Genomic DNA, 539,684 nt, shown 5'->3' with positions numbered 1-539,684 from the left:
ATGCACACACCGCTGAAATACAGTCACCGACACAGAGCACGTCCATGCACAGCAGAGTTTGCCAGGGGGAGGGTCCTCTTCACTTATTAGTGCTGCGGTTCTAATACACTATAAAATAAATAACTGGCATATTTTGGAGATCATTATGAAAGAGTTATCCAGGGACTGTGCACATATAAGATTAGCATACACGTGCAAAAGTAGCCTATAGGCACGTATATCCTATTTCGTAAACCTCCAGAGTACATGCGTACTTGCAGTGTCACTCATAAAGGTTAATAGGGGAAAAAAGGGCTGAGTAGGAGCATTCTGGCGTGGGATTTGGAAGTACGTGCCCAAGTTGCTATTTTATAAGGGATTTGCACACGTACATTACCATTTGCTTTTGCTTCTGCTAATTGGCTCACACAATTGAAATCAGATGTGTCTTTCATCTGTAGTTTATGGGCGGGAGTTCTGGGTGGACTGATGGGAGCTCATTGTGAGGTGTTGGAGGCTTTAGGTGAACTGATGTAGGTCTGGGTGAAGTCTTGGCGGTAGCGGCGAACTGGTGATTACAAATATGTGTGCAAATATTTTCAGAAGCGGAGTATTTATTTATTTATTATTTATTATTTATTTTTTATATACTGACATTCGATCTGAGATATCACACCGGTTTACATTCAGGTACTGTAGGTATTTCCCTATCCCCAGAGGGCTTACAATCTAAGTTTTGTACCTGAGGCAATGGAGGGTAAAGTGACTTGCCCAAGGTCACAAGGACCGACAGCGAGACTCGAACCCTGGTCTCCTGGTTCGTAGCCCACTGCTCTAACCTTCTCATTTAATTCTGGGGCATTACATGCAAATTGTTACAATTATTATGTGCATAAATTATATGGGACCGATATCCACCCAAATGGCTTAGTCGCTATTTTAGATGACTTATCCAGCTAAATTCTAGCCGGATAAAGAGTTAGGTCAGGGGCATTCTTGGGGCGGGCGCTAGGTGTTCTGGGAAGGAGTGGAGTTAGCCGGATAGTTAACCTAACTAGCCTACTCTAGCCCTGCAATAGGACAGGTCTAAAGTTAGCCGGATATACCTATTCGGATAACTTTTAAGATATTCAGTGGTAAATCCGGTATAACTTAACAAGCTGTTCAGCGGCTGAATATCGGCCCCCTTTGTGCATACTTTCATAAAAAGGGTAGAGAAAGTCTGTGTTTTCTTGCATTGGAAATATTTGCCTGAACTGAAACATACGCAGTATTTTATAGACTGTACACCTCTCCCACCCAGGGTCAATAAAGACTAATTGGGAAAAATAAAAACACTAGCATGCTTCTCCATGAGCCCACTTACACACACAAATCATGTACCGCAGACAGTTTTGAAAGTTGGGCTCTATAAAAGGTGAATTTTAAAAGTCCGATGTGTGCTGAAATTAGGGAATGCACGAGTATGTTGGGCCGGCATGTGCCAAGCAGACTTCAAAAGCCGGCCAGATACACACATTCTTGCCGCTGCGCACACAAATAAAACATTTCCAAAAAAGGGGCAGGGCATGGGCATTATGGGATTTAACCATGAAATGTGTGCATAAATACTTCAGCGCACTGGGTTTTGGAAGTCCTATCTTTTTCCTGGGTGAACTGGGAAAACTGGCAATGGCGGTGCACGTGCCTTTTAAAATTCTCCCATTTAGGTGGTAGAAGCGGCATTTGCGCGCGTCCAATTAAAATTGAAAACACGTGTGCACACGGTCAGGCTATTTTGTAACATGCACGCGCATACACACGTATGTTATAAAATGGCCGCGTTCCTGGGCGCAGGCCGATGATTGTGCGCACATGTGCACCCCTTTGAAAGTTACTGTCTTTAGTGTTTACTTCATGTGTCAAAGTGTGTGGCACTAGCTACAGGGTATTACAGAAATGGGGGCTGTTTCAGAGATGGGAGGTGCAGGGTTATCGAAAGTGTGTTACTCGGGTAGGAGGTGCAGAGTTACCTGAGGGATGGTTATAGGGTGGGAGTTGCAAGGTTACCCTTGGGGGTGTTGCAAAGATTGAAGGTCCATGGTTTCTTGATTAGAGGTGTGGGAGTATCAGAGAGGGGAAATATAGAGATGACAGGGATGGAATTATCGGGGGTGGAGGATGTATATTATAGGTCATGGGAGGTGAGTAATTGCCTAGGGCAGCTAAACCCCCCCTTGCACCGGCCCTGCAGTTATTCATTCTTCAGTACTTGCCTGTCCATCACAGATATATTTAGCTAACAATTAGTCACCTGGTATAACTGTTAGATAATCTCAGGCTGAGTTTTCAGTTGGCACCTCACTACCCTTACTGTTCTGGTGTTCCCCTGCCACACCCCCAAAACAAGTCTGGTAGTACTCCAGCATCAGTGCCGTGTTAAAAGAAAGCCTTACCTCGTGTGTATTGTCTAGTATTTCCAAAGTGGAAGTAGTAACTGATGATAACCTGTATCACTGGAAAATATTTGTACACCATTTGTTTTAACTCTTAAGTAGTCCTGTGAACATTGGTGGATTTATACTCGGGCTGCTCTTAGGCATGTAGACAGCTGATTGCTAACCCATCTCCCCCAGTACTGCAAGACTAGGGCACCAGATGATGTAAAACAAGTGACTCACGCAGCAGGGAGGCTGCCCATAGCCACCTCCCTGCTCTGACTATTGATAAATCCATCACTGCATGTCAGCCAGAGTGTGGCAGATTACCTCAGACTTATTATCTGGTAGGTCCTCATCGGTTATGGTGTCACAGATGACATCAGACACTACATAAATCGACAGACCCCTGTGTTCCAGGCAAGGTAGTGTGGGACAGTTTTTTGAACCTGGCTATCACTTGGGATTCAAAGAGCTGCAGGGGAGACAGCTTATGGCCGGCCTGCTGGCTCAGTAGCACTGCTATGCAGAGACCTGGGCTAATTCCTGGCTCAGGGCTGTGGAGGCATTGCTTGCAGCCCATGCTGGGGAGGAAGGCGTCCCAGTCATCGTACAATGGGGACAGCTGGTGGCTAGATTTAGGGCTCAGGTTCTGAAAGGAGCCCTGGTACATGGCCACTGGTCCAGGACCATGATTGGACTAAACGTGAGTTGGGAAGGGCTCCACTTGAGCTGGAAGCCCAAATAGAGCAGGAAGAACCTGTCAGGTCATGAAAAGAGAAACTGCTTAAAGAAATTAACAAATACTAGCTTTTAGCAACAGACTGTGGCTATTACTTCTTGCTATGCATATCTTTCACTTAGTGTACAGAACAGCTTTCCATTGAGAACTGCACTTTGCCTCCCCTCGTTTCTTGCATGTCTCATACCAGCCTTCGTTTTCTGTTACTTATGGACAAGAACACTCCTAAAGTTATGAGCAGAGCTTGCGAAAGAGAAGACGACAGATTTGTACCGGCTTTGATAGGAGGCGAATGGTTGCTCTCCATATGCTGTGTCCTTCGTGTCTGTCCTTCATTCATCATTGTGAAAGGCCCACAGCCCCCCACACGTGTAGAGGGCGAGCTGGCGAGTCGCAGGAAAATGCCCTTTTAGAATGTGTTTTTGTTTTGATCTGGTAAGAAAAAGAATAAAATGGGGAAACAATGCTGTTCAATTTCCTGTCCCCTCCTCCTCCTCTTCCTCCTCATGGTTTTGTGCTGAATCTGACCTTCAAGTATCTGCTTTCAGCCTACAACTGAAGTGAGAGCCTCCGAGCCAGCAGCGGGATGGGAGGTTGTTTCATTAATTAAGGAGTTAATTGATGACCATTATCTGCTTGTAGCTTCTCAGTGTGTGTGTTTGGTATGTCTTATGGGAATGTGTTTTTGACAGATGGCAGGCTATGTGTTAAACCCGGAGTGTGTGTGTAATTCTGTAGTCTAGTCAGGTGTTCACTCTGAGAAAACAAAACAAATATATATACATACCTATAAATATATATATATTTAAAATTTAAAACAAAAACTAATAGTTCTGCTCATCTCTCATTTGAAAAGCTTTTATTGGTTTACTGGAATTTTATTTCCTTTTTTTGTACAGAGAATTAAAAAAAAATGGACAAAAACTTTGTAAAATATTGTGTGTGTGATTCCTTGTAAAATATTTTCAGATGGTTTATTACAGAGAATCAGTTATTAAATAATGTGCATATTTTCACTTCAGATGGAGAGTTCTTGTCTTTATTGATTGCTCAGTTGGAACGTTAACAATTTTCAAAGATCTCAGGCCCTGCCTCTCCTATCTGCCTACATCTCCTCTGTGATAGACAGAGGCCTAGGTCCTGCCTCTCCTATCTGCCTGCATTTCCTCTGTGATAGCCAGAGGCCTAGGTCCTGCCTCTCCTATCTGCCTGCATCTCCTCTGTGATAGACAGAGGCCTAGGTCCTGCCTCTCCTATCTGCCTGCATTTCCTCTGTGATAGCCAGAGGCCTAGGTCCTGCCTCTCCTATCTGCCTGCATCTCCTCTGTGATAGACAGAGGCCTAGGTCCTGCCTCTCCTATCTGCCTGCATTTCCTCTGTGATAGCCAGAGGCCTAGGTCCTGCCTCTCCTCTGTGATAGACAGAAGCCTAGGTCCTGCCTCTCCTATCTTCCTACATCTCCTCTGTGATAGACAGAGGCCTAGGCCCTGCCTCTGCTATCTGCCTGCATCTCCTCTGTGATAGACAGAAGCCTAGGTCCTGCCTCTCCTATCTTCCTACATCTCCTCTGTGATAGACAGAGGCCTAGGCCCTGCCTCTCCTATCTGCCTGCATCTCCTCTGTGATAGCCAGAGGCCTAGGTCCTACCTCTCCTATCTGCCTGCATCTCCGCAGAATAGAGGTTTTAGGCCCTGCTATCTGCCTGCACCTCCATAGGAGAGACGTCTCAGGCCCTGCCTCTCCTATCTGCCTGCGTCTCTACAGGATAGTGGTCTTAGGCCTTGTCTCTTCTAACTGCCTGTGTCTCGGTCTCCTCTGCAGCGTTGCCTGATGCCAAAATTTTTTTCAGCCCAATTGGTCACCCAATCTAGCCCAAAAGTAGCCCAAAACTCATAAGTTGTGAAAATAATTTTTACTCTGTACGATAGTACACAAATTCCTGCATCATCTGCATCCAAGTTTACAAAAGTAACAATGTATAGAAAAAAGTAAAAAACAAGATTGATAGAAAAGTATATTCCTAACAAGCTTTTAGTGGCTCCATTGCAATGGGCCTGGCCGCAGTTCTTAAGAAACCATGAACGCTCTCATTAAGTCTCTCGTCTGCTGCTCATCCGGGGGAACGTAGATTTCTTTTACCTGGCGTCCAAGATCCAGAAGTGAACTAGATTGGGTATTAGTCAGATTCAGCATAGGGGATAGAGGAGAAATGTCATTTCAATAGTTAAAAGAGCAAAATCAGATGAAAAGGGTTGGGTTTCCTTGTTTTTTTTCCATATTTGCAAATAAGACATTGTGCCAGATCCCTTGACAGGAATAGGCTTGTTCTAAATTTGATGAATTTTTTAAAAAAGGGTTCATAAAGCTTTGCAAAAATTGGATGTGGAAAAATCTTGTGACAACCCATTAGCTAAGTGGCTTAGAGAGGTGGAATTCCCTTTTACAACTGATATGCTGGGGGCTTGCTTTAAAAGGCTGAAATAAATTACAGGGTTCATGTACTTAAGCGAAATGCATTCTATAGTTCTTCATAGAGATTATAAATTTTACACTTGTAAGTACGATAAGTTTTTTAAACATTTACCATGTGAGGTACACTCAGCTAAAACAATAAAACAAAACAATTAATAGAGTTAAATCAAATTTTAGAGATGTATTTAAAACTTTCCAAAATGTTATGGTTCAAATCAACACAGAGAAACACGTGTGTTGCGCTTGGAAGTGGACCCTTGTCCTGGAGCAGTGGAGGACGGCTCCCTGGTCAGGCCCAGGAAGCACCTGCCACCAGGAGGCAGAGCACAGGAGACTAGCTGGAGCTTCACCACTGGAAGCCCACGGTCCCCCCAGGTGGAGCCCTTGGGGACCCGGGACTCTTGGACTTAGGTGGGCCTCGCAGGGTCTCCCAGAAAGGAAGTTCAAAGGTGTGCCCACCAGGATCAAGGGTGCGAGGTCGATGTCTAGGCTGGAGGCCTGAGGGATCAGGGAAGGCCAGAAGAGTGTCTGTGATGACAAGGCTAGGAGCAAGGCCAGAATCAAGGAGGCAGGTCAGTGATAGCAGAGGTCAAGTTCCAAAGGTCAGTCCGAGAGTAGTCAGCCAAAGCAGAGGTCAGACGTGGTCGAGCAGGCAGGCAGTGGTCAGTATCCAGGCAGCGATCAGTGTAGTCAAGAACAGGCAGAGGTCAGTACCAGAGAGTCAGTCCAAGAGGAACAGGAGGACACTGGAACAGGACTGGAACGAGACTGGAACAGGCGATGAGACACGGAGGCAAACTAGAACACAGACAGTGTCGACCCGATTGCCAAGGCAAGGAAGAGCAGACAGGCACTTCTTTTTCTACTGTGTTCAATCACGGCGCACCACGGAGCTTGGACCCGCCCCTGGCCCTATAAGGGACCGGGCACTCCGCGCACGTGCATAGGGGCGGGGCTGACGCCACAGAGGACGCCAAGCCCCGCCGTGAGGCCTGGTGCATTGAGGAAGGCCCGGCGACTGCCGCCGCGGGATACCGAGGCCTGGAGAAGCTTGTGGCTGTTGCTGGAGAGGCCGACCCAGGACCTGCAGAGGAGTTGGTGAGGTGAGCAGGCCTGTGCGCGGGCCGAGCGCGGACGGGGCGCGCAACAACGTGCACATATACTGGCCAACCCCTCCCCCCCCCCCCTTCTGCCCTGCAGATTCTCCTCCTGCCTGGTGCTTGTAAGGGATTTTCTTTTTTTTTTTTGGTAATGGTTTGGCTAAAGAAAGAAGGGTGCAGAACAAAGGGGAAAAACCCCCCAGCAGGCACAACCTTGTTTTCAATTCTGTGTTGAATCACCGTCGTCTGTCCCTGTTCACGGCTTACAGTAGCTTGTTGTGACTGTAAGGCATCAGGGAAAGGTTGGTACTTCATGCTTTGCAGCTTTAAGTACATATTCCCCGCCCACCATGCTCTCCTTCCGCTTCCGGCAAGCCGCCCAAGAAAAAAAAAAGTCCAAAATCCCGCAGGCGAAAAAACAGAAAAATTTCCCGCACATGCTCATTGGAAAGTAGCCCAACTGGGCGTGAAAACCGCCCATCTGGCAACACTGCTCCTCTGTGATAGACAGAGGTCTCAAGCCCTGCCTCTTGTATCTGCCTGCGTCTCCCTTATTGCAGCAGCAGAGACCTGAATGACTAAGCCTCCTTCCCTCTTCTGTCAAGAGCCTGAATGTCCATACTGTAATATGAGTTGTCAATGTGGCTATCAGGGAGCATGACTTTAGGACACCGTGACTCTTAGGAGTCTTGCTGCTCATAGCATCAATGGCACCTGCTTGCTTTTTTCCAGTCCTAATGACTAGATCCTTTACTGAACTTACATTGCCATACTTTATTTATATGCTTGTTTTGGATGGTCTATGGATGATTGGGGTGAGGCGGTTCTCTGTGAGGTCCTCACAAGAGCAGATCTCACTGTGAGCGAGCCTTTCTCTATTAACAGTACTAATATCTTGCTCCTCCACTGCTCTCCACGTTAGCTGCCTTGTCATTGCCCGGGTGGGGAGGAGTTCCCATGTTCAGTTTGGTAGGAAAGGGAAAGAAAACCTTTGCGCATGCACCTTTCCTCCTCCTCCGTGCAAGTACTATAACACAAAAATGGGTGCTTTAAGTGCTTTGGGGGGGAAGGGGGTTCATACTTGAAGTTATCCATGGTTGATAAATGACGTAAAAGGTTGGGCATGTCCCAGTGCAGTATTGGGCAATTTTCTCAGGAAATCACGTCATATTTCTCCGCTGTCCTTCCTTAACCTACCTTGCAAAGTCATCCAGCTAGAAACGGCTCATAAAGGATGGAGAGTGCTGAAACCGAGTACTGCGTATCTTTATAGAACAAGGGGGTAGGATCAGGAAGAGCATCAGGAAACACTTTTTCACAGAAAGTGTGGTGGATGCCTAGAAGGCCTTCCCAGAGGAAGTGGGGAAGACAAAACAGTAATGGAATGTTAAAAAGCAGGAAATATACGCAGAGGATCCCCAGCGGCAAGACGATGGGAAGGAAGGTCGGGGTTTCCCGCCTGGCATGGCGATTGCAGCCCAGAAACAGCGCTGGCAAAGCAACGTGCTTCCTAGAAGCACAATCCTAAACAGCAGTGGTTTAACTTCATTGGGCCTCCAAGAAGGCTGGGGGGACTGGCGTGAAGAGACCATGGTTGAACCCCCAACTTCACTGAGCATGGAAAGGGGGATTGGGTGTTAGCTTAAGTACTGAGCTTGTCAGAGGAAAAACTGAAGACGATAAAGTCTGCAATGGAGGTGGTGGAGGCCATCACTGTAACAGATTTTGGACATGCTGGGGCAGATATGGAGTGGTAGGAAAAGGATTGACACGTCAGGTAAAAGATGTGAGAGAATCTTTTGTTGCTGGCTTGCATATGGGAATTCACCTGCACATCTACCCAGAGTACACGATCTCGTCTGGGCAGACCAAATGGGCCATTTGGTCTTTATCTACCATCATCCACCATGTTACTATTATACAGGCCAATTCAGTATGGTGCGCTCAGGCCAAGCGCACCATTAGCTCCCGTTTGGACACACGTTTTCCACGCGCTATTATTACCCCTTATCAGTAAGGGGTAATAGCGCGTGGAAAACGTGCATCCACCCCCCCCCCCCCCAAACCCCCCCCCGAAACTAATAGCGCCCTCAACATGCAAATGCATGTTGATGAGCCTATTAGTTAGTCCCGCGCGATACAGAAAATAAAATGTGCAGCCAAGCCGCACATTTTACTCTCAAAAATTAATGCTTGCCCAAAGGCAAGAGTTAATTTTGGCCCCCACAGGGCAAGTGTACAGAAAAGCAGAAAAAACTGCTTTTCTGTACACCCTCCGACTTAATATCATAGCGATATTAAGTCGGAGGCCCCAAAAATAAAATTTTTTTTAAAAATCTTAAAAAAAAAAAAATCTGCCCGCGACCCGCAGGTTGGAAGACGGACACTCAATTTTACTGGCATCCGTTTTCCAAACCCGTGGCTGTCAGCGGGTTCAACAACCGACGTCAGTAAAATTAAGCGTCGGCTGTCAAACCCGCTGACAGCTGCGCTGCTGCCAATATGGAGGTGCTAAGGACACGCTAGTGTCCCTAGCGCCTCCTTATTGGTGCGGGCCCTCATTTGCATACTGAATCGCGCGCCCAGTAGAGTGGCCTGGACGCGCGTCGGGAGAGCAGGCGCTCACCTCGGATCGCCGGCTCTCCTGCACATTTTACTGAATCGGCCCGAGTGGGGGCCATCAGATGGGCCCTGTGTCATGAAAGGGTCCTCAGAGGGATTCTGGGTGGGGAAGACCCCCCAAGTCTGTTTGGGTTTTTGAGGTAAATTTCTGGGGAGGTTTGTGGTTATAATAAAGGAGAGCAAACATAACATAGCAATGACAACAGAAAAATACCAAAAGGGTCCATTCAGTCTGTCCAGCAAGTTTCTTATGGTAGTAACAAATAAAGTCAAGCCTTGGGTTTGGTTATGATGCATTGGCCAGGAATTTAACCCAGGACAACTGCTTGGAAGGCAGCCATGCTAACCACTATAACACCAATGCAAAAGCTGTCACTTGGGATGGGAAGTATGATATTCTGAATGGCCACTAGATGGCATTCCTTCTAGTAAAATTACATAAGGCATGCACACTGGGGCAGAATTTTAAAGTTACGCGCGCGGAGTATATTTGTGCGCTCTACCCGGCGCGCACAAATGTACACCCAATTTTATAACATGCGCGCGCTACCACGCGCATGTTATAAAATCCGGGGTCGGTGCGCACAAGAGGGTGCACACATGTGCTCGGCCCCCCCATCTTCCCTTCCCTTATCTAACCTACCCCCCAGCCTTAACTAAATCCCCCCCCCCCACCACCACCACCACCACCGTTGTTCCAAAAGTTACGCCTGCCTGAGGCGAACTTAAAAAACAGAATCAAGTACTGGAAGACTGGGATCAAGGAACCAACAGATGCCGAAGTAATATTCAGGTAATAGGAGTCCCAGAAGTATGAAAGAAAGAGAACTGTTCCAGCTGATGGAAGAATGGATCCCTGGGGCACTGAATGTATTTAGAGAAGGAAGACCGAGATTTGAACGTTTGCCATCGGTTGGGGACTCCGAAAAATAGTGATGAGAGACTACGTCCGAGACACGAGCCTTGTGTTATTGTGACAAAGCTATAATAATGGTAGCACATCATTTGAAAAAATCCCTAGAGATATGGGGAAAGAAATCCCGTTCCAGAACTTCTCTGCAAAGGTGGTGACACAAAGAAAGGAGCTAACCCCATATTGCTCAGAGCAAATATATGCTACTGTATCCTGCAAGTTTGAAAAAGCTTTTGACAAAAATTAAAGGGAAAAGGAAAAGCCAATGGCTTTCATGTGATCCTGGGGCCAGAAATCATGTTCTGATAGAAACCAATATTGTTATCAGAAGGCGTGGTCCTGACATACTCCCCTGGATTGATACTGTGAACTCTCAAAGAGAAAATATTTTTAAAAACCATTAAAAAATGACTGCTTATTTTAAGGGGAAAGAAAGGTTGTCAGGTAACCGCCTGCCTGTTTATGGCTCTGCCATAAACAGGCAGGCGGTTACCTGACAGGCAGGCGGCTATGCAGTGATCCATTTTAAGCTTTTAGGCTTTGACAAATAGATTTGTGCAGAATTGTGACCAATGAATGCGTCATCTGTGGAATGTGTGCTCTGCTGGGTGTTTACTGCTACCTTTCCCATAGAAACCAACTGTCCTCAGGTTAACCTTTGTCACCCAATGAACCACTCACTTATTTTTATTTGATTTTTATATTCCGTTTTTTAGCCACTTCAATGGGTCAAAGCTGTTGGACAAAAAAAAAATAAAAAAATAAATATATATATATATATATATCATGTTTCTTCTTAAGATTTGATATTATATATAACCCCACTCTTGTGTGTGTTCCGGCATGCATGGGCCATAAACTTATTTGTAAGCTCTAGTCAGGAATCCTGACTAGCTCTTTTCTGTTGCCCCTTCCCCAGAATGTGGATCATTAGGCTTGGGGGGAAAGGTTTCCTTTTGGGTCCCAGGACAAGGGTAGCTAACTTCCTTTTGGTTATTCTTAGGAGGGGGGGGGGGGGGGGATCTCTCTTCTTTGTGAGTGCTGCGTGGCCAAATAAAGACGCTGGTTGCACTGGGTTAGTGTTCAAACTTAAATTTACTGAATAAGATAGTTGCAGATGGCACATGGTTCCAGCACCGCAGTCTTTCTTCTCTCAAGTACAGTTTTCACCTCTATCTGTGGTTTCTCCCTTCCCCCATTCTTCCTCTCCTCTTTCCTGATTCCTTCTAGTTTGACCTCTTTTTGCTTTTTCTCTGGCATTTTACCTTCTTCCCTTCTCTTCCCTCTTCTTCTCTTCTCTCCTCTCCCCTCATTCCCAACATAAATTTTCCATCAGATACTGTCAGAAATCCACCCTAACCCCTACATCATTTGCCACCATTTACTTTCAGGATTATTCTGTAAAATACTGTCATTTCATTTTTTTACCTTCAAAGATGATAAAATAGCTTGGAAAATATGGTCTATCATTTCTTTCCTAATTAGGAGTTCAACTTGGCTCTGTTTGTTTCCAGATTGGCTGAGCCAATCCTGGTTTTATCCCCTTTGTATATTCTGATGTTCTTAAGAAGGACCAGGTCCAATGAAAGGGGCAGCACTTCTTTGTACTTATACAGAGCTACTGTTAAGCCAGCAGTTCTCCAGCTGTTCATAACAGTAATTTCCTGTTAGATTGCTGTCTGCATTTCATTGTTCTGCAGGCTTAGGATTTAACATTTTTGTGAGCAATATTCTGAAAGGGCTATCAAGAAAGGTTTGCCTTTTTGTGGATGATACCAAAACTTGCAACAGGATGGTTATACTGCAAGGGGTGGAAAGCATGAGGAGGAATCTAGAGAAGTTTGAGGAATAATCTAGAGGCTGGCCGTTAAGATTTAATGCTAAAAATGCAGGTTTATGCATTCAGGATGCAAAAATGAAAGGGAGCAATTCAGTATAGAGGGGTGAAGTTCTTCTAGTTTCTGCACAAAACAGCAGTGGGATCTGGATACGATCATATCTTCAGATGACCAAAAAGATGAAGGAAAAGGCAGAAGGATGCTTAAGTAAACAACAGGAAAGGAGAAGTGATATTGCTTCTGTACTTCATTTGGGCTGTGATAGGCTCAGTGAAACTTATTACATAGGTCCTACTGAGAGAGAGAAAAAGGTTTAACCGAGTTCAGAAGAAGGAGGGAGTTTTCAGTGCCCACTACTGGCCAGCCAGCCTGACAAGAAAACCGAAAGCACAAAACCTCCAACTTCCGCCACCTTTTTCCAGAGGGGCGGACGTTGGTTTCATTAGGGGACGTTTAGTTCCTGAAGTCGCTTGGCCTGGGTTCCGACAGAGGAAGACGTCGCCAAGAACTACTCCTCCCAGCGTTCCGTGCGGTGCGCAGGCGCACGACGGGTGTTTGTATGCGGGAAGCAGGAAGGAGGTGCTGGAAAGCAGCTTCCGGAGCTGCCTGTGGCGCTCCCCGAGAGAAGGTTGTCCGAGCTTCGAGGAAAGAGGAACTCTGCTGTCTCCGTTCTCTCCTGAGCGCCGCCCCCTGGTGGGGAAGGAGACGCGCCGGCACGGAGACTGGGAAAGACCAAGGCTTGGCGAGTGAGGCCTGCGGACTTAGCATGGTGTGACCGGGGGGGGGAAGGCGGCGAGAGAGCGCAAGAGACACCCCGGGAGAGAAAGTGGGTGCTTCGGGATAAAGAGAAGCAGCGTGGAGGGTGGAGCGGGGTTCGTGCCGGCCTGCTCTGCCGCCCCCCCTCTTCCTCTTGACCTGGATTAATTCATGAAATCCTCGGGGAAGCCTGCAGCGGGAATGGAGAGGGCGGAGGCCTGGCCCAGCGAGTCGTGATGCCGCCCTGCTGAAGCTGTGCCGGGGCGAGGGGCCGTGCTGGCAAATACTGGCGCTGCCTGCAGAAAGCGAACAAAAGGTGGAAAGTTTCGTATTGGTTCGAGGACAGGAGACGGGCGGAGGCTCAGTTCTCGCCAGGGACAGGACCGATATGTTGGAGATCCCGCCCTTGTAGTACCTGCCTCGGGAGCAGGGCAGGCTCACCCAAAGCTGGTTTTGTGGTGGCATTTTCATTGCTTAAAAAAAAAATAAACAAACCACCCCTACAAAATGAATCGTTATCTTCCTGTTGCCCGGCAGCACTTTTTGGCCGCACTCGCCAGCACTAGCGTGGTGGTAAAGACAATATGTGCCACTGTCATATTTTTATATCTGCTCTCCTTTGGGGTAGACACAGTAATTGTACTTGGGGTAACCCCTGGCTACCTCTTCCCTCCAAACGTTTGGATCTGGACACTAGCCACGCATGGGGTAGTGGAAAACCACATCTGGGATGCTAGTTTGAGCTTGGCTACAGTGGTAGTAGCTGGAAGGCTCCTGGAGCCATTATGGGGAGCCCTGGAACTGCTGATTTTCTTTACAGTTGTGAACGTTTCAGTTGGAGTCTTGGGGGCCTTTTCATACTTACTCACCTATGTGGCAACATTCAACCTGGTTTATTTGTTTATGATTCATATCCATGGTGTGCTGGGTTTTTTTGGCGGAGTCTTGGTTGCCCTCAAACAGACCATGGGTGACAGCATAGTCTTGAAAGTTCCCCAGATTCGCATGAAAGTAGTCCCCATGCTCCTATTGCTTATACTGACTGTTCTGAGGTTTACTACCCTGATTGAGAGCAATATGTTGGCGTCATACGGTTTTGGGGTCCTCTCCAGCTGGGTGTATCTCCGCTTCTATCAGAGGCACAGCCGGGGTCGTGGAGATATGTCAGACCACTTTGCTTTTGCCACATTCTTTCCAGAGATCCTGCAGCCTGTGGTTGGACTGGTGGCCAGTCTAGTGCATCAAATTCTGGTGAAAGTGAAGATCTGTAGGAAAACAGTGAAGCGTTACGATGTTGGTGCACCTTCCTCCATCACTATCAGTCTGCCAGGAACCGATCCCCAGGATGCCGAGAGGAGAAGGTACCCACAAGCCCCATTCAAGTGCACCTCTGAGCTTGCCAAATGTCTAGGAATGTTTAGCCCATCAGTATGATGGGCTGAACATTCCTGATTCTTTAGTTTTGACAGTAGATTGTGATGAAAGCATGACATACCTGATACTCTCTGTTCCTAAAACCTGATACTCTCCTTTTCATCTGAGGGACTTTGAGCCAATAGCTGATGTCAAAGCTCTATGGCTGTGAAAAGCAGCAAAATCTGACTTTCCAGCAGGTTTTTCTGATTTTCATTGGTTCTTCCCTCATCAGTCAATGATATCCCAGAGGGGCTCTGCAAGACCCTCTTTATGTGTTTTTCCTTGCCTCTTCATTATTCTTTCTCTTGGTTTATTTGTGTATTACCATATTACTGAGCATTGAGTTGATATGTATGTGCAACTGAGAAGAAGGGGGTGATGTAGAGAAATGGCTTGCTCTCCTTGGATGTATATATACTTATATATTTATGTGCATGTGAAATGAAGAATGGTGAGCTTCATGAAATGACTTCAGGTTTAAGTGACAGCTGTGCTGTAATAGCTTTGGGAAAAGCACCTTTTTAAATATTAAAGTTTGAAATACAACCTCTGTGACTAAGCAGATTACTCATTCTAGGGCAGTGCTTCATTTTCAGTGTTGTCACATCTTGTCTTCCTGTCTGGTCCTCAGCCAGCAAAGGAGACCTAAAGTACCTTGGAGGGAATATGGCCTGGAAATAGGGTAAAATGTGGGTATATGATATTTTACTTTTAATTAAGTCACTGGTGGAAAGTTGATTTATTTTTCCATTATTGATTATATATGGCAGTTTGTTGCTTTATAATAGTGTTCTAAGAAAATATAGACGTTTGATAGCATCATATTGTTTGTGTGTAAACGGTTTTACTTCTTTAAAATACAGCTTCAATTTTTCCCAACCTTTTCAAACCCAAGGCACACCTATATTAACAAAAATGTTTGGCATACCAGCATTCATGGAGCAAGAGGATTAATCACAGAGAAAACACATATGGCACAAGAAGATCTAGAGAATCACTGAAAAACCCATCAGTCTTTCTTCCAAATTTTAAAACAAAGTGGGGGGAAGGGCATAGGACTTACAAATCCATCCGTCCATCCCTTTATTTACAAGTTTAGGAGAAGGGAAAAATCAGTGTGGTGCGGGCAGCTGAATAGCATAGTTACCTCGGCTGCTAGATATGATTGTCTCTGCATCTTCTCCCAGCACTTCTTGCTTTACATCCAGTGCTAGGTGCATGCTCTCCCAGACAGCCTAGGAATAAGACAGAGAGGCTGGAAAGACTGAAAGGAGGTGGCTTAAATGGGGGAAGAAAAGGAGCTGCTGTGTGTAAGGTTTTTGCTGCTCAAAGCGAGGCACAGGTATCCCTGCTGCCTGTTAATTCCTACACTCTTGGATTCATGCTGTATCTAGGAAGGAGAGGTATGCTTGGGTACCACATCTTTTCAGAAAGAAGGTCCTGCATGTTTAAGAGCCATCACGCCTTGTTTTTTGTTGCTGAGAGGTGCTGAGGACAGAATTCAGATGAAGGTCTAGATTGGAGCATCAGGCAGCAGTAACTCTTCCATGGCACACCTGATCAGGTCTGATGTCACACCAGTGTGCCATGGCGTACTGGTTGGAAAACACTAGTTCAGTTCAGAAAAGTTCACATCCCATTATAAAACATCAGAAATGTTGTTTAAAGAAAGACATATTTAAATTTGAGTTATTCCTCCTTTAGAAGTGAGCAGTATAGCTATTTAGATTGCTCAGACCTGCAAAGGATGTTAGCAAATACTGTTATAGCTCAGGGCCTTCTCATTACTAGATTTTCCTATAAAATTTAGGGTTTTTTTTGATATTTTGAGAGCGATGGCCGGATTAACTCTTCCAGTAAACCATGTCTGAGGACACAATCTCCTTGAAAATAAATTATGCAGTGGATTGTAATGAGATTAGCTTTACATCCTGGTTATTTTCAAGTTTACTTTATTGTAAACAGCGAGTAATCCTACAATTCAGTTTTGAGATGACTTAGTAACATACAGGCTGATTCAGTACGACAGAGCGCAGTGTTAACGCGTGGCCAACCTCCCCGAAACTAATAGCGGCTGCAACATGCAAATGCATGTTGATGGCCCTATTAGTTATTCCTGAGTGATTCAGTAAGTAAAATGTGCAGCCAAGCTACATATTTTACTTTCAGAAATTAGCGCCTACACAAAGGTAGGCATTAATTTCTGCCGGCACTGGGAAAGTGTACAGAAAAGCAGTAAAAACTGCTTTTCTGTACACCCTCTGACTTAATATCATGGCAATATTAAGTCGGAGGTCCCAAAAGTAAAACATAACTAAAAATAATAGTAAATGACGGCAGATAAAAACTAAAATGGTCCATCTAGTCTGCTCAACAAGTTTATTTTCAGGGTAGTAACTGCCTGTCCATGCAAGTTACCCCCAAGTCTTCTGTTAAAGGTAGTAAGTGCTGTTCTGTGCAAGTTACCCCAAGCCACCTTACTATAGGCATAAAAAATGCCATGCTTGGTCAGACCAAGGTCCCATCGAGCCCAGCGTCTTGTCTGTGACAGTGGCCAGTCCGGGTCATAAGTACGTGGCAGATCCCAAAAAGTCAATCTGCTTCTTGTTACTCGTAAGAACATAAGAAATTGCCATGCTGGGTCAGACCAAGGGGCCATCAAGCTCAGCATCCTGTTTCCAACAGAAGCCAAACCAGGCCACAAGAACCTGGCAATTACCCAAACACCAAGAAGATCCCATGCTACTGATGCAATTAACAGCAGTGGCTATTCCCTAAGTAAACTTGATTAATAGCAGTTAATGGACTTCTCCTCCAAGAGCTTATCCAAACCCTTTTTGAACCCAGCTACACTAACTGCACTAACCACATCCTCTGGCAACAAATTACAGAGCTTAATTTGTGTTGAGTGAAAAGACATTTTCTCCGATTAGTCTTAAATATGCTACTTGCTAACTTCATGGAATGCCCCTAGTCCTCCTATTATCCGAAAGTGTAAATAACGATTCACATCTACTCGTTCAAGACCTCTCATGATATTAAAGACCTCTATCATGTCTCTTCTCCAAGCTGAGCAGCCCTAACCTCTTCAGCCTTTCCTCATGGGGGAGCTGTTCCTTCACCTTCACCATTTTGGTTGCTCATCTCTGTACCTACTCCATCGCAACTATATCTTTTTTGAGATGCGGTGACCATAGTTGTACACAGTATTCAAGGTGCGGTCTCACCATGGAGCAGTACAGAGGCATTATGACATTTTCCATTTTATTCACTATGATGCCTAGACCTTTTTCCTGGGTGGTAGTTCCTAATATGGAACCTAATATTGTGTAATTACAGCAAGGGTTATTTTTCCCTATATGCAACACCTTACAATTGTCCACATTAAATTTCATCTGCCATTTGGATGCCCAATCTTTCTCTTGCATGGTCCTCCTGTAATGTATCACAATCCACTTGTGATTTAACTACTCTGAATAATTTTGTATCGTCCGCAAATTTGATAACCTCACTCATCATATTCCTTTCCAGATCATTCATTCATATATATATATATATATATATATATATATATATATATATATATATATATATATTTTGAAAAGCACCAGTCCAAGAACATAGGCACTCCACTGTTTACCTTTACCCACTGAGAAAATTGACCATTTAATCCTACTCTCTGTTTCCTGTCTTTTAACCAGTTTGTAATCCACGAAAGGACATTGCCTCCTATCCCATGACTCTAGATTTCTTAGATGCCTCTCATGAGGGACTTTGTCAAACGCCTTCTGAAAATCCAAATATTTATTTATTTATACTTTTTTAATATACTGACGTTCAAGACCACAGTCTTATCAAGCCGGTTTACATGTAACTTAACCAGGGAAAATTACAAATAACGAGAAGAGTAAAACAAGATAATCAAGGTAAACAGGATGGATAGGTTACAGTAACAGGTGGAGTGAACGAGAAATAACTTAAGTAAATCTAGAGTGATGGAATTTGAAGTTAAATTCCATTAAATTTGAAAGTTGGAATGTAATAGCGGCATATAAACAGACTAATCAGAGCTTAAGTTACAGTGAATATAAATTGTAATAGTGACATATAAATAATTTGGTGACGGTATGTTACTGAATCGATGACAGAATCAAAAGTCTGTTTTAATGTCGCCTCGGCTTAAGGAAAGGCTTGTTTGAAGAGCCAAGTTTTTAAGTTCTTCCTGAATGTTGGCAGGCATTGTTCCTGACGTAGTTCTGTGGGAAGAGTGTTCCAATGAGAAGGACCGGCGGTGGAGAAGGCGCATTTCATGATGGAGGGGTGCAGCGTGGACTTGGTGGGGGGGGACTTGAAGGGTACCTTTATAGGCTTCTCTGGTGGGTCTCATGGAGGAGTGTAGGAGGAGTGGGAATTTTAGCTGGAGTGAGGACTGATTGTGGATGGTCTTGTGGATGATGGTCAGGGACTTATAAAGGATTCTGTAATTGATGGGAAGCCAATGTAAATTCTTGAGAATGGGTGTGATATGTTCTCTTCGACTGGAATTGGTTAGTATCCTTGCAGCTATGTTCTGGAGCATCTGCAAAGGTTTGGTTGAAGTTGAAGGGAGGCCAAGGAGAAGTGAGTTGCAGTAGTATGTTTTTGAGAATAGGGTGGCTTGTAGAACTGTGCGGAAATCGTGAAAGTGCAGTAGAGGTTTTATCCTTTTCAAGACTTGTAATTTATAGAAGCATTCCCTTGTGGTATTGTTAATGAATTTCTTGAAGTTCAGTCGTGGTCTAGTATAGTGCCAAGATCTCTCACGTGGGTTGTGAAGGCTGAGGCTGTGGTGAGGTTGTTGAGGTGGAAGTTATGATCATTGGGGGAGATGAGGAGTTCAGTTTTATTGGTATTTAAGACTAAGTTGAGGCTGGAGAAGAGCAGGTTAATGGAGTGTAGGCAGCTGTTCCAGAATTTGAGGGTATTAGGGATGGATTCAGTTATGGGTATCAAAATCTGAACGTCATCGGCGTAAATGAAGTGTGTTAGTTTCAGATTAGCGAGGAGCTGGCAGAGGGGTAGCAGATATATATTAAAGAGGGTGGGGGAGAGAGATGATCCTTGGGGTACGCCATGTGAAGAGCTGTAGGGCTGGGATTCTTTATTGTTTATTTTGACCTGGTAATTTCTGTTGTTCAGGAAAGACTTGAACCAGTTAAGGACTGTACCCGAGATGCCAATATCTGAAAGGCGGCTTATGAGAGTGGAATGATTTACCGTGTCAAACGCCGCTGAAATATCCAGAAGAGCCAATAGGAATGTTTGACCTTTGTCTAGACCCATGAGGATATTGTCTGTGAGTGAGATAAGGAGTGATTCTGTGCTTAAGGATTTCCGGAATCTGTACTGGGCCAGGTAGAGAATCCTCTGATTATCTAGATAGTCAGAGAGTTGTGAATTAACCAGTTTCTCCATTAGTTTGGCAATGAAGGGAAGGTTAGCTATCGGGCGGAAGTTCGCTGGGTCTACTGGGTCCAGGTTTGGTTTCTTAAGAAGTGGTTTCAGAGTGGCGAGTTTCAGGGGGTCAGGTACTGATCCTTGTGTTAGGGAGCAGTTTATGATTTCTGCTAGTGGTTTGGAGATAATGCTTGGGATGGTGAGGAGATGTTTAGTAGGGATGTGGTCTGAGGGGTGCGAGGAGGGTTTCATTTTCTTAAGGATAGATTCAATTTCTAGAGATGATGTAAGTTCAAAGGTATACACTACATCTACCGATTCACTACATTATGATACACTATACTACATCTACCCTACATACATACACTACATACGTACACTGCATTACATCTACTGATACACTACATCTACCGATTCACCTTTATCCACATGTTTATTAACCCCTTCAAAAACATGAAGGAGATTTGTTAGGCAAGACTTCCCTTGGGTAAATCCATGTTGACTGTGTTCCATTAAACCATGTGCTAGGGGTTTCAGACGCTTTCGACCCTATAGAGGAGCAGCTTCCCAGAGGACTCTGCCTTTGCCTTGGTTTCAGTCCTTTCATCCCAGGTGGTCCAGAAAGACGCAGGCTTGGGTAGTAGTGCCTCCCAAGCCTCTCAATGAAGGTGTGCCGACCCACCCCCGGGAACAGGAGATAGTGGGTCGCCCCTCTCTTTTTTTTTTTTATTAGAGGTGGGTCACGATCACATTAGACCAGTGGGTTCCGGAGGTGATAAGAGATGGTTACGCTCTGGAGTTTCTAAGTGTCCCTCGGGACATCTTCATGGTGTCTCTGTTCAACTCTCCGAGGAAGAGACAAGCAGTGGAGTGTACATTTTCAAGGCTCCTCAGCCTGTGGGCTGCAATTCCATTGCCCAGGTCTCAAGAAAATACAGGCCGCTATACCATTAATTATGTTGTGCCCAAGAAGGAGGGCTCCTTTCGCCCCATCCTAGATCTCAAGGGAGTCAACCGTCATTTGTGGGTGATTATTTCGCATGGAAACCTTATGCCCAGTGATAATGGCAGTACAGTCAGGGGAGTTTGACATCTCTGGATTTGTCAGAAGCATACCTTCATATTCCCATCCACCTGGAGCATCGATTTCTGCGTTTTGCTGTTTTGGAGCGACATTAGGTTTGAGTGCTGCCTTTTTGGGTTGGCCGTGCCCAGAACCTTTTCCAAGGTTATGAAGGTGGCTGCAGCAGTGTTGAAAGAGGATGGCGTTCAGGTTCACCCGTACTTAGACAATTGGCTGATTAGGACCAAGAGTCTGGAAGAGAGTCTTTGGGTCTCACGCAAGGTGACCTCCTTGCTTCAGGAACTAGGTTGGGTGGAACTTGGCCAAGAGCAATCTACAGCCATCCCAAACACTGGAGTATCTAGGTATTCAGTTCGACATTAAGCAAGGCAGGGTGTTCCTGCTGGTCACATTCAGAAGCTGATGGCACGGGTGCGACTATTGACAAACAATACGCCCAACAGCATGGTCTTATCTACAGGTGCTTGGGTTGATGGCAGCTACCCTAGCAGTGGTTCCGTGGGCAAGGACGCATATGTGCCCTTTTCAACGCACTCTGCTGGGCTCATTGGAGTCCACAGTCTTAAGATTATTCAATACGGCTTTACCTGCCGGTGAAGTTCAGCATTTAGCTGCATTGGTGGTTGCAAGCAAACCATCTTAAGAGAGAGGGTTTCCCTACGATCACTGAACTGGCTAGTGCTCATGATGGATGCGAATCTCCAGGGTTGGGGGCACACTGTCAGGAGTCGGCAGCACAAGCGTGCTGGAGTACAGAAGAGTCTCTCTGGAGCATCAATCGGCTGGAAGCCTAGGCTGTATGGTTGGCATGCTTACGATTCGTTGACTGATTGCAGGGTCGAGCGGTTCGGATAATGTCAGACGATGCAACAACAGTGGTTTATATCAATTGCCAGGGAGGAACCAAAAGCCAGCAAGTGTCACAGGAAATAGCCCAACTCATGGAATGGGCGGAAATGCATTTCCAGGAGATCACAGCCTCCCACGTTGCAGGAAAACTTAATATAAGTGCTGACTTTCTCAGCAATCTGGACCCAGGAGAATGGGAGTTGTCAAACGAGGTGTTCCAGCTCATAGTGGACCGCTGGGGCCTCCTGTTTCTAGACCTGCTGGCGACATCACGCAATGTGAAGATTCCTTGCTTCTTTAATCTCAGGAGAGTTCAGAAGTCAATGGTCATTGATAACCTCGTGCAGGAGTGGCAGGAGGGCAAGCTCTATATATGCCTTTCCCATGTGGCCCATGTTGGGCAGAATGATTTGAAGGATTGAGAGTCACATAGGGATGGTGCTTCTGGTGGCTCCAGATTGATCCAGGAGGCCATGGTATGCAGGTTTGCGAAGGTTCCTGGTGGACCCTCCTCTCCGATTACCGGTTCACAGGGGTCTGCTATGGCAGGACCTGTTCTTCATGAAGATCCGACTCTATTTTGTCTTATGGTATGGCCCTTGAGAGGGCTCGGATGCTGAAGCTTGGATATTCCACTGCAGTGATTACCACCTTGCTACGAGCGAGAAAGTTCTCCACTTCCTTAGTCAATGTGCGGGTTTGGCGACTGAAGCTCGGTGTGAGAATCGAGGGGTTCTCCCTCATTCACTTAAGATCCAGCTCATTTTGGAATTTTTGCAGGATGGATTGACAAAAGGGTTGGCCCTTAATTCATTGAAGGGTCAGGCTCTTACCTGTTTCAGGGGTCAGGTGAATGGTGGACCCTTGTCGGCTCATCCAGATATGGCGCTTTTCTTAAGAGGTGAAGCATCTTTGTCCTCCCCTGCAGTTGGTGGTGCCCTTGTGGAGTCTTAATCTGGTTTTGGATTTTCTGGCGCGTCCCACCTTTCAACCGCTGTGTAGCCTTTCCTTGAGGTTATCTTGAAAAAGGTGTTTCTTGTGGCAATTTGTTCTGCATGTAGACTCTCCGAACTGCAGGCCTAGTCTTAACCGGAAACCTTTTCTGCAAGTGACTCTAGGGGTGATACAGTTGCCTACTGTTCAGTCTTTTTTCCCAAAGGTGGTCTTGGATTTGCACTTGAATCAATTGATTTCCATGCCGACTCTGGACAGGAAGAGAGCGATGGATGAATATCACCTGTTACGGTCCTTGGATGTCGAAGCATATCTTAAGGTATTTGGAGGTTTCTGAACTTCTCAGAAAGACGGACTGGCTGTTTATACTCCATGTTGAGAGTAAACAGGGTGAGTCGGCATCGCGGACTACAATAGCCCGCTGGATTAAGGAGGTAGTCACGACCGCGTATGTGGATGCTGAGCAGCTGTAGCCTTGTCAGGTTAGGGCTCATTCCACTAGGGCTCAGGCAGTGTCATGGGTGGAACGTAAGAACATAAGAAATTGCCATGCTGGGTCAGACCAAGGGTCCATCAAGCCCAGCATCCTGTTTCCAACAGAGGCCAAACCAGGCCACAAGAACCTGGCAATTATTCAAACACTAAGAATATCCCATGCTACTGATGCAATTAATAGCAGTGGCTATTCCCTAAGTAAACTTGATTAATAGCAGTTAATGGACTTCTCCAAGAACTTATCCAAACCTTTTATGAACCCAACTACACTAACTGCACTAACCAAATCCTCTGGCAACAAATTCCAGAGCTTAATTGTCCATTGAGTGAAAAAGAATTTTCTCCAATTAGTCTTAAATGTGCTACTTGCTAACTTCATGGAATGCCCCCTAGTCCTTCTATTATTCGAAAGTGTAAATAACCGATTCACATCTACTTGTTCAAGACCTCTCATATTAAAGACCTCTATCATATCTCCCCTCAGCCGTCTCTTCTCCAAGCTGAACAGTCCTAACCTATTGGAGATTGCCAAGCAGCAACATGATCCTCTTTACACACTTTTTCCAGGTATTACCACATGGATGTGCAAGCCCGGGAGGACTTGGCCTTTGCACATGCAGTGTTGATTGGAGAGCAGGCAGCCTCCCACCCTTTTCAGAAGTAGCTTGGGTACATCCCATTGATGTGGATTAACTTGTCTGAATGCTAAGAAATGAGAAATTACTTCTTACCTGATAATTTTCTTTAATGAGGATAGGTAGATCCACCTTCCCGCCCTCGGCTGCTGGATGTTTGTGCTATTGTCCTCTTATGTGGCTGTGTGTTACAGGGATTACTGGTAAGTGTCAATCCAGGCCCTAGACTAGCATTGTTACACTCCTTGTCTGAGCTCAGTGGTTTTGTTTTAGCTGAGTGCTCAATTGGTTGTCTGTTAATAATCAAGTTTTTGTTAGTTTGTCCACAGTTGGCTTTTGCAGAGAATACGAGTGGGCTGATGTCGGTGCAGGGATATATATACCGTGACATCAGTTTTGCTTTGCCTCCATCTGCTGGTAGAGGTGCATAACCCACTGTCGTGGATCCACCTATTCTCATTAAAGAAAAGGAAATTATCAGGTAAGTAGTAATTTCTCCTTTTCCATGTTCTCTAAGTCCCTCCCTCTCCACTCCACTCCCTCTCCACTACAGCTTATCATAACATAAGACATGCCATACTGGGTCAGACCAAGGGTCCATCAAGCCCAGTATCCTGTTTCCAACAGTGGCCAATCCAGGTTACAAGTACCAAGTACCCAAACATTAGATCACAAGCTACTATTGCTTATTAATTACCTTCATAGCAGTTTATGGATTTATTTATTTATTTATTATTTATTTATTGGTTTTTATATACCGGCGTTCATCCAGGGATATCTCGTTGGTTTACAGTAAAAACAAAACGTTAGAGCGTTGTACATAGAACATGGTGACAATAACCTTATCCAAACCTTTTTTAAACCCAGTTACACTAACTGCTGTAACCACATCCTCTGGCAATGAATTCCAGAGCTTAACTATGCGCTGAGTAAAAACATAATTTTCTTTTGATTTGTTTTAAATGAGCTGCTTGAAAGCTTCATGGAGTGCCCCTTGGTCCTTCTGTTATCTGAGAGAGTAAATTACCGATTTGTATTAACTTGTTCAAGTCCTTTCATGATTTTGTAGACTTCTATCATATCCGCTCTCAGTTGTCTCTTCTCCAAACTAAACAGTCCTAACGTCTTTAGCCTATCTTCATAAGGCAGCCGTTCCATGCCCCTTATCATTTTGGTTGCCCTTTTCTGCACTTTCTTCAGTGTAGCTATATCCTTTTTGAGATGCGATGACCAGAACTGCACACAGTATTCAAGGTGCAGTCTCACCATGGAGCGATATAGAGGCATAATGACATCCTCAGTTTTATTTTCCATTCCCTTCTTAATTCCTAACATTCTGTTTGCTTTTTTGATCGCCACAGCACACTGGGCCGACTATTTCAATGTATTATCCACTATGACACCTAGCTCTCTTTCCTGGGTGGTAACTCCTAAGATAGAACCTAACATTGTGTAACTAGAGCAAGGGTTATTTTTCCCTATATGCATCACTTTGCACTTGTCCACGTTAAATTTCATCTGCCATTTGGAAGCCCGATCTTCCAGTCTCGCAAGGTTCTCCTGCAATTCATCACAAACCGCTTGAGATTTAACTACTCTGTAATTTTGTGTCATCCACAAATTTGATCACCTCACTCGTTGTACCCTTTTTCAGATCATTTATAAATATATTAAAAGCACCGGTCCAAGTACAGATCCCTGAGGCACTCCACTGTTTACCTTTTTCCACTGTGAAAACTGACCATTTAATCCTACTCTCTGTTTCCTATCTCTTATCCAACTTGCAATCCACAAAATGACATCGTTTCCTATCCCATGACTTTTTTGTTTTCTTAGAAGCCTCTCATGAGGGACGTTGTCGAACTCTTTCTGAAAATCCAAATACACCACATCTACCAGTTCACCTTTGTCCGAATGTTTATTCACCCCTTTAAATAAAATTTAGGCGATTTGTGAGACAAGACTTCCCTTGGTTAAATCCATGCTGGTTGTGTCTCATCAACCCACATCTATCTAAATGTTTTGTGATTTTATTCTTTATAACAGTTTCCACAATTTTTTCCAGCACTGAAGTCAGGCTCACAGGTCTATAGTTTCCTGGATCACTCTTGGATCCCTTTTTAAATATCGGGGTTACATTGGCCGTCTTCAGGAACATTGGATGATTTTAATGATAGGTTACAAATTTTTAGTAATAGGGCTGAAATTTCATTTTTTATTTCTTTCAGAACCCTGGGGTGTATACCAGTCCAGGTAATTTACTTCAGTTTGTCAATCAGGCCTACCACATCTTCCAGGTTCACCGTGATTTGGTTCAGTTGATCTGAATCATCACCCATGAAAACCTTCTCTGGACTGGGTATCTCTTCAATATCCTCTTCAGTAAACACTGAAGCAAAGAAATTGTTTAATCTTTCTGCAATGGCCTTATTTTCTCTAAGTTCCCCTTTAATCCCTCAATGATCTAACGGTCCAACTGACTCCCTTGCAAGCTTTCTGCTTCGGACATACTTAAAAAGTTTTTATTGTGAGTTTTTGTCTCTATGGTCAACTTCTTTTCAAATTTTCTTACATTTAACTTGTCAATGCTTATGCTTTATCCTGTTTTCTTCTGATGGATCCTTCTTCTAATTTTTGAATGAAGATCTTTTGGCTAAAATAGCCTCTTTCAGCTCTCCTTTTACCATGGCAGTAATCGTTTTGCCTTCCTTCCACCTTTCTTAATGCATGGAATACATCTGGTCTGTGTTTCTGGGATGGTATTTTTTTAACAAATTCCACACCTGTTGCACACTTTTTAACTTTATAGCTGCACCTTTCATTTTTTTTCCAACTTTTTCTCATTTTGTCAGTTTCCCTTTTGAAAGTTTAGTGCTAGAGCCATGGATTTACATACTGTCCCCCTTCCAGTCATTAATTCAAATTTGATCATATTATGATCACTATTGCTAAGCGACCCCACCACCGTTATATCTCTCACCAAACCCTGTGCTCCCCTGAGAATTAGATCTAAAATTGCTCCCTCTCTCGTCATCTCCTGAACCAATTGCTCCATAAAACTGCTTTTATTCCATCCAGAAAATTTATCTCTCTAGCATGCTCTGATGTTTCACTTACCCAGTTAATATTGGAATAATTGAAATCTCCGATTATTACTGCACTATCAGTTTGGTTAGCTTCCCTAATTTCTCTTAGCATTTCACTGTCTGTCTCACCATTTTGGCCAGGTGGACCATAGTGTACTCCTATCACTATTCTCTTCCCCAACACACAAGGAATTTCTACCCATAAAGATTCGATTGTATATTTCGTCTCATGCAGGATCTTTATCCTGTTGACTCTATGCCATCCCGGACACAAAGCGCCACCAAGATGCTCCTCTGTTATTGCAATATAATTTGTACCTCAGCATAGCACTATCCCTGCAGGAGACTTAATGCACTGTGGAATCTTTATGGGGAGAAATTCCATATGTGATGGGGAAGAGAATAACAGTGGGGGTATCCTCAGAAGACAGAGAATAAAAGTTCTGTGCCCTTACCAGTTGGTTTTGCACATACATTCTGCAGTGCAGAAATGGCATAAACATACTTGAGAGCCCTTTTTGCTGGAAGCCATTTAATATATTTGCCTCAAGTTTCTAAAAAAAATTTACTGCCTTCTCTTCTGAATCTGGTGCTGCCATTTTATCAGTTTCTAAAAGGCTCACCATAATGATAGCTCTAGTTGTTGATTGAATCACTCAGGAATGCATGGTTTGGAAGGAAGTATCTTTGAAGGATAATAACAAAACAGCAAGATTAGAGCATCCCAACAGAGAAATCCTACTAAAGGCAAAAGTAGGCCAGATGCTTTTAAATAAAGAGCAGACTGAGTTAAAAATTCTAAATTATCCCTGGCAACTGCTATCAAGGTTGTAGATTATGATAAAAAAACTACCTTTAAATGTTTATGTGCAAATGTCAGAAGTCTAAGAAGTAAGATGGGGGAGTTAGAATGTATAGCATGGAATGAAGAGGTAAACATAATTTTCATCTCAGGGGTCTGGTGGGAGGAGGATAACAAAGTGGCACAGTGCGATACCAGGGTACAAATTATATGGCAATGGATCATGTTGGGGAAAGTTGGCTAGCACATTGTATTAAGGAAGGCATAGAGTCAAACAGGATAAAGATCCTGCAGGAGACTTAATGCACTGTAGAATCTTTATGGATAGAAATTCCATGTGAGATGGGGAAGAGAATAGCAGTGGGGGTGTACTACTGTCCACCTGTCCAGAACGAATGGATGATGAAGTGCTGATAGACATTAGAGAAGCTAACAAATTAGGCAACACAATAATGATAATGGAGATTTGTTACCCCAATATTGTCTGGGTAAATGTCACATCAGGACATGTTAGGGAGGCAAAGATTTTTTTAGATGAAATAAATGCCTGCTTCTTGGAGAAAGCTGATCCAGGAGCTGACGAGAGGGGGAGCTGTTTTAGACCTAATCCTTAGTGGAACGCAAGATTTGATGCAGGAGGTATTGGTAGTGTGGCCACTTGGCAATAGTGGTCATAATGTGATCATAAAAGGAAGTATTGCCTCCCAAATCTGCTAAATTTATTTGAAGGGATTCATAAACGTGGATAAAGGTGAACTGGTAGACATGGTGTATTTGAATTTTCAGAAGGCATTTGACAAAGTTCCTCATGAGAGGTTTTTAAGAAAACTAAAATGTCATAGGATAGGAGGCGATGTTCTTTTGGCAGACTGCAAACAGATTAAAAGACAGGAGACAGAGAATAGGATTAAATGGTCAGTTTTCTCAGTGGAAAAAGCTAAACAGAATGCCTCATGGATTTGTATTTGGACCAGTGCTATTTAAGAAATGATCTGGAAGAGTACGATGAGTGAGGCGATCAAATGTAGGTTTGGATAAGTTCCTGGAGGAGAAATCCATAAACTGCTTTTAATCGAGTTGACTTAGGGTTTAACCACTGCTGTTATTGGCAATAGTAGCATGGGATCTATTTAATGTTTCGGTACTTGCTAGTTGCTTGTGGCCTGGTTTGGCCTCTGTTGGAAACAGGATGCTGGGCTTGATGGACTCTTGGTCTGACCCAGAATGGCAACTTCTTATGTTCTTAAATTAGTCTTAATAACTGGAATAAGGATGTTAAGGAAAAGTACTACACTAGCATTTAACTTTCAAAAGGGAGACTATAATAAAATGAAGAGGTGAAAGAGGCTGTTATAACCTAAAAATATCTTTCAAAAAATTGAAAGAAGATCCAAATAAAAAAGAAAAGGCATAAGTATTGTCAAGTTAGATGCAAAACATTGACAAGGCAGACAAAAAGAAAACTTGAAGCTTGCCATAGATACGTAAACTTGTAATAAAAACTTTTTCAAATTTATCCAAAGCAAGAAGCTTGTGAGGAAGTCTGTTGGACTGTTGGATGATCAAGAGGTAAAAGGAGCATTTAAGTAAGCCAAGCCCATAATGGAAAGACTAAATTAATTCAGTGCTTTGTTTACTGAAGAGGATGTTGGGAAGATACCCATGCCAGAAATGGTATTTTATATATGATTCAGAGCAACTGAAACAAATCATAGTGAACTTGGAAGATATAATAGGGCAAATTGACAAGCTAAAGCACAGCAAACTACTTGGACCAGATGATAGATACCCAAGTTCAAAAAGAACTAAAAAATGAAATTGAAGACTTATTACTAGTAATTTGTAATCTATCATTAAAAATGAAGCTTGGAGGATAGCCAATGTAATGCCAGCCTTAAAAAAATAAATAAATAAATAAAATAAAAAAGGCTCTGAAGTGATCTGGGAAACTATAGACCGGTGAGCCTGATACCACTGCTGAAAAAATCATAGAAATTATTCTTAAGAAAAATTACTGAACAAATAGTTAGACATGGTTTGATACAGTCAACATGGATTTACCTAGGGGAAGTCTTGCCTTACCAATCTGCTGCATTTTTTTTGAAGGGGGTTATAAACATAAGGGTAATGTTCAACCAGTGGATATAAAGTATCTGGATTTGCAGAAGGCATTTGACAAAGTCCCTCATGAAAGACTCCTGAGAAAATTAAATAATCATGGGTCTGAAAGCAATGTCCTATTGTGGATTGCAAACTGGTTAAAAGATAGGAAACGGAGGAAGGTAAATAATGGAGTGCCCAGGGATCTGTACTGATGGCCCGCAAATGTGCAGTAGAGCGCGGCTCAGACTGACATGCTGTGCATGCATGGGCGCGAGAGCACGTCTGTCGGAGCGGAGCAGCAGCGGGAGGAAATGGAGCAGTGTGAGGCACGCACGAGAGAGAGAGAGTGTCTGAGCCGTCTAGAAAGAGCGGGGACGCGCGGTGCTGGGGGGGAGAACGGAGTGTTGTCAGTCTCAAAAACACAACAGACGTGAGAATTTTGCAAGGTCTGGCGAGAGCACAGCGAGAAAAAGAGGCAGTGGAGGAGGGAGAGGGAAGGGGGTTGTGGACGAGATGAGAGGGGAAGGAAAGGGAAGATGAGAGGGGATGGAAGGAAAGGGGAAGATGATATGAGTATGTAAGTGGGAAGGGTAAGATGTTGTGGAGAACAGAGCGGCTCTGACCGATGGAATCTCGCCCGTTTTAACGGGCTTAACGGCTTGTTTAATATAAATGATCTGAAAAAGGGAACAATGAGTGAGTTGATGAGATTTGCAGATATAGTTATTCCATGTTGTTAATTCATAAGCTGATAGTGAGAAATTACCAGAGGCTCATTCAATACTGGACATCCAAATGGTAGATGAAATGTAATGTTAACAAGTGCAAAGTGATGTAGATAGGAAAAAATCATCCAAAATGTAGTTTCATGATGTTAGGTTCCTTATTAAGAGTCATCACCTAGGGAAAGGATCTAGGCACCATCATGGTCGATACATTGAAAACCTCTGTTCAGGATATGGTGGCAGTCAAAAAAGTAAACAATGTTGGAAATGATTAGGAAAGGAATGGAGAATATAGTACCTCTGTATTGCTTCAGGGTGCAATCATATCTGGAGTACTGTGTGCAATTCTGATTGTCACATCTCAAAATAGATATAATGGAATTAGAAAAGGTACAGAGAAGGGCAACCAAAATGATAAAAGGGGATGAAATGGCTCCCCTATGAGGAAAAAAAGTTAGGGCTCTTCAGTTCGGAGAAGAGACAGCTGAGGCGAAATATGATAGAGGTCTATAAAATCATGACTGGTGTGGAACAGGTAAATGTAAATCAGTTTATGCTTTCAAAAATTACTAAGACAAGGGAGCACTCCATGAAGTTACTAAGTAGCACATTTAAAACAAATCGAGGAAAAATACTTTGTCACTCAACTCATAATTAAGTTCTGGAATTCATTCCCAGAGGATTTGGTAAAAGCAGTTAGTGTAGCTGGGTTTGGACAAGTTCCTGGAGGAAAAGACCATAAACCAATATTAACCAGATAGACTTGGGGAAGCCACAGTTTATCTTTAGACATGAGCACCATGGGATCCTGCCAGGTATTTGTGACCTGGATTGGCCACTACTGGAAACAGGATACTGGGTTTAATGGATCCTTAGTCCAGTGTGGCAGGTCTTGTGTAATCCATTTCATTAGAATGCGTTTTCTGACCAATAGGAGAGCGATCCAGATAATTTCCTGCTCTTTTAGACTCTTAGTAATTCTTTCTTCTTCCCCAGTAACAAGAATAAGCCACTATGAGGTAGATAAAAACCAGTTAGCTTATCTAGCCTGCCCAGTTATATATCCCAGCTGCCAGATATAAAAGCTTTGACTACTAGTAGGATATTGCTCTTGAACAATCAGTTTCTGTGGTTTCTATATTCAAGATTCTCCTTAACTTTTCATTTTTATATAGTTCAAAATAAATGCACAAATGAGTATGTTCCCTCCTCATGTCTGACTTTAGTACTCCCATTCTGGGTCCTTTTACCAGCAACCATATATAGCTTTAGACTGCATTTCTTTCATGATTGGTTCTGTAAAACCTTTGCGGGCTTCAGAGGGAAGCTTCATAATATTAGAGGGATGTTTACATGGTAAGACACTGACATTAATTAATGTGTATGGACCTAGTGATCATCGAGCCGATTTCTGTCTGAAATGTTTTGCTATATTGACTATTTTTGATACCAGTTTTCTGGTCTTGGGGGTGACCAGAACGCCTGTCTGCAAAATAAGGTAGAGTAGTTAAATCATAAGCGGATTGTGATACATACCAGGAGGACTTTGCAAGACTGGAGGATTGGGCATCCAAATGGCAGATGAAATTTCATGTGGACAAGTGCAAGGTGTTGCACATAGGGAAAAATAACCCTTACTGTAGTTACATGATGTTAGGTTCCATATTAGGAGCTACCACCCAGGAAAAAGATCTAGGCATCATAGTGGATAATACTTTAAAATCGTCAGCTCAGTGTGCTGCAGCAGTCAAAAAAGCAAACAGAATGTTAGGAATTATTAGGAAGTGAATGGTTAATAAAACGGAAAATGTCATAATGACTCTATATCACTCCATGGTGAGACCGCACCTTGAATACTATGTACAATTCTGGTCGCCGCATCTCAAAAAACATATAGTTGCGATGGAGAAGGTACAGAGAAGGGCAACCAAAATGATAAAGGGGATGGAACAGCTCCCCTATGAGGAAAGGCTGAAGAGGTTAGGGCTGTTCAGCTTGGAGAAGACGGCTGAGGGGGGATATGATAGAGGTCTTTAAGCTCATGAGAGGTCTTGAACGAGTACACTTTCGGATAATAGAAGGACTAGTGGGTATTCCATGAAGTTAGCAAGTAGCACATTTAAGACTAATCGGAGAAAATTCTTTTTTACTCCATGCACAATAAAGCTCTGGAATTTGTTGCCAGAGGATGTGGTTAGTTCAGTTAGTGTGGTTGTGTTCAAAAAAGGTTTGGATAAGTTCTTGGAGAAGTCCATTAACAGCTATTAATCAAGTTTAGTTAGGGAATAGCCTAGCCACTGCTATTAATTGTATCAGTAGCATGGGATCTTCTTAGTGTTTGGGTAATTACCAGGTTCTTGTGGCCTGGTTTGGCCTCTGTTGGAAACAGGATGCTGGGCTTGATGGACCCTTGGTCTGACCCAGCATGGCAATGTCTTATGTTCTTATATCTGGGCCAACATTACATGAGATTGTGATTGCTGAGGTAAATGCTATGATAAAATTGTTTGATCTGAGGAATTTTTGTAGGAAGCGTAATCCTATGGCTGAGATAATATCTATTACTCACTCTGTCACAAAACTTACAGCCGTATTGATTATTTTCCGTGCTGTGAGCTGACGATGGCATAAGAACATAAGAAATTGTCATGCTGGGTCAGACCAAGGGTCCATCAAGCCCAGCATCCTGTTTCCAACAGAGGCCAAACCAGGCCACAAGAACCTGGCAATTACCCAAACACCAAGAAGATCCCATACTACTGATGCCAGTAATAGCAGTGGCTATTCCCTAAGTAAACTTGATTAATAGCAGTTAATGGACTTCTCGTCCAAGAACTTATCCAAACCTTTTTTGAACCCAGCTACACTAACTGCACTTATTTTGCAAATGTATATAAAATGATGTGTTACAGGACGACAATATTTATACATTTTTTAAGGAGTTGAGCTACCTGCAATGTTTCAGCAACTTAAGAAGTGATTTGCTGCCTCTATTATGGAATTTGAGTTCTTAGACCATTGAGTGCATTGCCATCCCAAAAAGGCCTGTGCCTGATGGGTGTTATCTTCAGAGCTAACTATGTAGGTATTTCAGATATGAATATGTGCCTTTGCCTTGCAAATTAATTATTTGTGGGCGCTGGATGCATCTATTGGGTATCCTGCCAAATTGCCCTCCATGCCCTCATTGGGAGCTGCTAGCACATCAGGAGGTACTCCAAGCTGAGCTCTCCCACCTCTTAAAGGCCAGAGCGGTCAAGCCCATACCACCAGGGCAAAGTGGGTGGGGATCCTACTTCAGGTACTTCCTGATTCTGAAGAAAACAGAACTCCGTCCCATCCTTGACCTAAGGGCCCTGAACAAGTTTCTAAAAAGAGAAATGTTGAAGATGGTTCCCTGGGCACCTTGATTCCCCCTTTTGCAAAAAGGGGGCTGGCTATGCTCCCTTGACCTAAAGGACACGTACACTCATATCGAGATCTTCCCAGGTGACAGGAAGTATCTCTGATTTGTGGCGGGAAACCAGCGATTCCAGTACTGAATGTTGCTGTTGGGCTCACATCCACCTCACGGGTCTTCACAAATTGCCTGGCCGTGGTAGTGGCGCACCTCCACAGACTGCGAGTGCATGTCTTCCTGTATGTGGACGATTGACTGGTGAAGAGCATGTCTCAGGCAGGGACCATCAGGTCCTTGCGCTTGATCATTCGGGTGCTGGAGTCACTAAGGTTCGTTCTCAACTACCCAAAGTCCCAACTCAGCCCGTAACCTCAATTGGATTTCATAGGAGCCCTGCTATACACAGCTCAGACCAAGGCCTTTCTGCCCCACCAAAGGGGTGTTGCCGTGGCAACCATTGCGGCAGAGATTAAATAGAGCCAGCAGGTGTTGCCTGGCACATGTTGAGGCTGTTGGGCAATGTCTGTGTTACTACCTTGGCACATTTACACCTGCACAGAGCCTAATGGACCCTCAGGTCACAGTGGCACTAGGCCACTCAAAGCCTCCAGGACTGCATCCGAGTCACCCCATCTCTCTGGGACTCATTGTCCTGGTGGCAGGTACTTTCCAATCTAGAACAGGGGATCTCGTTTCGGAGTCTCCCCACTCAAATTGTCCTAACCACGGATCCATCTACCTTGGGGTGGGGAATTCATTTAGATGCGCTTGGTACCCAGGGTCTTCGTTCCACTCAGGAATGTTCTTGTCAAATCAACTTCCTGGAGCTTCAGGCAATCAGGTACACGCTATGGGCTTTCAGAGATTGGCTGTCCAACAAATTTGTCCTGATCCAGTCCGACAACCAGGTAGCCATGTGGTATTGTCAACAAGCAGGGAGGCAAGGGATCGGATCTCCTATGTCAGGAAGCAGTTCAGATCTGGTCATGGGCCCTATCCCAAAGGATAGTGCTCGGGGCCATATACCTGGCCGTGATGGAGAACGTGGTAGCGGACAGGCTGAGTCGAGCCTTCAGATCCCACGAGTGGTCTCTGGACCCCAGGGGTAGCGAATTGGATATTCTGCTTCTGGGGGAGCCCAGACGTAGATCTGATCATGTCCTTCTGCAACAGGAAGGTGCCTCAGTCCTGCTTCCTGTATAGGTCAGATGGCAAACCAGCCTCGGAAACCTTTGCCTGTCACTGGGGCCAAGGGTCTTCTGTATGTGTATCCTCTGACCCCCTTATTGGCCGAGACAGGTCTGATTTCCACTCCTGCAGGAGTTGTCCATCTAGAAACCGATTTAGTCTGGGGACTTCCCCGGATCTCATCATGCCAAGACCAAGGCAGCCTCGGCATCCCAACCTCCAGGCCCTGTCACTCACAGCCTGGATGTTGAGAGGTTGATTCTGTAGCCGTTTGATCTTTCAGAAGATGTGTCTCGGGTCCTAGTGGCTTCTAGAAAGCCTTCCACTAGAAAGTCCTGTGAACTGACGTGGAAGAGGTTTTTCTGTGTGGTGTGAGCAGAAGGCCTTAGATCCGTTCTCCTGCCCCACATAAAAACTGCTTGATTACCTTCTACACCTATCGGAAGCTGGGTTGAAAATCAACTCCATTAGAGTTCATCTGAGTGCAACTGACACACACCACAATGGTGTAGATGGTACGACCATCTCTGTACAGCCTACAGTTGTACATTTCACGTGGGGCCAGCTTCAGCTGAAGCCTCCCCTAAGGCCTCTCGTTGTGTCTTGGGACTTCAATTTGGTGTTAGTTCTGCTGATGAAAGCTCCTTTTGAGGTACTTCAGGTCACAGATGCACAGATGGAAGGCCATATTTTTGGTGGCAGTCAGTGAGCTCCAGGCCTTAGTGACTTATCCACCTTATACTGGTAGTAAACATTTTTATTGAGTTTTTTGGCATAGTAGACATCCAAATACAGTGGTCGGGGGGAGCTGAAGCTCTGAACCCCCGCAAGGCAAAACACAAAGTCAGAGCCAAGAAAGAATCCAATCAGAACTCCCACCCAACCCACCTCCCCCATCCCCCCCTTCGCAGAGCAACAAGTCCTTCGTACCGTCTAGACAATGTCCAGTTATTAAACAAGTGGGGCAGCCGGCATTCTCAGGAATTGAGTATTGCGGGAGCGATGCGGCAAGGCTTGTAAATATGGATCCCAGATTTCCAGGAACTTTTGACGTAGCTGAGGTGATGCTCGAAAACACATATCATCCATGCGCATCATATGGTGAAGGTGATTACGCCAAGTCCGAAAGGAAGGATCATCTGCAGTCCGCCAGTGTAACAAAATTACTTTCTTTCCAACCAAACAAGCCTTCAAGAAAAATAGACGAGGGCTCCTTTTCAGCGAAAGGCCGGGGCTGGAGTCAAAGAAAAAAACCAAGGGGGTTATAGGGAAAAATCTTCAATAATGCCATAAGGTAAGTGGCGATGCGACCCCCAAAGCCGTCGGATTGGAGGACATGCCCAAAAAGAGTGGGACATGGTTCCAATCACCCTATGGCATTTAGTACAAAGGGCCGACACAGAGACCTGCACGGCATGCAATCTGAGCAGAAACATAGGCACGCCGCAAAAATTTGAGCTGCATTTCACGATAATACATGTTTACTGTGAGTTGGGACACTCGTCGAAAACAGGAAACAGGCTCGGATAATTGGTACTGAAAGCATAAACACCCCATCTCTATTCCACCGATCTATTAAAATAGCATATGGCTCCTGTCTGACTAGACGGTGAAGCCGTTTATAATATTGAGAGAGAGTAGGGGACTGTGGGTGGTCGAACATAAATAACTTGTCTCAAGATTGAAAGACCTCGTAGGCTCGAGAGGCCACTGGCAAGGACTGGATATAATGCTGGTCCTGTAAATAACAGAAGATGTGATTGGTTTCCAGGTCATATTGGGGTCTCAATTCTCAGAACATATGCCCCTCACTATCTAGCAGGTGGCCTAAGTATTTGACGCCAGCAGATCTCAATCGGTGAAACCCAGTGCTTTGGGAACCAGGGCTGAAATCACCATTTCCTTGAATGGACAGCAAGTAGGCACACAAGTGAGGTATCTTCAATAACTTGGTTGCCGCCCGCCAAGCTTGACGGAGGGGTCGGATAGAGGGAGAGTGGACAAGAAAGGGGGCGAGGGCGGCGGCATAGCTTATGTTAAGGATAGTGGAGCCACTATGGCTTGTTCATTCTGGGCTTGTACATAATGGGACCTCTCCACTACCCAGTCCCGGAGGATGTGAAGGTTCCCCGCCAAATTATACATTCTTAAATCAGGGACACCCAGTCCTTCCTCTCCCCACCGCTCTCGAAGCCCCACCAGTGAGATCCGGGGCTTACCGGTGTTTCAAAGAAAACACCGCAATGCCTTGTCCAATTTTTGCAGGTCTGTACGACAAAGCCAAAGCAGTAGATGCTGGAGCAGGTAAAACCATTTAGGCAGTAACAGCATCTTATCCACCTTATACTAAATTTTATCATGACAGTGTGGTCTTGCATACGCTTCCTAAGTTCATGCCTAAGCTGGTGACTGATTTCCATCTTAACCAGTCCCAGGCCCCATTCGCACCAAGGTGAATGAACACCATGCAGTCTGGACTGGAGAGGACAGATGCCCATAGACAGTCCACCCAACATTTTATTTCTTTTGATAGGAATAGGTTGGGCATTGCTGTTGCCAAACAGACACTATCCAGTTGGCTAGCAGATTGTATCTCCTTCTGTTATGCCCAGGTGGGACTCCATCTTGAGGGTCATGTCAAGCCTCATTCTGTCAGAGCCATGGCAGCATTGGTGGCCCACTTGCAAGCAGTTCCCATGGAGGAGGAGATCTGCAAGGCTGCAACGTGGAATTCTCTTCACACATTCACATCACATTACTGCCTGGATAGGGATTGTCAACGCGACAGTAGGTTCAGCCAGTCTGTCCTTCGGAACCTGTTTGAGATGTAGAACCCATCTCTCCCCACCTAGGGCCCTTTGTTTAGGTTCAGGATGGCCTCCCCCTCTGTTACCAAAAGCACTGATGGTGTTGTGCCTGTTGGCACCTAGTTAGGTGTCTGTTGATCCCGTTTTGTGTTGGGTAGCAGCCTGTAGCTAGGTACTCACCCATGTGTGAGGCCTACCATCCTGCTTGTCCTCTGAGAAAGCAGAGTTGCTTTCCTGTAACAGGTGTTCTCCAAGGACAGCAGGATATTAGTCCTCACGAAACCCGCCCATCACCCCACAGAGTTGGGTTTCTCCTATTTTTTATTTTTAATTGTAATTCTATGTAACAAGACTGAAGAGGGACCCCATGTAGTATAGGGTGTGCTCAGTGTACCTAGTCAAAGTTCTAGAAACTTTGACATAAGTCTTCCACATTGGGGCTCCATCTGATGTCACCCACATGTGAGGACTAACATCCTGCTGTCCTTGGAGAACACCTGTTACAGGTAAGCAAATCTGCTTTCTGATGATTTAAAGATTTCTTGGAAAGCTGAGAGTTTTGCAGTGTACTGTTTGGTAGCAGCTATTCCTTGTAGAGTTTGACATTTTTCTTCCCTTTTTCCCCACCTTTTCAGTTTGGATGTTTGTACACAAGAAACAGTGCATCTACTTCTTTTATAGGCAATCAAGTTCTGCTTTTTGCTTTTTTATTTCTCTGTTTTTTATTTTTCTGTCTGTAATTTACAGGTATACTTATTCTCTATCTGTTGCTTCCGTCTCCTACACTCATAAAAATGTTGATACAGTTGAAATTTCAGTTTTGTTCACATTTATCTGTAAAAACAGAAAATCAGGAGCCCTAATAGGGTTTGCTATAACTGTATGCAAAACGTTCTTTAAAATCAATAGACAAAATCTCATCCATTGTTGATTATCAGGCTACACCATAAAATTCCATTGATGAACACAAGACTTTCATCCCTTTTGGAGGTTTAATTATTTTATTTATTTATTTGGTGCTTTTCTATACCGGCATTCATGATACAATCATATCATGTCGGTTTACATGGAATGGGGGTACAATAACCTTAGATATTAACAAAGCGAAGAGAAGCAGAAGTTACAATAAAACAGGGGTGCTGGAACTGGGGGAAGAGGAAGAACAAAGCATAAGCAACTCAACGGCAAGAAGAGCAATTATTTACATTGTGCTGAATGTACAGTAATGATTGCTATGTTGAATCAGCGAGTTTCTGGAAAGGCTTGTTTAAATAACCAAGTCTTAAGCCCTTTTCTAAAAGTCACCAGGCAGGGTTCTTGTCTGAGTTCAGGGGGAATAGCATTCCATGAGGTTGGTCCCGCTGTAGAGAGAGCCTGTTCTCTGGATGCTAGATGGTGTGTGGATTTGGGTAAGGGGGTGTGCAGGGATCCTCTGTAGGCTTCTCTGATAGGTCTGGATGAGGTGTGTAGTCTGAGTGGGAATTGAAGGTTGAGAGGGGCTTGGTTGTGGATGGTTTTGTGGATGATGGTGAGGGACTTGTGTAGAATTCTGAAACGTATTGGTAGCCAGTGTAGATTTTTGAGAATGGGAGAGATGTGGTCTCTTCTGCAGCAGTTTGTCAGGATTCTGGCCGCTGCGTTTTGAAGCATCTGAAGAGGTTTGATGGAGGAGGTGGGGAGAACTAGCAAAATGGAGTTGCAGTAGTCTATCTTGGAGAATATTACGGCTTGGAGGACAGTAATACTTCTTGGTCTTCCAGCTGACAGTCACCTTTCTTATGCTCAGCTAACTTGTTTTACACAGCATAGCTGACAAAATGTAGGTCTGTAGCTATAAATGATCTGAAATTTAGGGAAACTAGTTTTTTTTAACATTGTATCATTCTACAGAAGATATTTAATGTAGTGGGGCTGGAAAAGTCTTGAGTGCTTAAAATGTAATGTTTGACATCTGCTGAAGCGAAGAGCGTGGTCCGCAGCCAGAAGCAAACAGTTGGGGCTAGGCTAAGAGAAGCAGTGGCTTCTGGGGTCGGGATAAGCCCACAAGCTTAGAAGAAAGAGAGAAAAAAAGCTGAGAGAAAGCAAAAGTCAAAAGAAAAACAACCAAAGAAAAATCTTATAAAAGTGGGGGAAAACATTGTAAAGAGTTTTACCTTTTTGGTCCTAGGATTTTGTCTGGCACCAAGTTTTTTCTAAAAATGTTTCCAGCCCTGTTATGAAATAGCTTCACCCAGGAATGGATCATAATTTCGACTACAGCCCTTTGCTTTTCTTTCTCAGTCTCTCTTGGCCAGTAGTACATTGGTATCCAAGGCTGTTTCCTACGCAATCCTCTGCAGCAGGCTGAGGGTAGATTTTCCAGTGAGGCATATAGGAGTCCATATTCAGTAGGCCAGCGAATGGCAAATTACCTGTCTCCTGCAGAATATACCCCTCTAAAGTTATTCAGGCAAATTTTACCCAGATAACTCTAAACTTAACCAGCTGTATTCTGAATATAATCAGAGATTTTATTAAGAGCTGTATCAATTATAATGTTAGTGATTTAAAAGTTATACGTGCTTTCACAGTTTCTAAAGTAGCACTAGAAATTGACCGCATGAGCAATCACAGCTATCTACCTCAAACTAAAGGTAACTTCAGACCTTTTGTTTAAAAGTTAAAGCTTGCTCTCTCACCATGCTGGCAAACAGAAGTTGAAGGAGAGATGGGTAGCTTTTCTCTCTGTGAAGACATCTATGTCAGTGTGCAGGTCAGGCAAGCTATCTGAGTGCAGGTATAACTGGTCAGCATCTGTTCTTGAACACTAATAGTTAAATATACATGCACCATGCTGGCAGGTTTCTTCTGTCCTGAGGATATTCGGTGGGAGCTCTCTGATGGCCAGCTCCTGGGCTTCTTGATGGCAGGAACCTTGACTCCTTTGTTTCGCTTACTTTTATAGACCTGATTCCACATAATGCATGCACAGTCAATGCATATAGATAAGGGCCATGCACAGCGCTCTGACTGAGAGTTTCACACCCGCCCCCCCCCCCACCTTTCACTTATTAAAAAAAAAGAATTCATTATAGCATAGAGAACTTCATAGTCACAAAATGCCATTAGAGAGAAGTCTTCCAGTTAGTATCGAAGCTCTTTTTTCTTTTTTTCAAGCAGGGCTAAGGTAGACAAAATGGCGGCAGTGCCAAGGATGTTTTACATCCTAGGCATTCTTCCTGAAAGGCCTTTGTTTCTCAGTCCTCTCCCATATAGAATGTCCATAATGCTTTGCTGTCCTTTCTTCCATTTTCTTGGTTCAGAGAGGATATGCTCAGAACATGGTGGCCTGAAGTCCCTACACTGCCACATCATTTTTTATGATATTTCAGTACATATTGAGGATACTGGGACCTTTTACAGTGAGCTGCAGGCTGGTTAAAAGAGACGTGCAGCCAAGAAGGAGGGCCAGCAGAGTAGGGATGTGAGGAAGCCACAGATGTGTGCCAGATATAGGACTGGCAAGAGCTGAATGCGCAGGCCACTGGAGTGGCAGTAACACCACCTGTGGGAGTAACGGGTAAGGGGTTGCAGATGCTGCTAGAGAGACAGCTACAGGGTCCACAGGAATTGTGTGCAGGTTGCTGCAGGAGCAGGGATGACAGGAATCATGAGTGTTGTTTGCCAAAGCAATCCACTGAAAACGTTGGAAACAGGAGAGGGAGTGGATTAAGTATTGCTCTCTTTGGCTTGGCCTTGTGGTTGCCTTTTCTCATATCTGTATCAAAATTTTAACTTACTATAAAGGTCCCGGCATCCCCAGGCTGCATTTAAATGTCATACATTTGATGTGCTGAAGTGGTTCAAGGTAGCAGCTAGTAACAGTCTACTGTGAGTGCTCCTCTGACACCGTTTGCTTTTCTTTCTGTAATTCCTTTTTTTTTTTTTACTTTCCTCAAGGATAAGAGGAAGGGGAAAGAGAGGAGGCTTCCCGTTGGTACCTCATTAGAAGCCCCATTGCATCAGTTGCCAATGCTGAAGTACCTAAAATCTTTACCTCCTAGCTTGATTGGGACCCTTTGTCGAGTCTGGGGGAGGAGCCTGTTCGCCGGCCCTGAGGCCCAAGTCTGTGGCTGTTTAGTGAGACACACTGTTGGCAGGGATGGTGTGATCCACTGTGCACTTGCACAGGGAAGCAGGTCCAAGGGGGTGACATCCCACAGCTGAGCTGGCCCATAGAATCTAAGCAGTGCAGAATCTGGCTTATCCTCTCCACTTCCTACTATGCCTCCCCCCTCCCAGTCTGTCAGTAGGAGTGGTGCTTTAACCTAGCACCAGCTTCCTGGGTTGTGAGGAGCCAGTGTCATTGTATGATGCATGAGATCTATGTGGCTCATAAAATTAGACTGCTCCCTCAGGGCACAGGGCAGTGAGGATTGGGGGATGGGGGATGAAAGCTTTTGCAGGTAGGAATGTGGGGAGAACTTTCAGGGGAAGGAGGTGAATGCAGAGAGAGCCTTCTTGGGGGGGGAGGGGGGGAATGAGGACACAGGGAGAGCCGTTTAGGGATGGGATATGGGGATAGCCTTTCAGGGGTGGGAGGAGTGTGCAGCGGGAGCTTTCCAAGATTGGAAAGGGGAGTGTGGGAAGATTGAACCTGGGATGGGAGGCAGAGAGGATGACTTAGGGATTAAGGAGAGGGGGATGGGACCCAGAATGGAAGGGGACTGAGGGATGGGGTGCAGGGGAGAAAGTACCCTGGCTAGGGGTGGATATGAGGGAGAAAGGAGGAAAGGGGATTGGGTGGAGGGAGGGGAGAGAGCACCAGGGATGGGTCTGATAGAGAAAAGACTCTGGAGTTACAGGTAGCAGGGATAGAGGAAATTAATGTGGGGCGAGGAAAGGAGGAGAGAGCATATGAAAAAAGGTTGAGAGCAAGCAGGCAGGAAGAATCTGAAGAGAAGAAAGGAGAGAAGCAGGAAAAGAAAGTACCTAAAATATCCACGTTGAAGGAAAAAGACAAAAGGGAAAACTTTAGAAAAGAAATAAGGGATATCAGAGAGAGAGAGAGAGAAATAAACTGCTAGAGAATGTGTCTATTTATTTTAAATACAAATAGCCCACCTATAATAAGTCAACATAAGTTTAAAATATCCTGGGACCCAGTTCAGTCTCTGTCCTGGACACGCCTCTCATCCAAAATTTAAATGTTAACAGCTGGATTTTGTTGCCTGATTTGATTTACTTGTTGGTGCATAATTAATTTTCTTGTATGCAGGACTTACCCATCAGCCCTGAAGCTTTTGTGCTGGGTTTCAGATATTTTTGAGTTGATAAAATTTAGCGTGTGCTTTAAGGTATATTTTAAGAGTAGATTACTACATTTTTTTTTTTGTTATACGGGCAGACCAGTGATTTCCAGCCCTCTCCTGGAGGCGCACCTATCCAGTTGGATTTTTAGGATTCCCACAACGAATATGCATGAGAGATGTTCATACAACGGAGGCAGTGCATGCAAATCTGTCATGCATATTCAGTGTGGCAATCCTGAAAACAACTGGATAGGTGTGCCTCCAGGAGAGGGTTGGGAAACAGACAACAGCGACCAAGCGTCCCAGATTCACCCACCAGAAATCTGGTAAACTTACTCTAACTTCAGTGCAACTATAAACAGTGTTCAGATACTCATAAAGTTATTAGGGAGGGAGGGATAAAAAAGAGAAGCCCGTGAATGGCTTTCTTAGAGTCTGTGGTAGGGGCAGCATGATAATTGTTTGCACAGGGCAACAAAATAGGTAGCATGGGCCTTGCCTGTTAGTGAAGATAAATGGCATTGAAAAAGCCTGCTGCAGTCACGCAGCCTGCTGGAGGTTTGGTTGCTACTGCAGTTGGTGAATCAGATGCCAAAGTGTTTGGCGATTAAAAGGGGATAAAAGTTTTGTTTACTGCTGTAGGAGGAGGAGGTGTTGTCAACGTTGGAAGAGAAAAGGGCCCGCTTGCAGTTGTTGGTATTGGAGCAGTGTTGGCTGATACCAGAGTGAGAGCTCTTCTGATGTGTCCTTCAGCTGTGATTTTGGATTCCTTCAGGACAGCTTTGGTGTCATTAGAAAAGTCAGTTTCTTCGTTGGTAACTATTGCTACAGATATTTTTACCAAGGTACAGTCTCGAGCTGCTGTTCTGGAGAGGTTTGATAGGATTGAGACTCTTGAACATCAGGTGTCTCAAATATCTGCAATTCATTCAGGGTTGTTCATGATAATTTAGAGAGCAAGACTAGAGTTTTGCACTTACATCTGCTAAATGTTCCCAAAGTACCTTGAGCTCCACCTTCAGAAATTAAAAAAAAAAAAACACCTTTGAGAGGTTTTGGGGATACAGCAGGACTCATTGCCTCCCATAAGTAAAACTGTTTTTCTCCTTTCTGGGAGGAAGGATGAAAGGCAGAGAGAAGGGATCTCAGGTGGGACTTTTATTGGCAGATGATAGCTTGGAACTTTCAAGGCTCTTAGAAGATCCTTTGTCTTCCTCCAGAATGGCGATGGTGTCTTGTCTGTTCTTTTGCAAGCATGATACTTTACTTCTGGGTCAAAAGATTTGGATCCTTTTGGACCTGTGCAAGGCTGCACAAGACCAGAGGGGAAAGGTTTATTGCCATGCGTGATGAGGCTTGTAAATGTTTACCAAAATTTGCTGAAGCTGAATATGTATTTTTATTTTTATTTATTTATTTATTTTTAGACCATAAGAAAAATGAGACCTTGAGTGCAGGTTGAAAATGAGTATTTGGTTTCTGCTAGGGTTGTTAATGTTAAGGAAGGTATTGGTCTTGATACTTTTTTTTTTTTTTTTTTGCATTGTTAACTACCCTCCGGTTTCTATTCTTGGACCATTCATATGGTGGAGTTTGGATATTGATTTATTTTGTGTTGATTTCATGTCGACTGTGTTATTGAATTGTCTGTTCAGGATTCTTCTTGATGTACATTGTTCAAAAATAAAATTTTAAAAAATTGTTGTGCCCAGGGTATTCTCTCAGACCTGGAAGAAAGTGGCCCCAGACAAGGTTTTAAAATTTAAGTAAAAATATATATATCCTTATTTTTTTAAAGTATTTCTGTTCATGCCAAATTTGATGGGACTTGGACATTTAGGTAGACTTTTTGTAGTTGATGGTATTTTTCCTGTAGAAAAGAAAGCATTAAAAATGGGAGTTTGTTTTGGCACGTAGCAAGTTCCGTTTATACCTCAGGGCCTTTTCTGTTTTTGCTTTGGCAGTGCAAGTATAGCAGCTGCTTTCACACCAGCCTGAACCAGGACTGGTGCCCACTGGATGCTTATTGCTGGCCCCAGCCAGGCAGGAACGTGAAAGTCGCATCAGAAAGCAGCTATTGAACCTGGAAAGAAAGAATAGGAAGGAAATGTAAAGCAGGATTAAAAAGATGCTGCTCCTTGCAAAGAAAGCGGCCATAGTGGGATGAAAGCATTTATGTTCTGAATAGAGCTGGGATGGATGGGGGACAGAGAGGGTATGTGATCCTAGGAATGCTTCAAACTTTAAGCAGTGTTGCTACATGAAACAAACTGGATTTTCTTCTAATCCCCTCTCAGCCTTTTTTTCTGTTTATCTCCCCCATCACTGTGGGGTGCTATGCTTGAAATAATTGTCTCCCTTATATGCCAGTGGTAACTGCACTGTTGCTTGCCTAAAACCGTTTGCTGTTATGTGTAGCATCAATCTGCTCTGAGGCCTTGCTCTCCCTGGCCCCAGCTATATTCCCCTCTTGCCCAACTTCAGCTCTGCCAGGGGTTCCCGTGGCATTTTTGCAAGCAGTGACTGACGCTTTCTCTCCTATCTCGCTGCCCTGCCACTCCTATTCCATCCAGACAAGGCTCCTGAGGTAACCTTTCAGCTTTGGGAGTCCCTGAGCATTAACCCGCATTAACCATATTAACCGTTGGGCTGCTGCTGAGAGTTCATTGTTGTGACCTTCGAAATGTTCTTTAAACTCTGATTCAGATAAAAGGCAGCCTGAGGCTCTGAGAAACAAGTGGAGCTCCAGGGAGGCTGCCTCAACCTCATTTTAAACTTGAAGTTGAGGGATTGCTTCCAAGTGAAATCCTTTGAAGAGGATTAGGTCTCTTAAGCCCTCTTCCCCACCCCAACTCCAGCATCCAAAAAGTTTGTACAATGCAAGTAACATTTGAGTATGCATTTGTTTATAGGATTTACCTGTTACAGAATGTAGCAGTGATTAAAGAAAATCCATTCAGAAATGTAATGCAGACGCTGCATGATTCACTTGTAATGGTGGTAAATAACCTGAGGTTCTTTTGGTTCAGGGGCTGAATAATAAACCTTGCTCCTATCTTTTTTTGTATTTTTTTCACTTAGACAATTGGCACTGAAGGCACTGAATGAACGCTTGAAACGTGTGGAGGACCAGTCATGGCCTAGCATGGAGGAAGAGGAGGAGGAAGACGATGGCAGCAGCAGCAAAATGGATAGCCCACTACTCCCTGAGAAGAGCCAGAGCAGCCGAGATAGTGGCACCAGGGCCCAGGAGTCCAGTCTGATCACCTTCCACGATGCCCCCCCTCAGCTGTAACATTGCTTCCCATCATGAAGGCACGCAGGCTATCGCATCCCTGCTCCATGGCCTGTCATTTTTGCACCCGCGCTCTCTCCGTTTCCGTTTTGAGAGAGCTGCTACAAATAAAACCTATCACCTGCTAGGCAAAGTTGTGCCAGCACCATCTGCCTGTCGTGTCCCTGAAAGCACTGATGGCTGGCCAGAGCTCTTGCTGCTGCTGTCCCTGGGTGTGTAGGTGGCCAAGTATCAACTTGGCTCAGGTGTGCTCTTGGGGCTGTTGAGGCTTCCTTATGATGAATTTGAGAGGATTAAATGTATCCTCCCATTTTCTCCCCTCTGTTTCTCTGTAAATGACACTGCAGATCTAGTCATGGCTTGTGGTTTCTCCTGTACACTTAACAATTCTTTGTACACTAGGTCCATCTGCCAGCCAACCAGCTTTAAATACCTTCTCTCTGTAAAGATGTGGGGTAGGTGCATTTCCTTTCTTTTTGATTTTGATAAATGGGGGCTACTCAATACTTTTTTTTTTTAATAGATATATATATATATTTATTCCTTTTTTTTTTGTTTGAAGCAAACAGTGGAGATGTGTGCTGGGAGCTGCAGCTGAACCATGCAGATAGCCCACTCCGGAGACATGCATTCATGGACCATGCATGTATTCTTAATTCTGGGAAGTCCATGGTTTTCCCAGCTGCACCTATATGGAAACATGATTTTCACTTCTAGTGGCTGAGAACGTGCTGGTGGTTCATATGTAGTCGGAAAATAACAGTGACCAAATCTGTGTGCGAAGTACACGCGGTTTAAGGAGAGGCTGTGCTTGTGGCTAAGCAGCCACCACCAGGGGCTCCAGAGCAGTGAGGTAACGAAGAGAGCGACCCTAAAGCTTCATGTACAGAGGGATGAGCTGAGCCAGACTTGGTTTCACCCCATTGCATGCAGGGGATATGTTTGTTTGGGGTTTTTTTCCTATTGAGTTCCTTAAAAGCAGGACTACATATCTATGGAGCTACATCATTGTCCTAGTTACGAACTGACTTGTTTTCAGAACTTTGGGAGGTATTTAGTTGCAGATCACTTTGTCTAAAATATTACTGATTGATTTAGTTTTAATTTTCAGTGACAGTTTAGGGAAAAGAAGATGGCTGGATGGAGGAAAATGTTTTGACTATTTATAAAGTGTCAGCAATATATACAGAGCGTGCTACATGTGTTAGATGACTTCAGATTTGTAGCATGGCAATATCAGAGAGAGACAAATTTTTGGGACCTGTGTCAAAGGAAAAACAATTATAGACATCTTATCTGGACTAAGGGAGGTGAGCTAATAGCAATGGGAGTAGGAAATGATCTGTGATAGATTCCTCTAAGAATCCTCTCTTCAGACCCCAGCAGCTCTGAAAGAGAGCCAGGCAGCTGCTTTTCTCTTAGGTGTGAACTAAACTGCTGTTCCTACAGCTGGAAATGAGACAAGCTGCCTTTCTAATTTTAAATCATAGAATTTCATCAGGAATTTACATGTGGGTAGAAGAGACAACTAAAAGTCACCATTGCCACTCTGAGACTACTCAATGCTGAAATCTCTCAGCCTTTCTTTTCATAGTGATCATAATTTTATTCTGTTTGCTATATTTTCTAGTTCTTTTTGGGGGGGTTTTTTTTTCCTTGTTCACATAGCTGGCCCTTCAGAGTTAGCAGCAGACTTTTTGTATTTGGCTATTAATGCTTGGAGACCACTGACTGGACAAAAGCTCAGCAGCTATTGAAAGCATTTATTGATTTCTTTGATTTTCTTTTATGTTATAGAAGATAGAATCCATTTTAGAACAGTTTGCAATGCTTCCTGTGATCTCATTTTTCCTTAGAATCTGGCCCTTTTTTGCTCTTTCAAGATCAATTATCTATGAATGCTCTTGGTCCCGTAGAGGGCACCCAACATCGTCTGTTGTGCCAGCTCCTGGCCTCTCAGAAGGTTGGGACCAAATGGGAAGTGTATGTGTGAGAATGATGTCTGCATTTTTTAAAATAAGAACCACTAAAGATGATTTTTGCCAACAAGAAAATAAAATAAGACAATTTTCTGTATCAAATAAAACTGTTCTTTGAAAATAAACGTGTCAGTCTTATTTAAGGATTTATTTTGTAAATGTGTTTAGCAGCTCTGTGTAAAAATTGCCACAGAGGGGGGGAAGAGAGTAAGTGACAAAAATGTGGCGTTTATATTTGGCCGCGTGATGCAGCGTGGCTGCTTCCACTGAGTGCGGGAAATGATGGCCCATGTATGGGAATCAATTTGCCAAGATTCTGGCCTCCAGATGGTGGGGGGGAGGGTTGTTCAGGGGAATCCATCCAAGAAGCAGTCACTTGGAGTGGATTCTCACTCTGCTAGTGGGGACCTGAGCAGAGTGGGATCAGTGGCCATTTTGTGGTGGTCTCCCACGGTTCTGGGGAAACTTTGATGAGGTCTTTGTGGAGCCACCAATTTTGGCCCTTGGGGGTGGGGGGGGGGGGTGGGAAGGAGTGTGATTATAGTAAAAAAAAAGTAGGGGGAAGATCTGCTTTTCAGGACTGCTTGGCACAGGATCCTTCGGAGCCTTTTTTTTCCCTGAATTCATGCATAAGGCCTTTTTGATTAAAAAGGGAGTTAGTCTCAGCAGTTCTGTTGTTCAGGGGACTTCCTCAGGAGTGGTTTCTTCAGCTCCTCTCCACCGTAAAAGACCAGATGCTAGAGGATAATCTTGATTTGGAAGTAGAGGAAGAAGAGTCTCAAGAGGAAGTACCTTGGTGACTCTGAGGGTAATTGACGAGGGGATGAGCTCCCAGTGGCAGAGGGTAAAAATCTTAAGGTAGTGTTTTGTTTTGTTAACTTTCTTTTATGTTTTTCAATATTTACGATAAGCAGAAAAATAATGCTTGACAGTACAAAGTAGGCCAGTATCAGAACAAAAAAGAAAAATATACAATTATAACACTCTTATAGCAAGAAGCTAAAAGATTCTGCATTTAACTTCTCTCCTTCTCACGCAGGTAGCTACTTTTCTGTGTTTTTTTTTTCAACTGCTCTCCAAGCCAGGATCCAGGGCTTGGAGCGCAGTGCTCAGCCCTCCGGTCGGACCCACTCCTCCCCTCCACCTCGTGGTTGCAGACCCCTCCCCCAGCTGGAACACATCAGAGAAGAAGCTAACGGATTCTGCATTTAAACTCTCTCCTTCTCACCCGGGAGTCATGCTTGCCCCTTGGTGCGCCCTTTCGTAAATCTCTCTCCGCAGAAGCCTTTCAGACCTTTCTTGCATCTCCGACGATTGACTCCAAGACATTGACCTTTCGCTGCGCACCACCTGCAACCACAACCCATTGGACTCTTCTCTATCTGCCCCTGCCCACAGCAAGAATTGTTTCTCTCTTCCAACAAGTAACATGCAATGGTCACCACTTTCTGAATGAACTCTCCACTGTACCCTTTGCTGCATTAATCACCGGCATTTATATTACTACTTTGAGACTTAGTTTGGTTATTTTTTATCTGAGTATTGAGTTGCAGTCCTCTCACTTATACTCAGCCTTATGTATTTTAATAAGTTCTGTGATATACTTATTTAGGCTCAGCCTCAATTATTTATAATCTCCCTGCACTGTTTTTCCTGTAGTATTGCTAATCCTGTTACTTGCTTATTTAATTGCTTCACCGCATTTCCTACAGATTTCTCGCACCCCACCCACTTTAACTGAATTGCGTCGCCTGACTACACCTATCTGGCACCAGCTTTGCAGCAACATTTGCTGTTAATCTCTATCTCCTCTCATCCCTTGCCAATTTGCACTATACTATAATGTACCCTCTCTCCATCCCATGTATACATCACCCCCCCCCCCCCCCCCCATATATCCCTGTGCCCCATATCACAGCAAACACCTCATACCTATCATGGTATCTCCCCGTGCACAATTCTTAGGTCTCTTTACCATAGCAATTCTTCTCTTTAATGCTCAATCCAGTTCAAAAAAAGCTCAATTTTATTTGACCTGCTTACTGACACCAACCCAGACATCTGTGTCATCACTGAGTCCTGGCTTAAGGATACTGACCAAGTCTTCATCAATCAGCTACCTACCCAGTCCTACATTATTTTCTCAATTCCAAGACCCAAAAAAAGAGGCGGAGGCCTCATCCTCGCTGCAAAAAAAAATCTCAACCTGAAACCTCAAAAGATCACCGCTCCCCATAAACTTGAAATTGGCCCCTTCAAAGCCAAAGAACTACAAGTTTGCCTCATATACGCCCCCCCAGGGCAGCTTGATCAGGATCCCTCCCCTCTCATCGAATTTTTATCAGACAACATGACTATTGACACCCCTGCCATAATTCTAGGAGATTTCAACCTCCACATAGATGCCCTCCCTCTCTCCCCATCTTGTGAACTCTTATTAAATACCCTTCAAGCTATAGGCTTCAGACAACTGATAACAACCCACACACACAAAGCAGGTCATAATCTTGATCTTATATTCATTAATGCTAACATTCAATCTCACCATACCCCTTCCACAATCCCGGTCCCATGGTCCGACCACTCCCTTATAAATGCTCTCCTCACCATAAACACCCCTACCCCTCAACCTCCCCTCCCCTATAGCACTATCACCTACCGTAAACCCTGCTCTACCGAAACTCTCATTACAGCATTCGAAGAAAAATCACTGAGCATTGACCTTACTAACCCTGATATTGCACTATCTTCTTGGAACAATCTCACCACCACCATAGCCAATGAAGTCTGCCCTATAGTAAAAAAGAAAATTTCCCACAACAAGTCAGAAAAAAAAACTTGGTACACTACTGAATTAAAAAAGCTAAAAAATGAATTGAGAAATAAAGAAAGAGCATGGCGAAAAACTCCATCCCCAGCTCACGCAGCTGCCTACAAATTTTCTCTTCACTCATACAATCTACCCTAAAAGCAAAACGAGACAACCATTCCACCAAAATACATGACTACCAATTCAATTCCAATGCTCTCTTTTCTTATGTCACTGAACTAACCACCCCCTCCCTCCACTGAAGAAAATGCCAGCACTAAATGCGAGGAACTTGCCATGTTTTTTAGAAACAAAATCACAAATGTCCTCCAATGTTTCCCTGTTAATCCCTCCCCTGTCAACCCCCTCCCCAAAAATTCAAGCGCTAACCTAGAGTCCCTTGAACTCACCTCTCCTAAACAGATTGAACAAATCCTCCAAAAGACTAAACCCGCCACTCATTCATCAGATACACTCCCCACTAAGACTCTTCTTTCCATCCCTGCCACCATTTCAAAACTCCTGGCTGACATCATAAACTGCTCCCTCTCACATGGCAAAGTACCCGACCCCCTTAAACATGCAGTAGTCAAACCCCTCCTAAAAAAAATCTAACCTTGACCCCAGTAACCCAGCTAATTATCGCCCTATTTCTAGCTTGCCTTTCATAGCAAAAATAATGGAGAAAATAGTCAATATCCAGCTCACCAAATTCCTTGAAGAGCACAACACCCTTCACCCAGCTCAATTTGGTTTTCGTAAAGCCCGTAACACTGAAAGCCTCCTTCTTACCCTTTCTGACACTATACTCAAGGGATTGGACCACTGTCAATCATAAATACTAGCCCTACTTGACATATCTGCTGCCTTTGACACCATCAATCATACCATACTCCACACCCACCTTGCTGAAATCGGTGTCACTGGTTCTGTATTGCAATGGTTCTCGTCCTATCTCAACAATAGAAATTACACCGTAAAAATAGCCAACTGCGAATCTTCCCACATTCCCCTCACACAGGGTTCCTCCCTCTCTTCCATGCGCTTCAGTATCTATCTCCTTCCCCTCTGCTGTCTCCTCTCTGATCTTGGCCTAAAGTTCTTCATGTACGCTGACGACGTTCAAATTCTCATCCCGCTTCAAGAATCCCTCCCCAAAACATTACAATTTTGGGATTCCTGCCTTACTTCAATCAACACTCTCCTCTCAAACCTACATCTCACTTTAAATTTAACTAAAACAGAGCTCCTCACAATCTCCAATCCCCCAGCTCGCTCGCTCCCTGCCTTAAGCAACACCAACCCTCCTCCTGATGCATTCAGCTGCAATGTGAGAGATCTCGGTGTCTACCTTGACCAAAATCTAAATGTCAAATCTCACATCCACAATACCATAAAAACAGGCTTTTTCAAATTGCACATCCTAAAGAAACTTAAACCCCTGCTATATATCCAAGACCTCCGCACAGTCCTACAGGCAACTATCTTAACTAAATTGGACTATTGCAATTCTTTATTTCTGGGCCTCCCTCTCTCTACTATCAAACCCCTCCAATTATTACAGAATGCCATGGCCAGAATTCTCACAAACACATGTAAATCTGATCACATTACCCCTATCCTAAAAGACCTCCACTGGTTACCTATAGCCTCCCACATAAAATACAAAACACTCATCATTCTCCACAATCTATTGTACAATCAAAATCACACTTGGCTTGAGAATGCACCACTTTTCCGATCATCAACCCGCCCCTCCAGATCCAACCTTGCTGGCACTCTATACACCCCCTCCTTAAAAACTGCTCACCACACCTCAACCAGAGAAAGGGCTTTCTCCATTGCCGGCCCTTCCCTATGGAAAACCCTGCCCATGGCCCTCCGCCTAGAACCTAACCATTCTAAATTTAAAAAAGGGCTCAAAACCTGGCTTTTCGCACTAGCTATCCAGATGTTGACCAAATCTAGCTTGCACTCTAACCCCTCAGCCCTCTCACCATCCCCTCCTCCTATCTGCCTCTCCTTTCTCTCCCCTTCTTTTCCCCCCAAGCAAAGTCTCCAAAATAGTGTTTTTTCCCCTAGCAAAGACTCCTAAATACTGTGTTATTAGTAGAGATGTGAATCGTGTGCCAGATCGTCTTAATGATCAGGTTCAGCTGGGGGGGGGGAAATCTGATTAAGATATGTGAATTGGAATCGTTTCCGATTCCAATTCACATCGCTAATTTTTTTTTTTTTTTATGGAGGCCCGCGCCGCTAAAAAAACCCCCACCTGACCCTTTAAATCGACCCCCCCTTAGCCTCCCCCACCCCCCCAAAACTTTTTAACATTACCTGGTGGTCCAGGGGGGCCTCAGGGGACGATTTCCCATTCCCAGGCATCAACTGCGCTAAAATAAAATGGTGCCGATGCCCCTTTGTGCTTAACATGTGACAGGGCATCCTATCTGTGCCATTGGCCGGCCCCTGTCACATGGTAGGAGCACTGGATGGCCGGTGCCATCTTTAAAGATGGCACCGGCCATCTTTACTCATCAGCCCCTATTATACTATACTCTATAATAGGGGCTGATGAGTAAAGATGGCCGGCCATCCAGTGCTCCTACCATGTGGCAGGGGCCGGCCAATGGCACGGATACCCTGTCACATGGTAAGGGCAAAGGGGCATCGGCGCCATTTTTTTTTAGCGCAGCTGATGCCTGGGAATGGGAAATCGTCCCCCCGAGGCCCCCCTGGACCACCAGGTAATGTTAAAAGGTTTTGGGGGGGAGATCCAAGATGGCTGCACAGAGCGTGTAGGAGCCGAGACAGGTCCTGCTTCCTCGAGATTTTTTTTTCCTACAATCAATCTCTCATGCCTCCGAAAAGGAAGGGGAAGACAAGGGTTTATCCCTCAACACCCCCACCATCTTCGGTTATGCAGCAGGAAATAATTTGGTTCCTTACCTCGCAAGCTTCAATTGAACCAGCGGTCGAGGAACCCTTGGAGCATGGAACTGAGGGAGAAGCTCCAGCTCCGGAGGAGACAACACTGAGCCCAGAACTTAGGTCAGTCCCTCAACAATGCTCCGGGCTGATGTTTCTACACGGCGCGAAAAAAGAGGAACTCCCTCCCGGTTTGTTGGCAGAGAAGCCATCTGAATCTCTAGCTCCTCGGGTTGCCGCTGAGCAAGAGTCTGCATCGGGAGTGCTGAATGACGCGGAGACATCTAATGCCACAGCAGCAGCAGGGGCAGTAGGGGTAAGTCCAACGGGTAATAGCCTGCAATTACTGACAGAGACAAACCCCAAAGTTGTGCCCCTAAGGATTCCTGAACGCCCGGAGGTTGTTACAATGGTGGCTCTATGGGACTTGATGGTGGGGGTAGCGACAACTTTGAACAATTTAAACTCCAAGGTTGAATATCTCGCTTCTCAAAACAGTAAAAATTCAAAAGAAATTCAACAAAGTTGATGTACTAACTAAACAAGTTTCGGACTTACAACTGAAAGAGCATGAAAATGTTGCTTTTAAGGCTGCAGTTGCGAAAGATAGACAATATCTCACTAGAAGAGTGGAAGCACTTGAAAACTCTAATAGACACCTAAATATAAGAGTCTTAAATTTTCCACGTATATTGGGAGAAATCCCATATGTTTCCTTTAAAAGGTTTTTGCAAGAAGTCCTAGGATTTGAGGAAGGTAGTTTACCTGAAGTTAACAAATGTTATTTTTTACCTAAAACATCTGTAAATCCTAATAGGTTAAACTTGCAAGGAAACCTAACAGAAATTTTAGAGAGCTCAGATTTAGAGTTAGATAGAGCCACCCTTCTAGTCTCTTTGTTAACTTCAGCAGATATGCAAAGTATCATGAGAGTGTACTTTAGGAAATTTCCAATTACCTTTATGAATGCAAACATAAAGATTTTTCCTGACCTCTCACCAATAACAGAAGAGTGGCGTAGGAAATTTTTAGCTCTACGCCCTGAGATAGTTACCCTCGGTTACAATTTCATGTTAAAGTTTCCATGTAAGTGTGTGTTGAAGAGGGGGACAGAAATGAATGTTTTCTTTACTGTTGAGCAAGTGAGAGAATTTCTTCAAACTAAATCCCCCATAACTTAGAGATATTTGGAAGCTTAGATGTGCAGTTATTTTTATTACTTATTTTCATTGGGTTACTCCCTTTATATCGGATCTTCAAAAACTTGGTTATAACTATATTGATTTATGGATAATTGGAGATCATATGTTAATTCCTATATCTCTTTTTTTCTTTTGGACAGATCTATGACTTTTATGTATTGCTCAGGAAATTGATGTTTAGATCTCCCTGTTTATCATATTTGCAAATTAAGGTTTGTAAAAATTAAAAATTGATAAAGAATGATGAAAAAAAAAAAAAAAGGTTTTGGGGGGTCAGGAGGGTGGGGGAGGCTAAGGGGGGTCGATTTAAAGGGTTGGGTGGGGTTTTTTTTTATAGGGCCATCGGCGCCATTTTAATTAGTGGCAGCCAAAATGGCACTGATGGCCCGAGAGCGGGAGATCGCGCCGGGCCCCCCCCCCCCCCCATTGGACCACCAGGTAATTTAACATTTTGGGGGGGTTTGGGAGGGTGGGGGAGGGTAAGGAATTGGTTTTAAAGGGTCTGGGTGGGTTTAGGAGTTGTTTTGGTGTGCCGGTTTTCCCGCCCTCCCCCAAATAATTCCCGTGCCCTATTTAACGATTTATGACGATAAATCGGGGGCATTTGTATTGTATCATGCACTCTGACGATAATTTTAATTGTTCAAAAACAATTCACATCCCTAGTTATTAGTTCCCCTCCTCCACCCTTAGCTTATCCTTCCCTGTCCCTCCCTTCCCCCCCCCCCTTCTATCCCTTTCACTGACATCAATGACATCAATGGTCTGGTACCTACCAGTCCACCTGTACATATATTGTTTATTGTTAATTTATATTTCGAATGTTCCTATAAAATCTCTCCTTCTCTATCCTTCCTACTGCTATCCTCTCTCTCCTCCTTCATTGCTGCTCCCTCTTCGCAGAGTGCTCCTGAGATATTTAAGGTTCATGAATGGTTTTTGGAGGTCAGACCATCTTTTTATGTTCAGTGGTTGCAAAAAAGAGGAGAAAGCATCTAAAGCTTCTATCATCAGATGGATCAAAAAGACGATTAAACCAACTTACATTTGCAAGGGTCGAAGGCATACATACACTTTTACTGAAGGGCTGTCAGGCCTAGTTTTTTTTTGTTCACAAAAGTTTTGATTACTCCTGTTCATAAGGGGTGGTTTGGTTTAGCTTTGTTACAGAGGTACGGAGAGATTGAAGAGAGACTACATTAACTTAAGTACCTGAGTGTACAGTAAAGCTTTTGTTCTCTTGTCTCCATCTGCTAGGAGGGAAGAAAAACCCATGTCTCTGGACTGATCTGGTAGGACTCAAGGGAAGGAAATTAGCAGGTAAGAACCAGTTTTTCCTTCCACCACCCCACATGCCCAGTATAGGCAATTATCTTGTTCACACTGTAAATGAGAGAGACTTCCTTTTTATTTGGCAAAGACGTTCCCCTGATCCAACTTTCTAGTCATCCAGTCAAAGAAATTGATCAGATTTATCTGACAAGACCTAGCTCTAATAAAAAGCATGTTGCCTCAAATCTTATAATACATTGGATTCCAGAAACAGCACTATGCTCTGTTTTAACAGCAATTCCATCAATTTACTCACTACAGAGTTCAAACTAACCGAGCTGTAGTTCCCAGCCTCCTTCTTCCACTTTTGTGAATAGGAATCACATCTGTCTGTCTTCAGTCCTTTAATGCCCTCAGCAGTATCCCATCCAAACCCCATCACTTTATCTACTATTAGTTTAGCTAGTTCCTCTAAAACAGTCTACTGAAAATCATTTGAAGTTTACCTCTTTTCTGATTCTATTTGTGGCTGTTTCTATTATCCTATTCATGACCCTTACATAGCAAACACTTGTCAGAAATATTTGTTAAGCACTTCATCTTTTTCCTGTTCAGTCTCTAGATATTCCTCCCCTTCACCTTTGAGTATCACAATGCCACTTTTGCACTTCCTCCTATCGCTAACATTTCTAGAAAAAGAAAAAGTCTTGTCCCCTGTTTTACTATATATAAGAAATGCCTTGCTGGGTCAGACCAAGAGTCCATCAAGCTCAGTTTCCTGTTTCCATCAGTGGCCAGCCCAGGTCACAAGTACCTGGCAGGATCCAAAATAGTAGATAGATTCCATGTTGCTTCCACCCAGCGATAAACAGTGGCTTTTCCACGTCTACCTTGTTAACAACTATTTATGGAAATTTCCTTTTTTAAACCTAGCTATGCTAACTGCCTCATCCTCATCCTCCATTAATGAATTCCAGAGTTTAATTGTGCATTGAATAATAACAATTAAAAAAAAAATGGTGTGTTTTAAATGTGCTATTTAGTAACTACATGGTGTGTCCCCTAGTCTTTATATTTTTGGAAAGAGTAAACAACTGATTTGCATTTACCTCTTCCACTCTACTCATGATTTTATAGACCTCTATCATATTTCCCTTCAGCATTTTTTCTCCAAGCTGAATAGCCCTACCCTCTTCAGCTTTTCCTCATAGGGGAGATGTTCCATCCCCTTTATCATTTTGATTGCCCTTCTCTGACCTTTTCTAGTTCCTCTACTTCTTTTTTTTTAGATTAAGTTACCGGAATTTCACCAGCACTCTAGGTGTGGTTACATATGGAGCAATACAGAAGTATTATGCTATTTTCTGTTTTATTTTCCATTCCTTTCCTAATATTGCTAAACATTTTGTTTGCTTTTTTGACCATTGCCACCCAGTGAATTGTCCACCATGACACCTAGCTCCTTTTCCTGGCCGGTGACTCTTAAAATGGAACCTAATGTTAAGTAATTATAGCTTGGATCAGTTTTCCCTATGTGCATAATTTTGCACTTGTCTACATTAATTTTTATGTGCCATATGGATACCCAGTCTTGCAGGTCCTCCTGCAATTTCTCACAGTCTGTTTCTGATTTATTTATTTATTTTATTTATTTGCAATTTTTGTATACCGACATTCGTTAGGCAAACATCACATCGGTTTCCATGTAACATAAAAACTGGCCAACATGGCTTTACAATGAAACTGATAATGGAACTGGGTGGAGGTAAGGGAGGGGAAACAAAAGGGAATTACTGAACGAAAAGAATATAAGCTATAAACATGATGATATATAAGCAATAACAATTATATACAAAGGATTATTTACAAGTAAATTGTTTACAATGAATGAGTTAAGGGTTAGGGGGGAGAGGAGGGGGGCAGGGGAGGGGTTTGGGGAGGGGGAGTGACAGACAGAGGGGTTCATGTGTAGGCTCGTGCGAAGAGCCAAGTCTTGAGATTTTTTCTAAATTGTTTGGGGCAGGTTTCATGGCGTAGGTAGGTGGGGATAGAGTTCCATAGTGAGGGTCCAGCTAGGGAAAGTGCACGTTGTTTGGTGGTTGTTAGGTGGTAGAGTTTAGGAGATGGCGTATGAATATATGCTGTGTAGGGTGTTCTGGTGGGTCTGGAGGGGAAACGGATATGTAGACTGTCTGAGAACCAAAGCATGTTAGGATTGTGGACGGCTTTATGTATGAGGGTGAGGGTTTTAAACTGAATTCTGGCAGTGATGGGAAGCCAATGTAATTGTTTGAGGACAGGGGTGATATGTTCTTTTCTGCGGGAGCCGGTTAATATACGATTTAATAACTGGGAATAATTTTGTGTTATCTACAAACTTGATCACTTCACTTATTGCTCCCTTTTCCAGATCATTTATAAATATGATAAAAATCACCATTCCCAGTTCAGATTCCTGAGGCACTCCACTACCTTCCTCCATTAAGAAAACCCTCCATTTAGTCCTACTCTGTTTCCTATCATTTAACCAGTTTGCAATCATAGTAAGACATTGCCTCCTATCCCATGACTTTATAGTTTTTCAGGAGCCTCTAATGAGTAACTTAGTATATCAGGATTTTTAGAAAGTATTTGACAGTCTCTACTGGCTCATTATTATCCACATGTTTATTAATCTCTTCATAAAAATATGTAGCAGATTGGTGAGGCAAGGCTTCCCTTGGGTAAATCCATATTGGCTTTGTCCAATTAAACCATGTCTACATGTTCAGTATTTTGTTCTTTTGAATAGTTTCTACCATTTTTCCTTGCACTGACATCAGGCTCACTGGGCTATAATTTCCCAAAGCATTCCTGGAGCCTTTTTTAAAGATTGGTATAACATTGGCCACCCTCCAATCTTCAGGTACAATAGGTGATCTTAATGATAAGGTTACAAATTACTAATAATAGGTCTGCAATTTCATTTCTGAACTCTGGGATGTGTACCATCTGATCCAAGTGATTTGCTACTATCTATTTATTTATTAAAATGTATAACCTGCGTGTTACATAGGTAGTGCACTATGGTTTACATCAGAAAATATACATAATTAAGATTTTATACAAACACCACAAATAAAAATATAATATCTATGTTAAATTGATTAGCTCTAAGCTGGTTTGGCAAGCCTGCAGAAAAAGGAAAGTCTTTAATGCTTTTTTGAAGGATTTGAGAGATGATGCTGGACGGATTGTCTCAGGCAGTGAGTTCCAGAGGTGATGTTTAGCTATTGACAAAGCTCTGTTTCTGGTGATGTTTAGGTGTGCTAATTTTGAAACTGGAACATCAAGATTTTTTTCTGTCAAGCGAAGTTGACAAGTGGGTTTATGTACACTGTTGTGTCCGTCCGGTTCCCGATGCCCTCTCTCCGCCCTCCTTACCTCTTTGGAGCCTCCCTCTTCACCTGTGGGAAGATTGGCTGCCGCAGCGTCCTTCTGCCAAAGTCCTCCGGCGTCTCCGAACCGGCTAGACGCTGCAACCCGCCAAGTTTCCTGGAGGCCTAGGGGCGCACACGCGGCGCGGCCCCAATTGAAGTACCGGCGATGGCGTGAACCTCAGGGGCGTCCCCCTGAGATGACGTCACCCATGACAGATATATTAAGGCCTTAGAATTTGCTAACAGATAGAGTTAGCAAGGGTTACTCTACCTAAGCTACTCTGCCTCCTCGGACTTACCAGGGGTACCCGCTCCTCGGGTGCCTCGCTCTCTCCTTTGTTTTTCAGGTGACAGTCTGGAACCGGTACTCGCTCTTCGAGGGCCCTCGTTCCCAGACTTGCTCCGTATTTTCTTCTGCCTGGAAGTCATCACTGCCAACTACATCAGTGAGTTACCATCGTTCTCTCAGAGCTTTCCCTGGAACCAGGTACTCGCTCCTCGAGGGCCTATACATTCCAGCTCCTGGGCTTCTATGAGACATTGTGTGAGTGTTTTCCATCAGGTTCGGTACCTGTACTCTGCATCCCCTGCCTACTCACTATATTTCAGTTTCTCTACAGCTCAGCCTCCAGGGATCGCTGTTCCAGTATCTGAGGGACTACAGCCCAGCTGGGCATTCCAGCTCTCTACTGCCACCTCTGGTGGTTCAGTATACTGTCTAATAAAAGAACTAGTGTGAGTCTGTCTCATCGGTGGTCCCTCTCGGTATCTTCCCCTGGGGGCGTGGTCATCTGCCACTGGTCCAAGGATCCACCCACAACTCTCCTAAATAACAACAGATTGCTAACTCCTATCTGATTGCTACTCCCAACAGATAGCAGCTCCTAACATACACAAAGTGTCAAAGTAAGCCATGTGGAGGATTCCTTGTTTAATAGTTTGTGAATAAGGTTGAGGACTTTACATTGTGATCTCGACGTAACAGGAAGCCAATATAACTTCATGAATATAGGCGTTATATGTTCACTCATCTTTGTTAATTTAGCAACCTGGCAGCAGAGTTTTGTTCTAGTTGCAACGGGCGAGTTGCATTTGCTGGCAGACCTAAATATAGTGAGTTACAGTAATCAAGTGCAACCAAAGCTAAGGCTTGTAGTACAGCTTGAAAATTCTCCTTTACTAATAGTGATTTCAATCTCCTTAGTAAGGATAGTTTATAGAAAGATTACTTTAGTTCATTCATTTGCCCTGTTGCATCTTCCAGGTTCACCATGATATGTTTCATTTCCTTTGAATCATAAGAACATAAGATCGGAGACCAGACTGCTGGGTCCCTCTTCCGGGACCGGACCAACTCCCCGCCCCTGCTGATGTGAGTGGGAGGAGCCGCGAGCAACAAAAACGCTGCGGCGGCATCAAGGAGAGCCGGAGACCAGACTGCTGGGTCCCTCTTCCAGGACCGGACCAATTCCCCGCCCCTGCTGATGTGAGTGGGAGGAGCCGCGAGCAACAAAAACGCCACGGCGGCGTCAAGGAGAGCCAGAGACCAGACTGCTGGGTCCCTCTTCCGGGACCGGACCAACTCCCCGCCCCTGCTGATGTGAGTGGGAGGAGCCGCAAGCAACAAAAACGCCGCGGCGGCGTCAAGGAGAGCCGGAGACCAGACTGCTGGGTCCCTCTTCTGGGACCGGACCAACTCCCCGCCCCTGCTGATGTGAGTGGGAGGAGCCGCAAGCAACAAAAACGACGCGGCTGCGGCGCATCACGCCGCTGGCGCGTCACCAAAGCCGTGCGCACCCCTTGGGTGCGCACGGCTTTGTCCGGCTTAGTCCGGATTAAGACGGATAGAGGAAGAAGCCCTTTGATTCTCCACAACTGAGATCATTGGAAAACAGGTACTTCTTAAAGCGTCTATTGTGCTGGTTAGATTCTGTTGCTTATAGTTTAATATGTCTGCCAAAAGGAAAGGGAAGGTAAGGGTGTTCCCCTCAGAACCCCTGCCTCCCCTTTTACAACTAGAAATAGACCGCTTTATGACACAGTTTAAAAAAGAGGACCCTGAGGAATCCTTTGGAGGCCTCTTGGAAGGAGAACAAGCGGCCTCCCAGGAAGAGGCTTCCCTCAGCCCTGTCTACCATCCGTCTCTCTTCCAACGAGGAACAGGTGGAGGAACTGAATCTTTGCCCACCGATGAGGAGGTGCAAAAGATTACATCTGGGGGAGTAACCCCCGCCTTGATATCGGGAAGGGAAGGAGTTGAGGATGTTCCTCTTGAAACAGGGGAACTCTCATCATCCCCTATAGGTCCACAACAATGATCTCCCCAACCCGAGAATGCCGTGGAAGTAAGGCCATTAACAACAAGGCCAGAGACAGTTACATTGGGAGCCATCTGGGACTTGGTAAGTGGTTTGAATGCCACTGTGAATAGGTTGGAAGGGAAACTTGATAATGTTGCTTCTAATTTACAACAACAGGTTTCTACTATGCAGAATCAAGTAATTGGTCTTACTACTAGAGTTGATGAAATAGAACGAAAGATAGAAGTGGTTAACTCTGTGAACAATAAGCTTATAAGTGATTATTTAATATGTTCCAAATGTTTAGAATATCTTGAAAATAATGCTAGACACTTAAATGTTAGGATTGTTAATTTCCCCAAAATTGTAGGTGAAACTGCATTTTCATCTTTAAAGAGATTTTTGTCTGAGATACTTGGTTTTTCTGAAAATGAAATTCTCTCTGTTAATTCATGTTTCTTTGTTAAAAAGAGATCTTCTGATCCAGTAGTGACTATTCCAGGAAACCTTACTGGTTTTCTGGAAGACTCGACTTTACAGGTTCTTGACAGGAATACTTTAATTGTATCATTAGTAACCACTGGGGATATTATCAAATTAATGAAGCACTACTTTCAAAAATTTCCGATTTCTTATATGGGACAAGATGTAAAAATTTTTCCAGATCTTGCACCATCTACTCGTAGTAAGAGAAGAGAATTTCTGGCATTAAAACCCAGAGTTTTAACTCTGGGTTTTTCTTTTCTCTTGAAATATCCATGCAGATGTTTAATTAAGAGGTAATGAATCCTTTTGTTTTAATTTGGTGGAACAACTGACCCAATTCATAGTTGCTAGAGAACCAATTACCTCTTCCCCAGTGGTAACCTAGGTGTCAGGCAACATAAATAAATAACTGTGATAATGTACCTAATTTTGTAAAATAATTTCAGGTTAAAATTTCTCCATATATCCTTTCCATTGATTCTCAGACTTAGTATTTATACTCCTGATGAAAAATTTAACCTAAATAATGATGGTAGTTCAACATAAGTATATTTGAAATGTTTATCTTCCATTTGTTTTATTTGATTACCTTATGTTGAAATTGAAGAGATTGAATTTCAAATGTTGTATTTGAAATGAATGATATTTGAAGTGATTATTTGTAAATAATATAATAAATAAATAATTAAGAACATAAGATATTGCCATCTGGGTCAGACCAAGGGTCCATCAAGCCCAGCATCCTGTTTCCAACAGAGGCCAAACCAGGCCACAAGAACCTGGCAATTACCCAAACACTAAGAAGATCCCATGCTACTGATGCAATTAATAGCAGTGGCTATTCCCTAAGTAAATTGATTAATAGCTGATAATGGACTTCTCCTCCAAGAACTTCTCCAAACCTTTTTTGAACCCAGCTACACTAACTGCACTAACCACATCCTCTGGCAACAAATTCCAGAGCTTTATTGTGCATTGAGTGAAAAAGAATTTTCTCCGATTAGTCTTAAATGTGCTACTTGCTAACTTCATGGAATGCCCCTAGTCCTTCTATTATTCGAAAGTGTAAATAACCGAGACACATCTACTTGTTCAAGACCTCTCATGATCTTAAATACCTCTATCATATCCCCCCTCAGCCGTCTCTTCTCCAAGCTGAACAGCCCTAACCTCTTCAGCCTTTCCTTATAGAGGAGCTGTTCTATCCCCCTTTATCATTTTGGATGCCATTCTCTGTACCTTCTCCATCACAACTTTTTATCTTTTTTGAGATGCGGCGACCAGAATTGTACACAGTATTCAAGGTGCAGTCTCACCATGGAGCGATACAGAGGCATTATGACATTTTCTGTTCTATTAACCATTCCCTTCCTAATAATTCCTAACATTCTGTTTGCTTTTTTGACTGCTGCAGCACACTGAGCCAACGATTTTAAAGTATTATCCACTATGATGCCTAGATCTTTTTCCTGGGTGGTAGCTCCTAATATGGAACCTAACATCATGTAACTACAGCAAGGATTATTTTTCCCTATATGCAACACCTTGCACTTGTCTTCATTAAATTTTATCTGCCATTTGGATGCCCAGTCTTCTAGTCTTGCAAGGTCCTCCTGTAATGTATCACAGTCTGCTTGTGATTTACCCATCTGGCATGGGTATCTTTCTGAGATAGGGAAGGACCCAAAAAACAAAGTGGTAATCGCTCTAGGGTAGCCACGGATGTGAGAAAAACAAGACCGATGCCTTGGAAAGAAGATTTATTCAATATAACAGTAACCGCCCTATACTACACATTGTGCTCGAGTACATATTCTATAAATTATTCAATCTCAAGAGCCCCTGATGTAGCCAAAAGGGTGAAACTCGGCCAGAGTTGGGCAGTTACTGTTATATTGAATACATTTTCTTTCCAAGGCATTGGTCTTGTTTTTGTTTTTCTCACATCCATGGGTATCTTTCCAACATCCTCAGTAAACATCAAAGAAAATAATTCATTTTGTTCTTCCTCTATGGCCTTGTCTTCTCTAAGTGCCTCTTTTACCTCTCAACCAAAAGCGATCCAACTGACAACCTCACAGGCATCCTGCTTTGGATGTATTTGAAAAGATTTTATTATGAGTTTTTACTTCTACGGCAGTCTTCTTTTCATATTTTTTTTGCCTTCTTTATCAGTGTTTTGCATCTAACTTGCTATTGTTTATGCTTTTTCCTATTCTGGTCATTTGGATCCTCTTCATTTTTTGAAAAATGAATTTTTTTGGCAATAATAGCCTCTTTCACCTTCCCTTTTAATCATGCAGACATTAATTTGCCTTCCTTCTGCCTTTTTTAATGCATGGAATACATTTGGTCTGGGCTTCCAAGATAGTTTTTAACAATGACCATGACTGACGTAAACCCTTAACCTTTGCAACTCTAGCTTTTAGGGGGTTTTTCCTTCCTATTTTCCTCATTTTATCATAGTCTCCCTTTTGAAAATTAAATGCTAGAGCAGTAGTTTTCCTTAATGTCCTCCCTATAGGTAAGTCAAATTTGATCACTATTGCCAAGTGGCCCCAGTACCTTACTCTGGGTCTCCTTCCTTTGCATTCTCTATCTTCTTTCTCACTGGTATCCTCTTCCATTTCATTATGCACTCTAATTTTCCCTTTTCTATCTGGTCCTGGGACTCAGGTACACAACCAGCAGAAGCACAACCAGCACAACCAGCAGAGTGGGACAGACTGAGTTCTCTATCCCTTCAGCTGCCACTACTCTCTTCCTGGTATGTGCTTCTTGTCTAGGAAGGAACCTATGAAGGCAGGATGACCATGGAAATAGGGAGAATGTGCTCTCTTTCAGTCTGTACTGTGTTACCAGTCTGAAAGAAAGTTCAAAAGAACAGTAGTAGAGCCAGTGATATTTTTCTAAAAGAAAACAAAGGGGCCAATTTTCTAAGGCTCCTAACTTTTGGAAGGCTCCTAAATTGGCTCTATTGAAAATTTACTAGGGCTGACTGCTTAAATTTATGCTTCTAGTTTCACTAGTCCTCTAAATTTAGGACCCTAAAAAGTGGGTGGCTACAGGGGTGGAGTTAGGGCATGGAGTTAATGGAAATGAGAGTATGCTAGCATGGAATGCAGTATATGAGAGAGAGAGAGAGAGACAGACTCGTATAGAGTCAATGTGACAGGGTAACAGGGTCCACTTTCAACTTGGAGTGGGTTTCGGGGGGTGTGGTGGGTGCTTTTAATTACATGGAGGAATTAACTGCAAATTAGATATGCATGTGTATGTAAAAGCACCCATCCCCAAACCTACCCCGAGTTGAAAGTGGACCCTCTTACAGTGGTCTATATATCTCTCTCACTCTAATCAAAGCGAACTAGAGAGGGAAATATTATACAAAACTATTACCGCAAATCTTGCTATAAGACTAGACACAATATCATCAGCACATGCTCAAAGTGATTTAATCTGCTGTCTCTCGCCCGCAATGGGCCACAGGCAGTTTTCAGCCTTATGAGCAATATTTGTTTAATCATTTATTGTCTCATAATATACCTAATACCCAATATCCACTTATTCCATTATTTATTAAACTACTGAAATTTATGTTATTAAAGCATCTATTCAACCCGCTGTGTATCAGCCTAATGTAAACCATTAAACGAATACTTAGCCAACTTGAAGATCACTTAGAACCCAAACCCAACATGGGCCATGTTTCGATTGTAAAAAGTCTTCTTCAGGGGAAACAAATTTTTTTCTTAGTGATGGCAAAATATTCATAGATCCGGGACAAAGTCAAACATCTCTCAAGATCTCGACATGGTGTTTCAACACTATATAGAGGCTCTCTCTTGCTTCCCACCCCTGTGCGTTACGACCTGTGATAATATGCCGCATGTGTTAAAAACAAATAGGGGTAGATTTTAAAAGGAGCATGCATGTGGCCTACATGTGCGTGTGCTACCCGGCATGCACACATGTACGCCTGATTTTATAACTTGCGTGTGCAAGTTATAAAATCAGGGGTCGGCGTGTGCAAGGGGCTGCACAATTATGCACCTTGCGCGCACCGAGCCGCGCTGCCTTCCCCCGTTCCCTCCCCCCTAACGTGACCTTCCCACCCCTTCCCCTAACCTTCCCCCCCCCCAGCCCCCCACACGTCCCGGGGCTTTATGCACGTCGCTGGGCCTTTTTAAAATAGGCCCAGCGCGTGTAACCCTTTTAAAATCCGGCCCATAATATGTTATGTGATAATGTTTTGTGTGTTGCAATATTTTTCCGTCCCTAAGCAAGTGAAAGAGCCATGCTGATTGGGTGCGATGACCTCCAGCGGTGCGGTTCACAACATTCTCCTATAGTAGAGGTTTCTTCTCTGCCCATGTGTGGGTGTTCCCATGTAAGTACCTCAGTCGTCGTCAACGTTTTTCTTCAGTTGCATTTTTTTTCCGTGTCTTATGCGTATACGAATCTTCTCCTCAGTCGCAGCTTTTTCGGAAGATGTCGGTGAAGAAAGCCCAGGGGTTTAAATATTGCTCCTGTGGGCTCATCATATCCACAACAGATTGACACAACTATTGTTATTTATGCCTCGTTCTGGAGCATGACCAGGCCACGTGCAGGGACTGAGGCCGCAAGTCTGCCCGGGCCCAGAGGCAACGGGCCGAGAAGATTGCCAGACTTCGTGAGGAGGCGGACTACTCACCATCGGGCAGCTATGCGCCCTCCCCACGGCACTCAACTCAATTTTCAATGGGCCCGAAAACACGGTCAAGAGATGCTCAGAAGAGGGGCCTCCTTGGAAGACCCAATGGCTTCAGGCTATCAGAAGAAATGAAAGCATCCCAAAGAGTCTGAAACCAGGCAAAAAAATATCAAGGCCAGTGTTTCATCGATGCGGCCATATTCGGCGAAGCCGCATGCCTCGATGCCCGGCAAACCGGCACAGGACTCTGCTAAGCAATCTAAACGGAAGCCTACCACTCATATGATCAACTCATCGACGCACCCCAATGCAAAGCATCTGCACAGTCCCGTTGAGCAGCGACATCCCATGACGCAACTGTGTTGGCCTGCAAAGCACCTGCGTCTTCCCACGCCACACCTGCATCATCCCACGATGCATCTGCATCATCCTGTGATGCATCTGCATCTGTCCACAAGGTCAAGCAGCAAGTGAAGCATAGGCACGGCACACAAACACCACCAGTGCCACCTGACCATATCAGCCAAATGGATGTTCCATGTGGAGCCAATCCAATTGCACCGATGCAGTCAAAATTTCTAAAGCCTCCAAGAGAGGATCCCGAAGACCTGCTGCTACTGTGAGCTTCTTGGGCTGACCACCACCTGAGGGCCAGAGCTAGAGAGCACCTTAGTGATTCTCCTAGGGGACAGACATCCCGTGACCTAGAAGTCATAGTAGAAGTCGAGCCTATATTACAAACTTTCATGCCCAGGCCATGGTCACCATGAGCGAGATCCTAATAGGTTATCTCATCTGGGTCTTCGCATCACAGTCACCAGGTTTGCTCAGGTTTATCCCATGAGTCCAGACAAAAATATGAAGTCCCTCAACTTCATGAACCGCTATACTCCAGGGGCAAGAAGATTGTGGAAGAGCCATTATCCTTCATGCGTCTTCATTCTCTAGTCTCCAATATATACAAGGCAGCTGTGCAGCTGTGTGAGAGGTGTGGTGTACTTTGTTGCCATCAGAGTTTGTTCAGCATCCAGCTCCAAAATTGTTGAGACATAGCTCCACCAGAAGCCATCCAACAGATTTTGGCCATACTTTTTCTTTTTCTCATCCTGACATCCAGAGGTCAGTCCTCCAAGGTTTCATAACCCAAGTTCCGAGTGTCTTGGAGTGGACCAAGGACGAGCCTCCTCAAAAACCAGGGAGCAAAGTCCAGGGAACCCAGATTCCCCAGAAACATCCCCTGTACAAGGTGAGGAGACGGACAAGCCGAATTCCCCTCCTGCTTACCAATTTCCAACACTATCACAGACCTCTTTGATGGGTCTCCCATCCGAGAACCAGAGGACCCTCCAGAGCATACCTCCCCTTCTAAGGATCTCACATATCCAAAGTTTGGGGAGAAGATGGGAATTGCATTAAATGTGGAGATCTGAAATATCCCTGACCCCTGCAAAGAATTTTCGGAATCTTAAATATTTTGAATGTTCCTTTGGAACCTGCAGCTCTGCCTCCTCACTCGGTATTGGATTCAGTCCTCTTCAAATTTTGGGAGTCTCCTCACTCTAACTTGCCAGTGGCAAGAAAGCTGGACTTGAAATACTGCCTCAAAAGATCTTAATACTATGGCCTAGTCCACCTCCCCACACACTTCGGTAGTGGTCGAGTCAGCCATAAAGAGAGCGAAAAAGTTGAAGCTTCATGCCAGCTCCCCTCCGGGAAAAAATAATAAGATCCTAGATGGCTTCACAAAGAAGGTGTTTCAAAGTTCAATGTTCAATGCTTACATCTCGCATTCAGCAGCATCAGTTTTATGCGGTGCAGTACATATATAAATGTTTATAGTGCCTAAAGCCCTGTGTGTGCTCTGACATGGACAATCAAATCATGCCTCAACAGCTGCAGGACCTCAAGGAAGGAATCTGTCATCTCCTTTGCTCCATTTACGAATCCTTTGAGACTACTTTGAGAACCTGTGCATCCGCAATAGTGGTTCGAAGAACATCTTTGTTGTGAACAAGCTCAATCAGGGCGGAGGCACATGACAAACTGGTGGATCTTCTTTGCTTGGGAGACAACCTCTTTGGGGACAAGCTTCATGAAACAGTGGCACAGATCAAAGAACAGAACGTGGCAGTTCAGTCCCTCAATTATCGCACTACAAGAAACCGTACTATCCTCAGAAATCCTATTGACAATACACGCAGTATAGACCTACCACTTATCAAGAGCCTCACCCACAACCTCCATAGTCAGCACAGAGAGCATACACACGGGATCGTAGGCAAAAAATGCCCCCCTCAACAAACCACCCCTAAGATTCAACAGGGTTTTTGAAGATGGCCACACCGCAGCCATTGAAGTCTGGCAGGGCCACTGTCACTCCAGTGGGGGGGCAGAACCACCAATCATTTTGTAGCGTGGGCCACAATTACTTCCGACAGATGGGTTTTGAGGATAATCCAACATGGTTACCACTTATAATTCAAAACTCCCCCTCATTTGTCCCGACTGCTTCTGCCAACGAGACATCTTGGGCAAATTTCCCTCTTACAACAGGAAGCAAAGACGTTGCTAACACAAAAAAGTGATTCCACCTTCCTGCTACAATGCGGGATTTTACTCCCAATACATCCTCATTCCCAAACGCATGGGAGACCTGCGTCCCATACTAGAACTCTGTCCGCTGAACAGGACATTGAAGAGGGAAAAATTCAAGATGACAATGTTGAAGACCATTCTATCCTTTATTCAGCAGGGAGATTGGATGTGCTTTCTCGATCTTAAAGATGCCTATGCTCATATACTGATTCACTGCTCAGGTTGGCGCTACCTTTGCTTCCAGATAGACAAACACTACCAATGCAAGGTTCTTCCCTTTGGTCTGTCTTCTGCTCCGTGAGTCTTCACAAAGTGTTTAGCAGTGGCTGTGGTGCATCTCCACTGCAAGAGTTTACAAATCTTCCCGTATCTGGACAACTGGTTGTTTCGCCCAATCCACCAGATCTTCAAAGGGACCTTCAAGTTACCATTTGATGCCTCGAAGTTCTAGGTTTCCTAGTCAACTATGAGAAGTCGGTCCTCCAGCCAGCACAAATCCTACAGTTTATAGGAGCAAAGATAGACTCCGTTCGGGAGAGAGCATTTCCGCCAGAAGACAGAGTGAAACTCCTCCAACTGCTGGCAATACACTTAAAGAACAGATCCAACACCACCGTACTTTTGTTGCTGAAGCTACTAGGCCACATGGCTGCAGCATGGCTGCCTTTCACTCAGCTGCATATGAGAAAACTGCAGTGGGGTCTAAAAAGACAATGGGCTCATGGGACTCAACCTCTCTCAATCAAAGTACTGATCACAACTTTGATGAAAAGGGACATAGACTGGTGGCTAAGACCATCAACCCTAACGGAGGGAGCACCTCTTCAGCCTCTGCCTCATCAGTTGATTCTCACTACAAACGCCTCCATCACGGTCTGGGGGGGGGGGGCACACCTTCTTCATTATCTGACCCAGGGGTTGTGGTCCTCTGCGGAGACCTCCTATCAAATCAATCTCCTAGAGCCCAGAGCTATTCGCAGAGCCTTGATAGTATTCGAATATAGCCTGAAGAAGAAAGCTGTTATGGTCCATACAGACAACCAGGTTGATATGTTTTACATAAACAAGCAAGGTGGATCCAGTTCACTGAGCCTATACATAGAAATGACTCTGATAAGGGAGTGGGTGACAGAATGAATCATCTCTCTGCAGGCGACATATCTGCCTGGGATAGCAAACATACAAGCAGACAGACTCAGCAGAGTGTTTCATCTGCACAAGTGGTCCCTCAACCAATTCTTGGCCGACAGTATCTTCACCAATTGGGGCAAACCCTCCATAAACCTATGTGCGACCCAAAACATCACAAAACTGGAGATATTTTGTTCTCTTCTTCCCTGCCTGGATAGGACATCCCAAGATGTGTTTCTCCTTTCATGGTCCAACGGTCTACTCTATGTATGTGTTCCTGCCAATCCTGCTGTTAAACCCACACAGTGCATCCAGGACAGGGTGGAGATGATTCTCATTGTTCCAGCCTGGCCAAAGCAACCATAGTACGCATATCTTGTACAACTGTCAGTACAACCACCCAGAGTGCTGGATTGCCAACCAATGCTCCTGATGCAGGAAGGAGGAACCCTTCTGTACCCCTACTCTCATCACTCCACCTCACGGCTTGGAGATTGAGTGTCAAATCTTAGAACCATTGCGCCTTCCAGCTGCTGTTCAGCATGTCCTCCTCTCTTCACAATTATTTCTTCAAGTGGTCCTGTTACGTTGAGTGGTGCCAGAAGCAATCACTCAACCCATTCGATTGTTCTTCGAAGCGCTTACTCAACTTCCTCTATCAGGTCTACAAACTTCACTGGTGAAAATGCATCCAAGTGCAATAGCGGCTTATCACCAGACAGTGGAGGGACATTCCATTTCAACACACCCATTAGTGTTTCACTTTATGAAGGGCCTCTTGCATATTCTTCCACCGATACACCCTTCAATTCTTTGGGTGTTAATGTAGTATTAACTGCTCTGATGTCCTGGCAGAGGTGGACCCTGAAGTTCCTTACTTGGAAAGTATTGTTCTTGGTAGCAATCACATCCACCCAGAGAATTAGTGAACTACAAGCCTTGGTCCATTTCTCACCATATCTGCAATTCTTCTGTGACAAGGTGTTATTAGAGCCATACCCTAAATTTATGCCAAAAATGGTATTGGTTTTTCATTTAAATTAATCCATTTCCCTCCCAATGTACTTCCCAAAACCCCATAGTACTCAAAGTGAAAAGATTCTACATACACTAGATTATAAAGGAGCCCTTGCCTACTGCAAGGTAAGAATGCAGCACCACAGGAAAGTTCTGCAATTATTCATCTTTTATAATTCCCAACAATCTGGGTTTAGCAGTTTCCAAGAGAACGTTAGCTAACTGGCTGACGAACTGTAGCCGTCACTGTCATGCCATGTCTTCCACTCCTCTTCCTGGAAAGGTAAAAGCACACCAGATAAGAGCAACAGCAATCTCTCAGGCACATCTAAAGGACGTACCCAAAGTGGACATTTGCAGAGCCGCAACGTGGTCCTCAATTCATACCTTCACATTGCATTATTGACTCGACAAGCTGTCTGATTAGGACAGATCAGCAGAAAGCGCAGTGTTAACCGGAGTTGAAAGTAGCCAGAGCCTGCCACTTAAGTGCATGTTACAGCTACAAGTTTGCAGACTGTATCCTCTGATCGAGTCTTCCTCAAGAGAGCAGCAACCCTCAGCTTGGGACTTCCCAATCAGCATGGCTCATTCACTTGCTTATCGACGGGAAAAAGCAAGTTTTCCCGTCGATGAGCCGTGAATGAGCCGTGCCTACCCGCCCACCTCTCTGGCAGTCTCTGGAAACTTTGACAGACATAGTCCGTATTCTTTCATACCTACTGAGGAAAACCGCTGATGATGACTGAGGTACTCGCGCAGGAACACCCGATCATGGGCAGAGCAGATACCTCTGCTATAGGAGAAGGTTCCAGACCGCACAGCCAGAGGACATCGCACCCAATCAGCATGGCTCATTCACTCTGCTATCTACGGAAAATACTATTTACAGTAAGCAAACTTGCTTTTATCTATGCGATGCGGTAACTCTACAATTTTCCTAACATGCCCCCTTTTTTTTTTTTTTTTTAATCGCGGGCGCTATTTCTGCTATATTTATAGCATTTTGATGAATCTAGGCCTTAGGGCCCTAAATTTAGGAGCTCAGCTTTTTTTGAGTATCAGCCCCAAAGGTAGCAAGTCAGGGCCAGCAGCTACCTCCATCTTCCACTTCAGCTGTAATAGGGAAAAGGAAGCAAGTTCAAGAAGGTTCTAGATCAGCAACAAAAAGTTTTAGGTCAGCAACCTGGCATAACTTAGCAGAAAATCACCACTGAGAAGAGCTAGGGTAACTCAAGGGAAGTGCGGGGCCCAAGGCAACCAAGAAAAGTCAACCTGTGCAGACTCTCCCTACCCTCAAGGTACAATCCTCTCCAAACTCCACTCACCACCCCCCCCCCCCCCCCAAACCAACAGAAGAACAGCACTTCTTATGTTCATCTGTCACCTGCTCTGCTGGCTTCAATCTGAAGTCTGAGCCATGCAGAGCCCTGTAATCTCAAGGGAACCCTCTTCTCCACCACCGCAGTTCAAATTTCACGGTGAGTCTGGCAGATGCTGCTCTTTTCCTGCTGATAGGAGGGAGGGGGAGAGTAAAAGTGAAAGGCCCAGGGCAGTTGCTCTGATTGTCCTTCCCCGGAGGTGGTTCTGTGTGGAGCTAAAGAGAAATACTTGGTGTAGCTAGACCAACTATTGCTCTGCCACTCCGTAGAAGGGAGGAAACTCACCCCCATTTCCAGGCAGTGCAGTGCAAAAAGAGAGAGCTTCCCTTCTTTATTTTGCTGTCCTGCTGCTAGATAGACAAGACAGTGATGAAATGGAGCGGGTGGTTCCTTCCCTAGCACTGGTGCTATCTTGTGCTTCTCTTCTGATCTTCTTTTGTCCCTCTTGGGCATTGCATTTCCCCCTCCTTCCCATCCTAACTAGCATGAGAGCCACAAGCACTGATGTTAATGAGGTGTTTCCCAAACAGCGTGCTATGGAAACCTCACCAGGGCCTGATGCTCAGAGCCTGGGCTCTGTTCTCAGCACCCAGCAGCAACAAGAGATCAGCTGTGGCTCTTAAACATGTAGGAGCTCCTTTCTGAGAACACGTGTAGGCATGCATTCCACTTCTTCCTACTTGCAGCCTGAACGCTGGCGTGTGGTAATTAATAGGCAGTAAGCAAGCCTCTGACAGCTAGACCCTGCTTTGGGCAGCACACAAAGCAGCCCAAATAATGAACAGAGCCCGCTGCCGGCACCACAGTTCTCTGCTGCACTTGTAGAAAGAGGAAACCGGCCCATTGCGATGGATTCACGCGTTTCTCCTTTTGCTTTAATATTTGGAAGAGCAACTGGTGGGGCTTTCAGTGCCTCTGAAGCTCTTCTTTTGGCAATATGAATTCTTTCCGTGTCTGTACTGCTGTCTCAGTGGAGGCTGCTGTGCCCCATAGCATTTTGGTTAAAGCTGGAAAGGTTAGGAAATGCTAGGTTAATGAACTGATCACTATGACACTTGTTTTGAGTGGTTGGGGGGGGGAAGGGAGGCCTGTCTTTCTTCTCTTCCTGCAAAACAGGTTCCCTGAATTATTTATACTGATTAAGTAAACTAAAACATATCCCTCTCCTCCCCCCCCAAGCCTCCTGTGTTCTCAGAACCTGAGCAACCATCTACTATTTGTATCTTTTGCTGGCCTCCAGCAAAATACATTCACAAATGCTAGCATGGCTCTGAAAGTTCTTGGAGGGTGTGGTAAATATGTAGCTATGAAATGGTAAGCCCATTAATTACTTTAAGACAAATGGAACAGGGCCAATACAGAGTATCCGGCACCCTAGGTGAACCTTCAGTCATGCACACCCTGTACCAACGTACCTATTAGCTGCAGCTCCAAAACAATACTCCATCCTACCAGCTGTAGTGCCTTCAGCACAGGCAGTATTGACTCTGTCCTGAATTTTGCTGGCCCAAATATTTTGGTGCTCTCTAGGCCACTGCCTAGTTTTCCTCACAGAAGCACTGAACTTATCTATGAATCATCCACAAGTCTGAGGTGGATATGACAGGAACCAGGCCTGGATTTGCCATTAGGACACTGAGCCTGTGCCTAGGGCAGCAACAATGAAGGGGGCAGCAGGCCTCCCAGCTATGCTGAATCTCACTAGGCAGAGATCACGCTGTCGGATTCCTGCTCCAGCCCCTCCTCTCCCAGTGCAGAGAACAGGAGGGGAGGGGGTAAGGTTGGAAAGGATAGAGCAAAGAAAAGCTGCTCTACTCCCTATTCCAGCCCCTCCCTCCTGCCCTTCAGGGATGTGAGAAGAGGAGGTGAGCCTGGAGCAGATATAGCAAAGCAAAGAAGGCTGTGCCTTAGACCTTCTGCTCCATTTTCCCTTGTCTGGAAGGGGGAGGGAGGTGACAGCGCAAGCAGTGCCTAGGTGTGTGGCAAAATCCTAAATCTGTCACTGTCAAGAGTCAGCAACCTGTGAGCTGTCAACCTTTGACTGCATGGAGGACACGGATCGTGTAAAGAGCAATGCTTTGAGCTATAAGACGATGAACATACGGCCGAAGTTTCGCAGCACCAGCTGCTTCATCAGGAGCTACAACGAAAGTGCAGAATTCTTATCATAGGCAATCTTTCTCTGTTGAATCGATACCTTCCAAATGGACGAACACCGTCTCACAACGTCCATTTGTAAAACAGAAAAAAAGACTGCCGCAGATGATTAGAGGTCCGGGCAGCTCTCTTGTCAAAATTCAGAGAACACGCTGACAGGCTTGATGATGCGGCTACACAATTTAAAATAAATACAAAACAAATATATATATATCTTTGTGGGGAAACGGCGACCAGATAATTTATTGTGACATTTCCTTTTTTGCATTGAATTTGATATTGATGGAAATTGTCCTAGTTCTTTTTTTATACAAGTTAAATGTAAGACATTGATAAGATAGGCTAAGAAAGAATTTGAAAAGAAGTTGGCTGTAAAGGCAAAAACTCACAGTAAAAACTTTTAAAAATATAGCCGAAGCAGAAAGCCTTCGAGGGAATCAGTTGGACTGTTAGATGATCAAGGGATTAAAGGGGCACAAGATAAGGCCATTGTGGAAAGATTAAACAATTTCTTTGGGGGAGCTGCTGAGCGGAGAGGAGAGAGACCTCGGCCGGAGAGGAGTTTTGCTGCTGGCGCCTTGATGGCTTGTTAACGCCACCTGACACCCCTCGGAACAGCGGCGGGTTCTGGACCCGGAAGGAGACGCCCAGTGACGTCAGCAGCCTGCGTCTGCCTTTAAAAAGATCTGCAGACGCTGGAAACCCCGGGAGCTGCTGAGCGGAGAGGAGAGAGACCTCGGCCGGAGAGGAGTTTTGCTGCTGGCGCCTTGATGGCTTGTTAACGCCACCTGACACCCCTCGGAACAGCGGCGGGTTCTGGACCCGGAAGGAGACGCCCAGTGACGTCAGCAGCCTGCGTCTGCCTTTAAAAAGATCTACAGACGGCGCGTCGTCGCCGTCGGCGCGCTACCTAAGCCGCGCGCTCCGTAAGGGGCGCGCGGCTTTGACCGGCTTAGGCCGGCGAAGGCGAAGAAGGCGCCCAGGACTTTATTTCCAGGACATCGGAACCTCCGGTACCTCTTCAGCCATACATTGCCTTGTTACAGAAGTGTGAGTAACCCTATATTCATTGACTTTAATTTTTCTTAATATAATGCCTCACACTAAAAGAAAGGGAAAGGTCAAGCAGGAGTCCTCAATACCAGCGAGACCTATCCCTATTCAGTCAGTGATTACCGGTTTTTACTCACCGTCGGCATGTTTAACCCCTGAGAGGCCTATTATAGAGGTAGACAAGGAGCAAGTGTCCCCTCTATCAGGCGAAGTCAGTCTAAGTCCAGGGGCTCCATCAATGCCGGCTCCCCCCCAGTTTACTGCTTACACCTTGGAGTTAGGCTCACACACCTTACGGAAGTCGTTGGTAGTAGGGGGCCCAAATGAGGAGGCTCCAGGGATAATGTCAGTACAAGAAAGCGAGCTTGGTGAAGCAGCTGATACATCTAAAATGGGAGAGTCTAAAGTCGGTGGAAAATCAAATGGAACAGATGGGAGTCCAAACGTTCCTGGGGAGAGTACTCCATCTCCAAACCTAGGGAACACTGACAGACAAGAACTTGGAGGGAACTTTTTGTCATCATCAACCCCAATTGCTAAACCGGTAAACCCTAAGAAAGTTTCCTTAGAAATGCTATGGCAAGCTATAACTGGTTTACAAGCAAACATTGCCAATTTGAATATCAACATAAAAGAGATGCAGAATGTTATATTAAATATTAATCCTTTGGTTACTAATAACAGTGCGACGTTAATAAAGGTGGAGGAAGAATTAAACTCGATTAAGAATGTACAGTCTAATATCATTAGAGGAGAGAATGTAATGGCTAAGAAAGTAGAAAATTTGGAAAATGTAGTCCGTTATCAAAACCTTAGAATTGTCAACTTTCCTAAGTGTAGATTAATGTCATCTAAAGAACAACTGAGAAATTACTTTATGAATGTTCTTTCAATAACATCTGAAAACCTACCTTTAATATCCAATGTGTATTTTATAGGACAGAATAGCCAAAGTAGCAATGTGAATGTAAATCAAGAAACAACGTTAAACGTCACCGATTTATTAGAGACATCTCTCAGTGCCCAGGTAGAGAGTAGGGGTACCTTGTTAGTAAAATTTTCTCAGTCAGAAGACAGAGATAAAATTCTCAAACAGTTTATGTTAAATAGAACCTCTCTCTACCTGGGCCAGAAGATATGGATTTATCCAGACATAGCGAGAGAAACTCAAACTAGGAGGAAAAAGTTTATTGTATTAGCAAATCTTGCTAAAACTTTTGGGATCCGTACCATCATAAGGTTTCCATGTAAGTGCATAATGTGGGTGAATGATAAAAAGTATATATATTATGAACCACAGGATTTAGAAAAGTTCTTAGAAGGTCAGAGGGCTCAGGTAGAAAGAGATGGGAATTCTAGTCAGGATACTGTTGGACTTTAATGTTTAGTCGACTTACTTCTGTTAATTTTGTTCTAAAATTATTCCTAAAAAAGTTTCTTGCTTATAGTGGCTCCCCAGATTTGTTTGGTAACTGGAAGAAGGTGATTAAGGTTTGATTATTAGACATTTCAAGTTGTAATTATGATAACCTTTCTTCCTCAAAAATAATTTTCATTGTATGAACATTATTGAAATGTATTTTGATTTTATTTTGTGAATTAAAATCATAAATAAAGAGGAAAAAAAAAAAAAAATTTCTTTGCTTCGGTGTTTACTGAAGAGGATGTTGTGGAGATACCTGTTCCAGAGAAGGTTTTCAGATGGACTGAACCAAATCACTGTCTATGTAGAAGATGTGGTAGGCCTGAAGCGTAGTAAATCACCTGGACAGGATGGTATACACCCCAGGGTTCTGAAGGAACTAAAAAATGAAATTTCAGATCTATTAGTAAAAATGTGTAACCTATCATTAAAATCATGCATTGTACCTGAAGATTGGCGGGTGGCTAATGTAACCCCAATATTTAAAAAGGGCTCCAGGTGTGATCCGAGAAACTACAGACCAGTGAGCCTGACTTCAGTGGCAGAAAAAATAGTGGACAGTGTTCTAAAGATCAAAATCACAGAACATATAGAAAGACATGGTTTAATGGAACAAAGTCAGCATGTCTTTACCCAAGGCAAGTCTTGCCTCACAAATCTGCTTCACTTTTTTGAAGGGGTTAATAAATATGTAGATAAAGATGAACCATATATTTAGTGTATTTGGATTTTTCAGAAGGCATGTGACAAAGTTCCGCATGAGAGGCTTCTAGGAAAAGTAGAAAGTCATGGGATAGGTGGTGGTGTCCTTTCGTGGACTACAAACTGGTTAAAAGACAGGAAACAGAGTAGGATTAAATCGACAATTTTCTCAGTGGAAGGGAGTGGACAGTGGAGTGCCTCAGGGATCTGTATTGGGACCCGTACTTTAATATATTTATTAATGATCTGGAAAGAAATACGAGTGAGGTAATCAAATTTGCAGATGATACAAAAGTATTCAGAGTAATTGAATCACAAGCAGATTGTGATAAATTGCAGGAAGACCTTGTGAGACTGGAAAATTGGGCATCCAAATGGCAGATGAAATTTAATGTGGATAAGTGCAAGGAGATGCATATAGGGAAAAATAACCCATGCTATAGTTACACGATGTTAGGTTCCACATTGGCGTAGGTGACATATAAATAAACAAATATTTACAGAGTATCTTTTTCTATAGCCAGTTCCAACTTTTTTTTTGTTTAAATACTTTTCTCTGCCTACTCTGTTCTGGTTTACCTTTATCCATGCAATAAAGAGCAGTTCAGCAGCACCTTGTCTTCTTTGGATTCTTAATGGTGGGCGCAGCTAAGCCTGAGAGACCTTCTGAAAAACGTTCAGCAGTAAATCAGAAGAAAAAGTGGGGCCTTCATGATGGCTTTAACTTCCAAATGGATTTTTATTTTATTTATAAACTTTTCTATACCGATATTTGTAGCAACATCCTATCGGTTTACAGTAGAACAGCAGTAGGAAATTACACTGAACAGGAGGGGGCTCAATGGGATACAAAGGAACAGAAACTTAGCAAGGAAATGACAGGAAAACCAATCAAGGGCAACAGTTACTTAGTAAAAATAATGCATATAGATAATTATAGGAATAAGTATGTCATAGTTATAACCACTGATTTTTTTTTTCTAAATACTGCTGCTATAATTTAAAATAAATCGCTGTGAATGCTGGTGAGTGCATCTAAGGCTTTCACAGGCCCCGGGACAGGCGAACAAAGCAACACCGCTTCATGTCACCAGCTTGCTGTCTGGGAGAGGAAATGCGCTCAGGAAGCCTCATAATGGAGGCTTGGGAGCATTAGAAATACCCATTTCAGCTGATCGGTCCTTGGTAGCGAGGCAGACATTTTACCAAAGCAGAATTGACTCCAAATGTTCATATTGCAAGGATTTTATTTGAGAAAACCAATAGCCAAATGCAAACAAATAGAAACAGCAAGAGAGTTTTTAAAAAAAAAAAAAAAAAAGAAAAGATATAAAAAGGTCATCCCCCTGCAGCGAGAAGAGCACCTGATCTGACAACTGGTATTTGCAGATTCTTCTTGCTGTGCACACATTAGTCATTGGAAATACCCAAAGCAACCAAACTTCTGGCATGTATGAGTGAGATGGCTGGCTGTGCAAACAGCATGAATCAGCAACCTTTGGCCCTGATTTACTAAGCATTTTTCCCCCATAGACACAGAATGAGAAAAAGAGTCTTGGTAAATGGCCCCTTTTGCTTTTTTAAAGTGCTCACCACAGTTGTGTACTCCTGGAGTCGTGGTTGAGCCACGAAAAGCTTCTGCATACAGCAAAGCCAGCTACACCAATGCTAAAACAGCTCCCCCACAGCAATCTAAGGGGGTCATTTTCTAACGGGATCGCATGTGAAAAGTCCCTTTTCGCATGCGATACCTAGATCGGGGCGGCGTCAGCACCAGAAGGCGAGGAGGTGGGGCATAAAGGCCTGCAATTTTAGAACATCCAGGCCTACGTATGCACGGAAAAGAGCCCAGACAGATAAGCAGTGTGGGGCTCTGCCATTATGATACCGATATCCAATCTTCATATACAAAGCCATTACAGAAGAAAATTAAAATGCTTAAGTAAAGGAAAAAAAGACAGCTTTTCTCATTTTTCACAAGCAAAATATTGTACAGTATAAGTAAAAATAAGGGTCAAACAAGTTGTAAGTGAAACTTTTTTTTTATTGGACTAAATACATCTGTGACTAGTTCTTAAGAGCTCTGCTCCCTTTATCGGGCATGAGGTTGCCCAGCCAATTGATTCTGTATCTGCATGGTTCCTGACTCTTGCTGAAGGCAGCGCCCGTTAGTCCAATAAAAAAAGATCTCACCTATAACAATTTGGCTGATGGCTTATTTTGTACATTAACTTTCCTGGAAAATGCAACATTCCTTTTGTTGATCTTCAAGGACATGTTTGCCCAAGCATAGGGTCTCTCTCGTGAGAGCACAGGAAGATGTGGCTGGGTGGAATGGGGCCCAGGGCTGCGTGAATGGCAGCTGGCGTCCCAGACCCTGGGCTCACAGCTGTCCTGTGAAGCGGAGCAGGCACAGTCTCTGCCTTCGATGCACGTGCTGACACTGCTCAGCAGCAGAGCAAATGGAAGTGCATTAAGGGGGTGCATTTGCTCACAGGTTTATATTGTAACGAGAATCTTTAAAAAAAAAAAAAAAAAAAAAAGAATCCAAAATACTTTTTAAACAAGGTTTCCATTTTCCGAAAGTAGAGCATGGGAAGTTAAGTTCTTCCTTGCCCAAAAAGCAAAAATAAAGTTACATACACAGACAAAAGTAAGAGTATAGTATTTACTGGACATTGCAGTGGAACTAACATTTTTTTTTCTTTTCACAACACTGATATGAAATGTAGGCTGGAAAAGCCTCTGGCAATACAGAAATAAGTGCTTTATTCCCAATGAATGTAAAAAGGTGAGGATTAGCAACCCAAACTGTGGCTTTTACTTTCCCTTGGAACATTGGAGAGCTGCAACCCTGGCTATTCGGGTGATCTCCCTTCCCCCAACCTCCAGAAGAGGACAAGTTAGTTGGAGGTTAATATTCAAACCCATTTAGCAGTATAACTCACAAGTTAGCTGTCTAAATAGCAAGTTTTGAATATGCCCTTGGATGATCCAGCTACGATTTAGCTGAATGACAGGCCGATACAGTAAAGTGCGGCCACGGTTACCCTGCTTCTAACCCGCTTTATACCCACAATTTGGCCGCGTAAGTCCAACCCGTGATTCACTATCCCTTTTAAAACCATCCTTACCGCTTCTTGAAATCAACTGGTAACCCTTTCCTCCTGCGGCATGTATATGAGATGTAAACGATCGGATTAACTATTCCCTCCCATACAATAACGTGCGCCCCGATTATCGCCTTTTTAACCTGTAGTTTTGCCACGCGTTTAACCTGCTAATTTACCGCCTACCCTTACCCCTGCGTTAGTGTGGAGCGTCAGGCAAGCCCCGGCAGAGAGAGACAGCAATAGGCAGGCTCCGGTCAAAATCGACTCGACATGTTATTTATTATTTATTTATTTATTTATGGATTTTTATATACCGGGAGTTCCTGTATACAATACATATCGCTCCGGTTCACAGTTAAACGGTAATAACTACTGCCGTGTGGCAGTTTACATGGAACTCCTCCCTCCCCCTCCCGAGGTGAGAGAGGACTGTTTGTCATTCACATGCAGTAAGTTTACTTTTGTTGCACTTTATTCACATTTGCTTTAACAACATGTCGAGTCGATTTTCGCCGTGCGCCTTGCTTCGGGAGGGGTGGAGAGCAAGGACTGGCAATCCCCGATGCCCGAGCGTAGGAGAACCCTCCACTTCCGGGTACCTGTTATTTCAAATGACAGGTACCAGCGCACCCAGGATACTGTATAGGCGCTGTATACCGCTCTATACAGTAAAATGGATTGCTCAGGCCTACCGCTTCATGGACGCGGCTTGTATTTGCGTCTAATTTAAATACTGTATCGAGCGATATGTGATCCGAACTGTGCGTGCGGCAAAAGAGGGTGCGCCCGGCACTGCCGCACTCTTTCTAACGCGTCCTTACTGTACCGGCTTGCAAGATGGGGGTATTTTGGGACAGAACTAAGTTAGCCAAATACTAATTTTAGAAGTGCCTGCTAGCAGGTCTAAAATGATAGGAGCCCATTGGAACCAGATAACGTTAGCCTTAACCAGCTATATGCAAGTTTAAAAAAAAAAATTAAAAACAATTGCAGGCCTAGTTGCCATTTCATAGCCCCTTGCCCACCCGAGCTAGAAATATATGGCCCTGCCCACCTACACATGCCATATACCACTCCCTCAAAATCATCTTTAAAAAGTATATTTTAAAGGGCCCACCGCAGCCCTTCTTGGGGTCCCTAACCTCCCCACTCCAACCCTCCTGTAATCCTTCATCTACTTCGCTTCAGCCCGGATCGTGGTAACCGTCCACTATGACTGGGCCCAGCACTTCTATGGTTACTTCCAGAGTAACTCCCTAGAAGCACTATCGGGTGGACTGCTGCTGCCATCTGAACTAAAGATGAGCAGGTTAAAGGGATCAGGAGAGTGAGGGGAGGGAGGGGCGGGCTCCAGGAACGCAACTTTTGGCAGGACCATGGACCAGGTGGGGCGAGACCAGCAACAAGCCCTTAAAATATACTTTTTTTTTTTTTGGACTACTGAGGTGTGCGGGACTGCGGAAGGCGTGATCCAACAGGGCCGTACAGTATCCGGCTCGGGTGGGCGGGCCCTGTGAAAGGGCAACTGAGCCAACAACTTTTTTTTTCTTTTAGCCTGCGCCTCAGCACTTAACTGGCTATATTCTGACTATATTCTTTTGAATAGAGTTGGTTAAGGATAATGTTATCCAGCCACACAGGGCCGGATAACTTTAAGCCTCATCAGTGATATTCAACCGATAGCCAGTTAAGTATAAAGGTATCCGGATACCTTTAATCAGGGATATTCAGTGGGATATTTATCATACTGAATATCCGGGTCAAGTTATCTGGTTAAGAGTAGCTGGATACCGTGTCTGACGGCTTAATGAATATTGACCTCTTAGTCTCCCTGTGCTCAATATTGTAATCATATGGATTACCTTGTACAGAGCTGTGCACACTGATGGAGCTAGATGAATAAATATTGAGAGTCAATACGTGCCAACTATAGCAGGCATCACCATCTCTGGGAGTTCAAGTACCAATCTGGTTTCATATGCTTCAAAGTTTGTCAATCACTACAAAAACTAACACTTTCAACACGCACATTTACTGTCTCATTTCTGTAAACTGGCTATTGCTCTGACAATTTGATCAAGGGCAGAGTGCAAACAGATTTCACACATTCGTTATCGTTAAGAGAAAGACTAGACTAGGACATGTTGTCTGATTGCACATTTCTCTAATACAGATAGAATAAGGGCAAGTTTCAAAGTGGTTTATGTGGCTAAACCTGTAAAAACTGAAAATGCCACCTTCTGCCACGTGTGGGTAAAAGCCCGTGCATTGTTCCACAGTGCACGCACATTTCCCTACAGATACAAGGTGCAGGGGAGTCCATGTGGTGCTGTTGTTCAGATGTCACTGTGCATACACTGTACCATGGTGAATGCTGAGTGGATTTTCAACGGGAAACTCTGTAGGTGTTTCCTTCTGAAAGTGAGCTTGCAGGGCCATAGAGAGTCTAAAAGTTGGCCCAACATGTGCAAAGGAAGGGGTTGTTTTACCAACACCAGAACCCAAAGTGCCAATGTCCGAACGGAACTTGTTTACGTCTGCTGGAGGCCGTTAGCTGCTCCAAAGTCCGGTCAGACCTTTATGATCCTCATTCCAGGCTGTGTGTGTGTGTGTTTCAGAGAGGGATGCATCATCCGCTTCTGGCATGCTAAATTCCTTGCTCCAGTGGTGGTGGTTGCAGCCAAGAAAGGTTTTAGCCAGCCCAACACAGCTCTGATGAAGACTTTCCAACTCCAGCTGCTCCCCAAGATGTTCCAATTTAGAGGTTCCTTCCAGGCTTAGCAATGTTGCCAATTTCGTCTTCGATCCACCGCTTAAAAAAACACAACTAGGTTATAAGTAGCAGACTGCGGTAGTCAGGATTTTAAGGACAGGATGGCAGCACTCCAAGGATGGGGGCTGAACACAGTAGACCTATTTCTTTACTCCTTCCAGTTTGTCCGTTACAGAGACAGAATCATCCGGCGCATCCGCTTTTTTCTTTAAAAATCAATGGTTACGTTCTCTGTCTGCAAACATATTAACCATTACATTTGGTAACAAAACCATTTGAGAGAGACAACATGGTAGGTGTTCAGATTAACACAGTCAATTTGCACATCATTATTCCAAATGTCATGCTCACAATGATTTCTGGAACATTCTAGATGTTTTTCATGATTTTCCCATAATGCCTAATATTTTCCCCTACTAATCTGTGCCATTTGCTGGAAGCTGTGGAAGGTCTGCTTAGCTGAAGACAATTTAAAAACAAAAAAACCTTTTCAGCAGTTTTCAATACTGCTACAAACTTGTTTGTTGACCCTTAACTCCCTGAGAAGTACATACTGAGGGTGGAATCCAGCCATGGAGGGCAGGAAAGAGGGAGAGACTGAGGGGCCGATGCAATAAGAGCATAGAAAACATGTCCGTTTTCCTAATGCAGACCCACCCACCTCTCTTAGGCGCATGATGCAGTATGCTAATGAGCCACTGTGCTAAGAAGGATGTGCTAGGGATCAATTGGGCATCCCTAGCATGTCCTTGGCATTGGGTACCCAGGCGACGTGGCTGTGCGCACAACCATGGGTTAGGAAAATGGATGCTCAATTTACCAGTGTCCATTTTCCTAACCCACACACAGCTTAGGAAAATGGACGCTCAATTAAAAAAAAAAAATGCTTTCTATGGTTCCTCCTACTTAGTTCTGCAGCAATATTAACGTGGAATCACCACCGAAAAGCAGTATTTTCTACTTTTTTGTTAACTCTGAGCACGTCAACACAACGCAAGCTCTGGGACTGATGTTAATTGTTGCGGGTAAAAACGTGTGCGCACAGTGATATTTTTTTGCATCGGGGGTACTAGCTAATAGCCTCATCAACATGGTATTTACATATGATGAGCACTATTAGCTATAAACTGGTTTGGACGTGTGTTTTGGACACGCTATTCCTATTGTTGCATCGGGAGTTATTCTTGCGCCTTCAAAATGCATATCCAACTGCACGTCAAGTTGTGCGCTAGGCTGAGTGCATTGTATTGCATCGGCCCCTGAGAGAGAAGAGAGCAATCCAGAGTACAGAGTTCAATAGAGACTCAGGTGAAGTTTTACAAAATGATATGGAAAAGTTAAAGAAAAAAAAAATTATGGGGTAGATTTTCAAAGGGTTACGCGCGTAACCCCGAAAACCGGGTAGCACACACAAATGTACCCCGCGTGCGCAGATTTTAAAATCTGCCCATATATATTAGAAATACCTTTTATTGACCTAACAATACACTTCCGGGGGTGACACTCCCTTCCTCATGTCTAAAAGGATTGAGGGCAGAGCTGCTCATTCCATTTAAACCTGAAAAGCTGCTCAAGAAATGTATTTAGTGCAATACACACATACTTCAACTCTATATCTGTATGTATATATTATTTTTCAGTTTGCTGACCTTTTATTTCTGTGTATTCAAGTGGACTAACATGGCAACCACACTACTTTTTACAAAATTATACAATATATGCTATGCATGGGTTTCTCTTAACATAGGAATGTTATCCTGTGCAAGAGGACGGCAGGCCTACCTCTATATGCCAGATTTATAAAAAGCATTTTTCATAATAAGCTATCCAGCACAGCACACTAACTTAGAAGTGGTTTCCAAAAGATTAGAGTTTTGCTTAAAAACAAAATAAAAACAAAAAAAACCAAACCCAAACACCCCACAAAACAAAAACCAAACATAAAACAAAACCACACAGCCCAGGGAATGGAATGGCCCAGTTGCTGTCCCCCTGCAAGCAGAAAGAGGAAGGGTGAGAGCCTTGAGCCATTGATGGTTGGCTAAAACACATCCAGTGCTTTACAAACTGAGCTGAAAGGTAGGAGAGCATGTGGTTAAGTTACTTACACCCATCTCAGGCCAAGTAACACAAGACTGGTAAGAATGACATTAGCGAAGTGAGGTGTAAATAATGGAGCTCCCTTCCCTCCCCACCCAGGGCCATGAAACCATTATTTGATAGGCACCAGAGCATGGCCGCTGCTCCCATGTTTCTATCCAGGCACTCTGCTTTAGTAGCAGCACCTTTAACAAAGGAAATTCGGCGGTGGGGCCCGTCCCACATTCAAGGCCCTGCCATAGTCCCTCCCCTCACATGGTTTCCCATAGCAACGGGAAGCCCATGTGGGAGGAAGGGGCAGGACACTGCAGGCCCTTGAGCTTGCAATGGGTACCCGAAGGTCCTGTGATGAATTTATTTTGTAAAGCTGTTGCTGCCGGTGGAGCAGAGCACCACTGTGGCTTGAAGGTAAGGGGGAGGAACCAGAGAAGAGAGAAAATGGACCAGGGAAATCTGGGATCCCTCAGCCCTCCTCTTCACAATTCCACATACTTCTGATAACTACGGGAGGGTGGGAGGGGATGAGATGGGAGTAGATTCCCTCCATCCCCACTCCGCTGCCTCAGGGCACCCAAAATGTGAATCTGGCCCTGGGGACATGCTGTCACCTAATTCATCTCATAATATTATTGCTCCAGTTAACACACAGCTGGAACGATAGAGCAATATCAGTCTCTTTCTCTAATGGTCACTCTCTCTCTTCTCCAATAACAAAAATCCTTGGATTTATGCACTTTAAAAACAACAAATATATTGTAAAAAAAGTAAAAATGTAGATCCGTAAAAATACTCAATTTACTGCAGCTATTTCCAGTTTAAACTGGAAATGTCCCAGGCTCACCAGAACATCTTCCTGTTCTAGTGTTGACTTTATGCTGGTGCATCCTCTCTTCTTCCTTTTTCAGTAGAGCAAGCTTCGTGACAGCCCATCACTAGACTGAGATCCAGCTTTAGTTTTCTAAATTCCATCCAGTAAATACTGAGTTTTAGAAGCCACAAAATCTCCTGCTGATTTGGGATTAGTTTGGCAGCACTAATAAAGCTGACTGTGCCGGAGTGGAGTGATGAACGGCAGTTTGGTTGGAAACAGCATCTCTCATGGCTGACTCCGTTTGCGATAGAGGTATGCATTGCTCACTTGGTTCATGACAACCAGTCCAGTCAGAACTGGGCACAAAATGGACAGGTACCAGAAAACGCCAGTCACCGAGGCAGTGAACCATAAGGAACACATGCCCAAGAAAAGGCTGCAACAGCCCAGCAAGTACCCAATGAGTCCTGATGTGGCATGGTACACCTTCAGCTTTGCCAGGGTCCAGTTCTTCATCAGCTTGGGGTAAAGTAGGGTGCTACCTCCCAGACACTGCAGGCTGGCAAACAGCACTGTGACCAAGCCAATCAATCCATGCCAGGTGGCAAAGTGTGGTTTGCTATTGAGATGTTTGTTATAGCTGATGATGGCCAATCCCAGCAAGGCACAGAAGAGGGACAGCAGCTGCACTGCCCAATGGACACGGACCTTTATCTTTCGAGAAAAGGAGCGGACCAATGAGCTCTCTGGAGAGAACACAAGCACGGCCTCTGTCATGAAGAAAGAGAACTGCAGGAGAAAGAAAACACATTTAATTCTCAGCACAGTACAGTAGCCTGAAAAGACTAAACTGTTTGACCAATTGTAAGAAGATAATTTTAGGCAGTTTAACTAAAACCTGGAAGACTGTGATGGATCAGAACAAGCTCTAATGATTTATGATTGTGGATCAATATATTACATATAATTTAAGTACAAGGATTGTATGAAGACATCTGGTGTCTCTTAACACCTGGGAAGATCAAAGACTAGTACTAACACCAATGAGTTGATTATGAGTTAAGATAAGAGACACCAGATGTCTTTTGGCTAACACCTGGAAAGATCAAAGACTAGTAATGAAATGCCTTCCTGGTAGTAAAAAAGTGCAGACATACTTAGGGCTTGCAGACCCTGAGGTTAGGTATATATATATATGCGCACGGCTACGCGCGCATGTTATAAAATCGGGCGTACATTTGTGCGTGTCGGGTTGAACGTACAAATGTACGCCTGCGCATAGGTATTAAAATCCGGCCCTATACCTTGAAGTACTTTTGAGTGCCAATTTAATCTATGCCCCTATATCTAAAAGTCTTCTACCTGCCTATTTTTGGGAAAGTAGAATCTGAGATAGGTACATCAGGGAATTATGTAGCTTCAGATAGCTTTGATTTAACTGCTTACTTGCAACATTCCAAGACAGAGGTTTCCTCTAGGGCAAAAAGTTATTGGTAATTTTTGCTTTAGAGCCAGACAAGCAAAAATACGAGAATATTATTTCCACAGTAAAGATAGCACCTTTATGGGACAAAGGACTGTTTTATTCCCTGAAGTAGCTAGAGCAAGATAATTAAGGAGGAAAGTTTTTTGATGATGAAACCAAAGAGTAAATTGCCTTAGGTGCTACTTTTATGTTGAAATTTCCCTGTAAATGTTTAATGAAGTTGAGGAGTAGTAGGTTTATATTTTATGATACAGTACCATTGTTTTGGTTTTTTGTGCAAAATAGGGCTTCCCCCATTGGTTCTGGTTCAATAGATGACTGGCTATCATATTACTAGAATTTAGAAAAATCACCTTAGGCATTTTCATTTTTTTCTTATTGTAATTCTTCTGCTCTCCCCCAACTAAGATCTAATATCTTATTGTCTTTGTTTTCCTTTTTGTAAGGTTATTTTAATTCTATAATTATGGGATATTTCTATTAGCAAGTGTTCTTGATTGTTTTCATTTCTTTATTGAGTTTCAAAAAAAATTAAAAGAAAATTAAGTAACTAGTAGCGCTGGTTGGCAACAAAATTTTGTGTGTTGCTGTAACTTTGGACATCACATAATTATTTTTTTTTTTTTGGGGGGGGGGGGTGTCATCAGTTTTTCTGCCAACAAGCAGGCATGAATTAGCCATAATGTGTGGGTGACATCGAATGGCAAAGACCCGGACCCAGATCTCAGTAAATGTCTAACTAAGCATGTGTGGGAGGTCCACATGCACAGGTTCCCTTAGTCTTCCTTCACCCCAGCTATTGTATAGACATGTCCCAGTCTCTGTTTTTCCTATTTTTTGGGCTACCAGTCATCATCATCATAAAAAAGAAAAAAAGGTTTGCTTTGATGGTACTGGAAACTTCTATTTCATCCCTTACTAAAGCTACTATAGATACTAATAATCGAATTTCAGCTAATGCTACGTTAGTTTCCACTTTTGGATCCAGACTGGATACCTGTATTACTTCTGTAGAGAAAGTTCAACAAGCTCTTGTTCAGTCTGAGCAGATACACTCCAAGAAGTTAGAAAATGTGGAAAATTCTCTGAGAAGCTTCAATCTCAGAGTATTAAATTTTCCTATTATAAAACTGATGTCTCCAGTGGAACATTTCAAAAATTACCTCTCTCAAGTTCTAAAGATACCTCCAGCTGGAATGTCTGTAATTACTAAGGCTTATTATTTGCCACAAGTAGCTGATGAAATTCCTGTATCTCAGTCCCAGGAATCTAGATGGATCTTAAAAATATTTTGGAAACATCTCAAACTATGGAGATTTCACATAGAGGAACTCATTTGGTGACGTTTGCATTTCAGTCTGATAGGAATAATGTTCTCAAATTTTTCCTTCACAATCGTTTATTTTTGTTCTATGGACAAAAAAAATCTGGGTTTATCCAGATATTACCAGAGTAAGCCAGTTGCGTCGAAAAACGTTTCTTTCCATGTGCTCTGAAGTGCTAAGGGGGGGGGTCAATTTACCTTACATTACTCATGTAAATGCCTTATTAAATATTCTAATGTTAATTATGTTTTCTTTGAAACTTCCCAACTTAGAGCGCTTCTAGACTCTCATGTCTAATTGTATTCCAGTAGTCGGCCATATTGCGAAATTTCTGGTGTTTTTCTTCTCATTCTTTACATTTTCCTTAAATTGTACATTCGTGCTTAGTCTTATTCCCCTCTATTTCCTTTTTTTTTTTTCATTGAGAAAGTGTGTGAAGTTATTTTTTTTCTTTTTTCTTGACGTATTTCATTGTGTACACCTCATTTCTGTTACAAGTCTTCTTATTGTTAAGTTGGATTGCATTAAAGAATAAAATTAGAAACTTTTTTTTTTTTTTTTGTGGGTATGACCCCCAACATCCTCCTCAGTAAAGACAGAGGCAAATAATTCATTTTATTTAATGAACATTATTTGTTAAAACTTGATTATGTACATTATATTTGTAAACCGCTTGGACCTATAAAAATTTGTATAGGTGGTATAGAAAAGCTTATAAAGAAATAAATAAAATAAAATTAATTTGTTTAGTTTTTCTGCTATTTCCTTGTCTTCCCCTAAGCAGTTCTTTTACCCCTTGGTCATCTAGCAGCCCAACTGACTCCCTCACAGGCTTTTTGCTTCAGATGTACTTGGAAAAGATTTTACTACTTGTTTTTACCTTTATAGCGAGCTTCTTTTCAAATTTTTAGCCTGCTTATTTACTTTTTTTACATCTAACTTGCCAGTGCTTATGCTTTTCCTTATTTTCCTCATTTGAGTTTGCCTTCCATTTTTTTTTTTGAAAGAAGCCCTTTTGGCTTTAATTGCCTCGTTCATCTTACCATTAAACCACACTAGCGGTCATCTGGTTTTCCTTTGACATTTTTTAATGTATGGAATACATTTTGTCCTTGGAATGGCTGCATTGCTGATGGGTCTAGTAAAGGCCTTCCTTCAGCACAAGGTCAGTCCTGAACCTTCTCAGTCACATGGTGGCTGCTGTACATGTGGTATTGACTTATCTGCATGTGTGGCCTTCAATGGGGGCTCTGAAAGACATTGGGATCAGCTCTTTCAACCTTTATCCCACCAGATCCCCGTGACTTCCATGACAGCCTTTTCAGTGGTGGATGAATTTGGGAATTCTGAAAGGTGGGTCTCTTATTAGGAGTCCCATCACATCAAGTGACACAGTCTACTGACATCTCCACCAAAGGGTGTGGGGTGCACATTGGTGTGATTATAGATACAAGGATTGTGGTCTACAGCGTGGAGTCATCTGTAAGTCAACCACCTGGAGATGCGAGCCATTTGCTATGCGCCGACAGCTTTCTTCTACCTCCTCTCAGGAAAGAGAATTTTAATCCAGATGAATAACCAAATGGAAGGGAGGTAAAGGTTTTAAATGCCCTTTGCTAGGAGGCCATCCAAATCTGGTCATGGCAGGCAATCACAATGCCCATCTGCAGGCAACCTAGCTTCCGGGAATCCAGAACATGTTGGCAAACTCCTTCAACAGCGTGTTATAACTGCACGATCAGAAACACGTATGACATGTTTGTTCATGGAGGAGAAATACTAGGGATTGACCTGTTTCCCTCAGAAGTCAACAGAAAAGTCAAACAGTTCTGCTCCATGCTTCCAATCAGCTGCAGATGCTCTTCTGCTAAATTGGAATGTCAGTCTCTTCTAATCACCAGTACTATCCAGGTAAGTATAATCTCCATTGCATCAAGCCTGGCCACGGCAAGTGGGTGGATATCCATTTACCTATTTAGTTTCCTGAGGATATCTCCAATTCTCATGACACAGGAAGGGGGGGCAGGCTTTGCCATCCCAACTTTCCATTCCTGGCCCTCACCGCATGGATGTTGAATGAGCAGTAATCTTCTTGCTCCTTCTGATAGGGGTGGAGAATGTGTTGATTTTGGCTAGAAAAGCCTCAACCAGAAGATCCCATAGTTTCAAGTGGATGGGGTACTCTATTTGGTGTGGGACCAGGCATCTGTTGTTTCTTGTAGCTGTCACTTTGGCACGAAGAGTAAATGAGTTGCAGGCTCTGGTTTCATATTCACCATAGCTTCATTTTTTTTTTTTATGAACCCACTTAAAGTTCCTTCCGAAAGTGGTATCTGTATTTCACATTAATTAAGCTATTGTGCTGCCTACATTATTTCCAGAACCATGTGCACATAAAGGAGAATGGGCTCTTCACGCCTTGGACTGTCTTCTTTAGGTAATACAATCTCATCGTCAAGCATCTCAACTGTTCATGTTCTTTGATCCCAATAGACTGGGAAGGCAATTGCCAAATTAACTTTGTCCAAATGGCTGTCTGACTATATAGTGCACTGTTATGCGCTGGCTGGCTTACAGACTTAGTCAAGGCTCATCAAGTGAGAGCTATGGTGACTTCAGTGGCTCATCTCAGGTCCACTTCTATTGAAGACATTTGCAAAGCTGCTACTTGGTCATCTATTCACACCTTCACATCCCACTACTTTGTGGACAGCATGTCCTGAGGAGACACTAACCTTGGACAAGCGGTTTTGTGCAGCCTATTCACCTAGTAGTCCACTCTCCACTTCATGGGGTCCGGATTGTCTAATTATTGCTATGCAATGCAACCTTCAGCTTGGGAATTCCCATGGGTTATGACTAATTCATGCCTACTTGTTGACAGAAACAATGTTTGCTTACATGTAAACAGGGTTCTCCATAGAGAGCAGGATGAAACAGCCATACTTAGCAAACCACCTACCTCCCTGGAGATTCAAATACCTTGCTAAAGCTTAAGCTCTGGAAGAGACTGAGAGGCTCAGGGGGCAGACTATGTATGTGGGAGCTCCCGCACATGCTCAGTAAAGTTTTACTGAGCTCTGAGAGATGGGTCGGTGTCAGCGTCATCAGAAGATGTCACCCACCCATTAGGGCTAAATGATCCTACTGTCTTGCATTCTTCCTGCTCATTTGGGCTTCCAACTCAACCAGAATTGGTCTCTATTGGCTACAGTACCAATCACAAATAGTATGGGGATTTTCCTCTATTTTTATATTCTACCCCCCCCCCCATCCAAACTCACCCCAACTGTTGCAGTGACATTCTTTAACTAAGGGCCAAAAACTGCAGCTCCCTCCGGAACCTGACTAATGTGGATTCTAAACATGGCCACTGGGTTCAATAAACTCTACCATACTGTCACTATAGAAGCACTGCTTCTGCTCCTCCAGGTGCAAGAGAAGGGGCAGCCAGTGAGAGAGGAAACAATATTCCCACATGTCTCTCTCATAGTCAGACAGAAAACAGTTGCACAAGAGCAGTGCCTCTTCCCCCCAACCACCCCCACACCTGTTACCATTTATCCTCACAAACTGCTCCACAACAGAACAGACCACTCAAATCTCTCTTCACCCATTTAGCATGCCCTCCTGCCTCCAATCAGAAGTAACCCAGTAGCACAGCTCTTCCTCTCTCTTTGCTGCCACTGTAGGAAACTCATACCTGAAGATAGTAACAAGTCATGCATTTAACAATATCAGCCCATATATTCACCAACAGCTGTTTGTTTACTTACAGCTAAAGACATCAGGAAAGGATGCCAGGAAAACAGACCTGTAGCACAAGAAAAAGGAATAGAAATTATTGTAGACAGTGTGAAAAAGAATCTTACATATACTTTATTGCAGAGCTGGCCAACTCCGGTCCCCAAGTACCCCAAACAGGCCTGTTTTCAGAATAGCACTGAAAACTCCACTGTATGTAAATCCATCTCATTGTGAATATTTTGAAAACCAGGCGTGTTTGTGGTTCTTGAGAACTGGAGTTGGCTATCCCTGTTGTATTGTGATCCAAAAATCAGTTATACCTTCACAGCTGTGTGGTCAACTCCCCTCTCCCAAGCTTCAGTAATAAATCCTATCGTTATCTGGTCATGTCCCACTGAACCTCTATCATAAAACCCCACAGCTGTGTGGTCATATGCCCCCAAGCCTCAGTCATAAAACACTCCCCTTTCCCAAGCCTTAGTTATAAACTCCAGTACTGCAAGATCAACCACCCTACATGCCTTCAGTTATAAACCCCAATATTGTCACCCACTAAACTCAAATTGTAAAGCTCAATGCTGTCAGGTCACCTCCTAATATGCCTCAATTAAAATACATTGTGGAATGATTGCCAGGGGAAAAAAAAGTTTGACTTTTTCAAATGATACAAAATCTGCAACAGGGTAGACATCCAGGACGGTGTAGAAAACATGAGGAGGGATTTAACAAAGTTTGAGAAGTGGTCCAGAGTCTGGTAGCTAAGATTTAATGTTAAAAAAATGCAGGGTCATGAATTTGGGCTGCAAAAACTCGAGGGAGTGGTACACTATAGGCAGTGAAATTTTTCTAAGCACAAAAAAAAGAGCAAGGTGATCACATCTGATCGCAAGGTGGCGGTAAAAGTCAGAAAGATGCTCGATTGCATAAGGAGAGGAATGGTGAACAGAAAAGAAAGTGAGGGGATAACTGACCCTGCATAAAAAGTACCTGGCGAGACCTCATTTGGTATACTGTGTACAGTTCCGGAGATCACAACTTCAAAACAATATAAACTGGTTGAAATTGCTTAAGAGGGTGGCTACTAAAAGGTTGAATTAGGTTCTTACCTGCTAATTGTCTTTCCTTGAGTCCTGACAGACCTGTCCAGACAAGTGGGATTTATCCCTCCTACAAGCAGATGGAGGTAGAGGGCAAGCTGATTTTGGCCCCAAATCCCACACCCACTCCTCCAGCGAAACCTGCTTCACAGCACTCCCACTCCTCCGGCGAAACCTGTTTCACAGCATGCCCTGTGCTGTGAAACAGAGCGTTTGACCATCGACTGCAATTAGCACTTTGTTGAATTTAAAGCACAGGGCGTGCTGTGAAGCAGGTTTCGCTGGAGGAGTGGGAGTGCTGTGAAGCAGGTCTTTCTGGAGAAACTGAATGTCTGACCATCAACTGCAATTAGCACCTTGTTGGATATGAAGCACAAAGTGTGCTGTGAAGCAGATTTCGCTGGTGAAGAGGAGTGTGTGACCATTAGCTGCAATTAGCAGTCCTTTGCATTTAAAGCACACATTTTTGGTGAATTGGAGTGCGTGACTATCGACCTGTTGACCAGCAAGTATTCTTTAGGGAGTGACAAGTACATATGTGGACTTGAGCATATCTATACTCACCTTTGGTGAAGAATTGACATGATATCCATTGTAACTCAATATCTATTGCAACTTTGCATTTAGAGAAAATATTTGGGGTGACATTGGTACATGTTTTATGGGGTATGTATGAATGGGGTATAGATGTGAATGGAGTATGTTGGTGTGAAAGAAAAATCAAGATATGTTCTTGAATGTATTGGGTTGTTAGAGAGTAATACATATTTCAATTTGGAAGCTTTATAGAATATTCTTTATAGGATAATATTTATATAAGAAATTGTGGTCTAATAATAAAAAAAAATTTTGTATCTTCTTTAAAAAGGTGATTTATTATTTTGATACAAGGTAATTAGTGAGCTGTGGGAAAGATAGGTTAGTGGCCTGTATAGTGTGTATATCCACATTTGGTTTACAATAGGCAAAGAGTGTTTTTTTTTATATTGTTGAGTCACTAGCAAAGAGACAGAAAGAAAAAATTTCCTAATTCTGACTAACTTTCCTACAAAAACTATTCTCACAGACCAGACTGTAGGTTTTGCACTCCTTCCATCTGCTGGAGACAGATGAATACTGCCGGACTGTAGGTGGCACCATCCTATGTAAGGTGGAGTTTGTTTTAAAAACATCTGTCTCCATCTGCTGGGGGGCAAAACCCAGGAGTCTGGACTGATCCGGGTACGTACAGGGAAACTCATTTTATATCTTCTTGCAGTGTTCTACTGGCTTGTTTTGCCTTCTGCCACAGGCCCGGAATTTGGTGCTGGGTTTTTTTTTTTGTTTGTTTTTTTAAAAGGTACAGTACCTCTTCTTTAGCCAGAAGGGGAATACAGGGAAACATCAGCCCCGATTGCCCTGGGGAGAGAAGAGCAGTCACTTTTTCTTAATTATCTTGGGAGAAGTCCCCTGTTTGGCCCTGGCTTCTGCTGGGGAAATCAGCCTCTGACTTAGACTTTTGCCCCAGGAGGCTTCTGCTGGACCAGAGCCCAACTAATATCTGCTGGAGGCAGGGAAATATTTGCACCTTCCCTGCTGCACCAGACTATATAGGGAGGGATGTCAAGACAAAATCTGCCTTCATCTGCTGGTAGGAGAGAGAAAACCTACTTGTCTAGACTGGTCTGGCAAAATGAGGAGGAAATGGTCAGTGGTCTTCATTCTAAAGCATATGGAGGACAGACAAAGATTTAAATACCTGCAAGGTCCCATGTACCAGGAGGCAGGCTTCTTTCAATTAAGGAAGCTTTAGTGGACATGAATCATAGGTGGGGAGTCATAGGATGAGGATGAAAAGGTATAAACTCAGAAGTAATTTAAAGAACTATTTCTTTACAGAAAGGATAGTGGATGCCTAGAACAGCCTCCCTGTGGAAGCGGTGGAAACCAGGACTGCATCTAAATTCAAGAAAGCATGGGATAAATACAGAGGATCTCTGAGGGAGTGGTAGGGATTGGAAAGCTGGTGTGGGTGGGGAGACTAGATAAGCTGTATAGGTGGTTTTTTTTTACTTCATGTTTCTATATTTCTAACTCCAAATACTGTGCAGTTGCCTCTCCTTCCTTACCCCCCCCCCCCCCGCCCCCGTTATAAACCCTAGTACTGGCTAGTCTTCTCCCTCAATCATAAATCCCAGCACTGTACAGTAACTCCTCTAACCCTCAGTGAGAAATGTAGCACTGTAAAAAAAAAAAAAAAAAAAGCATTCATCCAGTTTTTTTACTTACTTGATCCCGGTCTGGTAACAGTAGTCACAGATATGGTGAATGTGAGAGCCACGAGGTGTGCTGCCACACCTGATGCAGCTCGCAGCCAGCCATAGATGCGAGTCTCAGTTTCACTGCTCAGTGCCATAGTGGGACATCCACCTGCTGCAGGCAGTGCTCCTGCATCCGCTCCTGCTTAGTTAAGAAGGAACACAGCAGAGATGAGTGCTGAAAAGTACAGTACAAAATAAAGCGATTTCACAGACTGAGTACCTGCTCCACTTTTAGTCACCCGTGCTGGGAAAATAAATATATTTTCTACAGAATCACAAAATATTTGATGCCATTTTTTTTTTGTACCAAAGGGTATTCACCCAATCACATCAATAGATTGGTGGACTCATCGCTTCCTCCCCACCACCCAAGTTAATAATGCTTTCCGAAATGCCCGTTACACTGAAACCAACAACATTTCATATGAGATTCTTATTCAGAAAAATAAATATTTCTCCTGTTTCTAGAGCCATTTTATCTTTTGTTATTTAACCTGTACTGCTCCAAAAGTAAGTCAAATTCAGGTGTATCATCGTAGAGAGAAATCACGCAGGTCTGAGGGGGGGGGGGGGGGGTTCAGAGGTTTGCCACTGTTTTCTTCATGTATAAAGCAGCATTTCATGCTGACGCTCTGGGGCTAATGAACGCGGCTCTGGCAGCGGCACAAAGGCAACATCCCCGGTGCGCCGGAAGGATCAGACGAACCCGCCGTGCAACAGGTGTCCAGACTGACTGGCGACTTTACAGCAGCAGCACGAGCAGCTGGCAAATGGTAGCATCCTTGCATCCTGCAGAGTCCTTCAGCATTGGATCCCTTGACACTGACTGTCCAAGCATGAAAGGGGGTAGAAATGTTACCTACTTTCCCCTCCAGTCACCGCTCTCCGGGAGACTTTCAGGGGCGCTCTTCTTCCGGCAATTGTCTCGTTCAGCCCTGCCAGCCTCCGCCTCTTCTGCCGCTTCCTTCCTGCACCTCCCGCCCCCCCCCCTATGTCACCACCAGCGCGTCCCACGTAGCACGGCCGACAGTGCAAAAGGATAGGAGCTGCGTGGTTTTCGTAACATTGCAGGGGCCTATGAGGAATAGAAGCAGCACGTTTTTTCACGTCGCATTACGCGCCGGCGGTAGCTGCGTGTTTTATCTATTTACGTATGGGCCGTGCTGGAATATTTGAGTTGCGTGTTTCGCGCAGCGCTGCGGAAAAGTCGTAGTCGCCCACTTTGCGTGGCCGTGGATAATGGCGAGCTGCAGCAGTGGTAGCCGCATTGAATGCATCTTCTTCAGCGAGTTCCACCCCACGCTGGGACCCAAGATCACGTATCAGGTGAGCTGCTGCGTGCTTGATGGAAGCTTTGCATAAGAACATAAGAAATTGCCATGCTGGGTCAGACCAAGGGTCCATCAAGCCCAACATCCTGTTTCCAACAGTGGCCAAACCAGGCCACAAGAACCTGGCAATTATCCAAACACTAATAAGATCCCATGCTACTGATGCCAGAAATAGCAGAGGCCATTCCCTAAGTCAATTTGATTAATAGCATAAGACGTTGGTTGTTGGAGTGGTTAGGAAGCCTTGTTCTGCTCCATGTTAACTGAGGCATGCCATTGCTGACTGCAGATTGGAGCAAGAAATCGTGGACTTTGCAGGGGATGATACTAGTGAGGGTAAATGTTGCTGGTGGAGGTGTGAACACATTCTTCAATGCAAAATCAGTGGTAGGAGGTTATGGACTTCAGGAGGATGGGTTTTATACAGTTGGGGGAGCAGTGATTTCCCTCTTTTAAACGTATAAGATTTAGAAATATACAGACTTAGATCATTAAGATCTGAAAATACTTAATCAGAGTCTTTCTGTCCTAAATTGTTTTAGCATTGCCAACAATCAGTGGACTTGCTGACTTGTCTTGTTTTAGACCGAATGAAACCGCTATATGTAGGGCTAGCAAACTAAAAATTAAAAAACAAAAAACAGGTGAGCAGTATGACTTTGAAAGAGTTGGCTGTACAGGTAAAAGCTTAGCATGAGGATAATAGGATCAGGCACATAAAGATCTATATTTGGTAGCAGTGGCGGCTCAAGGCAATCTGGTGCCTGAGGTGAGAGATGAACTCCCCCCCGGTACCCCACAGGTGAAATCACCAAGAGGGCTGGAGGGTTTCCTCTTGGAGTGTAGCTCTTTTGGTAGTTTAAAATGCTGTGGAAGGGGGAGGCAGGGGTCAGGGTTCCCAGAGGAGTAGCAGATAGAATATCAGTGATAATATTTCAAGGAAGCTGGCAATCCTGCCACACTTCCAAGAACCCTACCACCTGCCTCCCATGTTCCCCAGCATCTGCAATCCCCGGGGATGTGGGAGATGAGTGAATGGTGGGAGTCCGTGTGTAATGCACTCTCTTAGCGTTGGTGCAAGGGTATTAGATGCCCTATGCCAGGGGTGGCCAACCTTTCATGCACCAAGAGCCAAGAAATTAGGATCCACAGTACCAAAGAACCTCACGCTTTCTTTCCAACAGTCTACTCACTCCTGTCCCCATAAACTCTCTCTCTCCCCATGTCTCTCTCTCTCAGTCCTGTCTCCACCAGTCCCTCTGTCTGTTTCATTTATTTCCATTAGCCTCTCTTATTCCTCCTACAAATTTTCACAATTTCTCCATCCTATCTCCCTAATCTTTCAATCCTCTCAATCTGTTCCCATCACTTTCAATCCCATCCTGTCCCCCAATATCTCAGTCCTGCCACTAGTCTCTCTCAGTCCTCCCACCCTATCCCTACCTGTCTCTGACCAGCATCATCTTCTTTTGCTCTCCATATGGTCTGCCCAATCTGTCTTTCTCTCTCTTGTCCCCATCACTCTCTCTCAATTAGCCCCAGCATAATATAACTCAAATCCCACATGAACTATGGAGGGGCTGAGTGGCTCCAACATTAACACCTTCCTCCCCACCACACCCCTTGCGCTACTCTGTCCCCGCCTCCTCCTCACCCTCTGCCTACCCACAGTATCTCTCCTGTCCCCACTCTCTCTTACTCTCTCTCTCCCCTCCAGAGCCTCTCACATGCACCCTCCACCATTTCCCCTTCTGGCTTTCACACACCCATCTTCTCACCCCCAAAATTCACCCCTTTTCAAGTCACTCTCTCTAGAAGCATTCATCCCCCCATATGTCTCTCTCTGAAATCCTTCCCCCTCCAGTCACCATTCCTAGCTCTCTCACCCCATCACACACTTAGCTTCCATTCTCCCCACGTCCCATCAGCCCTTCTGGCTCTGTTCTTGCCCTTCACCCCCCCCCCTTATCTCTCTCTCTCTTCCATCTTCACTGCTTATGATTGTCACCCATCCTCATCCTTCCTCCCAATCTGGCTCTCTTTCTCACACACCCACCCTCTGCCCCACCCTGATACCATTTCTGTTTTTATACCCTCCCTCCCCCCAATTTTCTCATTCCCTTCTATTGCCTTTCCCCTTTCTTTTGAACCTCTTCTACCCCCCCCCAACACTGGCTTTCACACACCACCTCCATTCTGCTCCAAATGTATCTCATACTGCCCTTTATCCTGGTCCTCTCTTTCTTCCTACATTTCCCCCACCCAAGCCCTGATGTCTTCACGCTGCAGAACATGTGGCAGCGAGGACCTTGAGAAGGAATAAGATGCCAGACTGACTAATTTCATTGCTGACGAGGGAGATAGGGAGGGAAACAATATTCACTCCCCCATCTTCCCCACAGGAGAAGCTCCTAATGGTGCTGTTCCCCCCCCCCTCCTCCCCCCAACTCTTGCAGTATTCAGCTCTTTTCATGTCACTGCCCTCAGAAGAGTTCACCCCCTCTTGCACTGCTTCTCCTTCAAGCATTCACTTCATGCACTGCTCAGCATTTACCGCCTTTCCCTTGCCATAAATTATTCTGGTTTGACTGGAGCTTTGGATGGGTGGGGAGGAGGTACAGGGGCTGTGTAATCTCCAGCCCTTCCCCAGTAGACCAGAGAAGGCTCCTCTACTCCAGGTGGCAGGTGGGGGTGGAAGGTTGGACAGGATGGGGAGGGGCCTGGAGCAGGGAGCTGACTGGCTCTGTGCTGTCCTGTCAGCTCCAAACTCACCCACTCCTGTCCTCCACTGCTGCTGAATGCAAATGGGGTGAGTAGTAGAGCAGGGATAAGCAGAGAAAACCCTCTTATCCCTGCTCCAGCACCTCCCTTCTGTCTCTGCAGCAACCAGCAACACTGTCGGGTGATGAGAGGGAAGGGACGCTGGGGCAGAATGGCTCTGTTCTGTTCTATTCTGTTTACTTCCTGCTCCAGTCTCTCCCCTCTGTTCTTTGCAGTGCTACGCAGTTGACTGGTGGCCAGGAGAGCAAGAGCCACATTTTGCATCTGAAAGAGCTGCATGTGGCTCCCATGCCACAGGTTGGCCACCCCACTAAGCGAACCTAGCCTTTCACTCTCTTTCCCTCCTCCAACACAATTAAGTTATACATTTTGTTCTATTTTAAAATTTATCAACTGCTTCCCCAACCCTAAAGGTTTGTGTTAGTGTGAAAGAGGACAAACCTTGTGTGCAGACCTCTTCTCCTGCATTAGTCCACAGCAATGATGAACATGGAATTTTTTTCTTTTTTTTATTTGTCTGATATCTTATATCTTAAATTTTATGTGCATTAATTATTGAATGTTCTATTTGTCAGTTTTGAAATGTTTGTATTAGTATGGTTTACTATTGCTGTTTTTTGATTTTATTGTTTGATTTATGAGGAATGGTGATGTTTCTGTTTTTTACATTGTTGCAATGCATATAGTCTGGCTTGTTTCAGTTTCCAGTGCAGTTTTTGCCTATGTGCTTCTATTTATGCTTTGTCTCTTTATTCTGTATTTGGTAAGGTCTGTCTGTCTTCTACGGGTATGAACAAGGTGAGGTATTCTGCGAGCTTGTAGGTTCTGTGTAGAAATCTATTGCAGCCTGGCTTGTTCTGTTTTCCAAATAGGAGGTGTATTGGTGTTTTAGGGCGGTGTTGCTTTTTCATAGGCAGGGTTGTTACTGTTTGAGTGCTGGAGGTTATGGTATAGAAGGTTTACTATATTGTAATTGTAGTTCAATTTATTTATGGTTTGCTATGGGCCAAGCCTAGACATGGTGCACTTTACTATAGGCCTGATACCTTATGGATTCAAAGTGTCTTTTTGCAGTACATGTGAATATAATACACATCAGTGTTTCCCAGTCTTTTTAAGCCCAAGGCACACATGCATTAACAAAAATGTTCTGTGGTACACCACCCTCCATGGGGTAGGGTGGTGTACCATTTATATGGTTAAAAGAAGAACTAGGAAAGCGCTGAAAGCCCCACCAGTCTCTCTTCCAGATTATAAAACAAAAGGAGAGACACACATGAAGTCATCACAGTGGGCCAGATCCCTCTATACATAAATATCGTTGAGTTGTGGCAGTCAGCTCAGTTGCTTTCACTGACACACGTGGCTGCCAGAGATCCTCCGTTGCCACATCCAGTGCTGAGTGCATGCTCTCCCTGTCTCATGCAGCCTGGGCCCTCAAAGGATGAAGCTCGGGAGGGGCGGGGAGAAGAGAGAGTGCTGTGTGCAAGGTGTTGCTGTGTGTGCTGCCAGTAATTCCAGCACTCTGGAGTTGGTGCCGTAGCTAAGACGATGATTATACGTGTCCTCGGAACGGAGCTCCTTCAGGTTGAAGAGTCATCACTGGTGTGTGGTGTTGCTGTGGGATGCTGAGAGAAGATCTCAGTATCATGCAGTGGTGACTTTTTTATTTTTTTTGTATAACGCACCTGATCAGGTCTGAAGGCGCACTGGTTGGGAAACTCTGCTATTCGTGTTGTGATATTTTTACCTCAGATGACTGCTCTTGGAACGTTCTTTTTCCATGTAAGATCTCCTATGTTCATTCTCTCATACATGCACGCTCACCCTTCTTCCCCTCCAGAGCACACAAGCGGCAGCAACATCCACCTTCGCCCCAGGGGGACCCCTTCACTTTCCTCCCAGCACACGGGCTGATGCTATTTCTGCTCCTTTCTTCCAGCCACATGGATCAGCGCTGCTCCTTCTCCTGGCTGCAGTGATTGTGCTGCCTCCTTTCCACCCACACAGGCCCACATGACACAACTTCTACTTCTGGGTCTGCATGGGCAGGAATAAAGAGGAGCAGTTGCTGCCGTCCTGTCGCTGCTGTGATGCCTCCAAAACTCTGGTGCTGTAGATGGCCACTTTAGCCTGCTTAGTGCATCCACCAGCCCTGCACTCTCACACCTTCCATGCACGCTTGCTCCCTTTCCCTTCATTTCCTCTCACGCTCCACCTGACTTGTACTGCTTCCCTTCCTTTCCTCTTACATACACTCTCTCTTCTCACTCATTCACTCCCTTTCTCTATGCTACATTCACCCCTTCTCTCACTCACTGCCCTGCCCTTTCCTTCCTACGCCACCTCTACCCTCCCTCATCACTAACAGCCACCTCCCCCCACCCTGGTTTAACGTGATGCCTCGGGGTCCTGATATTGCTGGCGGGGAGTGGGAACCCTGTCAGCATGTCATTCTGCACTGCCACGGGTCTTCCTGCCAGTGGGGTGCGGAAACCCCGCTGGTGTTAGCATTGCAAAATACAAAGTGAAGCAGCCATGCAGGAGTATTTTGGGGGGACACTTCTTGCTGCCCGCCCCCCTCCCAAAATTTGCTGCCTGAGGCGGCTGCCCGAGAAAGCCATCTCAGCCTGCCTATTGTAGAACCGTCCTTATGTGGGATGTAGGGAACAAGTTAGGAGAGAGAAGCTGCAAGTGAAGGTGAAAATAACCAAGGAAGTATTTCAAGGCATATCACATTTTTTAAACCATAAAAATAAATGCAGAATAGTTAAGATTAATTTCATGGTTACACCATCACAAAAGTAAATGCATAACAAGTTTACATAATTTCCCCCCTATTTTCTATTCTGTTTTATATGTGGTCCTTGTTCCAGTGTTCCTCAGCTAGGAAACATGCACCAGGACCCCTTACAAGACCTTGTGATAAGCCCTGAATCCGGCCACCCTTGAGTAATGACCACAGCTCTCAACACCCCTCCTCTCTGTGGGGCTGGGAGTACTGCCCCCAGTAGCATCCCCAGTCCTATCTGAGCCGGAGATCGAACTGGGGACCTTCTACACTGCACCACCAGCAAACCAGCCTATCTCCTGCCTTTTAAAACTCCATACATATCTCTATATGGACTGGGAAGGATATGCTGTTTAGACGCACCCCTAGGTTTATTAGATTTTTTTTTTTTTTATGATTATGAGATGTCTAATAAATGTTGTTGTACCTGGGCAAAGCTTGTTGTGTCGTTTAAAAAGTGTGTATCGATACAATGGATACATAAAGACGCGCCCACCCTGGAACAGTGGCGAATACAAATGCATAGCTTATTACTTATGGAAAAATTGTCTGTATCCAAGAAAACCTGTAGGAGACAAAAAATGTCTTCAGGTTTGGAAACCATACCTAGATTCCTTGTTTTGTAGAGTTTGCAGTCTAATTAATTCTCTTTCGGTATCATAAATTGCAGCCACAGTTGGGATTGTTGGGAGGGGAGTAACCTGAAGAAGACATGTTACTCACTTGTCTGAGATTGTTGGTGTACTTCTGATTCGGTTTGGTGTACTTGTCTTCTGAAAACAATAAACAGATTTTTCTAAAACTCCATACATTTCCCCCCCCCTGCCAGCTTCGGTGGAGGGCTGTTCTTATATTCACTGTCTTTTTTTCTGTCAAGCCTCTTTTACAGTCTTCCTGAGTCTCTTATGATGATGTTCTAGACCTTTCCTTCTACTGTTTATTCCACGTTCATGTGGTATTTGAATGTCAGTCTGCTACCCCTCCTTTCCTCCAGGAGGGTTTTGTGTTCAGAGGTTCAAGTAGCTGTGGCAGCGTGGAGCACTGCAGTGAGCCTGGGATCCCTGGTGTCACGTGTGGGGTTAGGCCCAGGCACCGCGTCGCCCCAGCACCTATAATTTGGGTCTTGGGGGCTTGACAAAAGGGACACCGGGTAGAGGGTGTTGCAGAGCCTTCTCAGCAGCTAAACTCAGATGGCGTTAACACACGGTAAAATCACGCTGTCTTTCCATTCACCCAGCAGTTTTAAAAACAAAACAAATTAATGTTTCCACATTTAAAAACAAATCCATTTCCTTAGAGTAGGAAGCATTATGAAATACTGATGTTGCTCTTATATTGATAGCTACCCTGAGTTTGAGGCATCTAACTTTTGGCAGTTCTGTCACTTATATATTAAAAAGTATATAATGTTTCTTGTGCTAATTAGATACTGATGATTTACCCAATAGATTATCTGTCAAATCTATTTTGTATTAATGTTATGATTTTGTTCTATGATATTGCAGGTGCCAGAGGAGTATATCTCCCGTGAGCTCTTCGACACTGTGCAGGTTTATATCATCACCAAACCGGAGCTGCAGAACAAGTTGATCACAGTGTGAGTAGAATATAGGGAGGGATCCAGATGGCGTAGTACAGGATTCCAGATGCAAAGATGGTGTCAGAAAATATGTAGAGATCTGCTGGATCATTGATAAGTGATAGAGATAACGTGCCTGAGGGATCTCGCAGTGACACTCATTCCGTAACTGCCCAGCACTGCAGTGATGCAGCAGCTAACGATGCCTGTCAGCTAATCACTGCCAGTAATTTTTGCATTGAATTGAGTAAGTGTGAGAAGCCTTGTTCCTGATATCATCTTCGTCTTGGGTAGATGAGTATGAACCAGCACCTTGTCGTCTTATCAAGTTTTGTAATAATCCTCAGAGCCACCAAAATTAGGGCCTTATACATGAAGTTGTGACTCGCATGTTGGTGAAAGTTTCACCCATTATGATAATCCAAGAAAGTTAGCTACTCCTGAAGAGGTGTAGTTAACTTTTTCTCTCACTTGAGCTTAGTGGAAATCACCTACCAGTGCTCCTGGGGTGTCTTCCTAAAAGAACTGCAATGCCCTGTAAAACCCCTTCTACCTACTCTTTGTCCTGCACCTCCACCTGGGTCATAAAATAAAAAAAAGTCACCCTGCCCCCTTCCTCAAGGCTCATCCTCATATAGAAAAATAAAATCCGCCCCTACCCCGCAGGAAAACTCGTACACTGGAGCCTCTTCGGGCTTACTGGCAAATCCCTGGTGGTCTTTTGGAGGCAGGAGAGATTCCTGCTCCATTGCAATCATTTTTCAAAATGGCGCCAGCGGATCCTAGGTGCTCCTTTGTCCACATGCGAGGGGCAGTGAAGCACCTGAGATCAGCCAATGCCGTTTTGCCTGGATGGTGGCGTCTAATATAGAACCCAATGTTGTGTACCTGTACTCAAGATTATTTTTCCCTATGTGCAGCACCTTTGCACTTGTCCACATTAAATTTCACTTGCCATTTAGATGCCTAGTCCTCTAGGCTCGCCAGGCCCTTCTGCAATTTCTCACAGTCTGTTCATGTTAATAATTTTGAAGACTTTTGTGTTGTTTGCAGATTTGATCACCTCACTCACTATTCTATTTTCCAGATTGCTGATACATATGTAAAACAGCACCAGTCCAAGTACAGATCCCTGAGGCACACCACTATTTACTCCTCTGCACAGAGGAAGCTGACCAGTTAGTCCTGCTCTTTGTTTCCTGTCTTTTAACCAGTTACTGATCCATTGCCTCCTATCCCAGGACTTTTTTAGTTTCTTTAGGCGCCTCTCACTGGGGACTTTGTCAAATGCTTTCTGAAAATCCAAATACACTATTTCAATTGGATCATTTTTAATCACAAGTTCAAAAAAAGCTAACAGATTTGTAAAGCAAGACTTCCCTTTGCTGAATCCATATTGGTTCTGCCCCTTTAAGTCCTATCTCTCTGTGAGCAGTAATTTATGGATTTATTTTGAGAAAGCTGGTGAGTGGGTACGATATCTAGGTAAAGTTATGCATGTGACTTTTATCTAAATATTCAGTGTGGCTGCCGCTGAGTAATTGGAAAATGTTAGGACATGCATTTTTCTGACCAGACTTAGGAAAATAACTTTAGCTGGACAGCAACAGCTAAATTTTATTCCCACTCCTGGAATGCCCTCCACTGTTGCCTCTTTTTATCCAGGTAATCTTTGCCCACACAGTGAGTTGTGTATACAAAACTATTAGCTTTTGTCTGGCTAACTTCAGAAGTTAGTTGGACAAAATCTTTGAATATCGGTCTCTTTGTTTCTAAGAATACTTTCTCCCATTGAGACTAACGTAGACATCGGGCTCTCACTGGTCCATAGTTTCTCAAATCACCCCTGGAGTCCTTTTTAAAAATTAGTGTTACATTGGCCACTCTCCAGTCTTTAGGTTCTGTGGCTGTTTTTAATTATAGGTTACAGCAGTGTTTCCCAACCTTTTGTGTAGAATCCTAATGGATAGAAATTTCCAAGGGAGAAAGGGAATAGAATAACAGTGGGGGTGTACTACTGTCCACCTGACCAGAATGAACAGACAGATGATGAAATGCTAACAGAAATTAAGGAAGCTAACAAATAGCAATACGGTAATAATGGGTGATTTCAGTTACCCCAGTATTGACTGGATAAATGTCACATCAGGACATGCTAAGGAGGTAAAGTTTCTAGATGGAATAAATGACTACTTCAAGGAGCAGCTGATAAAAGAACCAGCAAAGAGGGGAGCTATTTTAGACCCAATCCTTAATGGAACACATGATTTGCTGAAAGGTAAAGGCGTTAGGGCCACTTGGCAATAGTGATCATAACATCAAATTTGACTTGATAACTGGAGGGAGGATGCTAAGGAAATCTACTGCAATGACATTTAACCTCCAAAATGGAGATTATGATAAAATGAGAAAAATCGTAAGGTAGAAGCTGACCAGACCAGATGTATTCCATGTATTAAAAAAGGTGGAAGGAAGGCTAAACAACTGCCGGCATGATTAAAAGGTGAGGTGAGAGAGGCAGTTCTAGCCAAAAGACCATCCTTCACAAAATGTAAAAGGGTTCTGAATGATGAAAACAGCATAAGCTCTGGCAAGTTAGATACAAAACATTGATAAGGAAATCAAAGACAGAATTTGAAAAGAAGCTTGCTGTGGAAGCAGAAACTCCTTAATAAAAATGTTTTTACAACTTGAAGCAAAACGTCTGTGAGGGAGTCATTTGAACCACTAGATGATCAAGGAGTAAAAAGGGGGGGTGAAGGTAGGACAAGGCTATAGCGGAGAGATTGAATGAATTCTTTGCCTTGGTCTTTACTGAAGAAGATGTAAGGCAGATGCCGATGTCAGAAGTAATATTTAAAGGTGATGAATCAGAGGAAATGAAACAAATCTCAGTGAACATGGTAGATGTGCTAGGGCAAATTGAATAAAGAGTAGCAGATCACCTGGACCAGATGGTATATATCCAAAAGTGTTGAAAGAAATGAAAAATGAAATTGCTGTTGGTAATCTGTAAACTCTCATTAAAATCAGCTACGGTGCCTGAAGATTGGAGGGTAGCCAATGTCACGCTGGTTTTTAAAAACGGATCCAGGGTTGATCCGGGAAAATACAGATCAGAGAGCCTTATGTTAGTGCTGGGAGAAATGATTGAAAGAATTTCTCAGCGTTTGTCAGAGCGGTAGGTGACCGTGTGCTATTCTACCAAAGAATCACACCAACACTGCTCACACAAGTGACTTATGAATCACAAATGACAAGTCAAGATTCGGTGCGTTGACTCATGTTCCTTCATCCTTGAAAAGCAGCGGCAATAAATAGAGCCAAGTTTATGGTTCAATAAGCCCCTGAGGCAGCTCGGCAGAGCGAAACTCGGCCAGAGTCGGGCAAGTTCCAATAAAGTCCATTTTAACCGATTCCATCCTTTCATTCTTCTGCTGTCCGCTACATTGGATCGGTTACCGGTTTGTTTTCTTAGTTTAATTTCAATCCAGGAACTGAACTGTTTTTATTAAGTTTTATACAGAAATTTTACATGACCTTATTATTTTTACTTATGATATTAACTCCTGTTCATATTTCTTTTAGTTGATTATTCTTGGAATACTATTTTATTTGCAATTAATATTTTTTATACATTTTATTCCTTTCTTTTATGGTATTATTTTATGTTTAAATTTAGGAAATTAAACTGGATGAGAAATTTTATGCAAATGTTGTAAACAGTTATGATGGAACTCACCGAATGACGGTATATAAAATCTTTGTAAATAAATAAATAATGGATTTAGCCAAGGGAAGTCTCGCCTTGCCAATTTGCTACATTTTATTTTTTGAAGGTGTGAATAAACATGTGGCTAAAGGTGAGCCAGTTGATATAGTGTACCTGAATTTTCAGAAAGTGTTTGACAAAGTATTCATGAGAGACTCTTGAGAAAATTAAAAAGTCATGGGATAGGAGGCAATGTTCTGTTGAGGACTGAAAGTTGTTAAAAGATAGAAAATGGAGAGTACGGATAAATGGTCAAATTATTTCAATGGAGAAAGGTGAATAGTGACGTGCCCCAGGGATCTGTACTAGGATCGCTGCTTTTTAATATATTCATAAATTACCCAAGTATGAGAACGATGAGTGAGGTGATCAAAATTTGCTGATGATACAAAATTATTCAAAGTTGTTAAATCATAAGAGGAAGTATGAGAAATTGCAAGAGGACCTTGCAAGACTGGGAGACTGGTATCCAAATGTCAACGTTAAATGTCATCTGCCAAGTGCAAAGTGATGCATGTAAGGGAAGAGCAAGCCAAATTATAGCTACACAATGCAAGTCACCACCCAGGAAAAGTATCTAAGAGTCATCGTGGATAATGTATTGAAATCTTCTTCTCAGTGTGCAGCAGCAGCAGCCAAGAAAGCAAATAGAATGCTAGAGATTATTAGGAAAGGAATGGAGAATAAAACAGAGAATATCATAATGTCGCTGTATTGCTACATGGTGTGACCTCATCTTGAGTATTATGTGCAGTTCAAGTTACCGCATCTCAAAAAAAGACATAACTGACTGCATCATTCTTCAAAATGCGTTATAGCATTAACACATGCGAAAAATGCTGTAGCACATGATGCGAATGCAAATTTTGGGGGTGGGCAGGATTGGGGAGGAGTTTTGGGCGGGAATTAGTTAAATTAGAGGACATATCGCACCGTGCGATAGTATAGTGCATGCTATCGCATAGTCTTAACACCAGAAATAACTATACCTTTTTTGGAATTGCATTTTGGCCATTGCTGGGCTTGGGAGGGGGAAGGGAGAGGGGAAGCGATAAGTTACCGTGTGGTGCGGTAACTCCAAAATTTCCCTAAGCACACCCCTTTTTGTTAGCGTGGGTTTTATCACTGCATTAAGACTTTTTGATGAATCTCAGGGAGTATTAGAAAAGGTACAGAGAAAGGTGACCACAAAGATAAAGGGGATAGAACAATTCCCCTATCAAGAAAGGCTAAAGAGTTTAGGACTCTTCAGCTTGGAGAAGACGGCTGAGGGTGAGATATGATAGAGGTCTATAAAATAATGGAGTAGAACAGGTAAACATAAATGGTTGTTTACTCTTTCAAAAAGTACAAAGACTAGGGGACATTCAATGAAGTTTCTAGATGACACATTTAAGACACACAACGAGAAAAATATTTTTTTACTCAACGCACAATTAAACTTATCACTGGAGGATGTGATGAAAGCTGTTAGTGTGGTTGGGTTTTAAAAATGGTTTAGACAAATTTCTTGAAGAAAACTCCATAAACCATTATTAAGGTGGACTTGAGGAAATCCACTGCTTATCTCAGAGGCTTATCATGATAAAACAATAAAAGTTCTTTTCTTTCTTGCCCTCATTGATCATGGTGTGATCTGAACTGGTCCCTTTGCAGGGAGCACCACTTCTTTGTGAGGAGGTTCAGGAGGCATCAGCTGAAGCAGCATTTTCATTGGCCGCTTGTCATTTTTTGACCAATAAGCTCACTGATGTGTCAATGTCTTGCATTCATAGAACAGCCATGGAGAAGAAACTGATTGGCTGCCCTGTGTGCATTGAACACAAGAAGTACAGTCGCAATGCCCTGCTTTTCAATTTGGGCTTTGTGTGTGATGCAAGAGCCAAAACCTGTGCGCTGGAGCCCATTGTGAAGAAACTTGCAGGCTATCTCACCACTCTGGAGGTAGGATTTAGTCTGTGTGTCAGCCGCCCTCTATGTCACCACTTGGCTACTCTCTACACCTGTTGGAACTCCTGTTATCCACTTTATGTGGTCATCGTGCCCTCTCTGGGCTGCTTTTGAGCCTGCCGGGCTGGTGCTGCCTGCACATGTAGTAACTCTTACACTGTGAGCTGTTTCAGGAACGTTCTAAGTACCTCAGAGTTGCTGGCATAAATATTTATTCAGTGCATGCAGCACAGCTTCAAACAGAGAGGAAAGAGCGGCCATGAGAAAAGGAGATACAAAGATGTGTCCTGATTGCTGGATTAAACACTATTATGCTCAAGCCTAGTGCCCGGCTCTGGCAGGATTCATTATCCCTACGTACAATGAGCCCTCAACCTCTCCACCCTTCCACTTGCCTTACTTTGAGGACAGGTGAGGAGGAGGATTGGCCACATCATAGCAAGTTGTGGGCATGAAAGAGGAGGGGGCGGTGACCGTTGCCACCCAGTGGATCTTATGCTGAGTTACCAACCGCCGCAGAAGCCTGTAGAAATGCTTCAGACTGGTAGCAGTGGGAGAGAGCTGTGGAGAGGGAGGGAATGGGAAGGAAGACGTGAGAGACGGGTGAGAGAAAGAAGCAGCATGAGGGGGGGATTTAGATGTGCATTGGTTAATATTGTGGGTGCTTCCCACTGCAAGAATAAACACTAAATACTGACAGCAAGAGAAATTCTTTTTATTAGTATGATATCTCTTGCAAAGTAAAGGTAAATGTAGAGCTCAAGAGCTCTTTGACTGTGCAATAGGTTATATACATAACCCCAACACCACCATCACCAAACCTGTACACCCATGGGCTAGTTTCTTTGTAAGCATAACATTTTTCAGTTGGTTAATATTCGTGTCTGATTTAGACCTCAAAATTGACTTTGTGCCAGAATGCCAGGGTATACTGTTAAAATGTTCAAAATATTTACATTTCTTCAAACACTTTCATTTCATATAAATACACGCTTTTTAACGATGCATAATAGTAATATCAAAATTAGACTTTTATGTTGTCATTAAAACAAAAATTCACTCCAGAGGTGCAAAGCAAAATATAGACACATGTAAACTATGATAACATGACTAAGCCAGCAGTTTTTTTTTTTCCACACTGTTTTTTATATCTCATGAGAAATGTTTCATAGCAGAGACACCTTCAGTGGAAGTTATTCACTGGAGATAGTTTCATCTCACCAGATCTTTAGCTGCCTGATCTTGGACCATATCTGCTGTTTCAAATCTGAATTTTGGTCCACTCTGTTTGTTTCTATGCTCAGGTAAAACATACAACATTTCTCAGATTTTTGTTTCCTATACTGTGTTTTAGGTCTACCTTTCTCGTTAAGAGAAAGGAGGTTTACTGTAAATACAAGCTGGTGAAAAAAAATTGGCAAGAAGTTGGAGATAAAATAAGAGGGAAAGACACATCCAGGGGGAAAATTTAAACAAAATGGCTGAGGAGAAAATCTGGACTGAATTGATTTTTCTGGCTTAACCGGCACAGGAAAATGACATAATATCCACCAAGATTTTTACAAACTGGAAAATAATTCAGGCACGCTAGAAGTTATTGTTAATTAGTATTGACTAGCACTATTTTTGAAAATTAACATAGTTTCTTTTAGAGAAATCAATCTTGTCTGTATTCCAGACCTTCATTTTCATCACCACTCTTGCATTCTGTTCACACACGATGCATACATTTTCCTGTTGGCAGAAGCAAGCAGCCAACCGCTGCAAAAATTCATTAGCGCTTGCACAGATGCTCTAATCATCCTACTTTCTCACTAGTAAGCAAGGCTGGCACTTCAGGCGCAGATTTTGCTAGCGCTGGCACTCGTGGCACATCTCTGCTCCCCTTCTAACACATGAATAAGAAAGGGAGGAGATAGAAACACACGAGTGGCTGCTGAAGTGACCGTTTAACCCCTTAAGAATGAGGTAGCATTAGACCAAGCTGCCAAGAACAGCCATGAAAATATGGCAGCTCCTTATCACAACAGGCAAGATTTTTGTGAGGGAGAGCCCTGCTTTTCATGCAGTAAGCTTATCACTACTACTTTGGTCAACCAGAGCTTACAGGAGGAAGAACCAAGGCTTAAACACAAAATCATCCCACTCATGCACTGCTAACAGCACCACCCATTACCCAAGACTTAAAGTTATTGTACACTCCGTCAAAACAAATGCAGTCGTTCTAGTTAATCAGCCTCAAGCATGCATTCACATTGGATGTCCCTAAACACTATTACGAATCTAAGATCTCCTTCCCAGACATTTTAAACCATGAGGGTCACCATGTACTCACCCTTGTTTCTGTCAGAGGAGTCTTAGCATCTCAGAGGTAAACTTCCCCCTGCGTGTCTGAGATAAGCCTAAAACACCTAACCTCTAAAAGTCAAACTTGTCTTTCTATTGTCAATATGCTGCAAAACACCCAAATTGCATGCATTTCCTTAAGCATGGGTAGGGGAGAACAGAAAGTCCCTGTTCTAAGGGAAAGGAACATCCCTTTCTTACCAATCGGGGGACACTACATGGCCTCTTCCTCTGCAGCCTTCTCACACGGGGCACCAGAAATGTAATGGGCACTTCCCACTGTGAGAATAATACTGAACACCGAATAGTCAGCAAGAGAAATTCTTTTTATTGGTAAGATATCTTAAGCATTAATGCAGACTAAAGTAAATGTAGAGTTTGAGAGCTCTTTGACTGAGCAATAGTTTTATATGGCTCTTCCCCCAAACTGCCTACCAGTGAGTTAGTTTTTTTTGTAAGCATGACATTTTTCAATTGGTTAGTACTAGTATCTTATCTTTATACATACTAATAATAATACTGCATTTTTGTAAGTCATATGATTTCTTGTAAATTGAGTCCAGAAGGTAGAAGCGAAAGTTAATACAGACCTTGAATCCTTTAGCATTCCTACAGCCTTGGCTATCTCCACAAGTCTGATCAGTTCAATCTTCTTATGCTGATATTATCTTTCTGCTTCTTCACTGCCACCAATTGGTCTGTTTCTACAGATAATCCCTCGAAGCACCCTTACAATATAGGTTAGTGTAAAGAGATGGAGGGGCAAAAGAGGAAACTGAAGAAATGAGAGGCAGACAGGAAAATAAGTTTAAAAAGAAAAGAGAGAATGAGCAGACAGAAGTCGGATAGAAAAGTTCAAAAAGAGAAGGAACAAGTAGGAAAAAATAAAATTAGAAACAGAAACATGGGAAAATGGAGTAGTTAATGTTGATCAGGATTGTCTGCTTTTTGTTTTTTTTGTGCTAAAAAAAATGTGGCTCTACTTGTATTTGGTGCTTGGAGCCACGCCAGACTCCGCAGCGCAGGCTCGGCTCACCTAGCATGTTTTCTGTTTTGCCCACCTCTGCTCAATTGCTGATTGGCTGAAAGCACTGCTGTTAATGATCTGTTCTCTCTTAGCTGGAAAGTGGATTCATTTCCAATAAAGAGAGTAAACAGAAGCTGGTATCGATCATGAGTATCCTACTGAAAGAGCTAAACGCAACGGGGGAGTGCACCCTGCCCATAGGTAACGTCTGATCTGCTTATTTCGTAAAGTACCAATGGGGAGCTTGCCTGGGTCACAGATATATGCCATGGCCTCTCGAATGTAACTCTGCCACTGTGCTTGGCCAGCTGGCACATTTGTCTTAATACTCAAAAAGCAAATTTGCTGGATAACCTCATGTAATTGTATAGTTTTATACACATTGGAGAAATACATGTTTCTAGCATAACCCAGGGAAGGCACATTTCATTGTCTTCATGCGTTTTCCACTCCGGTTTCTGCCCAGTCTTGTCAATTCGCAGATGGCTGTCACTCCACATTTTTTCACAGGGCCCCCTCCCTGGATGAATTTGGCATTTCAGAAAGAGATTCTCCTACCAAATTTCAGCCAGACAGCCATGGGGAAAGGCCCCCAGAATGAACGTACGGATGGTCAGACACCACAAAAGCAATATGTGCTTTATAGTGACAAAATGCACCTATAAAACAAGGAGCTGATCTCTCCTGTCCAAATATGCGACAGCTGTATAATCATCTCCAGAACATACACAGGATATATGAAGCATGCAGCTGGAACGGACCTACAGAGTTTCCTGAGCTCCTTTCTCTTTTCCAGAAAGTCCACTGTAATCTCTTACATGGAATATATCACTTCCAGCTTTTAAACATTGAACAATGTACTAAATTAATTGCATTAGCTGTAGGTGAGATTCTGTAGAACTCCTGTATAGAGAGCACCTGGGGAGCATATGAGGGTATCGTTGGTGGGCTTTATTGCTTGCGTGGGAATAATTTCTGTGACTGTCTTGTTGGCGCATGGTGTCTGTCTGTTTCTGGTTTACATCTATTCTTTTAGATAAGCGTTTTAACTGGATACTAGTCAAAACAAAACCATTTGTAACTTTGTCGCCAGAGCAGCTGGGAGCATCCAGATGAGCTGTTTGTGACATGGGATCATTTCCTGCTTGGGTAGAATGGGGACTGAGCCAATATCACAGACTGCTCCAGGTCCTGAGCACACAGTGGAGGAACCCAGAAGCTTCTGAGCTGGCAAACTACCCCCCCCCCCCCCCCCCCCCCCCCCCCCCGAAAAAACACTACCATCATTAATATGTAGCCAGAAAGCTGCTCTCTTGGCTAGATTCAAAGGCCATAGGTTTGCTTGGCATGAAACTTCATGTGGTAATGTGCTTTGGCATTTGATGTTGTGGTGCAGGACTAGTATGCTGGTGCCTTATGAGGACCAGAAAGTCCCAATAATTTTGGCACAATGAGCTAGGCATTCCTTTTATGGAAACACTGCAAGGAGATGACTGGGTGGCAGCATGGACCATACACTTCCTCTGTTGGCTCTATGTCTGTATAATAAATAGGTCATGTTGTAGAATTGGCATTGGATAACCAAAGATGCTTGTTTGATGCAATCTGTCTGTCTGTATGTGATGTGTCGGCTCTGGGGCACTGTTTTCCTCAGGTTACATTTCTGTAGCTCACTTACTCCCTTGCTCACGATCCACAGATGAATCAAACACCATTCATCTGAAAGTTATTGAGCAGCGGCCAGATCCACCCATCGCACAGGAGTATGATGTGCCAGTCTTCATCGAGGATAAAGAGGAGTTTATAAATGCCCAGTGGGATCTTACCACTCAGCAGGTGAGCAAAATTGAGGCACTGTGAGCTAGCACTCCTACACCACTCCATACAGTGCCTCCTTTTGGCAGAGGCTGGGACTGCAGCAGTCATGAGCTCCCCCCACAGCCTCTGCTCATGCGCCATTCCCTAGAGTGCCTCCTGAGAGAAGCTGAGGTCTTACGCAGCCACTACTAAAATATCTTTCCCTATAATGACACCTGATGGGAGTTACTAGGACTACAAGAACTGTGAGCTCCTTGACTTCATGCCTACATGATTCTCTTTAGTGATCCCCACTTGTCCTACCTCTGAATACTACTCCATTTACGCTTTGAGATGAACAAATGGTTTCAGCATTTTCTGATCTCTTAGATCCTGCCATACATCGATGGATTCCGGCACATACAGAAAATATCTTTTGAAGCAGATGTGGAGTTGAATTTGGTGCGGATAGCAATCCAGAATCTTTTGTGAGTGAGAGAGGCAGAAGATGTAAAGGGATGGGGTGAGGCTGACATGAGAGAACTAGCTTCCAGGTCTCTTTACCAAAAGAAAGAACGAATGTGAATTTGCTGAAGTTTCTCTCCCTCTGTATTTTGTGGCACCTATCTCCCCCACTTCTGCATCCTGACCCGTCCCCTTGGCCTCCATCTGTTCTATCTGTGTGCCTTGATGCTTGGATAGGGAAAATACTGAAGTTATTCATGATGGGTTCCCTTGAGAGAAGCCATAGAGAGATAGATAAAACTGGAAAGAATGTAGGATGGAAAAGTGAAAATCCATGAGACTAAGATGCCAGTGTAACAGCCTAAAGTAAGTGGAGAAACTTCAAGAGTTAGTACTCATTGTGGTTAGGGCAGGGAAAAACTGGGCTGTTATTTATCCATTCATCCATATTTGACTCGCCATATCAGAGTATCCATCATAGCAAGATACATTAAAACAACAAATTACAGTATACATAAACTAAACTATCTAAACTCGACTATTGCAACTCCATGCTCCTCGGACTCCCAGCCTCTACCCTCAAGCCTCTTCAGCTACTGCAAAATGCGACAGTCAGATCCCTCACAAACAGCAAGCGCTCCACACACAACACCCCCATGCTGAAAGAACTCCACTGGCTCCCCATAACCCACAGAATTCAATATAAAGCCCTTAACCTCATGCACAAATCCATCAACAATGAAAAGACTGACTGGCTAAAGGACACCCTTCATCCTTAACCTCTCAAAGAAACCTGCGTTCTAAAAACACTGGACTACTTAATCCCCTCCATCAAACAGGCTCGCCTCACCTCAACGCGAATTTCAATAGCAGGCCCCACACTGTGGAACAAACTACCAACAGAACTCCGAACGGAATCCTCATCACAAAACTTCAAGAAAGCCCAAAAAACCTGGCTTTTCCAAAAAGCCTATCCCAACGACAATTAACCCACCCCACTGAGATCCAGTACCAAATAACCAGCACCATTACCACACCAAGAGAACTCATAACATCTCCAACAAAATACATACGACCTCTTCAACATTAGCTATTTTAACGATAATGTAAAGTTACCAGATAGCATATATTATTCAATGTCATAATGTTATAATTGTTAAAGTAACCCATAGATGTAATGTAATCTTACAGTGCTACAATGTCACAATGTAATGATAATATGACCGATGTCACATTATCAAAAAGTTATAATGTAAACCGATGTGATACCCATGGGTGAACGTCGGTATATAAAAACAAATAAAAAAAACAGACCATAAAATAAACACTTAAAATAACATTCTAAATTTATTTTATTTATTTATTTAGGTTTTTTCTATACCGGCATTCATGAACAGATCACATGCCGGTTTACATTCGAACAGGGGGTGCATATAACAATAAAACTATAAACTGGTGCATCAGGGTTGCTGTTACAATGAACAAGGTAATAGAACTGGGAGAAGAAGAGGAGAGCAGTATAGGTTAACATAAGTTAATAATATACAGTGCCAGGAGGCTACATTGTTTGGGTGGAACTGGAGGTGGTTAAGAGTTGCAAGTTAGATTTGTTATAGTACAGTAGTAAGTGGTTAAGAGTTGCAAGTTAGATTTGTTATAGTACAGTAGAATCCCACTAATAATGCTCTTTAATGTTTTGTAGGTACTATGGGGTGGTGACACTGGTTCCTATATTACAGGTAAGCACTGTTATCCTGCACAGCATGGAAATGCCCCCAGGAGAAATTATTCCAGGGAAGGACAGCAGCTGCTGGTTCCAAGGAGGGTGGATGTGGCCCTGTGCACACATCTTGTGCTGGAGGGGTTTTGGTCTTACAGGATTTAGTTCATAGGTCTTAGATTAGGATGTCCTGAGTTTGTCCTTCTGTTGGGATATCCATCTGGTAATGACTGGCACTGTGTGATCCACTAAATCAGCTGGAAGTGGTAGCCAGGCTGATGTGAAATATGGTAGCCATACATCTTGGCTCTTGCCATAGAAAGAGGGTCACTCTTTTTGAGACTTCATAAGTATCATTAAGACTTTTGAAAATCCACTTTCCCACTCTAGTGGAGCCAAGTGCATTTTATCAGCTAGTGAGAACTGCAGGAGCAGTTGGCAGTGGTATCTTCAGCCAGGACTGGGGCCTGAGAGGAAGAGATTACTTTCACATGAGCAGTATTTAATTCACCTGTGGCTTGTGAGCTAGAGAGCAAGTGAGATAGAGAAGAAGAATGCAAGGAAAAGAGAGTGCCCCAGTTGGGACCTCAACAGGCGGAGGAAACTTCTTTGGCCCAGTTGGGGGCTTGGAAGGCAGCAGCCCCCCTCTTTTGGAGTCGATTGAGAGGGCTGCACTGGAGCTGGGGAGTACAGGGAGAGGGCTGCAGGGAGGAGACCGGAGTAGGGGGGAGAGGAGGGCTGCATGAGCGTGGGGTGGGAGAGTTTACTTGCCAGGGAGGAAATGCACTCATAATGTGTTCTCACTGTCCACCTGCCCAAACAGATTATTAGGGAGAAGATGGAACTTGTAGGTGGGGATTGTATTTCTTCCCTAGCGAGAAAGTCCTGTAGGAATTTTGGAATCCCTGGGAAAACATCCTCTTAAATCTCAAAATGACTGCACTATAGAAAGAGTTGATTGTCTCAGCAGGTTGTGAGGTCTAAGAGCTACTGAGAAGGGGGGTCTTCCGACCTTACCTACAGTGCATGGGAATTTGGTACTAAAAGGGTCCCCTCCTCTTTTTTTTTTTTTTTTTTTATTATTAGAAATTTGTTTTCAAAAGGAATAACACAGTGCTCGAGTAATTACAAAATATAAATGACATAGATACCATCCAAAAACCTAGTAATACAGTAAGCACAAACACCCCCCAATACAACCCCCTCCCTCTACTAATCTCATGTTAGTCATTATATCTGTTTAACAACAGTAGAAATCCTACCTATGTGAAAACCACTAAGAAAATTCATGGGTAAATAGATTCTGACACTCGAGCATTATATCAAAAGGTAGATATAGCACGTATGGCTCCCACAGGACTAGTAACAGCAGTTAATCAATAGTTCCCCTCTTCTCTTTTTTTGTCCCCTGTTTATGTTTCCAGTATTCAAACGTGTACTGCACCACGCCCAGAGTCCAGGACCTGGTTGATGACAAATTACTGCAGGAGGAGTGTCTGTCTTATGTCACCAAGCAAGGTAGGGGGTACGCAGAAGGGCGGGAGTGGTGACAGTAAATATCACCGCTGGGCAAGGTAGAGCGGAGATAGAAATGGCAGGGTGGGGGGGCAATAGTGGGGGTAGTAAATCTCACTGGGCGAGGTAGAGGGGGGAGGGGAAGGAGGAGGGGTGGTAATGATGGTAGTAAATGACACCAGGTGAGGTAGAGGGGAGATGGAAGGGGACTAAAGCAAAGTTTGGAAAGGGGGGAGGGGTTTGTTTATGTTGGCAAGCAAACTACTGGGAGGGGGAGTTCACTTTGCCCAGCAAGATATGGAGGTGGAGGATCTTTACTATCACCAAGCAAAAGTAAAAGGTGAGGGGGGGTGGTGGTGGTGGTAATGTATTTTGTTTGATGACAAGGGGGAGTGAGAGAAGTAATTCAAGGTACATAAGGGGTTTATGTCACCAGGCAAGGACACAGTCCACAGATTATTCAGGAGAGGGAACTCAGATGAGGTGGAATCAGGAGGAAAGGCTTGTCTTGTGTACGGCAGAAGAAAAGCAATTCAATAGGTTTGTGCCATTAATTTATATGGATAGCACATAAGAGATGAACATTTTGACATCACCGACCCAGAAGGGCTTGTGATTAGTAAAGTTCTGATGTGGAATAGCTGTAGATCACAGAGCGTGCTGTAACACAGGAGCCGCGTTGCACACGTTGCTGTATCTGCAATGGAACAGCGAGAAGAGAGAGCAGTGACTGGGTCCGGCTCGGTGGCGTATGCAGAGGTCCTGGGTTTGATTACGGAGTCAGGTCTGCCGCCCTATCCTGGGCTGGCTGGGGGATGCCGCCGAGGCAGCCCGAGAAGGGGGGAGGGAAGTCCCAGCCATTGCACAACAGGGTCACCCTGGTGCATGGCTTCCAGTCAAGGACGCTGCCGCAGTGACTGGGCTAAACTAAGTCGTGAGGAAATACAACACAGGGGCAAAAATCCCTAGGCGGCTGCAAATGAGGGCTCGTGGTGCCAGATCCCGTCGTCTCTTCCAATTCAGCTGGAAGCCCAAAGAATGCAGGAGGAAAGCCACCCAGAACGGAGACCCGTGAAACCTAAAAGATCTCGTGGTCTCAAGTTCCAAGCCTACCTCCTTTATCCTCTTTAAGCAGGGTGCTAAATCTCCATTGCCCCACTTTTCTCCGAGCTTTCTGTAATCCCAGACTGCTAGGAATGGAAAGGTAGCTCAGCTCTAGCCTGCAGGCCAGGTGCTGTGTGTGGGGACAGGTGCAAGGGGCGTATGATGTCAGCAGCCACAATGGTTTTCTTCTTTTTTTAATCTTATTCTGCTCAGGTCACAAGCGAGCTGGTCTGAGAGATGTTTTCCAACTGTACTGTGGGCTGAGCCCAGGGACGACCGTGCGCGATCTCATCTCCCGCTACACTCAGCAGCTGCAGAGAGTGGATGAAAGGTTACAGGGGTTAGGAGGAGCCGGGGGTCCTGAACATGTGATCTGACTTGAGAGTAGCATATAGGATTGGCCTAGGTGGGAGGAGGCATCCCCCAAGGACGGGGCTGGCAGGACGGACAAAGAAGGAACCTTATCTGCAGCTATACCCGGCTCCAGAGAGAGGAAGAGAACGGGAGACTTCTTGGGCACTGCCTTAGCCAACAAACTGGTCAGGCACTGGCCGCTGGGTGCTGTAATGTGTGCACCGTCTCTTATGACCTCGTTGTGCTTTCAGATATTCCCTGAGCCTCCTGCCCCTGCAGACACAACTCATAGCATACAGGGCTTGCACATTCGTGATCTATCTACCCCATAACAGGAAATGGACTGGTTTAGTGCCAGAAGTATTTTGCAGAGCAGGTCCGAGAAGGAGGAAATGATTTAATTAAGATAAAAGGCTTCTTCCTCTTAACACTGCTGCACTTAAACAATGCTGGACATTGTGACTAAACTAGTTTTCTTATAAAAGGTCTTGTGTGCCAGAATGAAGTCCAGTCAGGGAGAAGGTGAATGAAGCTGGTGTATCAGGCTGGGCCCTTGGGAGACACTCCACACAGGGAGTCCCTTTCTGAGAGGCACTCCCCCACCCCAACTAATCCTTCACTTATTGTAATGGTTTGAATAGCAGTTTTTTTCTCTTGCAGGAAGCTTATCCAGTTTGGACTGATAAAGGGCCTGATCCGGAGGCTGCAGAAATATCCAGTCAAAATCAGTCGGGATGAGAGAAGCCACCCAGCCCGACTGTACACGGGCTCCCACAGCTATGATGAGATCTGTTGCAAAACAGGTGTGGAAGCTGTCTGTCCCTCTGAATGCAGGGGGATGACTGTTAGGTGTGGGGGCTGTTTGTTTGGCTGCAGTATACAGAGACTGGCTATCGAGTATGGAAACTGGTTAGTTGGCTGGGTGCTGGGAATGGCTGGCTGATTTGATTCTCTGGTGCCTATCGGCCAAGCACAGAGACTGTGGCAGGTGCAGGCAGGGGAGTAGGCTGGATTTTACCAGGGGTGGGTTACAGTGGAACTTGTAAACGACTCTGGGGAGAAATTGTACTTGCAATTCTGGGAGCTCTGTAGTGGACCTGAGGATCCATTATGTGGGGCTGCAAATCTCAACTATAAGAAACTTAAGATTTAAAAGCATCATGCAGTAAGAGTCAGTAGACTGGCACAGGCACTGCATGTTGTGGAATGAAATACATTTCTGAAATTATTCATGGTCTTTTCCCAGTACTGTGCAAAGTTGTATATTGGGGTCAGTGCGAAGACAGCAAGGGGTGCTACAGGTCAAAATTGAGACTGGAAAAATCTACAGTGCAGGCAGGAACTGTTAGCCTTCAGTAATGCACGGATTAATTTTACTTCTAAGTGTGGATATAAATTGCAGAGTATGGTGATAGTAAACATTTCCACCACATTGACTGACAGACCGTTTCTCTTGCAGTGTTGGTGTTGGGTGGGAGGGGTGTATCTATGACAGCGCCTGATGAGTTTTGTGTGCTGCTGCATCTCCTTCTCTGCTTTTCATTGTGGCCTTATGCTTTCTTACCAGGAATGAGCTACCGAGAGCTAGATGAGCGTCTGGAGAATGACCCCAACATCATTGTGTGTCTGAAGTGAATCTTGAGGGCAAGAAAGCTGCTGTTGTGACTCTTCCCCTCCCCATTGCCCCTAGAGCCGATAGTGGATACTGGGGCTACTGATGTCTCCTAATTCCAGTTTACAGAAGGGGTTTTGCTACTGTAATGTGCTTAGTTTCCTCTCTGTGATATCTCTTGGGACCCTCATGGGGGGTGGTCTGGAGCAGAGCTTCCACTCCAGCACAGATTGAATCTCGAAGTAGAGACACTGGACAGAGGACCTGTGAGTTTGTATTGGTGCATTTCTTTCTCCTGTGGGTGATCCTGCTGGAGAGAAGCAGTGGAGATGATGTTGAGCTGCCAGCTGTTGTCATCTCTTCAGTAATTACTCCAGGCCAGGCCTATAAGTTTAGGTGATGCTGTCCAGGACTCTCTAAACACCTATCCCCTATCCAGCAAATGGGGCTTGAATCAAGTCTTAAGGTGACCGAATATTCAAGTAATTCAGCTCTTAAGATCCCTGTCAAATCCTGGATTTCCAGCCCATACGGAGCATTTGCTATAAAGAGGGGTAAGAAGAGTGATGAAAGCTGAGTCACAGATAGCCTTCATTTGTGGTTGTCAGATGCACCATATCCCCATCATCTTCTTTGTCAGTCTGCTAAAAACTGAATGAAGGATGCAGACCACAGAGCACACTGCAAATAGCATCACATCAGTCAGAAGGTGTCTCTGCTGGTTCTCTACCTTGAAGTTTAGGACTGTGAAAACTCACAGCTGCACCTCCCTCCTAGCTGGGGCCTGGGAGCACTTTAATTTGCTTAAAAAAACAAATGTTTTGATTTATGATATGAAGGTACCCTAGATCACGTCTCGGCTTCTTGTCATCTTCATAACCATCAGAATGGACTGGGCCACCTGGGTCTTGGCCCGTCCATCTTTTTCTGGAGGCCATCCCGGAAGTACTCACTGCCAGCTCGATTCTGCAGCTCTCTGTGTGCTTGCGCTAGTCTCGCAAGACATGTAGGTCAACACAAGATCCCTCGTGTGATTTGCATATCTCACAAGACCAGCACGAACATGCAGAGAGCCGTGTGGTGTGTTGGCCAGCGGTCAGCACTTTGGATCTATGGAGAGAAACTGCATGGCATAAGTAGCTTGGGGTGGACGATCCAAGGCTTGAAGCTGGCTGGGGAGGATGTCTGAGGCCGGGGACTGAGTTCAGAAGAGAGCATCTGAGGCTAAGGATTGGCTGGGGAGGTGGGATGTTGAGGCTGGCTGGGGGTGGTTACGTAGAAACATAGGAGTGACAGCAGAAAAGGACCAGATGGTCCATCCAGGCTGCCCAGCAAGCTTATGGTAGTATCTACCACGCCGTATAGGTCACTTCCATACTTAATCAGTTTCCCAAACTGATTAAGTATGGGTTGAGGCTGATTTGGCTGTGGGAGAGGTTCAGAGTTGGTGGATGGTGGATGATTGGCTAGCTGGGGGTGCTGGCAAGTGGGACCTTGGGAATTGCTGGTTAGCCATTATTTCCTGTTACTAACTTCCAAGGATAGCAAAAGCTTTCTTTAAGCTACAAAATCTATAGCACATTTACTACCCAGGTACACTAACGAAAGCTATTGCTATCTCTGGGAGTGAGTAACAGGAAATAGATCTACTTTATGGGATCTGCCACGCACTTGCAACCTGGATTGACCACTGTCAGAAACAGGATGCTGGGGTTGATGGACCTTTTCTGACCCAGTGTGGCATTTCTTATGGATGGATGAGGAGGAAGAGTGAGGGTTGTTCCAATCCCTACTCTGGTCCTGCTCCCTTTCACATTCCTATCCACTCTCTAGCTTCTTTCTCTCTCACCCCCTCCCCTCCCCTTTACTCACCAGCTTGCATTCCCAGATTCTCCCTCTCCTCCCATCCACTCCGTCTACTCTTCTCTGCTTTACCCACTCCCAGACCTTTCCTCTCCTAGTTTTCTCCCCTTCCCTGGTCCTCTGCTGGAGGTATTAGTGGACAGAGAGAGACTGGGGGGCTAGGCAAGGGGCGAAACTGTGTTGCACAGGGGGGAAAGAGAAGAAATAAGCTTTCCAATTTTGTACTGCATGCAGAGTCTGACTTGGGCTTTCCATTTCAAATTTGTGTCTATACGTTTGTAATTTATGGTCAGCTCTTCTGTATTTTTGGTGAGGATCTGCCTGTTCTGCAAGTGTGACTGAGCTAAGGTATTTTGCTAGTGTGTAGGGATCTGTAACAGTTTTGTTCATTATGTTTTCCCAGTAGAAGGTGTATGAGTGTTCTAGGGCCCGGTGAAATATTTGCAATGCTGCCTTTTTTATAGGTAGGGTTGTGATTTTTGGAGTCCTGTGAATTAGTGCTGCTGCAATATGAAAGATTTGTTATACGTGTGTGTGTGTGTGTGTTGGGGGAGGGTGTTTTCCAGGATTTTGTATTTCATAATGTGCCTGGTAGTGGAGGAAGTTTTTCTGTTGCTTTAACACCAATTTTTTTTTTTTTTTATTTAATATGGTGAAGTGTAGGGAATAATAACATGTTCTGCCCCCATTGATAGTTATTGGGGGGGGGGGGGGGCATCTGTGGATATGGAGAATATATTTACAGATGGACCAAAAAAACAAGAAGGGAGGCTAACTGTGAAAGCCGTTGTGGTATAAACAACGCCGGATGTCCTTTTTGTAAAAATGTTTATTATGGTGGAGACGTATTAAAATGCCCAACTCTGGCCAAGTTTCGCCACTATTCAAGTGGCTGCCTCAGAAGCTACAATTAAGTAACATATAAATAAATAAATACATACATATCAATACTCAAAACAAACAAATTAAAATACAAATAACATAAATCAAATAAAAGGCAGATAAAAACACAGATTTAAAATAAAACAATGGTGACAAATATGGAACAAGAGCATACAAGTAGTGCATCTAAAAGAAGGGGTAAATATGTAAAAACTATAAAGGTGTAAAAGATGTTGTTCTCATTTATCACTCAAAAACATTTTTTTTTATATAATAAAAATCAAAAAATGAAAAAGCGTTATTTTTAATTAATAGACCCATAGCTTATCGAAGGTTCAATTGAACATATTAATTGTCAATAAAATCGTTTTTAATAGCTTTCTATTCAGGAATCAAGCACAGATTGTTCATTTGTAGTTCATAATTGATGCACACTAATGATCATCAGTGGGTGCCTGTCTGTAAGACAATTTATTTTGTGTAGGCATATTTTTATGAAATATATATACCACGAATTGTTTTTAATATATATGGATTACAGGATATATTAGGTAAATACACAGTTGTGTTCACAAAGTAGTCAAAAAGGACATCAGGTTGTAAATTATAAACCTCACTCTTATTTAAGGAAAACATTAAATCCTACCTCAAAATTAGTTGTCAGTGTCAAAAAAAAAAAACCCAAAGGGGGGAAGCCACTAATGAAATCAAAACGGAAACAAAAGTATCTGAAGGGACCGACCAAATCTCATAAATACAAAAAAAAAACAAACAAAAGAACTGAGCTAACAAAAAATGTGAAGGGTGCAATGGAAAGCCTGTCTCAAACTAAGGAAAAACATTATCATATGAGTGGTACTGTGACAACAAGCCAGATTCTTATTTCGCGGCATACAATAGCATGGTCTTAACACCATTTGGCTGGAAAACCTTCCTAACATTTTAAACATTCAGAAGAAGAAGTTACTTTTAATTTAATACATAAAACTTTTAAATTACTACTCAAGCTGTACTGGGAAAAAAAGGAGGAACATTGTGTTGGTATTATTCAGCCCTACTCGCGGACTCAGAAGTAAAACATAAATAATGAAAACATATAAAAAACAGAACGGACATCATAAATTCAAAGAGAACCTAACTAGCAAGAAGTTAAGGATACAATAGTGAGCCTAATTTGAATTAAGAAAAACAATATAATGCGAAGCCGAATTCATATTTCGCGGCAATACAGCAGCATGGTCTTAAATCCATATAACTAACTGGACAAACATTCTTAACATTTCTTACATTTTTACAGGAGATGTTACTTTTGAATCATTACAGAGACTTTTAAAGTTATTGCACAAGCCGCATCGGAGAAAAAGATGGAGAAAAATTGCGTTTGTATTATTCAGCCCTACTCACGTTCTTAATGTCAAACAGGACCTTAGAGCAGCTTCATACAAAAATATGCTATACTTATTTGGTACCAAAGAGAGGTAGTTTCTTACCATTTCTGCCAAGTCTGGATGTGCTATCTCCACTCTTGATGGTAAACTTTTTATAACACTGTCTTAAGAGTTATTTAAAGGGACAGAAAGCGCGCCAAATTGCATGTCACTCAAATGGAAACGTGTATATACTAAAATGTGAAAAAGAGCATTACATAAATTATTGAAATAATTGTGATTTAAAAATATTGAAGAAACAAAATAAATTTGGTTTAAGTCTCTCAGTGAGAATAGAGAAAGACAGCACAAAAGCACATGTCAATCAAAAAAAGGAGGTGTGTCCAGATGGTGTGTGGAAACTAAAATGGGCACCCGTGTAAATGGCATCAATACTAACCAAAAGAATTTTTTGGAAGGGCAAGGAATTGCTCTAGAAAACAAACAGTTCCTATTAAATAATTAGAAAAAATAAAAATTTGTTCCTTGAAATATGTCGATATAAAGTTCCTAAGTCTATAAATGTAACAACGTGAAAGCCATACTTTGTGTATGGGTGGAGCCTGTCTGAATATTGATAAAAAATTAAATGTTCATTAGGGATAGAACAGAACTGTGTAATTTTTTCTTCTAATTTTGCTTCTATATGCCTAAAAACCAGTAAAAATGGGTCTATGAAATTAAAAGCAATAAAATCTTTTTCTAAAAAATGTGTGCTTAAAAATACAACAGAACTAAAAACATAAAACGTATATAGCCATGTATAATATAAAAATGAAGTATCTAATAACTGACTTGGCGGAAATTGCTTTAACAAAAAAATTTTTTAGCTTCAAAAAAATTTTTAAACAGATCAAAGGGGGTAGCTATGGCATCAACTAATTTATACGTGGCAAAGTTTGAGAGAGAGTTTTTAATGGACAACGATTTTAAGAAAAATATTTTATTGTGGAAAAGGTATATCGATGATTTTTTTATTGTGGGATGGTGATGTAGCATCTTTAGAAAGGTTTTTTAATTGGCTTAATACATTGGATAGCAATTTAAGATTCACTATGAATTTTAATAATACAATTATTGCGTTTTTAGATATTTTAATCAGTTTTAAAGGAAGTTCTTTTAGTACTGATTTGTACAAGAAGCCAACCGACACAAATAAGTTGTTACACTATGAGTTGCCATAACAACTCACTGCCAAAACATTTACCACATTCGCAGTTTTTAAGGTTAAGAAGACTGTGTACAGATGAATCTACCTTCCACATGAGAGCCAAAGAAATGAAACAGAGATTCCACAGTACCCCTGACTTTACCTTCCCAGCCCCCCACTCCTCACCACTCCCCTACCAAACAACTTCTCCCCCCACCACACCCGACTAAACATATAGAAAGCGGGTTTACAAGAGTATCCAAACATGTCAGATCAGACCTTCTGAAGAAAAAAAGAGAAAAAACCTATGAACCGTATCGTATGTCCAATTACTTATACTCAGATGTCACATAGCATTATATCCATCTTGATAAAATATTGGCCAGTATTACAAGTACTATCCATTTTCACAGATAAAGAGTTACTTGTAGCAAACAAATGAAAACATTTAAAAAATTTGATTGCACGGTCAGCATTGCCACATAAGCCAGTCTGAGACATAAGACCCCCAGGCCATTACCCTTCTGGTCGATGCTCTGTCTACAATGTGAACATTAGATCAGATCCCCTCAGAATACCTGGGCAACAAAGAATTTTTAAATTTAAAACTTTCACGAATTGCAATACCAAAGGGGTTATTTATGCAGCAATTTGCCCATGCAGCAAGATATATATTGGTAAAACGAGTAGAGAATTTAAGAAACTGATCATTGAGCATAAAAGCAACATTAATAGATCAATCACATCTAAACCATTGGTAGAACACTCAGTTGAGCACAAACATAAGTTCAACGGTTACAAATTTTGTGTGATCCAAAAACCTGTTCTTAGTTGGAGGGGGTAATCTTGATAGACTATAGTTAGAACAGAAATATATTTATGATTTTAACACTTTGAGTCCGTATGATCTAAATGCTGATATTGACTATTCTGTCTTTTTATAACTGTTATTAGATACTTAATTTTTATATTTCCTGGCGTGTAGTCAGATGGACTCAGAACAAATGGGATAGTATCCGCGTGCTAGCAGTTGGAGACGGATCTGACGTCAGCACGGGGGCGTATATATCCCCACAGGAAGCGCAGCGATTCAGTAATTTCCGTCTCCAAAGCAGTTTGGAGTGCCTACACGCTGGTTCAAGCGTGCTTTCCAAGACTACTTTAATTTTTCTCTTTTTTGTTTCCTTTTTTTCTAGATTCCTTTCTCTACTACCGTGTATTGAGCCCCGCGCTCCTTCGGGGACGTTTTCAGCTCGCCCCCGAGTTGAGCTTCCCGGGGCGCCTACCGGGGCCCCCCGGTGGGAAAGACCTCGGTCCGGCCGAACCGCGGCAGGGACGTTGCCTCCCGGGGGAGACTCGGGGTGGCTCCGAGGCCCTCGGTCCCGGCGTGGACGAGGTAGCGGGTGCAGTTCCTCCAATCGCGGCGGCGAAAGGTACCGGCCCTTTCCCCTCGCAGCCGGATGTCAGCTGGACCCACTCCTCGTAAAAAAAGGCAATCCGGCCCCCCACTTTGGGAATCGGATCGTGGGTCCGCCTGGCATCATTGTGTAGTCTTGAGGGAGGTGGAAGTAGCTGAGCTCCGTCCCTGTCCCCCCCTAACGGAACGGCGCCCACGAAAGGACCGGTTCCAAGAACCTGAACGATATGACGGATTACGAGGAGTTTGCTGATGCGTAACTCGGGTCTTCCGCTGATTTCTGGCAGTATACCTAGCTGAGGAATAGAAGGACCTCGAAGTCCTTGGACGATCTTCGGGGAGTTTGTGAACAGCATTCTCGTTGAGGGACTTAATAATTTGGTCCAGATCCTCACCGAAAAGGAATCTTCCCTTGAATGGAAGAGACCCTAGGCGCGTCTTAGAAGAGGCATCCGCTGACCAGTTCCTAAGCCACAGGAGACGCCGAGCCGAAACCGCCGCCACCATGGAGCGGGCAAGGACCCTGAGGAGGTCATAAAAAGCATCTGCTCCATAAGCTAGTACGGCTTCCAGTCGGTCCGCCTGTTGACCTTCGGCTTCTGGCAATACCTGCGAAGTGAGAAGTTGTTGTACCCATCTTAGACCCACTCTCTGAGCCAAGGCGCTACAAATAGCTGCCCGCATCCCCAATGCTGAAACCTCAAAAACTCTCTTGAGGTACACTTCTAGTTTTCTATCTTGAGAGTCTTTCAAGGCGGTTCCACCCGTGACAGGGATGGTAGTATGTTTTGTAACCGCCGAAACCGCTGAATCCACAGCAGGAACTTTTAGGATATCCAGAAAATCTTGTGGAAGGGGATACAGCTTCTCCATAGCCCTGCTGACCCTGAGGGTCGCCTCAGGGGTATCCCACTCCCGGGAAATGAGCTGGAGAAAAGAAGGATGAGTAGGAAAAGCCTTAGCTAGGGGCCGAAGCCCCGCTAACAGAGGGTCCCCCTTTTTGACATTAGGATCTGTACCGACCGGTTCTGGAGGAGGGTCGATGTCCATTTCTCTCAAAATGTGAGGAATAAGATCCTCCAATTCTTCAGGTTGAAAGATGCGGAGAACCCTTGGGTCATCTCCTTCCATTGGAGCTGCTAAGGTGGGATCATCCCCCGAAGTATCCCCCAAAGGGGTCCCTCCTTGATCTACTAGGGGTCTAGGAGGCAGTAAATTGTTCTTGGAGGGTTCAGGATTGCTACCCGAAGGTTGAGCTGTAGTTTGAGAGGAAGGTCCCCCCAGAGGAGCTGATAAACGTACCAACTTGGGGGGCGTGGGTCCTGGGAGATCCAGTGGTGCATTCTGGTATTGCAGAAAAGCTTTGTGCATTAGGACAATAAATTCGGGTGAAAAAGAAGATAGTCCCCCGGTAGAGACCCCCGGGGGTTCCCCCTCCCGGTGTCCAGTTTCAAATGTATTCAAAGATATCCTTGGAAGCGGCGCTGAAGTAAAGGGGGAGTCGTCCTCAGACATTTCCGCCTCAGAGTTGGATTGCAAAATGGCCGCCGTTCCCACGCTCAGCGGGAACGGGGCTTGCCGCTTCCTTGCTGTGTGGTCTGAACCGCCGCTAACGTCCCCCGCTGGAGGGCTGGCTTCCCCTTTGGAAAGGCAGCCTGAGCACTTTCCCTCAGAAAATAGAGCTTCTTCCTGCCTGCCGCAGGAAACGCAAACCGCGGAACGCAGCATCTGACCAGGTGAGGGGAAAAAGAAATTGACTGCAAGCGCGGCAAAAAATTCCCTCGCGCAAGAGCCTGTGCTCAAAAAAACCAGCTGTCTCTGCTAACCTGAAGAAACCACCGAGGAATAGTCCCTCTCGGTAGCTGGCGGCCCCGGGGAATTGAAACGTTGCGGGGCCGCGGGTAAGCAATAACGTCTGTTAGCAGTGAGGGGGGGGGAGGGGCTGGCACCACCAGCGTACACCCCAATGAAGCTTCGAAGTAAAATGCCTACCTGAGGAAAAATTAAAAACACACTTACCCCAGTTCTAACACCTCAGAGAGGGAAGAGAATGTAAAGAAGGAGAGAAGGCAGGCCTGTCAGCAAGCTCCGGTGAAGGAAATTTTTTTTTTTTTTTTAAACCAGAGTACTAACAGTGCTAAAAAAGCTTCTCTAAATTTTATCAACACTCTTTACTTGATCCCTAAAAACTTCAAAAGAAAAGAGCCTAGAGAAAAAAACTAAGCTACCACAGTGGGGAACTCTGGGTTCCCTGCTCACATCTGCTGGAGTCAGAACGATACTGAAGTTAGAGTCCAGGGTGATGAGGTCATATAGAACCTCTCCCAAAATTCTGTTCTGACTCCATCTGCTGGACAGGGAACATAACCCACGGTCTGGACTGATCCTGGTACGTACAGGGAATTTAGATTTAATTCTTAGTGGAACGCAGGATTTGGTGAGAGAGGTAACGGTGGTGGGGCCACTTGGCAATAGTGATCATAACATGATTAAATTTAAACTAATAACTGGAAGGGGGACAATAAGTAAATCTACAGCTCTAACACTAAACTTTCAAAAGGGAAACTGATAAAATGAGGAAAATAGAAAAAAACTGAAAGGTGCAGCTGCAAAGGTTAAAAGTGTTCAATAGGCATGGACGTTGTTTAAAAATACAATCCTAGAGGCGCAGTCCAGATGTATTCCATGCATTAAGAAAAGTGGAAGGAAAGCAAAACGATTACCATCATGGTTAAAAGGTGAGGTGAAAGAGTCTATTTTAGCCAAAAAAACATCCTTCAAAACTTGAAACAAGGATCTATCTGAAGAAAATAGGATAAACATAAGCATTGTCAAGTTAAGTGTAAAACATTGATAAGACAGGCGAAGAGAGAATTTGAAATGAAGTTGGCCATAGAGGCAAAAACTCATAATAAAAACTTTTAAAAATATATCCGAAGCAAGAAACCTGTGAGGGAGTCAGTTGGACCATTAGATGACCGAGGGATTAAAGGGGCTCTTAGGGAAGATAAGGCCATTGTAGAAAGACTAAATGAATTCTTTGCTTCCGTGTTTACTAATGAGGATGTTGGGGAGATACCAGTTCCGGAGATGGCTTTCAGGGGTGATGAGTCAGACGAACTGAACCAAATCACTGTGAACCTGGAAGATGTAGTAGGCCAGATTGACAACTAAAGAGTAGCAAATCATCTGGACTGGATGGTATGCATCCTAGAGTACTAAAAGAACTAAAAAATGAAATTTCTGATCTATTAGTTAAAATTTGTAACCTATCATTAAACTCATCCATTGTACCTGAAGACTGGAGGGTGGCCAATGTAACCCTAATATTTAAAAAGGGCTCCAGGTGTGATCTGAGTAACTATAGACCAGTGAGCCTGACTTCAGTGCCGGGAAAAATAGTGGAAACTGTTCTAAAGATCATGTGCATAAAGGTGAACCGGTAGATGTAGTATATTTGGATTTTCAGAAGGCGTTTGAGAAAGTCCCTGAGAGGCTTCTAAGAAAACTAAAAAGTCATGGGATAGGAGGCGATGTCCTTTCGTGGATTACAAACTGGTTAAACAACAGGAAACAGAGTAGGATTAAATGGTCAATTTTCTCAGTGGAAAAGGGTAAACAGTGAAGTGCCTCAGGGATCTGTACTTGGACCGGTGCTTTTCAATATATATATATAAATGGTCTGGAAAGGAATACAACGAGTGAGGTTATCACATTTGCGGAAGATACAAAATTATTCAGAGTAGTTAAATCACAAGCCAATTGTGATACATTACAGGAGGACCTTGCAAGACTGGAAGATTGGGCGTCCAAATGGCAGATGAAATTTAATGTGGACAAGTGCAAGGCGTTGCACATAGGGAAAAATAACCCTTGCTGTTGTTACACGATGTTAGGTTCCATATTAGGAACTACCACCCAGGAAAAAGATCTAGGCATCATAGTGGATAATACTTTGAAATCATCAGCTCAGTGTGCTGCAGCAGTCAAAAAAGCAAACAATGTTAGGAATTATTAAGAAGGGAATGGTTAATAAAACGGAAAATGTCATAATGCCTCTGTATCGCTCTATGGTGAGACCACACCTTGAATACTATGTACAATTCTGGTCGCCGTATCTCAAAAAGATATAGTTGCGATGAAGAAGGTACAGAGGAGGGCGATCAAAATGATAAAGGGGAAGGAATAGCTCCCCTATGAGGAAAGGCTGAAGAGGTAGGGCTATTCAGCTTGGAGAAGAGACAGCTGAGGGGGGGATATGACAGAGGCCTTCCCGTGTAGCAGCCCCAAACTACACGAGCATTTCCGCCCCCCCCCCCTCCAATGTCCTTTACAATTCCAAATAATACATTAAACATATGGCTCGGGTTTTTCCGCCACAAACAAAGGCAAAATATTTGCCTTTGTTCCCCCACTGCGGCCAATTAACCTAAAAGCTGCTGCTTGAAACCTTCCTCCAGAGCATTATTAAAATAAATCAATGCCCATGTCAGAAAGATGAACCCCATCTCCCAAGAAAAACCCCCTAAGGTTTCCCCTGACCATGTGTGTCTGACCCAAAAAAGACCCCAAAAAACCACCTGGTTGAACTAACCATTTACCGACTTGTCTATTCAAGTTATTGTTTAACACCCTTTCGCCATAAAGGCTCCGTGGAGTGTTTAATACGAATTATTACATCATATATAGAAACATAGAAATGACGGCAGAAGAAGACCAAACGGCCCATCCAGTCTGCCCAGCAAGCTTCACACATTTTTTCTCTCATACTTATCTGTTTCTCTTAGCTCTTGGTTCTATTTCCCTTCCTCCCCCACCTTTAATGTAGAGAGCAGTGATGGAGTTGCATCCAAGTGAAATATCTAGCTTGATTAGTTTGGGGTAGTAGCCGCCGCAATAAGCAAGCTACACCCATGCTTATTTGTTTTACCCAGACTATGTTATACAGCCCTTATTGGTTGTTTTTCTTCTCCCATGCTATTGAAGCAGAGAGCCATGCTGGATATGCATCGAACGTGAAGTATCAGGCACATTTGGTTTGGGGTAGTAACCGCCGTAACAAGCCAGCTACTCCCCGCTTTGTGAGTGCGAACCCTCTTTTCTTCTCCCCTGCCATTGAAGCAGAGAACTATGCTGTATACGCATTGAAAGTGAAGTATCAGGCTTATTTGATTTGGGGTAGTAACCGCCGTAACAAGCCAGCTACTCCCCTCTTTGTGAGTGTGAATCCTTTTTTCCACATTTCCTCTTGCTGTTGAAGCTTAGAGCGATGTTGGAGTCACAGTAAGCATGTGTAGGTTTATTTAATAAGGGTATTGGTTCCAGGCAGTAGCCATCATTCTGGCGAGTCACCCACTCTTCATTGGCGGCCTCTTGACTTTATGGATCCACAGTGTTTATCCCACGCCCCTTTGAAGTCCTTCACAGTTCTGGTCTTCACCACATCCTCCGGAAGGGCATTCCAGGCATCCACCACCCTCTCCGTGAAGAAATACCATCAGACCATCCAACTTTAGTATTATGCATGTAATTCAGGATAGTAGCCAAGCGGCCAAGTAACCTAAAAGCTGCTGCTTGAAGTCGGCCTCCAGAGCATTATTAAAATAAATCAATGCCCACGTCGGAAAGATGAACCCCATCTCCCAAGACAAACCCCCTAAGGTTTCCCATGACCATGTGTGTCTGACCCAAAAATGACCCAAAAAACCACCCGGTTGAACTAACCATTTACCGACTTGCCTATGCAAGTTATTGTTTAACACCCTGTCGCCATAAAGGCTCCTTTGCGTATGATCGCTACTAATTCGCGACATGTGAATTTACCAATATCATTACCTCCCAGATGAATGATAACAATCTTCAGGATTCCCCATCTTATCATTTTATTCTGGAGAAAGGTAAGCAGATTCCCCCAACGCATTCCCCCGTTGCCGAACCGGCAAACAATCCATTCTTTATGATTCAGATTCTGGTGTTCGCCATAAGGCCTCTTCCCCGCCCTTCGCAGAGCACGATGCAACAGAATGGCCCACGACCAAGCACATTCACAGATCCACGCCACCCTTGTTATGTCTGCAAAACAAAATTTATTATTTTTTTTAATTATTTTCAAGCAGAACATCGTATTCCCATATTCCAAGGAAAGCTATTTCCTTACACAACAATGATAACCTCCGACTTCCCTCGTCTCAGCGCTTGAATTCTCTGGGCAGACCGCCCCAATTCAGCAGCTGTCGTTGCTGCGCCGATCCTAAATGAATGTGCCGAATATTGCCCCGCTGCCCACCCCAAACCAACAACCGCACAGACTAAACTGAACCACCGCTCTTTCATCAGCTTCTCCCCCATTCCATCCCAAAGAAGCCAAAAAACAAGACCCTAATCCTCTGCCTGTTAAATATGATCTCCATGCAGCTAGAGCCAGGGATTGTCCGATCAAATTCAACGTTTCTTCGTGCCAAGATGCCAAAGCTGTTCCGGTATGCTCTCTCCCAACACACTGGCATGAGGAGCTTTGGCCTTGAAGACATCCCACTTAAAACGCGAAAGAGCACCAGCCATCATATTCAAATTCCCTGGAACATGTCTAGCCCTTATGGGTACATTCAATGTTAAACATAACATCACCAGTTCTCTTAACAAGGCAGAAACTCTCGGACACTTTGCTGTTGGCATATTGTCTACTTGAACCACGCACCTATTGTCACACCCAAACTACATTCTTGTTAGACAGTTCCTTGCCCCATATAGTTAAAGCAACGATGACAGGAAAAAGCTCCAAGAAAGTATATTTTGATACTAAACCATCCGAAACCCATTACATTGGCCCCTGCGCTGCACACCACTTACCCCTAAAATACACACTGAACCCAGTTGCACCTGCTGCATCAGAATACAATTCCAAGTCTATGTTAGCAATCTCATTCTCCTGCATCCAACAAATGCCATTAAAAGAATTTAAAAATCTCCCATATTGCTATTCTTCCTTGCCTACTTGTGTAATCCTAATAAAATGGCGACCAGCACGAAGTCCTGATGTACTGTCATGCAACCTGCGAATGAATACTCCCCCCAGAGGTGAATTAGTAATAACCGAAAAGCTGATTCAATATCAGCTTCAGCTAACAAGGCCCCAGGACCTGCCTTATGGACCAAGCCAATGGCTTCATCGAATGCTGCCTACTTGACTGATCCCGCCTGTTTAGGGATGAAATCATTAACTGAAGATCCCTCAGGGTATGACAAAGTAAAAATGAACTTAAATTTTCCCGGCGTGTTTTTTTTTTTTTAATTACTGCTAATGGTGATACGTGCATATGCTTGAAAGGTTTACAAGGAAACGTCTCAACTACCCCTCCACACTGAAGTTCCACCTGTATTTTATCTCATGCGACCTCGGCCATCCGCTAAACGGATTTAAAATTCCCAGCCCTCCCCCCTTTACCCCGGGACCTTCATAACGGATATATAAACCGCATCAAAATCTCTCATACAACATATCAACAGCATCTCTGGTTGATGGCTGCGGTTGCCATCGGGGAAAGCCTGCGCATTCGGCGCCGAGCCCCGCCGGGGGAAGGTAAGGAAATTAAACACTCCCCACCAGGCAGTCTCTGCGCCGACAGCACAGCGTCTTAAGCAACAAGGCAGATCACACAACAGCTGCCCAACTTAACATAAAAACGCGCCGAGAACGCCGCGATCGGAAGCCCCGCCCACCCTCCAATAGGAGCCAGCCCAGAGGGAATTTAAAAAACCTTCAGCCAGGCGCCATCTCCTCTCTCTCGCTGCGGTTGCCATCGGGGAAAGCCTGCGCATTCGGCGCCGAGCCCCGCCGGGGGAAGGTAAGGAAATTAAACACTCCCCACCAGGCAGTCTCTGCGCCGACAGCACAGCGTCTTAAGCAACAAGGCAGATCACACAACAGCTGCCCAACTTAACATAAAAACGCGCCGAGAACGCCGCGATCGGAAGCCCCGCCCACCCTCCAATAGGAGCCAGCCCAGAGGGAATTTAAAAAAACTTCAGCCAGGCGCCGCGCGCCGAAGGAGCGCGCCGAAGGAGCGCGACAAAGGGGCCTGCCCCTTTGTGAGCCCCTTCGTGCGGCCCGAGTGCAGCCAGAGTGACCTCCCTTCCCAACGGATAAGACCTCCCACTCAGAACGTACTCTGTTACAGACCTACCCCTCTTCATTACACCATATATACAACATACAAAAAATGCACTGCCTCCATATCCCCACAATCAAGAGAAAACCCAGAAACAACAATCTACCAGACCCATCCAGATACCCAGACAACAAAGACTCATCTCCATCATGACATCTCCCTTAACACAACTGCTAGGCCTCTCGTTATTCACTTTAACCTTATTTAATGCTCAGTCACTCTCCAAAAAAATGCACCTACTCAATGATTACCTCATTGACAACAACCCAGACATATGTGCAATAACAGAAACCTGGTTAAAACCAACGGATATATCATTAACAAATCAACTACCTACACAATACTTCGACATCTTCTCAATACCTAGACCAGGAAAAAAAAAAAGGAGGAGGAACTCTACTTGCTGCAAAAAAACAACTGGGCATTACCCTACAACAATCATACTCCACCTCAAAACTTGAATGCTCCATATTCAAATCTCAACATCTACAAATATTTCTCATCTACGCCACACCAGGAACTCTAGAGGCTAACCCCTCCCCTTTAATAGAAATTATAGCCAAACACTGCAATTCAGACAAGCCAACCATCATACTGGGAGACTTCAACATACATGTAGACTCCATCCCTCAATCCTCTAACTGTGAAATCCTACTTACCTCCCTTGGTCACCTTGGTTTCTCACAAATAATCAGCGGGCCCACACATAAAGCAGGTCATACATTAGACCTCATATTTATCAACGACAGCTTTTCCATCCATTCCAATCCCACCTGCACACCAGTCCCCTGGTCAGATCACCAAATCATCGCTACATCCCTCAAAATGAAAAACACAACTCCTCCAAACATCTCCAAAACCACCATTCATTTCAGGAAACCATGCCCACTGGACATACTCAATGAACAATGCTCCAAAGACCTCAAACAACTAGACCTTTCAGACGCTAACACAGCCACCACCTCATGGATCAAACTCACAAACAAAATAGCAGATCAACTCTGCCCAACCTCCTCAAAATTAATCCAACCAGCAAGAGACAACAGAAAACCGTGGTTCACCCCGGATCTCAAAGCCCTAAAACAAAAACTACGTAACAAAGAACAAAACTGGAGAAACAATCCCTCATCCACCTCTAAACTGGACTACAAAGCTACACTTAACACCTACAGAAACGCCATTCACAAAACAAAGAAGGACTTCTACGCAAAAAGAATTCATAATTTCATCTTTGACTCTAAAGCTCTATTCTCTTATGTCGCTTCCCTCACCAAACCTATGCCCCCATCCATTCCAGACCAACAAGCACTCAGCAAGGCCAACGAATTAGCCACCTACTTCAAGACAAAAATCTCCAACCTTATTCGCTCTATTACAACCCATCACACTCTACCAACACCTCCAAGCACATATCAACTCTCCCAGAATGCTAGTCTAGAGTCACTCGAGCCCACATCCGCCATGGAGATCGAAAACTTACTTAAAAAATTAAACCTTCTGCACATCCCTCAGACCCACTTCCTACTAATTTACTCACTGCCATCCGAAGCACAGTTGCTAAACCCATTGCGGATATCATTAATACCTCCTTAGCCCTAGGCACAGTTCCTAACCAGTTAAAACTAGCAATCCTCAAACCACTACTGAAAAAACCTACTGCTTCACCCACGGACCCATCTAACTTCAGACCCATTGCAAACCTGCCACTGATCTCCAAATTGATGGAAAAAGCTGTAAATAAACAACTTTCCGATTATCTCGAGGAACACAACATTCTTTCCCCTGCACAATACGGTTTTCGTAAATCACTAAGCACAGAGTCCCTGTTGCTTTCTCTCACAGACACAATACTTTTGAACCTTGAGAAAAAAACAGTCATTCTTATTGGTTCTCTTAGACTTATCCTCAGCGTTTGACACGGTAAATCACTCACAACTCCTAGACCAACTATCAAACATAGGAATAAAAGGCACAGCCCTAAGTTGGTTCAAGTCATTCCTATCAAACAGGTTTTACAAGGTCAGAATAAACAACAAGGAATCTGACCCCATCCTATCAGACCAAGGCGTTCCACAAGGTTCATCCCTCTCTCCCACCCTGTTCAACATTTACCTCCTCCCCCTCTGCCATCTGCTTTCACAACTCAAGCTCACTCATTACCTCTATGCAGATGACATCCAGATCCTCATCCCCATCACAGAATCAATCCAAAAAACCTTCACCTTCTGGGAAAACTGTCTACAACCAATTAAACAACTACTTTCCAACCTGAACCTGATTCTAAACTCCAGCAAAACAGAGATGCTTCTTATTTCACAGAACCCAAACACCCACATAACAAGCATGGCACAAGCTACACCTAGCCTTGCACATTCCACATCTTTAAACAAGAATCTCTCTACAGACGTCAGGAATCTAGGAGCATGGTTTGACACCCAACTTAACCTGAAAAAATTCATAAATACAACCACCAAGGACTGCTTCTTTAAACTTCAAGTTCTAAAGAAACTAAAACCACTCCTTCACTTTAATGACTTCCGCCTCGTCCTACAATCCATTATTTTTTCTAAACTAGATTACTGCAACTCAATCCTACTTGGCCTCCCCTACAACAGCATCAGACCCCTACAGATGGTACAAAATGCCGCAGCCAGAATCTTAACTAACACGAATAGAAGAGACCATATCACCCCCATCTTGAGCAGTCTCCACTGGCTACCCATCAAACAGAGAATCCTATATAAAACCTTAACAATAATTCATAAAGCCATTAATAATATCGCACCTTTATCTCTACTAACTCCACTTCGTCCACATTTATCCTCCAGACCCATCAGAAATGCCTACAAAGGCACACTAGTCGCAGCTCCAGTTAAATCAACACTAAGAAAAAGAGCACTCTCATCTGCGGGACCCCATCAATGGAATGATCTCCCACCAGACCTACGCCTCGAACCCAGTCTACCAGAGTTCAAGAAAAGGTTAAAAACCTGGCTCTTTAGGCAGGCTTTCCAATTACCAGAGTGTAACTAAGCTCCTCCTCCTGACTCTCAGATCCTTCAGATCCTTTCATTATATTCTGGTATAATATTATATTCTGGTATAATGTTTTGTAGCCCGGTTGTTGCTACTAAAGTTCATTGTAAAAAGTTGAACACACGCTCTGTTTAATATCAATTGTTAACTATTATGGTTCTATGTTTCTTGTAATAAGCCCAGGGTGGAACATCCCATCCAGGGTATCTTATTGTTTAATGTAAACCGGACTGATTTGTATTGTATACAGGAATTCCGGTATATAAAAATTAAAAATAAATAAATAAATCTCTGCTGGGGTACGATTTCAAACCATCAACTAACGCTGCAAAAAACTATGGGAGAGTCAGCCTTGCTATACCATGAAGCTTCACTTAGCGCTATTGATAACATTGGCACTTTGACCTTGCTGACATCAGGCAGCCGAATGCACCCCACACCCCCGCCAGTGGCACATGCGTACCTGAATGTACATTCAGGAAACAGGCCAGTGAGCTTAGTACACCTCCACCAGATGCCGGACTCGCTTCCTGTACCTTTCGTACCGGACTCGATTGTGCGAAAAGTTCCGAGACCACAAAAGGAAGTATTCTTACCGATACAGGAGGATAAAGTACCAGAACTAGCACTAAAGCCAGAACTCCCTGTCCCACTTTTACTGAAATTGGTACCGTTGTAAATCATCTGAGTTAACCATAGATGAATGTCCTAAGAACCCCATGACATAAATTTCTTCCCAGCCATTTTATCCCAGAACATTTCTCTTACAGGAGCCATGCCCAACCCTCATAATCCTTAAAAATTCCTAGAATACTATCGGCGTAGGACAGAAGAGCTCCGTACTGAGTAAGATCAAAATGACTAACACTTGCTACGCAAAAAACCCCGTACCCAATTGACTACATTCCAAGTAAATTTATTTGGGCCCGCACTACCTTTTTATTCTTCCCTTTAGCTTTTTAAAGATGTTTTCCTCCCCCTATTCTTCCCTCTAACAATTCAAATATTAACAACATTTTTTTTTTTTTATTAATCCTCTGAACTAACCGGGTAAGCACCTGCTCCCAAACTCCATTAAGAAGCTAAAGCCGTATGACCCATAACAAACCTGGCCCTACAGATAAAGCCGTATGCTGACCTGGCCCTTTCTCGCTAGTACTCGAGGAAAACGTAGAAGAGCTTAAACTACTACTAGGATGCGACCTCCTTCCCCTCGTATTATCTTTCTTACTCTCCCGAGCACTATCTATTGAAGTCTTACCTTGCTCAGCTCCCAAAACACTGCTGCCTTGTGTTCCCGATGCCATGCCACTCCTGTCATCCGCGACATTCCTCTTCATGCCTTTCTGAGCTCTCTGAGCAGTAAAGGCTTGCGCTGACGTAGCCAACCCCCTCCCGGCCTCACGACTGGAAGGTCCAGGCACCGCATCCTCGTCTTCATCTGCAAAACAAAACAACCCCCCCCCCCCCCCCCCCCGCCACCACATCCCCGTTTTTTGCTCCTAAATGCAAAGGGATCGTTTGTAAAGGAGTCCCTTTTGTAAAGGAGTCCCTTTTGCTTGACCGCAAGGGGGCACCCTTGTATTTGCAACATCCTGGTCAATCTGATTGCCTAAAGATGCTCCTAATTCTGAGGGCCAACCTCCTATACCTTCCACACCTCTCCCTCCACCCCCGCACCTGCTGAAAATTAACAACTCCTGCATTAGCCATGCGACCTGGGATATTTGCAATAGAGGCAGCTGAATCCTCGGCGCTGGCACTGACGGGCACCAAAGGGGCAACTGGCTGACCGGGAAGACTGCTATCAGGCCCATCCTCCCCTACTGGGAACTCGCTCTGGGAAGCATCCACCGGCTCGCTCCTTACTCTGCTGCTTGCCAGATCCAGCATCTCCTCTAAACACTGCCCTGAAAAGAATATCCCGTCACAACAGGAGACCTAGCAGGCAGACGTCATCCAGAGAATGGGGGGGGGGTTTACTGACACTAGAGCAGGCACGCTCTCTCTGTTTCCCAGCCCTAAGGGGATTCACATTTAACAGTAAATCACTCTGTAACCCGACACCAACAGGTTCTTTCCCAATAACCCCATAACTGCCTGCCACCTTCACAAAATGCTGCATGGGCCCAGCCGAGGCGAAAAACAGGCACAAAGCTGGGGAAGCCGCAAGCAGTAGGAGCGCTGACACGAGGCTGTCCCACAGGGGCTGGGCCCTGCCCGGGGGAGGGGAGGAAACAGGGGGGGAGGAAAACAGCAGGTTCTGAGCCGCCTCCAACCGAATCCGTGGGGGGGGGACGGACAACAGGGCACGGGGGAATAGGGGGGGAGGGAGGGAACATCAGCCTGCGGAGGCGAAGCCGGCTGGGGTCCAGACCGACAGTCACTTACCAAATGAGGCCAGCAGTGAACTGTAGAGACCGTCCCCCCGCCAGCCCGCGACCACCTCGCTGAGGAACGGGATGAAGCTCCACCTGCTGCCTCCGGTTCACCCTAAACTCTTCGTTTTGCTAAAAAACCGACTAAAAGACCGCGAAAATGACAGTTGGAAAATCCCCAGCGCAGCAAAGCAAAAACCTGTCCTCTGCTTGCTGTTGAATTCCCAACTGCCGTTCTAAGCTCTGCTCCAGCCCTTTGTTTAACTACTGACCAATAGCATGACAGCATTCAAATTGCTGCAGCTGCTATCGGTTACCTAACTCCCCTTTTTTCCCCCACCCCCACCTGCCTTTGCTAATCCTCTCCCTTACTCACGGCTGCTCAAGCCCATGTTAACTGCGTCGCCGTGACAGGCCCGGCCCGCCTTCTCATCCTTCTGACCCGCTTCTGTGGTGCCCATGTCGGACTGGGTGCTGATTGGGCTGACGGCCGTGCTGGTCGTGCTGCTGCTGCTCACGCTGCTCGGCTTTGCAGCCTACTCGGGCCTCTTCGCCGAGGTGGTGGTCCGGGCAGGCGCACCCCCCATGCGTAGCATCACGGTGGCCTACAAATTCCGGTTGGGGCCCTATGCTGACTGCGGGAACCTGTTCACGGAGAGCTGCAGCATAGCCCCGAAGCTCCCGTCCCTCGGAGTATACTACGACAACCCGTACACGGTAAGGAGCGGGGCCACAGGGTGCGTCCGGGGGGGGGGGGGGTACGCTGCACAGTCCTGTCCACCTGGTATACCGATACGCATGCGCAGGACCCCCCCCCCAATATGACAAAGTTTGAACTTTCCACTTGATTTCTTGTCCTCTCTGCTCTCATGCTTTCAATGACGGGAAAGACCCAAATGGTCCATTTAGTCCATCCAGCAAGTTGGTTATGATAGTAACTACTGCCACATGTGGGTTATCCCCATACCTTTTATTTTTTATTTATTTTTATTTATTTTTATTTTGATAAGGGTAGTAACTTTTTGATAAGGTAGTAACCTTTTGATAAGGGTAGTAACTGTCCTGTTAGTGAAGGACCATAAAAAATGCTGTTGACTTCACTGAGGGAAGCGCTAATATAGAGGGGGGGCTATATTGCAGGTCAAGCACAAGGTGAAAAATATTTAAGGTAGTTAGATAAATAAATCTGCTGCTGTACCACGTGTGGAATCAACAAATGTATGACTTAAAACATAGAAAAAAATTATAATAAATGAAAAGTTTTAAAAACCATGCAATAGATATTTAAAAAAAACCAACCCACAAACCCAGAATAAAAAGCCTCATCTCCCAGTAAAGATTGCAGGGTGCTGAGCTGTCTGGTATTTTCATTGACACTGTGAAAGCTTGTTGTGCAATATTAAAACATTGATAGATGAGCAAAATTGGTTTTCTTCTGTCACCCAAGTGACAGTGTTCAGGATTTGTGTTCTTTTCATACACGTATGGGTCCTTGTTCTCATATGGTACCACTGAGTGAAGTGACCAATAATGTGTTTTGCCACAACTATATCTGCAGACATTTTTAGTTATAGCTCAAGTATTTGTTTAATTAAGGATGGGATGTAAATCTTTTTGTGATCCTTGCTGTGAGTCTGCTAGTATGAAACCAAATTAGGTTTAATAACAGATTTCAAATCATTAAGCAACTAAGCAGGGAATGAAGCACCTTCAGTTAGGTGGAAGCAGTGGTGTAGGAATGAAGGTGTGATCCGCTGTACAGAACTAGCACAGTTAAGGCATGAAAGATCATGTTACTGGGGGGGAATGACCATCCACTGTATGATACTAAGGAGTAGGGGCTGTGAATAACCATTTACTACCTTGGGTGGTGGGGGTGTGGTGGGAGTGTGCAGGAAGAGTAAAGGATTATTCCACTACATAATAGTAAGGGGAGAAAGCAATAGAGCGGGGTTATGGCCATTCTAATATGTAGCAGAAAGGTAATATTAATCATTCTACAAGGCCTGTAAAAGCTTACTGCTGGAAGTGGTGGAGAGGATAGTACTATAAGGGCCTGATTTTAAAAAGCATTTACTCGAGTAAAACTGGGTTTTATTCGAGTAAATGCACTTTACTTGAGTAAGTGGGCTTTTGAAAATTGCTGCAATATATGCCATTGAATTGTCCATAGGATTAACTCGCATAAGTGCACTTTACTCAAGTATATGGCTTTTGAAAATTGTTACGTGCATAAATGTAATTGCTATTGTAACTCCTTTTGAAAATTACCCCCAAGAGGGGATGATATTGAAATTTATAAAATCATGATGAGGTGGTAAATAGGGAACGGTTATTTAACCTTTCAAATAACACTAGGACTAGGGGATATTCCATAAAATTAGTAATTATTAGATTTAATGAAGAAAAAATCAGGGATTAACTAGTATACAATTGAAAACCCAAGAAAATCCACTAGTTAATATTTCTTATATTGGCACAAAAATAAGTCCTTCAATTTCGAAATTGCAACTTACAATTAAAATCTCTTTCTTTATTTAACTGATGTTAAAATTGCCAACTCATATATATTTTTTTATCATTTTTTCATCTTTTCAGTTATTTTCTTCCTTTATTGAATCTTTATAAAACAGAAGATTAGACCTCAGCACCGGCATATGATTCTGACAATGAGCAGAAACTTTTCGCCGAGTTGGAACAATCACCGGTCTATTATCTTCCTTTGTGTTTTTTATTTTTCTAAAAAAAAAAAAAAAAATTTTGTATTGAAACATGCAACCACATGATGTGTTAGTTGCACTGCAACTCCAAGGTGTTGGACTTGAACTCAGAACCTATATGGTCTCTGGTGGTCACGATTGAAAATAAACTTCAACAGTTTTATACTGTGCCACCCGACTCCATAGTTAGAACAAACAAAAACTTGTTTCTTGTACTGGCAAGTAGTGAAATTGTAGTCCCGACAAACAATTACTTATCTTAATCGACCACTTTTGTTTATAGCCCAGACATATTCTTGGCTGATGGAACCGCTTAAATTTCTTTGCGGAAGCCGCCAAATTGCCGAGGTTGTCAACGTTTTGGAACCTGCATCAGGTGGGCTTTTCTGTGGACTATACCGTCTCAATGGTCGGGTCAAACAAATTGTGGGAAATATATTTTTTCACTCAGCACACAATAAAGTTATGGAATCTATTGCCACAAGGCATGGGCAAGAGCAATATAGTGGATTGGACAAATTCCTGAAGGAAAAACCCATAAACAATTAGGAAAATAGACTTAAAGCCAGCACTTCTCTCTAGGAGTGACCTACAAGAAATAGATCAACTATTGGGATCTGTTGGGTATATGTGACCTGGACTGGCCACGACAGGGTGCTGGGCTCAGTGGACCTTGGTCTAACCTGGGATGGCATTTCTTATGTTCTTAAGTTTTTATCAAATCGTGAGTGGGGTGAAATAGGTAAATAAAAGGATGGTTATTTATCCTTGCAAATAACACTAAAATAAGAGGATATGCCATGAAACCAACAACCAGCAGGTTTAAAACAAAATGTAGGAAGTACTTTTTCACTCAGCACACAATTAAACTGTGGAATCTGTTGTCAGAGGACATAGTTAAGGTGACTTTCATAGTGAAGTTTAACAGAGATTTGGACGTGTTCCTAGAGGAAAGGTCTATAAACAATTATTAGTCAGGTGAAATCGTGAAAGCCATTCTATCCCTGGGAGTGAGCAACAAGAAACAGATCTACCTTTTGAGATCTGCAGGGTATTTGTGACCCGAATTGGCTACTGTCGGAAACAGGATGCTGGGCTCGATGGACCTAAGTCTGACTCAGCATGACATACCTTTTATGTTTTTAAACTGGATGAGTTTAAGATCCTCATCTGCCATCTTTTTCTGTGTTGTTAGTATGGTAACACAGTAGGCACCAATAATAAGCAACTAGTACATCCAGTCTACCCAGTTTTCTTCCACTCCAGTTCTCCACCACTATGTAAGAAGAGTATGTAACTTTCCATATTTTAACCAACACCAGTTCCCATCTTTTAAGGTCTTTCACCTGATCTTTCAACCCTGTTCCAACCACTATCTGTTCCAAGCATGTCTAAAGAGCCCTAATTTGTTTAGCCTTTCTCCATAAGGGAGCTTTTTCTATTCCCTTTATCATTTTTGTTGCCCTACTCTGTACCTTTGCTATATCTGCTATGTCTTTTTTGAGACAGGGTGATCAGATTCTCAACTCAAAAGTGCGATTGAATCATGGATTGCTAGTAGGGCATTATAATCTCAGTTTAATTTTGGATTTCTTTCCAAATAATTCCTAATGTTCTATTTGCCTTTTGATTACTCCACACACTGAGTTAAAGATTCAAGGTATTTATTCTGAGGTCCTTTCCTGGGTGGTGACTCCTATCGCAGAACTCAGCATCATGTACCTGTAGTTGGTGGTATTTTTCTCTACGTGCGTTACTGTGCAGTTGTCCACATTAAATTGTATCTGCTGTTTAGATGCCTAGTCTCACAAGGCCCTTCTGCAGTTCGTTGCTGTTTTTTAATATCTTGAAATGATTTTGCATCCTCTGCAAATTTGGTAACCTCAATCATCATTCCTTTTTCTCCAGATCATTTATGAATATGCTAAATAGCACAGATCCCAATACAGACCCCTAGGGTACTCCACTTGCAATCTTTCTCTATTTGGAAAACTCACCTGTCTTTTATCAAGTTACCAATCTACAATAAGACATTGTCTCTGATCTTCTTGACTTCCCAATTTAATGAGGAGTCTCTCATGAGGGACTTTGTCAAATGCCTTCTGAAAATCCATATACACTATGGGGTAGATTTTAAAACCCCTGTGCGCCGGTGCGCCTATTTTGCATAGGCCGCCGGCGCGCGCAAAGCCCCGGGACGCGCGTAAGTCCCGGGACTTCCTAAAAGGGGCGGGAGGGGGCGTGTCCAGGGGGCGTGCCCGGGGGCATGGTGACTGTTCGGGGGCGGGCCAGGAGGGCGGTCCGAGTCCCCCGGCACTGCGGCCTGTGCCGGGGGATGCCGGGGCGGTGCGCGCAAGTTATGCCTGCTTCAAGCAGGCGTAACTTGCCCAACAAAGGTAGGGGGCGGGATTTAGGTAGGGCTGGGGGGTGTGGTAGATAGGGGAAGGGAGGGGAAGGTGGGGGGACACGGAAGGAAAGTTCCCTCCTAGGCTGCTCCGATTTCGGAGCGGCCTCGGAGGGAACGGAGGCAGGCTGCACGGCTCGGCGCGCGCGCCGACCCCGGATTTTATAAGATACATGTGCGCTAAGCATACATGTGCGCTAAGCATGCATGTGCGCGCGCCAGGTAACGCGTGCACATGTACGCCGCACGCGCTCCTTTTAAAATCTACTTCTAAGTGAATATCATCTGGCTCACCTTTATTCACATATTTATGTATAACCTCAAAAAATCTAATAAATGACTCTCCTTCGTTATACCATGTCTATTTATGTCATCAGTAATTTTGTTTTTAATAATAGCCTCTACCTTTTTGCCCAACAATGATGTCAGGCTCACTGTCTATAGTTTCCCAAATACCCCTGGAGCCCTTTTTAAAAACTGGCATCACATTGACCACTCTCCAGTCTTGTACTGTGGCGGTTTTTAAATGATAGGTTGCAAATCACCAGAAACAGGTCTGTAATTTCATTTTTTAGTTCCTTCAGAACTCTGGGGTGAGTACCATCCAGTCCTGGTGATTTGTTATTCTTTAGTCTGTAAATCTGAGTTATTGATGTCCTTCCGTTTCAAAGTAATTTCATCTAGTTGCTCAGAATCATCTCTATAAAAAAAAAAAAAAAAGGTTCCCATGTGGGTATGGTCCTGACATCCTCCTCAGTAGATAGAGGCAAAGAAGTCATTTAATTTTTCTGCTATTTTCTTGTCCTCCCTCACCACCTTTTTGCCCCTTGATTATTTAGCAGGTCATCTAACTCCTTCATAGGCTTTTTGCTTTGAATGTATTTGAAAACGCTTTTATCACTTGTGTTTTACCTTTATGGCAAGCTTCTTTTCAAATTTTCTCTTAGCTTGCTTAATTACTTTTTTTTTTTTTTTACATATAACTTGCCAGTCCTTATGCTCTTATGTCATATCCCCTCTGTCATCTCTTTTCCAAGCTATAGCACCCTAACATGTTTAGCCTTTCTACATAAGGAAGTTGTTCCATATCCTTTATAATTTTTGTCCCCTCACCTTTTCTTGTTCTGCTATGTCTTTTTTTGAAATGTGTTGACCAGAACTGCACACGGTATTCAAGGTGTTGTCACACTATGCATTGATACAGAGGCATTCTGATATACTCCGTTTTGATCTCTCTTCCTTTCCAAATAATTCATAACATTTTATGTGCTTTATGAACTGCTGCTGCACACTGAGCTGAGGATTTTAATGTATTGTCTATGTTGGTTCCGATGCCTTTTTTCCTAGGTGGTGATTCCTAATAAGGAACCTGTTGTGGGCTATAAACCCAGCTTTATGTTACATGTATTTGGGGGTAAATGCATTACTTTGCACTTGTTCACATTAAACCATATTTGCCATTCAACTGCCCAGTTTTCTATTCTCACAAGGTCCAATTTCTCACAATCCACTGCGGTTTTATAACTCTGAATAATTTTGTCATCTGCAAATTTGGTTACCTTGCTCATTCCCTTTTCCATTCAATTATTAACATGTTAAACAGCATAAGTCCCAGTACAGATTTCTGGGATACTCCACTAATGACCTTTCTTCTTCTAGAAAGCTGCCCGTTTAGTCCTGCTCTCTGTGTTCTGTCTTTTCAACCAGTTGCCAAGCTATAATAATTAAAAACAAAACATAAAAACATTATTGGCCAGGTTTTTTGGACCTTGGTCAGATCTAGCATGACATTTCTTATGCTCACAATAGGTAGGAACCTTCATTTTAATTTTTTTTTTGTTTTAATTTTTTCTTGTGAATTTCAATGTTAAAATCAGAGAAAAAAATGACTTTTCCACTGATTATGACTGTTGGTTATAACAATACTCAAAATAATAAATCCAGATGATGCCAGACACTCGTATGATCAATACTAAATTATAGAAAAGTCTAGCTAGAGAATGAGATGATTGTATGTGTTTTGTGTTTTGAACTGGGGAAACCTCATAAAGTGCCAATAATGGGCTATATGAAAATGCCTCTATGGCTACTTAATCCAACTCCAATATAGTGGTTGTTGGAGAAAGGTTATAATCATTGGAAAACCCCAGCAGTCCAGTGTAACTTTGGTGGTATACAACAAACTGATGTCTATTGCATGAAGCTTTGAATACAGCATCTTTGCGTCAGAACTGTGAGTTGTAAGTGGTATAACATCAGTTTGTTGTATACCACCAAAGTTACACTGGACTGCTGGGGTTTTCCAATGATTATAACCTTTCTCCAACAACCACTATATTGGAGTTGGATTAAGTAGCCATAGAGGCATTTTCATATAGCCCATTATTGCCACTTATGTTTGTTATAACAGTCATAATTCCATGATTTTTTTTTTGTTATAACATTGAAATTCCCAGGAAAATTAAAAACTGAAAACAAAGGTCCCTAACTATAGGACACTGCCTTCTATTGCATGAGCTTTTAATGACTTGAGGAGTCTCTCATGAGGGATTTTGTTAAATGCCTTCTGAAAATCTAAATATACTATAACAACGGGCTCACCTGTATTCACATTTGTTTACATCTTTAAAAAAAAAATCTATAGCTTGATAAGGCAAGACTTCCCTTCACTAAAACTATGTCGACTCTTTTCCCTATTAAGCCATGTCTTTCTATATGGCCACCAATATTGGTTTTAAAAATACGGTAGCTTCTACCATTTAGCCCTACAACATCGTAAAGCTTAGTGGAGCCCTTTTTAAACAATCAGCGTTACTTAGGCCATCTTCCAGTGTTCAGGTACTGTGGTTGTTTTAAATGACAGGTTCCAGGTTGCAGTTTACTGTTTGAGTTCTTTGAGAACTCTGGAATGAATACTGTCTGCTCCCAGTGATTTGTTAATAGTTTTGCTGATTTGCTCCGTTTACCTCCTGGTGCAATAACATAGACCGTGGTTGATGTCATCCTTTCCCGTCCCCTCCTCTCAGCTAGGGATCCCTCTGTACTTTATCTCATGCTTTCTTTGCTTTTGCCTCCCCTCCTTCAGCTGAGAGGCTGCTGGGTACATCCACCTCCCTTTCTGGACCCCATACTTAGGGCAGCCTTGCACTGCCGTGGTAGCCCCATCCCCAACATTATAATTTCAGTCTTCTAGGGTCCCACATCCTCCTAAGGCCAACCCTGTCTTTCTGTGAATACGTATTTTCTGATGTTACTCCTTTAGTCTACCCCTTTACAGCTTCATGTTGTAACCTCTTGTTCTAGAGCTTGCTTTCTTCTGAAAAACGTTTTGCTTCTTGTGCACGATTTATACCCTTTTTGAAGTATTTGAACATCTATCGGTCTCCTCTCGGGTCTGCATATTTAGGACTTTAAGTCTCATCTGGAAAGATTCTTTTGGTGCAGACCCTGAACCATTTTGGTAGCCCTTCTCTGGGCCGTTTCCACTCTAGAATTGGACAGAATACGGACATCTCACCAATGACCTGAACAGAGGCATTATCACCTTTTTTTTTTTTTTAATGCTGGTTATACCCAGGGGCCCCCTAGTTCTTCCGCAATTCTGTAGCCACAGAATTTCCCAATCCACCTAGAATCGCTGCAAGAGATCGGGGGGGTATGTAGCAGTAGCAGTGGCGGAAGCGTCTTGGGCAGCACGTCAGTCCTTCGCTTGCTCCCTCCTCTGGGTTTCTTGACCCCCAGCTCCATCTTGATTTGCTAGGAGGAGAGGAGCACAACAGCAATGCAGTGCTTCGGGTTGCATTCCCCCTTCTCTAATGCTGGGCCTCCAGTGATGTGCTGTGAGCCATGCAGCACTATGGTGAAGTGCGTGGTTCAAAGCGTGACACGGGGGGGGGGGGGGGGCCAGCAGCAGCAGCAGAGGAGAAGGATGCGCCCTGAAGTGCTGCATTTGCTGCTGTTCTCCTCCTCCCAGCAAGCTGAATTCAAGGTGGGATGTGGATGACCAGTGGGGGAGATAGAGGAGGTCTGATGTATTGCATCAAATGCTCCCGCCATTGCTACTGTTACATGTCTTGGGCAGAAGGGGAGACACTGTCACTGGGTAAGATGAGAAGAAAGACACAGCCTGAGGTGTTAAACTGCCGCAATGTGAGGTAGAGGGAATGGAAGGCAAAAGTGATTGAGGGGTCAGGGAGGCAAGAGAGAGGGGTTTTGGGGAAAGGTGAGGTGGAGGGGGGATTGGAAGTGGGGGGGGGGGGAGGGCTTAGGGAGGCAAGAGTGAAAGTTAGGAGTTGTGGGGAGAGGGATGGGGGGCGGGGAATCAGAGAGGAAGCAGGAGAGTTAGGGGATTGGAAAAGGGTTCAGTGTTGCGCCACCTCTCCTGGGTGCACAATTCAGTATTTAAATGAGGGGATCACACTAAAAAGGAGGCACTAGGAAAAATGTGCATCCCTAGCGTCTCCTCGGCATTGGGCGCACAGGAGAGGTGGCTGACAAGCGGGCTGGGAACACAGACACTCAATCTACGAGTGTCCGTTTTCTCCTGCTACTAGCATAGAAACATAGAAATGACGTCAGCAAAAGACCAATCTGCCCATCTAGTCTGCCCAGCGAGCTCCCACACTTATTTTCCCATATTTATCTGTTTCATCAACCACCAAGTTCAGGGCCCTTGTTGGTAACTGATTCAAATTTCCTGCCATCCCCTGTCATTGATGCAGAGAGTAATGTTGGAGTTGCATGAAAGGTGAGCATAAGGCTTAATGGTTAAGGATAGTAACTGCCGCATCAAGTAAGTTACCCCGATGCTAGTTTACCCAGACTGCACAGATCCATGCCTTGATGGATGTTGTCTAAATGTAAATCCTCTTTTCCACATTTCCCCCTGCCGTAGAAGCAAAGAGCAACGCTGTAATGCATTCAAAGTGATGTTTCAGGCTTAATTGGTTTAGGATAGTAACCGCCGTAATAAGCAAGCTACCCCCTCGCTTGTTTACCCGGATTGTGAAGTTCAGTCCTTGTTGGTTGTTGTCTGAATGCATGCGTGCACAAGATACACAGCCTGGACCTTGTATCTTGTGTGTGTATTCGAGGTCCAGAATTTTTTTTTTTCTAATACTTTTTTTTTTTTTAACCAAATACTGTTTTATTTGGTTCCTTCTACTCATTATCATGACGATACTACTAGGAGGAGTCAAGAAAGGATTTTTCTTTGTTTTTTTCCCCAATGTGCCCTTGAGCGTGGCATACCTTTAAGCCAGCCCAGAGCTGGCGTAAAATTTGCCATGTTGCAATGAGCGCATTGGCCGCGCGGAAAACTTATTGGATTGTGAGGATTAGCCAAATCCTCATCTATATGAATTTATATGCGATGAGCGCTATTAGCTACGGGGTGATTTGGATGTGCATTTTGGACGCGCTAATCCCCGTATTAGATCGGGGGTTTTGGACGCACGTCGTCCAATCACGTGTTAAGCCATGCACTAGCCTCAGCACATGGTATTGCATCAGCCCTGTTGAGTGAGAGGACTGGAGGAGGTGTGGGGTGTAAGAGAGAGAGCAAGAGAGGATCAGTGTTTCTGGGCAATGGTGTGAGCGGATTATTCCTGCCTTCCCCTCCTGACCCTAGATCCTCTTTCGTTCCCTCTTCTCCTCTTCTCGCTGATTCCATCCACCCTTTGTGTCTTTATCCTCATCCATCCTTTATCCCTCACCCTTCCTACCTGAGATCCCTGTTTCATTTTCCACTTATGAAATCCCCTGTCTGCCCAGCACCAATCACTAAGATCCCTTTTCTTCTAATAAATAACCAAAGTAACTAGACACAAAATGTGAGAAAATGATTGTATTTTTATACAGTAAAAAAAAGTTATTTAATATACAAATATATGCAAATCTGCCACAGGAAACGGAGGTTTCTGGTTATAGCTCTCTCCGTGCACTTTAGCATTCCTCTGGCCATGGCCTCTGCCTTGTTGCGTTGTTTTGCTACCTTGAGCTCATCAGATGTGATCGCTCCGAGATTTCTGTCTCAGTTGGTGCACATCAGTACCTCGCACTGCTCATTTGTATTTCTGTACTTAAAATGCAGGATTCTGCCCTATTTTTTTTTTTGCCTTGAAGCTTAGCTGCCAAACACTTGACCATTCCTGAAGCTTTCTTAGATTGCGCCTCATTCTCTCTCGAACTGAAGCAAGACGGATTTGAAGGTGAGACAAAGCTTTTCCTGGTGCTGCTCGGCGATTGTTGAATTCATTCAGTTTAAGCAAATTTCCTTCCAGAATATTAAGGTTTTAGACAATTAACAAAAGCTTAGTTATTCCACCTAACTTTTTTTTTTTTTTAATTTATTGTTTATTAATTTTTCCATAATTAACATGGAGTTTCAAAACTTTACATCTTATCCATCACATCCTTGCCTACAAAGTAATATAAATCATATATCATTCAAACATCATAAGCAATAAAAAAGGCAAAAATCAAAAGAAAAGAAAACTCCTCCAATAATTATACAGGTTACATAATATAGGAAAGTGAGGGGATCCAAGATGTTATAAGGGAGCATAAACTTAAAAGAATCATGAGGAACAATTAAAGGAGAGGTGTGAACATTCTTAATGCCTGTAACTTTCTAAGGTACAGCTCGCTCAGTTTCAAAGTTATCCAGAAAATATCGCAATTGTGAAGGATCATGATAAACATATCTCTTATTAATATACATCAAGCATTTACATGGATATCTTGTTGTTATTTTAGCTCCCAGTTGCCGTGCTTCTTGACACATCTCCAACATCTTCTTTCTACGCATTTGTGTTCTTCTTGTTACATCAGGGTAAATTCTAATTTTTTCACCAAAGAAAAGCTTTTCCCTATTATGGAGAAAACACTTTAAGACAGAATCTCTCTCTGCAGAAAAAACAAAGGTACACAATACAGTTCCCCGATTATTCAACTTGATCTTCTACTGACGTTTCAAGGAAACCAGTCAAATCAGCACCCATTTCTAAGGGCGCATTAAGTTCCCCTGATGCAGTTGCACTATTCTTAGACACAAAATAGATATTTGAAATAGGTGGTATAACTTCATTTGGAAAGAGAAGAATGTCCATCATATATCTTTTAAACTGATCTCGCAGTGAAACAGATTTTATAGAAGGAAAGTTTAACAACCTAAGATTCAAGTATCTCTGGGAATTTTCCAAAGTTTTCAACTTTTTGGCTGAAATCGCCTCACTTTGTATCAGCTTTACTTGAACTTCTTGAATTTTTGTTACTTTCAACTCCATATCGTTAATTTCCTTCTCATGCTTATCCAAAATAGGTTTTATTTCTTGATCTTTTTGCTGCAAATTAGTTACAACTGCTGTCAATGTTGAAATTGCCTTCTCCAATGCAACTAGAGCATTCCACACAGTTTCTAATGTTATTACATTAGGTCTTGATAGTTTAAAACTGAGGTCTGAGCTTACCGCCCCACTCCAGCAAACCTCTGAATTTCATTTACCGGTTCCTCTCCGCCATCGATAGTGACTGCAGCGGCGTTTTCACTCGCCGAGCGCTGCCTCTCCATGGCGATCTTCTCCTGCTCACTCTGCTCTCCTCGAGCACTGACACCAGCCAGCATACAGACGGCCTTTGACCCGGAAACAACCGCTGCTGCCTGTTCCCCCGACCGGCCCCATCGGCCGCGGGACCCAGGCGTGTTCCGTGTTCGAGCCGAAAGTAGGGGGAGAGGGAGTTTTGGGCGCCCCAGGACTCAGCGATGTTGAAATGTCCAAGGATGGCAAGGTGTGCTCCCCACCCGTCGCCTCTGCGGACCTCCTCTCTGGGGTTGACGCTGTTACAGCAGCGAAGAAGCCCTCAATCGTAGGTTGGGAGGGTACAGGTAAGACTGTTGCTGCGGTATCCAGCCTTACTTTCCCCTTCCTCTTGGTATGAGGCATTTTATTTCAAAAGGAATGAGAATTGCAGATCTCGAGGAGCTGCTCCTGCTGCGTCCTCTCCTTAAGTCGCCATCTTGTCCCCATTAAGTCACCCGCCACCTAACTTTTACTTAGTTTTACTTGGCTGTTTTATGCCTTATGAGTTCCTCATGTGTGTGGTTAGTTTTTTGTAGGTCAGTTTGAGACTTATTTATGATAAATGTCCTTGACCTATGAGATCTGTTTTATTATTGATTGTTTTATGTGAGATGTTTGGTTTTATTGTTTTAGTAATTGTTATGGTCGGGCAGTTTTAAACCTCTTATGACAAATGTTCATGACTTGCGAGATTTGCTTTTATTATCTGTTTTATAGGAAATGCATGACCATTTATGATTTTATGGTAGTAATATGCTATATTTATTTGTAAGTGTTTCAAATGATGTTTCCCACATTGGACATTTCTGTATGGAAAAGCTTGTTATAAATTGCAATAAATAAATGCATACACCCTCAGGAAAAATGTTTGGACAAGTTCCAGTGGTACAGATATTGTTATACCTAGTAAAAAAATATTACAGGAGAGACACAGCATTTGTAAACTAAAAGTGATTGACACCACGTCATCAATTTTATGTTTATACAAATCGTGGATTCATATACAAAGATACTTTTATATATTTGGTAATTGAAATCTCCCATTAATATTGCACTACCAATTTGGTTAGTTTCCCTAATTTCTCTTAGCGTTTCACTGTCCGTCTCGCCATCTTGGCCAGGTGGACAGTAGCAGCATTTGGTTAAAAAAAAAAAATACTCCTCTCTAGCATTGCAATATAATTTGTAACCTGGTATAGCACTATCCCATTGATTATCCTCTTTCCACCATGTCTCAGAGATGCCAGTTAAATATCATTCACTGCAATACACTCTAATTCTCCCATCTTACTTCTTAGACTTCTGGCATTAGCATACAAACATTTCAAAGTATGTTTTTTTGTTTGTATTAACATTCTGCTTTTCAGCTGACAGGGATACATTGGAATCTTTTAGCTCAGGTGAGTTTTTAATTATAGGCACTTGACTACTTTTATTAGTGGAACCTCTCTGGGATGCCCTAACTCTAATGCTTCATTAGTATCCTTTGAAGATACCTCCCTCCGAACCATGCGCTATTAAGTGACTGTCTGCTTTCCCTTTTGGTTGAGTTTAAAGCTGCTCTGTCTTAAATGTTTCACCCAGTAACTTCATTGAATGTCCCTTACTTTTTGAAAGAGTAAATAACTGATTTATGTTTACTTGTTCCACTCCACTCATCATTCCATAGACCTCTATCGTATCGCCCCTCAGCCATCTCGTCTTCAAACTGACGTGCCCTGACCTCATTAGCCTTTCGTCATAGGGGAATTGTTCCATCCCCCTTATCGTTTTGCTTGCTCATTTCTGTACCCTTTCTAATTCTGTTATGTCTTTTTTTGAGATGCGGTGATCAGAACTGCACACAATACTCAAGGTGCGGGCTCACCGTGGAGCGATAGAGGCATTATAATATTCTCTATTTTATTCTCTACTCCTTTCCCAATAATTCCCACCATTCTATTTGCTTTCCTAGCTGCTGCCATACACTGAGCAGAGGACCTCAACACATTATGCACGATGACGCCTAGATCCCTTTCCTAGGTAATTCCCAAAGTGGAACCTTGCATTGTGTAGCTGCTATTTGCATTGCTTTTCCCTACATACATCACTTTGCATTTGTCCACATTAAATGTCATCTGCCCAGTACTGGAACAGGCCCTTTGACATCTATCTCTTAACCAATTTCCAGACCAAACCATGACATTGGGGCCCAACTGCAGGCTGCTCGAATTATCAGACTCCTTTTGTGTGACAGTATTTACCAGATTCTAGGTTACCTTTTAACAGAAGCTCCATTGGTTTTCTCACTACTAAGTTCAGACTAAATGGCTTGTAATTTTCAACCTGCAACTTATTATCACTTATATATAGGACATCATGCCCTTCAGTCCTAAGGAACCACTCCTGTCATCAAAGATTGATTTGAACAGATTAGTCAGTAATTCTATCAGAGCTGCTTTGAGCTTTCTTAGTATCCTGTGATGTATCCCATCCAAATCCATAGCTTTGTCAACTCAGTTCTGTTCTTTGTAAACCCTCATTTCTGAAAATGGTGTGAGCTCTACTCTTCTACCATATGTATCCCTTTTACCTAACCAGGGATTTTCTGCAATCCCCTCTTCAGCAAATACTGAACAAAAGTGTTTGTTTAGCATTTCTGCTTTATCCTTGTATTCCTGCGCACATTTCTCCTTTTCATCTCTGTTTCAATGTCCTCTTCTGTATTTGCATGTTCCCCTTTCACTGATTGAGGCCCAGCTTTACTAAATTAGCTATCTTTTTCCTCAATACCTTTAACCATCCTGACTCTATTTCCTGATTCTCTTAGCTTTTCAAAATATTCCTTCCTGTTCTCCTCCTCTTTGAGATCTCTTGTACTTTTTAAATGCTAATCTGTTTGCTCTTTCAGCCACCAACTTATATATTTTTCACATATTTTATATAAATTTTATCCCTTATCAAACCCATACCAAATTCATAATAAAAACCTTTAAAAAATATATCTAAAGCAGAAAGCCTGCGAGGGAGCCGTTTGGGCTGTTAGATGATCGAGAAGTTAAAGGGGCACTTAGCATGATAAGGCCATCGCGGAAAGACTAAATTAATTCTTTGCTTCGGTGTTTACTAATAAGGATATTGGGGAGATACCAGTTAAGGAGATGGTTTTCAGGGGTGATGATGCTGATGAACTGAACCAAATCATGGTGAACCTGGAAGATGTAGTTGGCCAGATTGACAAACTGAAGAGTAGCAAATCACCTGGACTGGATGGTAAATACCCCAGGGTTCTGAAAGAACTAAAAAATGAAATTTCAGACTACCTAGTCTGATTACTAGATTACTAGTAATTTGTAATCTATCATAAAAATCATGCATTGTACATGAGGACTGGAGGGTGGCCAATGTAACGCCGCTGTTTAAAAAGGGATCCAGGTTGATCCGGGATACTATAGACTGGTGAGCTTGACTGCAGTGCTGGGGAACAATCGTGTAAACTATTCTGAACATCAAAATCACAGAACATATTTATATGATGTCAAGCTCAGCCTTTTTGATAAGGGTCAACAATTTCTGAAGGTGCGTTTGTGCTCATTTTATGAGGTTTCCTCTTAAGCAATGCCTGTCTCTGAGAGTATTCAGAAGGCAGTCACTTGGTCTTTGCATTCTTTCATAGATGCTATAAACTAGCTGTGAAAGCCCAAGAGAGATACTGCCTTGGGGAAGGCATTCTCCAAGGACAAGTAGGATAGCAGTCCTCACACATGGGTAACATCATCTGATGGAGCCCGGTACGGAAAACTTATAACAAAGTTTCCAGAACTTTGACTGAGTTGCTCTGAACATGCTAAGGCATGCAATATATCACACATCCACACGGGGGTCCCCTCGGTCTCTTTCAGTGGAGCCCAGTGTTTTGTGGCAAAGTTCAGTCTCTCTACTTTTCTCCTTATTGGAGTATTTTTTTTTCTATTTTTTTCACAGTAATTTTGCATTGTTGGGATTGAATGGTTGATGTGAGGTGCCCCCCCCCCCCCCAGTTCTCCCTTCTGTCATCTCAGTTAGGTTTTTTGACGTTTTGATAAGGTTCCTTTCGCAATCTATCACCTAGGGCAGTAGTGTGCTTGGTGTCTGCCATCCATCAATGGCCACCACCATCGATTTCAACATCGTGTCCCTTTTCTTTCGTGACAGCATGTTATTGACCAGGTTTAGTGATGCCCTTGGTGCCTGAGGACAATGTCTATCATGGATCCCCATGATAAATGTGCCCTCTGCCTTGGGATATCGCATGACATCCAGGGTTACAGTAAGTGCACACAGATGACCCCAAAAAGATGCCGGGTCTGGCTAGACAAGATGGACCTGTTCTTCAGGCCTGGGAAGACCGATTCATCAACATCGAGTGACCTTGGAGCTGCACCAATGGCCATTTTCATCAGCTCTGTTGGCATTGACGGCTTCCAGGGGTGCCAGAGATAGGCCACTGCCCACCTCTTCCAGGTCGAAGACATCTGGTTCATCATCTTCGGCCTCTGCACCAGGGAAGGATTGAGCTTAAGTTCGAGGGAAGCTGAAAAAGCATTGGCATCAGTCCATATCAATGCATGGTGCCAGGCATGGGAATGTACCAACTTTGGTTGTGGTGACCCCATGGTGAGGAGCGCCAGTCCTCCATGGTTCCCAGGCATTTACCACAGCCTCCACTGGTTCTGATGTCCGCCACCGATCCTCCTCTCGGTTCTGAAGAGTATCTGACAAACCTCCAGTCTTGACATCGGCGGTCTTTGAGGAGGAGCTGGAGAAGTGTGTACAGTAGGTCATGGAGAAGATGTTGCAGGGCCTCAGCATCAGGGCACCGACACCAGGCCTGGCACCATCCCCGCCCCCCCCCCCCCCCCCCCCCAAGGCAATGCTCAGATGCCTGCACACACTCATCTGAGTGCTACTGATACCTTTGTCGCTGTCTGTGCCCAGGATGTCATCGATGCCCACCAATAGATCCGGAAGTCGTCCCAAGTTCCTTAGAGGAAAAAGCTCCCCTGGTGACAGGAGCGGCCTCAAGGTCCAGGCCCACATGGCCAGTCAAGTTGGTTCTTATACCGCTGGCCAGAGACCAAGCACTAAGGGACAAAGACCCCTACAACTCCTGGGGGGAAGGCTTCTCAGGTGTTTCGGATCACGACACATCAGATGGCCTCCCCTGTCTTCTCCCAACAGCAGAAGGAAGCATTCCCCGGAAGACCTCTCCTTCTCAGACTTTGTCAGGTTGATGGCCAAGGCCATCCCATTTAATTTGCAGGCTAAGGAGGATACCCTGCATAAGATGCTGAATATTCTCCAGTACGTGGAGCCTCCTAAGGAGGTCGTGGCTGTCTCAGTGCACAAGATTCTTGTGGAGTTGCTGATGAGGATTTGGGAAAATCCCCTCTTAGTTGCTCCCGTGAAAAGGAAGGTGGATGCAATACATCTCGTCCAGAAGACTCCTGGATTTGACAAGCGGCAGCTGTCACACCAATCCGTAGTGGTCGAATCGCTTTCAAGAAGGCTAAATGCACTCAGACACCATTCTTTGGCACCTTTGGGAAAGGATCAGAAGGCCATGGATGCACTTGGCAGGAAGGTGTTTCAGGGTTCTATGCTTATCACCCAATTGACCTTGCAATCCCAGTGGCTTCAGTCCACTCCAGATCTACAGAACTGTATCCGAATCACTCTGTCCCTCCAGGACTCCTTGTCCTGGTGGTGGGAAAATTTCTAACCTGTACCGGAGGTATCCTTCTAAATTCCTCGTGTTCAAATTGTCATAATCACAGATGTATCCACCCAGGGATGGGGAGCTCAGGGTTCACTGGCCCACCCAGTAATGTCTGTCACATCATCTTCCTGAAGCTCCAGGTAATCAGGTATGCCCTGGGCTTTCAGTGATAGACTGTCCAACAAAATGGTGTTGATCCAAACAGGCAACCATGTGGCGATGTACTACGTCAACAAGCAGGAAGGTACGGACTCTTACCTCTTGTGTCAAGAGGTGGTCCAGATATGTTCCTCTCAGCCCCAGGACCATATCTGGCCGGTACGGAGAATGGGATAGTGGACAGATTGAGTCGCTGCTTCGGACCCCATGAATAGTCTCTGGACCAAGGGGTAGCGCATCGGATCTTCTACCTCTGGGGAAGCCTGAAGGTGGATCTGTTTGTGGCTTCTTAGAACAGGAAGGTTCCTCAGTTCTGCTCCATGTACAGGACACAGGGCAAGCTAGCCTCAAATGCTTTTGCCCTTCATTGGGGCTAGGGTCTCCTCTGTGTAACCTACTGTTTTGCTAGTGGCGAAGACTTTGTTGAAGCTCAGGGAGGACAAGAGAACTATGATCCTCATAGCCCCTCATTGGCTGAGGTACATCTGGTTTCCACTCTTTCAGGAAGTTTTCCCCCGAAACTATTCAAACTGGAGACTTCCCCAAATCTCATCACCCAGGATTGGGGCTCCTTGCGACATCTCAACCTTCATGCCCTGTTGCTCACATCTTGTTTGAGAGGTTGATTCTACAACCCCTCAATCTCTCAGGCGATGTCTCCTATCTTTGTGGCTTCTTGAAAGCTTTCTACCAGAAAGTCTTTGTTACAACTGTTACTCGGATAATGTGGAACCAAGGTCGAAGACTGCTTACCTTGTGTAGGAGAGGCACACAGGACTGGAGACAGGCAGTGTAATCCAAGGGATAGTCCAAGTCAGGGCAGGCGACAGACAGGGTAGTCCAGAAGCAGTCCAGGTCAGGGCAGGCAGCAGACAGCAGGAACCAAGGCAAACAATCCAAAAGGCAGGCGGCAAGCAGGGTAATCCAATAGACAGTCCAGGTCAGGGCAGGCAGCGAACAATCAGGAACCAGGGCAGACAATCCAACAGGCAGGCGGCAAGCAGGGTAATCCAAAGAACAGTCCAGGTCAGGCAGGTAAATGACAGCAGGCAAACAAGTAGCAGGAAACTCCAAGGAACACTTGTGGCAGAAGCAGAGAGCATCGGAGAAGGCTCTCTTTAAATAGCCAAATCTCCCGCGCAGACTGATCCCCCGTCGGCGTCTGACGTCAAGGGGGCGTGTCCCGGCGCTGATACCGCAGGACCATGCTGCCGGCGTTGACGCGGATATCCTAACGTCACTGCCGGAGGGAACGCCTCGACTGGCACGGGACCGCGCCGCTGACGCTACCGAGGGAGCCCTGCCGCCATTGGGGAAGAGGATGCCCTGCCCCGCGGAGCTTTGCCGTCAATATCGAGGCAGGAGCCCCGATGCCACCGGAAGAGGTAACAGTCTTATGGACTGAAGTGGAGGAGCTTTTCTCTGTGCTGTGAGCAAAAGGCCCTAGACCCTTTCTTCAGCTGTACACAAACTGTTTTGACTACCTTCTGCACCTCTCCAATGCAGATCGCAAGACTAGCTTTGTTAGAGTTCATCTGAGTGCAATTGACTCATATCACCATGGTGTAGAGGGTAAGCCCATATCTGTACAGCCATAGTTGTATGTTTCCTGCCGGGCTGCTTCAGTTGAACATAAGATATGCCATACTGGGTCAGACCAAGGGTCCAACAAGCCCAGTATCCTGTTTCTAATAGTGGCCAGTCCAAGTCACAAGTACCTGTCAAGTATCCAAATATTAGATAAATCACAAGCTACTATTGCTTATTAATTACCGTAATAGTTTATGGATTTTTTCTCTAGGAACTTATCCAAACCTTTTTTAAACCCAATTACACTGACTGCTGTAACAACATCCTCTGTTAATGAATTCCAGAGCTCAACTATGTGCTGAGTGAAAGAATTTTCTTCGATTTTATTGTAAATGTGCTACTTGCTAACTTCATGGAGTGCTCCCCCTAGACCTTTATTATCTGAGAGAGTAAATAACAGATTTACATTAACTTGTTCAAGTCCTTTCATGATTATGTAGACTTCTATCATATCCCCCCTCAGTTGTCTCTTCTCCATACTGAACAGCCCTAACTTCTTTAGCCTTTCCTCATTGGGCAGCCATTCCATGCCCCTTATCATTTTGATGACACTTCTCTGCACTTTCTCCAGTGCAGTTGTATCTTTTTTGAGATGCGGCGACCAGAATTGTACACAGTATTCAAGGTGCAGTCTCACCATGAAGCGATACAGAGGCATTATGACATCCTCCATTTCATTTGCCATTCCCTTCCTAATAATTCCTAATAATATGCTGTAGCAATCAAAAAAGCAAACAGAGCCGACGGTTTCAATATATTATCCACTATAATGCCTAGATTTCTTTTCTGGGTGGTAACTCCTAAGATAGAACCTAACATTGTGCAACAACAGCAAGGGTTATTTTTCCCTACATGCAACACCTTGCACTTGTCCACATTAAATTTCATCTGCCATTTGGAAGCCCAATCTTCCAGTCTTGCAAGGTACTCCTGCAATTCATCACAAACCGCTTGAGATTGAACTACTCTGCAAAATTGTGTGTCCTCTGCAAATTTGATCACCTCACTCATACCCCTTTCCAGATTATTTATAAATATATTAAAAAGCACTGATCCAGGCCTCCCCTAAGTTCTCCCTCTGTGTCCTGGAACCTCAGCATGGTTTTGGCTCAGCTGATGAAAGCTCCTTTTGAGCCGCTGCGCTCCTGTGACCTGAAGTACCTGACCTGGAAGGTCTTGTTTTGGTAGCGGTCACTTCAGTGCGCAGGGTCAGTGAGCTCCATGCCTTAGTGACTTATCCGCCTTACATACAGTTTTTTTCATTATAGGGTGCTTGCACAAGAGCACCCTAAGTTCCTGCTTAAGGTGGTGTCTGACATCCATCTTAACCAGTCCATCATCTTGCTAACATTTTTACCTAGATCCCAATCGCACCAAGGCGACTGCAAAAGAGCCTTAGCCTTCTATCTGGAGAGGACAGAAGCCCATAGACGGTCCAGCCAGCTTTTTGCTGTGCCTGTTGACACCTGTTTTGTTGGTCTCCTTTTTTTGTTTGAAGGAGGGGGCCGCCTGTAGCTAGACATTCACCCATGTGTGAGGACTGTCATCCTGCTTGACCTTGGAGAACGCAGAGTTGCTTTCCTGTAACAGGTGTTCTCCGAGGACAGCAGGATGTCAGTTCTCATGAAACACACCCTCTCCCTGTAGAGTTGGGTCTCCAGCTCGTGGGTTTTGTTCTTTATTATTTTCTTCTAAATTCAGTATTCTAAAACTGAGGGGCCTGTGTGGATGCGTGGTATGCATGCTCAGAGAGGCTCAATCTAAGTTCTAGAAACTTTGACATTAGATTTCTGGGCTGGGCTCCTTCGCATGGTGGGCAACCTGTTGTCCTCAGAGAACACCTGTTACAGTTAAGCAACTCTGCTTTCTCGGAGCAACCCTGTCTTCTTCCCACCCATATTGGAGTGAACTTGAGTACATCCCACTAGTCTGGCCTGGGGTAGCAGAATGATAAGGAAGGTGAAATGTGGTCTGTCTCGTTTTCCTTTCTTTGAATCCTGCTATACTAGTTCATGATCCTGGGAAGTCAGGGCCTGCATCATTATCCTTAGCTGCGGACCTTTGGGTTTGGCAGAAAATTTCAATTTTGTCTTTAAGGTACACCCACGGCTGCTGCTTCTGTGTTCTCTCTCTCTCCTGTGGTGCTGCTTTGTGTGCACAGTGCCATAATGAGATACATGGGATACAGTTCCTGCTTCACAAAGTTTGCTTTCTAGGCAGGACAGACAGGAGAGTTTCCTTTGTCCCGCTTGTTTATGAAGTCTCTGTTTATTGTTCCTAAAGTTAATTGTGTTTTGGGGGCAGTTGGTATTTTATGTTGTTTTGACATAAGAATACTGGCTCTTGCCAGTGAAGTGCCAGCTTAGATACCAAGTGATTGTCGCTGAAAAAGGCATGTCCTCTTCTTCATTCGCTAGTAGGCAAAGATAACCCACTAGTCTAGAATGATGTAGTAAGACTCAAGGAAAGGAAACTAACAGGTAGGCAAAATTTTGCCTTTTCTATTTAACTTTTCCACCCCCTATTTTGATTAGCCTTTTTTTCTTAAGGTAGCCATTCCATTCCCTTTATCATTTTTGTTACTCTTCTCTGTACTTGCTGTGTCTTTTTGAGAACATTTATTACACTTCGTCCGCTTGTGCCACTACAGTATATGTAGACTTCTCTGGGAGGTCAGTGAGTAAGTACTGTAACTCTGCTGCTGCTTCTGCAGTTGGGTGGGTTTTATTTCATTCCCTCGTCATTCCCCCTCCTGCCCTCCACACCATCCCTCACCAGCTTGCACGGTCTCTCCCTGTCTATGTAGTCTCTCTCTCCTGTGTTCTCACATTCCTCGGTCCCTTGGCCTTCCACCCACAAGCCGTTTTTCTAGTCCCATACACACAGAGGACCTAAAGTGAAGGGCAGTGGCAGTGTAAGCTTCCTCCAGTCTACTCCGAGGAGTTCGCATTCAGAGTTGAAAGGGGCATGCATTCTCCGGCGCTGAAACTGCCCACCAGAGTGAAAACAAGAGGGTGGCTTTGTAATGAGAGCACCTGGTAACTGGACTGACACCTCCTCTTCCCTGGCTGGCGGTCGGTGAATTCCAGTACCTGCTTGCATGAGTTAGGTTGAAACAGGTGATGAAAGGCTCTGTATCTGGCTGCTAGTCCCTTGGGCCTTCCAGTCCCTTCTGGCTAGCACTTGTTGATAAAACGTATAACAAATTACTTTTCTAATTAAAGTACATGGAGTGTTGTGCTGCTGCTGCTAATAACGATGTTTACTGTGTACGGTTGCAATAGAAGAAAAAAGGCAAGGGTGTGCTCCCTTTGGAGCAGGTGCCTCTAGGTGACCCTGTACTCAGTTTTACCAACTCTCCAGAGCAGCTCTTGCTCAAAGAGCAGGGTCGTCCCTGGAGAAGCCATGGTAACACTTTTAATAATGGTTGCCTTTAATTTATATTGTAAGGCATGGCCACCCCATCAGCATACAAAGTCTAGCTAACAAACTCATTAACTCTGGCAAAATAACCACTCTTGGTTGGGGTGCAGGTAAAAGGAATAAAGTTTTCCAGTTTAACTTGCTGTACACTGCCTTGGGTGAATCTCTTCAAAAAAAAAAAAAAAAGTGGTTAAGAAAATAGAACAGATAAAATGCAAGCATAAGAAATATCTCTCCTCAAATCTGATGGTCTACATGACTGTAGGGAGAGCTTGGTGTCTATATGTGACACACAATTACTTAGTCTAAATTTAAAAACGAAACCGTCTGTTGTACACCAGGGAGATGCAGCACAGATAATGATAAAGGCAATCTCTAGGCACTTCCAGCGCAGCTTGCTGCTTGGAGTACAGAGTTCTGCTACCCGGAGACTCACATTTAAATCCCACCACCTCTTATGGTGCAACTTCACGGCAGCATTTCAGCATGTAGTGTCGGACCAAAGACTGGGTTATTTTGAAACGCTGTAATATGATGATGATTATTACAGTATTTGTTTGGCAACCTACTCAGGGCACCTTATGAACAATGAGCTTGATTTCCCCCCCCCCCCTGTTGGTTTGGGACTCTACTAGGTGCAGGTTTGTTTTGCAAATATCTAGTCATAAAAGGGAGAATGTGGCCACTGTTCGGGGTGTTTTGAAATGCATGAAAATATATTCAGCTGAGCCTGACTGAAAGAAATTTGCAGCATGCGGAACTTATTTATTAAGTTTGCATACCACAATTCCAGCAGCAAAGTGGTTTACAGTGGAGTAACAAATACAAATTGCATCAACAAGAAATGCACTAATAACAGTAAAGTATAATATATGGCAGAATAAATATAAAAATGCAACAAAATTCAGTCTCGATGCAAATAAAAACAATATGACCCATCTGTATTCTGCATTGCTGGGCTAGTCTCTGCTCTGTCTCCACCCTCTCCACAAAGGGTTATTTGCCCACCTATTTATAGGGAGAGCAATTTTCAAAAGATCTTACCCAGTTAACTAGATAGTTATTGGGTAAAAACAGGGGTTACAAATTGCCCTCCCCTCTGCAGGTAGAATTACCCACATCGCAAAGGGGCGGGCAAGGAATGCATGCAGATTTAATTTTTAAATCTCCGCACATTATTTATGAGAAGAAAATAATTCTTTATTTTCTTTGCCTCCCATGGAAAATCGTGGGAGCCAGTCCTTGCTGATCTTTCCTTTTACTCTGATTCCACTGGAATGAAATAATAAAAAGAGTTGGGACAGACTTGTTGTGGAGTACTTTCTGGCTGCTTTTAATAAGAGAGTATGCTGATCGCCGCAGCACATCACATAATGCAATACTGGCTCGGATCCTCTTTCCAGAAGCAGTGGATGTAGTAGAGCACTAGTTCCCAAACTATGATCCACGGGCCTCTAGGGGTCCAGCAGACCATAACTAAGTCTGTAGTAAGTGCAACTGCTCAGAAAAAGTGAGCTTGCACTAAGGTAGTCCAAGCAGAGGAGTGCAGAGAATCCCCTACATCAAAAACCTGGTCTGCACTGCTAAGAAAAGCAGGCCTCATCCTGTGACTGCAAAAGAAAAGACCCAAGAGGCCATTGCGGACCCTATCTCACAAGGCCTATCAGCCGAACAAGAGGCCTGATAGGCCGCCATGGACCCAATCCTGCCTCGGCAGAAGAAGGGGAGGCCCGGAATGAGAGCGTGTGTGTGTGTGAGAGAGCATATGAGAGTCAGAGCCTCTGAATGTATTGGAGCCTAGGTGTGTGTTTGAGAGAGAGTGCAAGGGAGGGTAAAGGTTGTACACACCTGCCCCACCCCACTAATCCAAGACATTTCAGGATGGCTGGAAATCATAAGTTCCCAGGTATGGAGAACAGAGGATTTTTTTTTTTTAATATCCCCCCTAATAATTCTAATTATTGTTTTGATGTGTCTTGCTATTTTGAATATTTTATTGGCGCGATTGATAAATTTTTACTAGCTTTTAACTGTTTAATACTCTATTCATCAGCGGATCTTCACTGGCTGCCTGTTGAGTTGAAGATGAATTATAAAATTGCTAGCCTAGTTCAAGACTTTCGCACTCACTTTACCATTCCCTGGATTTCTGCTATGCTGAAGCCTTGTTGCCCTGTAAGAGTTTTACGATCCTCTCAAAAGTTCTTATAGGAAGTCCCATTGCTACATCAAGTATGACTGACCACAATGCGTAAATGCGCCTTCTCGGTTTCAGCGCCAGTGTATTGGAATCAGCTATCAGAAGAGCTGCAGCTAACCCAATGTCCCAAATGGTTCAGAAAATAGTTAAAAACCTTTCCTTTGAACCAGGCTTTCCATAAATACCAAGAGCCTTTTCTGATATTAAATTTTTTTTGATCTAATGAGAATTTTAAGGTTTTCTTTTAAACCACATTGTTTTAATTGTTTTTGCTTTTTCTTTTCTTTTTTATTATGTGATAACTGCTTTATTTTAAGTGTCTGTATTCATTTATAGATTTTTTTTTTTGTGAGCCAGTTAGGATCTTTTGACATAAGCGGCATAAAAATAATGAATACCATAAATATGCATTTTTATTAGTATGATTTTACTATTATGTTTTATATTTCTTGATTAATGTTTTATGAGGAATGATGATGTTTCTGTTTTTTACAGTATTGCAAGCCTGGCTTGTTGCGGTTTCCAGTTCCGTTTTTGTCCACATGTTTCTATTGATACTTTTTATGGTCTCTTTATTCTGTATTAGGCGAAGGTCTGTCAGTGCTGTTCATTTGTGACTGAGTTGATGTATTCTGCTAGCATGTATTTTATTTATTAAAAAATTTTTTATGCCGCATCATCTAAAATTCTGAGCAGCTTATAAAAATGTTTTTTTTTAATATGGATCTGTAGCAGGAGTGTTGATGACTGCTGAAGTTGGTGATGCACCAGACAATTTGCTGTTGCCATGTGACTAAATAAAAAAACCACGCATACACAATTATACTTGCTATTTAGCACATTACAATCCAACATAGAAAAAGAATATATTCAAATTCTGGTGTCACCTCAGCAAAAAGATACCCTACACTACTTTTGTGAAGTAACACAAACCCTGGCAAAAAAAGAGCCACCTAGAACCTTGCCATACCATACAGGCACAGCACTGACTCTCAGGACTCAAATAACAGCAACTTTATGAAAAAGCAGTAATGCAAATACTACAACAGGCCCTAGAACCTTAATACACCACCTACTGGGGTAACAGAACAAGCTGGACTGATAAAAAAAAAAAAAATCCCTACAGAGAAACTACATGCTAGCAGCAGTACTGCATCTCAGTAACACACAGGCAGAACACAGACTGACCTTTACCTAACATAGAATAAGGGACTACAAATTAGAAATAGAAACATGCAGATAAAACCAAAATAGCCCGAGAAATCAAACTCTGAACAGTGGAACTCTAAAAAGCAAAACACAAAAATATAAGAAATGCACATACCCAAAGATGGCATATTCCAAGCACTAAATACTCAAAATAATTAAAAAAAAAAATTTTTTTTAACCTTCGTCTGATCTTAATCAGTTGGTCCCGGTCTCTTTTTTTTTTTCCACTTTTCCCTTGTCAGTCTTTTCCTAATCCCTTCTCCAGGGTCATTCTCTTTCTGTTTCTTCTCTCTCCTTCCCTTCCTCACACAAAAACACACAAGCTTATATTCCCCATAGGCTCCCGTTCTCTGACACACACACACATACACGCACACACGCCCCCGGCAGCCAGGCTCCCGTTCTCTGACACACACACACACACATACACACACGCCCCCGGCAGCCAGGCTCCCGTTCTCTGACACACACACACACACACACACACACATGCTCCCGGCAGCCAGGCTCCCGTTCTCTGACACACACACACACACACACGCCCCCGGCAGCCAGGCTCCCGTTCTCTGACACACACACACACACACATACACACATGCCCCGGCAGCCAGGCTCCCGTTCTCTGACACACACACACACACACACGCCCCCGGCAGCCAGGCTCCCGTTCTCTGACACACACACACACACACATACACACATGCCCCCGGCAGCCAGGCTCCCGTTCTCTGACACACACACACACACACACGCCCCCGGCAGCCAGGCTCCCGTTCTCTGACACACACACTCCCCCACACCCATCAGCCAGTCTCTTAGTCTGGCAGTTATGATGTTTATGGAATGACAGGTTTCCTATAGGCACTGAGTATGTTTTTTTGCTGGATTTTGTATTATATAATGTTCCTGTTAATGAGGGAGTTTGTGTTGCTGTTACTGAGGTGACACCAGAATCTGAATATTTTTCTGTGCTGAGTGGTAAGAGGGAAATGTCCTTGTTCTGCTCTGCAACCTTTCTTGGAGGAATTTCTGTGAATGCAGCTATTTAACTTGATGTGGGATTTTGTCCTCTCCTGTATAGACCCCAGACTTCACTTCCATAGAGGAGAATTCCTATTGATTGATGCTCTTGAATAATAATAGTGGTAGTTTTACTAGATAGTTGAAATTGGCCAGGGTTTTTTTGTTAGAAGGTTCTTCTTTCTGGGGATACTTCTGACATGCATGCCAGCACTTTATGTGAATAGTGCAAAATGTTTGTAGCGGTGCCTCTTGCTTTATGAGAGGGGGTGTCCTGTCTCTGCATGTATGGAATTTAGTACGAGAGAGGTGTGGAGAGAGCCATTGGCCCCCTTCCAAAATTGAACTAACAGGGTGGTTTCCTTGTTACAATTGATTTTCTGTAATAACAAAATAATGTGTGTGTGGGGGGAGCAGTTTGGGAGAGAAATGTCAATGAATCTTTTTCTACCTCTCCCTTTTAGTGATGTCAGTCTCTCAAACATCCCTCCGTCCCCCCCCATCAGTCACTTATTTTCTCTCTCTCTCGCTCTTTCTGCAGTCCATTTCCGCAAGTCTCTTTCCCTCCGCCAGTCATCTCCCACTCAATCGCTCCAGATCTAGACGGGTCCGGCTGTGTGGCTGTCTGTAGTTACACTATGTAAATGACTGAATACGAGTACATTCTGGCACCTTTCCTGCTGTGCTTTGCAATTAAATGTATTCAGTTTATATCAGTAAGCATTATTTAATAAAATGTATATAATCATGAAGGAGTCTGGTGTGCATATATTTATTTCTTTATTACATTAACAATTTTTTTTATATACGGGATGTAGAAATTCAAGAGAAACCTGTGGGGATGTGTGGACATTTTGGAGGTTGGGGTTCATGCTCCCAAAAAGGTTGGACCCCCCCCCTATAGTTATAGAATAAGACACACAGGCAGGTATTTGTACACTAAAGAATATTTTATCTAAGAGATAAGCTTGGTAAAAGTCTGAATATTACAGAGCAGTTTTCATTTTCAAGAACTGAAGTGTGAATCGGTAGAGAGGCAGGGGGGTGTGTGTGTGTGTGTGTGTGTGTGTGTCTCTGGTAGTCTGAGGTGGTCCACTTCTTTCCCAAATTAGCTATTCTTAAATAGACAAGCACATAGACGGGCGTGACGCACGCCGTGACGTCACGCATGCCCGTCTATGTGCTTTCATTGGCTGGAGCGCCCAAATTGACGGGCGCTCAGGCCAATGAAAGTACACTTTGCTTCGCTCGCGCCGTGACTGGAGAGGGCACAGAACAGTCGGCTCTCACCTGACTTCACAATTTGATGAGGGCTGAGCCAGAAGAACCGGGACCTGCGCGGGGGGGACCGCTGCGAGCCGTTTTTGCCTACGGCTGCCCCCTCCGGAAGGCGGCAGAGAAGGGAAGGGGCTGAAAAGCACAGAACAGTGGGCTCTCACTTGACTTCACAATTTGATGAGTGCCGAGCCAGGAGAACCGGGACCTGCGCGGGGGGGACCGCTGCGAGCCGTTTTTGCCGCCGGCTGCCCCCTCCGGAGGGTGGCAGAGAAGGGAAGGGGCTGAAAAGCAACAAAAGGTAAGTTGGCACATGTCGAGCCGCTTCGGGAGGAGGGGATTTTCGGTTTTTAGGTTTTCATGGGTTAAAGTTGGGATCCACTTCTTGGTGCCTGTCATTTGAAATGACATTTGAAATGACAGGTACCAGCGCACCCAGGATACTGTATAGGCGCTGTATTAAGTAGGTCTTCTGTTCGCTCCAGCCCATAATTACATAGACTTGCAGACATATCTATATGATGATGTTCTTGAGGCACTAAACCCAGATTGTAAACCTCCCTGTCCTCTGTATTATATTCAGCATTTTAATGTGTTTTTGTCTTATTATGTATATCAACATTTTGTGAACCGTTTTGACCAACGTGTTATAAACACAGGAACAGAATTGCTAATACAAGTGTTAATATCAAGCAACTATTCTGTACAACATGGGGGAGAGAGAGAAGATTCTCAAGTACCAAGAGATCCAATCACAGACCAGGAAAATATGGCAGAAAGATACCAAAATAGTTCCAGTTGTATTGTGTCACCGGCCTGTTTAAAAAGGAATTTCCAAGCACTCGCATTAACAGTGCATATTACACCCTGTGAACTCCAGGCATAATACAAGTATTAAGACAAATAGTATCAATACATTTGGTAGACTGAGTTTATACCTAGCTTACGATTGAAGTGTGTTCCAGTCATGGTATGCACGAAACAAACCATATTATATCCATTTGGAGAAAATACCCACTGTGAGACATTGGCCCTAGAACACTCCTACTGGGAAAACAGATCGCGCAGGACTACTACAGACTGCTTTGAAGTAGGCCATAAACCATTACAGTGCTCATGGGGGGAATTCTGCACCAAAGACTCAACTTCTGCATCTTCGAGTAAGAAGTTTTTTTTCTGTATTGCATTTTATTTTCAAAACTTTTTATTGAGTTTTTAATTACAACCATAATAACAAATTAGCTGACACTGGTGTTTACTACACAGTGTTCTGTATTGCATTTTAAATTATTATTCAAGGCTGTGATTATATTGCAATACTTTGACAAAAAGTATGCAGAATTTACAAATTGTGCGCACAAATTTTACATTTTTTTTGGTACAGAATTCCCTAGGAATATTTCCAAGAATTGCCTACCAAGGAATGTAGGAAAGCAACAAATTTTCACAGCTTTCAAGAGACCCGATGATCCTTGGTGATCTTTCTCCACTTGTCAAGGAACAGCTAAATACTTCCCCTTACCAGAGGGTTGAGGACTGAGGGTTGTCAAAAACTAGGCCTCGGTTTGGGCCTTTCACATCCTCAGGCTGGAAGTTGCTGTTGCAATAGCGCAGGTGTAGCACAATAATGTGGAAATTGGCAGAAGGGGGAGTCTCTGGAAGAAGGACCACTTAAAAGCAAAGTAAAGACGCCTGAAAGAAGAATGCTGGTCGGCTCCCACCAATAAGAACTAGATGGACACAAGCTGCTTCTTAATCTAGACAATAGTTTCTCTTTGTCCCCAGAACACGGATGTAGACCAACTTATGGGTGCCTTCTCGCTGACTGCTGGCTCATAACTAGGCCACCTGGCATGCCCCAGTGGCTGTTGCAGAAGATCTTGTTGCCGTGAAGGACGCATACACTAACCAGATGAGATACCGTTTGCACTCTTCTGCATCCAGAAGAGCCTGCCGATAATCCTCCTGCTCCCTGCCATGGACTCCACAAGAAGCTTCAGCTTGTCAACGCGCTCATGCACGTATTGCACCATATAAAGTTGGTGGATTGCAATGCAGGTGTTCAGCATCGAGCTCTGAAAAGGCTTTCTTCCTGAAGTTGTCCTGGGCTATAGCTAGAACTTCTGGCGTTTGGGAGCTGGGATGATCTCAGAGCGTGCAGGGCCCAGGGTGAATCAGACATATAGGGCCCCCATCTATCTCGAGATTGAAGAGTTGGGGGGTGTCTCCCACCTCACCGCAAAACTAGAGGGGGAGAGAATGCAAAGATTTTCTTTCTTTTCCCACCTCCAAGGCTGACCACCATTTCTTTCTTTCTTTTTTCTACCCAGGCCTGGATTTGTCAATAGACAGGCCAGGCCCGTGCCTAGGGTGGTAAAAATCTGGGAACAGCAGGCTGGCTGGAGAATTGCTGCGTTCCAGCTGTGCTGAATCTCTCTCAGCAGAGAACAGCCCTTTTTTTGGTTCCTGATCCAGTTGCTGGGAACAAGAGTAGTGGGGGTTAGTTTGGAACAGAAAGAGCAAAGAAGGATAATATTTGGGAGGTTAGGAGGAGCCGAGTGGGGGATTATTTGAGGGTCTGGAGAAGGGCCGGGAAATGAGAGGGGTCAACTGGGAGGCATGTGTCTGTGTGAGAGAGAGAGGGGAATGGGGGAAGGACTAAAAGGGGGGGGGGGGGGGACGGGACACTGTGTGTGTGTGTGAGAGAAGGGATTGCTGCCAAGTGTATGTTTGTGTATATACCGGATTGACGGGCCGATACAGTAAAATCGTGGGAGAGCGAGCGAACGCACAGGCTACTCTCCTGTGCGTGCGATACAGTATTTTAATTTATTAACGGTAAAAAGAGGCACTAGAGACACTAATGCGTCCCTAGCGCCTCTTTTCGGACAGGAGCGGCGGCTGTCAGCGGGTTTGACAGCCGACGCTCAATTTTGCCAGTGTCTGTTCTCGAGCCCGCTGACAGCCACGGGTTCAGAAACCGGACCCCGGCAAAATTGAGCGTCCGGTTTTTAAGTCTCGGGCCTATTTCACATTTTTTTTTTTTTTTTTTTTTTACTTTTTTTAACTTTCGGGACCTCCGACTTAATATCGCCATGATATTAAGTCGGAGGGTGCACAGAAAAGCAGTTTTTACTGCTTTTCTGTGCACTTTCCCTGTGCTCGGAGAAATTAGCGCCTACCTTTGTGTAGGCGCTAATTTCTGAAAGTAAAATGTGCGGCTTGGCTGCACATTTTACTTACTGAATCGCGCGGGAATACCTAATAGGGCCATCAACATGCATTTGCATGTTGCGGGCGCTATTAGGTTTGGGGGGGTTGGACGCGCGTTTTGGACGCACTATTAGGGTAAAGCTAGCGCGTCGAAAACGCGCGTCCAAATGTGGGTTAACAGTGCGCTCCATCGGAGCGCGCTGTACTGTATTGGCCTGTTAGTGAGAAGAAAGAGGGGGGAGCAGGACCAAAGCATGGCAGAGACATTCCCTCCTCTTTTTTCTGCACTGCAATTCGGATCCTTCCTCTCTTAATCTTGGATTCTATTTCCTAGATTCTGGAACCTCCTTTCCTTCCTTCCTACCTCTTCCATTTCCTCGTATACCACCTCCAACCCCCTAATCACAGGTCCTCCTCCTACCTCTTTCTCCATTCTCTCCCCATCCCAAATTCCCAATCCTCCCTTTCTTATGCCCTATCCACTCCCCCCCCCCCCCCCTTCCATTCCTCTTCTAACCTTGATTTATTTATGTAAATTTTTATGTTCTGCTTTTTGGCACTTCAAAGTGTACATCAAAGCAGATTACACTCGGGTACTATTGTATTTCTCTATCCCCCACAGGGCTTACGATCTAATTTTTGTACCTGAGGCAGCAGAGAGTAAAGTAACTTGCCCAAGATCACAAGGAGCAACAGTGGGATGTGAACCCTGGTTTTCCTGGGTCGTAGCCTGCTGCTGTAACCACTAGGCTGCTACTCCACTCATCCCTCTCACAGACCATCGGCTCCATTCTCTCTCTACCCAACCCTGTCCCACCTTTGCCTGTCAGTCAGCCTCCACCAGTCTCTACCCCGTACCTGTCCCCCATCTTCTCCCAGCTGCTTACGCTCCCTCCACATCTCTGAAGGATTGCTGCTGGTCCTGTCCCCAGAGCAGCTTTTCTTTTCCAGAGCTGTGTGGTGCTCAAACTCCTAGGCCAGATTAGTACAGGAGTTTGGGCACTGCGTAGCTGATCGAGAACTGCAGGGTGCTGATCGAGAACTGCAGGGGTGCTGGAAGGGGAACAGCTGCTTTGGGTGTGATTCCGACTGCAAGCCTCCAGAGAAAGTGAATTAGGGGATTAATAAACTGACAAATATCAAGTGGTTGAAGGTTATGGGGTTGGGAGAGAGACCCCAGCCCTGCCTTCCCGCAGGAAAAGGGGACAGTTCTTCACGAGAAGGGAATTTTGCCCAGATTTCGCATTGCATAGTTGAGCAGAATTCCCCCATGAGTAATATCAGCCTGCTGATTGTCTGATCTATTTTGACATTTAACTGTGTTCTTAGTAATAGTAGATTGCTAGTTTATGTTCATTTTCTCTAATAAAAGCAGACATCTTGCAGCTACTTTATTTTATTTATATTCTGCATTTTGGAACTTCAAAGTGGATTACATTCAGGTACTGTAGGTATTTCCCTAACCTAATTTTGTATCTGAGGCAATGCAGGGTAACATGACTTGCCCAAGGTCACATGGAGCGACGGTGGGATTTGAATCCTGGTTTCCCCTGAGTCATAGCTTGCTGCTCTAACCACTAGGCTACTCCTCCACTCTGTATCTAGGGCAATCTCCAAAAAAACTAAATCAAAATGCAGTTACAAGAAGACTTAAGGTTAGCGTACTATTTTGCTCTGACTGTTGGGGTGGGCAGTGAGCAGATTCAGACTGTAAATCCTTTCTTTCACCATTCTGCACCACTAAAGGTAGAGTCGGAATCAACTTATCCAGCATTTAAGAAGGTGAAGACTTAGGTTGTTCCCATGAAAGCAAGGGGTAAAGTTCAGGTGCTCATGGGAGCTCAAATTTGGTCAATATCAGGCAGCTCTAGAGGGATAGGTAGGGTGGAAGATGCTCCAGGACAAGCTAATTGATGTAGGTTTTTAGGAGAGCAGGGGTTTAGGATTTTGTTTTATAATTTGAGGAAATGTTTTTACTGTTGTATATGTTCACTGCCAGAGGCAGACCTTGTGTCTGATTTGGCGGTATGTAAAACAAAACAAATGAAATCTTGCCTAATAGAACAAAAGTCAAAGACTGTAAGATTCATTTCTAACAATCTGCATGCACAATTTTATTACATTCCCTTTGCACTATATTCTGGTATTACTGTAGAATCTATTCTCCCTAGAGCAGCATGGTGACCTTGATATCTATAGTGTAACGTGCACTGCTTGTTAAAAGGCATGTTACACTCTGCTTTTCCTATACATGAAGAGCGTGCTTTAGGAACCTATTCTAGAGTGTCAGATTTCAATTGGATTTTTCTATGGGATAGTGCCTGGAAGTGAGAGAAAGATGGATGGAGATAGTACGGCAGGGCTTCCCAAACCTGTCCTGGGGACCCCACAGCCCGTTGAGTTTTCTGAATATTCATAGTGAATATGCATGAGAGAAACTTGCATATCCTTTGGGAAGCCCTGATTTAAAGATTAGAATTGGAAGATTGAACTGAGCAAGAAACATAATGAGGAGTTGGTGGAGAAGAGGGTAAGAGAAGGGGAGTCATGAAAGTATCTAGGTTATTAGTGAAGAAGATGAGCAGTGGACTTTTTGTAGATACAAGGTGGAGTCTTGAAGGTCATAAGAACATTAGATATGCCATACTGGGTCAGACCAAGGGTCCATCAAGCCCAGTATCCTGTTTCCAACAGTGGCCAATCCAGGTTACAAGTACCAAGTACCCAAACATTAGATAGATCACAAGCTAGTATTGCTTATTAATTATCATCATAGCAGTTTATGGATTTTTCCTCTAGGAACTTATCCAAACCTTTTTTAAACCCAGTTACACTAATTGCTGTAACCGCATCCTCTGGGAATGAATTCCAGAGCTTAACTATGTGCTGAGTGAGAGAGAATTTTCTTCGATTTGTTTTAAATGAGCTACTTTCTAACTTCATGGAGTGCCCCCTAGTCCTTCTATTATCTGAGAGAGTAAATAACTGATTTATATTCTTGTTCAAGTCCTTTCATGATTATGTAGACGTCTATCATATCCCCCCTCAGTCATCTCTTCTCCAAACTGAACAGCCCTAACTTCTTTAGCCTCTCCTCATAGGGCAGCCATTTCATGCCCCTTATTTTGTTCACCCTTCTCTGCACTTTCTCCAGTGCAGTTATATCCTTTTTGAGATGCGGCGACCAGAATTGCACACAGTATTTATTCAAGGTGCGGTCTCATCATTGAGCGATATGAGGCATTATGACATCCTCCATTTTATTTTCCGTTCCCTGCTTAATAATTCCTTGCATTCTGTTTTCTGTTTTCTTTTTTGATTGCCACAGCACACTGGGCCAACTCTTTCAATGTATTATCCACTATATCGCCTAGATCCCTTTCCTGGGTGGTAACTCCTAAAATAGAACCTAACATTGTGTAACTACAGCAAGGGTTATTTTTCCCTCTATGCATCACTTAGCAGATGAATTTTAACATGGACAAATGCAATTTGGAAGCCCAATCTTCCAGTCTCACAAGATTCTCCTGCAATTCATCACACTCTGCTTGAGATTTAACTACTCTGCATAATTTTGTGTCATACACAAATTGCTGTTACAGAAGTTGAGACATGAGGGAAAAATAGGATGGAGAATGAGAAGATAATGGACAGTGAAGAATGAATTTTGTAGCTGTGAAGCTGGTACCTGAGGGACAGGCAGATGGTAGAGATGAAGGAAAAAGAGAGATTGAGAATGACCCTGGTGTACTTAGAAAAAGAGAAGAGACTGGACTCCCTGGGGCAAGATGGCGCCCTGAGAGGAGTTGATCGAGTGAGCTGCTCAGTTATTGAGAGTTACTGCGGTGTTTTTCCCTGAGTTCCTTGCTTTTTCTCTTTTCAAAATTATAAAGAACAATGCCGGCAAAACGGAAGGGGAAAATTTAGTGTTTTTCCTTCTATATCGACGCAATTAACGGAGCAGAGACTTATTACTACCTTCACGACTCCTGGAGCAGTGAGAGACGGGGGGAATAGCCTCGCTGCGGCGTCAGGTGGAGGAGACTCGGCCCCCCAAAAACAGACCACCAGCTGAGAGGGGTACGTCATCGCTAGAGGACCTGCAGGAGACGCCGAGTGATGATGTCTGCGTCTCAGGAAGGAGGAAGTGTGGTGGCTGAGCGGCCGGAGGCGTCGAGGGGAGCCCTTTGAGGAAACTTCGGGAGCTCCTGGTCGAATGGAGACCACATTTAACAGGTACCGGATTACCAACTCTGCCGGTGGAGCAAATAGCAGCCCCTATTAGGCCAGCGGTGGTCACGATGGAGACTATGGGAACTTTACAGCTGGATTATCGGTTGCAGTTAGAACTAGCAATCTAAAAATGGAACAATTGGCTACCTCTTTGAACACAAAGATAACGGAACAAAATCAGTCCCTGCATAAATGTTAAAACTAAAGTAGAAAATATGGAATTGGAAATAAAAAAAAAATATCCAGGAATTCAACCAGGCTACCATAAAAGACAGGACAGCATTGTCCCGAAGACTAGAACTTTTAGAGAACTGGAACCGGAGATTCAATCTCAGATTAATAAAGTTTCCAAAAATAATGGGAGAAATACCCATAGTGTCCTTTAAAAGATACAAAGGCTTTCTTGCAATGAGGCAGGAGACTGTATCATTGGGCGCAACATTTATGTTGCGCTAGCCTTGTAAATGTGTTGTCAAAAAGGGAAACGATTGTTTTATATTTTTTGCTCCTGAGCAATTAAGAACCTTCATTGATTCTTTTTCTACTGATAGTAATACATAGAGCCTCAGAATAAGAGAATAGCACTGCTTTTTAGCTCAGGGCTGCACCAATTCCTTTAAGGTTTTTTTCTTTTGTTAACTCCTCTTAATCTGATCCCCCACCCACAATGGATAGTGTGTTGAGAAACCAGATTTAAGGCATTTAGATTATGAATGTATTTGATTATGCAACATTTGTATAAGGCTGTAATGCTTAATCTAACTTTTCTTTTGGGAAAATACTTTTTGTATTGTTTAAAATTCAAAAATTCAAAATTAAAGAAAAAGGAGAGGAGGGGAAGTATAGCCAGTGGAGAGGAATCTGAGTGCGGGCAGAGATATGTGGTCAGTGGCAGGGAAAGAGAACGCCAGTCTTTGAATGTATTAAGAGTGAGGAAGTTAATAGCTCACTCATGAGGAAGTAGCAGAAAGGAAGGAAGACACCTGGTCAATACCAAAGGAGAGCAAAAGCTGAGTGCCATCGACAACACAGCCATCGGAGCAGCCAAAAGAAGAAAGGAGGGAATCCAGGCTATAGTTAGAGAGAAGGCAGGGGGGCCAAGACTAGTAACCACTGAATAGTAACCAGAGCTTGGGTCCTGGGACTCCCAATAAGTGGAGCATAGTGCAGCCTGAGGGTGGCTCCAAGGGTTTCCAGTAACTGAGGGTGCTGTTTGGTGATCTCTGGATTGCTGATGCAAGGCTTGAGCCAGTTTCCTAGAACAAAGGATTGTTTCTGACATGTTTATTTGTGTGCTACCGAGCAGGAATTATCTGCCGCTGTTCAGACCTATGGGGGAGGGCTTCACATCTGCTGGCCCTGAGTGCATTGCTGCTCGGTACAACAGCCTTCTTTTTTTTTTAGCTAAGGAATCAGAGCATTTACAAAAGCAGACACTAAACCAATGATTCTTATTACTCTTGTTACTCATGGCAAGGATTCTAAAATTCTTTGCCATGTACTCCTTTTCCTCTGACCCCCAGGGAGGAGGTGGCAGCACCGGGAGGGCATTTTTCCCCATGATATATGCACATCCCCCTCCCCATCCTGGTCTAGCCCTCTTACACTCTTCCTGCACTGCCTCTTTTTTTTTTTTTTTTGCCTTTCTCCTTACCTCACACTCTCCCCTTCTCCATCCCCTCCCCCAGTTTTTCTTCTTCCACTCTCTCTCCTCTCCGGCACTGGCATCATCTCCTCCTCCCCACCACTTTCAAGGCAGAAGACTCTTCTGCCACCTTTCCCCAGCTCCTGTGCCTGGGCACTGAGCTGAGTTGAAGCCGCTTCTGCCATCTCCCCTGCCAGGCAGAAAGCTGAACTTGTCCCAGGCGAGCAGGCATGTGCATTTTCATAAATGCTGATCTGGGATCTCAGGCTGCTTCAGCCCGGTGAGAAATTCCCCCTTCCTTTTGTGACCTAGGATGCTGTTTGTAAAGTGCTCTTTCCCTGCTCTCTGCTCTCCTCCTTTCTTCTTCATTGTGTAGTTGCTTTGAAAATAGTTCAGCAGAGCCATACTACAGTTTTTTTCATTCAATTTTAGTCTAAAGCAAATCGTTTCATTAGACAGGGCTTAATGTTTGTCTTGCCAATTTGTACCTCTCTTATTTCACGACTTAGCAGCGTCCTTAGGACGCTTCAGTAAGTTCCAGCTGAGGATTGCTCCTCATCCCTGTGAGATTGCATCAGAAAATTAGTTTTCAAAAAGCTGCTGACAGCAGCCGGAGTCCTGCGATGCTCTTGAGATAACACGGGGAAGCTTTTTTTAATTTTTTTTTCTTCTTTCCCTTTAAAACAATCTTTTCATTCCAGCTATAATGGAAACTGTGAAAGAAAATGGTAAAACTTGGCAGCGCAGATATTAAGTTGCCTATTTTAAGATTACTTTTTCTTTCTGCTTTATTGGGGGGGAGGGGCAATTTTCTGTCTGCTCGCGGGATTGCAAACTACATGGGTGGTTTTAACGGCCATCCCTTACACAAATTACCAAAGAGTGCAAGTGCAAAGTGCGCCCGTTAAGTGCCCATCTACGTTGTACTTGCTGTTTGTACTGGGACGGGGGACGCTCTGCTAAACAGCGTGCTTAACATTGGGGAATCGAATGTACATTCTGGTTTCCTCCCCTGACCTAAACATGCCCCCAAGAACGCCTCTTTTTCTTACAAGTGCACGCCTGGTGAAACCTGCATGTACATTTATCTGCATTTGAAGAGGGCAGTTTCCAGTCTAAGTAAATACCTTTGAACACTGCCTTTTACATTTCACTTCTGGGGAGAATTGTATGTGGCAGTGTTTTGAGGGCTCCTCCTACGTAGCCTTTCAGATCGTTATGAATCTAAATAAATTGGGGCGCTGCTGTGCTCTTCCTCATCACAGCCCCCAGGCACAGATGTGGGTAACGCAGTGTTTCCCAACCCTGTCAAGCCTAAGGCACTCCTAGGGTAACAAAAATGTTGTGTGGCACACCAGCCTCCACGGGGCAGGCAGTGCAGACAGAGAGAAGTCTCAGATGTTTTTGTTTTTTTTTTTTTTTAGATTTAGCTCATGCCTTGTCATTGGTAGCTTAAGGTGTGTTACATTCAGATGCACTAAATATGTTCCTGACCCGCAGGGCCTCATTTACCAAGGCTTTTCTCCCATTCTATGTCTATGGGAAAAACCAGGCCTTTTGATTGAAGTGGAGGGTGACGTGACTTTCCCAGTGTCCTAAGAACAATCGGCAGGATTTAAATCCTGGCTTTCCTGGTTCTCGGCCAGTTTCTGGTGTTGAAAGAAGAGCTAGAGAAGCACTGGAAACCCCACTCTTTTAAAGTTTAAAACTTCACAATGGACCATTCCTTCTATATACAAGTGCAGGAGAAGGGAGAAGTTGGTGTGATGTGGGCAGCCGGCCCTGTTAGTTACCTTGGCTGCCGTATGTGGCTGCCAGACCTCCTGCATTGATACTGCTCCCAACACTCAAAGTGAGTCACATCTCAGTGCTCAGTGCCTGCGCTCCCTGTCTCACTCAGCTTGGAGATACAAAAGAGGCTGGAAGGTCTCTGAGGAGGAAGATTAGGAGGGGCAGGATGAGGAGATGATGTGTACACTGTGGGATCCGGTTCTCCAGGTCATGCATGCTGCCCATTGATTACTGTACTTGAGGTAGGGGGAGGATCTGGGGTTAGGGTTGGAGGCGGTATGAATCCAGTAGAAATTTGCATTGAAGAAATAAACATCTACTGCAAATTCCAGCCGCTAAGATCTTTCACCATATACATTTAAAGAGTAAATCCTTCTCTCTTGTCTGGCCCAAAGTTGTGGAATGACCTCCCAATTAAATCTAAGGGAAGAAAAAGTTCTTAGATTTCAGAAACTGTTAAAAAAACCCAAAACTTGGTTAATGGGAAATGTCTTCTGGCAACTGAATTGGTTAATTTTATTGTATTAACTTGGGGAGTTGTTGTTTTTTTTTTTTTTTGGGGGGGGGGACTACTTATGTAGTTTTAAGAGAATTTGCCTGGACATTATTTTTGTGATATGTTGTATACTGCTGAGAGAGAATTATTTTTTTTATAAGGCAATCAACAAATAATTTTTAAATAAATAAATATTCCTGGAATTGGGGAGGAAGGAAGGAAGGAAGGGAAAGGAAGTTCTAGAATCTGGGAAATAGAATCCAAGGTCAAGGGAGAGAGGATCCAAATTGCATTGTAGGAAAGAAGATATGGGGGGGGGGGGGGAGGAGGGAGTGTTCTCTGCCATGCCCTGGTCCCTGCTGCCCTTTGCGTCCTCTGCTAACCTTCCACCGAATCTGACATTGCATACACACACGCCCGGCGCCAGTCCCTTCTCTCTCTCTCGCACGCACAAACACCGTCCCCCTTTTTACCCCCATGCCCATTCCCCTCTCACACACCCCCACATACCTGCCTCTCAGTTGATCCCCTTCTCATCTCTGTCCTTCTCCACACCTAACCTCCCAAATATTATCCCTCTTTTGTTCTTTCTGTTCCAGACTCGCTCCCTGGCAGCTGGATCAGGAAGCAAAGGGCTGTTCTCTGCTGAGAGAGAGATTCAGCACAGCTGGAAGGCTGCGGTTCTTCAGCCAGCCTGCTGTCCCCAGATTTTTGCCGCCCTTGGCACAGGTCTAGCAAGCCTATTGACAAATGCAGGCCTGGAAGCGGGAAACAGATAAGAAGGGTCATGACTGGGAAGGTGGAAAGCGAGACTCAGAAATGGGGCAGTCGAGGATAAAGAGAGCTAGAGCATGGGGGGTGGAAGGGGGTGTGAGTGAAGGAGGGACAGCGGGAGCCTGTGGCCGGAGATCTGGTCTGAAACACATCATTAGGCAGCTGGCTTTAATTTCACGTTAGTTTCTGTGTTTCTAAACATGAACGCCCCCTCCCACATGATGACTGCATAACGAGAGGGTTAAGGATGAAGGAAGGAGGACAGTGCTGGAGAAGTTGGGAGATGGCCAACACAGGCAAAACTCTACAGAAAAATGCAGATCACCGCACATGTTATTTGCAGTGTAATAAAGTGTTTGTTTTGCCCCAGCAGTTTCCTCCTGCTCCTTTTTGTACATCCAGTTCAGCAGGAACCAGGGATGGGACCTGGCACCACGAGCCTTCATTTGCAGCTACCTGGGAGTTTTTTCCACTCAATTTTTTTTATCCCTCTCCTCCACTCCAAACATATCTTGCCTGGTGCTTGCAGTGTCAGTCCTGGGCCAGGGGCCATGCATCGGGGCTCCTTCCGTAATGTTGCAGTTCTGGGCACTGAATCCAGCCACCAGCTGTCACCCTTAAGCATGACCATGACTCCCCTCCCCCACCTTTAGCCTGTGAACGCTACCTCTGGCTGCATCCCTAGCCCCAGCTGACTCAGGGAGTGGAAGGTCTGACTCTGGGATCAAAGCAGAGACTTTCCACCGGGCCAGCTCCAATAAAGTAGCTTTTTAACTGGTTGTTTGGTTTTGCCATGTATCTAGGGAGAGTTTTCCCTTGAATAAAGTGATCCATGTTTACCTTTCTTGTCACCGAGTGCCTTCATTTCTTTGTTACATTAGTAGGGATGTGAATCGTTTTTCAACGATTAAAATTATCGTCCGATAATGTTTATATCGTCTTAAATCGTTATAGATCACGATACAATAGAAATTCTAACGATTTATCGTTAAAAATCGTTAAATCGTGTTAGTGCGCACTAACTCGAGTTAGTGCGCACTAACTCCCCGTTAGTGCGCACTAACTCGATTTAGTGCGCACTAACTGAAAATGATACAAATAAACACTTTCCAGGTCACTGAAGGTCAGTTAGGAATGAATATGTGTTCCTATTGGCTGGCTGCCCTCTTATCTATTGATATTACCAAGGTTACCACTGAGGTGATGGTTGGGGGGATGGGAAATGGAACTGGAAACTAACGAACACCAACAGAAAATGAAACAAAGTGTTCACACTTCCCAGGTCAGTAAAGGTCACTTAGGAATGAATATGTATGTATGTATTCCTATTGGCTGGCTGTGCTCTTATCTATTGATGTTACCAATATGGTTGGGGGGATGTGAAATGGAAACAGTTGGAAGCTTGACAAAAAAAGTAATGTAATGATCAGCACTCACGTGACTAGAACTTGTTTGTTTATTATTTTTGTTAGCAGGCACCTGAAATGCTAGTGCATGTTGAATTTGCCAATCACTGTGCATTTTAGAAAGGTGGTCCTGGCTGGAACTGTACACAGTTCAAATATATGTAATTGATTGTTGGTAAGTGTATTTTTTAAGTAGCCACACTGGCACCAGTATGTTTACTTTTCCTCCTACTTAACTCACTAGCTCAGCTTTGTAAGAAGGGCTTCTCTGCTTGTGTGTTGTTTTTGTTTGGTGTGAGGAGAGCAGAAACATCAGATCTTTATTCAATCTACTACAGTCATCTCTTACAGTGCCCTATCCCTATTAATACCAGGAGTGTTGTGATCTTCCTGCACACAGTGCCCTAACCCTGATACCAGTCTGAGACAGCTCCCTCCCTGCATTACTAGTGAGAGGCTGGCTTCACAGACAGGGGGGAGCTGCCTGACCCTCACTCCTGACTTCCCCCATGTCCCAGCTAGTGAATGGTGTGTGGGTGAGGGGGGGAGGATGGTGAAGTCTGAGACAGCTCCCTCCCTGCATTACTAGTGAGAGCCTGGCTTCACAGACAGGGGGGAGCTGCCTGACCCTCACTCCTGACTTCCCCCTTGTCCCAGCTAGTGAATGGTGTGTGGGTGAGGGGGGGGGGGGGGGGAGGATGGTGAAGTCTGAGACAGCTCCCTCCCTGCATTACTAGTGAGAGGCTGGCTTCACAGACAGGGGGGAGCTGCCTGACCCTCACTCCTGACTTCCCCCTTGTCCCAGCTAGTGAATGGTGTGTGGGTGAGGGGGGGGGGGGAGGATGGTGAAGTCTGAGACAGCTCCCTCCCTGCATTACTAGTGAGAGGCTGGCTTCGCAGACAGGGGGGAGCTGCCTGACCCTCACTCCTGACTTCCCCCTTGTCCCAGCTAGTGAATGGTGTGTGGGTGAGGGGGGGGGGGGGAGGATGGTGAAGTCTGAGACAGCTCCCTCCCTGCATTACTAGTGAGAGGCTGGCTTCGCAGACAGGGGGGAGCTGCCTGACCCTCACTCCTGACTTCCCCCTTGTCCCAGCTAGTGAATGGTGTGTGGGTGAGGGGGGGGGGGGGGAGGATGGTGAAGTCTGAGACAGCTCCCTCCCTGCATTACTAGTGAGAGGCTGGCTTCACAGACAGGGGGGAGCTGCCTGACCCTCACTCCTGACTTCCCCCATGTCCCAGCTAGTGAATGGTGTGTGGGTGAGGGGGGGTGGAGGATGGTGAAGTCTGAGACAGCTCCCTCCCTGCATTACTAGTGAGAGGCTGGCTTCACAGACAGGGGGGAGCTGCCTGACCCTCACTCCTGACTTCCCCCATGTCCCAGCTAGTGAATGGTGTGTGGGTGAGGGGGGGGGGGGAGGATGGTGAAGTCTGAGACAGCTCCCTCCCTGCATTACTAGTGAGAGCCTGGCTTCACAGACAGGGGGGAGCTGCCTGACCCTCACTCCTGACTTCCCCCCATGTCCCAGCTAGTGAATGGTGTGTGGGTGAGGGGGGGGGGGGTGGATGGGTGAAGTCTGAGACAGCTCCCTCCCTGCATTACTAGTGAGAGGCTGGCTTCACAGACAGGGGGGAGCTGCCTGACCCTCACTCCTGACTTCCCCCATGTCCCAGCTAGTGAATGGTGTGTGGGTAAGGGGGGGGGGAGGATGGTGAAGTCTGAGACAGCTCCCTCCCTGCATTACTAGTGAGAGGCTGGCTTCACAGACAGGGGGGAGCTGCCTGACCCTCACTCCTCCGGGGGTATTGTGATCTTCCTGCACACAGTGCCCTATCCCTGATACCAGGGGTGTTGTGATCTTCCTGCATGCAGTGCCCTATCCCTATTAATACCAGGAGTGTTGTGATCTTCCTGCATGCAGTGCCCTATCCCTATTAATACCAGGAGTGTTGTGATCTTCCTGCATGCAGTGCCCTATCCCTATTAATACCAGGAGTGTTGTGATCTTCCTGCATGCAGTGCCCTATCCCTGATATCGGGATGTGTGCAAGAAGATCACAACACCCCCGGTATCAGGAATAGGGCACTGTGTGCAGGAAGATCACAACACTCCTGGTATTAATAGGGATAGGGCACTGCATGCAGGAAGATCACAACACTCCTGGTATTAATAGGGATAGGGCACTGCATGCAGGAAGATCACAACACTCCTGGTATTAGGGATAGGGCACTGTGTGCAGGAAGATCACAACACTCCTGGTATTAATAGGGATAGGGCACTGTGTGCAGGAAGATCACAATACCCCTGGTATCAGGGTTAGGGCACAAGTTCTAGTCACATTGACTGATCACATTACTTGTTTTGTCAAGCTACCAACTGTTTCCATTTCCCATCCCCCATATACTGTCAGTAGGAAACTTGGTAACATGAATAAATAAGAGGGCAGCCAATAGGAATACATATTCATTCCTAAACTGACCTTAACTGACCTGAAAAGTGTCAAATTGTATCATTTTCAGTTAGTGCGCACTAACTCCCAGTTAGTGCGCACTAACTCCCGTTAGTGCATACTAACTCCCGTTAGTGCGCACTAACTCGAGTTAGTGCGCACTAATCGGAAAAAACGATTTTTAACGATTTTTTAACTAAAAAATCGTGCCTAAGACGATTTTCTTGCCCTGCCACACGATTTCTATCGTTAAGACGATATGGAAAACGATTCACATCCCTATACATTAGTATACTTCTCACCACTGCCCAGTCTGCCACCTGCTTGCAAACCAGGCAAAAGATTGATAGCCACAAATGCCAGCAGAGGAGACAGATCCCAGGCTCCTATTAAATGCAGCAGCTGGAATGACTCCTTCCCTCAGAACATTTGCCTGGTTTTCTGTCTTCTGTCTCCTTTTGGTTTGAATTCTAAGGGCCAGATTTAAATTTGGGGGCCAAAAAAAAGGGGAGGGTGGGAGTGAATTCACAGAAAAATCATGCAAGCAAAAATCTTTTGCAGAAAGCACTGAGAAGCTTTATCCCAATCCTTAAATTTTGCTCTTTGGAGAAAAATCCACAGCCCATTGGGAGTTGTGTTTGCTGGAATGTTGGAACCAGAAACAGCAGAGAAAGGTCATTCGGTCTATCTAGTCTTAACTTTCCAGAAGTTGCAAGAAATTAAATCCTTTGGCAAAAGCTGCACCATTTAAAAAAAAAATGTGCCAGAAGACTCACTTGCTGGCTTTTTGTACTGCCTTTTGCCTAGAATTTAAATCTGTCCCCCATGTTTCCATGCAAAAAATGGTATATTAGTAGAGTTGTGAAACACAAGGACAGTAAGGACAGACTGTTACACTCCCAATATCTCAGTTTCTCATTCCCCAGCGCAGGCAGGCAAAAATTGGAAAATGAGCTGCTTTGTTCTACATTAGAGAATTGGACTTTTTGTCCAGCTGTGTACCTTTTTAGCACACTGTGCTCCCCTGCTGAGCTCCTTTGTTTGGTTTTGCTGTGTTGATACATTGCTTGTCTCATCATGACAGCACCTCAAGTTACCCTGGTTTGATTTTTTTAGGATGAGCATGTTTAAGTAGGAGGAACTTTCAAAAAATCTCTGACTTATTCTTTCTACAAGAATGAGTCAAAACTGTAAAATAAAAGAAGAATAATTATACATGTTAAAACTATTGAGCGAGTTATTTAAAAGCTCCTGAATTGTATGTAGCATTACAAGATGTTTCAGTTCTCTCTGTAGGTATACCTGTGAAGAATTGAAGAGATTAATACAATATTTTTATCTGTTAGTATGAAGGAAGGAGGGTTAGTGAGCAACCTGGCAAGTCAACAGGAATTTTCTCATAGCTTGGCCCAGGATGGCAAACAGATTGTAGCACTAAAGAGTGCTGCAGAGGTGGGGGACCCTCATATGCTACTTTGTCTATTGTTGCCATATATAGTGCATTTTTATTATGGTAAAAAGAGTTGCAGAACATATATTGAAGGGGTGATTGAAAGATTAAAGTACAGGATTGTGTTCTAATCCCAGTTTTGTTGCTCACTTTGTGACCTCAAATATGTTTCCATCTCCCTGTGCTGTGATAGTCTATTCCCATTCTCTTTAGAAGTTGCTGTACATATAGTATGCAAGTGCATATGGCCTCCTACGTCAGAGGTGGCTGCATGTATATAATCCATAAAGATTGTGGTGATCATTTTTGAGTCTTGTTAAGCATTGGCACAACTGACTAAGAACTCCTTCTTTTGAAGATAGAACGAAACTGAGACTGTAGATCTCATTCTAAGGCTAAAGAATGGACAGTTTTCTGACTCGAAATATTTCCAGTGTGATAAGAACTAAATACGGACAGGGGTGTTTGCAAATTGCAATTCCACCTCATATATCAGTGCTGTAGACCAGAGGCCAGACACTCTTAGTAAGGGGATGACTCTAGAAAGAATAACTCTTATTCATCTTGTATTTCTAATTCTCTCCTTTCTTTCTAGTCTGCTTTCATTTTTATCTTTTGTACAGCTCTTGCCTCTTTTATTTGCCTCATCTTTTTCCTTCTTTCCTTTGTGTATGCTGTATTACCCATTTCTGTCCTCTACTCACTTTTCCCTCACCATGACCCCATTCATGCCATCCTCTTCCTGTCTCTCACTTGGCTCACTGTATACCCTCTCTACCTTCATTTTTGCCTTCTCTCGCTTCCATCTCCCAGGTGTGCCAATATGATCCGGCTTCATAAGATGGAGCACCTCTTTGGAGCAAAGAAGACCGATCCATTGGCATCGAAGCCATTGGCATTGTGGGACCTCAGAGCCGTACCGATGGACACCAAGCCATCAACATCGGTGGAGCCGCCAGTTCTGTCAAGGTCATCGGCTGAGAGGGATGCTGGAGACCGACCATTGTCGGGCTCCTCCAGGTCGAGGATGTTCTGGTTCATCGTCCTCAAGCTTGGCACTGGGAAAGGATTGATCTGAGAACTGAGGGAAGCTGAAAAGCATTGGTCCCTGTCGATGCACGGGGATGCATCATCTTCTACTGTGATGCCCCCGAAGCGATCCTGTGGTGAGCAGACCCAGTCTTCCATCGATGCCAGGAGTACGCCACGGTCTTCATCTGTCCCAATGTCTGCCACCAATCCTCCTATTGGTTCTGAAGAGGATCTGGTTACACCTCCTGGGTTCCAGCCTGTCTTAGCATCAGCAAGTTTTGAGGAGGAATTGGAGAGGCACGTGCAGCTGGTTGTGGAGAGGGCAATGTGTGAGGCCTCTGCGTCGGGATACCAACACAGGCATCATTCGCCTTGAGCCACTGCTTGAATCCTTGCATGCACTTATCAGTGTGTTACCAATCTCAGTCCCCAGTGTCAATTCCCATGGTGGCATCAATGCCTGCAGGGCACTGGCACTGCTACCAGCCGATCCAGTTGTCGTCCCTTGGAGGAAGAAGCCCCCCCCCCCCCTGATACCGGAGGTGGCACCAGGACTTTGGCCAAAATGGCCAGTCAAATCGGTGCCTACACTGCTGGCTGGGGGCTGAGCACATATGGCCCTATCACCAGTCAATGACAGTGGAGACAAGGGCATCCTGGTGGGATGACTCTCCCGTGATTTTCGACGATGTTGTGGATGGTCTCCCTTCAGACCCATCTCCTCCAGATGTTCAAAAGAAGTCCCCGCCAGAGGACCTCTCCTTCGAAGGCTTTATTCGGGTAATGGTGGAGGCCATCCCATTTCTGTTGATGACTGAAGAGGATACCAGGCACTAAATGTTAGATGCTCCAGTATATGGAGCCTCCCAAGGAGATGGTGGCAATCCCAATGCACAAGATCTTTGTGGAATTACTGATGATAACGTGGGAAAACCCCCTCACAGTGCCTCATGTGAATAGGAAGATGGATGCAATTTATCTTGTCCAAAAAGGCTCTCAGATTCAACAAGTGTTAGCTGCCCCACCAATTGGTGGTTGTTGAATCCAGTCTCAAGAAAGCCAAGTGCTCTTGGACCCATTTTTCGGCATCATGTGGGAAAGGATCAGAGCAGTCCTCTGTTCTCAGACTAGAGGTGCAGGAATGACTCGCTGGGGGGGCCTTGTAGAGGAGAGAATCTCTTTAGGGATAAAGTGAAGGATGCAGTGGCCCAGGTCTGAGACCACCATGCAACACTCCAGTAGCTCTCCACTGGCCCTCAGGAGCCCTCCTCCTCAGCCCGGAGGCCATCAAGGTGTGGACTCAGGAAGTCGTCCTTCTGCCTGAAGAGGTATACCCTCCATCACCTCGCTCCTATCAACAATACCAAGGCCCTTGTCAACTACCCCAAGCCCCATCTCAGCCCATCACCACAATTGGACTTCATTGGAGCTCTACTAGACACAGCTCAGGCTAAGGCCTTACTGCCCCAACAATGGGCCATCAACCTGATGACCATCACAGCGGGGATTCAACAGAGCCAGCAGGCATCAGCATGGCACATGTTTAGGCTGACAGTACACATCACTCTCTTGGCACATGCAAAAGGCCCAATGGAATTTGTGGCTGCAGTGGCGACAAGCATTCAGAACCTCCAGGATCACATCTGAGTTGCACCTTCTCTCCAGGACTTTTTGTCCTGGTAGCGGGAAATTTAAAATTTGGAAAGGGAGATGTTCTTCCAAAGTCCTCTCACCCAAATTTTCCTAACCACGGATGCTTCCACCCTGGGCTGGAGAAGTCATTTAGATGGACTCGGCACCCAGTTACTATGGTCCGCCTAGGATTGTGTCTATCAAATCAATTTCCTGGAGCTCCAGGCGATCAGGTACATGCTGTTGTCTTTCAGAAAGCGGCTGCCATCAAAATTGTTCTGATACAGACCAAGTGGCATTGTGTTATTATCAACAAGCAGGGAGACAGAGTATTGTTCCTCCTGTGTCAGGAAGCGGTTCCAATTTGGTCATGGCCCTCTCCCACTGGATGGTGCTCAGGGACGTAGACCTAACTGGAACAGAAAATGCAGTAGCAGATAGACTGAGTGGTGCCTTCAGACCCCATAGTTGATCTCTGGACCAAGGAGTCGTGAATCAGATCTTCCACCTCTGGGGAAGCCCAGATGTAGCTCTCTTCGCTGCACGTTTGAACAGAAAGGTTTCTCAGTTTTGCTCCCTGTTCAGGACATGTGGCAAACCAGCTTCAGATGCGTTCGCCTGCCATTGGGGTGAGGGTCTCCTGTATGGGTATCTTGCAGCTCCACTAGTAGTGAAGACTTTCTTGAAGCTTCGCAAGGACAAAAGAATTATGATCTTCAAAGCCCCTCATTGGCTGAGACAGGTTTGATTTCCACTTCTTAGGGAGATGTCCACCCAGAAACCAATCAGGCTGGGGACTTTCGCAGAATTCATCACCCAGGATTGAGGCAGGTTGCGCCATCCCAACCTCCAAGTCCTGTTGCTCACAGCCTGGATGTTGGGAGGTTGATATTACAGCCACTTGATCTCTCGGAAGATCTGTCTTGGGCTTAGTGGCTTCCAGAAAACCTTCCACTAGAAAGTCCTACAGACTCAATTGGAGGAGGGTTTCCATGTGGTGTGAGCAGAAGGCCCTAGATCCTTTCCCTGCTTCCACAAAAATTGCTTGATTATCTTCTACACCAATCAGAAGCTGATTTAAAGACCAGCTCTGTTAAGAGTTCATCTAAGTGTGAATGGCACATAACATCTACACTACAATGTTATGTCCATCTATGTACAGCCTACAATTGTACGTTTCATGTGGGACTGCTTCAGTTGAAGCCTCCCCTAAGGCCTTCTGCTGTGTCTTGGGACCTCAACGTGGTATTAGTTTAGCTGATGAGAGCTCCCTTTGAACCTCTGCGCTCTTGTGGCTAGAAGTACTTGACCTAGAAGGTCATATTTTTGGTGGCAGTCACTTCAGCAAGCAGGGTCAGTGAGCTCCAGGCCTTAGTACTTATTCACATTACACTAAGTTTTTTTCATGTCAGGGTGGTCTTACGTATGTACCTTAAGTTCCTACCTAAGGTGGTGTCTGACTTCCATCTTAACCAGTCCATCGTCCTGCCAACATTCTTTCCCAGGCCCCATTTGCATAAAGGCGAACAAACCCTGTACAGTTTGGACTGCAAAAGAGCTTTAGCTTTCTATCTGGACCAGACAGAAGCCCATGAACAGTCCACACAACTTTTTTTTGTCTCTTTTGATAGGAATACATTGGGTATCGCCATTGCCAAACAGAAGCTCTCTAATTGGCTAGCAGACTGCATCTCCTACTTTTATGCCCATTCAGGACTGCATCTAGAGGGTCATGTCAAGGCTCACTCTGTTCAAGCCATGGCAGTGTCGGTGGCTTACTTGCGAGCAGTTTCCAAGGAGGAGATCTGCAGAGCTGCGACATGGAGTTTTCTTCACACATTCACATCGCATTATTGTTTGGATAGGGATGACCAGTGTGACAGCAAGTTTGGCCAATCTGTTCTTCGAAACTTGTTTTGAGGTGTAGAACCCAATTCTTTTCCCACTTAGGGCCCGTTTTGTTTTTGTTCAGGCTGCTCCCCCCCCCTTGTGACCAACAAAACAGGTTATGGTTGGGCCTGTTGGCACTTTTTTGTGTTTTGTTGGAATCCTTTTATGTTGGGGCAGCCTGTAGCTTGGAATTCACCCATATGTGAGGGCTGTCATCCTCCTTGTCCTCGGAGAAGGCAAAGTTGCATACCTGTAATAGGTGTTCTCCAAGGACAGCAAGATGTCAGTCTTCACAAAACCTGCCCTCCACTTGCAGAGTTGGGTTTCCGACATCTGGGTTTTTTCATTATTTTATTATTCTGAATTCTATAATATAAGACTGAGGGACCCTGTGTGGGAATTTGTGACAAATTGTGGAGAAATTTTGTTTCGGTACCTTTCTTGCAGGCTTTCTCTAGTATGTCTTAGGTTTTGCACTGCCATTTCTCCACCAGAGAGGGAAACATGTATAAGAAATTGAAACATCGGCAAATTGCAGAGGTTCCACACTTTTCGAATGTTGGATTCTATTGCAATTGGTCATTTTCAGTGTGTGTCTTGCTAGGATAACAGCCCTGGTGCAGGAGGCTGCAGCTGCCTGGGAATTACCTGTAACCTGGGTTAACTTCTTCCTACCTACACTGTACTTGCACACTGATCAGTCCATTTGCTCCCTGCTTATATCCTTGTGTGCATCACTTTTTGCTGGAGCTTGGAGTCCATCCATAGGCTCTTGCTTCTAATGCTGAATAACTCTCCTCTGCACCACTGCCCAGCACGTTGTCTTTGTGTCAATGCATGTCCTTCATGTTCACATCTAAGACACCACCATAGGGGGAGGAACAGAGAAACAGGATGAAGGAACAGATGAAGAGTTTTTTGTAATATGTAAAATGTGGATTTTATTTCCTGACAGAAGATGGCAGTAGAATCCTATAGACTGCAATAACTGCGTATCGGTTGTCCTTAGGTATCTACATCTAGGTATTAACCTAGTTTTACTGAGGGTGGATGGATGTCTGTGTATGCAGGGATTACATTATAGTTTTGTATGACATTGTATAATAATTTGGGCTTTCACTAGAAATGAATAGTTGGACATTTCCAGTGTCTTGAGGTTGGGCAGAGGAGACCTGTCAAATAAAATGCAAATGAGTATTCTGTGCGAAGAGGGGCCAGGGTCACACAGGAAATCAAGTATCAGGTCAGAGATTAGAACCGGAGCACAGAGGGTCGTGTGGGATTCTAATTCAAGCATTTTGGGAACTCTCCTTTGCTTTCCTTCTTATGATGACTACCAGAGGTCTCAATCATGAGACCCCCCCCTTTAGCAATCCCTAAAGGTTTTCTTATGTAATGAGTCTTCTCCTTCTACACTTGATGCTTGTCTTATGCTTGCATCTGTACCCTGTACCTCTCTCTGCCCTTATGCTCTAATCTATCAAGCAGACCAGTGATTTAGCATGTGTTCTGCTACACCCGAGACAACCACATTAATCTCCCTTGTATCTCTCTACTCATATCTGTTTAGGTGCCCTCCTTTGTTGTCAGTGCCCTGAGATTGTGAATTCTGATGCAACCATAATTGTAATTTTATGTAATCTCCCTTGAGAGTATTTTAGGAAAAGGCAGAATATCAAATGTTTATACATAAATTAATGCCACCACAGAAAAGCATTACATGTCTTGTTTTTTTCACAGAGCAGGAACAGATCTATATGTACTTCTTGTGTTTGATCTGTGATTTATGTATTTATTAATGTATGATTGTACCCCACTTAGAACTGTGGCCTGACAGGTTAGAAAGTCTTAAAAATAAATACAGTGAGTTGCAAAACTATTTGATCCCCTAAAATATCAGATGTGTGCATTACAAATGACACTTACACAGATTGTTCCATATAGTATGTTTACTGCAAACCACTATGCTCTTAAAAATACATTTTCAAAGTCACAATTCATTATTTCTCTTCATTTTTTGTAAAATAAAATTGAAAACTGAAAAAAGCTGCTTCTGTGCTATGGAAGTGCCAAGTTTACACAGATAAGAACATGCCATACTGGGTCAGACCAAGGGTCCATCAAGCCCAGCATCCTGTTTCCAACACTGGCCAATCCAGGCCATAAGAACTTGGCAGCAAGTACCCAAAAACTAAGTCTATTCCATGTTACTGTTGCTAATAATAGCAGTGGCTATTCTCTAAGTCAACTTAATAGCAGGTAATGGACTTCTCCTCCAAGAACTTATCAAATCCTTTTTTAAACACAGCTATGCTAACTGCACTAACCGCATCCTCTGGCAACAAATTCCAGAGTTTAATTGTGCGTTGAGTGAAAAAGAACTTTTTCCGATTAGTTTTAAATGTGCTTCTTGCTAACTTAGTCTATTATCTGAAAGAGTAAATAACCGATTCACATCTACCCGTTCTAGACCTCTCATGATTTTAAATACCTCTATCATATCCCCCCTCATCCGTCTCTTTTCTAAGCTGAAAAGTCCTAACCTCTTTAGTCTTTCCTCATAGGGGAGCTGTTCCATTCCCCTTATCATTTTGGTCGCCCTTCTCTGTACCTTCTCCATCACAATTATTTCTTTTTTTGAGATGCAGCGACCAGAATTGTACACAATATTCAAGGTGCGGTCTCACCATGGAGCAATACAGAGGCATTATGACATTTTCCGTTTTATTCACCATTCCTTTTCTAATAATTTTCAATATTCTGTTTGCTTTTTTGACTGCCACAGCACACTGAACCAACGATTTCAATGTGTTATCCACTATGATGCCTAGATCTCTTTCTTGGGTGGTAGCATCTAATATGGAACCTAACATTGTGTATGTTACGGTCCCGGGCCGTGCCCCTGGACCTCCTCTTACCTCACGGCCAGCCCGGGCCACTGGAAGCCTCCTTTGGCCGCCTAGGCCCGAATTACCTCCTGCTGCGACGTTCCCTGTGTGAGGGAGACGCCGCCGATCCTCTGCTGGCCACGCCCCCTAGGTGCGCGTGCGCAGGGGGCTCCAGTTTTAAAGGGGCCAGCGCGGGAACTGAAGGACAGCCCTAGTGACGACGTCAGGCGCTGCAGGATTTAAATAAGCCTGCAGCTGCCTCAATGCCTTACCTTGCAACGAGATTCACTCTGTTAGAGTTTCTAGTTGCTGCATCTGGATCCCTGATCGTCTTCAGCTTCTGGCTTCCAACCCTGCTTCGTCCACTGACTCCGGCTTCAGCTTCCGTCCCTGGCTTTGTCTTCGGCATCTGACTCCCGGCTTCCGACCCTGCTTCGTTCACTGACTCCAGCTTCAGCTTCCATCCCTGGCTTTGTCTTCGGCATCTGACTCCCGGCTTCCAACCTTGGCTCGTCCCTGGACTCCGGCTTCAGCCCTCTCCTCTTCCTCAGGTATCCTGTTCTTCACTCGCCTGGAGGTTTCACCTAAGTCCCTGCGGCTCGGGCCCTTACGGGCTTCTCCTGGGGGGGGTTGCGGGCTTCCAAGGATAAAGTCTCTTCAGACCTCCTGGGCTTAGCCGCCTCACTGGACTACCTCTTCGGGCTTCTCTTCTGGTCCTCGGTCGCAAAGGATCGCACCTAAGTCCAAAAGGCCCGGATTTCTACAGGCTCCTCCTGGGGGGACCTCTGGCTTCCAGTGGTGAAGCCTTCTCAGTTCAACCTCTTCAGCACCGCCTCCCGGCTGCGACTTCCACTGTGGGCTCCCCACAGTGCAACACCATCTGTCTCAGCCAGCCCAAGAGTCCACATTCCTAACAGTGTAAGTATAGCATAGGTTATTTTTCCCTATATGCATCACCTTGCACTTATCCACATTAAATTTAATCTGCCATTTCGATGCCCAATTTTCCAGTCTCACAAGGTCTTCCTGCAATTCATCACAATCTGCTTGTGATTTAACTACTTTGAACAATTTTGTATCATCTGCAAATTTGATTACCTCACTCGTCGTATTTCTTTCCAGATCATTAATAAATATATTGAAAAGTAAGGGTCCCAATACAGATCCCTGAGGCACTCCACTGTCCACTCCCTTCCACTGAGATGAAAGATATTGCCCTAACAATTGGCCTCTACCAGTGAATCATTAAAAAAAAAAAAAAGATCAGCTTTTCGGAATTAAAAAAAACCCTAATTCAGTACTATTGGTCAGACTGTTAATCTGAAGGAAAGCTGTGAAAATGAAGACTAAAGAGCATTCTAAGGAAATTAGTTATAGACATGCACAAGATAGGAAAAAGCTACAAAATAATATCTAAGTGCTTGGATATCCCAGTGAGCACTGTTGGATCAATTGTGAGGAAATGGAAGCTGCATCATACCATCCAGACACTGCCTAGACAAGGCTGACCCTCAGAACTCAGTGTCAGAACAAGAAGGAGACTTGGTTGATGGAAGCCACAGAGGCCAATAATAACTTTTTTTTCCTGGCACCCAAACAGTTAAACAGAACTTGAGCATTGTACTTGCATTATTCATTTGATCCGTACAACAACTTTGCACAAAGCAGACCTGAGCTTCATAGCTATTGTAAAATCCAACCTCCACTCAATATATATTATGATTGTCCTTCTTGATTTCTGTAAGATGTTCCATTCCCACCCAAACAAACCCAACATGGAGCTTATACTATCTAATATTTGTCCACCTGGTCTCTGAGCATATAAGTCAATTTCTCCATAGTTGCAATGTCCGCCACTTTTGCATCCCATCTTTTGACATTAGGAATGCATTTCCACATCTGGGCAATCATCAATCTGACAGCATATAGCAAATGTCCTACTAGTTTCCTGCATCCTTTCATTTCACATCTATTGGACATTATCCCATGAGGCATAGTTCCACATCTTCAATTAAATGTTGACTACAAATCCATGATATCCAATCTATTACCCCTTCCCAAAATATCTGCACTTCCCCACAGCTCCACCACATATGCGTATATGTTTCAATTACCCACAACCACGGCGACAATTTTTACTGGTATTACGCAATCGTACAGGAAAGACAAGGTTCTATACATTCTATGCAATAATTTATACAATGTATCCTGTCCCTTAATATATGTTGAAATACATTTCATTCTTTTCCAGATAGATTTTCACTCTGACTCATCGAGGTCACAACCCAAATCAGGATTCCACTAGCGAATCAGGGCGTTTGAGGTGCCACCTTCACATAATTCTTTCCGAATTGTAATATATAACACTGAAATTAAATGAAATGCCCGTTTTTTTTTACAACTGAGTACCCCTCCAACTCTTCACACTCCTTCAAGGATTCTGCCAATTCGGTAAGATGAGACAAATTTTTATGCAACTGCAAATATAGATATCTTATAGTGGCTGGCACCTGAAACTCTCCCTTCAGCTCCATGAATGATTGAAATCTCCCATCTTCTAAAATTATCCTAAAAATCTCAAATTATTAGCAACCCAGATTTCCATATCCAGGGAAAATGTACTCTGAAAGGCTCGGGTTACGCATTAAGGAGGTCTTATAAGAGTTAGGAATATCTAATGACTTTATATGAGTTTTATCGATCTTCACACTTGCAACAAGTACGAATCCTGGGATGGATTTGTGTTATCTGTCAAACCATGTTAGAGGATCTGGGCATACTCAGCAAGGACGCCAAGCTGTATCTTCCAACCCCTCCCTCTGAAGACATCCATGATTGACCAGGATCTGTTCTGATTCACGCCTGCACGACCAGTAGTACCATTGAAAGTTCAGAAGGCCTAATCTGTCCATGTCTCTAGGTTCAACCATGGCATTGTACCAGAGTCTAGGAGGCCTGCCCCTCCATATAAAGATGGACACAGCCCCTTCAAAGCTTGCAGTACTGCCACTGGGACATCACATGGTAGATGCATGAAAGGGTAAATTAATCTTTGCAGAGTAGCCATTTTTATTAGATTTACTTGACCCAATAAAGAAATTGATATCGGGGTCCAATTACCAAGGTCATGCTTTATCTTATTAATAACAGCATAATGATTACCTTTATAGAGATTTTGATGATTTTTGGACATCCAAACGCCCAAATAGTTAAACCCCATATCAGCATACAAAAAGTTATCAATCTCCTCAGTGTTCCTTCTTTTGGGGCCCACCAACATCAACTCTGATTTAGAGTAATTTATTACATAGCCTGAGATATTTCCAAACCCCTCTATTATTGCTAACAGAGCAGGCAGTGACTGCCCCAGGCTGGTCAGATATAATAAGGTGTCATCTGCATACAGCGATATCTTATGACAGGTCCCGTTATATCGAAAGCCTTGGATCCTGTCTAAACAACTTATAGCCTGAGCTAGTGGCTCAATTGCCAAATTGAAAAGTAATAGGGACAGGAGGCATCCCTGCCACATACCTCTTCCAACTTTAAACGGGGGAGAAACCAGGCCATTACCCTTGCAGTGGGAACATCATTTAGTGCGCACAGCCAAATAATAAATGCCTCCAGCAATCCATGATGTCTCAGAACTAAGAACAGATATGACCATAAGATGTGATTGAAGCTTTTCTGCATCCATTGATCAAACAGGCGCCTTGTGGTATTAATGGAGGACAGACCCTTAATAAATCCAGTCTGATCAGAATGTAATAATGTGGGCATATCTTCCAGTTGGAGCTGGAGAACCTTTGCTATAATCTTGATGATGGCATTTATTAATGATATAAGCATATATGAAGAGTATTCCAATAGGTCTTTAGATGTTTTATATATAAGCACAATTAACACTTCCATCAAATTTTCTAGCCTGGTCCCAGCTCTCACAAATAGGGTACCAGCATAATCAAAAAGGCATTATAAAATTCTAGAGGAAATCCATTAGGGCCCAGGCTTTTCCCTCCCACTAGAACTTTAATGGCTCTGACTACCTGATCTCGGGTAATATCAACAGCGAAGAACTCTTCTTCCTCTGCCACTATCCTGGGCAGACCCAAGAGGGTAAAGAAAGATTTAATATCAGACTTCGTTAGCTCAGATTGAGCCTCACAGAATTTGCGAAATGAGAGGCAAACAACTCATTGATTTCAGATTAGAGTTGTTTAATCTCCCCGTTTCCATCTCTAATCCCAAAAATAATAGAATTTTCCTCCTTGCATTGTACAGCTTTCGCTAATAAGGAGCCCACCTTTCCCTCGAGTTCATAATATTTTTGCTTTGTAAAACGCATTTGTTTTTTATGTTTAAACAATTTTTATTGGTTTTACAAAAAAAACAGAGTTAAGAGGGTATTTCCTGAGCCCTCCCAAGGTTAGTCAAACCAACAAACAGATACAACTTTTCTCCCCCCCACCTGCAAGCTCCCCCCCCCCAAACCCCCCCCCCTTCCCCCCTTTTTGGGTCCTCTATAGTCCACAACAATGAAGACGGACGGAATGGCCGGGCAAAGTAAACCAGATCTTCAGGCAAGTCCGAGGGATGATAGCAGTCACCACTCAATCATTCAGCGCGAGGCTCCGCGCCCGGTGAGGAAGTCGCTGAAGATAGGAATTCCAGACGCTAGAAAATAAGCGACGCCGTCTCGGAGAACCCCGAGCCGCCATACTTTCCATGGTCATCATGGCATGTAGTTGATTCCTCCACCCCCAAAAAGATGGGGGCTCCGGGGAACGCCAGAGCAACAAAATGGTTTTCTTCCCCACCAAACTAGCTTTATGTAATAAAAGGCGCGCACCAGGATCTCGAACTCTGATAGGGGAAACGCAGCCAAATAAAAACCACATGGGTGAGAAAGGCAGGGCCACGTCCAATAAGTCTGCCATATAATCCGCTATCTTGCGCCAAAATTTGTGGATCAAGGGGCAAGTCCAAAACATATGGGACAGCGTACCCACCTTCCCAGGACAGCGAACACAGGAAGAGGAAACAGCGATCGATGAATTATACGCCATCTGGGGAGAAATGTAGGCCCGACTTAAAAATTTAAATTGCATTTCCCTAAAGTACATATTAGCTGAGATCCTGGCGATGCGCCGAAAACAGTTACGTAAAATGAGGCTCGTAAGACAAAAATCCCCATCCCTATGCCACCTCTCCACCAGATAGGAGCAAACATCCAACCTGAACCGATACTGCAAGAATTTATAATAACTAGATAGTGAAGGGACCCTGGTCTGCTCAAAGTGGAAAAGACTATCGAGTGTAGTGAACAGTGTAATCTCCTTAGTAGCCGCAGGCAATGCATTCGCATAGTGGCGAACTTGCAAGTATGGGAAGGTATGGGCAGCCCCCAAGCGATACAAGTCTCGAAAGGCCGAGAATTGCATAAACTCCCCCTCGCGAGTCCACAGATGCCCCAAGTGGGTAATGTCTTTGGATACCCACATCTTAAACATGACGGACTGAGACCCCGCGGGGAAGTCGACATTCCCACGAAGAGGTAAAAAGTAAGCACAGGTCGAGGGGACTTGTAAAAGCCTGGTAAGACGTAGCCAAGTAAGCCTGAGAGGCCGAACCAAAGCAGACTGGGCCAGGATGGCGGGAAGGCGGCCCGAAGCCGCCTGCAGCACATAAGCCGGTGCCAATGGATGCAGGAGAGCCTGGTCCACCGACAGGGACGCATAGTGGGAGGTCCCCATCAGCCAATTACGTATAAGCCGCAAATTGCAGGCTAAGTTATAACGGGCAAGATCGGGCACACCCAGACCACCCAGTCCCCAAGGGTTCTGTAACCACCTTAAAGGAAGTCTGGATTTCCCACCCCGCCATAAGAACGTGCGCAATGAGCGCTCCAGTGCGGCCAAATCCTTGCGTTTCAAAAGCAGGGGTACATTCTGCAAAAGGTAAAGCCATTTCGGCAATATGGTCATTTTGAATAACGAGACACGCCCCGCAACCGAAAGGGGCAAGGATCCCCAGATCGTCAAAGTGTTTTGGGTGTGAAGAAGCAAACGCGGTACATTAGCTTGGTATAGTTGTTCCGGGTTCCCTGGAAGGTGAACACCCAAATATCGGAGATCCTCCCCCGCCCATTGCAAAGGGAAGGGGCCTGTCCAGGTATCCCTCAGAGTGCTTGGGTATGCCAAAACCAGGGATTTTGAACTATTAAGCCGGAGCCCAGAGAACCTCCCAAAATCCTGAATCAATTGCAGCAAAGGGGGCAGAGATGTGTGAGGTTTGGTAATAAAGACCAAGAGATCATCGGCAAAGGCAACTTGCTTAAAGATGTCGTCCCCCATGCGAATACCTCGAATCTCCCCAGACCCGTTAATGGCAAGTAACAGGGGCTCCAATTGTAAAAGGAATAAGAGAGGGGAAAGAGGGCATCCCTGTCGAGTACCCCTGCCCACCGGGAAGGGGTCTGACTGTGCCCCATTAACCACTATACAAGCCCTCGGCTCACTGTAAAGTAGTCGAATAGCCTGTAGAAAAAAGCCCCCAAATCCCAGGCGCTGCAAGACATAAAACAGATAGTCCCACTCCACCCTATCGAACGCTTTTTCGGCGTCAAAGCTGATAGTCAGGTAAGAGTGGGACAGCCATTGACTCATCGTCATGGCACTTAAGACTTTGCGAATATTGTTAAGCGCATAACGTTGGCGGACAAACCCCGCCTGATGTTCCCCCACCAGAGCAGGAAGGTAAACAGCCAATCTGTCCGCCAAAATTTTGGCCAACAGCTTATGCTCATAGTTAAGTAAAGATATCGGACGGTAGGATTCCGGTAGTAAGGGGTCCTTGCCAGCCTTCGGTATCAGAGTGATATGCGCCAAATTTACGTGATCAGGGAAAGAGCCTCGGTTCACCAATGCGGAGAACATCAAAGACAGCGGTTTAGATACCTGATCTGCCAATAATTTGAAAAACTCCGCCGTAAACCCATCGGGCCCTGGGGCTTTAAAATTTTTTGATTTGTGAATTGCCAGGCGTATCTCCTCCTCTGAGATGGGCGCATTAAGCACAGTACATTGGTCCAAGGTCAGGTGAGGGAGGGACACTTGGTCACAAAACTGTTGACAAGCTTCCTGGTCCCACCCTTCGGACGTATAAAGGGAAGAATAAAAGTCCCAAAAACACTTTAATATAGAGGGTGTGTCCCGAACCACCGCAACCGGAGATTTGCGCAACGCAGGGATAAATCGACTGACCCCCGAGGACTTAATAAGGTTAGACAGCATCCTCCCTGCCTTGTTACTGTATTGATAAAGTTTAAATTTATAGTAAAGATGGCTCTTCTTTGCCCTCTGGTGTAGAAGGGAATTAAGCGCATGCTGTTTGGATAAATAGGATGCCCTGGCCTCCTCGGATTTGGTGCGAATCAGCCGAGTTCTAGCAAGACGCACCTGGGCACTAAGAGCCAGAATGCGATGATTAAGGGTTTTCCGGTGGTTGGACACATATGATATGATTTCACCGCGCAGCACAGCCTTGGCCGCATTCCAAAATAACACTGGATTGGACTCATGAAGCAAATTATTGGCCGTATAGTCTTTCCATTTTGCCAAGAGAAACTCCTTAAACTTCTCATCTTGGGCGAGAAAATAGGGATAACGCCAAATTTTGGGGGAAGTGAAAGGAGCCAGAAAACCCACATCTACCCACACAGGGGCATGGTCCGATATGACAATGCTCTCAATACCCGCCTCGACCACCCTATGAAATGCGTGTGTGCTCACAAGAAAATAATCTATGCGCGAGAATGTGGAATGCGCCCTGGAAAGATGTGTGAAATCACGCTCAGTGGTATGCAAGTCCCGCCAAACGTCCATTAAATGTAGGTGAGATTCCAGCAACGCAGGGCCCCTGCCAACTCCCGCATCCCACCGGCGGCTCTGAGAAGCATCCAAGTGTGGATCCCGAATGGTGTTAAAGTCACCCCCAATGATTAAAATATCAGACAGATATGGAAGTAAATGGGCATACAAACTGTGGTAGAAACCAGGATCATAAGTGTTGGGAGCATACAAATTACAGAGCACTACCGTATGGTTGTAAAGTTCAGTTACCAAAATCAAGTAGCGCCCCTGGGGATCTTTTAGTTCCTTAGTGACTACAATGGGGAATTGCTTACGAAAAAGGATCGCCACTCCCGCTGATTTGGAAGTGGCTGAGGCGTATCTCACCTCTCCCACCCACGTGCGCCTAAGTTTTCCGTGTTCAGCGTCCGTAAGGTGAGTCTCCTGCAAAAAGGCCACCGCCACCGATTGTTTCTTCAAGTGAGAGAGGACTTTGGTGCGTTTAATAGGGGAGTGGAGACCGCACACATTCCACGAGATAAATCTAGTGGAATTACTCATACCACAGAATAAAGTAAAGGATGTTACTATAAGTCTGTGTAATGGTGGCGACAAAGGCCCTCCCAGCCGGAGCCTCCACCGCAGACCACCAGGTTCCCATCGAACCAGTGAAGCCACTATAGTTGTGCCCAAAGCCCATCCCATCCGTCCGCCCAAACCAGTAAGATGTCTGGAGTGTCCCCCTCCCCCCCCCTCCCAGAAAACCCCGCCCCACTCCCTGACCCCCCCTCTCCCCACACCCTTCCCCTGACCCCCCCTACCCCCCCATGTACCCAAAATCCCCCCAACCCCATCTCTCCCATACCTAGTCCCCTACTAATGTCTCCTACTAAGGAGGACATGGGGATCCAGTATTGATGAGTCCGGGAACCCACCCTTACGATACGTAGTGTGCGGCCACAAACCAGCAGTGCACCCCAAAAGAGAACTGGTAAATTCAAGGAACAAGCAAACCGAACTAAACACATCCACACAATGTTAGCACACTTCTACAAGAGTTTGTAAAGCAGTATGGCTCAAAAAACAGGAAAACAAGATAAACAAGAATACAAAATAACAAGCTCCACAGTAAACCCAAAGCTTCGCCTCCAGCACAAAGAGGGACACTAATACCAACAATGGTAAGGAAGGCCAAAAGTGAACGGTAGAGAAAAAATAAAAACCCCTCTCCGTCCTGAAAGGCCTCCATGGGCGGCAATAACGCATCTAAAGAAAGGGTAATGAGCAAATTTCACAATATCCAGAGAGCGAGACCTGTGAAAAAAAAACCAGATCTGCCCAACTCGAGAGGAGAGAGAGAAAAAAAAAACTTGTATGGAAACCAAACAAGGTCTATAGACCTACTGTGCAGTCCCATAGTCCCAAAAAGGTCCATAACTGGAGTTTTCCTCACGATGCCCAGTAGTCCGGCGCGCAGGCGAAGGCCCCAAAACTCCACCCCTGCACGCTGCGAGATCAGGAAAATCCAACAGAATTCTGCTCCACGAGCGCCAAAGGCAAAGGCTAATTACTTATTCATAGTATCCATAAAAGCCTGAGCCAACTCCGGGGTCTCAAACAGATGCGTTTTGTCTGCATACCAAATTCGCAGGCGTGCAGGGAACATCAATGAAAATTTTATCCCCTTACTGTGCAAGGCCGTACAGACAGGGGCAAAGCCACGCCGGGCAGCAGAAACGGACGCTGAGAAGTCCTGGAAGACCCGAATTGGGGTGCCTTGATATTGTAGGTCCGGCTTGTTTCTCGTGGCCCGCCAGATTTCAGATTTGTGCGCGGAATTCAGAATTTTTGCGATCACCAGCCGAGGCCGCCCTGAGCTCAAGTTTCGCGCCCCCAGCCTGTGGGCTCGTTCGATAACTAGGGATCCCTTCAAGTGTGGCAGAGCCAGGACGTCAGGTAGCCAGTCCGACAGCATTTGGCACAGCGATCTCTCCTCGATATCCTCCTTAAACCCCAAGAACCGAAGATTGTCCCGCCGGGCCCTATTCTCGAGTTCGTCCACTTTTGACTGAAGGGCCCTGATGTCTTTGTCCCAGGCGGCCATGCGGGTGGTGCACGCAGCGGCCCCATCTTCCAACCCCGAAATCCGCGATTCTGCTTGTTCTAGCCGAGGTGGAAGGGCCGCCAAATGCTCTCGTACCTCCCCCAATTGCGCCGTGATTTGGGACCACCGTTCATCCAACGCTTCACAAATAGCCTCCTTTATGTCCGCAATCGTGAATGCCGGGGGGGAGGGGGTGAGCTCACTTTCAATGACGGCCGCCATTTTAGAGTCGGATGCCTTCGGTCTCTCTTTGTCCTTTTTTCCACTCTTAACGGACATCACCGCTCCCGATCTATGCAGCGACCGGGAGCCCAACATACACTCTGTCCCGAGATGAAGTCCAAGTCAAATTTGTAGTGATAAACGCGGTATGATACGTCGCGATGGGCAGAGTGGGTCCCGGAGCCAGGAGAAACACGTCTCACCGGCTCAGCTCATCACGTGATCCCCCCAACGCATTTGTTTTTTAATACCCTGAATTTGTATGTCTTCCGATTCATTCCGCTCCAAATTCTTTTTTATAGTTCTGGCTCTAAATTTTTAATTTGCGCCTCCATTTCTGTCTGTCTAGCTCTTCTCTGCCTATTCTGATGACTAGCATAAGAGATCATACATCATTGGATCACAGCCTTTAAAGCCTCCCATCTCAATGTAGGGTCATAATCTGTGACAGGATTGTGGGCACCAAAATCTGCCCTTACCCCTGCTATTTTTTCCTTAAATTGTTTCTTCCCTAACAGGGAACCATTCAATCTCCAGGGCCAGTTTCAGCTTTGCCCTCCATAGGAGTCAATTGCCAATAAGATAACATGGTGATCTGAAATAATACATCCATTATATCTGATTTTTTTTTCACAGTCACTGCCATTACTGAGTTACATTAAAAAAAACAAACAACTATTCAACTGTATGACTGATGTCTGGGAGAGAAATATGTATCATTTTTGCAAATTTTCTCTCGCCACGCTTCTTTTAAATTTAAAATATTTGAATCAGTTGCTTGAGACTCCTCCCTGGGATCCAAACATTAATTCCAATCCCCACCCATGCATAGACTTGTAGTATCAAATTCTGCCAAAATCCCACTTAATTTCAGATAAAAATCAGATTGTACCACATTTGGTCCATAAACATTAACCAACATAATCAGTTTAACTTCTTATGTAACATAACACCCTTCTGGGTCACATCATGTTCGAAGAGTCTGAAAAGGGAGATTTTTGTGTATGAAGATGCATACTCCTTGACATTTAGAAGAGAAAGATGCTGCTTGTACTTGGCCCACCCAGGATCTCTTTAGCTTATCATGCTTTTTGGCAGCCAAGTGGGTCTCCTGCAGGAATGCCACCTAGGTGCCTTGATTCTTAAGAAATTACAAGATTCTGGATCACTTAATTGGGATGGAAATTCCTCTGACATTCAAGGAAATTATATTCACATTAACCATAACCCCAAACCACTTGCATCATAGATCAGGAGAAGTATTGTGCATAGCAACAACACATCATTTCTACGTTGTAAAGCTTTGTGACAGCACAGCCAAAATACATTTTCTTTGTAAATTTTAAATCGCAAACTGGTGCCAGTTTTAACTTCTCCACTCCCTTTTGCAACCTCCTCCATTTATTCCCCAACTGTAAACTGCGCCTTACCCCACACCATCTCTATCCCTCTTCCCCAATCCTCCTAACCCCTTCCTGCCTGCCCCCTTCCAAAATTTCTCCTAATTTCCCTCCTCCCACCACTATCTGGTGGGCTTGTACTATGGTTACAATAAAATCATCCCACTTCCCCAGTCTCAGGATGCACTACATGGGGTACATGGGATACTAAACCTCTGTTGCACACATTATTTAGCACGGAAAAGTAATAGGCTCCAGAGACATATAAAAGTCCAGCATCTACTACTTGATCTCAGAAGAAGAAGAAAAGGAACGAGTGAAAAAGAAGTGCAGTGCAGAAAAAAACAAAAATCCCAAAAAAACTGGCCTAAGCAAAAGTCAATACTCAAAAGAATTAAGTTAAAAAAGCGAAAATACTGTAGTCAGCAGTGCCTCTCAGTAGTCACACTGTGATGCCTGTTGGTTCCAATGAGGGGGGGGGGGGGGGTCACCCAGTGACTAAGTATATCCAACATTAATTCTTCTACGTCTTCTCCACATCAGCAAAATTTTTAGACACCAGAGCCCCAACCTCCCCATAAGCCCTTTCGATCCAATAGATCATTGCCACTGAGCCTACTTTCTGTTCCAGGGCCATTTAAATTGTTCTGCAGTCAAAACACCTGACAAAAGCTTCCTGTCTTATTACTCCAGAAGAACTGCAGACTAGAAGCTGCTAGAATCCATGGATCCCACCAAAAGATTAATAATTTATTTTTTGAAGACACCAACATTAGAGTCTGTCAACCATTTCTAACATGGGGGTCATTTTTCCACCACATCCGGTTTCATATTTCATCCGGACTATTGTCCAATACACAGTAATTATCTGAAAATATTTAGTGTGTGTTCTGTCCATGGGCAATGTTTAGAAAGTCTTTCATTTCTTCTTTCATAACAAAACTCACATTTTTGAGAGCTGTGGTCATTTTAAGACGAGCAGGTTATAGCAGAGTGAATGCCATGTTTTTGGCTTTCAGCTTGCGCTTTATCTCATGGACAGCCGCTCTCCTCTTTTGAACTGCCTGGGAGAAATCCTGAAAGTTACATATTTTGTTTGTTATAATAAATCTCCCTTTGGAGCCTAGCTTTGGCCGTCACCTGTGCTTTTATCTGCAGAGCTGTGAAGCTGTATTATAACTGATAGCGGCTCCCCCGACCCCCATGGAGTAGACCTAAAACACACAGTTGGCCTGCTCAAGTTTGATCTTGTTGTTTTTCTGCTCCATCTCCAAGACTCCCAGCAGCCATTTTGAGAAAAAAGTTTACTGGATCTTTTCCTTTCACGTCCTCCGGCGAGCCAGTCTAATATTTTTCCTTTGGCCCCACATCTCGACATTGTCTTAGTTTCTCCACCAGTGCAGAATATTTGTTTTCACTTGTGCATCCACCTTTGTGTGAATGACCGCCATTTCCTCCTCCTCCACTCTGACTTCAGTTTCGCTGATCCTCGCCACATTATCCTGAACCGACGACGCTAAGGTTGCTGCCAAAACATTTTCTGTTAAAAATTTTTGAAACATTATCAAACATCTTTTTTTTTTTTTTTAAACTGTTTATTTAAAGAGAGTCAACACAGCACACAGATTTTAAGGCAGGAGAAGCAAAACAATTCAATAAAACGCTGTTACGTGGAGTATAGACACAAAAATCCCTTGCCCCCCCCCAAAAGCTACAATAGGAAATGTTAAGATAGCACAGAGTCTCTCAATATAAAACTTTACATTGCACATTATCATTAAATATCACTAAGGAATATCAACCCTGTAATACAAAAAGCCATATTATGATAATCCTGTAATTTTTCCATATTTTGTCATAGAGCATCTCCTTATGTTTAAACTTGCAAGTTAATTGTTCAGTCAAAGCAATTTCATGCACTTGTCGCTTCCACACTGCCAAAGTGGGAGTCTTCTTCCACATTGGGGCTATAGTAAATCTCCCAGCATGTATTAAATAATCTGCCAATATCCTCTTGGAAATGGGTAGAAGCCGACCACTCCAAATCCCCTATCAGCAAAGTTGCGGCGTGTTATTTCTATCCTTAGGAAATGATACAGCATATCATTCCGCTCAGATTCTTCCAGAAAGCAACCACCAGGGCGCACATTGCCACCAAACATGTAAATAAGATCCCTCCAAACATCAACCAAAGTCCTATGAGAAAAAGCAACATAATAGAAAGGATCTATACATGTGGTGGAGCAATTTAAACATTAAATCAACCTTTTGACAACAAATAGATAATCTGTGTTCTTTGCCAAGTATGCTTCCAATCATCCCCATCCAAAGGAAAATGAAGATCTCTATTCCACTTATCAATACATTGTAGGGATAGATCAGCAGCCATCAAAGTAGCATTGATTGCTCTGATTAACAAACATATACATCTCCTGGGATCATCACTTTTTAAAAAGGATTTTTCAAAACGCAAGGGTGGGATGAGAAAAATGATCAAACATCTTTTGGAGTGCGCGCAGGGAGAGCTTGGGGCAGGTTTTCGGGGGTTACGCGCGTATCCCTTTGAAAATCTGCCCCATTGTCTGTGTAAATGTAAACATAGCCTGTATAAGTGTCATTTGTAATCCACACAAATCTACTGACATTTTGGGGGGGGGGGGGGGGGGGGGTCGAATACCTTTGCAAGCCACTGTAAATACAATTTTTTCCCTGTTATTAACAGTAGTAAGAAAGTCTGTCACAAAATGGCAGGAAACCTAGATAGTGAGGGGTGAACTCAGTCTGCCATTTACTCTCTTTCATTCTTATATACTGCCTTTTTCCCCTCTAAGAGGGTACACAAACTCCACTAAAGGGACTGTGGCGCCCCAACTCCTAATAGAGCTGCACCCGGGGCTTCATGGCTGGTGGGGTGAGGGTGGAGGTGGATGATTTTGTCTGCAAGTTGTGAAGTGGTTTGGGAGGGGGGGGGGCAAGTGCATGTGACTGGGTAAGGGAGTAAGTCTGTATGTGTGAATAACTGGGGAGTGAGTAGGGGGATGTGTGTGTAAGGGAGTGGAATTGGATCAGTGAAAAGGCCTTCTCTCGCTCCGACTTGTGCCCTCTCTTACATTCTCTCTGCCCCTCTTCCTCCCCAACCCTCACTTCACAGTTAGCAGCTGCACTCCTTTATTGTCTGTGATGCCTGCCTTCCCTGTGGGCTGTATGGCTTCCTCCAGCTCTGGATCTTCTATGCTCACAGGTCCTGGCCTCCCCGCCATTGGTGTTGCTCCATGCAGCTGGCAGACTTCACATGGCAGTGCACACCTTGTACCGCCCACATGGTTCAGAGTCAACAAACCTCATCCAAACAAACTTCCTAATTTATTTAGTGGGATGAGGGAAGATACAGTGTGGCAGAAATCTTTTAAGCTTGGTAACCCTCTGATGAAGACTGGTAGCCAGATTATTTTCTGTGTTGGCTATCAGGACACTAGATTTCTGTCACTCTGGGAGGATACACATCAGGGAGCAAAGGAGTATAAAAAAAAAATGAAAAAAGGTAACATGTGCGATTTATGTTCAGATCTTTTTATTTCATTTGAAGAAACATACAAACTCTTAGCAATGGTGGTTTCTTACCACGTCTAGTCAATACAAAGCAGAATATAAACATATGAGAATATGTTACAACCTGTATAAACCATTCCCCTATCCCTTCCTTTCCGCCACTTCACAAAATCATCCTTCAGGATTCTACTTTCAGCTGATTCCAGTTAGGCATTGTACGAAAAACAATTACCTCCTACCCATCCAAAGAAAAATCATTCAGCACCAAATTATGGGCTTTGTGAGAAAGCGATTGCAAATGTACATTCCAAGTTTGTAGAAAAAGATTTGGTTTTGCATAAGTCATATTTTCATAGAAATGATGGCAGAAAAGGACCAATGGACCATTCAGTCTGTTCAGCATGTTTTTGGTTGTTTCTGTTGAGCCATACAAGTCCCCCATTCATATCAGTTTCCCAGGCTGTCAAAGTCGGGGGCCCTTGTTGGTTGCTGTTAGAGTTCAATTCCCTGTTACCTTCTGCTGTAGAAGCAGAGATCAATGTTGGAGTTGCCTCAAGAGTTTCAGGCTTATTGGTTAAGGGAAGTAACAGCCACATCAGCAAGTTACCCCTAAGTTTATTTTTCCCAGACCACAAAATTCAATGTCCTAGTTATTTGCTGCCTGTATTTAATTCCCTTTTCCTCCTTTCTCCCTGCCGTTGAAGTAGAGAGCAATGATGGAGTAGTGGCTTATTTGTTAAGGGTAGTAACTGCCACACCAGCAAAGTACCCTCATGTACTCATTTCTTCGTTTTATCCTCTAGCCTTTAGGAATCCACAGGGGTAGTGTTACGCTCTGTGGCCACAGACTGCTGCGGCTGCCATTGCTTACCTCCCTTTTCACAACTTTAGCTCTGTTGGGCGAACTCGCTGCTTCGGCCAGCTACCACCGGCCTTCTGCCCTCCGTTCCTGGGCCTATCCGAGCAGCATGGAAGCTCCCGACCGCCATCTTACCCATGGGGTTCCTTAGGCGCGCGCACGCGCTTCCCGACCAGCTTTAACCACGTCATGGCGGGAACCTCGGGGGCGTCCCTACCAGATGACATCACTCTGCTCTAATATTTAAACTGGCCTTCCCAGACAGCCGGCGACTTGGCAACGAGTTCACTTGCTGTTATTCCTACTTCTACTTAGCTTGTTCCGGTTTTGCTTCTGTGGTGTGAGACTACTGGGTACCTGCTCTGGGGGCCCCCCTCGTCTCTTGGCTATCCGCTCCTCGGAGGGCCTCTCACCCGGACTCCAGCCCTGCCTTTCTCCTAAGGCCTTCTACGGGACTTCTGCTTACTTCCTGTCGCTGTGAGTACCACTGTCTGGATCACTGTTCTGATTGCTACGTGGGAATCCTCGCCGGTGTACCCCTCGCTGCAGACCATTGCTGTGAGGACTCACTTCCGGGTTCCCCCCTGTTCTGCGGACCTGTGCCGTGTATCGTCTGAGGAATCCTCACCGGTGTAACCTGCTCTGCGGATCACTACCGTGTTCTTCCATCAAGGAACCTCCCTGCATTTCTCCACTACTGATTCAGTGTGTTACAGTGACTATATTTCCTGGCACCCTTGCTCCTCGGGTAGTGCCGCTTCCTCCTTTGACTCTTGTCTCAAGCAAGACTGACGTCAGTTGTGTGCTGCCGTTCCGTGGCCCACCTCCAGGGGTCACCCTCTACGTCTCCACCTTTACGTCTGCTGTATCTCCATCCCGCAGCCGAGGCTCCGCCTCCCGACTGTGAGGCCCATCGGGGCTTCTCCCCCTGCGTGGTTCCACCTCTCACCTCGGCCAAAGGGTCCACGCACTTACTTATCCTAACAGGTAGATTTTAAAAAAATAAGCGTGCGCGCGCAAGGGGGGGTAGAATTTAGCTAATTTGCACGGCGATGAGATCAGGGCTCCCCCAGTTCCCTCCCAGTCCGCTCCAATTAAGGAGCGGACTGGGAGGGAACTTCCCTACCCCCACCCTAACCTCCCTTCCCCTTCCCCTCTCCTACCTGCCCCCTATCCCTATCCTAGGTACCCTCAGTTTTTTAAATTTACCTTTTGCTCCTCCAAAGGAGCAGTAGCAGGTTGCGCACGCTGGTACAGCGCAAATGGCTGCTGTACCGGCCGCCTCCAGCCCTGCCCCTCCTCGCTCCCCCGGATCGCCCCTTTGCTTTCAGGTATCTGAAGGTCTGTATCATATCTCCCCTGCACCTCCTCTCCTCCAGGGTAATAATATTTACGCCCTTCAACCTCTCCTCATAAGTCATTTGATGGAGACTCCTTATCATTTTGGTTGCCCTTCTCTGGACTGCCTCCATCCTGTCCCTGTCCCTTTTGAGATACAATACATTTTTCCATGACACAAAGATGGAACATAGCATTTTGTATTTGGGTCTGGACTTAACTACTTCTACAGAATGACTTTTTTTTGCCAATAAGAGGACTTTTGTACAACATAAAGGAACATATTTATTACGAAAAAATACAGTTTGCAAATCATTAAAAAGTAGTGTCTTACCTTCAAGAGGTATCTGACTCCCAGTAATTGATACAAGAAATTCCACAAGTTTTTGCCAAAACTTCTGGATTTTAGAACTGGACCAGAACTGATGGCCTAAAGTACCTATCTCAGTTACATGTTTCTGCCACAAATTGGAAGCAATTAGGTGAAGAGCATAGGCTTGTTTCTGTGGGATATAACATCATAATAAAATTTATATGGGTTTCTCTTAAATCCATATTGCTGGTAAGTTGCTCAAGTCGTTTAAAGCACTTGGCATAATATTGAGAAGTAAGATCTATAGCCAGTTCTTTCTGCCAGTAAGACCTTTGGGAAGTGTATTCTGCCTGTTTTTTTTTTTTTTCAAAAACCTATGAAACCCTGAAATATTATGGCAGGAAGCATCTTCTAAGTCAAATCTAAAAGCTATTGCTGCTGCTCTTGTTTAAGTTCTTGTATATCCAGTGAGTGTATATAATGACTGATTTATAAGTATGCAAAAAATTGGTTTTGCCTTAGACCAAAATTATCCCATAACTCTTGGAAAGTGGCTATTTCTACATTATACCGTGTGCGATTTAACGCTGAGTTTATGACATCGGCCCCAAAAAGGGAAGTGGTGCACTATCTTACAGCAATTAAACTAATTTAAATGGCTAATCCATGTCGTCAGTGTCAGTCATTTATTTGCCACAAAACCGGAGAAGAATGAAAGATAGCAGAGCAGCTTCCTCCACCCTGCCAACAATCCTGGGTCCTTCACAGAAGAGATCACCTCGGAGACACTGCACCTGTCAGTGCCTGCTGTGGCAACGGCAGATATCTTGAGACGATCAACTCAATTTCAGATGGGCCACAGATTGGCTATCAAACCAGATGCAGAGAGCAGCAGCCTTCCCACAGCTGCATGATGCAGTAAGCTAATGGTGTGCTAATGCTTCGAGAGGTATAAACTGTGCACAAAGAAAAGGCTTACACTAGATTTTAAGAGCGTTGCTTGTGTGTGGCCCACATACGAGTGTATGGGGCTGTTTTTGCATGAGCAACGTGAATTTTAAGAAGCCGAGAAATCTGCGCGTACAAACCTGTGCGCGTGTCAAGAATAAGGAGGTGGAGCATAGGTGATCTGGGGCGGGGCCAAGACTTATGTGCTTAACCCTGAATTTTGCAAAGGATGATCATGGTGTGAGTTGGCATGTTACCTTTACTGTTGGGCTTGATGAGGAGCAAGGTTTGGGCTTAAGTGTGGAACTTACAGGACGAGGAACCAGAGGGGTCCTGAACACAGAGGGAGGGGGAGAGAGAGCATGCCTCTGATATTTATCTCCCAATGTAAGAGGGGCATTTTCAACTCAGGGTGGGTTTTTTTTGGGGGGGTGGGGGATGGTATTACATTGGTCTTCCTAGGGTACAAAGGTCTGTAGACCCTTATAACACCACTCTCCCAACCCACACTGAGTTGAAAGTGCCCCTCTTACAGTGGGAGATATATAGTGTCAGATTGTCTCTCTTACAGATGCTCTCTCACGCTCCCCTTTCCCCCCAATATGGTCACTTGTGCAAGCATGTTGTTAAAATATGCACATAAAGGTTGCACAAATACATGTGGAAGAGAGATTTTAAATGATACCTGTGTACTTGCACCATATAAAATTAAGCGAATCTCTGCTTGTGTGCCAAACTCTGTGTTTATGGGCACATGCACGCTCCTTTAAAAATTTACCTGATTCGTGCACAGAAAAACATGATTCGTGCAATGAAAACATAAACCATGTTTTTTGCATATAAAATATACACAAAATGTTTTCAGTGCAAAAAGCGTTTTTTGTTTTTTTTGGGTGCATCTGAATCACATTATATGAAGAGAAAATATGCTTTAGCATGATTTCCATCGCTAAGCATTATGCACCTGTTTTGTTTTTTTTTGTATGCAAAACTCCTTGCTGCATTGGGAGTACAGTATGTGCACAGCTGCGGGTTAAACTGCAATCTGCTGGGCTCACCTTAACAGCGAGCCCGTAGGTAGCAAGTTTCCCCTGGTCTAACTTGAAGTTTTCCTGCTGTAATTTCAGCTCTTTCCTTCTTGACTGATCCCCTGGTGATGGATAACAACTGATTGCCTTCCTCTTTATAACCCCCTTTATGTGTCAGAATGCTGCTATAAAGTCATCCCTTGGTGGTCTTGTCTCTGTTCTGAATAATGAAAGCTTCTCCAGTTTTTCCTTGTATGGTCACATTATCTGAAGCTCTAAGTCCTCTGGTCTCTCTCCTTCCTGAATACGGGGTCCAAGCCTAGACGTAGCCCTTTCAGGAAAGCCTTAGGTAAAGTGGGAGAATTGCTTCCTGTGTCTTACATGCAATTAATTATGATACTGTGGTACTATTTTGGTATAATAGTACTGCATTGCTAACGCATTCAGTTTGTGGCCCACGATGACCCCAAGAATCTTTCTCTGCAGTGTGACTGCCCAGCCAGAAACGCCCCTAATTACAATCCCTTGCCTTTGTCCTTGCTGAATTTCAGCCTATTTATTTCTGACCATTTCTCCAGTATGTCAAGATTTATTTTGAATTCTGATCCTGTTTTCCTCGACATTTGCAAATCCTGGCACCGTGGCTTTGTCTATAAATTGTCTCTCTTAAGTTGAAAGTAAACATACTGACTAGTACAGGTTTCCGTTGCCTCGAACCACTATGGACTGCTCTTTCAGTGTGTTTTTGCAGCCACCTTATTAATGTGATCCAGCTAATATTTTCTGCTGATTTACCAAGCCGGGGCTTGTTATTGGTGTTGGGAGCTGGTGGAGGTTGCGTGGGAGGTGATTGCTGGTCTCCGTATCACTTGATAACAGCGCCAAAGATTTCTGTGTCTGATTTGTGATGGACCAGCAGGGATTTGCCTGCCAGAGGTTGGAGGGGGGATGTCAGGCGTTGGAGTGACAGTTGCCTCTGGAGGCTGAAATAAGCCCCTTCCTCAGCAGCTTGGCTCAGTAGGCTGATTGACACTGGTTCTGGCGGGCAGCGGAGCTGTCTGCGTGGAGAGGACTCTGATGTTAGTCTCTCCGGTACATTTCCTGCCCTTCCCCCTCTCTCTTATCCTGTTTGCTGATTTTTTTTTTTTTTCCTTTACCAACTCTCACTCTTTCTCCTTCTGCACTTTCTGGATGCTGTCTCCTTTGCCATATTCCTCGTTTGGTGTATTTCCTCTCTCATCCAACATTTTTACTCTGTTTCAGTCATGCCTTTAACTCCTTTTTGCTGGAAATTTCAATGGATGTCTTTGTTTCAGTAGTAAAATGTATTTTCTTTTTTTTTTTTTTTTTTTTAAAAAAAAGCTTTGTTTTAGCAAATTTTCTGCCAGACCAAACTGCAAAAAAGGACATTGAGGTTGTGGTTTGGATGATATGGTTCATGTTTCATTTCTTTGATATAACTGGAATTAAAGTGAAATCTATTTCATGAAATGCTGACTGACTTGGAATGGCAGATAAGCAATGCTGTGAGGATGATAGGAGAGAATGATTGATTTTTTTTACTTCTATAATCTGTGTAATTTTTATTTGTCTGTTTTTCCAATGAATTAAAATAGTTCTTATGACTGTCTTTCTCTGTCACTTTATTTCTCACACACTTTCTCTCCGTCTCTCACATTTGTTGCACTTCTTGACTGTTCCTCTCTCCCTGCTCTCACACATTCCACAGATCTCCACCGAATGTATTAAAAGGGGACGCAATTATACCTCAGATTTAACTGTTTAATCCGCTCTCCAGTCTAAGCAATATTTTTTTTCGTATCTGTTGTTTAATACAAAATCAGCCTTAACCTTTTACCTTCCAGACCTTATCTTGTACGCACTTAGCTGTGTCATTGGTGAATAACATTGTGTATAGTGCTTCCCAGGCAAACATATGTTACTGGTGTATAATGTATATAGCTCTTACCACCCACTTTTGGCACTGAAGGAACCAGTGCCTGCAGTTCCTGTGAACAATTTTTCAAGATTCTACAGCAAGAGTCAGCAAATTATGTGGCAGTTATAGTTCATATTTGCATCTAAATATAATTATTATTTTACTTTATAAAAATAAAGCCTTTTTCTGACAGTTTATTTATTTGGTTCTTTATTGAGGGGAACTCAGACAGACAGTGGAGAAAGAATCTTTGGAGGGGTAGGAGGAGAGAGGGGGATAGAGGCACAGGAAGGAGGAGAGGATGGGGGAATTGGGGATCAGAGAGAAAAGGAATGAGTGGAGAAGAGGTAAGGGGAGGAAGAAAAAAAGAGGGGACTCTAGATCAGGAGGCAGAGGAAAGATTCACTCACACCCTTCCTGTCAACACTGATCCCATCTTTCACACACTTTGTTCCTCTCATTCACAGCCCCTCTGATCAACTTGCTCTCTGTGTGTACCCCCTCTGTCGATTCTCTTACTCATACCCCACAGCCCCTCCAATCTCCTCACTCATCTTGCTCTCAGTCTCTTCAGTTGCTGTCCATCCTGTCCCACACCTCCTCTCATAAACCATTCACTCTCCCTTCTCCCCAGCACCTGTTCTGATCCCCCTCACTCACTCTTGCCCCATCCTCTCATTCACTCTCCCTCTCTGATCCCCCTTATTCACTTGCCACTGCCCCCCACTCATCCCCTCACTGTTGCCCCCAACCCTTCACTCTCTTGCCACCTACTCCCATCCCTTCACTTAGCTCTAGTTAACCTCTCCCTCCCTAGCTTTTTATTCAAAATCCCCCTGTCCCACATTCCATGCCCTTCCTGAGTACTCCTCGATCACTCTGTCCCTGTTGATCAGGGGCAGAAAGAGGAGGAGAGCAGCAGCAGCACTTGGGCTGCTCCTTCCTCTTCTGTTGCCTAGGCCAGACTGCAGCTTTCAACTGTGTGGTTGTGTGTTCAGCGTGATTGAAAGTCAGGCCTCCGAAGCAGAAGAGAGGGATACGTCCTGATGTGCCGCTGCCGCTGCTCATCTCTGTTCCTGCTGCCCAGTCAACATTGAGGGGAAGAGTTACAAGCTGCAGGACAACCTATTTTGTAAAGAACTAGATGCAAGAAAAATGGATATAACCTTGAGCACAGGAGTCGTCCTCCTCCTCCAAGCCCCATAACTCATACTCTAGAATAAACTTCTTTTTGATTAATAAAATTATGGCTCCCAGCATGAGAATAGTTGACATTGGTTCCATCACCTGGTCAGACCAGGCCCCAGTTTGGTGGGATCTCTGCCTATTACAAATGACACAGGTAGGCGCTTTTGGAGAGTGAAAAATAGTTTATTTAATGATAAAGACATTTTCCAACAGATGGAGTACTTGAGCTTCAGTGGTGATGATGCCAGTGGTCTTCTGGGATTGCCTTAAAGAGGGTGTCAGAGTGACTGATTTCTTGTGCTGCCTATAAGAAAAAATTGAAAGAAAAAGAGGGGCTATGATGCACTTTACTGGGGAGTTGGAAAGGGTACATAAAATCCATTAAGCTGTTAGCGAAATTGGAGGCTGCTAGAAATCAGTTGAGGGAAGAAATCTCTCACCGTTTAGATCTTACCAAACAAATGTACTTTGAACATGGTAACAAGGCTGGTTGCTTGCTGGTTCGAAAACTTGAATGCTTGACATCTTTGTCAGATAGTTTAAGATTATTACTTCATCTGTGTAAAGATTGAGTGTTGGTTTTGATGAAGTAATTGTTATATATATTATTGAAAATAAAAATGCAATTTAGAAAAAAAAAAAGATAGTTAAAGGATATTTAGTGTTTGATGTTAATAAGATTAGAGATTGTTTACTCAGCACTATGGGGAATTGTATCAGATACCTCCAGTTGGGGAGGGTAGTATTGATAACTATCTGACGGAGGTTGATCTTCCCATAGTAAGTGGGGAACCCCAGTTGCTTTTAGATAGAGAGATAACTATGTCTGAGATAACCCAGGCTATTAAAGATTTGAAAGTGGGAAAGGTTTGATGGCTTTACAGTAAAGTTTTGTCTGTTGGACTCTGACCCTCTTGTACGTATGTTTAATAGCTTAATGGAGAAGGGAGATTATCCTCCTCATCTGATGTGGTGGGAATCACTGTGCTAGCAAAAGAAGGGGAAGATATTACTCTGTATTCCACTATAGGTATTTCCCTGTCCCCAGAGGGCTTATAATCTAATTTTTTGTAACTGAGGCGATGGAGAGTAAAGTGACTTGCCTGAGGTCGTAAGGAGCAACAGTGGCATCTGAACCCTGGTTTCACTGGTTTGTAGCCTGCTGCTCTAACCACTACACTACTCCTCACTTGTTAATGTTGATTTGAAGATTCTAGCTAAAATTTTGGTGGAGAGATTGGGAATGGTAGCCCCTATTTTAATGCATAGAGATCAATCTGGGTTTATTCCAGGAAGGCAGCTGGAATTTGAGGAGGGTTCTTAATTTGATTTGGTATGCCAGACATGAACGGATGCCTGCATTTGTGTTTGCGGTCGATGGCTGAGAAGGCATTCGACAAGGTGTATTGGAAATTTTTCTTTTAAGGTTTTGAAAACAGTGGGGATTGGCAAAAATTTTCTTCGCTGGGTTTGAAGACTATATTCAGATCTTTGACTCTGTAAGGTGGTACAAGTGGTATGAGGTTTTTTTTCAAATGCTTTATTTACAGTGCAGAAAATACCAACAGTCTGCTTACTCTCAGCAACACAACTTTAGGTTAAAACATTCAGAGTCTTCTCACTAGAAATAGGCCAGCTATGTTAAAGGGGCTGCTTTTTCCCTTCTTACGGTTAGGACAGAAATGTTACAGGAGCTGCCTTCTCCTGGACTCCCTGGGGCCCCTCTGTTCCCCTCTGGGCCTGTGCCCTTATTCATGCTGTCAGGGGTCCCACCCACAGAGCTACCTGTGCTCCTAATCTTTAAAGTGGACTAGGCCAGATGCCTGTTCCAGTACTGTTTAATGTGGTTTTTAAGGACATTCCGTCACAGGCTCATATTAAGATAAATGGAGGATATTCTGATACTTTCAGGAAGGGTGGGGTTTATGGCAAGGTTAATCCTCCTCTATGTTTTGCCCTGGTGATACAACCTTTTGCTGCCAGGTTCAGGAAAAATGTAGGAATGGGGGGGGGGGGGAGGGTGTTTCCTGCTGGGGAGCTGCCAGTATAAGATCTTGCTTGTTACAGATGATCTTCTTTTTTAATTCTGACTAAGCCTGAAATGTTCTTGTAGATCTTGTCGGGGGAGATGGAAAAGTATGGGAGGGTTTCAGGGTTTAAAATTAATATGGTAAAATCTGCAATACTTAATGTTTTGGTCCCAGATGGAATTGCCATATCTTTGAAGTCAAACAGGTTAAAGTATTTAGGGGTGTATATAGGAGTGAATATTGAGGATATTTTTCAGTTCAACTAATCCCTGCTACGCTTTGCTATACACCAACCCAAACGTTCCACCAATGTAGGTAAAACTCACTATAATGCCACACCAAAAACCTAAACCCCCTAATCAAAATGTGTTCTTTTTTTCTTTTTTTCTTTCTTTAATTCAAATTGCATATCCCTCAGTCAGAGTAAAACTTCACAAATCTTTCTGTAAAGACAAAAATCCTTTCTCACAAATGTTTTTTTCTCAAAAAATTTTTTTTATGATGCACAGTGGTTGTTTCATAAACTTCAACGGGTACCATCCAGGTTACTCTGCTGCTCACAGGACAAGCAGGATGGTAGTCCTCACATATGGGTGACATCACAGGATGGAGCCCAATCACGGAACACTTTTGTCAGAGTTTCTAGAACTTTGACTGACCCCTACTGGGCATGCCCAGTAGGGGCATGCCCAGTAGAGTAGGCAGCCAGCAGAGTCCCCCTTCAGTCTTCTTTTTTTCCGCACAGCAGTAGCCATGCGGTTAAGGAGCTCTGCAGAGATTCCTGGCAGGCATTTTCCCTCACGGAATTACTAAATTTAATTTACCCCACAGGGGTCCCTCCTTCAACTTTTTCAAGCTGCGGTACTCCGGTAAGTTTTTTACCCGTTTTCCGTCTATTACCGTCGAGTTTGGCCCTCGTGGCCTATTGGCCGTCGACCGTACCGTGGCTCAATTTTTTCATGGCCATGGCATCGGGGTTCCGCCGGTGCCCGGACTGTAATCGCACCATGTCCATCACAGACCCTCACAAAGTCTGTGTAATGTGTCTCAGATGTGAGCACGATGTCCTAACCTGCACCAAATGTGCCCTCATGACACCAAAAGGTCGCAAGGCTAGAATGGAGAAGATGGAACTTCTCTTCCATGCTCAAACCCCGACGCCGTCTATTGCATTGACGTCATCAGAACCGGCACCATCAACTTCACGCCAGCATCGACCTCCGGCCGGTGACCGTCCGGCATCGACAACTTCTCGGCTTTTGACACCCTCTACGCCCCCTCAGGATCGAGGGGATTGTAGAGATAAACATCGCCACTGGCATCGAAAGTCTCTGACCATCAAGGGAGCGAAATCATCGACCTCACCATCATCCGAGCCGCTGTCGAAGAAACCCCATCCAGAAAAGGCACCGACCTTTTTGGTGACAGGATCACCGAGGCAACCCTCACTCGACAGGGTATCGGGAGCCGCAACTCCGCCTTTAACGGTGGTCCCTCCGGCTATGCCTCTGCCTCCTTCTTCTGTTCCGGAGCCGGGGCTGCTTGCTCCAGGTCTCCGAGAAGAACTGGACCGGATGGTTCAGGAGTCCATCGACTCCAGGTTCCTCTGGCACCGACACCGGTACAGATTGCGGAACTGACCACCAACCTGATTCCAGCAGCGTTGGCATCGCTGCTCTCGAGGATGGAAGCGCTCATGGCCGCTTTTCCACCGATGGACCCTGGGTCACCGATGGCTCCGGTGCCCTCCCCACTTGCTTTGTCATCGGGAGGAGAAACACCGTTCCACATCCCTCCATTGGGAGTTCTGCCGATGCCTCAGCCATTGATGCCGATAAGTCCGTTGGTGCCACGATCCACCCAACAGTGCCGATGTGTCCATCGGCAACACCGAGCCATCCATCGATGCCTTCAATGCCTTCATCGGTGCCTCCAGTTATTCCTTCGAGTCCTTCGAAGTCTCGACCAGGACCTTCAGGGATCCCACCGCCCTGTCCTCCTCTAGTCCCTAGAGGAGCAGGTGCTGATCCCTACGACACCTGGACTGATGATTCTTCACCAGACACTGATGATTCACCTTCACTACCTTCACCTACTGAAAGCAGAAAGCATTCTTCTCCAGAGGACCTTTCCTTTATAAATTTTGTGACGGAGATGTCTGAATTGGTTCCCTTCCAGTTGCAGACTGAACAAGATGATGGGCATCAAATGATGGAGCTGTTACAATTCCTGGATGCTCCCAAGGAAATAACCTCCATCCCTATCCACCAGGTTCTTCTGGATCTCCTCAAGAAGAACTGGAAACATCCTGGGTCTGTGGCTCTAGTCCACAGGAAAGCTGACACCACCTATCTCGTTCAGTCAGCTCTAGGCTTTTGCAAACCTCAATTGGATCACTAATTTGTGGTTGTCGAATCTGCCCAGAAAAGAGCAAGGAGATCAAAACCTCACACTTCCTTTCCCCCAGGCAAAGAACAGAAATTTCTAGATGCCATTGGTCGCCGTGTTTTCCAGGGATCAATGCTCATCTCCAGAATTGCCTATTATCAGCTCTATATGACCCAATATAATAGACTCTTATTTAAGCAGATACAAGACTTAATAGACTCCCTGCCTCAGCAATTTCAAGAGCAACTCCAAACCCTAGTAAACAAGGGTTTTGAGGCAGGGAAGCATGAGATCAGATCATCTTACGATATCTTTGGCACTGCTACCAGGGTATCTGCAGCTGCTGTCTCGGCAAGACGATGGGCCTGGCTCAAGTCTTCCGACCTTTGCCCTGAAGTACAAGACAGATTATCTGACCTGCCTTGTGTAGGAGATAATCTGTTTGGCGAGCAGATTCAACGAACAGTGGCGGAACTTAAGGACCATCATGAGACCCTAAGACAGCTCTCTCTGATGCCTTCTGAGTACTTTTCAGAACAGCCCTTCTGGAAGGACTCTTAAGAAGTCATTCTTCTGCCCGAAGAAGTCCTACCCGCCACCATCTAGAACCCGTTCTACGAGACCGTTTCAAAAAGCCCAGTCTTGTCAGACACGAAAACAAAAACCACAAGCAGCTCCTCAGCCGGGCCCTGCTTCCGGTTTTTGACTCCTGCATAGAGAGCAGCAGCCAGCTTCCATTGCCCCACATACCAGTGGGAGGTCGATTTGTGCCATTTCAACAAGTGGTACTCAATCACCTCAGACCAGTGGGTCCTAGCGATAATTGCTCAAGGTTATCATCTGAACTTTCTCTCCATTCCACCGGACTCCCCACCTCTACTGACGTGGAGAACATCCGATCACTCCATCCTTCTGGAACAGGAGGTCTCCCTCCTCCTCCTCCAGTCCAAGGTAATAGAACCAGTGCCCTACTCTCAGCATGGCCTAGGGTTCTATTCCCGGTACTTTCTAATCCCCCAAAAATCGGGAGGCATTCGTCCAATTCTGGATCTACATGCCCTCAACAAGTACCTCCAGCGAGAGAAGTTCAAAATGGTAACCTTGGGCTCTCTTCTTCCTCTTCTACAAAGAGGAGACTGGCTCTGCTCTCTAGACCTCCAGGACACATACACTCATCGCGATAATTCCATCTCATCGCAAATACCTGAGGTTTCTAGTAGGCCCCAAGCACTATCAGTACCGCATGCTTTCATTCGGCCTCGCGTCTGCACCACGAGTCTTCACAAAATGCCTCGTCGTAGTTGCAGCCTTCCTCAGGACTCAAGGTGTTCACGTCTATCCCTATCTAGATGATTGGTTAATCAGGGCTCTGTCGTCACTGCATCTTACTTTACACACTCTAATTTCACTTGGATTTATCGTCAGCTATGACAAATCCTACTTAGTCCCATCTCAAACCTTATCGTTTATTGGGGCAGACTTGGACACCTTGCAGGCAAAGGCTTTTCTGCCTCGACAGCGAGCTCTCACTCTCGTGTCTCTTGCACACCAGCTGCAGTCTCAGCACTCCACGACTACACACCACTTTCTCATCCTCCTGGGACACATGGCGTCCTCAGTTCAGGTCACCCGAATGGCCCGCTTGGCCATGAGAGTCATGGAGTGGAGTCTAAGGTCACAATGGACTCAATTCATTCAGCTCCTTCGACCATTGTCCATGTAACCAACTCACTTTGTCAATCTCTCGCCTAGTGGAGAAATCAGGTCAATCTCCTCCAAGGCTTGTCCTTCCATGCTCCAGACCCTCAAATAACTCTCACCACTGATGCTTCCAACCTCGGCTGGGGAGCCCATGTGGCTGATCTGCAGACACAAGGATCTTGGTCTCCAGAGGAAGCCAATCACCAGATAAATTTCCGGGAGCTGCGAGCAATCAGATATGTTCTCAGAGTATTTCAGGATCGCCTCTCCAATCAAGTCATCCTGATCCAGACGACAACCAGGTGGCCATGTGGTACATCAACAAACAGGGAGGGATGGGCTCCTACCTTCTGTGTCAGGAAGCTGTGCAGATATTGGCGGAGGCCCTCTCCCACTCGATGTACCTCAGGGCCACCTACTTGCCAGGAGTGGATAATGTGTTGGCAGACAAGCTGAGTCACACCTTTCAACCGCACGAGTGGTCTCTCAACCCCTCAGTAGCGAACTCGATCTTCCAACAATGGGGTTATCCTCAAATAGACCTCTTTGCGTCACCTCAAAATCGCAAAGACCTGCTCTCTCACTCGCAGCCAACACTATCAGCCAAGAGACGCGTTCTCCCTATCATGGGCAACCGGTCTCCTATATGCATTCCCTCCACTTCCACTTCTCTCGAAGACTCTCATGAAGTTACGTCAGGACAAGGGAACCATGATCCTGATAGCACCCCACTGGCCGCGCCAAGTGTTGTTTCCAATACTTCAGGATCTCTCCATTCGCAGGCACATTCCCTTGGGAAAGGACCCGCTTCTAATCACTCAAAACGACGGGTGCCTACGCCACCCCAGTCTTCAAACCTTGTCCCTGACGGCATGGATGTTCAAAGGTTAATCCTTCAGCCAACCTTTCTGAACCAGTTTCCCGTGTCTTGATTGCTTCACGGAAGCCTTCCACGAGGAAATCGTATTCTTACAAATGGACCAAGTTCACGTCATGGTGCTCTTCTCAATCCCTTGACCCCTTTACCTGTCCAATCATGAAGTTTCTGGACTAACTCTGGCACTTGTCAGAATCAGGTCTAAAACTTTTCTCCATCAGGATGCATGTCAGTGTGGTAGCCGCCTTCCATAAAGGTGTCGGGGATGCTCCCATATCAGTACAATCCCTTGTAACATGTTTTTTGAAGGGCTTGCTTCACCTCAAGCCTCCTCTGCGTCCTCCAGCCCCTTCTTGGGACCTCAACCTAGTTTTGGGTCGGCTCATGAAACCACCATTTGAACCTCTTCAATCCTGTGACCTTCGATATCTCACATGGAAAGTGATTTTCCTTTTGGCAATCACTTCCGCTCACAGAGTTAGTGAATTACAGGCCCTAGTTACCTATCCGCCTTACACTAAACTTCTGCAGGACCGGGCAGTAGTCCGCACTCACCCTAAATTCTTACCTAAGGTAGTTTCGGAGTTTCATCTCAAACAATCCATTATACTACCTACCTTTTTTCCCAGGCCCCATTCCAATCCAGGAGAGCAGGCTCTGCATACACTTGACTGCAAACGGGCTCTAGCGTTCTACCTAGACCGTACAGCTGCCCAATGGAAAAGCACTCAACTGTTTGTCTCTTTCCATCCTCTCAAATTGGGGCAGCCTGTGGGTAAACAGATTCTCTCCTCCTGGTTGGCAGACTGCATATGCTTTTGCTATCAGCAAGTAGGCATTCCACTTCAAGACCGTGTTAAAGAACACTCTGTGAGGGCCATGGCGACTTCAGTAGCACACCTATGCTCAGTGCCGCTTCCTGACATTTGCAGGGCTGCCACCTGGAGTTCTCTCCATACCTTTACAGCCCATTATTGCTTAGGCAAAGCTGGAAGACCAGATTCCATCTTTGGCCAGTCTGTCTTGCACAACCTATTTACAATGTGACATACCAACACCCTTCCGCCTGCCCGATGGGGTTCAGGATGCCCTCGCTCAAATTTCATCCCAGCCTAATGCCTTGTATGCCTGAGTACATTTGGTGCATACTCTGACATCCTCAGCACGGTACTCACCTATATGTGAGGAATACCATTCTGCTTGTTCTGTGAGAAAGCAAATGTTGCTTACCTGTAACAGGTGTTCTCACAGGACAGCAGGATGTTAGTCCTCACGAAACCCGCCCGCCGCCCTGCGGTGTTGGGTTTGTAATGTTTTCTTATTTTATTTTTGGCACTACCTGTAGCTTTTTAACAAGACTGAAGGGGAATCCCTGCTGGCTGCAGGGTTAGTGCAATGCTGGGCATGCCCAGTAGGGGCCAGTCAAAGTTCTAGAAACTTTGACAAAAGTGTTCCATGATTGGGCTCCATCCTGTGATGTCACCCATTTGTGAGGACTAACATCCTGCTGTCCTATGAGATCACCTGTTACATGTAAGCAACATTTGCTATCATGAACAAACTACCGGCCACCTAATTTTTCTTTAATTATTTATTTTCTCAAACAAATGTTTTAGAATTCATTGTGAAAAGCGGTCGACTGTTCCCATATTTTTAGACAAAAATTCACAATGAATTCTAAAACATTTGTTTGAGAAAATAAATAATTAGAGAAATTAAGTGGCCGATTAAAAGTAACAAGTAGGGTAACCTGGATGGTACCCATTGAAGTTTATGAAACAACCACTGTCCATCATAAAAAAATGTTTTTGAGAAATTTTTACTCTGAGGGATATACAATTTGAATTAAAGAAAGAAAATAAGAAAAAAAGAACAAAAATATTGATTAGAGGGTGAGGGTTTTTGGTGTGGCATTACTTTTTGCCATACAGCAAAACTTGGATAAGTGGGAAACCCTTCACTTTGTCTTGGCTGGGGACAATTGCCTTAGTTAAGATGAATATCCTGCTGCACATTAGCTTCTTATTCCAGACTCCTATTTCTGTATCAGATAAGTTTGTAAAGGGACTTCAGAGGCAGACCTTTAGTTTTATCAGAAGGAGGCAACCCTCTAGGGTTGCCAGTAGGTAACATTGTAATGACGGCAGAAAAGGACCAGATTGTCTATTCAGTCTGCCCAGACAGCCTCTTATGGTAGTATCTGCTGCTCCGTGCAAGATACTCCCATGTTTCTCGTAAGGGTAGTAACTGCCACTTTGTGCAGTTACCCCCATGCCTTATGATAAAAGTAGTAATATTTACAGTCAAAACCAAGCAACTGTCAAACCCATAACAAATTACTACTAGCAACATTTTTATTGTGAGATTAGCTTTCTTGATATTGCAGACAGTGCTGCTTGATGTGCTTTGCTTTGGGACTTGACCATAGAAGCCATTCTGTGTTTTTTTATCTTGGGACTTGGGCCGTAGAAGCAATCCTGTACTTTTTTCCTTATGTCTGCGTATCAGTACCCCAGACTGTAAAAGTCAGGGCCCATGTTGGTTGTCGTCTGTATCCAATTCCCCTTCCCCATACCCCTCATTCCGTCAAAGCTGGAGCGATTGTTGCAGTTGTATCAAAAGCATCAAGGCTATTTGGTTGAGGGTAGTAATCCCCAAGCCTTCTGTTAAGGGTGGTAACTAGTGCTCTGTGCAGGTTATCTATATGCACCCTCTTCTTCATTTCAGTCATCTAGCCCAGTCGTCTAGCCCAGCCAGTTGGGTTTTCAGAATATCCCTAATGAATATGCATGAGATTTATTTGCATGCACTACCTCCTGTTTATGCAAAATATTTCTCATGCATATTCATTAGGGATGTCCTGAAAACCCGATTGGCTGGGGGGGGCATAGGACTGGTTTGAGCACCCCTTATCTAGCCTTTAAGGATCCATAGTGTTCATCCCATGCCCCTTTGAATTCATTGACTGATTTCTTCTTTACCATCTCCTCCGGAAGGGCATTTCAAACATCCACCACCTTCTCTGTGAAGAGATACCTCCTGATGGTTCTGAGTTATCCACCCTGGAGTTTCATTCCATGATCCCTAGTTCTACTGTTTCCTTTCTGATGGAAAAGCTTTGAAGTTTATGTATCATTAAAACATTTCAAGTATCTGAAAGTCTGTATTATATTTCCTCTGCACCTCCTCTCTTCCAGGGTATACATATTTAGATCCTTCAGCCTCACCTCACAAATCTTTGATGTAGACCCCACTCCATTTTGGTCATCCTTCTCTGGACTGCCTCCATCGTGTGTCTTCTTTCTGAGGTGTCATCTCCAGAACTCTCACTTTTCCCACAAATTTATACAAATTTATAAACACAGTACTCCAAGTGAGGTCTCACCAAGGGCATTATCACGTCCCCTTTTCATGCTGGTTATTACTCTCTCTATGCATCCCAGCATTCTTAGCTATCGCCTTGTCACATTGCTTTGCCATCTTCAGATCACCAGATACTATTAGTTCAAGGTCTCTCTCTTGGTCTGTGCATGTCAGTGTTTCACTCCCCATCATATACAGCTTTTACATCAACCTAAACTGTCGGGCAGGTTGGGGGTGCCCAACTTTAAGAAATACTATCTGGCTTTCCAACTGAAATCAGTTGTGGATTGGAACAGAGAAGCTGATTGTAAGTAATGGGCTGCAGTTGAATAGGGGATAGCTGGCCAGGTCTCTATCAGAATGCAATTTTGGCTCACTAGGAAGTCGAGAGTGCTTTCTGCTCTTCTCTCGCCCTTTACTCTTCAATAAATTTGTGGGATAAGTGAAAGTTTGTTAGTGGGGGATAGACATTTCTCATTTAAGACTCCTCTGAGATTTAATGAGGAATTTCAGCCAGGGTTGATTTCAGCTGCTGCTCGGCATTGGGAAGTCTTAGGGTTATCTCAGTTGGGTCAGTGTGGAGCACTATAGTCTTGATGAACTTTGATCTTAAGGTTAGATTCCAGCTTGGAGTGTCAGATACATTTTCATTTATATTGTTGAAACATTTTATGAGCTTGAAAAGGGTTAAAGCTGATCTTTTTCTTTCTTTTTTTTAATCAAGTTTTTATTAAGAACCAAAATAGTGAATAAATAGAATTGCAACACATGAATAAAATACATTATTTTGAAGAGATATCTGCTTCATTTAACAATGCAACAAATGCAAATGGGGCGCGAAACTAATACATCAAAATAGTATCATGAAAGCCTAAGTTTTGCCTCCATATGTGTTTACAATATATCAGCAAGAGATATCCTTAAATTATCACATAAGCAACACTCAATTTGGTTCTTACTTAAGATTTAACCTCTTTATTCCCATAACCTCCCATCCCCCCCAAACCACCCCCTGACCCCAGAGCTAATGATATCATTAAACCTAGCTTCTCACTCAGATCTGGCCGAACATACTATATGTTGAAACAAAAAGCAAAAGGATGATGAAGTACACCACTAGTAGTCACGCGGATAAAAACCCACATCAGTCTACTGTTATCAACTCTGATTATTTAAGTAAATCACCTATTTGGCAATCTAGCAAAGGAATCCCTCTGAGAAACAAATGATGCCCATACCTTAAAAAAAGAAGTAAGGTTTTGTAGTCTATATGCTGTGATTTTACATAAATGATGAAGTTTGGATACCCTAGACTGGAGGATCTGCATGCTCTGAAAACAGGATCACGTCATAAACAGGCAATCTCTCAGCGTGCAACGATAAGTATAAACCTTGCCAGTTTCTGCTGGTATTTGTCTCCAAAGTCAATTGGCGCATTCAGTAATGCTTGAGTTGGTGATAGCTGAAAGGTACATTGTAAGATAGTCTGAATCCACCCTCTAACCTCTTGCCAGAATGCCTGCACAAGGGGGCATGACAACCAGAGGTGAAAAAAGGAACCCAAGCTGTTGCACCCCTTCCAACATCTATCCTTAACCACAGGATTCAGTTTATGTATTTTTTTCTGGGGTAAAATACCAGCGGTATAAAACCTTGTAACCGTTTTCTATATAAGAGGAAGAGATCAACCCTTTCCCAATATGTAAGAATACCCTTCACTATGCTTCTTCAGACATTCGCTCTTCTAGGTCCCTTTCCCAGGCCCTGACATGGAAAGGACTAACTGAGGAATCTTTATTCAAGAAAGTATAAAGTTTAGACATACTTTTACAATTCTGTTCGCATTTCTGCACAGTGATTTAAAGAAAGAAGCCCCCCTAGAAAGGTTAATGTTAATCTGCGCTCTTATCATGAAGTGGCGTAATTGTAGATAGGGAAAAACTTCCTGTTGAGATAATTGGTATTTATTTTGTAGGTCTGTGAAATCTGCAAAACCCCTAAGCCCCCACATATGTGCCCACCTGGTAATACCTTTAGATTTCCACTGAGAGAATGAAGCTATGGGGAGGCCAGGAGTGAAGAAAGTATTGTAAAACAAGAAAGAACTTAGAAAGTATACCCTATCCTCTATCAAATATGATGTCCATTTGTCCCATATATTCAGAGTATGAGATAGTGAGGGTGGGACAGCCACCCAGGGTCTTCAAGTTTGTTTGGATTGCCATACCAGAGCCTGTAATGGCTTTGCCCCTATGATTGCCTGTTCTAAAAGCACCCAAGGTTTCGGACACTTGATTTTATGCCAGTCTATAATTGTCCTTAGTTGGGCAATTATAGACTGGCATATAATATAATTATAGAATTATATCACGGTATCAAGAAGGGTTAGGGACACCTAAACCCCCTTGAGATTTAGAGAAAAAGAGGACTCTTTTAGTAATTCTGGGAGATCTTCTTGCCCAAAGAAATTGCATAAGGTGTTTTTGCCATGGAGATATTAATTTAGATGGTACTTCAAAAGGGATGGTTTGAAACAAATAAGTAAGCTGTGGCAGTATGTTCATTTTGACCACCACTATTCTTCCCAAGAAATGTGGTACCTGACCCACTCCTCCATATCTTTATAAATAAGTGCTAGTAAGGGTGGATAGTTTAACTGGAATATATCCTCTTGGTTACCAGTGAACACTCCTAGATATTTAATTTTCCTAGAAACCCATTTAAAAGGAAAGGCTGACTGCAACCTTTCCGCCTGTGCCGCAGGCAATGTGATGTTCAAGATCTCAGATTTTTCCTAGTTGGTTTTAAATCCAGAGTCTGAGCTAAAAAGAGTAATTTCTGACACAATTGCTGGTAGAGAAGTGATGGACTCACATACCGTGAATAAAATATCATCAGCAAATAATGATAATTTCGAAGAGAAATCCACTGTTTCTACAGCCTGGATCTGCGGGTTATTGTGAATGCATGTGGCGAATGGCTCTAGGAAGAGAGCAGAACAATAGAGGTGACAGTGGACATCCCTGCCGTGTTTCTCAGCCCACCGGGAATGAAGCAGTATAACCACCATTGATTTTTATGCACACTGTAGGGTGATCATATAATTTGTGCATCCAGTGGAGAAATGCATCACCAAATTGCATTTTCTGTAAGGTGGCAAAAAGAAAAGGCCAGTGTACTAAATCAAATGCCTTTTCTGCATCTATGGTAAGGAGCAAAAAGGGCAATTGTTTACTTTGTGCCACTAAATGGAATCTAGGGTTTTACGTACGTTATCAGAGGCCATCCAGCCTGGTATGAAACCTGCTTGATCCTGATGGATAATGTTTGCTATGAAGCCATTCAGCCGTTCTGCCAGTATTTTTGCTAAAAGCTTGAGATTAATGTTAATTAAAGAAATTGGGCGGTAAGATCCACAGTTTGTGGGGTCCTGCCCCGGTTTTACTAAGATGGTGATAGCTGCTTGATTAGAGTTTTGCATGATAGAATGGTCGACCTTCAATGAATTAAACACATGTACAAGGGGGTGAGCGAGATATGTAGCAAATATTTGATAGAAGCGTACTATGAAACCATCTAAACCAGATGATTTCCGGGGCTTCAGGTGTTTGATTGCTTGAACAACTTCTAGGGTAGAGATTTCTTTGTCTAACACAGCATGTTGTGCCTCTGTCATGTCAGTGAGAAATCGATCAATCTCCGAGCTCTTGATATTAGGAGCAGCGCTTACAGTTGTGAGTAAAACCTAAGGAAGCAGTGCCTGATCTCTTTATTGGTAGTAAGCATAACCTCTGAGTCATCCTTAATTTTAACTACATTATTTTGGATAGCCCTCACCTTCCATTTGTTTGCTAATAGTTTCCCTGCTTATTCCCACCCTCAAAATATCTCTGATTTAAGCAGTCTGAATGGTGCGCTATTAGTGCAGTATCCAGTTCAGCCAATTTTGATCTCTGTTTTTTCAGTTGGCACAAACTGAAAAAACAGAGATCAAAATTGGCTTGTGAATAGTTTCTAGTTGTATTAATTGGGAAAGTAATGCCATCCTTTCCTTTTCCCTACTTTTCCCTCCTTTTCTTTACATAGGCTACCCTGGATATCATCTGACCTCTCAAAGCAACTTTTAAACAGTCCCAGAGAATCACTGGGGACATATTGTCTATATCATTAGTGCATAAATAATTTTCAATGGACACCTGTATTTGCTTTACAAAACCCTCATCCTCTAATAAATTATCATTAAGCCTCCAGAAGAGCTGACCTTTATCATAATTAACAAACTCTAAGGTTATCCAAACCGGGGTGTGATCCGACCAGGTAATAGTATCAATATCTGCATTGACAACATTATTCATAATCCCTTTATCTACCATTAAGAGATCTATTCTGGAGTAAGTTTGTGTACACTAGAAAAAAAATTATACTTCTGAGATCTTGAGTATCTGGATCTCCAAACATCAAGTACTCCCAATTGAGCCAGGAAAGACTGCAAAGATTTGCAACCGCTCCTTAAGGGTGTCCAAAGGCCAGTAGGGTTAACTGTAATGTTAAAATCACCACCTATTATGAGACTACCCTCTGCTTTAGACAAAATGATCTCGCTTTATTCAGTAAAAGAGTCCTTGCCGTGAGTTAGCATACAGGTTGATAAATGTATATTTTGCTTCTCCCACCCGGATCACTAGGATAATATATCTGCCCTTGGGATCCCTGTGACATGATACACATTCAAATATAAGTCTCTTCTGATGAGAATACCCACTCCCACATATCTAGCATCCTTAGTGCTCACTGCCCAGTATTGAGATGTATAAAGATTGGAGCGCATGAGATATTCATATCTAGATTTTAAATGTTTCTTGAAGCAGGGCTATCGAAGTTGAAGACCTTTGTAAATCCGAGAATAATAAGCGCCGTTTACGGTGCGTGTTAAGACCTTTAACACTTAGAGTGAGGACCTTAAAAGTGGCCATGCTAAGTAGTGGATAAGGGTTGTAAATTATATAATGAAACCACCCCTGAATAATAATAATCCCATACCGAGTGGCGGCACTGTGCCAAATGCTCCGATATTAATAAGAGAATATATGTTGCCCAGAGTAAATTCGGCAACAAGAGTATCCGTGTGACAAATCCAATGCTGGGATAAAAATAACCAAAAATAGCGGATTCCTACTCCTCCCACCCTATTCCCTTCCCAACCCTCCATGAAAAAGTAAAAAAAAAAAAAAGGACAATTCCATTAGTACCAAGGGAGGATTGAGCCACGAGACCCACGGTACCCCATCCAACGAGCTTACAAATTACATAATTTATATAAATGACCCAGGCATCTATTAATGCTCATGCAAAGAAACCTTGCAGAAGACCTTGCCCCATAGCCTTAGTGAATCATAAAATAATGTAAAGACCCAGTCTATAGTCTCATGTGGCACCCGCAGCAGAGTTGGAGCCTGCTGAGTTTCCTCCCTTTCCAATGTGTTGCCATTTGAGGAGGTTCTTCCTTGTGCTGAAGCGGATTATGGGGACTATGGCCACGCTCTGGAACTGAATAACCGGCCTCCTCAAGAATTGCAGACGCTTCGTCACAAGATTTCACACAGTGGGATACACCTTTAATGGAGAACCACAAACCAAAGGGATGAAGCCAACAGTAACGAATCCCTTCTTTACGTAGGATAGTGGTGATCTCTCATAGATCCTGTTGCTTATGTAATATTATAGGGGATATATCAGCATAAACTGTGACTTCATGGCTTTCCCATTTCCATGATGGTTGTTTCCTAGCTGCACTGTACACTTTGGGGTGGATTTTAAAAGGGTTATGTGCTGAGCCTATTTTGCATAGGCCCGGCGATGTGCGCAAAGCCCCGGGATGCGCATATGTCTTGGGGCTTTGTGAAAGGGGTGGGGGCGGGACCGAGGCCTCTGGTACAGTGGTCGTACCGGGAGATCGCGTGCCGGCAGCCGGCCAGCGCGTGCAAGTTACACCTGCCAGAGGCAGGCATAATTTACAAAATAAAGATGGGGGGGGATTTAGGTAGGGCTGGGGGGTGGGTTAGATAGGGGAAGCGAGGGGAAGGTGGGGGGAGGGGGTGAAGGAAAGTTCCCTCCGAGGCCGCTCTGATTTCGGAGCGGCCTCGGAGGGAATGGGGAAAGCCATCGGAGCTCCCCTAGGGCTCAGCGCGCGCAAGGTGCACTAGTGTGCACCCGCTTGCGTATGCCAACCCCGAATTTTATAACATGCGTGCGGCTGTGCGCGCATGTTATAAAATCGGGCGTACATTTGTGCGCACCAGGTAGCGCGCACAAATGTACCCCGCGCGCGTATGTTTAAAATCCGGCCCCTTTCTCCTTAGTATTGTAACTGTGAAAGAATGCTACTATGTCACGAGGACAGTTCAGCAACTGCCGCCCAAGGGATCTGTGCGCCCTTTCCAATTTGATGCTGTTTTTCGAGAGAGGATCCGCTGGGTCCGTTGTAGAGAGCAAGGCCTGTCAGATTTGTTGTATTCTGGTGATTCATGTATGACACGGAAGCGTAGGTTTGAACGGCATGAGTGGTTTTCGAGATCTTCCACATCAGTGGTCCCCAAACCTGTCCTGGAGGGCCACCAGCCAGTCGGGTTTTCGGGATATCCACAATGAATATGCATGAGAGAAAATTTGCATGTTATGGAGGCAGTGCATGCAAAGTTTCTCTCATGCATATTCATTGAGGATATCCCAAAAACCCGACTGGCTGGTGGCCCTCCAGGACAGGTTTGGGGTCCACTGTTCCACATTTTTGGACAGAGAGATGCATTCCAAGTTTATGGTCTCCTTTCAGTTGTTTAATCTCAGTTTCTAGCGAGTCAGTGCGTGTCTCAAATTCGAAAAGCCGATGCCCCCAATTCAGATATTTCCTCCTTCATTCTCCCGTAGCTTCCATCATCTCAGTTTTTATAAGTTTTGATGTCACATCGCAGATCGCAGAACTCCGCCCTGCGTCCGAAAGCATAAGGGGGCTTCATCTGGCTCGTGATCAGATTTTGCTCCATCACTCGCTGCCATTTTGTCCAGGTTGGCCGTGTTCTCCGAGCCTTGTTTTTTATAGGAAAGCTTGCGGAAATTGATTGATTTTCAATGATGGGACATCAGTGTATACCAGTAAGGTGAAAAAGATTAGTTTTAGTGAAAAATGCACCCCGATGCCTGGGATAACAGCCAATTCAATCTCGCTGGGTGGAGGAGCTCACGTTCAAGCGTCCAACAGGCGCTCAGTGTTGTCATTTCCTCCTTCAGATGATCTTTTTCTAAAGGGAAGACTGTTGGAAGGGTATTGTGAAAAGGCTGGTTTGTGTGCTGGCCCTGCATCATTTTAGTAGCTCTTCTCTGAACTGCTTCCATCTTCACAATGTCTTTACAAGGGTACAGCTTCCAGAATTGAGCATAGTTGTCAAGGTAGGGTTGCAATGGCAATATTATTTCCTTTTTCCTGCTGATTATACCTCTGCCTTTTTACCTGTTAGCTTTTCCTCTTGCTTTATTACATCATCTGGCAACCTTCAGGTCATCTGAGATGATTACTTTTAGCTTAGATCCCTTTCCTGTTTTTATGCTGCAACTTCTTGTCCTCCTAATTGATAAGTGGATAATGGGTTTTTGCACTTCAGATACATGATTTTATACTTTTTTGCACTGAAGTACAACTGTCACACCTTTGATCCAGAGGTAGAAATATATTTAGGAACCAGTCAAAAATGTTTGAAAGCCAGGGACAATTTTTTCCTTATTTTTTCTTTGCTTTTTTTTGCTCTCTTTTGTTATTGTTTTGTTGGTCTTTATTTTCCTTATGCCCTTTTTTTTTAATGTTTGTATTTTTATTCTTTTTTTTCTTTTCTGAATTTTAGGAACTCGTTTGACCTGGTTTCTAATATTTTTCCAGTCCTGCCTTGAACTTTTTTCTATTTGTTTTTTCAAGTCCTTTCATTTTTTTCCACCTCTGGAATGTCTACTTTGGAACCTAGCACTGTCCATGCTGTATCATAAGTAGCTGTGTTGTCAGTGTATACAATAATGTGTAGTGCCTGTACCACTAAGTTCTCTAGTTAAATTTGTTGTTTTGGCTTCCCCTCACTAAGTGTTGATTGGCTTCTAAATGGCTGACATGACCTTGCACCATATTTTCCCATATGAATTTTCTGCAGATTTTGATAGAATTAATTCATAAGATTTTATCATTTCCTCATGACGTTACCCATCCCTTTCTCCCTCCTCTCCTCCTTGTAACAATGTTTTTCTATGTGAGTAATGGCATATTGTGACTTATTGCTCTATGCCATAAAAAGCTCTTTTTAGTTCCTCGCTGTTCTTCCTGAAGCCAAGGACACTGTTCCTCAATTTAGTGTTAAGGAACATTTAATAATTAAAGCAGCTTTTAAACTAGACAAGGGAGAAAGTTAGTAGTCACTCATAAGTGCATGGTTCAGAGGGAGGAATCTTCCAAGGGTACTGGCAAAATAGGGACATTAGAATATTCAGAAAGAGAGGCTGTGGTTAAAGCTAAAGCAGCCCATCTGGATTTAAATAAAGAGAGCACAGATGTGAATGACTATACACTGCCTGTATCATCTACTAATAAGCAGGTTGTGAACACAAATACAAATAAAAAAAACATACTTTAAAATGTCTGTATGCGAATGCCAGAAGTTAGATTGGAGAGTTAGATTGTATGGCATTATACAAGGATATACACATAATTAGCATCTCAGAGATATGGTTGAAGGAGGATAACCAGTGGGACACTGTGATACCAGGGTATAAATTATATCAAAGTGACAGGGCAGTTGAAATTGGTGGATGGGTGTCACTATATATAAAGGATGGCATAGAGTCAAGCAGAAAAAAAGTACTGCAAGAAACAAATTGCACTACCAAATCCTTACAGATAGAAATTCCATATGTGACAGGTAAAAGTATAACAGTAGGTGTATATTTCCTTCCAGCTGGCCAGGATGAAGAAACAGACAGTAAAATGCTAGCTGAAATTAGAAAGGCAAATAAATTTGGCAACTCAATAATAACGGGAGATTTCAATCACCCTCATATTAATTTGATCTGTGTTTCATTTGTCCCAGAGGAAAGCACCATACTAGGAAATTGAGTCAGTATTGTCTGGAAAGGAACTGTCTTGCACTGATCTACCTGTGGCACTCAGTGTTCATTGGATGACTCCCGTCCATATACTGACCATGCTTGCCCTAATTGCTCTAATATTAAACTACTTACATTTGTGTGAAAAGAATTAGTAATTGGGACTTACCTAAAAATAACATTTTAACAACTGTATAGGATCTCTGCTTGCATGGTGCTTATCTTACATCCCTGTGTTCCTGTTTGTTTTTTTTTCTGATTGACAGGTGCCTGCTGAGAAGTGCCGTTACATTGTGGGCAGCATCTTGAGTGAGGGAGATGAGAAACCCACCCCAGAGATGACTCGCCTTTTCCAGAAATATGCCTTCAAGTTCATCACCTTCCCAGAACTCAGCCATGTAGTCATGGCAACCTTCCCCTATACCACCCCTTTCTCTATCCAGCTAGCCACCAATCGGGTCCACCCTGCTCTAGACACCTATATCAAGGTTAGTGTTTTACCTCTCCTCTCTTAAATTTGTGCAGCTTCAGTCACATGATGGAATGCAAATGCAATTAACGCCTGATAATTCAATCCATGAATCAATGTCCTCTTTTTTTTTTTTTTTCTTTCTTTGATTGGTTTCTTTATTAGAGCTGATGATGATACCGTATTGTAAATGTTCTGTGGAATACTTTAGTCTTCTATATAGTCAGATTCATAATTATGACTTTTTTTTTCATTTATAAATTGCCTATATATAATACGCTCTAGGCAGTTTACAACGTGGGCATCCCTTCCTTTTCAGTAGAAACCTGTTCTTTTTCCCTGGATGTGGTGACTCTCTTTTTCCCTCCATCTCAGAACCTCCCCATGCCTACACATGTTAAAAAAAACAAAACCCAAAAACAACCAAAACCCACAAACAGCCAGATTTTAAATTGTGTGCGCGCATACAAAACGGGGGTTACATGCATGGCGGGCCTTGCCAATGCCGCGTGCATCTTCAAAGGGGCCCGACCACGCCGTAACCCCTGTTATGTGCAGAACTGCTGGGCCTCTTGGAAGGGGCAGGCCCAGGGACGTGTCCTGGGTGGGCGGGGGGTGGGGCAGGGGGGCGGGATGTCACAGCGGCATTCATCACTGTCCTGGAGCCGCATGCGCCGGCCGGCTGCCGGGCGCGCAGATTACTTCAGGTCGGGCCCTGAAGTAAATTGAAGAACAAGGAAAAAAAAAGGTAGGAATTAGGGGTTGGGGAGGAGAGGGGAAGGGAGGGTAGGGGGTAGGGAACTTCCCTTAATTGGAGCGGACTGGGAAGGAAATGGGGAAGGCCGAGATGTGAATTTGCAAAACTTTACTCCCCCCCCCCCCCCTTGCGCATATGGTCCAATGATTTTATAACATGCGCGCATGTTATAAAATCGGCGCGTTCATGTGTGCGTGCCGGGAAGAGCATGCACATGGACGCGTGCGCGCGTGCTCTTATGAAAATCTACCCCTCAGTATATCATGGTAATGAGTGGAGGAGGCAAAACTCATGAAAAATGAAGTAAAACGCCATGTGGTATAAGAGTGAATTGAGCAGAATTCTAGAAAGTTGTTTGTGTTCAGACCCCCAAAAGAACATTGCAGTCCCTGTAAAGGGGCGGATTTTAAGATCCCTGCTCGCCGGCGTGCGCAGAGCCCCGGGACTCGCGTAAGTCCCGGGGTTTTTCGAGGGGGGCGTGTCGGGGGCATGTCGGGGGCGGGACGTGGCGTTTCGGGGGCGGGCCCAGGGGGCGTGGTTTCGGCCCGGGGAGGTCCGGGGGCGTGGCCGCGCCCTCTGGAACCGCCCCCAGGTCTCGGCGCTAGCGGCCCGCTGGCGCGCGGGGATTTACTTCTCCCTCCGGGAGGCGTAAATCCCCGGACAAAGGTGGGGGGGGGGTTTAGATAGGGCCGGGGGGGTGGGTTAGATAGAGGAAGGGAGGGGAAGGTGAGGGGAGGGCAAAAGCGAGTTCCCTCCGAGGCCGCTTGGAGCGACCTCGGAGGGAACGGGGGTAGGCTGCGCAGCTTGGTGCGCACCGGCTGCACAAAATCGGCAGCCTTGCGCGCGCCGATCCTGGATTTTAGCAGATACGCGCGGCTACGCGCGTATCTACTAAAATCCAGCGTACTTTTGTTTGCGACTGGTGCGCCAACAAAAGTACGCGAACGCGCATTTTTTGTAAATCTACCCCATAGTGTGTAGCAATTTCCAAGGTGCAGAGAAGGGTGACCAAAATGATAAAGGGGATGGAACAGCTCCCCTATGAGGAAAGACTAAAGAGGTTAGGACTTTTCAGCTTGGAGAAGAGATGGCTGAGGGGGGATATGATAGAGGTGTTTAAAATCATGAGAGGTCTAGAACATGTAGATATTCGGTTTTTTACTCTTTCAGATAGTAGAAAGACTAGGGGGCACTCCATGAAGTTAGCATGGGGCACATTTAAAACTAATCGGAGAAAGTTCTTTTTCACTCAACGCACAATTAAACTCTGGAATTTGTTGCCAGAGGATGTGGTTAGTGCAGTTAGTGTACCTGTGTTTTAAAAAGGATTGGATAAGTTCTTGGAGGAGAAGTCCATTACCTGCTATTAATTAAGTTGACCTAGAAAAAATAGCCACCGCTATTACTAGCAACAGTAACATGGAATAGACTTAGTTTTTGGGTACTTGCCAGGTTCTTATGGCCTGGATTGGCCACTGTTGGAAACAGGATCCTGGGCTTGATGAACCCTTGGTCTGACCCAGTATGGCATATCTTATGTTCTTATTACAAATCTGGGTTATGAGACAGACTTCTTGCCCTTTTATTTCAAACTAAATCTTTTATACAGATGATCTTCTTTAACGGGGGGAATGCAATCCAGTGCGCTCAGCTGAGCGCACTGTATAAACCGCAGTCGGACGCGGGTTAAATAGGCGCTAATCCACCCCCTAATGCAATAGGGGGATTAGCGTCTATTTAACACGCGTCCGCAGAGTGAATGAGTTAGCGCTTATCACATGCAAATGCATGTGAATGAGGCTATTACTCATTCACTCCAAATGCAAAGAAATAAATGTGCATCTCAGACGCACATTTATTGCTCAGCTATTAACGCCTGCCCGGAGCAGGCGTTAATAGCTGAGCACAAAGAAGTACAGAAAAGCAGAAAAACAGCTTTTCTGTACTACTTCAGTAAAAAAAAAAAAACAAAAACAAAAAAAACCTCAGCAGACTGCGTTAAGAAAGCGGGCATTGAAAAGTCAGCACCCGCTTTCCGTGAAAATTATTGCATTGGCCCCAGGGTTTCCCAAACTGGGCCCTGGGGATCAGATTTGTTTTGAGGATATCTGCAATAAATATTCATAATTAATATTTGCATATGTTTGTCTAAGAACCAGGTTAATTTGCATGTTGTGTTTGTTGTCTCTTAAAACCAGACCTGGCAGAGGGTCCCAAGAAATGAGTTTGGGAACTGTAACTATAGCAGAAGTTTACTGCTAGACACAATACTGTACAACAAACAAACATGTTGGAATGCATCCTGTTTCATGATAGAGGGAAGCGCCGTGTTTTCATTTCACTCTCAGAGCGGTCTGCCACACTGGGGAAACTTGAGATCACTTAACCCAGAAAGTGGTGACTCTCTTATCCCTGTTAGATAAATAAAATTTAGCTGTTTAAAATAAAAAAGCTGCAGATTTCAATGAAATGGTTAATGTGGACCATGGCTTAATAGGGACATTTTTCTAGGAATCATTTTTATTCCCTGTATTTTGGTCTGACCTTAAGGTATTTAACTGGGACACTGTTTATTTGCAATTGTGCTTGTGTGGGAGGAAATGGCCCCAAGTGAGGTCACTGAAAGTTATGACCATCCCGATTTTACAGGTGTTGGACTCAGCTTGGAGGCTGACATGGCCACCACGTCATGAAGGTGAGTACTAGGGAGATCTAAGCACTCTCTAGCAATGAGTTTTTTGCCCTTTTGAGTACTAGCAGGGAACTTCTGTGTATCTCAAGACAGAAAACAAGTAGTCATCTGTTTACATTAGACCATATGAGGTTTATGCTCACCCAGAGAAAAGGGTTCTTCATGCTGAGAGTGATTGAGTTATAGTACATGCTACCAACTGAGATGACGTTCTCAACTTCTTAAAGTGAAATCGGGTAAGGTCTGGCAGGTTGTTGATATTACAGGAGTTTGATTTATTGAGATTGTAATTTGTAGGTACAGAGCTCCTGGAGGGCTGGTTCTGTGTGCGAGAAAACAATTTTGCAAAAATCCTACTTGTTTTTTGCCTTCTGTTGGATTGCCAGAAACAGCAACCAACTTAACTCTTTAAGCAGGTGTGGTTAAGTGCAGTTCACTTCTCATATTTGCAAAATTTGCTTAAATGCATAAAGCTGGCAGTGCCAGAGTCTATTATGCATTGTATTTTTTTTAAACTGTTTGTTTATTGAAATTGGCAGCTCAACCAAACAACTCCATCATACAAATACAGCAGTACAGCAACAATTCTCAGTGGAAGTACATTACAGAAGACTCTCAGTAATACAAATAAAATGCAATAGTAAATGACACTGCATTAGAAGTTCCAAATCAATGTTTTGAAACAGAGTATCTGTACTTCCCCCATATTCGAACATGCATAGCGCTATTATATCTCAGCTCATGTGTCAATTTCTCAATTTGGGCCACCTTGTGCACCTGTTTCTTCCAATGCACAATCAACGGTTTCATCTTCCAGATTGTGACTATCGCAAATTTAGCTGCCAGGATCAACTGGGCACACAATTTACATAAATATACATTTAAAAGTTCTAAACCCTCCCCCTTCTAATAAACACGAGGTGGGCATGAGACGTACCAGTACCCCAAGAGTTTCCTCAACTTTAACTTTTACTTGTGACCAGAACCTACAGCCTACAGGGCAAAACCACCACAAATGGATATAAGATCTTTTCTCCCCATATCCTTGCTACCAGAGTCCTGACGAGGAAGGAGAAAATATTATATAAAAAACTTAGTATCGCTATGCCCTACATAACAACTTATAAAGTAACTCCGTCCTATGATTACATAAAGAGGCAGCATGGGTCATCTTCCAGATCTTTATCCCATTCACTCTCCTGCCATTTCAACCACAAGTCTGCATTCCACTGATTAATCAACCAGGAGACTATTTTACCCCCTTCATCAGCCAGCATTAACGTGGCTTTCACCTTAGTGGGTGGGTTCTGTTCCACTTTACCACACTCAGCTTTTGTACAAGGCCCCTCTAATCTGCTTATACAGGTCCTCCAGTTCATCCTTTAAACCAGAGTCAGCCTTTAAAGATCTAAACATTATCCCAGCTCCTTTCATCCCACAATTGACCCAGGAACTGTAAGTCAACATCAGTATGAAAGGTAACTACAAAGATATTAGTATTGTCTTCTAACAGCGAAAGAGGAGAGAGGTCACCACCTGGAACCCTGGTTTCTTTACAGGGAGCCCTCCACATCTTTACCGTCTGTGTCACTACCTGATTAGATGGAAAGGCATGCCCGGAGCGAGGAGAGGCAGGGGGCTACATTGTATTTCAACCTGGATAACAGCACAAGATGGGGGCAGAGTGTCCTCCTCCTCCTGGATACCGGAGGCTGCCAGTTACAACGCAGCATATCCCAGTGGCAATAATACAGCAGCTGATAAATTGCACACACAGCAGACAGTATGGGATGTTACTGTTAGTTGGAGATGGAGAGGGAAAATTTCAAAAGACTTTTTTATGTGTGTCCGTGGGCAAATCACTTTACCCTCCACTCACTGCCTCAGGTATAAACAGAGTGTGAGCCCTCTGGGTCAAGGAAAATACCTCCAGGTACCCGAATGTCATCTGCTTTGAGGTGTCTGAAAGGTGGAATATACTGCAAATCCAATCAATAAACGGCTGTCTGAAATTGCCCACCCTGTAGGCAGGTGATAGCGTGCGTGGGGATCAACTCCATGCGTGCTTTCACCAGTGAGAAATGCAGGCAGGCTCAGAGGTGGGGGTTAGGTCTGTGAGGGGGTAGCAACAATGCACGTAATTGTGCGTTTTCAAAACCGTGTGACAGTGCTCATAGAAGAAATATCTGCAGAAGAAGCAGGTGCAAATAACTTCAGGCACTGTTTCCCCCATGTGGTTTTTCAGAGGGAAGGTACAAGCATAATTTCCACTTTGGAAACCGCTGCAAAGTCCCCAGAGGAAAATGCTCATGGACTCTGCCACGATCCTGCTTATTTTTTTTTTAAAGTTGCCCCCGTCCCCCCCCTAATTGTAATAAAATACAGTGGAAAATGTTTTGTATTGCCTGCCTTCACGGGACTTAAGCTGCGCCTGCCCTGTTTATTTCACGCAGTTCTGTGATGCAGTCCATGCAGGTGTACATACAGGCGGCGGGGAAAGTCTCTCTCTGTATTGTGATTTTTCTTCAAAGCTCAGCGCTTCCCACTCATTTTTTGCTGTCTTTCGCCTGCGTTTGGGTTTCCTTGGCTCCCAGTCCTGAGATGGGGGGAAGTGCTGTGGATTTCATTTTTAGACAGCGCAGTCATGCACCGCTCCCCAGGCACCTGTTGGAAGAGAGATGGATGAGAGAAAGCGTACGAGATAAGAGGGGAAAATGTGTGGGGGTGGAGTAGCAAAGAGAGAGAGAGAGAGAGCTGAGAAAGGACAAATGGAGAAAAAGAGGTGATAGAGTGAAAATGAATGGGAAAGAAATGTGTGAGGCAAGAGAAAATATGGAGGAAAGAAGAGAGGGTTAGAGAAAGGCATGTAAAAGGGAGGAAATAGCTGAAAGACTGATAAAGAAGAGGTAAAGAGAGAGACAGTTTTAATCAAATTGCTGTTGCCATAGCAACGGCTTCTCCAAATAGCCCCCTCTCCTTCCACCACCGAATGTACCCCAGGAATGCCCAAGGTGGGAGTGGAGCGATTTTTGCCGTTTCATTTTGTGAAGCTTTCTTTAATGAGAATCCGGTGTGAGCAGTGCTTAGCAGAGTGGTCTCTCTCTCTCTCTCTCTCTCTTGAATTTCTTCACTGGGGATTTGGAGAGAAAAGAAATTGTGGGTCACTTGCGGGGGAGGGGAGGGGGAGGAAGAGAGGGGGTTACTGGTGGTGGTGGTAGTGGTAATTTAAAAATCAAAGCTTCAAGAGCAGGGTAGAAAGGAAAGGCATTCTCTCTGTGTCAGTGGGTAGAGGTGATGTGTTCAGGATGTGTCAGCCCTATTGGAAGAATAACAAAAACAAAATATATGTAATGGCAGGGGCATGAGAAGAAGGCAGAGGGATACAGAGAGCGAGAAGTAAGGGAAGAGAGGTGCACAGAGGGAGAGGGGACATGAGAGGGATACAGAGAGGAGGGGCCTAGGGGAAGTGGGGAAGGATAGAGAAGGGAGCCAGGGGAAGGGGCGGTGGTGGGGGGAAGAGATATGGGGTGGGGGAACAGGGAGGGGGAGGATGGAAGCAGGTAAAGAGGGATATAAAGAGCGAGGGGTCTAGCGGAAGGGGTGGGGGGAGATGGATACAGAGATAGGAATATGAGGAGAGGAATAGAGGAGGGGGCCAGGGGAAGGGATGGGAGGAAGAAGGATAAAAGAGAGAACAAGGATGGGGAGAGATACAGAAAGAGCGGGGATTGGGAAGAGAGGAATACAGGGAGGGGGTGAGTAAGGGGGCTTTTAGGAAGGATTTGGGGAGGGATACAGAGAAGAGGTTGAGGTAAGGGGAGAGGGAAAGGGATACAGAGAGAGAGGGGCTGAGTGTGTGTGTGTGTGGGGGGGGGGGGGGGGAATACAGAGATAGAGAAAAGGGGAGGACCGAGAAGGATTGGAGGGAGGGATACAGGGGGAGAGAAAAGTCAGAGAAGTGGGAAGGGACCAAGGAAAGAAGTGGGGGAGAAGGATAGAAAGAAAGGGGGATGGGGAGGGAAGGGGTGGAGGGAGAGGTGTATAGAGAGAGAAGGGAGGCAAGGAAGTGGGTGGAGAGAAAGGGGTACAGAGAGAGAGAGAAAGGAGTCTGGGAAGAGGTGGAGGGACAAAGACAAAGGGAGGAATGCAGAGCGTGGGACTGGGGAAGGGAAGGAAGAAGAGGGATACAGAGATGAAGGGAAAGGGTGGAGGGGGAGAGAGGGATCTAGAGAGAGGAGCCAGGGGAGAGGTTTACACAGAGAGAGAGGGGGAGGGCCAGGGAAGAGATTGGAGACAAGGGATCCAGAGAGAGAGAGGGGGTCAGAGGTGGAGGGGGGAAGAGGGAATAATGTTGAATGTGTGCTGTGAGTCTGTGGTTAGTGTGGCTACAGTAGCTAAAACGTCTCTATTTAAAAATATGTTGCTACTTTTTCTTTTCTAAAGAAATCACTAAATATTCTAAATGTAAAGAATTAAATCTAGTTTTATTGATGGTGTGAGGAAGAAGAAAACTGCCTTAGAGAGAGTGAGGGTGTGTGTGTGTGTGTAAACATCCCACAGAAGATAGGGGGCGACCCATGAGCACCCCAGATATTGATTCATTGGCTGAAGATCTGCAAGTCCAGGACCAGTCTGTACTGTGGCTTGTGCATGAGGAGAATCCTGAGCCCAGGGTGTATTGACAAGATTCCCTGGGATAGACACACTGTGTATGCAAGGTTCAGAGGGATAGGGTAAACAAATGTGCTTGTGAATTTTCAGGTGCTACACTGAGTCCTGAAAATCCCCCAGCTTAACAATTCTTGAGTTCTCAGGCTATTAGTAAGTCACAACACTGAGCAGTAGGATATGAGTAGCAGAGCTTTGAGGCTCTAGGCACCTGTTTATAAATATTTGCTTAGCTGCTGGTATCTATTTCAGTGCATAGATGACATTTTTGAAGTTAAAATGTTTATCACATGCTCAGCTCAGCTTCTTATTTCCTAATGGAAAGGGATGCTTCCTAAGTGTGTGCTTCTCTCAGTGCAATAGTGCAGGTCTTCCTTTTTCCAGTTAGTACTGCTGAGCTTCATCAATAATGAGGTATATTAGTACTGAAAGGTGAGCTGGACTCCCAAGCTCAGCCTCATCTGCTCCAAGGTTCCAGATAGTCTATATAGTGTTAGTTTTAGGGACAGTAGTGTACGGGGGTGCAGCAGTTGGGGTGCCCTTGACTCTTGGATTTTGGATAGGAAAAATATTTTGACTAGATCATGAGGTTCTGTGAAACTCGAGTGTACTTTCACACTCACTGGTTTGGCCAAGTGGGACCAGCACTTTCTATTTAGAATTTGCTTGTCACAGTTGAGTGAGATACATCACTATTTAGAGGAGCACTTTGTCCACATGTACCCCTGACAGTGTCAGAGGATATAATCCCTGCATTCACTAGATCTCCAGTTGGATCCGTGCCAATCCGCATCATCTACAAGAAGGTGAAAACCACACTTCATATGGATTGTTTGGTTGTCTTCAAGCTGCATTTTAATATGACTTATCAAAAACTGCTGTAGGGAAGTATTTGGGAGCAGCTGCATAGCACTGCATATAATCTGGAGGTCAAAAAACGTTTATTAAAACAATGATTTTGTATTTAAAGTTTTATTCACGCGCTTTTTTCTTCTGCAAAGTATGCTCTCTACAGTCTTCTCCTCCCTACAAACCGAGGCTTTCTTTGGACAAGGCTAATGTTTGAACCAAAAATATATTTATTTTTTGTGCCCAAATCTGTCCAGACCTTGGTTTCTAACCTTTTATTTAGCAGCTCTGAGACTTCCTCATTCTCACTGCCTTTGTGCCTCGTCTTCCTTATTCTTCAAATTTCCCCGAATCTGCCTTTTCCTTCAGTTTTTTCTTCTCTTAGGGTACTTTCTGTTTTAATTATGGTTATTTGTCTGTATGTCCTTGTTCCATTCTTAACTTCGCCTTTTCCCCCATGCTGGCCTGTTCTCATACTCACACTCACTCTCCTTCATCCTTTCCCTTTCCTCCTTTTTAACTCTCTATTCTTTCTCTGCCCAAGCCTTTTCTGACTGAGGCTTAGACATGATCAATCGATGGTCCTCAAACACAAAGCACTTTTCATTCCGGAAGTGCTGTGCCTCATAGGTATTCTGCAGTACTGCTTGAGCCTCAGGAAAGGGCTCAAGCAGCTTTTGGATGCCAGATTTGGGGGCTACTAACAAGCAAACTGGTTCATTTCTCATGATACAAATTTCTTGCTGTAAGGTCCTCACATTGTCTGTTTCCACAAGTACTTCTGAAAAGTGATATCCTGCAAGATGATCCCTTTTCCATAAAATTACCCTTGTAAAAGTATCAGAGTGGTCATATAAGGAATTTGAACAACTATACTATGCCACCCAATAATGGGAAATTGTGGCAACATATCAGCGATATGTAGGCTAGAAGGTAATTTATATGTGTGCACCAACCTTGGAATGGCCTACTTTGAGAGGTGCCTTAAACCCTAAGGGCTAGATTTTAAAAGCCCTGCGTGCCTATTTTGCATAGGCCGCCGGCACGCGCAAAGCCCCAGGACGCGCGTAAGTCCAGGGGCTTCGTAAAAGGGGTGGGAGGGGGCATGTCAGGGGCGGTCCGGGAGCGTGGTGACGGTTTGGGGGCGGGCCGGGAGGGCGGTCCCGAGTCCCCCGGCACTGCGGCCTGTGCCTGGGGATGTGAGGCGGCGCGCACAAGTTACGCCTGCTTCAAGCAGGCATAACTTGCCCAACAAAGGTAGGGGGGGGGATTTAGGTAGGGCCGGGGTGGGTTAGGTAGGGGAAGGGAGGGGAAGGTGGGGGGACGCGGAGGGAACGGAGGCAGGCTGTGCGCGGCTTGGCGCGCGCAGGCCGCCGATTTTGCGCAGCCTTGTGCACGCCGACCCCAGATTTTATAAGATACGCGTGGCTACGCGCGTATCTTATAAAATCCGGCGTATTTTTGTTCGCGCGCGTACTTTTTAAAGATCTACCTCTAAAAGAACTTTCAGAGCTATGCTGAAGATTTCTCAGAAAATGAGATGGAGGTATACTGATTTTTGCTGGAGGCTCCGTTACATATGGATTTTCAGATGCTGAACATGGTAGAGATCATAGTAAATAACATGGTAGAGATCACAGAAAGTGGAAGACAGGCGACAATATCTGGAAAAGTTAAGTGAAGCTGAGAAAGTCAGGAATACAAAAATTAAAATGGAAATAAAAATAACAAATATGGTAAAATAGGGGGAACAAGACATTTTTTTTAGATATGTTAGTGATAGAATGAAGTGCAAGTATGGCATTGACTCAGGTGAAGAGAAGAAATATGTAGAGGCTAATGAGGAAAAAGCAAAATTGCTTACCAAATATTTCTGTTTGGCATTCACTCTAGAAGGGCCAGGAACAGGACCATATAAACTGAACACAAATAAGACAGGTAAATTTCAATCAGCTTTCAGAACAGTGTGTTTGTGATTTGCTAACTAAAGTAGATAAAGTGATGGGGCTGGATGGAATATATCTGAGGGTATTGAAGGAACTTAGAGGACTACTGGCAGCTCCGCTGGCTGACCATTTTAATGCTTCTTTAGAGTCGGGAGTAGTTTTGGAGGACTGAAAAGGAGCAGATATGGTTCTTAGTCATAAAAGTGGAAGTAAGGAGGAGGCTAGGAACTATAGACTGGTTAATCTGACCTCTGAAGAGCAAATTAATGGAATTGCTGCTAAAACAGAGGATATTGCATTTCTGGAATCCAATGGCTAGTATGATCAGAGCAGCATTGTTTTACTAGAGGTAAATCTTGTCAGACAAATCTGATTAATTTCTTTTAATGAGTGACTATAGAGTTGGATCAAGAGAAAGCGCTAGACGTAGTAAACTCTGATTTCACAAAGGCCTTTAACATGCACAGAAGACTTATAAATAGATTGAGTGCCCTTGGTATGGAACCTAGAGTGACTAGGTTAGAAACTGGCTGAGTGGGAGGTGACAGAGGGTAGTGGTAAATGGAGTTTACTCTGGGGGGAGGGGGTGTTACTAGTGGTGTTCATCAGGGATCAGTCCTGGGACCAGTACTTTGAACATATTCATAAGCGACATAGTGGAAGGATTGTCGGGAAAGGTTTGTCTTTTTGCTGATGATACCAAAATCTGCAACAGGGTAGTCAACCAGAGAGATGTAGAAAACATGAGGAGGGATCTAGTGGAGAAAGTACAGAGAAGGGTGACCAAAATGATAAAGGACATGGAAAGGTTAGAACTGTTCATCTTGGAGAGAGAAGGGGGGGGGGGGGGGGTATGATAGAGGTTACAAAATCATGAAAGAACTTGAATGGGTAAATGTGCAATGGTTATTTACTCTTTCAGATAATACAAGGACTAGGGAGCACTCCATGAAGTTAGCAAATAGCACATTTAAAACAAATCAGGGAAAATTCTTTTTCACTCAGCGCACAATTAAATTTGTTGCCAGAGGATATGGTTAAGGCAACTAGTGTAGCTGGGTTTAAAAAAGGTTTGGATAAGTTCCTGGAAGAGAAATCTATAAACTGCTATGAATCAGTAGGGAATAGCCACTGCTTGTTGCCGGCATTAGTAGCATGGGATAGTAGGCAATGCCCTTTTATGGATTGCCTGGTTAAAAGACAGGAAACAGAGTAGGATTAAATGGTCTGCTTTCACAGTGGAAAAAGGTAAACAGTGATCTCTACTTGGACTGGTGCTTTTTAATATATTTATAAATGATCTAGAAAGGGTATGATGAGTGAGATGATCAGATTTACAGTTGACACAAAATTATGCAGAGTAGTTAAATCTCAAGCAGATAAACTGTAGGAGGACCTTGTGAGGCTGAAAGATTGGGCGTCCAAATGGCAGATAAAATTTAATATGGACAAGTGCAAAATGATACATATAGGGAAAAATAACCCTTGCTATAAATGCATGATGTTAGGTTCCATATTAGGAGTTACCACCCAGAAAAGAGATCTAGGCATCATAGTGGATAATACATTGAAATTGTTGGCTCAGTGTTGTGTGGCAGTCAAAAAAGCAAACAGAATGTTAGGAATTATTAGGGAGGGAATAGTGAATAAAATGGTGGATGTCATATTGCCTCTGTATCGCTCCATGGTGAGACTGCACCTTGAATACTGTGTGCAATTCTGGTCACCGCATCTCAAAAAAGATATAGATGCACTAGAAAAGGTACAGAAAAGGGCAACCAAAATAAGTGGCATGGAACGGCTGCCCTATGAGGAAAGGCTAAAGAGGTTAGGGCTGTTCAGCTTGGAGAAGAGATGGCTGAGGGGGGATATGATAGAGGTCTACAAAATCATGAAAGGAATTGAACAGGTAAATGTAAACCAGTTATTTACTTTCTCAGACAATAAAAGGACTAAGGGGCACTCCATGAAGTTAGCAAGTATGTATGTATTAGTTTATTTATTTATTTTGAAAACTCTTATATACCGCTTAATCAATGGAGGGTAGGTCTAAGCGGTTTACATTTTAACAAACCTAATAAATCACAGACTAATAAAAAATAATCATAAGTTAAAAACAATTAAAAGCCTAGATGTTTGATGAGAAATAGGAAGAAGGGAAAGGGATAGGGGAAAAAGGAAAGGGGGCGAAGAAGATGGGTACAAAACTGTTATAAAGAATAAAATCACAAAACATTTAAACAGACATGGTTTGATGGGACACAACCAACATGGATTTACCCTTGGGAAGTCTTCTCTCTCAAATCTCCTACATTTTTTTTTTTTTTTTGAAGGGGTGAATAAACGTGTGGACAAAGGTGAACCAGTAGATGTGTTGTATTTGGATTTTCAGAAGGCATTTGACAAAGTCCCGCATGAGAGGCTTCTAAGAAAACCAAAAAGTCATGGGATAGGAGGTGATGTCCTTTAGTGGATTGCAAGTTGGTTAAAAGGCAAGAAACACAGAATAGGATTAAATGGTCTGTTTTCACAGTAGAAAAAGGTAAACAGTGCAGTGCCTCAGGGATCTGTACTTGGACCAGTGCTTTTTAATATATTTATAAATGATCTGGAAAAGGGTACGACGAGTGATGTGATCAGGTTTGTGAATGACACTAAATTATGCAGAGTAGTTAAATCTCAAGCGGATTGTGATGAATTACAGGAGGACCTTGTGAGATTGGAAGATTGGGCTTCTAAAGGCAGATGCAATTTAAAGTGGACAAGTGCAAAGTGATGCATTTAGGGAAACATAACCCTTGCTGTAGTTACACAAACAGCTCGATACTGTAAGGCCGCGGTAGAAACAGTGCGGCAGTGTCAGGCGCACCCTTCCTCCCCGCACGCACAGTTCTCTTCACTTAGCGCCCGATACTCTCTTCTAATTGCATGCAAATGCATGCCGCGGCTGCGAAGCCTTAGGCAAGCGTTAGGACCGCGCAACCCATTTTACTGTATAGAGCGCCTATACAGTATCCTGGGTTCGCGGGCCTAACGCTTCACGGCCGCGCTGGTATCTGTTATTTTAAATGTCATTTCAAATGACATTTGAAATGACAGGTACCAGATGTTCCCCGATGCTCAGCAAACTTTCCCCCAGCCCCTGCTTACCTGCCCTGGCCCCGTCCGGTCTCCGGTGCAGCCCGTCCGGTCTCCTGCAGCCCCGTCCGGTCCCCTCCTCCCGAAGCAAAAAAAACCCAACAAAAAACCGAAAAAGTAGCAAGGCTCGGGCCTGCTACGGTAGTCCCTTCTCCCTTCTCCTCTCCGTGCGATTCTCCTCCGTGCGATCCTCCCCTCCCCTCCTCTCCGTGCGGTTCTCCTCTCCGTGCGATCCTCCCCTCCCCTCCTCTCCATGCGATTCTCCTCTCCGTGCGATCCTCCCCTCCCCTCTTCTCCTCTCCGTGTGATCCTCCCCTCCCCTCCTCTCCTCTCCGTGCGATCCTCCCCTCCCCTCCTCTCCGTGCGATTCTCCTTTCCGTGCGATTCTCCCCTCCGTCCCTTCTCCCCTCTCCTCTCCGTGCGATTTCAGCGCTCAAGGCAGTCACATGCCGTGACTGCCTTGAGCGCTGAAATCGCACGGCCATTCATCCAGGCAGAGGGAGCCGGCCTGCCTGGATGAATGCATGTCAGTGAAGGAATGGCCGTGCGATTTCAGCGCTCAAGGCAGTGAGCGCTGAAATCGCACGGCCATGCATCCAGGCAGAGGGAGCCTCTGCCTGGTTGAATGCACGGCCCCCGCCGGAATGGATGCCAGTGCGATTTCGGTAGTCACGTGACTTGACTACCGAAATCGCACGGGCATCCATTCCGGCGGGGGCCGTGCATTCAACCAGGCAGAGGCTCCCTCTGCCTGGATGAATGGCCGTGCGATTTCAGCGCTCACTGCCTTGAGCGCTGAAATCGCACGGCCATTCCTTCACTGCCGTGCATTCATCCAGGCAGAGGGAGCCGGAGGCCGTTTTCGCTGCTGGCTCCCTCTGCCCGGATCCCGCCGCCCGTCTGAGACTATCGAGCGTCCACCCACCCCCGCCGCCACCGCCGCTTGGAACAGGCGCCCACCCACCCGCGGCCTAGATTTTACACGCGACCACTCGCTCCCCGGCTCCCGCCGCCGCCGCCCGCCTGGACCCACGCGGCCCTCCGACAGGTATTTAAATTTTTTTTTTTTTTCTGACAGGTTTTTATGTGTCCCACAGCATTACATTTTCTCGATCATCTCTGTATCGCTTTTTTTTTTATTGTGTTTTATTGTGTTTCAGTATTTTAAGTGGTGTCGATGGGTTTGCTACAAGACTCACAGTCCTAACACCTACTAGGGGGAGGCGGTAAACTAACACATTAAGGCCGCGGCAAAACAGCGGGTTACTAAGGAGATAATATCAGCGCCCGTTACAGTATCGGAGGGGAATAGTAATTCCTTCATTATACAGCTAATTCGTTCATTTACACATCATCTACATGCTGGGTGCGGAAAGGGTTATGTGTCTATTTTAGGAAGCGCTAAGGACGCGTGAAACTGGAGACTGTATCACTGGATGGCCTTACTCGTCTGTATTGTGCGCTCCCAGCACGTTACAGACGGGAAATCTTCAACCGCACGTTACTGTATCGACCTGAATGTTAGGTTCTATCTTAGGAGTTACCACCCAGGAAAGAGATCTAGGCGTCATAGTGGATAATACATTAAAAATCTTTGGCTCAATGTGCTGTGGCAATTTTAAAAAAACAAACAGAATGTTAGGAATTATTAGTAAGGGAATCGAAAATAAAACGGAGGATGTGATAATGCCTCTGTATCACTCCATGGTGAGACCACACCTTGAATACTGTGTGCAGTTCTGGTCAACACATCTTAAATTGGATATATTGCCAGAGGATGTGGTTACAGCAGTTAGTGTAACTGGGTTTAAAAAAGGTTTGGACATGTTCCCAGAGGAAAAATCCATAAACTGCTATCACAGTAATTAATAAGCAATAATAGCTTGTGATTTATCTAATGTTTAGGTACTTGCCAGGTATTTGTGATTTGGATTGGCCACTGCTGGAAACAGGATACTGGGCTTGATGGACCCTTGGTCTGACCCAGTATGGCATATCTTATGTTCTTATGGTTGGTTTATGGAGGTTGTTTATAAGCAATGGAAAATAGGTAAGTCTTTAACTGTTTTTTGAAGTCTTTGATATTAGAAGTCTGAGGTGGTCAGGGAGGGTGTTCCATAGGGAAGGGCAGGCAACAGAAAACGCATGACGTCTACAGTGAGGACTTCAAGAAGAAACTTGTTTGTGGAGTGTAACTGTTTTGAGGGTTGGTAAAGCTGGAGGAGGACCGATTGCCAGATAGCTGAGGGATTGTAAATTAAGTTGTGAATGAATCAAAGAATTTTATATTGTATGTGTAAAGAAATGGGAAGCCAATGTAGAGAGTAGAGAACAGGATTAATGTCGTCTCTAATTCTTGTTCCAGTGAGAATTTGGGCTGCAGAGTTCTGTACTATTTGTAGAGGGTGAAGAAAAGAATCAAGTAAGCATAAAAGTAACGCATTACAATAGTCAAGACCAGTTGGAGAACTAGGCAAAAGTCGTTGTAAAATAGCAGAAGTTTTAAATGTTTCAGGAGGTGAAGTTTAAAGAGAGTGTTTTACCACAGATGAGATATGGTGAGTCATTGAGAGGTCAGAGTCAACTATTGTTGTGCTGGAGGTGGACCCTTGGCCTGGTAGAGGATTGGTACGGCCCTCTGGTCAGACCCAGAGAGCGCCTGCCACCAGGAGGCGGAGCACACGAGGAGACAGAAGTATAGAATTGTCAGAGATATAGTTAGAGAGCTGGTGTAAAACTACAGATTCAGTAATTTTGGCTAGTGAGGTAAGAGAAGCAATAGGACAAAAGTTATTAAGGTCTGATATGTCAGGGTTATTTTTCTTAGGGATTGGCAAGATAGATGTCCATTTTAAGGTATCTGGGAAAATTCCAGAGTTGAGGGAAAGGTTGACCAGACAGGCCAAGTGGGTAGAAAGAAAGTCACAAGAAGCCTGTAAAAGATGGCCGGAGCATGGGTTGAACGGACTACAAGATGGTTTAGATTTAGACAAGATACATGAGATGGTAGAGGAATCTATGTCGTCAAAGCTAGACCATGTGCTAGGAACACAAGTTAAATTAGGTTTGGGAATAAGTAGGTGAGAAAAATCATCAGATAGGTTAGTGACTTTGGGTTTTGTTTTGGTAATGGATTTAACAATATTGGATTTAACAATATTGAATAAAGTGGCAGAATTGCCATTAGCAGATTTAAAGTTTGCTGGCATAGAAGGATTTTTTAGTCAGGGTAATTTACTTTTTATATGTACGCAAGCAGGCATAGAATACATTTTTGCATTCAGAGTCAGGAGATTTGAGCCAATGTCGTTCAAGCTGTTGCACTTTGGTTTTTTAAATTCTTAGGGTAGAGGTAAACCATTGGGGCAGAGGACTTAGGGTGTGAAGAGTAGGATTTAATTGGAGCAGTAGAATCAAGAGTCTGAGTGATGGCAGAGTTCCAGTCTGAAACAGCATGGTGAACATCATCATGAGTAATAGAAGGCAGTTTGGAGAGAAGGGTACTGGCAAACAGTTTTGAACTCACATTTTTCCTTTTAAAGAAGGCTTCAGGATTCTGAGAAGGCTTTGTTGATGGGTTATTAAAGGTCCCAGAAAAGGACAGTACAAAGTGGTCAGACCAGAGCACAAGGTTTAAAGTTAGCTTGATAGAGGTACTATGGATAAAGGAAAGGTTGTAGAAAAACAAATCAAGTGTATGGCCATGCTTCTGAGTGGGTTTATCAATTAATTGTTCACATCCTAAGCCAGGCGTAGATTCAAGAAAATAAGAAACTGCAGGAGGAGGAGGTTGAATATCAACATGGAGATTGAAATCTCCAGTAATCAAAGTTTGAGTTAGGTCTGCTGGAAGAGAAGATAGAGTTTCTAATAAGGAGGATAAGTCTGAGCTTAATTTAGGAGGACAGTAAATTACACAGAGGTTAACTACAGCGGTTGAGATGAAAAGGATTTCATAGGGACCTGTTAAGGGCAGATTTTTTTTGCAAGGATGCAGAGAAGATCTGATAATATCCAATAGGTCTCCTCTTCGGCAGGTGGGTCTTGGTTCAGAGAAAGCAATATAGACAGGAGGATATAGGCCATTAACAGCTAATTTAAAACAAATCAGAGAAATTTTTTTTTCACTCAATGCATAATTAAGCTCTGGAATTCATTGCCAGAGGATGTTGTTACAGCAGTCAGTGTAACTGGGTTTAAAAAAGGTTTGGATAAATTCCTAGAGGAGAAGTTCATAAACTGCTATTAATCAATAAGGAATAGTAGCTTGGGATCTGTTTAATTTTGGGTACTTGCCAGGTTCTTGTGACATGGATTGGCCACCATTGGAAACAGGATGCTGAGCTTGATGGACCTTTGATCTGACCCAGAATGCCATATCTTGAGGAATGGTCTAGAGACCGGCAGCTAAAATCTAATGCTAAAAAAATGTAGATTAATGCCTTTAGGGTGCTAAAACCCAAGGGAGATGTACAGTATTGGAAGCAAAATTCCTCAAAGCACAAAAGAGCAGGATCTGGAGGTGATTGTATCTGATGATCTTAAGATGGCCAAAGCGACTCTAAAAGCCAGAAAAATGATTGGTTGCATAGGAAGAGGAATGGTCAGCAGAAAAAGGGAGGTGAAATTGCCCCCGAATAGGACCCTGGTGAGACCTCATTTGGAAATCACTGTATAGTTTTGCAGACTGCACCTTCAAAAGGATATAAACCGGTTGGGGTCTGTCCAGAGTGGCTACTAAAATGATTCTAAAGCGTATGGGGGATAGACTTAAAGATCTAAAAATGTGTACTCTAGAGGAAAGGAGAGAGAGAGAGAGAGGAGATACGATAGAGACATTTAAATATCTCAAAGGCTGGCCTCTTTCAATGGAAAGGAGGCTCTAGATTAGAACAAGGAGTCATGGGATGAGGATGAAAGGTGGTAGACTTGGAAGTAATCTTATGAAATATTTCTTTACAGAGAGGGTAGCGGATGCATGGAACAGCTTCCCATTGGAGGTGGTGGAGGCAAAAACAGTATCTGAATTCAAGAAATCATGGGATAATAAATATAGGGGATTTCTGAGGGAGTGATGGGAATTGTAAGGGCTAGATAAATTGGATGGATGGGCAGACTAGATGGGCCATACAGTCTTTTTCTGCTATCAAGTTCTATGTCTATAACTATTTTTTTTAATTTAATGGTATTACATGAACAAAGGCCAAGCAAACTCGCATTATAAAGACAAAGCAAAGAATATCAATAAACAAAAAGAAAAAAATAAAATTCTATTACAGTTCAAGTTCCAATAAGTCTATAACTATTTTAATGGTGTTTCTGGAATCTTTTATATATCAAACTCCACTTTTTCATTTTATGACTTTCACATGCTCTTCTTTTTGTTCCTGCCTTTTTTAGTGCAGATTCTGTTTAATTTATTACATGCAAATATTGTGATTATTCATCAAGTACACATTTACATTTAAATCATATGGTAATTATGATAATGTAGATATTTGCCATTATCTAATTAACATAACTTTGAAATAGTGTTAAAAGGGGCAGAGCAGTCATTCAGGTTAAAATTGGAGAAAACAGCCCCACATTTAGCAATTACCCTTCAAACTGTAAGCCTACAGTGCAGTGTGGATCTCATCAAAGAATGCATTACTGAGACAGAAGAACATCAGGCACAGAGATCTAACTTATGGTACAACTCTACCAAAGCACATCTGTGCTGAACGTCTGCCATCCCTCTTCCAGTATTCAGCCCTTCACACCACTCTGCAGTGCACCTCTATCCTGACCTGCAGCACCCACTGTTATTCCCATGCTTAGACTCTCAGACACATCTTTGTCAATATACCTTAATCTTGCCCTGAAGCACCCCTTGCTATTCTGTTACTGAGCCTCAAACACAGTCCTGCAAATCATACCAATCCTGACTTGCAGCATCCCCTATTATAGTAGTAGTGAGAACCACACACATCCCTGCCAGTGCACCTCAATCCTTTTCTGAAGCATCTTCCTGTTTTCCCAATGCTGAAACCCCTGCATACAATTCTGCGAGTGCACCTCAGTCCTGATCTGCAGCATCTCCTGCTATTCGAGTCCTGAGACTCCCCCACATACAATTCTGCAGTGCACCTCAGTCCTGACCTGCAGTACTCTTTGGGGCAGATTTTAAAAGGTACGCGCGCAGCGTACATTTGTGTGTGCAACCCGGCGTGCACAAATGTACGCCCGATTTTATAACATGCGCGCGCAGCCGCGTGCATGTTATAAAATCAGGGGTCGGCGCGCGCAAAGGGGTGCACACTAGTGCACCTTGCGCGCGCTGAGCCCTTGGTTAGACCAGCTGGCTTTCCCCGTTCCCTTCCCTACCTGTCCCGCTCCCCAGCCTGAAAAAAAAAAAGCCGTACCTTTATCTCACAAATTACGCCTGCTGGCCAACTGCCGATGCACAATCCCCCAGCCCAGCGGCCTTGCAGAGGCCTCTGGCCACGCCCCACCCCGGACCGTCCATTTGTTCAAGCCCCGGTACTTACATGCGTCCGGGGCTTTACATGTGCCGCTGGGCCTTTTGGAAATAGGCCCGGCATGCATAACCCCTTGAAACTCGGCCCCTTTGGTTTTCCACACCCTTCTAGGCATGATTCCTCCTAAGGCAATAGATGCGCTGGGCTGGTCCAATGTCACTGCCCCAATATCAGAAAGTTAAGACTGTTTCCTGATTTATTGCGCCAGGAAAAAGGTACCTGCAGATATCTGCAATGCTTTTTCTGCAAATACTTTTTCCAGCCAAAATCACGCTTAATTTTGAAAATCCAAAGCAGTGCATGATGTCACTTTCTGCACCTTAACTCCCTGATCACCCCAATGTGGGTGCGGGTGTTGTAGGACAAGCAGGATGTCAGAGTCCTCACAGGAGGTTAATGTCATCAGACAGATCCCCAGTTAGATGCCTTATGTCGTGGCTTCTAGAGCTTTCAGAAGCTCTCTGAACATGTATAGAGAACAATGATGGAGTTTCATCAACAGTATGAAGGCTAATTGGTTAAGGGTAGTAACTGCCACACCAGCAAGTTACCCCCATGCACTGTTTCTTCATTTCCATCCTCTAGCCTTTAGAGATCCAAGGGGTGTTTATTCCATGCCCCTTTGAAATCTTTCACTGTTTTTGTCTTCACCACCTCCTCTGGAAGGGCATTCCAGGCATCCACCACCCTCTCCATGAAGAAATATTTCCTGATGGTTCTGAGTCGTCCTCCTTGGAGTTTCATTTTGTGACCCCTGTTTCTACTGATTTCTTTCCAATAGAAAAAGTTTGTTGTTGATTGTGCATCATTAAAACCTTTCAGGTATCTGAAGGTCTGTATCATTTCTCTCCTGCACCTCCTCTCCTCCAGGGTATACATATTTAGGTCCTTCAACCTCTCCTCATAAGTCATTTGATGGAGATCCCCCACCATTTTGATCATCCTTCTCTGGACCACCTCCATCCTGTCTCTGTTCCTTTTTAGATACGGTCTCCAGAACTGAACACAGTACTCCAGATGAAGCCTCACCAAAGACCTGGACAAGGGGATTATCACCTCCTTTTTCTTATTGGTTATTCCTCTCTATGCAGCTCAGCATTCTCCTGGCTTTAGCTATTGCCTTGTCACATTGCTTCGCTGTCTTCAGATCTCTAGATGCTATCAACCCAAGGGCTCTTTCTTGCTCTGTGCACAACAGCCCTTCACCCCCCCCCCCCCCCATCACATGCAGCTTTTTTGGATTATCGCACCCCAGATGCATGACTCTGTACTTGGCATTGAATCCCAGCTGCCATATCTTCAACCACTGTTCAAGCATCCTGAAATCATTTCTCATTCTCTCTACTTCTGGAATGTCCACCCTGTTGCAGATCTTAGTATCATCTGCAAATAGAGAATAGCCACTGCCATTAGCAATGGTAACATGGAATAGACTTAGTTTTTGGGTACTTGCCAGGTTCTTGTGGCCTGGATTGGCCACTTTTGGAACTAGGATGCTGGGCTTGATGGACCCTTGGTCTGACCCAGTATGGCATTTTCTTATGTTCTTATAGACAAACTTTACCTTCTATCCCTTCCACAATGTCGCTCACAAAGATATTGAACAGAACCAGTCCCAATATTGATCTTTGTGGCACTCCGCTTAACACTGCTCTCTCTTCAGAGTAGGTTCCATTTACCATGCTGTCTTCTATCCGTCAACCTGTCTGTAATCCATGCCACCACTTTGGTGCTCACTCCCAAGCTTCTCATTTTATTCACAGGCCTCCTCTGTGGGGCTTATCAAAAGCTTTGCTAAAATCTAAAGTAGATCACATAGAGCACTCTTCCTCAATCCAATTCTTTAGTCACCCAATCAAAAAAATCAATCAGATTTGTCTGACAGGAACTTCCTCTGATGAATCAATGCTGCCTCAGGTTCACCATTCCTCTTGACTATAGATAGTTCACTATCCTCTCCTTCAGCAGAGTCTCCATTAATTTTCCCACCACCAAGATGAGGCTAACCAGCCTGTAGTTTCCAACATCCTCTCTGCTACCACTCTTGTGGAGCAGGACCATCACTGCTCTTCTCCAATCACTTGGCACCACTCCTGTTTCCAGGGATCTATTGAACAGGTCACACAGCAGAGTCACCAGCAAATCTGAGCTCCCTCAGTATCCTGGGATGAAACTCATCAGGCCCCATGGCCTTGACCACTTTCAGTTTTCCTAACTCTTCCCATACATTCTCTTCTGTAAACTGAGTTTCATCTACCCCATCTCCATCTACAGTCTTCTCCACCAGCAACGGTCCTCCAGGATCTTCTTTAGTGAACACCAAACTGAAGTATTTGTTTAATATTTCTGCCATTTCTTCGTCTCTCTCCACACATTGCTCCTTGTCACCTTTCACTTTTACTATACCGCTTCGGGCCTCCCTTCTTTCTCTGATCTATCAGAAAAATGTTTTGTCTCCTCTCTTTACCTCTTTGGCAATGCTTTCTTCCACTTTTTTCTTTCCTAATTTCTTTCTTCGCCTCCTTCTTTTTAAACAGATATTCTTCCTTGTGTTCCTTATTTTGAGATCCTTTATACTTCTCGAATGCTGTTCTTTTTGCCTTAATTTTCTTAGCCACCCCCTTAGAGAACCAGATCGTTTTCTTTTTCCTCTTACTCTTTTTTTTTACTTTCCTAACATAGATTTGTTGCCTTTGTAATAGCTCTTTTTAATTTGGCTCACTGTTGTTCCACCTCACCCATTTTCTCCCAGTCTTCCAGTTCTTCCTCCAGAAAAGTCTGTATTTGTGAAATTCAAAACTCAGGTCTTTGTGTGACTTTTCTGTATCCTATTTGCAATATTGAACCATACTTTCTGATGATCACTACTGCTCAGGTGAGCCCCTATTCAAACATCAGAGACATTATCCTCATTAGTGAGCACTAATTGAAAGATCACACCTTCCCTCATGGGTTCTATTATCATTTGTTTGAGCAGAGCACCTTGAAAGGCAACCACTATCTCTCTACTTTTAGTAGATTCTGCAGAAGGGATGCTCCAATTTATATCCAGCAGATCATAATCTTCAATGAGTATCATTTCTCCCTTCTTTCCCAACTTTTGGATGTCCTTGATAAGGTCTCTCTCCAGTTCATCTATTTGGGTTGGAGGCCTATAGCTCACACCAGTAAAAATGGAAGCACCATCTTCTCTTTTTTGGACGGTCCATAATGCTTTTACTTTACCCCACGTTCTTTGCAATTCAGTTGCTTAGATATTGTTTTTGACATAAGTTACTCTTCCCCCTTTTCTGTCATCTCTGTCCTTCCTTAACAAGTTATAGCCTGGGATGGCCACATCCCAATCATGAGACTCAGTGAACCATGTCTCCGTAACAGCAACAATGTCCAATTTCGCCTCTTACCATTAGGGCCTGCAGGTCTGGGATTTTATTACTCAAACTACAAGCATTTGTGATCATAGCTTTCTAGCTGCTGTTCCTAGTCGCCTTTTCTGTTTTTTTGAACTGATAGATTTTGTTGCTTTGTCTTCCTACTTCCTATATTGCTTGGGGGTGACATTCCAATTTTACTGGCCACCTCCTGCCACTCCCACTTCCTTGTTTAAATGCCTAATAATGTATGATCTGAATTTTTCACTTGGCGTCCTCTTTCCAGCCACAGACAAATGTAGGCCATCCTTACCATATAATCTTTTATTGCTCCATATGTATAATGTATCCAAAACCATTTTCCTTACACCAGGTTTTGAACCAGACATTGAAATTATCTATATGGTATAACATGTCCTTTCCCTTTCCATGAACTGGTAGTACTTCTGAAAAGGCAATAGTCTTAGGCATGTGTCTAATCTTCTCATGCCTAAGCCTATTGCCTTTCCTTTTATTCCACAGAGCCTGTGGATTGCATGCCATCAAGGTGAGTTTCCTTAATTTCTGCTGACCTCCAAGCATATTTTTTTTTCACACATGACCCTGCTTGATTTTCAGAAGTATTTACACGCTTAAAAGTGGGTTTTACACACGTAAATACATTTTACTCAGATAAGTGAGCTTTTGAAAATTGCTACAATATATCATTGAATTGTCAATAGGTTTTGCCTGCATTAAGGGGGTAATTTTCAAAAGGAATTACGTGCGTAAATGTAACTACTATCGTAGCAATTTTCAAAAGCCATTTACCTGCGTAAAGTATACTTATGCGGATAAATCCTATGGATACGTCAATGGCATATATTATTGTAGTTTTAAAAAGCCCACTTAAGTAAAACCCAATTTTACTTGAGTAAATGCTTTTTAAAATCAGGCTTTAAGTGCACAACAAAGGTAAATAGCCTTTGAAAATTGCAAAAATAGTATGTTAGCGGTTTCATCCTTCAATTGTTTTTTTGAATTTTTCCACTGTTGCATCAACACAAATACTAGTGCATTGAAGTGGCATTAGTAGGGCCATTTTTTTTTTTGGTTAAAGAACAATTTGTTTGATTTCACATTGGTTAATTTTTGTCCAATATCTACCAAGCAGAAGAGGACTAGCAGTTTCTCTAATTTCCCCAGGTGGGACCAGATTCCCATGATAGATATGTGCTGTGCCTAACTTGTGTCTGTGATATCTTGGGATACTCCATGTGTAGGAAGATGACCCACAGAAGCTGTCGAACCCAAATAGGCATCAACATCGAAGAGACCAGAAACTGCTCTGGATGCTGGTGATACATTGATATCAAGTAAGCATCAAGCTTCAACAATATCGAGCACCAATAGAGACCGAAGAGAAGGATCATCCTCTCATTCTTCCATGTGATGAAAGCAAAGGGTTCAGCTTCGTTGGGTTCGGCACTGATGCAGAGCTTCAAGTGAAGACGAAGAAGCACTGATATCGGTCCCAGTTGGTACATGGTGTCGAGAGCATGGAGATACTGGCAATAAGCATACATCCTTCCAAGCTTGCCTGCAAAGGTGTCCACTAATGCTCAAGAGAATCTGGGAGACAGACTCCAGGGGCCCAAGTTACAGCCTCTGATATACCTCAGGTGACCCTGGAAAATATGACTTCGCCTCCTTCCTCCCATCCCGTGATGGCATCTGCAGTTTTCGAGGAAGAATTGAACAAGATCCAGGAGACCTTGAAGCATCACATGGCTCAATTTGATGCACTGTCATTGACATTGATACATACAGAGTTCTAGCCTATCCTGGAGGATCTCAGTGTACTGGCAGCAATAGCATAGATACTAGTAACTGGAGGGACATTGATATCTAAGCTACCCATATCTTTGTCCATCTCCAATGCATTGTGAGGGGGAGCCTCCCTCACACACTAAATTGGCTCTCAAAAAGGGCAAGAGGTCGAAGATGTGTTCTTCATTGCCCTCTGGAAGAGAGTCTCATACTCTTGGGAGAAAGTGTTATCAGAATATGATGCTGTCTTCCTGCATAGCATCCTGTCAACTCTTTATGGGTCAACACTTGCTCAATATTCTTGAAAAGGACAGGGCTCTCTGGTGTCCTAAAAGCAATAGCGGACAAGGATGAAGAGTGTGGAAAGCCCTTGGTCTGCTTGACCCACAATTTTTTGAGATGGCATTGAAAGCCTCTGCCATAGAAATTGATTGTTGCAACGGCTGGCCGCCACGCTCTGCAGCCAGCCCTACTCACCTCCCGCCGAGGCCATGTACCTCGCTGCAAGGATGTGGCCCGAGGAAGCTGACGCCACGCGCGGCTCGCCCCAACCTTTAAAGGAGCCGTGGCGGGAAACTTGCCCGCGGCCCCACCTGATGGCATCAACAGGAGGCCTTATATAAGAGCAGCTCAGCCCTCTGAGAATTGCCTCAGCAATGGCTCAGCTCCACATGGGTAGTGTGTTGTTCCTGCTTCAGTTGCTGACCCAGCTCCCGCTTCAGTTGCTGATTCAGCCCCTGCTCCAGTCCCCCTTCTGCTCCTCGGCCTGCACTTCTGGTTTGACATTGGCTTGTCTCCTGGACTCCTCTGCTTGCTACCTGACCTGACCTCGTCTCCTGGATTCCCCTGCTTGCTACCTGACCTGACCTCGGCTTGTCTCCTGGACTCCTCTGCTTGCTGCCTGCCCTGACTCTGGCCCTTCTGACTTTGCCTTCGTCCAACATCCATCTGGAACCTTGGCACAGAGACCCGCGCCTAAGTCCAGCCGGCCCTGGCATCCAAGGGCTCAACCTGCGGGGAACAGGGGCTGGTAGTGGTAAAGGTTCGGAAGGGTCTCTGCATCACCCCAGGCCACCTGCCAATGGCGGGGACCTACAGTGGGGTTCGCCCCCCTGAGGGTAGAGTCAACCCTGCCTTGGCCCAAGGGTCCACATCGCAACATTGATGCGTGCAAACTCATGGTTGTGGTCTTCAGACCTTAGACCAGATTGCAGGACAGGCTTGCTGCTGTGCCTTATAAGAGAGAGTGTCTCTCCAGAGAAAGGAGGAGTAGCCTAGTGGTTAGAGCAGTGGGCTATGAACCAGGAGACCAGGGTTCAAGTCCAGCTGTCACTCCTTGTGACCTTGGGCAAGTCACTTTACCCTCCATTGCCACAGGTACAAAAAATTTAGATTGTAAGCCCTCTGAGGATAGAGAAATACCTACAGTTACCTGAATGTAAACCGATGTGATATCTCAGATCGAATGTCGATAAATAAATTTAAATGTATGATTGTTTTTATTTATTTATTTAAATTTTAAAGTCAAGGGAGCAATGGATCCAAATAAAAGACCATGGTTTCACATTTCAGACTATCTACATTCACTTCTGATCTACCTCCACACCATCCAGAAGGTACTCAAATGGGGTGCTCAGGAGACACTTCTGTCTTTTAAAGATGTGTTATCCTGTGTCCCGTTACCCCCCCCCCCCCCCCCCATCTCCATCAACAGCACTGAACTTGCTTTCAACCAAGACAACAAAGGGCCCAGAAACCACAGACCACTTCCTAAGCAAAATCTGGGGCTGGGTTTTGACTAGATCTAGAAAGATGTAGCCAGTATTGTAGTATCTGTTCCAAAGAACCGTCCTATAGATGGAAGTCTAAGATTTTACATAAACCGTTAGCCCGGTATAACTTCAGACAACTGGGTTTTTGCCATCATGCAGAACGGGTAGTGAGTGACTTCATATGTTGGGAAACTCACCAAATTGGTATAGTTCTTCTTTCAACATGAAGAGCTATTTATTTATTTATTTATTTGATTTATATTCCATCTTTCAGGCACTTCAAAGCGGATTAAATTCAGGTACTGTAGGTATTTTCCTATCTCCAGAGGGCTTACAAACTAACCACCACTAAAAGAGCGCCTTCTCCCTCTTGGAGACCAAAATGGTTGAGTCTGTCCCACCAGGAGAAAGGCAGGGGATATATTTCAAGTATTTTTTTGATATCTCAGAAACTATCCTCTGTTTGATTTTTAAGTATTACATGCAGTCAGCCCCTGCTTATCTGTACACTTTACTCCAAGATTACCATCCAGGTAGGACTCTGAGATCATCACAGCAGATTCTTTTGGCTGCTAGGCTGCTACTCCTTTGTCTTTGGCCAAATTGTCAGTGACTAGGCAGCAGGCCTTTAGATGTGCCACTCGTGCACTGTGGAATTCATTTTTGGTGGAGCTACAATTAGAAAACAGTTAAAAACCTAGATTTTCTCTGAATCATTTGGCTAAGCTATTTATTTATTTACATTTTCTTTTATACTGCCTGTATCTTTGTGGGTACCTTTTCCTATTGAGTTTAGTGCTGCTTTTTTTAATTTTAAAAAGCAAGTTCTTGGGGTTTGGAAAATTGTATGAAGAATTATGGCTATGGGTGGAAGTGCATTTGTTGTGTGTTTTTGTATTTTTTATTTGTAGGGGGATTCAGTGTTAGGGGGATTCTGTGATTGGTTAAGGTTTTTTAAAACTTTCTCTTTATTGAAAATATATGAAAGTTCAAACATATTTTCAGGAGGTTTTACAAAGAAAAAGGAAATACAAAGGAATTTAAAGTTACTCAAAAACAATAGACCTCTTATAGATCAGAGCTCCACAGTCAACAGGAGGAGCACATAAATTCATCATATATTATCCCAAATTCCATCTGAGCCTGTCACCTCAACTAGAATTCATAGGTGCAGTGCTAGACATGACTGGCAAAAGCCTTTCTTCCACAAGAAAGGGCCATCATTCTGGCTGCTGTGGAAGGAGACAGCAGACATCAAGATAGGATATGTTGAAGATATTGGGCCTAATGGCATCAACAGTCTCGCAACACCCTTTGCACGTCTCAATATGAGACAAGCCCAATGGATCCTAAAATCACAGTGGCTCCAGGTCACTCAAGGTCTTGAAGACAGTGTCCAAGTCATCCAACTGCTCAGAAACTCACTGTCTCTCGGTGTCTGGTCTCGTTTAACTCTTAGGCTTCTCCTCAGTGCAGTTGGGACTTAGCACCACCATATAGGAGGTAAACCCATCTCTTTACAGCCTTTAGTTGTCAAATTCATGTGAGGTTTGCTTTTAGTAACGCCTCCCCTAAAACCATCCACTGTGTTTTGGGTCCTCACTGTGATATGATACCAGCTGATAAAGGCTCCTTTCGAGTCATTAGACTCTTGTGAGCTAAAGTACCTGACCTGGAAGGTCATAGTTTTGGTGGCAATCACTTTGTCAGAGCCAGTGACTACCAGGCCCAGGACTTATCCACCTTATACTAAGTTTTTTCATAAGAGTGGTTCTGTGTATGCACCCCAAGTTCCTGCCTAATGTTAACCAGTCAGTCATCCTTCCAGCATATTTTCCTAAGCCACACATCCACAAACGTTAACAGATCTTACACAGTTTAGATTGCAAGAGAAATTTAGCCTTCCGTCTGGAGTGGACTGAAGCCCTTAGAAAGTCCATCTAGATTTTTGTTTGACCCGAATAAACCTGGAATTGCTGTAGCCAAATGCGCACTGTCTAGCTGATAGCAGATTGCATCTCTTTCTGTTATAACCTGGTAGGCTTGACTCTAGAAGGGCATGTCAAGACTCATAGTGTCAGAGCCACAGCAGCATCAGCTCTGTCTGATGACATTACCCACCTCTGTGCACTTACATGCTGCTGTCTACAGAGAAAATAAGTAACTTATGTTTTACCTGCAATTTTTAAAGCCATTTCCACAGGTAAACCAATGTTTTGCCTACAGAAATGGGTACTTTGAAAACTGCCTTCCCCCTGTATAGCTGTAAGTTCATTCAGATCTGACACCCTATGACTTACATTAAGAGCTACATTTCCTTTCTACTGATGAGGCGGGTTATTTATTTATTTTTTTTAACTTACATTTTATTTTTTGTTCTCCTTTAATTACTCGTTAGTATCATTGAAGTCATGCCTGCCACAATACAGGCAGATGGAGAAGGGGAGTAGCAGGAGGGGCTACCTGTGAATTTTTACCAAGCCCTTTCTATGTTTTGCCAAGAAGTTTGTTAGCAGCTGGCAGCAAGAATGAGTTGTACGTGCACTGCTTGCTCTGTGATGCAGGCATAAAGTGTTTTACTGCACAGTTTTGGGTGTTGAATTTGGAAACACTGTGAGGTCTATAATCAAAAGCATTTATCCAGATAACGTCTGAGTTATCCGGATAAATGCTTCTTTTTGAATACCTCCAGCACTTATCTGGATAGATTTTATCCGAATAAGTCATTATCCAGATAACATGGATAAGTGAAAAGCATTCTGTGGGTACTCTAGAGTACCCACAGAATGCTGGTGGAATCATGTCAGGGATATGGAAAGTCTTCTCAGCCACATCTCGAGTTATGTGGCTAACTAGACTAGTTAGCCACATAACTTGAGATGTGGCTGAGAAGACTTTTTTTTTTTTTTAATTCCGCTTTTCGCACTTTTTTCAGCGCTTCAAAGTGGATTACATTCAGGTACTGTAGGTATTTCCCTGTCCCCAGAGAGCTTACAATCTAAGTTTGTACCTGAGGCAATGGAGGGTAAAGTGACTTGCCCAAGGTCACAAGGAGCAACAGTGAGGGTTAAAGTTGTCTGGAAACATGCTTCTGGATAACTTTACCTTAATTGGCTCTATTCAAAGAGGTCCATATTCAATCGCTATCTGGCTGAGCAAGTTAGCCAGATAAACATAGCCAGCTAACTTGGCCAGTATATTCAATGGTGTGGCTGTGCCACTGAATATAACTTTAGATCTGCTCAATATAAGGTCTAACTTATCCGGCAGGATGAATGCAGCATCTTATCAGAAAATATTGGAGGAGAATTTGCATTCATCAGCCGGGAAGCTGCGCATGGGGCGCAGCAGAAGAAAGTGAAGGTTCTGGAGTGGCCATCACAGTCTCCTGAGCTCAACATCATTGAGCCACTTTGCGGAGAACTCAAACATGCAGTTCATGCTAGACAACCAAAGAAGTTACGGTAACTGGAGGCTTTTTGCGAAGAGGAATGGACAACTTTATCACATGAGAAAATAAAGGGCCTCATGCACAACTCTCACAAAAGATTGCAAGCTTCTTCGATGCAAAAGGGGGCAATGTATGATATTAAGAACTAAGAGTATGCAAACTTTTGAACAGGACCATTTTATTATTTCCTTTATTGCTGAGGTTTGTTTAATGATTGTGCTATTCTGTGATGCATAATAGTTTAATTTGAAACACGTTAAAAATAACAGATGTGTTTTGTCTGATCACTCATGTTTTCTTAAAATGCTACACATCTTACAAATCCTGCTAGGAGGTATGTAAATTTATGAGCACAATTGTAAATGCTAGATCTGGCCAGAATGTGGACTTCTGTGCCCAGTATGCAAGCATATCTTTGTCTGAGTCCTCAATGGGCTTTGTCAGATAGCACGTCACAGACCTTTGCATTGAGCTCTCGGTTGCCTGGGTAGGTGAAGTCTTTCTTTCAGCCAGTTTTACTCTGCCCTGTGCCATGAAAGATGATTCTTTATGGGCAACGTGGCTATGCATATTATGGTGAAGGGAGGAAGTGCTAGCTGTCTGGATGCTGCTCCCTGCTTGCACTAATCTCTGTTCCTCTCGTGCTTCACCCCTACTCTGCCCATTCCTCTGAGGTTCCTCCTGACAGACCAACTATACCAGCATCTGCTTCAGCTGCGTGAGACATTTGGACTCCAGGATGGCATTCCCTTTTACCCAGAGATCGAGCAGTGTAGCAAGCTTTGTACACATTGTTTTCCATCAGAGGTATCAGTCTCTCATGCACTTCATGCTGCAAGCAGTTCACAAAATACAACACCTCTGCTTTTCATTCTCATTTCCTGATGGAAGCCCTTCAACCTTTCAATCAGATAATTTACTATTGGGATCCCTTCGCCTAAGGTGGCTCTTCTGGAACTCATGTCCTCTGTGGCATCCTTGAAGGGCTTCAGGATATCTACCAACTGTCTCATGACTGCCCAGTTATGATGCCACAGGGGGCAATTCACACGTATCCGTATTTCCTGAGACAGCTTATGAATGGGTGTCTGCTGCTTCACTAACCTCTGCATTGAATTCCAGTGGGTGCCAATATCAACAATGATGAACTTGAGAAGCATCCCTATGTCCTCTTGCTTCTTGGAGAAGCTGCCCTGCCTTTATACTTTTATGGAAGTGTGCCACGATTTTTCTGTAATACTCTAAAAGTTCTGCCAAGTATTCATTCTGATAGGCCTTGGACCCCAGTCCCGGGGCATCCTTCACTACCAGGTGCAGAGTATGCAAAACATCAGATATCCTCTAAGCCCCTATCATGTATTACCTTAACATTTGTGCCATTGTCTGTGACAAACCTGCATTTAAACTTCTGACACTCCTATCTAGCTACCAAACCTCCAGCATCTCTCTTATGACTGATAGAATATTGGCTGAGTATAGGACTCATCCATTGACTGTGCAGCAAAGCCCATCTGCTTCCTGATGCTCTGCCCCCTCTAGAGCTATTGCCTGCCCCTACTTCCACCATATCCCACCAGTGTGCTGTCAGGGAGAGATAAGAGTGCGTAGCATTCATGGAGATCTAAATGTACTGGTGAAATGCACACTACTCCCTCTGCCTTAACCAGCAATGCTTGGATGCGTCTATGGCACTGGTTGTACAGTCTGGGATGACCTTCTTGCTAAAGGTGATACTGGAGGGGACTTTGCAATGTGAGAATGCCAGCTGCACAAAACTCTTAAAACCCACATTCTCCACTATTTTTAGGGGCTGGCCATCTAGGGCAATTGTTTCAGCAGTGTTCCTCATTATAACTTTAGATGCTGTCTGTCTCCTACCATGGGACAGTGCTATTGAACACCACCTCATTTCCTCCATGGTAGATTGTCACTTCTGATGCTGGTCAGAGGGCTGCTAGCCTGCCCCCTGACTGCTGGAAGGGGTCAAGGGCATGGGGTTATCTTGGGGAACACTCTCTTTTCCACCACTTTCCCCTGACTGAAAGACAGCGTCGCCGGGTTACTACTAGTACTTACACCCTCGCTAGTACTAGTGGATGATGCTTCTACAGGTGATAGTGCAAACCAGTGTTTGTCAGGTGCCCTTTTGTTTCCCTCAATTGACATCCTTTGCACAGTGATTACATTTCGCAAAGCATGGGTCATCCCTGATGGGAAGTGCCTCTGGATCACGGATTTCTTCCACAATCCCTTCTCTACATCCTTGGCAGAGGATTCTGGCACTAGAGCTCAGGTAAAGGGTGGACTCTGAGGAATAATGTCAGGGGCATCAGTAGCACTGTCTGTTTGTGCTGTCTGCTCTTCATCACTATCCTCATTTTTCTCTATCCCCCCCGGATGATGCTAAGACGCTACTGTATACACTTCCCAAATTTTCCTCTCCTAGTACCCCTTCAGTATCTATCTTCTGATTCAGACAAGTCAAGAATCAGTGGATGAAAATATTGCCTTCACTGCATCCTCTCTAGTGAGGAAAGAAGAGCATGCTGCTGTTTTGGGTATTCCTATTCTCCTACCCCTTTTGCCTTGCTGCTACTCTCTGCCTGCGAAAAGTCTGCCACCTCTTCCATCTTTTCAAAAATATGCTCAGTGCCATCTGCACTCTGCAGTGGCACAGGTTCATCTCCTCAAGTCAGTTTTTTCAGGATAGAGCTGGCTTCTGCCTTATTTGTCTTGAAGAAATCCCAATTCAACTTAGGTGCAGAACTACTTATTTGATTGTTGCTGGCACTGCCAACCTTGCCAGTTTTGAAAACATTTACTTTACCTGCTCTGCCTTTCCATATCCCTGACATGATTGATTTTGACACTGGGAATTTGGAGATTAAAATTATTTTATATTTCTTAATGGTACCGTAACTGACTGCATGGACACTGACTGTGCCATGCCAATATATGTGTGCCCCTAACACAAGGACAGTGCTGCACTGAGTGTCATATTATGTGCACTGGTTCTGTCACTGCTGAGCTTAGTGACAGGCTCCACAACACAGCTTGGTCGCTGCAGTGCATTTAGTGCTCACCTGCCCAGGTAGATAGAAACAAAATCAGTAGCAGCTCTGCAAGCAACTTTCCATACTTTACCTCTACTCTCCACAAAGGGAGAGAAAAAACTGCAAGATATTGACATACAGCTTCTGCAGCAGTTCCTGGCTGGCTTTCTGTACTGACTGGCACAGTGACAATATAAAATGAGCAGCAGCCAAAAAGTTGTTTGGGAAAAGTTAACTAGGAACTCAGAGAGAGGTCAAACAGTGTCATTCACAGACAATGTTTCCTGAAGGAATGTACAGCAAATCTGACACACTCATGTCTTCAAGATCAGTGTCACTGGATCTGATGTGCAGTGATAAATGCTTCACTGAGATACGCCATCTCTGTTTTCTTCTTGACAACATGTCCATCTTACTCATGTCTTCTGGCTGGCTGCTCTATACTTTGTATCAGTTCCTAACTGTACACCTGTTGCTCTCCCATTGATTTCTATGAGGCCATTGACTTTAATGGCTCATAGAAATCATTAATTTCAAAAACAAATTAAATGAATAGGACCCAGTTTGTTTTGGGGTACCCATTTGTTTTAAAAGAATGCACATCCCTAGTGATATGTAGAGTATGTCAAGGATCGGCTCTGGAGCCGGTTCTGCTCAATTTCTTTGTGAGTTATATTGCGGAGGGGTTAAAAGCAAAGGTTTTTCCTTTTGTGGATGACATTAAGATCTGTAACAGAGTGGACACTCCTGAAGGGATAGAGAGAATGAGAAGCGATCTAAGAATGGTTGAAAAGTGGTTGAAGATTTGGCAGATGGAATTCAATGCCAAGAAGTGCGGACTCATGCTTTTGAGGTGCTGTAGTCCAAAGGAACTAGGAGAGAGATCTTGGGGTGATAGTGTCTGATGATCTGAAGGTAGTAAAGCAATTTGACAAGTGAATGAGTAAGACCAGAGTGATCCTGGGCTGCATAGAGAGAGGCATAACCAGCAGGAAAAAGGTGATAATGTACCTATACAGCTTGTTGGTGAGGCCTCACCTAGAGTACGATGTTCAGTTCTGGAGGCCATATGTCAAAAAGGATAGAAATGGGATAGAAGTGGTCCAGAGATGAGACTGGTGGATCTAAATATGTATACCCTGGAGAAGAAGCGAGATGGGAGATATGATGCAGACTTTTAGATATCTGAAAGTTATTAAAAATGTGCAAGAATCCAACCCCTTTCAATGAAGAGAAGCTGTGGAAGTAGGGGTCATGATATGAAACTCCCAAGGGGGTAGACTCAGGAGCAACATCAGGAAATAGTTCTTCATAAAACAATTGTGGATGCATGAAATGCCTTCCGGAAGAGGTGGCAAAGGCAAGAATAGTAATGGAGTTCAAAAGGGCATGGAATTCCCTAGTGGCTAGAGGATGGGTAACCTCTGGTATTTTTAGGTGTAATATTTCTGCATGGGGGTAACCTGTATGGAATAGCAGTTACAATCCGAAACATTTTGTTGGGCAGACTGGAAGGGCCATTTGGTTCTTTATATGCTGTCATCTACTATGTTAGGTCTGTGCTTCTCTCGTACCCTATTACACTGCACATTCAGAGCTTCGCTCAGACACATTTAGGCTGTCTGTAAAGGGTGTAACTACAGAGCTCCCAAAACCACATTTTTTTTATTTTTATTTTTTTATCGGTTTTAGAGAACCCTACAAAAGGTTTAGAAAATCATTCAGAATTGGAAGTGGCATCTTTTCATCTCATTCTTCCATCATCATGTGCTTATTTCATGCTTTTCCAACTAGAGCTCTCAAAGCAGGTTAACATTTACATTCTATCTCAAATAAAAAGGAACAGAGGTCATCACAGATACATCATAGATACACCAAAATAAATAAACCAGAAGAAATATATGAGAGGTACCTAGAGAGGGACATTTTCAATAGTGGTCATAACTCAGCACATAGGTGCACCAATTTATGCATGTAAAATTATGCCTGTAAGAACATAAGAAATTGCCATGCTGGGTCAGACCAAGGGTCCATCAAGCCCAGCATCCTGTTTCCAACAGAGGCCAAACCAGGCCACAAGAACCTGGCAAGTACCCAAACACTAAGAAAATCCCATGCTACTGATGCTAGTAATAGCAGAGGCCATTCCCTAAGTCAACTTGATTAATAGGAGTTAATGGACTTCTCCAAGAACTTCTCCAAACCATTTTTAAACCCAGCTACACTAACTGCACTAACCACATCCTCTGGCAACAAATTCCAGAGCTTAATTGTGCATTGAGTGAAAAAGAATTTTCTACAATTAGTCTTAAATGTGCTACATGCTAACTTTATGGAGTGCCCCCTAGTCCTTCTATTATCCGAAAGTGTAATAACCGATTCACATCTACTCATTCAAGACCTCTCATGATCTTAAAGATCTCTATCATATATCCCCCCTCAGCCATCTTTTCTCCAAGCTGAACAGCCCTAACCTCTTCAGCCTTTCCTCATAGGGGAGCTGTTCCATCCCATTTATCATTTTGGTCGCCCTTCTCTGTACCTTCTCCATCGCAACTATCTTTTTTGAGATGCGGCGACCAGAATTGTTCACAGTATTCAAGGTGCGGTCTCACCATGGAGCGATAGAGAGGCTTCATGACATTTTCCGTTTTATTAACCATTCCCTTCCTAATAATTCCTAACATTCTGTTTGCTTTTTTGACTGCTGCAGCACACTGAGCTGATGATTTCAAAGTATTATCCACTATGATGCTTAGATCTTATTCCTGGGCGGTAGTTCCTAATATGGAACCTAACATCATGTAACTACAGCAAGGGTTATTTTTCCCTATATGCAACACCTTGCACTTGTCCACATTAAATTTAATCTGCCATTTGGATGCCCAATCTTCCAGTCTCGCAAGTTCTTCCTGCAATATATCACAATCCGTTTGTGATTTAACTACTCCGAATAATTTTGTATCTGCAAATTTGATAACCTCCCTCATCATATTCCTTTTCAGATCATTTATAAATATATTGAAAAGCACCGGTGTAAGTACAGATCCTTGAGGCACTCCACTGTTTACCCTTTTCCACTGAGAAAATTGACCATTTAATTCTACTCTCTGTTTCCTGTCTTTTAACCAGTTTGTAATCCACAAAAGGACATTGCCTCCTGTCCCATGACTTTTTAGTTTTCGTAGAAGCCTCTCATGAGGGACTTTGTCAAACGCCTTCTGAAAATCCAAATACACAACATCTTCCGGTTCACCTTTATCCACATGTTTATTAACCCTTCAAAAAAATCAAGCAGGATTGTGAAGCAGGACTTCCCTTGGGTAAATCCATGTTGACTGTGTTCCATTAAACTATGTCTTTCTATACACTCTGATTTTGATCTTTAGAAAAGTTTCCACTATTTTTCCCTGGCACTAAAGTCAGGCTCACTGGTCTGTAGTTTCCCGGATCAACCCTGGAACCCTTTTTAAATATTGGGGTTACATTGGCCACCCTCCAGCCTTCAGGTACAATGGATGATTTTAATGATAGGTTACACATTTTAACTAATAGTTCTGAAATTTCATTTTTGAGTTCCTTCAGAACCCTAGGATGCATACCATCCTATCCAGGTGATTTTCTACTCTTATTTTGTCAATCTAGCCTACGTCTTCCAGGTTCACAGTGATTTGGTTCAGTTCATCTGACTCATCACCTTTGAAAACCATTTCTGGAACTGGTATCTCAACATCCTCATTAGTAAACACAGAAGCAAAGAATTCATTTAGTCTTTCTGCAATGGCCTTATCTTCCCTAAGAGCCCCTTTAATCCCTCAGTTATCTAATGGTCCAACCGACTCCCTCACAGGTTTCTTGCTTCGTATATATTCTTAAAAGTTTTTATTATGAGTTTTTGCCTTTACAGCCAACTTCAATTCACATTCTTTCTTTGCCTGTCTTATCAGTGTTTTACACTTAACTTGACAATACTTATGTTTTTTTTCCTATTTTCTTCAGATGGATCCTTCTTCCAATTTTTGAAGGATGTTTTTTTTTGCTAAAATAGGCTCTTTCACCTCACCTTTTTATTTACCATGCTGGTAATCGTTTTGCCTTCCTTACACCTTTCTTAATGTGTGGAATACATCTGGACTGCGCCTCTAGGATTGTATTTTTAAACAATGTCCATGCCTGTTGAACACTTTTAACCTTTGCAGCTGCACCTTTCAGTTTTTTTCAAACTATTTTCCTCATTTTATCAAAGTTTCCCTTTTGAAAATTTAGTGTTAGAGCTGCAGATTTACTTATTGTCCCCCTTCCAGTTATTAGTTTAAATTTGATCATGTTATGATCACTATTGCCAAGTGGCCCCACCACCGTTACTTCTCTCACCAAATCTTGTATTCCACTAAGAATTAAATCTAAAATAGCTCCCTCTCTTGTTGGTTCCTGAACCAATTGCTCCATGAAGCAGTCGTTTATTACATCTAGGAACTTTATGTCTCTAGCAAGTCCTGATGTTACATTTACCCAGTCAATACTGGGGTAATTGTAATCTCCCATTATTACTGCACTGCCAAATTGGTTAGCTTCCCTGATTTCTCTTAGCATTTCATCATCTGTCTGACCATCTTGTCCAGGTGGATGGTAGTATACTCCTATCACTATTTTCTTACCAAGTACACATGGGATTTCTACTGATTATAGATTCAACTGAGCATTTAGTCTCTTGTATGATCTTTATCCTGTTGGACTCTATACCCTCCCGGACATAAAGTGCCACACCCCCACCAAGTTGATCCTCCCTATCATTGCGATATAATTAGTACCCCAGTATAGCACTGTCCCATTGGTTATCCTCCTTCCACCATGTCTCTGTGATGCCAATTATGTCAATCTCATCATTTGCTGCTATACACGCTAACTCTCCCATCTTACTTCTTAGACTTCTGGCATTGGCATACAGACGTCTCAAATTTTGTGTTTTGTTTGTATTAACAACCTGTTTTTCAGCTGATAGGGATAATTTGGAAATCTTTAGTTCAGGTGATTTTTTTTACATATGGGCACATGGACTATGTTTGCTTTAATTGGAACCTCTCTGTTGGGGTGCCCTAACTCTCCTGTTTCATTAGTATCCTTCAAGGATACATTCCTTCGATCCATGCACTGCTGAGTGATTATCGGGTTTCCTCCTTATTTTATTAACTGTGCAGCAGAAGTCACATAGGGCCTCATTTTCTAAAGTATTGCAGGCCTGTGATACTTTAGAAAATTGCGCTAATGGGGGGCGGGGGGGCGGTCCTGCGCTAGCCGGCAGCGATCGCACCGCAGCGGTGCGATCGCTGCAGGTTTCGCACCCAATAGCGCCACCATAGAAGGTGTAGCTATTGAGCGCGAAGTAGGACGCGAAAAGGCCCTTACCTTTTCGCAATCCGCGGCGTCTTTGCGGAGTCTGCCCCGGTGACGCCCCGACTCCTCCTCTTCCGGGGCCGACTCCACCCCGATTTAGGTAGCGCAGGCGTGCGCTACCTTCGCAAGCTATCGCAGGCTTGCGCTGTTAGTGCAAGCCTGCGATAGCCTTGGAAAATAAGGCCCATAGTTTGTAAAATACTGCATATCATTGACCTGAAAGTATGTGCATATGTTTCACTGCACACACATTTTTTTAAATGCAGGGTTCTGCTTAGTATATACACTTAAATTATATGCATATATTTTATGGATGAAATAATGTTAAGGTGTGCATAATTGTGCGCAGAGACAGGTATTTTATAAAGTTGATGGACGTAAGCATATATCTTATGAAAATATTTGTACATATACTTCCAAGCTTCAGTTCTCTAATTTCTCCACCAGTTTACCCACACTTTCCACCACTTGCTGCAAACTGTCCACCCAAAAAGTGCAGACGAAGGAGATGATGGATTTAATTTTCTTGACTTGATTAGCAGGTGGATAAGCATGCACGCCTGTTTGATGTATGTGTGCACTCCGTTTATGAAATTCATAAATGTGCCCATACGTCCAAACCCTTGAAACACCCTCCTTGTACGTGCATACTTTTTCACAGTGACATCATGCACATGCACCAACCCTTCTGAAACCCCTTCTGAGGCTACATACGTGGATATATACTGATTTGACGTGTGCATACACCCCACATGAGTCTTTGAAAAGTACCCCAAGGCACTGTGAGACAATACAAAAGAAATATAGCATTTGTGGAGTAGAGCAGTTAAAGCATATAGGTACTGTTTTGATATGCTGGGATGATTGGTTTCTGTGTGTCCAGCAGGCTCTTAGAAGGTACAGTTGCTGGCAGTATTTTAATGAACAGGGACCATGGCTTGAGAAGTGGATCAACTTAGGTTTATGGCCAAGAAGCTGCCTCAAAGAGCTGTGGTTTGTTTTCACTATGAAATTTATAATAAAGTAGGATCACCTTGATCTTTTTATCTTTGATATTTCATTTTTTTCTGTTTGAATGTAAAATTGTGTGTTGTTGCCATTTCATTGTTTTATCTTCTGTTTATAGATGTTATTGCCAGTAAATTCAAATATAGCATTTGATAAAGAAAAAATATGAAAGGTATGATAGAAATAATAATAATAAAAAGGTAAATATGAACAGCAAAAAATAACTCTCCTGTCATCACTATCGATGCCCACAAATTAGGGAGAAGACACGAGTTAGAAAAAGAAAAAAAAAATTGGGGAGGGAAAAAATTTCAGGCAAACCAAAAATACCTGCTAATAAATTCACCTAACTCCCACCCCAAAACCCTTCTCTGTCCAGCAAACTTACCTTAGACCCAGACAGGTGTGCCTTCAAAAACATCTCCAGTTGATTTGGCTCAAAGAAAACACACTCCCTGAAATTTAAATTACACATTTTGAAGGAAATTTTAAGAAGTTATCTATGCCAGCCAAGATGGTCTGCTGGCACAAATGCAGAAGGGCTTTACGTCTCTTCCTGCTAACTTTAGAAACATCTGGGAATACACACATTCTCTGGCCAAGAAAAGAAACATCTGTATGCTGGCAAAACACTCTGAGCATCCAATGTGTTGGATTTTATTGATGTTATTTAATAGATTTCATTGTTTTTGATGTAATGTTCTGATTTAATTAATTCTGTATGTATCTGCTTGTACCCGTCATTGAGCCTTTGGAAAAGCCAATAACAAAATTGACTGACTGATCTTTATCAGACTTCAGGGCAAATGACACTACCATCTTGCCATCTTATCTTCCTGAGTGCCTGCAAGAACTATGGAACTTACCTAGTGGTTAGAACAAGGAGCTGTGACCCAGGGAAACCAGGGTTCAAATCCTGCTTCTCTCACTGACATTCCTTGTGACCTTGAAAAGGTCATTTCACCTCCTGTTGCCTCATGTATCCACTTAGATTGTAAGCTCTTTTGGGCAGGGTCACATCATACCTGAACACTAATAATGCTGTTAATTGCCTCGAGCATTATTTAAAAAGATAGGCTAAAATAAATCCAGGTTATCAATTGATGTTAAAGTCTCCTGTGCACTCCCATTTTTCCTTCTCTTTCTGCTTAAAAGCAGGTAAATAATATACCCTGGTAAGAGGTGGTGGTGTTTCCATGAAATGTGCAAAATCTCCTATCAATATTTTTTAAGCATATCAATAGGAGTTACCAAAGAAGATCTTGGAAAAATTAATGAACTGGAGATTCCTCACTCTAGTAACGTTTTTCAGATGTTTAAGTTTTCTTCTAAGTACCGGTACCTTAATTAAAACAAAGTTAGTCTGCTGAAGGGTAGAGACTTTCATCTCTGCTTCTTCTAAGAGGGAGCTTGTAGGGTTCTTAATTTTAACCTTGCAATCCTGAAGTTTACAGGATCAGTGAAAATAAAGCCAGATGGTTAATACAACTTCCATTCTTGCCCTTCCAGAGTTCTTCCAGGATTATAACATGAAGAGCTGTAGTTGTTGGAATAGAATTTTCTTGTACTACTCAAGGACTAGTAATCTCTTCATTAACTTTTCGAAGCTCTCACAGACTATGCCTTTTCTCCAGGAGCAGCTGCACCAATGTTAAAATGTCCCAAAACTCTAGCAATCCCCAGGTGTCGAGGCTCCTTGCTGCCTGGTCCCACAGCAGGCTTCCAGAGTCACCCTTTGCATTACCTTCTTCCACCAGCTCACCAGCTCGACTAGACTGCTTGTGTCATTGGGAAGGCAATTATTGCTACGGCCACTGGTAACAGGATAAGGGGGGTGTGTACCTCAGAGCTCAGCGAGTCCTTGATATTCTGGGAGTGGTGGGGGTGGTGGTGCTCCTTCTACCAATAAGCTTTTTGGCTAACTCAGTTTCTCACCCAAGGTTGCAAACTTTTCTTTTTGCTGAACAAATCAATCCAACAAGCTCACTGAGGAAGCTGGTGCCTTGTAAAGTTAAGTGCTGGTTTTAACCTTCCTTTTCACTGTAACAGAGTAGCAGAAATGAAGTTTAGGTGTTGACCGGATATCAAATAATTCGAATTCCAGCAGCAAGCCACTAGCAGGCATCCGCCATCTTGGACTCCATCAGGTTGATCCTACTTCTTACATCCTCCTCCTCTTCATTCCCCTTTTTCTTTTTCACTCCGATATCCTTTGTTTTTTTTTCTCTGTTTTTACCTGACATGCCTCAACTGGGTTCGATTATATGAAGTAATTTTCTCCCAGCTGTGTCTGTAACAAAACTGGCAAACTGCCGAGAGGATCTGTGCCTTTCCTTTGTTACTGTCTGCTACAGCGCTGTCTCTCTCGGATTCAGAATCTGGGAACGATTGGTATGACAGTTTGTACTTGTGTTGCCAAAGTAATGCATAAAGGGGAAAATCTTCAAAAGGGATTTCTGTGGATAAACGGGTGCTTACCCGCAGAAAATGAAAACGTTTGATAGCGGCACCCCATCCTCCCTCTGTGGGGAAACGTGGAGGCGCTGGAGGTGTGGATAGAGCAGAAATGTGCATGTACACTCTGGAATTTCATTTTAAGCGCTGGTGATTTCTGAAACCAAGTTCTTATTTGTTAAGTTTGTATTAAAATTGCACCTTTTTGCATTTCATTTTGATGATGATAAAAGGTGCTTTGCTATTAGATGTTTCTCTAAATATTTAAAACCCCTGTGCACTTTGCATCTGTAAATTTGTGCAGCACAAAAAGATTCTCTGCGGCATTGGCTACCGCCAGATTTTCAAAGGGAAACTCTCTTTGAAAATTGGCTTGCAGGCCTGCAAACATCACAGGGAGACTGAAAATTGACATCTAAATGGTTAAAATATAAGAGAAAATCAAATATAATACTAATAACATTAAAATAAAAGTATTGGTACAGGAGGTATGGTAATGAGGGCAATTCTCAGATTCTAGTGATGATCGCTGTGTTATCTGGTCAAATTAAATTTCAGGCCCGCTGACAAGATGCCACACATTTTACTGCTATAGCTGTTGTTTCTTCTGTTTCCCTCAGTATTATACAGTTTTTCCTCTTTCTTCTTTTGTAAGAAGACTTTTTTTCTAGGTCAGCTTTGGGACGTATGCATCTATGATAGCTTTTTTTACTGTTTTTGTTTCTACAGTGTTAAACTGGCTTCTTAAAGGTTTCCATTTCAGTTTTTATCTATAAGTTTCTATTTCTAATTTGCGGTCACTTACTTTGTATTTGGTGAGGGTTTGTCTGTGTTTTGCATTTCTGACCAAGGGTATAGGTATTCTGCTGGCATTGTGGGAGTCTATAGCAGTTTAATATTTTTTGTTCTCCAATCTGTACCTCCCCGCTGGAAGTGTACTGGTGTTCTAGTGCCCATTGCAAAATTTGCAATGCTGCATTTTTTGTAGGTGAGTTTATTACTGTGAAAGTTTTGGGAGGTAGTGCTATTTTGGCTCAGCGGGTTTGCTGCATAGGTGTTGAGGGTGCTTTTTGCAGAGTTTTGTGCTACTTCATTCGCAACATGCCTGGAGGGTGTGTTGTTTGCTGTTGTTGAGATGGAAATCAAAGTGGAGACTAAAATGCTAATGGACATGAAGAAAGCATAGTTGCACAGAGCAGATCCTCAGTTGCAAATTAGTGAACAACTGGGATTGATGGCAATGTAACACATATGAAAGTGGGCAGAATAGATGGGCCTTATGGTCCTCATCTACCAACACAGTCTCTGTCTTTTCCAGATTCCCTTGTAAGGTCTATGATTTCCCCTTCCCCCTCTGTTTCATGCAATACTCTCTCTCTCTCTTCCCCCTTCCCCTTTTTCAGTCTCTTCCAGCAAGGCGTTCTCTCTTTTTCATGCTCCCTTTTCTTTTTCTCTCTGTCTCCTCTGACCAGCTGCACTTTTTGCCTGTCTCCATCTCCTTTCTTTCCATTCTCCTGTTTTCTCCTCTCTCTCTATATCTTATCTCCTTTGCATAGTCCAGAGGTGGAAAACTATTTTGAAATTTGGGCATGAGACAGAATTTATAGGAGCCAGAGGAAAAATGTATATGTGATTGTTTTCCACTCTTCGTTTCCCACTGGCTCATCTGCTCTCCCCCATTGCCTCTCTGTGGCTCTTCTGTTTCTTTCTTCCTTCCCTCCCTGTGCTTCTCTCTTTCTCTCTCTACCCTCCTCTATGTTTGGTAGGTACTTGCTCATCTTCTCCACAAGCTGGCAGGGTGGACTCTACCAGACTGCAGCGGTTTCTTCTCCTTGTGGCTCAATCGCATGATCTTTGCCCTGACATGTTAACTCCTTCTCCTGCTCTCCATGGGCCCAGTCTCTGCCATGCCACAGCAGCTCCCCTTCGTGGACCAAACGCTTGGCCTTTGTCATGCCAAAGTGGCTGCTGCTCCTCTCCATTGCCTAACCGTGGCCTCTGCCAGGTTATACCCACAGGCACCAGGAGTCTAATTTTAGTCACCTGGTTGTACGGGTACCCAAGATTTTTCTATTGCTGATATAGTTGCTTTTTTGCTTTTCTCTCTTCTTTTTCTTAACCCCTGCCTCTCTATCTTCTGTCTTTCTTCTTCTTTCCCTTACTCCTCCTCCTCCCCCTGAGTGTCTACATAGAAACATAAAAGGATAGATGATGATGGCAGATAAGGACTGTAAGGCCAATCTAGTCTGCCTAATTACATTCCTGTTTTCTCTCTCCTTGACTTCAACTCAGGACACGTTCTTGGTGGTGACAATTGATAATGCTGTTGCCAAGTAATACATAAAGGGGACAATTTTGAAACCCATGGACCGCTTGCAGGTCTGTGGGTATTTTTGTTCTTGCGGACCTGCAAACTAATTTTCACAGATACATTTTTCCACAGAATTTCCCTTTGAAAGCGCTGGGCTGAGGGGGGACCATAAGTATCAAAAGTACTTTACATGATAAATCATATGCGGTAATTTCAAAGTGAAATCCCCATGCGTGCTTTCCCTGGCTCCAGCCCTTTCTCCTGCACACACACTTTCAGCTGCTGAGGGGAGAGCAATTGTCAGCCTGAGGAATTTACCCAAGTAACTGCTTGGTAATCTGAGAAAATCCCTTTGGTAATTGTCCTCTTAGTGGCTAAAACACAAAAAAGCAAAGAAACATATAATAGCAATAATAATAATAAAATTACAAAGTGCATGTGTTGTTTGTCTTGTTCTCTCATGTCCTGCTTCTCTTATTCTTCCTCCTCATATCCTGCTTGCCTGTCTCTCTCCGATCTGAGAGAAAGCTTTCCTGATGAGCTTCATAGGAAAGTGCAGCAGCTGGCGGGGCTTAGCAGATCAGAGGCTTTAAGGTGGGATTCCATTTCTTCTTGGAGATCCTTCTTCTTGGTGTAATTAGGGGGATTATCTGACAGCTTGCACAACTCCTGTCAGATTCTCACCTTCTACAACCAGATTCATGCACAATGTTTATCTCCATTGAATTTGAGCTTTCCCACTGCCTCTTTCAGGATTAGCGAGAACATTTTCCGCCACATGGCCGTCTATTCAAGAATTGTAAGCTCCATCTTTCAGAGTACAAATGTCCTGTATGATCATGCCACCTTTAGAGGGATCCCCGTTTACACCAGAAGGTGGTCACATTCCTCTTTCAGCAGGCAGGAGTTGAGAATACAGAAAATTGTGAAGAGGTAGGTCAAATGCATGCCTAAAGTCCCATCACATTTCATGGATTAAACCATTTTATTTGTCTTCCAAATCAAAATCATTTTATAGAATTTATGTGAATTTAATAGCCATGGTCAAGTCACTAAAGGGAAGAATTCTTAATATACCCAGATCAAGATAAATAATTTAACTTTATGGGGTATCCCCCTGGCTCAGGATGTAGCGTTGCAGCATAGCAGACATGTTTGAGTCTCCTGTTCAGGCCAGCACTATTGGGTGCACAAACTGTGTATTAGCCAAAAGCGGCAGCTTCTAGGGGCGCAAAGAGCAGCAGCAGTTGCAGCAAAACAAACTCTGAGCCACACAATTTCAGAGCCATAAGTATTTTTAATCAATTTGTCTTCACATCTTTCATGTGTACAAATAGCTGCACTCAAAAAAGATATAGCGGAATTAGAGAAGGTACAGAGAAGGGTGACCAAAATGATAAAGGGGATAGAATGATTCCCCTCTGAGGAAAGGCTAAAGATATTAGGACTTTCCAGCTTGGAGGTCTGAAAAATAATGTGTGGACTGAAATGGATAAACATATATCGATTGTTTTCTCTTTCAAAAAGTGCAAAGACTTGGGAACGTGCAGTGAAGTTACTAGGTAATACATTTAAGACAAATAGGAAGAAATATTTTTTTATTCAACATATAATTAAACTCTGGAATTCATTGCCAGAGGCGTGGCAAAAGCTTTTCGTGTAGCTGGGTTTAAAAAAAGGTTTGAACAAGTTCCTGGAGGAAAAGTTCATAAACCATTATTAAGGTGACTTGGGGAAATCCACTGCTTATCCCTGAGACAAGCAGCATGGAATCGATTGACCATGGGAGATATGCCCGAGGACCCTAAAAATCCTCTCATGGAAATGGCGCTGTTAGTGTTGTTGGGTTTAAAAATTGTTTAGACAAGTTCCTGGAAGTAAAGTCCTTAAACCATTATTAAGGCGGACTTGGGGAAATCCATTGTTTATCTCTTGTAGTTATTTAGAATAGTTGTGGGTGGATCCTTGGACCGGTGGCAGGTGACCACACCCTTGGGGGAAATCCCGAGAGGGACTACTGGTCAGGCTTAGTGTAGGAGACAGACACACACTAGTTCTTTTATTAGACAATATAGTAAACCACCAGAGGTGGCAGTAGTGAGCTGGAAGCGCCCGGCTGGGCTACAGTCCCTCAGGTACTGGAACAGCGATCCCAGGGTGGCTGAGCTGTAGAGAAACTAAGACAGTGAGTAGACAGTATATGCAGATTTCTGGAACAAGTCCTTGATGGTAACACTCACTCAATAGTCTCTTAAGACAGCCCAGGAGTTGGTATACATTAGGCCCTCGAGGAGCGAGTATCTTGACCCAGGGAAGCTCTGAGAGATAGATGGAAACTCACAATGTTGTAAGCAGCGGACTTCTTAGCAGAAGTGGTATTCAGGAGCAAGTCCGGGACATGGGCCCTCGAGTGAGTACTGGTTCCGGACTGCGACCTGCAAAGAGAAAGCGAGGCCCCCGAGGAGCGGGTACCTCTAATGAAGTCCGAGGAGGCAGAGTAGCTAGGGTCTCGGAGAGCGAATCCCATCCGCAGCGACCAGGAGGAAGCAATCCCTTGCTAACTCATAATCAGGTCTATCCTGTAAAGTGCGGCCGCGTTTACCCTGCTCCTAAGCCGCTTTTTACTCCGTTTCCGGCCGCGTTAGCCCTTCCTGCGATCCCGAATCCCCTTTAACCTACTCCTACCACGTCCTAAATTCCCCGGGCAACCCCTTCCGCCCGTGGCATGTATATTGCTTGCAAACGAGCGAATTAGCTCGATATTGCATGCAAACGAGCGAATTAGCTATTCCCTAGCATCCCGTAACCCGCGCCCCGACTATCGCTATCTTTCCCTGCCGTTTTGTCGCGCGTTTAACCTGCAAACTTACCGCCTACCCTGACCCAGGCGGTAGAGGCATGGGTAAGGGTAGGTGGAAAGCTTTCCCCCAGCCCCCGCTCACCTGCCCCCGCCGCGATCATGGGTGCCGGTCTCCGTGGCAGCCCCAGTCCTCTCCCCTGCTCCCGAAGCCAAAAAAAAAAGCGAAAAAAACGTTGCAGCCCCCCTCCGATGTCCGGACTGGGGCTGCCACGGAGACTGCAACGGCAAAGCAAAAAAAACGGCGAAGCAAAAAAAAACCCAAAAGCAATTTTGGTTTTTTTTTGCTTTGCCGCTGTGTCTGTCCTCCTCCCGGAGCAGGGCGCGAAAAGCAGCCTTGCTCCGGGAGAAGGAGGGACACAGCGGCGAAGTAAAAAAAAACCAAAAGCAATTTGTTTTTTTTTTTGCTTCGCCGTTTTTTTTGCTTTGCCGTTGCAGTCTCCGTGGCAGCCCCAGTCCGTCCGGACATCGGAGGGGGGCTGCAACGTTTTTTTCGCTTTTTTTTTTTTTGGCTTCGGGAGCAGGGGAGAGGACTGGGGCTGCCACGGAGACCGGCACCCATGATGGCGGCGGGGGCAGGTGAGCGGGAGCTGGGGGAAAGCTTTCCACCTACCCTTACCCAAGGGTCACGTCTTCAGCGGCCAATTGTAGCTTCCCCCCGTGCAGGCGGCCATCTTTGTCTTCCTCGGGAGGAGCTACGATCGCAATGTCTTCCTGCTGATGGCTTCAGAATAGTAAGTTTTGCAGGTGTCCAAAAGCGACTTACTTTTGGGATCTTGACAGATCCCAAAAGTAAGTCGCTTTTGGAAAAAAAACAAAATTGTCGCTTTTGAAAAAAAAACCCCAAAATTGCTTTTGGTTTTTTTTTTCTTCGCCGTTGCAGTCTCCGTGGCAGCCCCAGTCCGGACATCGGAGGGGGGCTGCAACGTTTTTTTCGCTTTTTTTTTTTTGGCTTTGGGAGCAGGGGAGAGGACTGGGGCTGCCACGGAGACCGGCACCCATGATCGCGGCCGGGGCTTTTTTCGTTTTATTTTTTTTTGCTTCGCCGATGTCAGTGTCTATTCTACCCTCCTCCCGGAGCAAGGCTGCTTTTCGCGCCCTGCTCCGGGAGGAGGGGAGAACAGACACTGACAGCGGCGAAGCAACTTCCTGGTATCTGTCATTTCAAATGACATTTGAAATGACAGATACCAGCGTGGCGTGAAGCCTTAGGCCCGCGCACCCAGGATACTGTATAGGCGCTCTATCCAGTAAAATGGGTTGCGCGGGTCTAAGGCATTACGGACGCGGTTTACATTTACATAAAATTAGTGTTCAGGATCGAGCGGTAGGTGAGCTGCACTGTGCGTGCGGCAACCGCGGGTGCCGTAGGCACTAACGCAGCTCTTCCTACCGCTCGGTACTGGATAGACCTGCTTGTTAGCGAAAACTGAGACCTTAAATATCTGGAGCTAGTGATGTCATCTCAGAGGGACGCCCCTGAGGTTCGCGCCAATGGTGGTACATTAGTTGGGCCGCGCGCGCGCCCTTAGGCATCTGATCAACATGGCGGCCTGCAGTGTCAAGCTGGTCCGGGAAAGCCGGAGGAGGACGGCCTGGAGATGCCGCAGCAGCTAGCATTCCATCAACCCCGAAGGGAGTCGCCAACGAGGTAAGGTGGGCGGAGCAGAGACGTCGGACAGCGACGGACACAGCATCTCTGGAATAAACTGCTTGGAATCTATCGATCTTTTGGGATCCTGTCAGGTACTTGTGACCTAGATTGGTCACTGTTGGAAACAGGATACAGGGCTTGATGGACCTTTGGTCTGACCCAGTATGTCAGGTGATATGTTCTTATTGGAGAAGGAAATGTTTAACAAATGGTAGTGCTTCTCCTATTAAGTCTTTCCTTTCTGAAACAGAACTTGTTCTTTGCTCCGCTCCCTAACCGCAACAGCCCCCTAGGTTTCCCAGGAGAATTGCTACATTGTATTAGGAGAGGAAGACACCAACTAAGGCTGTGAATTCCCAAGCAGAGCCTTCACCATCTGGATCTGCTCTTACAGCTTGGACTCGGCTGTTTTCTCCTATGGCCCTGAATGTTGACTGACCCTGCCTGCCCAGTGAAGTAATTCCTAGGTGGCAGGGTTGCAGAGCCAGCCTGGAAAAGGTCAACTGGTTGGTGCTGAAGGACTGAGCCAAAGGAGAGTTTGGTGATTCAAAGTTTGAGGGAAATTGTGTATTTTTATCCATGTCAGTGCTGCCTGGATGCTTGTGGGGATTTACTGCCTTCTGAATTTGCCAACGATAGTCCATGTACTTAGTCTGAGGGGAGTGGGCCCTAGGGTGACACGATGCTGGTGTGCCCCAGTTCAGTTGGACATTCGCTCTTAGGATGTCAGCTTTGGACCGATGGACCCGTTGTCCTTTTCCTGGGTGGAATTCTTCCAGGGATTACAGACATTTCTACAGGGTGGTCTTCAGAGTCGACTATACCTACTGGTTTAGGTCCAAGCGCTCAGAGGTCTTCAGTGCCTACTGCCACATTTGAGTGCCGTGATGCAGCTTGACACCGATGATGATGGTGGTGATTCTTCTGAGGAGGAATGGGAGATTCCCCCAGATTTGGAGCTATATAGAACTCTTCTCTGTTTCTTTCATAGAGATGAGTTGCTGAGCTAATCTCTCAGACTTTGAAGACCCTCAGAGTGGCTGGAACTGACTCCTCAGGGGTACAGAAAAGGATCCCATTTTAGTGACTCTAAAATGGCCTCATGTTTCTTTCTCTCCTGGATGCGATTCAAGAGTTGATTGTTCTGGAATGGAGTTTGCCAGAGGAGGCCTTCAAAGTGGGGTGTGCCTTGTTGAGTTTATATCCCTTGGATGTGCAGACCAGAGAGCAGTTGCATCTTGGTGTGTTCTGTCACGAAGCAAACCACCATCCCGGTAGAGGAAGGGTGCAGCTCTTAAGGATGCTCAGGGTAAGAGAATTGAGGCTATCCTAAAGCAAGCCTTTGAGGTGTTGACAATGAACTTACCAATTGATTCTTGTTGTGCCTTGGTAGCCCAAGCTACCTTGGTGTCTTTCTCAAGAATCTGCCAGCACCGTGTCAGATAGCGGGCCTATGCTGGTCCCGGGGGCTGCCTTTTTAGTTGATGCGACCTGGGACCTGGTTTGCACAGCCAACAGAGGTGTTGCTTCTGTTGTAGCGGCTAGATGACAGCTGTGACTGCGCAACTGGTCTGCAGATACTATTTCAAAGTCCCATCTTACTAAGCTCCCCTTTAAGCTCGTTTCTGTTTGGCAGTGAGTTGGAGAAAATGGCAAATAAATGGGGGAAACCCAGGTCCCTTGCTTGCCAGAGGACCAGAAGCCAGTTTCCTAGACTTTTTGGGCACGTGACTGCTCTTGAGACTACTGGCATTTTCGGCCTTATAAGGGAAAGTTCTTCCTAAAGAGCCCATCCCTTTCGCAGATCTCAGTCCTTTCACCCTCAAAGGCCTGGAAAGGATTTGGGCTCCATAACTGGAGCCCCTTGATCTTCTCAATGAAGATTTTCATGCTCACTTGTTGGTGCAGGACATAGGTGGGTACCTGTCTCATTTTTATAATAGGTGGATCCAGATTACTTCAGAATCAATGGGTTCTCGAAGTGATTCGGGACGGATATCCTCTGGAATTTCTTTGCATTCCTCTGGATGCCTTTATGATATCTCCATGCAACTCTCCTTAGAAGAGGGTAGCAGTTGAAGCTACATTGCAAAGGTTGTTGGACCTGAAAGCAGTGATTCTCGTTCCCAAATTGCAACAAAATATGGGTGGTTGTTCCATTTATTTTGTTGTGCCCAAGAAGGAAGTGTTTTTTCGTTCCATACTGGATCTCAAGGTCATCAAACGTAATTTAGGAATCACACATTTCAGGATGGAAACAATGCGCTCAGTCATAATGGCAGTACAAGCAGAGGAATACCTCATGTCTCTGGATCTGATGGAGGCATATCTGCATATTCCTATTCATTGGGAACATCAACGGTTCCTTCGGTTTGCCATTACTAGTTTCAAGCCTTGCCGTTCGGGCTTGCCACAGTGCCCAGGACCTTTTCCAAGGTCATATTGGTGGTAGCGGTGGCTTTACGCAAAGAAGGCATTCCAGTTCACCCCTATCTGGACGACTGGTTGATTCTGGCTAAGGGCGTGTAAGAGAGTCTTCGTGCAAAGTGGTTGCATTGTTACAGGAACTAGGCTGGGTGGTAAATCTGGCCAAGAGCAATTGGCAGCCGTCGGCAGGGCAGAGTATTTCTCCCAGAGACTCGAATCCAAAGGTTGATGGTTAGAGTTTGAACCCTGATGAACACTATTTGCCCATCCATACAGTCTTATCTGCAGGTTCTGAGGTTGATGGCTGCTGCATTGGAAGTAGTTCCCTGGGCAAGGGCACATATGCAACCTCTTCAACACACATTGCTTTCCCGATGGAACCTGCAGTCATAGAATTATGAGGAGTGGCTGCTCTTATCATGGGAGGTGAGGTCTCAATTGAACTGATGGTTATAGGCGGATCATCTCAGGAAGGGAGTTTCCCTGGAGATACCAGATTGGTTGGTACTCATGACAGATGTGAGCCTTCTGGGATTGGGGGGGGGGGGGGGGGGGGGGGGCTCACTGTCAGGGGTTGATGGTGCAAGGTTGCTGGAATGCAGAAGAGCGGCAGTGGAACATCAACAGATTGGAAGCCCAGGCAGTTCAGTTAGCGTGCTTGCGGTTCACCAAGCATCTAGAAATTCCAGTGGTCCACATAATGTACGAAAATGTGACGAAAGTGGCTTACATTAACCATCAGGGTGGAACCAAGTGTTAACAGGTGTCTGAGGAAATAGATGTGCTCATGGTATGGGCGGAGCAACATCTTTTAGGCATATCCACTTTTCACATAGCTCTGATGTTGTTCTTTCCAGCAAACTTCCTCAGCAGGAGAAACTTGGACGCAGGAGAATGGGAGCTGGCAGGTGAAGCCTTTTAGCTCCTTGTGGATCGCTGGGGCCTACCAGACCTAGACCTATTGGCGACCTTCAACAATACATAGGTTCTGTACTTTTTCAGTCGAGATGAGAAACAAAAGCGCTGAGCATTGATGCTCTCATTCAGGAGTGGCCATTTGGAACCCTGCTTTATGTGCTTCCGCCCTGGCCTCTGATAGGCAGGATTGTCTGGCATTTATGTGTGTCTCTCCAGAGAGACACATACCTGTGCTTGTGACCATTGAAGTTTAATTTTTAATTTGCTAGCCATGATATAGACTGATTTCTTGCTGACATTGTTCTCTTTTCTGCTACATTTCCTCTGTTGTTGCATGTTTTGAAATTTCTATCTATTTAATCTAGCTAGTGTTTCTAGACTCCTGGCTAGTGTATTTTGAAATAACTGATGTTAAAGTTTAAGAAAAAAAAGTAGTAGCCTCTGGGTCTGGTGACTCACAAGGCTCTGCAGGAGTTGATTAAGAAGTAATTTAAATAGAAGATAAATAATTGTTCAGGTACCTCTCCAGAGGCATACATACCTGTGCTTGTGATCAGAGAAGTTTCATTTTTAATTTGCTAGCCATAATATAGACTGATTTCTTGTTGACATTGTTCTATTTTCTGCTATATTTTCTCTATTGTTGCATGTTTTGAAATTTCTATCTAATTTAGCTAGTGTTTTTAGACTCCTGGATAGTGTGTATTGAAATTACTGTGATTGTAATTTATAGAACAAAGGGCTGCTATCTACAGGAGCTGTTTGGGAAAGAAGGGAGAAGTGTTGCTCCTTGGAGATTTTAATCTGCCAGATGTGGATTGGAGCATCCCTTCTGCAGAATCTACAAAAAGTAGAGAGATAGTAGATGTCCTGCTCAAGCAAATGGTAATGAAACTCAAGAGGGAGGGTGTGATTCTCGATCTAGTGCTCACTAATGGAGATAATGTGTCTGATGTTCAAGTAGGGGCTCACCTGAGCAGTAGTGATTATCAGACGGTATGGTTCAATATTGCAAATAAGATACAGAGAAGTCACACAAAGCCCTGAGTTTTGAATTTCACAAGTACCGAACTTTGTCAAAATGGGGATGTATCTGGAGGAAGAACTGGAAGACTGGGAGAAAATGGGTGAGGTGAAACAACAGTGGGCCAAATTAAAAGGAGCTATTACAAAGGCAACAAATCTATATGATAGGAAAGTAAAGAAGAGTAAGAGGAAAAAGAAACCGATCTGGTTCTCTAAAAGGGTGGCTGAAAAAATTAAGGTAAAAAGAACAGCATTCAAGAAGTATAAAGGATCCCAAAAAAAGGAACACAAGGAAGAATATCTGTTAAAACTGAGGGAGACAAAGAAATCAGGAAAGCAAAAGGTCAAGCAGAAGAAAGAATTGCTAAAGAGATAAAACATTATTCAGATAGATCAGAGAAAGAAGTGAGGCCCGAAGTGGTATAGTAAAATTGAAAGGTGACAAGGAGCACTGTGTGGAGAGAGATGAAGAAATGGCAGAAATATTAAACAAATACTTCAGTTCGGTGTTCACTAAAGAAGATCTTGGAGAAGGACCGTTGCTGGTTGACAAGACTGTAGATGGAGGTGGGGTAGATGAAATTCTGTTTACAGAAGAGAATGTATGGGAAAAGTTAGGAAAACTGAAAGTTGCCAAGGCCATGGAGCCAGATGAGGTTTTTCCCAGGATACTGAGGGAGCTCAGAGATTTGCTGGCGGGTCCGCCATATGACCTGTTCAATAGATTCCTGGAAATGGGAGTGGTGCTGAGTGATTGGAGAAGAATGGTGGTGGTCCTGCTTCTCAAGAGTGGTAGTAGAGAGGAGGCTGGAAACTACAGGCCGGTTAGCCTCACCTTGGTGGTGGGAAAATTAATGGAGACTCTGCTGAAGGAAAGGATAGTGAACTATCTACAGTCAAGAGGATTGGTGAACCTGAGGCAGCATTGATTCATCAGAGGAAGGTCTTATCAGACAAATCTGATTGATTTTTTTTGTTTGGGTGACTAAAGAATTGGATCGAGGAAAGTGCTCAGTGTGATCTGTTTGGATTTCAGCAAAGCTTTTGATATGGTTCCGCGTAGAAGGCTTGTGAATAAAATGAGAAGCTGGGAGTGAGCGCCAAGTTGGAGGCATGGATTACAAACTGAAGACAGCAAGTAATGGTCAATGGAACTATTCTGATGAAAGAACAGTGTTAAGCAGAGTGCCACAAGGATTGGTGTTGGGAGCAGTTCTGTTCAAAATCTTTGTGAGTGACAGTGCGGAAAGGATAGAAGGTAAAGTTTGTCTATTTATGGATGATACTAAGATCTGCAACAGAGTGGACACGCCGGAAGAAGTAGAGAGAATGAGACATGATTTTATGAAGTTTGAACAGTAGTCAAAGATATGGCAGCTGGGATTCAATGCTAAGAAGTGCAGAATCATGCATCTAGGATGCTGTAATCCAAAAGATTTGTATATGATGGGGGAGAAAAACTGTTTTGCACAGAGCAAGAGAGGGACCTTGGGGTAATAGTGTTTAGCAATGTGAAGACAGTGAAGCAATGTAATAAGGCGAAAGCTAAAGCCAGAAGAATGCTGGGCTGCATAGAAAGAGGAATAACCAGTAAGAAAAAGGAGTGATAATCCCCTTGTACAGTTCATTGATGAGGCCTCACCTGGAGTACTGTGTTCCATTCTGGAGACCGTATCTCAAAAGGGACAGAGACAGCATGGAGGCCGTCCAGAGAAGGGCGACCAAAGTGGTGGTGGTGGTGGTGGGGGGGGGGTCTCCATCAAATGACTTATGAGGAGAGGTTGATGGACCTAAATATGTATACCCTGGAGGAGAGGAGGTGCAGGGGAGATATGATACAGATCTTTAGATACCTGAAATATTTTAATGATGCACAATTGACAAACCTTATCCGTTGGAAAGAAATCAGTAGAACTGGGTGTCACGAAATGAAACTCCAAGGAGGACGACTCAAAACCAACGTCAGGAAATATTTCTTCAAGGAGAGGGTGGTGGATGCCCGGAATTCCCTTCCGGAGGAGGTGGTGAAGACAAAAACAATGAAATAATTCAAAGGGGCATGGGATAAACACTGTGGATCCCTAAAGGCTAGAGGATGGAAATGAAGAAAAGAGTGCATGGGGATAACTTGCTGATGTGGCTGTTACTATTCTTAACCAATAAGACTGATACTTTTGATGCATCTCCAACATTGCTCTCTGCTTCAATGACAAGAGGTAATGGGGAATTGGACTCAGACAGCAACCAACAAGGGCCTGACTCTTATGATTTAGAAAACTGATAAGTATAGGGGTGACCTGTATGGTGCAGCAGATACTACCATAAGCTTGCTGGGCAGACTGGATGGACCATTTGGTCCTTTTCTGCCGTCATTTCTATGTTTCTATATTTCAAGTCAAACCAACACCATCCTTTTAGTGGCTCCGGATTGGGCTTGGAGGCCGTGGTATGCCAATATCTAGAGACTGCTGGTGGGCGATCCCCTCAGGCTACCATCTTGGAAGGATCTGTTGCGGCAGGAGCCCATTCTACATGAGGATCCGGGTTGATTTTGTCGTAAGGTTTGGCCATTGAAAGGGCTCGGTTGTTGAAGCAGGGTTATTTGCCTGCTGTGATTTCCACATTACTTTGGGCCAGGAAATTTTCTACTTCTCTAGCCTATATTAGAGTTTGGAAAGTTTTCAAGGCCTGGTTTTTTGACCCAGGTTCTCAACCTCTCAGGGTGGGTATTCCTTTCATTTTGGAATTCTTACATGATGGCTTGCTTAAGGGCTTGGCCCTTAAAACCTTGAAAGTTCAAGTTGCATGTCTGGCTTGTTATAGGGTGAGAGTCAATGGAGGGCCTTTGACTTCCCATCCCGATGTGTCCCGTTTATTGAAGTGAGTTAAGCATCTTCGCCCCCCTTTACGGCTTCCAGTACCTCTGTAGGACCTCAAGTTGGTCTTGGAGCTCTTGGCAAGTCCGATCTTTTGGCCACTGTGTGCTCTTTCCTTATGACTGCTTATCTTGAAGACCGTTTTTCTCGTAGCAATCTGTTTGGCATGTCGGTTCTCTGAACCGCAGGCTCATACTTGCCAAGAGCCTTTTTTGTGTATGACTCCAGGAGCGGTGCAGATTCAGACTGTGCCCTCTTTTTTGCTTTTGATTTCGGAGTTTCATTTGAACCATTTCCCTGCCCACCTTGGACAGGGACAGAGATGAAAGTGAGTACCATCTTTTCATTCCTTGGACGTCAAGCATCATTTGTTGTGGTTCTTGGAGATGACTAAATCTGTTTGGAAGTCTGATCGCCTGTTTATGCTCCATGGTGGCGGGAAATAGGGAGTACTAATGACGTGGGCAACAGTAGCCCATTGGGTTAAGGAAATCTTTATGGCTGCCTAAGTGGCTGCTGAGATTGCTTTGCTGAAACAGATTAGACTGCATTCCATGAGGGCTCAGGTGGCATTGAGGGCGGAACTTCATTTATTGCCTGCTGAGATTTGCCAGGTGGTGACATGATCATCTTTGATAATTTCTTTTCCTCTAATGAGGGCAGGTCAATCCCAGACCCGCCCTAGGCTACTGATGTTGACTTTATGGTTGGCCTTTTCAGGGCGAACATTGCAGAGTGCGATTCCTACTCTTTGACGAAGACCAGCAAGTGGTTTTTTCTAGCCTTTAGTTTAGTGCATGTGTTACCTCTTTTGTCTGAGCTCAGTGTTCTCGTTGGGTTGGAAGCATGAGAGGTTGATTGTTAATGATAATGTTCAAGTCATGTGTAATCAGTTTGTCCATACTTTGGCTTTTCCAGAGAATACTGACCAGCTGATGTCGGGGCGGAACTATATAGCCGTGACATCAGCTTTTGCTCCATCTCCATCTGCTGGCAGAGGTGCATAATCCACTGGTGGGGATTGACCTGCCCTCATTAAAGGAAAGGAAATTATCAGGTAAGTAGTAATTTCTCCTTTCTATACCCATAGTGTGGTGGTTGAAGGGGGCACAAAGAAATCAGGTACAGCTTCATTGGAAGAAATAGCAAGGACCCTGGTCAAAGTTTAATGTATTCTTGCTGGTCGTGTCATTCAGCTATGGAAGTTTTCTACAGAGCCTGTTGCCAAGTTTTAAAATCAGGATCCTGCATTTGGGGAAGTTTCTCTAAATTGATTCAGCATCACTCTCAAATTGCGACACTTCAGGCTATTAATTGAGTACTGACTATGGATAATCTTTTTCTCGGTAATAGAATGGAATCTTTAGAAAAAAATGCAAATAAGAATTTATGATTTTACTAATTTTCCTTGTGTTAAATGTTTCTTCTTATGAAATGCTGAAGAGGTTTTGAATATTTCCACAGAGAATATGCTACCTATCTGTAAAGTACACCTTTAATGAAGACTCAGCAGATCCAACCAGAAGGTATCTGATGGATACTCTTGGAATTCCAAGTTTTCTGAAAATATTGGAATGGATAGAGATTTAGTTTTGAAGTCCTTTTTAAAAATCTTTATTTCCCTCCTTTTGGGTCAGGTAAGTGTATTTTCTGACCTCTCCAGAGCTACTCAAACCAACAGGAAGTTCTTTTTAAGGCTTCAGCAAAAGGTCTTGGATATTGGAGCTGAATTTTTCCTCAGATTTCCTTATAAGTATATTGTTAAGTTTGAGGGTTGTTCTAAGTAACTTTGGGGTTGCTGCTATATGTCTTTAGAGGCTTTATATATTAGAATGCAAGTTTATTTATATGAATATGCACGGTTACACTGCCTAATAAGATTTCCCCCTTCTCTTTTTTGATTTTAATTCATATTGTGAAAATATATTTCTCCAAGGACAAACAAGATATCAATCCACACATGAGTGGCATCATCCGATGAAGCCCGTCACAGAATTTTGATCTCAAAGATTCAAGAAGTTTTCAGCATTCTCTACTGAGCATGCGCAACTGTAGCCCACTCCCTGTCTTTCAGACAGGGTCCCTCAATCTTTCTTTTTACGGGAAGTTGTGTGGTCTTGGGTTTAGCTTTGCTCTCCTCACAACTAAGGCTGTGACAGTTCTGGAGCTGCAAGTAGCTGTTTTCAGGCAGAGCCTTGTCTTTTTTTTTTTTTTCTTCGCTTCCCTCATGATAGTTTTTTAATTTGTTTTTTCTTTCTTTCTAGCATCTCTCTGTCGCCAGGCCACATGGCAGGCCTCGTGTACTGTGGAGACAGAGGTTTTTCCCCTTAATAAGTAATGCTGCATCTGCAGCTTATTCTTGTTCTCTCCTTAACTTGTCTGTTTTTTGCCTTTGTCAGGTGCCTGTTCGGGCTGGCAGTGTGCAAGCCGTTGTGGCTGAGTAGGCTTCTGGCCTGGGGACTTGCCTTGAGTTCCTACCCAGGCTGCAGTTTCAGAAAATTCTGTCTGACCGCTGGGCATCGATGGAGGCTCAAACCATGGAGAAATTCAAAATGTTTCCGTGGGGAGGAGAGCTCATCATCCCTATACCCCAGGGAACTAGTTTCCTTGGCTGTAGTGCCCTGGGTGATGTGGCCTCTCCTCCTGAATGGCAGGTCGATCTGACAATGCAGCTTCTTCAGAGAGAGGGTGAGCAGGAGCCTGGGTGATCAGCTTTGCTGATGCTTCATTGGTGCCATGCCCGGAATTGGTTGCCTGTGCACATGCGTGTCAGAGGATCAATGGCCGGATGGCACAGCTGCTGAGTGCCAAGGACACTGTCATGGGCTATAGCTGCCATCAGGCACCATGGACACCAGTCGTCATCCTGGATTGAGGACCAGGGATGCCATCATGTGCTGGCAGTGCCACGATGTCATTGAGCATCATGCGCCAGGAGCACCATCGATGCTGTCGAGCATCATGGAGGCCATCGTGCTTCATGGACACCTTTGGGGTCAGTGAGCGCCAAAGGCTGTATCGGACACTACAGACGTCTTCAATGTCATTGAACGTCATGGGCGCTATTGATGCCATCACGCTCCATGTGTGCCGTTGATCACTATGGAATGATAGCTGTTAAGTGCCATGTTTGCCTTTAATGCCATTGAGTGCCATGGGTGCCTTCAGGCACCTGCTGGCACCATCGATTTCCTGTGAGCTCCATGGTCACTATCAAGTACCATGGGCTCCACTTAAGCCATCAGTACCATTAAGCATTGGTATGTTGGCCATAGAAGCCATTGAGTGCCATGGGGGCAATTGAATATTGTTGACACCATCAATGATTACTATCAAGCATTGTCGATGTCTTCGGGTTGAGTACTTTGGGCACCATTGATGCCTTTGTGTCAAGTACTGCGAGCACCGTGAGTTCCATCCAGTTCCATCAGAAGCACAAACGAGCACTGTTGGCACTGTCCAAAGAGACACCATTGAGCACCAAAGCCACCATTGAAGGGAGTGGTAATACCACTGCCATCGAGCTCTGAGGACACTATCATTGCTTTGAGCGTTATGGAAACAACAAAGAAATAGATGCCCAAAAAAATCTTTGCCAAATCTTTATTGGGTGGAGACGCTGTGGACATCTTGTTTGCCATCAGCCATCGTGGCTGTCAATGGTGCTGTCGTCTGCCTATTGTGTGCATAGAGTGTCATGTTCACCACAAGCACCTGGGCACCATCGAGTACCAGGGTTGCTGCCATACACCATGGTTACCATTGAATACCATGATTTCTGTCACATGCAGTGGACACCGTCAAGGGCCATGGTTGCCGGGGGCACCTTCCACGTCATTGAGCACCACAGGTGTCCTCTTCGTTGGCATGTAGGTGTTATGGGATGCAGTCAACATTATCAAGCACTGGGGATACCATGCGGGCATCGCTGTCGAAGGGCACCTACAAGCAATGTAGGGCGATGCAGTCTGTGACATTGCTCTTGTTTACAAGTGGTGAGCGCTGCTGCCGCTATAGGGGTCAATTTTAATATCCGTGTGCATGCGTCTGTGTGCACGCAGTTCCCAGCGTGCGCACATGGCCGTGCCAATTTTATAACATGTGCGTGCATGCTATAAAATCCGATGGCCGCACACAAGCATGCCACATTTTAAAATCCATGTGCGAGCAGCCCGTGACTCTCACGTGCAGGGGGAATTTTACAAAGCAGTGCACAACGATGCAAGTAGGGCTTCCCCAATTCCCTCCTAGCCCTTTCCAGTTAAGGAGCGAACTGGGAGGGAACTTCCCTATACCCTTATCTAACCTTCCTACCTTTTCTCCTATCCTCCCCGATCCTCAACTAACTATTATAGTTTTTTTTGTTTAACTATTTACTTCAACTTCGGAGTTGAAGTATCCTCTGTGCGCCGACTGGCTGCCGGCTCACACTTCCCTGGGACAGCAGATAATGGTGCTGTCCCCCAGCCCGCACCCCTGCCCAGACCACGCCCCAATAGGGTTTACGCGCGTGGCTGGGCCTGTTGTAAAATGCACGTAGTGCGTGCAAGGCCCGGCCATGCACGTAAACCCTGAAATCCGGGCTATAGTGTGTCATCAGGATTGTGGAGTGCTGATGGTAGGGTTGCGATTGGCGAGGGTCGTCTGTGCATCCATTCACCCAGCATATCGCTAAGGCAGTACCATCATTGTTGGCACCGTGGAGTGCTGGGTTGCCGTGAGTGGCAGCACTACCATGTCGCCACAGGTATGGTCATTTATTTATTTATTTTTAACTTTTATATACCGACATTCTTGTATCAAATACAAATCATACCGGTTTACATAAAACAGAAGATGCAGGAAATATGTTTCCTTAGTCTAATACATTGAACATTAATGGCAATGAAATTGTTAACAAGGGAAAAACTAAAACTTGGAAAAAGGTGAATTAACAGAGGAAAATAAGGGGATTTAAAATAAAGGTAGCACAAAGGGTTGCACGAAGGGGTGCACAAAGGGGAGTGCCCCTTTGTCGCGCCCCTTCAGCGCGCGATACCTGGTGGAATGGATCTGTTTACCGGCTCGACATTGAGCGTGATGACATCAGGGGGGACGGATCTCTTCATCACTGTGCTCTCAGTTTTCTCAGTTTCAGCGCAAATTTTTTTTTTCCAATTTTTGTGGTCTTTTTTCTCACAGAGATAGCTTTTAAAAGTGCCCGGTGCTGGTGGGCTGCCCCTCCGCATCAGTGCCTGGTGGAATGGCGCCGTTTACCGGCTCGACGCTGAGCATGATGACGTGATGACGTCAGGGGGGGCGGATCTCTTCATCACTGTGCTCTCAGTTTTCTCAGTTTCAGCGCGAATGGTCATGGACTTTCCTATTGTGGGTGACACCCATTGCATGTGGTAGGTACCACACAGGGTGTCATTAGTATCGTGCACCATCACCGCGCATACTCAGATATGCTTTCATGCCAGACTGTTTATGCCAGGAGCATCATGGCAGTGGCTCTTGATCGCTGTCAGGAACCATTGGCAGGTGGTACCAGGGGCACTTTTTAGTGCCTTCATGTGTCTGGAATCCGGGGGTGCTTTTGGACACCAATGCACGTGGTCCACAGCCACTGTTTTTGTGACTATCCGGGCCATGGCTTGGACAACTAGGCCCACAGGCACATTTGTGTCGCTGTCAGCTTGGCGGACTTCTGTAGCACGGGTGCACAGTGCCGCTGTTGCAGGACACAGATGCAAGGAAGGGTCACCACTGTTACTAGTTGCCCGCTGGTGTGTGTGCTTGTGTTTTTCAGGTGCCAGCAGACATTCCATACCAGTGCACCTCAGTTGCTAGTATGCTGGGAGGTTTTGGGTAAGAATATGATCCTATTCACTACATTTTGGGGTTGATACAAGGGTACCTCTTCCTTTCAGGAGGGGGATGGGACTCTTATGGGCTTCCTCCCTTATTGGTTTGTGCTCTGGATCCCCTTTAGGGGAAACCTCCAGGTAGCCTTCCCTCTACGGTGTGTGGCGCTGACCAGGGTGACACTACTGCCCTTGATTCACATGAATCAGAGCAGCTACTTGGGCCAGCTGGGTCACTTTTGCTGATTTTTCCTGTGCCTTGTTGCCATGTTGGCCCTAAAGTCCACCTAAGAAGCAAAGCCACCATAAGGACCTCATAAGTCAACAATTGTGCCCCAGTTTTGTCCGGAGAATGGAAGGGTTTCCGGAATCAAACTTATCCGGTTGAAGAGGGTGCTCTTCCACTGCCTCAGGGGAGAGAGGTCTGACTTTTGGCTTTCAAGAGGTGCCTTCATTAGGTTCTTTCTTGGTGCCTTGTTTTTTTCTCAGAGAATGGGTTGTTTTTCCCATCCCATCCTCCGTATTGGCTTAGCCTCTGGGTGGCATCCAAAAACCTCCCATTAGGAGCTCTTGTTTCCCTGTTGCACTATTGCGCAGCAGGGGGTACCTTGTAACAGGTGATGAGCCTCTCAGGAATCCTCATAGGGTTGGGGATTCCCTCTCTTGGAAATCTGCTCCCCAATGCGCAGATGAGGATTCCTCTCACATGGGTGGTATGCCTCTTTGGATACCTGCTAAGCACAACATGCATAGTTTCACTTTGTGCCGCTCTGATTCATCAGTGTCGAGTTGGTTGGCACTCCACCTCTAAGGGGAGATTTCTCCTCCCTCTATTTCTTCACTCTTATGTTTGCCTTCCAACAGCTCGCCCTATCTAGGGTGACTTGAGTCAGGGTGGGGGATCACACAAAAGCAACTCCCCACCCATATTGCAGGCATGCATTCTTTTCTTCTCTTTGAGAGATGACCTTGTTGGTAGATGTATTCATTGGCAGACACGGCAGTCCCTATCCATGCGGTCAGTTCCGCTGGTGTACCATGACGTTATCAGGTGGTACAACGGGTTATCTTGAGCTCTAGGTTTGCTACCTAAGCTCGGTTGATGGGAAGTCTGCTCTGCAGATCAGACTGATGCTTCTCTGGTATCCCCAGGGTTCCCAGATTGGTGAGGAAATCCTCTTCCACAGGGGGCTGCCTCTTGCAGCATTCCTGCTTTTGCTCTCAGTAGAGAGGTTTATGGACTTCTTCCTCAGGTTGTTCCCATCCTGCTGAAGTCTAGGACTCTCTCAGTATCTTTACTAAGGGGAGATGGGAGTAAACTTCCGGATCCTCCATAAATCTCTCACAATCATTCATAAAAATATCCACCATCAAACCCCGCTTGATCTGTCTCATCCTCTCAGACTGCACTCGACAGCCAGGCCTTTAAGGGATGCTTACAAGGGATCTTTACACGTTCCTACAATCAAATTAGTGCACCACGCAAACATCAGAGACCGGTCATTCTCTACTGCAGGCCCTTCCATGTGGAACGCCATGCCTCCGGACCTCAGACTGGAGACTTGTCTAACAACTTTTAAAAAGAAACTAAAGACATGGCTGTTCAGCCAAGCCTTCCCCACTACAAACTCCATTCCCTGATCTAGAATTGTACACCACACATCTCTGTAAACAAAACTTTCCAAATTTTCATGCATAATATCCATTAAAGAGAGGTTGGCTCCTTGCCCCCTCCTCTGTATATAGTATTTATTCTATTTTATTGCACTTTATATATTTATTGCTCCGCTCACCCCTTCTTTTTTTTCCTACTCCAAGTTAAGGCTTCCTTGTTATAATGTAACTGTATGCTCTGTATCTCTTGTTGATTGGTTAATTGTATATTCTACTTAGTTCATTGTAAACCGAATTGATTTGATTTGTATCAAGAAAGTCGGTATATAAAAGCCTTAATAAATAAATAAAATAAATAAATAAATGGGCCCTGTTGGCTGTACCTGCCTCAGCAGCAACACTCTGCTGGGATTGGCAGCGGGTTTGTATGGTTGGGAAGTCTCCCATCTATATTTTCTACAGCCTGGAGGCTGTCGCCTTTGTCCAGCAGCCTAGGGTTTTCCTCCTTGTGTTGTTCACCTCATCTGACTTTGTCAGACTGTCCAGGAGGAAGCCAGGGGGGGCACATGGGAATAGTCATTGCATATACCTTCATGGAAAGCTACGTAAACCTTTCCCTGCTTTGGCCAGTTCGCTGGCCAAGGTGCTTCCCTTTCTCCTGGCTTCCCCTGATGGTAAAGTACATCATTCAACTGAGTTTCTGCAGCAGCTCACTGCCCTGCTCAGCATCTTGGCATGGGGCTCCCTGAAGAGGAATAGCCCTTCATGCTTGGCACTTGGGGGGGGGGGGGGTGGTATCCTACCTTATCTTGGAGATCAGATCTTGTACTTGTAGTCGCTCGATGGGTGGGGTCTGCTGCAGACCTGCATATTTTTTGCTGCTACTTCTCTGGGCTGTCATGTGGATTCCATGTCCACTGTTCCTTTTGGGCATACTTTGAGCATCATCCTGCATGCCCAATCCATCTTGTTACTCAGTTAATAAACTACAGTTTTCTTCCTGCTAGACTCTCCAGCCCCAGCTGATTTTCAATTGTCTTGTGACACAACAAAAACCAAACCAACTTTATGGACTTGTCCAAGTATTTTTTTTCTCTTGTACATAGAAATTTGTGTCTTTGCCTGTACCCTCTGGGTCCCAGGCCTACTGGTGCTAGTTAGAGTTCACTGTTAAGAAGCTTGAATGTGTTTGTTTTTGTGTAACTTAGTGGGCTTCTCATTACACACCTGCCTTTGGATGCCTTGCTGTATATCAGGGTTTATGTCTCTCTGTCTTTCATTCAGTCTCTTTGGAGTGAAAACCCAAGTCTTTTCTCTCTTAGAGCACTCCATAGGTAGGGTGTCTCATTGGAAAAGTGGGAGAAATGGTGGAGCTTCTGCACTAAAGGATTTCTCCCATTTTTCCTGTTTTTCAGCAGCCTCTAGCTTGGGAATCACCCATGTGTGAGGACTGCCATCCTGCTTGTCCTCAGATAAAGCAGAGTTGCTTACCTATAATAGGTGTTCTTCAAGGACAACAGGATGCCAGTCCTCACGAAACCCATGTGGCTCCTTTGGGAATTGGTTTTTCCATGTATTCTCTATATCATGGACCGAGGAACTCTGGCTAAGAGACAGGGAGGAGGCTACAGCTATACATGCTCAGTAGAGCATGCTGGAAGCTCTAGAACCTTTGAGATCAAAGTTCTGTGCCACTCTCCATCAGATGTCTCATGTGTGAGGACTGACATCTTGCTGTCCTCAGAGAACACCTGTTATAGGTAAGCAACTCTACTTTCTTCTAAAGTTGTTTTCCTTTCTTCTTATGCACACACAATGTTTTCTCATTATACTTTTTAGTGTTATCTGCTAATTATTGAATATAAAATAAAAGATACAAAGGATCAGATGTATGAATTGCTGATAGATGGAAGAAAGACAAAGAGGAAAGAGATTTGAGAAGTGACAAGTAGAAAACAATATCAGCTACAGGAAAGCAAGTTTTCTTACCATTAATGGGGTTCTCCGTAGACAGGGTGAATTAGCCATGACATATGGGGTGATGTCATCTGACAGTGCTGAATGGACTCTTCTCTCTTAGCTTATAGAGCTTTTGCTATACTGAGCATGTGCAGGATTTCCTGCACACATGAGCTTCTTAGTTGATTGCAGACCCTTCTCTCCAGGGGGGCGGGCACATATTAAATGTCTTATTCATCCTGCTGTCTATGAAGAACCCTATTTATGGTAATCAAACTTGCTTTCTCTGGCAACAAGCAGGGCTCAATTAGCCCAAACAAATGGGTAGTCCCAATCTGATATTGCAAGCACTTACTAAAAAGCAACCCAGCCTCCCCACCCAGCCCTGTTGGAGAGTGGACTACTACTGGAAGAACAGGCTGCTCAGAACTGCTTGCCCAAAATTACTGTCACTTCTTGACATATTGTCCAGACAGTAATGAGATGTGAAGCTGTGAACTGATAACCAAGTTGCAGCTTTTCAAATGTCTTCAATAGAAACAGCTCACAGATGAGCCACTGAGGCAGTCTGTGATCTGGAGGCCAGCCAGAGCATAGAAATGTGTGATACAGTCTGCCAGTAGGTTGGACAACATGCGTTTGGCAACAGCTACTCCCAGTCTGTTAGGATCATAAGAGACATAAAGTTGCAAAACTGATGATGAGTTCCCTTCAGATAATATTTATTTAAAATTTATTATATACTGCTTTTACATAGTCCTAAGCGGCACACAAAAATACACATTCATAATCCAATATATAAACAAAATGAAATGCAAACATAAAAACATAACATATATAAAAACATTATCACATATAGGAAATACCACAGAATAAGCTGGCACTAACCTTGGAACAACTAGGATCACAGCAGAATATAAAAAAGTTCAATAAGCAGTTTAAGGATTAAATGCCAGCTCAAATAAAGTTTTCAGCAGATTTTTTAACTCTTTGGTGTATATAACTAGATGCAGAGCTATAGGCAGCGAGTTCCACAGTGTTGGGCCTGCCAATGAGAAAGTTCTCTTGTGGGTTTCAACCAGTCTCACACAACGGACAGATGAAATGTCTAGACGATCTCTTTGTGTGGACGTCAAAGACTCAATCAGGATTATATAAACGTACCATTAAGGTAGCCCAAGATAGTGAGTCGCTTCCAAGCAATTTATGCATAGGCAATGCAACCATATACTGTACCTGCCAGGTGACTGGAAGCCAATGAAGATCCATCAGAACAGGGGTAACATCCTGTCTAAACCAGAGATTAGCTGTGCAGCTGCAGTTTGTAATATTTACAATGCTTGTAGACCAACTACTAGCAGACCAGTATACAAAGAGTTAAGGTAATCAAAACTAGGCATAATCAAAGTTTGCATAACAGAAATGAAATTCTGAATAACCCAAGAGAGGCTTCAGTGGATACAAGAGAAAGTTTATAGTATCTTGCCTTGATAACAGCCTTACAGGCTGATTCTGTAAAAAGTGTGGGAGAGCCGGCGCTCCCGACGCTTGCCCAGGCACCTCTCCTGGGCGCACGATTCTCTATTTAAATTAGGTGCCACGCTAATAAGGAAGCACTAGGGACAATAGCGCATCCCTAGCGCCTCCTTATTAGCGGTTGAGGTGGCTGTCAGCAGGTCTGCCAACCGACGCTCAATTTTACTGGCGTCAGTTTTTTAACCTGCTGACAGCCACGGGTTAGGAAAACGACACCTGCAAAATTGAGCATCCGTTTTTCTACCCCGCTGACTGGCAGGCAGAGTTATTTATTTTTATTTTTTGTTTCTCTGACAATATCGCTAGGATATTAAGTCGGAGGGTGTACAGAAAAGCAGTATTTTCTACTTTTCTGTACACTTTTCTGGGTTGGTTAGATCTTAATGCCTGCCGTTGGGCAGGCGTTAATTTCTGAGAATAAAATGTGCAGCTTGGCCGCACATTTTACTTTCAGTGTTTTGGGCAACTAGTAGGCTCATCAACATGCATCTGCATGTGATGAGCGCTATTAGTTTTCGCGAGGCTGGCCGAGCGTTTTCGAGGCGCTTTTGAAAATGTGGGTCTTTAGTGCTTTTTTAAAGATGTTTCTTTCATGAAAGCATCTTCTTTTTGTAAGCTGTTCCATAACAGTGGACTTGCTGAAAAGAAGGCTTGCTCTCTTATTTTATTGAGGTGGGTTAGTTTTGGGGAGGGAACATTGAGAAACATTTGACTTGCTGATCTAAGGGACCGAGAAGGGGTATGGATTTTTAGTACAGAGAACATCTGAGGGGAATGGATATGAATAGTTGAATTTATGATTATGGCCAGTTTGTATTGTATATGGTAAGATATTGGGAGCCAGTGTAATGATTCAAGAACAGGAGTAATATGATCATGGATAGGAGTACTGTTAAAAGTCTTTATAATTTATAAAGGACAAATGGCGTATATTGGAAGGCCTGTTAGAAGGGAATTACACTAATCTGTGCTGGAGAAGAAGAGTGAGTGTAAAACAGAACGAAAATTGGAGCCATAAACTCTAACTGCATATACAGGCCAGTATGATACTGTTATAAAGTACAGTCAACACTTCTACTACTTTCCCCCAGCTTCTATAACAAAGTGTTTAAAAGCTTAAAATGTATTTTAAAAATGCCCCAATTTGTGCTATTTTGTCTTTATTTGTTCCCAATTACAGGCCGATACAGTACAGTGTGCTCCGACAGAGCGCACTCTTTACCTGCGTTTGGACGCGCTAGCTTTACCCCTTATTCAGTAAGGGGTAATAGTGCGTTGAAAACGCACGTTCTACCCCCCCCCCCCCCCCGAAACTAATAGCGCCCGCAACATGCAAATACATGTTGATGGCCCTATTAGTTATTCCCGCGTGATACAGAAAGTAAAATGTGCAGCCAAGCCGCACATTTTACTTTCAGAAATTAGCACCTACCCAAAGGTAGGCGTTAATTTCTCTCGGCACTGGGAAAGTGGAAAAGCAGTAAAAACTGCATTTCTGTACACCCTCCGACTTAATATCATGGCGATATTAAGTCGGAGGTCCCAAAAGTTAAAAATAATCAAAAAAAAATAAATTTAAAATCGGCCCACGGCTCGCGGGTTGAAAGCCGGATACTCAATTTTGCCGGCATCTGGTTTCCGAACCCATGGCTGTCAGTGGGTTTAAGAACCGAAACCAGCAAAATTGAGCGTCAGCTGTCAAACCCGCTGACAGCCGCCGCTCCTGTCCAAAAAGAGGCGCTAGGGACGCGCTAGTGTCCCTAGCGCCTCTTTTTACCGCGGGCCCTAATTGGAATAATTTTATTTACTGAATCGCGTGCACAAGAGAGTGCGCGCTAGCCTGCTCTCCCGCGATTTTTACTGTATCGGCCTGTTAGTTAACAGCTTTAGATCATGTGGATCCAGTAGTGGGTGAAGGTGGTGAATATATCTCAAATAGAAAAAAGATTTCTAAACTACAAAAGAAATATTAGTCATAGAAAGTTGAGAGTCAAGTTGTACTCCTAACTTAGTGATGTCTTTAAAGGGAATCTGAGTACCTTGCCTCACTGGAGCTACTGAAAGAACCATTGATCTATTGTTGAATCAAAGTGCTTCAGACTTTATGGGATAGACTTGCAATTTTTGGTTAAAATGCTAGGAAGCCATGTGGTGGAGACTATGATTCAGACTAGTATGATCAACAGTAGATTTGGTATGTAGGGAAACCATGATGTGGATATCATCAGCATAAAATGATAGGTAGGAGCTACAATCTTGGATGAGAGTGACTAATAGAAAAAGAAATCACAATATCCTCAACTTTCTTGGACAGTTACAGTGATGAGACTAGCAAACACTCAGAGTCCATGCCGTCAAGGTGAGAGAGGAAAGATTCAGATAATATTGATGACTTCCTCATGAATTAGCAAAGTTAGATTGGATCCCAGAGAAATTGGAGCGCTAACTGACAACTTGATGAGGTAAGAGAACCATGCTTGTCTAGGCCATACTAGAGCAATGCCTTTTTCACTGTTCTTGCCACCAGCGGAAGTGGTGGAAAAGCATAAAAGAGGTCTGCATCCTACTTAAGCAGAAAAACATCCGTAGCAGATCTGAACATGCGTTGAGGAATGGAACAAAATGTTTCTACTTTCCTAATATCTGATGCAAACAGTTCAATCGACAGGTGACCACAGTGGTTGAACAACCTGTTCACCACTTTTGGTCTAGAGATTAGTCAGCTGAAGTGATCCACCAACATGTTGGAGATCCCACAAAAGTAGGTTGCTTGTAGGAAGGCTCTGTAGCTGCAAGATCACCCCCAAAAAGATTTTTGGCAGAGGGTCCGCAACTCTGTGCCCTTGCTTGTTTACATAGAATGTTGCTACTTGATGTCTGTTTAGATCAGAATTCACTTTCCTGAATGGAGATGTGAAAAATAACTCTCAATGCATGTCTGATTGCTTGTAGCTCCAGGAGATTAATCTGAAACAAGACTCCTTGGGTTCAGAAGAAGCCCATGTGCGCATCCCATTCCTGGTGGACATATTTGTTACCGGTTTACCTGATGAGGTAGAAGCCGAAGGGGATCCCCCATTTCCAGGACTTGTGGGTTCTAGTCACCACTGGAGAGATCCTTTCATGTCTGTGGTGACTCTCATTAGGAGCAACAAGTGCTGAAGCTACTGATAAGGACAAAAGAACATAAGTTGCCCTACTGGGTCAGACCAGGGGTCCATCAATCCCAGCATCCTGTTTCCAACAGTGGCCAATCCAGGTTACAAGTACCTGGCAAGTACCCAAACATTAAGTAGATCCCAAGCTACCAATGCCAGAAATAGCAGTGGCTATTCCCTAGGTCAGCTTGATTAATAGCAGTTAATAGACTTCTCCTCTAATAACTTATCCAAAAATGTTTTAATCACAGCTACACTAACTGCACTAACCACATCCTTTGGCAACAAATTCCAGAGCTTAATTGTATGTTAGTGAAAAGAATTTTCTCCGATTTGTTTTAAAGGTGCTACTTGTTAACTTCATGGAGTGCTCCTTAGTCCTTCTATTATCCGAAATAGTAAATAACCAATTTACATTTACTCATTCTAGACTTCTCATGATTTTGTAGTCCTCTATCATATCATAACATATCCTTGATGCATTGGCCAGAATTGTATACAATACTCAGTGTGGTCTCACCATGGAGCAATACAGAAGCATTATGACAGTCTCTGTTTTATTCACCATTCCCTTCCTAATAATTCCTAACATTCTGTTTGCTTTTTTGACTACCAGAGCACAATGAGCCAACGATTTCAATATATTATCCACTATGATGCCTAGATTATTTTCCTGGGTGGTAACTCCTAATGTGGAACCGAAAATTGTGTAACTACAGTATGGCATCACTTAGCACTTGTCCACATTAAATTGTATCTGCCATTTGGATGCCCAGTCTTCCAGTCTCGCAAGGTCCCCTTGCAATTAATCACAATCTGCTTGTATCATCTGAAAATTTGATTACTTCACTCATCATATTTCTTTCTATATCATTTATAAATATATTGAAAAGCACTGGTCCAAGTACAGATCCCTGAAGCACGCCACTGTTTACACTTTTCCACTGAGAAAATTGACCATTTAATCCTACTCTCTGTTTCCTGTCTTTTAACCAGTTTGTAATCTATGAAAGGACATCGCCTCCTATCCCATGACTTTTTTGTTGTCTTAGAATCCTCCCACAAGTGACTTTGTCAAACGTCTTCTGAAAATCCAAATACATTACATCTACTGGTTCACCTTTATCCACATGTTTATTAACCCCTTCAAAAAATTCAAGCAGTTTTGTGAGGCAAAACCTCCCTTGGAAAAATCCATGCTAACTGTGTTCCGTTAAACTGTGACTTTCTATATGCTCTGTGGTTTTGATCTTTAGAATAGTTTTCCCGGAACTGAAGTCAGGCTCACCGGTCTGTAGTTTCCTGGATCACCACTGGAGCCCTTTTTAAATATTGGGGTTACTTTGGCCACCCTCCAGTCTTCAGGTACAATGGATGATTTTAATCATAGGTTACAAATTTTAACTAATAGACTGAAATTTCATTTTTTAGTTCCTTCAGAACCCTGGGGTGCATACCAATCAGTCCAGGTGATTTGCTGCTCTTTAGTTTGTTAATCTGGCCTACTACATCTTCCAGGTTCACAGTGATTTGGTTCAGTTCATCTGACTCATCACCCTTGAAAACCATCTCTGAAACCGATATCTCCCCAACATCCTCATTAGTAAACACAGAAGCAAAGAATTAATTTAGTCTTTCTGCAATGGCCTTATCTTCCCTAAGAGCCCCTTTAACGCCTCGGTCATCTAATGCTCCAGTTGACTCTCTCGCAGGTTTCCTGCTTCAAATATATTTTAAAAAGTTTTTATTATGAGTTTTTGCCTCTACAGCCAACTTCATTTTAAAATCTCTCTTAGCCTTTCTTATCAATGCTTTTCACTTAACTTGACATTGCTTATGGATCCTTCTTCCAATTTTATGAATGTTTTCTTTGGCTAAAATAGTCTTTAAGTGCATAAGCCCCACTGAATAATTCACATGTTAAGGTGGGTCATCATGGAAACAACATTCACCACTACCACCATGTGTCCCAAGATAACCAGAATTTTTCAGGCTGGGATTTGATTCTGCTATAGTAGGTTCTGGATCAAGACTTGAATGCTCATCTTGACAGAAGGATCTCTTCCCCCTCCAGGGAGTGTATAATGTTGATCAGTGACCAAGGCCTAAGTTCAGGCAGAATGAACCTGTGTCCTGAAGTCCAGTGTGTGGAAGTCTGTATAGGCAAGGGAGAGCTGCAGCTGTGTAAGAGAAAGAGGATCCAGCAGCTCTGCAAACAGCAGATAACATGAAGTAATTACTCCAGGCACCAGGGTAAGAGCGGAAGTTCCCAGAGCTGGCAAGTTTGTGGCCTTGAGAAAGAGGAACACATGCAGGGAAAGGAGGAAGTAATTTGAAGGCCAGTTATTTATGGTCTGGTAACTGGAAAATTACAAGAGGTTAGATGATGCTTAATGGAAGGGCATAAATTGGTCAGAGAGCACTAAACTAATGGTCAAGAAAAAGTATATGAGAAAAGGTTTGGCATGGCAATTGTTAAGGAAAGGAGCTTTCAAAGGCAAGCTGACTCATACCTTCTGAGCTACTTGCTGTCTCCTTCTCAGTACTCTGTGTACTTTCAAACGAATATTCAGTAAAGTTCCAATATATTGATCTATTTGAGGTCTCGAGTATTGGTCATAGCAGGGAATAAGCCCACAGGAGTCTGTCCATGCCCTGATGAACTTAATTCTTTGGGTAGGAACAAGGTTTGACTTAGCGAAGTTGATAATGAACCCTAACCAGTGAAGGAGTTGGATAATCATCTGCATGGAGTCCACACCCTTGCTTGGGAAGGCCCTGTGACTAGCCATTTGTCCAGTTAAGGAAATACATAAATTTCCTGGTGATGGTGTGCCACTGCTACTACTAGGTATTTCCTGAAGACCATCGGGCCGCTGAGAGCCCAAAAGTGAGATTGGTAGTGAGAGGAATCCAATATGAAATAGAAGTATTGCCAATGGGAGTGATACATTGGTATGTATCACTTAGAATGGAACCCAACATCTCAACATTCAAGAAAAGACTCAAAACCTGGCTGTTCACGCAGGCCTTTCCTAACTCCAACTCCATCTAACTCCCTTCATTCAACACGCTCCGCTAGTTTTAGCGTTAATAGCCACCTCTTACAATGTTATTTATACATATATATAACTATCTGATCTTCATCTCCCTTCTCATTCCAAGTTATTGTTTTCCTTGTTATATGTAACTGCTTTTCTGCACTATTGTTTAAATGGTAAAGTTTATTATAATTACACCCCTGTTTCTTGTGAACCAGCATGATGGGACCACCGTCTTGAATGTTGGTATATAAAAAAGTTAAATAAATAAATAAATAAATAAATAAATAAATAAATAAATAAAATGTGAGCATACAACTCTTTCAGATCCAGGGCTCATATCTAGTCTTCTGCTTGAATGAAGGGCAGAATGGTATGGAGTTCATTTTGAACTTCTCCCACAACAGGCTCTTGTTCAGTCTTTGTAAATACAGGATGGGGCTCAATCCCCCTGATTTCTTGGGGATAAGACAATTATTTATTTAGTTATTTATTATAAAAATGTATATGCTGTATTATCCTAGGGTTTAAGTGGTTTACAGTAAAAAAAAAAAAACAACAAAAAACATAATACATAGATAAATTTAAACAGACAATACATAAAATAAAAAAATGATTGGCTGAAATGAATTAGGAAAAACAATTATTTTTTTCCCTTGGATATAGTATTTAAAAAATAACATAAGGTTATAAATTAAACACCACTCGAAATAACCTTTCAAATTTTTTCTGAAAATCTTGAAACTGGTTTCATTTTGAATTGATATTAGCAATCAATTCTATTATATTGGAAGCATGACAGAAAAAAATTCTCAGAGTTCTACTTGTTTTATTATCCCCAAAACTTGGAATATCTAATAGACATTGGCCTGCAGATCTTAAAGCTCTAGTAGGTTGCTATATCTTGAGCAGTGAATTGATACTTGTGGGTGCCTCGCCACTCATGGGCTTGTGAGCCATAGTGAGAACCTTAAATTGAAATCTTTTTTCCACAGGGCATCAATGTAGAGATATCAAAACAGGTGAGATGTGGTCACATTTTGAGGTGCTGGACAAAATTCTAGTAGTCAAATTTTTAACTTTAATAACAGAAGTAGGACCCTTTGCCAAGTTTCTTGGGAGGTACGGGTTATATCACCTGCTGGCTGAGAAGCATCTCCACCTCAAGATGGAGTTGGGTCGAGTGAGACATATCCAGATTGAAGGCTGAACAAAGGTGCAGTGCTAGAGGACAGGAGAAATGCAAACTGTAACCAGACTCCACAGTTTTGAAGACTCAGCAGTCATTGATGATCTTTTGCTACTCCTCCAGGAAAAGAGGAATGCTTCCATTACCCGAGGAGTTGAAGCCTGAAGGTTGAGTCCTGTCAAATACTAGGCCCAGCCTTAGGCTGAGCTTATTGTGGTGTCTTCAGTTGACGTCTTTGTGCTGACATCCACAAGCTGGAAGGTGCCATTGTGGAAGAACAGGTGGTGCAAGATACGACAAAAATTTGTGGAAGGGGCATCTCTAGAAGGAGCATTTAAAAGTGAAGTAAGGACACCTAGAAGAAGGCTGTTCAGATGCTGTCAAGAGAGACTGGAAGGCAGCATGCTGTTCCTTAATTTGGGCGGCTGTTTCCTTGATCTTGTCTCTGAAGAGGCTGTCCATTGAACAGGGCATATCGGCTAACTTGTCATGAAGATCCTCACCCAAGGAGTTGACTCTTAATAAGCCTTCCAGCATACTTTGGCTACTGCAGGAAATCAAATGATTCATATGCCAAATGGAAATGATATTTGCATTCCTCCATGTCCAGAAGAGCCCACTACTATTCGCTGGACGGAGAACAGGAAGACTATTAAGTATTTCAACTTGTCAATAATAGTGTAAGTATTGCACCCTGTAGAATTGATGTGCCATAATGCAAGCATTGAGTAGCGAACTCTGGAAGACCTTTTTCCCAAAATTATCCAATAGAATAGGGTCTTTACCCAGTGGTATGTTGGAGAAGATTTTAGTCATCTTAGACTTTTTTTTTAATGCTGATTCCACTACCACTGACTGATGCAGTAATTGAACTACCCCAAATCCTGGGGTACTCTGTATTTAGGGCCCTTCATTTTAGTTTTTATTTTATTTTCCCCAAGAATATATTAATATGTATTGCAAGTCTCAAAAACAGGAGAAAATCATTGTGGGGGGGGGGGGGGGAGTCTTTTTTTTTTTCAACTCATTTTTTGCTGGTGCATTGGCTATTATAATCACTGATAAATTCCCAGGGAAAATAAAATGAAAACTGAAAATGATCCCTATCTATATTTCAGATTCAGTTTCCTGGCTACTGGGGGACAGGGCAATGGATTCTTCCACATTCTCATTTGTAAATCCCTTACGATCAAGTGAACCAGGATTGCTGCAAGCTCAGGCAGAGGTTCCAGAATTTGGAGAAGTCCAAAGACCTCAGTGCAGAGGCCCATGTCCTTATGAATGTTGACTCCCTTCACCTTTCCAGCTTGTCCAAGAATTTAGAATATGAAAGGTCTTCTGGTGGCAAAGAATGTTCTGATGGATCAGGTAGGGGATCTGAAGGAATTCCCATATGTCCTTCTTTGGGGGGGGGGGGGGGGGGGAGAAAGAGGAGAAGGGACACCAACTGACCTAATGATAATGAAGGAAATTGGGGCGGTGTCCTCTGCATCTTGAACAGAAATATTCCTGGATCATGCTCCAGACATTGATGTCCCATGCTCCTCCCATGCTGGATAGATTCTTCTACAGAGTAGATGGTTGAGGGCTATATCCTGCCACTGGGACTTTTGATGTGGGAGCTTCTGAAGCATGGAGATGAGACGAACTCCTCTTAAGGGAACAAATCCTTTATTCTGGACTGGAGAGGTTGAAGGATGCCCTTCTGATCACTAGCAGCCAATGAGGCAAAGAAAGTCTTCACCAATTCCGTTACCTGGTCTATGAGCTGCTGTGTCCTCTGACCTGGAGATGGGGAAGAGACATCCTCTTCTGGGACCAATATAGTTTGTCCTATTGAGAAGCTCCTAACAGATTCCAGGACGGAATCCCCTCCTGGGTTGCCTGAACTTACAGATGCATGGAGACCAGAGGCACCACAAAGCATATCATATTTGGCATTTCCAAACAAATTCCTTGCTTGTGGAGATGGGATGGAGACAAGGACATTAAGATGGAGGAAGGTAAGTGTAATAAATCACCCTCATGGCCCCTCAGTATTTGTTCCCACCTCAAATGTGTTGAGTGCATAGATGGGGCCAGGGACCGGTGTTCAGAATGTGCTGGGGCAGAGAGCATTGACTGATCTAAGTCTAGATGCATTGAAGGAGTGAATAGCTGCATTGACTGGTAAGTTGGGCCTGAGGCCCAGTGTGTCGATGGTATCGAGCTTTTGCATCAATGGTGACAGGTGCTTTGATGGGACTAATCTTGACCTCAACTTAGGTGATGCTGACAAATGGTGCTGCTTTTTCTAATGCATCAGTGAGTCCCTGCGGGGCCAGCGAAGAGCTTACAGATCCTTGTTCATGATTCTTTCATGCTTTGCTCGACCCTGGTGGAGTGACAGATCCGGGAACCAGCGCTACACAAGAGGGAGCTTTGCTCAACTCGGCCTGGAGGGAGGAATGACTGGTTTTTCACTCACCTGAGAAGTTCTTCCATCTTCCAGGACCTGTTATTCTGGGACCTTGGCGACATACAGCCACAGTTATAGCAATTAGCTGCGTCATAGTCTAGCCCCAAACATTTGTAACAAATATTGTGGCCATTAGTAATGGACATCTTTGGCCAAATATACATCTTTGAAACCACTGGAAGTGGCCTTTTTGGAGCTGGATATTCCTTACACTGTTGTTTTTTATTTTTTATAATTCTTTTTTTTTTTTTTTTTTGGGTACACTGAAAAGTGCTGTTGAAGTGCTGCTGAGGCAACTCAAAGCAAGTTATAGAAGAAAAGAAACTATAAAGTTCAAACATATTAGAGAGAGAGAGAGAGGATAAACATCTGTGCAAAAGCTCAAAGAAAAGACTGAGGGGCTCACTAGGCAGTGTGTGCATAAGAACACCTGTGCATTCTCAGTAGAACAAAAGCCCTATGAACTAGGAGAGAAGGCTCTGTTTGGATGACATCACCTCATGTCATGCCTAATTCAGCCCTGCATGTCAACTGAGAAGAGGGATTGCTGGGAAAAAAAGCATCAAGAAAGGAAAAGTAAAATGGAAAGAAAACAGGAAAGGGAGTCAGGAGGAGCCAGAAGATGTAATGAGAGGATAATGGTCTCTTCAGAAACCAGGAGAGGAAAATACTCCATCTATTTTGTGGTCCTTAAGGGACCTTTTGTCTCGTGTTAGATCTAAAATACATCAGAAAATCCCTAAGGATTCTGCAGCTTCTGAATGGAAATACTGAAATCTGTAATTATGGCCTTGCAGAACCCTATTTGCATATTCCCATCAGGGAGCAACATCAGAAGTTTCTACAGTTCAAAGTTTTGGGGAATGATCAGTTCTCAACTTGCCATTCAGCTTCACCACAACACCACAAACCTTTACCAAAGTCATGGTATTAGTAGTGTATTTACACAGAGAGGGAATTTCAGGCCTTCCCTGTTGGATGGCTGGCTAATCAGGGCCAAATCATTTCAGGAAAGTCAGTGAGCAGCGCAACGGAGGTAATGTTCAAAAGGATTTGTACATGTGAAGCAGCTATTGAAAAGTGCTACTTTTACGCATGTAACTTCTTTGAAAATTCATTCCATAGGGCTGAATTTTCAAAACGTTTTACACGCATAAGTGGACTTTTGGAAATTGCTATGATATGTGCCACTTTTCCACGCATAACTCCTTGAAAATTCACTCCAAAATGTTGTACTGGTGCTGGAAGACTTAGGCTGGGTGGTAAACTGGGCCAGAAGCCAAGGCAGTCCATAGTTTATCTAGGAATTTCAAAACAAAGGTAGGAAAAGTGTATATGATGAAAGAAAGTGTCAACAAGTTACAGGAACTGGTAAGAAAGTTGATGAAAGCCTGGGCATCTCAGGCTTGGGAGTACCTATTGGTGCTGAAGTCAGTAGTTGTTGCCATAGACATAGTGCCCAGGGCAAGAGCCCACAAGCCCATTACAGAAGGCTTTACTGGCAAAATCATATTTGCAGAAACATAGTCAAGACAGGACTGGTTCTTTCAGTTTTCCATTGTTACCACTGATGTTGGGGTCCCATAAGTATCCACTTTATCTTCTTTTTTTAATATTTACCTTTTACCATTGTTTTGTTTTAGATTCTTTGAATATTTACTTTCATTGCTGTGCAGATGATGTGGAATTATATTTCCCAGTGTCAGAGGATTTTACCCAGATATCGGGGCACATTTCTGTCTCCCTACAAGCTATCTCCAACTGGATGACTGAAAATGATTTGTCCTTAAATGTGTTAAAATTGGAGTCACATGATGTGGTGATCCTGACAGGATGGTGGAGAGCGGGCTCCGGGTTCTGCCCCTGCAATATTGTTGCCCATCGCTCAGACCATGTCTTTTTTTTTATGCTGGAACCGCTACAACTAGTAAGATCTTAAATCTATGGACTGATTTATTACAAGATTGCCTAAGATTATGTCCACAAGACTTACTAAAAGAGAGAAGGAGAAACCGCGCCTGTCTGAGTCCAAAATGGTTGCCGCAAAAAAAAAGTCTCTCCAAGAGCCGCAAAAGAAATGAATATTGAAATACTCACCGAAACAGTGGTTGCAGCATTAAGCAGAAGGCTGGATGCTATTTCTGCACAAATCACAGGGGTGCAGAACTTGATTGTGGAATTTGGATCTCAGTTGGATACGATTAAGGGAAGAGTAAGCATCATAGAGGATGATTTTACTGCGGCAGCAGTGAAAATACAACATATGGAAAGTTTACTGTTAGCTCAGTCAGAGAAACTTGAGGATCTCGAAAACATTCCTGCCAGAACAACCTGAGGGCGGTAGGAATACTAGAATCGGTACAGGAGCAACGTTTAAAATCAGTTCTGGAGACAGGCCTAACTAAAGAGCTGGGCCTCCCGCTGGACAGTAGGCCTATCATTATAGAGCGTGCACATCGACTGGGCAGCACGGCAGCAGGGAGAACAAGGCAAGAGTAGTCATATTCAAACTGCTGAACTACTCGCAAAAATTGGAAATTATGCAACAATACTGGAAACGAAAGGATCTTAGGCTCTGTGATCAACGGATTCTATTATTCCAAGACTTTTCTCCAGGTGTCTCTGTGAAAAGAAAAGAATTTGTGGTGGTCTGCTCAGAGCTTGTTAACAGAAATGTTAGGTTTGCCCTCACGTACCCCACGAGACTGAAAATATGGGTACAGAACAAAGTACACCTGTTCGAATCTGCAGCGGAAGCCCAAAAGTTCACAGACAGCCTACCGGCAGCGGGGGAGTGAAGGATCATCTCCGGAAGAGACAAGGCTCTACTGATTTTGCAAGCGGTAGAGTTTAATATACATTTTCTTTGGCAGTCTACCACAGGGATTTGGTTGACCCTCAGACTGATGATATTTTGCTGTTCCTTTTCTTTACTGGCGTGTGCTATAAATTAATGTTCCGTTTTCGGTTCCGTGGTACACAGGGGACCAGATAGCGAGTCACCCGCCAGAAGGACATGGTTATCATTTCTAAGTCTGTTCCAATTAACTTTTAAGGGTATTTCACAGTTCCTAAATTTATATATTGTATTATGCAGGGGCAGCACCTGAATGCATCTTATCATGCTCCTGGCCTTCCATAGCACGAAGGTGTTTTGGTGGGAGATAACTGTTGGGGGGGGGGGGGGGGTGAGGAAGGGGGGGGGTGGGGGGGATTCAGTTAAGAGAGAGGTGATAATCTGTTTTACGGTGGTGGGATCACAGGAAAGTTCTATAGAAAATAAGATTAATCAATGATGCATATATTTTCTGGGTATCCAGGGAAGGCTGGAGCTCGAAGAGGGACAGGCTGGCCTTCCAGGTATAGTGGTTATATTCTTTTTCCATTGCTTACTGGAGATCTGTGATGGGGACCCTATTGAAGTAATCTCTTGGAATGTAATGGGTCTGGGATCCTAATAAAGAGAGAGAAAATATTTTCACAATTGAAAAGACTGAAGGGAGGAATTATATTTTTACAGGAGACCTGTATGCTGGAAAAGAACATAGAAAATTGCGGAGGTTATGGGTTTCCCAAGTATTCTCCACACAGAGAACTGCACATCGGTGTGGGGTTGTTATTGTGATCAACAAACAAGTTTCTTTTCACATGACAAAAATGAAAGAGGATCCAAATGGTCGTTTTGAGATGGATAAGGGTAAATTGTTTGATAGAGATGTCATTTTGGCATCTATTTAACATATCTCCATTCATTCTTTACGAATTTAGTTACATGCTTACAAGATTGGTGACCTGCCTCAATGATCCTGAGATTTTAATTGTGTTGCAGACCCGACTATGGATAGCTACCCAGTCTGGAAGACTTCGGGGATAAGGGAAAGTAAGGGGGTTAATTTCTTATGCTCAGTTTTAGGTCTGATTGATAGTTGGCAAATCTTGCATCCTGGGGAGAGTGCACCCACTATGTGAGGGCCCGTGAGGCTAAATCCTGCTTTGATTACATCTTGCTAAGTGAATCTCTTTTCCCTTACATCACTGCATCCAGAATTGACCCATTAGTGATTTCTGATCACTGACTGGTGCAATGTATTTTCACCTGCCAGCTCCATAGTGCATGTAACATCTTTTGGCGGATACCTATGTGGCGGAATAATATCAATTTTGGGCTTATATGGAAGATAAGTGGAAATTGTATTTTAATAGCCAACATAGAGAAGACCCCATCCTGTACTGGGAAATGGCGAAAGAAGTGATGTGGGGTGAAATTATAAGTTATATTTTAGTTAAATGTAAAAGTCTAGATAAGGTTATTTTAGCTCTCACAAAATGTCTCGAAGAATCCAAGAGACAGCTTAACTTCACTGGGCAGAATTAAGGGTGAGAGGAAGTTTTAGCTGACAAGAAGGCATTTAATGAATATCTTCATCAGCGAGCAGTAAAATCTGTGTTTTTCTATAAACACAAGTTGTACAGGTATAGCAATAAACCAGAGCGTTTGTTAGCCAATTTGGTGAGGACCCAACAGGGAGCTGCTTAAGTAAAGGGCCTGCGGGATGCTGAGGGGAAGTGGCATATAGATCCTGATACAATTGGGTCCATGTTAAAGGAATTTTACCAGGTCTTATATTCTGCAGAAGCGGAAGTCTTGGAGGTTAGAAGGGAATTTCTAGTGTAGGTAGCTTTGCCACAACTGGGACTTTTAGAACTGGAGAAACTAAATAGTCCTATAGTAGAGATGGAGGTAACGCAAGTTATTAAGGAGCTAAAACTGTTTAAGTTTCCAGGCCCGGATGGTCTGCCTGCAACATTTTATAAGGGGCTAATGGATCAGGTAGGCGGATCTATTCAATAGTATTATTCATCAAAAGAGGATAATGGACTCCTCACGAGTTACAGTGATTATAGTACTGCCAAAACCGGGCAAAGATCCAGAAAACGCAGCATCCTATCGCCCCATTTTGCTATTGAATTTAGACATTAAAATTTTCGCAAAAATACTTGTCAATAGATTGAAGCATATAATGCCCTCACTGATCTCATAAGAACAGTCTGGGTTTGTGCATGGAAGGTGGTCATGCACAAACATCAGACGCTATGGAAGTGAGTATACATTGTAAGTGTGTAGACCCTATGACGGTGAGTTTCAATGAGGAGAAGGCCTTTGACAGGGACTCTTGGTCTTACCTTGAATATGCACTAAACACTTTTGGCTTTACTGGCCGCATATTAGACACGATTCATGGTACTGAATGTGAACCCACTGGCATTTATCCAGGTCAACAGGATGCTGTCTGAGGCCTTCCCATTACATCGAGGCACAAGGCAGGGGTGCCCTCTGTCCCCGCTACTATTTATCTTAATGTTAGAACCCCTGATAAGGAGAATCAAGCAAGACGAGGCTATGAGGCTATTAGAGGGATACCTTTTGGATCACTGGAATCGAAGATAATGTTATTTGCTGATGATATTCTAATGACCCTGTTGGAAGCTCTTGTATCCCTACCCTGAGTGTTACATTTGATATTGGAATTTGGCAAATTCTCAGGTCTTAAGTTAAACTTAAGTAAATCAGAGGGGCTAGATTTATTGGGGATTTTAGAGTTGAGATGGGATGGATTCCCTCTAAGGTAGGCCGGGGATAAGATTAAGTATCTGGGAGTTGTAATTCACAGAAACCCCAAGCTTTGGTACTCCTGTAATATAAACTATAAAAGGGTAAAATTACATACGACTATCAAATACTATACCTTAAAAACGACAACATAAATGAAAGCCACTATAATTTTATTATATTATAATAAAAAAAATACAAAATAATTTAAATACCCAAAACTACATACATATCCCCCATTCACTCCACATACACATACCCATCTCTCATAAAAACTTTAACAAATATGTGTGTACAAAATGTCAAAATGCTAATACAGACTCCAAAAGACAATGTACAAAAATCCTTTGCACTTTGTTCACATTGTACAAGATACAAAATATAAAATATATATCAATGTGAATTGAATCTAGACATCAATTTGTGCCAACCCCAAAAAATACAATATAAAAAAGGGCTTTCAATGACTCCGCAAGGATATGACAGATACAACATGCCATATGTAGTATCTTTTATATATATATATATATATATATATATATATATATATATATATATATATATATATATATATGTATAGCTACACACAAAAATCTCCCAATAACAAATAATTGGGGAAAAAAAAGCACTTTGGCTTACAAATAAACCATACCAAAAATCTAGTCTTATATTAAAATCAATTTATTTATTAGAAATGCATTAAAACATTAATTTCTTCAATTTTTTAAATAAAACCATTCATATTTAGCAATCCCTTGTGATGATATGTTGCTTACTACTTCATATGAACATCTTAACAATTTCCCACACACTTATATATCATCCTGGATCCAACTATTAATAGCCCTCAACTCTATTCTACTTCTCACCTCAATCTGTCCCTAAAGTCTTTTACATTTCCAATTATCTGATGTTAGTTGTTGTTGGTCTTTTATGTTGGAAAACACCACTCTGTATTAGATATCTTATACAAATATCCCCATAATGGTATTATATAACCCTTAAACCATATTATGATGTAATATATAAATCACTGTTTCTACTCAACAATACCACATGTGGATATCCAAAAACATATTTATAACCCCCTCATTCGTGGTGTGCCCCGCTTGTATTGTTTTTCTTCTCTCTCTCTCTAAATATATATATATATATATATCTCCCATTAGCTTTTTCATATAAGACCTCTAACCTTGCAATACCCCTTTTATTGAGTTCAAATGGCTCAATGTATACTATCTGCTGGCATATATTTCCACTTGTTCACCACCAACAATTACTGACAGCTTATCTGTAATTCTTTTCTGTGTTGCGTCAAATGATTGGCTTCTTTTTTATATATCCCATCAATTCTTGCATATATCCCATGTATGCATGGAGTGCAAATATATATATATATATCCCTCCTAGAATGGATTGCTCAATCCCTATATTTTGGTACAATCTGATGGGTGTGGAAATTCTTAAGGAATCTGTTAAACTTGCCCTGGGAGATTTCTCTGTGTTTTCCCTTGGTGGGTAACCCTAACTTTTTGGACCTCGTTCTCAGTCTCTATTGCCCATAGATTGCAAGCCCAGGGTTTTCTTTAGTACAAGCGTTTTATGAAGTGAGGACAGGGGTGGTTTACTCTTTCCAATATTGTATTGAAAATAGGGGATTTGAACTTCAAGATTTTCTCCACTATTCTCAAATTCGGAGTTATATTAAGAGTCTCATAAAGGCAGGGCTTGGGAAAAGTACTTCAGGAGTTTTTCAAAGGTTTCTACATGTGGATAGAGCCTGTAGGATGTCCTTCCTTATCCATAGCATATAAATATCTGCACTCTGTCACGGAATATAAACTTTTATTGGCCACGGCTGCAGCTTGGGGGCACGACCTTGATACTATTATTTCAAAACAGGAGTTCTTAAAAGGGGCTGTACATATTAATAAAGCTACGGAAAATATGACACTGTGGGAGATGCAATTTAAAATTACACATAAGTTGTACTTCTGGCCTGTGAAGGCATTCCAGGTAGGGTATTGCTGCTACGGATCAGTGTCTTAAATATAATCAAACACAAGCCACTTTCTTACATTGCTTATGGGATTGTGAATATATACAAAAATTCTGGCAGGAGATATGGGATTTTCTGAGCTCCAGGTGACCTGCTCCTTTGAATTGGACTAAGCCTTTTTGTTGCCTTGGAATACAAGATAACAAAATTGTAGTAGGCAAAGCGCACAAAATATTATTGATAAAGACCTGCCTGGTAGCAAAGAAATGTATATTGTCCCAGTGGGTAGAGGTGGAGCCCCGTCCATTGGCATGTGGAAAACACTTATGGTAGAATTGATGATGATGGAGCACAAATCGATTGATCCCATAAGCAAAAATAGTAAACGACGTTTTCTGGCAGTTTGGGAACCTTTATTATTGTTAGTGCCAAAAGACATAGGCCCCTTCTATCGCTGATTATCTGAGACCGTAGCGATTAATAGCTGTCTATTTGGAACTCCCAGCAGATATAGTGGGGAGTGTCTCTGTTATACAATTTATATTATACAGTGATGTGATCCTATCCACACAAGAAAGGGGGAAGGACAGTTGGGTGGGGGGTTGGGAGGGATGGAGAAGGGAGTTTTGAAAACTAGTTGTAGATCTTTCTAAGGCGTGTTGTACATTTATTTGTGATTGAAGGCAATGTTTTCTTTTCTCTGCAAAGCTCTGTGCGACGTGTTTTATATCATTGAAGTTAAACTTAATAAAAACATATGTAAAAAAAAAAGTGTTAAAATCAGAAGCTTTATGGATCTCTAGCAAAAGAAACCTAGTAATCTTGTTGCACTTAATTTTTAAAGGAGGGAGTATTAAACTTCTTGATCAGGTCTGTAACCTAGGGTTTTATTTGATTCTAAACTGGAATATAATTATCAATTGTAGTCTGTATTATCGAAGGGGTATTTTAAATGAAAATTAGTACGGCATTTCCGTCCATTTTTAGATCCTACAGATTTTCGTACTTTGGTGCAGTCATTTATTATGACCACTGTGGATTATTGTAGTTCCCTGTATGTTGGACTGCTAAACCTAAATTACGTGCTTTATAGATCTTACAAAATTTGGCAGCCCATTTGATTGCAAAGACTCCGATTTGGGATAATATTTTGCCTATATTGAAGCAATTACACTGGATGTCAGTTATGCAAATGGTTGAAGTTTAAAGTTTTGATATTAGTGTATAAAGCTCTCAAAATGTGCCCCAGATATCTTTTCCATTGTTATATTCCTTCTAGATATTTGTGATTTTCTAATTCCCTTCTCCTTGATGTCCTTGATTTTAGAGAGGTGCATTTGCAGTCAGCCCATAGGTGTGCCTTGTCTATAATTATTGCTTCCCTTTGGAATTTGCTTCCTAAGAGATTAAGGTTTATGCATGATTTTAAAGCTTTTAGGAAGAAGTTAAAAGTAATCTGTTCTGTGAAGCTTTTCCTTTATAAGTTAATGGCATTTTATTTTATATTGATTTTATGAATTTAAATTATTTGTTATTGATTGTTTTAATTTGTTGTACTTCGCCTAGCCTGATTTTATCATTATAGGCAAAACATAAATATTGTTGAATAAATAAATAAGATATTCAGCTCAGAGACAGAATTTTGACAGGACACTCCTGATGACAAGGCAAGCCTGGAAGAGTCTGGGCTGGTGGCTTGTTCATACCAACATGGAGATGGGAGTCAATCTGGAACCCCTGTAATGGATAACAGTAACAACAGATGCAAGTCTGATAGGCTGGGGGGGCGCATTGCACAGGTCAGATGTTACAAGGCCATTGGTTGGCTAGGGATGCAGCATGGACAATAAATCAGCTGGAGACCAGCGTGATAGGGCTGGCCTTAATCAAATTGCTGTCGTGGTTAAAAGGGATAGCAGTCAGTGTTATCAGACAACGCCATGTGAACAGACAAGGAGGCATCAAGAGCAAGCAGGTAATAAAGAAAACAGAGCATTTAGTGGCATAGGTGGAAACCCATCTCAAGGGCCTCTTGGCAATATTCGTAACCAGACCCAGCAATATGCAGGTAGACTTCCTGTTCAAGTAGACTATAGATCCAGTAGAATGGGAACTGGCCAGGGAAGTGTTTGATCAGATTGTGAACAGATGGGGGTGTCCTCAAAAGGATTTGATGGTGACCAGAATGCCAAGGTGAATAATTTTTACAGTTGCAGGAGAGAAGTAGGGTCCAGGGGAATGGATGCACTAGTGCAGCCATGGCCACGAGATAGCCTGCTATTCATCTTCCTGCCCTGGCATTTAGTAGACTGGGTGCTAAGCAGGACTCTGGACAACTCAGGTTGGGTGATATTAGGAGCTCCAGATTGGGCAAGGAGATCATGGTACATAGATTTGATTAGGTTCCAGGAAGGGGAACCACTTAGATTTAACCACATTTAAGGGTTATTACACCAGGACCCAGTGGTCCTGAAGGAAGCCGCTCTGTTCTCTCTTACAACCTGGCTTTTAAGAGGGTGAGGCTGTATAAATGACAATACTCAAGAGCACTGGTAGTGATACTGCAAAAGGCTAGGAAAATATCAACATCCCTTACCTATTTCAGAGTATGAGGGATGCGTGAAACTTGGCGACAAGGAAAATATCTGTCACCTATTAAAACTCAAGGGTGCTACATTCTAGAGAAAGGCTTAGTCCTGAATTTGTTGAAACTATAAGCCGTGGCCATAACCTGCTATAGGGGATGGATTGGAGGCCATCCAGAGGTAGCATGTTTCTTCAAGGATGTCAAATGTTTTCGCCCTCTGATGAGACCACCGGTTCTGGCATGGGATCTGACTTTAATTCTTAAAGCATTGACAGCAGCCCCATTTGAATCTATGAAAGGAGCAATGCAGAAGGACCTCCCTCTGAAGATGGCATTTCTGGTAGCTAGCTGTTCAGTTGGAAGAATTTTGGAGCTTAAGGTATTATCCTGGTAATCTCAAACGAGACGATCACAGTTTGACCAGTCCCATCCTTCCTACCTAAAGTAGTATCGGATGTCCTTCTTAATCAAGCAATTACCCTGAAGGCCTTTAGGGCACCCAATGGTGAGAGAGAGAGGGGGGCTACAATTACTGGATGTCCGGAGGGCACTATTGCAATATCTGATGGTCACAAAGTCTTTCTGAAGGTCGAATGCTCTCTTTAGCAGTCCCCACAAAGGGGAGGCAGATCTAAAGAATCAGTGGCCCACTGGATTAAGGGGGGAAATAGCATCGGCCTACATATTAAAAGGGAAATTTGTCCAGAAGGATAAAAGCACACTCCATGAAAGCACAGGCAGCGTCTTCGACAGAGTAGAAGTTGATGTCACTGGTGGACATTCGCAGGGCCTTACTATATTTGTTTGATTATATTATAGATTGGACCTGCAGACAAAGGAGGATACAGTATTCGGAGTAAGTGTCCTCAAAGTGGCGTTTGCTTCTTCCCACCCAGGATAATTACTGCTTTGGTACATCCCACATGTCTGGACTGATCTGGCAGATGCCAAGAAAGGTGAATTAGGCATTTACCTGCTAATTATTTTTCCTTGAATCCAGCCAGACCAACCCAGAGCTTGCCCAGGAGCCAAAAAAAAAAAATGGAAGAGGGGATTATTAGGCACATTTGCTTTGTTTGTTGTATTGACTCACAAAGAAAAAAGAAGAGGGAAGTTTCCCCAAATTCAGGTCCGAGGACCTCCCCTGCCCCACGTACCCCTTCCATGGGGATTCTGATAGCTGAAAGGGACAGGAAACAAACCCCCTCACTTCTGCCCTACTGGAATCCTTTTAAAAATGGTGTCAGCTGGCCCGGAGACCAGCACCAAATGTGACACCAAAATAGCGCCGGTCTCCGAGCTGCCCGGAGCCATTTTCTTCTATTTAGTTATTTATTTATTTATTTATTTATTTATTATTTTTAATTTTTCTATACCGAAATTCCTGTATGAGATACAAATCAATCCGGTTTACAAGTAACGGTAACTCACCCGGGGCTTGATGGGCTGGGGCTTTTTTACATTAAACAGATAAACATGGCTTAATTACGGTTTAAATACTGCTTCAATACATTAAACAGTTAATTTCATACACACATACATACATACAGTCATATATACTATTGCCTGAAACAAAATCACTCGTTAGGCAAGCAAAATCAAAGATTCTCCCTAATCTGAAGGATGTGTATGTGTCATTGGGAAAGGCAGTGGAGTTTTGGGCGTTAGAGGGCTCAAGAGAGACGCTTAAGAGATTGTAGGAAGTTCAGAGGAGATATGGTGATTGCATGTATGTGGAGGTAGCAGGGAGGACTCTTTGCACAGATGTCTCGGTAAAAGGATGCCGATGGGTAGGTAGATCTCATAGTTAGTATTTCTGATTGCTTAATACCATGAGATCTTATTCCCACGTTGATCTTTGCTTTGGGGAACAGCTTTACTTAGCTTGTTAAGGAAAAAGCGGGAGGCAGCAAAGGTCGCACGAAACAGCTGCTAACCTTTCCGTTACCCTGGTGCTCCTGTTTAACTGCAGCTTCTTTTAACATTTTCCTCCTAGCAGCGTGTCTTTTCTCCACGCTTCCCTCTCTGCTCTTCTCTCTTTCTGTGTCTTTTTTATTACCTGACAGCACAGGGCCAGTAATTGGCTTGCCTGCCACTCATACAATGGAGCAGGAAGCCCTCAGCAAGAGCCCTTTCTCTGCACAGATGTAATGAGACCCCCTGGGAGAGTGCATAGCGACCCCCCCCCCTCTCCCCCAGCTGTGCAGTGCAGGGTTGCAGGATGCAGAAAGGAAGGTGGGCAATAGTGGCGTTGCCAGCACCAGCACAAACTCTCTCCTTTTGAATCATTCACCAGACTAACGCCCAAGGTATGTGCTGTTAATATATACATGCAGTCATTTATTTTTACAAACACATAAAGTGTTTATTTTCACAGCTCTCTGATCACATAGACGCACCAGGCATTTTGAACTGGTATGAATAATGAATTATCTTATTAACTACCAGCTGGGAGCTTGCTTTAGTTCTTAAGATCCTTAAGGGAGAAGGAGTTGGCAGGACGAGGGCATAGGGGTTAACCTGTTGTGCACAGGTTAGGGGGGACAATACCTGATCACTTATTTTAGTTTACAGAAGTGCCATTGGTTTCCTTATTTATGAATTGCCTCATTTCTATATGAGCGCTAAACCACGTACAAAACAAAGATGGAGTCAAAAGAGGTAACGCATATTGAGTTGGATCAGGATTAATGAGGAGTAACTTCAGAGCATACTGCCGAACTTTCTCAGTCTCCATCCTCTATATTCTCCTATCTTTAACTCAGCCACTTTCTGACTACATATGGTTAGTGTGCATGTTTTGTTTAGATATAACAGGCAGGCACACTGAAATGCCCTAGCAGAGTGTTTACATGTTGCAGCTAACAAGCCTGCCAACCTTCACGAGACAATGCAACATTGAAATAACTCAAGGTAATTCAAGAACACATAGAATTTCCATTACATCAAGATCTGCTCAGATTTCCTCGATACCACCTTATGAATCATCACCAAGTTTGGGAGAATGAAAAACAACTGGAAGCAATTGATCCCATTGTTCAATGATGGCATGCACTTTGGAATTCCTCTGATGATCCCAATAAAGACTTTATTTAGGATCCCACAAGAGCACCATATTGTTTCTACCTCCCAGGAAAGAATTGATGTGCCATAAATGCTTTAGATCCTCAGCTGGACTTTATGCACATTGCTTTTACAAAAAGCCTTCATGTAATTGTATTATATGTTTCATAGTGTGAAATGTCATGCTTTGTTTTATTGTATTTGTTTTTGCTGTACATCACCTGGTAGCCTTATGGATAGAGGGGGTTTATAAATCCAATAAATAAAAATAAAATGTTCTCCGAGGACAAGCAGGATGGTAGTCCTCACACATGTGTGACATCATCAGATGAAGCCCAATGTGGAAAACGTACGTCAACGTTTCTAGAAATTTTCACTAGGCACACTGCGCATGCCCAGGATGCCCTATTCCATGCGTCCACACGGGGTCCCTCATCAGTCTCTTTTTCCACAAACCTCATGGATTGATTGAGCTCTAAAAACTTGGCTTTTGCTGTGTAGAAACATTTCTTCAGTCTGTCACCAGGTGCATTTCGGGTAAGTTTCCTTTCATGGTTGGTTCCCCCCCACCGTGGTAGCAGTGCCTTGGCGCCTGCTGGCCATCGACACCCACAACCATCGTTCCATCCCACCCTTTTGTTTTGCACCATGATGACCACATCCGGTTTTCGCCAATGCCCCCAGTGGCTGAGGACCATGGCGATCACTGATCCTCGTGACGTATGGATCCTCTGCCTGGGGGGGCATCGCATGACGTCCAGGGTTGCCGCTTGTGCACCCAGATGACCCCAATGGGATGTCTGCTTTGACTCAAGATAGATCAGCTCTTCAGGTTGAAGAAGTCCGAGCCATCAGTATCGGCTGCTTCGGCATTGAAGGACCTCGGAACTGCACCAATGGACACCATCGACATTGGCGGGACTGTCAGTTCCGTCAAGATCACTAGTGGATAAGAGCGCCGGAGACTGATCATTGTCTATCTCCTCCAGGCCAAGGATGCCGGGTTCATCATCCTTGACCTCTGCACTGGGAAAGGACCAGGCCGAGCATTGAGGGAAACCTAATATGCATTGGCAATAGTCTCCATCAATGCAGGGTACTGGACAAGGGGATGCACTGGCTTTTGCTGCGATGCCCCTGAAGTGACCCCATGATGAGTGCTCATCCTCCATCGTTGACTGGGGTCTGTGTCAGTCTCCACTGGTCCTGGTGCTAGTCACAGATTCCCCCCCCCCCCTCATTGGTCCGAGGAAGACCTGGGCACCCTTCCTTCCTCCCAGTTGGTATTGGCATCTGCAACATTCAAGAAAGAGCTGGAGCATCGAGTCCAGCTAGCAGTGGAGCGGGTACTGCAGTGCTTTGGGCCTGTGGTACCGATGGCACTGGAACTGGTGCCACTTGTCCTCATATTGCTTCTGGAGAAACTCAGTGTGTTCATTAGTACATTACTGAACCAGCTAGCATTGGTTGTCGGGACAGCACTGGTGCCCAGCGGGGACTGCAGGATGTTAGTCCTCACAAAATCCGCCCGGGTTTCTCCTATTTTTTGTTTTATCGTAATTCTATGTTACGAGACTGAAGAGGGACCCTGTGTGGACACATGGTATGGAGCATGCTGGGCATGGTCAGTGTGCCTAGTCAAAGTTTCTAGAAACTTTGACATAAGTTTTCCGCATCGGGCTCCATCTGATGTCACCCATGTGTGAGGATTAACATCCTGCTGTCCTCTGAGAACACCTGCTACAGGTAAGCAACTTTGCTTTCTTCGCAAGTAGAAATTCAAAGCCAATCTAAAGTGTGATTGTGGTCACCTTATCATACAGTGGCTCACATTGCAAAGAATTGTAGTCTATGCACACTCAGCGGCAGACCTAGACTCTATAAATCATTCACTGCTGAGGCTATCTGGTGGCTTAGAGATTTGACCTTGAGCACTCGATTTGCTTGTACTTGACATACGCCAGGAGAAAAATACTGAGAGAGACATTCATTCAAATACTACTCTGGAGCAATGACTTCTATAACTGGAAATTTATAATCCTATGTTTCTGTGAGTCTAAATAGTGGTGAAAACTTTAATAAAACATTATTTAAAGATTCTTTGCACTTAAAACTTGTTTCAAAACAGCCAGTATGTACAGGGTGACTTTCAAACCTTTTTATGCTGGTAAACAGTGAAAAGCACCACTGATAATTGCTCACCTTCCTCCCTATCCTACTGTGAGTAACAGCATAGAAAGCCTTGCACCTACTTTCTGGGTGTATATTTACATCTGCTTCAAAGCAGGTGTAAGTGTATCCAGGTACTGAGCACTAAGTGCTGCCAGCAAAGCTTTCAAAGAAAAATCTTGTGTGGGGTTACCCTTGGTAAGTCAACTTGCAGGCCCCATGGGCAATATAAAAATTACCTGATTGGAGATTGCATAAATGCAAAACAAATTCTACTTCTCAAATTGTGTCCTGTCCTGTCATAGTCAATATCAGGAACAGTCATCTTCAGCCTACATGGACAAATCCTCTGGGCAGTGCTCACTCACATGACCAACTGCAAGAACCAGGGACATGGAAAACCCAGCAGAGTCCATGTATCAAATCACCTGTATAGGATTTTATATATTCTTGGTTCCTGTGATCGGTCATGTGAGCACTATCCAGAGGATCTGTTCATGTGAGCTGAAAGCAACTGCTTCTGTTTATTGATGATAGTACACAATTTGAGAAGTATGTCACTTCTTATGCTTAATTTATTTGAACTAAGTTTCAGTGTGTTTATCTGGCTGAGGAAATGGTGCAAAATGCTTTTTGAAGAGAAAGACAAATGCAAATTATATATGGCAATATACCATAAGGCCATAGCAAAGACAAAAAAACCAAACTACTACTTAGAGTATTTTGCAAGTTCCAAACCCAACCAAGAAACTATTTGAAATAGTAAGTGGCCTGATAAAGCTTAAACCACAACAAAATCTTACTGCTAAAGTGAAGCTAACAGCAAATGAAATTACTTTCTTCTTTGAGAACAAAATCAAGGACCTGTCAGTACCATAAAGACACCCTCCCCACCAGGAGCTTGAACCTGCCAAATACACCAGAGATATGGGAATCAATTACACCAACCATGGAAGCTGGTCTTGGAAAGACTTTGGCTGCCTTATGTCCAACAACCTGCACACATGATCCGTGCCCACCCAAGTTAATAAAGCTAGCAAGTGAGAATCTTGCAACCTGGGCAACCAAAATTATAAATTCCTCCCTCACCAAGGACCTGCTTCCTTCAGATCTAAAAAAAAAAAAAAAAATAGCCATAGTATGACCACTAATAAAAAAGACAAAACTGGATCCAAATAAACCTGAACACTACTGCCTGGTGTTCAATATCCAGTTTTTAGGGAAATTAATAGAACAGTCAGTAAGAGTTGTACTGAACGACTGACCTGCAATGAAAAACTGGCTGGACATGTATCAGTCTGACTTCAGAAAAGGCCATGGAATAGAAACGGTCTGCTGGATGATCTTCTGAGATATCGTGAAAAAAGCCAAGCAGCAGTACTGGTGCTACTGGATTCCTCTGCAGCGTTTGACATTGTCTATCACAATATCCTGTTATCTTGAATAACAGAAGCCAGAACAGGCAGAAAGATCATAACCTAATTCGGTTCTTTTGTGTCAGACAGGTAACAAACTGTACATTTCGCTGTCAATACTCTGGGGTCCCCCAAAGCTCCATATTGTTGCCAGTACTATTCAACATAAACCTCAAACCGCTGGTACAACTGATCCCTACTTTTGACATAAAAGTCTACAACTGTATGGATGACATCCAACTCATGCTATCAATAGATCAGGACCCACCAACAGCAATAAAGTACGTGCCTTATAGCTGTCCAAGAACAGACAAAAAAGCAACAAACTTCATCTGCATTCCAACAAAACAGAGATTCTCAGGGTACAAAACAAATAGACAAGTTCTGAACTTGAAAATCCCATTCAGAACCTATGAACTCCCACTAAAAACACAGGTCACAAGTCTTGGAGTCATATTGAACTCAGAACTCACCATGCTGCTGCAAATCCAGGCAATAGTAAAGGTCTGCCATTTTCAACTACAAAACTTGCGAAGACTACTATGGACTATTGCAAATCATTATACAAGGATCTAATAGATGACCCTTCACAAACTCCAGATAATACAAAACTCCACTGCACAACTAAGAGGAGGATGCAAAAAACATGATGACATCACACCCATCTTACAAAAACCATACAGAATGAAATTCAAAATGTTGACTTTGATACTCAAGGCTCTTAGATGAGAAGGGCCTATCTATTTGAATGAAAGGCTCTCAGTATACGTAGCCTTTAGACCACTGAGATACTGACTTAGATCTTCAAAGTCAGTTCCGTCACCCAAAGAAATCAAAAGAACAGACATCTACAATAGACCCTTTTTGAAATCAGCAGTGAGCACCTTTCCTGGGGAATTCCCTCTGAAGAACTCCAAGAAATACATGATTTCTCCCTTGTCAGGAAGCAAATAAAAGCCTGACTATTCTGTCAGACCTCTAAGCCAAACCCAAAACGCAAAGATACTAAATGCTTATGGGCACTATCTGGCATCATCTCGAATGCCTCAAACGTACTGCTACAAATGTTCTGCTATAGTAGTATTGTCTGAATAAAGCACTAGTATTTCTAATGTTGTGTTTGTAAAGTTTAGTGAGTTTGCTTGATTTAAAGTTTAGTCTTAAGATACACCTTTGTTATTGCCAAGTTGAGATGTGATTTTGCTGTTATTTTAAATTGTTTACATTTATTTGTAAAGTTACAAATGATCTTTGCTCATATGCTGCTATTCAAATGCATTGTAACCTGCTTTGAGTGAATTTCATATTCATAAATGTGGGTAATAAACCCAAAAAAATAAGTACATAAAATAAAGTTTGACTGTTAGGGGATTTGGCTGCTGGGATTAAAAAATTCTGACAACCCCTGACATAGCCAGATATCTTATCCAGCTAAAATCTTATCTGGCTGTGCCTGGGGTGTTCTGGAGCAGAGTGCCATTATCCAGCTAAGTTAGCTGAATAGCCCTGATTTTCAGCATTAGCCGACTAACAGGCTGATACAGAACGCTGCACTCAGCTGAGCTCACCGTTTAGCCCCAGTTTGGCCACGCATTTTAGATGCGCTATTATTACCCCTTATAATGTAAGGGGCAATAGCGCGTGGAAAACGCGTGGCCAACCCCCCTGAAACTAATAGCCCTCATCACATGCAAATGCATGTTGTTGATGAGCCTATTAGTTAGTCATCCGAAATACAGAAAGTAAAATATGCAGCCAAGCCGCACATTTTACTCTCAGAAATTAACGCCTGCCTTTGGGCAGGCATTAATTTCAGACAGCACCAGGTAAGTGTACAGAAAAGCAGAAAAAACTGCTATTCTGTACACCCTCCGACTTAATATCATAGCGATATTGTCGGAGGCCCCAAAACTAAAAAAACTAAAAATACCCCCAAAACATCTTTAAAAAAAAAAAACTGCCCGGTGGCCTGCAGGTTGGAAAACAGACACTCAATTTTGCCGGTGTCCGTTTTCCGAACCCGTGGCTGTCAGCGGGTTTGACAACCAACGCCAGTAAAATTAAGCATCGGTTGTCGGAACCGCTGACAGTCTCCGCTTCCGCTAATAAGGAAGTGCTAGTGCCGGCCCTAATTTAAGTACTGTATTGCGCGCCCAGGAGAGGAGCCTGGGCGTGCATTGGGAGAGCGAGCACTCGCCTTGGAGCACCAGCTCTCCCGCAGTTTTATTTTGAATTGGCCTGTAAGGTAGCTGAATAACTTTAGGGGAGTTGTAGAGCAGTCCTGAAGTCAGCTGGTTAAATCCAACTAATTATAAGATAGCAGGGTATGTTCAGTGGCTAATTTTCCTTGCCAGCCATCGGCTGAATATGGACCTTTTTTTTTTGACAAAGAATGTTTTTAAAAAGTATTTACCACTTTTTAGAGATGCAGAGACCAATGATAAATTTCCAGTTGTAGTAGCAGTTGCTCCAGAGTCCAGTTTGAATGCATTTTCCTTTCCCGTTTATTCTTCATTTATTGCTGTGCAACCACTTTACACCTGCTCTTATTTGACCTGACTCACTTTGGCCTTTGTTGTATACTAGAGAAATACATCCTGAGCAGGTTTGTCTTTTTTTTTTTTTTTACTTGAGTACATTTATATTCAACCTTTCACAAAATAGTTTAAAGCTAGGAAGTGAAAGATACTTCATGCCAACACCCCTCACCTCTTAGAGAGTTAATGGTTAGAGAGGATAATCCTTCTGCAATGCAAAACAATTATTGTTGCTTCATTAAGCCATGAGATAGGCATAGTTTCATTTTCTTCCAACCAATATGCTGCTGTAAAACAATTACATAATTACTGATCTGTAAGAATCATTTCTTTATTGACTAGCAGGCAAAGGGTAGAGAGATGATAATGGCAGGCTAGTATAATTTCCTAGTTGGGCACTTTCAGTGAACGTTTTGATCTTGCTTGTGGAAGACAGACTCTTTTAAGTCACATACTTGCAAATTACATACAGATTCCTGGAATGTGGTCTGAAAGTTATCTTTTCTGACTTGTTTATTTCTTTTCAGACTGGTTTTTAGGAACTTTCAAGAGTACATTGGCTTGTACTTCAGAGAAAGAAAGGAAGACGGTAAATGCAGTACTGGATGGCCTCTCCCCTCTAATATTTAGGGCCAGATGTACTGAGTTTTCCCTATTTTGCTTCCATAGCAAAAATGCTTAGAGCATAGTGCTGCTGAGTCACTCGGTCTCATTGGATGTCTATTTGCATGTGCTAAAACTAGAAAAGTTCTATAAGAACATAAGAACATGCCATACTGGGTCAGACCAAGAGTCCATCAAGCCCAGAATCCTGTTTCCAACAGTGGCCAATCCAGGGCATAAGAACCTGCTGAACAGCCCTAACCTCTTTAACTATTCCTCATAGAGGAGATGTTCCATCCCCTTTATCCTTTTGGTCACCCATCTCTGTACCTTTTCCAGTACAACTATATCTTTTTAAAGATGTGGTGACCAGAATTGTACACAGAACTCAAAGTGTGGGCTCACCATGGAGTGATTCAGAGGCATTATGACATTTTCCGTTGTATTCATCATTCCCTTCCTAATAATTCCTAACATTCTGTTTGCTTTTTTTATTCCCGCAGCACACTGAGCTGACATTTTCAATGTATTATATAACGGTATAACAAAAACAATAAATAAATAAAAAAATAACAAAAATGTATTATATAACGGTATAACAAAAACAATAAATAAATAAATATTAAAGTTCAAGGTTCTTATTGAAAATATTGTTTTTTACGTTACGTTATGCTTTACACTCCTTGTTATTTGTAAACCGGGTTGATGTGATGCCTATCATGAAACTCGGTATAACAAAACAATAAATAAATAAATTATCCACTATGATGCCTAGATCTTTTTTCCTGGGTGGTAGCACTTAATATGGAACCTAACATCCTGTAACTACAGCATGGGTTATTTTTCCCTATATGCAACACCTTGCACTTGTCCACATTAAAATTCATCTGCCATTTGGATGTCCAATCTTCCAGTCTCGCAAGGTCCTCAATCATCTCTTCTCCAAACTGAACAGCCCTAACTTCTTTAGCCTTTCTTCATAGGAGAACCTATGTTGGCCTTCATACTCTTCAACATTTATAAGCCCAAAATAGCTACAGGTCATATGGGTCAATAAGCGAAAACAGGTATATTTTAGCAAACATTTAAGCAGATGGGAAACCTTCTGGAGAACGTAAATACCTGTGATGCAAACTTGACCTAGCACTTGTATGTGATTACGGGGAAAGACAGGAAGGAGCAATAGTGTTCAAATCCCACTGCTGCTCCTTATGACCTTAGGCAAGTTACTTTACCTTCTGTTGCCTCAAGTACAAACTTATGATGCTTCAAGACACAGTAAGACTATAACATGTGTTAAACAGCGTATATCATACAATATAGTCCTGTTGTGGCGCTATTGCATGATATTTGCGATAATTTACATAGTTTTTCTTAAATTCTCACCCCTATGCCAGTGAGCTGCTTTGCATGGGATTTGAATGCATGAATATTACAAATCCATGCAAAGCAGTTCATGCATAGGTAATTCTATGTAAATACGTTAACGCAGCCTACTTAGAATGTTGTCAACCGCGTTAATTTAGCAACATCACCTGAGGAAAGTTAACCTAATGCTGGAGCATCGAGACCCTAACTTGGGACCCGATACGCCTGTGTTAGATTTAAAGGAGCAGGAAAACCTAAAAAACCTAGGTAAAAATAATAAAAGGTGTGCAGAGGAGAAATTGAATCCCTCCTCAACCCAGGGCCACCACTTGAGTAGCGGCCCTGACCTCCAAATTCAAAAAAATATGTCCAAAGTCGCATGACGACGGAACCCCCGCCCTGCACCAAACCAATCTGAAAGTATAAAATAGCTGAACTAATGTCCCCCACCCCTCTTTCCATATATAACAGGGTAGGCAGTTCCTCCTACAACTTCCCATGATTTCAAAAAATACCCCTCGTTGGTATCTAATGGTGCCCTCCCCCTCCGCCCAGGCCATTAAGCGGGAAATCCACCACTCCAAAGGTCCCGAGGCACCCCTAACATCTTCTATTCTTACCAACGGTCATACTTTCGTTGAAGTCAATTCCGATTTTTCAGTAGTAGCACCTACTGCCTCTTCCAGCCCAACATTGACAACCACCTCCAGCCATACTTCGGCAGTGTGAGTGCCATCAGCTTAAGGCTACACAACAGGCCAGGTATGAGCCCAGACCAGTTTTTCATGCCTCTGAACTCTATTCTGAAGCAAGACAGGGTCCTAATCTTCTTTGCAGCTTGGCGTCACATAGCAAGGACCTCTAGGTCCTCCAAAACGTGGAGTCTTTGTTGTGTCCGTCGATGCCAGACGCCCTCTCTCTGCCCTCCTTACCTCTCTGGCACCTCCCTCTGCTGCCACAGCATTCTCCTGCCACTTGTCCTCGGGCGTTCCCGGATCGGCTCAACGCTGCAACCGCCATGTTTCCTGGAAGCCTATGGGCGCATGTGCGGCGCGGCCCCTATTGTAGTGCCAGCATTGGCGCGAACCTCGGGGGCGTCCCCCCGAAGATGACGTCACCCGCGACAGATATTTAAGGTCTCAGAATTTGCTAACACATCGAGTTAGCAAGGGTTTCGCTACCTAAGCTACTCTGCCTCCTCGGACTTACCAGAGGTACCCGCTCCTCGGGGCCTTGCTCTCTCCTTATTTTTTTCAGGTGACAATCTGGAACCGGTACTCGTTCCTCGAGGACCCTGATCCCAGACTTGCTTCGTATACTCCTTTGCCTGGAAGTCTTCACTACCAACTATATCAGCTACATCAGTGAGTTACCATCATTCTCTCTGAGCTTTCCCTGGAACCAGGTACTCTCTCCTCGAGGGCCTATACTTTCTAGCTCATGGGCTTCATTGGGACATTGTGTGAGTGTTACCATCTGCATCCCTGCCTACTCACTATATCTCAGTCTCTCTTCAGCTCAGCCTCCAGGGATCGCTGTTCCAGTATCTGAAGGACTATAGCCCAGCTGGGTTTACCAGCTCACTACTGCCATCTCTGGTGGTTCAGTATACTGTCTAATAAAAGAACTAGTGTGTGTTTGTCTCCTAACTTGAGCTTGACTGGTGGTCCCTCTCGGGTTCATCCCCTGGGGGCGTGGTCATCTGCCACTGGTCCAAGGATCCACCCTCAACTCTCATATATAACTACAGATCTCGAACAGAGTGCTAACTACTATCTGATTGCTCCTCCCATCAGGCATCAGATCAATAACAGTCTTGATACAGTTTGTGTTTTTCCCAGCTACCATCTTTTCCACACTGCTAGAATTTTGTTCCATACCTATTTCATTTGGCACAGTCTCGTAGTGAATGCAGTCACTTCTTCATCAGCCGATGATAAAACCAGTCTCTGCATCCTAGAATGGACAAGGTTTCTACTCCCCATATTTCCTAATCCTAAAATCATGAGGATTGAGGCCATTTCTGGATCTGAGACCTTAAACAAAGGTCTGTTTAGTTAGGAATTCAGAATGATTGCCCTCCATATGCTTTTCCCTTACATCCAAAATTAGGAATGGATATGCGCTCTTGAGCCGAACGATGTAAATGCTCATATCCTGTCACCGTGCCGCTACTTTAGCTTTGAGGTGGATTCTTCCTATTGCTAGTCCAGAGTACTCCCATTTGCCTTATTGGTAGTTCCAAGAGTCTTTGCATAATGCCTTACAGTGGTAGCTGCACACCTCTGTTGCCAGGGGATTCAAGTTCTTTCCCATACCTAGACAACTGGCTAATTACAATAAATTCTCGAGAATAAGCATTGTAAAAGACGGCCTGTCTTTTTTAAAATTTGGACTTTTCTGGTCATTTTCCAAAAGTCAGATGTAGTACCTGCTCAAAAATGAAATCCATTAAACCTTGGATAGACTCGCTGCAGGAGAGAGTATTTCTGACAATGAATCAAGTATACACAATGATATTGCTCATATACAAATTATTGACCTCCCAGTGTGCGAGAGCTGGAGTGATTCGCATTACATCAAGACATATGGTGGCAGCCATATGGTCCCACTGACTTGCCTGTATCTCTTATCTACATGTGGTTCTCTGCTCTCAGTGGGATCAGCTGACCCAACCATTATCTGCCACAGTCCAGGTTTCCAAGACCAGTAAAACCCCCTTGTAATTCAGAGCAGGGCACCACCTCAAGCTCTTTCTCACTGGTTTTCATTAGCGATGGACACCACCTTGATAGGGAGGAAGCACTCATATGGGATCATTTCGATCCCTGGGCACCTGGTCTAGCAAATGGAATCACCATGGGATCAATCTGCTGAATTAAAGGTGATCAGATATGCTCTTTCAAAGTTCATGCTTCTTCTTTGAGGGAAGAGCATCTTAATTTGAACAGCCTACCAGATTGCTGTGTTTTATTTAGGAAACAGGGAGGCACAGACTTGTAGCTTGTCTGCAAGGAAACATTCAAAATTGTGTAGTGCCCAACTAGACATTTGCTTCTCCTACAAACCTCCTTCCAGGAATATCCAACGTGCTGGCTGATCACCTCAGCAGAGAGTCCCAATTACATGAGTGGTCTTTAAAGACAATCACCAACCGAACTATTCATTTTAGGGAGTCAGCTGCCATTTGACCTGTTTGCATTGATACAGAAAAGGTAATTGGACTGTTTTGTTTGTATTTCTACCCAGTGATATCAGGATGGCTTAGGGTGTTTTCCTCCTTCATTGGAGGACAAACCTCATGGACTTTTTCTACCACTTCTACTTTATCCCACGACAAGCAGGATGCTAGTCCTCACATATGGGTGACATCAGTAATGGAGCCCTATGTACGGAAAACTTCTGTAAAAGTTTCTATGAAACTTTTGACTGGCACCAGTGTGCCTACTGAGCATGCCCAGCATGCTATGATATTCCCTGCCACAGGGGTCTCCCTTTAGTCTTCTTTTTTCCGCGAAGCAGTTAGCCTCGCGGTTATTGGGAGTCCTGTGGGATTCTCCACAATTTTCCTCACGGAAAACTTTCAAAAAAACTTCAACCGCAAAGGGTCTCCCTTAGTTTAGTCATCGCGGTGAGTTTTTACCGTTCTCGCGGTTCCGTTCCGTTTTTTGGTTAAAAACATTTTTACCTGAGTCTTAGGCCGTCGACGGCTGTCCGGCCACAAAATGGCTACAGGTTTTAAAAAATGCCCAAAATGCGCGAGAAATATGTCTATCACAGACCCACACCAGGACTGTGTACTTTGCCTTGGTGAGGGTCATGAGGTGAAAAATTGTCCCTTATGCGCTACGATGACCTCGAAAGGTCGACGTCTACGGCTGGACAAAATGGAGCAGCTATTCAAGATTCAACTAGTTACTGCTCCATCTACTTCCAAACAATCGTCTCCGGCTGGATCGATTAGAAAAGTAGTATTGAAAAAACGTCACTCAGGTGAGTCGGGAGACGCTCCATTTTCCTCCCCCTCACCATCGTCCAAGGCCTCAACATCGGGCAGTGAGAAAGCCCGCGAAAAAGACAAACATCACCATCGGCATCGTAGGCCGCATACGGCATCACCTACCCCGATAGCCGGTGAGCCATCGACAGATGACGGGGCACCGTCCAAGAAACCCCGGCTCAAAGGTAAGGCTTCCGAGCCATCGACAAGGCGATCCTCGCCGATTCCGGCGGAAGGAACCGTACCTCCTCAGGGCTCTGAGGTTGTACTGATGTCGCCACCACCGCCTCCCCCCATGGGTGCTCTGTTCACACCATCCATGCGGGCGGAACTTGACGTTTATATACGCCAAGCGGTTCAGGATGCCTTTGTGGAAGCGATGCCACGACCGACTACTCCTCTCCTGCCATCGACACCGGCCTTCATACCATCGCCGATTCCATCGCCAGTACACGCGATGCCGATGCCGAGGAAATCACCATCAACGATGCCGTCGGTTCCAGGACTGGTACCATCCAGGGCGCAACCAGCGGTGCCTTTGATGTCGATGCCCCAGATTCCATCGATGCCAATGCGGCCATCGACCTCGATGGCACAGCCGGTACCATCTCATGATACGTCCATTTTTCAACCTCTGATGGAAAAATTGGACTCACTTATATACGCTCTTTCCTCTGCACCTCAACATCCAGGTTCTGATCTCCATCAGGAACCGTTACCAGGCCCCTCAGGTGTCATACCACCCATCAGGCCACAAACACCACTCTCTGACACTCCTTTTAAGCCTTCTAGGCCTATAGAACATCCTCTGGACTCTAGTGACTCAGAATATTCATCAGGGGAAGATATCCTCTCTGAGCCCTCACCACCAGAGGATAGAAGAAAATCACCACCGGAGGATCTTTCCTTCTCGAATTTTATAAAGGAAATGTCTGAAACAATTCCCTTCTCCCTCCTTTCAGAGATAGACAGCAGACAAAAAACTTTGGAAGTTCTCCAATTCGTAGATCCTCCTAAGGAAATTCTTGCCATTCCAGTCCATGAGGTCCTACAAGAATTGATGTACAGAATGTGGGAGCACCCTGGGTCTGTGGCAGCGGTCAATAAGCGTGCTGATGCCACTTATCTGGTACAGCCCATCCCAGGGTTTCAAAAAACACAATTACCCGCATCAGTCAGTGGTGGTCGAGTCGGCCCAAAAGAAGGCCAAGAGGTTAAAACAGCATGCCTCTACACCTCCTGGTAAGGATAACCGGTTCCTGGACAATCTAGGAAGAAAAATATTCCAAGCTGCCATGCTGGTATCTAGAATAAATTCTTACCAGCTCTTTATGAATCAGTACCAGCGAGACCTGTGGAAACAGGTAGAAACACTGTCACACCAGTTACCTGACCAGTTTCAGGACGGATTACTAAAACTCGTGCACAAAGGCCTGGAGGCGGGTAAACACGAGGTTCGAGCAACATATGATTCCTTTGAAACAGCCTCCCGACTGTCAGCGTCAGGAATCACAGCCAGAAGATGGGCCTGGTTGAAATCATCGGAGCTGAGACCAGAGGTACAAGAGCGCTTGGCAGACTTGCCTTGCCTTGGAGAAAACCTCTTTGGGGATAAAGTTAAAGAGGCGGTGGCGACAATTAAGGATCACACTGAGACCCTTAAACAACTATCTCAGCTGCCGCAAGAAGTACACCAACCTTCTAGGAGGCTTCCAAGAAGAGAACCAAGGAAACCATATTACCGCCCTCGGCGGTATTATCCCCCAGCAGCCAGACCCAGACAGCAAAGGCCTACTCAAAGGTCACAACCTCGCCAGAGACCTGCCAGACCTCAACAGCCTCCACCTGCAGCGTCCACGTCTGGATTTTGAAATCCAACCAGAGAGCATGAGTCATTCCAAAAATCCTTGCCCACAATTACCTGTCGGAGGCCGAATTTCTCATTTCCATCAAAATTGGAACTCCATCACGACAGATCAATGGGTACTCTCAATTGTATCTCAAGGGTACCACTTGGATTTCCTCACTGTACCAAACGACAATCCTCCTATCCCATCTTGGACAGTGTCTTATCATTACACAATTCTACAAGTAGAATTATCCACCCTACTGACTGCCAAGGCCATAGAAAAAGTTCCCAGGCCTCAGTGGGGCAGAGGATTCTACTCCCGATATTTCCTCATTCCAAAGAAAACCGGGGGCCTACGCCCAATCCTAGATCTCAGAAATCTCAACAAATTTCTAAAGAAAGAAAAATTCAGGATGGTGTCATTAGGCACCATGCTACCTCTTCTTCAAAAAGGAGATTGGCTCTGCTCTCTGGATCTTCAAGACGCTTATGCTCACATTCCCATTTTTCCTCCTCATCGACAGTACCTGCGATTTCTGGTGGAAGGTCAGCACTTCCAATATCGAGTACTGCCTTTCGGCCTAGCCTCAGCACCTCGAGTGTTCACAAAGTGTCTTGCAGTAGCGGTGGCACATCTTCACAAGCAAAGAGTACATGTGTTTCCCTACTTGGACGATTGGCTAATCAGAAGTCAAACACAAAACGGTGCTCTCACTTCTCTCCATCTCACAATGCAGTTACTTCACTCCTTGGGGTTTCTCATCAACTACGAGAAATCCCATCTCACACCATCTCACCAGTTACAGTTCATAGGTGCAGATCTCAATACTATCACAGCAAAAGCTTTTCTTCCAAGAGACCGTGCTCAGGCACTCGTCCTCTTAGCACAATCAGTTCGCAATCAATCTCGAGTTACAGCTCATCAGTGCCTCACCCTACTCGGACACATGGCCTCCACAGTTCATGTAACTCCCATGGCCAGACTGACCATGCGCCTACCGCAATGGACACTCAAATCTCAATGGATTCAAGCCATTCAACCATTGTCCACTCCCATTCGTATCACACCAGATCTAAGATCATCTCTTCTCTGGTGGACATCCGTAATCAACTTGCTCAAAGGCCTGCCTTTTCAGCAACCAGTTCCACAAGTGACTTTAACAACAGATGCATCCACCTTGGGGTGGGGTGCGCACATTGCTCACTTAAAGACGCAAGGCACGTGGACAAAACAAGAAGCCTCTTTTCAAATAAACTTCCTGGAGCTTCGAGCTATACGCTATGCTCTACATGCGTTCAAGGACTGCCTTTCACACAAGACTGTTCTGATCCAAACGGACAACACAGTAGCCATGTGGTACATCAACAAGCAGGGTGGTACGGGCTCGTACCTCCTTTGCCAGGAAGCAGCTCAAATATGGGACTGGGCCCTAGCACACTCAATTCTACTACGGGCCACCTACCTAGCAGGCATCCACAACACAGTAGCGGATCGCCTCAGCCGCCACTTTCAACCACACGAGTGGTCCCTCGACCCAGCGATAGCAACCAAGATATTTCAACGCTGGGGTCAACCAACAATAGATCTCTTTGCGTCACCTCTGAACTACAAAGTGAACAATTACTGCTCTTTCCTCTTCCGGCAGAACAACTTACCAAAGGACGCGTTTGCTCGCCATTGGAACTCAGGCCTGTTATACGCGTATCCACCAATACCGCTCATAACCAAAACATTAGTAAAGCTACAACAGGACAAGGGGTCCATGATACTCATAGCCCCATATTGGCCTCGACAAGTATGGTTCCCCACACTGCTAGATCTCTCAGTCAGGGATCCCATTCGCCTGGGAGTAGCTCCCAATCTCATAACTCAGGAACAGGGTCAGTTGCGCCATCCCAACCTTCAATCCCTGTCCCTGACAGCATGGATGTTGAAAGCTTGATCTTGCAACCATTCAACCTTTCAACTAATATATCTCAGGTACTAATAGCTGCACGTAAACCTTCCACTAGAAAGAATTATTCCTACAAATGGAAAAGGTTTACTTTATGGTGCACTCAGAAAGATTTAGATCCTTTCACTTGCCCCACTACCACGCTACTAGATTACCTTTACCATCTCTCAGACTCTGGTCTTAAGACGTCATCTGTAAGGGTACACTTAAGTGCAATCTCAGCTTATCATAACAAGCTAGGTGATGCGCCTCTCTCCACACAGCCTCTCGTCAGTAAATTCATGAGAGGCCTAACTCACATTAAACCTCCAATTCATTCCCCAAGCATTCAATGGGACCTAAACGTAGTATTAACTAGGCTCATGCGTTCCCCATTTGAACCCATAAATACCTGTGACCTTAAGTACCTAACTTGGAAAACGGTCTTTCTTATAGCCATTACATCAGCTAGAAGGGTCAGTGAATTACAAGCACTAGTCACATACGAACCTTTTACAAAGTTCCTACATGACAGGGTAGTCCTCCGGACACATCCAAAGTTCCTTCCTAAAGTTGTCACGGAATTTCATTTGAACCAATCCATAGTTTTACCAACATTCTTTCCTAGGCCTCATTCCCATCAAGGTGAACGAGCCTTACACACTTTGGACTGTAAGCGTGCGTTATCCTTCTATTTAAACCGCACTACAGCCCAAAGAAAATCCAGTCAGCTGTTTGTATCCTATGATCCAAACAAACCAGGTAAAGCAGTGGGTAAGCATACTCTGTCAAACTGGCTTGCAGATTGCATTCAATTTTGTTATAGAAAAGCAGGCCTTACTCTTCAAGGGCGAGTAAAAGCACATTCAGTCAGAGCAATGTCAACCTCAGTAGCACACCTTCGCTCTGTACCTATTCTGGACATTTGTAAAGCAGCAACCTGGAGTTCTCTTCACACTTTTGCAGCTCACTACTGTCTAGACAAAGAAGGAAGACAAGATTCAGCCTATGGACAATCTGTCTTAAAGAACTTGTTTCCAGTATAATCCCAACTCCTTCTACGTCCAACCTGCTGTGATCTTCGGCTGATTCATTCCATCAACAATACTTCACTGTTGCTACATGACAAATTGACTCAGCCTCTAGCTTGCTAATCACCCATATGTGAGGACTAGCATCCTGCTTGTCCTGGGATAAAGCACAATTGCTTACCTTGTAATAGGTGTTATCCCAGGACAGCAGGATGTAGTCCTCACGAAACCCACCCGCCACCCCGCGGAGTTGGGTCCGATACGTTTTTTTATTTTATTTTTGGCTAACGCTATTGCTACAAACCAAGACTAAAGGGAGACCCCTGTGGCAGGGAATATCATAGCATGCTGGGCATGCTCAGTAGGCACACTGGTGCCAGTCAAAAGTTTCATAGAAACTTTTACAGAAGTTTTCCGTACATAGGGCTCCATTACTGATGTCACCCATATGTGAGGACTACATCCTGCTGTCCTGGGATAACACCTATTACAAGGTAAGCAATTGTGCTGATTACCAGGTCAGTGCAAATGCTGCTGCATGACTGTACTTCCTTGCTCCTTCTAGCTTCAGCATTACATGGACAGCCATAGTTGCATATCCTGTGCTACTTTTCAATTGTGTCTCTGTATACCACAGGACAACTCTATGTTGGTAACCCAAAATGGAACAACTATCTGTCAACCAAGTCTTTCATACCTCAATCTGAAGATTTGGATTTTGAACGCTCAGCAATTGCTTATTTCTCCTTGTCTAGAACAATCAAAACATTTTTTTGTTCTAGCTAGAATGCAGTCCACCAGAGAGTGTTATGCTTTCCCATAGATCGGATATTCCAAATGGTAGAAACAAAAAACCTTCAACCCACTTTCTTGCAAGTCCAAGCACTTGCTAATGTACCTGACTCAGGTCTACCTCACTGCTGATGAAAGTATAGCTCAACGTCTTAGTGATTTCCACATTAAAGTACCTGCTAAATCCATCTCAACTCATCCATTGATATCTGGCTTTGCAAAAGGCTTGTGCTGCATTTAGGCCTCTGCACAACTACTTCTGCCTCCATGTGACTTGAATGTTGTTCTTTTTCAACTCATGGGGCCACCCTTTTGATTCAGTGCAATGGAAGTAGTGTTCCTCACATTAGTTATCTCAGCTACGAGAATCTGCAAACTTCAAGTTAATGTCCACTATATGCAATACATAGTTGTTTTTTTTGTGATTGTGTAGTCCTCCCTGCTCAACAAAATATTTTCAGCAAAGGTTATCTTAACTTTCCATATCAATCCATTATGTTATCTACCCCTTTTTCTGGCACCGTGTGTCCATACAGGAGGAAGAATCTTTCATATCTTAGATTATAGAAGTGTCTTCATCTGGTAAAAGAAAAGAACTCATTCAAATTGCCAGGCTTCTCATCTATTGGTTAAATGCAACACTAATCTCCTTTCCAATTGATAACACAAAAGAAAAACTCTAGCAAACCAAATTTCCCATGGTTTAATGATAGGCTTCATCTCTTAAGAACAGATCTTAGGAAAAAAGAACGTATCTGGTTAAAGCAAAAAAACTTGCATACTAAAATGGATTTTTCCGACACTTTAAAGCTATACAGAAAAGAAGTTAACTTAGCAAAAAAACATTATTATGCGGAGAAGATCGCAAAAGCTAACAACGATCCTGCTGTACTATTTAACATAGTTAAAACATTAACAGCAGATCGTACCTCGACTAATTCAGAAATTACAAATGAAACCTGTAACCAAATTGCAAATTTTTTTCAAGGAAAAATTGAAACAATAACCCAAGAATTCAGCAATCTGTCGTAGCCCAACTATGAACAGAAAGCTTTTAATGTGGAATGGTCTGAGTTTCAGTCAATTTCTTCGGATAGCATACAAAAAATTGTGAGCAAACAAAAAGTTTCCAATTCGCCTTTTAACTCTTGTCCAGGTTCATTGTTCAGAGGCATCATTGAGAATTATCCTGATTATATATGCCAAATTTTTAACCAGTCATTAGAATCGGGAAAATTCCCAGATGCGCTGAAACAAACCTCAGTATTGCCTATAATGAAGAATAACTCTCATCCATTTTCGGAATTCTCAAATTTGAGACTTATAGCCTCTTTATCATCTTTAGCAAAAACTCTGGAATCCGTTGTTCTATTCCAACTTAAAGAGTACTTGAATGAACATAGTATTTTAAACCCTAATCAACACGGATTTCGTAAGGGCTATTCCACGGAAACCTTTCTTCTTTCTTCCTTCGATACGTTCTTTAGAGGTTTTGACTCCTACACAGATTATTTGGTAATCTTTTTTGATATATCAGCTGACACCTTGGACCATAAAATGTTACTATCCATTTTACATTATATAGGACTTTGTTCCACAGTACTGAATTGGTTTAAAAGCTTTCTTGAACACCATCATTGTCAAATTAATATAGGTTCTCATTCTTCTTAACATTACTCCCAATCTACAGGTGTACCTCAGGGTTCATCGTTATCACCAATATTGTTCAATATCTACCTGCTTCCCTTGTGTCATATTCTTTCATCATTGAATATACAGTATAAGATCTACGCTGATGACATTCAACTCTTTGTACCGTATAAATCTTCTTGGACAGAAACATTGGCAATGGTGCAGTTATATATAAGTACCATCGAAAAATGGATGGCTCATAACCGTTTAAAATTAAACAAAAAGAAAACAGAAATTCTTCTACTGAGCTTTATATCAAATTCTAATAATGTTCCTCCTGCAAATATTAAGCTGGGAAAAGATACCATCCAAATTACCAAAATCGCCCAGAATGTGGGAGTTTGGATCGATTCAAACTTATCACTTTCACAACACATTTCTAAGGTTGTGAAAAATTCATTTTTTAAATTACATGTGGTAAAAAGATTAAGATCTTTATTATTCTTTAATGATTTTAGATCAGTCTTGCAAGCTTTAATTCTTTCCGGCATAGACTACTGCAATGGTCTATATCTAGGCTTACCCGAATCCACCATTAAACCACTTCAAATTATTCAAAATTCTGCAGCAAGACTACTTACAGCTACCCCGATGAGGCAACACATTTCCCCAGTTTTACAGAAACTACATTGGTTGCCGGTGAAGTACCGAATAAAATATAAGATTCTCAATCTTATTCACTCACTACTAAACAATATGGATTCTACTTGGCTTTGTTCTGAACTTAGAATTTATAAACCTTCTAGGGATCTTAGATCAAAAGGAAAAAATCTTCTGGAAGTCCCTTCAGTAAAAAAGGCCATCTTAAACGTCACCAGACAAAGAGCATTCTCAGTTGCGGGACCTATACTGTGGAACGCCTTGTCAGACCCCTTAAGGCAAATTTACAATAAAAAAGAATTTTAAAAAGCCCTAAAAACTCATTTTTTCAATGAAGCTTTCAGTAATCTAGATACTGTTTAGACCTTGGATAGGTTAGTCGCTTAGCTGTTGAATTATAATCAAATAAGCTTTGTAAATTGTTTTGTTTTAATTATTTATTTATAATTTAATGTTAAAGTTACTCCTATTTCTTATTTTTATTTTTGTTGGATATTGATCATGATGTTTTAATGTAATTTTGCATTTGTTTTTTTAGTTTTATCTCATTTGTGTTTTTATTTTAATTTTATTTTATTTTTATAAAATTTACGTTATTTTAATTTTCTTTGAAAATATTGTAAACCGTTTCGGTCATCTCTTGTACTTGGTGAAACGGTATATAAATGTATTAAATAAATAAATAAATAATCAGCTTGACATGACAGTCGCCTACTATATGTTGTTCACCATCTTAGCAGGATTGTAGATAACAGACTTAGTTGAACCTCATCAACTCAGAGCTCTGATCTTTGTGGTGGCTCATGTTAAAGTAGTATCCTTCGATTATGTGTGCAAAGCTGCAACTTGGTTATCAGTTCACATCTTTATGTTCCATTGCTGTCTGAACTGCCTCTCAAAGACTGATGGTAACTTTGGACAAGCAGTTTTCTGTGATCTGTTCTAGCAGTAGTCTACTCTCCATGAAGGAATCTGGGTTGCTTACTCAGTAAATGCTCTGCTGCAACCCTAAGCTTGGGATTCCCCACAGATCATGGCTAATTTATCCTGCTTATCGACGGAAAAAGCAAAGTTTGCTTACCATAAATGGTGCTTTCCATAGCTAGTAGGATGAATTCACCATGAGATGCCCCCTTCCCTGGAGAGTTGACTACATAGATAGATAGAGATATATCTATATAATCTATATTTATTTATTTATTTATATTTGCTTTGATATAGTCTGAGGAGGTTCTCAACGTAACGCCCACACAAGAATTCCCATATATGCTCAGTAGAGCTCAAAGCTCTGCTAGCTTGGAGAGACAAGTCCATTCAGTGCTGTCAGATGATGTCACCCATAAATCATGGCTAATTCATCCTGCTATCTACAGAAAACACCATTTAGGGTAAGCAAATTTTGCTTTCTGCCTACACTTGAACGTCCATTTTCTATGTGCAAAACTTAGTACCGATACAGTAAGGAGTTTTGTGTGCAGAAAATATGCATTCTTAAATGGGAGTACTGTTTAGCATCCCATGAAAGTGAGAACACTAAGCAGTACTCCCCAAAGAAAAGAGACTGCATTTGGCCAGCATACCTTTCTTAGCGCTGGAAATGTAACTCCTGGGTCAGAGCTGGAAAGAGGGGAGAAAAAGTTTAAAAAATGTTTTAAAATGTCCACAGATAAGTACTGACTTGACCGAGTAAATGATGGCAGCTGCCACCATTTATCCGGATGGCTCTGTACATATCCAGCTAAGTAGCAGCTGCCACCACTTAGCTGGATAAGTACTGACTTATCCAGTTATCTGACAAAGGGTAACAGCTGCCAGATAGCTGGATAAATTAGTACTTATCTGGCGCGGTTCACCACTATATAGCTGGATAAATACTTATCCAGCTAAGTAGCGGTAAACCACACCAGATTGATGGATATGTACTGACTACCCACGCCAGATAGCCATATAAATCAGTATTTGTCCAGCAAAGTAGCGGCAGCTGCCATAACTTAAGGCCTGACAGGGATGTCTTCCTGAGTTAAAATGTATGTTCGACCTCTGTCGAACATATATTTTACAATTTTTTGCACATTTTTAACTCTTGCTGCATTTGCATAGTATTAGCTTTCTAAGCATTGGGAGTTAAAAAAAAAATAATCTGAGCATTAAAATGTACGCTGAAAACCTGCGCTCATTTTCTTAATGCTCAGATTATTGCATTGGCCTGTTAATTTGTTGTGAGATGTTCTCTCACAACTTGTTTTGCTTAATTATTGATCATTGACCAGGTACAAAGGGCTTAATAATGTAAATCAGGTACAGGTCCTAAAAATTAACTACCAGACATAAGAACATAAGGCTTGCCATACTGGGTCAGACCAAGGGTCTATCAAGCTCAGTATCCCGTTTCCAACAGTGGGCAAGCCAGGGACAAGTACCTGGCAGGATCCCAAGGGGGTAGATAACTCCAAGCTGCTGCTTATCTCAAGAATAAACAGTGGATTTCTGTAACTCTCCCTTAATAATGGTTAATGAACATTTGCTCCAGGAACTTGTCCAAACCTTTTTTAAATGCAGTTATACTAATAGCGTTGACCACATCCTCTGGCAATGAATTCCAGAGCTTAATTATGCATTGAGGAAAAATATATTTCTCTTATTAATTTTAAATGTATTACAAAGTAACTTTATTGTGTGTACCCTGGTTTTTGTACTTTTCGAAAGAGTAAAAAACAGATTAACATTTACTTGTTCCATTCCACTCATTATTTTATAGACTTCTATCATATCTCCCCTCAGCAGTCTCTTCTCCAAGCTGAAGAGTCCTAACCTCTTTAGCCTTTCTTCACAGGGGAATTGTTCCATCCCCTTTATCATTTTGGTTGCTCTTCTCTGTACCTTCTCCATCGCAATTATCCCCTTTATCATTTTGGTCACCCTTCTCTGTATCTTTTCTAATTCTGCTATATCTTTCTTAAGATGTGGTGACTGGATCTGAACACAATACTCAAGATGAGGTGACACCATGGAGTGATACAGAAGCATTATGGTATTCTCTGTTTTATTCTCCATTCCTTTCCTAATAATCCCTAGCATTCTATTTGCTTTCTTGTCTGCTGCTGCTGTTGCTGCACACTGAGCAGAAGATTTTAACGTATTTTCAACGATGACACCTAGATCCTTTTCCTGAGTGGTGATTCCTAATGTGGAACCTTTCATTTTGTAGCTATAATTTGGGTTACTCTTCCCTAAGTGCATCCCTTTGCACTTGTCCACATTAAATTTCATTTGCCATTTGTGTGCCCAGTCTCCCAGTTTTGCAATGTTCTCTTGCAATTTCTCACAATCCTTTTGTGATTTAACAACTTTGAATAATTTTGTGTCATTGGCAAATCTGATCACCTTCACTTGTTGTTCCTGTTTCCAGTTAATTTATAAATATAATAAAAAGAATCAGTCCCAGAACAGTTTCCTGGGGCATTCCACTATTAACCTTTTTCCAGTGGGAAAATTTACCATTTGCCCATACTCTGTTTTCTGTCTTTTAACTAGTTGGCAATCTACAATAGGACACTGCCACGTATCCCATGACTTTCTAATTTTCTAAGAAGTCTCTCATGATGAACCTTGTCAAATGCTTTCTGGAAATCCAGATGCATTATATCAACTTGCTCACCTTTATCCACATGTTTGTTTACACCTTCAAAAAAATGTACCAAATTGGTGAGACAAGACTTCCCTTAGCTAAATCCATGTTGGCTTTCTCCCATTAAACTATGTTTATCTATATGTTCAGCAATTGTGGTCTTTATGATACTTTCTACCATTTTACCTGGCAAATTTCTAAGGGAGCAGGGAATTATTTTATATGTGTCTGGCAATGACCTTCAAAACACTACAGTTAATCTACCTATATCTTCATAGTTATCCAACTTAACTCTTGTTTTGAATCAGATTCCTTATGTATAAAATCTGCCACAAATTACTCCTATCAAACACCATTACCATGTAACATTAAAATATATAAAACCAAATAAAAATAGATAAGGTCTAGTAAATAGATAAGCTATAGCAAGGTCAATGGACAGAGTATAGTAAAGAAGCCTGCATCGCTTGCTATGACCTCTGGAGTCCTCTCCCAGTTGCTGCTGGGTAGAATATGCAGATGAGCCTTCTGGTCCTCTTCTGCTGCAAGTGGTACAGAGCTTCTGGAAGTTGAGGCTGTGGAGTTCGAAGCCTGGATTGCTTGCTATGACCTCTGAAATCCTCTCCTGGGGGATGCTGGGTAGAATATGCAGATGAGCCTTCCGGTCCTCTTCTGCTGCAAGTGGTACAGAGTTTCTGGAAGTTGAGGCTGTGGAGTTCGAAGCCTGGATTGCTTGCTATGACCTCTGAAATCCTCTCCCGGGGGATGCTGGGTAGAATATGCAGATGAGCCTTCCGGTCCTCTTCTGCTGCAAATGCTGTAGGTGCAGTTATAACCTTTGTGTAGGAAGGAATGGAAGGAGCTCATTCTAACCAGCCTGTGTTTGGTAGGAGGTGGGGAAACTGATTCTACATTGCTGAATATCTGATGGCGAGAGGGTTGTTGAACTCTGCTTAGAAATTCCATAGTCTTGTCCTGTGGATCATAGCTGGATCCCCCACCAAGATGCTAATATTGAAATGGAGCAAAGACCCAAAGAGCACTGTGGGAGAAAGGGAAATTCTTGGAACATACAGTGCAAGTTTAGCAGCTTGTGGATATTGTACAACTTCTGCCTTGTGGTGGCTGTAAAAAAAAAAAATTGTCTAGTTTCATTGATAACACTTCCTCTGCAAAAATGTACTTCTGTAAATAAGAAAATAAATAGAAGTTGTGGGTCAGTGAGGGAAAATTAATTTGATTCATTCCTGATGTGTGCATTTATAATTTTATATATATATATATATTTATTTATTATTATTTTTTTTTTTTAAAGAACTTTTTTGTTCTGGTTGTCTCTTGCTGAAAGACTTCCAGTTCTCTTCCCAGAGCTCTGGTACCGTTCCTGGAAGGTCCACACAGAATCCTTGTCTTGCATTTCCCCCTCTGAGCAGAGAAATTCTTCTCTGGGAGTCTTGGTGCACACTTGTACCTCTGAGCAAGCGTGATGACTCTGTGCATCTTTCTCCTGCTCAGTGGCTGGCTGTGTGTGTGTGTGTGTGTGTGTGTGTGTGTGTGTACACACTTGGGGGGGGGGGAGGGAGCAGCCTTTGATTTTTTTTTTTTTTTTTTTTTTGCTGAGAAGTGCGAGGAAGGCAGGCGAGGTGTAAATTGCATGACAGGCCGCCTCGGTGCAGGTGAAAATGAAAAGCTCTCCCGCCTTTCTGCCAGCGGGTTTCAAGTTTCAGCTGCCACTAGATACAAAATGCAACACTTTGCTTTTTATCTTTTGTTATCTGTGTCATTCTGTCCTGCTCCCCTCTCCTCTCTTGTTCTTTTTCTCTTTGTTTTCTTTCCCTTTTCATCTCTGCTTTATTTTTCTTCCTCTTTCCTCACTTTATTCTCTTTCCTCCCCTTTCTGTTTCTCTTTCCTTCTTATTTTTGTTTTCATCCCTCCCCCCAATAATCTTTTCATTTCACTGTATTGTCATTAGAAGAGCAGAGGCCAAGGTAATTCAAACTGATAATGCCCAAAGCCTGCATGTAATTTCCTAAGGGTGGGTAGCCATTTTGACAATAATCTGAGCACCTCCACCCTGGGCTGGTGATGCAGTTTGCATTGTTCAGAGCTTCAGCTGAGTGTCTGTGCAGTTTGACAAACCCTGTGGGTAATTTTAAGACAGGTAGTTTGCCGCAATAATGAAATCAAAAGCGCATGCATGCTTTTGGTTTCATCATTGCCCACTGAAAAACTATCCACAGAGAATTGCACTTGCTTTCTCTGTGGGTAATTTTTCTGTCAGAAACATTGTGTGTAGATTTGAATATACAAAATGTATCCATTGATCCATCTCCCATCATCTCCCTGAACCCATGAATGCCTCTTAACAATGTGCGGCAAGTTTGCCTGCATTGTAGAGCAATAATCAAAGCCTCCATTTCCCCAAGTAAAACATTGTTTTAGTACCTGCGGAAATGGCTTTGATTATTGCCCTCAGTTTGACTTGGATCAGATCCCAAAGGGCTTAACTTTTGCTTCACCAAATACCAAGCTAAATGCAGCTCTGCTCTGATTCCCATTTACTGACGCGACTTGGCATCTGGAATAGGAGAGATGCGCGAGTCATACACTTAATTGACATCTAACTGCTGTTAGAAAGTCATAGGTTAGTAGGCAGAGCTGTAGAGCGAGGGAGTTTGCTCAGATCTGTTTTTCCTTTCAATTTCATCTGAATAATGTAAACAAAATCTGTTCCTGTTTCACCCTTAGGTTTTTACCCATATCACTTTCATCTCTTGTTTTTTCTTTCGACTTGATTTCTGGAACAGCAATCTTGCTGGTTTGCCAGATTCTACAGTCGGACTGCTCCTTATTCTCATGCACATTCCCCATCCCCCCCTCCTTTGACTGGAGCCATATAACCCTACTTCTTCTCGCTATAGACTTTTGAAAATGTTATTTTCCTCACACTGCATTTATGCTCTTGTTCATCGCACCTCCATCCCTTCCTTTTGTTTTCATTCTCAAACTCCTCTTGTTCTCCTCCCACTCTAGCCAGCATTCTCGCTTCCCTGCTTTTGCTTTTCTTCCTTTTACACTTCGGAACAGACTACCATCATCCATTCAAGATGCCCCCCACCCCCTTCTTCAGTTTCATACATTCCTGAAGGTTCATCTATTCAAATTTGCCTGTTCTGGTACTTAATTTCTTTAATTACCATTTCCACTTTATTTCCTGATTATTGCATTTCACAACTTCTGTGTACTGCTACTGCTATTATGCACTTTTTATTTGAGGTGCGTCAATGAAGGGCACCATAGAAATGCTGAAAGTTAACACATAACCTTGTTAATGAGCTGTGCAAATTCTGGTCAGCCCTCATCACAAGCCCACAGGAAGATCACATTTACAAGTATCAAACAGTAGCTTAAAGAATCTTAACTACTCCTGAATTGTCAAACTTCATTCCAAACCAGGTTAAATTGTATTAAGAAAATGAAACAAATATCTGAGCTCGGTCAGCTTAATGTTAGATTCATTGTATGTTCTGCAAGCCAGTGACAGCTCCCAAATGACCCTCAGTGTGGCTTCCTGCCTCTTTTCCCCATTAAGCACTCTTTCCCTCTCACCTTCCCTGGAGGCTTGCTATTGGCAATGCCTCTGAAAAGCTGTTCTGTTTTCTTCTAGCCCTGATGGTTGTTAGTGAGTTTGAGGCACGTGGTGACTGAACCTCTCCCATGCTGTTCTTGGCAGACTATGAGAACTGCACAAGGTTCAGGCAGTGTGTGGCCCAGACTGACTGAGAGCCTCCTGGTACCAGAAGAAAACAGAACACCTGGTTCAGAGGTGGTGCTAGCATCAAGCTTCTGGAAAGGTGGGGTGGTTAAGAAATCTGGGGGAGAGCTATCTTGGAGGATATAGGGATTGTAATGATCTCGGCATCAGTGGGCCCTTTGTGCTATGGCATGGTTGGCACAGCCTAGCAGGCAAGCCCAGACTGGAGCTTCACTTTTATACCAGTCGCCTTACCCCCAGGCTGAGCCCCTGTGTTCTAGTGCATGGCAGGACTTAGATGGGTCCTTAGGGCGGTGAGGCAGACAAGAGTCTAATAACAGACTGAGATCAAGGCTGGCAGCAGACAGGAGATACCGGAAACAGGCAGCAGACAAGGCAATAGTCAGATCCAGGCGGCAAACAAGGAATGGTCAAGGTCCAAGCAGAGGTCAGAAGCCAGAAGAGAAATCTGAGGGGGAGACAAAACAAGGACAAAGACAGAGACCACAGAGACAAGGACATGGCTGGGCCAGGAGGCAGGGATAAGGCAGGACAAGAGCAATCCGAGGACCAGGCAAGGCGGATGGAAACGCTGAGACAAGGCAAGGAGGCAGGAACATGGCAGGAACTCGGGAGCAAGACAAGAATGCAGGAACGAAGGCAATGCACACTGAGTCACAAAGCACATCAGGAGACTTGTTGCTGAGGTGTCAGAAGCTCCTCTGCAGGGGCCTTTTAAGGAGGAAGTCCAGTGATATCATCAAGGAGCACCGTGGCTGGATTCCTGCCGCAGGCCCTTTAAGAAAGGCAGTGTTGGGCATGCGTGTGCTCCTAAGAAGAGGCCAAGGAGCGGCGGCATAGCATGTTATTCACTGGCGGCGTTACAGCCATGCAAGATTGCTAGCGGCGTCAGTGGTGAGTGAGGCGGCTTGTGGGGCCGTCCTGTGAGCCGTTGAATGTAACAGGGATGGAGACAGAACAGGATGGTGGAGGCAGGTGCGGGTTGAGGCTGGCTGGGATGGGTTTGTGTGAGTGGGAGATTGTGTTGGAGGAAATGAGCTAGGGGAGGGAGAAAAAAAAAGAGTACGAGGTGGAGGTGGGCTGAGGGGGGAATGAGAGACTGTGAGTGGAGGGAGATATGTTAAGGAGGAGAGTGCAAGCATTGGGAAGCAGACTTCGTTTTTGTTGCACAAGTTGCTCTGAGTGTGTTGTATCATCAGAGGGAGATCTTTTCCAAGCCAGCTATGTCATCAGAAGGAGGATCCCCTTGCCCAGGGCACTAACTGTTTTGTCTGGTGATGATCCTGGAACTCTCATTGATATGTTTTTGCCAAAGTGATCCCTGCTTGAAAAATAATGATGGTCACTGATTTGTTTATGAGTCCAGCCACAGAGGATTTCACATTCTCTCAGATTTACAGTATATCCAATTATATAGCTCTCATTTATAATGGGTTGAAAATAATTTTTAGGAGATGCATTGAATTTGAATTTTGTGTTTTTTTTTCCTTTGCCATTTTGCCTATAACTTTGGAGCTGTGGGTTAGAAGTGTTAGCTTTTTCGTGCCTGTGTGGCTATTGAGATGCTTTCAGGCGAGAGGCAAGTTTTTGCAGGGCTGATGGTTTTAACACAGAGAAGTGGCACACCAAGCTTTGGACCAATGTGTGTACATTACAACTCTGAGCACAAAAAGGATTTTCTTCTTGATACCTTGATAGAGTGTAATGTGGTGGCCAGATAGGAGCGGTGTTAAGTCTGAAGATGGTGTCTGCTTTCTTGGCCACATGAGGGTATATGGATGTCATCGCTAGACGGGAAAACAATGACACAGTACACCAGGGCTTCCCAAACTGTGGGTCGGGACCCCAAATGGGGGTCATACATCCTTCAGTTGGGGTCACAAGTGCCTCAAGTGGCAGCACTCTTTAGGTGCCAGCAGCATTGGGGCCTGTAAATAAGCACACACTCATAGGCTGTGCAGTGGCACAGGCCTTGCATGAGTTTCTGTAGTTGCAGGAAGCTCTTTGCAAGGAGGGATCAGGGCAACTGCAGGGCCTGATGTGATCTGCATGCGGCAGCAGCTTGGGACCAGCCATGAAAGAAGGGGACCAAGAGAAAAATATTGCCCCTGTCATCAGCCTGCTCTCTCTTCCCACTGTTATCATCCACCTTTTGCCCAGAGCCCAAAGTAAAATTTTAGCATTGACTCTGGCCAGTGAGATGTTTGGAAGAGGGGCTATTTGAAGAAAGGGATGAGAGGCAAGAGGTTTTTTTTGTGTGTTGGATAAGTTGGGGAGGGATTACTTCTGGAGAGAGAGAGAAGGAATGACAGAAGATCAACTGAGGGATGGACAAAGAATGGAGATGTGAAAAAAGGGGTGGATGGAGGAGATGAAGCTGGAAGGTTTGAGAGAGAGAGAATGAGAGGGAACGGATGACAGATTCAACTGGGAGATGTGAAAAGGACTGGAAGAGGTGAGAGAGATGGGGTGGGCTGGGGAGTGAGAGATACAGAGATTGGGAGAGGGGAGGAGGTTAAGAGAGGGCATTAGATGGAGTACAGGAAGGGTGAGAGAGAGAGAGTTTGATGGGAGGGGAACTGTATCACTGCTAATTTGTTTTGGTCATCCTCTGGGCATACTTGGGAACTCTCTGGATTTGGCCTGGAGACTCCAGAATTCTGAATGAATTGTTGGGTCTCCGGGCCAACACCCGATACCTCCGGGTGCTCTGCTGCAGAAGGCCGGAAGAAAAAGGGTCTGGAGCAGCGTAGGCTCAAGGAAGGAAGAACGTCAGCACCTGTGCCTCAGGAAAATGACATGAAAAGCGAGATGAGCAGGAGCATTGCCCTCCCCCACGGGAAATAAAAAACTGCAGATGCCAGGAGGAGGAGCAACAGCATAGGGCCGGGGGCTAAAAATAAAACAAGGGCAGAGCAGCCCGACACTGCAGGAGGAGGAGGAGGAAGTGCAGCACATGTCCTGCGGCCTGGGGAAAAAGGAGGCTCCTGTGGCTAATAAGAATCGAGGCGAGAAGAGTGCATATGTGTGTGGAAGAGGGAGAGAAGTAAATGAGTGTGTGTGAGTGTATTCATTTATGGGCGTATGTTGAAAAGGGAGAGGAGTGAGTGTGCATGTATATGTGCGGAAGAGGAAGAGAAGTGAGAGTGTGTGTGTGTGTGTGTGTAAAACAGGAGTGAATGCATGTATGTGTGTGGAAGGAGAGAAGTGAGCGAGTGTGTATGTATGTTTCTGGAAGAGAGTGAGGTGTGTGTGTGTAAAAGGGAGATGAGTGAGTGCATGTATATATGTGGAACAAGGAGAGAAGTGAGTGTGCATATGTATATTTACAAGGGAGAGAAATGAATGAGTATGTGAGTGAGTGAACATGTGAGTGTGCTCATGTGTGAGAGAGAAGGTTTGTGTGCATGCTGCTATCGCTTCCCCCCCCCCCCCCCCCCCGACCCTCGACAATCTCAGGGTGACAGGAAATCAAACGCTCCCAGGTATGCCTCTGGGGTCATATGAATTTTCAAGTTCCAAAATGGGGGTCACTTTGGATAAAAGTTTGGGAAGACCTGCCATACACTGAAGCCTCAGGCTTTCTACCTGTGCAAGCCAACAGAAATAACTTGTTTCCTTAACCTGGGTTATCTCATCTGGCGAAGATCATTTTGAGGGAGAGGTAACTATAGGAAACAGTGGCACCAAATTTATATTGGCTTGTACTGATGATGGCAGAGATGAAGGTAAGGTCTGGAGAATATGATATGTAAAAAAAAAGACAACCCCCCCCTCCCCCCCACAACCTGCCATGTGGAAAGAGGAAAATATGCCTCTAGTTCACCATAAATGATCTCCCTCTTTTAGTTGAAAGGTATCTTACAGTATCCAGTAATTTTTGGTACAATTGGTCATGAACTACTTCGCTAAATGACTGTCTAATGATATATTGTAACCGAACCTTTGACGGCACCTGTTAGAATGTACTATAGTACACTTTTACCTACATAAAATATGTGCCTACATGTAAACCATTGCGACGGTATTTAACTTAGCAGCAGTATAGAAAAGTTTTTAAATTAAATTATCCAGGGTTATAATATACAGTATTAGTGACACAGATAGGAAATTGTGTTGGCTTCCCCAGCAGTGATATATTAAACTCTTTCCCATTTTCAAATACTTTAAGCCTAGAGTTTAGACTGAAGATGTAACTTTGAAATACCATTCTTAGTATCAACCGTACTTGGTACAGGAACAATAGAGTTACCCAAGTCTACCAGGATTCACCCTTTAGTTCTCTTTCATAACTGCCCAATGTGAAGACCTGGGCCTGGAGCTTCCATAACTTAGAGAAGAATAAATTACATTTTAAAATAATTTTAAAATCCTGTCCTCTCTCCTACCCTCTTGGTTGTAAAGTAGGCATGATTCCTAATAGATGCAGTGCTGCAGAATAATTTATTTGTATATATATTTACAATTTTATATTAAAAAAACAAAAGTTCCAGATGAATTGCAATATTTAAACATAAATATCAAAGTATATATTACATGTAACAGACATGACATTAATATAAACTGCAATTGAAAACCCAGACAAAAGTATACATCAGCACCAAAATTGTTGAAATTCAAAAAAATGCCTCTTAGTAATTGTACACTGCTGAAGTGAGGATTTCACAATGTGCATGGAAATGCTTTCAAAAACGAGTATGCTTTCAGTTTTTTTCATTTCAGAGCCAAAAGCAATATATTCCAAATTAAAAGTACAGTGACCAAAAAAAATTATGAGTAGTCTGCAACAGACTAATTTTCAATAAAGGAAGCACTGGAAAAGATGTATTTGTTGATTGTAGTGACTGCACTGGGCATACGTCTGTAAAAGTTTCTTAATGTACAGCAGAAGTTTAATCAGTTGTGGTGTAATATGGTCATGCTTTAGGCAACTTGAATCTGAATTTTGAACACTCTAAAGAGCTCACAATTGATATTTTAGTAGACCTAAATAAAGTGCATTACAACAATCAAGTGAACATAAGACTAGAACCTGTACACCACTTCAAAATCAGCGGCCAGAAGAATATATTTGTCACCTGGCCAGTCACAACTTATAAAACATGGATTTTAGTAAAACTATTATACCAAGATCTCATACTTCTGTCAGAAATGGAAAACAGCGGCTTCCAATCTCTAGACCTCGGACATCAGGGAGGGCTAGGTCATGACTTACCCATAAGATCTTGGTCTTTCCCAAATTCAGGGTGAGTTTATTGGCATTCGCCCAGGCTCGAATTCCAAGCATGCAAACTGCTATTCTAGATATGGTAATTTGACAGGACTGATCAACAGACACAAACAACTGTATATCATTTGCATAAATTTTATAGCTCACATCAAAGGAGGAGATACATTTTCCAAGAGGGTATAAATAAATATTGAACAACAAAGCAGAAAGTACCAATCCTTGCAGCACCCCAGAAGAAATAACATGAGGGCAAGAGTAGCAACTCTATCTATTTAGAAAACACTTATTTCCCACTCCCTCCAAAATTTGGGGCAGGATACATAAAAATATTCATAGTTTTAAAACAAAGACAAAAACAGGACATACAGTTCAGGCCTTAACTAGTTGGATGTCTGGATACCTTTGTAAGGGCTCTTCAAGGTTAAATTAGTTGCCTGAGCTGGAATTTATTAGGTCTTCAAAAGTGCTGTTGAATAGAAACATTTTTAGGGATTTCCGGGATACCTTTGGGTCTTCAGTACTGCATAGGTGAATAGGTATGAATTCCACAGTGTGGGGCTTGCTATGGAAAAGGCCAGTTCTTTAGTGGAGTCAGGCCATTTGAATGGATGGAATTTCAAGCAACTATTTTGTTAGAGGAGCGCAGAGATCTGGTAAATGTATATTTTGAGCGTTGCAGTTGTCCAAAATGAAGAGATGTTATGGAAATTGGATGCAAGTTTATATTGTTTCCACCATTGTACTGGCAACCAGTGTAATGAGAAAAGGGACAGGTGTAATATGGTCATGAATGCTGGAGCTGCATTTTGGGTGATCTGAAAAGCATGAATTCTATTTTGAGTTAAACCAATGAGCAAAGAATTGCAGTAGTTTAGGGAAGAAAAGATGAAAGTCAGCAGGGTTGAGAAATGGTTTCAAATGTCATAGTAGTTTTAGTTTAGCAAAAAAGCTTTATATGGTGTGGGAAATATGAGGTTCCATGGACAGTAAAGGATCAAGAGTGATGCTCTGATTGTATACCTTCTTTGAAATGGGGAGTGTGATTATCATATGTGAAAAAATCCAGAACGTCAAATTTATTATGGCAGCCCAGGATGATAACTTCGGTCGTCTTCAAATTCAAGGCAAGACTGTTGTGAGAGAGCCAGCGTTTGGTGCTGGCGAGACAGAGTGAAGCATATTTAATGGTAATGAGCCAAGAAGATTGTAACAGAAATAAAAACGGAATGTCATCAGCATAAGAGAGTTCGAGCATTGAATGTAAGCAAAAGAGAGGAGCTGGATAGCTATTGAAGAGAACAGTGGAGAGAGCAGATCCTTGTGGAAGACAACTGGTTAAAGGGTGCTATGTGGAGCTGAATGAGGCTATTCTGACCTGTTGGAATCTATTGGAGAGGTAAGAAGAGAACCATGAAAAAAACAGAGCCGGCAATGCCGGCTTCTGCGAGACAAGAAAATAGAATATTGTGGTTTATGGTGTTGAAGGCTGAGCTGATGTCAAGGAGGATTAGCATGTAGTATGTTCCTTAGTCAAAGCCTCTTAAAATTGAGTCAAAACTGGAAAGTAAGAGAGTTTGTGTTATAAAGATGACAAAATCCGAACTGATATTGATTGATAACTGAGTGCCTATCTAGAAAATCTGTGAGCTGGTGCAGGATACAAGATTCAAGGGAGTGAGGAGATTGGATGGAAGTTTGAAGGATCAGAGAGATCAGTAGAGTTCTGCTTTGGTAAGGGTCAGAAGGTTACTCTCTTCATTTGAAGGGGTAATTAACCTGAAGAGAGAGACATATTGTGATGGGATCAAGTATTTCTTGTCTGGCAATTTTCAGTAGTGGAGTGTAGCAAGGGTTAGGAGAGACAATGCAGCGTTCATTTTGTTGATGATCAGAATTATTTCAGAGGAAGGGACATATTCAGACTCTGATCAGAGAGTGGGGTTGGCACAGACTAGAGGGGGTGTATAAGGGGTGAAGGTGGAGGAAATAGTGATTATCTTGATCTTGAGAAATGTAGCAAGAGCGTCACATTGTCTGAGAATTATGGTAGAGAGGAGAACAACAGGGATTTAAACAAGTGTATGATCCAGAGCAGTTCATGGGGTTTATGGATGGCAGTATTAATGCAATTTGAGAAATATAATATTTTTGCAGAATAAGTAGCTGCTCTATATTGAGAAAGTGATTCATGGAAAGGTAAGAGATTGGGAGAGGTTGGATTTCAATTCCATCTGGCTTCCACTCTACGAATCCCCATTCTTACTTGCTGTGACTGATCTGACAGAAATGATTTAGACCAGTGAAGGACAGTATCATGTGTACACATTTTTCAGTCTCTTCAATAATACAGTATTTCATGATTAGGGACATTCATTTCCAGTTTTTATTTTATTTTACCCAGAAATTTAGCAGTGTTTATTACAACAAGAACAAACAAATATTGACCTGGGAAAATAAGTCATTTTTCCACTGATTTCTCCCGTTTTTGTTCTTGTAATAAACGCTGAAAATTCCTGGGTAAAATAAAATAAAAACTGAAAATGAAGGTCTCTATTCATGACAAATAGGGTTGAAAGCTGAAGAAATATCCAGCAACACTAGAATAATAGGATGACTGACCCTTATCTAATTTCTGAAAAAGGGTCTGTTAATGGCACTAATAAGGTCTGTATAAAGAGCAAGGTAGGAATCTGAGGAAACATGACACTCTTGAATCTCAGTGGTTATAACCATTGGGATTTGAGAGAACATGACGATTCTTGAATCTCCATGGTTATAACCATTTGAAACTCATCCCAACAAGGCTCCAAAACAATCTGTCTTAAATTTTTAAGTCTTGGAGAACATTGATCGAGTGAATAAGATCTTATTTTCAAAGAATCAACCAAAGGTTTGCAATCTAGTACAGAATCCATGTTTACAACATATGGTTTCTCAAGCAAGACTTAATCATTGAAAACAATTCATGAGGCAATTCAAGGCATTTTACAATCTCCTGGTATTAAAAATAATATCTTGGCAGTACTAAGAATTGCTACTTTAACTCAATGATATAAAGTGCTCTAAAAGCACTATTATTAATTCTCTGCTATCAATGTTCTGCACATTTTAACAGCCCATTTTCTGAGATAAAAATTCAGGGGTAAACCAAGGAGTACATTTTCCTCGTTTATAAACAGATACTGTTTAAGTGGGGCCACCTCATCAAGAATATGTACTAAATTAGAGTTAAAAGGAGCATCAAAGGAGTTTACATCATTAGTTGACTCTGAAAACCTAGACTGTACCCAGGGAGCCTCAAAATGAGTTGTATCTATAATATTTCTAGAAACTCTGATTAGAATGAATGATGGTAGTGATGACTCAAAACAATTAGTACTTATTGAAAATTGTATAACAAAATGTAGACCATTGAACGGCATTAATAGTTAAATTGGTAATATGATTATTTGATAACCGAATATTAGACACAAACAACAAATCCAAGGGCATCAATAATGGGAATATTCCAAAGAGGAGAGTACTACTAGAAGATCATCCAGATAAGGCTGTTGCTTATCTATGTGAATATTAAAATCTCTAAAAAGTAAAAAGTCATGGGATAGGTGGCGATGTCCTTTCGTGGGTTGCAAACTGGCTAAAAGACAGGAAACAGAGAGTAGGATTAAATGGACAATTTTCTCAGTGGAAGGGAGTGGACAGTGGAGTGCCTCAGGGATCTGTATTGGGACCCTTACTTTTCAATATATTTATAAATGATCTGGAAAGAAATACGACGAGTGAGATAATCAAATTTGCAGATGACACAAAATTGTTCAGAGTAGTTAAATCACAAGCAGATTGTGATAAATTGCAGGAAGACCTTGTGAGACTGGAAAACTGGGCATCCAAATGGCAGATGAAATTTAATGTGGATAAGTGCAAGGTGATGCATATAGGGAAAAATAACCCTTGCTATTGTTACACATTGTTGGGTTCCATATTAGGTGCTACAACCCAAGAAAGAGATCTAGGTGTCATAGTGGATAACACATTGAAATCGTCAGTTCAGTGTGCTGCGGCAGTCAAAAAAGCAAACAGAATGTTGGGAATTATTAGAAAGGGAATGTTGAATAAAACAGAAAATGTCATAATGCCTCTGTATCGCTCCATGGTAAGACCGCACCTTGAATACTGTGTACAATTCTGGTCACCGCATCTCAAAAAAGTTATAATTGCGATGGAGAAGGTACAGAGAAGGGCTACCAAAATGATAAAGGGAATGGAACAGCTCCCCTATGAGGAAAGACTAAAGAGGTTAGGACTTTTCAGCTTGGAGAAGAGACGGTTGAGGGGGGATATGATAGAGATGTTTAAAATCATGAGAGGTCTAGAACAGATAGATGTGAATCGGTTATTTACTCTTTCGGATAGTAGAAAGACTAGGGGGCACTCCATGAAGTTAGCATGGGGCACATTTAAAACTAATCGGAGAAAGTTCTTTTTTACTCAACGCACAATTAAACTCTGGAATTTGTTGCCAGAGGATGTGGTTAGTGCAGTTAGTATAGCTGTGTTTAAAAAAGGATTGGATACGTTCTTGGAGGAGAAGTCCATTACCTGCTATTAAGTTCACTTAGAGAATAGCCACTGCCATTAGCAATGGTAACATGGAATAGACTTAGTTTTTGGGTACTTGCCAGGTTCTTATGGCTCGGATTGGCCTCTGTTGGAAACAGGATGCTGGGCTTGATGGACCCTTGGTCTGACCCAGTATGGCATTTTCTTATGTTCTTAAAATAATGAGCTCATTCACTTATGATAACAAAGCCGGCAAGGATTTAGCTAATATGGAAAGGGCAATATTATTGGACCAAGGGTTCCATATAAGAAACAAAATGACCAGCTATCAGCTCGCATTACTAATCCTTTGCAGCCCGTTCCAAAGAAAAAGTAAACTGGGCTAGGATAGGCGATTATGATTCATAACTAAGTCAAATATCGACTGTGTGTTAGTATAACTTTGCAATGGAGTGTCTGTATTTCCTCTCTTTAACCTATGCGGGACCAGGCATTTAGCCTGGTCTACCTTAAATCCTACAGAGAGAGAGAGAGCTCTGTAGATGGGACACTGCTGGGAGGGGAATAAGAATATGAGCCCAGCTGGGCCCTCACACCTCCAGGAGCAAGGAGCTCTTGACCCTCTCTGAAGGTAGGCAGTTACTGACACACAGTACTTAGGACGATACAGTAGAGTAGTCTATGAACCCCACTTCACAACTAGCATATTGATAACACTATGTATGATAAATTTACCCGTAAAAGTACTTTCAGTACACTCAGTCATGACCCACTTCTCTAAAAATTATTTTGTCTAATGATATATTGCAGTGATGGCCAACCTTTTGAGCTCAGTGTGTCAAAATTCATAAAAAAACCGAGCATAACTCGGGTGGTGTGTCACTTCTAGAAAAATCCATAATTTTGTGATATTTGTAGCTCTAATCAATAACAAAGTTATAATTTTAATATATATACTGTATTTATTAATAAAGCAAAAACAAATAATTCTTTACCTTACCTGCTTAGTGACTTTTTTGTTGCTGAATTTCATTGGCTAAATCTTCAATTGAAGGTTGGTATTTCATACACTTCAAGTCCAAGCAAGCGTTACAAACTTCATCTGTCAGTTGATTTTTTATTGGCTCCCATTCATGTTCACAACACTCCCTCCCCATCTCCCAGGCATGCACACATTCATTCTCACACACACAGACCCCCAGGCAGGCACCCATGCATTCACACACATACACCCCCAGGCAGAGTCCCATTCATTCACATTCACACACTAAAGGCAGACCCCCCCCCTCGCTTTCTTTTGCCAGCAACCTCAGAACCTCTCTCATTCCTCTGCTGCCACTGTCACTGATGCCGCGTGGCTATTGCGGAGGTGCCGATTGCTGGTACTGACACTGAAGTCCATTCTGCTGCCTCCTCTGTGTAGGCCCCGTGGGCTTCCACTTTCTCCATGCTGATCTCGATCCGTAGAGAAAGTGCTATTCTTGCACATTCCCAAAGATTACATGTGCCAATCACTAAAAAGTAATTTATTTTTTTTTGCCTTTGCTGTCTGATCTTAGTTTTCTAATTGGTTGGTCACAGGCTTTTTTTTCACCTTCCCTTTCTTATTTTTTTGCCAATTCCTTTTATATTGTCTTTTTTTCTGTTTCTTTTTTCTCCATCTTCTTCCCTCAAACACACAGTCAGGTTCTCATTCTCACATGCATTTCTCTCTCACACACACAGGCTCTCACTGGCACATGCTCTCTCTCATACAATCATTCATACACATAGGCTCTCACTGGCACATGCTGTCTCTCATACAATCATTCATACACACAGGCTCTCACTGGCACATGCTCTCTCTCTCATACAATCATTCATACACACAGGCTCTCACTGGCACATGCTCTCTCTCATACAATCATTCATACACACAGGCTCTCACTGGCACATGCTCTCTCTCATACAATCATTCATGCACACAGGCTCTCACTGGCACATGCTCTCTCTCATACAATCATTCATGCACACAGGCTCTCACTGGCACATGCTCTCTCTCATACAATCATTCATACACACAGGCTCTCTCTCTCTCTCTCTCTCACACACACACACACAGAGGCTCTCACATGCTGTCTCTGCAAACATTCAGGTCCTCTCTCTCAACTCACCTCATACACGCACTCTACGGGCCCTCAGCCTCTCTCTCACCTCTGGGTCTCCTCTTCGCGGGTCGCCGCAGGATGGGCTCTGCAGCGGCCCTGATCTTCTCGGGCCGCGGCAGCCCTGCTACCGGGCCTCTTCCTCTTCTTGGGCCGCTGCGACTTGGGATTCGCAGCGACCCGCAGCGGGCTCCTCCTCTTCTGCACGCGCTGATTCTCTTCCTCCTTCCTGCCCACGCGGCTCCATGCAAAGTTTACTTCCGGGGCTGCACGGGCAGGAAGGAGGAGCATCAGTGCGTTTGAACGCGATCTTTGTCTTGAGCCTCATCGCTGCGACGCATGAGCTTCCCTGCGCCCGGGGGCATTGGTGGAGGGTAGGGGGAAACTAAAAAACACATTTTAAAGGGTCGGCGCAGCTGAAAAAGAAAAGGCTCGGCACAGCCGATAAAAAAAAAAAATAATTCCTGATAGTCCTTGAAACGCTGCGCGTGTCAGCCAAAACGACTCGGCGTGTCACCTCTGACACGTGTGTCATAGGTTAGCCATCACTGATATATTGTAACCGAACCTTTGACGGCATCTGTTAGAATGTACTATAGTACACTTTTACCTACATTAAATATGTGCCTACATGTAAACCGTTGCGATGGTATATAACTTAGCGACGGTATAGAAAAGATTTTAAATAAATAAATAAATAAATAAATAAAATTGTTAGTGAAATGTTCTGTTTGTTAATAAAAGTTGAGATTGCATTAGAAAAGGCTGGCGTCAGTGTGGTTTTCTGCTTCAGCCCAGAAGATTTGCTCAGTCATCTTCACATGTGGTGTCAGGTCAGGGATTTTTTCTAAGCTTGGCACAGAAGAAAAGCCCAAGTCTCCACAGGAAGACTGTGAAAGAAAGTTGTTGGGCCTTCCAGAGAAGCCAGTTGGAGGTTGCTGCAGGACACGCAGATAAAAGCACTGCAGGGAGTCAAGGAGGTGCTGTGGAAAGCCCTGAGAGAGGCACCGCAAAGAACCCAGAGGGAGCACAGCAGCTGAGTGAGTCACCGAACTGCAGCTCAACCCTTCAGTGGGCATCCAATCTAGAGAGAGTTGACAGCAGCAATGGGACTGAAGCCAAAACAGACCCTGAGTGGCAAGAGCCCACAAAAAGGAAGGCAACTGAGCAGGAGGTGTGCCAAGAGATTGATCCTGCAGTGATTGAGTTAGATAAACCTGAAAGCTTATGGTGGAGCTTCATAGCCTGGCCTGGAGAAGGCAAAACAGACTACCCAGAAAGGGCCAATACAGAATGGGCTGCTGGATGCAGCACTGATTGGCCTTTGAGAGGCAATGCAGAGGAACTAGATGCAGGCACTGCAGAGAGACCAGACGGAGGCATTGTCATGGGGCCAGATGCAGGTACTGCACCAAGGCCAGTTGGAGTACCTAAAAAAAACAAAACATATGGAGACACTGCCCTAGAGACCCCAGCGAGAGGCCCTGCAGAGGAGCCAGGGACTGGTGCTGTAGCAGAGGGTTGCTGAGAGGAATACCAGAAAGGAAGCATCAGACACTGGAGAGCACCCACAACTGGTACCAAAGGAACCACCATATGATGTACCACAGCCAGTCTAAAGAGTCCACTGAAGCAAGATTGGAACCCGGAGCCAGCAAGGGCCTCGATGAAAGGATTGGGGGTGCACACTGGGCCAAAGGCACAGTAGGTGGTGATCATACTGTTGTGTTGTCTGGGGTAACCCTAATAAGTAGGGGTGAGCATGACCCTAGAACCCCAACCCTAAGCATAGCTGGAGGGAGGCCAAATGAAGGGGAGTGGGGATGTGAGGCACTTCTCTGGATGTGATCCAGGGGGAGTGAAAACACTCGGCCCAGCAGGACCAAGCTGAGGGGGAGTATGTGATGGAATGCCCCTGTTTCCCCTCTTTAACCTTTGTAGGACCGGGCATTTAGCCTGGTCCACCTTAAATGCTACAGAGGGAGAGAGCTCTTTGGGCGGAACCCTGCTGGGAGGGGAATAAGAATGTGAGCCCAGCTGGAATTGGGAGGCTCCCCACATCTCCAGGAGCATGGAGCTCCTGACCCTTTCTGAAGTTGTGTTGGAAGTATACTGCAAAGGTAGGCAGTTATTGTTAGTGTGATTTTCTGTTTGTTAATAAAAGTTAAGATTACAGGAAGGCGAATTGCCATTTCATTAAAACAAGCATCTATTCGTCCAATTCTAAAAAAGTCAAATCTTGATCTATCAGTTCCTATTAACTACCATCCAGTATCATCTCTTTTTTGGCAAGTAGTGAAATTGGTAGTTGCTTGAGCAATTAAATAGTTACTTAGATCAACACTCTTTACTGGATTCATAAAATATGGTTTCCGCAAGAACCTGAGTACTGAGGTGTTATTACTCTCAGTATTCAAAACCATATGCCGTAGTTTTGAGGATGGGACAAGCTATCTGCTTATTTTACTTGATATTTCATCAGCTTTTGATACCCTGACCCACAGCATATTGTTATCTTGACTACAAGACATTGGTATCATGGGGGACTGAAAATTGCTGACTTTCCTCATTTCTCTTTGTCCATATTCAACAAGTTCGGGTCAGACAGTTTCTTCCTGGCATAAATTAACCATGGGGGTTCCTCTAGGATCATCCCTGTACATTATATTATTTAATATCTATCATGTTACTCTCAGCAAATTGTTGGCCATTTAGGAGCCTGCTGTAAAATCCATGCGGATGACATTCAGTTTTTTTTTATCCTGGCTCATGCATCATACACTCTGATTTTCCACTATCTGTTTGAGTACTGTTAAACAATGGCTAGGCCATCATAAGCTATCTTTAAATACTAACAAAACGGAATTGATAATGATGAGAGGTCCCCCTCCCAACCGAGCTGATATTTGACGGTTGTACTTTAAAGATTTCCCAAGTGTGAAATTTGGGAGTGATGTTGGAGAGTGACTTTATACCTTGGTTTGCCAAATAATTCTATTAAACCATTACGAATTATTCAGAATTTGGTGGCATGAGTTTTATCTGGTATGGGGTTCCGTCAGCCCATTACTCTTATGTTATATTCTCTTCCTATCCAGTGGAGAATAAAATATAAGGTTATTTTGTTAGTACAAAAAATATTGAATACTCTTGCTATTAGAGAATGGAATACCATACTACACATTTATCACCTTAGCAGATCTTTATGGGCTGCTAACAGAGGGCTGCTTGAAGCACATTCTGTCCACCATGCTCGATTGGGAGAAACTCAGAACAGAATTTTCTCCATAGCAGCTCCAATTCTCTGGAATGTACTCCTGGATCAGCTGCACTTGATTGAATGCCCTAAGCAGCTAAGGAAATCTTTAAAAGCTTACCTATTTAGACTAGTGTTTGAGTAAGGTCATTAATCGTAGAGATGCATGTATCCTTGGACTTTTGATGTTAGTCCTGGAGCTGCTTTGTAGTTTGTAAGGTTTTTCATTAACATGAGTTTTTAATATGTATGTATTTTGTTACTCTTCATGAACATAAGATATGTGCAGAATACAAATTGTAATAAGTATGAAATATATATATCTGTGTATCTATCTATCTATATATAAAATATAAAACCTGTGGGGGGGGGGGGGGGGGGATGCAGGGCATCAGCTTGGCAACCCTCTGCTCGGGCCTTGATTAGCTAGAATCCCCACGGAGGGGATAGAAACAGGTCAAGAGGCAATAAAGTGCATTTGTGCAGATAGTTCCAAGTAGCATAATTGGTGTAATGATGTTAAAGCTCACCATTCCAGGGATCCATGACCTTTCAATGCACCTCGATCCTGAGCAGCATTCAGCACAAGCTATTAGTGAAGATGCACCTTATACTGGGTCATAATTCTCTGTTACCTTAGGTTAACTAAAGGGCAGCGGTATTAAGGAATGGGGAAGCTGAGGCTGAATGGGATTTTCATTTGGAAGACTGCAGCTGAGTTTGTATTGTAGTTTGTTGCTTGAGACTTTCCCTGTCACTAGCAGAGGGGGAAAAGGTAGCTTCATTGTGTGGCAAAGTGCAGTAAAAATGGGGGGAGGAGGTAGGAGAATTCTCCAGTATTAAGACTACATATAACCATGTCTCTCTGTCAGCAGCAGATTAGTTCTCACTAAAGCTACTTTAATGCTACTGAATACAGTTGTACCAAAAGTATTCGGCTCAATGTGCAGCGGCAGTGAAAAAGGCAAACAAAAGGTTGGGAATTATTAGGAAAGGAATGGAGACTAAAACGAAGAATGTCATGATACCTCTGTATCACTCCATGGTCTGACTGCACCTAGTGTACAATTCTGATCACTGCAACTCAAAAAAGATATAGCGGAACTAGAAAAGATATAGAGGAGGGTACCCAAAATGATAAAAAAGAATGGAACAGTTGCCCCATGAGGAAAGGCTAAAGAGAGTAAGGCTCTTCAGCTTGGAGAAGAGACGGCTGAGGGGAGATATGATAGAGGTCTATTAAATCATAAGTGGAGTGGAATGGGTACATGTAAATTGGTTGTTTGCTCTTTCCAAAAATAAAAAGTCTAGGCAACACTCTATGAAGTTACTAAGCAGAACATTTAAAACAAATTTAAGAAAATATTTTTTCATTCAATGCACAATTAAGTTCTGGAATTTATTGCCAGAGGATATGGTAAAGGCGGTTAGCATAGCTGAATTTAAAAATAGGTTTGGACAAGTGCCTGAAGGAAAAATCCATAAACCATTATTAACCAAATAAACTTGGGGAAAGCCACTGCTTACCCCTAGGAATTAGCAGGATGTGATCTATTTACTGTTTGGGATCTTGCCAGGTACTTGTAACCTGGATTGGCCACTGTTGGAAACAGGATTCTGGGCTTGATGGACCTTTGATCTGACCAGTATGTCAGGTGTTATGTTCTTATGTCATTTCTTCTGACATTTGCCAGGTTAGGAAGCACTGCTCGCACAAACACACTAGTAATAAGGTCACCAAGCCTGACATCCTCCTGCTGTTGATTGTTGTGGCAGTAGGTGACCACACGTGCATGATGCTGCTGTTCTGGTATAAGTTATCTTTTGGAAGGAAGGGTTATATGAGCAATGTGTTACCAAATCCTTTCCAAATCTGAATTTATAGTAGTTTGGTTTGTTCTGTTTTCCAGATAAGCGTAATATTGCTGGTTTAGAGTCTGGTGCAATATTTGCAATGATGCCTTTTCATATGTAAGGTTGTTAATCTCTGAGTGCTAGCAATTAGTTCTATTTTGGTGTGGGAGGTTTACTATATTGTAATGGAAATTCAGTTTACTCATGGCTTTCTGAGGGCCAAGCCCACACTCCACATGCATTTACAACAGGCCTAATGTCATATAGGCAGGGTTTTCTGGTTGGTACCAGAGCAGTGCATGTAAATAAATATAATAGACTTGTTGTAAGTGATATTTTTACCTCAGAAGGCTGTACTTTGAATTCCCTTTTTCATGTAAAATCTGTTTTTTTTATAAATATAAGATATTTTTTTGTGTGTGTGTGGGGAGGGGGGGGGGGGGGGGCCAGAGGCGCAAGGCTGTAAGGTTTGCCTAGGGCACCTAATATCCTTTTACTGGTATGTCCCCAAGCTGCTGCCGCTCAAGTTACCACAGGCACACTTTATTCCGAAAATTGGATTACCTTCAGCACAAACTATGGCTCTACTTTGCATGAATTAGGTAATGAAACTACATGGATTACCAGCACAAATAATCTCAGATCAGGGATCTCAGTTTAGCTCCAAATTCTGATGGGAATTAATGAAACTCTTAGAAGTACAATGACATTTGTCATTGATCTACACTCAGATCAATGGTCAGACTAAAAGAGTGAATCAAACATTGTAACGATACCTGTGATATATTTTCACTTTTCACCAAGATCTTTGGTTGGTGGTGTTATTCTCGGTAGAATTTGCATACAACAGTGTCATGAATTCTTCCTCCCAGAAGCATCCCTTTTTTATGAACCATGGATTCCAATCCTCGTTTCACATAAAAACAAAGAAACGGAAAGCAGATAAGGGATAATAAGGTCCATCTAGTCTGCCCTGTTTCATAGACCCCCAGTTGATCTTTAACCCACAGTAACTCAGGATATATATTGTTGAATGTCCAGAGTCAGGAATCCCTGCAGCTGCAGAATGACTTAAGCACCTGCCAAGGTTCACACTGAACTATCTGATCGACTGGGAAGGGTTTATGGCCTGGAAGATTATAGACACAAACCAGCTGAAAGTGTGCATGCCACAGAACAGGTCACCTACTTCCACCAATTCTACCACAAAAACTAAGCCCAAGGGACTTGGGTGTGGCCTTTAAGAAAATAGGGGAATACTGTAAGAACTGATGGGGATCAAAACTATTAGCAGTATCTTCATGTCAGCTATCTGTGACTCGGCTGCTGCTGACAGGAATATGGCAGTCGGTTTGTTGGTGCTTACCCTGGAGCAAAGGGCTTGGATTGCCTAGGATAGCAGACTAAGCTCATCACTATAATAATCCTCTGGTATTTAGTCCAGCCAATTTATGATTCAAAGCTAGTGTGTTCCCAGTGTCATGTGCACGTAATGCTGCGGATGGATGGACTTTTCTGTATCTGTAGTGGCCTCTGATATCTAGATGTGCTGTTTTAGTCTCTTACTTTTCTCTTTGTCCCTTTACCGTTCACTCATTTTTCTTTTCCTTTTCTCACTGATCCTATGTTTTCCCCCTCTTCCATTGCCTTTTTAGTATCCTTCGTATTCCCGTTCATAGTTCTGTTGGTCACAGCATAGGCAATGACTAGGGTTTTGTTATCACTGGGCTTTTTTTTTTTTTTTTTTCTGGAACAGAAAAAAAATTAATGAAAAGAAACTCTTGATTGCAGTTTTTGGTGAGAGAAGCCTGCGCTCTCGGGCTAAAGAGGAACTTGCTGGTAAGTGAGTCTGTAAAAGTATTCCTTACAGCAACCAGCAGCAAAGGGGTTCTGTTGAGAATCCTATCGCTGCATCTCGAGCCGAAATCACTTCCACCTCTCCATCTGCACGCACATAGAGAAACAAATGCAGAGACAGGACAATTTTCAATCCACCCAGGTAAGTTGACTTGGCTGGCAGTTGCCCTCCTCTGCATGTGTAGAAATACGTGCCTGCTTTGAACAAGGTGAATCAGAGGCGTCCTTTGGCACGGTTTAGGTTGTGGGAGGAAAACGGCACATGCACGTTTGATTTCCAAATGTGTGCATACTATTTTGCCCCTCCCTCCCAGCTGACCCTCCTGTACATTAGCGGCTGCAGAGTCTATGTGCCTCTTGTACACACAGGACTATGTAGTAGCTCATTTTCAATGGGAACCCATCCAAGTAGAATCCTTTAGAAAATGTGCTGCAAGGTATCTGTGTACAAAAGCATGCATTCCTTACAGCTTGGCAGGCTATTAAAAAAGAAGAAGAAAAAAAAAACACCCTGCGCCTGCACCCCCGTAGTATTCATATAGACGTGTGCACAAACACAGTCTGACACATACAATGCAAACACTCCCAGGCACTAGTAAGCATACACATATTTGATATACGGGCATTGATACACAGAGGCTAATACTCAAAAGATCAACTTTAAGAATTAGGTGCCTAGATAACGATTCTCCTGTGTTGAGTGTTTAAATGTAGGCGTCTGTTTATTTTTGCAAGGTGCCTTTATTTAAGCAGCCAAAAAGAGGGTGGGGCCTGGTCAGGGAATCAGTGTAGATTTTCAACACTGTGCACACACCTAACGTAAGAGAATCAATACCCGGCCTAAATTTAGGTGTCAATTTTAACGCTAAAACTAGGTTCCTAAGTTCGGCTGAACGCAGGCGCTTAAATTGAGGTGCTTGGCAGTCTTTAAATATCGGCCTCTTAATTGTACACACACGGGGATGCAGAAACTGGTACACAAACGGACACTAGTAGACACTGACAGGCAAGCAAACATGCTGACAGCACTCTTCCCTTGCAGCCCGATCCAGTAAAGTCCGTGGGAGAGCGGACTAACGCCCGCTCTCCCGGCGCGTGCACCGGCCCCTCGCCGGTGCGCGCGATCCAGTATTTAAATTAGGCGACGCAGTGCAAACGAGGAAAAGGAGGCGCTAGGGACACTAGCGCGTCCCTAGCGCCTCCTTTTGGCCTGGAGTGGCGGCTGTCAGCGGGTTTGACAGCCGACGCTCAATTTTGCCGGCGTCGGTTCTCGAGCCCGCTGACAGCCACGGGCTCGGAAATCGGACGCCGGCAAAATTGAGCGTCCGGTTTTCGGCCCGACAGCCGCGGGCCGAATTCAAAATTTTTTTTTTTTTTTTTTACTTTTTTATACTTTTGGGGACCTCCGACTTAATATCGCTATGATATTAAGTCGGAGGGTGCACAGAAAAGCAGTTTTTACTGCTTTTCTGTGCACTTCCCTGGCGCCGGAAGAAATTAGCGCCGACCTTTGGGCGGCGCTAATTTCTTAGAGTAAAATGTGCGGCTTGGCTGCACATTTTACTTACTGGATCGCTCGGGAATACCTAATAGGGCCATCAACATGCATTTGCATGTTGAGGGCGCTATTAGGTGCCGCGGGTGGGCCGCGTGTTTTCCTCCCCTTACTGAATAAGGGGTAAGGGAAAACACGCGTCCAGAGCAGGGTGACAGTGCGCTCCGACGGAGCACACTTTACTGGATCGACCTGATAGATAGCTACACTGTAAGCAGACAAGTACAGCAACTGGCCAGAAGCAGGCTAGCTTAGGAAGAAAGAGGCTTGGTGTACATGGGAATACTTAAATAAGATGTAGCACAATGACAGCAAAGTGAATGAAGAGTGATATAAGCTGATGGGGCACATTCAGATTGTTACTCTAACAGTGATGGTAGGTTTTACCTCCAACATGTGCTGCTCGTTGAGACTATCACCGTGTGCAAGGTTTGCCATACAGATTGTTCTATAATTAATTCTGACAAGTCAAGCCTGTGCACTGATGGGAGTCTTAAATAGTAAAACAGACCAACAGCAATATTTAATATCTTATTATAAAGCACCAACAAATTTTTATAATTGTTGAAATCTTATAATAAATAGCATAATTTTTTTTTTTTTATTATTTTAACAAGTGACATAGGGAAAGGTTCTCCTGCAGTCCAGTGTGTTGAAGCCATGCCAGTTAGAGACTGATGTGTCTAACCAATTGAGTTATTTGATTAGCTGAACATTCCATGCTAATTTTGTAGCTATAATTTAGTAAATTTACAGATGATATTATTTAGTTAGGTTCACAGTTCTCATGGCAGCCCAATGGTAGATTCTATGGTAAAATTTCTGAAATTCTGCAGCAGTCTTGTGACATTTGCATTTATTTATTTATTTATTTATTTTTCTATATTGATATCCGATTCGAAATATCACACCGGTTTACATACAACAGGATGTCTAAAGGCAAGCCTTTTGGTGACATGATACAGTATAACAGAATAACCGAGTAAATATAAAGAAAACTTGCTTTACATAATAACTTTTTTTTAACAGTAAATATGTTCTGAATTTAACTTGCTATGTACAGTGGCAGGGGGGGGGGGAACTGGCTGTGCCAGTGGGGGGGGGGGGGGGGGGGGGGGGGGGGGGGGGGGGAGCTGGGTGGGAGAGAGGGGGGACAGGGAGCCGGGGATTAATTCTTTGGAGGGAATGCTTTCCCAAAGAGCCAGGTTTTGAGATTCTTTCTGAAGGAAGGCGTAGAGGGGTCAGTTGTGAGAGGAGCCGGGAGGTTGTTCCAGATGTGGGGTCCTGCTATTGATGCAGCGCGTACTCTAGTGGAGACTCGATGAACTTCCTTAATGGAGGGAGTTGTAAGTAAACCTGTGTTGGTTGAGCGGAGGTTCCTTGTAGGGTTGCAGTGGTCCTTGTAACCATCTGGCCTTGTCATTGTGGATGAGCATAAGGATAAATTTGTCTCTTACTGTATAAAAACAGTTCTTTTCTGACATTTGCTGTTGGATAATTTATTTTGTTCTTTTTTGGCGACGAGTGATCTTACTCATCAATGCTGGAAAGGGAGGAGGGATAGAGAATAGGGGTAGGGGAAGTGGATAAAGGAGGGAAGGTTAGGATGTGGAGGAGAGGAGAAATTGGAAAGCAGAGGGAGGTAGCGTAGAGGAGGAATTGGGGAGCATACAGAGGGAAGATTTTAAATCAGAGGGAGGAGAGGAAAGGATGAAGGGAGGGGGAGGAGAAAGCGAGAGGATCAAAGGAGGAGATCTGGGGTTAGAAAGGAAGTAGGATCCATACACTTGCACTCCTAACGTTTTTCTCTCTTTCTTACTCACAGATACTTCACGGCCCCTCTGATCCCCTTATTTGCATCTCCTCCAGTTCCCTCTCTCACTCTCTCCCACTTTAATCCTTTCCCAACCCCCTCGTCCCCACTGATCCTGACCTGGCGTATTAGGACAGTGGCCACACAGCTCCTCGGGTCAGATCCTTCTCCTCCTGCTGTCAGGGGCCAGAGTGTTGAGGTCTGAACATGAGGTAGACTAATGTTGCAGTTCAAACTCTGGGAGACATCCGAGTACTTTGGTTAAAATCATGCCCTGGATAGCAGAGGAGGACGTGACCTGAGGCACAGCACTGGCACTGTCCTCCATCAGGGGTCTGCAACCATTTAAAATAGAAGCATCGTCTCACATTTTTTTCTTTATTCAAAAATATTTTGAGGGTCGCAATCCAGTTGTAAATTGGGACAGTCATGTAAAGCACCTCTTCTCCTCCCTTCATCCCCAGCAATCAGTGACTTTCTCTATCTTCCCAATCCCCAGCGGTCACTCTCTGTCTCTCTCTCTCTCTCTCTCTCTCTCTCCATACCCAGTAGTTATTCTGTCCCCCCATCCCCAGCCTTTTTTTCTTTTAAGCCTCTGCCATTGTGACCAGCACTCCTATGAAGGAGCCACATTCAAGTCTTCAGAGAGTCACGTGCGGTTACAAACCCTGTCCCCCCCCCCTCCCCCCCATCAAACTGGGATTGGCGGAGAGAGACCCAGGCCACACAGCTTCCACTGCTGCTTCCCATTCAAGTAGCTCCTTGTCTCCTTGTGCAGGGACTGGGAAACTGCCGTCAGGGCTGGGTTTTCTGAACCTTACTGTGGAATTGCAGGAGAGCAGGGGCACTGGCTAGGTCAGAGCTGTGCAAGTAAAGGCATGATATAAATCTTTAATATCAAAAGGAGTCAAGACATAACCTCCTTATGATAAACGAAGGTTCCAGGTCATGCTTTACCTGAATGTTACAACATTTCTTTGGCACCCAACCTTCCTCCTGTTTCCTGCTCTGATGACACATTATTTATAAAGTGCTATTGGTATCTGTAGTACAGTGCATGATTAATCACAAGACAGTGAGGTTGCCACCTCAGACAGCTTACAATGTAAGTTTGTGCCCAGGGAGGCCAAGCAACTTATTCCAGATACACAGGGGAGTTGAAACTGGTAAACTCGGCATTGGTTTTCATAATCGGCCGTCTGCCAGTAATGAAAATGGCCGCCGACAAACCCATTTTCATTACTGGCAGAAAGGCGACCCTAGCACCTCCTTCTTAGCGTGACCCCCTAATTTACATATTGCATTGCGCCCCCCTTGCGGGCGCTGAAAAGTCAGCGCCTGCTTTCCGCGAAGATTATTGCATCAGCCCCTTAGTATTTTTTGAAAGAGTAAACAACAAATTTGTGTTTATCCGTTCCACTCCATTAATTTTTTTATAGACCTGAATCATATCTCCCCTCACTGGCCTCTTGGATACTCTTGCAGTAGCAGGAATTGTGAGATTTCTTGGGGGGGGGGGGGGGGGGGGGGGGCGGGGGTGTTTCCCCCAACAGTAGCACTGGAGCTGCTTCCTGGGGTTGCCAGCACCATTTGTTGACTGCAGATTTTCTGAAGACTTGATGACAAATTTACTTTCTTAATGTAGTTGCCAATCAGTTATTTTTTAAGCTTTTTATTTATCAATTTCAGCATAGCAAATTATTAAGATCAGACATTAAATTACAATAATATAAAAGAAGAAAGGCAAACCATGGCTAAGCAACTGACATAAAAAGAAAATAGTTCATGCCAGTACATCAGGTTCACAAATTAATAAAAGAAGCAACATGAAAAGAATAAACACAGGAAATATATATCACTATTAAATCTAGCAAAACCTAGACAGCCTGCACAATAGAGTAAACAAAACATTTGGCTCAAAAAAAGTCCACAATAATCAACAAAGGTTTGACTTGTCAGAAGTAAGAGATGAGTCAGAATCTTCTGTCCTCCCAGGTTCTGAACGTAACCTGTGAGCAGCCAATAATTGATATAAATATTTAGGTTCAGAGAAAATCTATTTCACATATTTATACATGACATTGAGCCAGATAAAGCAAGGAAAAAGAAGCTCCCCAAAATATCACCTCTAACTATTTTGCTAGGAATTTTTTTCCCGACTTTTGTCACCTGTCACATTTGTGAAGATCTGATCATGGAGACATGCAAATTTGACCATAAGAATATATTTGGATGGGGAAGAATCTGAGATACATTGAAGTACATATTCAGTCACCACGCTGAATATGGATCTAGAAGTGAAGTCTTCCCAAAGGCAGCTGATAATATGGTATCCTAGGGAGAAGAGTTATACTTAACCGGCTAACTAATGCTCTATATTCAGGACAGCTGTCAGCTAACTCTGAATATCGAGATGATGGGTTAATTTATCTGGCCAACTCTATTCCTCCCAGATCCACCCATTTCCCGCCCCTGGCTGGCTTTCGTTTTCAGTATCTGGCCCCTCAAGACTAGCAGAAGAAAGATCTGCTGACATTATGGCTTGACCTCGTCTTCTATTCTTTAGTTCACAACATAAAAAACTATAGCAGGATAATGATCCTTTAGGTATTTTTAGCACTTCCATCAAGTATCTATGAAATAATTGTCATAGACCAACAGTTGATACTTTTGGAAAATTGTCTGTCTAATATTTCTGTTTTTAATTCAGTTTTCTAAATTCTCAGTCTCCAAAGCAGAAAATGATCTTCCTGTAAACGGTCCCACATTCCTTGCAGATGAGCTATTTTATTCTCCAAGTCAGACACTCTCGTGACCCCAGAATGCGTCTCAGACTCTTGAGCATTGAGTCTGAGACTAAAAGATTTAACCTTTTGGACCGAAGTCTTAAAACCAGTCACCATAATGTCCTGTAGGCATGAAACTGCAAACTAAAAAGTTTGTATTGAAATTTCTTTTAGGTGTTTGCCTTGCACTGCCAGAATCCCCAACTGACAGGGTATACTCAGATCTTTCAGTCAAAGATAAGGTTTGTAAAGAAAAATCAATAGACTTTCCAGTTTCCTGGGAAAGGGAGTGACAGTCATTGCCAACTCCACCTCTGAAGGGCCTTCTTGACAATGTACTCTACTGCTTGTAGTCAACTCTATGGCCATACCTCTAAAATTCCCCACACAGAGCTGTCCAATATTTTCACAGATGCCATGCTTGCCTCAGTCATGGTCCGAAGACAGTTTGAGAGGTCCACTAGTCTGCCTGCAGCACCTCCAGGCTCCCTGGTGTACCTTCACTGCCACCCTCAGGAACAAAAGTGAAACTTCTGCAGTGACAGATCAAACAACTTTTGCCAAGGGTAGCAAAGCTAAGCTTGGGGTTGACTTGAGCTTCGAGAGACCCACTCCTGGAACTGAGATAGCCGACAGACCCACACTACCAAAACTCTGTAGTTAGCAACATTATCCATTGGTCTCTAATGGGTGGTGGGAAACCTGCCTAAAAATAGGGTGGTGTCTTCCTCTTACACTTTCCCATAAGTGACTTCCAGTAGAAAAAAAAATCCAGAACCAGGATAATTAAATACCCAGGTATCGTCTAGCTTGCTGCTGCCTCCTCATCAGTTATTTTTTAAACATCTTTTTGAATTGTTGGAGGTGATCTCAGGACTTCCAAATGTAAAACATATATGTTCTTGGTTATAAATATACATATTTTTAAGTCCGTTCAGAAATTCTTTTTTTTTTTTATTTTCTGTTTATTAGGTTTTTTTCAATAACATACAAAGCATCCACTTTAAGTAACATGGTATATCATATCGAAAGCAAATCAATACATTTGAAAATAATTCTACATGAAAATATCCCGATATTTTTACAACCCATTAGAGACCCCAAGTGGTGGGGGGTGGTGTAGCTGCAAATTAAAGGAGATCTATAAGGAAACAAATATAGCTAGACAGAAGAAAAAAAGGAAAAACGACCTGTAAATCAGTTTACTATCAATGGACTACATTAACTGCTGCAACATGCAGCAATGCCTTTTTAGCCTCGGCAAAGCTTTTTAGCTGCTCAGGGTGGAAAAAATACATAATTGTCCCTTTCATGCTTTAAAACACATTTGCATGGGAACCTTAGTATAAAAGAGGCTCCCACTGCCAATGCATCCTGTTTTAAGGCTAAGAAATGTTTTCTTTTTAACTGTGTCGCTTTTGTTAGATCGGGAAAAATTCTAATATGTGATCCCATAAATGTAGCGTTTATTTTCTTGAAGTAAGCTCGCATTATTTCTCCCATATCCTTCTCGTTAAAGAAGGATATCAATAAAGTTGTTTTTTCCGCAATCTCATAGGTAGATGACTCCAGAAAATCTGTTAAATTTTCTAAAGCATTAGGAGCAACTTGCATTTGTTGATTTTTACATATGGATAAAAAATAAACCTTGTCTAGGGGTGGAGTCTGCTCTGGGGAAATTTCTAATACATCATGAAAATAACGTTTTATAGTTATCCTAAGAATTTCTCCAATCACCCTAGGAAAGTTTAGTACTCTCAAGTTCAAATGCCTCAGCGTGTTTTCTATATTTTAAGTTTTCCTTTTAATTGCTCCACAGTCCTGTATAATAGTTGTTTGTACCTCTTTAACTTGCTTGAGATCATTTTCCATAATTTGAAATTTCTCTATAGCCTCTTGCTTATATCCCTCAAGGTTCTTATTCATCACTTCTAATTGTTGGGAGACAGAATTTATTTTTATAGAGCAGTCCGCAAATGACTTTGCCATAGCTGACGTTAGATTCCACAACGAATCCAGTGTGACTACCTCTGGTTTCTGTGGAATTAAGTCACATTTGGGAAGGGGAAGAGGCTCCAACCCCAGATTCTCACCTCCTCTCTTCACCTGGTTATCACTTCTTCCCAGATCAATAACTCTGGAGGGACTCTCTCCATTAATCATGGAGGACCGTGCTTGCTCTTCCTGCGATGCTGCCCCCTGAGATTGTTCAGCATGCGATTCCACTTCGGGACTCTTGACCAATTGCGGTTGCTCGCACAGCCGGAGGTAGCCTTTCGTCCAGCGGGCTGAGGGAAACTTCTTCCGAGGTCAGGTCACATTCTCCTCTCTGACCCGACAGCCGGACCTCCCAGCTCCGTTCCTACTGATTTATCAACGCACTGTGCAATTGTCTTCTGCCCTGTTGGAAGCACTGGAATTGAGGTGTAAGTCCTGAGTTTCCCTTTGAGTTTCAGAGGCATTTTGTATATTAGAAATTCCTTCAACAAGAAAAAAATGCCGGAGCAGTATGCACTGTGCGACCACTCAGGTCGCCATCCCAAAATTTATTTTTTTTATTCAAATTTTATTGAGAAACTTCAAGGCATCAAAATTTGCCAAGCACAGTGACCATGAAACAATAGTGTAATAGATTTTTCCGTAGTGCCCAACCTCTCCACAGTCTCCCCCTCTCTGTCTAATAGCCCACAAGTCCAGGTTGCATCAAAAGTATTAGGTATTCAACCAGACTACAAAAGGGTTCAGACTCTTTTTAAACTTGGCCATGCGTTATGCTTGCAAGCAGTAAGCTTCCCTGTCTGGAAAAGTTTCTCAAGTCTGATGCACAGCTTGCAAGGATAGAATGGTCACTTTCTTCCAACAAAATGCTATTTCACAATGAGCAGTTATTAGGATCTAGAGAATCAGTCTTCTCTTGGCTCGTAGCATTAGGAAAGCAAGTGTTGCTTACCTGTAACAGGTGTTCTCACAGGACAGCAGGATGTTAGTCCTCACATATGGGTGACATCAGAGGATGGAGCCCTGTACGGAAAACTTTTCTGTCAAAGTTTCTACAAAGCTTTGGACACTGGCACACTGAGTGCACTGAGCATGCTCAGCCTGCAATTATCCCTGTGAGCCACCAGTGTCTCCCTCAGTCTCGTCTTATAGCTAAAAGCGCAAGCGAAACTAAAATAAAAGTAAAAACGTATACAGACCCAACTCCGCGGGGTGGCGGGTGGGTTTTGTGAGGACTAACATCCTGCTGTCCTGAGAGAACACCTGTTACAGGTAAGCAGCACTTGCTTTCTCACAGGACAAGCAGGATGGTAGTCCTCACATATGGGTGAGTACCGAGCTGAGGATGTCCGAGAGTGCACCAAATGCACCCAAGACGAGCGAAAGGCACAATGACGGGGGTGGAATTTGGAATGGAGGGCATCCTAAAACTCTTAACGGGTTGGTGGAAGGATGTTGGGTAGTTAAACCGAAAAGAATAAGATTAGACGGACTGGCCAAACATAGAGCATGCTGGCTAGTCGTATCTAAGCAATAATGGGCTGCGAAGGTATGGAGAGAACTCCAGGTTGCAGCCTGATAAATATGTACAAGCAGCAGCGGCTGAGGGGAAGCTATTAAGGCTGGGATGGACGCAAGAGTGTGGTTACACACAGTGTTGTAGTGAAATGCCTGCTTGTTGGTAGAAAAGAGATACAGACTGTCAATTAGGAGGAATAGGTCTGTTTGCCCACTGAAACTCTCGCAGCTTGACTCTTGCCACAAAAGGAAAGAGTTAGGTGGAATTCCTATGGAATGTAGTGCGATCTAGATAGAATGCAAGTGCACTATTACTGTCCAAGAAGTGGAAAAAAACCTCTCGCTCTGGTGAGAGAGAGGTGTTGGGAAAAATGGGCAGAGTATATCCTGAGTAAGGTGAGATGCAATGTCTACCTTAAGAAAGATAGGAAGTTGAATGCGTAAAAACCTCTCTGTGACGGAGGAACGCAGGGTCGGATGAGTATGTAAAAAAGTGTGTAACTCACTGACCCTGTTGGCAGAAATGACATTTATGAGGGAAGGTATTTTCCATGCCAAACTGTGAATTGACAGGAATGGAAAGGCTCGAACGGAGAACATATGAGACTTATAAGGATAAGATATAGGTTCCATTCCGTGACTAGTGAAAATAGAGGCAGCTTGATCAGTGGATAATCCATGGTAAGCTGACTCAGAAGGGGTTTACCGTAAATCGGGTATCCCCACTCCCAAATGATATACCAATTGGAACAGAGGTGTACCTATGTGGAGGATGTCTGGGGAGCAGAATCCGAGGGAGCAAGAGAAAAGAGTGGTGTAGAAAAAGAAAAAAGAGTAATACCCTTTGTATGCGTTATGAGGTAAATCATGCCATTTTGAATGGTAGGATTTATGTGTGGAAGGTTTTGTGACCCTACCAGTACCTGAGAACATCAGTGAGTCTACGATTTGAGACTGACTTGTGAGAAGGCAAATTGGTTACTGTTGTGATAGATTGAGAAGTATGGGAAGCATACTGGTCTCGGCCAGGACGTGGGTCTGAAGAACAGTGAACCCCGTCCCGGTTCAACATTAGAAGAGTGCTGGCTATGAGAGGCAGCAGAAGAGACACATTTAAGAGGCCCTTGATGGAAGAAAGGCGTCTCTGGGAACGTATTGGAAACATGTGTAGGGAGTAGAATCTGTGCACCGTATGGTTCGATTCGGACACAGAGGGCAAGTTCAGCTAACCTCAGCGTTAGATTTTTCCCGCTACACATGTAGTCCGAGACCATTCAAGAGGATGGAAACCTACATGGAGAAGGTCTGCTTAGATAAGTGGCCCGAGGATGCATGAAGTGAGCAAGGGCCAAGGGTAGAGCTGCGCAGCTTCCTTGCAGAGCAGCGAAGAGGTTGTGCATGCTTGTATGTTGGAAAGCACATTGTCCCTATGCTGTCTGTCTGTATGCACAAAGATTTGTTGCAGAGGCAGTATTGAAAGGCATAAGGGTATAACTCATGGCTACAAGCTCCAGGAAGTTCATGTGAAACTGTGCCTGAAGTGGAATAGACGCATATTGGGTTGAGAAGCTTTTAGGTCAAACTTTACAACCCTGAGTAAATACGAGCATGAGCAGAATCAGACTAGGTTTTGGTTCTAGATCTGCAATATGGATGAGGGACGAAAGCGGTTGAACAGCTTAGACCCACTGATAATGGAATCTCACTGAATCTAACCCATAGCAGTTTTGGATCTATGAGGAAAGTGCATAGTGAAAAAACCCCATGGCCTGACAATGAAGAATTGAGGGGCTGAGGTTATGGAAAAATGCGCTCAGGGACATGTAAGAATTTATTAGAATGTCTGCGCATATGCTGAACACTAAGGTCATTATGACTGTGGTGTCCAGAAGTGATGTATAAGGGATTTATGGCAGTGACAGTAATCCCAGTTAGTAAATGGATAGTGAGTCATGAAGAAGTGAGAGCTCCTTGCGTGGAGTGACTGTGGTTATGCAGCTGTCCATGCAAGGAAAAGCGTGAATGATGTTGCACTCCGCAGAGAAACAGCATTCACCGATAGTGATTCAATAAAATACCCCAGTTGCCGAAGCTGGTGTAACCGGCAGAGCTTGGGATTGTAATATTGTTGACTCACCATGAAGCACATAGAAAGATTTGAGGTAATGTACTTACTGCGATATGGAAGCATGGTAACGAGAGATACCATTTTACCTGAGCCTTCTGAAGAAAGCTGGTATTTCTGAGGTCCAGGATGGGTGGCGAGTAACTACTTTCTGTTGAAAGAAAGAATAGTGTAATTAAAACTCTCCAACCCCCCCCCCCTTCCCCCCTCTGCACTTTGTAGCATCTGGGGGAGTGTACCGGGAAGTTTGGTACAAGGTGGGGTGGGCGCTCTGATATCCGGCCAGTTGGGAGACCAGGAGGTGTCCAACTGGAGGGGCTGATGTAATCTGGATATCATGTAACCTCCCACGGGAGCGTGAACGGTAAAGTCTTATCCGCATTTCTGTGTGCTGTACAAGGAGACACCGAGAGCTGTCATCAGGCTTCAAGGTGGACTTGTACTTGAGGCAGTATTTGCTGGATCCTCGTGTTTAGCAGATCAGCAAATGCACCTGGAACTTTGGTTCTAAAGCAGGAACCAGAAGCCAGCGCATTAATCAGTACAGAGCCTCGTTGTTGAAAAAGGGAGGAAGCCCTGATGCAATCCCAAAGATATGATAGAGAGGTTCTCTTGGTATTGTGGCTGACATAGCTGGCATAGCAATATATGACACTAATACGGTTCTTGGATGGTACATGACCTAGAATTTTTCAAACCATGTGGCTCGAATTAGAGAACACATCTCAATGGGAATGCCACAGAAGCGGGTACTTACCATCCGTCGTGGATCGCCGAAGGACGAGCTGATGAAGATTGCTGGCTCTGTGGATTCCAGGAGTCATTGAGGGAGTAGACGCCCGTCTCAACTCTGATGCCTGGTATGGTGGCGCAGGTATGGAGGAAACAGGCTGAGCGTGGCTGGCGCAACCACGGTAGTATTTTGTGGAGGGCCACAATCCCCCACCAATGTCAGTGGGGCACGCCTCGGGAACAGGGGAGCCGATTAACGAGCTCATGAACCCGTCCCTCGTCTCAGCGGCTCGATGTCTCATGATTCCAGTGCAGAAATCTTCGGAACTCGTTCCGGTGTTTCTGGAGCACCAAGGACTGCCAAAACTGTGTAGAACAGTGCCGATGGCAGTGGTGAGGTTGCTCGGCCCGAGCATTGTCCAGCATCGAGAAGGATAGCACCGATGTGCTGTATGGCATCGGTGGTGGACAATCACCGTATCTGTGATGATGCATGCCACGGTGCTCGGCCCGGTCTTTCCCCAGCACCAAGATGGATGCCCTCACTGTCGTGGATGGTGACTGATGATGGACTGTCAGCATGTCTGCACTGTTCCTGGAACTATGTAGTGTCTTAGGCTAAAACGGGGCTTTAATAGGAACCCAAAGCATGGAACACTGTGTTTAGGCGAGGGCATTACGTGGCGGTGCTATGTCGGTGTTGACGGTGTCGATGGCGGCCGAAGCGGCTTCGAGGGTATCGTCAAAAATATATATGAAAAAACGTCGATGACTCGGCCAGAGTAATGATGACAGTGACGGAGCACTGACAGCATCGGTGTAGGTATCTATGGGAACGATGTGACATTGAATAATCGAAAAAACATCGTTTGTATCGGAAAAATGATACCGGCATCAACAGAGTCGATGACCACATCGATAGGAATGTCGAAGACACCGATGGAATTGATGTGGATGTCGAGGGCATCGAAGTATGGAGGCGGGCGCCGAGGGCATCTGTGGCATGGCCACGAATGTTGACTGTATCGATTGGATCAACTCTGGCAGCAATGGCATCGCCACAGACGTGGGCACCGATGCCACAGACGTGGGCACCGATGGATTCGATGTTGGCACCAATGGCCACCGATGGAATCGACCTGGGCATCGATGCCCATCGATGGAAAGGACCTGGGCATCGATGGCATCCATAAAATAAAGGATGGCATCGATGGAAATGACCCTGGCATCGATGGAAGTGCCCTGGGCGACGGCATGGACCTGGGCATGGATGGCACAGACGAGACAAGGTGTACGTCAATGGCATCCATCCGGGCAATGATGGCACCGATGAAACCCAAGGAAAAATCAGGCCATGGATGAAAAACATGAATGGCACTGATAGAAACGATGCAGGGACGATGGCATCGGAGTACCACAGGGGGAGGGGTACCGATGGCATCTAAGAATCCAGGACGGTCTGAAGGGGGTACCGACGGTTGCAATGGGGCATCGACTGCGCGAGGGTACCGAAGAATCGAAGGACCTGAATCTACAGGAGTCCTTGCAGCAATGGAAACCGTGGAAGTCCATGTCCTCGCAGGCTGTGTGGGGCTAACTGAAAACATAGGGAGAGGGAAGGCCGCAGTTGGTTGGCAGGCCAGTGAGGTGACAGGAACCGACCAAAAAACAGGGCATAGTACTCACCGAGCGTCGAATAAATGTATGCGACGGGAGACCCGTGCAGGGAAAAAGTGTTTGTGAAGTAAAAGTTTGTGTTTCCATGAGGAAAAAAAGTGTTAGAATTTCTCACAGAGCTCCTAACCGCTATGCTTACTGCAGAGCGGAAAAAAGAAGACTGAGGGAGACACCTGTGGCTCACAGGGATAATTGCAGGCTGAGCATGCTCAGTGCACTCATTGTGCCAGTGTCAGTCAAAGCTTTGTAGAAACTTTGACAGAAAGGTTTTCCGTACAGAGCTCCATCCTGTGATGTCAACCATATGTGAGGACTGCCATCCTGCTTGTCCTGTGAGAACAGAAAGATCCAAAGGAAAGATCTTAGGGTCCATCTAAAATGAAATACCAAAAAATTCAATAATAATAAACCCCAAAATCTTAGACCAATATGTACAAACCAGCAAACATTCCCAACAGATATGAAAGAATGTACCAGAAACGTTTCTGATCTGCTTTGTCTTATTGTTTAACTGTATTTTTGTTTTAAGAAGTTAAGCTTCGTATCTGCTGCTCCAATGCTTTGCTACCACCATACCCTGAGCTGTAACAGTGGGAATGTTCTAGGCCCTTTCTTCATTCCCTAGCAGGTTTCAGTTATAACTAGAATTTTTTCCCCTGGGCCCATTGAATGTAATCCACTTTTGAAGTGCCTGAAAGGCAAAATATAAATCCAATTTTGAAAAAAAAATACATTGCAAAAGCACCATTATAAATAGTAGAAGCTATTGACTGATGTTTCTTGATGCTTTCAGAGAGCAAACCAGGCAACTCGGGTCCTTGAGTGCTGCAAGCTGGTCAGGTTTTCAAGATAGCCACACTAAGCATTCACGAGTTGCATTCACATGTACTGCCCTCCATTGCATGAAATTGCATCTTATGCATATTCATGAAAACTCAACTGGCACGTGAGGACCAGAGACAGACTGAATTCCTTTCACATCTCAGGAAATGGTGTTTTTTTCAGACCAAGACTGGGGTTTGTTGGTAAAACAGTACATGTGTATTTAGAGGAGTAAATCCTGGGATGCATGCTCATGGAAGCTGGATAATTTTATGTCTTTAAGAGAACATGGGATCCTTCAGAATGGGACTGGTTTACTGGATGGAGTTAAACTAGGATTGAAAGAATATAAAGAATGAAAGCGTATTCAGTCTACAAGAGAGGTGAAGTCCCTTGTTGGAGCACTTGTCTGTAAGACAAATCCTTGGACTACATGAATATAATTGCAATTTGTTTCTTTCCACAGCAGAGTGCTCCTGTGAGGTCTTTATTTATTGTCCATGGTGTGAAAAGATTCTGGAGGCCTATAGTGAGGTCTGTGAACTGTCCTGAATAGTCGTGTTGAGTTTTTGCCATGTAATTGTAACACATTGCTTTTGTGTGGTCTGACAAATGTTTCTGGTTAGCTTGGGTTGTGGAGCATGCAGCTTTGATGTGCTCTTGCATGAGTGAACCAGTGAGTTTGACTGAAGTGACAGAATACTTTTGCTGCATTCCATCGAACTTTCTGTTTCAGACAGAACGTGGAGGGGGAACAATGATTAGGAGGAACACAAATTTGTTTATTTACTTGTCCTGTTGACAGGATCAAACTTGTATTTTAATGACTTCAGATTGAGCTGTAAATTAAATTTTAATTAGTTTGGTCCCTTATGCTGGCATTTCTGGCAATTAAGAGTAGTCCTGCAGTTGGACGGATGGCAGTGGCTGTGCTGTGATCTTTGTCTGCATAAGGCTGAGAATGAAAAGCTCGGTTGGAGCTGTCCATGAGGCGCACAGTAGCACTTGCTTCTCCTGCAATAAGAGTTAATGGCATGGTGGGAGCTGCTTGTGAAGAATGGCTTACAGCAGCACGAAAAGCTCAGTGCTTCAGCGGACAGCAGGGTGGTTTGTTTCTGTAGACTGAAAACAATCTGTTAGGATTTACCCAAGCATCTTCATTTCCAAAATCTGTCTGAGGGCCAGGTGGACGAAGGGTTTTCTCCCATTTTGTATCCCTGGGGAACATTCTTAATACATTTAGCCCTTGAAGTGTGGATAATAATGCAAAACAGAAAGTGGAAGCAGCCTCTGTGATCTTTCTTTCTTTGTGTTTCTTCCCTATTCTTTTTTTACTTTTCTCTCCCCCCCCCCTCTACTTTCTTCTTTCCTGATTATTTTCCCTGTTTAATTCCTTTTTCTTGCCTTTTTGTCTCATTTCCTCTCTTTTCTCACTCGTTCTCCCTATTCCATCTCTCCTTCTTCTTCCTGTCTGTATTTAATCATTGGCATTTTTGGGAGTTATTCAGTTTGCAAATTTTTCATCCTTCTGCCAAATGCTTATTTGTGTGCAACTTTATGACCCTAAAGGGTTTTCTCTCTAAACTTGAAACTCTGGTGAAGCTTACTAAATACTGTTTTGTCATTTATGAATCACAGGAGGCAAGAAATATCCTGAGAGAGAATAAAAATAAATGGACAAATTCTATTTCAGCTATAACTGGAGGCCTATCTTAATTTTATTATTGATAGAATCCAATATGGACCAGAGCCATTTGGTGGTTGTTTTTTTTTATTATGGCATATGTAGTTCCTACTGCAAGAAGTGCCATTTTTATGTTTTCCAACATATGGAATGTTTGAAAGAATTATGTAAAAGGGATCAATGTCTATCCATAGGCACAGTAACGTTCTGAAAAAGACCTGGAAATCCACCAAGTTAACATTTAGGAAGAAGATGAGTTTGCACGCTAGAAACATTGAGATTATTTTAGGACAACTGAGTCTCCAAAATAATCCCCATAGCTCTCTGTGGGAAATGGAAGCTGCAGATTGTTGATGAGCCATTCCTTCTCACCCCTCCAGCACTTTGGCACAGAGCAATCCAGGCAGACAAGAAAAATAACTAAAGCAGCTGGCGAGGGATGGCACCAAAGGATGCATTCAAAGCGATCTCTCCCAAACTCACACCCACACCCGCTTGGAGCCATCTTAACGGGACTTGGGCAAACTTTTGTGGATGGCCCCTGTCTTTGGATTTAATTACCTGACTTTCCAAAATCCATGCTCAAGGCAAGTTAACAGCCACGTACAGTCAGTAGTTCTCTGCCCCAGAGATACCGTGTTTGTATCTGAGGCAATGAAAGGTTAAGTGATTTGCCCAAAGTCATAAGAAGCATCAGTGGGAGAAGTGGGATTTGAACCCTAGCTTCCCTGGTTCTTGGCTCTCTGTTCTAACCACCGGGCAACTAATGACTATCACCCTCCCTGATCCCCAGCACACACCTCCTCTTCTCCTCCCCCCTTTTAATCTGATACTTCTGGCCCTTCTCTGCACCTTTCCTCTCCTCTGTGCCAGCTGACAGGAAGGTAGCCACATGCCACTGCCTTCTTCCAGCCTGTGTGAGCCAAGACAAACACAACTCTATCTTCTTCCTGCCAATAAGGGCCGATGCAAGTGTGAGGTAAGGCGTCTTCCTCCTTCCATCCTGTGCGGCCGGGCACGAGTGCGGTGTCAAGGGCCTGGCCAGTGCCAAGGGTATTCAACACTTGAGGTCAGTGGATCCCAAACCTGTGGAGGAACCCTAGATAGTCAGGTTTTTCGGATATAAGGAATGAATGTGCATGAGATGAAGAGCAAAGCCTCACCTTTCTAGTTGTTTTTTTTTTTTTGGGGGGGGGGCAACCAAGTTCTGCTCCCACTCCTACTGCCAATTTCTTTCTTTACATGTATGGTTAGTCATTCTTTCCTACATACGTTCTAAGCATAAATCATAGAGAATAATTCTTAATGTTAGAAAACCTATGCATGAGATAGATTTCCATGCCTCAATTGAATGCACATTCATCTCGTGCATATTCATTGTGGATATCCTGAAAACCTGGCTGTGGATGCCATAGGACAGGTTTGGGACCCACTGCCCTAAGTGATCCTTCAGCCTTGCACAACCTGTCAAACCTATACGTACCCTCTTGGAAATGTTGATACTATAACTTCAACAACTGTTATGACCCCACCACCATCACTCCCAGAACAATGTTGTAAAAGTACATAATTGAACGTCATATTAACTATATAGCACACATAATATAAATGCCTCAGAAAACATGTCACACTGTCTGATGAATGTGTCATCTGTGATCTTGGGGAGTAGAATGCAGAAAAAATGAAGGAACCTAAAATTAATACATTAAAAGAAATCCATACCTCATTGGCTGAAAGTAGTCTTTGAAGTGGCTGGCTGAGCTAAACTAGAATGTTTCCCCTTAGTACTCACCAGAGAAAAATAAATTCAAATTCTTCTGTCACTTCAGCATAGCAAAAACAGCACCAACTCCCAGAAATCAAACAGCAATAAGTCTATATGAAAAGGCAACAGTGCAAATATTCTGTCGGACGCTAAAACACCAATACACCTCCTATTGAGAAAACGGATGAAGTTGAACTGAGGCAGAACCTACATACTAGCAGAATATCTCACCTTGCCCACATATGTAGAACACAGACTCTCACTACATACGGAGTAAATTAGAAATATGTAGTCAAAACTTAATTCTTTACTGTGCTGTCTGCTCCAACTTCATCTCGCCCTTCTATCCCCTGCAGACTGGGGGAAGGAGGAACAAGCGGAGAGACTGGATTAGAGCGCAGAGTGGCAATACTTTGCTCTACAGTGTCTGTTCCAGGCTCACCCCCTCCCCTCCTGTCCCTGAACGATAGGAAGGGAGAGGCTGGATTAGGGAGCAAAGTGGTTCTTCTTTGGTGTGCTTTGTGCATCTGCTCCAGGCTCACCCTCCCCCAACTCACCCCACCCCTACTGTAACCACTAGACCACTATTGACCATCATCCGTCCCTTGCCTTCCTGATCACGGCAAACACTTCCTTCTCTTCTCCTCCATCCCATCTTAGTCTGATGCTGTTGGCCCTCTGCTGCAGCTTTCTTCTTCTTTGACAGCTAATGGGAAGGCAGCTACTTGCTGCCTGTAGGCTTCCTGGGAGGGGAGGTGCTAGAGCAGGAAGCAGAGGGCTGTTCTCTGTTGCCTGAGATTGGGTACTGGCCAGTAGTCATCAGGGTAGTGCCATGTATATTCATGTAATGAGCGCCCTGCTATGCAGGGCCTGGAGCAGCTGCCTCTTTTGCCCATAGGGAAAAGCGTCCTGCACACTCTACTATACCTGCCCCCACCACTACAATATACACCCCCACACACACCTCTACTCACACCCACACATGGCTATACACACACACATCATCCCCACGTACCCCCCACCTACACACCCCTATATCTCTCAAATATAGGCCTCTCACACTCAACCGCACACATGGCTATAGACTTGCCACCAACACACACCTACGTGCTCACATACACCACACCACCTGTTTTTTTTCAAAGTGTACCCTGATGTCAAGGTGCATTCACAGCATACCTGTACCGCTGAGTATCTCGGACAAAGAGAATCCCAGTGCCATCTGAATGCGGGGCTAGTGGCCGAGACAGGTCTTCAGGAATAGGCCTTCCTGCGAGCTCTTGGGGCTGGGGCTGGACTTGATAGGAAGGAAGGTAGGCTGCCTCAGAGCCCCTAATATTGTATACCAAGAAGATTTAATCAATTAAACATAAATGGTCATTTCTTGCCTGTAATGGGTACTCTTGGGGTGTCCTCTAACCCAGTTAAAGAATGCATGCTTTTGCTACTAATTAATATAGTAATAGTCAGTTTGGTATTTTTATTTAGATCTTAGCTCATGCCTTTTCACGGGTAGCTTAAGGCGATTTATATTCAAGTACAGTAGGTATTTCCCTGTTCCTGAGGGCTTGCAATCTAAAGGGCTGAGAGTTAAAACTTGTACCCAAAATTCAGCGCACAGTTTCTTAATGCACAAGCTAATTTTTTTTAAAAATTCCTAATGCGGCAAGCTTAATGGTATGTTAATTTATTGGGAGTTTTAAAAAGTGCTCACAAAGCATGCTTCCTGCACAGAAAATACAGCCTACCGGTCCCGGCACCGGACCTCCTGCTTCTGCCCATACACTATGGCAGTAACTTTTCAGCAGGTGTGCGGGCACACATGTGCGCACATTGGTCAGCTCACGCCCAGGGACGCAGCCAGTTTATAACATGCGTGCATGTATGCCCGCGAGTTATAAAATAGCCTGGCCACGCGCAGATATGTGCGCAATTTTAAGACACGCACGCCGATGCCATTGCCAGTTTTCCCAGTTAAGAAATAGGACTTCCAAACTTTAATAGCTTGCCTCCCCCCCCCCCATCAGCCCCGACCTTTAAAACCTGCCTAGACCTTTTCTTTTTTCCCTTACAGGTCATCCATGGCAGAAGTAAAGTTGCGTGGCATGGGGACCCTGGCACGCGCCAGGGCGCACAAGTATTTCCGTGCTAATTTCAAGTTTAAATCCGGGAACGTCCATGCCTCGCCCAGACCGCGCCCACGCCTGCCCCCTTTTTAAAAGCGTTTGATTTGTGCGCGCAGCGGCAAGTGCACGCGTGTCCGGGCGGCTTTTAGAATCCGCTTGTTGCGTGCCGGTCCGACATAGTCACGCATCCCCTAAATCCGGCGCACATCAAGCTTTTAAAATTCACCTTTATTAGTAGTGCTGGAAGCGCTAAGAAAACATGAGTTAAGTCAGCACATTTCTCTGCATTGGGGGGTGGGGTGGGTAATAATAGCTAATGCCTTTTTTTTTTTTTCCTGGGATTCTCATGTGAAGGCCCTAAGCATTTTTACAGTTCTGCGCATACATTTATTGTGTGCAAAACTCCTTGCTGCATTGGGAGTAAAGTTTGCACACGCAAACTTTTCCTACAACTGCAGGTAAAACTGTGCGCTCTGCTGAGCGCAAATTATTACCTGAGGCAGGAAAATGTTAAGTGGCCTGTTCAAGGTCACAGGGAGAGTCTGTGGAACCCTGGCTTTTTTGGTTTTCACTCACTGCTCTAACTACTAGACAACGCCTCCACTCCTTTTATATTGCTTTGGCTCCATTTCCAATGTTATTAACAATGATTGTTACCCTTTATAAAAAATATATGTGCCCAGCTCTGGGAGTGAGATCTCTGGACGAACGATTTCAGAACTAAAAACAGAACTGGCTTTGAACATTGTTTTTATTTCCCTATTACTGTTGGCTAAACTAAAGCTGGGTGTAAAGCGCTTGGTCAGAGCCAAAATGCATTTTATTTTTTTACTGTGTCGTACAGAAAAAAAAACAATCAATCATTGTATTGCCAATGAACTTCTTTTTGTGCAGGATGGGATTAGTCTTCCCTGTCTCGTGCTCACTGCTCCAGATTCTCCGTCTTCACAATGCCGCCCAAGGACAGAGCGCAGGCCTCCTGGCTCTCTCCAGGAAGCATTTGTGAAAGCTTCAGGGTACACTGAAGGAGCTCCATTTTTTTTTTTGTTACTTTAAATGACCCCTTTGGATTGAAAGAAGTGATGGGGCTGTTGCCACTGCTGCTGCTTTTACTTCTGCTCTGATGTGGCTGCGGGCAACAATTAGTCCATCTGACAAGGATGGGCACTTTAATGTATGCCTTACGCACAAAGACAAGAATAAAGGAACAGATACAATACTGCACTCTCAAAGTGGAAAACGCCCAGGGGAACAGTTACCCCGATTTCCTTCCTCCCCCTTCCCTTCTCATCCATTCGTTTTCCTCGTCTCCTTCACTTCTCTCTCCTTTTCTTCTTTTCTAGCCTTCTCTCATTCCCACTCCCTTCCTTCCTTCCTTCCTTCCTTCTCGCCCTCCTGTTTCAGTCTTAGTATAATTATTTGCCAGACTTGCTCTGCACAGACTTACAAAGCAGCGGCTGTGTCTTACAGTAGCTTGTCGCCTTTGCCCAGGCTGGGTGGGTCAGTGCTGCCTGCTTCCTTCATAGGGACGATCTTGCCTCCTTTCACTCCTTCTTTGACCCGGAGTTGAGGTCTGCTACGTCCTGCCTCCCAGGCCATGAGCTAGTGCTGCTTCGGCTGCCTTTTCTCATGTTGGTCGCAGATTGCTGCCTTTGCTTCTCTTGCCAGCCTCGACTGTTTCTCTCTGTTGTTGGTTTTGTGTGTTTATTGTAATTTAATTATTTTATTGGTATTTTTATTCTTAATATATGTTGTACGGTATGCCACTTACCAGGCCGATGCTATATCGGCGAGCATTAAAGAGCGCCCGCCCCCTTAACACGCGCCAATCCAACTCTCCGGGGCGCCTGGACAGGCGTTAATTTTGGCGAGTAAAAATGCGCGCCTTGGGTGCACATTTTTAATTTTTTTTTTTGCATGGGGGATAATAGCCTCATCAACGTGCATTTGCATGTGATGAGCGCTATTACCTACGCGCGAGATTGGACGTGCGTTTTGAACGTGCTAACTCTCGTTTTGCATCGGGGGTTATGGATGCACGTCCAAAACGCGCTTCCCGTCGCGGGTTGAGCCGTGCGCTGCAGCCAGCACATGGTATAGCATCGGCCTATTAGAATTGTAGATGGGTGGGTAATAAATCTTTTTAAATAAATAAAATAAATACTGGCTGTCATTGTCTTCAGCCCAACAGAGCACACTGTTTTTCTCTCTCTGTCCTACATTGTAGGTTAGTGCATTTTATATGGGTGACACATTTAAGTTTTACCAAAGAAATTCAAAGTAGCAGTCTGCATTTACTTGCAGCAAAGCTCTACTGAAATACACTCTAGTAAACTGTAAAGTGGTCAGAAGTTCTGCAGTCATTTCTCTTATCCTTATATTGTCATCCAGTGTAGTATAAATATTTACTTGAATGTGCAGTTTTTTTTCACTTTAAGCAGACTTTTAGAGAATTTTGCCACCAGTCTGCAGTAGATTTTGGTGTGGAATTGCACTAGAGGGCAAGGATAGAGGAAAACTGAGAGTTAGACTGGGGTGAGAACGTTAAAGCATGGGCAAAAGTGACAGGAAAGCTGAGCATGGAGAGCACAGGTGCACCACAGTTGCCAACATTCGTTATCAAAAATGTCGATAATATAGAAATGAGTTTGACCCATATCCAAGTCGCACAGGCCCATTTCTTGTGATCTGTTTTTTTTTTCTCTCCTTATTCCTCTTTTTCCATTTCTCTTTTTCTGTCTGTTTTTATATATCTAGCCCCATTCTTTCCTCTCTTCTTTGTCTTTCTCGCCCCTTCTGTTTCCTCTGTCATTTCAGTTATTACCATTTTTATGCAAATCTCTGTGTTTTTCATTTCAGTTTGCTGTAAAGGCATGACTGGAATATGATCACGGCTAAGCTAGCACATACCAATAGTAATAGCAATACAAATCTGATATATTTAGCAAAAGACTGGTATTGTCCCCCCTCGTTCGTTCTATATTACAGCCTCTGTATTTCTGTCTGTCTCTGCTTGTATAAATCTTTTCATTCTCTGATAGAATCAAACTAATTTGTCTGAGTTTCTTTTGGTTTTAATAGCAGTAATTATTTTTGTAGCTACTAAGCGTAATTACCCAATAATCTGCAGGAAGATGGCATTATCTTGGGATTTACCAGGTAAAGCTTATAAAATTAGCTTGTAAAGAAAGAGGGCTTAGAAGATAATTCCTGCAATATAAAGGCTTGTCTTCTTAATATTTCCCTGACATTTGACTCGGTAGTTTTGCCGTGGTAAACAATGAGAGAGAGTCTCACCCAGAATGTATAGGTTTAAGGCTAGGTCCCTGTAGCCAATTGCTAAAGACGGTGAACTGTGGATGCTAGGAGAGGATGATTGCTGCCATGCTGCAGGTAACCTGGACTGTGGAGGACAGGAGAAAGTGTCAAGAATAGCTCCATAGGTGACTGCCCGCTCTGTAAAGATTGTAATCAGTGAGATGATGACTGACTTGTCATCAGAATTATTACTTTGCTGCAGATTGATCGTATGGAGTATTTGGGGTTCTACCCCCAACCTTTGTTCTTGCTGATAAGCCAGCTTACAATTCACGTGTAAACTGAAAAACTGTGAGATCATATGTTGACCTCACATAGAAAAATGTGTGTGTATCTAACGCCATATCCGATCCTTGAGAAACACTGTGGCAGCAAACAAACTGTTTGACATTGTGATATTAGGCTAGGAGCTTGTTTCCCCACCTCTGGATGCTAATACTTAGCTGTTTTTCTTATGAGCCAAAGGTCCAAATCCAGTTGTCTATCAAGCTTGATTTATTTATTTTAAAAGTTTGATATTCCCCTCAGTATAACAAATTGTCATTCAGAACAGATTACAAATTAAAACATACACAATATATTTAAACAAATATTAACAGAAAACTGGGTTAACATCACATATAAGATACCTCATTAATAAAATAATTTTGTTAAAAAATTATTAGAAATCTGCTGCAAATTGTGAAATACTGTTAAATTAAGCATCAAAGAGGGTATGCCAGTCTTACCAGATACATTTTTAATTTCTTCTTAAAATCTGCAAGATTTAATTCCATTTTAAGCTCTTTTGGAAAACATTACACATTATTGGGCCAGTAATTGAAAAGGCCCAATTTAATGTACATTGAAGTTGATAGATTTTAAATGAAGGTACTTCAAGTAACACTCTTTCAGCCAATTGCAGTCGTGACTCCAGAGAGTATGTGGACAACCGTTCTTTTTAAATATTCAGGTCCATCCCCTTGAAGGGCCTTGAAAACTGTCAGAACTTTGAATTACACCTGAAAGGCTATTGGGAGCTGTGAAGGTCATTCAAAACAGGAATTATACTTTTCTACATCCAGAAATCAGACTAGCAGCAGAGGTCTGGATCAATTGTGATATTCCTAAATGATATTTAGGAAGACCGATATACATGGCATTACACTAATCCAACATGCTAAGAATCAAAGATTGTACCATTGAATGAAAATAGCTCCTTAATAAATGTATATATAAGGTGACGCAGATTCACAATTTATAAAAAGCAGTCCTCAATAAGGCATCTATTTGTGGCACCAATGACAGAAGAATCAATTATAGACTCCAATTCCCACACCTTTGGTATTAACAGATAAATCTCACTCTTCATCAGAGACCTTTGTAATGCAGATAGACTTGGATTTTTATTTAATAACACAACTTACGGTACTTTTTTTAATGTTAAGTCCAAACTTATTGACCATCATCCACTGTTCAACCCTCAAAATGCAATCTGTCATTAGGGCTGTGGTAGCTTGAATTGTATTTGTTACGGGAATATACAATTGTATGTCATCTGTGTATATTTTCCATTGCACTCCAAAGGATAATATAACCTTCCCCAAGGGTGCTAAATAAGAGTGCCTGACCCATGGGAATCCCTTTTACTGAAGATAACCCATCAGTATAACTAACTTGTTGGGTCCACTCTGTTAAAGATTCAAACCAGCATAAAACCACTCATCCAGTTCCATCAATTCCAATAGCTTCTAAAAGAGTTAATCATGTCCTACGACAAATGGTGTCAATTGCCGCTGATACATCCAATAGGACAAAGTTGTTTTCACCCCCTTCTGCCCCATCAAGATAACAGAGTGATGAATTAAGCAGTGGGACTGGTAAAATCTCAGTGCTGTGCCCATTCCTAAAATCACCATAGTGAGCATCCAGCACTTTGTGATCAACCAACTCCTCTTAACAGGGAAGTTTAGAGATTGGCCAGTAATTTGTTAGCTCAAGAATCTCTAAGGTATACCAGTCACTATTTTCAGACACCGTGGCACACTTTCCACTGCTAACAATTTATTTATTATCTCAATTATTGGTTTCACAAATGTCTCCTTTAGACTACATTTGATCCAATATGGACAGGGGTCCAATGGAGAAGCTACAGATTTTGGTGACGAGAGTAAAGTAGCTGCCTCTAACTTGCTCACCTGATAGAACACAGTCCAATGAAGTTCAACTGAACTGTACCAATTCTCAATCATTAGAGAGATGAGTACATTTTGAAAACCTACCTGAAGTTGACTAACATTTGAAGAAAATTCAGCGGACTCAGCATCAACAGAGTACCTAGCTTTCCCTGCTAATGGTTTTTCAAGCAATTATCTCATAATTGAAAAATGTACATAAGGGGAAAAAAAAAGAATTGTTATGCTGGGTTGGACCAAAGTCCATCGAGCCCATCACCCTGTCTCTGACAGTGGCCAATCCAGGTCGCCAGTATCTAGCAGATCCCATAAAGTAGATCTAGTTCCTGTTACTCCCTTTCTTTAGTCTGCCTGGTTAATAATGTGTTATGGAGTTTTCCTCCAGGAACTTGTCCAAGCCTCTTTTAAACCCGCTATGCTAGTCACCTTGACCACTTCCTCTGGCAACAGATCCCACAGTTTGATAGTGCGCTGGGTGAAAAAGTACTTTCTATGATCTGTTTTGAATCTGCTGGTTGTGAGTTTCATGGAGTGTCTTCTTGTTTTAGTATTATTTGAAAGGATAAATAACCATCTGTTCCTCCCCGCTCTAGATTTTATAAACTTCTGTCATGTTCCCTTTCAGCCATCTCTTTTCCAAGCTGAAGATCCCCAGCCTGCAGAGTCTCTCATGAAAGAGAAATGTTTTATCCCCTTTATCATTTTTGTCACCCTCCTCTGCAACTTTTCTAATTCTGCTATATCTTTCTTGAGATGGGCCAACCAGAACTACACACAGTACTCAAGGTGAAGTTGCACCATGGCATGATATTTTTTCCATTTCTTTTCAGATCATTCATAACATTGGGGGTCATTTTCCAAGGAGTTAATTCCGTAAATCGCGCTAACAGCTGTTAACGTGATTTGCGAATGCAAATTTTTAATTTTGTAATCAGGGGGCAGAGAGAGAGAGAGAGAGAGAGAGAGAGAGAGAGAGAGAGAGAGAGAGAGAGAGAGAGAGAGAGAGTGAGTGTGAGCCTTGCTATAGTGTCTCTTCCCTAGACAGGTATTTGTATCCCTATGAGAGGCCCACCTAATAACTCGAGGTGGGGATTAGGTATTAGTGTAGGGAGTTGGGGGCCACTTTCACATTCAACATGAGACGTACGAACAGAACAGTGGTCTCTTGTGAAGATTTGATGGCCTTCGGAGTGAGGAAACTCACTCCAAGATGAGATTTGGACAATGTTCTCTCCACCTAGCTTGTTAGGTGGAGAGAACATTGCCCAAATCTCATCTTGGAGTGAGTTTCCTCACTCCGAAGGCCATCAAATCTTCACAAGAGACCACTGTTCTGTTTGTACGTCTCATGTTGAATGTGAAAGTGGCCCCCAACTCCCTACACTAATACCTAATCCCCACCTCGAGTTACTAGGTGGGCCTCTCATAGGGATACAAATACCTGTCTAGGGAAGAGACACTATAGCAAGTCTCTCTCTCTCTCTCCAGTGTGATGCATATCTGTTATTGCAATTTGCGATACAAATGCTTATTAGCATAAGGTAACACCCCTTTTTGGTATTGCATGTGATACCGTGCGATATTGGAAAATGAGGCCCATTGTTTGCTTTTTTGATTGCCGCCACACACTGAGCTGAGGATTTTAATGTATTGTCCACAAGGACTCCAAGGTCCTTTTCCTGGGTAGTGACTTTTACAGGCAGTTTAAATTTTCTTGAAGTCTAGCAGAAACATGAATTTTTTTCTAGAGTAAATCTTCCTGTTCTGCCTTAAAGCCATCCTTTGAGTCATGGTCTTTATGCCATCTACGTTCAGTCTTTCTTAATCTTTTTTTTTTTCGTATTCAAACAATCGACTGTGTACTAAGACACCCAACTATTTACACGTTGTGACTTAATATGCTTTAATGGTGCCACTTTTTCTAAAGCCTGTGAAAGGGTGTTATTAAACTGATCTACTTGTGTTTCTAAATTTAAATCATTAGCTACTGAACCTGTCTGCAAAAAGGCAGTTTCAAATTCAGCCACATCAATAGGTCCTCTGTGTCTTCATCATGTCATAGGGTGGGAACATGTTGAATGGAGTGTGAATCAACAATTAGATTAAACAGTAATGCAAAATGATCAGTCCACAATACCTCTTTAAAATTGATATCTTTGAGCATGACTTTACCTACCCAAGGTACAAACAACAGGATTAAAGTATGACCTGACTTATGTGTTGGGAAATCAATGACTTGTATAAGACCTAAATCAAGTGTCACTGTAAATAATATATTTCTGTATGTTGGGGGATTCTCAACAAGATGAATGTTAAGGTTACGTATAATAACCAAATTATTCAGGGTTAAGCAAAGCAGCAATATAGCCAAATCTGATCCATTTGTTCCTGGAGGAAGATACAACAGGCTTACAGCCCAGGTCTCACTACTAACTCTTCACAATTTGAAACAAATAAGAAGTCATGTCTTATAAATCAGTACTAACCCCTCCCCCAACCCTTCTAGTAATTTTAGGACAATGTTCAAATGTAAATCCAGGTAGGCAAAGCTCCATCAGTATTAAAGTTTCTGCATTGCTGTGCCACGATTCTGTAATGTATTATATTTCAAGACTTTGATGATTAAAAAGGTCCAAGATCACAGGTTCTTTGTTTATGACTGAACATGCATTAATATATCCCACAGACAGTTCTACATTTTGCTGATTTAGACTTTTAATTTGAATAGTAGGATCAGGCTTAATGGCAGTGGGAATTTGTCTCCTACATGTTAAAAGCTGAGTTGTAGGTTACCAGATGATATTGGTATAGATGTGACAACATTAGTTTCAACATTTTCCACGCTATAACTGGTACACATGATTAAACAACAGAACAATACCATAACATAATACAGAAAGCTAAAATCATCCCCTCTACTGCAATAAGTAAGCAATACTTTACCCAAACACTAAATAGATTACCAATATACTTAAATGTGCACAAAATGCAGTACTTACAACTGTAAACTGCACAATCTAGTTTTCTTGTCTTTTTCCTCAGTTTCACATCATGACCCCTAATTCTAAAACTTCCCTTCTATTGACAATTTTGCTTTGGGTGCACTATAATACCTTTTGGCTACTGAAATGTCTATTGCCAGGCTTCCCAAACCTGTCCTGGTGACCCCCACAGCCAGTCAGGTTTCCAGGATATCCACACACAATATGCAGATTTATCTCATGCATTTTCATTGTGGATATCCTGGAAACCTGACTGGCTGTGGGGTCACCAGGACAGGTTTGGATAGCCCTGGTCTGTTGTATACCCCCTGTCTCTCCTTTCTTCTAGGGAGGTGGTTTTCAACCTTTTTTCTGTCTGGACCCACCTGACAGATGGTTCTCACATGCATGACACACTGAACCCATGATCGTCATGGGGCTAGATGTAAAAGTACAGTTTGCATTCGCGGGAACCCCCCTGACCCACAATAATAGATGTAAAGCAGAATTGCGACATTCCCCATACAACTCACCCTACAAAAAGGATATTCTGGTTCTGGTGTCATCTCAGTAACAGCAACTCAAACTCCTTCTACTTCCAGGCTCAATAGCCCTACTTATGAAAAGACAGCAGTTTACCACCAATGCATGTCCTCTTGAGAAAACACAACAAATAAGACTGATACAAACGCTTACATGCTAGTAAAATATCTCACCTCAGTAACACACATGAAAAGGCAACGCTACAAATATTAAATCAGGCCTTAAACACCAATACACCTCCTATTAGGAAAACAGAACTAGCAAGCAGCTATAGATCCCCACACAGAAGTAATTGTAAAACTATACTAATAAGCAGAATAAATGTTTCAAAACAGCTATGAACGGAATAATATCCAACAATTAAAAACTCTTAAAAATTATTTACAATTCTCCAAACACCAATAAAATATTTCAAATAGCAGACACATCACATAATATTAAATAATTAAAATGGCAGTCAATGAAGAAAAATAAACTTAAAAAGCCACCTTTACTTACCCCCCTCCAGCAGCTCTCCTACTCCTCTTCCATGCAGGCCATAGCACACACCAGAAGCAGCAGTAGTGGCTAAGCTCCATACTCATGGTCCTTTTCCTTAGGGCCCATGACCAGTCTCTCTGTCTTTCACACACATACCATACCAGTCACACCCCTATGACCAGTTTCTGTCTCTCACACACCAATCATCTCCTGACCAGTCTTTGACACACACACACCAGTCACCTTCCTGAACAATTTCTCTCATGCCATACACACACACACACACACACACATGTACGTTTCCCACTCCCATGTTCTATCTTACATATACGGGCTTCTCACTCCCATACTGTGTCTCACACACACCCACACACCCAGGTTTCTCACTCCCATGCTTGCTCACTCTCTCCACATGCACAGGCTTCTCATTCCCATAATCACTTTCTCTCTCTTACACACACACGCACCAGTCTCTCTCTCATTCCCATGCTCGCTCTCTCCACATGCACAGGCTTCTCAGTCCCTTAACCACTTTCTTTCTCTCACATACACACACACACACACACACACATCAATCTCTCTCACTCACACACAGTAATCATAAAGGACGGAGAGCCATTATTCGCGTGTGGTTCATGCCGCCATCTTGTCTTCAACGCACTTCCAAGCCTTTCTTCAGTGAACGTCGAGCAATAGTATTTATTTAGCATTTCTGCTTTTTCCTCATCTCTCTTCCCATTTTCCTCTTTTGCTGTCAACATTACAGTTCCATCTCTGGTCCTCCTCCTTTCACTGATGTACCTGAAAAAAATCTTGTAACTCCACTTTACCTAATTAGCCATTTTTTCTTCCATCCAGACTTCTTTCCCATCTCTTTTATTTTTATGAGATATTCTTCCCTGTGTTTTTGTTTATGAGATCCTTTGAACCTTTTAAATACAAATCTTTTCAGCCACCTCTTTGGTAAATCATGCTGGTTTCCATTTACCTTGCTTTTATTGTTGTTCTTACTATAACTCTTTTTAGTTTAGCCCACTGTTCTTCCACTTCACCTACCTTATCCTGCCAAAGACTCCTTACAGTGCTCACCCATTTTACGTACCCAGTCATTAGAGAAACTGTCTTCATTTGTAAGTACTAGGTCCAGTACAGCTCCTTTCCTTGTAGGCTTTGTTATCATTTGTCTGAGGAGAGGACCTTGAAAGAAGTTCAGGATCTGTCCACTTCTAACCAAGTCTGCCAATAGGATACTCCAAATACGCTAGATTAAAATCTCCCACTAATGTCACCTGCATTGCCACCTTTTATGTCTTTAACCAATTCTTTATCCAGATTTTCTATGTGAGTGTAGACACAAATGCCATCTCCCCTTTCCAAGAGAGCCCATGCATCTCCCATATACCCTGCAATTCTGTTGCTTTGATATTATTTTTAACATAAAGTGCTGCTCAACCCCCTTTTTCTGCCAACTCTTTCTTTTCTAAATAGATTATAAACTGGTATGGCCACATCCATTTATGAGACTCGCTGAACCATATCTCAGTGATAGCAATGATATTCAAGTCAGCCTCTACCATTAGGGCCTGAAGATCTGGAATTTTGTTGCATTGGCTATGAACATTTGTACTCACAATTTTCCAGCTGTTTTCCTTTGGCTAACTCATACTCCATATAACCTTGCATCTGCATTCTTCTATCCTGTTGCTTCAGAATAGACTAGAGAGTGCCTTCCTTTCTAGATTTTCCCCAGTTTCCTTTTGTTTGGGGGTAACAGCCTAAATCAGTTGACAACATTGTCATTATTAGATTATTGCAATTCACTTTTTATAGGCCTACCTATAAAAACTTTGCACAGTCTGCAGATGGTCCAAAATGCGGCAGTGCATTTGCTAACTAGCACATATTCACAAGACCATGTTTTACTAATATTGGCATCTCTCCATTGGTTATTAGCATTTTTAGATTTCTTTTTAAGATTGATTGTCTTACATTTAAAGTGATTCATGGTGGTCCTATGTATCTTATGTAGAAGATTAAGTGAGATGAACCAGTATGATGATTGTGTTCCAGTGAAGAAGATGGTCAACATTGTATTCCCTCTTTCAGAAACTATAAACCAATCAAACTTGGAAATGTTTTCCGCTGCATGGCCCCTTCTTTGTACAATGCATCTCCTAAAGAATTGAGTTTTGAAGATAATTATCTTTGTTTTAGGTGCCTTTTAAAGACTTATTTATTTTAAAATACTTTTTATTGATTTTTGATGCCACGTAAGATTTTTGGAAGGATGCTTGTGCTATTTATTTAAAATTCTATATGTTCTCTCTTTTGCTGTTTTATAATATCTGCATTTGAATGATTTGTGTACTTTATTTGATGTTTTTTAAGGTTTTATACATCACTTAGGGTTCCAGATAAGAGATTTAAGAAATGCAAATAAAATAAAATATGGACTAATGAATGGTCATTGACCTTTTTTTTTTTTTTTTTTTTTTTACAGAATATCCTGTTCCCCGTCTTATTCAGTTTATATATATATATATGCCCAATAATAAAGTAGATTCAGAGGTATAGTGTTGGCTGTCATAGTTTGCTGGCTTACAGCTCTGTATTAACATTGAAGGAGATTAGGTTGATGTGATAGGAAGGATAAACACTTGCTTCTGTAGGGTAGCAGACTGGCTAGAGCAATACCAGTTAAAGCTGAATCCAACCAAATTTAATTTAAAACTTATATTCTGTCTTTTTGGGATAGACCCATTCAAAGCCAGTGACAAAGGCATAAGATATAACAAGACATAGCTTAAAAAAAATGCAGCAAACCGAATACATTCATTCTACAAAGTTTAAAACAATTGTGCATAAAATAGCATGATAGATTTTTAAATAGTGAACAGTACAATAGGATCCTAACAGAAAAAACCTGAATGATCAGTATCAAGCATCCAAAATTCAGAGAAGCACAAAACTATAAGGCACCGCTAACGAGACACTACCCCACTCACAGGAAATACCCCATATGTTCTACTAAAATCTAAAAATGATATTACTCACAACTGACTACACTATTATCTAAAGCAGGAAGAATGTTTGAACTAAGGAACACATCAAGTTTTCATTTTATGTGAAAACAGGGGATAGTTATTGATTTCCTTCAGACTAAGTAGAAATTAATTCCAAAAACTAGGGGTTAAGCCTGAAAATATCCTCTCCCTACTCTTTACAAGTCTCATTGATTGAAGTGCAAAGAAGGGGTCATGATGATTGAAACTTTATCAGAAATGTAATTAGGGCAAAGAATAAAGTAAAGAAATGGTTCACTCCAATGGCTTCGCCCTGTTCCTATCCTGGCAGCCATATTTTGAACAACCTGCAACCCAGTCACTGTTTTTAGGCAATACCACATAAATGGAATTACAATAATCTAAATTACTGAGCATTACAACCTGCATTCTCCGAGGACAAGTAGGATGGTAGACCTCACACATGGATTACATCATTGGATGGAACTTCAGTCTGGAACTTTGATCTCAAAATTCTAGAACTTTCAAACATGCCCTATTGAGCATGTGCAGCTGTAGTCATCACCCTGCTTGAGATTAGGGCTCTGACTGGGCCACTCCAAGACATCTATCTTTTTGTTTTTTAGCCACTTCATTGTAGCTTTGGTTGTGTGCTTTGGTTCGTTGTCAAGCTGAAAGGTGAACTTCTGTCTCTGCAAAGGGCAGCAGTTTTTACTCAAGAACTTTTTTGTATTTTTCTCCACTCCTTGTCCCTTCTATCCTTACAAGGGCCCCAGTGCCTGCCAATGAGAAGCATCCCCATAGCATGATGCGTTCACTACCATGGTTCACACAGGAGAGATGGTGTTCTCCAGGTGATGTGCTGTGTTGGATTTATATTAAACTAAGCTTTTGTATTCAAGCCCAAAAGTTCTATTTTAGTTTTATCAGATTGCAAAACATTTTGCCACATGGCTTCAGTATCCTCTGAGTGTTCATTTGCTTCAAACGGGATTTAAATGTGGGCTTTCTTGAATAGTGGCTTCTTTCTTGCCACTCTACTCTCAGGCCACATTTATGGAGTACTTGGGATATCTCAGGCACATACATACTCTATGTAGCTCTTTCAAGGTTGCCATTGGTCTCTTGGTTGCCTCTCTGATGGGTCTCCTCCTTACTCAGTCATCCAGTTTAGCGGGAGCAGTCTGATCTAGGCAGAGTCTTGGTAGTACCATATACTTTCCACTTGTTAATCATTTTGACCACATTCCTAGGAATATGCAAGGACTTCACAATTCTTTTACACCCATCTCCATATCTATGCCTTTTTACAACTTCATTCAGGAGTTCTTTTGACAGCTCCTTGGTGCTCATGGCTGGGTCTTTGCTTTGAAATGCACTACAAAGCAAAGTGAACCAACAGGAACTGCTGAATGTATCCTGTCATCATGTGAATCAGTACAGTTTAATACAGGTGGGGTCAAATCACTTGATGTGTTTTTGAAGGCAACTGGTTACTCTTAAGCGTTAAGTATTTAGGGCACATGTGTGGACACATATCCAACTAAGCTATTCCATGTTTTCATTTCTACTTAATTTTCTAAGGAATTTTGGAATAAATGTTTCACTTGGAAATTATGGGGTAGGAATATGGATACATGGAACAAATATTGTTTTAACGATTTTTACTTCCAAGCTCTAAGGCAATAAAAGCGAAATATTTTGGAAGGGGTTGTAGACCTTTTATAGCCACTGTACCTACCTGTGAAATTTTCCACTGCTGGGTAGGGGGATCATAGGGTTGTTCATATTGCCATTGGTCAAAAATAAAATAGCTATATTGGCTCACTGCCAAAATTAAAAGCTGGATACCACTGATTAAGAACAAAGAGTAGGGGCAGAAGCAGAAATCAGACATGGAAACACTTTGGGCATGTCTGATTTAGTGAGCTGAGATTCTCAAGGGTAACATTTGAGAAATCAGTTTAGCCCAGATAATATTTTCTTTTGTTGGACAATCCACTAGCATTGTAGTAATAGTTTCTGTGCGCAACTCTGTTCTCTTCAAAAAGCTTAGTTGATGTGAGCTGTGGTGTAGCACATTCTTAGCTGGTGCTGTATACACCTTCTGAATTTTGTTGGCATCTGTGCTCACAGTCATTAGGAGTCTCTAAAAGGTTCAAAAACAAGATTGTCACCTCTTTAAGAAAAAAACTAAATTTTATCCACTTTCATCCTCCGCTCATCCCCTAATTGTGAAAGAAATAACAATGAACATGCCTCAACACTGGAGCATCAGGAGACACAGAGTTTCTCTCTGGAATAAACTGCTAATGAGGTTTGTAGACTTTCTGCTGCAGATGTTCATATCAATTAAAAGTGAAAGAGGTTCATTTTCTCCAAGTCATGCCAAAATGGTTTTTGTCATGGTGAAACATGGTAGTGGATGGGAGGGAGACCTGTAGCTCTCCAACTGTCTTGGGCCTTCAGAAGAGACTGAAACCAGGTTACAGATTATTATTTGGGATTAGTAGACTGAAAACAATGATTCTTTCTGAGCCAGCCACTCAATGGAAGAGGAGGCACAGAAGCAGAGTCTGGGAGTTCTGCCCCCTGTGTCCTGGACAGACAGAACCAGCACTTGCTAAATCTGATGCATCTCTTAACTACTGCAATCAAGGCAAATGGTTACCATAAGCAGCAACTAAGTACTATGAAAAATCTGCACTTCTGAACTGTGTGTGCTGTGCTTCAGCCATGTGGCTGTTAGAAGCTCTGTATTGTGGAGAGGATACGTTCAGGCACAGGTGTAGTGGGGCAGATGATTATGGATAGCTCGGATGTTCCCAGATTGCTGTATGGAAGTACAGAGGGTCAGCCAAAAAAGAGACTCTTGATATTTTTCTTTCTATAATAATTTAGTGAAACAAATTTGTTAAACGTCAGTGGCTCAACATGGGTTTACTGCTAACTTAATTTCAGCTGAGAAAATGTTGTACTGATCCCACCATTTTCATTGACCTCCTTTATTCTTTGCAAGATATGATACTTTTTATTGGCTCAACACCTGAATTATCCAAAGACAATGACATGCATGAGTTTTGCAGACATAAATCCCTTCTTCAGGTGTCTGTATTTATGTAGTTCTGGAAGCTCAAGGACATCATTCTTTTTGGTTAAGTCCTGTATTGGGCCACGAAAAGGTATCACAACCTGCAAAGCATATCATGTTATTCAGGACCAGTTCGGTTATGCTTGTGGATAACTTCACCACAGGTCAGAATGGAGTGGGGAAGGAGTGTGAGAAGATACATCAATAAAAAGTCAAACTTTTCAGTACTATTAAACATAACAATCCTTTAACATTTTGTTGGGGTTTTTTCCAGATGTGTGCAGAACCATAGGAAAGTTCTGTTGTACATGCATTTCAAGATGGCTTTTTGATATTCATTTCAATGCATACAGGTCTGATGCACTAACACAACAAAATGTGAAAAATGTTCAAGGGGGTAGACCTGCTATAGCCACTGTATTTATAATAATATTATAATCTGAATTGTAAAAATTAGGGTTTTTTTGTCCTACTGTTCTTTCTACTGGTTATATCACTCTGTTCTCTTTCCTTTTTACCTTTCCTTCTGTCTCTCCCCTTGTAGAGGTGGTTTGAAAAGGTTTTCCTATGAAGCTATCATTACTGCACTGTGAAATTGCACTAATAAGACTTGTAAAAACTATAACTGACATGACAGAATATACTGAAATGCTATAATGTGCACTAAAAGTCAAAAAGGTATAATATGAAGTTTTGTTCCTGCCTTTTAGGCTAAATTTACAAAAAAATCACAAGACTTACAAGCAGTCTTATTAACATGTATGAGATAAAATTATAATGCCACCCAATTAGGAAAATGCTATGCAAACAAACTAGCTCATTGTATATAAATTGGAGGTATGACCTTTTTGTGGATAATCCTGCAATCTCCTGGGATATCCCATACATTATCTAAATAAGGATCTTTCTTTAAGCTGCTGGTATTAAGTGCTTATTTTACAGCCCACAACAACACCTTCAATCCCTGTTCTCCCAGTCTGACACTTTCCCTCACACCTCATCTCTGTAGGTATTCCATAATCTCCTGTCTCAAATATCCAAAGAGAAATATAAAAACAAAATATGATGGTGGGTTAGATTTCAAGATCCATCTAGCTTGCCCAACTCTATTCCTTCCCTCAAGCTTCAACTCAGTACTTCCCCTCAGGCCTCTCTCAAGTGCCTATTAGCTTTCCTAAGCCTTTTCTCTCCCATGGCTGACATTCCTCCGCCGTGCCCCTCTCTTCCGTGCCCAACATCTTTTATAATTTGCTACACAAACTGCTCAGTTCCTTTTTTTGCCATCTTGAGGCTAGAGTGAAGCCTGAGGCACTGCGTTCACCAACAACCTGCTGTAACATGGTCTCCTAGCAGCCAGGGCCACAGATGTCCCCAGCCAGCAGCTTCCCCTAATTTAAAAGAAAGCTGGTATAGTTCCTTCTCCTGCTGCTGGCATAAGTTACAGGGACATCTTTAGGTCTGTGTGTTGCAACTACTGCAGGGCCCATCCAACTCTGGGGCCTAGTGCACCTTTCACATCTGCTTAAAGACCAGCCCTACCTTTTTTTGCCTTGTTACTTCAATTTTGTCTTTACCTTTTCCACCATCTCCCCCCTTGGCTTCTTTTCTCCCCACATATGCCCCAAGTTCCTCTTCTCCATCATATCACCCTCATGTTCCTCTTCTTTCCTCCATGTTCTTCTTTCCCCCATTTTCATGCTCTGCTACAACAAGCCCAAATCAAGCCCAGGGCAAAAACATGAATATGTGCATTTCCCCTCATCCCCTCCACACAGCGTTTGTAATACTTCTTGTCCACAAATCTCAGTTTTCCATCTGTATCCCTTCCTCTGCATCCCTCCATCTCCATTGTCCGTTCCACATGCCACTGAGACTGTTATGAAGGAAGGAAAAAGTAACATCCACAGAATTGGAGATGTAGTAGTACAGTCCTGAGCAATGGGGAATACCCAGAATGAGGCCACAGATGAGAAGACCCGGTAGTGACCTGCAGAGGGGGTACGCTGGGGATCCCCTCTAACGAGTGTAGGCACCTCAGGAATAACGATCCGGTAGTGGCCCATGGAGTGGGGTATGCCGAGGATGTCTGTGCAGTAGATGTTGAAGAACTAGTAGAGATGCCAGAACCCGGAAGTGGCTCCCATAGTTGGTGTGTTGATATTCTGCAGTGCAGGAAAGCTGAATGACTTCTACTGAAGAAAGGCAGTAGTGGCCCGAAGTTCGGGGTACACCACGTGAAATCCTCAATACGGTTCATATAATAGAAGTCAGTAGAAGTACTCACAATAGATGGTTCCTGGAGAGAGAGAGAGAGACCTGAGAAGCAGGTCTAGTAGCAGTCAGGCAGGTAGGCCCTCTGAGGAGCGGATAGCCGGGAACACAGGGGAGCCCCCAGGAGCGGGTACTCGGAGCGTTAGATGCCAAGACCAAAGTCAGGAACAGGAAGTCCTTGAATGAGGTGGATTCAGCAAGCAGAACTCCTTGCTAACTCGAAGAAGGCAAGGGCTGGTCAAATTAAATACACTAGCGGGTTGACGTCATCGAGGGGACGTCCCCGAGGTTCCCGCCATGATGTGTTCAAAAGAGGCCCTTGCACGAGTGCGCGCGCCTAGGTAATTCTGGGTCCAAGATGGGGGTCGGCAGCGCCCACGCTGTCCCGGGAATGCCAGAGAGGTCAGCGGGGATTAGCAGAGACCGCCATGCTTCCCAGACTTGATGGAGCGGGAAAAAAAGAGGTGAGCATGAGAGGTCGCAGCTGTCTGCGACCAACAGGCGTAACACCTAGATGTATTTTTGTAAGTTAATAGTGCAGTGTTGATACAAGTGAGTTGAGTTGTGAACTGGGTACAAAAGAGTCACTTGATAAGCTTGCTCAGACTACTTTACTGCACACCATGGTCTCCAGAGACAGGAATAGGATGCATATTTTTTTTATTTCACATGTAACAAACAGAGCATAACATAGTGATGCTAGGCAATGTTATGACACGTTGAGCTCAAATTACTAAGGGGAAACGTTTCAAAGATGCCACCAACTGGAAATTTCACCCTGCAAAGTGACTCAATTTTGCCATCTAGTTTTATTAAGTAGCTAAATTAAGCTGTCCAAAAATAGGCAGTCCCAGAGGCATAGCTGAGGAGGGGGGGTTTTCAGTACTAGCCAACTAACCCTGAGCATATAATTATCAAGCTTAAATTTAGCTGGCTAATCTTTTTATTTATTTCTTAGATGTATTCATCGCTTTTGTCTAAAAACAGCTCAAAGCGATTTACAAATTTATAAAAAAAACAATAAAACACAGTACAAAACATTAACCTAACAATTAGACTTTGCTGATCATGCATCAACATTTCACACCAGTATAATACTGCCTAAAAAACAGGTCTTTACATTTTTTTTTACACGTCGAGTAATCTTTTTGGAAATTGATATCCTCTGGAAGAGAGTACCACAACTTAGGGGCCACAATAGAAAAGGCCTGTCTAACTAGACATACTGTAGTTCTGATGGCCAAGAAATCATTAAAATGGAATGATCTTAAACTTTTTGGGGTACATCATGACAATTTCTTTTGTAGGTATTTAGGACCTATAGCCTACAGTACTTTAAAAATAAGAGCTAAAATCTTAGATTCCTCTTGCTTTAACAGGCAACCAATGGAAACATTTGAGTATTAGTGTAATATGATCCCTTGCCTTTAATCCCGCTGTATTTTGGAACAGCTGCAATTTTTTCAGTCGTCTGGGGCAATCCCACAAGGACTGAGTTATACAGAAATCCAATCTGGGTAACACCAAGGCCTGGACAATGTAAACTAAATCCATTTTAGACAGCAATTATCTTTAATTGCCAAGTCATCAAGACCTCAAAGGCTGACTTCAACATTGCTTTAACTTGGGGGGGATCATATCCAATTCTGAGTCTAACATTATACCCAGAACATGTACCATTGAATGTCTTGGAAAAGTGATGTGATTTATAAACACCTGGGAGTCTATTGACCTGGTACTCATCTCCCTCTATTTCAAACCCCAAACCCTGGTAGATTCCTCTCCCCTGGCACCCCAGGGAACATTTAAACCCACCATCACCACCTTTGGACTGGCTACTGCCTCCAGTCCCTCCCTTCCTCTCCTGGCACCCAAAGTGCATTTTAACCTACCCTCTGCCATCCCTAAAACAACAGCTGCCCTCTCCTCCATTTCCCAAAGCCAGGGGAAGGGACTGGAGGCAGCTGCTGGGCTGGGGATGGCAGGGGGAGGATTAAAATGTATAGTGAGGTGCTGGGAGGAGAAATTTGGAGGCAGCAATGGGTATAGGGCTGGTTGGGCAGGAGGAAGGATGGTTAAGATGTAGATCGTGGTATATTTCACAGTCATGGTTTCAGGAGAGGACAGTGGCCGGACCTGGGCAGGGAAGGTGGATGCAGAGACATTTAGTCAGCTAAATTTTAAGTAAGCCTCTCTAGCTAGATTTTATTTATTTTAATTATTTATGTAAAACATTTTATATCCCACCACTTCCTATATAAATAACACCATAACACATTTTAGCCATAAGAATATAAGAAGTGTCATGCTGGGTAAGACCAAGGTTCATCAGCCCAGCATATTGTCTCTGACAGTGGCCAGTGCTGGTCACAAATCCCTTGCAGGAGTGGAGGAGTTGCCTAGTGGTTAGAGCATGGGGCTACGAACCAGGAGACCAGGCTTCGAGTCCTGCTGTCGCTCCTTGTGACCTTGGGCAAGTCACTTTACTCTCCATTGCCTCAGGTACAAACTTACAGACTAATGCAGTATGGTGCGCTCGACTGAGCACACAGTTAGCCCCCGTTTGGCCGCACGTTTGACGCGCTATTTTTTACCCTTTATACAGTAAGGGGTAATAGCATGTGGAAAACGCGCGGCCAAACCCCCCGAAACTAATAGCGCCCACAACATGGAAATGCATGTTGATGAGCCTATTAGTCCCGCGTAATCCAGAAAGTAAAATGTGCGGCCAAGCCGCACATTTTACTCTCAGAAATTAACTCCTGCCAAAGGCAAGAGTTAATTTCGGCCGGCACCGGGAAAGTGTACAGAAAAGCAGAAAATATTGTTTTTCTGTACACCCTCCGACTTAATATCATAGCGATATTAAGTCAGAGGCCCGAAAAAGAAAAAATCAAAAAAAAAAAGAAAAGAAAAAAATCGGCCCGCGGGTTGGAAGACGGACGCTCAATTTTGCCGACATCCGTTTTCCGAACCCGTGGCTGTCAGCGGGTTCGACAACTGATGCCGGTAAAATTAAGCGTCGGTTGTCAAACCCACTGACAGCTGCCGCTTCTGCCAATAAGGAGGCGCTAGGGACATTAGTGTCCCTAGCGCCTCCTTATTAGCGCGGGTCCTCATTTGCATAGTGAATCACGCGCCCAGGAAGAGTGGCCTGGGCATGCTTCGGGAGAGCGGGCACTTGCCTCGGAGTGCCGGCTCTCCCACACACTTTACTGCATTGGCCCATTAAATTGTAAGCCTTCTGGGGATAGGGAAATACCTACAGTACCTGAATGTAATCCACTTTGAAGCGCTGAAAAAAGTGTGAAAAGCAGAAAATAAATAAAAAAATAATAATTGTTCCATTACTTGTTTTTTCTCCCGGGAAAATTTGGTCACCTCACTCATTTTTTTCTTTTTTCAGATCATTTATGAATATGCTAAATAGCAAAGGTCCCAGTACAAACCCTTGGGGCATTCCACTAATAACCTTATTCCATTCGGAAAATGATTTAGTCCTACCCTCTGTTTCCTGTCTAGATAAAATTTTAGAGAGTGCTGGGGAGCAGCCGGCTGTCATGGGTACCAGTGACACAGGGAAAGTGCAGGAGGGAAGTTCTAGAGACTAATTTTAAGCTCTTAGGTGGGGAATTGAAATCCAGAACCTCCAGGTTTTCATTCTCAGAAATCACATGCAGAGCCCCAGAGATAGGCTGAGCTCCAGAGTCTCACTGCGTGAATGAGATGAGGGTGCAAGGAAAAGGATTTTAGGTTGCTAGATACTGGGGAAGATTCTGAGAAAGGGGGAGCATATTTCAACAGGATGGGCTTCACTTTAACCATAGTGTAACCAAGCTGCTGGAACTAGCCTTTAAAAAAGGTGATAGTGCACCTCTTAAACTAGATGATGGGGAAAGCTGACAGTTGCTCAGAAGAGTATTGGTCAGAATGATGTGTATTTGAAAGATACTAACAAAACAGGGAAGTTCGGGCATCCTGATAAGGGAGGTTGCAATAAATGCTAATGTAGCCAAGGTGCCTTTAAGTAAAGAGCAGACAGCAGAAAGATTCCATTCTGCTGATAAGCAGGTTGTTAATACAAATAAAAAAGCATACTTTGAAATGTCTGTATTCAAATGCTAGAAGTCTGAAAAAAATAAGATGGGAGAGTTAAAATATATAGTATTGAATGAAGAGAGAGATATAATTGGCATCTCAGACACCTAGTGGGACACTATCATACCACTGTACAAATTATATCCCAATGATAGGATGGATCAAATTGGTGGAGGAGTGGCGCTATATGTTAAAGAGAGCGTATTATCAAATTGGATAAAAGTTCTTCAGGAAACAAAATTCAATATAGAGTCTTCATGGGTAGAAATTGCATGTGAGAAGGGAAATAAAATAGCAGTGGGCGTGTACTACCATCCAGCTGGCCAGAATGAACAGATATACCTTGAAATGCTAACAGAAGTTAGGGAAGAAAACAAAATTAGCAACACAGTAATGGGTAATTTCAATCACCCCAGTATTGACTGGGTAAATGTCATATCAGGACATGCTAAGGAGGTACACCTTTTAGATAAATGACTGCTTCATGTAGCAGCTGGTATATGAACTGACAAGAGGAGGAGCTATTTTAGACCTAATCCTTAGAGGAACACATGAATTGGTGCAAGAACGTAACAGGGCTGGGGCACTTGGTAATTGTGATCATAACCTTATCGAATTTGATTTGATAACTGGAGGGAGGTAACTAAGTAAATCTATTGTGATAGCATTTAACTTTCAAAAGGGATACTGTGATAAAATGAGGAGAAGGGTAAGGAAAAAGCTTAAAGGATCAACTGCTGAGGTTAACAGTTTACATCGTGCATTCACATTGTTTACAAATACCATTTTCTAAGCCCAGACCAGATGTATTCCACACATTAAAAAAGTTGATAGGAAGGCCTAACAACTGCTAGAATGGTTAAAAGGTAAGGTGAGAGAGGCTATTCTAGCCAAATTAACATCTTTCAAAACATGGAAAAGGGATCTGATTGAAGAAAACAATTCTGGCAAGTTAGATGCAAAGCATTGATAAGAAAGGCAGAGACAGAATTTGAAAAGAAGCTTGCTGTGGAAGCAAAACCTCATAATAAAAAATGCTTGCAAGTGACCATTAGATGATCAAGGGGTAAAAGAGGCACTAAGGGAGGACAAGGCCATAGCAGAGGGATTAAATTAATTATTTGCTTTGGTATTTACTGAGGAAGATGGAAAGCAAATTCCCCATGCTAGAAGTGATATTTAAAGGTGATGATTCAAAGGATCTGAAACAAATTTCAGTGAATCTAGAAGATGAAATAGGGCAAATTGACAAAATAAAGCAAGGGTGGCGAACTCCAGTCCTCGAGGGCCACAAACAGGCCATGTTTTCAGGATATCCACAATGAATATGCTATTTTTGCATACATTGGAGGCAGAGCATGCAGATCTATCTCATGTATATTCATTGTGCATATCCTGAAAACCTGGCCTGTTTGTGGCCCTTGAGGAACGACGTTTGCCACCTGTGAACTAAAGAGTAGCAAATTACCTAGACTGGATGGTATGCATCTCAGTGCTGAAAGACTGAAAAATGAAATTGCAGAGCTACTATTAGTAATCTGTAAACTATCATTAAAATCAGCTGTGGTACCTAAAGCTTGGAGGATGGCCAATGTAATGCCAGTTTTTAAGAGAGGTTGTGGGGTGATCCAGGAAACTACAGACTGGGGAAACTATTCTAAAGAACAAATTTACTGAACATATAGATACTCAAAGTTTAATGGGACAAAGCCAACTTGGATTAAGCAAAGGGAAGTCTTACCTCACCAATCTGCTACTTTTAATTACGTTTGATTTATTTATTTATTTATTTATCTATCTATCTATCTATCTATTTATTTATTTATTTATAGGCATTTATATGCTGTCCTTTCAAAATTATGCTGATTGGACCTGTCCGTCATTGCCCTGAGAGATGAATGTTTTCAAAATAGCTCATACTGGTTTCAAATATTTAGATATTTGGGTTCCTAAAGATTTATCTAGGTTTTACAAGGATATTTATGTCCCTGTTTTTGGTAAAATTGACAGATTTCAATAACTGGTCTTCTCTTCCCATCTCTTCACTGGGTAGGGTCAACTTGATCAAGATGTCTATTCTTCCTAGAATTATTTATCCTTTCTTTGCATTTACCCTCTAATGTCTCCACATCTGTTTTTCATGCTTTTAAGAGTACTATAATCTAGTTTTTCTGTGTTTTGGGTGACCTCCTAGACTCAAATATGTGGCTATGTTTAAACATAAAGATGCCTGAGGTGCAGGACTATCCCATTTTCAGTTTTATTATTGGGTTTGTCATTTGACTTGTTTACTTATTTGGCTGGGGTCTGACCCTCCACTACCTTGGCATTCTATGGAAGTGGGAGGGACTAGGGGCTACTTAGCATCAGTACTACAGATGCCCTCTACCCCTAATATCTTTGCAGGGACACTCTAATTATGGCACATTCTTTGAGAGTCTGGAGGATGTTTTGGAAGAAATGGTGATATTCAGATGGCACTAGGATCTATATGACTTCAATTATTTAAAAAACCCTCCTATCTCAAAGTACTTTTTCTCCTGATGCAGATATCTGATCTGCCTCAGTTTTGAGGTTTTTGGGTCAACTTCTTGAGACTAGTTTTAAATCCTTTACTGATCTTATCACTGAGTTTCAGATTGCGCAACATACTCAATATTTATATTTAAAACTGACATTACTAAAATCCCTAGGATTCAACTTGATTTAGAGGAATGTGAGGGAATGGAAGAAATTCTTTGTTGTGAGGGTGGATGTTATCATTTGGATTCTTTATTACCCTGAGTGATATTTGCAATGAGGGTACGCCACCCAGGCTTATTAGACAATGGAATCTTGATTTACAAGGTACTTTGGAGGCTAAGACTTGAAAGCATATCTAGAAAGTTTCTCAGTGCATTTATATATGCTATAAGTCAAGAACTTCAAATCAAACTACTATATCATTTTTTCGCAAAGTTTAGTCCTGCTAGTATGTATTGTTGGAGAGCTTGTAACCAAGTGAGTACATACTTACATATGTGGTGGAAATTCAGGGAAGTGGGCCCTGGTGTCTGATACTATCTCGACCATTTGTGGTCAAAGACTGCATATGGATCCCTTTCTCTATCTTTTGGGGTTGAGGGCCAACAGAGTCAGTGTGTGTGTGGCCAGTTAAAATGAATCAACCAACTTCTGCATGCAATATGATTGGCTGTTATACAGATGTGAAAGATCTCTTCTGCCATCTCTTGTTGGAAAAGCAAGGTTGCTGAAACTGCTAATTTAGAAAGACTGGTTTATGCACTTAAAGAACAATAGACATGTATCAAGATGTGTAGTCTCCAAGCTAGAACTGGCAGGGGGAGATTATGAATACATAATATTGTCTTAAAATCACTTGGGGATCTGTTCATTTGTTTTATTTCTTTTTATACTGTGTTTGAAGACCTTGTATTCAGAATGGATGTCCTCTGAACTTGTATTTATCTACTATGGACCTGTTTTGTATGATGTGCCTCGTTAAATAGTTTAAAAAAATCATAGATTGGCTCAGGCTGCTGCACCGTGGGAGTGTTAAACTATTCCTTGCTGAGGTATGATGTCATTGGCATCCTGGTTAATGCTGCCAACCTTTTTGCCAACTGGTGGCTTCTAATGTCATTTACCTCTGCAAAGTGTCATGAAATGAAGAAGAAAAACAGTAGCACAGAACTTGACCTTTTGTGGACAACAGTGCACACTGCCACTTTAAAGTAGCAATAGAAACATGACAGCAGAAAAAGTCCATATGATCTATCTAGTCTGCCCATCCACACCAACTATTCAGCTTTACAGCCTCTACCACTCCCTCGGAGATCTTTTGTGCTTGTCCCATGCTTTCTTGAATTCAGATACTGTTCTTGTCTCCACCATATCCTTGGAAAGACTGTTCCATGCATCCAGCACCCTCTCCATAAAGAAATATTTCCTTAGATTACTCCTGAGTCTACCCTTTTCAACCTCATTCCATGACCCCCCTCATTGTAGAGACTCCTTTCCTTTGAAAGAGGTCCACCTCCTGTGCATGAAAACCTTGGAAGTATTTAAATGTGTCTCTCCTATCTCCCCATCTGCTTTTCCTCTACAGTATGCATGTTAAGATCTTTCCTGTCCCCAATATGCTTTAGAATGAAGACGACTGACCATTTTAGTAGCCATACTGTGGACCAAATCCAGCTGGCTTATATTCTGCTGAAGGTGCAATCTCCAGAATTATACAAAGTTTTCCAAATGAGGTCTCATTAGGGACTTATAAAGGGTCAATACAATTTCCTTTTTTCTGCTGACCTTTCCTCTCTTTATGCAGCCAAGCATCTTTCTGGCTTTTGCTGTTGACTTATCCACCTGTTTGGCCACCATAAGATCATCTGATATGATCACTCCCAGATCCTGCTCTTTTTTTGTGCTTAGAAGAATTTCACCCCCTATATACTCTGTTCCCTTGGGTTTTTGCAGCCCAAATGCATGACACTGCATTTTTTAGCATTAAACCTTTGCTGCCAGACTCTAGATCATTCCTCGAGCTTTGCTAGATCAATATGGCTGAAAGTAGTGATGGACATTGTGTAGCAGTGGCATCTCTTTGCATGTTGATATTTGCTAGCCAGATTGAGATCTGAAACTTATTTTGCATGCACTAGGTACCTGAATGACCATTATATGAGAATGGCTGTCACCATACAGATGGGCCAGGTTTTGAGCTGGTGTGCTTTCTGTGCTAAGCCTTTAGTTACCAAATCCTCTGTTTCTTTGTCTTTTCAGGAGAGGAAACTATGTGCCCACCCATGGATCGAAATCTACAAAGGAGACAAAATCTACTTTGTGTGTCCTCTCTCACGCCAGGGAGATTTCTATGTCCCGGAGATGAAAGCGATACAGAAGAAAAGTCAAATGGAGATGGAGGGAGAAGACAGACAGACAGACAACCCAGGTTTGAAACAGATTATGCTTTATTCCTCCATCTCTTCCAGAATCAGAGGTGTTATGGTGTCCCTCAGGTGGTCAAAGCTATTGCTCAACAAGGCAATGGGAAGTCTGATCAAGGATGCATCAATTCTAGGGTTACCAAGCCACTGTATGTTTTTCAGGATATGCTGATCTAGTCCTGGTTGTACTCTTATTGCATGCATGGACTTGTAGTTCTGATTTCCCTAAGAAAAGCAGGACTATAAGTCCATGAATGCAGTAGGGTAAAACCACACTTGGATTAGCCTGTTCTTAATTAATAAAGCCAATTTATAATCTGTCCATGCTCGGACAGCAAGAATAAGACTTATCTTCTGGAATTGTTCTAACCTCCCCTCCCCTTGTTTCTACAACTCTGCTCTTTGTGGAGTTCAGAATGGATTTTTTGCCAACCTTGTTGACATTTATAGGGCTGGAAAAGATCCAGAGTTTTACAAACACTGATAACATTTTCAGAGTATGTCAAAATTAGATTTTCTGTAAAGGTCTTCCTTTGAAGTAAGTTTATTGCAAACAGAAAGATAGGAAAAGAGGTTTCATTTCAGGTACTGCCAAGGATTATTTTGGCATTTGCTCACACTGCTTCACATAGTAACTAGGGTTGCCAATCAGCCAGTATTTGGCCAGTCCAACCAGTTTTGATTCAAAGAGGCCAGCAGTCAGGAGGACCTTTAAAATGGTAATGTAATTGCTGGTATTCTGCTGACTGTCAGCCTCCAAAACAGCAGATGCTTCGCTCTCCCGCTATCCATATGCTCCCAGGCCATGTTCCCTCCAAGCCCTGTGCACGCACACAGTTATGAACCCCACACACAAGAAATCCCAATATTATCTGCATTATACTGGCTTGTAGTGCACAAATTTGATCTCAGATTATAAAAAGTTGCACAAAAGAAAAATTTTGTGCCTGCAATCTTTTAAAAATATTGCCCCAGGCCTCCTCGCTCCCTCTTTTCCATGCTGCTGCTGATCAGTTCTCTTTCTATCATTACTGGAGAGGACTTATGTTATGAAACACGAATCAATCCCAGGCTTAACTCTGGCAGCAGCAGGAACAGGTTGAGAAGGAGCATACGCTGGGGACTGAGCCAGGGTGTGCTCTGTTCTTCTGGCTTCAAAGCATGCACTGGCTCAACCCCTGACCCATGCTTCTTAAGAGAAGAGAAGATGCACCATCATGTGTCAAAGCAAAGGTCCATTGAAACCAGCATCCTGTCTCCAACAGTGGCCAAGCCAGGTTACAAGTACCCGCCAGACCTTAAAGAGTAGGTCCATTCCTTGCTGCTCAATCCCAGGGATAAGCAATGACTTTCCCAAATCTACCTGACTAATGATTGTTTATGGACTTTTCCTCTAGGAACTTGTCCAAACCCCCTTTTAAACCCAGCTATGCTAGATGCCTTGGTCACATCCTTCGGCAACAAATTCCACAGCTTGATTGTGCGTGAGTGAAAAACATTTTCTCCAATTTGTTTTGAATCTGCTTTCTGTTAGTTTCTTGGTTTGTCCTCTTCTCAGTGTGTGACTGCCACCACCATCACCAGTAGGACATAGGCCAGCCTCTACTTCATAAGAAAAGGTTAAGGTCATGCGGTTCATCCAGAGAGAGCATTGCACAGTTCATACAGCATGTTTCTATGTGTGAATTGTGTGGGCCACAGCAGGAAATCAAGAGGAGTCAAAGGCTGTAGGAAGAAATGCATGTTCTACAGCACCAGCCTGGGGGACAGATGAGGGAAGCTGAAGAAGAGAGAGGCAGGCCAGAAGCAGAAATATGCTTCAAGCTCCAGGATGGGAAAGCCAAGGCTCTATTGCAATAGTGATTTAGGGATAGGATGGGATATATGTGGGGAGAGGAAAGGTTTGGGGATTCCCAAATGGAGAGGAGAAATGAGTGTGGGTGGGCAGAGAGAAGAGAGAGCAGGGATGCCAGATTGGTGGGTTGGGTTCTCACAGGTCAAGCAGGATGGTAGTCCTCACATATGGGTGACATCACAGGATGGAGCCCAATCACGGAACACTCTTGTCAAAGTTTCTAGAACTTTGACTGGCACCTACTGGGCATGCCCAGGATGGCACTAACCCTGCAACAAGCAGGGGACCCCCTTCAGTCTTCTTTTTTCCGCGCAGCAGTAGCCACGCAGCTTAAGGAGCTCCACAGAGATTCCTGACAGGAATTTTCCTCACGGAATTACTATACAACTTTCTACCCCACAGGGGTCCCCCGCATTCATTTTTACATCCGCGGTGGTCTGGTAATTTTTTTTTTACCCGATTCCGGTCGATTCCTGTTGAGTTTGGCCTTCACGGCCTACTGGCCATCGACCGCACCACGGCTAAATTTTTTCACATGCCATGGCGTTGGGGTTCCGTTGATGCCCGGACTGCACCCGCACAATGTCCATTATTGACCCTCACCAGGTATGTGTAATGTGTCTGGGTGGCGAGCATGATGTCCTTACTTGCACCAAATGTGCCCTTATGACACCTAAAGGTCGCCAGGCTAGAATGGAGAAAATGGAACTTCTCTTTCGCTCAAAAACCCCAACGCCGTCCATAGGATCGATGTCGTCTGAACCAACACCGTCTACGTCGCACCATCATCGGGCACCGGCCGGTGTCAGACCAGCATCGACGACTCCACGGCCATCAACACCCTCTGTTCCCTCTCATGAAAAGGACAGAGGTGACCGTCGAGAAAAGCATCAGCATCGACATCACAGGTCTCAGACTCTCGATGCAGGCAAGGCCTCGACGTCGTCATCGTCTGAACCGCCATCGAAGAAAGCCCGTCCAGAAAAGGCACTGTCCCTATCTGGTTCAGGGTTACCGAGGCAACCTTCACTGGGAACGGTGATAGGAGCCGCGATTCCACCTCCAACGGTGGTCCCTCCGGCTACGCCTCCACCTCCTCCTCCGGCATCGGGGCTCCAGGTTTCCGGGAGGAACTGGATCAGATGATTCAGGAGGCCATCGGCAAAGCGATGCAAGGCTTCAAGGTTCCATCGACGCTGATACTGGTACCGATGCCTGAACTGGTAGTCGATCCCATTCCAGTAGCTAGCACCGTTACTCACGAGAATGGAAGCGCTGATCGCTGCTTTTCCTCCGAGGGATCCGACGACTCCAATGGACCCGGTGCCTTCCTCTCCGATTCCTCTTTCATCGGCAGACGAAGGAGAAACACCGTTCCTTCCGCCATCGGGAGTGCTTCCGATGCCTAGATCATCGGTTTCACCGATTGCATCTTTGTTTCCATCGGTGCCACCATCCCGTCCATCGATGCCCTTGGTGCCACCATCGGTGCCACCGGTGACACCATCGATGCCCTCGGTGCCTCGCTCGGGACCTTCAGGTATACCAATTTTTCGACCCTCCAAGGACCCTGGGTGTGCTGGAGATGATTCCTATGATACCTGGACTGACGATTCATCCCAATATACCGATGCCTTGCCATCCCCACCCTCTCCTGCTGAAAGCAGGAAGCGTTCTCCGCCAGAGTACTTGTCCTTCATTAATTTTGTGAAGGAAATGGCTGAAGTGGTTCCTTTTCAACTTCAGACAGAACAAGATGATAGACATCAGATGATGGAGCTTCTTCAATTTTTAGATGCTCCTAAAGAACTAACATCTATTCCCATCCATAATGTCCTCCTGGATCTTCTCAAAAGAAATTGGGAACATCCTGGTTCTGTGGCACTAGTCAATCGGAAAGCTGACACTACATACCTAGTCCATTCAACTCCTGGTTTCCAGAAGTCCCAATTGGACCACCATTCAGTGGTTGTTGAGTAAGCCCAAATGAAAGCCCGAAGATCCAAGCCTCATTCTTCCTATCCTCCAGGAAAGGAACAAAAATTCCTAGATGCTGTAGGTCATCGTATCTTTCAAGGGGCTATGTTTATATCCCGCATCACCTCTTATCAACTTTATATGACCCAGTACAACAGGGTCCTCTTTAAACAAATACAGGACTTTGCTGAGTCCCTACCTCAACAGTCTCAAGACCAATTACACGCCCTAGCTTAAAAGGGTTTAGAAGCGGGCAAGCATGAGATAAGATCTGCCTATGTCGTTTTTGACACCGCTTCCAGGGTTTCAGCAACAGCCATTTCTGCAAGGCGATGGGCCTGGCTAAAGTCATCCGACCTACGGCCTGAGGTCCAGGATAGACTATCTGATTTGCCTTGCACTGGAGATAATCTTTTTGGTGAGCAAATACAAAAGACAGTGGCGCAACTCAAGGATCACCATGAGACTCTTCGCCAACTCTCCTTGCTACCTTCTGAATATCCTGCTAAGCAAACATTCAGAAAGTAGCCCAAGAAATCCTTTTACCGCCAAAGGAAATCTTATCCTCCTCAGTCCAAATGTCACTCTACTAAGCCTTATCAGAAAGGCCAGTCCAGGCAACCTCGCAGGCAAAAGCCGCAAACAACTCCTCAACCAGGTCCAGCATCTGGTTTTTGACTTTTTCCTAGAGAGCAGCATTCAGACTCCACTAAAGCATGTACCAGTGGGAGGCCGATTGTGCCACTTCAGCCACATCTGGCACTCAGTCACCACAGACCAGTGGGTGCTCACCATAATAACTCAAGGTTATTAGCTCAACTTTCTTGCCGTTCCACCGGACTCCCCACCTCGACTGACGTGGGGAACATCAGACCATTCACCGCTCCTGGAACAGGAGATTTCCCTCCTCCAGTCCAGAGCGATAGAACTAGTACCCTACTCCAACAGGGCCTCGGATTATACTCTTGGTATTTTCTAATCCCAAAAAATTCAGGTGGTGTGCGCCCGATACTAGATCTTCGGGTCTTAAACAAGTTCTTCCAAAGAGAAAAGTTCAAGATGGTGACCTTGGGTTCCCTCCTCCCCCTACTACAAAGGGGACACTGGCTCTGCTCTCTAGACCTCCAGGATGCTTACACACATATCGCAATAATTCCGTCTCTTCGGAGATTTCTGCGATTTCTCGTAGGCCCAAAGCACTACCAATATCTAGTACTACCATTTGGCCTAGCTTCTGCTCCATGAGTTTTCACCAAGTGCCTCGTTGTAGTAGCAGTGTTCCTCAGAACTCAAAGTGTCTACGCCTACCCCTATCTCGACGATTGGTTGATCAGGGCTCCCACACAGCAAGCTGTTTTGACGTCCCTACGTCTCACCTTGCACACCCTGATCTCTCTGGGGTTTCTCATCAATTATCCAAAGTCCAACTTGGTCCCATCGCAAACCCTGTTGTTCATAGGAGCACACTTGGACATCCTCAAGGCAAAGGCATTTCTTCCTCGAGAACGAGCTCTCATCTCCTTTCTCGCCCATCAGCTGCAGTCTCGACAGCGCTCCACTGCACGTCACATTCTGGTCTTGCTAGGACACATGGCGTCCTCAGTACACGTCACTCCCATGGCTCATCTTGCCATGAGGATCCTACAGTGGACTCTAAGGTCACAGTGGATTCAGTCATCTCAACCACTATCAGCTGTTGTCCACATAACCAACCCACTTCATCTATCTCTAGCTTGGTGGAGGAATCAGGTCAATCTCCTTCAAGGCCTGCCTTTTCAAGCTCCAGACCCTCAAATAACCCTTACAACAGATGCCTCCAACATCGGTTGGAGAGCACATGTTGCCAATTTACAAACTCAAGGATCTTGGTCTCCACAGGAAGCCAAACACCAGATCAATTTCCTGGAGCTACGAGCAATCAGATATGCTCTCAGAGTATTTCAGGATCGCCTCTCCAACCAGGTCATCCTGATTCAAATGGACAACCAGGTGGCCATGTGGTACATCAACAAACAAGGAGGAACAGGCTCCCGCCTCCTGTGTCAGGAGGCTGCGCAGATATGGGCGGAGGCCCTCTCCCACTTGATGTACCTCAGGGCCACCTACTTGCCGGGAGTGGACAATGTGTTGACAGACAATCTGAGTCGCACCTTTCGACCACATGAGTGGTCTCTCAACCCCACAGTAACGGACTCTATATTCCAACGTTGGGGTTACCCTCACATAGACCTCTTTGCGTCACCTCAAAACCGCAAAGTAGAGAAATGTTGCTCTCTCACTCGCAGCCAACACTCACAGCCAAGAGATGCGTTCTCCCTCTCATGGGCCACCGGTCTCCTCTATGCATTCCCTTCACTTCCACTTCGCTTGAAGACTCTCGTGAAGCTACGTCAGGACAGGGGAAGCATGATCCTGATAGCACCTCACTGGCCACGTCAAGTGTGGTTTCTGATTCTTCAGGACCTCTCCATTCGCAGGCACATTCCCCTGGGGAAGGACCCACTTCTGATCATGCAGAACAATGGATGCCTACGCCACCCCAATCTTCAGGCCTTATCCCTGATGGCCTGTATGTTTAAAGGTTAATCCTTCAGCCTCTCAACCTTTCGGAGCCAGTTTCCTGTGTCCTGATTACTTCACGGAAGCCTTCCATGAGAAAATGTTATCTTTACAAATGGAACAGGTTTAAGTCATGGTGTTCTTCTCAGTCCCTTCATCCCTTTACGTGTTCCACCACGAAGTTTCTAGACTATCTCTGGCACTTGTCAGAATCAGGTCTAAAAACTTCCTCCATCAGGATGCATGTCAGTGCGGTGGCTGCCTTCCATAAAAGTGTCGGGGATGTTCCTATTTCGGTACAACCCCTCGTAACACATTTTCTGAAAGGCTTGCTTCACCTCAAGCCTCCACTGCGTCCTCCGGCCCCTTCTTGGGACCTCAATCTGGTTTTGGGTCGGCTCATGAAACCACCTTTTGAGCCTCTCCAATCCTGTCATCTTCGCTTTCTCACATGGAAAGTGTTATTCCTTTTGGCAATAACATCTGTTTGCAGAGTTAGTGAGTTACAGGCCCTAGTTACCTATCCACCTTACACTAAACTTCTGCAGGACCGGGTGGTACTCCGCACTCACCCTAAGTTCTTGCCTAAGGTAGTATCGGAGTTTCACATTAATCAATCCATCATACTTCCCACCTTCTTTCCCAGGCCCCATTCCAATCTAGGGGAGCAGGCTCTGCATATCCTCGACTGCAAACGGGCTCTAGCATTCTACCTAGACCGTACAGCTGCCCACAGGCAAAGTACTCAATTGTTTGTTTCCTTTGCTTCCATCAGGTTGGGTCAACCTTTGGGTAAGCAGACTCTCTCCTCCTGGCTAGCGGACTGCATTTCTTTTTGCTATCAGCAAGCAGGCATTCCACTTCAGGACCATGTTAAAACACACTCGGTCAGGGCCACGGCAGCTTCTGTAGCGCACCTTCGCTCGGTGCCGCTTCCTGATATTTGTAGGGCTGCTACCTGGAGTTCTCTCCATACCTTTACATCCCATTATTGTCTAGACAAGGCTGGAAGACAAGATTCCATCTTTGGCCAATCTGTCTTGTGCAACCTTTTTGTAACTTGGTGTACCAACACCCTTCCTCCTGCCCGTTAGGGTTTGGGATGTCCTCTACCAAATTCCACTCCAGTTGTTGTGCCTGTTGCACGTCTTTGGGTCCATTTGGTGCATATTCGGACATCCTCAGCTCGGTACTCACCCATATGTGAGGACTACCATCCTGCTTGACCTTTGAGAAAGCAAAATGTTGCTTGCCTGTAACAGGTGTTCTCACAGGTCAGCAGGATGTTAGCCCTCACGAAACCCGCCCGCCACCCTGTGGTGTTGGGTTCATTAAGTTTTCTTATTTTTATTTTTGGCACTTACTTTAGCTTTCAAACAAGACTGAAGGGAGTCCCCTGCTGGTTGCAGGGTTAGTTCCATCTTGGGCATGCCCAGTAGGTGCCAGTCAAAGTTCTAGAAACTTTGACAAAAGTGTTCCGTGATTGGGCTCCATCCTGTGATGTCACCCATATGTGAGGACCTATCCTGCTGACCTGTGAGAACACCTGTTACAGGTAAGCAACATTTTGCCAAAGAAGAGAATGGGGAGGTCCAGATAGGGTGCAGAGAGCAGGGATTCCCAGATTGGGTGGGGGAACTCAAGGATGCAAGGGGAGCACAGACATTCAGAGGTTGTATAGGAGAGTGAGGACTTGGTGATTAGGGAAAAAGCAGGAACTTAGATTTGAGTGAGGATTTAGGGATTAATGGGGAGAATGGGAATTTAGAGACTGAGCAGGGATTGGGGGTACAGCAGGGACTCAGCAGCACTGTTCCCTCTAAGCTGTGGAGAATGTGCATGCATACAGGCCATGAACCCCATGCACACAGGAAAACAGCACATACAAGAAATTACAATATTATTTGCACTGTACTGGCTTGTAGTGCACAAATGTGAACTTGACTTAAACAGAAATGTTGCACAAAAGTTTTTGCACATGCAGTCTTTTTAAAATGTTGAGGAAGTATTGAATTCGTGAGTGTTAGATGGGCTGGGAGGTGTGAGATGGAGGAATGAAAAGGAAGGGCTAAAGAGTGGGGAGGGGTCAAGATGGTGTGAAGGACCTGGAAGGCTGGGGAGTGGGTGAGAGGCAGTGGAAAGGAATGGGGGAAGTTAGAGATGGGATGGGCCTGTGAAGGGTTTGAGGGGTGCAAATGGGACAGGTAAAAGAAAAATAATTTGAGACTGGGTAGGGGATAAGAGACAGAAGCAGGAGCTAATGAGGGGATGAGAGATGGAGGATAGTAGTTGAGGACGGAGGCAAGTTACAGAAATAAGGGAACAGAAAGTGACGGGGAAACAGGCTGAGGAAGGAGTGACAACAGGGAGGAATGGGAGGACTATAGAGGGTTGAGAAAGCGGGGAGATGAATTGGGGGTGGGAGAAGGAGGTGAAAAAAAGGAGCTGGAGAATGAGAGTGGGGGAGGAGGAGTGAAATATAGCTTGGAGTGGATAGAGGCAGAAAAGAGATGAAAGGAAAAGATCAGTTTCAGAGAAAAGACAGGAAGAAAGTGAAGGAGGAAAGAGAAGAAATAGAAAATGGAAAGGAGACCCTGAAGTTAGGAGAAGATAAACAGGAAGGAGGAAAAGAGACTTGGATCAAAGTGATTAGAAAATTAAAAACTCCAGACAATAAAGGTAGAAAAAAAAATTATTTTCACTTTAAGCGAATGGAATATGCCAGCTTGGGAATATGCACCTCTTATATTTTGCCCAGGATAGGAGAAATACATTTCTGTTTCTCTTTCTCTAGTATTGCACTGCATGCAGAGTTTGACTTCTCAGATTTCCTTTTCAATTTGTTTGCAAGTTTCTGATTTGTAATTGGGTATTTTGTATTTTGTGAGTGTCTGCATGTGTGATTGAGGTGAGCGACTCTGCTCATCCTTAGTTTCTGTTAAGGAATATATAACAATACAGCTTTTTTTATCAGTAGGATGTGTATTCGTGTTCTAGGTCATTGTGTAATATTTGCAGTGCTGCATTTTCATGAGTAGGATTCTTCGTGTTTGAATCTGGCAGTTGATGATGTTCTGGTATAGCAGGTCTGCTCTGCAGGGCCCAAGTACATTTTTTTGAATATTGCAATATTTTTTTGCAATATTGCCTCACAATGTGACTATTAGCAGAGGGAATTTGTGTTGCTGTTACTGAGGCGAAACAGAATTTGAATGGTGAGTCATTTTAATATTTAAAAGTGTGCTGTTGAATTATGTTTTGTTTTTGTTTTTTTTACAAAATTGTTTGTGGGATAGGGACAAAGGAAACTGAGCGTGATTGAGTTTATTTATTTTGCAAACGTATTACTAGCCTTATCACTCGATTGCCCAAAGAAAATATAGAATCTTGGGTGAGGGGGTGGAAGGGCTTGTAAGGCCCTAGTAATGTCCAAGGTGGAACTGGGGTTGGGGGATGGGTAAGATACAGAAGAAAAGGGGGCTGGAGTCAGAGAGGGGAGGAGAAGCAGAGGAAGTAGTTGAGGACTGTGAAGGGGGTGAGTGCAGAAGGTGTTTCCACCAGCTCTGGAGCTGCCCAATCTAAAATCATCCTCCATTGAGGAGATTTGGAAGACCGCGACATGGAGTTCATCCCAGTATGACAAGTTTGGACAGTCTGTCCTCCAAGGACTCTTTGCAGGGTAGAACTCTGTTCCTTACACTTAGAGCCCTTTATTTATTTAAAAAAAAAAAAATTTAAATGAAAATGGAATGCGCCCAGCAAAAATATGTTGTTCCCTCCCTGGTGCTGATCTGGCCATTTCCCGTTTTGTTGGAAGGCAGTCCTTATCTAGAAATTCCTTTTGGCTGTATTATCCTGTTTGTCCCTGGTGTAAGTAAAGTTGCCTACCTGTAAGAAGTGCTCCCGAAGGGGACAGCAGGATAAATAGACATACAAACCCATTCACCTTATTGAAGCTATTTTATAAGTCTGAGGTGTGCCCAATGCAGTGGTGACTGGGCATCCCCAGAGAGGCTGTGTAAGCTTTTCCACAGCTTTCAGAACATCCGGTATGTGTCATCACCAATTTCACTGAGTTGTATAGCTATTCCTTCTGTCCTCGGAGAACAGCTGTTTCAGGTAAGCAACTTTGCTTTATGAACTTTAAAATTAAATTCAAGATAACAATCGCAAGCATTAGCTTAGTGATACAAAAATTTGAAAAAGGCAAGAAAACAGTTTTCAGTTCATCACTCACTATGCATTGCCCAGTTGATGCAAGATCCTGTGGAGCCGTTGGACTGTAGTTACCAGAAGTCCCTGACCTGGAAATCCTGCTTTTCAGGGCGGTCCGTTTCCACTGTCTACCAAGTTTTTCACTATACAGTAGCTCTTCGCGTGCATCCGAAGTCTCTGGCCACAGTTGTATCGCAGTCCACAAAGGTGAATGGATGTTGCAGTTTAGATTCCAAAGAAAGCATAGTTTTCTATTGGGAGCAGACTGAAGCCCTCAGATAGTCCATCCAGCTTTTATTTCATTTGACAGCAATAAATCTGGAATTGCTGTAGCCACTTGCTTTGTTTTTGGGTTTTTTTTGGTTAGCAGATTGTCACTCCTCTTGTTAGCTCTGGCAGGCCTGGATCTGGTGGGGCATGTCAAGTGTCAGTACTCACCTGAGGTTTGCCTACAGGGAGGAGATCTGCAAAGCTGCCACATGGATTTCTCTCCAAATGTTCATATCTCACTGCTGGGTTGCCAGGGCCTCCCGATACAACAGGAATATTGGTCAGTCTGTCCTATGGGGGTCTCTTGAGGCATAGAACCAACTCTATCCCTCCTAGGGCCTGCTATTTTGGTTCCAGACTGCCATTTAAAAAAAAAAAAAAAAAAAGAAAGAAAAAATAAATGCTAGGATGGTCTCTCATCACTAAAAGCAGTCTTGGGGATTGGGTTTCCTCTTTTTGTTCACAGCAGCCTGTAGCTTGGGATTCCCCATGTGTGAGGACTGCCATCCTGCTTGTCTTTGGAGAGTGGAGTTACTTGCCTGTAACAGAGGTTCTCTGAGAAAAGCAATTTGTCAGTTCTCACAAAATGCTCCAGCCTCCCCTTGGAGCTGCTTTTCCCAAATCTTACTCCTAGAGGAATTCTGCACACAAAAAATGTAAATTCTGTATATGTTATATTGGTTAAAATAACATAATATATATCAGTCTTTGAGTAAATAATTTAAAATGTACATTTACACTCTGTCTCACAGGCACCCTCCCTCACACACTCACACATGCACGCAAAAACGCAGGCACCTTCACATGCACACTTCCTCTCTCTCTCATACAGGCTCGTGAACTTTCTTGCCTCTCACACTTGACCTTCCGTGCCGCCGGGGCTGTTGATCTTTGCCGTGAGCAGGATGGGTTCCTCTCAAGACCAGCTGATTTTTGTAGCCCTGATCTTTGCCATTGTCTTCAGCCACAAATGGGATGGGCTCCACTTGTGGCCCGCCAGGCATCTCCAAATTCTGCACAAAAAAAAATAAAATTCTGTGCAGAAGGAGAATTCTGTGTAAATTCTGCACTCTACAGTAAAATCTTAGCTTTATTATGTACCGAGGGGCTCTGCATAGGAGTGGTCAGGGTTGCACATATCCAGTAGGGTATGCTTGAAGCTTTGATGTCAAAATTCCATGCTGAGCTCCATCTGATGTCACCCATGTGTGAGAACTGACCTCCTGCTTGTCCTCAGAGAACCCCTGTTTCAGTTAAGAAACTCCACTATTGCAGTGCTTATGTGCTTTCCTATATTTCTTATTAGGTTCTGCTTTCCATTTTTCAAAAGATGCCTCTTTGGCATTGATAACCTCTTTCATGAAACCATTTAGCTTTGCCAGTAGACGCTTGTACTTTTTCTCTTTATCTTAAATTCAATTGCACTATGATCACTATTGCCAAGCAGCTCCACCACCATTACTCCTTGATCACCTATCCAAATCCCGCAATCCCGAGTGACTGTTGGCTTTTCCCACATGATTTACTTTAAAAGCTGTTCTATCTTTTTTTAATGGTTAGCACCAGCAACCAAGTTTCATTTTGGTTAAGATGGAGCCCATCCCACTGAAATAATTCCCCCCCCCCCCTTCCCAGAAGGATCCCTAATTTCTCCTCCCTGCCTCCTTGTCTTATCCAGGCATTAAGACTCTGGAGCTCAGCCTGCCTCTGGGGTCCTGCATGTGGACCTGGGAGCACCTGGAAATTCTGGATTTTGGTTTAGTACCTAAAAGCTTAAATTTAGTCTCCAGAACCTCCCTCCTGCATCTTTCTATGACATCAATAGTCACATGATTCACAGCAGCCGGATCCTCTCCACACTCTCTAAGATCCTTTTCCTTTGTTTCTCTTCATAATTTTGCTGCCCTCCTTCTCCTCCTTTGCCTATTTATATTATCTGAATGCTAGTTTTTTTGCAGTAAGTTTGGAAAATTATTTTGCTATTGTTATTCTCAACATTTTCAATGTTCCTTTTTACAGGAGAAACAAGGCATTTCTTCCCCTTTTTCTAGAGAGATGTGTAAGATGTATCTAGTCTGTTCAGCCTATGATCTATGGCTATTGATGCCCATTGAACGGTGTGATTGTGAGCATCAGACAACGATCGTGTGCTCAACAGCTTTGATGATATGAGATGCTCGGTAGATACTCTGTTTAGAGAGAAAGTTAAAGAGACTGTGGGTCTTATCAAGGACCATCAGACCACTATGCAAATGCCTTCCACCTGCAGTCCATATTCTAATACCCAGAAAAATAAGAGTGGATTTCATAGGAAGCTACTTTTTTTCCCCCTAAAAGGCACTAATAGGCAACATTCACAGCCCCTAATGTCTCAGTACTGCACAACAGTTAAACCTAAGAGCCAGGCTCAGGGTGCCTGCATATCATGTTCCAGAAGGAGCCATAGTGCAGAGTCCTTGGCTAAGGACTATCATTGTGATAATTGGGCTAGATGAGCAAAGATGTTATAAAATGGTGAAAAACCTCAACAACCGGCTAGTTGTGAATGAAAGGCTCATGGCACTAAAGCTCAGTAGATGTTGGTTCCATTTGACTTAGAAGCCAAAATGAGTAGAAGGAAAATACCATGCACTATAGAGGATTTTCTTTCACACAGAGACGGGGTTGAAAGGGTCATCAAAGAGGCCTACAAGACCTCTTTGCTAAATAAAGCCCAACACCCTCCTTTCTGTGGCTGATTGTTTCTGGTTTCCATCTTTGTGTTCATGTTTTACAATGAAAATAAATAGAAATCTCCCCAAAACATACTTTAAATGCTCTCTCGTGTTTGTGTTTGTTCCTATCTTGTCTTTCCTTCTCTTATTTGAAGACTGCCGTTAACTAGGTACTTCCATGTGTGTGACTTGGTGCTTCTGCTTGTCAGCAGAGAAAGGATAATTGCTTATTTGCAGTTTGTTCTCAGATGACAGTAGGCAGTAATCCACACAACCTTTCCACCTTTCTGTTCGGGAGATATTTTTTCTTTTTTTATTAGTATAAAATTCAGCTAAGTTAAACAGAAAACTAAAGGATCAATGAGTCTAGCAGCACAAGGGGAAACCCTCACACTTGCCACCCTCTTTCAGTTGGCCCTCTAATTGCAGTCCTTTTTTTTTTTGTCTTTCACTTTATCTTTACCTGAGGAAACATTATTCTTTTAATGTTTCTGATAATGGCAGAAAAGGCAGCCAGCTGTTTCAAGCAATGACCAAACTGTGGGCAGAAGATGGCTATAACCAACCATCACAAGACCACAAACAAATGTCTGGCCATGGGTCATGATGTGTCCCACTGCAGCAACTGCTCTAGGATGTCACCAAGGGACATAAAGATCCTCAAGGTCAGATTACTGTCTCATCTTCAAAAAATTAAGAAAAGGTTTGCTGTGCTGAACAGGCACCAAAGATCCTGAAAGAGGGGTAATGTCTGTCCAACCTCTGTATTAGGATGTACCTAGGAGGATGTGAGAGACCCCATACACTGTACACTTGGTGCTAAGAAGGCAGTCACCAAATATGTTCAGGTGGCTGTAGGATTCAACTAATCCCAATTGCTGCACCAGTCTGTGGTGCTTCAGTCCACCATAATGTGGGTTAAAAAGTCTAAGATGTGGAGGAGCCTGGAGGGAGAAGCCTCTCGGAGGAGAGGCACTGGCTAAAGGACTGCATCTGGGGCTCCTGCTTCTTGAAACGCTGGAGCCTGGTAACATCGGACCTACCTGTATCCCCGCCCCCGGTGACATCATCATCCGGGGATGGACCACCACAGGTTTAAATCCGGGAAAGGTGCGGCGCGCAGCTGCCGGCGCACTGCCAAAGCCGCGCGCCTCTTATTAAGGATGTTTCCTTTTTCTTTATCTTACCTATATGGGTAGGAAAAGGATGGTTAAAGTTTGGACTTCATCTCCGGCTGCACCTGTGGTGAGGGACCTATGGACTCCCATGTTGCAAGAAGGGTAAGTCAATCCGCTCGAGTTATTCCTGAAATATCTTTTTCATCTGGATCCCCAGAGAGTCCAGGGCCTCAGCAGCAACCTCAACTTCAAATGGAAGTGCCCGGCCATATAGCCCAGAGTATGCTTCAGGGATTAGCGGAAATAGAGAACTCTGACTTTGTACAGCCCACTTTAAGTGGGAATATAGAGGAAGTAGGGGGGTACAGGTGGGTTCTGGACCTCAGGAGTTGGTTACAGAACCCATAGACTCTCAAAATATAACTTTGGGAGATGTATGGAGGGTACTTATTAACCTGCAGAAGACTGTCTAGTTCTATTGTCCAGAATAATAAAACAACTGTTGAAATTAAAAATGTGATTGAAACGCATAATAATCGATTGATCCAGTTAGAAGAATATGGTAAAACAGTATCAGTTCAAGTGACAGCATTACAGGATGTTAATAATTCCTTTATAAAGGATAGTTTAGTGATTCATAGGCAGATGGAGAATCTGGAAAATGGGAATCGTATTAGAAATTAGAGATTTTTAAATTTTCCTGTATCCAGATTACTATCTGCTACTGAATTAATCAAAAAATATCTTGTAGAAATTTTGTCTATATCAACAGTTGATGAAAGAAGTATATCAGAGATTTATTATATTCCAAAAACCAGATTAAGGATCCAAGAGGGAGAGGAAGGTTTGGATCTTGTTCAGCATTTGCCTAATTTGACTTCGTTTTTAGAATCATCTGTTGATGATATTCCTCAAAGAGCAACTCTCTTAGTTGTATTCTGTAGAAAAAGGGATAAAAACCAGATACTACAGAAGTATTTTACAAATAAAGATTATTTGTTTTGTGGACAAAAGATCCAAATATTTCCCAGTGTGTCTCGAGCAACAGAATTAAGGAGGAAACAATTTTTGGTTTTGAAACCAAGAGTTTTATCTCTTGAAGCAACATTCTTTCTAAAATGTCCTTGCAAATGTTCGGTTGTTCTCCAAAAGAATGAATTTATTTTTCAGGACCCTTCCCACTTGGAATCCTTTCGGGTGGATAAAGAACAAGGTTGAGGTATTAATCTGTGAAAAAATGTATATTCTCCTTTTTTCTGTAAAATATTACAGTTTTCCTAGTAATTTGAAAAGTTTGAAATGTCCTCCCGTAATGGGGACTATTGATTTTTGGTGTAATTGTGGGAAGGTAAGGATATTGCTGTATTATTTTCTGGACACACAAACATTTTTTCCTTGATTTTTTGCAATGTAATTTGTTTAAAATCTTAAAGTATAATTTTAAAAAAAAGTCTAAGATGCATGGGCTCCAGGATGTGAGTATTAGATATCAGCTTTATGCAAACCATTGGCCAGTCATAACCTTTTGCTGCCAGGGACAATAGTAGAAGCTATTTTTAAGAACAGAATTACTGGTCATATGGATAGACATGGCTTAAAGTGCACAGATTCAGCAAATGGAAGACTTTTTTTTAACAATCTATTAGATTATTTTGAAACTGTAAATAAACATGTGGATAAGGGTGAGGCAGTTGATATAGTGTATATAGATTTTAAGAAGGCATTTGACAAAGTCCTTCATGAGAGACTCCTGAGGAAATTAGAAAGTTATGGAACAGGAGGCAATGTTCTACTGTGGGTTGGAAGCTAGAGCTGTTCTGGAAAGAGTCCAAAACTGCCACTGTTGAGATGGGAAGCACAGGAAACTGTGTCCTGGGAGAAGGGAACACTGAGAGGGGTGATGAAAAAGGGAGATGCCAAGAGGAGAGAGAAGGAAGAAGTAAGTCATTAGATGAGGGGAAAGGAGGGAGGGGGGGGGGAGGCTGGGGACAAAGAGGAAGGTAGAAAGGAGAAACGCTGGAAGAGGTGTCATTTAAAATTTTCATCTAACGCTGTCAATGATTTTGAAAGTTGTGGCCATCTTCAAAAAAAGTTTGGGAATCCCTGTTCTATGTAGGTATAATATCATCCAGCTGTAATTAGCCAGATAACGTTAGTGTTAATCTGCTATAATTCAAGAGAATATAGCCTGTTAAGAGGAATATTCAAAACAAGCCACATGGGATATATATATATATATATATATATATACATATATATCCCAAGAAACAAAGAGCAAATGCTCTTAAGCAATGATGATAGTTACAGTGTAATAACTTTTAGAAGTGATTCTGTTGTCCAGGATGAAAAGACCAGTTCATAACTCTACCACTTTAGCTGTCATGTGATTTTATAATATGCTATGACCCTGCTCCTCAAGCAGACTTCAATTTGTAATCATCACTGGCAAAAATATCCATGTGATAGAAAACATTTTTTGACAGAAAATATATTTAAATGCACCAAGACATCATGCCATGCAACATCAAAGATTTAACATTCCATTACATCATAGATATCACCAACAAAGGTCACTGTTTCACCTCTATCGAGGCTTCTTCAGAAGAATTTCATTAAAGAGTAAAAACCGCTAAACGTGTCTGTTAGCCACCGCTTAAATCCACAGAAGAAATGTAACTGAGCTGACTTAAACTTGAAGCACTTCATTATCAACTGAAAAACAGATAAATCATCAAAAATCAGACTGAAAAAAAAGTGTTTTAAAGAATATTTTATGTGATGGTATGTTTTTATGTTCAGTATTATGAATTTGCACTGAACAATATATTATCAGATGTTGCAGAATACTACAATTTTAAATAAAATAAAAAAAAAATGTCCTTCTTAACTTGCATTAAAAACCCCTTTGTGTTATACCTGAACCCTGATCATATCTAACTTGCAATATGGCAGCCAAACTATTCCACAAGGGAGAGATTTTAGGTAATGTCCAAACCTGCTTCCATAATGATCTACTCCATGGGGAGTTTCCTTGTGAAAATGAACTTCTAAGGCCTCAAAGCCCTATGCATATTCTCAAAATTGCCCCTTAAGTAGAGTTAAAATGTGCCAAATAGTTTTACATGCAAGAAGATGAGCCTTCACTTTTTATGTTTGCTTACTTAAATGTACTTTTTTTTCATTTCTCATATGCTAAGGGCTATGTCATGCTAAGGTTGGTGGTTCCATAGCTTGTTGTGAGAGAATTCCTGTATGAGTAGTTTTAGAGGAAGCTGTACAGTGAGGGAATGAGATGACAGAACAGATGCCATAGTTCTCACCAGGACATAGATATTTGTTGCTAAAGACACTGTTTTTTTTCCTTTGTAAAGTACATCCAGTTTTGGGAAATGAGATAGCTAGTGTGGGAATAATATGGTGATGACATAACTGCTGTGAGAACAACATGTTATTTTAACAACAGCTATGTTACAAGATTTAATGATATAGTTTACTGTATCTGGTTCTTGCACACACCTCTGTGGTATGTGTCAGGCACAGAACATGACAGGGTGTGGGTTGTAATGTATTACAGTGGATTTTTCTTATGAGATCAGAGTGAATTGGATAAAGCTATCCTTTTAAGCAGAATCTTCCTTTGACAGTGCCTTCCATGGGAAGGAACACAGAGACTTTCAAAAGAAGAAATCTTTTATGAACAGAATCTTCCATTTTAAAGAATAGAAAGGTCTGAAAAGATCTTCCAAAAAACGGAATGGTCTTATAATAGGAATAAACTTTAATCAAAACAAAGAGCATGGTGATCCAGACTAGGATAAATTGTACAATAAAGAAGGATACCAAAAAATTATATCAAGAGTTAATTTAGAATGAGGTGTCGTACAGATGTGCTATATCATGCATGCTTCAGCATGCAAATTTTTAATCATCCACCTAAAGTCCCAAGAGTAACCAATAATTTTTATTTATTTTTGAAAAACATTCTATATGAAGACTTTAATGCTTTAAAAAAAGCCTTATAGAGCCCATACACAATTTTTGTCCTTTAAAAAAAAAAAAAAAAAAAAAGTTGTCATTAGTAAAACTTCAACATCAAATATAACTATGTACACTGATCTGGTCAAGGTGACTAATGGGATGCAGAGGAATTTCTTTCTTTCTTTTTCTTTTTTTTTTTTTTATTTACTCTTTATTCAATTTTCATTTTAAAAAATTTTTTAAACAAAAAATATACATAAATAATATTGATACTAATAACTAAAGAAACAGGTGTATACTTATCTCAATATCTTCTATCTCAATTACATCACCAATAAAAGAGGGAGAAAACATATATTTAACATATACTACCTCATTCTATATTTTTATCTTGCAAAAATGTCTTCAAATGTAATGGGTCTGAGAAACTATACTTATTTCCTTGAAAAGTTAAATACATACAGGGATATTAAAAAAAAAAAAAAAAAAAAAAAAAAAACTAGCCCCAATTGCAAGCAATTTAGTTTTCAAGGTAAGGAAATGTCTCCTCTTAGCCTGCGTGGCTCTTGAGACATCAGGAAACATAAGTATTCTCTGACCACAGAAATTAAGATCTTTATGTTTGAGAAAATCTCTAAACAGTTTATTCTTGTCAGATTCTAATTGAAGAGAAACAAATAAAGATGCTTTTTTCTGTATGATATCTATAGATTCCTCGAGGAAAGTAGAGACTCCAGTAGTTGAAGTCTCAACCTTTTCCTCTCTCTGTCCTACCAATTTTTCTGGAAAATAAAAAACCTTAGATATTAATAGGATATCTTTATCTTCATATTGCAATATATCTCGCAAATATTTTTTAAGTATTTGTATTGGGGATAAAAGCCTCGTCTGAGGAACATTAATCAGACGTAGGTTTTTATACCTCATCATATTTTCTATCTTCTCCAATTCTTTATGGATAGAAAAACTGTCCCTTATATGGATAGTTTCATTATCTTCCAATAGTTTTAACTTAGTTGTTACCTTCACCATTTCTTCATTCAAATTAGACACACCCTTTTTTTTGTTCCTCAATCTGTAATCTATTTGAATTCACTATAGCTGACAGGGATATTTTCATTTGAGAAACGTTTTCATTCATTTTTGACATCATTTTCCAAATGTCCTTTAGTGTTACATCTTCAGGTGGATCAATAGGCCATTGCTCAGGCGTCTTTGATTCTCCTTCAGGATTAGATAAATGATCATTCGTTTTTGAATCTCGAGAATCTGCACAGTTACTTCCTTTTTGGGGGCTGCAAGGTTCTAGATGCAAAAACCCATCCAGTAATGTTGCCAACGGTTGCAGGGGGAGTGGTGGTCCTGCACCAGGACTCAGGGAGGCCAAAAACTGCCCTCCTGAACTGTCCTCTAATGTCAATTCGACTCGTCTAAAAACATGGTCGCCCATCGAGCCTCTTGGTATTATAGGGGATATGGGAAAACTTTTAACTTTTCTTTTCCTCCCCATGAATCTGGGAGGAACTAGACTACCAAAGTTCACCAATATTCAAGTTCCTGGACTCACCGACTACTTCCACCGATCTTCCGGTCTTCCCCGGGCTAAGCCAGGCAAAGCCGTGCGCCCCTTGGGAGTGCGCAGTTTAGGTGCACGCCGGCGGCTGCGGTGCGCCGCTTGCCGATTTTATGGGCAGTCTCTCACCAGCGACGTCACTAGTCCCGCCTCTCGCTCGGCGCCAAGTTGTTCTCTCAGCTTTGATGGTAAGTGTTGCAATCCGGTCGTGGCTCCAGGAACGCTGAGGAGCCTCTCCCTCTCTCCTCATATCAGGCTCCCCAGCTCTTTCGCCGCTTGCCTGCCGATTTTATGGGCAGTCTCTCACCAGCGACGTCACTAGTCCCGCCTCTCGCTCGGCGCCCAGCTGTTCTCTCGGCTTTGATGGTAAGTGTTGCAACCCAGTCGGGGCTCCAGGAACGCTGAGGAGCCTCTCCCTCTCTCCTCACAGCAGGCTCCCTCTGGGATGCAGAGGAATTTCTGTTGATTATATGTATAATCTCCCTGTTGACCCAATTGCAAATAAAGTCTCGAAATTGATATTTCAGCAATATTGATTTACTACTTCAGGGGATATCATTAAATCTTGTACACCATATCTCCACTATACACTCTTCATTCAAACAAGGCAGTAAGCCTAACAAGCGTCGACTCATCTAGGAAACGATCACAAAGAACACAGCTCTTATAGGTGTGCTTAAAATAGCCAAGTTTACAATAGGTGAACTATATACTTATGGGTCAGTGAGGACCCAGCTTAAATATGGATGTGTATTAGGTGCCATTTTACATTAAAGTCTACATATATCATAGAATGTTTTTCAAAAATAAATAAAAATTGTTTGCTTTTGAGACTTTAGGTGGATGATTGAAAATTCTCAAGTGGGGCCTCCATTCTCAGTCCTTGTCACACTCACAGGGTCACCACAGACATGAAGAGGTCTTTCCAGTGGCTGCTAGACCCAAACATTCTGGAGATCGGTGCTCCTCTTCGATTTCTACATCATCAGGTAATGCTGAAAATAGATGTGTCCACCAGGGGATGGAGTGCACATACAGACGCCTTCTGAACCCAAGAGATCTGGTCAACAACAGAATTTCTATTTCAGATCAGTCTCTTGGAGCAATGAGCATTGAAAGTTTTTTTCACATCTCCTTTGGGAAAAAGAAATTCTAATCCAAACCGACAGCCAAGGGGCACAGGATCGTGAACCTTCTGCCAAGAATCTCTAGGAATTTGGGAGTCACAGCCACTGAGCCTTCCTACAAGCAGCCTACCTTCCTGGGATCTCTAACACACTGGAAGATCGCCTCAGCAGTTTTTCAACCCCACAAGTGGTCTCTAGACCAATCTCCTCAGATGTCACCCATCATTCAACTTGTTCACATCAGAAGACAATAGGAAAATCAAAACCTTTTGCTCCATTCTTCAAAACAAGTTCAGTTCCCACTGGATGCATTTCTGCTCAGTGGGATGCAGATCTGCTATATGCTTTCCCTCCATTTCCTTTGGTGACAAGAACAGTGCAGAAGGCACTCAAGGACCAGGCATGTCTTATCTCTATTGCTGCAGGTTGTCAGTCAGCCCTCCAATTCCTCTGGGATTTGATAATACTTTGCTAACTCAAGAGGAGGGTCGTTTGTCTTCCAAACCTTCTCTCTGTAAACTTGACAGTATGGATGTAGAGTGCTTGTTAGTCTCTTCACTATGTGTCCAAGGAAGTTGAGGATATTCTGATGTCAGCCAGGAAGCCTTTAACTAGAGCTTACAGTTTTAATTGGAAAAGATTTTCATCTTGGTGTTAAGCAAGCTGCTTGGACTCTTTTAATTTGCCTGCACTCCAAAGGATTTGCTTCAGTACTGTTGTGTCCGTCGGTGCCCGACGCCCTCTCTCCGCCCTCCTTACCTCTCTCCGCCCTCCTTACCTCTCTGGCGCCTCACTCTCCATCTGCGGGAAGATTGGCTGCCACAGCGTTCTCCTTCCACTTGTCCTCTGGCATTCCTGGACCGGCTCGACGCTGCAACCGCCATGTTTCCTGGAGGCCTAGGGGCATGCGCGCGGCACAGCCCCGATTGAAGTACCGGCATTGGCGTGAACCTCGTGGGCGTCACACGCGACAGATATTTAAGGTCTCAGAATTTGCTAACACATCGAGTTAGCAAGGGGTTTCGCTACCTAAGCTACTGTGCCTCCTCAGACTTACCAGAGGTACCCGCTCCTTGGGGACCTCGCTCTCTCTTTATTTTTGCAGGCGACAGTCTGGAACCGGTACTTGCTCCTCGAGGGCCCTGATCCCAGACTTGCTTCGTATACTCTTCTGCCTGGAAGTCATCACTACCAACTATATGAGCTACACCAGTGAGTTACCATCTTTCTCTCTGAGCTTTCCCTGGAATCAGGTAATCGCTCCTCAATGGCCTATACTTTCCAGCTCCTGGGCTTCATTGGGACGTTGTGTGAGTGTTACCATCTGCATACCCTGCCTACTCACTATATTCTCAGTCTCTCTTCAGCTCAGCCTCCAGGGATCGCTGTTCCATTATCTGAGGGACTACAGCCCAACCAGGCTAATCAGCTCACTACTGCCATCTCTGGTGGTTCAGTATACTGTCTAAATAAAAGAACTAGTGTGTGTTTGTCTCCTAACTTTGAGCCTGACCGGTTGTCCCTCTTGGGATCTTCCCTGGGGGGGCGTGATCATCTGCCACCGGCCCAAGGATCCACCCACTACTCTCCTAAATAAATAACAGAAAATAACAGATTGCTGACTCCTAGCTTCAGATCCTGAACATATTGCTAATTCCCAGCATCAGATCCTGAACAAGTACTTATTCTCCCTCTCCTCATTGGATTTCGGTAGGTCAGAAATCAAGGTGCATCTCAGTGCCTTTGCTGCTTACCACATTTAAGTGGAAGGCAAACCAATCTCCATACATTCTTTGGTGTTGAAGTTCTTGAAAAGCATATTGCATATGAAATGTCTTATCACTAAGCCACCAGTGCCATGGGATCTCAATGTCATATTAGCACAACTAGTGAAACCGCCTTATGAGCAGTTAGTCAGCTCCCTTACAGTTCCTCACCTTTCGGTGGTGTTCCTAGTTGGAGGAGGGGGGTATCCATCCAGATCGCTCTTTAGTAAGTGCTCCACCATGTAACCCTCAGCTTGGGTCTCCCCTCGTGTCGTGGCTAATTCAGTCCTGCTTGTCAATGGAGAAAGCAAGTTTGCTTATTGTAAATAGGGTTCTCCTTAGACCGCAGGATGAATTAGCCATGCTTAATACCCTCTCACCTTACTGGAGAGTCGAGTAACTTGATAAAGCTAAGTTCTGCAATCAACTGAGGGGCGCATGATGGAGCGCTTGTGCAGGAACGTTTACACTTGCTCAGTAGAGCAAAAGCTCTATGAGCTAGGAGAGAAGGGTCCGTTCGGTGGCATTGGATGACATCATCCATGTGTCATGGCTAATTCATCCTGCTAAGGAGAATCCCATTTACAGTAAACAAATTTGTTGTCCAGTAATTGTCATAGTGTATGTTCCATTTTTTTCCAGTTAGTATTTGTGTTTAACTTATACAAATCTACAGAATGGCCCAAAATTTGTCTGTTTCCTGATTTGGCTGATAACATTCCAAACGCGCATGGTTAAGTGTATGTAACCAACCATAGACAATACCCAGATAGATTCTGATAAACAGGATGCAACCGCTTCCTTATGAAAAAAGGCTTAAAAGGTTAGGGCTCTTCAGTTTAGAGAAGTGACAACTGAAGGGAGATATGGCAGAGGTTTCTAATTTCATGAATGTGGTGGAATGGGTAAATAAAAATTGGTTATTTACTCTTTCAAAAAATAAAAAGACTAGGAGACGCTTCATGAAGTTACCAACGAGCACATTTAAAACTAATTGGAGAAAATATTTTTTCATGCTGTGCACAATTAAGCTTAGGAATTCATTGCCGGAGGGTGTGGTAAAGGCAGTTAGTGTAGCAGGGTTTAAAAACATTTGGACAAGTACCTGGAGGAAAAGTCCATAAACTGTTTTTAACCACTGGTTAGAGTTGGGGAAGCCACTGTTATTCCTGTGTGTAAGCAACATGGAATCTTTCTACTATTTAAGATCCTGCCAGATACTTGTGGCCTGGATTGGCCACTGTTGGAAACAGTATAATGGACTTGATGGAAACTTGGTTTGCCCCAGTATGGCTGCTGTTAATGTTATATTCTTTTACAGTTGCCTGTCATGTACATATCAGAAGCGCAAAGCCCAGGTGGCTTTGACTGGATTGTACTGTATAAGACAATTCTTGAGGCTCACCTTCAAAAGATTATAGACAGTAGATATAGTCCAGAGAAGCATTGCTCAAACAGTGCAAGTTGTGACTCATAAACCCTTTGAAATGAGACCTAAAGACATAAATATGTATACTGTAGCACAGAGAGAGGTGGAATATGATATTCAGATACTTTAACAGCATAAGCAATGCAGAGAAAGTAAGTATATTCCAATAGAAAGAAATTTCTAGAACAAGAGGTCATGATATAAAGCTCAATGGAGGGCAACAAAGAAATAATATTAGGAAATATTTCTTCATAGAAAATGTGGAACAACCTCCCAGTATCAGCTGATGGAGGCCAAACCAATAACAGAATTCAAGAAAGCATGAAATAGGCATTGAAGAACATTGAATGTGAGTAAGTAAGAGTAGATCCTGAGAACATGTAAGCCAGGAATGGCCAATTCTGGTCCTCGAGAGCCACAAACAGACTAGGTTTTCAAAATATCCACAATGAATATGCATGTGAGAGATTTGCATGCACTGCCTCCATTGTATGCCTGATTCTGGCTCACACGGATCTGAGTTGGCCACCCCTGATGTAGGCTTTGAGGTGTTGCTTTGGAATAGGCAAACTAGAACAGGGGTAAGCAAGTCCAGTCCTTGAGTATCACAGTTGGGTTTGGTTGTCAGGATATCCATAATGAATATGCATGAGATATGTTTGCATGTACAGCTTCCATTGTATGCATATATGTCTCATGCATAATCATTGTGGATATTCTGAAAACCAGACCTGTTTGCTGCACTTGAGGAATGGAATTGCTTACCCCTGACCTATATTTCTATGTTAGTCTCTAGATTTGATTCTCTTCAGTGCTTTGATAAGATTACTTTCTCGTGGCAGTGGAGTTGACTGGGAAGGAGGATTTCTCATGTCTGCCAATAACATGATAGTGAGGAAGATGAGGGTCTCATCTTTGTAAAGGTGCAGCTGGCAGCTACAGTGTGATGTGTCTAGATATACAGTGCCTTGCAAAAGTCTTCATAACCTTATACATTTTTTTTACATTCTCCTACAAATCAAAATGCATTCAAGTAGGAGTTTGTTTCACTGAACTACTTAATATAACTCTACACTTCCATTATGAAAAAAACAATTATAGAAATATTCCAAACCTAATTAAATATAAAAAAAAATAAATTCTTGATTGCATAAGTCTTCACACCCATTGTCATAGCAAACCCAAATTAGTTCCGGTTCAAATATTACCTTAATAAGGCCTGTAATAAGCTAAATAGAGCCCTCTTGTGTCCACTCACAGTAGCTAAGTTGATTTTAATATTAAGAATCAAGCTGTTTTTTCAAAATATTCTGAACAAGGAGCTGCTGAAAGAACTCCGGTATAACACTATTCAAAGGTACAGATTGGGAGAAGGCTATAAGAAAATGTAAATGTCTTTGAATATCTCTTGGGGCACTGTCAGGTTCATCATTGTAAAGTGGAAACAGTTTGGCAAGACACTGCTGCGATCAGGTCATCCCTCCAAAAGCAATAACCGTGGGTTGAAGAGACTGCTGTGGAAGGTCACTGTGAGACCTAAGATTACTTCAAAAGAACTACAGAGGTCTCTGGCTGAGACCAGGGAAAAATGTTGACTGTTCGACAATTTTAAGATTACTCCACAAAATGGGAGGGTGGCAAGATGGAAGCCATTGCTGAAGAAAATCCATAGTATTGACAAAGGGACATTTCAGGGAGAAGATTTTGGGGTCTGAGACCAAAGTGGGGCTTTTTAGTCTCCGTGCTAAGCAATGTGTGAGGTAAAACAAACACAGTACATTATCCTGCTAACATCATTTGTACAGCATTATGTTATGGGGATGATTTGCAGGATCAGGGGCAGGGAGGCGTGTGAAGATCAAGGAAAAGATGGATGGTTCAGGCAGATCTGACAGGAAACGTGTTGCAATCTGCCATAGACCTGGGACTGGGAAGAAGTTTCATTTTTTTTTTAGAAGGATCCTAAGCTCAAAACAAAAGAAACAATGGAATGGCTCAGCAAGAAGAAAGTGAATGTCCTTGAGTGGCCAGTTTACAGCCCAGACATGAATCCAACAGAAAATTTGTGGCAAGACTTGAAGACTGCAGTTCACAAATGATCTCCAGCCAACCTGAAAGAGCTTGATCTCTTCTACCAGGAAGAATAGGCAACAACTGCTCCATCCTACTGGGCAAAGTTGGTAGCCACTTACAGTATCCTAAATGGCTCATGGTTGTTATTCACTCTTATGAATTATTCTGAATGGTTCACTCTTTATTTAGTGCAACCACCAAAAGGGGGCCCTCTTGTTCTGAGCCCTCAAGTTTCTATGAGGACCTAGCACTTTTTCCCGTCAAAAAATAATGCAGCTGACAGGAATTTTTTCTAGTAATTCCATCAAACCTGTATCAATATCTCCACTGGATCCTGGTTAGAGTGAGTTTTTCCTTCCTCCCATGGCAGAAATCTGTTCTATTCTGGCCTCACTGAAGGATGATCTATGCCCATTTAATACATGTTCAACTGCTCTCATTAAGGTACTCAGATCAGATCTATAGTACATGCTTCCTTGTCTGACGGCTTCTTACCATCAATATTAAAGTCTGCAGTTGTCCATCCTATCATTAAGAAATCAAGCACTGATCCTTCAAACTTTAATAATTATCATCCCATCTCTTAACTTCCAATGTTAGCGAAGGTCATTGAGAATATAGCCCACACCCAACTACAGGAATTCGTAGATGACAATAACATTCCTCATGAGACTCAATATGGTTTTTGCTCCTGCCATAATATAGAAGTTCTGTTTCTAATTTTGATTTAATTCGGATGAAATTTGATTCCAGATTTAAATACCTTTTGGTATTGTTGGACCTTTCTGCGGCGTTTGACACGCTTAAACATTCTATTCTCTTAAGCCGACTTCAATCCATAGGTATTACATCTACAGTCTATTAGTGGTTTTCTTCTTTCCTCTCAAATCGTTCCTACCAAGCAGTTATTGGGGATTCCAGTTGTAGCTCATTACCATTGGATACAGGTGTCCTCTTTCCCTGTATCCAACGGTAATGTCTGTACTGGTTTGTCTCAGCTTGATATTAATTTTAAGCTGTTTACAGATGACATACAGTTTTTTCCCCCCCATCACAACTTCCCTTAGTGCAGCATTTGATAAGCTTTCCAGTTGCTTTTCTCACATTAGCAGATGGCTTTCTGATAACAATCTAGCCCTGAATCTTAATAAGATGGAGATTTTGTTACTCCCTCATTCAGAATTGGACAATTTCCCAGATAGATGACTATTTAATGGTTTTACTATTCCTATCAGGTCTGGAGCTCAAGACCTGGGCATTTTGATTGACTCTAAGCTCTCTTTGGTGAGGGGCTCTTTCCATAAGCTCTACCTTTTATGCTCCATTAAGTCATTCTTAAGTCTCTCAAAGGTCGATGCAATATTGTGTGCTGAGCCTAGTGCACAGGTTAATGAGTGCTTGGACGTGCGTCCATAACCCCTTATGCACTAAGAGGATTAGTGCATTTAAATGCGCATCCAAACCAGCGCGTAGCTAATAGCGCTCATCACACGTAAATTCATGTTGATGAGGCTATTAGCTATTTCCCACTTATGTGGGAAATAGCTAATAGCTACATCTCTGTAAACAAAATACCACACATCTCTGTAAACAAAACTTTCCAAATTTTCATGCATAATATCCATTAAAGAGAGGTTGGCTCCTTGCCCCCTTCCTCTGTATATAGTATTTATTCTATTTTATTGCACTTTATATATTTATTGCTCCGCTCACCCCTTCTTTATTTTCCTACTCCAAGTTAAGGCTTCCTTGTTATAATGTAACTGTATGCTCTGTATCTCTTGTTGATTGGTTAATTGTATATTCTACTTAGTTCATTGTAAACCGAATTGATTTGATTTGTATCAAGAAAGTCGGTATATAAAAGCCTTAATAAAATAAAATAAAATAAAATAAAATAAAATAAAAATAAAAAAGTCGGTATATAAAAGCCTTAATAAAATAAAAATAAAATGTGAAAAATAAATGCGCGCACGACGCGTACATTTTTACTCTCAAAAATTAACGCCTGCCCCAGAGTGGGCGTTAAGACTTGAGGAGCCCCTAAAGCTAACAGAAAAGCAGAAAATATTGTTTTTCTGTAGTTCCTCTGACTTAATATTGTGGCGATATTAAGTCGGAGGAACCAAAAAAAGGGAGTAAGATTTAAAAAAAAAAAAAAAAAAAGATTTTTTTTTTAAGTCTTGCCAGCGATCAGATTAGGAAAACAGACAATTAATGAACGTCCATTTTTCTAACTCGTGACTGTGTACAGGTTGGGAAAATGCACACTTGTAAAATTGAGCATCCATTATCCTAACCTGCACACAGCCACTTCTGGGTGCCTGATTTAGGGGAGGCGCTAGGGATGCACAATTTCCCCTAGTGCCTCCTTTTTAACACAGCAGCCCATTTGCCTACTGAGTCGCGTGCCCAGGAGAGATGGATGGGCACGCATTAGGAAAGCTGGCGCTCAGTATGGACGCACATTTTTAGCACATCCGTATTGCATCGGCCTGTTGGATTTTAAGCTGGTAGCAAACATTGATCATGAACTCACTAGATTACTGTAATTCTCTCTATTTAGGTCTGCAAAAAAACACAATTCATATGCTACAACTTATCCAAAATTCAACAGCCCGTCTGGTTTCTGTCACTTCGTTACATGCACATATCTCCCCAGTTTTGGCCACACTCCTCTGGTTCCCAATAGAGCAGTGGATCCAATTTAAAACACTTACTCTGATTTCTAAAGCCATTAAGGGCCTTGCTCCCTCTTCTTTTTCACAACCTGTTTTCTACTGTCCTCCTCACGATTTGCGCTTGACAGATCATAGATCATTGGTGATCCCTACATATGCTGCTGAGTCACGTTCTCGTATTTCCACATCGCAAATTACACCCTTTGGAAGAGAATCACTAAAAATGGAATATGGCCTATTGCATTTTAGATAGATGTTAAAAATGTATCTTTTCTCCAAAGCTTTCCTTACCTAGTTATCTCAAGGGATTATAGGAAGAGATTATAGTATGCCTTACTACGGTTGATGATCAGCAATTTTTGCTGTTGTGTTTGATTTTTGTTTGTTTAGTCTAGGCATTGTATTAGTTTATGTACTGTTTGTAGGGGTGTGCATTCGGATTGACCGCATTAGTAAAACGCAACTCATATTTTTTTTTTACTTAAAAAATTGATTCGACATAAATGATCGGATTTCCCACATATCGAACATAGATATGTTCGATATGTGGGAAATCGCGATTGTTGAGCCAAAATAAAAATATAAACCCCCTCACCCTCCTTAATCCCCCCCCCCCCCCGACTTACCACAACTCCCTGGTGATGGAGCGAGGAGTGAGGACGCCATTTCTGCAATCCTTGGCGAGAAGGATGTGACGTCGGCGGCACGTCGAGTGACGCCGGCGTCACGTGATTCCCGGCTCGTTCGCGCCGGACGGCTCGTTCGGCCCAAAAAGAACTTTTGGCCAGCTTGGGGGGGCCTCCTGACCCCCCCAAGCTGGCCAAAAGTTCTTTTTGGGCCGAACGAGCCGTCCGGCGCGAACGAGCCGGGAATCACGTGGCGCCGCGTCACTCAGACGCGACGTCACGTGATTCCCGGCAAGTTCGCGCCGGACGGCTCATTCGGCGCGAACAAGCCGGGAATCACGTGACGCCGACGTCACGTGATTCCCGGCAAGTTCGCGCCGGACGGCTCGTTCGGCGCGAACAAGCCGGGAATCACGTGACGCCGACGTCACGTGATTCCCGGCAAGTTCGCGCCGGACGGCTCGTTCGGCCCAAAAAGAACTTTTGGCCAGCTTGAGGGGGTCAGGAGGCCCCCCCAAGCTGGCCAAAAGTTCTTTTTGGGCCGAACGAGCCGTCCGGCGCGAACTTGCCGGGAATCACGTGACGTCGCGTCTGAGCGACGCGGCGTCACGTGATTCCCGGCAAGTTCGCGCCGGACGGCTCGTTCGGCCCAAAAAGAACTTTTGGCCAGCTTGAGGGGGTCAGGAGGCCCCCCCAAGCTGGCCAAAAGTTCTTTTTGGGCCGAACGAGCCGTCCGGCGCGAACTTGCCGGGAATCACGTGACGTCGCGTCTGAGCGACGCGGCGCCACGTGATTCCCGGCTCGTTCGCGCCGGACGGCTCGTTCGGCCCAAAAAGAACTTTTGGCCAGCTTGGGGGGGTCAGGAGGCCCCCCCAAGCTGGCCAAAAGTTCTTTTTGGGCCGAACGAGCCGTCCGGCGCGAACGAGCCGGGAATCACGTGACGCCGCGTCACTCGACGTGCCACCGACGTCACATGCTTCTCGCCAAGGATTGCAGAAATGATGTCCTCACTCCTCGCTCGATCACCAGGGAGTTGTGGTAAGTCTGGGGGGGGGATTAAGGAGGGTGAGGGGGTTTAATTTTTTTTTTTGCACATATGTACATATACCCAACTCATTGGATTTTTTTTATGTCCATATTGGCCGCAAGTGGGACCCCCTTTCGGACATAAAAAATATGAACATAAAATTTTGCTCTGCACATCCCTAACTGTTTGTAACTTACTGTATTTTTATGTATGTAATTCTTGTGACCCGCTAAAATCTGTGGATTAGTGGGCTACCGGATTTGTAAAGTAAATAAAAGAGGCTTCCACCAAGTATTGGCTCAAAGGGTGTGAAGACTTATGCAAGCAAGAGTTCTTGGATTTTTATTCTTAATTACTTTGGGGGTATTTCTATAATTGCCCTTTCACAATGAATGTAGCATATGTTGTGCAGATCAGTAATATAAACTCTTACTTTAATGAATTTTGATTTGTATTTTTAGACAGAATGCAAAACATGTACAAGGATGCACATTTTTTTTTGCAAGGCACTGTAGTATAGTGGTACACCGGGCCACATTGTTACAGAGCCACTTCACAGCTTCCTTATCTGTTAGAGAGGCAGGGAAGGGTCTTGCCTCCTCTGCCCCTGAGAACTAATGAACTTAGCACATATAGGACATACTGGGAATTTTTGGGGCATGGCCTAGCTGCCTAAGGAATTAGGCTCCATTTTTATCATACATGCCGTAAATCAGTGAAGGTCAGAGGAAAGACAGGAGAGGAATGGGAAGAAGGCTGATTACATTCCTCAAGGGAGCGTTGTCAATCAAAATTAGCTTCACTTTGTCCTTAAAAGAGTCCCTGGGTCCCTCACCCTACCAGAAGCTGGGAGATCTGATGCTCCTGCCTGGCCGGGAGCAGACTTTGACTCACTCCTGCTGCTGGCAGTGACGGAGTAGAAGGTTAAAGCTTGGGAATGATACATCATGAAAAACTTCTGTTTGAGAGGGGTGTATGAGACTACAGTGTAAATTAATGGTGAGGAGCGATGAAGGGAGGGTACCCCCAAAAATATGCTAACTCTACTTAGCCCTTTTGTTATTGGAGGAAGAAGGAGACATTTTGGTCTTAGTTGGTATTTGGTAGAATTTTCTGTCTCCCCATGGTAATCAAACAAAACAACGAGAAGGCAGAGGGCGTGATAGGTGGCCGTCTGTATGGTCATAATATTTTGGCACTGCTCTCAAAAACAATCTGGTGGCATATGACCTACACACCACCTCTCTATGACCATATAAGTCATCTCCTGCTATTGTAGTCCGCTGCAAGTTCAATTATACACCTTCTGCCATGATAGGAATAAATATGTGATGAAGAAAAAAGACCCCCTTTTGTACTATAATACAGTAGCACAAACTCCATTCTCTGTGACCTCAGCTTTGTGCAACTTGGGTCTCCAAGCATAGCCAATTTTAAGGCACAGTGCCATCTATAACTTCTCAGAGCTGATTTTCTCCTTTTCCTCCGATCTCCATCTGCTTCCTTCAGTGTTTGCACCTGCTGCTAGCAATTTGCGCTTCTTGTCAGCTTAAACTAAGGGTTTCAGCATCACCTTCCGCCAGGCAGGGACAGGGGGAAAGCTTTGGGCTTCATTCCCAGCAGGGTATTGTTGGCAGAAGTGCCACCTTTCAGCTGTGCTGCGTCTCTGCCCACCCTGCTGCGTCGCAGGCCCTTGACGCCCTCCTCGCAGCTTTTGGACAGTGTTTGAAAGCAGGCTGTGATTAGCCGTGTGCGCTCCTCGCCTGTTATTACTCTGATGTATTATTTAACAGAGGGAAGCTGAATATTTGATAGAGCTCAGAGCCTGACTGAGGAAGAGGCCAGAGCTGGTGAAAGAAAAATTATAGATTGTGAGCCCCCGCTGCCCAGCGGGAGGCCAAGAGAAGCTGGGCAAGCCCCTCAACCCCCACCCCCCATCAGCCTTTACTGTTTACATCTGCCTTCGTCTTTCTCGCTCCTCAGCAGCTTGCTCTTCTCACTTTTCTGTCACTGTTGTTTTCCCTAATTTTACCCTTTCTCTTTCCCTCCCTGCTTTTCCACCCCCTTGTGTTTCTTTTCCTCTGCTTCTCCACCCTCTCTACCTGTGTTTCTTCTCTCCTCCTTTTCATCCCCTCCTAACCCTTTTCTCTCTCTCTCTCATCGCATTCTCTTTCCTCCCTGACTGAGCTCTATTAGCAGCAGTAAATGGTGGCATCACTAAATAATTAGTGTAACAAGTCCATCTGAAGATGAATGAAATAAAATTAGATGCCTGAGGCAGATGCTCTGCTTGAGATTGTGACATTGTCAAAAACTGTAGCTATTTCTGTGCTTTTTTGTTTTCTCTCACTGTAATGTGCATCTCTTTCTCACTTACCATATGCTAAATATAGAAAATGGGATAAAGTTCTGTGTAATGTTAGTCTTGTTTCTCTATAATTATAAAAATATTAGGGGCCCTGGATGAGCATCACAGTGCCTCTGAGCCTGTGTGCGTAGCGACGCTCCTAAGGAGCTGCTGGTGGCAGCGCCACCATCGCAGACATAAAAGGCACAGGGCTGGCAGGAGAAGGATGGTGGGGTTTCTCAGGCTCCACTAGTGGAAGTGGAACAAAGGAGCAGCAGTGGTGTGGTGGTGGTGGTGGGGTGTCCTGGGCCCTGCCATTAGAAAAAAAAAAAATAGGAGTGTTTGCAGTGGAGCTGGTGGAGTTTCCCAGGCTTCACCAGCAGGAGAAAGTAGCCAAGGTGCAAGAGGAAGCGTGAAGACGCAAAAGGCTGGTGGGGTTTCCCATGCCCCGTCAGCCAGAAGAAGCAACCCAAGGTGGGTCGGGAGAGAAGGAGCAGGGACTAAGAGGAAAGCAAGTGTTGGGTTGGATGGGAGGGGCAAGGCCAGTAAGGAGTGCCAGAATGAGATGGAAACGGGAGGGGAGGGATGGGGGAAGATAGGAATGCTAAGGGGAGCGAAAAGAAAGCAGGCGTGTACATAACGCCTCCTCCTCAAAACATACACCACTACTCCCCACCATACAAATCCCACATAACTGCCTACCCCCATATATACACCCACATCCCACACACCCCACCACATACACAAATGTCCCACCACCAACCCACCCACATCACACCCACACTCCACCATCCAACCCGTCATCGCCCACATATATACCCACATGTCTCCACCATGTCTGCCTCACAAACAGGGATGAGTAGAGGGGAAGAAATTGGAGCATGCAAGATAGATAGGGTGCCCCAGCCATACACACACACACACACACACATACAACATTCATCCCCTCCTACGCCACTAACCACTCCCCCCCCCCCCCCAGCACCCACACACACACAGGGAAGGGGAAGAATGCATATATACCCCTTTCGCTTTCACTCCCCCTGCCCCACCACCTACAGTATCACCTCCCCCACGCACACACCCCTTCCTACACCCATACATACACATATCCGTCTCTCACACACACACACACACACGAGATGGGGAAGAGTCAGCTACAATATTGAAAGTGCAAGAGGGGAGAAGGATACAGTACACATGCATACATATCCCATCTACACCACCAGCTCTCCGCATCCTCCTCTTCTTTCCAATACACACACAGGAGGATTGGTACAAAGTGGAAAGTGAGAGGTAGAAAAAGCAGTGTCATCCATGTACCCTTCCCCACCCCCACATACATCATCTACACCACTTCCCTCATTCCTCCACACATAAGATATGAGGAGGAGAGAGCTACAAAGTAGAGTGTGCACACACTCCAACCACTACTACTAGCTCCTCTGCATGGCTGTGCGCAGCACTGCCACTGAGCCATTTGGCAGCCTGTTCCACAGACAATACTCGAAAGTAGGTAACAATGGCATGTATGTGAAATTACACTATCTAAAAACTCCCAAGATATGACCTACAGTATTCAAGAAGTGCCAAAAAGCGGAATATAAAAATCAGCTAAAAAAAAAATAAAAAATTCAAACTCCAGGTCTTCTGGAAAGGGGGTGAGGTTGGGGAGTTGACAGGTTCTCCATCGACAAGTAGGCATGGATTAGCCATAACGATTGGGTGAATACATCTGATGATGCCAATACAGAAGAAACTCTCAGAGCTCAGTAAAGACTTTACTGAACTTGTGCAGGAGTTCCCACACCTATGCACTGTCTTATGATCCCTTCAGTTTTTTCTTTATCCAAGCTACCACACGGACATGTCCCGGTCGCTAAAACCTTTTTGGTTTTGGCCTTAGTCTTTTTACTGCCTCATTGCTTTTTCTGTTTTTTTCTGTCACTATCTTGGCAGCCCCTAAAACAGAACTTATCAATTCTTTAAAAAAAACCCAAAAAATTTATGGATAAGCTCCAAATCAAGAAGCCTATGGTAAGCAGCTTCAAGGCCTGCATTTGTTGATGCCAGATGTCCATCATGGACACAAACTCAGCCTGAACCCAATCATGGCTCCTTCAATTGCTGCAGCTGCAGTTAGATAATGCCCAGGGCACAGGAACACTATGTCTGGAAGATGGAGGCCCTAAGAAAGGTGCCGGAAGATAAGATTGCAAAGCTTCAGTGCAAGGCTGAATAGCAGAGCTGCTTCTCATCCAGGAGCAAGGTGTCATCAGATTCTCAGCACAGGAAATTAAGATGGGAATCTTCCCCCTTGTTCCCACAAGTGCAGGAAATCTCCACCCCCAACCCACACAACATGCCGGCTCCCAGATCAATCTCAGGTCAGCAGTTGAGCCCAGTGCAGAAGCCTGTGGCACAAGAAGAGCACCTAAAGGATGTGAGAGACCCCTGCAAGGCCACATCCCTTGGAACCAAAGAAAAATTGGCTCAGGGCTCTGCTGGAATGGGCCCCTCCTCGATGCCAAGATGGGAGATAGTGTTGTTAGCACAGGTCCCATCATATATCATGGGTTTCATTTATAGTTTGCTTTTCAGGTGTTTCAGAGTGGATTACATTCAGGTACTGTAGGTTTGGATGGCTTGGAAGATCCCCATGGCACTAAGCCAACTATCTTACCTGAAACTGACCAGGGCATTGTCCGTGTCATTGGTGTGGAGCTCACATTCTAGGGCACAGTCAATGCACTCGGCTCAGCATAACAAGGTGTTGTCAATTGTGTTGGAGCAGAGTGCTTTGGCACATAAGCCCAGTTGTTCCATTGCTGGTGCTGTGGCATAGAAGGAGCTGTTTCTGGTGCCTACTATAGACTAATGGCGCCAAGTTCCTCCTTAACTTTACCGGCAGCCCTTATTGAGGATAAACTGATCTGAGTTTCTGAAGAGGGTCCATCAGCCAGTGAGAGCCCAGCTATCTGAGCTAGTGAAGAATTTCTTTGCCTCCTTAAGCCCTGAAAACTGGAGAGAGAGTTTAGAACCTCTCCTCTCTAAAATGAGGGCCACCCAAATTTCCACACCAGTGCATATCTCTCCTCAAAAGCTTCTAGCCCTTATCTTGAGGGGGTGGGTTCTCCTCCTCCAGGTGATCCCTTCACGAATTGGAAGGAGAAGAAGTGGGATCAGTTAGTTCTGAATTCCTACAGGGCATTTTCCCCTTGGACCAGCAGAGATCTCCTCTGTTGCCATTAACCTCATCTGAGTCATGGCTGAATGTTCCCCTGTGGTCAGGGTAGAAGGAAGATATTACAGGGATTCCTTCAGATCCCCTGCCAGACTTGCCTAGGCATACCTCTCCTCTGAAGGATCTCTGCTGCTCCAAGTTTTTGGATAAGCTAGCAAAGACACTGTTCATCAGGGTCAGGAAGGAAGAGGTCCCAAGAACTGATATCTTCAGGCTTCTTCAGTTCCTTCAACCTTCAGTGTATTCCATGGCTATTCCAGTTCACAAACTCCTCAAGGAACTGCAGAGGATACAGCAAACACTGACATTGTGCCTTCTGTTGGCCTGGAAGCTGGACCAAAATACAGTGTCCTGGCCTCCGCAGGGTTTGGGGTGGTCCAACTATAACACCATTCCCTTATGGTAAAGTCCATGTTGAAACGTACCAAGCACACGTGTGATTATTTTATTTATATTACTCCAACATGCCTCCTAAAAAAGATCCAAATGCACTGCATGTGTTTCAGGTATAAAGGTCATCTAGGGATCCATGCTGAGTGCCTGGATTACAGTTCTCCAGATTTAGATGGTGCAGTATTTCCATGAATGCATGCAAAAGCTAAAGCCATAGATGAAATCATCAAACCTAGAACAGACAGACATCCATTGAGTAGTGGAGGAATGTGAAAAGCATCTCATCCATTCTGCTTACAAAGCTTTGATACACTTCGGCCACTTGCATAGAAGCCCAAAGGCTCACATAGTTCCAAATGAGTGACCTTCAATAAGACATGCATGATCATCTTACAGATTTACCCCTATTCAGGGGACAGTTTATTCAGTGACAAAGTTTGTGACAGTGGCTCTAATTAAAGAATATCAGTCTACCTTATAGTTATTAGCCTTGGTGGAGGACAACTGGCTACTGCCCGACACCAGTATTTTCCCTACAGTGTCCACTCATTCAGAGACACCTTTTTGACTCTTTTCAGTATTTTCGAGCTTCTCCCTATCTTCAACAGCAGCAGCTGCCCACTCGGGGTTGACAGAGAAAAAGGCAACAGCCAAAGACTTAGCAGCAGATTCATCCTAAGCTCAGGACCATTTTAGATGATTTTGAAACCTACCTCCTCTGGTGGCAGAGAAAGGGTTCAGTACATCTTTCCAGAATAGCTCCATGTTGCCAAAAACCTGAAAATTTTGGAGTATGGCTACTGCTCACTCTTCTCTCGCCCTCCTCCGAGTCATCCTCACTGTCAAGCTTCTTAACTGTTCATGTCCTTTGATCCCAGTATATTTGGAAGGGCAATTGCTAAATGAACTCTATCCAATTTGCTAGTAGATTGTATAGCGCACTGTTTTGTGCTGGCTGGCTTACAAATTACAGACTCTGTCAAGGTTCATCAAATAAGAGCCATAGCGACCTCTGTGGCTGATCTCAAGGCCACTTCTATTGAAGACATTTGTAAAGCTGCTACTTGGTCATCTGTGTGCACCTTCACATCCTACTACTGTCTGTGAACAGGATGTCCTGAGGTGACAGTAATTTTGGACAAGCAGTTCTGCGCAACTGTTCACCCAGTAGTCCACTTTCTACCTGATGAGGCTGGGTTGTCTTACCCTCAGCTTGGAGGGGCCGCATGCATAGTGGCTAATTCATGCCTGCTTCTTGACTGAGAAAGCAAGTTTTCTTACCTTGTAAATAAGGTTCTTCATGGACAGGATTAATCAGCCATTCTTAATACCCTCCTGCCTCCCTGGAGAATCTACTGCCTTGCTAAAGCTTAAGCTGTGGAAAAGACTAAGGAGGTCATACAGCAGCTTGCACACGAGAGCACCTACACATGTTCAGTAAAGGCTTTAGTAAGCTCTGAGAGCTGGTTTCATGTCTGAGCCATTGGATGACATCATCCACGCACAATGGCTAATTCATACTGCTGTTTATGGAGAACCCTGTTTACAGGTAAGCAGTCTTGCTTTCCCAAGTATGGATGTCACGGCCATTATGAAGTTATAATAAAATATGCAAGCAGCAACACATGGTTCCCTGTGGGTATTCTGAGGCAGAGGCCAAAAATAAAGCGCCTCTTTTCCCATCCACCAACTGCAGCAGAATCCTTCAAATACTAAAACCACATCATTTACTTTACCAGTAAAAAGTAACTTTTAATCATTTTAAATTGTTTGCTCTACTCGGTTAAAATTGCAGTAAGTCAGCAGCACACTATGATGTCACCGCACACTGGTAAACCTGCCTTGCCATTGGATGGTCAGTGCCTCATGTTGTGTCTACTGTGAAAAGTCATGTAGTGTTTGATGAATCAAAATTCTTGAATTTTTTCTTTTGTCCATCATTTTATAACTGTTTCCAGAGGGAATACAATTTCTAAGCCTTCATTCTGAAGGGAAAGATTGCTCATGAGGTTGCTATTTGCGTGTCTTCCTAATAACCTTTTATGTTTGGTGTCTTACCTACACCAGATTTTCAGAACATGTCAGAGGGACATGAGGGATGGTTTTTTTTCTCCCATCATAGTAACACAGTAAAGACCCAAATGGTCCGTCTACATATATCTGCAGAATGCAGGCACATCCTGGAAAACGAGGCTCCTTTACTTCTGCGTGAAATGTCTTGTGATAGGTTGTGATACCCTGTTTAAGGGACCAACAAAAAGATGGTGTCTGAGCTTTCAAGACCACACAGGTCTTTCTTCAGGAGTGACTCTCTAATCTCTTTCTAAAGGGCAAGGTTATGGAGGAGTGATAGTGTCAGGCGCAGAGCTCTCCACGGTCCTGTCCTCCAGCAAGTTTTGATTTTCTCTCCTGCTGGTAAGAAACATACTCGTAATTCAGAACAAAGCCCTCCTTGTGCAAGCAGTGTTACCAGCTGCTGTTTTCCCAGTGACATCGCTAAAGTGACTTCCCTTAGGAGCACAGTCTATCTTGCCACCCCAGTTGTGCGCTTTTAGTGACGAGGTGGGCTCGGCCCTCGTACCAGGCTACAGGGAGAAAGGACGTATGTGTCGTCGTTCCTCAGCAGCTCCTTGAAGTTTCTGAGACCTAAATAACTAACAGCGCAGAGGAAGAGCCCTGCTAATGGAATACCAGCATCTTAAGTGGTGTCTGCCTGTGGAGCAAAGAGCCGGCTACTGAGGGAGAGGAGTGCTCGGGAGATGGGAGGCTGACATTGAACCTCGGATTGTCATTTTCTAACATCTGCACATCCTGCTTTTTTTTTCTTTTTTTTTTTTACACACAGCATGCTGATGTCATAATTAATGAAGATGGATGGATCCTTGAGGGGTGTTGCTGGGCTCTCATGTGATGTTGAGCTGCTGCTATGGCAACCATGCATCACATCAATCTTTCTTCTCTTTGGCCCTGGGCAGCGTGGCTCGAGCTGATCAAACCCGGTGGCTGATGCTGAAATTAAATAGTGAGAAAGCGGAAGCCCTTGCACTTCCATACAGTGGAGCTCTGTAAATACTGCTATGGTATTCACTGCTGAAAGCTGCACTGGCAGAACATCATACAAGCCAGCAGCAGGGGAGGTTGTGAGACTCCCATTGCATAGAAGTCTAAACTGTTCCAGCTTTCACTTTGAACTTAAATAGTAATATCTTTCCTTACCAGTGAGCTTAAGAGGTTAATATTCAAACGATTTGCCTGAATAAAATGTACTGACATAAAGAGGCAGGACTAAGAGCGTTCCTGGGGCATGACTAAACTATTTGGTCAGCACTGGCCAATAAGTCTGGTCACTGAAAAGTATGGCTTAAAGTTATCCGAATAACTTTATCCAGCTGAATATCCAGATAATTTATCTGCTCACCAGCTTCTGAAAAAAAAAAAAAAAAAAAAAAGAGCAGTCACTGATTTCATTAAAAATAAATAAATCTATTTTCCAAAAAAGTGTTTCTCCATAATAAAAGTTGTTAGTTCGCCATACAGTATGGGGCAAGTTTCAATCAAATATGTGCATAAACTACATCAGTTTTCAAACAGACAGTATGCTTATGCTTTCCCTTTAAAAATGATCCAACCAAAAGTAACAACACATTTTACACCTGCTAATTGGCCTATAGAATATTTTCCTGGAAATTTATGCACATACTTTTGAAAATGCAAAAATGTGTGTGTAAGTGCAGACCCCTCCATAATGCCACCTGTGGGAATACCTGTGCTCACTACACATACATTTATAACAGTCCCCTCGAAAAAAAAAATTGTAGCAAGAATTTGACTAGATAGGTATCAACACATAAACTATGATGTTCACATTTGCATATCACATTTATAGCTTAGGGACCTTCATAACATCCACAGTGCTGCAATTTAATGCTTGTGTTCTGCACCTTCGTGAATCAAATTTAATCATTGGCCCATTAGTCCATTAAATAGACACAGAGTTAGGTGCGTTTTGAGACTTTAGTCTTATATTTTTCAATTTTTAGTTAATATAAAATACATCTTGTTGTACAGTTTGAAGAATATTGTATATTTAGTTTTTATAACAGCCCATTTCTGTGGGTAAAGCACTGTCTTACACACAGAAATTCCTTTGAAAATTACCCTCTTGGTTTCCTGGCTCCTCATTGAGTCATTTGCTATGTTTCTCAGTCATGTAATGGTTTCCTCTGCGGAATTTATCACATGACCCAGGAAGGTAGCCAGTATTTTACATATGTACTAAACAGAATAACTTCATTTTTATTTTGGCATAGAATATGAGAATATAAAATGTACTTATTCTTTTTTTTTTTGTCCACTGGAACTATTGAGTTCTCTTTCAACTTGAAAGCAATGTTGAGATTTGCTATTAGGGAATTCAGAAACACAATGGAAGCTTCTTCCTCCTGTTAAATAATTTTACCTAAAACAGACTATATTGAGAACTACAGCTCAGATCTGACCTGCCTTACTTACGAGCAGACTAATAGGAGGGCTGTACTCTAAGAACATAGGAAGTGCCATGCTGGATCAGATCAATGTTTCATCAAGCTCAGCATCCACTCTCTGACAGTGGCCAGTCTGGATCACTTGGAAGAACTGGCAGATCCTAATAGCAAACTCCATTCCCATGACTCTCACTCTAAGAACAGATGGAGACACCCAAGTCTGTTTGGCTAATAATTGCTAATAGACCTGTCCTCCAGAAACTTGTCCAAACTCTTTTTGCAAAACTGCTGTACAACAGGAGACATAAAATATTACTTGCCAGGCAGTACTGTTTACAGTGACAGCAATAGTAATTATTTCTTACATGCTTTACCACCACAGTGTTCAGAGCATGGTACAATGATAACCGTTCATTGTCTAACCATATCTTATAAAAATTAATCATATAGGAAGTCCTTGATTTAAAGCGTTTCGAGTTACAATGATTCACAGTTACAGGCCAATGCAAATACCCATGCAAAACGGAGAGGGGGGGGGGGGGGGGGAGGGGTAGCGCGTCCAAAATGTGCTCCAGTCACGCGCGTCAGTAATAGCGCTTATCACATGTAAATGCATGTTGATGAGGTTATTATCTATTCCCCTGATGCAAAAAAGAAAGTGCGCCCAACATGCACATTTTTACTCGCCAAAATTAATGCATTCATTTTGGAGGAGCCCAAAAAGTGCACAGAAAAGCAGAAAATACTGCTTTTCTGTACTTCCTCCAACCTAATTTCATGGAGAGATTAAGTCAGATGAAATTAAAAAAAACAAAATTTAGAAATGTCCCCCCCCCCCCCAAATTTTTTTTTTTTTTTTAAAAGGGTGCTGGAGGTCAGGTTAGGAAAAGGGATGCTTAATTAATAAGTGTCCATTTTCTTAAACTGTGGCTCTGCACAGGTTAGGAAAATGGACGCTCTAAAACTGAGTGTCCATTTTCCTAACCGGCTGACAGCCACCTCTCCCAGGCGCCCGCTGTCAAGGAGGCACTGGAGGCATGCAGTTTCCCCAGTGCCTCATTTTTACCACCATCTGAGTTAAATATTAAACCGGGCGCCCGGGAGAGGTGGATCGGCGGGCACTCAATCATGAGCGCCCCTTTAACTCACACCGATATTGCATCGGCCTGTTAATGTTTCTAAATTGACAATCATTATCCAACTTACAAAACTTATTTTGACTTTAATCTCCCAATGGTATGCTAATGACCATGAAGCCTGGTAAGGTGACATCAGTAGGAAGAGTACCAGGGACATCCTCTCCTTAAAACAGTCAGTGCAATGTCCTATAGACATGCCGTGACACTCAACTCTTGAGACAAAAACAAAAATTAATTCTTTACAATGTGCCAGTGCTTTTTACCATACTATATATTCATAAAGCACAGGTTATTTTGGTGAACATTTATTTATTTATTTATCTATTTATTTATTTATTTAATCGGTTTTCTAAATTGTTTAGTAAAAAAAACTTTCACAACGGTTTAGAAAATAGGATTTTAGTCCTTGGTGCTGGACCATATTTATTTATTTATTTATTTAGGGTTTTTATATACCGACATTCTCGATATACATATCAAATCAAGTCGGTTTCCATATAACAAAACTGTCGCCGGTAAGGCGTTACATTAAACATGGTAAAGTTAAAGGGAGTACATTAAACATATCCCACATTTATAACATTGTTCTTATGGACAATCAGTTTCAACTTACAATGTTTTGATTTAAGAGATTATACATGTCTTAAGTCTGAGAACTTTCTTTATACATTATAAAAAATCACATAAAGGCTCTCCTACTCAACAGTCAATAACAAAATCATACTAAAATAATCCTAAAAATTCATAGGGACATTCCCACCCAGCATCAAATAATAAAAACAGAAAATGACAATATTCAGTAAGTCCATCATATCTTCCTAACCCATGCTATAACGTGCATTTTTGTCTTAATGCCTGTCTCCCGCTTAAACTGTCGTATCTCCTAGCCCAAAGGTAGACAACTCCAGGCCTCAAGAGTTGCAAACAGATCTGTTTTTCAGGATATCCAGAGTGAATGTGCAGGAGATATATTTGCATAGAATAGAGGCAGTATGCGCAGATATATCTCCTGCATATTCATTATGGATATCCTGAAAACTAGATCTGCTTGTGACACTCAAGGACTCGAGTTGCTTATCCCTGACCTTCCGGCAAGTTCAAGCAGGTGTGCTGTATAATGCTTGTTAAAGCAGTAACATTAGTCAGCACATGATTTAATACTGGTTAAAAGCAGCAGTACTAGTTCTTCACCTTACAGTAATTCTGTTTAACTGATTAAAAAAAACCAAACAAACCCAAAAACAACATATCTTCCCTTTATTAAGTTACTCCTGGTAAATTTGCTTGCCTGGGATGGATTTTAATTTGAACATTTACAAAACAACTTTCTTAATTAGTTTTGTAATTAGAAGTGCAACACAAGAAAAATAGACCCCCTGTTTCACCTGCCTCTTCCCTGGTGTATAGTGATGAATTGTTAAGACTGGAGGAGAACTGTACTGATTAGAGCTGCAGGCTACGAACTGGGGAAGCCAGAGTTCAATTCCCACTGATGCTCGTTGTGATCTTGGGCAAGTCACTTCATCCTCTAGTGCCTCAGGTACAAACTTAGGGAGTCATTTACTAAACCATGATACTTTCTTCAGAGGGGAAAATACCATGGGGGATTTACTTAAATTGCTGTGTTCGGTGCAGCAGTTTAGTAAATTCCACTGTACTAGCAGGAAAAAATACAGTGGCTTTGCTTTCCCCAAAATAACGTGCAATGGTGGCCCCTTCGCCCAGGGCACAAGTAGTTAAGCACCCGGCACATGATGGGTTGAAAGTAGTTAAGCGGACAGGCAGCACCATTGTTTTTCAGACAGCGCACAACCTGAAGCCTAGGGAGCACTCTAGGCGCCCCTAGCCACCAGGGATTTGCCAGGTATGGCTGTCGGGCATTGGGGATGGGTCTTTGGAGGCATGGGGAGAGAGAAGTTTTCAATGGGTGGGATTGGGGAGGGGCCATCATCACATGACTTTGAATTTTTTTTTTTAGATTTTGGGAATGCCTCTAGAGGTGGCTGGGATTTGGGACGGGGACTCACAAAACTCTTGGGTGAGTTTACATATAAAGGGAGGGGCTTCTTTAGGGCCACTGTGGCCCTTTAAGTTATGCATCAGGAGCATCAGGAAGCACATTAGGATCCCAGTACTTCCTGGGTAAGTTAGCTATTACTCCTGAGTTTGTAGTTATCTTTCCTGAAAATAACACAGCTTGTGATTTTTCAGGTAAACTGCGTTACTTTATTACCATAAAATGTACTAGTAATGAGCTACTTTGCATGCAAAACAACTCATTACCATTTTTGAGTTATTTGGGCTAAAATAACATACAGTATTTTAAATACCGTGCATTATTGCTGCGCGAAGGCGTTTACCACGCTGTAACAGCCTAATGCCTGCTTAGTAAATATACCCCTTAGATTGTAAGTCCTCTGAGTGTAATATGCCTTGAAGTGGCTAACCAGTAACAAAAAGGCAGAATGTAAATAATAAAAATTAAATTATTTTGTGCTATAATTTAAACCTGCACAGTTCAGGACTAAGCATTTTGGGACTGATATTAATAGATGATGTTGAAGACATAGACTGGTACTTTCCTCAGCTTTGTGAGATGGTCTTGTGAGCAAGTCTGTGCTATTACAGAGGAATATCAGGATGAAAATATCTCTGCTATCTGCAAGCTAATAACACATTATGGGATCGGTGTACCACTAATGGTCTTATTAGTATTCCATGAAATGACTGGAGAACCAAGCTTTCCTGCAAACATTTTCAGTCAACCCTTTCTCCATTGACAATCAGGGCTGAATTAGACATGACATATGGGGTGATGTCATCCGACAGTGCTGAATGGACCCTCCTAGCATATAGAGCTTTTGCTCTACTGAGCATGTGTAGGAGTCCTCGCATGTAGACTGCCTCATCAGCCCCTCAGACTTTTTTGTCCGAACTTCTGCAGAGAGGTGTATACTCTAACTTTCTGATTTATTACTTTATAGTTTATTTTTGCCTTTAACTCTCTTTGAGTTGCCTTGCTGCCTCGGCAGCTCCTCAATAGCACTTTTCAATGCTACCAAAAAAGAATCTAACTTGTCTGGCTCCAAGAAGGCCACCTCCAATGGCTTCAAGGATTGCATGTGTAACTGAAAGATGTGCATCATGGATAGCCACAATATTTGTTATAAATGTTTGGGTCCATACCACAACACAGCTGACTGCTAGGACTGTGTCCAGATTTCTCTGATGTCTGAGGAACAGGACCTGGAAGATGCAAGAACCTCGCAGGTCAATGAAAAACCAGTGTCGTTCCTCTTCTTGGAGTGGGGCCTCCTCGGGCTCTTTCCATGCCGAGTTGAGCAAGAGCTCCTTAAGCAAAGCTCCCCCTTCTGTGGCATCAGTTTCCAGATCTGCCGCTCTCCTAGAGTTGAGCAAGGCACGGAAGCACTGTGAACAAGGGTCAGGGAGCCCTTTGCAGGCCCCGCAGGGCTGGTCAATGTATAAGAAAAAGAAGTACAATGCATCAGAGCCGATAGTGCAGTCGGCACCATTAATGCTTCAAGCCTCAGCGCACCAGTCCCCAGCACAATGAATACATTGGTCCTTGGCACCATTAACACATTGAGCCTCGCACCCAGTGTCTCCATCGATGTGTCAGGCCTCAATTCACTCTATGCAGCTATTTGCTCCATCAATGCATTCAGCCTCAGGTATGTCAACTCTCCACACCCCAGTGAAACTGGAGCACCAGTTCCCAGCCCCGACAGTGCACTCAAGATTTTCAAGGTGAGAATTATCATTGAGAGGCCCTGAGAGTGATTCACTTTACTTACCTCCTTCTTAGAGTCCATTAGAAGCTTCTCAAGAGGACAAACCTATACTGGTCTCAGAAGAGGATGTCTCTTCCCCACTTACTGGTCAGAGGACACAGCAGCCCATAGATGAGGTGAAAGAATTGGTGAAGACTTTCTTTGCCTCACTGGCTGCTAGTGAGAAGGTGGGCACCCTTCAGCCTATCCTGTCCAGAGTAATGAATTTATTCCCTCAAAGGGAAGTCCCTCTCATTTCCACACCTTGGGAGCTCCCATCAGAAGTCCCATTGGCAAGATCTAGCGCCCAACCATTCCTCTCTGTGCAGGAATCTAGCTAGTCTGAGGAGGAAGCACGAGACACCACTATCTGGAGCGTGGCCTAGGATTATTCCCCTCTGAGATGACTGAGGTCCCCACCCCAATCACTTTCATCATCATTGGGATTGGGGGTTAGTGTCCCTTCACTTCTTGGTTCTGAGGTTCTACAGGGATTCCTTCCAACCCCCTACCTGTTCCACCAGAGCATTCCTCGCCATTAGAAGTCCTCTTATATTCCAAATTCTTAGATAAGCTAGGTAACGCGATAGGAGTCAACATCTATAAGGAAAAGGACCCTCACACCGAGGTCTTTGGACTTCTCCAGATTCTGGAAACTCTGTCCAAGCCTGAGCAATCCCGGGACACTCAATCCTATGAGATTGACAAACGAGAATGATGGAGAATTTGGTTTACTATTCCCCTTTAGCCAGGAAACTAGATCTGAAATATAGAGAAGAAAAAAATTCCAAGGTTTGGAGTAGTCCAGCTACCGCACCAGTCAGTGGTAGTGGAGTCTGAAATAAAATGGACTAAGAAGACCATAATTGTTGAGATGTAATCCACATTGAACAATGGACATTGATAGTTACGGAATATAAGCGGTTTTAATAAATAAATAAATAAATAAATAAATACAAATTTTCTCCATCACTTCACCAGGCAAGAATTCTAGACTTTTGGATGATTTCGGGAAAATGTTTTGCAGAGCTCGATGCTCAATGCCTGCATCGCGGCCCACTAATTCTACACACTGCAATACTTACACAATTGTATTGACAAACTGAAACCCCTGTTAGAGTCGCTAGACAAAGAACAGGCAGACTATCAGCAGGCTCTTCTGGACATGGAAGCGTGCAAACATCGTTATCTCTGCTGAATGTATAAATCATTTGATTCTGCAGTGAGATCTTCTGCAGCAGCAATTGGAGCATACCGGATGAGTTGGTTGAAAGTGAGGACATTAATGACAAGTTAGACAATGTACCCTATTCGAGAAACAACCTGTTTGGAGACAAAGTCAGGGAAACAATCACCCAAATTAAAGAGCGACAGGCTGCTGTCCAGTCTCTCTACAGGATCTGAATAACCGTCTCTACAGGACCTGCACAAACTTCTTTAGGGTATAATTACTTTGCTTTTAAATGTTCTTTCTTCCCAGATACCACTGAAACTGGTGGAATGGGTGTATCATGCACCACCTGTGCTTCCACAATAGCAACTTCTGGTTTGCGGATGTCAGTGCTAGAGACATCAGCCGATGATGCTGCAACAAGCCGAGCCTAAGCTTGGGCCTAGTTTTTGACTGAACTTGTCCCTCAGGCCTTGTCTTCTCTGGTAGGCGAGAGGACTTGCCTTTTTTGGAAGAGTGGCAGAAGATCACCAAGCACTGTTGGATCCTCATAATTTTGGAGTCTGGTTATTGTTTGTGCTTTTCCCGCCCTTCAGCACTGCACCATTGTTCAGCCTTCAGTCTGAATCCATCTCACTTGACCCAGTTCTGTCCTGAGGAGGAGTCACTTCTTAGCCAGCAGATGATAGAACCTGTCTCTCCCAAAGACTATGGCAAGGGATTCTACTCCCACTATTTTCTTATCACACTTTCATGTACCATTATTGTCTGGACAACTTATCAAGCAGTGACTGTAATTTTGGACAAGTAGTTCAGCCAGTAGTCCACTCTCCATGGGGTGTCCATGTTGCTTTTTCAGTAAGTGCCCCACTATGCAGCATCAGCTTGGGATGGCGAATTCAGGCATGCTTATCAACAGAGAAAGCAAGTTTGCTTACTGTAAATGGGGTTCTCCATAGGGAGCAGTATGAATTAGCCATGCTTAATACCCACCTGCCTCCCTGGAGAGTCAATTACCTAACTAATGCTAAGCTCTGCAATCAACTAAGGAACTCACATGGCAGGGCATGCACGGAATTCCCACGTATGCTCAGTAGAGCAAAGGAGAGAAGGGTCAGTTCGGCATCGGTTGACATCACCCCAAGTGTCATGGCTAATTCATCCCATTTACAGTGAGCAAACATGCTAAACAGTAGGTTGCTTAAAATATCATTTGCAGGAGGTTAATGTTATGTAATAGTACTTTTGCTTTAATGTTTTACTGTATCATGATTTTTATGATTTTAACTTTGTATGTTTTTATGTATGTTATCTGTGTACTCTATGCTGAACATACTGTTGTATGGAAGTCAGTGGCATATACGATTTTTAATAAATAAATAAAATCATGTGTTCTTTTCAGTTAGATATCCACTGCACTTTGCATGCTTGTAAACTAATATAAATCAGCGACCCAAGTTTTATTATGGTTATCTGCTGGTAATTTTGTTGGTTGAGGAGAGCACTTTTTTTATTTGCTGTGCCACCTGCCAACAAATTTACCAGAAGAGAAGTACCCTTCCTGTTCTTCCTGCTGTTTTGTCTTAGGCCTCGCTCTGAACCCTGCTGGTGTTTGCTCTTCCCCCTGCTTTGGCATCACTCCCTCCACGATCCCAGTTCTCCATCCACCCTAATCCCATGGCCTCCCTTCTTCTGCCAATAGGAAGACAGTGCTGTTTTCTTCTGCCTTTGCTGGCAGTTTTTAATATGGCAGTTTGAACAGCATGATGCTAGTAGGTCTTGTGAGGCTATGGAGCATGGTGCACTTCAAACTGAAAGATTGAAGCTGGACAGTGAAGAAGGCAATGCAGATATGAAACACCTTGCTCCTCCTCCTAGCTGGAGAGACAGGAGAATCTAGTGTGGCGAAAGAGAGATCAGATGAGACCTCCAGCGTTTTGCAATTTCTAGGGTATTTTGTAGGGCAGCAGTATAATTAGGTCCCTGAATATCATTATAAACAGCCACCTCTGAAATGAGGCATGAGAGAGGAAGAGGAGGAACAGATTTTCTTAATTAAAGTTGCTTAAACTGTGTTAGGCAGTTAAAATGAATCACTTGGTCCACATAGATGGGAGCTCAGCAGCTACTTGAACTCAGAAATTTTCAATTCCTAGTTGCAACTTCTAACCACTACTAGATCCAAATTCAGCTGCAATGCGGCTCGGCAAGATAGCCAGATAAAGTTATCCTATATATTCAGCAATGCAACTGTGGCACTGAATATATTCAGCTATCCTAAAGTTAGCCCACTAACTATAGAACAGGTCTATGGGTCGACCAGAGTTAGCTGGATAAATTATCCAGTTAACTCTGAATATCGAAATTAGCTGGATAACTTATTCGGCTAACTCAGCTTCACCCAGTTACACCCTCAGAATGCTTCTAACTTATCTGGCCAAGTATGATCTGGATAATAAGTTATGCAGCTAGAAAATAGCTGGATTAGCACCCAAATATTCATTTATCCGGATAATTTCTGAGTTATCCGACTAAATGCTTCTGAATATGGGCCTGTCCATCACAGGTATTTTGCTCATGTTGCCAGACTCTTGCACGTAAAGCTGAAATTCCTCGAATGAGAAAAGTCAGGGGAAACTGGCCAACAGACCCCATCAAAACAAGGAGCAGAGGGATGTTTGAAGTTAGGAGAAAGCAGTAGCCAGTTTGCCATTATCTTGTCAGCCATAAAGTGGAGTAGCAATAGGAAGGGCTACAAACTGAAAATATTGGGAAAGATGTGAAAGGGATTGCTTTCTTTACAGAAATAATCCTTTTTTAGACTGCTCCATTCCTGTACAATTTGCAGGGGATATAATGTTTGCTAATAACTTCGTACACCCAACATCTCAAGTAGATAATTTTCAAAGCCATTTTCATGTATATTTTGCTGCTTATTGCCCATCCTCAATAGGGTTAAAAGTGCACATACTCAACAATGCAAGTACTTTGAGCCACATTTAAAGAAGGCGTGTCCAGGAGGAGGAAAAGTGCATGCATAGATTGCATTTTCAAATCTATATGCATTGTTTTCCCTGGAAAAAGTACCCACATGAAAAGCAGGTGCAAATGTCCACAGGTACTTTGCATGGTGATGTTTAAAAGTGAAAAGTATGCATGTACTTTCTCTTTGAAAATTGATGCAAAGTCCTTGGGTAAAAAGTACCTGTGAACTTGTCCCAGTGTGGACAGTTTGAAATGTATCCCCTAAATGAAAGAGAGAAGAACAGAGTCTTGCTTTTGACAGACCATTAATTTATAATATATTAAGCAGGTTGGTGCCTTCATGGTTTAAGAAGGATGCCTCAACTGAAAGTCTGGGGACAGAACCAACCACATTTGTCACATGGGGACCGAAGCAATACAGGGCGCTGAGCCCAGCGCACTGTATAACCTACAGTTGGACACGGGTTGTAGAGGCGCTAACTACTCCCCTTAAGCAAGTAAAGGGAACAATCCGCAACAAGTGAAGGAGTGAATAAATTAATATTAAGTGCCCGACACTTTAAAATTGATTTTATAAACTCCTTCTGGTACCGGTAGTCAGGTTGGAAGAATGGACGCTGAATCAGCATCCATTTTTCTAACCTCTGCATGTGCGCTGGTTAGGAAAACGTGTTTTCTTAACCGGCAGACAGCCACCACAGTGGACCTCTTTCCGACTTGCGCTGTCAGTGAGGCGCTAGGGGCGCGCAGTCGCCCCTAGTGCCTCCTCGACAACACGAGCCCTAATTTAAATATTGCATCGCGCCCCCAGGTGAGGTTCCTGGGGGCGCCCGCTTTCAGAACAAGTTGTTTTGCATCGGCCCCATGGTTCTTACACCTGTCCTTTTTAAACAATAGATGTACCAAGCCACCAGAAATTAATGAGTTAGATGGAGAGAAAATATTGGATTAGTGGATACAATCATTCTAATGTATAATTTGGAAAAGACTGGATAAGCAAGGTGAGGCATGGGCCGCTGCTTACTTCTTGGTTCTGTTGTGTGCAATAGGACGCAGCTAGCTGTTCTAGCCAGGATCAATAGAACGTATCTTGTGCTCAGCTTAGCCCTGACATTTCATCCTCGTGCTCAAATGGAGACTGACTCTGGCATATTCATTAGCCAAATGTCAGCACAAGACCTTTACTTCTGTGCTACTTCTTTTGATTTAGAATTTGATGTGCCATGCAAACTTGCTTCTCTTCTTAGGTCAGAGAGAAACCCAAGGCTCCAATCCTCTCTTCAGTGTATGTTCCCTCATACCCATTACCCAGCACATCACTCTACCATGTTCTTCATATCCTGTCAGTCTTCTACAGTATCCATTCTACCAATGCAGGTTGGGCACTGCTCACTCCAGTGATCTCTTCAGTGCAAAGTGCTATACTGCACTACCCATCTGACTCCTTCATTTTTTCAACCAAATAAGGAGATGCCTATTAGTCATAAGAACATAAGACATGCCATACTGGGTCAGATCAAGAGTTCAGTGAGCCCAGCATCCTGTGTCTAACAGTGGCCAAACTGGATCACTAGGAATTACCCAGCAGATCCCAATGAGTAGATCCATTTCTTGTTGCTTGCTCCTAGGGATAAGCAGTGGCTTTTTCCCCAAGACTGCCTGGCTAAGAATGGTTTATGGACTTTTCTTTCAGGAACTTATCCAAACTCCTTTTAAACCCAGCTATGCTAGATGCCTGGGCCACATCCGCCAGCAACATATTCTACTGCTTGATTGTGTACTGAGTGAAAACAACACTTTCTCTAATTTGTTTTACATCTGCTATCTTTTCATTTCATGCAGTGTCCCTAATCCTTGTAGTGTTTGAAAGGGTCAATAACTGTTCCTTATTTATCCATTCCACCCCATGCATGACTTTATAAACCTCTGTAATATCCCTTCTCAGTCTTCTCTTCTTCATGCTGTAGAGCCCTAACTTGTTTAGTCTTTCTTCATAAGAGAGCCATTCTATCCCCTTGATCATTTTTGTTGCCATCTCTGTACTTTTTCCTCGTTCTGCTGTGTCTTTTTGTGAGATGGGGTGACCAGAACTGCTTGCAGTGCTCAAGGTACAGTAGCTGTGTTCATGTGTACTACATAAACCAATAACAGTACAGCACAGTTTCTATCAAAATGATGTCCATCTTTCAAGAATTTATACTAGATTTCATTACAAAGTGGAACTGGCCATTTTGAACTATTCTATTACCCAGTGCTTGCTTTCTAGAGAAAAAGGTGCTGGTACTCGCACACAGGCCCCTCCATGGGCGTGGGATGGGAAGGGGCCCACCACTGAGCCTATTTATTTATTAAACGTTTTTATAGTACGGTTTATAATAGAAAAACTATGCTAAATGGTTTACAGATAACAGAAACAGCAATATAAACAGGCAAAACAAACCAGATCAAAACAAAATAAATAAACTCAAAATTTTAAAAACAATAAACAAGTAACCCTTTAGCCTCTTCTGGAAAAACTTGTACTCTTCTGTTTAGCTCAAGTGGTAAGCTATTCCTTTGAAATGACAGCACTGCAAATATTACACCCAACCCTTAAAAACCAATCCAGGCTGCTACAGAAAGTATACACCAGCGGAATACCTCGCTTTGATCACACAGACTAAACATACACAGACCCTCACCAATACAGAATAATTAACCACAAATTATAAATAGAAATATGCAGAAACTGAACTGGAAACCCCAAGAAGCCGTGCACTGCAGCACTCGCGAAATAGAAACAGAAATGCATTTCTCTCTGTACTATGCAAATACAAAAAGATCGGAGATGCTGTACATTCATATTCCCAAAACTAAGATATTTGATTCACTAAATCAAAAGAAGGCGGCTTTTTTTCTTACCTATGTTGCCTGGACATTTTTTATACTAACATAACATTCCTCCCCCACAACAACAATGGAGCCTTGGCAGCTCCAGCATAAGTCCCCCTACCCCCAACTCACACACGCACACAAATGGATGGTGGTGGGGGACTCAGTGATCCCAACGTAAGAACTCCTTCCCCCCCCCCCCCCCCCACTGCAACCCCAGAATCCTCTCTGTCTCTCACCTCCCTCCTCCCAGCAGGCAGGCTGAATCCCCTCTCTCTTTTCTCAGAGGCCCCAGCATCAGTCCTCATCTCTCCCCTGCCCACAGGGGCAGTCTCTCTACCCAAGGAATTGCAAAATATTAAATAAAACAGCAGGTTAACTCCCCAAGCCCCTTCTCCGTGCAGACGAGGGGACAGAGGGGAGGGGGAGTGGAGCCAATGATATTGGATGATTGTTTTTTGAGGAAAAAAACCACAGTGCAATTGGAGTAGATGGAACAAAAGGTGCCAGCTCGTACCCCCCTGAAGAAAAGCCCTTCTGTTACCCAGTGATGTTATTGATGTCTCACTTCAGTGTCACAGAACAGAATAGCAGCAGCTTCCATGCCCAGTACAAAGGAAGGGCGAGAAGGCCCGTATGGAATCAATATTACATTTACTAACACAGTTACTTGCTCTCTTTCTTTTGAAATAGATGATAAAATCTTTAACAGATATAAAAGAAATGCAGTTTGATGAATGGTTACGTTGTTGTTTTCAAGACCTCAATTACAAAGAAAAAAGAGCTCAAGGAAAAAGCAGGGCCCCTTTAAGGCGCAGCTCATCCCACTTCTTGTGTTTGTGCTAGTGTAAAGTGAAGATAAATTTTGAGAAAACTCTCCTCTCTATAATCTCACCTCCATCTCTTCTTTGTTGCCATGGAGACGAGGAGCCAGGGAATCTCCTGCCTTAATGCTGGTTTTCTCCGAGAGCCCTTTAAGCAGATCGTAGAAGAGACAAAGGAAAGAGCCAGGCTGTGTGTGAGGGATACAGAACTGAGTGTTTATAGCCCCTGGAGGGGGCTCACCAGATTCAGGGTCAACAATTACCTGTTCCAAACGGGGCCGCAGTGCATGGCCCCTGGCCAAGGATTATCATTGTGATGACAGGGACTAAATGGAAACAGGAGAGGCATATAAAATAGGGCAGAAACGCCAGTAGTTGTGAGTGAAGGCTCGTGGGACTTCAACTCAACAGAGACCAGTTCCAATTGAGCTGGAGGTCAAATGCACTAGAAGGAAATTGCCTGACCAAAAATAGAATTCAGCATCCAAGGACTGCTACCAGGGCAGACATCCAGCATATGTGGAGAGCTGGTGCTTTGTTCAGGTGTCACTGCAGGAAACCCCCTATGTATGTTAATGTGGTGTGAGTGTGTGCGCTTGTACATGGTTGTGAGTGTGAGCATATATTTGTGCCCCTTTCCAGGATTACATTTCCTATTCCTCCATCTCCTCTTCTTTAGCCCCCTCCATTGACTCATATCCCCCTTTCCTTCTCTCAATTCGTCATCCCTGTTTCTCTCCCTTTACTGTCTTGCATCCTTTCATCTTTCCTACTCCTCCATCTTCCTTTTTGTTTTTCCCTGCTGCTTCCGTCCACTTCCATTGCCCCCTGCTACCCCACCATCCATCTCCCCCCCCCTTATGCTCCTCTCACTTACTCACTTTAACTCTTACCAGCCACCCGTCTTCCTGAAAAAGTGCTAAATAGATGCGTTCATAAATTCAACTTGTAATATTTTTTTAACTTCCAACTCAGTCAAAAAATGGGGCTTGAATCTGGTGCCACCCAGGGATGTTTCCCCCCTATTTTGTATTTGCTTCCAACTTGGGGGGGGGGGGGGGGGCATGCACCAGAGTTCCTTCCACTAGGTATCCCATTGTACTATGTCTAGGACTCCCTTCCCCCAGGAGCTGACCCTGGGAGCAGCAGACCTGACACCCTGGTCCATCTACATGGCAGCGCCCAGCGCTACCATCGAGCTTGCCCTAAACTTGTAGAGCAGTGGCGTAGAGCAATCCCACTAGCTGTTAGGTATTTCAAAGGGACTTCTGTGGGTAGAGTGGTGTTTTACAGGCAGAAATGGCCTTTTACAAAACAGCAAACGCTTGTGGGAAGGACACCATCAAAACCAAATCTAGAACCCTTCCAGCATCTAAAGAACTGCAATAAATAGTATTTTTTTTTTGTATTTTTTTATAAATTGAAAAAAATGCTTTGAGACCCTCATACACTACAGGCATTCCTGGGGGCACAGTTGGGGAGGGGTTTAGACTTACACATATACTTTTGGATTTTAAGATGTATGTGTGTACATTTTTCTGTAAGATTTGTGTGGCCGATTTCACAGGTTAACTTGCATGGGTAGATGTGAAGAACTAATTTTCAAAGTGAAGTTATGCGCTTGAGTCTGTTTTGAAAAATTAGTTGTAACTGCATGTATATTTTCCAACATTTTTTAGGCATGATGCTCCAAACTAACTGTTCCAAAATTGCTCCCATATAGGGCAATTTTCAAAAGGGATCAAGCCACCTAACCACAGTCCTAGATGGCTAAATGCCTTGTTTGAAAATAGTCCCACACAGAGCAACTAAATTTAGCTGCGCAGTTTTGCTTGGAGGCCATCCATAACCACCTTACTGGCTGTCGTTTCTGGGGACAGGAATAACTGGGGCAAAATACATGGGAACGTTTCTGTCCATGTACCTTTAGTGAATTTAACTTGAATATGAAGAACCGAGTCAAATCTCTAGTAAAATCTGAATATTATAAATTAAGACTCGAACAGCCCTTGAGAGCTTCACTTTCCCTGTCCAATTTTCGGTCAGTAGTGCAATTCCTTCTATTGCCAACCATTGATTATTGCAGTGTCCTGTTTTTAGGACTCCTGAAGTATCTCTTAAGGGTCCTACAAGTCCTTTTGAACTCTGCGGCTAGGCCTGAAAAGGAAGGAACACATTTCCCCTGTTCTCAAAGACCTCCCTTGGCTCCCTATTGAACCACTTTATTAATTCATAAAATGCTTAACTTGAACTCTCTTCCCTGGACTGATCAGCTTCTCCATGTTTACAATCCGAATGGAAATCTAAGATCCTCAGAGAAGTTTATCGGACATTCCTTCACTTCGCCAGGTTTGTCTCGCTGAATCTCATGAGAAACTGTTCTTTGTTGCTGGTCCTCTGATCTGGAACTCTTTGCCTTTTGAGTTGAGAACTACTGGGTGCACTAATACCTTTAAAAATCTGTTAAAGATTTATTTATTCTGGCAGTTATTCGACTGTTGATTTTTTGAGGGCATGACCACTGTTTTTATGTTCTTGACCATTTTATTTTAGTCACATTTTATGTGGTGGCCTGTCTTATTACATTTTATTTTGTAAATAAATAAATGTATGTTTTAACTGCAAGCCGCTTAGTGCTGTGTATGGGTGGCATATAAATTTCTTTTAAATAAATAAATTTCCAAAGAAAAACCGCTTGGATAGTTTGTCTTTCAGAGTTTGCTAAAGAAACACAGGTTCAAAAGTTCCCACATACTCTGTGTCGTCGTAAGAATTGCTAGACAATTTTAAAAGCAAATTTGCAAACTTTTAACTTTTAAAAGTCACAATACGAAGAGGCCAGTATTCAAAGCCATTTACCGTAGCTGGAAACGCACAACGTATCCGGCTAAATGGCAAGTTTTTCAATTTTGTGCCACTGAGCTGGCTGTGCTTCCGCAGCAGTTTCCCACTAGAGGGCCGGCTAAAATCCAGCTGGATAAAAAAGACATTCCAGGGCAGGACCAAGTTATCTGGCCAACACAGCCAGTTCTCACTTGAAGCCATCTAAGTTAGCCGGATAACTTTAGACTTGCTTTAGAGCAGATCTAAAGTGATCCAGGCTTGTGTGGCTGGACAACTTGCCATTTAATCAGTTATCTTGGAAGATACATGGTTAAGTGGCACTGTAAAATTAAAGATAAAAGTGCCTTGCAGACCTGCGCCCTGATACCCGACCCATTTATCTAATAAACGGCCCTGCCTGGCCACCCCCACCCTCTCAAAACTCCTCTAATGTTTAGAAATAAGATATGGTCTGCAGATCAGCCTCTCCACCCCGTCCCTTCCCCATTAATTCAGGATCTCTCCTGCTCCCCCCCCCCCCAAAAAAAAAAAACCCTGTCACCCACCCGCAATCTCTTTATCCCCAGGCCACCATCCTCCCCCACCCCTTCCCTGGACCCTGAAATGCCCAGCCAGGAGCCAAGATATTCACTTACCTGCTCCCAGCGCTGATCTGACAGAAGCAGCACTGGGAGCATAATTTACCCTCCGTTTATTTTTTATTTATTTGTGGTTTTTATATACCGGACTTCGTAGGATAACATCAGTTCGGTTTACATTATAACTTCAAAATCAGCAAAACAGAGGCTTTACATAGAACTTATAGGAAAACAGTGAATAAAATAAAATTAAACTATACAATGAACGAGGCTTAAATAGAGAGACTTAAATAGAGGTTGTTGGATAACTGAGATGGTATTTAGAGAAATGATTGGGGGATGGAGTGGGGGGAAAGAAAGAAAGGGGTAGAGGGGGATGAAGATGGACGGAAAGTATAGAGGGGAGAGGGGTTGTATATTGCATATAGGGAGGGGAATGAAGAGTTGAAAGGGTTGCATGGGGGGGGGAAGGAGGAGTTGCATAGATTGCAAGGAACTGTTTACAATAGATGCATTGGGGAGGAAATAGCATATATGATTATAAAACTATATACAAAGTGTACATTATTGAAGATATGTAAGTCAAGGCATGAAATTGAAAATCCAAGATGGTAGCAACCAAGAGAGGGAGTTATCTTATGAGGGATCCTAAAGTTAGAACTGAGGGATCTGTAAGGGGCAGATCCCTCAGTTGCTTCCGTCAAAGCTGCACCAGGAGCTGGTAGGTGAATATGTCCTCGCTTCCAGCTGGGGATTTCAGAGTCCGGGTGGGGGGTGCGGTGCGATGGCTCAGGGATCAAGAGGTTGTGAGTGGATGACATGGGGGGGGGGGGCAGGAGAGAGAGCCTGAATTGAAATTATAAAACAATGGGGAAGGGGTGGAGGAGGGCTGAGCTCTAGACCCCATCCTATTTCTAAACATCAGAGAGGTTTGGGGTGATGCGGCCCAATTATACATATTGGGGAGAGGGGTAGGTATTGGGCCACAGACCAACAAAATACTTGGTTTTGTACTTTACAGTGCCACTTAACTGGGTATCTTTGAAGATATCTGTTTAAGTGGCAAGTTATCTGGCAACACAAGGCCAGAAAACTTTAAAAGATAACCAGTTATATTCAGACATAGGCAGTTATGTTTTTAATTTAGCTGGCTGCATGCATCTGGACAATCTTAGGTGAGAATATTCAGCGGGGCATTTATCCCATTGAATATCCGGAACAAGCTGCCGGCTTTCTGAATATGCCCCCAAATAGTCTGCCTTTGTCATTTTTTCACTCGCTGTATCGTTTTTGGTCTCTTATCCGATCTATTCTTTCTTCTGGCACTTTCCTGGCTCTTCCTTCCATTTTACTGTCTCTCCCTGTTTCTCAAGGTTGTAAATTAGTGCCAGTTGGATCAGTTAATTTTCTGGTCTCTTGTCAGATTGTTGAATACATCCGAGTATCGCTCTCAGCTCCTCCCTGGCTGTGATCCCTAGCAAAGGGTCCGGGCTACGAGTGACAGGCAGGCTGTTCTTAGTCTTTTGGCTGACATTGAGAACCTGGAAGATAATGGCAGGAGGGTTAACATCCATTAAAGGATCTCATGTAATGACCATTACCAAAGCATGAGGATTAAATCTCCTGCAAAAAAAGTCTCCCCTTTCTCCTTTTTTGTGCCTCCATCTGTCTTAAATGATCAGAACAAAACCCCTTCCAGCTCTTTGAATTCCAGTATACAGGTTAAGTTGTAGTGTTAGCTCTCCCAGATTAGTTTATTAGTAAATTTTATTTTCTTAATTGCTTTTCTGAATCAGGAAATCAGATCAGACAAACCAGTTACAAGTACTGACCTCCTTTTATCTGGCAGGGCTCTGTAGATATTGAGCTCCTCTCCCAGACCCTGCCCTTCTCCTATCAGAGCTCTGCTTATGGAGAACTCAGACTGCAGAGTTTTAAGTCTTAACATTACATTTCTGCTGTTAAACTCCACCAAGCAGATGTACTGAGTATTTTCCCCATGGACCCACAATTGGAAGAAACTTTTAGTTCATCTGGGCCACTGTGTGCAACCAGCAAGAAAGATCATCAGAGGAAAACTTAGGGTAGGTAACATCAGTCCTGGAGAGCTACAAACAGATCTGGTTTTCAGGATATCGACTATGAATATGCAGGAGGTCTATTTGCATACAGTTGAGGCAGTGTATGCAGCTATACCTCATACATATTCATTTTGAATATCCTGAAAACCAGTCCTGATTGTGGCCCTCCAGGACCGGATTTGCCTACACCCAAATTTCAGTAGGGGAAGATTCAGTAATATGCCCCTATGCAGCGTGCGCTTTCTCTTCCCTGACTGCCAAGCTGGATTTACAGTCAGGAGGTCACACCTCTGCTCCCCGCGCGGTCCTTCCAAACTGGGAACAGCTGGCTTTCCTGCAGCAGACACACTCCTGGCAGCGCTCGGGTGGCAAGGATTGCTTGCAATATACACATCTTCTAAATAATCCCTGGCACAGAATGTCTACACGCATCTCTTTTGTTTCTGCTGTGTGTACCGGTTTCGTGTTTCAAAGGTCAGTGTATGGCACTTAGTTGATTAGGGTCGAAAAAAAAATACAAAAAAACAGAGGTCCATGGAATCTAGCCACCCTCTGACTACCTAATAGCTCTCTCTATATGATAATCCAGGCAAAAGCGGAAAAAAACACCGTACATCTGTAGGCAATTTTGTGATAGTGAAACCATTTTTTTCTGACCCCCTCAAAATGATTGACATAGAATCACTGGATTAGCTCTTGTTTCTAGTGTATAGCTGCATCCTCATATCCACCAATATCTTTTTTTCATCTAAAGCTTGTTCAATTTACATTTGAATTGATTTAGTGTTGATGCCTTAACTACTTCTGCTGGTAAAGTGTTCCAGAATGTGAACACACTGAGTAAAAAAAAAAAAAAATCCCTTCCTATGGAGGTGGTGAAATCTCTTCCCACTTAATCTGAGAGGATGCCCTGCCCCCCGCCCATTTTGTTTGTTTGTTTGTTCTAGCTATGAGATCAGTTGAGGTCAAGTTCGGTGTCCTAGTTTTGAGCCAAGAATGATCCTTTCCCGGCATTATGGCCGAGACTGAGAATCTGTACAATATGGGGGTTAATGCCCTGCCACCCAACCCCATTGGAGGCATGTTAATGTAATGCCCATCGCCAAAGCAGGAGGATTAAACCTGCTGCTCAAATAAAAGCACCTGTGAGATCCATATAGATATATTTGCTAGTGTAATTAAGTTCTAAAGTAAATAGCTCAAGTTTGGAAAATCTTTCAGCATATGAAAGCCCCTTATTTGTCTCTTTCCCCCCTCCATCTTCTCTTTCAGCAGCCTGTGCTGCTTCCCCCTTCCCCAGATGGGCCTGTTCAAGGGCTGGGGACGCACTTCCTCCAAGAAGCACCCTCGACGCCACTTGTTGGTCAGCACGGGCCACGATAAGTAGTAGTGGCAACCCGTCTTCCCTCCCTTCCTGCACCTGAGTGCACCATTTCCATGGCAGCTTACGACAGACAGGCTCGGAAGCTGGCACTACAGCCTGAGCTGCGGGGGGGCTCGCCCTCTGGGTACTTTTTCCCGACATTTAGCAACCCAGCTCTGATCCCTCTATTCCAAATGTGTTTTGACAAGTGCCTTTATGCAGTTAGGAGTATGATATCCTCCTTCCTTGTGTTCGATGGCGCGCGTGAAGGAGTGTGATTGCATTTGCACCGATGGGTTCATGAGCGAGTAAGGCGCAATGGGTTCTCAGTCTGTGTGTGTTCTGTACCAGTCTCAGAAACTAAGCATTTGCTTTCACTCCATCCTCATCCCCTTGAGCCATTCAACCTTTCCATAATCTCTGAATTAGATTCCCTTTCCCAGAGCACCTCAAAAAAAAAAAGATACAGGTCACCCAGTGATCTTTCCCACTTATTGTTTTTATCGACTTTTTACACAAAGCGTCAGCAAACCTAACACTCAGTAAACGGCCGAGCGTATAGCCTCTTCCTTTTATTGACAATTGGAGTCTGCTTGGCCAGCTCTTAAAAGGGACTTCATGTCCACCGTCTCATTTCATGTGTCTCCCTTGCCGACATCTCCTTCTGTTCAGAAGGTATTATAAGCCCTGAAACACTGAGACAGCCCCTCTTCAACTGCATTGTTTACCTTGTACATACAGTGGTGAAGTTTCCCTGACATTTCAGTAGAATAGCAATGTTACTTTGAATTGTAGAATTTCTTTTAGCCAAACAAAATGCTTTTTAATTTAGTTTGCATGCTGCAGGACCAGGGCGGTTTCTAATTTCTGGCTTCTGGACTTTAGCAACAACTATGCTGGGGGAGGAAGACATCCTTTAGTACAATGAGGGACAGAGAGGTAAAGGGGTAGATTTTCAGACAAGCGCGAACAGCCTACTTTTGTTTGCGCTCCAGGCGCAAACAAAAGTACGCTGGATTTTAGTAGATACGCGCGTAGTCGCGCGTATCGGCTAAAATCCTGGATCGGCGCGCGCAAGGCTATCGATTTTGTATAGCCTGCGCGCGCCGAGCCGCGCTGCCTCCCCCCGTTCCCTCCAAGGCCGCTCCGAAATCGGAGCGGCCTCGGAGGGAACTTTCCTTTGCCCTCCCCTCACCTTACCCTCCCTTCCCCTACCTAACCCACCCACCCGGCCCTGTCTACACCCCCCCCCTTACCTTTGTCGGGGGATTTACGCCTCCCGGAGGGAGACGTAAATCCCCGCGCGCCAGCGGGCCTGCTGCGCGCCGGGCCGCGACCTGGGGGCGGGTACGGAGGGCGCGGCCACGCCCCCGGGCCGTAGCCACGCCCCGTACCCGCCCCCAAAACGCTGCCGACACGCCCCCGGAACGCCGCGACGACCGGGCCCGCCCCCGACACGCCCCCGACACGCCCCCCTCCGAGAACCCCGGGACTTACGCGAGTCCCGGGGCTCTGCGCGCGCCGGGAGGCCTATGTAAAATAGGCTTCCCGGCGCGCAGGGCCCTGCTCGCGTAAATCCGCCCGGTTTTGGGCGGATTTACGCGAGCAGGGCTCTGAAAATCCGCCCCAAAGTGTATTAACCAGGTCATGTGGACAATACGTGGCATGACAGGAGCCCTTCTGTTATATCAGGAGCTTGATTCTTGCTCTGCTTTAATATATATAGCTAGAGTAGAAAATAGAAAATAAAATTATACAGTAATAAATGATGCAAGAAATTAAACTTCAAGCCTAACAAATATAGGAAAATAAAAGAGAGTGTTTATATTTGCTGTTCAGAGGACAGTTTTGTAGCTGTTGAAAAGCTATATGATTAGGCCCCATAGTATTTTAAGGTCTTACATTTAATTACATAAGAAGATAAGATTTACCATACTGAGTCAGACCAAAAGTCTATCAAGCCCAGTATCCTGTTTCCAACAGTGGCCAATCCAGATCAAAAGTTCCTGGCAGGATCCCCAAAGGACAATAGATTCCATGATCCCAGGGATAAGCAGTTGAATTCCCCAAGTCAGCCTTAATAATGGTTTATGGACTTTTCTTCCAGGAACTTGTCCAAATCTTTTTTAAACCCAGCTACACTAACAGCTTTCATCACATCCTCTGGCAACAAATTCCAGAGCTTAATTATGCATTAAGTAAAAAAATATTTCTCCTGTTTGTCTTAAATGTATCTCCTAGTAACTTCATTGAATGTCTCCTAGTCCTTGTACTTTTTGAAATAGTAAACAATGAATTTGTGTTTGCCAGTTCCACTTCACTCATTATTTTATAGACCTCTATCATATTTCCCCTCAGCCATCTCTTTCCCAAACTGAAGAGCTCTAACCTCTTTAGTCTTTCCTCTTAGGGGAATTGTTACATCCCTTTTGTCATTTTGGTCGCCCTTCTGTGTACCTTTTCTAATTATGCTATATCTTTTTTAAGATGCGGTGATCAGAACTGTGCACAGTACTCAAGGTGCAGTGACCGCCTTCGATGCCATAAGGGCCTTCTGTGCCATAGGTGTCTATAGGTACCATGAGTCCCAATGCATCGGAGTTATCAAATGTCTGGGCCATGATGTGGCAAAGTAGTGGCACTGACCTCTAGCTTTGTGCACCATCGATGTTAATGAGCATTAGAGTTGCTGTCGAGGCTATCATCAGCCATAGCCGCTGGTGAGGGACAACATCAAGCTTGCAGCATCGACACCCTTGGAATTATTGGTGAGCTGAGAGAAACTATTGATGGCACCGACAGCCATCAGTTCCTTTGGGCACCGATGAGGTATGTTGGGGCCATGTTGGGACTGCAGAGCATCTGCCTGCAGGCGCCCCTGGGTTCCTCTATACCATCAGTCCATTGATGCCTTTGGGCATCGGGGTCTCTATCAGTGCCACCGGGCTGTCGATATCTGGGGGCGCTGGGAATGGTGTTGTATACCGTTGAACTGGACAAGACGCGGTCAAGTGCTGTCGAAGCCCTGGATGCCGCATCGTTTGGTGCCATTAATACAATCCATCATTGGCGAGAGTGACAGTTCTATGGGCCCTATGGGTGCCATCACCATGGTGAGCACCAGTGGATGTGGTCGAATGCCACAGGACACTACCGCAGAGTACCATGGGCAACGTCAGTCACCATGGACTTTGCTGCTGCCATTCCCAACACAATTTCAAGGGCTATGTTCAGCCTCTTGGAATGTTATCAGGTATTGGAGGTACCATGGGAGCAGCGCCATAGAACTCCACCATGCCTTAATCAGAGCCCCAGTGGTACTGGGACCCCATCATCACACTGTTCTTATTCATTCCTTTCGGAGTTAGTGCAACAGTGGGGCACAGCAGGCGCAGTTAGGTTCAGCAGGGATCATGTACTCCAAGCGCCTCAGGCGCTGGCAGGCAGCATTCTCTCTATCGGTGAAGTACACAGCCATGCCACAGTTCTGCCATTGTCACATCAAGGTATCAGCCTCCTCATCTGTGCTTCACTATAAAGTGCTAGGGAGGACTGGTGAAGAAGGCGCCATCTCATTCTGTGATTGTTTTTCGGCAGTGAGCAGCCACTGACTCTAATAAGTGGTGTACAAGCATGGCAAGTGTGTTCCTAGGTGTGCCGCCATTCATAGAATGGGATACCACTGTATAAGTACTAGCCAGTGTGCTTTTACAGCGGAGGGCACTATTCTTCTAGTTGCCCTCTTCTATATGGGTGTGTGTTTCCCTCGTACTGAGCACAACAGGTTGTACGCTGCAGCTGCATTCCTGGTCAAACCCCTAGGGGAGTGAATACAAGGAGGGTAGTGTCGGGAGTCGTCTTCTTCAGAAGGGGACTATGTCTTTCAACCCCTCCGGTTTTAGAAATCTCCTTTGTGGGGAAGCCCCTGTGGCTCCGTCCCTTGCTGGTTTATCATCAAACTGATGCCTCTGTTCTTTTGAATTGATGCATCTCCTTGAAGGCAAGGACCAGAAAACAGCAGCTGCAGTAACTGGATCGTTTTTGTTGGAGTCCCTCAGTTGATTACCATGGTGGCCTACCCCATCTGAGGGTGGCTGCAAGTGGCAAATTTGGTTACTTCTGAACCTCAGCGATCAGTAACTGTAACCCAACTTTCACCTGGAGAGTTGGAAGGTTTTTTGAGATCAGAAGGCCCTGATTCCCATTACTTTCCTGTCCCTTCAGGAAGAGGAAATACAACTTGGTTTCTAGGGTGATCCTTTTGCCCCGCTCCCCCCCCCCCCCGCCCCGCCCCGATGCCTGGTTGTCCAGCCCTATAATGGGTGTCCTCCGTTCTCTATTTCCCGGAGAAGAAATGTCACTGCTTCTGACAAGCTATACCAATCATAATTATCGTGCCTATATGTAAACCGTTGTGATGGTTCTCCAACTTAACGACGGTATAGAAGAGTTTTTAAATAAAATAAATAAAAAAAAGCTCTCTATATCTCACGGGATCCGAGAGCCAGTCGGGTGGTAATGCTCTCCTTAGGTCATCCTAAGGCACAGCATGTCTATTTCGCAAGGGAGCCATTCCAAATTTGGTCTCCCCATAATATTAAAAGTCTCCTCTTTGAGGTAGCTCCCCGGTGAAGATTAGAGGTTTCTCCCGTCCAGGATATCTGCTGAGCTCAATGGGTGTTTTTCATGGAGGACCACTGTTGCCAGTCATTCTCCTGTGGAACCCTACCTCAGTGAGGAGTATGCCTTTCACCATATCCATGGCTGAGGGAGTTGGAGGATGAGGGACCCTGCAACAGAGGTGCTTCTCTTTGGTTGCAGTGGCTTGCAAGCTATAATTCCCTCATTTTAGGGATAACCCTGTCTGCAGACAGGAGATTCCTGGTTCATGCAACGGTTATTCCATCTACTGGACCACGTGCTTCCTTGGGGGAAGTATATGTAATCATGGCTGAGGTATTAACCCCTTTCAGGATGAGAAAACACAATACAATAGACTCATTGATGAATATATTCAGGGTGGACCGGAAAAGAGTTAATACCTAAGCCAGGTTAGTGGGCAGTCTGTTCCGTAGTCACACTGACCCTGCCCTGCTACTCTTAGGGTTTCCAGGACGGTGAAGTAAACCTGTTCTACAGGCATTTGAACTTATTTATTTATTTATTTATTTATTTTTGGTTTTTATATACCGGAAGTTCCTGTATAGTATACATATCACTCCGGTTTACAAGTAACAGAGATAACTATCGCCTGCATGACGGTTTACAAGGAACATATCGAACATTAAACTATTATAAAGCAGAATACAACTTGAAATCAACTTAAAAAAAAAAAAAAACAGAGATGGAGCAAATAAACATATAAACATTACATTATTGCTGTAAGACCGGAGGGTTGTCTTACTTTCTGATCTTAGATCTCTGGGAATGCCTGTCGGAAGAGCCAAGTCTTGAGTTTTATTTTAAAGGTAGTATGGCACGGCTCAATATTCACCAAAGCACAGATCTTGGCCGAGTACAATATACACACACACATTTAAATTAGTAAACATACAGTGATAAGCATTACAGAACAGATACCCCAGCTTCTTGTCTCTTGGTAGAATGGTTCTGGATTTCTTTCTTGGGAGATTCATTCTCAGTTTTAACTGTTCCAAGCAGGCTGAAAGCTCTATCTTGGTGGGTAACTCCCTACTGGAATTGGCAGTGAGTTATTCGCTTGGGGTGAGATATACAACCTAGGGGCTTGTTCTTACCCCTTTAGTCCAGTGGTCTGATCGTGTTCTTTGCTCCTTTTGACTTCCAGTTGGAATGTCGAGGGGAGGGGAATAAAAGCTAGGGCATTTTTTCCCTATATTTTCACCAAGTTCTGGCTAGTATTGCCTTTATCTTTTCTAGCTTCACTAGGTTGTCCACAGTGCCTTCCTGCTCACCTGAACTATCTGTAGACAAGATGGATAGCCCTGCCCTTGACGGGATGTAGAGTTGGTGAGCTTCAGGCCTAACTTATCTCCCTGCTCAGGAGTTTGGGCTAGCAATCCCCATTCAGTGATTGCCTTTCATCCTCTGAAATTCTTGATGCTGACCTGCATAGTCAGTTATGTCTGGTACTTTGCCATGTAGGAGAACCTGCCAATGTTGCTGATTATTCTTACAAGTGTTGCTTAGGTTTTTCTGCCCATTGTGCCTATCAGCCAAACATGGGACATACATTTGCAGATGCATTCTCTCCTTCAGATGCCAATGGACCACAGTTTCTTTCTGGGAAGCTCTAGGGCTCCAGTTAGTTTTCGGTTGTCTTGAAACACCAAAGGAAACTATGCAGTCTTCATCCAAGAGTCCTTCTCTTGTTTACATCTCATGACTTGTTCCTATATCCAAGAGATTCTAGACCTGCTGTCATTGTCAGAGTTTACTGATCCAAAACTCTGCTTGTAATGCTTTCCATGATGTAGAGTATGTTTCTTGCTGGCATTCGCATCACTCCTCTGTCTTAGGCACCTGTGCAATGCATTGAGGTTTTGTCTCTGTCTTTTCTATGGTTTTGTCTTGTAAAACCCAACTCTTCTCCCGCCTAGACCCCTTTGTGGGTCAGCTGCCTCACAGGCAGAAGGAAGAGATATGGTGTTTTCAGCACTGTGTGGTTTCCTGCTTTGTCATGCTCGGACAGCCTATAGCTTGGACAGCCTATAGCTGTCCAAGCCTATAGCTCGGAGAAAGCGGGGTTGCTTACCTGTAACAGGTGTTCTCTGAGAACAGCAGAATATTAGTCCTCACAACATGCACCCGCCTCCCCTGGGAGTTGGTTTCTCCTTGTATGAGCTATATCATGGACTCTGCACATGCTTAGTAAGACATGTTTGAAAGCTTTAGAATCTTTGAGATCAAAGTTCCAGATCGGGCTCCATCCGATGATGTTGGCCATGTGTGAGGATTAATATCCTGCTGTCCTCAGAGAACACCTGTTACAGGTAAGCAACTCTGCTTTATTCACAATGATGCCTAGATCATTTTCCTGGTTGGTGACTCTCAATGTGTGGAACCTTGAATTATTTAGCTATAATTTAGGTTGCTTTTCCCTATATGCATCACTTTGCACTTGCCACATTAAATGTCATCTGCCATTTGGATGGCCAGTCTCCCAGTCTTGCAAGGTCCTCTTGCAATTTCTCACAATCCTCTTGTGATTTAACAACTTTGAATAATTTTGTATCATCAGCAGATTTGATCACCTCACTCATTTTTCCCCATCTCTAGATCATTTATGAATATGTTAAAAAGCAATGGTTCTACTACAGATTCTTAGGGCACTCCACTATTCAATTTTACCCATTGAGAAAATTGACCATTTAGCCCTACTCTCTGTTTTCTATGTTTTAACCAGTTCTCAGACAATAGTAGAAAATTGCCTCTTATCCCATGACTTTTTAATTTCCTCAAGAGTCTCTCATAAAATACTTTGTCATACACTTTCTGAAAATCCAAAAACACTATATCAATTGGCTTACCTTTATCCACATGTTTATTCACCCCTTCAAAAAAATGTAGCAGATTGGTGAGGCAAGATTTCCCTTGGCAAAAGTCCATGTTAACTTTGTCCCATTAAAATATATTTATCTATATGTTCAGTAATTTTGCTCTTTAGAATAGTTTCAACCATTTTCCTGGTTCTGACATCTGGCTTACTGGTCTATAATTTTCTGGATCATCCCTGGAACTATTTTAAAAACTGACATTATACTGTCCACCCTCCAATCTTTCGGTACCACAGCTGATTTTAATATTTATTTACAGATTACTAACAGTGGGTCTGCAATTTAATTTTTCAGTTCTTTCAGCACTCTGGGATGTATACCATCTAGTCCATTTGATTTGCTACTCTTTAGTTTGACAATTTGTCCTAGTACATCATCCAGGTTCACTGAGATTTGTTTCAGTTCTTATGAATCATCACCTCAAGTAATAAAGCCAAAAGCCTGAAGGTTTTGAAATTGTACTCTTTGTACATGGCATCTCATGTACCCATATGGACAAGGGTGGCTCAAGGCAATATGCTGCCTGAAGAGAGGGATGAGATGGTGCTTCCCTCCACCCCCTTCACCCAAGGCATGGCACAGGTCAAATCATTGAGAGGGCCAAGGGGGTGTGTCTCCTTACTTGGAGTCTGGCCCTTTCCGTGATTTGAAATGCTGCAGAAGGGGAAAAGCAAGGGTCAGAGTTCCCAGAGGAGTGGCAATAGAGTGTCAGTGTTAATATTTCTAGTAAAATAGCAACCCTGCCACACTCCCAGAAACCCTACGACCTGCATCCCATGAAACGCCCAGTATTTGAACCCTGCAAAAATGAGAGATGGGTGAATGGTAGAGGTCTGTGTGTGGCACACTCTCTGTAGGTCAGTACAAGGGTATTGGTTAGCCTAGGTAAACCTTTACAGCCTTGCACTCAACTGCCTCCCAGTCCTCACTACACACAATTAAAAATTATGCATGTAAAATAACAGCTTTTACATGAAAAAGGACATTCATAGTTTTCTAAGTTAAAAATATTACAACATGTATATTATTTCTACATGTACTGCTGTGGTGTCAACCAGAAAACCCTGCAAAAAAAAAAAACCACTTGGAATCCATATGGTATTAAGTCCAATTTGGAATTTAACAGTACCTTATTTATTGCTTAAATTTATTATTTATGGCCGGAATGTACGATAGTGAAAAACAGCATCAGATTGACCATATTAAATGTATTGCATTTCATGATGTGCTTGATGCTGGAGCAACTTTAATTATGAAAAAATGGATTGATGAAAAATTAGAACAAAGCGAAACCTGGGTTCAGAGGACATGGGGCAAGACTGCTGATAAGTGTTTTACTGAATTTGGCGACCACTAAAATTGATTCAAGAAAGCCAAAAAATTATTGAAAATTCCAGCAGTGAGCAGAAAAAAAGCTTTTACTAGATGGCATGAATGATTTTGGATAAGAAGAGGAAAAAAAAGTTGATAGAGGATCAGTTAATTATTATCAAGTTAGGGCTGGTATCCAGGCATTTCAAGTTATTTCAAAACCATTGAAAACCGAAACCCATATCCAAGACAGGCTCTGGTTGGCGAATTGGTTATGAAATTGGGATGAAGAAGATTTCCTTTAGCGCCTTCAGATGAATTTTTCATTTGTTCAATTCAAAAGCCAAATTTTCAAAATTATCGAATTTGGTCAAAAACTTTGCATGGAATTAGTGACGAGTAACTATCACCAAATTGTCAGCAACCTTTTTTGTCATGTTCACAGCATAGAAAATGTGGGTAATCAAAGAATGTAGGGAATCTTGGGATGGTGCCTATTTTTGGAACATGATTTTAGCCGAAAATGTTATCCCATTTTTTAGTGATCCAGAAAACGTTTTGGTAGTAGGCCAAGCTAATTTTGTTCATGATTAGGTGCCATGCGTGCGAGCCAATGCCACACAACAGCTGCTTTAAGAAAATGGCATTGCTTTTTGGGGTAATGACGTTTGGCGAGAAAACTCTGCAGACTTCAATGTTGCTGAAAACATAGGTATTATTATTAAGGATGAGGTGGAGAGTTTAATGTTGAAGGAAAGTGATCAGGGATGTTATTCCACCAAAACTTTGCGTCAAAATTTGGAATTGGTCTTAATAAATTTGGAAAATGATACAGATTTATTTCAAAATTTGTTGTGTTCCTACCCCACCCATTTTAAAGGTGATTTGCAAGCTAATGATGGGCACACCCAACTATTAATTATATGTTGTCTAATACTATTTTGAATGCTGATTAAAATGGTGTATTGCATGTTTCTATCAGATTTCTGGTTGCTACTACAATGGGGGAGGCAAAGGTTATGCAACACCCGGTATAAATGAAAATGCACAGACAAAAATCTGAACTGGAAACTGCAAGAAACCAGACTCTATATAGTGCAACATACACAGAGGCTCTTATGCACACCCTCTCTCTCATACACCTTCTCACATGCACATAGGTACTCAACCATATCTTCCCTTTCTCACACAGACACACACACAAGGACACAGGCTCTCACTCATGCACACAAGCTCTTTCAAAAACACACACACATGAATACAGGCTCTCCCTCTCACACACAGATGTATGCAGGCTCACTCACACCCTCTCTCTCACATACACATGCATACAGGCTCTCACTAGCATTCTCTCACACATAAAACTTGCACATGCATACAGGCTCTCTCACTCACCTTCTCTCTCACATGCACACACTCACGCATTCATACAGACTCTCTCATGCACCTTCTCTCTTATATGCACATTCTCACACATGCATACAGGCTCTCCTACATGCCCACAGGTACTCATACCCTGTGTATCACATACACATACGCACCCTCACTCATGCATACAGGCTCTCTCACACACATGCAGGCACACAAACCCTCTTTCACAATACATATATGCTTACACATGCATACAGGCTCTCTCTCTCACACACACACACACACACAGATGTTCTCATACCCTCTCTCTCTCTCTTACACACACATTCCCTCTGTTTCTGTCACATGCACCCAGGTTCTCACTCACACCCGCTCTCTCTCATACACACAGCCCTTAGAGCATAATGGATGGCTCATAGCTCCTGAAGGTTGATTTAGTTTAGTTTATTAATTTGTTAAATCACTTTTCTAAATATAAATCAAAGCAATGTACAGGCAGCTCTCCATTGGAGACCAAGACCTTGAGGTCCACATAACACCAGTGTGCTTCTGGTGGAGGTGTCCATAAGCAGGTTTGCTTGATGCAGTGGAATACATTGAGAGGCGAACCAGTAGAACCTCTTTGTTCATCCACCAATGAATGATGAGTCAGAGGAAACACATGATCTACTACTGCCATGTGTCCTAGAAGGATAAGGACCATCCTTGCTGATGTCCGGTCCCACTGAAGGGACTTTACTGGGACCATCAAAACTCTGGCTCTTTTGACAGAAAAAACTGCTTTCTCCTAAACAAGTCTTTCCAGGTTTCTATGAATTGTATCCTTTGGAATTGGGACTAAGTTAGACTTGGAGAAATTGGCCAGGAATCCAGGGACTGAAGAAGCCAAATGGTTGCACTGAAGGACTTTAGCACTCTCGCCAGGGACGGGCCCATCACCAACCAATCAGCCAGATAGGGGAACATGCAGACTCCATGCTGACAAAATGTACCGCTACAACTGCAAGACATTAATGAACACTGCATGTCCTTCACCGTGAACCTTAGAAATTTGATGAGCGAAATTAATGGAGATGTGTGCCTAATCGTCTTTCAAATCCAGAACACACATCCAATCTATTGACTGAATGAAGTGTAGAATCATCTGGGGGGGGGGGGGGAATTCACCTTAAATATCTCACAGACAACAATCCAGAATAGCCCTCAATCCCTCTGAATTCTGGAGGATTAGAAAATACCAGGAGTAGAATCCCTGGCCATAATTCTGAGGCAGAACAAGCTTGATCATCTTCTGCTGAAGGATAGAGGCTACTTCCAACTGCTGCTAAGCACACAGAGGGGTCAGAAGTGAAGGTTAATTTCCACTGGGTCAGAGGAGGGTAAAGGGAAGCACAAGCGGTATCCACACTCTACGGTTTTCAGGACCTAATCTTTCCTTGATAATTTGGGTCCATTCTGGAAAGAAAAACTAGACCCATCCTCCTACTTTGTTTCAAGGCTATCAAAAACTGCTCCCAAACTTAGACTACGACTACTGCTGGGCCTTTGACTGATGCCACTTCCTCTACTGATTTCTAGTGGGAAACATAGGAAGGAGCACTATGATGTTCTAAGGGATGTCTCTAGAAAAATGGCAACTTATAAATGAAGGACTGGCATCTGGGAGGAGCCAGTTGATCCCCTGCCTCTGTGGATAGCAACTGCAGAGCAGACTGATGCTCATTCATCAGAGCCAGCATCCTTGCACTTTGTCCTTGAATACGTTTTCTTTTGTACAAGGCACATCTGCCAAGCATTCATGCATGTCTTTGCAGAGATCTCTTGCCCTCGACAACTTGAGTATCTGAGCACTGACAGACATAGCTGAGATTCTAGTTCCACAGGTGGAACATATGAGATGCTTCTCACACTCTTCTATATCTTCTACAGCCCGGTAAAAGTCTGCATGTCCCATTTCTGTTGATTCAGTTAAATCCTTCAGCTTTTGGATACACTCAAGAAAATACTGCACCAGGAACCAAATGGTGCACCGCAATTTGAGCATGAAGCATGGAACCCTAGAAAACTTTCTTTCCAACATATCTGATGTCTTGGGATCTTTTCCAGGAGATGTGTTAGAATGGTGCTGTATATGCTTAGCCCTCTTCATCGCCAACTCCACCACAACAGAACGGTGTGCCCACTAGACTACTCCTTTCCCAGGGGAATCACGAACACTATACTTCAAATCAATCTTTCAGGCTACTGGAGGACATGCTATTGGGGCCTACCACATCTTCATTTGCAGATTCGTGAGGAGGCAATGGATTGGGATGGAAACGGAGCTGCCAGAGGTTGAAAAGAGATTGCCATCAAGCCAAAAATAACTTCTCTCGGGTCCTGCTCCTTCCTTATATGAATAGAAAAAGTCTTTGTTAACTTATTCAGAAAGCAAAAGTAGCAAAGGTCTTCCAGAGGAGATGTATGCTGGGGTAAGTCAGGTGAGGGATCTGAAGGAATCCCTGCAGGATCCTACTCACCTGACCACGGAGGGGCACTTAACAAGGACACCTATGAAAAGGAAGGAGACCTTGGAGGAGACCTCTGCTGGTGCCAAGGGAAAGTAATTGGTAGAAACTCAGAATGAGCTGAATACTCTTCTTCCCCTGAATATTTGTTTGGGTTTTTTAAAATTAATTTGCACACATTTCTGCAAACCTCTATTGTGTATAGATTGAGGAGGGAAAAATGCATATTATCCATTTTAAATTAAGGCTGTTACTTAACAAAATGTGGCAAAAGTGAAGAGGTCTGAATGCACTTTATAAGGATTAGGGGAGAGTAATTATACAGTCAGTTGGGGGCCGATGTGAGCCGCACTAATACTTGTGCAGGTTTTTTAATGTGGGTTTTTTACCACCATGGTCATGGAATGTTAATTGTCAGTGCCGACTGGGGGGCCTTGTCGGCATCTGAGTGTCCTGAAAACCACCTAGCTGAGTGCCTATCTCGGCATCCGAGTGGCCAGCTTAGCTAGGTGCCTTTCTGGGAGCCTGATTGTATAGATTCACCATCAACTAAGCGCCTAGCTCAGCACCTGAGCGGCAAGATTAGCTAGACGCCTTTCTGGGCTCTAGAACGTCCATATTTGCTCCTGGCTGAGTGCCTGTGTCGGCACCTGAGTATCCAGATTGGGTCCCAACTGAGCACCTATCTCGCTGCTATGCCAGTGTGAATTAGCATCCATGAAAATATTTGCAATGTTTTCTGCAGCACAGTTATTTGAAATATTAGAAATACTTTCTAGGGTCATACTTTACTTGATAGGGAGACCCGTTTGCTCACTTGCTTTTATGAGCGGATTATCAGTGTAGGTTTTGAGTGCAGATGCGGCCGCTTATTACATAGGACCTTACCGCGCTTAGATATGCGCATTTTTCCGAATGTGTGTGGATTTCTCCGTGCAAATCATTTGCATGATTTTTATTTTTAAATTCCTGCGGAAGCGGCAGCTTCAGCCGCACGTAGTGATCAAAACCCGCACTCATAACTAGCGCCTGTTTTGCCGCAGGTCTTATTATATTGGCCCCTATATAAGTGGAAATTGCTTTGTAAGCAAATAAATGGCTTTGAAAATTATTTTCTATAGAAGCCTTTGAGTACTGATAGGACCAAACCCTGATGTGTTTCAATGATCTCACAATAGCAAAGCTCCTTTTCACTGGAGATTGCAAAACAACATTAATTTATCTTTGGTACTCATAACTATTTGTTAAATTGCAAATAATACCTGACTATTTTCTTTATTAATTCCTTCCATGATGGGGACTAAGGTTCTGATATACATGAATATGTGAATTGTTATATGATGATAATTTGTAATGATGTATTTTTGCTCTGTATACAGAATATTTCTTTATTTTTTGCAAATGATAGTTTGTTTAAAAATGATTAAAACATAAATAAAAAAAATAATAATTTATCTTTGGTAAAAATAGGGAGAGGACCAAGGAACATTTTTTGCCAGATCTAGAAAAATATGCACAAAATGCCAGAAACAACAATCTGATAATTCAAATTGTAACTACACTTTTGAAATGCAACATTCTTGTCAATCAGTCAACTTAAGTTCAAGAGGATATCACGTGACAGAAACTTGATGGAATTTCACAGCTGACTTGGCAGTTAAAAGAAAAATTAAAAGGTTGTAGATTTATAATGATTTCATTTTCTAAAAGTTTTAGGCCCAAGTTAGAAGATGCTGTTTTTAGATTGTCTGACTTCATAGCCTTTAACTTCAACATGGTATGTTGAAGTTAAAGGCTATGAAGTTAAAGTATCTAATTTAATTCATATATAATAATCTTACAATAAAACTTTCTATTTCAGGAACTATCCCTGAAGAGGCGGCTAAGAGGAGATATGATAGACATCTATAAAGTAATGAGTGGAGTGGAACGTGTAAACATGAATTGGTTGTTTACGCTTTCAAAAAGTACAAAAACTAGGAAACATTTAATGAAGTTACTAGGTGATGCATTTAAGACAAATAGAAAATATTTTTGTACTCAAGTTGCTGGAGAATCTGGTGAAAGCTGTTAGTGTAGCTGGATTTAAAAAAGCTTTAGACAAATTCCTGGAGTAAAAGTTATAAAGGTGGAGTTGCCGAAATCCACTGCTTATCCCTGAGATAAGCAGCAAGGAATCTGAGCTTTTGGGATCCTGCCAGGTACTTGTGAACTAGATTGGCCACTGTTGGAAGCAGGATGCTGTGTTTGGATCTTTGGTCTGACACAGTATGGCAAATCTTATGTTCTTATGTACCTTTGTTACATATGAGAATCTATTCTCAGAGGCTAAGCAAAGAATATCCAGTCTCCACAATGAGCTTCAGGAGGCTTAAAATGAATTAGCAGGTTTTAAAACAATGGTGATGAGTTTTGAGGATAAAGTGGAAGATTTAGAAAATCAGTCAACACAACAATTTAAGGTTTGTTGCCTTACCTGAAGCAATGTCCGAAGGTACTCTCTGGCTTGTTTGGAGACATGGCTGTCACAAGAACTAGGCCTTACTGATACGCATGGCAGTCTGTGGGTCAAACAAGCTCACAGAGTAGGCCCACACAAAGATGTCTTAGGAAGGCAGCAGATATAGCATGGCTGTCGAATTTCTCCCATAAAATAGCACTGCTACAAGCTTTCTGGAGAGGTAAATGTCATAATGCCTCTGTATCACTCCATGGTGAGACCGCAACTTGAATACTATGTACAGTTCTGGTCGCTGCATCTCAAACAAGATATAGTTGTGACGGAGAAGGTATAGAGAAGGGTGACCAAAATGATAAAGGAGATGGAACAGCTCTCCTATGAGGAAAGACTAAAGAGGTTAGGACTCTCCAGCTTGGAGAAGAGACGGCTGAGGGGGGATGTGATAGAGGTGTTTAAAATCATGAGAGGTCTAGAACGGGTAAATGTGAATCAGTTATTTACACTTTTGGATAATAGAAGGTCTACGGGGCAGTCCATGAAGTTAGCATGTGGCACATTTAAAACTAATCAAAGAAAGTTCTTTTTTACTCAGTGCACAGTTAAACTCTAGAATTTGTTAACAGGGGATGTGGTTAGTGCAGTTAGTGTAGCTGGGTTTAAAAAAGGTTTGGATTTACTTGCTATTAATCAAGTTGACTTAGAAAATAGCCACTGCTATTACTAGCATCAGTAGCATGGGATAGACTTAATTTTGGGGTATTTGCAGGTATTATAGCCTGGATTGGCCACTGTTGGAAACAGGATGCTGGGCTTGATGGACCCTTGGTCTGACCCAGTTTGGCATGTTCTTATGTTCTAAGCAACTGAAGTATGAGAAAAAACTAATTTTAGTGTTTCAAGGTTATTCTATCTGACTTTTGGCACAACATGGGGAATTTACCCTGATATGCTCTCATCTGCATGCCTTAGGAATTTGATTCACTGTAGTGAACCTGGCAAAACTTTGGGTAATCTGCTAGAACACTATTGTTACAGATCGGGAATGCTAGGGAGCGATCCCAGCTGAGGGATTTTAGTGTGCCCTTGGGCCTTGGCCCAATCCCAGACGAATCTAACACCGAACCAAGGGTTGGCGGCATGTCCCAGCATGGACGAAGACAAGGTCTGCCCTCTGCTGGACCTGCATGCTTCCGGAGCCAACAAGCTGATGTTGGTATATGAACAGTCCTCCGACCATTCCCAGCCCTTTCAGACCTGCCGTTTAGGATCAGCATGAAGCAGCAAGCTGGACTGAGGATGAGGGCAGACGGAGGCCTTGTAACACAAAAGACTCACAATGTGAAGACACTGGAAGTGGGTGAGGATCTTGGAAGACTCTCGACGAGACGGGGAACTTGGAAGACTCTTGGACAAGACAAGAAGCTGGGAAGGTTAGACATTGGCACTGTCTCTCAGGGAGCCCTACACAGTCCACCTACAGGACTGGTCACGGACCACCCTGTCTCATTGTGCGTCCTATACAACCTAAAGAAGCTGGTCACGGACCACGCGGAGAGCAGGACAAGCACAGGAAGGGAATCCAGCCGGGATGAGACTCCAATGACGAAGCCGGTGTTATCCGGAGAACCACAGGAGCTGGCAGGTCCAGGAAGACTCGGGAACACGGGAAACGGATCCAGCTGCGACGAGACTCCAATGATGGAACAAGGTGTCATCTGGAGGACCACAAGAGCTGGCGGATCATGAGGATTTGAAATGGCGAAGGAGGGCAGAACCTCAGAGACATCAGAAAGAGTGGAAAGTCAGGAAGCGAGACATCAGGAAGCCTGGACGAGGAACCTCAGGCCACGAGGACAGGGAACACAGGAAGCAGACGAGACATGGATCTCCAACAATGAACAGAGACCTGATGGAGCGCTGGAAGACAGGAGCTTCCAGGAGCCAAGTAACTCCGATGCAAGACGAAGCTGAAATGCAGGAGAAGCCCTTTTATAGGGCTAACACAGGAAATAGTCCTTAGGAGGGGCCCAGGGCATATCCAGCTGTGGGCCCTTTAAATCTTGTAAGGAGGCGCAGCTGCGTGCCTAGGAGCAGGACCATGATCAGCGGCCCTGCACAGACGCCGACGAGGACGAAGCAGGGCTGGGCCAAGGAGCAGGCCCTGACGTCTGCAGCGGCTCCTGCCTCCAGCCGCGAAGATGACGCTGGGGTCGGTGGCGGCTCCAGCCGCGAAGAAGCATGGCAGCAGGCCCGCCGTGCTGGAGAGGCAGGCCGAAGTCCGCAGCTCCTGCCGCGGTGAAGGAGAGCTGACTGCGGCACCAGCTGCGAAGAACGTCGGCGTCTCCGTGCCGTGATGGGGAAGGCAGCAGCATGGAGGTGAAGAGCCTGCTCGCGGGGGATAGCTCCGCGGGCAGGATTCATGACAACTATGAGGTGGTTCCAATCAATTACCTAAGCTCAAAGTTTTGTGTTACAGCTGAAGACATGAGAGGGAACTTGACTTTGAAGGCAGTTTTGAGTGGTGAAGCAGCATGAAATTCTAACACCTGGATTATTAAATATTAAATTGGATATTTTGGAGCCTTTGGAGATGTGACTCTGGGAATGACTGCTTCACAGTTTGTTTTATTAACGTCCACGTTAAAGTCCACAGTGGGTGCTTTCATAAGCTTGTTGCAGCAGTAATTTATTCAGCAGATTGCCATTTGACTTTTCCCACTCAGTAAAGTTTCTCATTTGGTTCATTAATGGGCTTGTCACTAACGAGTCCGTCCCTTCAGATAATGGATTGTGCACCTCCCAGCAATTCCAATGTGAGAGCTGTTTTGGTGGGAATTTGGGCACCAATTTATTTCAGATTTCTTTTCACTCTTTATTCTGAGAGCTCCCTGAGGTGGCATCAAATGGACTTGTGACTTGAGTTTAGATCTCCGCATTTATTTGGGGGGATGATAGATGCCACTGTGACTTATTGCAAACCTTGCCTTAACCCTTTTTATTACAGCTATAATCTTGTTATTGATAGAGCCATGGTACAATGATAAATATTTCCAGAGACAAGAATGTGGAATAAACAGGTTACAATCATTTTTTATAGTTCTAAAGAAAATTGAACTGACTGATAGACTGGTTAAAGGGGAGTTGCCTTTGCATTTAAGTGATCTGTTCCTTAGGGAGGATAAGGGTGAGTTACAATGGGGACAGGGACGGGGGTGGGTGGAGAGGATTAGGCTGAAAGGGTATTTGGAAACAGAATATTATTCAGGCAGTATAAGTTATTCTACTCAGTACTACAGAAACATTGGGCTACTTACTGGAGACAAGATTATGGCAAAAGCCCAGGCTGGGGGGATTGCTGTTGCCTTATTGAAAGATTTATATTGTTACTGGTTTCCTTCCTAACATATGGCAATGAGTAATCCAGGAATTAAATTGCTATCCTGAAATGTTAAAAAGACGAAAAACTCCTAAGTACTTTAAAGAAGCAAAAGACTGACATAGTGGTTTATGCAGGAGACCTATCTGAGAGACAAGGAGCACAGGAAACTGAAAAGGTCCACTTTGCTTCTGCAACTACTCGTTCAGCTGGAGTAGCCATAATAATTCACAAGAGCTTGCCTCTAATCATTACACAGGAAATACAAGATCAGAGGAAGAGCACTTTTTATTTGAAAAGCAGAGCTAAAAAAACCCCAAACAGTTAATCTTGCGCAATGATCATTCTTATTTTACTAAACTCTCCAGATTGATGCTTCCTTATGTTAATGACTATTTGATAGTGGGAGGGGATTTCAGTTGTGTTGTTGACCCTTCTCTAGGCAAGTCTAGTGGAAACTGCTGAGCGTAGTAAAACTCAAAAAGGTATACCTTGTCAGAATGATATTTTACCTTTGGTGGCCATCTGGAGGGACTTTACATCCTCTTGAAAAAGACTTCACACATCTATCTAGTTGCGATGGAGAAGGTACAGTGAAGGGCAACCAAAATGATAAAGGGGATGGAACAGCTCCCCTATGAGGAAAAGCTGAAGAGGTTAGGGCTGTTCAGCTTGGAGAAGAGACGGCTGAGGGGGGATATGATAGAGGTCTTTAAGATCATGAGAGGTCTTGAACAAGTAGATGTGACTCGGTTATTTACACTTTCGAATAATAGAAGGACTAGGGGACATTCCATGAAGTTAGCAAGTAGCACATTTAAGACTAATCGGAGAAAATTCTTTTTCACTCAAAGCACAGTAAAGCTCTGGAATTTGTTGCCAGAGGATGTGGTTAGTGCAGTTAGTGTAGCTGGGTTCAAAAAAGGTTTGGATAAGTTCTTGGAGGAGAAGTCCATTAACGGCTATTAATCAAGTTTACTTAGGGAATAGCCACTGCTATTAATTGCATCAGTAGCATGGGATCTTCTTAGTGTTTGGATAATTGCCAGGTTCTTGTGGCCTGGTTTGGCCTCTGTTGGAAACAGGATGCTGGGCTTGATGGACCCTTGGTCTGACCCAGCATGGCAATTTCTTGTGTTCTTATGTTCTAGAGTGCATTTTACATTTTCCAGAATTGTCTACATAAAAAAGAACTGAAAACATGGCTTTTTCAAAAAGCATATTCAACATGATAAATCGTATTATTCTTCTATTCTCATTTTAACTATTTCTCATTACTTCTTTTTCACACATTTTTTATTTTTCCTTCTCTTTTTACATTTAGTCTTCGCACTGTTATGATTATTACAGTGTAACATTTTTGTTATATGTACACCGATGTGATGACTCTAGTTGAATATCAGTATATAAAAAACAAATAAATAAATATGGTTGTACAGACAGTTCTTTTCAAAAGTTACTGTTGAGAACGGCCTCGAAGGCCTTGCATTCTGTTGAGAATGGTGTTTAGTGCTCCCTTAGGCCTCGGTTCGACCCAGACCTTCCGGACCGAGCCAAGGGTTGAAGGTGGCTCCGCATGGCTGAACAATCTTGCCCTCGGCCAGGCCGGCAAGCTCCCATGGCCAACATCCAAGGATGATGGAAGTTGAATGGTCCTCCGACCATTCCGGGCCCTTTCGGACCTGCTGCGAGCAGCATGGAGCAGCAGGCCTGGCCTGAGGTTGAGGGCAGATGGACCTTGAGACGTAGACATGAAGATTGATGCGACGGCATTACATGGCACGAAGACTTGGGTTGATGCAACGGCATCCATGGCGAAGACACATAGCTGATGCAATGGCATCCATGGCGAAGACTTGGGTTGATGCGACGGCATCAATGGCACGAAGACTTAGGTTGATGCAACGGCATCACATGGCACGAAGACTCTTGACTTCCACAAAGGCAACGCAAGGCATGGGCATTGGCATTGTCTCTCAGGGCGCCCTACTCAGGCCACCCGCGGGACTGAGTCGCAGACCACCCTGTCCCAGTACACGCCCTATACAGCCCCAAGAGGCTGGTCACGGACCACGACGGGAGCGGGACAGCACAGGAACACACAACCGGGACTTGACAGCTTAGGAACACAGGACAACCGTCCACCAGCAGGCTAGTCCACTCAGGAGTACTGCATCTGAGGGACCCCCGGCCTAGCGGACCAGAAGGCTCGAGAGCGTTGAAGGCGAGACGTGGGAAGGAACATCACGGAAGGCAGGAACATCAGGACGTAGAGGATCAAGACACCTGGACGAGGACCTCAGGCACGAAGACAGAACATGGCATGACGAGAAGACATCACGGTGAGGAGCTCCACAAGACAAGAAGACCTTACACAGGCTCTGGCAGGCAGGAGCCTCCAGAGCGAAGATTCCACGACACTACAAGGCCAGGAACAACAGACGGAGCAGCCCATTATAGGGCTGAAGCAGGAAACAGTCATCAAGGTGGGGCCAAGACACTTCCTGTGTCTGGCCCTTTAAATCCTGAAGAGGGGCGCACGCTGGCGCCTAAGGAGAGTGCAGGAGCTATGCAGGACCGCGGACAGCGGCCTGCACCGACGAAGTGCGTCAGGACGTAGGGCAGGGCCTGACCTGGGACGCAGGCCCAACGTGAGCAGTGGCTCCAGCCGCTGCTGGAGGCCCTGGGGGCGGCTCCAGCCTTCACTCCAGCCCGGGGCTGCGGCCTTAGCACCGCGAAGAGGAAGTCAGCGTCGGGGGCTGTCCCAGCCCCGAAGAAGGCCACGGCTCCGGCCGCGGAAGCCAGAACGATGCAGGGCGGCCTCCGGGCCGCGTGGGCAGGCCGACGGCGGCGTCCTGCCGCGTCGGTGAAGAAACGACAGCACAACGTGGTAAGTCATCGGAGCCTGCTCGCGGGGGAACCCGCGGGCAGAGCGATTCATAACAGTTACAGAGTCACAGATAGGTATGATTATGATTTCAGACTATGCACAAGTGTGGATACGATTATCTTTTAGACTGGAGAAAGGTGGTTTTTGGGGGGTGGAGATTCCCTATTTATTTAGCCAACGATTCTGAATTTCAGGATTATTTAAAATCTAAATGGATGATTTTTGAAACTAGTAATAGATGTCACCTTGATAATCTTGTATTATTTTGAGAGACTCTAAAACGGTTTTAAGAGATGACATGATATTCTCTATAAAGAGAAAGCACGATATGGATAAAAGACTACTTAGTTTGGAAAAACAATTAAAAGTAGATAAGTATAACTTAGCCGGCCATAATACCAAGGACAATAAAGAGGCATTCCTGGCAATGTAAGTGGTGATTACTCCTTGCTATACCAGCGCACCCAAAAATTTATTTTTTACTATAACTTTAAACTCTGTCAATTTGGCAGGAAAGTTAATGGCCAATTTACTTAAAAGTAGTCCAGGTACCAGATCCACAGAGGCCTTAAGAAACCCTAAAGATTTGCTCTCTTCTAATCAGGGAATATAAAAATATTAAAAAGCTTTTATACATCGCAGGGGGTGGATCTGGGGAAGTGTTGTTTTTTGGGTTTGTTTTTTTTTGGATCGGCGGCATCTCCCTATGTTTAGTCATAATCAGTTAGATATACTAAATGCACCATTGAGAAGAGAAGAAATTATATTGGGTGGTATTACTAAAGTTAAACCTGTCGAGGCACCAGGTCCCAATGAATATAATGCAGAATTTTATAAAATTTTGATAGAAAAATTGGTGGACCCATGGCAGTCTGCATATTTAACCTTAATTGAACTAGGATATTTCCAGTATGCAGCTAATAATGCACTAATAACTGTTATCCCTAAGCCAGAAAAAGATAAAGAACAATGCCTGAGAACTATCAACCAGTTTCCCTTCTACATTTTGATCTTAAATTACTTGTAGAAATTATGGCGGATCAGTTAGAAATCTTGCTTCCTTCCATCATCAACCCGAGTCAAGTTGGTTTTGTGTGGCATAGCCATGCATCAATAAATGTGAGGTCTTTGCTCTCAGCTATGGATCTTTGTGATAAATAGAATACACCCGCATTATTAATTAGCTTTGATGCTGAAAAAGTGTTTGATCAGGTTGCCTGGCAATATATGTTCCACCTCTTTGCTCATATTGGGTTAGAAGGGAATTTTTTCGGAGTTATTAAATTATTTTATAATGATTCTAGCACAGGAGTATCAGCAAATGGACTCTACTCCTAGGTGTTTAAAATTGTCAGCAGTACAAGACTGCTTTCTATTCCCATTACTATTTTTGTTAACTTTCGGGCCGATACAGTAAAAATCGTGGGAGAGCGGGCGAGCGCCTGCTATCCTGTGCGCGCGATACAGTAATTTAATTTATTTAAATTAGGGCCGGCGGTAAAAAGAGGCGCTAGGAACACTAGCGCATCCCTAGCGCCTCTTTTCAGACAGGAGCAGCAGCTGTCAGTGGGTTTGACAGCTGACGCTCAATTTTGCCGGTGTTGGTTTTCAAGCCCGCTGACAGCCACAGGTTCGGAAACCGGACGCCGGCAAAATTGGGCGTCCGGTTTTCAATTTTTTTTATTTTTTTTCTTTTTACTTTTTTTAACTTTTGGGACCTCTGACTTAATATCGCCATGATATTAAGTCGGAGGGTGCACAGAAAAGCAGTTTTTACTGCTTTTCTGTGCACTTTCCCGGTGCCCGGAGAAATTAGCGCCTACCTTTGGGTAGTCGCTAATTTCTTAAAGTAAAATGTGCGGCTTGGCTGCACATTTTACTTACTGAATCGCGCGGGAATGACTAATAGGACCATCAGCATGCATTTGCATGTTGCGGGTGCTATTAGGTTCGGGGAGGTTGGACGCGCATTTTCGACGAGCTATTACCCTTTACTGAATAAGGGGTAAAGCTAGCGCGTCGAAAACACACGTCCAAGCTCAGGTTAACAGTGCGCTCCGCCGGAGCGCCCTGTACTATATTGGCCTGTTTGGAACCTTTGCTGAGGTATATACAGTTGGAAAATGAGATAGGATGTATATATAGGCCCCAAAATTATAAAATGGCAGCATTCGCAGATGACCTTTTAATCTTGTTGACAAATCCCTAAACATTTTTTAAAAGACTAATGGCAGTGTTTGACATTTTTGCAGCATTTTCTGGATTTTGTTTAAATAAATGTCAGAAGCATTGGTGTTACCATTATCAGTGCAAGCAAGTTGGAGGGGGCATTTTCCTTTGATGCTTTTAAATATTTGGGCCTTTGAATTATGAGAGATTGACGTCTTTATATGATTTGAATATCCATCATCTCCTCGAGTCTACTAAAATAAAATTCAAATTAAGGCACTCGTTGCCACGTTCCTTGATAGGGCAAATCAACTTGTATAAGATGGTGGTATTTCCAAAATGGTTATATGTCCTACTGTCCTTACCTATCAGAATTCTGCAGAAAGATGTTAAGAAACTAGATAAATTGCGGTTCTATTTTTATGAGAAGGTCAAAAACCAAAGGTTCCTTTAAAGTGGTTGAAAAAGGACTTTGGTCCAGGGAGGATTTGCTCTCCCAGATTTAGAACAGTATAATCAAGCAAGCTTTTTGTGAATTCATGTGTGATAGAATTTATGATACATCATATTACTCTAATTTGGAGATGTAAAAGGCCCTAACTGCTCCATTACAATTGAAATATATTTTGCACGCTAGGAACAGCCATTTACCATCTTCCTTTCAGAAAAATGTTCTCATTACTCCAATTAGATAGGTCTGGCAACAGTTGGAGAAGCATTTTCAAGGTAATAGTGAAGTTTCTCCATTATTAACCATTCAAGGTAATGCTGATTTTAGACCAAGTTCAAAACTTTAGTCAAAAGGTGTTACGCAGTTACAGCATGTGCTGGGAGATGATGGGGCAATCCTCCCATTTCTACACTTAAAGGAACAATTTTGACTTGATGCTGACCTATTCCCATGCTTGCGACTAGGACATATATGCAGTCATTGGGAAGTGAGGGTTTTTCCCTGAAATTATTGACTGAATTGGATAAGTTTATTCATATTGAGGAGTTTGAGAGAATTTCTATTTCTAAACTTCATAAAGTTTTGCAGTCAGCTTCCAAAGAAATCACATAAAGTGAGCTGCTAAATTATGGGCTGAAGGAAGTGGATTTTTCATTAACGCTGAACATATTGGGGAGGATTAAAAAAATTGAAAGAATTGTCTAGCAATATGTATCTCAGAAAGATGCAATTTAAATTCTTCTGCAGGACATACATCTCACCATCGCGTGTGCATCCAGCTTTCAGATAAGTACACTTATAAATTCTTTTTGGACATGTCCCAAGAACCAGATTTTTTGGTGGAGAATAATTGGTTATTTTGGTGATCTGTTGGATCATCATATTCCTTGCTCACAGGGCTGGCACGATTCTCTGTATAAAGTGTGTGTTTTCACATGGCACTAGCTCCAAGGGGGTGACATCACCCAAGGAGTCTAAGTAGCATAGAACCTGGCTTATCCTTAGGGACCTTCATTTTCGGTTTTTATTGTTCTTCATTTTTCCCAGGAATTTATCAGGGTTTATTATGATAAGAAATCAGTTGAAAAAATGACTCATTATTTTCCAGGTAAATATGGAAGTTTAGTTGGTGGACAAAGCCAGGACAAAAAAAAACAAAACATTATTAAACATGTTCTCCTACTCACTCAGCAGCATCCCAATCTCTACTCCCATCCCTTGCCTAGCTCTGCCTCTACCCCCTGCCTAGCATGTCCGCACTCTTTCCCCCACCTGCCGAGAATCTCTCTCTGCTTCCCCACCCCCCCCCACTCTGCAACAATATTTATCCTCATTGGTGGTGGCTCCAGGCTTCTCCTCTCTCCTTCAGCAGCATGCTTACTGACGCTCCCGTGCTCTGCAGCACTGCATGTCTATTTTTGTGCAGGTCTAGGGAGCCTGCCAGGAAATGCTTCTGGTGGACAGGGTTTGCTTCAAATGCATGCATTTGCAGCACCAGACAGCAGGCACTTTGGATGCTTGGGGGGGAGGAGGTGGGAGTTGAAATCAGCATGGGCGGCACTGGAGAGGGGCAACTGGTGAGGATAGGACTTGAAACACAGCATGCACTTTGGCCCATACTGGCTTTCTGCAGTGGCTGGAGGCCTTGAAATGCTGCATCTGCAGCTCTGGAGCAGCTTTTTAATCAGCCTAAAATTAGGGTGAATATCGGTTTAAACCAATTGTCACCTTTAGAAAAATCCAGGAATTTATGCATTTAAAATGAAAACGAAGGACCCTACTTCTGGTCACACTTTACCCTCCAAAACCCTCTCCCTCCCCGCAGTTTTTCCGTAGGAGTGGTGCTTAGCTGTGAGGGGCCAGTTTCATTGTATGATGTACAAGATCTATGGGATCTGCGTGGCTCATAAAATTAGACTGGACTCACACAGCATAGGAAGTTGACACTGTATTAAGCACTACTCCTTCTGCTGAGCAGGGAAGATCAGGAGGAGACCTGGAAGGCAGGAAGAATCTGAAAAGGAGACATGGAGGAAGAGAAGAAAGGAGAGAAGCAGGAGAAGAGAGCAGGAAGAAAATGTACTAAAATATCCACTTTGAAAGAAAAAGACAAGGGAAAGAACTTAGAAAAGAAAAAAAGGATACAAGAGAGATAGAGAAACAAAAAAAAAACTGATAGAGAATATTAATAATATCAGCTTAAAATATCCTGGGACCCAGTTCAAAGTCTAACCTGGACACGTCTCTCAACCAAAATTTACATATTAACAGCTGGATTTTGTTGCCTGATTTGATTTTTTTTTTCTGATGCATAATTAATTCTCTTGTATGCAGGACATACCCATCAGCCCTGAGGCTTTTGTACTTATTATTTATCCAGGCTTATATTCTGCACCTCCAAATATTTGTTCAAAGTAGATTTCAAATTTCAAGAGTCATTATTAATTACACATATACTTCACAATTACAAGAACATAGAACAGTGTTAAGTAAAAAAAATTAAACTTAAAACATCATAAAAATGTTTTGTTAAAAACATAAGGCTTTTTCTGAAAACCTTCACGTTTTTTTCTTCTCTTAAGTCCAAAGGAAGGCTGTGCCATAGTATGGGGGCAGCAGACATAAGCAATCCAAGGAAGTTTGCAGTTTCGCAGTACGCAATAGTGGTATAGTCAGTAGATGTTTCTCAGTGGAGTGTAAATCCCTACTGGGCACGTTAGGAGAAAACCTGCATGCTGGGATCCATTTAGTATGGGAATTCAGCAATATGTGGACTATAACAAGTAGTTTAAAATGTGCTCGCCATCTTACTGGGAGCCAATGAAGAGAAACCAGCATCGGGGAGAGGTGCTTAAAAGGGGGAATTTTCAATGCAATCTAGTGGCATAGTTTTGCACCATTTGCAAAGCACGAACACATGTGTTCGGTAATTCCACAGTCAAACTATTACAAAAATCGAGTTGAGGTTGAGAGAACAATAACACTTGCAAGATTTACAAAATATTCTTGAGAGAGAAAATTCCTGAGAGATTTTAGCTGTTTCAATTTAGAAAAAGCACTTTTATTAACACTTTTCAAATTTGGCCGTATCAACAGCTGCAAATCTAATATTACCCCTAAGTTTGTGGTTTAAAAAACTACTGGTAAAGATTCCTGTTTTAAACAAAACAGGACTAATGGCATTTAGGGGAACAAACTTCCTAACCCACAACAATGAAGTCTTTCCAATATTTAATGACCGCATATTGTCCTTTAGCCAATGATGTACCTTCTGCATGATCTTTTGAAAACTATCATTCAGAAAACTACCAGACTTCCCACAAGTAATAAAATCTGTATATTGTCTACATATATGAAGCAGGACAGACCCAGCTTTTGAAATACCTTTCCCAGGGGACTTAAGTAAATATTGAACATCATAGCTGAGAGAGTTGACTCCTGGGGTACTCCAGACACAATATTAAACCATGAAGAATATGTCTTCCTAAATATACACGTTGTCGTCTATCGGACAAAAAAGAACCAAGCTAAGATAATATAGCACCTGAAAATCCTGTTTCTGGAGACATAAAAGCATCAAGTTATGGTCTATTGTGTCAAAGGTGGAATTAACATCTAATTGAGCCAGTATTCCTGTATCACCTCAATCGAGTATTGTATGCAGTATGTTCAATAAGGAAAGTAATGGTAGTTCCACACTATGAGATTTTCTAGTCATATTGGTGTTTGGCCAGAGCATCATTGCTGTCAAGGGATTCATCCATCTGCAATAAACACATTTCTCTACTATTTTACTTGGGTCAATAGTTAGCGATCTCTTCATAAGAAAGCATAAGGTTCTTCTGTACCAGTCACACCACTGACTCCTTTAGATTTCTGGGTTGCAGCCCTCCCAAAATGGATTTATTTACTATCAACTGAATCACTTTATACAGTAGGCGGTATCTTGTAGTGCCTTTATATTAAAAAGGTATAGATCTAGTGGGCATTGAGTGCTATGTAAGCTCATAATCAGTGAAGCTATCTCATTCAGGAATAGTTGGTTTAATTCAGACCACTTTGGCTTGCTACCATTAACTGCTATACTTTGAAAAGTTTTGTTACAACTTCAGAATTGGAATCAATCTTCCAAACTTTTGTCTTCAAAATAAATAGATAAAGCATCACAACTAGGAAGAGAGGTGGCATATGTGCCTGGTTTTGTTGCTAATCGCTTCACAACGGGGAAAAAAAACTCATGTGGGTAGTTTAAAGAGCTGTCTAGTTTTGTATTTATGTAAACCGCCTTCCTTTCTAGGCAAGCTCTCTTGTAACCTCTAAATTAAGATACAGAGTCTTGGACTCATCCATATTATCTCCTCTCCAAGCTCTCTTGGCCCTTTCTTTTATGCAACAGATCCTGATTATATCATGGTGCACATTTACAAGCACATCTTGACCTTGCACTTCTGGCAGGTGGAAGCTTATACACTGATAAGAGAATAGAATCCCATATGTGAACCAATAATTCAGTGCTCACAGGATTATTCTCTTTATTATTTAAAACCTCATTAACAGCTGGTATTAAAAATTCCTTAAAGGCTTCCACATTTAAAGGTGGTCTAATTAATTTAGAATTCATTAAATTTCAAATAGGCAGATCACCAGAAGAGTCAATACAATACAAAATAAGTGAATGATCAGACCACACCATGTCTAGCATACTTTGCATTATTACCTTTTTCTTCCATTTTTCATGAGTAAATAAAACATCTAGGATGTGTCCTGCTGTATGTGTTGGAGTCGAAATGAGTTGTGTAATATTCATAGAGGACATTGCTGATAATAGCTGTTTAGAATAAGGAGAAGATACATCATCTCCATGAATATTAAAATCTCCAATAATAAGTAAATGGTCATATTGCATTTGCAAATAAGCTAAAAGCCCAATCATCTTAGTTAGATCAGCCATCACCTTACCAGGAAGCCAGTATATCAATAACCCAGGAAAGAATTCTAATGATTAATGGTTCCACAGGGGAAAAAGCTTGAAATCTAACCATTGAACCGATGAGTCTCTATATAAAATTAAGAATCCTCTGCCATTTCCCTTAGCATGAACCAATTGCTCCATGAAGCAGTCATTTATTCCATCCAGGAACTTTACTTTTCGAGCATGTCCTGATGTTAAATTTATCCAGTCAATATTTGAGTAATTGAAATCTCCCATTATTACTGCACTGCCAAATTGGTTAGCTTCCCTGATTTCTCTTAGCATTTCATTGTCTGTCTCATCATTTTGGCCAACTGGACGGTAGTATACTCCTATGACTATACTTTTACACACGAGATTTCTACCTATAAAGAAAGATTCTATTGTGCATTTAATCTCTTATATGATCTTTATCCTGTTGGACTCTATGCTGTCCCATACATAAAGCGCCCCCCCAGCAAATTGATCCTCCCTATCTTTGCAATATAATTTGCACCTTGGTATAGTCCTATTGGTTATCCTCTTTTCATCAGGTCTCTGAGATATCAGTTATGTCTATCTCAACATTCACTACTATATGCTCTATCTTTCCCATCTTACTTCTTAGACTTCTGGCATTTAGCATTCAGACATTTCAAAGTGTGTTTTTTGTTTGTATTAACAACCTGTTTTTCAGCTGATAGGGATAATTTGGAATCCTTTAGCTCAGGTGATTCTTTCCTTAAGGCACCTCGACTACTTTTGCTTTTATTGGACTCTCTCTGTTGGTGTCACCTAACTCTCCTGTTTCATTAGTATCCTTCAAAAAATACCTCCCTCTGATCCATGCACTGCTGAGCGACTGTCGGCTTTCCCCCTTGTTCTAGTATATGAATATAAATAAGTTATTGAGTTAAATGTTGAGATGACAACATTTATAGAATGTGCTTTTAAGAATATTTTGAGCGTAGATTACTACAGTCCACATGATAAGATGTTGGTACAATGGAAGCAGTGCATGCAAATCTCTCATATGCATATTCGTTGTGGCAATCCTGAAAACCCAACTGGATAGGTGTGCCTCCAGAAGAGGGTTAGAAAACACTGCACCAGACAGCCCCCTCATCCCCTAAACTCAAATGACCTACTTTATCACCTCTGGCACAACTGTGAAAAAATGTCCCAAATCTGCCCACCAGAAAGCTGTAACCCCAGTGCAACTATAAATGGTGTTCAGACACTCATAAACTTATTGTTAGGGGGGAAAAAAGAGAATCCTCTGAATGGTTCCGTGATAGGCACAGCACAATAATTGTTCGCACAAAGCAGCAAAACAGCCAGCATTGGCCCTGCTTGCTCAGCAAAATTGTTGCTTTTTTACTCTTTGCCTCTTTAAAGGGGAGGTAATCTTTTGCCCGGAAAGCATTTTTATGGGGTAAAACATCTATACATTTGGTATGATGAGAGAATGTTCTGCCATCCTTTTGGAAATGGTGTAATTCATGTCATAATGAAAAATGTGGCCTCTAAAGCTAATTTCCTGCTTAGAGACTACCTGCAAAGCCTTTCTACCTGGGCCCACATCTCCTCCTCCTTAAACTATTGCAACCTGCTTCTCATCGGGCTCTCAGCAAGCCCTCTCTGCACTTGAGTCTGTCTTAAATTCAATAGCATGGCTTACTTTCGCCAAAGTTGCTATGCTCACATAACTCCTCTTCTGAAGTCACTGCATTTGCTCCCTATCTGCTCCTGCATACAGCTCAAGCTGCTCTTTCTTCCTACAAATGCCTTTACTCTGCAGCACCTCACTACCTCTCCTCTCTTATCTCTCTCTTCACCCCTCCTTGTGCACTCCTCTCCTCAGATAAGTCACACCTATCTGTGTCGTCCTCCTCTACCACCAATTCCCGACTCCGTGCTTTCCACCTGGCTGCACCTTGTGCCTGGAATAGACTTCCGGAGCTGGTCTGTCATGCTCCCTCTCTCGCTGTGCTTAAATCCCATCTAAAGACCCACCTTTTTGAGGCTGCTTTTAAATCTTAGGCCTGATTGTCTGCTTTTAGCCTCATTAACTTTCTTTTCTTTCCTTTCTTTTTTAACCATTGTCTTGCTTTTTGAAATACACCAGGTCTCTTGTCCTGTATGTTTCTTATTAGATTGTAAGCTCTATTGAGCAGGGACTGTCTCTTTTGTGTGTTTGTAAAGTGCTGCATATGTCATGTAGTGCTACAGAAATGTTAAGTAGTAGTAGTAGAATTGTTAATATATAATTTAATTTCCAGTGAAAGGTGGCTGAGGGTTGAGAGTGGAAAGGGAGTCAAACAAGGAAAAACTTTTGGATACTCTGCTTTGCATTTCTACTTCATGTGCTCAAATAGCAATGGTACATGGAGGGTGTAATTTAAGTGATGTTACAATTAGGAGTGTATTGACTTTCAGGGGGATTAGGGGATTAAAATTGAAAAAATTAAGCATATCCTTACATGTTGGTGTTAGCTGTACTTGAGGAATATTTGTACAACACGCTTTCAGGCCGATACAGTACAGTGTGCTCCGGCAGCGCACACTGTTAACCCGCATTTGGATGCGCGTTTTCGACATGTTAGCTTTACCCCTTATTCAGTAAGGGGTAATAGCGTGTCGAAAACGCGCAGCCAACCCCTACCCCGAAACTAATAGCGCCCGCAACATGCAAATGCATGTTGATGGCCCTATTAGTTATTCCCACGCGATTCAGTAAGTAAAATGTGCAGCCAAGCCGCACATTTTACTTTAAGAAATTAGCGCCTACCCAAAGGTAGGCGCTAATTTCTGCCGGCACCGGGAAAGTGCACAGAAGAGAAGTAAAAACTGCTTTTCTGTACACCCTCTGACTTAATATCATGGCGATATTAAGTCGGAGGTCCCAAAGTAAAACAATAATTTTTAATTTAAAAAAAAAAATTTTAATCGACTCGCAGGTTGAAAACTAGCTTTCCGAACCCTTGAGTGTCAGTGGGTCTGAGAACCAACGCTGGAAAAATTGAGCGTCGGCTGTCAAACTCGCTGACAGCCGCCGCTCCTGTCCCTAGTGCCTCTTTTAACCACGGGCCCTCATTTAAATACTGAATCGTGCGCACAGGAGAGTGGTCTGTGCGCGCGCCGGGAGAGCGAGCGCTCGCCTGCTCTCCCGCGACTTTTACTGAATCGGCCTGTTTGTTTGTAATTGTTTATTGGCTTTCAATAACATATTTAAATATAAAGCCATATAACTGCCACTCCACTGGGTATCTTTTGGCCACACAAGGCCACGTAACGTTAGACCTGCCTCGAGGTAGATCTAAAGTTATCCAACTAACTTACCTGGTTATAGATAGAAATTGGCTAAGTTAACTTGCTAACTTAACTCCTCCTCCCGGGAATGCCTCTACATTATGCAGCTAAATTTTAGATGGATAATGAGTTAACCTTCTAAAATGTAGCCAGGTAAGTGGTGGAAATATTGAAAAATCAGCATTTAGCCAGATAATTGTTATCCGGCTAAATGCCTTTCAATATCAGCCACTATATATCTAGCACCTTCATACATAACTAACTCAACATTGGTGGTGCCTTCATATAATCATTGGTTACCCTTAGTCCATTTTTTTGTATTTTGTTTCATATGCAATTAAAATAGTCACTGTATTTATAAATGGCTCATAGGATTCTTGTTTGTTGTTAAGATGGCTCGCTCTTCGACTGATTACCAGCTTAATCCTGTTGCTTCAAGAATTCCATCTGGAGAATAATATTCAAAGTCATTTATGTGGGGAAAACCATTCGTTACTCACACAAATGGCATTATTGAATATTGGGCGCAAGCATACAAAGGGGGCGGAGTAAAAGGCACACACATCGAAATGAATCACAGCAAAATAATGTGCGACAAACAATTAAACTGGACAATACCACTTTAACCAGAACACTAATATTTTAATGTGTGCACTCAACAATAGTGCACAGAACTTAAATTGTAGAGTTTGCCGCACATTATTTTGCTGTGATTATTGAATATTGCCCAACTTATATGCTAATAAGTTTGCCCATAGTAGAGTGGAGACATTGGGCAAATTTTGGAAATATGCGTGGTAGTTTGCAGTTTGAAATATACGCATGTATTTTTAGCTGGAAGAAGCACCAGCACAAATAGCAGGTACAGAAAATTCCCCAGTGGTATCTGCTGGCCTGATTATAAAAAACTTCCAGGTGCATCTTGTACATATTTATTTATTTATATTTTAAAAGTTTCTCTTAATCGCTTCCCCAGTCCTTAAACAGAGTTGTGCAAAGTGGCATACAAAAGAACAAGTATAATTAAAAACAACATAGTTACAAACTATTGAATTACAACACTAAAAATACAATTAAAACACCATCCAACCCCTGTTGATCTGAAAGAACAGCCTTATCTGGTACTCTTTCCATTTCCTCCTTATCTCCAGTGGTCAATATTACACCTTATGAATGCCAGAAGGAGTCTCTCTTTGGCATAATGCAAGTCTTAAAAAAGACATTAGCAGTAAATTTGAGATCGTGAGATCATTCCCAGCTTACCCTATTGTACGAGCAAGGATCATTCCTATCAAAGTATGCGCAAAATTAACCCATTTTGGAGACATTACCCCAGAAGGGGCTGCAGCCAGATTTGATCCCAAGGGGTAGATATTCAAACTGCCCACACAACTGGAAAGTCAGCAGGTACTTTTTATCCATGGATTTCGCATCAGTGTTCATAGGGAAGATTTTTCCTCTGAAAATTGCCTGTTTCCTTTAAAATGTTCGGCCCATGCTAGTTATTCCTTACCATTCTCCAGAATTTTTATCTCTGCAGCTGATGTACACACCCTGCAGGTGCTATTTTCAGTACAACAAAGTGAATGTACTCTCTGTAATTACTCCAGAATGCCTTCTCTGCTTCCATGCCCCAATTTTCATAGCAGTATTTCTATGATGATGAGTTGTTAGTATGTTTAACATTTGTCTGTTTTATTTAAAGCCCTGAGCGACACCAGCTCCGTGACTGTGGAGGCGCTGACGGAAAGCAGAGAGACCTCAGTGGCCACAACCATCACGACCACCACCCCTGCAGTCCGTGGCCGGGCAGAGACAGACAATCGCAGCGAGCACAGCTACAGCGAGTCGGGCACAAGTGGCTCCTCCTTCGAGGAACTGGACCTGGAAGCCAGCGGGGAAGGTGCAGGAGGCGTGGCCTCCAACTTCAGTGGCCAGCCGGAGCATGAGAACAAGGGGAGGAAAGAGCACAATGCACTGGAGAAGGAGCGGGGTGTAAAGTAGCCGGCAGTCCAACCGCAAATTTCAAGCACCATGAAAAGAGAAAATTATGCCTTTCTGCACTGACCATCTGAAGTGATTAAAAAAAAATATATATATATATATTTCCCCTGGCTATAACACCATCCTGGTGGTTTTATAACAGGGTGATTATAACAGGAAATAGTGTAGTTGTAAGTTAGGCCTGATATGAGCAAGAACAAGATAGGACCATGAACTTTTCATTGGGAGCAAGGGTATACCAGATTTATAATGCAGTGTTTTTATAGCCAGAGATTTGTCTGTGGATGTACTGTATAAAATACAATGAAACCCTATTCTAGTGAATTTCCCAGTACACAGAACATTCACTTAAATCCCCCCCCCCCCCCATAGTATTTCATAGGATCAAATATACTGTCTGATGCATGAGTCTGTGTTATCACTAAGGAATCTTTCTGATTAGTACAAACTGTTACAGGGTGCCTCTCTCTTATATTGTATCCCCCCATTCTCCTTACAGAAAGCCAGAGTTACTTAAAGTACTTTAAGGAGAAAGGCAGGTTTGGGATTTTTTTTTTTTGTATTTTCAAATAATCTTCCTGTACTCTTTTACCCTCCTGCAGACCTGAAAGATTTTGGTGAACTGCTTTAAAGATAACGGATATTTGTTTAATAATACAGCCCATTAAAAAATTGGCTTATTCGCTGCCGTGAAACAATGAAATAGAAGAGAGAGAAAGAGACCTGGTGATGGTCTATACCCCCTCTGTAGCTTGATACAGGAAGTTGAAGGGTTAGAAATGTTTAGTATGTTAGGCAGGGTACAATCATATAAAAACTACCCAGATTTATGCTTTATTCTGGGAAGCATGGCAGCTTTTGCCCATATTGTAGCGCACACTGAAAGCAGCCAGCTGTGTTCTTGTTCAGAGAATCCCTCAATAGTAGAATGTTTTCCATGACTGCTGAAGGGTTTCACTGCACTGTATCTTTATATGGGTATTGTTAGCTGCTTGTGGGTGATCATAGAAATGGATTTTAGGCTGTGTGCACAGGAATCATTAAAATTTGTATTTATTGACTTTTAAACAAATTCCTGGTATGTTCACCTTTTTTGTCTTTTTTAAAAACAGTATTTTATGTACTATCAACTTTTTTTCTACTACAACAAACAGGACCATGAATTACTGCCTTTCATGGAGTGTTCTAGGCTATCAGTCAAAAAGAGAAGCTATCATGTGACCCTCCGGTCCTGACTCCTCTTCCTCCTGCAGCAATCCTTCCTAGTCCGAGCACTTCTCCAGCAGTCTGAGACTGGAAACCTATCATAGTAACATCCATTGGTATGAGATGCATATATACACCGATATAGACCAAGGGGTCCTGTACAGGCTAGCAGCTTACTGAAATGTCATTTGGTGAATCTGTTCTGACAGTTACAGAAATGAATGGAACAGGACATGACAGTGATGAAAATTCCTGTTCTCTTACAGTCCACAACAGTTAGAACCTGTACAACATAGCACAGCAGTATCTCTTAGGGTAATGTCAACAGTGTAGAAGAGACCCCTTCTCCCATTTCAGTTGTGTGAATGTGTGTTCATATTGTGTGCAATGTGCAACAATCGGGGCTGATAATGTCTGAGTATTCAAATGAGACTTGTGTTCATTTAATCTGATTCTCATACTCTGTCGTCCTGCCTATGTATACTTTCGGACAGGACAGATCAATGCGTACATTATATGATCAGAATTACATGTGGTTGACTTCTTATGGAACTCTTTATATTTTGTTACTGGGTCCATCCATACTGTACCTTCAATACAATTAAACAAAACTGTTTCTGACAATTGCATTTTAAGATTTGTGGACACCCATTGAGCCCCAACTCTATTGTTTAACGTATGTTGTATTACATTTAAGGCCTGATCTTGGGGTATATTCATGTATAATGTAGATACGTCCATTGTTGCCAGCCAGTAATGTGATTGTTGATCCATCGTCAACCCTTGTAGTTGCTGTAAAAAAATGTATGGTGTCTTTGGTATAAGATTCCATATTTTGCACATAAGGTTGTAAAAGTCGATCTACAAGTTTGGCCGGTGCTTCTAATACTGATGTGTTGAGAGATACAATTGGTGAGATGGGAGGATTCTGTAAATTTTTGTGAATTTTTGGTACTGAATAGATCACAGGGATTTGTGGATACTCGACCATCAAGAATTCTTTTTCTTTATCTGTCAAACCCTGTGCTGGTTCGACTATGGATGTAATGGTATTGACCAATGTGTTTGTGGGATCCTGTGATAGTCTACGATAAAAGTTTTCATCATTTAAATGTTGTAACATCATCTTGTCGTATTCTGTTTTATCTTGCAAAACCACCGCTCCTCCTTTATCAGCGGGTTTGATGATTAATTGTGTGGAATCTTCCAATGAATTTAATGCTGTTCTTGAAGAATGTGATAAATTGTGTCGCCAATTGTGATTACTTTTTTCATAGGCTAGCAAATCCTGTAAAACCATTTGCTCAAACGTCTTGATGAATGGATCCACTGGTCCTGGCGGATTCCATCTCGATTTTGGATGTACAATCAAAATGTCTTTATTCCCAACCGTACCTTCTTTAGAGAAAAATAATTTTAAATTCAGTTTATGCACAAACTGTTGTATGGTGATTCTGGCACCAAATGGAGAGTGTGCGGTTGTTGGTACAAAGGACAAACCATGATCGAGTAACTCTATTTGTGCTGGTGACAGCTCCGTGGATGACAAATTCACCACTGCTGTCCCCATTTGTTTTGTGTTCTGGTGTTCCTGCTGGGATAACCCGTCTCTTCTGATTCACCCTGTCGTCGTCTACCTCGATACTACGATTGTCCTGTTTTTGTTCCTCGCTTTGATTAAAAAACTCTGTTCTTCATGTTCCTTTTGTTCAGACCCTATACCTTCCATTTCTTCGAAACCACTAGAGTTATCATCGGATGAAAAATTAAATTTGACTTTCTTCAACAGGCCTTGTTGATTTTTTGTTCCCCACCAATTATACACTCTGTCGAGTTTATAATCGGTCTGGTCCCTTTTGAATTTGTTGATCTTCATCTCTTTAATTTTGTTTTTAAATTGTTCCAATGAAGTAGTATGTTCTTGTAATTTTTCTTCAAATTTGGTGAGTTCAATTTCTTTTTTAATTGATCCATGTGTTCTTGTATTTGGTCAATTCCCCACTGTATTTCTTCACCTAACCTACTATCAACAGCATCAGATCAAGAGAACACTTATTTAGAATTGCCATCCAAGTAAGCATGAAATCTTTATCATCTGTAAATAGCATGGGTTCTTTTTGGATGCGCAGTCCCCTGGGGATTATTTGCTGTTTAATATACTCTGTTAAAGTGGTGCCATATAAGTCCATGCAAATACGTTTCTTACTCAGTCTTACGAACTCATCCCAGGATGAATTCGTTGTCGTGTTGTCCGAATTTGATAATAGTGATGGTAAGGTTTTAATGTCAGCAATATGGGCTTCTGTGAAGCTGAAAATTTGTTTCCACGCTTCCATTTTGTAATTCTGACTCACAAGTGCCAAATCACATAAGATACCAAAAAGTCAATGCACTCAAACTATATTTTGTTACTAGGATGGACCCAGTAGCAAAATATAAGGTGTTCCGTAAGAAGTCAACCACATGTAATTCTGATCATATAATGTACACATTGATCTGTCCCTGTCCGAAAGTATACATAGGCAGGACAACACGGAGTATGAGAATCAGATTAAATGAACACAAGTCTCGTTTGAATACTCGGACGTTATCAGCCCCGATTGTTGCACATTGCACACAATATGAACACACGTTCACACAACTGAAATGGACAATCTTGGATCAGGTTAAGGCATCGTCCTGAGGTGGTAATCTGATAGACATCTTGAACTGCAAATAGGCATTTTGGATTTTTACATTAAAAACTCAAACGCCGAGCGGACTCAATGAGGAACTAGACTGAAGTTCCTTGCTTTAACAATACGTGATGACTTAGAACAAATGTGTTGTTGGATTGGTGATTGCTGAAATCAGGTGGAGAGTATAAAGGAGTCAGCAATATGGAGATTCAATATAACAAGGCGACATAAAGCATGACCTAAACGCTGTGAAGCAAGTTTTAGTATATAGAGATGGAATAAACAATCAAGCGCTGAACATTTCCGATGATCAGAACTACACGAAAGTCCCCTGAAGAAAGATCCATGGATCTGAAACAAGGCCCGTTGGGAAACTGTTATATGAACAGATAAGTCGGTCTATATTAGAGAAAAGCATTATATTCAACATAAGGATGGAGCTTGAAAGATTGTATTGGCAATATTTGAAGAGAAAAGAGTATTTAAAATATTTAAACTTTTAAATTGGGTTGGCACGCTGCAATATATAAAAAGAAAAAACACAAGGTTGGAGAAGGGTGGTTAGTATTATGGAGTACATTACCGGATGGTAGTGACGAAATAGTATGAAACCTTCCACTCCCACCTTTAAAAATTGTTTTGCTGGTTTCTGTTGAAACATATTTGAAGTTTTTGGAACAAGTGTTGAAAAAAGAGTTTTCAAGTTTTCACGGGTGTTTAAAAGATATAAAACAAAAAAGAAATTAATAAAATAAAGAACCAAGGGAGTGACATTAATTGAGTAATTAAGCAAGGACTGACACACCTTCCTCAGGGGCTGTGAACACTGCATCCACGATCTACCCAGTCCAGGGAGTAGAAGCCTGGCCCAGAAATCAAATGCTGCTTCTCTGCATGGCAGCACACAACAATTATCGCTGAGTCACAGGACAACCCAATCCACCCTTTAATGAGACTTTCTTTAGTCAGGTGGATCAGCAGTGCCTTATTTTCTTTCATCTCTGTACTTAGCAAGGGCTCCTTAGGGCTGTTGGTTCCTGACTAAATGCCACAGTCACCTTCCTTACAATGGAACTCATAAGTAACTAGCTAAGCCCATTCTCTGCTGAGATGCACCAACATCACCAGAACCCAAGGGGGTGTCCTGTATAAAAAAATGTATCAAAGACATATTTGAGATTTTTGAGTTGTGGCCATCTGAGATTCAATGGGCCGGATTTTAAAAGGGTTACACGCGCTGGGCCTATTTTCAAAAGGCCCAGCGACGCACGTACAGCCCAGGGACGCGTGTAAGTCCCAGGACTTGCAAAAAGGGGCGGGGAATGGGTGGTCCGGGGGCGGGGCCAGAGGCCTCTTGACACAGCGGCCATTTACCTCTGTGTCAAAGGATCACGTGCCGGCACGCTGCCGGTGTGCACAACTTGTGCCTGCCTCCAGGCAGGTACAAAAGGTGAAATAAAGATTTGGGGGGGGGGAGGGGGGCACGGAGGAACGCAGCGCAGCTCGGCATGCACATGTTATAAAATCTACCCCAATATGTATTAGTGGGGGGGGGGGGGTGGAGGGGGATTGTATATTAAATTTCTCTTACATTTCCCCTACCCTTGATACTCGCACAATCCTCTCTACATATATATATATATCTCTTCCCACCCACTCCAGGGGTGACTCCCAACACTCTTTTCTCTTCTCTTTATCCCCAAGCCCAACCTCAGCACTCTTCCCCTTCCCCCAGGACCAACCCTAGCACATTCCCCTTATCCCTGACCACAGCATATACCTCCTCCCCCCTACCCCACCCCCCCATTCCTGACGCATGTCCATACTAGACATGGACATGCAAAGCTAATGCAATAATCTCATTCAGCAGAAAACAGCCCTCTGCTTTCTATTCCAGCCCCTCCTCTCCCAATCAGTCCACAGAAAACAGGAGGGGAGGGAGTAAGGCTAAGGCTGGAGAAGACAAAGCAGAGAAGAACCTCCCTGCTCCCTAATTCAAACCCTCCTCTCTTGTCTTGCAGGAAACCGAAGAAGAGGGTTTGAGGTTGGAGTTGAGAGAGCAAGGAAGAGTTATTCTTCTCCCTAATATACCCCCTCCCCTCCTCCTAAGCTTGCAGAGAATGGAAAGAGCAGCACCTGAAAATTCCCCATGTGTCTCCAAGTACCCAGAGAGTTCACTGAAATCCCCGAGTCTCCCACTTAAACTCAGAGTGCCAGGGTGTGATTATAGGACTCTCCAGTAACACTAAGATCAAAGCTAAACAGATACCCATAACGGATTATTTTCTAGGATGCTTACCTCTTTCCCTGGAGGTGACTACTTTGCATGCATTTCATTGAACCTCTGCACACAGGGGCAGCGGAATGCCTTTTCGGTTGGGGGGGGGGGCAACCAAGCTCCACCTCAACTCCTCCCCAAGCTCCTCCACCAAAAGATTTAATATACAATCCCCCCTCCACCTCCCCCCCACTAATACATATTGGGGTAGATTTTATAACATGTGCGCGTGCTACCAATTTAATATACAATTACTACCAATTTATTACTTTACATTTATGGTTAGTTATTCTATCTTCATTGCTTAAGATGCAGCTAATTTATTTACATACACTATTTGCCCTTGAAGAAGGCTTTTAAGCCGAAACACGGTCCGTGTCGGGCCTGCCACCGTGCTCGTCCTCACCTCCATGTCTCTGCTTACTCCTCGGAACTACTAAGCTAAGTGCTTGATTGAAATGTTATGCAAAATTTGCAAAGTCACAATATGCCAATAGGCTTTAATGTTCACGTATGCAGAAGAAAATTCTTAAAAAAAACTTTGGACACTATATGACCAATGATTATACTGCGGTATACTTATGCTAATTAGCATGAAATATGTATACTATGTATGAGGTCTGCTATATATAGGACTACATTGTGTACTTACACTATTATTGAGTTTAGAATCTGGGTCCTTGGCTGATATTTATTTTTGTGTTACTGGGCAGCTATTCCCTACTTTAAACTGGGTGCTATAGGACTTTTGTGGTCGTAGTTATTCTATCTTCCATACATTTTTTGAATAAATCATAGAGTATAATTATTCATTCCTAGACCAATTAAATGCTTGATGCTGGAAAGCCAGACACAGAGGTAAAGGAGAAAACAAAAGCAGCATTACTAATAGAAATGTCAATACTAAGCGACTATTCTGTACTATGTATGGAGAGAAGGAAGATCATAAAGTACCAAGAAATGCAATCAAAGACCAAGAAAATATAGCCTAAAGATACAGAAACAGTTCTATATATTTGGGTACCACTTACCTGATTAAAAAGAACTTCCGAGCTTACCTCAATATGTTGCCTGTATAAATTACATCATACAAGTTTAAGAAGCTATTTGGCACAATGCAGTATTAAGAGCTTGAGATCATACCCAATTCACCCTGGCTTAAGAGAGATATTCATTCTTGTCATTGTATGTGCAAACCAAACCCAATATAAATCCTGTATCTCCAATTCTGTAAATATTATACTTTGTGACCACAGACCCTCCTCCAACACACACACACACACACACATATATATATATATATATATATATATATATATATACCTCTAGTAACTGGGGCAGAACAGGATATTTTCCCCTCTTCTTCACCATACACAGAAATTCTGATGTTATCTAAGTATCAGAAACATAAATTTCCTCCACTTCCAGACACTTTGTGAAATAATATAAAATCCTGGAAAAAAAAACAAAACACTCAGCACATATGTAGCAAACATGTCGTACTACAGCAGCACTAGCTCACAAGACTCCAAAAGCAACAACTCTACCTATGATTAGGCAGCACTGCAAACATTACGCTGGGCCATAGAACACCAATGTATCTCCTCTTGGGAAAGCAATGAACAAGACTGCTACCTATCCCTGCAGAGAAACTATATGCTAGCAGAATATCTCACCTTACTCACACATGAAAATGACCCTCAACAAATAAAAAATATTACACATTAAAAACAGAAATATGAAGACAAAAACTAGATTGGTAACTTCAAGAAGCCAGACTGCATGCAGTGCTGCACTGAAGCACTAGAAACAGCTATGCATTTCCTTGTAGACTAAGCCGGGCCCCAATCCTTGTTCTTGTGAGGAGCGAGGATTGTTATTTTACACAATACCCCCTTCTTATGGGAGGTAGGTATGGGTGGGGGCAGGGGGGACAGAGAGCAACAGGATGAGGAGTGAGAGCAGGGAGAAGAGAGCAAGTGGAGAGGGGGGTGGGAACAGGGCGAGGAGGGATAGGACAAGGGGTGAAAGCATGAAGGAGTGGCGATGGGGAAGGGATGTGGGGTGCTGAAGGGGAAGAAGGGGTGATTGGAGAGAAGATGGGGAGAAAGCAAGTAGGAGTGGGGATTGGGAGAGATGTAGGATGCTGAAGGAAAAGGAGGATGGGGATATAGGTGGAGTGCTGAAGAGCAAGGGGAGGGGGCCAATGGGGAGGCAGGAGAGAAAGAGGAGAGATCTGCCCCCCCCCAGGAGAAAAAAACAGAGGCTCTACAGCCCATAATACGGTATTATGTTGGGTCTGCTGAGCCTTTGTTGTTTTCCTTGTGGAGGTAGGGGTAGTGGTGGTAGCAGGATGGAGGAGAAAAAGCAATCCGCTCACCTTCCTACCGTCCCCTCACGCCTTCATTCCCTCCCCAACTCGCCTATTTCACACTCACCCCCCACAATCCCCTCACTCACCTCCTTCACTGCCAACCCCACAATCCCTTCACTCTTTCACTTAATCCCCTCCCCCACCTTTCACTTCCATCCACCACAATCCTCTCACCTCCCCACCCATATTATGCCTTCATTTCCATTCTTACCACTCATCACCAGCAGCCCTCCATTTCTCTCTTCCCCGGCATCTGCTTTCCTGTCTCTTTTCCCTTTCTCCATCTGATTGCAATTTTAATTGCATGGGAGGAAGAGGCTGTGGCTGCAGCAGGAAGAGTAGGTTAGAAGTGCTGCTGGCACAGTCACTGCTCTCCTGCTGCTGGCCATAGAAGAAGAAGGTTGGAGTAGCAAAAGATGTGTGGAGGGGGGGACATGTGTTGCTTCATCTCCATCCCCTTCCCCATTCTCCCCCACAGTATGCAACTGTGACACAGCCCAGACACTCAAATTATTATTATTTACTTGGCGTGCTGCCTCTTTAAATTGTCCTAGGGCTGCATGGGAATCATCCAGGGTAGAGGTCCCAGCCAGGCCCAATATTATTTTTAGGCCCAATGAGCCAAATCAACAGCTGGGGACAGGAAGAAAGCAGAGCTGCTGACTGGTCCTTTTCATCTGGGCAGGCACCGCAGATGGGTTCAAAACCCACCAGCAGCACTTCCTGTAGGTTAATCTCAAAGCCTTGCGATATCAGCCTACAGGAAGTGCCCTGGCAAGTTTTGAATCTGTTCTCAGTGCCAACACTGATGGAAAGGAGCAGTCAGCAGCAAAGGAGAGATACTACTGTTGTTTTTGCTCTTACACCGGGTTCGGGTCCTCTGCGTATGAGTGACTGCTTAAGTTGTGCTGTGCAGCTGTGCATGAGTGTAATTTAGAGGGAACACAGGGGAGAGCAGAGACTTGCAGCCTGAGCCGGTTTGCCGTTGCTGGCAGAAAGTTGGGGGAGGGGGCCTTGGCTCCCCTTCCAGCGTCTATGACTGCACTGGCTTCTGGCCACAGGAAAGCAGCTGCAGGTACTTCAGAAGATTCCAGAACCTGATTCTACTTCCACCTCCCTCAAGGTCTCTAGAAGCTCACCTGTACCCTCATGTCCAGGCATCATCCTCCCCCACCAGGCAGAAGGATCTAGATTTAGAAGTCTGGAGCATGGTTCCACAGAGTGTGTAGCATTCTCTCTAAGGGAGTTTGGCCTTCTCTGCCATGTTGCTTTACTCATGATCTTAAATACAAAGGCTATGTTAGCAAAAACACCCTTGGTGTGTGTGTGTGTGTGTGTGATCTGGGTGGTCCCACAGTCTGAAATCCTCAGAACATCGGTTAGGACTGGCATTAGGAGGATAGCCATGGCGATTGCCTGGGTCACTCGTGTCATGAGGACTCTAGCTCAGAGTTGAAGGCTGCATGGCCTTCTCCAGAGGAAGAATAAGAGGTATGCTCCTGCCCCAGCATGCATCTCATGATGGAGGCAGTGAGATAGAACAAGTGTGCGGCTTGTGAGCATGTGCCCCATCTGCATGGGTTTCTTTGCCAACAGGAAGCCTGCAGCGAAGAATGGGAGAGAGGGGTCACCAGAGAGCCTGAGTGAGCACCAGCTCACAGGCCCACATTCATGGGCTCTCTCTGCCGCTGTCCACTACCGCAACACAGGCCAGATGAGCTATGGAGGATGGGGAGAGCAGTGTAAAAAAAAAAAAAAAAAGGGAGGCTCATGAAAAGAAGGGGAGGGCAGTAAAAATTAAGATGGAAGGGAGAGCCAACAGTAAAATTGGCAGATTAACAGGGTGGGAAGCAGGAGAGAAAAAAAAATCACTGTGAGGGGAAGAAAAATAGGAGGAAATAACATTTGGAGAACTGTGGGGAGGAGAGTGAAAATTGGAGGATTTCCTGGGGATTGGGGCAGGAGGGAGGATTGCTAGGGGACAGGTGGAGAGAAGGAGGAAAAATAGAAATGATGGCGGGAGAGCAAAAATTGCAGGATTGCCAGGATTGGAGGTGGGGCAGGGGAACCTTTTGTTGTGCCCTGGGGTGCAAAAAAAAAAAAATTAATCTAGACCTGCCCCTCTCTTCTTCCCTTTTCCCCACAACCTGGGAGGAGGGGGTTGTGGACTCTAGTTGGTTGGTAAGGACCAGGAGACGCGCTATGGTGGGGTGAGAAGGAGAGAAGACTTGGGAGGAGGGGGGAGTGGACTCTAGTTGGTTGGTAAGGACCAGGAGACGTGCTATGGTGGGGTGAGAAGGAGAGAAGACTTGGGATGACAGGGTTAGAGGTAGGTGGAGAAAGCAGAGAGCCTAGGATTAAGGAACAGGAGAAGGGGGAAAAGACCTGATATGAATGGGTAGGACATAGTATTAATTTGGGAGTACCTTGTCTGTATAAGCGGTACATAAAAATCTTTAAATAAATAAGAGGTTACTCATTCCTTACTTCTGGCCCCGAGCCCCAGTCTATCTTAACATCAGCCCTAGACTTTGTGGTTTGAATGGGAGGGGGGGAGCACATGATGGAACCACCATTCACCTAGGTATCCTGCCCAGAATAAGGGAACAACGTGAAACGGCCCCTAATCTGGGGAACATCCTGAACTCAGCCAGGCGAGAAAGCTTGCAATTAAGGTCTAGATGGTTTAAAAAAAAAAATAGGCTACTTGTCCCTGAGTGTTGGCAGCATGGGATCTATCTACAATGTGGGATCCTGCCAGGTACTTGTGACCTGGAAACAGGGATACTGGGCTTGATGGATCATCGATCTGACCCAGTATGGCAATTCTCTCATCATAGAAAAGACATGAAAAGTTGCATCCAGATCTAGGAGAGTCCATGAGGCGCACCTGCTTACAGTGGTAGCCAGGACTCCCCATACCCAGAAAGTCTGGAGAGAGCACCACTGGATCCAGCAACCTTCCAGCTCAATGTAAGCTCTCTTCTAAGCCTCTGAAAGCATCACGGTGCTCCACTGGAGAGATGCTGTGTTGGGGTTTGTTTGGGGGTGGGTTGTTTTTTTTAAGGTTTTTCAACTAGCTCATTCAGAACTGTAAAAAATCGTATCCTGCTTTCCTGAGACTAACAGGCTGAACTGGAAAGACCACTGCAGGAGGAGGCAGGATTAGGATGTCGTATGACAATGATTACTTCGCATTTTAACTGCTTGTCTATTATACTTACTGAGAAGCAGTAATTCATAGTTCTGAGAGTATAACAGAAAAATATAATCTCTTGATTCAGACTTGTGTATACTAAATATGGTAGTCAGGTGTTCCATTAACAGATAATGTCATAAAAATAAGTGGGTAACCATCAAACATCACAATTCTAAAAATTACGCACAGGAGTCGGCACAAATTGTAAACCAATTTAAGAATGGGTATATATATATATATTTATAGAGAGAGAGAGAGATACATATATAGATAGATATAGAGAGAGGGGCATCGTAAGCAGTCTAATTTTAGTCAATTGCCAGACACTTCTATTTATTTTGTTTATAAATCCTTTTTTTCATTTTATGTTTTTTTCTATATAGCTTTTTATCTGCTTTTTAGGGAGTTTTTATATGTATTTCTCCCGATCTTCCTCTCCACTTAATTCTTTAAAATTTTTAAATCCATATGATCAAAAATTCCCACACCATTATCAGTATCATTAATGATACATAGATTCTTAAAGTTTAAAGATGTAGAATCCACAAAGTCTCAGACCTCAATGTTTTGACCTCTGCCTGCTTCTGGAGTCCTGCAAGGACTGAAATAGCTCTATAGCAATTGCAAACTCCATTTAACCACCGATTAGTTCACTGAGCCAATGAAATGCCTCGAGTTGCTCAGTCACATGATCATTAATCCCCAATCAGATTTACACATCTCAGTTTATTCAGAAAATTCCAAGCCATGTGATAATCCCTATCCAGTCATGAAGCTATAAAACAAAAACAGAACTTTTGTCAATGAAACACCACCCACTCAATTTCCAAGTTTAACCCTGAAGGTAAAAAGTTTTTCCCTGTACGTACCAGGATCAGTCCAGACGGTGGGTTATAGGGATGTGAATCGTGTCCTCGATCGTCTTAACGATCGATTTCGGCTGGGAGGGGGAGGGAATCGTATTGTTGCCGTTTGGGGGGGTAAAATATCGTGAAAAATCGTGAAAAATCGAAAAATCAAAAAATCGCAAAACCGGCACATTAAAACCCCCTAAAACCCACCCCCGACCCTTTAAATTAAATCCCCCACCCTCCCGAACCCCCCCCCAAATGACTTAAATAACCTGCGGGTCCAGCGGCGGTCCGGAACGGCAGCGGTCCGGAACGGGCTCCTGCTCCTGAATCTTGTTGTCTTCAGCCGGCGCCATTTTCCAAAATGGCGCCGAAAAATGGCGGCGGCCATAGACGAACACGATTGGACGGCAGGAGGTCCTTCCGGACCCCAGCTGGACTTTTGGCAAGTCTCGTGGGGGTCAGGAGGCCCCCCACAAGCTGGCCAAAAGTTCCTGGAGGTCCAGCGGGGGTCAGGGAGCGATTTCCCGCCGCGAATCGTTTCCGTACAGAAAATGGCGCCGGCAGGAGATCGACTGCAGGAGGTCGTTCAGCGAGGGTTCCGGCGCCTCGCTGAACAACCTCCTGCAGTCGATCTCCTGCCGGCGCCATTTTCCGTACGAAAACGATTCGCGGCGGGAAATCGCTCCCTGACCCCCGCTGGACCTCCAGGAACTTTTGGCCAGCTTGTGGGGGGCCTCCTGACCCCCACGAGACTTGCCAAAAGTCCAGCGGGGGTCCGGAAGGACCTCCTGCCGTCCAATCATGTTCGTCTATGGCCGCCGCCATTTTTCGGCGCCATTTTGGAAAATGGCGCCGGCTGAAGACAACAAGATTCAGGAGCAGGAGCCCGTTCCGGACCGCTGCCGTTCCGGACCGCCGCTGGACCCGCAGGTTATTTAAGTCATTTGGGGGGGGTTCGGGAGGGTGGGGGATTTAATTTAAAGGGTCGGGGGTGGGTTTTAGGGGGTTTTAGTGTGCCGGCTCACGATTCTAACGATTTATAACGATAAATCGTTAGAATCTCTATTGTATTGTGTTCCATAACGGTTTAAGACGATATTAAAATTATCGGACGATAATTTTAATCGTCCTAAAACGATTCACATCCCTAGTGGGTTATGTTCCCCGTCCAGCAGATGGAGTCAGAACAAAACTCGAGAGGAGGCACTATATAAGCCCCCTTCCCTTGCCTCACTCTTCAGTATTCTTCTGACTCCAGCAGATGTGAGCAGGGGACTGTGCAGTCCCCAGTACAGGAGCTTAGTTTCTCTAATTTTTCTTTCTCCTCTATTATTGGCTTTGCTAGGCTAGTTTACTGAAGAGTGAGGCAAGGGAAGGGGGCTTATATAGTGCCTCCTCTCGAGTTTTGTTCTGACTCCATCTGCTGGACGGGGAACATAACCCACCGTCTGGACTGATCCATGGTACTACAGGAACGAAAATTAGCAGGTAAGGAATAATTTTCTTATTCAGTTTGAAAATCCATCCTGTTCAAGTTTAATTGGGCGTTGGTCAACATCACCACCCACATGGATAGTTTTATTTAATCCAACATGGACCACCATATCTGTTCCAAGGTGCGTCTCATTTCAATGTAATGAATCATCATGGGTGCCTCCCTGCAGGTGTTACATTTACAACTCTGATTTTCTATCATTTGGGTATGAACCATTCTTTTTATTTTCTCAATGTACAGTTATGATCGGGGACAAATAACCACATGCACACTGCAGTAGCCTAAAGGTTTCTGCAAGGAATGACCAAGTCCTGATTGAAAACACAGCTCATTTGTATGCATTATTTACACATCACCTCAGGCAACCCCTCTGAATAAAATGGTGAGCCATATTGTAAGATTGTCCATTTTGGTCCATGGAACAAAAACATCTCAAACAAAAGAAATTGATTGTATGGATGACTGCTCGTGAAGTGTATTGCGCTGGGATCAGTCGTCTTGCAATAGATAGAAAATTCAAAATGATGCAAAACCCTAAAAATGGTAATGTCCAAAATGCTACAGAGTGTGAACCTGCTAGATGTATAAATTGTGAATTGGATCTTGACTATAACCATAAGAAAAATTCTGCCAGTGTATCGGTGCATATTATGCAGAGAGCTTGCTCCTGTGGAATATTGGTGTACAATGCAGAGATGTCCACTGTGACTGAGAGAAGATTCAAAGCTAATACTTTAATGTCCTGTAAAACTTGCATGGCATCGCATACATGCAAGGGAGCTAATGATACAAGTGGTCGTAAAAATGTATCAGTCGTGATGGATAATGGTTCCAAAAGGGATCATTTAGCAGACATAATTAGATGTCCCAGGGGATTATTTATGTCCTTATGAATCTTAAGCAAAATATAAATCACTTGGATCACCATTTTCCCACTAAAAGAAAATCAGTTTCCTTCTTTCTAATCACCTGCTATTCAAAAGTCTCATGAACCTTTATTTCAATTTCTCTCTGAATTCTGATAAGATCCCGTTCACCATCAAGGGACTCTGAACCAAACTGTTTGTTATGGTTCTTTTTACATGTCGTTTTAACTGTATGATTTTTACAAATGTATTTTTGGAAGGTGCCAAGAACTTTGGTTTGTGCAACATACAAATGTTTTAAAGAAATAAAAAAATAAGATAAAGATAAGGAGAGATACATAAGCAAAAAACCTTAAAAAGAAGACAAGTTTTAAAGAAAAAATGAATTATAAAATTATCAGAAAATTATTTAGCAATTGATTAAAATTAGTGGTGCAATGTTTGCCCATTTGACCACTTATGATATTGTCATATATATATGTGTGTGTGTATGTATGCATAAATATATATATATATTTAAATAAAATGGTTAACTGCTAACATAATGAGATTGTGTTATATAAATTATAGAAATGGAAAAATTAACAATTTTATGTAAATACATAGTGGCAAAGACCAAAAAGGAGTGAAAGTAAAATATCATAAAAATCAGTGGGCAATCATCAAATATCACAATTCTAAAAATTACTCACAAAAGTCAGCACAAAATCTAAATCAACAAGTGTGTGTGTGTGTGTGTGTGTGTTTGTATGTATGTATATGTATGTATGTGCTGACTCTTGTGAGTAAATTTTAGAATTGTGATATTTGATGATTGCCCACTGATTTTTATGATATTTTACTTTCACTCCTTTTTGGTCTTTGCCACTATGTATTTACATAAAATTGTTAATTTTTCCATTTCTATAACACAATCTCATTATGTTAGCACTTAACCATTTTATTGGACACCAATGCAATCAACAATATACATTTTGGCTCACGTCAATATAATCCCAAGAAGCACACCCTTTGCAACATTTTTATTCTGGATTATCTGATGGATTCATATTTACAGTTCAGTGGCAGTCACATGAGCAGGAATAAAAATACTGCTATTTCAATGTGAGGCTGTTATCAGTAGTATCATTATGAAATAAAATGGCTATGCCTCGACATTAGCTGGACTCCATGTGTTACACAATATCTAGAAAATGGAAGCCTAGTTGATGCTGGCTCCTTCCACAACATAAATGCTATGCAGGCTGAGTGGCTGGTTTTTCTCTTTTAAAAAAAACAGATCTGGCCCTATACAGTTCCAGATTAATCAAGGAACTCCCAATGCATTTCCTTTTAGAATGGGATACCATTTCCTTACTGCATTTTTTGTATTGCTGTTTTAATAAAATACAAATTTTCAGGAATTTGATGAAAGATGAATGAGTTGATTAGGCCATAGGTTTGCCACCTTCCTCGAACCCCCTTCGTATTTTTTTGTTGTATGTGGAATTTTTAGCACAAAAACACCAGAAGGACTTTTCTGGCCCAGCAGTTTCCTCCTGCTGCTTTTGTGCTCCCATCTCTTAACAGAACCGGTTGCTGCTATGGTTGCAGCACCAGGAGCCGTCATTCACAGCTACCTGGGATTTCTTACCCCCATTTTAATTTTTTTCCTCTACAATCACAACAATCCTTGATCATGGATCACAGATCGCAACTTCCTCCAGAACTCAGTACATCGTCATTTCCTACGACTCCTCCTCACCCTGGGAGTTGTGGGAATGCTAACTCTGAGCCAAAAAGAGTACATTTTAAAAGAGTGCAGCAAGTTTTGGCAAGTAATATTACCAATACTGATGACTGTTGTAAAGTAGCAGCAGGGTACACAGTGCTCTATGAGATAATTCAGTTACAATGCTCCATCCCCTAACAAGTCTGCAGTCCATATGGATTTGAACATGGAGAGAGAGAGGTTCATTGGCTTAAAAGGCAGAATCAAAACCTAGGCCATGAAATTAAAGCTAAAGGAAATCGGTACTTGGTGGAATCAAATCCTTGTCTCTAGCGTTAAGAGTACTGTGCAGGAAAGTGAGTGTCCCACCTTTCAGGTGCCATTTCTGTTCCCCTTAACCCTTCAGCTCAGCAGGGACCAGCAATGCCGGCACAAATCTCACAGCTGAAATCCTATACACTACACGGAGGAACCAGACGTGTGAATGTGATACAGAGAGATTATGGGTGACACTTGCTGATATCACCACTGGCAAAGGCCTTCTTTAAAGAATGTTTAGTACAGCACCAAAAACACGAAATTCGTTGGTGTAAACTTTGAAGTCTGTGTTCATGTTCATGACTGCATGTAACTTAAGGGTAGAGATATTTATTTCTAAATTATAATTTAATAATCACCCTAAACCAGGAAATCTCTTTACAACAAGAATGTGAGTAGCTACACCAGAGCTTACAGTTTAAGTGGATATCTGAGGTAATGGGAGATATGACTTGCCCAAGGTCAAAATGAGCATCACTGGCGGGATTTGAACTTAGATCTGCTGGTTCACAGTCTATATCAGTTTAACCATTCAGCCACCTGTCAAACAGAGTGAGCCCACACATATGTTATGAACACAACTAATAGAATATCCTGTCACAAATGATGGGAAGGGACCTTCATTTTCAGTTTTTATTGCATTTTGCCTGGGAATTTCACTGTGATAACAAAAAAGAAATTGGTGGGAAAATGAATTTTTTGCTGATTTTTCTCCTGTGTGTTACATCAAAGTCATTTTTCCACTGACATTTTTTTGTTATCACATTGAAATTCCCAGGCAAAAAAACCCCACAAAAAACCAAAAACTGAAAACTGAAAACAAAAGTCCCTAATGATGGGGTAAAATGCACTGCAAACTTCTCTCCATTCCCTCTTCCCATGCTTGCAACCCTTCTGCCCATCCCCATCTGGTCTCACGGCAGCTTCTCCTCTGCCCTGATCAGCAGAGCCTTCTCTCCCTGCAAGTTTTGTCATACTGGTCCCTTGTCATCACCTTGGCTCTCTGGCAGGTGTTATGCACATGTTCCTAAATGTCGCAGCATGTTTAGCTGGCATCATCTTGCCACTATGCCAGTGTCGCTCCTTTTCAGCAAATGGGACCCATGCTTCTCCCCCCCCCCCCAGCTATGGTACTCATTTCTCTCTGTGTTGCTATGTCTTGGAGTTGTGGACTGCATGTAGTACTGCACCCTATGTTCTGTCCACATATATTCTGTCCAGCACAAAAATGACAAACCTTAGGTGTACAATTAGCTATTATACAATAATGATAGTTTACATAATATGCAGGTAGTCTCATTGCAAACCTTCAGTGAGAAGAGGAGATGCTCTTGCTATTTACC

At 43.5% G+C, this 539,684-nt stretch overlaps 4 protein-coding genes and 1 long non-coding RNA gene across 10 annotated transcripts; 3 read left to right on the top strand and 2 right to left on the bottom strand.

Annotated features, from left to right (window-relative positions):
- Window positions 1-12,533: 12,533 nt before the first annotated feature.
- On the top strand, window positions 12,534-48,509 carry TMEM115 (transmembrane protein 115). Of its 2 annotated transcripts, XR_003856396.1 has the most exons (3): window positions 12,534-14,200; window positions 46,192-46,860; window positions 46,968-48,509. XR_003856396.1 is itself a non-coding variant. In XM_029599531.1 (2 exons), exons 1-2 carry the CDS (start codon window positions 13,347-13,349, stop codon window positions 46,403-46,405), a joined length of 1,068 nt encoding a protein of 355 aa, XP_029455391.1. In that variant the 5' UTR covers window positions 12,534-13,346; the 3' UTR covers window positions 46,406-48,509. The 2 variants fall into 2 exon arrangements, 1 of the variants encoding a protein (XP_029455391.1); XM_029599531.1 differs by having other exon boundaries at window positions 46,192-48,509.
- A 34,029-nt stretch (window positions 48,510-82,538) lies between these two features.
- On the bottom strand, window positions 82,539-98,758 carry LOC115090433 (cytochrome b561 domain-containing protein 2). 3 transcript variants are annotated; one of them, XM_029599529.1, is made up of 4 exons: window positions 98,569-98,758; window positions 97,674-97,844; window positions 94,338-94,375; window positions 82,539-88,539 (listed from the first exon to the last, which is right to left on the bottom strand). In XM_029599529.1, exons 2-4 carry the CDS (start codon window positions 97,798-97,800, stop codon window positions 88,036-88,038), a joined length of 669 nt encoding a protein of 222 aa, XP_029455389.1. In that variant the 5' UTR covers window positions 97,801-97,844; window positions 98,569-98,758; the 3' UTR covers window positions 82,539-88,035. The 3 variants fall into 3 exon arrangements, with proteins under 3 accessions (XP_029455389.1, XP_029455387.1, XP_029455388.1); XM_029599527.1 differs by lacking the exon at window positions 98,569-98,758 and adding an exon at window positions 98,412-98,562; XM_029599528.1 differs by lacking the exon at window positions 98,569-98,758 and adding an exon at window positions 98,200-98,393.
- Window positions 98,759-98,795: 37 nt separating this feature from the next.
- NPRL2 (NPR2 like, GATOR1 complex subunit) lies at window positions 98,796-128,500 on the top strand. 3 transcript variants are annotated; one of them, XM_029599524.1, is made up of 11 exons: window positions 98,796-99,031; window positions 106,114-106,205; window positions 111,735-111,903; window positions 115,375-115,483; window positions 116,982-117,118; window positions 117,470-117,567; window positions 119,247-119,283; window positions 120,689-120,782; window positions 122,097-122,214; window positions 122,898-123,040; window positions 123,805-128,500. In XM_029599524.1, exons 1-11 carry the CDS (start codon window positions 98,945-98,947, stop codon window positions 123,870-123,872), a joined length of 1,152 nt encoding a protein of 383 aa, XP_029455384.1. In that variant the 5' UTR covers window positions 98,796-98,944; the 3' UTR covers window positions 123,873-128,500. The 3 variants fall into 3 exon arrangements, with proteins under 3 accessions (XP_029455384.1, XP_029455385.1, XP_029455386.1); XM_029599525.1 differs by having other exon boundaries at window positions 98,984-99,031; window positions 111,740-111,903; XM_029599526.1 differs by lacking the exons at window positions 98,796-99,031; window positions 106,114-106,205 and adding an exon at window positions 106,216-106,434.
- A 7,946-nt stretch (window positions 128,501-136,446) lies between these two features.
- Window positions 136,447-143,254, bottom strand: LOC115090431. The gene is made up of 2 exons (XR_003856395.1): window positions 143,054-143,254; window positions 136,447-136,660 (listed from the first exon to the last, which is right to left on the bottom strand). It is a non-coding gene; the product is annotated as an uncharacterized LOC115090431 (long non-coding RNA).
- An 888-nt stretch (window positions 143,255-144,142) lies between these two features.
- TEX264 (testis expressed 264, ER-phagy receptor) lies at window positions 144,143-522,434 on the top strand. Its single transcript, XM_029599523.1, has 4 exons — window positions 144,143-144,887; window positions 240,885-241,106; window positions 425,758-425,926; window positions 521,064-522,434. The coding sequence occupies exons 1-4, from the start codon at window positions 144,630-144,632 to the stop codon at window positions 521,360-521,362; spliced, it is 948 nt and encodes a 315-aa protein (XP_029455383.1). The 5' UTR covers window positions 144,143-144,629; the 3' UTR covers window positions 521,363-522,434.
- The last annotated feature ends 17,250 nt before the right edge of the window (window positions 522,435-539,684 follow it).

This window comes from Rhinatrema bivittatum, chromosome 4, assembly GCF_901001135.1.
Source record: "Rhinatrema bivittatum chromosome 4, aRhiBiv1.1, whole genome shotgun sequence".
Lineage (NCBI taxonomy): Eukaryota > Metazoa > Chordata > Amphibia > Gymnophiona > Rhinatrematidae > Rhinatrema > Rhinatrema bivittatum.
Note: the sequence above shows the minus strand (reverse complement) of the source record. Positions and strands in the feature narration are given on the sequence as shown.

Excerpts from the sequence above, each read along its gene's own strand:
- LOC115090433 (XM_029599527.1), bottom strand. The coding sequence starts at position 98,493 with ATGCAAGGATGCTACCATTTGCCAGCTGCTCGTGCTGCTGCTGTAAAG. Across the intron at positions 97,845-98,411 it reads GGACACCTGTTGCACGGCGG|GAGCGGATGCAGGAGCACTG; the intron begins GTTCGTCTGATC and ends TTAACTAAGCAG. Across the intron at positions 88,540-94,337 it reads CTTTCCTGATGTCTTTAGCT|TTCTCTTTCTTCATGACAGA; the intron begins GTAAGTAAACAA and ends TTTCTCCTGCAG.
- TEX264 (XM_029599523.1), top strand. The coding sequence starts at position 144,630 with ATGTCGGACTGGGTGCTGATTGGGCTGACGGCCGTGCTGGTCGTGCTG. Across the intron at positions 241,107-425,757 it reads CTCTAGACACCTATATCAAG|GAGAGGAAACTATGTGCCCA; the intron begins GTTAGTGTTTTA and ends TTGTCTTTTCAG. Across the intron at positions 425,927-521,063 it reads CAGACAGACAGACAACCCAG|CCCTGAGCGACACCAGCTCC; the intron begins GTTTGAAACAGA and ends TTTTATTTAAAG.
- TMEM115 (XM_029599531.1), top strand. The coding sequence starts at position 13,347 with ATGAATCGTTATCTTCCTGTTGCCCGGCAGCACTTTTTGGCCGCACTC. Across the intron at positions 14,201-46,191 it reads CAGGATGCCGAGAGGAGAAG|ACAATTGGCACTGAAGGCAC; the intron begins GTACCCACAAGC and ends TTTTTCACTTAG.
- NPRL2 (XM_029599524.1), top strand. The coding sequence starts at position 98,945 with ATGGCGAGCTGCAGCAGTGGTAGCCGCATTGAATGCATCTTCTTCAGC. Across the intron at positions 111,904-115,374 it reads GCTATCTCACCACTCTGGAG|CTGGAAAGTGGATTCATTTC; the intron begins GTAGGATTTAGT and ends GTTCTCTCTTAG. Across the intron at positions 115,484-116,981 it reads GGAGTGCACCCTGCCCATAG|ATGAATCAAACACCATTCAT; the intron begins GTAACGTCTGAT and ends CACGATCCACAG.